The sequence below is a fragment of the Stegostoma tigrinum genome, chromosome 23 (assembly GCF_030684315.1).
Source record: "Stegostoma tigrinum isolate sSteTig4 chromosome 23, sSteTig4.hap1, whole genome shotgun sequence".
Classification (NCBI taxonomy): Eukaryota; Metazoa; Chordata; class Chondrichthyes; order Orectolobiformes; family Stegostomatidae; genus Stegostoma; species Stegostoma tigrinum.
Window position 1 is genome coordinate 357,691 of NC_081376.1, and position 576,716 is coordinate 934,406.

At 43.6% G+C, this 576,716-nt stretch overlaps 2 protein-coding genes across 8 annotated transcripts in view; both read right to left on the bottom strand.

The window, feature by feature from the left end:
* Positions 1 to 103,626: 103,626 nt before the first annotated feature.
* On the bottom strand, positions 103,627 to 336,800 carry LOC125462238 (protein tweety homolog 3-like). 4 transcript variants are annotated; one of them, XM_048552027.2, is made up of 15 exons: positions 336,388 to 336,800; positions 241,311 to 241,477; positions 225,684 to 225,795; positions 215,121 to 215,341; positions 193,149 to 193,244; positions 190,974 to 191,046; positions 177,017 to 177,092; positions 156,858 to 156,913; positions 140,406 to 140,498; positions 135,783 to 135,875; positions 132,930 to 133,069; positions 124,800 to 124,979; positions 123,573 to 123,648; positions 118,213 to 118,321; positions 103,627 to 107,963 (listed from the first exon to the last, which is right to left on the bottom strand). In XM_048552027.2, the coding sequence occupies exons 1-14, from the start codon at positions 336,508 to 336,510 to the stop codon at positions 118,235 to 118,237; spliced, it is 1,593 nt and encodes a 530-aa protein (XP_048407984.1). In that variant the 5' UTR covers positions 336,511 to 336,800; the 3' UTR covers positions 103,627 to 107,963; positions 118,213 to 118,234. The 4 variants fall into 4 exon arrangements, with proteins under 4 accessions (XP_048407984.1, XP_048407983.1, XP_048407986.1 ...); XM_048552026.2 differs by having other exon boundaries at positions 124,800 to 124,982; XM_048552029.2 differs by lacking the exon at positions 118,213 to 118,321 and adding an exon at positions 123,003 to 123,103 and having other exon boundaries at positions 124,800 to 124,982.
* A 27,336-nt stretch (positions 336,801 to 364,136) lies between these two features.
* The window catches only part of si:dkey-26i13.8 (kinesin-like protein KIF19), a 291,207-nt gene continuing 78,627 nt past the window's right edge, over positions 364,137 to 576,716 (bottom strand). For 2 of the 4 annotated variants that reach the window (XM_048552698.2, XM_048552700.2), the window contains exons 6-19: positions 575,783 to 575,908; positions 555,574 to 555,768; positions 553,690 to 553,842; positions 545,702 to 545,824; positions 540,439 to 540,595; positions 518,303 to 518,477; positions 481,156 to 481,357; positions 474,924 to 475,194; positions 437,736 to 437,857; positions 427,843 to 428,009; positions 422,079 to 422,184; positions 393,193 to 393,394; positions 391,783 to 391,890; positions 364,137 to 364,711 (exon numbers count right to left, since the gene is read on the bottom strand). In XM_048552698.2, the coding sequence (XP_048408655.1) occupies positions 364,572 to 364,711; positions 391,783 to 391,890; positions 393,193 to 393,394; positions 422,079 to 422,184; positions 427,843 to 428,009; positions 437,736 to 437,857; positions 474,924 to 475,194; positions 481,156 to 481,357; positions 518,303 to 518,477; positions 540,439 to 540,595; positions 545,702 to 545,824; positions 553,690 to 553,842; positions 555,574 to 555,768; positions 575,783 to 575,908 (2,247 nt within the window). In that variant the 3' untranslated portion in view covers positions 364,137 to 364,571. The remainder of the gene's footprint in view (positions 364,712 to 391,782; positions 391,891 to 393,192; positions 393,395 to 422,078; positions 422,185 to 427,842; positions 428,010 to 437,735; positions 437,858 to 474,923; positions 475,195 to 481,155; positions 481,358 to 518,302; positions 518,478 to 540,438; positions 540,596 to 545,701; positions 545,825 to 553,689; positions 553,843 to 555,573; positions 555,769 to 575,782; positions 575,909 to 576,716) is intronic. The other 2 variants (XM_048552699.2, XM_048552702.2) reach the window with 2 other exon arrangements.

The following is a 576,716-nucleotide window of genomic DNA, read 5'->3' on the forward strand; positions in this document are numbered from 1 at the left end:
CTTTAGCAGAATGTTGCTGGCCTACTTTACAAAGTACATTGTTGCATACAACATGGATACAAAGTTCCAAAGTTCTTGTCTTGACTAAATCAAGCTTTGTGCAGCTTCATTTACTGTTCAGGTTTCATACAAAGTTCCTCTAAATCCTTTCACCATGTATATTTCATAATCAAACAACAAACTAAAGGAATTTGTGATTAGTGGCAAATAATTAGTAGCGTGTTATGAAAGTAAAGAGTCAAAATTCATAGTCGCAATGTGCAAGAGTCCACAACACAAATAACCCACAATTCTACAACCTGTGAAATATCAATTGGAATACAAACTGATTAAAAAAGCTCAAAGGCAACAGAAATGAGAATTAATGCTATTGGTGAAACTCCAAAGGTTAACATATCACACTGCATGCATCTTTGTATACATGGGAAGGTAATAAATGAGATTTGATTTGACATATTACTGTCACATGTAGACAGACACAGTGAAAAGTATTGTTTTACATGCTAAACAGACTAGGTTGATACGGCATCAGGAAAGCCAGTGCCAGACATGAGACTGATGAGTGAGAGAGTTTATTTCAGGGGATAACGTTTGGTGTAGGAACCAGAGGAATGGACCTGCATGAGTAACGGACATGGTCAATGTGAGGTCAGGTCAAATGACATATAAAAATCAAGTAGATGCAACAGCCCTGAACGAGAATGTCACCAAGACCATACGAATGCTGCAAACTCGCAAACAGTGCAGGGGCACAACGTGCCCAGCTCCTCGACAGCCTTTCCAATAGTTCGAGAACATGTGTGTTCGACTTCTCCGTCAAGCATCGAAGATACCTCGGAATCTGAGATGGTCACTGCCTCGACGCTTTTTCCGCTTGCAGAATAAAACTGATTTCTTGCAAAATACTCTCGGCGCAAGAGGCAAGCTACTGCACATTACACTCTGCCCGTATCCGAGGCACGATTAGAGGAACCTGACCCAACGCTAGAACATCCAGAAACCACACAAGAAAAAGAACCAGCCTGTGTCCTTGAACTCAGAAGGGGAGGAATACATAGAATGTAACGAGGTCAGCCAGATGGACAGCACAGAGTGAGTTTCCTGAATGGGGCTTAATCTGGTCCAGTCAGGAAGCCCTGGCTGATTGATAAGAACTGGAGTGTCGGACATCCTGCTCACTCTGAAAGAGTCGGTTGAGTGTCAAGGACTCTCAGTTTGTAAATAAAAGGTGACTTGGTGACAGGATGCCAGCTCTGTGGAGTTATTTCAGGTCCCTCTTTAAAACAAATTTTTGATCCCTTCCACTGAGACAAATTAAAAATTCTGAGTGAAAACCCAAGAGGACTGCGGATGCTGTAAATCCGAAACAAAAGCAGAAGTTGCTGGAAAAGCTCAGCAGGCCTGGCAGCATCTGTGAAGAAAAATCAGAGTTACCATTTCAGTGACCTTTTCTCAGTTCTGAACAAGTACATTTATCATATGAATGCTGCAAACTCGCAAACAATGCGGAAGCATGACATGCCCAGCTCCTCGACAGACTTCCGATAATTTTGAGCATCTTGCTAAATATCCTCTACACCCTCTCTAAAGCTTCCACATCTCTCCTATAATGAGGCGACAAAAGCTAAACATAAAAATACAAGTGTGGAGTAACCAGAGTTTCAGAGAGCTGCAGCATAACCTAATGGCTCTTAAAATCAATTTTCCTGTCAATGAAAGCCAACACACCATATGCCTTCTTAAAAACCCTCTCAACTTGAGTAGCAACTTGGTGGGAGCTTTGGATATGGACCCCAAGATCCCTCTGTTCCTCCATACTTCCATTAACCCTGTAATCTACATTCAATTTGAACTTACAAAATAAATCACTTCACACTTTTCTGGTTTGAATTCCATCTGCCAGTTCTTTGCCCAGCTCTGCATCCTGTTGCAACCTACAACAGCCCTCCACACTATCCACAACTCCAACAACCTTTGTGTCATTGGCAAACTTACTAACCCACCCTCCCACTTCCTCTTCAAAATCATTTATAAAGATCACAATCAGCAGGCGTCCCAGAACAGATCCCTGCGGAACACCACGAGTCACCGAGCTCCAAGCTGAATACTTTCCATCTACTACCAACATGTCTTCTATCGGGCAGCCATCTATGCATCCAGACAGGCAAATTTCCCTGAATCTCATGCCTCCTTACTTTCTGAATGAGCCTACCATGTTGAAGCTTATCAAATGTCTTGCTAAAATCCATAGACAGCACATATGGATGTGCTACCTTCAAAGAATTCAATAAGGCTTGTGAGGTCTGACCTACCCCTCTGAAAGCCATGCTATTTCTAATCAAGCTGTGCTTTTCCAAATAGTCATAAATACTATACTAATCATATTGGGATATACCCACATCACATGGACTGCAGTGACTTACTCTCACCTTCTCAAAGGCAATTAGAATTGGACAATGGACACACTCCATGAATGATTTAAGGAAAAAAAAATTCCAACATGTCTGTCATTTTTGTTCCACTGACACAGTCATCCTCTTCTTTCCACCCTCTACCCAGTTAGAAATTTTAGGTTGAAGCTCCAAACCAGGACTTGAGCAGAAAATGATGGCAATGTTGAGGGAATGCTGCAATGCTGATGTACCTACTCTTGGCATTCTTTCCGAAGCCTGAATTCAATGGAAGTCTGCAATAAAAAATTTAGCCAGAACGTGTCCATTAAACCATTCTCAATTGCCATTTGGTTCACTAATGCCCGATACAGAAGGAAATCTGGGCTAGGATACATGTGATTCCAGTCTTCGCATTCATAAAATCACAGAATCATATGGTACAGAACAAACCCTTCAGTCTAGGCCATGCATCATAGTTTACGTGGAACTGCCTTCTAAGCAATTTGGCATGAGCAATAAACAGTCACCTAGCCAGCAACACAAGGCCCATTTGGAAAAAGTACTGATAATATTGGCTTCCAAGAGTTACTGACATCCACACCATCAAGAAGCTGAAATAACATAAATAGTGATGCAAAAATTGACTCAGCGGCACCTAACTAAGCTCCCAGATAATGAGCAGAGACTCAGAATCTCCAAGCTGGTAACCTCAATGTCATTACTAATCAAAACAAAGGATGCAGAGGTACATGCTGTTAATCTTAGTTGTGTGTCACTGGTCAAGTTCAAAAAGGGGGCCACAATGATGATTAAGAACGTCTAAGTTGGCGGTTGGTTGGCTGACTGTCGTAAGCCAAGCTCATTATGTGCTGAGGATACAGAATGACTTGTATGGAAATAAATTAATTTTAAAAATTATTTTTCCTCATTAGAAGTACAGGATAGTTTTAATAGCCCTGAAGGGAACATTATAAAGAGTCATTTTCGGCTTTATGTTTGTTTTGCTTCTGTCCTACAGGGGTTATGTGTGTAATTTTCATCAAAAATGATTAGCTGCTCTAGGCTGGCCCAGATTAAAATTCTAGCAGTTTGGTAGTGGCTTGACCACTCAACCATAAATATAGCATAAAGACCCATTCATTCCTTGGCAGTTTTATTAACTCCAATACCGTTTGTTATTAGAAAGGCTGTCAAAACTTATCAAAAAGAATCCTTCAAATGAATCAGCTGAGAATACAATACTGCAAAGATAATTTTCTCTTCAAGTTGTCAAATCATTTTATTTTTAAGGGTAACTGGTGGACAACTATCGTGGACAAACAAGAGACACAAAATTCTACAGGTGGGGGTGGAGTAGTGATATCATCGGACTATTAATCCAGACCCACAAGCTAATGTCCTTGGGACTTGGCTTCAAATCTCACTATGACAGACGATACAGCATATTTTCTCTCTCCTACTGTCCCCTTAACTCGTCAATACCTTGTACCTAAACATTGGAAATTAATTCCCTTTATACAATTACAGGAATAAAAATAATTTACATTATAGATAGTCAAATATCAAACTTCTAGTTAGATATATGTCACAAGCAACTCATACCTCACCTGACCAGAATGATAAAACTTTCAATGAATGTTTAAAACAAAACCAGTGTTATGACAGTGCATCAGAGCTTCAAAATACAAACAGGCCTCTTTTCACTTCGCATTTCAAAATTACTCAATTTTGAAAGAAAAACAGGACTGCGACAGAAAGTATAAACTGCAAATGTGAACTCACTGAAAAGATCCTACAAGAAGCCCATGTAATGCTGTACCTGTAAAGAATCAGGGAAATTTCAAACAGGGACAGACCTCCTAAAAAGACAGACCGAGGGGCTGACTGCACCTTTGTCAGCAAACAGCCGCCTCTTTCAGGCATATCTGTGTTAGCCTCCAGAAATGTATGAAAAAGAGGTTAAAAATTGAATGCAACAATAAGCCTGTCACTGTTACCAGAAAATGTCCTGGTAGATGGCCCAGAGTGCTGAGGGACACAGCTTTGAGAATAGCGATATTTAACAGCCCTATCCTACCAGAAAAAACATAGAATCACCCCTTCTTCCTCCACATGCTGTCAGAGAGTTCAAAAGTAATCACCACAAAGGAATTTTGATAACAAAATCAATATCAAAACTGTCAGCTCAACTATCAAGGTCAACGCTACTGGCCCCATCCAATCACAGCCGCGACATCTTTGCACTTGCTCCTCACAAATAATTCAGAGGCTCATCTGCATTTTGCTTTTACTGTTATCCAGTTGCACTCATCGCTTACTTTTATAAGGTTAGTAGTTTAATTATGTATTCTTTTATTTTGAAGAAACTGCAAATTGTTTGGGCAGAAACAAATGCTAGGAAAGTCGAGGAAAACTGTCTCAACTCCCCTAGTCAACTTTCATCATGGGATATCACATCCCTGGAATTATTGTAAATTACTTCTGCTCTGCATCCAACATATTCACAACGTTCCCATAGTATTGGAGGTTTTCATCTGCCATGGTGGCATAAACCTATTTAGAAGTAACCTTGCCAGAATCTTCCTGGAAAAGGTAAATCTGACGAGCAGAGATTGTAACATGTGAAGCTGTAAAGGCAACAATAAAGGAGGAGGATATACATTTTCAGCTCAGACAGCAGAAGGGAAGTTCTCCAGGGAAAGAGAGAAAAATAGCAAAGAAATAAACTGTAACAATGGCTGAGAGACAGTGGGCAAGTGGCAAATACAGTGAACTAAAAATCCAGAGACCCAGGCTGATGCTCTGGAGAATGTAGGTTCATGTTCAAACACTGTAGCTGGTCAAATTTACAATTCATTAAAAAAAACCCAGAACTAAAAGTTATTTCCAGTAACGCTATCATGAAACTATCAACAATTGTTGGTAAAAATCCATCTGATCCACTCATGTCTTTTCGGGGAGTATTTGATCATCCTTACGCCATCTGATCTACATGTGGCTGCAGAGCCACAGCAATGTAGGTAGCTCTGAACCACCCTCCCACCCATCCACTCAGTTCAACAGCAATTAGTGAAGGACAACAAATGATAACTTCACCGGTGATAGCCACATCCCTTGCAAGAATGGAACATGTTATAATGAAATGGAAGGACTTGATCAATGTAGTGTGAAATTATCGACAGATGAATGAATAGAACTGCATACAGAATGCAGGTCATCAATATGATGAGATGGTGCAAAACAGAGGATGTTGCCTTCAGGATTCCTGTCATTAAGGCAAACTCTAAGACTCAGCAAGCAGTTAGGGCACTCATAAATGTATGAGCAGAAACAAAATAGCCATGAAAACCAACATAAAAGTACAAACAGCAGGCTCTGAAAAATTTTTGGAGATGTGCAAGGCAATATTAAATTATGCCCTGAAGTGGTTAAGTTCAGTTAATCCTATTATAAATAGCACTGAACCTCACTGTTAATTACAGATTAGTCTGGTATTTTCAAGGCAATAGATAAAGTGAAGCAGAATACAAGTTTCCATAAGGAACAAACATAATTTAGAAGTTAAAGGGATGAAAGGAATTACTTTTCTGAACAACATTCTGAATAAATACAGACAGATGGTAGATTGAGAATATGAAACACTGAGGAGATGGTAAGTAAAGAAATAGGTTTGGAAGCAACAGTGGAGTAGAATTGTAGAAGTTCTCTGGCCTCACGCAACATCAGGAACCAATACATTTGACCTTTATAGAACAGAATGTCAGAGATGAAGGGGGGCTCGCTTCCAAAATGGTCAAGCTTACAAAATGTAGGAAAAAGGCTGCCTTCCTCTTGGTGCTTCTCACTGGATGAACACGCGAGGAAAGTTGTGCTCATTGGTTGCGGACCTACTGGTGGTTGGTTCATTCATATCAAGCAGATTCTCCCACAGCGGGTGAAGGTGTGGTCACAGTCTTCGCTCAGGGCAATGAATCTATTCCTCTTCTTTGTTCTTTCATGCAAGTTCTGTCCTGATTGCGGCTACAAACACATCTATCTGTCCCTCGATCTATCAGGTCTCCGATCACTCACGTCCTGTTTACCTTACCCTTTTCCACCATGTCCCAGAGCCATTTACACTTTACTTTAAACAAATTTTCAGTCCAAATCACAGTAAAAGGAAGCCATTTGGTCCATCATGTTTGAACTAGCTCTCCAAATACATATCACAAATTTGTGCCTTTTCCTTCCCCTGCACATTATTTTTCTTTCATTAATCAACTAATGCTCTCTTGCATCTTTTACTGAAACTGCCTCCTCCAGGTAATGCATTCTATAGACTGTGATAAAGCTATTTCTTACACTGCAGTTACTTCTTTTGTCAATCACTTCAAACCTCTGCATCTTATTCTCAATTCTGTCACAAGTAGGAAAGTCTTCCCGTCATCTGCTCTGACCAGACCTCAAATGATTTTGCAAGATTCAACACAATCTCTTCTAAGTCTTAGCATCTTTGAGGAAAACTGTCCCAATTCCTCTAATCAATTTTCATAATGAGATATCACATCACTGGAATCATTATTGTAATTTGGTCCTGCTCTGTCTTCAACATTTTCACAAAGTTCCCTCAGCATGTAAGGTTTCTGCACCCATTTAGAATGGTTCCTTCCATTTTATGTACTGTTTTTCCGACCAAACATAACCACTTCACAGTTTTCTGTATTACATTTAATCTACTACATCAACTGGTGCCTCTCCTCACCTTGACCTCTAACTTACAGCCTCTCTCCACTCCCAAACCTCTGGGTTGTGCCCTCTCCTGCTTTGCAATCTCGAAGTAACAGCCTGTTTTCCTTCCCTCCGTGACCTCAGGGTTGCAGTCTCTAACCCTCCTCACCTCCTGCTGCTATTCAACAATAAATAGAACACAGAACATAGAACGTTACAGCACAGGACAGGCCCTTCGGCACTCGATGTTGTATCGACCTGTCATACCGATCTCAAGCCCATCTAACCAACACTATTCCATGTACGTCCATATGCTTATCCAATGACGACTTAAATGTACCTAAAGTTGGCGAATCTACTACCGTTGCAGGCAAGGCGTTCCATTCCCTTACTACTCTCTGAGTCGAGAAACTACCTCTGACATCTGTCCTGTATCTTTCACCCCTCAATTTAAAACTCTGGCCCATCGTGCTCGCCATCACCATCCCAGGAAAAAGACTCTCCCGATCCACCCTATCTAACCCTCTGATTATTTTATATGCTTCAATTAAGTCACCTCTCAACCTTCTTCTCTCGAATGAAAACAGCCTCAAGTCCCTCAGCCTTTCCTTGTAAGACCTTCCCTCCATACCAGGCAACATCCTAGTAAATCTCCTCTGCACCCTTTCCAAAGCTTCCACATCCTTCTTATAATGCAGTGACCAGAACTGTACACAATACTCCAAGTGCGGCCGCACCAGAGCTTTTACAGCTTCAACATAACCTCTTGGTTCTGGAATTCGATCCCTCTATTAACAAAAGCTAAAACACTGTATGCCTTCTTAACAGCCCTGTCAACCTGGGTGGCAACTTTCAAGGATCTGTGTACATGGTACAATTTTATTTCATTTCATTTATCTAATATTTGATATTATAGCAGCACTAAGTAGAGCTGAAGACTAAAAATGGCAGGGGGTCCCAGACCCGTGTTATGATGCTCTTGCACAATGTGGGAGCTCAGGGACGTGGTTGATGTCCGTGACTCCTTCACGTGCAGGAAGTGTTTCCAGCTGCAGCTCTCGTTAGACCGCATGACGGCTCTGGAGCTGCGGATGGACTCACTTTGGAGCATCCGCGATAGCACATTCAGCAAATTGGTCACATCGCTAATTAGGATAGCTGAGTGATAAAGGGAATGGGTGACCTAAAGGCAGCAAAAAAAGCAGGAAGGCAGTGGTGTCCCCTGTGGTCATCTCCCTCCAAAACAGGAAGGGCAGGAAAAAGAGTGGAAGGGCTATAGCCACAGGGGATTCTATTGTAAGGGGAGGAGATAGGCGGTTCTATGGTCAAAAACATGGTATGTTGCCTCCCAGGTCCACCGGTCAGAGATGTGTCAGATCGACTGCAGGACATTCCGAAGGGGGAGGGTGAACAACCAGCTGTCATGGTGCATATAGGCATCAATGATATTGGTTAAAAAAAACACACAATGCGGTTTGACAAGCAGAATTTAGGGAGTTAGGAGACAAGTTAAAAGGTAGGACCTCAGGAGGTAGTAATCTCAGGATTGCTACCAGTGCCACATGCTAGTCAGAGTAGAAATGAAGAAATAGGCAGGATAAATGAGCGGCTTGAGAGATGGTGCAGGAGGGAGGGGTTCAGATTTTTGGGAAGTTGGGACCGGTTCTGGGGGAGGCGGGACTATTACAAATTGGACCGTCTACACCTGGAGCCAATGTCCTCGGGGCTGCTTTTGCTAACGCTGTTGGGGAGGGTTTAAACTAATGTGGCAGGGGGATGGGAGCCAAATGCAGAGGTTAGTGGGCAGTAACAAGATAATAACTACAGATTGTAAGGAACTAGATACTGAAGTCAGTGTGACTAAGAGGAAGAGTAGGCAGAGAGCAGATGATGAACGCAGACGGACAGGTGGTCTGAGGTGCATTTGTTTCAATGCAATAAGTGTGTAGTGAGCTATCAACGCAAGGTCGCTCAACTGTGGGGTCCTTACGAAAGTTCTCTCAAAACTGAACAAGTTGAACTGCTGGGACAGGACAGATTTAGCAAATATCACGTGTGGCACAGCAAAAGTTTTGACAAAACAAATCTGAATTCTCAGATAAAGATGCATGAAAACTGATGCTATCATAAATCATGAACTATATTCAGAATTTTCATAAAGCTAAATGATAAACTGTATTCATCAAGAACTACAGTAATATTTCTATTTTATTATCTACAATCTGATTTAAGTATTTCACAAACAATGAAAATGCATATTTTTTCACATTTTTCATTTCAGTGGTTCAGCCAATTATTTTCTAACCGCCACCTTTATCAGGCCAGAAAGCCATGACGAGTGGAGTGCCACAGCGATCAGTCCTAGGACTACCATTATTTACTATCTACATTCATAACTTAGAGGAGGGGACAAGGCATAAATCCATCCAAATTTGCTGATGCTGCAAAAATAGAGTGAGGGAATGATGTCATGAGGACATAAAGAATCTGCAAGGGGATAGACAGGTCGAGCAAGTTGGAAAAAAGTTGGCAGGCAGAGTTTTCTGTAGGAAAGTACACTTTGGTCGGAAGAATCAAAAGATAGACTCTTACTTAAATAGAGGGGGACTTGAAAAAAATGCAGGGTAGGGGACTTGGATGCTCTTGTCCATGAAACACATACCAGCATGCAGGTGACTGATTGCTTTATCGCTGTCACATGTACTGAGATACTGTGAAAAGTGTTGATTTGCATGCTGTATAGGCAAATCATACCGTACAAAGTGCAGAATACAGTGTTACAGCCACAGAGAAGATGCTGAGAGAGAGAGATCAGAATTAACATTTGAGAGGTCTGTTCAAAAGTCACAACAGGAAAGAGGCTGTTCTTTAATCTATTTGTACGCTTATTCAAACTGATATCCGCTGCCCGACAGAAGAGGACGGAAGAGAGTATAACCAGAGTGAGGGGGTATTTTGATTATGTTGGTTGCTTTCCCAAGGCAGTGGCAAGTGTAGATGGAGTCAATGGATGGAAGGCTAGTTTGTGTGATGCATTGGGCTGTGCTCATGATTCTCTTTAGCTTCTTGCAGTCTTGGGAACAGCAACTGCCATACCACACAGTGATGCATCCAGATAGGATGCATCTACAAAATTAGGTATGGTCGTCATGGACATGCTGAATTTCCTTAGCCTCCTTGACCATCATGTCGACATGGGTAGACCAGGACAGATTGTTGGTGAGAACATTCCCAGGAGCTTCACACTATCAACCATCTCCACCTCAGCACCATTGCTGCAGACAGAAGCTTCCGATAATCAATATCCAGCTCCTTCATTCTGCTTATGTTGATGGACAGATTGTTATCTTTCCATCATGCCAGCAAGCACTCAATTTCTTTTCCTGTAATCTGACTTATTGTTGTTTGAGGTCCGACCTACAATGGAAGCGTCATCAGCAAACTTGTAAATGGAGTTGGGGCCACACAGTCCTGATTCCACAAGGAGTATAGAGTAGGGGCAGCTCTGCTGGGCACCAGTGTTGAGGCTTACGGTGGAGGAAGTGTTGTCACCTATCCTTACTGATTGTGGTCTCTGGGTCAGGAAGTCGAGAATCCTGTTACAGAGAGGAATGCTGAGGCGTAGGTGTCAGAGTTTAGAGAGGAGTTTGTTTGGAATTACAGTGTGGAAGGTGGAGCTCTGATCAATAAGTAACAGCCTGACGTAGGTATCCTTGTTATCCAGACATTCCAGGGATGATTGTCAGGCCAGGGAGACAGTATCAGCTGGAGACCTGTTGCAGTGGTAGGTGAATTGCAAAGGATCAAAGCACTTTGGTAGGTTGGAGTTGATGTGAGCCATGACGATGGTGATGCAAGTAATTAAGAAGGCAAATGGAATTTTGGCCTTTATTGGAAGGAGGTTTTAGTTCAAAAATGGGGAAGTTTTTTTGCAACTGATCAGGCTATCGAGGAGGTCACACTTGGAGAAATACAAGAAAGGATACACAGCCATAGGAAGCAGTTCAAAAGAGATTCACTGGGCTGATTCATCGGATCATGATTTATCAAGAATGGTAACACAGAAGGTCTTTATTCATTCAAGTTTAGAAGAATGTGGGGTGATCTTACTGAAACACAAAATTTTGAGGGGGCTTGACAGGCTAGATGTGAAGACAATGTTTCCATGAGTCTGGAAATCTCAAACTCAGTGACATAGTTACAGAAGAAGGGAACATTTATTGAAACCTGAGATGCAAAGGAATTTCTTCTTTCAGCAGGTAGCGATTGTTCAGAATACAAGAGAATTTTGAAAGGTAGATCACTGAAAGTATTTAAAGAAGGTGGTCGATAAGATTTTTGAAATAGAGAAGTTGAGGGCTCTGAGAAGCTGGTATGGAAGAGGAGTTGAGTCCTGGGCAGGTCAGCCATGTTCTTAGAGGTAGGGTCGAGAGGGAGAACATCCAGATCCTGTTGCTATTTCTTATGTTTTTGTCTGCTTTCTAGAACTGATAAGGAGTTTTATTGTGCGACATGGCCAAGAGAGCTATTGACACAGAACAAGACTGAAATAATTTGCTCAATAAAACGTTTCATGAGGCTTCATGGGATAAAGAATATTTTCATCTGCTTTCCTGACATCAATCAAAATCTGCTCAATTGGAAGAAATACATGAAGTGCACACAATTTTATGTCATTCTTCCCTTCAATGCATCAAGTATATCTTTGTTGTAATTCATTAAACTTTGTCTTTCTCAGGCACTTAAAATATGAAACAATACATAATACTGAAGTGCACAGCAGTTAGCAGTTTGGTCCAATTCCAAATTCTTTGAGATGGATCAGGAAAAATATCTGCTACCTGCAGCTTCATCGTGAATATATTCAAAGTGTTCCAGTCCTGAACCATTTCAGACTGTAGTTCGGATGCTCACATTTCTCACTATTTGGATTTTGTTTTGCGATTACATTCTAACGCGCAGACGACAGACCAGAACATTGTATTTTTGAAAAAGAAATATTATAAAACTGAATAACTTCATGAACCATGATAATAAAATATTAATTGCTTGCTTGAATTGAAAGGGTTCTTTATCTTGTTCATATATTTGAAGCCAAATTATTTGTAAATGCTTTCTACAACAGATTGGCTCGTTTTGAAAATGTTTTCACTGTTACCTGTATAAATTTCAACCTCATATTTAGGCCATCAAGCTGGTGAGAAATCTTTGGAGAGAAAGAGACATCAAGTGGAGATAACTGACTGGCCAGATCATTTAATATTTTGACTTCTTGTTTCACTGGGGCAATTTCTTCTTCAAAAACCTAATGGATAGGAAGCAGATAAAATCTGAGAAATATCCTGAAATTAATGATTAAATGTTAAGAAGAAATTAAATTAAAACTAACATCCTAATATTAAATATAAAATACAAAAGCATCTGCTGGAAATGACATTCAAGTAATAAAGATCTTGAGTTAAAAGTAACAGTGATGATGAAACTATCATAAATTGTTGTAACAGAAAACTGAATTCACGAAACTATAGGCTTCCTCTACATTGGGGAAACCAAGCGGAGGCTTGGGGGTCGCTTTGCAGAACACCTCCGCTCGGTTCGCAACAAACTACTGCACCTCCCAGTCGCAAACCATTTCCATTCCCCCTCCCATTCTTTAGATGACATGTCCATCATGGGCCTCCTGCAGTGCCACAATGATGCCACCCGAAGGTTGCAGGAACAGCAACTCATATTCCGCTTGGGAACCCTGCAGCCCAATGGTATCAATGTGGACTTCACCAGCTTCAAAATCTCCCCTTCTCCCACCGCATCCCAAAACCAGCCCAGTTCGTCCCCTCCCCCCACTGCACCACACAGCCAGCCCAGCTCTTCCCTTCCACCCACTGCATCCCAAAACCAGTCCAACCTGTCTCTGCCTCCCTAACCGGTTCTTCCTCTCACCCATCCCTTCCTCCCACCCCAAGCCGCACCTCCATCTCCTACCTACTAACCTCATCCCACCTCCTTGACCTGTCTGTCTGCCCTGGACTGACCTATCCCCTCCCTACCTCCCCACCTGTACTCTCCTCTCCACCTATCTTCTTTTCTCTCCATCTTTGGTCCGCCTCCTCCTCTCTCCCTATTTATTCCAGAACCCTCAACCCATCCCCCTCTCTGATGAAGGCTCGAGGCCCGAAACGTCAGCTTTTGTGCTCCTGAGATGCTGCTGGGCCTGCTGTGTTCATCCAGCCTCACATTTTATTATCTTGGATTCTCCAGCATCTGCAGTTTCCATTATCACTAAACTATTCTTCAGGGAAGGGAATCTGCTTTCCTAAGCAATTCTGGTATATGAATTCAAATTCACTGGAATATGGCTCTCTCTCTACTGACTTCCAAAATGGCCCACCAAGACATTCCTGGATGGGAAACGAATGTTAGCCTTGCCAGCAGTGCCCTCATCCTGTGAAAGAATGCTTTAAAAAAAAAGTGGATTTAATAAATGTAGAAGTAAGTAACAAAACAGGACAAATCAACTCAACAAGGCTTTGAAGGATAATATTATTTAGTCCTGTTCTTCTTCCTTACGTTATGCTATCTGTATGCAGAACTGCATTTGAAATTACAATTTGACACCTGCCAGATGCACATCACACATAAAGACATCCTGAGGCATCCCAAAGCTCAATCTGTTAACGAGTTCCAATTCAAGCCATTCGGAAATCAACCTCTGGATGTCAGGTATGGGTTGCCTGAACAAGCATAAACGCGTCCCTTTTTATATATACCACCAAGCAAATAGCAGACAATTTGGGTTTAATGCGGAAACGGTTTTAGGTTTTGGTTGGGCAAATCAGGGCAGAACTTATACGCTGAATGGTGAGGTCCTCAGCTGTGTCGCCAAACAAACTTGGGGTGCAGGTTCAGAGTTCCTTGAAAGTGGAGTTGCAGGTAGTGAAGAAGGTGTTTAATATGCTTGCTTCTCTTGGTCACAGCACTAAATATAAAAGTTGAGAAGTCACGTTGCAGCTACAAAGGACATTGGTTCGGCCATTTTTGGAATACTGCATTCGATTCAGGTTTCCTTGCTATAGCAAAGTTGTCGTGAAATTTGACATGGTTCAGAAAAGATTTACAAGAACATTGCCAGGGTTGGAGGGTTTGACTGTAAGGAGAGGCTGCTTTCTCTGAAGTACCTGCTTCAAAATCTTCCCACCCCCAGTCTCATCTCATATCCAGCCCGACTGATCCAGACTGATCACAAGGTAACAATGTGACCACCTGTGAATGGCACTTCTCACAAGACATTCGAAAAAAGTCGCTCAGCCACATAATTTCTTTTTCTGGCAACAGAAGTTTTAAATGCAATAAATTACAAAGAATTAACGAAAAGAAAAGCATGCTGCCGTTCGACTCTTCAGAAATATGACAAATCCCAAACTTCCAGTTAAATCTTGGTAAAAATGGAGTGATGAAAATCATCTGCACACAACAGGGTGGCCTGCTCTTGAATCCGTAGTATTTATGTAGCTGATCTTGTTCAGTTTCTGGTTAATAGTAACACCTCTAATGTTGACAGTGGGGGATTCAGCGATGGTAACAGCAATAAATATCAAGAGATGATGGCTAAATTCGCCCTTGTTGGAGATGGCCATTGCTTGGCACTTGTGTAGTGCAAATATTACCAAGCACTTATCAGCCTAAGCCTGGATAATATACTGGTCTTGCTGCATTTAAACATGGACTGCTTTATTATCTAAGGAGTTGGAAATAGTACTGAACATTGTGGAGTCATCAGTGAACATCTCCACTTCTGACTTTATAGAGGGAAGGTGAAGCAGCACAGATGTTTGGGCCTTGGATGCTGCCCTGAGGAACACCGAAAGAGATGTCCTGGAGGTGAAATGACTATGTCTAACAATCACAAACGTTTTCCTTTGTGCTTGGTATGACTCCAATTAACAAAGACCTTTTCCCTGCCTTACAAGAATCTAAGTCCACCTTAAAATATTCAATGACCCCAACTCTGTAACTTTATGAGGCAGCTAGTTCCAATGTCATACAACTATCAGAGAAAAAATGCTCTGCTCATCTGTCCTGAAGTGGCAAGCCCAAATTTTACATAAGTGTCCCGAGTTCAGCGCTTGCCAAAGTACAGGAAAAATCTTTCTACATATTCCTCGTGAAGACCATTCAGAATCATATATACTTCAAGGAAATCACCTCCTTACTCTTCTCAACCTCAGCAAAAACAAGCCCAGTCCTTCTAAGACAACAAAGTGTGGAGCTGGATGAACACAGCAGGCCAAGCAGCATCTCTGGAGCACAAAAGCTGATGTTTCGGGCCAAGACCCTTCATCCTCTCTGATGAAGGGTCGAGGCCCGAAACGTCAGATTTTGTGCTCCTGAGATGCTGCCTGGCCTGCTGTGTTCATCCAGCTCCACCTACTGTTATCTTGCATTCTCCAGCATCTGCAGTTGCCATTATCTCTCCAAAATAAAGGCTGATGTCTTTCAAAACCCAATCTCAGATTTTGCAGATAGTCCTTACCCTGGAAAAATACCAAATATGGTTAAAGAAGAAAACTGGAGGTGAAACCATTCAAAAAATTTTCATTGGCACAACAAATGTTCAAACTGTAAAAGTAGGTTAAGCACCTGTATATGAGAAAACTGTACTCAAACTTTAAACAGACACTTACAGCTAACAAACGCGAGAAATAGCCATTTCTTTCTGGATTACCAATTTTGCTGTTGGGATAATAGGCCTAGACTTAGCAATGTAAATTCAAACAAGAGAGCACCCTCTCAGATCTCAACTCTCACAGTCGGAGAGTTCTGTTTTCACAGGTTGGAGTATAATAGCATCAAGCACAATACACCAAATCTTCTTTGGTACCTTTTCCTTCCATAAAACTGCTTTTAGTAGATGCGCACGGAATTCATTTTATACACATTTAAAAATTTCTAAGTTCAAGAGGCCAGTTCCAGCATTTGGACTTGCATCTTCTTCATCATCACAACAGAACAAAATAAAGACTCACTCTTTGTCAGTCACGTTTTCAATTTTTAGTGACAAGGTGAAGTGCGAGAACTGCTCACTTGACGTTAAAATCTCTTAAGTATGTACCGATATATTTCAATTCTGTGAAATATGTGGAATGAGTTCGAGAAAAGGATTAATTTTGTTGCTCTGGGAGAGAGCTGGTACAGATAAAATAGGTTGAATGGCCTCCTCCCATGCTAAAAATGTCCATAACTGTTCTTGGCCCTGCTAAATTAAAGTGGGCATCCTTTCATTATGACTGTGAGACGCAGCATGTTACGATAGATGGCATAATGGAGAAATCCTTTGTTATTAATGAATTTTTCAGCACTAGGCATCCTTCCGAAGTCAAATGTTCGACATATACCTGTTGCACTGACTTGGTTCCAAACACTTGTAATGTGGAGGTGCTGGTGTTGGACGAGGATAGACAAAGTCAGAAGCCACATGGCATCAGGTTATAATGACAGGTTTATTTGAAATCACACAAGCTTATGAAGTGCAGTCCCTCCATCACGTGCGGTCAGAGAGGAAGACACACAGACACCCAATTTATAAACAGACAGATCAAAAGATCATACAACTGGTGTGAGTGGAGTGTCAGATAATAAGTCTTCATCCAGGATGTTTGTTTATTTGCAGATATTTTGTTGAAGAAACACACAATTTGTAGTTACAGTCAGTGTGGTATCTTATAAATTCTTGCTTTTGAAATAAAGTTTAAAACTCTAAGACAGATTCTGAACACAAGCCTCTAAACTACAAGTCAGAGTCTGACCTGAGATGTCACCTTTTGTACATTCCTGTTGCGCTGCCTGATTATCATGACAACACAGCACTGACATTGACTTTATAAACACTTTACTTACCTCTAACACTCTTGGTCACCTGTATAGAGTTATTATCTGACACTCCACTCACACCAATTCTATGATCTTTTGATCTCTCTGCTAAGAAGCTGTGTGTCTGTGTGGCCACCTCACTAACTGCACCTGATGCAGGGGTTGCACTCCAAAAGCTTGTGTGAATTGAAATGAACCTGTTGGACCATAAGCTGGTGTCATGTGACTTCTGACTTCAAACAGTGGTAGCATATGTTTTCAATCCTACCATGACTTGACAATAAGCCAACTTCTTAAAATTTATAAAATGAGAAGTATGTCGAACCTTGAGCCTTTAAAAAAGGAAATATTACAACCATAGTCTAGTCAGACAGTAAAGACAGAAGGAATGATTTAATCGACTGTGTTTGACACCACACAATTAATCCCCCTGATGGAAGAAAGGTTGGCTGTGTTCTCTTTCTTCACGAACATCCATCTAATACCACCTTAATGCTGCTTGTTTTATTCATCTGGTGTTCCATCTGATTCCTTTCAGTCTTGGTCAAACCTTCATGTAATTTATTGAAATGTTCAATAAAATAAATTTAACTTTATATTCCACAATTTTAACATTTCCTTTTAAGGTTTGAAGGTTCACTTAGTACACTGCACAGGTTTTGGAAATAATTGGAGAACATGGTGGAAAAATCAAGATATATTGACAAGTAAACAAATGGCTAACTTCTGCTTTCTTGTCAGTAATGCCTTTTGAACAGAAGATAAAGTTGCGGAACTATGTAGAGACAAAAATTTAAAACTGGGAAGACCACTGTTTGTGGTCCCCACACCAATCTCTGTTCACTACCTACTGATTGCATTACTCCATCTTGGCAACAATGTAATGTTACGCTTGTCTCAGCACAACCTTGGCATCTTGTTTATCCCATGATGAACGTCCGAACACACATTCATGCAATGCCGAAAGCTGTCTCTTTACATCTTTTTAATCCTGCCTACCTGTCTCTTGTCTTGGCTCATTAGCAGTGAAACCTTCATCTGGAACTACTTCACTTCTGGACCTGACAATTCCAATGCATTCCCTGTTTGAGTCCCACATTTGCCCATTGAAAGCTTGAGGTCATCTAAAACTCCACTGCCTGAGTCTCATCTTGAACCAATTCCTGTTCCCTGTACTTTCTACCTGACTGATGCTATTAACATTAATTTTATTGAATTCTCATTTTTGTTTCCAAATCGTTCCTTGGCTATGCCAATCGCTATTTTCATAAACTCCACCAGTCCAACCATACTTCAGGATATCTGCACTCGTCTAATTATGTCCTCTTGCCCACTCTTGATTTCAAACGGCCCACTACTGGTTGCCAAACATTTAATTGTGTAGGCTTCAAACCCAAGAAGAGACTTCCTACACCTTCAGCGAGCAAACTCACATCCAGAACCTCAACCTGAGCAACAAATCTTCGCAAAACTCATTAACTTCCTACACCTCATAGCCTCTGTACATTTCCTCTTTTAAGGCACTTTTTAAAACAATCCTCTTTGATCAAGCTCTTGATCATCAGAACTAAGAACCTAATAAGGCTCAGTTGTGTTCTGGGATCGTTCATACTCCTTTCAGATGCCTTCAAAGTTTCTCTCCATTAAAGAGATTTTATAAGTGGTTGAAGTCATTGCCAAGCAGTGGGGGACGAATTGGGGAGTTATTTCAAAGAGCTATGATATGCCAGAAGACCTCCTTCCACACGCCAACTCTGATTCTACAAAAGCAAAAATGATTTTCAGACTTGGGAAGACCCTTCAAAATTGTCACAAGTCACCAGCTTTTGGGCAGAGTCGAGCTGCTGAGATGATAGACCAGGATTGAGAGGTACCAGTAGTGATAATATGCTGAACACAATCAAATTTTGAGGTTGTAGAATGATGTAGTCTTCGGCATTTTTGACACTTTGACCATTTTCCTTCCTTTCCACAGAACAAGTCAAATAGCGGCAGCACAATGTTGCATGGCCGCTCAAGCTTGCTCCACCGTCGATGATGGTTGTGGCTGGTCTTCCACATCAATTAAACTTTTGCTCATATCTCATCTGCTTTTCAAAACATCGATCTATTCACGTGTAGCATCCCTCTCGCTAACTTCATGAGAATTCATTCCAATCACTGAACTCCTAACGCTGACCCACTCCAGATCAAAAAATTCAGCTGAGATCTGGAACTGATCTAGCCTGTAGGGCTGAGCTGGCTTTTAAAAAGTTTGCCAGTGAGAGAGTCCCAGTGAGAAACATTCATTAAAAAAATAGAATTGCATGGATTGCTCTCCAATCCTATACTCTATTCAAATTCAGTTGGCTGAACGGTTGGTTTGTGATGCAGAGTGATGCCCTGCAAGAGAGGGCTCAATTACCATACCAGTGAGCTTAGCACAAAGGATCTTCACCTCAAACTCTCCACTTGCCTGAGGCATGGTGATCTTCAGGTTAAATCATAACTAGTTATCTCTCTCTAAGGAGTGGCCAAATGGCACGGTAAAGTCTTAGCGTGATAACATGGCAACAAGTAGATAACTCAGCTGATGTCACTGACTAATAGAATCCTCAACTATACTAATATTACCGATGTGATATCATCAGAAGGCATGCTCAGCTAAGTTTTAATTTGCAAATTAAGTTAACAACCATTCAATCAATATCACTGAAGTACTCATGTGACTGCTCGTCTCGATACAACAGTGTGGTTACATCTGTTCATAAGTGAAGTGTAATGTAATTGCACTTACTGTGGTTTCATCAATGTGATCCTGCAATGAGTCAATAAGCAGGTCACTCACAGGTTGCCAATCAGTGTGGACCCCCTCAGCTGTTATCACATGAGCCTTAAGATCATCCAGAACTTTCTGCAGTTCTTGAAGTTTCTCCAACGCCTTTTCCACCTGTTTCTGCCAGTTGCTCGCATGGGTTTTCAATTGTTCCCAAGTTTCCTTCACTTCTATTGACTGTTTGCGGACAGCTTTAGCAATTCTCTGGGGTCTCTCTTCCGGGGTAGGTTCTGGAAATATGAAGTGCAAATAATTTATCAACTATTCATGACTTTGATCTATAGAACTTAAGTTTTCTTTCTAAACCCCTTTCCTTTTAAAGGTCTCTCTGGACTTCCTCCTGAAATTGGGATATATAGTATAAGACTAAAGATTTTATGACAGGCACATCAATGACAAATTCTCTAATTAGCTAGCAGGTCGCGGAGCCATGAACGGGGAATCTCAGAGAGCCAATGCCAAGCCGAATAAAATTCTGCAGATATTTGAAATTTATGACTCCCAAGGAAACTTTTAAAAAGGAGAAGGATTAGAGTGACTAAATGGGTAAAATTCTCAACAAAAGATATGAACAATCCTTTCAGGATCTCTCTCATAGCTATGAAACAAACATCCAACATAAACCAACTTTCATCCTTCAGGAGTGGCAAGTTAGAATGATAAACCCTAAGTCTACCCTGCATAGTTCTCCCTAGAACTCACTTAATGAGGTTGTTAAGAGATGTAGAGATAACAAAGTGTGCAGTTGGATGAACACAGCAGGCCAAGCAGCATCTGAGGAGCACAAAAGCTTACATGTTGGACCGAGTCCTTTCATCAGAAAAGGGGGAGGGGAGAGGGTTCTGAAATAAATAGGGAGAGAGGGGGAGGCGGATCAAAGATGCATAGAGGAGAAGATAGGTGGAGAGGAGACAGACAAGTTAAAGAGGTGGAGATGGAGCCAGTAGAGGTGAGTGTAGGTGGGGATGTAGGGAGGGGATAGGCCAGTCCAGGGAGGACGAACAGGTCTCCGGGGCGAGAAGAGGTTAGGAGGTAGGAGATGAGGGTGGGGCTAGTGGTGGCAGGATGGGCGAGGTGGGCTGGTTTTGGGATGCAGGAGGCGGAGGGGAGATTTTGAAGCTTGTGAAGTCGACATTGATACCACGGAACTGCAGGGTTCCAAAGCGCAATACGAGGTGCTGCTCCTGCAACCTTCAGGTGGCATCGTTGTGGCACTGCAGGAGGCCCAGGATGGACATACTTTCTGAGGATTGGGAGAGAGAGTCGAAACAGTTCATGACAGGGAGGTGCAGTTCTTTAGTGCAAACTGAACATAGGTGATTTGCAAAGCAGTCCCCAAACCTCCGCTTTGTTTCCCCGATGTAGAGGGGGCCACAAAGGGAACAGCGGATACAGTATACCACATTAGCAGATGTGCAGGTAAACATCTGTTTGGTGTGGAAATTCTTCCTGGGGCTTGGGATGGGGGTGAGGGGGGAGGCATCGGGACAAGTGAATTTTAAACATTATGATGACAACATTTATGGATATGTAGGGAAAAGTGCTGGGTGTAGGGGGTGCTGGAGGGGAGTGTGGAGCGGATAAGGGAGTCACCTCAGGGTGGAGGGAAAAATGTCTTTGGTGTGGGGTCGGATCGCAGATGGCAGAAATGTCGGAGGATGATGCATTAAATCTGGAGGTTAGTGTGGTGGTACGTGAGGGCGAAGAGGACACTGTTTTGGTAGTTATTATGGGGAGCGGGTATGAGGGATGAGTTGTGGGAAATGCGGATGACACGGTTGAGGGCGTTTTTGACCATTGAGGAGGGGGAAGTCGTTGTCCTTGAACAACCCTCAACAGTTTCTCTTTCAATTCCTCCCACTTCCTACAGACAAAGTGGGTGGCCAGGGTAGCCACCTGGGCCCAAGCTATGCCTGCCTCTTTGTAGGTTACATGGAACGCTCCCTCTTTCGTACCTACACTGGCCCTAAACCCCGCCTCTTCCTCCGTTACATTGATGACTGTATCGGCACCACCTCGTGCTCCCACAAGGGGCTCTAACATCCACTTCAGCAACACCTTCCTCCCGAACTTTAAGTTCACCTGGACAATCTCTGATACCTCTCTCTCCTTCCTGGACCTCTCGATTTCCAACCACCGAGAAACAAATATCCATTTCAAGTCCACCAACTCCCACCATATTCCCGCAACAATTCATCCCCTATTCCCCATTCCTTTGACTCTGCATCTGCTCCCAGGATGAGGTATTCTACTCTCGTATATCTCAGATGTCCTCATTTTTCAAGGACCACAACTTCCCTCGCTCAGTGGTTGATAACACCCTCGACTGTGTCTCCAGCATTTCCTGCAACAAATCCGTCTCACCCCACCCCGCAACAACAACCAAAACAAACTCCCCTCGTCCTCACGTACCACCCCACCAACCTCCGGATACAACGCATCATCCTTCGAAACTTTCAGATTCTCTGGGAGGCTACGGAGGAGGTGGTGGAGCCTTTGGCCTTGATCTTTGAGTCCTCATTGTCTACAGGTTTAGTACCAGAAGGTTGGAGGGTTGCAAATGTTATGCCCTTGTTCAAGAAGGGCAGTAGAGATGACCCAGGTAATTATAAACCATTGAGCATTACATCTGTTGTCGGAAATGTTTTGGAAAGGGTGAAAAGAGATAGGTATTATAATCATCGAGCAAGCACCAATTTGATGGGAGATAGTCAACATGGATTTGTCAAGGGCAGGTCGTGTCTCACAAACCTCACTGAGTCATTTTAGAAGCCGACTAAGCATGTGGATGAGGGTCGGGCAGTTGACGTGGTGTACATGGACTTCAGTAAAGCCTTTGATAAAGTTCCACATGGTAGGCTATTGTCGAAAACATGGAGACATGGGATTGAGGGAGATTTAGCAGGTTGGATTAGAAACTGGCTTTCAGTAAGAAGGCAACCAGTGGTGGTTGATGGAAAATATTCAGCCTGGAGTCTGGTTACTAGTGGTGTGTCTCAAGGATCTGTTTTGGGACCACTGCTGTTTGTCATTTTCACAAATGACTTGGATGGAGGCATTGGTAGATGGGTTACTAAGTTTGCAGACGACACTAAAGTCGGTGGAGTGGTGGACAATGTGGAAGAATTTTGCATGTTGCACGGAAACTTGGATGAACTGCAGAATTGGGCTGTAAGGTGGCAAATGGAGTTCAATGTGGATAAATGTGAGGTGATTCACTTTGGGAGGAATAATAGGAAGGCAGAATATTGGGTCAATGGAAAGATTCTTGTTAGTGTTGCTGTGCAGAGGGATCTTGGTGTCCATGTACGTAGATTCCTGAAAATTGCCACCCAGGTTGATAGTGCTGTTAAGGCGGCTTACGGTGTATTAGGCTTTATTGGTAGAGGGATTGAGTTCCAGAGCCGTGATGTCATACTGCAACTGTCCAAAAAACTAGTGCGGTCTCACTTGGAATACTGTGTACAGTTCTGGTCACCCCATTCCAGGAAGGATGTGGAAACATTGGAAAAGGTGCAGAGGAGATTTACCAGGATGTTGCCTGGTCTGGAGTGAAGGACTTCTGAAGAAAGGCTGAGGGACTTGGGTTTGTTCTCGTTGGAGAGTAGATGGTTCAGAGGGATTTAATAGAGACATACAAGATGATCAGTGGGTGAGATAGGGTGGACAGTGAGGGTCTTTATCCGAGGATGACCATGTCAGCTTGTATGAGGGGGCACAGCTAAACATTGAGGGGTGATGGATTTGAGATAGATGTCAGAGGCAGGTTGTTTACTCAGAGAGTGGTAAGGACGTGGAACCCCCTGCCTGCCAATGTAGTTAGCTCAGCCACATTAGGGGCATTTAAACAGTCCTTGGATAAGCATATGGATGATAATGGGATCGTGTAGGGGGATGGGCTTAGATTAGTTCACTGGTCCGCCCAGATCGTTGCAATGGGCAAAAAAAGCACACCATTGTCTCCTCTTCCCAGGAGGCTAAGGTAATTCTGCGTGTCCACAAGGACAACTTTCACTGATGTACCACAGAAAGCATCCTATCTGGATGCATATCACAGCATGGTTCCTTCAGCTAAACAATCACAAATTATTATGGCTCCTGCCTTTCTTCTTCCACGCAGAATTGGTTCTGCTTTGTCATAACTATATTGGGAGAAAATCCATGCTCAGTGTAAGTTAATTCTTCCAACAATTGAGATACCATGGAATACTGAGCAATGAGTTGGTGTGAGAGAGAGAGAAAGAGACAAAGACAGAGAGGTTGGTCGGTGGGGAGGGAGACAGGGACAGAGAGAGAGAGAGAGAGAGAGAGAGAGAGAGAGAGAGAGAGATGGGCGATGAGGGAGAGAGACAGTCAGACAGACAGAAAGGGCGACAGAATGTGAGTGTGTGAGCACCTTGTTGCTGAGGTGGAGATAGTTGAGAGTGTCGATCACCAACGATCTCTCCTGGTCCACCCAGATCATTGCAACGAGTGAAAAAAGCACACCAATGTCTCTATTTCCCCAACAGCAGCTTCTTCACCGCTGCTATTGGACATCTGACAAAGGAAGTCAGGAAACATATCAAAGAAAAAGAGACAGCCTATAAAATGGCCAAGAGCACTGGGAAATCAGAAGATTGGGAAGGCCACAAAAACAGACAGAGGATAACAAAGAGAGCAATCAGGAAGCAGAAGATCATATATGAAGGAAGGCAAGCTAGTAATATTAGAAATGACAGTCAAAGCTTCTTTCAATACGTAAGAAGCAAACGAGAGGCAAAAGAAGATATTGGGCCGCTCCAGATTGATTCTGGAAGGCTATTGATGGGAGATAAGGAAATAGCTGAAGGACTTAATAAGTACTTTGCGTCAGTCTTCACAGTGGAAGACATGAGTAGTGTGCCAACAATTAGGGGGAGCCGGAGGCAGAGTTGAGTATAGTAGGCATTACAAAAGAGAAAGTGCTAGAAAAGCTCAAGGGTCTAAAAACTGATAAATCTCCTGGCCCCAATGGGCTACATCCTAGAGTTCTGTGGGAGGTGGCTGAGGAAATCGCAGAGGCTTTGGTCGTGATCTTTCAAAAGTCACTGGAGTCAGGGAAAGTCCCAGATGATTGGAAAATTGCTGTTGTAACTCCCTTGTTTAAGAAAGGATCAAGGCAAAAGATGGAAAATTACAGGCCGATTAGCCTAATCTCAGTTGCTGGTAAAATTCTAGAATCCATTGTCAAGGATGAGATTTCTAAATTCCTGGAAGTGCAGGATCAGATTAAAACAAGTCAGCATGGATTTAGTCAGGGGAGGTCATGCCTATTCAAATTCTTTGAAGAGGTAACTAGTATGTTAGACCAGGGAAACTCAGTAAATGTTGTCTATCTAGACTCCCAAAAGACCTTTGATACAGTGCCTCACGGGAGGCTGCTGAGCAAGGTGAGGGCCCATGGTGTTGGAGGTGAGATACTGGCTTGGATTGAGGATTGGCTGTCTGACAGAAGGCAGAGAGTTGGGATAAAAGGCTCTTTTTCGGAATGGCAACTGGTGACGAACAGTGTCCCGCAGGGTTCAGTGTTGGGGCCGCAGCTGTTCGCCGGATATGTTACTGATCTGGATGAAGGGACTGAGGGCATTCTGGCGAAGTTTGCCGATGATACGAAGATAGGTGGACAGGCAGGTCGTACTGAGGAGGTGGGGAAGCTGCAGAAAGATGTAGACCGTTTAGGAAAGTGGTCCACGAAATGGTTGATGAAATTAAATGTGAGTAAATGTGAGGTTTTGCACTTTGGAACAAAGAATACAGGCATGGACTATTTTCTAAATGGTGAGAAAATTCGCAAATCAGAAGTGCAAAGGGATCTGGGAGTGTTGGTCCAGGATTCTCTACCAGTTAACTTGAAAGTCGAGTCCGTAATTAAGAAAGCGAATGTAATGTTGCCGTTTATCTCAAGAGAGTTGGAATATAAAAGCAGCCATGTGCTTCTGAGGCTTTATAAGGCTCTAGTTAGGCCCTATTTAGAAAACTGTGTCCAATTTTGAGCCCAACACCTCAGGAAGGACATAGTAGCCCTGGAGCGTGTCCAGCAGAAGTTCACACGGATGATCCCTGGAATGCTAGGTTTAATGTATGATGAATGGCTAAGGATCCTGGGATTGTCCTTGTTAGAGTTTAGAAGGTTGAGGGGCGATCTAATAGAAACTTCCAAGATAACGTATGGTTTAGAAGGGGTGGACGCTCGGAAGTTGTTTCCGTTAGGCGGGGAGACGAGGACACATGGGCACAGCCTTAAAATTAGAGGGGGTAAATTTAAAGCTGAAATGAGATGAAATTTCTTCAGCCAGAGAGTGGTGGGCTTGTGGATTTCATTGCCGCAGAGTGCAGTGGAGGCTGGGACGTTAGATGCCTTCAAGGCAGAGATCGACAAATTCTTGATCTCAAAAGGAATCAAGGGCTATGGGGAGAGCACAGCGAAGTGGTGATGAAATGCCCATCAGCCATGATTTAAATGGTGAAGTGGACTTGATGGGCCGAATGGCCTGACTTCCACTCCTATGTCTCATGGTCTTATGGTCTAATCCTGGAGAGTTCTCTGATTCTATGATTCTGGAGCAGGGGACAGTGAGTGGACAGCACGGGACAGTTCACCTATCTTCTCCTTTATCCATCTTCTATCTGCCTCCCCACTTCTACCTATTTTTTTCAGAATCCCCTTCTCCTCCCCCATTTTTGAAGAAGGGTGTCGACCCGAAACGTCTGTTTTCTTGCTTCTCTGATGCTGCTCGGCCCGCTGTGTTCATCCAGTTCGACACCTTGTTCTCTCAGATTCTCCAGCATTGGCAAGTTCCTACTATCTCTTGAGGAAACTTACTTGTTTTTGCACCCAACCTGTGGTGAGAATGTGGAACGCACCGACTGTGTGGGTGGTAGAGGCAGAAGCCATGATAACATTTAACAAGTCTTTGATTGGGCATTTGCGATGCCAAGGCAGACAAGGCTCTGGGTCGAGTGCTGGGAAATGTGATGAGAATAGTTCGGGACTTGCATCTTGTGAGGGCACATACAAATTGCTGAAGGGTCTGTTCCATTGCCATAGCACTCTGTTATGCTGTCCCTCAATGACCCTGTGACAACTAAGTAAAGGTTTGCAGAAACAGGTACTTTTCAAGGGCAGTGCGAACAGGAAAAGTGATGCACAGTCAAAGCGCATGTAAGAATTTAACCAAGGATTAACACCATTGAAGAACTGGAATTTGTGCCAATGCACCAAACCTGCAGATGAAAATGCAGTGTCCAGTCTGATTGCAAACAGCATCAACCTCCAGTTAGTAACACGATCAATGGAAATATCTGAATGCCTGTTGTTGTGATCTCAAGCATTTTCCTGCGTCGAGTGAAATCCACCACCATAGTTCTGTTGCATCGTTAGCCGCCTCGCAATCGGTGTTGCATCGTCAATATCATTCCTTGACAAGGCTTGAAGCAAGGCATAAGCAGTGGTTTCCACAGTCATCGCAGAAGCCTGTGCTGCTTCAGCTGGATACGGCTTCTCGTCCTCCAACAATGGAGGCTTTCCAGTTACCAACATCAGAATCTGTCATTTGACAAAGGGATTAGCTGAGAATAAAGTTTACATCACATAGATTTTTGTTTGCATTTCACCAACACAACAATGGTTTTGCTGGTCAAGATCCAGCATTATCTCACCCCTCATGTCTCTAACATTCTCCATACTTCCCGCTCAGTGATGAGTCCTTTTGTTTGGGAAAAATAGGCACCTTCGAATGCAAATGAATCAGGATGAGCTTTAGTTTCTCATCAGGCTACATGGCAGTTATTACAAGATGTTACGAACAAAAGGTGAAGGAGCAGATGAAACCATTCATAGCATCAGTCTGGATGATCTTCTTGCCCTCATCCTGAGGAGGCATCACAGATCTTAACTTACACGCAATTCAAGTTATTTCACGCAATGACAAGACTGAACGTTCTGGATACTGCAAATGCCATGGCACCTGGCAGCATCCCACAAACTGTATTGGAACAATGTGCCCCAAGGTCACCACACCAACAGTAAATGTTTTCCAGTACATGTTTAAACACTTGCGACACTCACATTTCAGAGAAAGATGACCTATCACGCAATCAGCAGACAAATTGTCCTGACCAATTATGACGTCAATGTATTCTCAATCATCAGCAAAGTAATGCAACATCTGGATGACAGTGCTGTCAAACAGTTGCACACTAAGGCTCAGTTTACTTTTCGTCATGCCCACACTTCTCGTAACCTCATTCAGGATTTACCACAAATATGATCAGAGATCCTGAGCTTGAAAAGGAAGGAAAGTGCAATCTGTCATTTCCACCCTGGCAACTTCTGATTGAATGTGGTGTTAAGCAGAGGAATAGAAAATTGAGTCAGTGGCATTCACTGGATACCTGCACTGGTTGAAGTCATGTCTTCACTTGAACCAAAGTGGAGACATGAATGTTCATTGAACATTGTCCAGCTGTCCAGCAGAATTCATGACTTTTCCAACAGTGAAGTCAACGATGAGAAAATACAGTGAGACTTGGACAATGATCAGGCTTGGCCTGAGAAAGGATAAGTAACATTTGCACCATCCAAGTGCTCGGCAGCAATCAGCTCCAACCAGAGAGAATATGACCATATCACAAAATTCCATGTCCTTACCCTAACTGGGTCAGTTATATAATCAGCAGTAGCTAGGTCCGTGGTACAAACCGCCCTGCTGTGGGACAGGGTCAGGCAAATCCAAGTGAGTGATCGTGGTTGGAGACTCATTCGTTGGGGCCATAGTTTCTGTAGCCACATTTGAGACACCAGGGCTGCATGTTGCTTCCCTGGTGCCAAGGTCAAGGACATCTCTGAGTGGTTGCAAGAAATTCTTAAGGGGGAGGGTAAGCAGCCAGAGGCCATTGTGCGCATTGGTACCAATGATGTAGGTAGAAAGAGGGATGAGATCCTGTAGACTGTGTACAAGGAGTTAGCAAAGAGGCTGAAAGGCAGGACCTAGAGGGTAATAATTTATGGGTTGCCACGAGTGCCACATGTTAGTGAGTTAAGTCAAAGAAAGATAGGTGAGATGAATGCATGGTTAAGGAGCTGGTACTGGGGGCAGACTTTCAGGTTCATGGATAATTGCGACTGCTTCTTGGGCAAGCGGTGACCTGTGTAAGAGGGATGGGTTGCACCTAAACTGAATGGGAACAAACACCCTCACAGGAAGGTTTGCTGGTGCTACTTGGGAGGATTTAAAGACTGGCAGGCAGCTGGGAACCAGAGGAGCAGATCAGCAGGTCGATGAATTGATGGCAGGTACATGCTAGGACCAATAAATCAGAAAAGAGTGGCAGTCAGAGACAGGTGCATGAACATGATGGCACGAACAAGCTGAAATATGTTTCTTTCACTGCAAGGAGTATTATAGGTAAGGCAGATGAGCTTAGAGCCTGGATCAGTACATGGGACTCTGACGTTCAGGCTATTACAGGGGCTTGGTTGAGACAGAGACAGGACTGGCTGCTCAATGTTCCAGGGTTTCATTGCTTTAGACAAGATAGAGGGGAAGGTAAAAGGAGGAGGTGCACTCCTAACCTGTGGGAAATGTTACATCGGCTTGCCCACTGAGGCAATAGAGGGAGCGTTCAAAAGTAAGATAGACACAATCACTCTGATCAGATTAAACTAATAGCCTGCTCCCCTGTTGCCACTGACACACTGAGGAACAAATATGTAGGCAGCTTGTGAAACGATGCAATAACTCAGAGTTGTCACAGTCAGCGAATTTAACCTCCACGGTATTGACTGGGACTCCCTTACAACAAGAGTTTAAATGAGACTGAATTTGTTAAGTCTATCCAAGAGAGTTTCTTGACACAGTATATGGATGGAAGATGGGCCATACAGGACTTTGTCCTGGTCAGGTAACTGGTGAGAAGGGTGGGAAAGCATATTGCAAATAGTGATCGCGACTCCTTAAATTTTAAGATTGCTATGAAGAAGTATAAGTCAGGACCTTGGGGGAGAGTAAATTATATCAATTTTAGGTAGGAGCTGGGGAGTGTTAATTGGGAGGAGCTGTCACATTTGCCATATGAGAATTGTTTGAAGGCCTGCTTGTGAGTTTAGGATCAGGAAGGAGGAAGGACAAGGATGGCAAGGTAAAAGACCCTTGGATAATTGGGGAGGTTGTGAAGTTAGTCAAAAGGGAAAATCAAAAATATGTCATGTTTAGGAAGCTAAAATCGAACAGGGCCAACATAAAAAAAACAGAAAAAGAAAGGGTGATGAAATGACCTTGGCAAGGAGGGTTGAAGGAAATCCCAAGGCATTCTGTGCATACATCTAAAACAAGAGGACAAATAGGGAGAAGGTAGGACCATTCAGGATAAAGGAGGGAACTTGTGTTTGGAAGCAGCGGATATGGGCAAGATCCTAAATGAGTACCGTGCATCACTATTCACTCAGGCAAAGGGTGTGGAGGATAGTGGGATTTGTGTGGAGCATGCTCATATGATAACACCATTTGGAGATCAAGAAAGAGCATTAAGGTGGATAAGTCCTCAGGACCCAATGGTATCTACTCAAGGTTTTTGAGCGAGGTGAGAGAGGAGATTGTCAGGGCATTCAGCAATATCTTTGTATCCTTGGTAGCCACTGGAGGGGTACTGGAGGATTAGCAAGTTGCTAAATGTTCTTCTTCTGTTTAAGAAGGGAAATAGGGTCAATCCAGGAAACTATAGACTAGCCAGTTTCTCACCGTCCACTGGGGAGCTATTGGAGAGAATTCCGAGGGATTATATTTACCTGTATTTGCAACAGCATGGCCCAATTAGGGACAGTCAGCATGGCTTTGTGCAGGGCTGGTTATGTCTTATTAACTTGACTGAATTTTTTGAGGAGGTGACGAATGTGATCAATGAAGGTAGAGCAGTGGATATTGCTTCCATGGATTTTAGCAATACTTTCAACAAGGTGCATCATGGTGGGATCATCCAGAAAATGAAGATGCACCGAGTCCATGGTGGCTTGGATGCTTGGATTCACAACTGGCTTGCCCAGAGAAGACAGAGGCAAGTGGTGGAAAGGTGCTTTTCAGGCTGTAGATCCAGGACTATTGGTGTTCTGCAGGGATCTGTGCTGGGACCTCTGCTGTTTGTGGTCAATACAAAATGACTGAGGTGAAAACATAGATGGATGGGTCAGCAAGTTTGCAGACAATAGAATGATTGGTAGAATCGTGATGAGTGTAGAGGTCATAAAAGGATACAGATCAGTTGCAGAAACGGCAAGTGGATTTTAATCCATTGAATGTGAGATGCTCCACTTTGGGAAATCAAGTATGACGGAAAAATATACAGTTAATGGCACCCCTCAGTGCAGACCCCCTCAGTGCAAAAATTGTTAAGGTGGGGTTGCAGGTGCACTCAATCTGTTCATTGAGAACTGTCGACGTGATATCACCTCAATTTCGCTGTTCCCCGCACCATACCCAACCTACGTCCTGCCCAACTGACTGCCCTCCATGCACTCATATCTCACCCTGACTTTGTTATTAAGCCTGCCGATAAGGTGGTGCTGTTGTGGTCTGGTGAGCTGAAGTCTACCTTGCAGAGGCTGAGCGCCAGCTCTCAGATACCTCCTACGACTTCTCCTGGACCATGACCGCACCGGGCCATTGTATCTACTACAGTAACTGATCTTGTTCTATCCGGTGATCTTCCCCCTCTGCTTCCAAGCTGAAAGGCCACTGCTCCCCACAGGTTGCTCCTACGTCCCCCTAAAAATCCACAAATGAGACTGTCCTGGCAGACCCATTGTTTCCACCTGTTCCTGCCACACAGAACTCATCTCTTCCTACCTTGACTCAATCTTCTGTCCCCCGGTCCAAGCCCTGCCCACGTACATCCATAATTACTCTGACATCTTATGCAGGTTTAAAAACTTCAGTTTGCCGGTTCCAGCTGCGTCCTGTGTAATTCCTTTACACATCCATTCCCCACCGCGAGGTTCTTAGGGCTGTCCTCTTCTACCTGGAGCAAGGACCTGAACATTCCCTTCCCACCACCACCCTCCACCACTTGGTCGACCTCATCCTCACCCTCAATAATTTCATTTTTAACTCGCACGAATACCCATTACAAACTCTCTGACTCTCACAGCTTCCTGGTCTATATATCCTCACACCCACCTTTCTGTAAAGACTCCAACCTCTTCTCTCAGTTCCTCCATCTCCATCGAATATGTTCTCATGAGGCCAACATCAACAAGGGAGCCGCCAAAATGTCCACCTTCTTCCTCAACTGAGGATTCTCCGGCTCGGTGGTTGACAGGGCCCTCAACTGTGTCCAACCCAGCACCTTTTCCAACACTTTACCAACAACCAAGGTAAGGCTCACTGGCCGATAATTACCAGGGTTGTCTCTACTCCCCTTCTTGAACAGGAGAACCACAATTGCTATCCTCCAGTCATCTGGCACTATTCCTGCAGACAATGACGAGTTAAAGATCAATGCCAAAGGCTCGGCAATCTCCTCCCTGGATTCCCAGAGGATCCGAGGATAAATCCCATCTAGCCCCGGGAACATAGCTATCTTCACCATCTGTAGGATTTCAAATACCTCTTCCTTGTGAACCTCAATCCCACCTAGTCCAGTAGCCTGTATCTCTGTATTCTCTTCGACAACATTGTCATTTTCTAGAGTGAATACTGTTGAAAAATATTCATTTAGCGCTTCCCCTATCTCATCTGACTCCGCACACAACTTACCACTACTGTCCTTGATTGGGCCTAATCTTACTTTTGTCATCCTTTTATTCCTTAAATACCGATAGAAAGCCTGAGGGTTTACCCTGATCCTATCCGCCAACAACTTCTCATGTCTCCTCGTGGCTCTTCTGAGCTCTCTCTTTCGGTCTTTCCTGGCTACCTTGTAACCCTCAAGCACCCTAACTGAGCCTTCACATTTGAAAGTAACAGAAGCCTTCTTCTTCCTCTTGACCAGAGATTCCACTTCCTTCGTAAACCACGCCTCCCGCGCTCTACAGTTTCCACCCTGCCTGACAGGTACATACTTATCTAGGACACACAGGAGCTTTTCCTTGAATAAGCTCCACATTTCTATTGTGCCCATCCCCTCCAGTTTCGTTCCCCATCCTATGCACCCTAAATCCTGCCTAATCTCATCGTAATTGCCTTTCCCCCAGCGAGAACTCTTGCCCAATGGTGGACACCTATACCTTTCCATCACTAAAGTAAACATAACAGAATTGTGATCGCTATCAACAAGGTGATCACCTACTTCCAAATCTAACACCTGGCCAGGCTCATGACCCAGTGCCAAATCAGATGACGTCACTGCACCCCAATTCCATCAGTCACTGCATCACATTTCCCTCAGTCACTGCATCCCATTTCCATCAGTCACTGCATCCCATTTCACTCAGTCACTGCATCCCATTTCCGTCAGTCACTGCATCCCATTTCCCTCAGTCACTGCATCCAATTTCCCTCAGTCACAGCATCCAATTTCCATCTGTCACTGCATCGCATTTCCATCTGTCACTGCATTGCATTTCACTCAGTCACTGCATCCCATTTCGCTCAGTCACTGCATCCCATTTCCATCAGACACTGCATCTCATTTCCATAAGACACTGCATCCCATTTCACTCAGTCACTGCATCCCATTTCACTCAGTCACTGCATCACATTTCACTCAGTCACTGCATCACATTTCACTCAGTCACTGCATCACCGTCACCACAGTCACTGCATCCCATTTCCATCAGTCACTGTTTCCCGTGTCTCACAGACGCTGCATTCAATTTCCCACACTCACTGCATCCCATTTCCCATCGTCACAGCATCTCCTTTCCCTCAGACTCTGCATCGCATTTCACTCAGTGATTGCATCCTACATCCCACAAATACTGCATCCCATTTCCCTCAGTCACTGCATCTCATTTCACTCGGTCACTGCTTCCCATTTCCCTCAGTCACTGCATCCCATTTCATTCAGTCACTCCATCCCTTTTCCCTCAGTCACTGCATTCCATTTCCCTCAGTCACTGCATCCCATTTCCATCAGTCACTGTACCCCAAGCCCGCTCGGGCACTGCATCCCAATTAACTCAGTCACTCCTTCCCAGTACCTCAGTCACTGCATCCCATTTCCCTCAGTTACTGCATCACTTTTCCATCAGACACTGCATCTCATTTCAGTCAGTCACTGCAGCTCATGTCTCTCTGTCACTGCATCCAATTTCCATCAGTCACTGCATCTCATTTCACTCATGCACTGCATCCCATTTCACGTAGTCACTGCATCGCATTTCACTCAGTCACTGCATCGCATTGCACTCAGTCACTGCATCCCATTTCCATCAGTCACTATATCTCATTTCCATCAGTCACGACAAACCATTTCAGTCAGTCACTGCAACCCATTTCACTCAGTCACTCCATCCCTTTTCCCTCAGTCACGGCATCCTATTTCCATCTGTCACTGCATCCCATTTCACACAGTCACTGCATCGCGTTTGACTCAGTCACTGCATCCCATTTCACTCAGTCACTGCATCCCATTTCACTCAGTCACTGCATCCCATTTCACGCAGTCACTGCATCCCATTTCACTCAGTCACTGCATCTCCTTCACCACAGTCACTGTTTCCCGTATCTCACAGATGCTGCATTCAATTTTCCTCGCTCACTGCATCCCATTTCCAATAGTCACTGCATCGCCTTTCCTTCAGTCTCTGCATCTCATTTCACTCAGTGATTGCATCCTACTTCCTGCAAATACTGCATCCCATTTCCATCAGTCACTGCATCCCGTTTCACTCAGTCACTGCATCCCATTTCACTCAGTCACTGCATCCCATATCCCTCAGTCACTGCATCTGATATCCCTCATTCACTGCATCCCATGTTCCTCAGTCACTGCATCCCATGTCCCTCAGTCACTGCATCCCATGTCCCTCAGTCACTGCATCCCATTTCCCTCAGTTACTGCATCTCATTTCAGTCAGTCACTGCAGCTCATTTCAGTCAGTCACTGCATCCAACTTCCAGCAGTCACTGCATCGCATTTCACTCATTCGCTGCATCCCGTTTCACTCAGTCACTGCATCCCATTTCCCTCTGTCACTGCAACCCATTTCAATCGGTCACTGCATCCCATATCCCTCAGTCACTGCATCTGATATCCCTCATTCTCTGCATCCCATGTCCATCAGTCACTGCATCCCATGTCCCTCAGTCACTGCATCCTATGTCCCTCAGTTACTGCATCTCATTTCAGTCAGTCACTGCATCTCATTTCAGTCAGTCACTGCAGCTCATGTCTCTCTGTCACCGCATCCAACTTCCATCAGTCACTGCACCTCATTTCACTCATTCACTGCTCCCGTTTCACTCAGTCACTGCATCCCATTTCCCTCAGTCACTGCATCCCATTTCACTCAGTCACCGCATCCCCTTTCACTCAGACACCGCATTCCATTTCCCACAGTCAGTGCATCCCGTTTCACTCAGTCACTGCATCCCATTTCCCTCAGTCACTGCATCCCTGTTCACACAGCCACTGCATCCCAAATCCCTCAGTCACTGCATCTGATATCCCACATTCACTGCATCCCATGTCCCTCAGTCACTGCATCCCATGTCCCTCAGTCACTGCATCCCATGTCCCTCAGTCACTGCATCCCATTTCCCTCAGTTACTGCATCTCATTTCAGTCAGTCACTGCATCCCATTTCACACAGACACTGCATCCCATTTCCCTCAGTCACTGCATCTCATTTCACTCATTCACTGCATCCCATTTCCCTCAGTCATTGCATCCCATTTCACTCAGACACTGCATCCCATTTCCTCAGTCACTGCATCCCATTTCCCTCAGTCACTGCATTCCATTTCCCACAATCACTGAATCCCATATCCCTCAGTCACTGCATCTGATATCCCACATTCACTGCATCCCATGTCCCTCAGTCACTGCATCCCATGTCCCTCAGTCACTGCATCCCATGTCCCTCAGTCGCTGCATCCCATTTCCCTCAGTTACTGCATCTCATTTCAGTCAGTCACTGCATCCCATTTCACACAGACACTGCATCCCATTTCCCTCAGTCACTGCATCTCATTTCACTCAGTCACTGCATCCCATTTCCCTCAGTCATTGCATCCCATTTCACTCAGACACTGCATCCCATTTCCTCAGTCACTGCATCCCATTTCCCTCAGTCACTGCATTCCATTTCCCACAATCACTGCATCCCATTTCACTCAGTGACTGAATCCCATTTCACACAATCACTGCATCCCATTTCCCTCAGTCACTGCATCCCATTTCACACAGACACTGCATCCCGTTACACTCAGTCACTGCAACCCATTTCGCACAGTCAATGCATCTCCTTCCCCCAAGTCAGCGCATCTCATTGCACTCATTCACGGCATCCCATGTCCCTCAGTCACTGCATCCCATTTCCCTCAGTTACTGCATCACTTTTCCATCAGACACTGCATATCATTTCAGTCAGTCACTGCAGCTCATGTCTCTCTGTCACTGCATCCAATTTCCTTCAGTCACTGCATCTCATTTCACTCATGCACTGCATCCCATTTCATGTAGTCACTGCAGCGCATTTCACTCAGTCACTGCATCGCATTTCACTCAGTCACTGCATCCCATTTCCATCAGTCACTATATCCCATTTCCATCAGTCACGGCAAACCATTTCAGTCAGTCACTGCAACCCATTTCACTCAGTCACTCCATCCCTTTTCCCTCAGTCACGGCATCCTATTTCCATCTGTCACTGCATCCCATTTCACACAGTCACTGCATCGCGTTTGACTCAGTCACTGCATCCCATTTCACGCAGTCACTGCATCCCATTTCACTCAGTCACTGCATCCCATTTCACTCAGTCACTGCATCTCCTTCACCACAGTCACTGTTTCCCGTATCTCACAGATGCTGCATTCAATTTCCCACGCTCACTGCATCCCATTTCCCATAGTCACTGCATCTCCTTTCCTTCAGTCTATGCATCTCATTTCGCTCAGTGATTGCATCCTACTTCCTGCAAATACTGCATCCCATTTCCATCAGTCACTGCATCCCGTTTCACTCAGTCACTGCATCCCATTTCCCTCAGTCACTGCATCCCATTTCACTCGGTCACTGCATCCCATTTCCCTCAGTCACTGCATCCGATTTCCCTCATTCACTGCATCCCATGTCCCTCAGTCACTGCATCCCATTTCCCTCAGTTACTGCATCTCATTTCAGTCAGTCACTGAAGCTCATTTCAGTCAGTCACTGCATCCAACTTCCATCAGTCACTGCATCTCATTTCACTCATTCACTGCATCCCGTTTCACTCAGTCACTGCATCCCATTTCACTCAGTCACTGCATCCCATTTCACTCGGTCACTGCATCCCATATCCCTCAGTCACTGCATCTGATATCCCTCATTCACTGCATCCCATGTCCCTCAGTCAATGCATCCCATGTCCCTCAGTCACTGCATCCCATGTCCCTCAGTCACTGCATCCCATTTGCCTCAGTTGCTGCATCTCATTTCAGTCAGTCACTGCAGCTCATTTCAGTCAGTCACTGCAGCTCATTTCAGTCAGTCACTGCATCCAACTTCCATCAGTCACTGCATCTCATTTCACTCATTCACTGCATCCCGTTTCACTCAGACACCGCATTCCATTTCCCACAGTCACTGCATCCCATTTCACTCAGTGACTGAATCCCATTTCACACAATCACTGCATCCCGTTTCACTCAGTCACTGCATCCCATTTCCCTCAGTCACTGCATCCCATTTCACTCGGTCACTGCATCCCATATCCCTCAGTCACTGCATCTGATATCCCTCATTCACTGCATCCCATGTCCCTCAGTCACTGCATCCCATGTCCCTCAGTCACTGCATCCCATGTCCCTCAGTTACTGCATCTCATTTCAGTCAGTCACTGCATCCCATTTCACACAGACACTGCATCCCATTTCCCTCAGTCACTGCATCTCATTTCACTCAGTCACTGCATCCCATTTCCCTCAGTCATTGCATCCCATGTCCCTCAGTCACTGCATCCCATTTCCTCAGTCACTGCATCCCATTTCCCTCAGTCACTGCATCCCATTTCCCTCAGTCACTGCATCCCATTTCCCACAGTTACTGCATCCCATTTCACTCAGTGACTGAATCCCATTTCACACAATCACTGCATCCCATTTCCCTCAGTCACTGCATCCCATTTCACACAGACACTGCATCCCATTACACTCAGTCACTGCAACCCATTTCGCACAGTCAATGCATCTCCTTCCCCGAAGTCAGCGCATCTCATTGCACTCATTCACGGCATCCCATGTCCCTCAGTCACTGCATCCCATTTCCCTCAGTTACTGCATCACTTTTCCATCAGACACTGCATCTCATTTCAGTCAGTCACTGCAGCTCATGTCTCTCTGTCACTGCATCCAATTTCCATCAGTCACTGCATCTCATTTCACTCATGCACTGCATCCCATTTCACGTAGTCACTGCATCGCATTTCACTCAGTCACTGCATCGCATTGCACTCAGTCACTGCATCCCATTTCCATCAGTCACTATATCCCATTTCCATCAGTCACGACAAACCATTTCAGTCAGTCACTGCAACACATTTCACTCAGTCACTCCATCCCTTTTCCCTCAGTCACAGCATCCTATTTCCATCTGTCACTGCATCCCAATTCACACAGTCACTGCATCGCGTTTGACTCAGTCACTGCATCCCATTTCACGCAGTCACTGCATCCCATTTCACTCAGTCACTGCATCCCATTTCACTCAGTCACTGCATCTCCTTCACCACAGTCACTGTTTCCCGTATCTCACAGACGCTGCATTCAATTTCCCACGCGCACTGCATCCCATTTCCCATAGTCACTGCATCTCCTTTCCTTCAGTCTCTGCATCTCATTTCACTCAGTGATTGCATCCTACTTCCTGCAAATACTGCATTCCATTTCCATCAGTCACTGCATCCCGTTTCACTCAGTCACTGCATCCCATTTCCCTCAGTCACTGCATCCCATTTCACTCGGTCACTGCATCCCATATCCCTCAGTCAGTGCATCTGATATCCCTCATTCACTGCATCCCATGTTCCTCAGTCACTGCATCCCATGTCCCTCAGTCACTGCATCCAATGTCCCTCAGTCACTGCATCCCATTTCCCTCAGTTCCTGCAGCTCATTTCAGTCAGTCACTGCAGCTCATTTCAGTCAGTCACTGCATCCAACTTCCATCAGTCACTGCATCTCATTTCACTCATTCACTGCATCCCGTTTCACTCAGTCACTGCATCCCATATCCCTCAGTCACTGCATCTGATATCCCCCATTCACTGCATCCCATGTCCCTCAGTCACTGCATCCCATGTCCCTCAGTCACTGCATCCCATTTCCCTCAGTTACTGCATCTCATTTCAGTCAGTCACTGCATCCCATTTCACACAGACACTGCATCCCATTTCCCTCAGTCACTGCATCTCATTTCACTCAGTCACTGCATCCCATTTCCCTCAGTCATTGCATCCCATTTCACTCAGACACTGCATCCCATTTCCTCAGTCACTGCATCCCATTTCCCTCAGTGACTGAATCCCATTTCACACAATCACTGCATCCCATTTCCCTCAGTCACTGCATCCCATTTCACACAGACACTGCATCCCATTACACTCAGTCACTGCAACCCATTTCGCACAGTCAATGCATCTCCTTCCCCTAAGTCAGCGCATCTCATTGCACTCATTCACGGCATCCCATGTCCCTAAGTCACTGCATCCCATTTCCCTCAGTTACTGCATCACTTTTCCATCAGACACTGCATCTCATTTCAGTCAGTCACTGCAGCTCATGTCTCTCTGTCACTGCATCCAATTTCCATCAGTCACTGCATCTCATTTCACTCATGCACTGCATCCCATTTCACGTAGTCACTGCATCCCATTTCACTCAGTCACTGCATCCCATTTCCATCAGTCACTATATCCCATTTCCATCAATCACGGCAAACCATTTCAGTCAGTCACTGCAACCCATTTCACTCAGTCACCCCATCCCTTTTCCCTCAGTCACGGCATCCTATTTCCATCTGTCACTGCATCCCATTTCACACAGTCACTGCATCGCGTTTGACTCAGCCACTGCATCCCATTTCACTCAGTCACTGCATCCCATTTCACGCAGTCACTGCATCCCATTTCACGCAGTCACTGCATCACTGCATCCCATTTCACTCAGTCACTGCATCTCCTTCACCACAGTCACTGTTTCCCGTATCTCACAGATGCTGCATTCAATTTTCCACGCTCACTGCATCCCATTTCCCATAGTCACTGCATCGCCTTTCCTTCAGTCTCTGCATCTCATTTCACTCAGTGATTGCATCCTACTTCCTGCAAATACTGCATCCCATTTCCATCATCACTGCATCACGTTTCACTCAGTCACTGCATCCCATTTCCCTCAGTCACTGCATCCCATTTCACTCGGTCACTGCATCCCAAATCCCTCAGTCACTGCATCTGATATCCCTCATTCACTGCATCCCATGTCCCTCAGTCACTGCATCCCATGTCCCTCAGTCACTGCATCCCATTTCCCTCAGTTACTGCATCTCATTTCAGTCAGTCACTGCAGCTCATTTCAGTCAGTCACTGCATCCAACTTCCATCAGTCACTGCATCTCATTTCACTCATTCACTGCATCCCGTTTCACTCAGTCACTGCATCCCATTTCCCTCAGTCACTGCATCCCATTTCACTCGGTCACTGCATCCCATATCCCTCAGTCACTGCATCTGATATCCCTCATTCACTGCATCCCGTGTCCCTCAGTCACTGCATCCCATGTCCCTCAGTCACTGCATCCCATGTCCCTCAGTCACTGCATCCCATTTCCCTCAGTTACTGCATCTCATTTCAGTCAGTCACTGCAGCTCATTTCAGTCAGTCACTGCAGCTCATGTCTCTCTGTCACTGCATCCAACTTCCATCAGTCACTGCATCTCATTTCACTCATTCACTGCATCCCGTTTCACTCAGTCACTGCATCACATTTCCCTCAGTCACTGCATCCCATTTCACTCAGTCACTGCATCCCATTTCCCTCAGTCACCGCATCCCCTTTCACTCAGATACCGCATTCCATTTCCCACAGTCAGTGCATCCCATTTCACTCAGTGACTGAATCCCATTTCACACAATCACTGCATCCCGTTTTACTCAGTCACTGCATCCCATTTCCCTCAGTCACTGCATCCCATTTCACTCGGTCACTGCATCCCATATCCCTCAGTCACTGCATCTGATATCCCTCATTCACTGCATCCCATGTCCCTCAGTCACTGCATCCCATGTCCCTCAGTCACTGCATCCCATGTCCCTCAGTTACTGTATCTCATTTCAGTCAGTCACTGCATCCCATTTCACACAGACTCTGCATCCCATTTCCCTCAGTCACTGCATCTCATTTCACTCAGTCACTGCATCCCATTTCCCTCAGTCATTGCATCCCATTTCACTCAGACACTGCATCCCATTTCCTCAGTCACTGCATCTCATTTCCCTCAGTCACTGCATTCCATTTCGCACAGTCACTGCATCCCATTTCACTCAGTGACTGAATCCCATTTCACACAATCACTGCATCCCATTACACTCAGTCACTGCAACCCATTTCGCACAGTCAATACATCTCCTTACCCTAAGTCTGCGCATCTCATTTCACTCATTCACCGCATCACATTACACTCAGTCACTGCATCCCATTTCCCTCAGTCACTGCATCCCAGTTCACTCAGTCACTGCATCCCAGTTCACTCAGTCACTGCATACCAACACCCTCAGTCACTTCATCCCAACACCCTCAGTCGCTGCATTTCTGATCCCTCAGTCACTGCATCCCATTTCCCTCAGGCACTGCATCCCATTTCCCTCAGTCCCTGCATCCCATTTCACTGAGTCAGTGCAACACATTTCACCCAGTCACTGCATCCCATTTGACCCAGTCACGGCATCCTATTTCACCCAGTCACCGCACCCTATTCCCCACAGTCACCGCATAGCATTACACTCAGTCACTGCATCTCATTTCACTCAGTCACTGCATCAATTTCACTCAGTCACTGCATCAATTTCACTCAGTCACTGCATGCCATTTCCCACACTCACTGAATCCCATTGCCCTCAGTCACTGCTTCTCCTTTCCTTAGTTACTGCATTGCATGTCACCCAGTCACTGCATCATATTTTACTCAGTCACTATATCCCATTTCACACAGTCACTGCATTACATTTCACACAGTCACGGCATCTCACTTCACTCATTAACTGCCTCCCATTTCACTCAGTCACTGCATCCCTGTTCACACAGCCACTGCATCCCAGTTCACACAGCCACTGCATCTCATTTCACTCATTTAATACTTCACATTACACTAAGTCAGTGCGTCCCATTTCCCTCAGTCACTGAACCCCATTTCCCTCAGTCACTGCATCCCAGTTGACTCAGTCACTGCATCCCATTTCACACAGTCACGGCATCCCATTTCCCAGAGTCACTGCGTCGCCTTTCCCTCAGTCACTGAATCCCATCTCATTCAGTCAGTGCATCCCATTTCACTCAGTCACTGCATCCTATTTCACTCAGTCACTGCATCCCAGTTCACTCAGTCACTGCGTCTCAGTTCACTCAGTCACAGCATCCCATTCCAATCAGTGACAGCATCCCTTTTACCACAGTCAGTGCACCTCCCTTCCGTTAGTCCGGACATCTCATTTCACTCATTCACTGCATCCCATTACCCTGTCACTGCACCCCATTTCCCACAGTCGGTGCATCTCCTTTCCGTCAGTCACTGCATCGCATTTCACATGGTCACTGCATAGCATTTCACACAATCACTGCATCCCATTTCACACAGACACTGCATCCCATTTCCCTCAGTCACTGCATCTCATTTCACTCAGTCACTGCATCCCATTTCCCTCAGTCATTGCATCCCATTTCACTCAGACACTGCATCCCATTTCCTCAGTCACTGCATCCCATTTCCCTCAGTCACTGCATTCCATTTCCCACAATCACTGCATCCCATTTCACTCAGTGACTGAATCCCATTTCACACAATCACTGCATCCCATTTCCCTCAGTCACTGCATCCCATTTCACACAGACACTGCATCCCGTTACACTCAGTCACTGCAACCCATTTCGCACAGTCAATGCATCTCCTTCCCCCAAGTCAGCGCATCTCATTGCACTCATTCACGGCATCCCATGTCCCTCAGTCACTGCATCCCATTTCCCTCAGTTACTGCATCACTTTTCCATCAGACACTGCATATCATTTCAGTCAGTCACTGCAGCTCATGTCTCTCTGTCACTGCATCCAATTTCCTTCAGTCACTGCATCTCATTTCACTCATGCACTGCATCCCATTTCATGTAGTCACTGCAGCGCATTTCACTCAGTCACTGCATCGCATTTCACTCAGTCACTGCATCCCATTTCCATCAGTCACTATATCCCATTTCCATCAGTCACGGCAAACCATTTCAGTCAGTCACTGCAACCCATTTCACTCAGTCACTCCATCCCTTTTCCCTCAGTCACGGCATCCTATTTCCATCTGTCACTGCATCCCATTTCACACAGTCACTGCATCGCGTTTGACTCAGTCACTGCATCCCATTTCACGCAGTCACTGCATCCCATTTCACTCAGTCACTGCATCCCATTTCACTCAGTCACTGCATCTCCTTCACCACAGTCACTGTTTCCCGTATCTCACAGATGCTGCATTCAATTTCCCACGCTCACTGCATCCCATTTCCCATAGTCACTGCATCTCCTTTCCTTCAGTCTCTGCATCTCATTTCACTCAGTGATTGCATCCTACTTCCTGCAAATACTGCATCCCATTTCCATCAGTCACTGCATCCCGTTTCACTCAGTCACTGCATCCCATTTCCCTCAGTCACTGCATCCCATTTCACTCGGTCACTGCATCCCATTTCCCTCAGTCACTGCATCCGATTTCCCTCATTCACTGCATCCCATGTCCCTCAGTCACTGCATCCCATTTCCCTCAGTTACTGCATCTCATTTCAGTCAGTCACTGAAGCTCATTTCAGTCAGTCACTGCATCCAACTTCCATCAGTCACTGCATCTCATTTCACTCATTCACTGCATCCCGTTTCACTCAGTCACTGCATCCCATTTCACTCAGTCACTGCATCCCATTTCACTCGGTCACTGCATCCCATATCCCTCAGTCACTGCATCTGATATCCCTCATTCACTGCATCCCATGTCCCTCAGTCAATGCATCCCATGTCCCTCAGTCACTGCATCCCATGTCCCTCAGTCACTGCATCCCATTTGCCTCAGTTGCTGCATCTCATTTCAGTCAGTCACTGCAGCTCATTTCAGTCAGTCACTGCAGCTCATTTCAGTCAGTCACTGCATCCAACTTCCATCAGTCACTGCATCTCATTTCACTCATTCACTGCATCCCGTTTCACTCAGACACCGCATTCCATTTCCCACAGTCACTGCATCCCATTTCACTCAGTGACTGAATCCCATTTCACACAATCACTGCATCCCGTTTCACTCAGTCACTGCATCCCATTTCCCTCAGTCACTGCATCCCATTTCACTCGGTCACTGCATCCCATATCCCTCAGTCACTGCATCTGATATCCCTCATTCACTGCATCCCATGTCCCTCAGTCACTGCATCCCATGTCCCTCAGTCACTGCATCCCATGTCCCTCAGTTACTGCATCTCATTTCAGTCAGTCACTGCATCCCATTTCACACAGACACTGCATCCCATTTCCCTCAGTCACTGCATCTCATTTCACTCAGTCACTGCATCCCATTTCCCTCAGTCATTGCATCCCATGTCCCTCAGTCACTGCATCCCATTTCCTCAGTCACTGCATCCCATTTCCCTCAGTCACTGCATCCCATTTCCCTCAGTCACTGCATCCCATTTCCCACAGTTACTGCATCCCATTTCACTCAGTGACTGAATCCCATTTCACACAATCACTGCATCCCATTTCCCTCAGTCACTGCATCCCATTTCACACAGACACTGCATCCCATTACACTCAGTCACTGCAACCCATTTCGCACAGTCAATGCATCTCCTTCCCCGAAGTCAGCGCATCTCATTGCACTCATTCACGGCATCCCATGTCCCTCAGTCACTGCATCCCATTTCCCTCAGTTACTGCATCACTTTTCCATCAGACACTGCATCTCATTTCAGTCAGTCACTGCAGCTCATGTCTCTCTGTCACTGCATCCAATTTCCATCAGTCACTGCATCTCATTTCACTCATGCACTGCATCCCATTTCACGTAGTCACTGCATCGCATTTCACTCAGTCACTGCATCGCATTGCACTCAGTCACTGCATCCCATTTCCATCAGTCACTATATCCCATTTCCATCAGTCACGACAAACCATTTCAGTCAGTCACTGCAACACATTTCACTCAGTCACTCCATCCCTTTTCCCTCAGTCACAGCATCCTATTTCCATCTGTCACTGCATCCCAATTCACACAGTCACTGCATCGCGTTTGACTCAGTCACTGCATCCCATTTCACGCAGTCACTGCATCCCATTTCACTCAGTCACTGCATCCCATTTCACTCAGTCACTGCATCTCCTTCACCACAGTCACTGTTTCCCGTATCTCACAGACGCTGCATTCAATTTCCCACGCGCACTGCATCCCATTTCCCATAGTCACTGCATCTCCTTTCCTTCAGTCTCTGCATCTCATTTCACTCAGTGATTGCATCCTACTTCCTGCAAATACTGCATTCCATTTCCATCAGTCACTGCATCCCGTTTCACTCAGTCACTGCATCCCATTTCCCTCAGTCACTGCATCCCATTTCACTCGGTCACTGCATCCCATATCCCTCAGTCAGTGCATCTGATATCCCTCATTCACTGCATCCCATGTTCCTCAGTCACTGCATCCCATGTCCCTCAGTCACTGCATCCAATGTCCCTCAGTCACTGCATCCCATTTCCCTCAGTTCCTGCAGCTCATTTCAGTCAGTCACTGCAGCTCATTTCAGTCAGTCACTGCATCCAACTTCCATCAGTCACTGCATCTCATTTCACTCATTCACTGCATCCCGTTTCACTCAGTCACTGCATCCCATATCCCTCAGTCACTGCATCTGATATCCCCCATTCACTGCATCCCATGTCCCTCAGTCACTGCATCCCATGTCCCTCAGTCACTGCATCCCATTTCCCTCAGTTACTGCATCTCATTTCAGTCAGTCACTGCATCCCATTTCACACAGACACTGCATCCCATTTCCCTCAGTCACTGCATCTCATTTCACTCAGTCACTGCATCCCATTTCCCTCAGTCATTGCATCCCATTTCACTCAGACACTGCATCCCATTTCCTCAGTCACTGCATCCCATTTCCCTCAGTGACTGAATCCCATTTCACACAATCACTGCATCCCATTTCCCTCAGTCACTGCATCCCATTTCACACAGACACTGCATCCCATTACACTCAGTCACTGCAACCCATTTCGCACAGTCAATGCATCTCCTTCCCCTAAGTCAGCGCATCTCATTGCACTCATTCACGGCATCCCATGTCCCTAAGTCACTGCATCCCATTTCCCTCAGTTACTGCATCACTTTTCCATCAGACACTGCATCTCATTTCAGTCAGTCACTGCAGCTCATGTCTCTCTGTCACTGCATCCAATTTCCATCAGTCACTGCATCTCATTTCACTCATGCACTGCATCCCATTTCACGTAGTCACTGCATCCCATTTCACTCAGTCACTGCATCCCATTTCCATCAGTCACTATATCCCATTTCCATCAATCACGGCAAACCATTTCAGTCAGTCACTGCAACCCATTTCACTCAGTCACCCCATCCCTTTTCCCTCAGTCACGGCATCCTATTTCCATCTGTCACTGCATCCCATTTCACACAGTCACTGCATCGCGTTTGACTCAGCCACTGCATCCCATTTCACTCAGTCACTGCATCCCATTTCACGCAGTCACTGCATCCCATTTCACGCAGTCACTGCATCACTGCATCCCATTTCACTCAGTCACTGCATCTCCTTCACCACAGTCACTGTTTCCCGTATCTCACAGATGCTGCATTCAATTTTCCACGCTCACTGCATCCCATTTCCCATAGTCACTGCATCGCCTTTCCTTCAGTCTCTGCATCTCATTTCACTCAGTGATTGCATCCTACTTCCTGCAAATACTGCATCCCATTTCCATCATCACTGCATCACGTTTCACTCAGTCACTGCATCCCATTTCCCTCAGTCACTGCATCCCATTTCACTCGGTCACTGCATCCCAAATCCCTCAGTCACTGCATCTGATATCCCTCATTCACTGCATCCCATGTCCCTCAGTCACTGCATCCCATGTCCCTCAGTCACTGCATCCCATTTCCCTCAGTTACTGCATCTCATTTCAGTCAGTCACTGCAGCTCATTTCAGTCAGTCACTGCATCCAACTTCCATCAGTCACTGCATCTCATTTCACTCATTCACTGCATCCCGTTTCACTCAGTCACTGCATCCCATTTCCCTCAGTCACTGCATCCCATTTCACTCGGTCACTGCATCCCATATCCCTCAGTCACTGCATCTGATATCCCTCATTCACTGCATCCCGTGTCCCTCAGTCACTGCATCCCATGTCCCTCAGTCACTGCATCCCATGTCCCTCAGTCACTGCATCCCATTTCCCTCAGTTACTGCATCTCATTTCAGTCAGTCACTGCAGCTCATTTCAGTCAGTCACTGCAGCTCATGTCTCTCTGTCACTGCATCCAACTTCCATCAGTCACTGCATCTCATTTCACTCATTCACTGCATCCCGTTTCACTCAGTCACTGCATCACATTTCCCTCAGTCACTGCATCCCATTTCACTCAGTCACTGCATCCCATTTCCCTCAGTCACCGCATCCCCTTTCACTCAGATACCGCATTCCATTTCCCACAGTCAGTGCATCCCATTTCACTCAGTGACTGAATCCCATTTCACACAATCACTGCATCCCGTTTTACTCAGTCACTGCATCCCATTTCCCTCAGTCACTGCATCCCATTTCACTCGGTCACTGCATCCCATATCCCTCAGTCACTGCATCTGATATCCCTCATTCACTGCATCCCATGTCCCTCAGTCACTGCATCCCATGTCCCTCAGTCACTGCATCCCATGTCCCTCAGTTACTGTATCTCATTTCAGTCAGTCACTGCATCCCATTTCACACAGACTCTGCATCCCATTTCCCTCAGTCACTGCATCTCATTTCACTCAGTCACTGCATCCCATTTCCCTCAGTCATTGCATCCCATTTCACTCAGACACTGCATCCCATTTCCTCAGTCACTGCATCTCATTTCCCTCAGTCACTGCATTCCATTTCGCACAGTCACTGCATCCCATTTCACTCAGTGACTGAATCCCATTTCACACAATCACTGCATCCCATTACACTCAGTCACTGCAACCCATTTCGCACAGTCAATACATCTCCTTACCCTAAGTCTGCGCATCTCATTTCACTCATTCACCGCATCACATTACACTCAGTCACTGCATCCCATTTCCCTCAGTCACTGCATCCCAGTTCACTCAGTCACTGCATCCCAGTTCACTCAGTCACTGCATACCAACACCCTCAGTCACTTCATCCCAACACCCTCAGTCGCTGCATTTCTGATCCCTCAGTCACTGCATCCCATTTCCCTCAGGCACTGCATCCCATTTCCCTCAGTCCCTGCATCCCATTTCACTGAGTCAGTGCAACACATTTCACCCAGTCACTGCATCCCATTTGACCCAGTCACGGCATCCTATTTCACCCAGTCACCGCACCCTATTCCCCACAGTCACCGCATAGCATTACACTCAGTCACTGCATCTCATTTCACTCAGTCACTGCATCAATTTCACTCAGTCACTGCATCAATTTCACTCAGTCACTGCATGCCATTTCCCACACTCACTGAATCCCATTGCCCTCAGTCACTGCTTCTCCTTTCCTTAGTTACTGCATTGCATGTCACCCAGTCACTGCATCATATTTTACTCAGTCACTATATCCCATTTCACACAGTCACTGCATTACATTTCACACAGTCACGGCATCTCACTTCACTCATTAACTGCCTCCCATTTCACTCAGTCACTGCATCCCTGTTCACACAGCCACTGCATCCCAGTTCACACAGCCACTGCATCTCATTTCACTCATTTAATACTTCACATTACACTAAGTCAGTGCGTCCCATTTCCCTCAGTCACTGAACCCCATTTCCCTCAGTCACTGCATCCCAGTTGACTCAGTCACTGCATCCCATTTCACACAGTCACGGCATCCCATTTCCCAGAGTCACTGCGTCGCCTTTCCCTCAGTCACTGAATCCCATCTCATTCAGTCAGTGCATCCCATTTCACTCAGTCACTGCATCCTATTTCACTCAGTCACTGCATCCCAGTTCACTCAGTCACTGCGTCTCAGTTCACTCAGTCACAGCATCCCATTCCAATCAGTGACAGCATCCCTTTTACCACAGTCAGTGCACCTCCCTTCCGTTAGTCCGGACATCTCATTTCACTCATTCACTGCATCCCATTACCCTGTCACTGCACCCCATTTCCCACAGTCGGTGCATCTCCTTTCCGTCAGTCACTGCATCGCATTTCACATGGTCACTGCATAGCATTTCACACAATCACTGCATCCCATTTCACACAGTCAGTGCATCCCATTTCACACAGTCAGGGCATCCCATTTCACTCAGTCACTGCATCCCATTTCACTCAGCCACTGCATCCCATTTCACTCAGTCACTGCATCCCATTTCACTCAGTCACTGCTTCTCATTTCACTCAGTCACAGTCTGAGAGAGTGGTGGAGTGCACTGTCTGAGAGAACGGTGGAGTGCAGAGTCTGAGAGCGCGGTGGAATGCACTGTCTGAGAGAGCGGTGGAGTGGATTGTCTGAGAACGCGGTGTAGAGCACTGTCTGAGAGCGCAGTGGAGAGCACTGTCTGAGAGCGCAGCAGAGTGCGCTGTCTGAGTAGTGGAGTGCATTGTCTGAGAGAGCGGTGGAGTGCACTGTCTCAGAGAGCAGTGGAGAGCACTGTCTCAGTAAGCAGTGGAGCACAATGTCTGAGTGAGCGGTGGAGAGCACTGTTTTAGCAAGCGGTGGAGCGCACTGTTTGAGAGAGTCGAGGAGTCCACTGTCTGAGAGCGCAGTGGAGAGCACTGTCTGAGTAGTGGAGCGCACTGTCTGAGAGAGCGGTGGAGTGCACTGTCTGAGAGAGCAGTGGAGTGCACTGTCTGACAGCGCGGTGGAGTGCACTGGCTGAATAAGCAGTGCAGAGCACTGTCTGACATAGGGTGGAGAGCACTGTCTGAGATAGGGGTGGAGAGCACTGTCTGAGATAGGGGTGGAGAGCACCGTCTGAGAGAGCGATGGAGTGCACTGTCTGCCAGCGCGGTGGAGAGCACTGTCTGAATAAGCAGTGCAGAGCACTGTCTGAGAGAACGGTGGAGAGCACTGTCTGAGAGCGCGGCAGAGTGCGCTGTCTGAGTAGTGGAGTGCATTGTCTGAGAGAGCGGTGGAGTGCACTGTCTCAGAGAGCAGTGGAGAGCACTGTCTCAGTAAGCGGTGGAGCACAATGTCTGAGTGAGCGGTGGAGAGCACTGTTTTAGCAAGCGGTGGAGCGCACTGTCTGAGAGAGTCGAGGAGTCCACTGTCTGAGAGCGCAGTGGAGAGCACTGTCTGAGTAGTGGAGCGCACTGTCTGAGAGAGCGGTGGAGTGCACTGTCTGAGAGAGCAGTGGAGTGCACTGTCTGACAGCGCGGTGGAGTGCACTGGCTGAATAAGCAGTGCAGAGCCCTGTCTGACATAGGGTGGAGAGCACTGTCTGAGATAGGGGTGGAGAGCACTGTCTGAGATAGGGGTGGAGAGCACTGTCTGAGAGAGCGATGGAGTGCACTGTCTGCCAGCGCGGTGGAGAGCACTGTCTGAATAAGCAGTGCAGAGCACTGTCTGAGAGAACGGTGGAGTGCACTGTCTGAGAGAGCGATGGAGTGCACTGTCTGCCAGCGTGGTGGAGAGAACTGTCTGAGATTGTGGTGGCATACACTGTCTGAGAGGGCGGTGGAGTGCACTGTCTGAGAGGGCGGTGGAGTGCATTGTCTGAGAACGCAGCAGAGTGCACTGTCTGAGAGAGTGGTGGAGTGCGCTGTCTGAGAGAGCAGTGGAGAGCACTGTCTCAGTAAGCGGTGGAGCGCAATGTCTGAGTAAGCGGTGGAGCGCACTGTTTTAGTAAGCGGTGGAGAGCACTGTCTGAGAGTGTTGTGGAGTGCAATGTCTCAGAGAGTGGTAGAGTGCACTGTCTGAAAGTGCGGTGGAGAGCACTGTCCGAGAGCGCGGTGGAGAGCACTGTCCGAGAGCACGGTGGAGAGCACTGTCCAAGAGGGCGGTGGAGTGCACTGTCTGAGAGTGCGGTGGAGTGCAGTGTCTGAGTGAGTGGTGGAGTGCACTGTCTGAGAGAGTGGTGGAGTGCACTGTCTGAGAGTGTGGTGGAGTGCACTGTCTCAGAGGGTGAGGTGGAGGGCACTGTCTGAGAGAGCCATGGTGTGCACTGTCTGTATGAGTGGTGGAGAGGACTGTCTGAGAGAGCGGTGGAGTGCACTGTCTGAGAGCACGGTGGAGTGTACAGTCTGAGAGAGTGGTGGAGTGCACTTTCTGAGTGATCGGTGGAGTGCACTGTCTGTGTGATCGGTGGAGAGCACTGTCTGAGAGTACGGTGGAGTGTACTCTCTGAGTGAGCGGTGGAGTGCACTGTCTGAGTGAGTGGTGGAGTGCAATGTCTGAGAGACCGGTGGAGAGCACTGTTTGAGAGAGCAGTGGAGTGCAATGTCTGAGAGAGCGGTCGGGAGCACTGTCTGAGAGAGCGGTGGTGTGCACTGTCTGAGAGCGCGGTGCAGTCCACTGTATGTGTGAGTAGTGGAATGCACTGTCTGAGAGAGCGGTGCAGTGCACTGTCTGAGAACGCGGTGGGGAGCACTGTCTGAGTAAGCGGCGGAGCGCACTCTCTGAGAGATCGGTGGGGAGCACGGTCTGAGATCGTGGTGGAGAGCACTGTCTCAGAGAGCGTGGTGGAGTGCACTGTCTGAAAGTGCGGTGGAGTGCAGTGTCTGAGTGTGTGTTGGAGTGCACTGTTTGAGAGAGCGGTGGAGAGCACTGTCTGAGAGAGCGGTGGAGCACTGTCTGAGAGAGCGGTCGGGAGCACTGCCTCAGAGAGCGTGGTGGAGTGCACTGTCTGAAAGTGCGGTGGAGAGCACTGTCCGAGAATGCGGTGGAGTGCACTGTCTGGGAGTGCGGTGGAGTGCAGTGTCTGAGAGCACGGAGGAGAGCACTGACTGAGAGCGTGGTGGAGTGCACTGTCTCAGAGAGTGCGGTGGAGTGCACTGTCTGAGAGAGCCGTGGTGTGCACTGTCTGAGAGAGTGGTGGAGTGCACTGTCTGAGAGTGCGGTGGAGTGCACTGTCTGTATGAGTGGTGGAGTGCACTGTCAGAGTGAATGGTGGAGAGCACTGTCTGAGAACACGGTGGGGAGCACTATCTGAGTAAGCCGTGGGGACCACTGTCAGAGATTGCGGTGGTGAGCAGTTTCTGAGAGGGCGGTTGAGAGCACTGTCTGAGTGAGCGGTCGCGTTGTACTGTCTGAGTGAACGGTGGAGTGCACTGTCTGAATGAGCGGTGGAGTGAGTGTCTGAGAGCGCAGTGGAGCGCACTGTCTGAGAGCACGGTGGAGTGCACTGTCTGAGAGAGTGGTGGAGAGCACTGTCTGAGAGAGCGGTGGAGAGCATTGTCTGAGTAAGCGGTGGAGAGCACTGTCTGACCGCGCGGTGGAGAGCATTGTCTGATAAGCGGTGGAGAGCACTGTCTGTGTGAGTAGTAGAATGCACTGTCTGAGAGAGCGGTGGAGTGCACTGTCTGAGAACGCGGTGGAGCACGGTCTGAGAGTGTGGCTGAGTGTGGTGTGCACTGTCTGAAAGTGCGGTGGAGAGCACTGTCCGAGAGCGCGGTGGAGAGCACTGTCCGAGAGTGCGGAGGAGTGCACTGTCTGAGAGTGCGGTGGAGTGCAGTGTCTGAGTGAGCGGTGGAGCGCACTGTCTGAGAGAGCGGTGGAGAGCACTGTCTGAGAGAGCGGTGGAGTGCACCATCTGAGAGAGCGGTGGAGTGCACTGTCTCAGACAGCGTGGTGGAGAGCACTGTCTGAGAGAGCCGTGGTGTGCACTGTCTGAGAGCACGGTGGAGAGCACTGTCTGAGAGCATGGTGGAGAGCACTGACTGAGAGTGCGGTGGAGTGCACTGTCAGAATGAGTGGTGGAGTGCACTGACTGAGAGCGCAGTGGAGTGCACTGTCTGAGTGAGCGGTGGAGAGCCCTGTCTGAGTGAGTAGTGGACCACACTGATTGAGAGAGCGGTGGAGTTTACTGTCTCAGTGCGCGGTGGAGAGCACTGTCTGACAGTGCGGTGAAGTGCACAGTCTGAGAGAGCGGTGGAGTGAACTGTCTGAGAATGCGGTGGAGAGCACTGTCTGAGTGCGCGGTGGGGACCACAGTCTGAGTGAGCGGTGGAGTGCACTGTCTCAGAGAGTGGTGGAGTGCACTGTCTGAGTAAGCGTGGTGGAGTGCACTGTTTGAGAGAGTGGTGGGGACCACTGTCTGAGAGCGCGGTGGAGAGCACTGTCTCAGAGAGCAGTGGAGTGCACTGCCTGAGTGAGTAGTGGAGTGCACTGTCTGAAAGTGCGGTGGAGTGCACTGTCTGAGAGAGCAATGGAGTGCCCTGTCTGTGAGTGGGGTGTGGAGCCGTGTCTGAGAGAGCGGTGGAGTGCACTGTCTGAGAGCGCGGTGGAGAGCACTGTCTCAGAGAGCGGCGGAGTGCACTGTCTGAGTGAATAGTGGAGTGCATTGTCTGAGAGAGCGGTGGAGTGCACTGTCTGAGAGAGCCGTGGGGAGCACTGTCTGACAGCGTGGTGGGGACCACTGTCTGAGAGCGCGGTGGAGTGCACTGTCTGAGTGAGCGGTGGCGAGCTCTTTTTGAGTGAGCGGTGGAGGGCACTGTCTGAGAGAGCGGTGGAGAGTACTGTCAGCGAGCACGGTGTCGTGCACTGTCCGAGAAATCTGCGGCGAGCACTGCCAGAGTGAGCGGTGGAGTGCAGTGTCTGAGTGAGCGGTGGAGAGCACTGCCTGAGAACATGGTGGAGAGCACTGTCTGAGAGCGTGGTGGAGTGCACTGTCTGAGTGAGCGTGGTGGAGTGCACAGTCTGAGAGAGTGGTGGGGACCACTGTCTGAGAGTGCAGTGGAGTGCACTGTCTGAGAGCGCGGTGGGGAGCACATTGTGAAAGTGTGGTGGAGTGCACTGTCTGAGAGTGCGGTGGAGTGCAGTGTCTGAGAGTGCGGTGGAGTGCAGTGTCTGAGAGTGCGGTGGAGTGCAGTGTCTGAGAGAGCGGTGGAGTGCAGTGTCTGAGAGAGCGGTGGAGTGCACTGTCTGAGAGCGCGGTGGGGTGCACTCTCTGAGAGAGCAATGGAGTGCCCTGTCTGCGAGTGGGGTGTGGAGCAATGTCTGAGAGAGCGGTGGAGTGCACTGTCTGAGAGAGCGGTGGAGTGCACTGTCTCAGAGAGCCGTGGAGTGCACTGTCTGAGAGATCGGTGGCGAGCACTGTCTGAGAGAGCGGTGGAGTGCACTGCCTGAGAGAGCGGTGGAGTGCACTGTTTGTGAGTGCGGTGGAGAGCACTGTCTGAGAGAGCGGTGGTGTGCACTGTCTGAGTTTGTGGTGGAGTGCACTGTCTGAGAGAGCGCTGGAGTGTACTGTCTGAGAGCGCGGTGGAGTGCACTGTCTGAGAATGCGGTGGGGACCACTGTCTGAGTGCGCGCTGGTGAGCACTGTCTGACTGCGCTGTGGAGTGTACTGTCTGAGTGAGCGGTGGCGAGCTCTTTTTGAGTGAGCGGTGGAGAGCACTGTCTGAGAGAGCGGTGGAGAGTACTGTCTGAGTGAGCGGTGGCGAGCTCTTTTTGAGTGAGCGGTGGAGAGTACTGTCTGCGAGCACGGTGCAGTGCACTGTCCGAGAAATCTGTGGCAAGCACTGCCAGAGTGAGCGGTGGAGTGCAGTGTCTGAGTGAGCGGTGGAGAGCACTGTCTGAGAACACGGTGGAGGGCACTGTCTGAGAGCGTGGTGGAGTGCACTGTCTGAGTGAGCGTGGTGGAGTGCACAGTCTGAGAGAGTGGTGGCGACCACTTGCTGAGAGCGCAGTGGAGTGCACTGTCTGAGAGCGCGGTGGGGAGCACATTGTGAAAGTGTGGTGGAGTGCACTGTCTGAGAGTGCGGTGGAGTGCAGTGTCTGAGAGTGTGGTGTCTGAGAGTGCGGTGGAGTGCAGTGTCTGAGAGAGCGGTGGAGTGCACTGTCTGAGAGCGCGGTGGAGTGCAATGTCTGAGAGAGTAGTGGAGTGCACTGTCTGAGAGCGCGGTGGAGAGCACTGTCTGAGAGAGCAATGGAGTGCCCTGTCTGCGAGTGGGGTGTGGAGCAATGTCTGAGAGAGCGGTGGAGTGCACTGTCTGAGAGATCGGTGGCGAGCACTGTCTGAGAGAGCGGTGGAGTGCACTGCCTGAGAGAGCAGTGGAGTGCACTGCCTGAGAGTGCGGTGGAGAGCACTGTCTGAGAGAGCAGTGGTGTGCACTGTCTGAGAATGCGGTGGGGACCACTGTCTGAGGGCGCGCTGGTGAGCACTGTCTGACTGCGCTGTGGAGTGTACTGTCTGAGTGAGTGGTGGAGTCCACTGTCTGAGAGCGCGGTGGAGAGCACATTGTGAAAGTGTGGTGGAGTGCAGTGTCTGAGAGTGTGGTGGAGTGCAGTGTCTGAGAGTGCGGTGGAGTGCAGTGTCTGAGAGAGTGGTGGAGTGCACTGTCTGAGAGAGCGGTGGAGTGCACTGTCTGACAGCGCGTTGGGGAGCACATTGTGAAAGTGTGGTGGAGTGCACTGTCTGAGAGTGCGGTGGAGTGCAGTGTCTGAGAGAGCGGTGGAGTGCACTGTCTGAGAGAGCCGTGGAGTGCACTGTCTGAGAGAGCTATGGACTGCACTGTCTGAGAGGGCGGTGGAGTGCACTGCCTGAGAGAGCAGTGGAGTGCACTGTCGGTGAGTGCGGTGGAGAGCACTGTCTGAGAGAGCAGTGGTGTGCACTGTCTGAGTTTGTGGTGGTGTGCACTGTCTGAGAGAGCGCTGGAGTGTACTGTCTGAGAATGCGGTGGGGACCACATCTGAGTGCGCGGTGGGGACCACTGTCTGACTGCGCTGTGGAGTGTACTGTCTGAGTGAGTGGTGGAGTGCACTGTCTGAGAGCACGGTGGAGTGCACTGTCTGAGAGAGAGGTGGGGAGCACTGTCTGACAGCGCGGCGTGGACCACTGTCTGAGAGCGCGGTGGAGTGCACTGTCTGAGTGATCTGTGGCGAGCACTGTCTGAATGAGCGGAGGAGTGCAGTGTCTGAGAGAGCGGTGGAGTGCACTGTCTGAGAGCACAGTGGAGTGCACTGTCTGACAGCGCGGTGGAGTGCACTGTCTGAGTGAGCGGTGGAGAGCACTGTCTGAGAGAGCGTTGGAGTGTACAGTCTGAGAGCGCCGTGAAGTGCTCTGTCTGAGAACGCGGTGGGGAGCACTGTCTGAGAGCGTGGTGGAGTGCAATGTCTGAGAGTGCGGTGGAGTGCACTGTCTGAGAGAGCCGTGGACTGCAGTGTCTGAGAGAGCCGTGGACTGCACTGTCTGAGAGAGCGGTGAAGTGCACTGCCTGCGAGTGCGGTGGAGAGCACTGTCTGAGAGAGCGCTGGAGTGTACAGTCTGAGAGCGCGGTGAAGTGCTCTGTCTGAGAACGCGCTGGGGAGCACTGTCTGAGTGCGCGGTTGGGACCACTGTCTGATTGCGCTGTGGAGTGCACTGTCTGAGTGAGTGGTGGAGTGCACTGTCTGAGAGCGCGGAGGAGTGCACTGTCTGAGAGAGAGGTGGGGAGCACTGTCTGACAGCGCGGTGTGGACCACTGTCTGAGAGCGCGGTGGAGTGCACTGTCTGAGAGATCTGTGGCGAGCACTGTCTGAATGAGCGGTGGAGTGCAGTGTCTGAGAGAGCGGTGGAGTGCACTGTCTGAGAGCGCAGTGGAGTGCACTGTCTGAGAGCATGGTGGAGTGCAATGTCTGAGAGTGCGGTGGTGTGCACTGCCTGAGGGAGCTGTGGACTGCACTGTCTGAGCGAGCCGTGGACTGCACTGTCTGAGAGAGCGGTGAAGTGCACTGCCTGCGAGTGCGGTGGAGAGCACTGTCTGAGAGAGCGCTGGAGTGTACTGTCTGAGAGCGCGGTGGAGTGCTCTGTCTGAGAACGCGGTGGGGAGCACATTGTGAATTTGTGGTGGAGTGCACTGTCTGAGAGTGCGGTGGAGTGCAGTGTCTGAGAGTGCGGTGGAGTGCAGTGTCTGAGAGTGCGGTGGAGTGCAGTGTCTGAGAGAGCGGTGGAGTGCACTGTCTGAGAGCGCGGTGGAGTGCACTGTCTGAGTGAGCGGTGGAGTGCAGTGTCTGAGAGACCGGTGGAGTGCACTGTCTGAGAGCGCGGTGGAGTGCACTGTCTGAGTGAGCGGTGGAGTGCAGTGTCGGAGAGAACGGTGGAGTGCACTGTATGAGAACACGGTGGAGAGCCCTGTCTGAGAGCGTGGTGGAGTGCAATGTCTGAGAGTGCGGTGGAGTGCACTGTCTGAGAGAGCCGTGGAGTGCACTGTCTGAGAGAGCGGTGGGGAGAACTGTCTGAGTGCGCGCTGGGAAGCACTGTCTGAGTGCACGGTTGGGACCACTGTCTGACTGCGCTGTGGTGTGCATTGTCTGAGTGAGTGGTGGAGTGCACTGTCTGAGAGCGCGGTGGAGTGCACTGTCTGAGAGAGCGGTGGGGAGCACTGTCTGAGAGCGCGGTGTGGACCACTGTCTGAGAGAGCGGTGGAGTGCACTGTCTGAGTGATCTGTGGCGAGTACTGTCTGAATGAGCGGAGGAGTGCAGTGTCTGAGAGAGCGGTGGAGTGCACTGTCTGAGAGCGCAGTGGAGTGCACTGTCTGAGAGAGCGGTGGAGTGCACTGTCTGTGTGAGCGGTGGAGAGCACTGTCTGAGAGAGCTTTAGAGTGTACAGTCTGAGAGCGCGGTGAAGTGCTCTGTCTGAGAACGCGGTGGGGAGCACTGTCTGAGAGATCTGTGGCGAGCACTGTCTGAGTGAGCGGTGGAGTGCAGTGTCGGAGAGACCGGTGGAGTGCACTGTATGAGAACACGGTGGAGAGCCCTGTCTGAGAGCGTGGTGGAGTGCAATGTCTGAGAGTGCGGTGGAGTGCACTGTCTGAGAGCACGGAGGAGAGCACTGACTGAGAGCGTGGTGGAGTGCACTGTCTCAGAGAGTGCAGTGGAGGGCAGTGTCTGAGAGAGCGGTGGAGTGCACTGTCTGAGAGAGCGGTGGAGAGCACTGACTGAGAGCGTGGTGGAGTGCACTGTCTGAGAGAGTGGTGGAGTGCACTGTCTGAGAGTGTGGTGGAGTGCACTGTCTCAGAGAGTGAGGTGGAGGGCACTGTCTGCGAGAGCCATGGTGTGCACTGTCTATATGAGTGGTGGAGAGGACTGTCTGAGAGAGCGGTGGAGTGCACTGTCTGAGAGCACGGTGGAGTGCACTGTCTGTATGAGCGGTGGAGTGCACTGTCTGAGAGAGCGGTGGAGTGCACTGTCTGTATGAGCGGTGGAGTGCACTGTCTGAGAGAGCGGTGGAGTGCATTGTCTGAGAGCACGGTGGAGTGCACTGTCTGTATGAGCGGTGGAGTGCACTGTCTGAGAGAGCGGTGGAGTGCATTGTCTGAGAGCACGGTGGAGTGCACTGTCTGTATGAGTGGTGGAGTGCACTGTCTGAGAGAGCGGTGGAGTGCACTTTCTGAGTGATCGGTGGAGTGCACTGTCTGAGAGTACGGTGGAGTGTACTCTCTGAGTGAGCGGTGGAGTGCACTGTCTGAGTGAGTGGTGGAGTGCAATGTCTGAGAGACCGGTGGAGAGCACTGTTTGAGAGAGCAGTGGAGTGCAATGTCTGAGAGAGCGGTCGGGAGCACTGTCTGAGAGAGCGGTGGTGTGCACTGTCTGAGAGCGCGGTGCAGTCCACTGTATGTGTGAGTAGTGGAATGCACTGTCGGAGAGAGCGGTGCAGTGCACTGTCTGAGAACGCGGTGGGGAGCACTGTCTGAGTAAGCGGCGGAGCGCACTCTCTGAGAGATCGGTGGGGAGCACGGTCCGAGATCGTGGTGGAGAGCACTGTCTCAGAGAGCGTGGTGGAGTGCACTGTCTGAGAGAGCCGTGGAGTGCACTGTCTGAGAGAGCGGTGGGGAGAACTGTCTGAGTGCGCGCTGGGAAGCACTGTCTGAGTGCACGGTTGGGACCACTGTCTGACTGCGCTGTGGTGTGCATTGTCTGAGTGAGTGGTGGAGTGCACTGTCTGAGAGCGCGGTGGAGTGCACTGTCTGAGAGAGCGGTGGGGAGCACTGTCTGAGAGCGCGGTGTGGACCACTGTCTGAGAGAGCGGTGGAGTGCACTGTCTGAGTGATCTGTGGCGAGTACTGTCTGAATGAGCGGAGGAGTGCAGTGTCTGAGAGAGCGGTGGAGTGCACTGTCTGAGAGCGCAGTGGAGTGCACTGTCTGAGAGAGCGGTGGAGTGCACTGTCTGTGTGAGCGGTGGAGAGCACTGTCTGAGAGAGCTTTAGAGTGTACAGTCTGAGAGCGCGGTGAAGTGCTCTGTCTGAGAACGCGGTGGGGAGCACTGTCTGAGAGATCTGTGGCGAGCACTGTCTGAGTGAGCGGTGGAGTGCAGTGTCGGAGAGACCGGTGGAGTGCACTGTATGAGAACACGGTGGAGAGCCCTGTCTGAGAGCATGGTGGAGTGCACTGTCTGAATGAGCGGAGGAGTGCAGTGTCTGAGAGAGCGGTGGAGTGCACTGTCTGAGAGCGCAGTGGAGTGCACTGTCTGAGAGAGCGGTGGAGTGCACTGTCTGTGTGAGCGGTGGGGAGCACTGTCTGAGAGATCTGTGGCGAGCACTGTCTGAGTGAGCGGTGGAGTGCAGTGTCGGAGAGACCGGTGGAGTGCACTGTATGAGAACACGGTGGAGAGCCCTGTCTGAGAGCGTGGTGGAGTGCAATGTCTGAGAGTGCGGTGGAGTGCACTGTCTGAGAGCACGGAGGAGAGCACTGACTGAGAGCGTGGTGGAGTGCACTGTCTCAGAGAGTGCAGTGGAGGGCAGTGTCTGAGAGAGCGGTGGAGTGCACTGTCTGAGAGAGCGGTGGAGAGCACTGACTGAGAGCGTGGTGGAGTGCACTGTCTGAGAGAGTGGTGGAGTGCACTGTCTGAGAGTGTGGTGGAGTGCACTGTCTCAGAGAGTGAGGTGGAGGGCACTGTCTGAGAGAGCCATGGTGTGCACTGTCTATATGAGTGGTGGAGAGGACTGTCTGAGAGAGCGGTGGAGTGCACTGTCTGAGAGCACGGTGGAGTGCACTGTCTGTATGAGCGGTGGAGTGCACTGTCTGAGAGAGCGGTGGAGTGCATTGTCTGAGAGCACGGTGGAGTGCACTGTCTGTATGAGTGGTGGAGTGCACTGTCTGAGAGAGCGGTGGAGTGCACTGTCTGAGAGCACGGTGGAGTGCACTGTCTGTATGAGCGGTGGAGTGCACTGTCTGAGAGAGCGGTGGAGTGCATTGTCTGAGAGCACGGTGGAGTGCACTGTCTGTATGAGTGGTGGAGTGCACTGTCTGAGAGAGCGGTGGAGTGTACTGTCTGAGAGAGTGGTGGAGTGCACTTTCTGAGTGATCGGTGGAGTGCACTGTCTGTGTGATCGGTGGAGAGCACTGTCTGAGAGTACGGTGGAGTGTACTCTCTGAGTGAGCGGTGGAGTGCACTGTCTGAGTGAGTGGTGGAGTGCAATGTCTGAGAGACCGGTGGAGAGCACTGTTTGAGAGAGCAGTGGAGTGCAATGTCTGAGAGAGCGGTCGGGAGCACTGTCTGAGAGAGCGGTGGTGTGCACTGTCTGAGAGCGCGGTGCAGTCCACTGTATGTGTGAGTAGTGGAATGCACTGTCGGAGAGAGCGGTGCAGTGCACTGTCTGAGAACGCGGTGGGGAGCACTGTCTGAGTAAGCGGCGGAGCGCACTCTCTGAGAGATCGGTGGGGAGCACGGTCCGAGATCGTGGTGGAGAGCACTGTCTCAGAGAGCGTGGTGGAGTGCACTGTCTGAAAGTGCAGTGGAGTGCAGTGTCTGAGTGAGTGTTGGAGTGGTGGAGAGCACTGTCTGAGAGAGCTGTGGAGCACTGTCTGAGAGAGCGGTCGGGAGCACTGCCTCAGAGAGCGTGGTGCAGTGCACTGTCTGAAAGTGCGGTGGAGAGCACCGTCCGAGAATGCGGTGGAGAGCACTGTCCGAGAATGCGGTGGAGTGCACTGTCTGGGAGTGCGGTGGAGTGCAGTGTCTGATAGTGCAGTGGAGGGCAGTGTCTGAGAGAGCGGTGGAGTGCACTGTCTGAGAGCACGGAGGAGAGCACTGACTGAGAGCGTGGTGGAGTGCACTGTCTCAGAGAGTGCGGTGGAGTGCACTGTCTGAGAGAGCCGTGGTGTGCACTGTCTGAGAGAGTGGTGGAGTGCACTGTCTGAGAGTGCGGTGGAGTGCACTGTCTGTATGAGTGGTGGAGTGCACTGTCAGAGTGAGTGGTGGAGAGCACTGTCTGAGAACACGGTGGGGAGCACTATCTGAGTAAGCCGTGGGGACCACTGACAGAGATTGCGGTGGTGAGCAGTTTCTGAGAGGGCGGTTGAGAGCACTGTCTGAGTGAGCGGTGGAGTTGTACTGTCTGAGTGAACGGTGGAGTGCACTGTCTGAATGAGCGGTGGAGTGAGTGTCTGAGAGCGCAGTGGAGCGCACTGTCTGAGAGCACGGTGGAGTGCACTGTCTGAGAGAGTGGTGGAGAGCACTGTCTGAGAGAGCGGTGGAGTGCACTGTCTGACCGCACGGTGGAGAGCAATGTCTGATAAGCGGTGGAGAGCACTGTCTGTGTGAGTAGTAGAATGCACTGTCTGAGAGAGCGGTGGAGTGCACTGTCTGAGAACGCGGTGGGGAGCACGGTCTGAGAGTGTGGCTGAGTGCACTGTCTCAGAGAGCGGTGGAGTGCACTGTCTGACAGTGCGGTGAAGTGCACAGTCTGAGAGAGCGGTGGAGTGAACTGTCTGAGAATGCGGTGGAGAGCACTGTCTGAGTGCGCGGTGGGGACCACTGTCTGAGAGCGCGGTGGAGAGCACTGTCTCAGAGAGCAGTGGAGTGCACTGTCTGAAAGTGCGGTGGAGTGCACTGTCTGAGAGAGCAATGGAGTGCCCTGTCTGCGAGTGGGGTGTGGAGCCGTGTCTGAGAGAGCGGTGGAGTGCACTGTCTGAGAGCGCGGTGGAGAGCACTGTCTCAGAGAGCGGCGGAGTGCACTGTCTGAGTGAGTAGTGGAGTGCACTGTCTGAGAGAGCGGTGGAGTGCACTGTCTGAGAGAGCCGTGGGGAGCACTGTCTGACAGCGTGGTGGGGACCACTGTCTGACTGCGCGGTGGGGACCACTGTCTGACTGCGCTGTGGAGTGTACTGTCTGAGAGCGCGGTGGAGAGCACTGTCTGAGTGAGCGGTGGAGTGCAGTGTCGGAGAGTGCGGTGGAGTGCAGTGTCTGAGAGAGCGGTGGAGTGCAGTGTCTGAGTGAGCGGTGGAGTGCAGTGTCGGAGAGTGCGGTGGAGTACAGTGTCGGAGAGTGCGGTGGAGTGCAGCGTCTGAGTGAGTAGTGGAGTGCACTGTCTGAGAGCGCGGTGGAGTGCACTGTCTGAGTGAGTAGTGGAGTGCACTGTCTGAATGAGCGGTGGAGTGCAGTGTCTGAGAGAGCAGTGGAGTGCACTGTCTGAGAGCGCAGTGGAGTGCACTGTCTGAGAGCGTGGTGGAGTGCAATGTCTGAGAGTGCGGTGGTGTGCACTGCCTGAGAGAGCTGTGGTCTGCACTGTCTGAGCGAGCCGTGGACTGCACTGTCTGAGAGAGCGGTGAAGTGCACTGCCTGCGAGTGCGGTGGAGAGCACTGTCTGAGAGAGCGCTGGAGTGTACTGTCTGAGAGCACGGTGGAGTGCTCTGTCTGAGAACGCGGTGGGGAGCACATTGTGAAAGTGTGGTGGAGTGCACTGTCTGAGAGTGCGGTGGAGTGCAGTGTCTGAGAGTGCGGTGGAGTGCAGTGTCTGAGAGTGCGGTGGAGTGCAGTGTCTGAGAGAGCGGTGGAGTGCACTGTCTGAGAGCGCGGTGGAGTGCACTGTCTGAGTGAGCGGTGGAGTGCAGTGTCTGAGAGACCGGTGGAGTGCACTGTATGAGAACACGGTGGAGAGCCCTGTCTGAGAGCGTGGTGGAGTGCAATGTCTGAGAGTGCGGTGGAGTGCACTGTCTGAGAGAGCCGTGGAGTGCACTGTCTGAGAGAGCGGTGGAGAGCACTGTCTGAGAGAGCGCTGGAGTGTACAGTCTGAGAGCACGGTGGAGTGCTCTGTCTGAGAACGCGTGGGGAGCACTGTCTGAGTGCGCGCTGGGAAGCACTGTCTGAGTGCGCGGTTGGGACCACTGTCTGACTGCGCTGTGGAGTGCATTGTCTGAGTGAGTGGTGGAGTGCACTGTCTGAGAGCGCGGTGGAGTGCACTGTCTGAGAGAGCGGTGGGGAGCACTGTCTGAGAGCGCGGTGTGGACCACTGTCTGAGAGAGCGGTGGAGTGCACTGTCTGAGTGATCTGTGGCGAGTACTGTCTGAATGAGCGGAGGAGTGCAGTGTCTGAGAGAGCGGTGGAGTGCACTGTCTGAGAGTGCGGTGAAGTGCACTGCCTGCGGGTGCGGTGGAGAGCACTGTCTGAGAGAGCGCTGGAGTGTACAGTCTGAGAGCGCGGTGAAGTGCTCTGTCTGAGAACGCGCTGGGGAGCACTGTCTGAGTGCGCGGTTGGGACCACTGTCTGATTGCGCTGTGGAGTGCACTGTCTGAGTGAGTGGTGGAGTGTACAGTCTGAGAGCGCGGTGAAGTGCTCTGTCTGAGAACGCGCTGGGGAGCACTGTCTGAGTGCGCGGTTGGAACCACTGTCTGATTGCGCTGTGGAGTGCACTGTCTGAGTGAGTGGTGGAGTGCACTGTCTGAGAGCCCGGAGGAGTGCACTGTCTGAGAGAGCGGTGGGGAGCACTGTCTGACAGCGCGGTGTGGACCACTGTCTGAGAGCGCGGTGGAGTGCACTGTCTGAGACATCTGTGGCGAGCACTGTCTGAATGAGCGGTGGAGTGCAGTGTCTGAGAGAGCGGTGGAGTGCACTGTCTGAGAGCGCAGTGGAGTGCACTGTCTGAGAGCGCGGTGGAGTGCACTGTCTGAGTGAGCGGTGGAGTGCAGTGTCGGAGAGACCGGTGGAGTGCACTGTATGAGAACACGGTGGAGAGCCCTGTCTGAGAGTGTGGTGGAGTGCTCTGTCTCAGAGAGCCGTGGCGGGCACTGTCTAAGAGACCGGTGGAGTGCACTGCCTGAGAGAGCAGTGGAGTGCACTCTCTGTGAGTGCGGTGGGGAGCAGTGTCTGAGAGAGCGGTGGTGTGCACTGTCTGAGTTTGTGGTGGAGTGCACTGTCTGAGAGAGCGCTGGAGTGTACTGTCTGAGAGCGCGGTGGAGTGCAGTGTCTGAGAGAGCGGTGGAGTGCACTGTCTGAGAGAGCGGTGAAGTGCACTGCCTGCGAGTGCGGTGGAGAGCACTGTCTGAGAGAGCGCTGGAGTGTACTGTCTGAGAGCGCGGTGGAGTGCTCTGTCTGAGAACGCGGTGGGGAGCACATTGTGAAAGTGTGGTGGAGTGCACTGTCTGAGAGTGCGGTGGAGTGCAGTGTCTGAGAGTGCGGTGGAGTGCAGTGTCTGAGAGTGCGGTGGAGTGCAGTGTCTGAGAGAGCGGTGGAGTGCACTGTCTGAGAGCGCGGTGGAGTGCACTGTCTGAGAGTGCGGTGGAGTGCACTGTCTGAGAGTGCGGTGGAGTGCACTGTCTGAGAGAGCCGTGGCGGGCACTGTCTGAGAGAGCGGTGGAGTGCACTGCCTGAGAGAGCAGTGGAGTGCACTGTCTGTGAGTGCGGTGGAGAGCACTGTCTGAGAGAGCGGTGGATTGCACTGTCTGAGAGAGCGTTGGAGTGCACTGTCTCAGAGAGCGGTGGAGTGCACTGTCTCAGAGAGCCGTGGCGGGCACTGTCTGAGAGAGCGGTGGAGTGCACTCTCTGTGAGTGCGGTGGAGAGCACTGTCTCAGAGAGCGGTGGTGTGCACTGTCTGAGTTTGTGGTGGAGTGCACTGTCTGAGAGAGCGCTGGAGTGTACTGTCTGAGAGCGCGGTGGAGTGCACTGTCTGAGAATGTGGTGGGGACCACTGTCTGACTGCGCTGTGGAGTGTACTGTCTGAGTGAGTGGTGGAGTCCACTGTCTGAGAGCGTGGTGGAGAGCACATTGTGAAAGTGTGGTGGAGTGCAGTGTCTGAGAGTGCGGTGGAGTGCAGTGTCCGAGAGTGCGGTATAGTGTAGTGTCTGAGAGTGCGGTGGAGTGCAGTGTCTGAGAGAGCGGTGGAGTGCACTGTCTGAGAGATCTGTGGCGAGCACTGTCTGAATGAGCGGTGGAGTGCAGTGTCTGAGAGAGCGGTGGAGTGCACTGTCTGAGAGCGCAGTGGAGTGCACTGTCTGAGAGCGCGGTGGAGTGCACTGTCTGAGTGAGCGGTGGAGTGCAGTGTCGGAGAGACCGGTGGAGTGCACTGTATGAGAACACGGTGGAGAGCACTGTCTGAGTGCGCGCTGGGGAGCACTGTCTGAGTGCGCGGTTGGGACCACTGTCTGACTGCGCTGTGGAGTGCACTGTCTGAGTGAGTGGTGGAGTGCACTGTCTGAGAGCGCGGTGGAGTGCACTGTCTGAGTGAGCGGTGGAGTGCAGTGTCGGAGAGACCGGTGGAGTGCACTGTATGAGAACACGGTGGAGAGCCCTGTCTGAGAGCGTGGTGGAGTGCTCTGTCTCAGAGAGCGTGGTGGAGAGCACTGTCTGAGAACGCGGAAGGGAGCACTAGGAGTGCGGTAGAGCGCACTGTCTGAGAGAGCGGTGGAGTGCACTGTCTGAGAGAGCGGTGGAGTGCAGTGTCTGAGAGAGCGGTGGAGTGCACTGTCTGAGAGTGCGGTGGAGTGCACTGTCTGCGAGAGCGGTGGGGAGCACTGTCTGACAGCGCGGTGTGGACCACTGTCTGAGAGCGCGGTGGAGTGCACTGTCTGAGTGAGCGGTGGAGTGCAGTGGCGGAGAGACCGGTGGAGTGCACTGTATGAGAACACGGTGGAGAGCCCTGTCTGAGAGCGTGGTGGAGTGCAACGTCTGAGAGTGCGGTGGTGTGCAACGTCTGAGAGTGCGGTGGTGTGCACTGCCTGAGAGAGCTGTGGACTGCACTGTCTGAGAGAGCGGTGGAGTGCGCTGTCTGAGAGAGCCGTGGACTGCACTGTCTGAGCGAGCCGTGGACTGCACTGTCTGAGAGAGCGGTGAAGTGAACTGCCCGCGAGTGCGGTGGAGAGCACTGTTTGAGAGAGCGCTGGAGTGTACTGTCTGAGAGCGCGGTGGAGTGCTCTGTCTGAGAACGCGGTGGGGAACACATTGTGAAAGTGCGGTGGAGTGCACTGTCTGAGAGTGCGGTGGAGTGCAGTGTCTGAGAGTGCGGTGGACTGCAGTGTCTGAGAGTGCGGTGGAGTGCAGTGTCTGAGAGAGCGGTGGAGTGCACTGTCTGAGAGCGCGGTGGAGTGCAATGTCTGAGAGAGCCGTGGCGGGCACTGTCTGAGAGAGCGGTGGAGTGCACTGCCTGAGAGAGCAGTGGAGTGCACTGTCTGTGAGTGCGGTGGAGAGCACTGTCTGAGAGAGCGGTGGATTGCACTGTCTGAGAGAGCGGTGGAGTACACTGTCTCAGAGAGCGGTGGAGTGCACTGTTTCAGAGAGCCGTGGCGGGCACTGTCTGAGAGAGCGGTGGAGTGCACTGCCTGAGAGAGCAGTGGAGTGCACTCTCTGTGAGTGCGGTGGAGAGCACTGTCTGAGAGAGCGGTGGATTGCACTATCTGAGAGAGCGGTGGAGTGCACTGTCTCAGAGAGCGGTGGAGTGCACTGTCTGAGAGAGCCGTGGCGGGCACTGTCTGAGAGAGCGGTGGAGTGCACTGCCTGAGAGAGCAGTGGAGTGCACTCTCTGTGAGTGCGGTGGAGAGCACTGTCTGAGAGAGCGGTGGTGTGCACTGTCTGAGAATGCGGTGGGGACCACTGTCTGAGTGCGCGCTGGTGAGCACTGTCTGACTGCGCGGTGGGGACCACTGTCTGACTGCGCTGTGGAGTGTACTGTCTGAGTGAGTGGTGGAGTCCACCGTCTGAGAGCGCGGTGGAGAGCACATTGTGAAAGTGTGGTGGAGTGCAGTGTCTGAGAGTGCGGTGGAGTGCAGTGTCTGAGAGTGCGGTGTAGTGCAGTGTCTGAGAGTGCGGTGGAGTGCAATATCTGAGAGAGCGGTGGAGTGCACTGTCTGAGAACGCGGTGGAGCGCACTGTCTGAGAGAGCGGTGGGGAGCACTGTCTGACAGCGCGGTGTGGACCACTGTCTGAGAGCGCGGTGGAGTGCACTGTCTGAGAGATCTGTGGCGAGCACTGTCTGAATGAGCGGTGGAGTGCAGTGTCTGAGAGAGCGGTGGAGTGCACTGTCTGAGAGCGCAGTGGAGTGCACTGTCTGAGAGCATGGTGGAGCGCACTGAGAGTGCAGTGGAGTACACTGTCTGAGAGTGCGGTGGAGAGCACTGTCTCAGAGAGCGGTGGAGTGCACTGTCTGAGAGATCGGTGAAGAGCACTGTCTGAGTGTGTGGTGAAGTGCACTGTCTGAGTGAGCGGTGGAGTGCACTGTCTGAGAGTGCGGTGGAGAGCACTGTCTGAGAGATCGGTGAAGAGCACTGTCTGAGTGTGTGGTGAAGTGCACTGTCTGAGAGAGCGGTGGAGTGCACTGTCGGAGAGAGCAATGGAGTGCCCTGTCTGCGAGTGGGGTGTGGAGCACTGTCTGAGAGAGCGGTGGAGTGCACTGACTGAGAGAGCCGTGGAGTGCACTGTCTGTGAGATCGGTGGCGAGCACTGTCTGAGAGAGCGGTGGAGTGCACTGCCTGAGAGAGCAGTGGAGTACACTGTCTGTGAGTGTGGTGGAGAGCACTGTCTGAGAGAGCGGTGGCATGCACTGTCTGAGTGAGTGGTGGAGTCCACTGTCTGAGAGCGCGGTGGAGAGCACATTGTGAAAGTGTGGTGGAGTGCTCTGTCTCAGAGAGCGTGGTGGAGAGCACTGTCTGAGAACGCGGAAGGGAGCACTAGGAGTGCGGTAGAGTGCACTGTCTGAGAGAGCGGTGGAGTGCACTGTCTGAGAGAGCGGTGGTGTGCACTGTCTGTGTGAGTAGTGGAATGCACTGTCTGAGAGAGCGGTGGAGTGCACTGTCTGAGAACGCGGTGGGGAGTACTAGGAGCGCGGTGGAGTGCACTGTCTGAGAGATCGGTGGAGAGCACGGTCTGAGAGAACGGTGGAGTGCACTGTCTGAGAGTGCGGTGGAGAGCACAGTCTGACAGAGCGGTGGAGTGCACTGTCTGAGTGAGCGGTGGAGTGCAGTGTCGGAGAGACCGGTGGAGTGCACTGTATGAGAACACGGTGGAGAGCCCTGTCTGAGAGTGTGGTGGAGTGCTCTGTCTCAGAGAGCGTGGTGGAGAGCACTGTCTGAGAACGCGGAAGGGAGCACTAGGAGTGCGGTAGAGCGCACTGTCTGAGAGATCGGTGGAGAGCACTGTCTGAGAGAGCGGTGGAGTGCACTGTCTGAGAGTGCGGTGGAGAGCACGATCTGAGAGTGCGGTGGAGAGCCCAGTCTGACAGAGCGGTGGAGTGCACTGTCTGAGAGTGCGGTGGAGAGGACTGTCTGAGAGCGTGGTGGAGCGCACTGAGAGTGCAGTGGAGTACACTGTCTGAGAGTGCGGTGGAGAGCACTGTCTCAGAGAGCGGTGGAGTGCACTGTCTGAGAGGTCGGTGAAGAGCACTGTCTGAGTGTGTGGTGAAGTGCACTGTCTGAGTGAGCGGTGGAGTGCACTGTCTGAGAGTGCGGTGGAGAGCACTGTCTCAGAGAGCGGTGGAGTGCACTGTCTGAGAGATTGGTGAAGAGCACTGTCTGAGTGTGTGGTGAAGTGCACTGTCTGAGAGAGCGGTGGAGTGCACTGTCGGAGAGAGCAATGGAGTGCCCTGTCTGCGAGTGGGGTGTGGAGCACTGTCTGAGAGAGCGGTGGAGTGCACTGTCTGAGAGAGCGGTGGAGTGCACTGACTGAGAGAGCCGTGGAGTGCACTGTCTGAGAGATCGGTGGCGAGCACTGTCTGAGAGAGCGGTGGAGTGCACTGCCTGAGAGAGCGGTGGAGTACACTGTCTGTGAGTGTGGTGGAGAGCACTGTCTGAGAGAGCGGTGGCATGCACTGTCTGAGTGAGTGGTGGAGTCCACTGTCTGAGAGCGCGGTGGAGAGCACATTGTGAAAGTGTGGTGGAGTGCACTGTCTGAGAGTGCGGTGGAGCGCAGTGTCTGAGAGTGCGGTGGTGTGCACTGTCTGAGTGAGCGGTGGAGTGCAGTGTTGGAGAGACCGGTGGAGTGCACTGTATGAGAACACGGTGGAGAGCACTGTCTGAGTGTGCGCTGGGAAGCACTGTCTGAGTGCGTGGTTGGGACCACTGTCTGATTGCGCTGTGGAGTGCACTGTCTGAGTGAGTGGTGGAGTGCACTGTCTGAGAGCGCGGTGGAGTGCACTGTCTGAGAGAGCGGTGGGGAACACTGTCTTACAGCGCGGTGTGGACCACTGTCTGAGAGCGCGGTGGAGTGCACTGTCTGAGAGATCTGTGGCGAGCACTGTCTGAATGAGCGGTGGAGTGCAGTGTCTGAGAGAGCGGTGGAGTGCACTGTCTGAGAGCGCAGTGGAGTGCACTGTCTGAGAGCGCGGTGGAGTGCACTGTCTGAGTGAGCGGTGGAGTGCAGTGTCGGAGAGACCGGTGGAGTGCACTGTATGAGAACACGGAGGAGAGCCCTGTCTGAGAGTGTGGTGGAGTGCTCTGTCTCAGAGAGCGTGGTGGAGAGCACTGTCTGAGAACGCGGAAGGGAGCACTAGGAGTGCGGTAGAGCGCACTGTCTGAGAGATCGGTGGAGAGCACTGTCTGAGAGAGCGGTGGAGTGCACTGTCTGAGAGAGCGGTGGAGATCAGTGTCTGAGAGAGCGGTGGAGTGCACTGTCTGAGAGTGCGGTGGAGAGCACGATCTGAGAGTGCAGTGGAGAGCCCAGTCTGACAGAGCGGTGGAGTGCACTGTCTGAGAGTGCGGTGGAGAGGACTGTCTGAGAGCGTGGTGGAGCGCACTGAGAGTGCAGTGGAGTACACTGTCTGAGAGTGCGGTGGAGAGCACTGTCTCAGAGAGCGGTGGAGTGCACTGTCTGAGAGATCGGTGAAGAGCACTGTCTGAGTGTGTGGTGAAGTGCACTGTCTGAGTGAGCGGTGGAGTGCACTGTCTGAGAGAGCGGTGGGGAGCACTGTCTGAGAGCGCGGTGTGGACCACTGTCTGAGAGAGCGGTGGAGTGCACTGTCTGAGTGATCTGTGGCGAGTACTGTCTGAATGAGCGGAGGAGTGCAGTGTCTGAGAGAGCGGTGGAGTGCACTGTCTGAGAGTGCGGTGAAGTGCACTGCCTGCGGGTGCGGTGGAGAGCACTGTCTGAGAGAGCGCTGGAGTGTACAGTCTGAGAGCGCGGTGAAGTGCTCTGTCTGAGAACGCGCTGGGGAGCACTGTCTGAGTGCGCGGTTGGGACCACTGTCTGATTGCGCTGTGGAGTGCACTGTCTGAGTGAGTGGTGGAGTGTACAGTCTGAGAGCGCGGTGAAGTGCTCTGTCTGAGAACGCGCTGGGGAGCACTGTCTGAGTGCGCGGTTGGGACCACTGTCTGATTGCGCTGTGGAGTGCACTGTCTGAGTGAGTGGTGGAGTGCACTGTCTGAGAGCCCGGAGGAGTGCACTGTCTGAGAGAGCGGTGGGGAGCACTGTCTGACAGCGCGGTGTGGACCACTGTCTGAGAGCGCGGTGGAGTGCACTGTCTGAGACATCTGTGGCGAGCACTGTCTGAATGAGCGGTGGAGTGCAGTGTCTGAGAGAGCGGTGGAGTGCACTGTCTGAGAGCGCAGTGGAGTGCACTGTCTGAGAGCGCGGTGGAGTGCACTGTCTGAGTGAGCGGTGGAGTGCAGTGTCGGAGAGACCGGTGGAGTGCACTGTATGAGAACACGGTGGAGAGCCCTGTCTGAGAGTGTGGTGGAGTGCTCTGTCTCAGAGAGCCGTGGCGGGCACTGTCTAAGAGACCGGTGGAGTGCACTGCCTGAGAGAGCAGTGGAGTGCACTCTCTGTGAGTGCGGTGGGGAGCAGTGTCTGAGAGAGCGGTGGTGTGCACTGTCTGAGTTTGTGGTGGAGTGCACTGTCTGAGAGAGCGCTGGAGTGTACTGTCTGAGAGCGCGGTGGAGTGCACTGTCTGAGAGAGCGGTGAAGTGCACTGCCTGCGAGTGCGGTGGAGAGCACTGTCTGAGAGAGCGCTGGAGTGTACTGTCTGAGAGCGCGGTGGAGTGCTCTGTCTGAGAACGCGGTGGGGAGCACATTGTGAAAGTGTGGTGGAGTGCACTGTCTGAGAGTGTGGTGGAGTGCAGTGTCTGAGAGTGCGGTGGAGTGCAGTGTCTGAGAGTGCGGTGGAGTGCAGTGTCTGAGAGAGCGGTGGAGTGCACTGTCTGAGAGCGCGGTGGAGTGCAGTGTCGGAGAGACCGGTGGAGTGCACTGTATGAGAACACGGTGGAGAGCCCTGTCTGAGAGTGTGGTGGAGTGCTCTGTCTCAGAGAGCGTGGTGGAGAGCACTGTCTGAGAACGCGGAAGGGAGCACTAGGAGTGCGGTAGAGCGCACTGTCTGAGAGATCGGTGGAGAGCACTGTCTGAGAGAGCGGTGGAGTGCACTGTCTGAGAGTGCGGTGGAGAGCACGATCTGAGAGTGCGGTGGAGAGCCCAGTCTGACAGAGCGGTGGAGTGCACTGTCTGAGAGTGCGGTGGAGAGGACTGTCTGAGAGCGTGGTGGAGCGCACTGAGAGTGCAGTGGAGTACACTGTCTGAGAGTGCGGTGGAGAGCACTGTCTCAGAGAGCGGTGGAGTGCACTGTCTGAGAGGTCGGTGAAGAGCACTGTCTGAGTGTGTGGTGAAGTGCACTGTCTGAGTGAGCGGTGGAGTGCACTGTCTGAGAGTGCGGTGGAGAGCACTGTCTCAGAGAGCGGTGGAGTGCACTGTCTGAGAGATTGGTGAAGAGCACTGTCTGAGTGTGTGGTGAAGTGCACTGTCTGAGAGAGCGGTGGAGTGCACTGTCGGAGAGAGCAATGGAGTGCCCTGTCTGCGAGTGGGGTGTGGAGCACTGTCTGAGAGAGCGGTGGAGTGCACTGTCTGAGAGAGCGGTGGAGTGCACTGACTGAGAGAGCCGTGGAGTGCACTGTCTGAGAGATCGGTGGCGAGCACTGTCTGAGAGAGCGGTGGAGTGCACTGCCTGAGAGAGCGGTGGAGTACACTGTCTGTGAGTGTGGTGGAGAGCACTGTCTGAGAGAGCGGTGGCATGCACTGTCTGAGTGAGTGGTGGAGTCCACTGTCTGAGAGCGCGGTGGAGAGCACATTGTGAAAGTGTGGTGGAGTGCACTGTCTGAGAGTGCGGTGGAGCGCAGTGTCTGAGAGTGCGGTGGTGTGCACTGTCTGAGTGAGCGGTGGAGTGCAGTGTTGGAGAGACCGGTGGAGTGCACTGTATGAGAACACGGTGGAGAGCACTGTCTGAGTGTGCGCTGGGAAGCACTGTCTGAGTGCGTGGTTGGGACCACTGTCTGATTGCGCTGTGGAGTGCACTGTCTGAGTGAGTGGTGGAGTGCACTGTCTGAGAGCGCGGTGGAGTGCACTGTCTGAGAGAGCGGTGGGGAACACTGTCTTACAGCGCGGTGTGGACCACTGTCTGAGAGCGCGGTGGAGTGCACTGTCTGAGAGATCTGTGGCGAGCACTGTCTGAATGAGCGGTGGAGTGCAGTGTCTGAGAGAGCGGTGGAGTGCACTGTCTGAGAGCGCAGTGGAGTGCACTGTCTGAGAGCGCGGTGGAGTGCACTGTCTGAGTGAGCGGTGGAGTGCAGTGTCGGAGAGACCGGTGGAGTGCACTGTATGAGAACACGGAGGAGAGCCCTGTCTGAGAGTGTGGTGGAGTGCTCTGTCTCAGAGAGCGTGGTGGAGAGCACTGTCTGAGAACGCGGAAGGGAGCACTAGGAGTGCGGTAGAGCGCACTGTCTGAGAGATCGGTGGAGAGCACTGTCTGAGAGAGCGGTGGAGTGCACTGTCTGAGAGAGCGGTGGAGATCAGTGTCTGAGAGAGCGGTGGAGTGCACTGTCTGAGAGTGCGGTGGAGAGCACGATCTGAGAGTGCAGTGGAGAGCCCAGTCTGACAGAGCGGTGGAGTGCACTGTCTGAGAGTGCGGTGGAGAGGACTGTCTGAGAGCGTGGTGGAGCGCACTGAGAGTGCAGTGGAGTACACTGTCTGAGAGTGCGGTGGAGAGCACTGTCTCAGAGAGCGGTGGAGTGCACTGTCTGAGAGATCGGTGAAGAGCACTGTCTGAGTGTGTGGTGAAGTGCACTGTCTGAGTGAGCGGTGGAGTGCACTGTCTGAGAGTGCGGTGGAGAGCACTGTCTCAGAGAGCGGTGGAGTGCACTGTCTGAGAGATCGGTGAAGAGCACTGTCTGAGTGTGTGGTGAAGTGCACTGTCTGAGAGAGCGGTGGAGTGCACTGTCGGAGAGAGCAATGGAGTGCCCTGTCTGCGAGTGGGGTGTGGAGCACTGTCTGAGAGAGCGGTGGAGTGCACTGTCTGAGAGAGCCGTGGAGTGCACTGCCTGAGAGAGCGGTGGAGTACACTGTCTGTGAGCGTGGTGGAGAGCACTGTCTGAGAGAGCGGTGGAGTGCACTGCCTGAGAGAGCGGTGGAGTACACTGTCTGTGAGTGTGGTGGAGAGCACTGTCTGAGAGAGCGGTGGCATGCACTGTCTGAGTGAGTGGTGGAGTCCACTGTCTGAGAGCGCGGTGGAGAGCACATTGTGAAAGTGTGGTGGAGTGCACTGTCTGAGAGTGCGGTGGAGTGCAGTGTCTGAGAGTGCGGTGGTGTGCAGTGTCTGAGAGTGCGGTGGAATGCACTGTCTGAGTGAGCGGTGGGGAGCACTGTCTGACAGCGTGGTGGGGACCACTGTCTGAGAGCGCGGTGGAGTGCACTGTCTGAGTGAGCGTGGAGTGCACTGTCTGAGAGAGCCGTGGAGTGCACTGTCTGAGAGCACGGTGGAGTGCACTGTCTGAGAGAGCAATGGAGTGGCCTGTCTGCGAGTGGGGTGTGGAGCACTGTCTGAGAGAGTGGTGGAGTGCACTGTCTGAGTGAGCGGTGGAGTGCAGTGTCGGAGAGACCGGTGGAGTACACTGTATGAGAACACGGTGGAGAGCCCTGTCTGAGAGCGTGGTGGAGTGCAATGTCTGAGAGTGCGGTGGAGTGCACTGTCTGAGAGAGCTGTGGACTGCACTGACTGAGAGAGCGGTGGAGTGCACTGTCTGAGAGAGCCGTGGACTGCACTGTCTGAGAGAGCGGTGAAGTGCACTGCCTGCGAGTGCGGTGGAGAGCACTGTCTGAGAGAGCGCTGGAGTGTACAGTCTGAGAGCGCGGTGGAGTGCTCTGACTGAGAACGCGGTGGGGAGCACTGTCTGAGTGCGCGCTGGGGAGCACTGTCTGAGTGCGCAGTTGGGACCACTGACTGACTGCGCTGTGGAGTGCACTGTCTGAGTGAGTGGTGGAGTGCACTGTCTGAGAGCACGGTGGAGTGCACTGACTGAGGGCGCGGTGGAGTGCAGTGTCTGAATGAGCGGTGGAGTGCAGTGTCTGAGAGAGCGGTGGAGTGCACTGTCTGAGAGCCCAGTGGAGTGCACTGTCTGAGAGCCCAGTGGAGTGCACTGTCTGAGAGCGTGGTGGAGTGCACTGTCTGAGTGAGCGGTGGAGTGCAGTGTCGGAGAGACCGGTGGAGTGCACTGTATGAGAACACGGGGGAGAGCCCTGTCTGAGACCGTGGTGGAGTTCTCTGTCTCAGAGAGCATGGTGGAGTTCTCTGTCTCAGAGAGCGTGGTGGAGTGCACTGTCTCAGAGAGCGGTGGAGTGTACTGTCTGAGAGAGTGGTGGGGACGACTGTCTGAGAGAGTGGCGGAGTGCACTGTCTGAGTGAGCAGTGGAGTGCACTGTCTGAGAGAGCGGTGGAGTGCACTGTCTGAGAGAGCGGTGGTGTGCACTGTCTGTGTGAGTAGTGGAATGCACTGTCTGAGAGAGCGGTGGAGTGCACTGTCTGAGAACGCGGTGGGGAGTACTAGGAGCGCGGTGGAGTGCACTGTCTGAGAGATCGGTGGAGAGCACGGTCTGAGAGAACGGTGGAGTGCACTGTCTGAGAGTGCGGTGGAGAGCACAGTCTGACAGAGCGGTGGAGTGCACTGTCTGAGAATGCGGTGGAGAGCACTGTCTGAGTGTGCGGTGGGGACCACTGTCTGAGAGAGCGGTGGAGTGTACTGTCTGAGTGAGTGGTGGAGCGCACTGTCTGTGAGTGCGGTGGAGAGCACTGTCTGAGAGCATGGTGGAGCGCACTGAGAGTGCAGTGGAGTACACTGTCTGAGAGTGCGGTGGAGAGCACTGTCTCAGAGAGCGGTGGAGTGTACAGTCTGAGAGCGCGGTGGAGTGCTCTGTCTGAGAACGCGGTGGGGAGCACTGTCTGAGTGCGCGCTGGGGAGCACTGTCTGAGTGCGCAGTTGGGACCACTGACTGACTGCGCTGTGGAGTGCACTGTCTGAGTGAGTGGTGGAGTGCACTGTCTGAGAGCACGGTGGAGTGCACTGTCTGAGGGCGCGGTGGAGTGCAGTGTCGGAGAGACCGGTGGAGTGCACTGTATGAGAACACGGGGGAGAGCCCTGTCTGAGACCGTGGTGGAGTTCTCTGTCTCAGAGAGCATGGTGGAGTTCTCTGTCTCAGAGAGCGTGGTGGAGTGCACTGTCTGAGAGAGTGGTGGGGACGACTGTCTGAGAGAGTGGCGGAGTGCACTGTCTGAGTGAGCAGTGGAGTGCACTGTCTGAGAGAGCGGTGGAGTGCACTGTCTGAGAGAGCGGTGGTGTGCACTGTCTGTGTGAGTAGTGGAATGCACTGTCTGAGAGAGCGGTGGAGTGCACTGTCTGAGAACGCGGTGGGGAGTACTAGGAGCGCGGTGGAGTGCACTGTCTGAGAGATCGGTGGAGAGCACGGTCTGAGAGAACGGTGGAGTGCACTGTCTGAGAGTGCGGTGGAGAGCACAGTCTGACAGAGCGGTGGAGTGCACTGTCTGAGAATGCGGTGGAGAGCACTGTCTGAGTGTGCGGTGGGGACCACTGTCTGAGAGAGCGGTGGAGTGTACTGTCTGAGTGAGTGGTGGAGCGCACTGTCTGTGAGTGCGGTGGAGAGCACTGTCTGAGAGCATGGTGGAGCGCACTGAGAGTGCAGTGGAGTACACTGTCTGAGAGTGCGGTGGAGAGCACTGTCTCAGAGAGCGGTGGAGTGCACTGTCTGAGAGATCAGTGAAGAGCACTGTCTGAGTGTGTGGTGAAGTGCACTGTCTGAGAGAGCGGTGGAGTGCACTGTCGGAGAGAGCAATGGAGTGCCCTGTCTGCGAGTTGGGTGTGGACCACTGTTTGAGAGAGCGGTGGAGTGCACTGTTTGAGAGAGTGGTGGAGTGCACTGTCTGAGAGCGCAGTGGAGTGCACTGTCTGAGAGAGCCGTGGACTGCACTGTCTGAGAGAGCGGTGGAGTGCACTGTCTGAGAGTGCGGTGGAGGGCACTGTCTGAGAGAGCGGTGGAGGGCACTGTCTGAGAGAGCCGTGGAGTGCACTGTCTGAGAGAGCGGTGGAGTGCACTGTCTGAGAGTGTGGTGGAATGCACTGTCTGAGAGAGCCGTGGTGTGCACTGTCTGAGAGCGCAGTGGTGAGCACTGTCTGAGTGAGCGGTGGAGTGCACTGTCTGAGAGAGCGGTGAAGTGCACTGTCTGCGAGTGCGGTGGAGAGCACTGTCTGAGAGAGCGCTGGAGTGTACTGTCTGAGAGCGCGGTGGAGTGCTCTGTCTGAGAACGCGGTGGGGAGCACTGTCTGAGTGCGCGGTGGAGTGCACTGTCTGAGAGATCGGTGGAGTGCACTGTCTGAGAGTGCGGTGGAGTGCACGGTCTGAGAGAGCGCTGGTGAGCACTGTCTGAGAGAGCGCTGGAGTGTACTGTCTGAGAATGCGGTGGAGTGCTCTGTCTGAGAACGCGGTGGGGAGCACATTGTGAAAGTGTGGTGGCGTGCACTGTCTGAGAGTGCGGTGGAGTGCAGTGTCTGAGAGTGCGGTGGAGTGCAGTGTCTGAGAGTGCGGTGGAGCGCAGTGTCTGAGAGTGCGGTGGTGTGCACTGTCTGAGTGAGCGGTGGAGTGCAGTGTTGGAGAGACCGGTGGAGTGCACTGTATGAGAACACGGTGGAGAGCACTGTCTGAGTGTGCGCTGGGAAGCACTGTCTGAGTGCGTGGTTGGGACCACTGTCTGATCGCGCTGTGGAGTGCACTGTCTGAGTGAGTGGTGGAGTGCACTGTCTGAGAGCGCGGTGGAGTGCACTGTCTGAGAGAGCGGTGGGGAACACTGTCTTACAGCGCGGTGTGGACCACTGTCTGAGAGCGCGGTGGAGTGCACTGTCTGAGAGATCTGTGGCGAGCACTGTCTGAATGAGCGGTGGAGTGCAGTGTCTGAGAGAGCGGTGGAGTGCACTGTCTGAGAGCGCAGTGGAGTGCACTGTCTGAGAGCGCGGTGGAGTGCACTGTCTGAGTGAGCGGTGGAGTGCACTGTCTGAGTGAGCGGTGGAGTGCACTGTATGAGAACACGGTGGAGAGCCCTGTCTGAGAGTGTGGTGGAGTGCTCTGTCTCAGAGAGCGTGGTGGAGAGCACTGTCTGAGAACGCGGAAGGGAGCACTAGGAGTGCGGTAGAGCGCACTGTCTGAGAGATCGGTGGAGAGCACTGTCTGAGAGAGCGGTGGAGTGCACTGTCTGAGAGAGCGGTGGAGAGCACTGTCTGAGAGCGCGGTGGAGTGCACTGTCTGAGTGAGCAGTGGGGTGCACTGTCTGAGAGAGCGGTGGAGTGCACTGTCTGAGAGCGCGAGGGAGTGCACTGTCTGAGTGAGCGGTGGGGAGCACTGTCTGACAGCGTGGTGGGGACCACTGTCTGAGAGCGCGGTGGAGTGCACTGTCTGAGTGAGCGGTGGAGTGCACTGTCTGAGAGAGCGGTGGAATGCACTGTCTGAGTGAGCGGTGGAGTGTACTGTCTGAGTGAGCGGTGGGGAGCACTGTCTGACAGCGTGGTGGGGACCACTGTCGGAGAGAGTGGTGGGGAACACTGTCTGAGAGAGCGGTGGAGTGCACTGTCTGAGTGAGCGGTGGGGTGCTCTGTCTGAGAGAGCAGTGGAGTGCACTGTCTGAGAGAGCGGTGGGGAGCACTGTCTGAGAATGCGGTGGAGAGCACTGTCTGAGTGTGCGGTGGGGACCACTGTCTGAGAGAGCGGTGGAGTGTACTGTCTGAGTGAGTGGTGGAGCGCACTGTCTGTGAGTGCGGTGGAGAGCACTGTCTGAGAGCATGGTGGAGCGCACTGAGAGTGCAGTGGAGTACACTGTCTGAGAGTGCGGTGGAGAGCACTGTCTCAGAGAGCGGTGGAGTGCACTGTCTGAGAGATCAGTGAAGAGCACTGTCTGAGTGTGTGGTGAAGTGCACTGTCTGAGTGAGCGGTGGAGTGCACTGTCGGAGAGAGCAATGGAGTGCCCTGTCTGCGAGTTGGGTGTGGACCACTGTTTGAGAGAGCGGTGGAGTGCACTGTTTGAGAGAGCGGTGGAGTGCACTGTCTGAGAGCGCAGTGGAGTGCACTGTCTGAGAGAGCCGTGGACTGCACTGTCTGAGAGAGCGGTGGAGTGCACTGTCTGAGAGTGCGGTGGAGGGCACTGTCTGAGAGAGCGGTGGAGTGCACTGTCTGAGAGAGCCGTGGAGTGCACTGTCTGAGAGAGCGGTGGAGTGCACTGTCTGAGAGTGTGGTGGAATGCACTGTCTGAGAGAGCCGTGGTGTGCACTGTCTGAGAGCGCAGTGGTGAGCACTGTCTGAGTGAGCGGTGGAGTGCACTGTCTGAGAGAGCGGTGAAGTGCACTGTCTGCGAGTGCGGTGGAGAGCACTGTCTGAGAGAGCGCTGGAGTGTACTGTCTGAGAGCGCGGTGGAGTGCTCTGTCTGAGAACGCGGTGGGGAGCACTGTCTGAGTGCGCGGTGGAGTGCACTGTCTGAGAGATCGGTGGAGTGCACTGTCTGAGAGTGCGGTGGAGTGCACGGTCTGAGAGAGCGCTGGTGAGCACTGTCTGAGAGAGCGCTGGAGTGTACTGTCTGAGAATGCGGTGGAGTGCTCTGTCTGAGAACGCGGTGGGGAGCACATTGTGAAAGTGTGGTGGCGTGCACTGTCTGAGAGTGCGGTGGAGTGCAGTGTCTGAGAGTGCGGTGGAGTGCAGTGTCTGAGAGTGCGGTGGAGCGCAGTGTCTGAGAGTGCGGTGGAGCGCAGTGTCTGAGAGTGCGGTGGTGTGCACTGTCTGAGTGAGCGGTGGAGTGCAGTGTTGGAGAGACCGGTGGAGTGCACTGTATGAGAACACGGTGGAGAGCACTGTCTGAGTGTGCGCTGGGAAGCACTGTCTGAGTGCGTGGTTGGGACCACTGTCTGATCGCGCTGTGGAGTGCACTGTCTGAGTGAGTGGTGGAGTGCACTGTCTGAGAGCGCGGTGGAGTGCACTGTCTGAGAGAGCGGTGGGGAACACTGTCTTACAGCGCGGTGTGGACCACTGTCTGAGAGCGCGGTGGAGTGCACTGTCTGAGAGATCTGTGGCGAGCACTGTCTGAATGAGCGGTGGAGTGCAGTGTCTGAGAGAGCGGTGGAGTGCACTGTCTGAGAGCGCAGTGGAGTGCACTGTCTGAGAGCGCGGTGGAGTGCACTGTCTGAGTGAGCGGTGGAGTGCACTGTCTGAGTGAGCGGTGGAGTGCACTGTATGAGAACACGGTGGAGAGCCCTGTCTGAGAGTGTGGTGGAGTGCTCTGTCTCAGAGAGCGTGGTGGAGAGCACTGTCTGAGAACGCGGAAGGGAGCACTAGGAGTGCGGTAGAGCGCACTGTCTGAGAGATCGGTGGAGAGCACTGTCTGAGAGAGCGGTGGAGTGCACTGTCTGAGAGAGCGGTGGAGAGCACTGTCTGAGAGCGCGGTGGAGTGCACTGTCTGAGTGAGCAGTGGGGTGCACTGTCTGAGAGAGCGGTGGAGTGCACTGTCTGAGAGCGCGGGGGAGTGCACTGTCTGAGTGAGCGGTGGGGAGCACTGTCTGACAGCGTGGTGGGGACCACTGTCTGAGAGCGCGGTGGAGTGCACTGTCTGAGAGAGCGGTGGAATGCACTGTCTGAGTGAGCGGTGGAGTGTACTGTCTGAGTGAGCGGTGGGGAGCACTGTCTGAGAGAGTGGTGGGGAACACTGTCTGAGAGAGCGGTGGAGTGCACTGTCTGAGTGAGCGGTGGGGTTCTCTGTCTGAGAGAGCAGTGGAGTGCACTGTCTGAGAGAGCGGTGGGGAGCACTGTCTGGCAGCGCGGTGGGGACCACTGTCTGAGAGCGCGGTGGAGTACACTGTCTGAGAGTGCGGTGGAGAGCACTGTCTCAGAGAGCGGTGGAGTGCACTGTCTGAGAGATCAGTGAAGAGCACTGTCTGAGTGTGTGGTGAAGTGCACTGTCTGAGTGAGCGGTGGAGTGCACTGTCGGAGAGAGCAATGGAGTGCCCTGTCTGCGAGTTGGGTGTGGACCACTGTTTGAGAGAGCGGTGGAGTGCACTGTTTGAGAGAGCGGTGGAGTGCACTGTCTGAGAGCGCAGTGGAGTGCACTGTCTGAGAGAGCCGTGGACTGCACTGTCTGAGAGAGCGGTGGAGTGCACTGTCTGAGAGTGCGGTGGAGGGCACTGTCTGAGAGAGCGGTGGAGTGCACTGTCTGAGAGAGCCGTGGAGTGCACTGTCTGAGAGAGCGGTGGAGTGCACTGTCTGAGAGTGTGGTGGAATGCACTGTCTGAGAGAGCCGTGGTGTGCACTGTCTGAGAGCGCAGTGGTGAGCACTGTCTGAGTGAGCGGTGGAGTGCACTGTCTGAGAGAGCGGTGAAGTGCACTGTCTGCGAGTGCGGTGGAGAGCACTGTCTGAGAGAGCGCTGGAGTGTACTGTCTGAGAGCGCGGTGGAGTGCTCTGTCTGAGAACGCGGTGGGGAGCACTGTCTGAGTGCGTGGTTGGGACCACTGTCTGATCGCGCTGTGGAGTGCACTGTCTGAGTGAGTGGTGGAGTGCACTGTCTGAGAGCGCGGTGGAGTGCACTGTCTGAGAGAGCGGTGGGGAACACTGTCTTACAGCGCGGTGTGGACCACTGTCTGAGAGCGCGGTGGAGTGCACTGTCTGAGAGATCTGTGGCGAGCACTGTCTGAATGAGCGGTGGAGTGCAGTGTCTGAGAGAGCGGTGGAGTGCACTGTCTGAGAGCGCAGTGGAGTGCACTGTCTGAGAGCGCGGTGGAGTGCACTGTCTGAGTGAGCGGTGGAGTGCACTGTCTGAGTGAGCGGTGGAGTGCACTGTATGAGAACACGGTGGAGAGCCCTGTCTGAGAGTGTGGTGGAGTGCTCTGTCTCAGAGAGCGTGGTGGAGAGCACTGTCTGAGAACGCGGAAGGGAGCACTAGGAGTGCGGTAGAGCGCACTGTCTGAGAGATCGGTGGAGAGCACTGTCTGAGAGAGCGGTGGAGTGCACTGTCTGAGAGAGCGGTGGAGAGCACTGTCTGAGAGCGCGGTGGAGTGCACTGTCTGAGTGAGCAGTGGGGTGCACTGTCTGAGAGAGCGGTGGAGTGCACTGTCTGAGAGCGCGGGGGAGTGCACTGTCTGAGTGAGCGGTGGGGAGCACTGTCTGACAGCGTGGTGGGGACCACTGTCTGAGAGCGCGGTGGAGTGCACTGTCTGAGAGAGCGGTGGAATGCACTGTCTGAGTGAGCGGTGGAGTGTACTGTCTGAGTGAGCGGTGGGGAGCACTGTCTGAGAGAGTGGTGGGGAACACTGTCTGAGAGAGCGGTGGAGTGCACTGTCTGAGTGAGCGGTGGGGTTCTCTGTCTGAGAGAGCAGTGGAGTGCACTGTCTGAGAGAGCGGTGGGGAGCACTGTCTGGCAGCGCGGTGGGGACCACTGTCTGAGAGCGCGGTGGAGTACACTGTCTGAGAGTGCGGTGGAGAGCACTGTCTCAGAGAGCGGTGGAGTGCACTGTCTGAGAGATCAGTGAAGAGCACTGTCTGAGTGTGTGGTGAAGTGCACTGTCTGAGTGAGCGGTGGAGTGCACTGTCGGAGAGAGCAATGGAGTGCCCTGTCTGCGAGTTGGGTGTGGACCACTGTTTGAGAGAGCGGTGGAGTGCACTGTTTGAGAGAGCGGTGGAGTGCACTGTCTGAGAGCGCAGTGGAGTGCACTGTCTGAGAGAGCCGTGGACTGCACTGTCTGAGAGAGCGGTGGAGTGCACTGTCTGAGAGTGCGGTGGAGGGCACTGTCTGAGAGAGCGGTGGAGTGCACTGTCTGAGAGAGCCGTGGAGTGCACTGTCTGAGAGAGCGGTGGAGTGCACTGTCTGAGAGTGTGGTGGAATGCACTGTCTGAGAGAGCCGTGGTGTGCACTGTCTGAGAGCGCAGTGGTGAGCACTGTCTGAGTGAGCGGTGGAGTGCACTGTCTGAGAGAGCGGTGAAGTGCACTGTCTGCGAGTGCGGTGGAGAGCACTGTCTGAGAGAGCGCTGGAGTGTACTGTCTGAGAGCGCGGTGGAGTGCTCTGTCTGAGAACGCGGTGGGGAGCACTGTCTGAGTGCGCGGTGGAGTGCACTGTCTGAGAGATCGGTGGAGTGCACTGTCTGAGAGTGCGGTGGAGTGCACGGTCTGAGAGAGCGCTGGTGAGCACTGTCTGAGAGAGCGCTGGAGTGTACTGTCTGAGAATGCGGTGGAGTGCTCTGTCTGAGAACGCGGTGGGGAGCACATTGTGAAAGTGTGGTGGCGTGCACTGTCTGAGAGTGCGGTGGAGTGCAGTGTCTGAGAGTGCGGTGGAGTGCAGTGTCTGAGAGTGCGGTGGAGCGCAGTGTCTGAGAGTGCGGTGGAGCGCAGTGTCTGAGAGTGCGGTGGTGTGCACTGTCTGAGTGAGCGGTGGAGTGCAGTGTTGGAGAGACCGGTGGAGTGCACTGTATGAGAACACGGTGGAGAGCACTGTCTGAGTGTGCGCTGGGAAGCACTGTCTGAGTGCGTGGTTGGGACCACTGTCTGATCGCGCTGTGGAGTGCACTGTCTGAGTGAGTGGTGGAGTGCACTGTCTGAGAGCGCGGTGGAGTGCACTGTCTGAGAGAGCGGTGGGGAACACTGTCTTACAGCGCGGTGTGGACCACTGTCTGAGAGCGCGGTGGAGTGCACTGTCTGAGAGATCTGTGGCGAGCACTGTCTGAATGAGCGGTGGAGTGCAGTGTCTGAGAGAGCGGTGGAGTGCACTGTCTGAGAGCGCAGTGGAGTGCACTGTCTGAGAGCGCGGTGGAGTGCACTGTCTGAGTGAGCGGTGGAGTGCACTGTCTGAGTGAGCGGTGGAGTGCACTGTATGAGAACACGGTGGAGAGCCCTGTCTGAGAGTGTGGTGGAGTGCTCTGTCTCAGAGAGCGTGGTGGAGAGCACTGTCTGAGAACGCGGAAGGGAGCACTAGGAGTGCGGTAGAGCGCACTGTCTGAGAGATCGGTGGAGAGCACTGTCTGAGAGAGCGGTGGAGTGCACTGTCTGAGAGAGCGGTGGAGAGCACTGTCTGAGAGCGCGGTGGAGTGCACTGTCTGAGTGAGCAGTGGGGTGCACTGTCTGAGAGAGCGGGGGAGTGCACTGTCTGAGTGAGCGGTGGGGAGCACTGTCTGACAGCGTGGTGGGGACCACTGTCTGAGAGCGCGGTGGAGTGCACTGTCTGAGAGAGCGGTGGAATGCACTGTCTGAGTGAGCGGTGGAGTGTACTGTCTGAGTGAGCGGTGGGGAGCACTGTCTGAGAGAGTGGTGGGGAACACTGTCTGAGAGAGCGGTGGAGTGCACTGTCTGAGTGAGCGGTGGGGTTCTCTGTCTGAGAGAGCAGTGGAGTGCACTGTCTGAGAGAGCGGTGGGGAGCACTGTCTGGCAGCGCGGTGGGGACCACTGTCTGAGAGCGCGGTGGAGTGCACTGTCTGAGTGAGCGTTGCGGAGCACTGTCTAAGTGCGCAGTGGGGACCACTGTCTGAGAGAGCGGTGGAGTGCACTGTCTGAGAGCGCGTTGCGGAGCACTGTCTAAGTGCGCAGTGGGGACCACTGTCTGAGAGAGCGGTGGGGAGCACTGTCTGGCAGCGCGGTGGGGACCACTGTCTGAGAGCGCGGTGGAGTGCACTGTCTGAGTGAGCGTTGGAGTGCACTGTCTGAGAACGCGGTGGAGTGCACTGTCTGAGAGCGCGTTGCGGAGCACTGTCTAAGTGCGCAGTGGGGACCACTGTCTGAGAGAGCAGTGGAGTGCACTGAGAGCGCGATGGAGTGCACTGTCTGAGAGCGCGGTGGAGTGCACTGTCTGAGTGAGTAGGGGAATACACTGTCTGAGAGCGGTGGAGAGCACTGTCTGAGAGAGCAGTGGAGAGGACATTCAATTGAAGTATTCATGACAAAATTAGATAGTTGTCTGAAAATGAAGGCTTGAAGGGTTTCTGGCACTGAGTGAATTGATCACTTTGGGGAGCTGACACAGACACAATGGGCCAAATGGCCTCTTTCTGCATTTCAACAGTTTGGTGATTCTGTGAACATCTTGAAGTACAACTTCCTCCCTGGGCTTTTCCTTTACTGTCTTTAACCTCCTTCAGTACAATTCTCCACAACTCAATTCTGACTTTGTAGATCTCTGAATCCCTTTTGCTCACCACAGAGGGCACGTCTTCAGTTGCATGGGCTTCGGCTCTGAAATTCCTTCCCTATACCTCCCCAACCTTCACTCTGCCTTTAAGGTGTTCCATAAAACATGATTCTTTATCAAAAATATAAAGAAGTCGGCACTTTAGTAAAGGTGACCTGAGGCTTAGTTAAGGATTCTTTGTTTATGCTTCTGGGTACATTTTGTTTAGTTGTGGGAGCTATATAAATGCAGATTCAATGGGTAGGTAGCACATTGGAACGTCCTAAAATCAGTAAACATGCTTTACATAATTTCCAAGTTTAAGGTTTTGTTTAATTGGATTAATCTAAATTATTTCTACAGCTGTGTTTATTAACAGTTTGTGTTCAGTTCAATGTTGGGTTAATGGTCTACGATCCAGATCTGCCCCCCCGCCGGACAAACCTCAGAGATCTCTCTCCTACTGCAACTCTCTTGTAATCTCTTCAGCCTTGAAACTGCTCCTCTCCGCCTATCTTCTCTGTCCATCTTCGATCAGCCTTCCTCCCCTCCCTATTTATTTCAGAACCCTACTCCCTCCCCCATTTCTGATGGGGTGGCCCGGCCCAAAACGTCAGCTTTTGTGCTCCTGAGATGCTGCTTGGCCTGCTGTGTTCATCCAGCTCCACACCTTGTTATCTCGGATTCTCCAGCATCTGCGGTTCCCATTATCTCTCCAATCACTGGTCTGATCACTGGTTTTATTGTGTCTGCTGCCCCCTGCTGTCAATGTGGAGCAATGGCCTGAGATATCTATTCTTTCAAAGCTCTGAACCAGAATTCTGTGGAATGCTGATCAACAGAAGTAGATGTTAATCAGTTCTGATGTTTGACTTGAAATATTTGAACAAGCCTTTGGTCTTATGTTTTATTCAAAGTCAGACTGCAAAAGCATAGAATGAGAATGGTTCAAGGATTGCGTTTACCACAAAACCTTCATCTGGAATGTACATCATACCTTTCAGTTAATGATTACCACGCAGGTTGGGGTTTGTTTTTAGTGGGGAGAGAGGTAATGTGTTGGGTATCAAGCAGGAAATAGACATCTAGGATGTTGAGAGAAGGGACGGTCAGAAATGGTAACTTTGTATGAATGGTACACTTCAGTACCAATGACAGAGGTAGAAAAAGAACTGAGAATGTGAAAAACGAGTACAGGGAGTTAGGTTGGAAGCAGATGTCTGGGACAAACAGGATAGTTATTTCTGGATTACTACCAGTGCCACGTGATAATGAGGTAAGAAATAGGGAGAGACCGCAGCTAAACAAGTGGCTACAGGGCTGGTGTAGGAGAGAGGGCTTCCATTATGTGGATAATTGGAGCATATTCTGGGGAAGGTGGGACCTGTACAGTAAGAACGGGATGCATCTGAATGGGAAGGGCACAAATGTCCTGGGACGGAGGTTTGCTGGAGCTGTATGGGATGGTTTAAACTGGTTTGACAGGGGGTGAGGAACCGGATTTAATTCAGAGGATGAGGTACTCAGCCTTCCAAAAGACACAACAGGGAGTGAGGTGGTTTATAAAGAAATACGGTCGATGGAATGTAATTGTGGACACAGGGATGGTTTGAAGTGCGTATACTTCAATGCTAGAAATATCAGAAATATGGTGGATGAACTTGAAGCATGGGTCAGTACTTGGAACTATGATGTTGTGGCCATTACAGAAACTTGGGTAACTCAGGGACAGGAATGGTTGTTGGAAGTTCCGGGATTTAGATGCTTTAAAAGAAATATGTGTGGCATCCGTCAGTCTCGAGAGACCATGGATCTGCGCTTGAAGAGTTTTGATTCAGCTGCTAGTGATAACGCAGCGTCTGTTGTGGCTGTATAGGCCCACACGGGAGTGACAGCCTCGGCTGCAGCAACTACATTTGAAGACACTCTCCTCCAGTGTTGCTGTGTTGCTGTCTTTCCATTGAGCGCGCTTTTCCTCAGCAGCAAGCCTCAGTTTCTTTCCTCCTCGCTCCAGCCCTCTGCGTAGCTCCTGTCTCCAGCGTGAGCGATCGTTTGCGACGTTTTCCCATCTCTCGATGTCCAGGTCCATTGACTTCATGTTCCTTTTGCAGACATCCTTGAAACGAAGATGAGGTCGTCCTCGTGCTCTCTTGCCGATGGACAATTCCCCGTACAACCCATCTTTCGGGATCCTACCGTCCGGCATACAATGTACATGACCCAACCAGCGGAGGCGGCATTGTTGGAGTAGGGTGAAGAGGGTGGATACCTGGGCGCGGGTGAGGAATTCGGTGTTGGTGACTCGGTTGGTCACTTGATGTCCGAATGTGTCTCGGGCTGCGAAGGTGGAAAGCTTTGAGATGCCGCTCTTGTCTGGAGTAGAGGCTCCAGGTCTCACTGCCGTAAAGCAGTGTGCTGAGGATGCACGCCCTGTAGACTGCAATCTTGGTGTTCGTAGTCAGCTTTTTGTTCTCCCAGGCTCTCTCGGTCAGCCTGGCGAATGTGGAGGCTGCTCACCCGATCCGCCTGTTGATCTCCGAGTCCAGGGAGAGGCTGTCTGTGAAAGTGGGGCTGAGGTATGTGAATTTGTGGGCTACCTCCAGCTCGTAGTTGTTGATGATGATGACAGGGGGTGCTCAACGCCTTGGCCCAGCACTTTGGTCTTCTTCAGGCTAATGGTCAGGCTGAATTCCTGGCAGGCTTTAGAGAGGTTGTCCATGAGGCGTTGCAGTTGCTCTTCAGATTGTGCTGCCAGCGCTGCGTTGTCTGCAAACAACATGCTTCTAATGAGTACTTCACAAACCTTGGATTTGGCCCTCAGCCGGGACAGACTGAACAGCCTTCCGTCTGATCTGGTGTGGAGGTGGACACCATCAGTTGATGTTCCAAATGTGTGTTTCAGCCTGACTGCGAAGAAGATGCTGAACAGGGTGGGGGCTAGCACATGGTCCTGCTTCACACCACTGCGGATGTTGAAAGCCTCCGAAGAAGAGCCGTCAAATTGAACGATGCCTTTCATATCCGTGTGAAACGATTGGGCTATTCTGAGGAGTCTTGGAGGACAACCAATGCTGGCGAGGATTTTGAACGAGCCGTCTCTGCTGACAAGGTTGAATGCCTTCGTGAGGTCAATGAAAGCGACGCAGAGCGGTTGTCTTTGCTGTCAGCATTTCTCTTGTAGCTGTCGGAGGGAGAAGATCATGTCAATTGTGGAGCGTTCTGACCCGAAACCTCATTAAGATTTGGGGTATACCCTTTCGTCAATTTTCTGTAGTCTGTTCAGGACCACGCGGGCGAAGACCTTCCCAATGATGCTCAGCAGTGAGATCCCTCTGTAGTTGTTACAGTCGCTTCTGCCCCTTTTGTTCTTATAAAGGGTGACAATGTTGCAGTCTCTCATGCCTCGCGGCACCGTTCCCTCTTCCCAGCACTGGCACAGTAGTGCCAGCAGGTGGCTAAGCAGAACTCCCTTTGCACACTTGATGACCTCTGGTGGGATGCCATCCAACCCTTAGTGCCTTCCCAGTGGGTCAGCAGTTGGCAATGCGTCTGGCTCCTCCATGACCGGTAGGCATTCCATGGTGTCTAATATGTTGTCTGAGATGTCGTTTTCCCGGGAGTAGAGTTTGGAGTAATGCTCCACCCATCTCTCCATCTGCTGGCTTTTGTCTTTAATGATCTCGCCTGTCCTGGATTTTAGTGGAGCTGTCTTGCTCTGGGTTGGACCGATGGCTTTCTTGATCCCCTCATACATTCCACGTATGTTGCCTGTGTCAAATGATAACTGGATGCTTTCGCATAGTTGTAGCCAGTAGTCATTTGCCCAGCGTCTGGCTGTCTTCTGTGCGTTGTTTCTTGCTGTCCTCAGTGCTTGCAGTGTTACCTGGGTATGTTGGTGTTTGTATTTCAACAGTGCAGCACGCTTCGCCTCAACAGTCGCGTTGAACTCATTCGTGTTAGCTTCAAACCAGTCCTGTGTCTTGCTCCGCTTCTTCCTGAAGGTCTTCAATGCAGAGCTGTGGATAGTGTCCCTTAGAGTGTCCCATCTTTGCTGAGCAGCTCCTTCTGGTGGGTCTGCAAGGAGGGTGTCCTCCAGTGACTTGATGAATACTGCTGCTTTGTCTGAATGTTGGGACGTAGTAGCATTGATACGCTGCTTGCCTGCAGGCTTGGCATAGGGCATCTTCTTTGGTTGGAGTCTGAGTTTGCAGCAAACCAGAGGGTGATCCGTGTCACAGTCGGCACTCTGAAAGGACTGAGTCATGAGCACGTTTTTCAGGTGGCTGCATTGTGAGGATCAGGTCTAGCTGGTGCCAGTGTTTGGAGCGTGGATGTCGCCATGAGACTTTGTGCTGAGCTTTGGCCTGGAAGTAGGTGTTGGTGACACATAGTTCGTGGAGCATGCAAAGCTCGAGCAGTTGTTGTCCATTGTCATTCATGTTGCCGATCCCATACCATAATCCGGTACCCCCAATGAGAAGTTATCAGATTTTTTATTGTCACTAGAGGATTTGACTTTAGAATGAGCCATTCCAGTACATGACCCAGGCCAAAGTCAGAGCTGAGAATCAAGCCATCACCCCAGGAAACACCAAGACTTCAGCTGAATTGGACAGTAATTGGGGGTGGCATGTGGCTCAGTGGTTAGCACTGCTGCCTCACAGCGCTAGGGACCCAGGTTCAATTCCACCCTTGAGTGACTGTCTGTGTGGAGTTTGCACATTCTCCCTCTGTCTATGTGGGTTTGCTCTGCCCACAGTCCAAAAACGTACAGGGCTAGGTGGATTGGCAAAGCTAAGTTCCACCACAGTGTTCAGGGGGTGTGTAGCTTAGGTGGGTTATAGGAGGATGGGTGTGAGTGGGATGCCCCAAGGGTCGGTGTGGACTTGTTGGGCTGAAGGACCTGTTTCAGCAATGTAGGGATTCTATGAGCAAGGCCAGGCATGAAGTGGTGATATCATGCACCTCAATGTTTGTGAAAATGTTAAGGGAATAGCAAACAAATCTGAATGCCCACATTCTGGCACAACACATGATCACTGATGCCAAAAATGCCCAACAGGAAATAGATAGATGTTCCAGGAAGATTGAACTTTTCAAATACTCTGACTTTAGATTTGTTTGCTATTCCTTTAACATTTTCACAAACTCAGGTGTATGATATCACCATTTCATGCCTGACCTTACTGTCCTGTTCAGCCTCAGTCTTGGTGTTTCCTGGGGTGGTGGCCTGATTCTCCGCTCTGATCTTGGCCTGGTTCATGTACTGGAATGGCTCATTCTAAAGTCAAATCCTCTAGTGGCAATACAAAAATCTGATAACTTCTCTTTGTGGGTGCCTACAATGGCCGGGTTATAAAAGAGCTCATTGTTTGTTGCATATCGTCAGCAGAAAGGTAGTAACAACATCCCAGTGTGGAAAGAATTTCTGAGAAGTGAAAAAATTCTCAAAAAGCAAAACAAGAAATCGACAATGAAGAACAAAAATAAGGACAAGACTGGTCCTCGAGTGAAAAGTGCTAAGCTGGGGAAAGGCTAATTACAATAGCATTGGGCAGGAACAGGAGAGATTTGACTGGGGGGCAACTGTTTGAAGATAAATCCACATCTGACTTATGGGAGTCTTTTAAAGGCCCATTGCTCAGAGCTTAGGACTGGTATGTTTCTTTGCAGATGAAAGATAAGGATGTCAAGAGTTGAGAACCTTGGCGGAGAAGAGATATAGAAAGTTCAGCCAAAAAAAGTGAACTATTTTGTAGAGCATCTATAGTACATAGAACACAGAACATAGAACAATACAGCGCAGAATAGTCCCTTCAGCCCTTGATGTCGTACCGACCTGTGAGCTAATCTAAGCCCATCCCCCCACACTATGCCATCATTATCCATATGCTTATCCAAGGACTGTTTAAATGCCCCTAACGTGGCTGAGTTAACTGCATTGGCAGGCAGGGCATTCCACATCCTTACCACTCTCTGAGGAAAGAACCTGCCTCTGACATCTGTTTTAAACATATCACCCCTCAATTTGTAGCTATGCCCCCTTGTACAAGCTGAAGTCATCATCCTCGGAAAAAGACTGTCCATCCTACCCAATCCTCTGATCATCTTGTATGTTTCTATTAAATCCCCTCTTAGCCTTCTCTCCAATGAGAACAGACCCAAGCCCCTCAGCCTTTCTTCATAGGGCCTTCGCTCTAGACCAGGCAACATCCTGGTAAATCTCCTCTGCACCATTTCCAATGCTTCCACATCCTTCCTGTAATGGGGGTGCCCAGAACTGCACACAATATTCCAAGTGAGGCCACACTAGCTTGTTTGTGACAAGCAAACAAATAACAACACCCTCCAGTCACAAACCATTTTAACTCCCTGTCCCTCTCCCTGGATGATCTGTGCATCCTGGGCTTCCTCCAGTATCACAGTGACACCACCCGAAAGTTGGAGAAGCAACATCTCATACTTTGCCTCAGCAGTCTACAGCCCACTAGCCTGAACATCGAATTCACCAGTTTTAAAATCTCCCCACCCCCGGCCTCATCCCATGACCGACCCTCCCTCTCATCCCCGCCTCCTTGAGCTGACACAACCTGCCCATCTTCTCTCTCACCTATCCACTCCTCCCACCTCACTGGCCAATCCCCACCACTACCAACCTGCACTCACCTACCATCATCCCACCTACCTTCCCCAGCCACACCCCTCCTCTCTTTATTTCCCTATCCCTTCCCCCTCCCCATTTCTGAAAGGTCCCAACCCAAAATATCAACTTTCCTGTTCTCTGATGTTGGCTGGCCTGCTGTGCTCCTCCAGCTCCTCACTGTGCTACCTCTGACTCCAGCATCTGCAGTTCTTGTTATCTCAAGATGAAGCATAGGTAAGGTTTGGGAAGCTGAAATCAGGCCAGCCCTTGAGGAATATAAAAGAAGCAGTAAAGAACTTAAATGAGAAATTAGGAGAGCTGGAAGGGCCCATGAAATTTTCCTGCCAACTAGGTTTAAGGACAATACCAAGGGGGAGGTTCATGGGACCAGGAACTCCTCACCTACATCCTTGACACCATCCACTCCCTCCACCTCCTCCAAAACTTGCGATATCCTCATCCGCAACACATCATTTCACCATGGATGTCCAGTCCCTGTACACTTGCATTACCCAGGCAGATGGCCTCAAGGCCCTCCGCTTCTTCCTGTCCTGCAGGCCGGACGAGTCCTCGACTGGCACCCTCATCCGCAGAGCCAAACTCATCCTCACCCTCAACAACTTCTCTTTCGATTCCTCCCACTTCCTACAGACAAAGGGGGTGGGCCATGGGTACCCGCATGGGCCCAAGCTATGCCTGCCTCTATGTAGGTCACGTGGAACAATCCCTCTGCCAAAGCTACACTGGCCCTAAACCCCACCTCTTTCTCCATTACATTGATGACTGTTCCAGCGCTGCCACATGCTCCCACAAGGTGCTCAAACAGTTCATCCACTTCACTAACATCTTCCACTCCAACCTTAAGTTCACCTGGACCATCTCTGTTACCTCTCTCTCCTTCCTGGACCTCTCTGTATCCATCTCTGACATCCACCTAGAAACCAACATCCATTTCAAGTCTGCTGACTCCCACAGCTACCTACAATACACCACCTCTCACCCACCTTCCTGCAAAAATGTCATTCCCTATTCCCAATTCCTTTGCCTTTGCCACATCTGCTCCTGAGATGAAGCATTCCTCTCCTGGCCATCCCAGATGTCCTCGTTTTTCAAGGACCACAATTTCCCCTCCATAGTGGTCGAAAATGCCTTCGTCTGTGTCTCTCGTATTTTGCTGAAGCTCATCCCTCACACCCCCACCCGTAATAACCAAAACAGTACCCCCTCATCCTCACGTACCACCCCACCAACCTCCAGATCCAACGCATCATCCTCCGACATTTCCACCATTTGCAATCCAACCGCACCACCAAAGATATTTTTCCCACCCCACCCTGATCTGCTTTCCGGAGGGACCACTCTCTCCGGGACTCACTGCCCACTCCACACTCCCCTCCAACCCCACCACACCCAGCACTTTTCCCTGCAATCTCAGGAAGTGCTACACCTGCCCCTACACCTCCTCCCTCACCCCCATCCCAGGCCCCAAGAAGAATTTACACATCAAGCAGATGTTCACCTGGACATCTGTTAATGTGGTATATTGTATTCGCTGTTCCATATGTGGCCTACTCTATATCGGGGAAGCCAAGCGGAGGCTTGGGGACCACTTTGTAGAACACCTACACTCAGTTCGCAACAAACAACTGCACCTCCCAGTCGCAAACCATTTCAACTTCCCCTCCCACTCTTTGGACGACATGTCCGTCCTGGGCCTCCTGCAGTGCCACGACGATGCCACCGGAAAGCTGCAGGAACAACAACTCATATTCCGCTTGGGAACCCTGCAGCCCAATGGTATCAATGTGGACTTCACAAGCTTCAAAATCTCCCCTCCCCCGACTGCATCCCAAAAGCAGCTCAGTTTGTCCCTGCCTTCCTAACCATTGCTCCCACCTCAAGCCCCACCCCCACATCTTACCCACTAAACTCATCCCGCCTCCTTGACCTGTCCATCCTCCCTGGACTGACCCATCTCCTCCCTAACTCACCACCTACATTCACCTTTACTGGCTCCAAACCCTGCCTCTTTGACCCGTCTTGTCCTTTATCCATCGTCTATCCACCTCCCCCTTCCTCCCTAATTATTTCAGAACTCTCTTCCCCTCCCCCATTTCTGAAGAAGCGACTTGACCTAAAACGTTAGTTTTCCTGTTTCTCTGATGCTGCTTGGCCTGCTGTGTTCATCCAGCTCAACACCTTGTTAACTTATCCGGGGAAACCAGAGGACGTGGGTGAGGTCCTTAATGAGTACATTGCGTTAGGACATGGATGATGGTAAGAATAAAGAGGGGGATGTTGATATTCTACTGCATGTCAATATTGAGGAGGAGGGGGTGTTGGGTGTCTTGAAAATCATTAATATAGATGTATCCCCAGGGTCTGTTAGAATCTACCCCAGGATACTGAAGGAGGCAAGGGAAGAGAATGCTGGGGCCTTGATAGAAATCTTTGTATTATCATTAGCCACATGTGAGGTCCAGAAGACTGGAAAATAACCAATGCCATTTCTTTATTTAAGAAGGTCAGCAGGGATAACCCAGAAAATTATAGGCTGGCGAGACTTACATTAGTGGTAGGGAATTATTGGAGAACTCCCTTCGGGACATAGTTTACTTACATTTGGAGAAAAATTGACTTGTTAGGGATAATCAACATGGTTTTATATGGGGTGATCTCGTCTCAGGAATTGAGTTTTTTGAGAAAGTGACAAAGTTGATTAATGAGGCAAAACAGTGATTGTTGTCTATATAGAGACTCTTCTAAAGCATTTGACAAGGTCCCTTAGGGTAGGTTGGTCCAGAAAATAAAATTACATGGAGTCCATTTGAGTTGGTAAGTTGGATACAAAATTTTCTTGGTCATAGACAACAAAGGTTAGTTGAGGAGGGCTGTTTTTCTGACTGGAGGTCTGTGATAGTGGTGTTCTGCAAGGATCAGTGTTGGGACCTCTGTAATACATATAAATAATTTGGATGAAAATATTGATGGTCTGATTAGTAAGTTTATAGATGACATGAAAATTAGCAGAGTTGTGGATAATGAGGAAGGTTGTCAAAAGATACAATAGAATATAGGTCAGCTGGAAAATTGGTCAGAGAAATGGTAGATGGAGTTTAAACCAGGCAAGCAGCAGTTGCATTTTGGGAGGTCAAATGTAAGAGGAATGTATACAGTAAATGGCAAGACCCTAAGGAGAATTGATACACAGAGGGATCCTTGGGGTTGCCCGTCCATAGCTCCCTGAACTTGGCAACATTATTGGATAAGGTGGTAAAGAAGGCACACCGCATGCTTGCCTTCATCAGTCAGGGAATGGAGTATAAAGGTTGGCAAGCTGGATTGAGTTGTATATTGGAATATTGTGTGCAGTTCTGGTTGCCACACTTTAGGAAGGATGTGGAGGCTTTGGAGAGGGTACAGGTTTACCAGGATGTTGCTGACATTGGAGTGTATTAGCTATAAGGAGAGGTTAGACAAACTCAGATTGTTTTCATCAGAGTGTTGGAGGCTGAGGGAGTGACCCGACAGAAGTATGTAAAATTATGAGGCATGGATATGGTGGATAGTCAGACTCTTGTTCCCAGGGAGGAAATGTCAAATAATAGGGGCATAGGTTTAATGTGAGGGGGGGTGGGGTGGGAAGTTTAAAGGACATGTGTAAGGAAAGTTTGCTTTACAGAGCATGGTAGTTGCCTGGAATGTGCTGTCAGGGGAGGTGGTAGAAGCAGATATGACAGCAAAGGTTAACAGGCATTTAGACAGACATGTGAACAGGATGTGAAAGGAGCATTGAAGATCATGTCCAGGAAGACAGGATTATTTTTAGATTGGCATCATGGTTGTGACAGACAGGGTGAGCTAAAGATAACAAAGTGTGGAGTTAGACGAACACAGCAGGCCAAGCTTTTGTGCTGCTGAGACGCTGCTTGGCCTGCTGTGTTCATCCAGCTCCACACTTTGTTATCAGGGTGAGCTAAAGGGCATGTTTCTGTTCTGTATTCTAAGAAGAAATTACTGTCTTCTGTGAAGTTAAGGATGTAAACGGAGATTCTGAACAGGCACACTAGAAATAAAAGATTTCAAGTTCACACTAACAAGTTGCTATGCCTTTAAACAGTATTTGTCCATCTTGCAATCAAACTAGATGGTCCAGAGGCATGATTTTTAAGTACAAGTTCAGTTCACTGTCGTACTTAGTCACAGTGGTGAGATGTTAGCGAGGCTCTCCATGTCTTAGAGAGTTGTGGAACATCTTGTCATTAGGAATACATACAAACAATGAGGTCTTGTAGAAAGAGTGGATGCAGTATTACAGGAAGTAAATGGATGTAATTTTGTCCAGAATTCTCTCAACTTGTAAAGGTGTAGGAAGGCATAAGCAAGGCTAATACATCACATTTTTGAAGGATGCTAAGCTGATATTGTTTATAGACTCCCAGGAAGGATCACATTAATTGCGAGAAAAAGTGAAGGCACAGTTTGACAGAGCAAAAATATCACTGCCCCACAGCCAACAAGGTAGAGATCAAAGCTGGAGACAGGTCCCAAGGCCAGTGGGGAACTAACTCAGACTTTATGTCTACCTCACAGAACAGAACAAAGTGGGCTAAGAAAAACACCATCCAATATCATTGGTGGATGTTGGCTTGGCAAAATTAACCAATAACAGAATTTAGACCTAACTTGGACCTGATGAACAAAATTTATGAACCATCTTTGTTACCCCTTTCTAGGTGTTTTGCTTTAGATACCTGACCTTTGAATTATTTTTGGGCTGGTGAAATTACAAAGTGCTGTGCAGCAAATCTCAGAAGGGAAATAAAGAAATAATATGGATGATGTAATTGGACACAGCACCACAGAACAGAAGCATGTGGACAGAGCTCATGTTTTGACAGTATTGCAGAAGGCAGGCCTTACACTGAATGAGAAGTATAATTCACAAGTGAAAGAATGATATTCTTTGGTGATATTATCCAACAGTGAGGAATTTTGGTGGGTCTTAAAAATATATAGGCAAAAAGCAAAGTGTCAAAGCCAAGGAATGTCAATGATGTTCAGTGAATTCTAGGAATGGTTAGTAAGGTCAGGAAGTTGGGATACAATCACAACTTTTACTGATCTTTTGAGAAAAGGTCAAAAGTGTCTTTGGGATGCAGAGCAGACCACAGCATTTTGAAAATTAAACTGGAAATGACTTTCTTTGATTGTCCTAGTTCATTACAGCTCCAGATTCCCCACAATGGTAGCTGCAGATATATCTTCAATAGGTTTAGTTGTGGCATTCATCCAGGTTCAGGATGACAATGGAGGAAAACCCATCTACTTTAAAGCCAGGGTGATTATTGAAACACAATAATATTGTGGAACTGTGGAGAAAGAGACTTTAGGAGTAAAATGGGGATATGAATGTTTCTTGGGATTATGATGGAACTGAAGTTTCAACTCATTGTAAACCACAAACCACTGGATAATTAATTACATTCGGGGGAGATAGTTAAAATGTTATTAGATGTTCAGACTCCAGTCGAGGGGTTATAATTATACAATATCCCATTTACTAGGGCAGTGGTCAACACAATGGCTGAGAGGGTAAGTCTTATCTGTTGTGTTCTACCTGTGGCTCCCATCATTGTTTCAGTAAATGCTTAATGTGTGCAGGCTTTCCCGCTCCTTAGTAGAGATTTTATGTTGCCCTGGCAGTATCCCCTCCTTTGAACCAACAGATATGGGTCCACGTCCCACCTACTCCAGAACTGGGTAATAACATCTCTGAACAGGTTGATTCAAAGGTATCATTGCAACACAGCTTGGTGATCAAATAGCTATAATAAATTTGAGTCTGAAATTAGTTGCTGAGGTGATTCAGAAGAGGCAAATTCAAGAGGAGTACTTGTGCCAGGACAAAACACAGATTGTAGCTAACCTACTACCTTGAGCTATTGTGGATTGAGCTGAAAGAGTTTTAGTTCTTTGTGAAGAGGTGGAGAGATTTCTGTCAGTTATAACAAATCCTTTTCCATTATCTGAGTTGGGGTGTGGGGTGAGTTGGGGGAGGGGGTGTTGCTTACAGGAAATTCTAAAAGCGAAAGGTCAGCAATGCACCGAACAGAGGAGGCTCTTATGAGACTATGGATCAAATACTGTCCAACACACCAGCTCTTGTGCAAATATTATGAAGAAATAAAATACCTGAAAACAGTAGATGATTTTCTGGTTTAAGTGTTGATCAATGGTTGGAAGAGGCACTGAGGATCTGGTGGGAGATTTCAATGTCCACCACCAAGAATGGTTGAACAGTAGTACTACTGATTGAGCTGGTTGTGTCCTAAAAGACATAGCTGCTAGACTGGGTCTGCAGCAGGTGGTGAGGGAACCAAAAAGAGGTAAAACCACCCTTACCAATCCAACAGCTGCAGATGCATCTGTCTATGACAGTATTGGTCAGAGTGACCATCACACAGTCCTTGTGGAGACGAAATCCCACCCACACATTGAAATAATCTCCACTGTGTTATGTTGCACTGGTCATTGTGCGAAATGGGACAGACTTCGAACAGATCTAGCAACTCAAGACTGGGCAATGAGGCGCTGTGGGCCATCAACAGCAGCAGAATCATACTCCAGCACAGTTTGTAACCTCATGGCCCGACAAATCGCCCGTTCAACCATTACCATCAAGCCAAGTAATCAACCCTGGTTCAATAGAGAGTGTAGGAGGGTATGCCAGCAACAGTGCGAGGTACCTGAAGATGAGGTATCTACCTGGTGAAGCCAAACAGGATTACTTGTACACCAAACAGCATAAGCAGCAAGTGATAGACAGAGCTAAATGATACCACAACCAACAAATTAGATCTAATCTCTGCAGTCCTGCCACACCCAGCCATGAATGGTGATAGATGATTAAACAACTCACTGAAGGAGGAGGCTCCACAAATATCCCCATCCTCAATGATGAAAGAGCCCAGCACATCAGTGCAATAGATAAGGCTGAAGTATTTGCAGCAATCTTCAGCCAGACATGCTAAGTGGATGATCCATCATGGCCTCCTCCAGTGGTCCCCAGCATTACTGACACAGATTCAGCCTTCAATCAATTTGATTCACTCTATGTGATATCAAAAAATGGTTGGAGGCACTGGATACTGCAAAGGCTACAGACCCCAACATTCTAATGGTAGTGAAGGCTTGTGCTCCAGACCTTGCTACTCCCCTAGCCAAGCTGTTCCACTATAGTTACAACACTGGTATTTGCCTGACAATGTGGAAAATTGTCCAGGTACATCCTCCACATATAAAGCAGGACAAATCCAACTCAGCTAATTACCTGAAGGGCCCTGACCCAAAACATCAACTTTTCTGTCCCTCTGATATCGCCTGACTTTCTGTGTTCTTCCAGCTCCACACCCTAGAGACAATCACTGCCCCAGTCTACTCTTGATCATCAGTAAAGTGACGGAAGGTGTCAGAAACAGCGCTATCAACCAGCACCTGCTCAGTGACACCCAGTTTGGATTCTGCCAGGGCCACTCAGTTCCTGACCTCATTACAGCCTTGGTTCAAACATGGACAAGAGAGTGGCATTGCAGAGGTGAAGCGACAGTCCTTGACATCAAGGCTACATTCAAACAAGTGTGGCATCATGGTGACCTGATAAAACTAGAATCAATGGGTATCACGGGGCAAAATGTCCAGTGTCTCGAGTCACACCCAGCACATAGGAAGATGATTGTGGTTGTGGGAGGTCAACCATCTCAGCTCCAGGACATCTACCTATGCCTGCGTCGAAGTCATTTATAAAAAAAAGTCAAACAGCAGTGGTCCCAAAACAGATCCTTGAGGTGCTAGCGAGTTTTGAGAAGATTTGTAGCTCAGGTTGAGGTTCTGGATGTGAGTTTGCTCGCTGAGCTGGAAGGTTCATTTTCAGACGTTTCGTCACCATTCTAGGTAACATCATCAGTGAGCCTCCGACGAAGTGCTAGTGTTATGTCCCGCTTTCTATTTATCTGGTTAGGTTTCCTTGGGTTGGTGATGTCAATTCCTGTTCTTTTTCTCAGGGGATGGTAGATTGGCTCCAAATCAATGTGTTTGTTGATGGAGTTCCAGTTGGAATGCCATGCTTCTAGGAATTCTCGTGCGTGTCTCTGTTTGGCTTGTCCTAGGATGGATGTGTTGTCCCAATCAAAGTGGTGTCCTTCCACATCTGTATGTAAAGATCCGAGTGATAGTGGGTCATGTCGTTTTGTGGCTAGTTGATGTTCATGTATCCTGGTGGCTAGCTTTCTGCCTGTTTGTCCAAAGTAGTGTTTGTCACAGTTCTTGCAAGGTATTTTGGAGATGACGTTCGTTTTATTTGTTGTTTGTATAGGGTCTTTTAATTTCATCATAAATGAACTTAAAAGACCCTATACAGGCAACAAATAAAACGAACGTCATCTACAAAATACCTTGCAAGAAGTGTGACAAACACTACATTGAACAAACTGGCAGAAAACTAGCCACCAGGATACATGAACATCAACTAGCCACAAAACGACATGACCCACTATCACTCGGATCTTTACATACAGATGTGGAAGGACACCACTTTGATTGGGACAACACATCCATCCTAGGACAAGCCAAACAGAGACACGCACGAGAAATCCTAGAAGCATGGCATTCCAATCGGAACTCCATTAACAAACACATTGATTTGGAGCCATTCTACGATCCCCTGAGAAAAAGAACAGGAAATGACATCACCAACCCAAGGAAACCTAGCCAGATAAACAGAAAGCGGGACATAACACCAACGCTTCATCGGAGGCTCACTGATGATGTTACCTAGAATGGTGACGAAACGTATGAAAACTAACCTTCCAGCTCAGCGAGCAAACTCACATCCACAGATCCTTGAGCCACACCACTAGTAACTGGACTCCGGGCTGAATATTTTCCATCAAGCACCACTCATTGCCTTCTTACAGAAAGCCAGTTTCTAATCCAAACTGCTAAATCTCCCTCAATCCCATGCCTCCATATTTTCTCCAACTGCCTACCACACGGAACCTTATCAAAGGCTTTACTGAAGTCCATGTACACCACGTCAACTGCCCTACCTTCATCCAAATGCTTGGTCACCTTCTCAAAAAGCTCTATGAGGTTTGTGAGACACAACCTGCCCTTGACGAATCCATGCTGACTTATCTCCATCAAATTGTTACTTGCTTGATGATTATAAATCCTACCTCTTATAATCCTTTCCGAAGCTTTTCCTACAACAGACGCAAGGCTCACAGGTCTATAATTACCTGGGTCAGCTCTACTGCCCTTCTTGAACAAGGGCACAACATTTGCAATCCTCTAGTCCTAAACCTGTAGACAATGATGACTCAAACATCGAGGCCAAAGGCTCCACCACCAAGACCTGGAAAATATCCAGATTTGGGCTGAGAAGTGGCAAGTGACATCTGCGCCACACAAATGCCAACTATGACCATCACCAATCTAACCACCGCCCCTTGACATTTATTGGTGTTACCATCACAGAATCCCCACTATCAAGATCCTGGGAGTTACCATTGATCAGAAACTCGTGGACTCACTACATAAACTCAGCAGCTACAACAGCAAGTCACACGCTATGAATACTGCGGTGAGTAACTCATCTCCTGTATCCCCAAGCCTTCCCACCATCTTACAAGGCATAAGTCAGGAGAGTGGTAGAATACTCCACACTTGCCTGGATGAGTGTAGTCCCAACGACACTCAAGAAGCTAGGCACCATCCAGGACAAAGCAGCACAGATTAGCACTACATCCAAAAGCATCCACTCCCTCTAGCAGTGATGCTCAGGAGCAACAGTGTGAACTATCCACAAAATGCACTGCAGAAATTCACCAAAGGTCCTCAAACAGCACCTTCCAAACCCAAGACCACTTGCATCGAGAAGAACAAAGACATCAGAAAAATGGGAACAACACCACCTTAAGTTCCTCTCAAAGCCACTCAACATTCTGACTTGTAAATGTATCATCTTTCCTTCACTGTTGCTGAGTCAAAATCCTAGTATTCCCTCCTGACAGCATTATAGGTCAACCCATAGCAGGTGGACTGCAGCAGTTCACCTCCACCTTCTCAAAGGCAAGTACAGAAAACCAATTAATGCCGGCCAGCCAGCAATGCAAAAATCCTGCAGAAGACAATGGCAAATCTCTGTAGTGTTTTGTCTATAAGCATTGACCAACCAAATGAAACACATGGCCCAACCCTTGAAAGAACAGTTGAGAGGTAAGACAAGAGCACAAAAGAGCTGCAATGGTGATATAGTTGTGAGCATAGCTGCCTTCCAACAGCTGACTTGGGTTTGGCAAATTCCCCCAGGGATATTATAGGGCTAGTGATAGCCTAATGGCACTGTCAATTGTCAGGAAAAGCCTGTCTTTTTCACTGATGTATTTAGGGAAGGAAACTGCTGTCCTTACCTAGTCTGGCCTTCATGTGACTCGAGACCCACAGCAATGTCGCTGACTCTTAACTGCCTTCTGAGCAACATGCTTGCTTAACCAATAGCAGCCAAATCCCTTAAACATTTTTTTAAAAAATGCAACATTTAAAAAAATTCTTTTCAAAACAACTTTTTTTTGCCTATGAAACACAATGAAAAGGATGGTGAGACCAAATTCAATGACATTTTTAAAAAGAGGAACTGGATAAATATTTAAAAGTGAAAATATGAACACTTCCATCTAGAAGGACAAAGGCTGTAAATATATTGGGACACCACCTCTCCAAGTTCCCTTCCAGGCTACTCGCCATCCTGAATTGGAAATATATTGCCATTCTTTCATTGTCACTGGGTCCAAATCTTGGAATCTCCTCTCTACAACATCCTGGGATGATCTACAGCATGTGAACTGCAGTAGTTCAAGAAGGCAGATCACCACCACCTTCTTGGAGGGAGCTAGGGACAATAAATAAATGCTGGCCCAGCCAGCAACGTCTGCATTCCATGAGTGAATAAACAACAAAAAAGCCTGAAGAACAAGACATTAGGAAATCACTCATGGAATTCCTAAAACACAGGATAAGGCCATTCAGCCATCATGCCACTTCAGAATGAGTATCATTACCTGGTGCCCGTTTTCTTCATGTTACTCCCATACTCCTCACCATTTACAGCTTTGCATAGGCTGCTGCTTCTCGTATTAAATTCAGTGCTGAAGTTGAAACACAGGCAGATGTGATTTGTAACATACTCCTGCTTCTCATAGGTGAAGCCTAGTCAGTTTAACTCAAGTCATACCTGTGTAGAGATAAATGGGGTAAATTGGTGTCTGGACAAAATTTTCCTCCAATGGAGCAAATTGGAATGGCATGTACCCAGATATTTTTTTCAATCTGACAGCGCTGGAAGGGCACATGTTTGCTGCCCTTAGTTAGTTGAAGTGATGTGTTTAAACAACCAGCTTCAGTCCATGCAGTAAAGGAAGCCCACAGTATTTTTAACCATGGTAGTCCACAATTTAGACACCTGCCATTCTTCCACACTCAAAAGTGGAGTCAGAGAATGTTAGGGAATCTCGAAGCTGATGGTGTCCTATTACAGCTTGTCCTGATGAGTAATGAAGCTCTCAGGAAATGCTTTTGAAGGACAACTTAAGCCAGATCGCACCCAAGTCTGACTGAAAATATCAAAATACAAGTATTTCCAGAAAAAACAGTTTACCCAAGTATTATCATTTCAGTAATGTTGTTTCGTATTTGAACCAATATAAATGACCCAAGTAAAACTGGCAAGTCCAACAAACTTTATTAGTTTTAATTTTGAAAACATTGAGGTCAAGCTCATGAAAACCACAGGTTTGACATTTACAACATTTCACTCATTGGGGAAAAAAAATCATTTTTAAAATGTTATAAATCTATTAAGAGCTGGAGCAATTTTAGCAAAAATAATAAAAAGAGCAATAGTACACAGGATCATTCAATCATTTTTCTTAATCAAATGAAAATGCTGTTTTAAAAACAGGCTCCACAAAACTACACTAGGACTAAATACTACAATTACTGGTTTTAAGTCACGTATCAAGTAAAAATTGAAGCCGTATGTTACACAACAAATAGTTTGAAATGGTTAAAAAATTGCATTAAGAGGCAAATTACATTTCACCAATCAATGCCCATTGTTCGTGCAAGAGATATTCATTCATGGATATACCTTCCTACAAATGATAAAATTTCTATTAAAATGTTTAAGGATTGTCACACTAATACGACAGAGTAACTCTGATTCACAATGTAACTAAACAGATTATACAGGACTCAAATTGTTACGTTTCATCCACCAGCGTTTTGCAATCATTTCAGATGTAATTCACCAATATTTGAAAGCAAGTTCCAGATAATTTTTTGGAACAAAATTAATCTATATCTTGTTTTAAACAAAAAAACCTGTTTTTTTTAGAAAAGGAAGTTTAGTGTAAACATGATGATTATCGCTGGGTAGGGAAATTGGAACAAGGCTGAACTGTGGCTGCATCTGGGATAAAACTCATAGGATTAAACTTAAATATCAATACTCGATAAATCAGTTTTGTGCAATCATCACTTTGTACTAAATGCTTCAATTCCATCATTGCTGTAATGGCAGGTCTCACATTCAATGTAGCTAGTGAACAAAATACCACCCAATAAAAAGGCACATCATGTCACTCTGCAACCTCATAAAAACAAAGACTATATCAAATAGCCCAAGACATCTTTGGCTACACCAATTCCAATCTCCTGTCAGCAGTTAACCTTAAGGCCTTTTGAAAAGAGATCCTTTTATTGGCAAACCTATTATTTTACACTCACCTTTTGAACAGTTAGTTGGTGAGAAAATATATTTCAATGCAGGGCAACCAGCCACAAGTCTTATGAATTCTATTCAAAATTTCAATTAGCCCTGGTCACAAATTAACTTGTTCATTTGAAATTGAATTTGGCAAAATGAAATGCTGGTCAAAAATTCAAACATCGATTAGTACTCGAGTCCCCATGCTAGCAGGAATACACATTAAGTACTACATAAAGAGTATAGCACGACAAGTTTAAACCTGCAATGCTTAGGAAATTCACAGCAAATATCTTACAATCACCACAAGATCCAGGTTGATGGTCAATTTTTATACCCTAGTGACTCCAGCATTCACATTTTCAAGGTTGCATGGTTGGTATGTGCTTTCCAAGGTGTAAAAATATAAATTGTGGAAACCTGTGTGTCACGGAATTAAAGCGAGATTGTGCTTCTGAAAACGGACAAGAACAAGTGCATACTTGCAAGTGAATACATCAATCTTCTCTTGATTATCCTGCAGAGGACAAGGCAGGCTCAGCGACAGCCGAATGAAGTGGAGAACCCGTCCAGTTTGTCGCTCAATGGATAAAATTTCCAAAACAAAAAGATTACTTTATAAATCCCATCAGCAACACAGTAGTACACTGAATTCAAGCTTATTCTTCATACTTCCCTTCTCCGACTTGCAAGTAATATACACCTAGTATATTTCATGTGAGTTTTGTTGTTATGTGCAGCAAAATTTAGACATTGCTTTCGTAAGTGAAGAGCTATATCTTGCTGCTGCAGGATGTGGCTCAGTTTACTTTTTGAAGCACAATTTGAGAGTGTGCCACTCTAATTCAGGACAAGTATCAGTCTAATGGCAAATGTTTGTGCATAACTATTCAGTTTGCTGAATCAGACTACAAGGTAGAGACCTATTTAGAACTACAATGGTTGGTGATAGCTGGGCAAAACGATGCCTCATCATAGAACTGAAGGGAAAGCTGTGGAAACCAAAGCAGAAAAATATGTAAAACATGAGATTGTACAGCAGTGAAAACTGATATATGTACTTCAATAACTTGGACAATTTGTTTCATGAATTTCAATTCCAGATTTCACTTTTGTGGAGAACAAATCATTCAAAATGTCACATCTACAACAGAAATGCTTCTCTATGGTTAACATGATTGAGACTGCAAACAAAAAACACAAGTAACAGAACGGGGCACCAAATGGTTAAACATGGTTTACTTTTTACAAGTTATAGGAACAATTCTTTCCAAAAAATTTTAAAATATCAGCATTCATGTTATTCATTCCAGCCAACACAGCAAATATTCCTAATTTGTTATTTTTCCCTCAGAATTGAATTCACGAGATTCTGGAAAGCTAACAGTAGCTCTATAACCTCCAAGTATAGATTACTGTTTAGATTTAATATTGAGATGTTAGGAGAAAAGCCAAATGTTCTTGCTGCTGTAGGTAACATAACATTAATTCTCATTTTGAATACTTTGCACAATAACATATTAAACATGAACCTAATTGAGGGGTTAGATATTTGGAATGTTTCATTCAGATTTAAGTGGAATCTATGACATGTTATTGCTCAGCTGTCAAGAACATTGAAGTAGAAAGTGATTTATTTTTCTGAAAGAATCTTCCAGAAGTTGGAGTTCTTCGCTAAAATTTGAGCATTTAATTTCAAATATCCTATCGGCACTACATAAAATCATCTAAAGTCAAAATTGGAATGTTTCATTCTGAATATGAACGACAGAACTGTCACACTGTGTTCTCTAAGCAGCTGATTAGATTGTTAAACAGCACCATCGTTAAACATCAGCAGAATCACTGAACGGTGGATTGTCACGATTCAGGCTTGTGATTGCTCTTTTTCCCCAAGACTGCAATAACTAACAGGGAAGAAGTTTTAAATGTGATAATTTATCCAGTAAAAGTAAATAATTCCATTCTTGTTATCATACAGTACTACTGAAACTTTGTAATATTCCACACAACTGAGACGGATGAAAATACAGCAATTCTATAATCTGCAAGGGTGCTTCATCCTCATGTGATTAGATGCATTGATATTGTTTCCAGCAATGTACAACTCTGAGCCAATTAAAATCAGGTACACTGATATATAAAAATGCCTGTGCACACAAAAAGCACATGAAATTGCACCTTAAATACAACTATAACAAAATGGTAGCTAAACTACAGGTATTGTGTCTACTGCAATACAATAAAAAAAATCAAAATAGAAAAAAAAAGTACTGGAAGGATCTTATGTGCAACAGATTAAAATACTCATCAATACTGAAAACATGTACTCGCCAGGGCTGAAAATTTTCTGATGTGATTTTTTTTGCAAAGATTTAGAAGCAGTTTCTAATCCTGAAGACATGCATTTTCAATGATAACAAAAATTAGATTAACTATGTTGATTATTGATCATTGATCAGTGACCTACATTTGCTGGCTTTCAGAGGTGATTTAGTGCATTTTCCGAATATTTTACACAAATTTCTGTGGCAATATATACTCTCTTCACAGGTATCACCCCCTTTATATTCAATTAAAAGTGGTTAAAAGTAATGTTACAACCACATCAAACTTAAAAGACCACAGGCTTCACCATGAATTCTGTAATGTCTCTCCATATTTCTCTGTTTCTCAAAATCTTAGGAATGCCACAATACTTTGTGCTTTTGGCAAACATAAACAATTAGTATCATCACTGTCCTTGGATAATATGTTGGCATACCCTCTTGTGAACTCATCCAGATAAATACAAACATTGCCTTGTTCTGAATTATAGTTTATTGATCTACAGCGATTTGGTGCACTTTACAATTATTACAATGTGAAAACAACCTGACACATTTTATTGTGGTTTTGTTCATGGTGATAGACGGGTGCACCTACATATCCTGGCATCCCTGCTGCAATGTAGAAATGAGAACACTTAAAATTGAAGCAAACTGGAATGATGTAAAATGCGATATTGGGACTGATAAGGTTGTGCAGCATCTACAAATCTGATGGCACACATCTCCGATGCATTCTTACCAAAATTTAGTTTGGCAAAATTATTCATTCTTAGTAACCACTAATCTACTTTTGCTGTACAACTGATAGAATAGTGCTGTTCTCATTAAGTTAGTATAACTGTATTAGTGGCATTGGACATGCAGAAGTTCCAGTTTTTTCCTTTTCTCCTCAAGTCTTAGTGGATGCTGTTGGTTTCAGGCCTATTTGTGGCGAGGTATTTGGCTCTCATGCTGTTCGAGTACTAAGAGAAAATAGGAGAGTTCAAGTTAGCAGGATATTAAATACATTATATCATCTTTATAAAAATTCCCTCATTTCTCTACTTCATATTTGCAAATTAGCACAATTCAAAGAAATAAGGACCCAGCCTCTCTCAGGCATTATTCTGAACAATGCCTTGTCCCCCATGACAATATAACACCCATGTTCACCTCATTATATTTGCAGACAACAATATTCATAGGATGATTGAAGACAATGACAGATACAACCAGGAGACTGTCAGATAACCAGTTAAAAAGCTTTGTGAAGCAAAAACCTTCAGCCGCATGTTGTTGTGTACTTAGTGTCACCGTACTCATCACAATGGGTAGTGAAAGACAGTAATTGTACCAAGGGTATGGTAAAAGTCCGCTTTAGAAAGGAGTAGAATAAGTTGGTAATTAATTTTCTCATAAGCACAAAACAAGCAGAGACTACCTTGAGTTACAGACAAAATAAAAAGATTCAACATGTAGAGGATGTTGTTCCAAAACGTATCATTCCAAAAAAAAAGGATTACTCTCGTGATTCTCCACACTGAAAAACTGTAAACTGACATTTGCTATGGTAATTATAACTCAGTGAATGTAGTGCTTAAAAAATGATCAAAGAACTGTGGGAATAACAACTGGAAGTAAAGAACTTCACACAGAAACTGTGGTTAAGGCAAAGTGCTTCAAATTATTACAGTGCAGTCTACTCCTAATTATTCAATACAACAAACTAGGAATTAAATAATTATGATGATACAGAACTGGACGATTCTCCAGTGCCATTCAAGACCAAATAATTATACGTGGACGTTGTAAGTAGAACTTACCACTTATACCAATAAAACTAGAAATGACACTGACCATAAACTGGTGAAATCAGTGTGAAAGAACGAATAAAAATAGACAAATGAATTCTGACTTAGATCAATGATTCTACTAATGAGTATTGACTTGTGTGTAATGAATTCAATGTCTCGCAAAAGTTATCCGTTGTCACACCAGCATTACTAATTGTGTCACACTTGGAATCACAAGATCCACTTAGCAAATACTATACTCCCAACACGAATCACTTGCAATGCCAACATTCCGGTATTCAGCAGGGAAAGGACTCAACTTTGTACAAGCTCAAAACGTGGCAGCATGACATTGCAAGGGGAAAATGCTCACAGTTATAATTTTCTTTGGTCATGCTCAGCCTTTTACACAGGAACAACTTGAGTGACCTTTCTACAAAAGGCTTGATTTGGTGGACAAACCAGTCAGAGATACTAAATGAAGACTTTGGTTTGGTTTTCAGAAAAGGTAGGAAGAAGAGCACAGAATGCAGATAGGAAGATCAAATAAAATCAGCATCACAAAACAATTTCCTTAATCCAACAGTCAGAATTCAGACAAGGTTATTTGGGTTTACAAATTTAACAAATTCCATAAAACCAGGAGCCATTCACTATTATATTCTCACTGGGATTTTCAACTAGCTTTCTCCCTCAATAAAAAGCTTTCAAAGAGATTCATTTCAATGGAAACATATTTCAATAAGACAGATGTCACAATATACCTATATTTTGAAGATAAATTTCAACCTACTGGAACTGTTAGAAATTGAATTGAGACAAAGCAAAATGGCTGAAATTCTAAACATCCCAAATTGAAGGAGAGAATAAAAAATTATGCTGGCAAGTGGTGGGATGGAGTCAAGCCATCATAAATTATCATAATTGTAGGAAGACACTGACAAATTCAAAGTACCAGACATTTGAACATAGCTGTTATAGATCGATTAATATTGAAAATCAGTCTTGGAAATACATACTTGAATTAGTATTTCAAGAGTGGTTCCACGAGTATCTGGAAATTCGTAAATGTGAAGCTGCGATTTCTACTCCACCTTCTCTTTTGTGAAGATTCTGACTCAGTCCCCAAAGCAACAATCACAGACAGACAGCAACAGACAGCTGAAAACTATTAAATAATTACATGTGCTACTGTTGACTGCACTCAAGAACCAGTAAATCCAGCTTGACCTCCAGATTAAATCTTAAACTTAGAAAGGTACACAAAGACTCAAAATTCCACCTTTTTTTTATCTGTCCTTTATGCGAGATACTAATTCCTCTTAACTTTGCAGTACAACCACTCACTTGACATCACATTTTCATTGCTAGGTGAAGGAAGTGGGTAAAAAAAATTGGCAAATAGTGTATAATGTGGGAAGATGTTCAGTTTGGAAGGGAGAACAAAAGAACAGTATTATTCGAACACAGAGGAAAAAAATCAGCAGAAAGCTGCAACACAAAGGGACTTAAAGGCACCTGTGCACGAAACACAAAGCAAGCACAGGAGGTGCAACAGGGAATCTGGAAGGCTCGTGGAATGAGCCCTTACTTCAAGGTTGTTGGAGTAAAACATTAGGGAAGTCTTACTGCAGCTGAACAAGGTGCTGATGAGACCACATCTGCAATACTGTGAGCAGCTGTAATCCCCTTATTTAAGAACATATATTATTTCACTGGAAACAGCTCAGAGAAAGCTCACTAGGACAATCCTTGGTACAGACAGACTATCTTATAAACAAAGGCTAAACAGATTGGGACTCTACTCGTTGGAAAGTAGAAAAATGAGGGCTGATCTCATTGAAACACAGAAATCTTAACAATATGGTAAATGTTGAGTGTATGTTTCCTCTCATGGTGGAGTCTATGATCGGAATTAAGGGGTGTCAATTTAAGACGGAAATGAGGAGGAATGTTTTCTCTCAAAAGTTGTGAATCTTTGATATTCCTTGCCACAGAGACCAAAGGAAAGTTTCAATTCTATTTCCTATGTTCTTATCATTTTTCTCAGGAAGACCAGGTACGAAATTGCTTGGAGTCTGGGAGAATTTCCACAGATCAAGAATGGAATTGGAATGGGGAAAGTAAAGTGTTCCCTCAGTAGCTATTTGACAAATACAAAAGATTTTCTTGGATCTTTAGTACGAACATTTGACATCAATATTTTCATTGAACAGGTTGGGATAAGATCTGAGAAGTTAAGACTGCGTCCTTATAAGAATTAAAAGGTGTAGTTTGACACATTGAGGTGGAATTCTGCCCAATAACCAGGGAAACAGAAATAGACAAACATTATAACATCAGTGATTAGAACTGAAATTCCAATACACAGAAAGGAAAGAGGTGGCTAAGAATGTCGGAAAGAGTACAGATGTCTAGGAAAGCGCAAGTAAAATGGAGTCTAAATTGAAGCAGCTGAAGCAGAAGGGGAGAATCCCAATATGCCCACTGAAGGAGGCATTGTTGAGGGAACATCAGATTTAAGGGCCGAAGTATTGAAGTTCGCACATTTAATCCGCAAGTCTGAAGAGGAGATGCATGTCTTCTTTACCTCTTTCAAATAACAGCCAGCATAGTAGTTAAAGTAGCCAGTACAACAGAATAAGCTAAAAGGAAAAACTCTCAAAATTTACTTTTTCCCCTCCTGAGGCAACTTTAACCAGCCATGAAGCAACAAAAGGGTGTACCAGCCAGTTACAAAGCTGTACTGATAGGAAGTCCAGACATTCAGGAAACAGCCTGACTGACTATACCTTGAATTTGGATGCCATCAAGCTTATGGTCTACAAGGCAGCAGTGATACCTGTGCAAAGAAGGGACCTTGAATCACTTGAGAGTTATCAGCAACGATGCCTCTACAAAATACCGCAAATCCACTGGCAGAATACACACCCCAATATCAATGCCCTCTCTCAGGCCAACATTTACAGCATCAAGGCTCTGGTTATGGACAATCAGTTGCACACAGTCCACGTGCCTGACACAAGATTCCACAAGCTCTCTTCCTTCGTTAACACTTAATTAAAGCACGCATTTGACAGGAGGTCAGAGAAAACTCTTCAAGGACGTCTTCAAAGGCCTCCCTGAAAAGAAATATATCCCAACCAACTCATAGGAATCTATACCTCAAGATGAACAAACTGCGGAAGCAGCATTCACAATAAAATGACACACATTATAAGCATCTCTAAGACGTTCAAAGTGAAGGCTAAGTGCAGAGGGAGTATGTGAAAACCTGAGCATCCCATTAACTTGCTTTGGCAGCCACTACATGCCCCACACCTGTGGCAGGGTTTGCAGACCCAGCATCCAGACTGCTTAGTTACCTTGGGACCCACACTCCAGAGTGGAAGCCTTTGGCTCAAGAGGCTGCTTAAGATGGAAACAAGGAATCTGAATATCTTAAGCAGCTTATTTTTGAGCAGTGGGCATTCAATTTATGAAAATCTTAGACAGAATTCTTCTCATAGAATTCAAAGACTCCATACCATTACAAATCTCTATCAATATAGTAAAGAAACTAATGGGGCCAGACAGACAGCCATTCTGCATGCTGACTGAGTTAACGCAGATGCCTTTAAACCCCCTTTAAAATCCCCAAATAAGACAAACAATAGGCACAAATATGATGGGTGGAATAATACCGACATAAACTTTACAGATCAAAACCCAGACATGAGGATAAGTTGCTTCTCACAGCTCTTTGGAATTTTTTTTGATGGTGACATGATATTGTCTCTAGAGTGATGGTTAATCTTCAAGTAAATAGCTGATTGATGGACCTATGTCTTTTCTTGCACGCTAAGTTTCTTTTTAACTGTCTTCAAGCTTAGTATTTTTTTCGCAGAGAGAGAGATAGAGACAGAAATGGGAAGAGATATTGCTTGTTTGCAGGCTTCTGATGTCTCAGAGTGCACTGAACTCAGGTCCATAAAAAAACAACAATTGGACCAATTCAATAGCTGTCATTTAGCTGTTTGGGCCGGATTTTCTAATTTTGCACAGACTGACACTCTATTAAAGAGAGCTGTGCATTTCCAAGACAAGATTCTGCTCAGGTCTCCCTCAGACATCAGATAGGTAGGTGCCATACCTTCCTGACAGTTCTTTTGTCATATAAAACTGTTAAAAGAAGGCAAACCACATCTCTTTTTCATAGCAGTCAGCTGCTATACTTTGAAACATAAAGATCTTGACAGCCAATTTGACAGCTGCTGGAATGCAAGTGTGATGTTATGGTCCTGAGCGGGCGCAAGTCAGAGTAAGGAACCAGGAAGGCAGAGTGGGGAGTGAGAGATTGCATCATGACAGATCCGTGGAGGGGTGCAAGTCAGTTCCTGGGATCTCATATTGCTGGAGAGGCCTGGGTGGTACAAGGTATGGGGTGTTGAAAAGATTATGTATTTTGTACTTTTGACTGTTCCTCAGGAACTATCTGTTGATCAGAGTTTAGGACAAGTACAATTACAACATTTAAAAGACATCTGGATAAGTACATGAGTAGGAAAGATCTGGAAGGATACAGGCCAGGAGCAGGCAGGTGGGGCTAGTTTATTTTGGGATTATAGTTGGACCGAAGCGTCTGTTTCTGTGCTGTATGACTCTATCACCTGCATGCTCCTGTGAGAAGCTGATCAGAGCTCCAGATGAGTATGTTCCTGTGAGGATGAAAGGTAAAGATAGAAAGTTCCAGGAACACTGAATAACAAGAGATATTGAAAGTTAGTCAAAAAGGAGAAGGAAGTAAGGTTTAGAAAACTAAGATCAGAATTGTGCTTGACGAATATAAAGGAATCAGCAAAGAACTTCAACAAGGACCAGGAAGGCTAAAAGGGGCCACAAAACGTCTTGGGCAAGTAAGATTAAGAAGAATCCCAAGGCACTTTATATGTATATTAGGAGCAAGAGGATAGTGATGGAAAGGGTAAATCCACTCAAGAAAATAAAAGAGGGAATTTATGCATGATACTGTATGTAGTGGGTGAGATCCTTAACGAGTACTTTGCACTGGAATACACCAAGAAGGGCATGGATGATGGTAGGATCAGGGAGGAGTATGTTGATATTCTTGGGCATGTTGATACTAAGGAGAAGAGGGTGTTGGATGTCTTGAAAAACAGTAAGTTAATTAAGTCCTCAGGATCCGATGGGATCTCTTCCAGGATACTGAAGGAGGCAAGGGAGGAGATTGCTGGGGCCTTGACAGAGGTCTCAGGACCCCAAACATCCATAGATGAGGTCCCAGACAACCGGAGAATAGCCAATATTTTCCTCTCTTAAAGAAGGGCAGCAGGAATAATCTGGAAATTATAGGCCAGTGAGCCTTACATCGGTGATAGGAAAATTACTGGATAAGATTCTTAGGAATAGGATTTACTCACATTTACTCCTGGTCTTCCTGGAGGTGATTGGGAGAGCAACCAGGGAAACTGTTTAGTGATTCAATTGAAAGGCAATGTGAAAAAGTAGTAGTTCAGTTATTGTTTTGAAAGTAGTTGTGAGTCATAGGGGGATATAATATAGGAGTCCATTTGGCAGTGTTTGTGCTAGCCCTCGGAAAAAGTTATTCAACTAGACCCATTCTCCTGTCCATTCTCCATTATCCAGAAGTTCCCTTTTGTAAGTTACCACTGAATGAGTTTTCACCATTGTTTCAGGCACTGCATTCCAGATTATTCAAAACCTTAGTTTGAGTTGAGAAGAATGAGAGAATATCTAATTGAGATATACAATATACTGAAGGGAATTGACAAGATAAATATCAAGTGGATGCTCCATAAGGAGAGACAGTCTAGAATAAGAGGTCAAAGTTTTAGGCTAAAGCTCAGCAGACTTAAAACAGAGGGGAGGAGGAATTACATCTCTCAAAGGATTGTCAATCTGTAGAATCTACCACATCAGCGTGTAGTGGACACTTAGTACGCTAAATAAACTCAAGGTGATAGACATATTTTAAATTTGTATGGGTTAAAGGGCTAAGAGGAGCTCGAGAAAAAGAGCAGTTGAGACTGGAGGCAAATCAGTAATGACCTTGTTGATTAGCAAGCAGGCTTGGAAGGGCTGAACGGCTTAGTCCCGGTCAGATTTCTTTTATCATATTCCCCAGGGATCAGTATGAACACCCATGCTTCTCTGAACATACATTAATGATCTAGATCTTGTTGGGCAGGGGACAATTTCCAAGTTTGTAGATGATAATGAAATGGACAATGTAGAACTTCAAAAGATATTGGAGTTGGTGGATAGCTGGCAAATGTCAACTAATACAGACAAGTAACAGATGATGGCTTGCGTTTGGAAGAACATGGATAGGCAACATAGAATAATGGGCTCAATTCTGAAGGGGTGCACAGGCAGACTGACCTGGGTGTATATGTGCACAGATCACTGAAGATGGCAAGGACAGGTGAAGACAGCACTTAATAAAACATGCAGTATCCACAGCTTTATTAACAAGGGCACAGAGCACAAGAGGAAGGAGGTGATATTAAATTAACTTGATGGACCTCAACTGGAGCACTTTGCACACTTCATGGTGCCACACTATAGGAAGGCTGTGAATGATCAAGAGCACGCAGAACAGATTTACACAAATGGTTCCAAGGACAAGAATGTTCAGGAATGAACATAGATTGGAGAAGCTGTTCTCCTTAGAAAAAAAGTGGTTACGGGAGATCTGAAAGAGGTTTTCAAGAATGGATAGAGCAGATACAGTGAAATATTGGCATTTATAAAAGAACACGAGGGCACAGATTGGCAAAAGAAGTAAATGTCATGTGAGAAAAAACTTTTTCATACAAGTATCCTTCGCATCTGGAATGTACGGCCTAAATGTGTGGTGAAAGCAGGTTTCATTGAGGGATTCAGAAGGCAAGGAATGATTATTTAAGTAGAAACAATATGCAAGGGCATGTGGTAAAGGGAGGAGAATGGCAGGGAGTCATGATGCCTATTTGGAGAGCTGGTATAATGACAATAGATATCCTTCTGCGCCGTAACACTGGAGTTGAATGAGCTATTCAACAAATCTCAAGCAAGATTCCACTTCATATTTTTTTTCCTGCACTGCACTGTGGCTAATGCATCTTTACTTCATTCAGTAGTCAGTTGTGATAATTCCTGTTGCTATTTTCTGCAGCCTTGATCAAAGCATTTATCCTAATCCAAAACTTTCAAGTGGAGTCTGTCCATCATTCCAGCATAATCATCAAACTTGCACTCAATAAAATGGATATGGATCAGATTTTTATTTTAATGTATGTTCAAGTTGCTTCATTATTCAAAATAATTAATCTATTTTAAATCCTTTTCAAACTTCCCAATGTTAAAAGAAAAAAACAAAATCAGCAATAAAATCCTTCTCTTAATTATTTGGCTATGTACTCAAAAATGTTATATCTCAATGACTTTTTAGGCTGATTAAGCAAGTAAGTATTGTAAACTAAGTGTAACCCAAGTACTGTTATTTATTAATAGCTACATTTTGTACACATGTTTAGCAGAAGGCAACAGGAACATATTCCAGCGGGCACTATAACTTAGCTGATGTATAAGCCATACCCACATTTTGTTTAGCATAGAAGATTTTGCATCAATACAATTTATAAAAAGGCATGAATTTTAGTCTTGAAGATGACAAAGCAAGTTTCAATTTTCATTTGGAACACCATTCGGGGGGAAGACGAAGGATTAGTGGTATTATTACTGTTCTGTTAATCCAGGGACCCAGGTAATGTTCTGCGGACTGGATTCAAATCCTGCCATGTAGAAGTTGAATGCAACAAAAAAAAATCTGGAATTACGAGTCTAATAATGACCAGTCTATTGTTGATTGTCAGAAATACACATTACTAATGTTCTTTCAAAGAATGAAGCAGATTACAGTACAGAAACAGGCCCTTCGGCTCTCCAAGTCTGCAATGACATGTTGCCCGTCACAACTAAAACCCCCTACACTTCTGGGGGCTGTATCCCTCTATTCCTATCTCACTCATATATTGGTCAAGATGACCTTTAAAAGTCACTGTAGTATCTGCTTCCACTACCTGCCCTGACAGCGAGTTCCAGGCACCCACCACCCTCTGTGTATAAAAAAACTTGCCTTGTACATCACCTTTAAGCCTTGCTGCTCGCACCTTAAACCTGGATCATTCCGGACATGCCCCTCACGCCCTAGACCATTCCAAACTTTCAGCAAGGAAACTACCATCTTTACCTGGTCTGGCCTACGTGTGACTCCAGACCACAGCAATTTATCTCTTAATTGCCCTCTGGGTAATTAGCGACGGGCAATACATGCTGGCCTAGCCAGCAACACCCTCATCCTTTGAATGAATTAAAAACACGTGCAGTACAGGATTTATTCTGGGAAACCAGACCACTGTTAGTGAAGAAACAACACCTAACAATTTGAAGTTCCTTTGAAATAACAGCGATGCCATTATGTTTACACTGTCAAAATTTCACATTTTCACAAATCACAGTTAGAAAAACATGGGAACAAAACATTTTATAGCATTTTTTGAGCAAACTAAAAAAAATTATAAAATTAAAATAATTCTGGTGCAACAAAAGGTTATTACAGTGCTCAAGTGTTTAAGCTATGCTTCAGTGGCCACCTACATTCTCTGCATACAAGCATATAACAGGGATGTCACATAATTGGTATCATTAATTAATGATCTTTTAAAAATTTCTTTGAAATAAATAACGGCCTCATCATGTAATATTACCTTTACCGAAAGGAGGGGTTCTTTTCAAAAAAACCCAAAATATTACAAGACAGATGTTCTGAGGTTAAATAGATTTCTGATATTGATCCAACTGGTAAGTTAAAAACTTTGGTAAAGATTTTGAAATAATGTGCACAAGGATAGTACAAAGTCAACAGTACTTGCGCTAATCCATTTGATCTGATGAAAAAAAAAGCAAATTTTAACAGAATGTTATGGCCTTCCTGTGGATGATAACCATAAATTTTCAAAATGGCAAGGATATGTTTTCCATATCAATGCATCATATCAAAATCTCTACTGTGACATCCCTACTAATGAGTGGGATCTGGAGCCATGCTCCATTGCTTATCCATGCTATTCAGCAAGGTGTCATTTTGACAGCTAAAAGCAACAGTGACTTCAGATATAAAATGCATTGTTATGTTTATTCTTCTGCGCTATTTAGCGAAACATATATTTGAAAGAGAATCAGAAGCTATATGGAATGGAGCAACAAAGCAATGCTCCAGTGTCCACTTGAAATGGTGTGCTGGCTGAAAGGTGCTACTTTTGAGAATCAGAAGTGGGGGAAGAGTTGCTCATTCAAAATAATATTTAGCAAGGGTGAATACTTAAAAAAAAACTTAAAGCAATAGGGAATGGGATAAAAAGCCATATTTCAGTACCTGTTCTGGTTTGCTGCCTCCTTTACCAGTAAGAGTTCGTTCTCACATTGTTGCGGTTCTTTGGCTGCCAGCTCAGATGGCTACCATTGTCCAGAGCAGCCAAATACAGCTGTAGCATTGCAAGAGAGAGAAATACAGGGCAGCCTCAAAAAAGAAATCCAGTGCAAGCAAGTGTAAAGGGGAGAATAAATCCACAAAACACCCAGGAACATTCCCAGGAGAGGAGGGGAGAATTCAGGAACAACTGGGAGCACCACAACTTATGAAAACTTTTTCACGTTATGAATATCTCAATCAACATAACAGCATGAAAAACTCAGCAAACCAAGCCCACTCCTGTTTCTCTTAACTTAACGTAATACTCCACATTAATTCTGAAACAAGCAAACTTTAACCTTTGAGAACTGTAGAATTATGCACCACAGCCCTAAACAGATAACAGCCAGAATTTTTTTGATTTAGAGAAATTGTGATTAAGACTCTAAAATGTTTTGTTTTTCATGAATGTGATTTTTGAAAAATAGCACAAAATATGCTTTGTTTCTGAAAGTAGTTATTTAAACCACAAAAGATTGATATTCAAAAGAATCCTTAGTTTAAAAAAATCTCAGGCTTATCCTGCATTAGACCACCAATAAAGGCAATTGATATAACAATGAAAATACAATTTTTAAAAAGCAAAGAAGTGAAAAACTCAAACTGACACACGTTTACTGGAGACATACATAAGATTAGTTTACAAAACTAAACATCCGGCACATTCAGTGACTAAATTTATATTTCAATTGGGATCCAAGTGCATATGTAAAACTTTGTTTGGATTATGAGGCCACTTAACCCTCAATCTTGTTTTGCCAGTTAAGAATACTGCTGATCTCTACCTGAATTCCATTTATCTACCATATGACTTGAGACTCAAGAAATAACTATCAATCTAGATTTTAAAATTTCAATTTGTTCAGCATTTTCAGCCTCTTGGGGAGAGTATATCGTAGATTTAACCTATCCTGTCTGTGTTTCCCAATTTCATTCAAAAATGGCTCGACAGAAGGCACAGAGAGGGAATAAAGAGGACATTTTCAGGATTGCAGCCAGTGACTAGTGGAGGTATACAGGGGTCAGTGTTGGGACCACAATTATTCACATTATACATTAACGATCTGATGAAGGGACTGAGGACAATGTTGCTAAATTTGCAGATGACACAAACATAGGTGGAGGGCTGGGTGATGTTGTGGAAGCGAGAAGGCTGTAGAAGGACTTCGACAGGCTAGCAGAGTGGCAAAGAAGTGGCAGATTGAATTCAATGAGGAAGTGTGAGGTTATGCACTTTTGTGGGAAGAACAGGCGTAGACTATTTTCAAAACAGGGAAAGGCTTTGGAAATCTGAAGCATAAAGGGACTTGAGAATTCTAGCTCAGGATTCTCTTAAGGTTAACATGCAGGTTCAGTTGGCAGTTAGGAAGGCGAATACACTGTTAGTATTCATTTAAAGAGGAATAGACTAGAAAAACAGAAATGTACTACTGAGGTTGTGTAAGGCTTTGGTCATTTAGAATATTGCAAGCAATTGTGGGCTATATATCTAAGGATGGAAATGCTTACCTTGGTGCGGGTCCACAGGAATGATCCCAGGGATGAATGGCTTGTCATATGAGGAGGGGTTGAGGACTCGGTCTGTACTCAATGGAGTTTAGAAGGATGTGGGCGGCAGGCAGTGGTTGATGTCTCATTAGAGCTTACAGAACACAGAGGACTGGATAGAGTGGATGTGGAGAAGATGTTTCCACTAGTGGGAGAGACTAGGACCAAAAGAGACAACCTCAGAGTGAAGGAATAACCCTTCAAAACTGAGATGAGAAGGAATTTTTTCAACCAGAGGGTGATGAATCTGTGGGGGCCAAATCATTGAATGTATTTAAGACAGTGATAGGTAGGTTCTTGATTAGCAAAGGGATCAATGGTTCAGGGAAGAAGGCAGGAGAATGGAGCTGAGAAACAGATCAGCTGTGATCAAATGGTGAAGCTGACTCGATGATCCAAATGACCTAATTCTGCTCCTTTCTTCACAGGAGTTTAGAAGTATAAGGATCTCATATAAGCCTATAAAATTCTGACAGGTTTATGCAGGACATATGCAGGTAGGATCTTTGAGATGACTGGTGTCTCCAGACCAGGAGGCATAACATGAGGAGCATAAGGTAAGCCATTTAAGACGGAGACAAGGATAATTTTTTTTTCACTCAGAGTGGTGAGCTTGTGGAATCCTTTCTCACAGAAAGCAGTTGAGGCCAATATTTTGAAAAAGGAGTCAGATATTGTTCAATGGCTAAAGGAATCAAAGGACATGTGGAGAAAGCAGGAACAGGATACAGAGTTGGATAATCAGTCATGATCATACCGAAATGCGGTTAAAATTCAAAGGCCTGAATGGCCTATACCCGCGCCTACTCTTCAAAGTTTCTTTTTAGAAATCCACACAGTCTTGTCCCTAGCTAGTGTGCTGACGATTATCTTCACAAAAGAAATCAATTTAGTTAAGCAGACACCATCTGCCCTTCAGAAATACAGGCTGATACTCGGATTTATTTATTCATACCCATGCGCTCAATAACTCTCACGTTGGTAAGACTAATTCCATTAATGTTTCAACTACTGACATGCTTTCCATTTTAAATAACATGATGGTTACAATTTTCCAATCTAGTACTATTTACAAAACTGGAGATATCTTGATAATTGTAATAGAGCTGTAATTTCCTTATCTATAGTATCTTGGGGTGGATCCATCACAACCTGGCGAATTGTTTGCCTTCAGTCCTGATATTACACCATTTACATGTTAAAAGTTTATAATAAATTCACAAAATTCCTTCCTTTATTAGGCATTTTATTCCACTGGTAATTTGCTTTCCTCTTCCACTATAAAAGTAGAAACAAACTATTCATTTAACATGCCTGCCATTAATTATAATATCAATTATATTCTCCACTACCATACTCTCTCTGTGCTTTCAGTTTGATCAAAAAAAAAATCAGGTTAGCTTTGTTTTCTTTTCTAAGTTACTTTTAATGTTCATATTTTTACACCTCATGATATCGTGAGTGTCTCTTTGGTGTCCCTTTCCTAATTCATGAATTCCCTTGCATTTGTGTGAGATTTTCTCCTCGAGTGATACTATCTTTAATACTCATTTGTTGACCATTTTTTCAACAATGTTTCACAAGTCAACATGTTGCCTTTTAGGTATACCTAGTAACGTTTTATATGCATGCTTCCTAATATCTGAATTTAGGTTTACAAACTAACAGCTTAAGCCCAGGTAATGTCTCCTCCCTTCTGCCTCACTGAAATTTAAAATCCTGGTTTGTGACTTTCATTTCTTCTTAAGCCCAATGTCAAATTCAATCATATTATGAATATGATTTCCAAGATGCATCTTCACTGTCAGATTATTGCCTACTTCTGATTTACAATAGGACAACTTCACAGTGTGGAAAGCAAACTCCAGTTAATTGCTTAGATAAACTAAACTAAATAACAATTTGCAGTTTTAGCGAATGCCAGCAACTCACTCTAAAAATATATGTGACCCATGTTTTACAATAAAAAAAGTAGCTGAATCTGTTTGTTGGCTGTTTTAAGATCAACTCTAATTAACATAGGAAAGGTTCTAAAGCCATGTCAAGACATTTGGGTAGTCTTTATTTACCAGATATTCCCAAGAGTTGCAAGAGCTTATGCCTAACATAGGGCAGCACAGCGGCACAGAGGTTAGCACTGCTGCCTCACACCTGGGTTCGATTCTAGCTGTGAGTGGCTGTGTGGAGTTTGCACAATTCTGCATGGGATGGCTGCGGGTCCCCTGTGTTTTCCTTCCAACATCCAAAGGTTAGGTGGATGGGCCATGCTTAAAACAAAAATGCCCCATAGTGTCCAGGGACGTGCAGGTTAGGTGGATGAAGCCATGGTAAAAACACCACAAGGAGGTGGGATGCCCATTAGAATATTGGTGCAGACTTGATGGTTCTGCATAGAAAGATCGTGGAATCCCTCTTTCTAAGGATTCTACATAAAGACCACAAACCTTTGCAAAAACTGTACACAAACTGGAAGGGGAGTTATTAAAAACTCTTAGTCAAACAGAAAGAAATAAAATTTAAAAATAGAAAATAATGTCAAAATACATTCTAAATTAGGATACTCTAATACTTCATTCCAATCAGTGGTCCGATTGGTCAGCTCAAACGTCTGCTTCTTTTTTCACTCAAAAAGGTTGCATCATATCCTTTTGAATGCAAAAACTGAATTAGATAAATGTTGATCCCCACATTGTTAAATTTAACAACACGCTAACCTGATAATCTTCATACAGCAATTCATCAATATAGAAAATACTGTAAATAATACATACCATTACTTATTGTTTTATTTATAAATTATTAATAGAAATAAATTGAAAATAAATAGATTTTGAAAGCAAAGGGACAGTAACTTTTGGCTGCCATCATCTGTGCAATATTCCTCAGTCTTTCCTTTGACATTTCAATCCTTTAAGACCTTTATCTATTCTGCACCTTTAAAATATCCTGATCAATAATTAAAATCCTATCAAGCAATGCACATTGATTTAAATTTGGACATTTTGCTAGAATTTTAAGCACTTGAATGGTGCAAAATACTACCCTGTACTCAAAGGATTAAACTGAAGTAATATGCAAATCATCAATAGTCAAACTTAAAATAGAAAACTAATTAATTAAATTTGGTATGATAAAACACCACTTACCAGTACACACTAGACCCTCTCTATAAAGTTGTCTTTTGCAGTCACACAAAAAGCTCGCTATACTGACGAGTGTGTTGGAGATAGTCTTTTATATGGTTCCCCTATAGAGAGGGAGCCATAAGGAATATGTGTTATCGGACAGGTTGTGGCACACTAGACAATGTTATAGCAAGGGGCTAGTGTAGTCAGATTTTGTTTTATCCTACCATCTCTAATAACTATATAACAAATTTTTGACGAATGGTGCTTCATTTAGATGCTTGTTCTAATACAGGAAATTTGTGCAACATTGAAACCCTTTGTTAGAGAATACTGCAAGCTCTAATGCACCACACTCTTCAAAAATCTGCAGTGTACTTTTTCCAGCACCAGGATACTATGCAAATGCATAAAGTGATGGTATTAGTGTCATTTAAAAATTCTAGGTGAACAAGTATTCCTTTGTAAAAAAGATAGTTCATTGGTCAAGTCTACTGTACAGCAAATTATAGTTTTCCAATGCTTTGGACTAATTTAAAATCAAGCTTAAATCAACTTTCAGTGTGAAAATAAAGAGGTATATTAACTTACAGAGGGAGGAGGAGATTCTCTGCCAATCAGAGGTGTGTTCTCACAGCGGGGATTCTGGTAAGTTGTGTTCTGGCTCCTATTTAATTAGAGAAGAAAAACAGAACAGATACATTTGTTTCTTAATTAAACATGTACTGGATACAGTCTAAGTAAATTGATCTTAATGGAATTTAAGTCTCCTTACTTTATTTGAATATCCATATTATATATAAAGGCACAAGAGATTTAGGAAAACAATTCTGTACACAGCACTTCTTCATTTTATATGACAAAATAATAAACACTTCTAAAATTTACTTTCTTAAGAAAACACCTACGAATTTGCAGGTTTAGAAGGCCTTGGTTTAGTCTCTCTCTTTCCAAAGCTACTCTAATCACATTTGGTGGATTGGCTAAAATGCCCGTAGTATTCAGGGATGTGATGTACAGATGAAGTGGGTTAAAGGGGGTGGGTCTGGGTGGGATGCTGAGAGTTGGTTTAGGCTTGTTGGGCCAAAGGGCCTGTTTCCATACGGTAGGGATTCTATGATCTATGATTGAGAAAACAGCAGGGTGCAACATCAAACTATCTTGGAGACACACTGAATCTATATATGTTGACATCTTAACCTTTAAATTATTGCACCTGAGTTAAAACATTTACAATGAAGTTTGTATTTAAAGCTGTGATTTCCATGGACCAATTACTTTCTTGAAATAATTCACAATAAAAGAGGCACTGCTACTCAGAACGGAAATCATTATGGTTGATTGTTGAAAGGCAGCAAAAAAGCACATTTAACTTTAGGCTAGAATCCGGAAAAGTCATGGCTCCATGATAACTATAAGTTACACTTGAAGAGATATAGATTTTTCTGCTTTGGCACCTTAGTTTGCACCTCCTCAAAAATAGATATCATTGACGTTTCAAACTGGGGAAAAAAAATTCAGATGAAAACGCAAGGAATTTCAATCTACTTAAGCATCACCTGGTAAAGTTATCACTTCTTTTAATAAACTGTCAGATCAATGGCAGTAAATTAATAAAAACACTTAGATAGCGAATTTAGGTTTCCTCCTCTACATGGCTCTAAGGATTATAATTTAACATTCTTATAAACTGGTTCCAAAATAAATAGGAAACCAAATAAATAATTTAACATGTCTCACTTTGGTTTCAAAATGTCAGTTTAATTTTATGCAGAAGGAAGGGAAAGCAAAATAAAATACAGGAATTCTGTCACTTACATGTATTCTGTAACAGGAGCATTGCTGACTGTATGTGCTGCAGCAGGAATACTGGTCTCACTACCAAAGCTACTCCCACAGCTGTACAGGCTAGGCATGTGAACTCTGTACAGGTTGTCATGCTGTTGGCGGTTTCCTTGTGGGCTCACAATATCCTCATCTCCATCATCATCACCATGACTACTTTCAGAAAGGGAAATCCAAACAACATCAACAGCAGACATGGCACTTTTATTTAAATTAATGCATGATGCTTCCATACAAATTTCTTGGATTTAACATTTTCATTCTGACGTACATTTTGCACCATTTTGACAGGGAAAAGGAGCCTCAGCAAGGTGATGAAGAGTCTCTGCTCAGCAGGGCAGGCAGGAGTAACTCACATGGGGCTCCACTGGTTAGTGTGTGTCGGAACAGGAGGGATCCCTCCCCAATGCCATAAATGCCAATGGCAGCCTCACCAATTGGCATGGGAACCCTGCTGCTGGTAAAATACCAGCAATAACAGAGGAACCCATTACTTGCTCACTTTAAGGAACTCAACTGGTCCAACAGCAGGTTGACTGTGTGCTTTTAAACCCTGATTCTTGGCCTAAAGAACTGATCAAATAAATGTGACTTTTAAATGAGAACATATGGTATTTCATCCATGGCACAGTAAAGGGTATCAATTTAAAAGTGACACTGGAACTGAGTCCAGAAATGACCTGACAAGATTTTGAAAGATGACTAGGAAAGTTGAGAGGCTGACAAAAAAAAATGAGATCTTGAATGGATTGTGGAGAAGATTAAATAGAACTGTACAAAAAGATGACAGATTTCAGTTACATGGACAGACTACAGAGGTTGTTGGCATTCTCAGAGAAAAGTAGAGGAGAGATAGGTGATAGATATGTTCAAAATATTAAAGAGCTTTGATAAGGAGAAATAATTATCGGTTGCATAAGGATCAATAGCCAGAAGACACAGACAAAGACATGGGGCCAAAGAACCACAGGCGATGAGCCTTATTTTAAAATTTGTAAATCAGGATGATCTGGAAAATGCACTCTCTCAAAGGGTGGCGTAGGGGCAGATGAGTGAGAAGTCAATGGAAGGTGTAGAGAGAGCGAGACGTCGAGAGAGCGAGACGTCGAGAGAGCGAGACGTCGAGAGAGCGAGACGTCGAGAGAGCGAGACGTCGAGAGAGCGAGACGTCGAGAGAGCGAGACGTCGAGAGAGCGAGACGTCGAGAGAGCGAGACGTCGAGAGAGCGAGACGTCGAGAGAGCGAGACGTCGAGAGAGCGAGACGTCGAGAGAGCGAGACGTCGAGAGAGCGAGACGTCGAGAGAGCGAGACGTCGAGAGAGCGAGACGTCGAGAGAGCGAGACGTCGAGAGAGCGAGACGTCGAGAGAGCGAGACGTCGAGAGCGCGAGACGTCGAGAGAGCGAGACGTCGAGAGCGCGAGACGTCGAGAGCGCGAGACGTCGAGAGCGCGAGACGTCGAGAGCGCGAGACGTCGAGAGCGCGAGACGTCGAGAGCGCGAGACGTCGAGAGCGCGAGACGTCGAGAGCGCGAGACGTCGAGAGCGCGAGACGTCGAGAGCGCGAGACGTCGAGAGCGCGAGACGTCGAGAGCGCGAGACGTCGAGAGAGCGAGACGTCGAGAGAGCGAGACGTCGAGAGAGCGAGACGTCGAGAGAGCAAGATATAAATCTACATATATTACTTGATAAAGTTCCCCATGGTAGGCTCATTGAGAAGGTCAGGAGGAATGGGATACAGGGGAACTTAGCTGCTTGGATACAGAATTGGCTGGCCAACAAAAGACAGCGAGTGGTAGTAGAAGGAAAATATTCTGCCTGGAAGTCACTGGTGAGTGGGGTTCCACAGGGCTCTGTCCTTGGGCCTCTACTGTTTGTAATTTTTATTAATGACTTGGATGAGGGGATCGAAGGATGGGTCAGCAAGTTTGCAGACGACACAAAGGTTGGAGGTGTCATTGACAGTATAGAGGGCTGTTGTAGGCTGCAGCGGGACATTGACAGGATGCAGAGATGGGCTGAGAGATGGCAGTTGGAGTTCAACCTGGATAAATGCGAGGTGATGCATTTTGGAAGGTCGAATTTGAAAGCTGAGTACAGGATTAAGGATAGGATTCTTGGCAGCGTGGAGGAACAGAGGGATCTTGGTGTGCAGATACACAGATCCCTTAAAATGGCCACCCAAGTGGACAGGGTTTTTAAGAAAGCATATGGTGTTTTGGCTTTCATTAACAGGGGGATTGAGTTTACGAGTCGTGAGATCTTGTTGCAGCTCTATAAAACTTTGGTTAGACCGCACTTGGAATACTGCGTCCAGTTCTGGTCGCCCTATTATAGGAAAGATGTGGATGCTTTGGAGAGGGTTCAGAGGAGGTTTGCTGCCTGGACTGGAGGGCTTATCTTATGAAGAGAGGTTGACTGAGCTCGGTCTCTCTTCACTGGAGAAAAGGAGGAGGAGAGGGGACCTAATTGAGGTATACAAGATAATGAGAGGCATACATAGAGTTGATAGCCAGAGACTATTTCCCAGGGCAGAAATGGCTAGCACGAGGGGTCATAGTTTTAAGCTGGTTGGTGGAAAGTATAGAGGGGATGTCAGAGGCGGTTTCTTTACACAGAGAGTTGTGAGAGCATGGAATACATTGCCAGCAGCAGTTGTGGAAGCAAGGTCATTGGGGTCATTTAAGAGACTGCTGGACGTGCATATGGTCACAGAAATTTGAGGGTGCATACATGAGGATCAATGGTCGGCACAACATTGTGGGCTGAAGGGCCTGTTCTGTGCTGTACTGTTCTACGTTCTATATCTCTCTCTGTATCTCTCTCTCTATATAGAGACGGAGAGAGAGATATAGAGAGAGACAGACAGATAGAGAGAGAGAGATAGATAGAGAGAGATAGAGAGAGAGATAGAGAGAGATAGAGAGAGATAGAGAGAGATAGAGAGAGATAGAGAGAGATAGAGAGAGAGAGAGAGAGATAGAGAGAGAGAGAGAGAGATAGAGAGAGATAGAGAGAGAGAGAGAGAGAGAGAGAGAGAGAGAGAGAGAGAGAGAGAGAGATAGAGAGAGATAGAGAGAGAGATAGAGAGAGAGATAGAGAGAGAGATAGAGAGAGAGATAGAGAGAGAGATAGAGAGAGAGATAGAGAGAGAGATAGAGAGAGAGATATAGAGAGAGATATAGAGAGAGTGAGAGCGCGCGCGAGAGAGAGAGAGAGAGAGAGAGAGAGACAGACAGCCGGAGAGGGGCATGGGGAAAGGCTGCCCGGGAGAATGAATAGGTGCAAAATGGGGGCAATTAGTGGCTAACAAAGGGTCGGTTGAGGTAGCAGCGCACGTGATGATAAGGTCTGATGTGTGGAGTTTGGGGCTAGGACATGGAAGAAGATGCTCAAGACCTGAAATTGTTGAACGTGATATTGAGTCCAGAAGGCTGTAGGATCCTCAAGTGGAGAATGAGGTGCTCTTCTTCCAGCTTGCACCGAACTTCATTGGAATAAGCTTGAGACAGAGATGTTGGCCAGGGAACGAGGTGGGATGTTGAAGCTCAGGTTTTCTGCAAAACAGTCACCTCGTCTGTGTTCTGTCTCTCCAATGTAGAGGAGAACACATTGTGAGCAGCAAATGTAGTCGACTAGATTAAGTGGGAGGTGTGTCTGGGGCCTTGGATAGTGACGACAGAGGAAGTAAACAGGCAGGTTTTGCACTTTCTGCAATTTCATGGGAAGCTATTGGAAGGGTGTGGGGAGTCATTGGGAGTGGATCAGGAGTGGACTAGGCTGTCCAAAAGGGGAAGGTTGACAAGGAAGAGGAAACTTTTGTGCGTCTGGTGGTGGCATCCTGCTGGAGGTGGCAGAAATGGCAGCAAGTCAATTTTTTGGATGTGGATGCTGGAGAGAAGGTAGATGAGGACAAGGGGGACCACCCTGTTGTTTTTTTTAGGAAGGAAGGGGAAGGGGTAAGGGTTGAAGTGCAGGAGGCAGGTCAGACAGATTGAGGGCCCTGTTAACCATGGTGCTGGGCAATCCGCAGTTGAGGAAGAAGGCAGACATTTCCCTTTGTAGAAACTTGTATCATCAGAGCATATGGGACAGAGAAACTGGGTGAATCGAACAGAATCATTACAGGAAGCAGAGTGTGACGAAGTAAATTCAAGGTAACTGTGGGAGTTGGTGGGCTCATATTGGATACTGGTGGCCAACCTATCTCCAGAAATGGAGGAACACAAGGGAAGAGTAAGAGATAGGCCAGGTGAAGATGAGGGCAGGATGGAAACTGGAAGCTAAATTGAGAAATTTTTCCAGTTACGGACGAAAGGAGGAAGCAGCGCTGATGTCCTTCATGTAGCAAGGACAGGCATAACTGGGGCCCTTGTGGGTATCCATGGCCACATCCCTGACCTGAAGAAAGTAAGAGTTAAAGGAAAAGTTGTTCGGTGGACTGGCCATGCTAAATTGCCCATAGTGTCCAGGAATGTGTAGGTTAGGTGGATTGGCCATGGCAAATGCGGGTTACAGGAATAGAGTGGGGGGGGGGGGGGGGGGGCGGCAAGAGTCTGGGAGGGACACTCGTGGGTGTAGGACTTGTGGAATTGATTAGCCTGTTTCCACACTGGTGGGATTCTACATTGATATCCTTACAGATATTTTCAAATAATTATATTCAGAGATGTTATGACACCTCTGGAGCAGGTGGGACTTGAACCCAGGTCCCCTGATGCAGAGGTAGGGATATTACCATTGCACCATAAGAACCTGAATATTCTGCATAGGTTCCAAACATAAATACTGTGCAGTTTACCACTAGAGGGTGCAACAGCACTGCTGATGCTTCCCACACAACAGTCAATGTGTCACTGCAACAACATGAAAGCTTTGGGTCTTCGCAGGCTGAATGCCATGGAAACTTGCAGGACACGTTAAAAAAAACTGAATGTCCCCGTTAATTTGCTGACTTAGATTTACTGGCCAACTATACTGTGAAGGATCTTGTGTAAATCTCTACGTGTGCAAATTTTAAACAGAAAAGAAATAAGATAATAAATGTGAGATAATGGGAACTGCAGATGCTGGAGAATCCGAGATAACAAAGTGTGGAGCTGGATGAACACGGTAGGCCAAGCAGTATCTTAGGAGCACAAAAGCTGACGTTTCAGGCTTTTCTGATGAAGGGTCTAGGCCCAAAACGTCAGCTTTTGGGCTCCTAAGATGCTGCTTCATCTGCAGTTCTCATCCAGCTCCACACTTTGTTATCTCAGATAATAAATGTGAAATACATCAGAGCTGTCAGAGGTTAGGTTGGTATATGGCACACAATATTTAATCTGAACACTAGTACAATACAGCAGACTGCAGCCAAATAGGTTCTTACTTCCATGTTCATCATAACTGCTTCATGATTAGTTTCACATTTTAAAAAAAATTCTGTTCAGTTCAGTTGAGTGACATTATCTGTTGGTTCTCAAAAAGGTTATCTACATGGAGTTTGGGGCTGATAGGGTGAAACATTATAGAATAAAAATAAAGGGTAATGTCACCATAAACCTGTAGGTCTATAGGGCTGCCCTCTCATTTGAGGGACATGACTAGTGGTGAGTATAACCTGAGGGTTACGATGCCTCATGTGAGAGGAGAAGTTGAGGAGAGGGGTCCAGCATGGAAACCTCAGTGAGAACTGAACTTACACTGTTAGTGTTGCTCTGCATAACAAACCAGCTGTCCAGTCAACTGAACTAACCAACTAAGTATACAATAGCTTGCACAACAAGTACAATTCTACTTTCTTGCCCAAGCTGACATCAGATCATATAAATTTTGAAACATCCAATTAACATGAAGCAAAGTGGTAAGATCCAGTTTACTGGTGTGCAAAGTACAGTATTGAATAATGGACTCATCTAGATCAAAAGGGCAGGGTTGAATTGAGCACTAAATATTTCTAGATATTTTAGATAATTTGAGATATGATCATACATACATTTAAATCAGAATGAAATAAAACTATTCGGTAGTATGTTATTTGTAAATTGAACACTGTAAAGTAGATAACAGTCAGACAATTCACTAATCCTAATGAAACTGCTTTCCCACCTTTACTGCTCCTGTACCCCTGCTTTGCAGTCAATTTCACCATCCTGCCGACCTTTGCAGTTTCTCTCACTGTCCACAGAACCCGCATGCTTTGGTCTTGCCGGTCTCACACTCCGTTTACTCTCGCTGTCCTAGTCTCTGGTTTCAATACCTCTGGTTTCATCAGTCCTACTTCACCCAGCTGCTTCTAATGGCCCCACTTGCTCCAGCTTTCAGAGACTTAGTCACTGCCACGATTCACCTTTTTGCTGCTCCTCCAATCACATGCTGCTTCCTTCCCATCTTTGCTATCAAGGAGCTCATAGTGAACCTATCAGTATCAAACCTGACAGAGAACCAGACTGTGATTAGAGGAGCAGCTTCTCCAGATTCTGACTATTCAGCTACAAGAATGACTTTTCACTGAATGGTCACCGCCTTGATTGGACTTTACTGAGCAACTGGACATACCCAGAGTGAATTCACCCTCTAAACCCCGTGTATATTGAACTCTTCTACACAATTCTGAAAGGCTACCAATTACTGCAGATGATGAAACAAAAACCAAAAATTCCTGGAAAAACTCAGCAGGTTTGGCAGCATCTGTGGAGAGAAAGCAGAGTTAACGTTTCATGTAAGATAACCAAGTGTGGAGCTGGATGAACACAGCAGGCCAAACAGCATCTTAGGAGCACAAAAGCTGATGTTTCGGGCCTAGACCCTTTAGAACTGATAATATAAAAGGTGGTATTTCTGCTTAAGACAGGGATGGAGGGGCTGGTGATAGTGCAATTAGTGAATGCATAAGCTGGGATGGAACCTAGAGAAAGAAAGAGTAAGTGACTGAAAGGAGACAAAAAATGGATGATAATACACTAAGGAGAAAGCTGATAATAGGGACTAAAAGTAGGTGCAAGAGGATTGAACATGTTAAAAGCAGCTGTTGTCATTACAGGGCCTGAGCTGTGGGGTGGGTAAGGGACATGGCACAAGATGTTCAGTTCCTAAAATTATTGAACTCAATATTAAGTCCAGAAGGCTGCAGGATTCCCAAGGAAAATGAGGTACTGCTCTTACCGCTTTCGCTGAGCTTCACTGGAGCACTACAGCAAGCCAGAGACAGAGTTGTTGGTCAGGGAGCACAGAGGTGTATTGAAGTGGCAGGCATCCAGAGCTCAGGGTCATTTTGTGGACAGAGTATAGTTTTCTGTAAAGTGGTCTCCCAGTCTGCATTTCATCTCTCTGGTATAGAGGGGATTACTTTGTGAACAGTAACTACAGCAGACTAGATTGAGTGAAATGCCATCAAACACACATTGAGAGACGACAGAAGCACGTAGACCTCAAAAATGGTAAAGCTAACATCAAATTAGTGATACCCACTCTCTGATATTAAGCTCTGCCTGCTTTGCATGTGTCAACAGTCAGGTGTACATCCACAGACTCCTGTGCAAATATGGCATCTGGTGCTGTAACCATCTGAAGCACATGCATTGCATGGACATCATTTTCATTGCTCACGAGATGTCACTGTTTTCAAAGTGCTGACACATACATCCCAATTTCACCACACCCTTGCTAATATCAGTATTCTTTCAGATACAATTTCATCACTGAAGTTTAACTGAAGCTTAAAATATAGTGCGAAATGTGACTAGAGTTGACTATTTTCTTATGAAGGATTAAACAACTCAGTAAACACAATGAGTCAATTCTTTTCGAGTAATTCACTTTTCATTCCATCCCTGCCAAAGTTTGACTACAACAAAGGAATTACATTTAGTTATGTAATAATTATGGAAATTTGACATACACATTTATCTGCTCAAATAACAAGTAATTTTATTTCATTTGTCGACCTTCAACTGATTTCTGTTTAGATGCCATAAAACTTATGCTAAAGACAATTTTTATGTGCATTTGCCTTAAACCCTACAAAGTGTAAAGAAGATTGGAGTTAATTACCCAGTAACTATATCTCCACTTCAGCTTAAAAAAAATGTATTAAATACAAATACATAAAGCTATTACTGTACCTCTTGCTCTGCTTCCAGGTATGCGGAACACTGCAGACAATAGAACTCAGCATCAGTGCAGTTACAAAGGAGAATAAAACCAAATAAATTAGACCCTCCACACCATCATAGCATAGTCCTGTCAGAGCCTGCACATAATCCTGCCAAAAACAAGGGAGAAAAACAAGACATCAAAAACAGAAGGACAATCATAGGTCAGAACTCCCATGTTTGTGAGACCAGTGATAAAGGACACTACCGCAAGGTCAGTTATGGTCTTACAGACATTAAAGTGACTCACAAAGACTCTTGTATAAATTGTTACATGGATGAAACACTGAACTGTTAGATATTCAAACAGCATATTCAAGGAATGTATAATCAGGAGAAGCAGCAAGAAAACCAGAAGGAAAACACAAACAGCAAATTTCAAGAAATACAGCAAAAATTCTGTATGCTCTCATTAATTATTGCTGACTTGATTATCTGCAAAATATATTCGGCGTTCACAGTTGTAATAGATAGGATGGGGAAAAACAGCAGAGGCCATGTTCGACTTACTTCTGACTTTATTTATATAAGTCAGCAAGGCTTTCACATATTGGAGATAAAATTGGAAAACGTCACCAATGTTCACTGTTGAATAGACTAGCCCTGAAAAATAAACCATTCATTTCCTCTGCAATTGTAACATTCTCCATGGTCACAAAAATCTGAATTCACTTCAACTGAAGTCACTTATGCACTTCTGATTTTCACTCCACAGTTCGTGGCTGTACCTGTGGCTACACAGATCCCAAGCTCCAAACTTTTCACTTTAAGCTTCTCTTCTGTCAAGATACAAAAACCTCTTTGACCAAACTTTTGATCTATTTTTAATCTTTTTTATTCATTCACGGATGAGGGCATCATTGGCTAAGCAGCATATATGGTCCATCGGTAAATGTCCAGAGGGCAGTTGAGAGTTAACGATATTGCTGTGGGTCTGGAGTGACATGTAGGCCAGACCAGGTGAGGATGGCAGTTTCCTTCCCTGATGGACATTAGTGTTTTTCCAACAATTGACAATGGATTCACAGTCATCATTACACCCTCAATTCTAGATATTTTATAGAATTCAAATTCCACCATCTGCCATGGCAGGATTTGAACCTAGATCCCCAGAACATTACCAGAGTCTCTGGGTTAACTGTCCACTGATAATACTACTAGGCTATCACCGCCAATGTCATATTTCTGCCTGCACAAAAACTGTGCATTGTAATCAACTCCAATTTCAGAAAGCTTTCCATTTTATTTCAGATATACTACTTGCATTAAAATAAACTTTAATTATTCAAAATTGTAGAATCTAGGTGAGCAAAATTGTCAATTGTTGCATTTATATTTTATATAATTCTTCAGAGGCAGCGACAAATCACTTCAAAGATAGACCACTCTTCTTCCCAAATTGATTTCTTTTGGGTAAGAATGCTTAAGCAAATAGTGGGTGGTCTGTGACGATCATGCATACATGTTCTACTTTTTGTTTTGTGCTATGAGTTCAAAATGGTATACTTTTTAGGGTGGTAACGGTGCAGTGGTTGGAATACAGTCTGCAGTAGGTAACGGATGTATCAATTGCACACAGGCATGAACATATGAAAATGCTGGGCAAAAAAAAACCAAGCCATCCTAACAATCCTGAACCCAGTGATGATGGCTGGGAGATAACTCCTACCAGTTCACCTCACTATATGTAATTTCAAGGGGGAGCCAAAAAGAAAAAAATAAATCTGCTGTCAACAAGAAAAAAATCCATTCTAAACCCTGTCAAGTAGTCAAAACCTCTAAGAATCCATCTGAATGTGTGTTAATCGGAATCATTTGACATCATTAGTCTGAAATAGGTTACATTGGCTATGAATACTCCCGAATACACAATTAAATAAAAATCTTTACCACAGTTTATTCCCAACCATTAAAAAAGTTTCACATTGTATTTCAGTTTTTATTTTATTCCATTAAAATATAGCTATTTGGAGTTTAAGGTGTCACAAGAAAATCCAACAGCATTGTCATGCTGTCACAGCTTTATAAATACTGCACTGGAGCAATTTCATGCTTGCCAGAAGGTTCATTAAAGTTACGCTACTTCATGGCTATAATTAGATCAACTGGGCCTGGTGCCTTTCTTAAGGCCATCTTCAAATCTCAAAAATTGATAATGACATTACACTTGTGTGTGGAGTTTGCACATTCTCTTCGTATCTATGTGGATTTCCTCCGGGTGCTCCGGATTCCTCCCTCAGTCCAAAAACGAGCAGGTTAGTGAACTTGCCATGCTAAATTGCCACAACATGTCCATGGATGTGTAAGCTAGGTAGGTTAGCCACTGTAAAACAGAGGTTATGGAGAGACGGTGGGGGTTAGTATGGCTGGGATGCTCTTCAGAGTAACTAGCACAGACTCGATGGGCTGAATGACCTCTTTCTGCACTGCAGGGATTTTTTAAGGCTATGATTACATAAGGAGAGGAAAAGAACAATCGTGACGTACCATAGTAAAGCAAAGAATTGTTGATATTGGAAATGAGAAACAAGAACAAAATGCTGGAGAGACTCGGCAGGCCTGTCAGCATCTGTGAAGACAAAGCAGAGTTAACTTTGCAGAACCAGTGATGTTTCTACAGAAGAATTCTGAAGGGCTTTCACTGGACCCAAAAAGTTAACTGTGTTTCTCTCCACAGATGTTGACAGACCTGCTGAGTTTCTCCAGCAATTTCAGTTCTGAGTGACAAACTGTGACTTCAGAAGACATGAACAGCAATTATGTATTCTGGGAACACAATAACTGAGTTTCTCTTTGCAATTTCACACCACCTTGAACACTCACCATGTGAAGACTACGGCAATCGACCAAAGCTGTCAGCTGCTGCAGGGTGGTCTCTGTTGAATTCAACACTATTTGAGTCTGGTCCAGGTACTCCTGTTAGCAACATAAGTAAGCAGTCCTCATTTCATAAGACATGATCACAATTCACAGTACATTTACAACACTCATGAGCTTTGGTTTAAGAGTAGAGGGAGACTGTTAAATTTGACGAGAGGTCAATGTGAATACTGAGCAGGTACCTTAATGTTACTGGTACAGTATTAAAGCATTGATCACAACATAGTCACAGTTCCAGATTTTGTGGCACCCAATGCAATCCAAACTACAAAATCCACTTTCTGTCACTATTCTTTCTTGTTTCAATTGCTTAAATAAATGTACAAATAGATGCATTAAAATTACTAATAATGAACATAGCTAGTGAATTCTGTTTCACAGTGCTTGGTTAAATGCACATAATGGAATAAGAAGTCAAAAAAATTACATGGTGTGTGCCTTGCTAATTCCTTTTTAGTTTACTTATCAGTAGATACCATAATACGAGTCACAAAGAAAAATATCTGATTTGCACATTATTTAACTAGGGAAAAGGTATACCCTAGTCTAAAGTTTCTGTTCTAGAAAAGAAATATTACAAAAAAATTAAGAGAATGTAATTGCAGCCACGAGAGAGAAGTGGACATGTTGTGGTGTTTGGGATCAAGCTAATTATTAAAAATCATAAGTTTCTTATTTTATAATCACGCATTCATAGAACTGTGCAGCAAAGGAGAGCTGTGCCAACTGATGACAGGCCAATTCAATTTTTGAAATTTCTGAAATACAATGTGAATGGGTTCCATTCTTTTGCGATAGCCGGTAGGGTTAAATTCAAATCCCTTTTGAACATTATCAGTAAGTCTGTTTCACAAGCTTTTAGGACAGTATGTTCAAGATGCTAACAACTCACCAAGCAAAAATTAATATGTAGCTTTCTCTGGGACTAATACCAAAACAAATTGGTGCCCTTTAGTTACGAACACACCCTTCGGGGGCGGGGGGCGGGGGGGGGGAGGATCTTTCATTTTGTTGAAAAATTTCATGATTTTGAACATTGCTTTCGAATCTCACACTAATCTCTTCTTGCTTCAAAAGAAAAGGCCTGCTTTTCTGGCCATTGCACTTAGTTAAAGTCACACAAATACTAGGCAAATTAGATGGATTCCTTAAGCATGGAGACAGGCCCTTCGGCCCAAACGGGTCCATGCCGACTAAAATATCCAAATAAAATTCATGCCAACCCCATTTCCCTGCACTTGTGCCATATCCTTCCAAACCTCTTCTGTCCATGTATTCATCCAAATGCCTTTTAAATGTTGATTATGTACCTAACCACTTCCGCTGGCAGCTCATTCCATATGTGTACAACCAGCTGTGTAAAAAAAAAAGTTGCCCCTCAGGTTCCCCATGTATTCTTTCCCCTCTTACCTTAAACTGATGCCCTCTCGTCCTCGATTTCCCACTCTGGGAAAAACACTGAATGCATTCACCCATCCATGCCTTCTAGCATATTTCCTCTGAACTGTTGCAAAGGTCTTGATGCCCTTCCTAAACTGTTATGCCCAAACTTGAGCAACATTCTCTAGTTACCTTTCCATCAATAATTCATATATGTTTAAAATAACTTTGTTTCATTGCTTTGTCATTATTTAGAAAACTGGGGGTCCCATACATTTTGACAGATATATCAACTTCTTTTAACACCTTGAAGATCATACTTGCATTTGCTTTAAAACTGAATTATATAAATTGCTTCTCTACATTATTACTACCAAAATGGATTATTTCATCCTTAGCTGCATTAAACTTTACCAATCAAATATCTGCTCAAATCACCAGTCTATGCTGTTCTAAAAGGTAGTTACAATTATCTTCACTGTTTATTAGCGCTGTGTCATCTGCGTACTTCAAAAAATAAACTGCACCTCCTTTTCCCCACCCCAAGTCCGGGTCAAGATATAAATCAAAGAGCAGTGGTTCTAATGCCTCCCGTTCTGCCCACAACAACACCTCCCCATAATGTGAAACAACTATTTACTATTTTCTGCTCAATGTTTCTTAGCCAATTTCATCTTTGCTGCCATACCCTCTAATACATATGTTTTAATTTTGAAAACACATTTATGTTACAATGCATTACAAGCTTGGGATTGGGGAATGGAAACAGTGCAGAAATGCACAATAGCTACAAGGCAACAAAACAAAAAGATTTTTGTTGCAGAACAGTTAATTAACAACAGTTACCGTGAAGCAAGCCTTGGGGGTAGGCAAAGTAGGTAGAAGATTTCTCAACATAGGAGGAAGGTGTGTAAGGTCTTCTTCCTGAAGGCTAGCTGACAGAGTGTAGTAAAGAATAGCACTGGCTTAAAACACAACAGAAGTGGAATGTCGTGGCAATGATATTCAGTATTAAATGGACATTTGGCAACTCAGTCTAAGAAACAGATCTGGCAAGGCAAGGAGAGTCCGCACTTCTTTTAAAAATGTATGGAACTAAAGAGTTCTTGGAGAATATTGCGATATTAGACAGACAATCAATTTGCTGTACGATGAATGTGTCTTTTAGGGCCACAAACATCTTTATATACAGACAGGTATACGCTTACAAGGGTGGTTCCTGCAGAGGTTACATATCAAACTATTTCCCATACATGTCCAGGAAATAATTCAGGAAATTATCCAGGAAGTGGACTTGCCACATAAATACAGTGGCTAGGAATACTGCAGTTAAGTAACTCACCTTTTGAATCCCTAAAGCACGTCCACCATTTATCTAAAAGGCACAATCAGGAGTTTGACAAAATACTTCCCACTTGCCCGGAAGAGTGCACCTCCAACAATACTCAAGACGCTTGACACCATCCAAGATGGCCCAACCAAAGCAGCCCACTTGATTGACACCACACCCACAAACATCTGCTCCATCCACCACCAATGCTCAGTGGCAGCAGTGTGTACCGTACACAGGATGCACAGTAAAAATGCACTAAACATCTTTACACAGCACTGTCTAAAAATACCATCTAAAAAGACAACGACATCAGATACATGGGAACACTACCACCTGCAGACTCCCTTACAAACCACTTACCGTCCTGACTTGGAAATATATTGCCATTCTTTCACTGTACCTCGATCAGAATTCAGAAATTCTCTCCCAGAGGGAAATGTGGGTCTACCTACAGCACATGAACTGCAGTATTTCAACAAGGCAGTTCTCACCGGCAAGTAATGAAACACCAGCCAGCCAGTAAAGCCCATGTCCCAAGGAGATATTTTAAAAATTCTCTTTCACTCATAGCCTTACATATATTTAATCTAATAAAAACTCAACAAAGGTATGTAATTGCTTATGGCAGACACCATCACCACCAACATTATGATCTGAATTCTTACTAGTGTTTCCTGCATTTCAGAGAAACTGAAAGATATTTTCAGATTTTATATTCTTTAAAAATACAGCGCCAGGGAAATGCCAATGTTCACTCCCAATCCAGACCGTGAAGAAAACAGACAAACTCATTTCAGACAAGTTCTATCCTACTTTTGTTACATGTAGAGCATTGTCTGAATAAATATATGTACTTATAGAGTGGAAAAGGTTAATGGAAGATTTCTGAAAGGTGTTTAAAATCTTCAGAAATGTTTATGTGATAAATAGGGGAAGTTGTTTGCGGTGACAGAAGGTTCAGTGCTTCAGACAGATTAAGTAATTGGCAAAATGATCAGAAGCAACTTGCTTTGTGATTTATGATGATCTAGAATGCATTGCCGATAAAAGATAGTAGAGGGATATTCCACTCATGTTAAGCAAATTATATAACACTTCAAAGGAAAACTTTGCCAGGCTGTGGAGAAAAAGTGAAGAAATTACTATTTAGATAGCTCTTTCAAAGAGGTGGCACAAGTATGTTGGGTTGAATGGTCTCCTTCAATGCTATTTTGCTCTTTTCCTCCATGTTTCAATAAAAAGTATTTGCAAATCTTCTTTGATCTGTATATATCACAACAATTCAAATTTTCACAATGCCACATTCAATCTCTAATAAGGCAGATCTAACATTTTTGTCTCCAACAACAGAACAAAGTAAAACGCACAATTTTAAACAAGGGCAACATTATTCAAATAGATAACATAAACAAAAGTAATCATAACCATCACTCAATTCAATAAAGAGTTGATATTTCAAATGTAAACATTTCCCTCATCGCGACAGTTTTCACAGAGCATTACAATTGAAATTGTACGCTATTGATTCATTACTGCATGCATAATATTTCTTTGAAAACAGTATTTGGGAAGTTCAGCCACAGATGAAAGTGTTTCAGAGATTGTAGGAACTGCAGATGCTGGAGAATCTAAAATAACAAGGCGCAGAGCTGGATGAACACAGCCGGCCAAGCAGCACCAGAGGGGCGGGAAAGCTGACGTTTTGGGCCTTGGCCCTCCTTTTTCTGAAAAAGGGCCTTGGCCCAAAATGTCAGCTTTCCTGTTCCTCTGATACTGCTTGGCCTGCTGTGTGCATCCAGCACTGCACCTTGTTATCACAGATAAAAGTGTGCGTCTTTTACACTACTACTTACACGAGAGGATGGAAACTCGCGTACAGCTGATTTTAGAAGCTCCGATATGTGGTCCTGTATCTCCACTAGGGCTTTATGGCTGCTAGAGAGCTTCTGGAAGGTAAACAAAAACAAAATGCTAAAAGAATTAAGAAGTGCACCACTTATATACCCCCAACTCAGATGCAACCTACATATGTCATTTATCTCATTCATCAGCACATAGTCAATCTTCAAGGAAAAGTGCAAAATATTTCAGTCACTTTGGAAAGAAAACTCATGGGATTTCTTCTCCATTCCAAATCAAGCGACTAAACCTGTTAACTAATGTCACTAAACCCAAATAACCCAAAAATATTCTGAGTCTTTAGATATCTTTCTTTTTTGGCCAATTGCCTAGCAGGTTTTTGTGAATGCTTAAAACAAACCTCCAGTATTAGCAACCATTAGACAATATTCTGTACAAAATTACTTCTCAGTATCTAATCTAATGTGCTATTGAAGCTTGTAATGATGCTACTAGTCATCCCTTGATTCACTGAAATAACTCAGGTTTTGAGATCCTGTTTGGATCAGGCTGGCTAACGAAATAGCACGACCAATTGGAGACACTTAGCATCAACAGTTTTCATTTATTGTTGTTCAAAACTTCAAACAGAGGTAGTACAAGTGCCTATGGTGGTAAGAGAAGGACCTCATTTTTGCTGCAGCTATGTCTCTGCCATTGATTTGTCTGAATAGAAACCATCTTTTACACAAAATGTTGGTCTTAGGAGCCGTGTGACAAGCATTTTTTTCAATAAAATGCTGAATGGTGTTCAAGGATAACAAAGCATTTTGACTTTCATTCATTCATGGCTTTGCATACTCTAGAATTGACAAATCCAACAGACTCCTGATCAGCCTCCCACTTCTTCACCAAAACTCAACCTGAAGACATAGGCAGCTTAGTCCCATTCATCTCTGTGCTCAATTACATACATCCTGATCAAGCACATTTCGATATAAGATTTCACTTCTTCACCCCTCCCTCTTTGTGTAATCTCCAAGATATCTACATTTTATCTGTCAGAATTGCTACAGTGAAGGAAGAGGTCATTTGGTCCATCGCATTTGCTCTTCGACTGAGCATCATTACCTAAAGCCAACCTCCTGATTTTTCTCTCCCATCTCCTTGCACGTTATTTTATTTAAATGATCATCCAAAGCCCTCTTCATAGCCTCAATGGAAACAGCTTCCTACCACACTTCATTCGATACCTTGACTCATAGAAGATTGACGTTGTCTGGAAACCTTGTTTCAGAAAATGCAATTTTCAATAAATACAGCTAAAATTGTTAGTTATCCTGTTACTGGAACAACTTGCTGGCCTGGGAAGAACCTCATGTCTCGTTCTATTGTTGACTACTTACCTAGGACCTAATTCTAAAATGCCCTTCCATTACTCTAGACCATATATTGCCTACTAGAGACAAGGGGGCAAGTATTTAAGGTGAGAGGACAGAGATTTTAAAAAAAAGACGTGAGGGGCAACTTTTTTTTTTACACAGAGAGTGGCTCGTGTGTGGAAAGAACTTCCTGAGGAAATAGTGGATGTGGGCACAAATATGACATTTAAAAGATATTTGGATTTGTACATGAGTAAGAAAAGTTTGGAGGAATATGGGTCAGGAGTAGGCAGGTAGGACTAGTTCAGCTTGGGATTACGTATAGCATGGGCTGGTTGGCCCAAAGTGTTTGTTTCCATGCTGCATCACTGTAATGACTCTATGACTAGCAAGACCTCCAAAGCACTGGAGCGAAGGTCAAGATGAGAATGAATCTCATATGGAAACTCATGGATAGCACCAGGGGCAGTAGGGTCAATGCAAGTGGCACTTGTCATGGTCTACTCAACAGCAGAGTGCAGCTACTCCATCTGGGTCAGGGCTGACAATACAAACACAGCAGTTATCATTCCCGGAACTTCACCAAGATTCTTTCCAAAACATTCCAACCAAAACAGCTCAAGCGACTTCTTGTGCTGGAACACATTGAAGTTCCAGGAAATAATACTCCTCACAGAATCACTACTGACAGCTAATGAAGTACTCCATTGACACAGAACCTCAAAAACTAATACATGCTTCTGTGTGAAATCTCTAGTCGCCTTCATAACCTACAAACTGACAACAGCACCCCACTTCTTGATGATTCACCTCCCGCTTGACTACTCACTAAATGAAAAGCTTTTTCCCATATCATTCTTGCTCTTTTCTATATCACTTTAATTCTATGCGTTCTCATTCTTGTTCTGTTTATGAACAGGGACAACTTCTCCTTATCAACTCTTCCCAGCCCAATCACAATTTTGAAAATCTCTATCAGATCTCCTCTCAGCATTCTCCTCTTCCAGAATGCTACTTCTCCAATCTATCCTTGTAATTAAGGTTGTAAATTCGCAGATCCATTATTGTAAATCACTTCTACACTCTTCTCTGTACAGTCACATCTTTTCTATAATTTAGACCCACAACTGTACACAATAATCCAGCGAGATTTAACAAAAGTCTTACAGAAGCTAAACATCACTTCCATATGCATGTGTTGTACGATCCTATTAATAAAGCCCAGGACACTATTTGATCTATTTACTGCTCTCTGCAATTATCTTGTGATTTTCAATCATCTATCCAGATAAATACCCAGTTCCCACTGTTCCTGCACCACCTTTAGATCAACACTCCGCATTGTGTATTGTCCTTTAGTGTTCTTCCGTCCGTAGTGCATCACCTCATCACATTGTGCAACCTACCTGCCCACTCCGCCAATTTGTCAAAGTCGAGTTCCACACAACCCTGCTCACAATTTACAAGTTGTCCAAGTACAATCTTATCTGCAAACTTGGAAATTGTCCCCTGCATACCAAGATCCAAATTATTAAATTATGTATTAGGAAAATACATATCTGTGATTAGCACTGCTGCCTCACAGCACCAAGGGCCTAGATTCAATTCCATTTTTGGGCAACTGTGTGGAGTTTGCACATTCTCCCTGTGTCTGCATAGGATTCTTCTGGTAGCCCCGGTTTCCTCCCACAATCCAAATGTGCAGCTTAGGTGGATTAGCACAGTTATAGGGCTAGAATAGGGGGGTGAATCTGGGTGGGACACTCTTTGTAGGATTGGTGTGGAATCGAAAGGCCTGATTGCCCACTTCCCCACAGTAGGGTTCTACAGCAGTGTTTATGCTATGAAAATCAAGGGTTTGAATACTGACCCCTATAGACCTCTTGTTATGTACCAGATCAGACCCCCTCAAAAGATATTTTAAGAAGGCAGACTAGACCTGAACATTTTCTTATTTTAAAGGCAAATCAAAATGTCTTAGATGTGATATGACGGGTCAAACTACTCAACGTTAAGAAAACGCAAAATACAACCAAAGAAAGAGAAATTTAGAATAACTCAACAGTTGAGAAATTTAACCGGATAATAGACACAGTAACTATTACTAATTAATTATTCCAAGACCGTAACATCCCATAAACTGTCTCCTTTGGCAAAAAGGGAAATTCAGAGGCAGATTCTCACATGCAATCCTCCGTTTCTCTTCAAAAAAATAAACCAGGACAAAATAATCACAAAGTGATGGAATCATCACACCCCAACTATAAACTTTCCTCTAGTCTCAAGAAAATCCATTGACCACTACTGTTTGTTTTCTATTACTCAACCAATTTTATACCTATATTTCTACTGTCCCTTTAATCACGTTCTGTGGTGTGGCACTTGTAATCAACAGCGCTACCCTCATCAAACCTTTCTGTTACCTCTAAACTCTAGTAAGTTTGTTAATCTATTTCTCCTTTAGAAATCTCTTCAGAATGAAATCACCTTCTCCTATGCGACTGCTAATAACTATCTCTGGAAGTTTTCCTACCAATGTTAAATTGATTGGTTTATAAATGCTGCAATTATCCTTATGCTTCTTGAACAAAGCCATAATGTTTGCAATTCCCCAGTCTTCCACCGCAAACCCATTGTACAAGGAAGGTAGAATGATGATGGTCAGTGTATCTGCCATTTATACTCTCACTTTCTTTAAAATCCTTGGATGCATTGCACCCAGTGTCAGTGCTTTGTCAACTTTAAGTACCGACAGTCTGTCCAAAATCTCTTACTCATTAATTTTAAACCCTTCTGAGGAATGAAAGAAGAAACTCTATCACCATGAGCTAGACAGCGTCTTCCGCTTTTGTAAGGACAGAAGCAAAGTATTAATTAACACCATTGCCTGCCCTGCCTCCGTAAGTACAAAGAAGGAAGAAAATTTCAGCACAGGAACAGGCCCTTCGGCCCCCCCAAGACTACACTGATCCAGATCCTCCATCGAAACCTGTCATCCATTTTCCAATGATCTGTATCCCTTTGCTCCCTGCCCATGCATGTATCTGTCTAGATACAACTTAAGTGATACTATCGTGCCCGTCTCTACCACCCACGGTGGCAACGCATTCCAGGCACCCATCACCCTCTGTGTAAAGAGCTTTCCATGCATATCTCCCTTAAACATTTCCCCTCTCACCTTGAAAACGTGACCCCTAGTCATGTGGCGTCCAGAACTGTACACAGTACTCTAAATGTGGCCGAACCAAAGTCTTATACAACTACAACATGGCCTGCCAACTCTTGTACTCAATACCCCTCCCAATGAAGGAAAAGCAGGCTGAATGTCTTATTGATCACTCTATTGACCTGCGTTGCCACCTTCAGGGAACAATGGACCTGAACACCCAGAATGCTCTGTACATGAATTTTCCCCAGGACTTTTCCATTTAGTACAGTTCGCCCTTGAATTAGATCTTACAAAATGCATCACCTCGCATTTGCCTGGATTGAACTCCATCCGCCGTTTATCTGCCCAATTCTCCAATCTATCTACATTCTGCTGTAGTCTCTGACAGTCCCCTTCACTACCTACTCACCCAACAATTTTCGTGTCATCAGCAAACCTGCTAATCAGACCACCTATACCTTCCTCCACATCATTTATGTATATCACAAACAACGTGATCCCAGCTTGAAAAACCCCCTTCCACAACTACTCTCTGTCTCCTGTTGCCTAGCCAGTTTTTTTTCCATCTAGCTAGCACACCCTGGACACCATGCAACTTCACTTTCTCCACCAGCCTGCCATGGGGAACCTTATCAAACGCCCTACTGAAGCCCATGTATATGACATCTACAGCCTTTCACTCATCAATCAACTTTGTCACGTCCTCAAATAATTCTGTGAAGTTGGTATGACATGACCTTCCCTGCAGAAAACAATGTTGTCTGTTACTGTTAATCCCATTTTCTTCCAAATGGGAATAGATCCTATCCCTCAGTATCTTCTCCAGTAGCTTCCCAACCACTGACGTCAGGCTCATCAGTCGATAATTACCTGGATTATCCCTGCTACCCTTCTTAAACAAGGGGACAACATAGCAATTCTCTAGTCTCTGGGACCTCACTCGTGTTTAAGGATGCTGAAAAGATATCTGTCGAGGACCCCGCTATTTCCTCTCTCACTTCCCTCATTAATCTGGGATAGATCCCATCCAGACCTGGGGACGTGTCCATCTCAATGCCTTTTAGGATACCCAACACTTCCTGCCTCCTTAGGCCGACTTGACCTAGAGTAATCAAACATCTATCCCTAACCTCAACATCCGTCATGCCCCTCTCCTCGGTGAATACCGATGGAAAGTACGCGTTAAAATGTCACCCATTTTCTCTGACTTGACACATAACTTTCCTTCTTTGTCCTTAAGTGGGCCAATCCTTTCTCTAGTTACCCTCTTGCTCTTTATATATGAATAAAAGACCCTGGGATTTTCCTCAACCACGTTTGCTAAAGATATCTCATGTCCCCTTTTAGCCCTCTTAATTCCTCGTTTCAGATTCGCCCGACATTCCCGATATTCTTCCAAAGCTTGGTCTGTCTTCAGTCACCTAGACCTTATGTATGCTTCCTTTCTCCTCTTAACTAGTCTCACAATTTCACCTGTCATCCATGGTTCCCTAATCTATTTCTATCCCTCACTTTCACAGGAACATGTCTCTCCTGCACGCTAATCAACCTGTCTTTAAAAGCCTCCCACATATCAAATATGGATTTACCTTCAAACAGTTTCTCCCAATCTACATTCCCAAGATCCTGCCGAGTTTTGGTATAGTTGGCTTTGCCCCAGTTTAGAACTCTTCCTTTAGGACCACTCTCATCTTTGTCCATAAGTATTGTAAAACTTGCAGAATTGTGGTCGCTATTCCCAAAGTAGTCCTATGCTGTAATATCAACCACCTGGCCGGGCTCATTGCCTAACACTATGTCCAGTATGGCCCCTTCCCGAGTTGGACTACATACATACTGCTCTACAAAACCCTTTGAATGCCCCTGACGAATTCTGCTCCATCTTGACCCCCAACACTAAGTGAATCCCAGTCAATGTTGGGAAAATTAAAATCTCCCATCACCGCCACCCTGTTGCTCCTATACCTTTCCATAATCCGTTTACATAATTGTACCTCTGTCTCACTGTTGAGGAGGCCTGTAGCACAGCCCCAACATTGTTACTGCACCTTTCCTATTTCTGAGTTCTGCCCATATTGCCTCACTGTTCGAGTCCTCCATCGTGCCCTCCTTTCGTACAGCTGTGTTATCATCTTTGACCAGTAATGCAACTCCTCCACCTCTTTTACCTCCCTCTCTATCCCGCCTGAAGCATCGATATCCTGGGACATCTAGGTGCCAATCATGCCCTTTCCTCAACCAAGTCTCAGTAATAGCAATAACATCATACTCCCAGGTACCAATCCAAGCCTAAGCTCATCTGCCTTATGTACTACACTTCTTGCATTAAAACAAATGCACCTCAGACCACCTGTCCCTTTGTGTGCATCATCTGCTCCTTGCCTACTCTTCCTTTTAGTCACGCTGACTTCATTATCTCGGTCCATACAGGCTTTAGTTACTACCTCCTTTCTGTCCAATAACCTGTCCAATATTTGGTTCCCATCCTGCTGCCACATTAGTTTAAACCGTCCCCAACAGCATTAGCAAAAGCACCCCCAAGAACTTTGGTTCCAGTCCGGACCAGGTGTAGACCAGCCAATTTGTAATAGCCCCATCTTCCCCAGAACCGTTCCAATGTCCCAAAAATCTGACCCGCTCCCTCCTGCACCATCTCTCAAGCCACGCATTCATCCTGGCTATTCTTTCATTCCTGCTCTGACTAGCACGTGGCACTAGTAGCAATCCTGAGATTACTACCTTTGAGGTCCTACTTTTTAACTTGGCTCCTAACTCCCTAAATTCTGCTTGTAGGACCTCATCCCGATTTCTGCCTATATCATTGGTACCTGTATGCATCATGACAACTGGCTGTTCACCCTCCCCCTTCAGAATGTTCTGCGGCCGATCCGAAACATCCCTGACCCGTGCCTGGGAGGCAACATACAATTCGGGAGTCTCGTTTTCGACCACAGAACCACCTATCTACTCCCCTTATAATTGAATCCCCAATGACTATAGCCCTTCCACTCTTTTTCTTACCCTTCTGTATAGCAGAGCCAGCCACGGTGCCATGAACCTGGCTACTGCTGCCTTCCCCCTCTCCCCCAACAGTGTCCAAAACGGCATACAGTTCCCCACTCTGGGGAAAAAGCTTCTTGCTTCCACCTTGTCTATACCTCTCATGATTTTGTACACCTCAATCAGGTACCCCCCCCAACCTTCGTCTTTCTGATGTAAATAATCCTAATCTACTCAATCTCTTTTCATAGCTAGTGCCCCCCATACTTGGCAACATCCTGGTGAACCTCCTCTGCACCCTCAACAAAGCATCCACATCCTTTTGGTAATGTGGCGGCCAGAACTGTACGCAGTATTCCAAATGTGGTCAAACCAAAGTCCTATACCACTGTAAGATGACCTGTCAACTCTTGTACTCGATACCCCGTCCGATGAATGAAAGCATGCCATCTTCTTGACCACTCTATTGACCTGCATTCCCACCTTCAGGGTGCAATGGACCTGAACACCCAGAACTCTCTGTGCATCAATTTTCCCCAGGGCTTTTCCATTTACCATACAGTTCGCTTTTGATTTGGATCTTCCAAAATGCATCACCTCTCATTTGCCTGGATTGAACTCCATCTGCCACTTCTCCGCACGACTCTCCAATCTATCTATATTCTGCTGCATTCTCAGGTTGTCCCCTTCCCTACCTGCTATTCCACCAACCTTCGTGCCATCTGCAAACTTGCTCATCAGACCATCTATATCTTCCTCCAGATCATTTATGTGTAACACAAACAACTGTGGTCCCTGTGGAACACCACTGGTCACAGTTCTCCATTTTGAGAAACTTCCTTCCACTACAACTCCCTGTTTCCTGTTGCCGAGCCAGTTCTCTATCCATCTAGCTCGTACACCCTGGACCCCATGCGACTTCACTTTCTCCATCAGCCTACCATGGGGAACCTTATCAAATGCCTGACTCAAGTCCATGTATATGACATCCACAGCCCTTTCCTCATCTATCGACTTTGCCACTTCAAAGAATTCTATCAAGTTGGTAAGACATGACCTTGCCTGCACAAAACCATGCTGCCTATCACTCATGCTGGTAGTGTAACTAAAGTCCCCAGTTATAAATACCCTATAAGGTTGGCATTCCTCTGTGAGTTCACTGAGGATTTGCTCTTCTACATCCCATCCACTTGGCAGTCTACATACTACACCAAGCAATATACCAGTAGCCTTTTTATTCGTTAATTTTCACCAAAATGACTGTGTCCTTGAAACCTAAGAGTCCTCTTTCTCCAGCACTGCAACGTCCTCCTGAACCAATACTGTTACCCATCCTCATTTTCTTTCCGTTCTATCATTCCTAAATAACTCATATCCAGGAATATTTAATACCCAAACGTACGCTTCCTTGAGCCAGCTAATTCCATCTAATTCTAACTCCTTGAACATCTTAATTTTGTTAAACAGGATTCCTTTCCTAAAGCTCCCAGGCTCCCTCTCTCCATCGTAACTGAACACAATCATTAAAATTTTGATTGAGCCATAGGGCAAAAAGCCAAAAACTTAATATCAAATATCATTTTATAGCATTCCTTTGAAGAACCTTCAGATATTTTGTTACCTTAAAGACATGATGTCAATGCAAAGTTGTTAAAGTAATTACTGGAACTGCTACAGCCACTATAATTTCACAACATACAGCTCCTCTTTCAAGATTCGAAAATCAAGCCCACAAATACAAGCTAGCAAGAGATGCAAGATTTCTTAAGATGATAATTTTAGAAAAGTAAATCAAAATTGAGCAAACTGTTTTCAAGTCAAGCAATATTCAATGTCATCTTTCGTAAACATGTAACATTTTAATTTTAATTTCTAGAGGTCAAAGCAATCTGATGATTCTTAAAATAGAAGTGTAATTTATATCCCAAAAGTATAAAGGCCAAATTTCCTTTTTTTTTGTTCATGGAATGTGGGCATTTGCTACTCCAGAGTTTACTTGTGATAGGGTTATGATTAGTTTACTGGCCATCTGTACATGCCCTTGATAAAGCAGTGGGGAGCCATCTTACTGAAGTGGTGCTGACCTTTGGTTGTTAAGAATCATTTCTCTGTCAAAAACGAAACCACCATCTTCTGCACACTAAAAGTTAGATTAACAAAATGCTGAACCCCCGGAACTGCCTATTACAGGCAATCTGCGTTCACTTACTGCTAAGTAATCAGCCACATTTAACTCCTTCCCTTAAAAATTTTAGGCCTTTGTCCGAGAATCCCTACAAAATGGATGCAGGCCATTTGGCCTATCAAGTCCACGTCAACTCTCTAAAGAGCATCCCACTCAGACCCACCCCACTACCCCATCCCTGTAATCCTGCACTTCCTATGGCTAATCCACCCAGCACATTCATGGACACTATCCGCTATTTAGCATGGCCAATCCACCTAACCTGCACATCTTTGACCTGTGGGTGGAAACTGGAGCACCTGGAAGAAACTTGCACTGACACAGGGAGAATGTGCCAACTTCGTACAGATAGTCTCCCAAGGCTGGAATCAAAACTGGATCCCTGGCATTGTGAAGCAGCAGTGCTAACCACTGAGCCACTGTGCTGCACATATGCTGTCTTCTTGTTGATATAATCATTATAACTGCCATCAAAAGACCTATTTTTCAAGATTCTGAAAATTAGTCAAAACACTCTAAAAACAATGGTGTGGTGAACTGTATTTACCATCATTTCTGCACACATAGTTGAAAGTAAAAAACTACTAGCTATTGCCTGAGATGTTGCTCTCTTCAGGAGTCTGAATGAAAAGACCATCTCACTGTCTAGCTCTGCAATAAATGTAATGACATGACATTCTGGTACATATATTTATATAGACTTTGGGTAAGTATGCCACAGAAAATTAGGGCTTCTTGATTTTACAGTGAATATCTACTTTGATGGTATCATCAACTGGATTACTGCAAATTAACTTCTCTGGAATCGAAAATCAATATTTACCAGCCATCCCCTCAGCTTTGTATTCAGATTTAAAAGAGCGTTGCCTTTTCCTTCCCTCATTTCATTATCTTTCTTTATCTGTTATAAAATGGGCTTCATTATCAATTACACATTCTTGTTCAGACCTTGCACTGTTAATTAACCAGAGTGAAGAAATGTTAAAATGTCAGAGTTCTTGCTTTTTTCATACAAGTCCCAAATGCCTTGCAGAGGGGTAATGTATGCTGGCAGTCCCAGTGGTAACAGTTTTCAGAGCAGGCTAATAACAATAAACTTGTCCGTACCAATTTCAATGTACAGCAGATAGCACTTGTTCACCAACGCCAGTAGATTCTGGCCCAAGATGTTCCAGGTGTATTAAGCAATATTTTCTGTTCTCAAGTTTCCATCCTTCTAGCCTCAGGGTACCTTTCACTGTCAATGCTTTTCACTTACTACTACAGAGGCAACATAATAAGGCATGTTTAACTCACTGTTTTCTGAACAAAGAACAATACAGCCTAGGAATAAGTCCTTCGGCCCTGCAACAATATATCTTACCCTTTCATATTAAAACTACTTACAGGATCCGTATCCCTCTATTCTTTTCCTACTCATGTATTCGTCCAGGTGCTTCCTGAATGCTGCTATTGTGTCTGTTTCTACCACCTCTTTTGGCAGAGCATTTCAAGCACCTAGCACCCTTTGTGTAGAAAAACATGTTTCGCACATCTCTTTTAAGCGCCTTGAACCTGTGTCCCCTAGTAACCGATCCCTCCATCCTGGGAAAAAGCTTCAAACTTTCCAATCTATTCATGCCATTCATTAGCTTACTAACTTCTATCAGGTCGCCCCTCAACCTGCTGTGTTCCAGTGAAAACAAACCCAGTCTATCAACCTTTTTTGATAGCTAAAATTCCCCACACCAGACAATATCCTGGTAAACCTTTCCTGTATCCTCTCCATAGTGTCAGCATCCTTCTGCGAATGCGGTGGCCAAAACTGCACACAATAAGTCACAAGTGTGACCTAACTAAAGTTCTCATAAAGCTGTAGCATAACTTGTCCATACTTATATTCAAAGCCCCTTCTGATTAAGGGAAGCATGCCACAGATTAACTTTACTACCTTAGCTACCTGTGCTGCTACCTTCACTGATCTGTGGACCTGCACACCCAGACCCCTCTGCATACCAATACTCCTAAGGGTTCTACCATTCACTGTATAATTTCCAATGTACCTGACCTTCCAAAATGCATCATCTCACGTTTGTCCAGATTAAACTAAACCTGCCATTTTTCTGCCCATGCCTCCAACTGGCTGATATCCTGCTATATCCTCTGACAATCTTGCTCACTATCCACAACTCTACCAATCATTGTCTCATCTGAAAACTTACTAATTAAATCAACTATGTATTCCTACAAATAGTTTATGTAAATCATGAACAGTAGAGGTCCCAGCACTGATCCCTGTGGAACATCAATGGTCACAACTCCATTCCGAAAAGCATCATACCACTGCTACCCTCTGTCTCCTCTGGCTAAGCCAGTTCTGTATCCATCTTGCCAGCTCACGCCTGCTACCATGAGACTTCATCTTTTGTACCAGTCTGCCATGACAGACCTTGACAAAATCAACTGCTTTTCGCTCACCCATCATTTTCATCACATCCTCAAAAACCCGATCGTTAGTGAGCCACGTCCTCCCCTGCACAAAACCACGCTGTTTTTTGCTAATCAGTCCATTTGCTTCTGAATGTTTATAGATTTTGTCCCTGATAATCTTTTCCAATAATTTCTCTATCACCGACGTAAGGCTTACAACCCTGTAATTTCCTGGATTATCTCTATTACCCTTCCCAAACAATTGGAGAATATTCACTATTCTCCAGTTCTCTGGGGCATCACCTGTGGCCAAAGAGGATACAAAGATGTTTGTCAACGTTCCAGCAATTTGTTCTCTTGCCTCCCTCAATATTCTGGGATAGATCCCATCAGGACCCAGGAAATTATCTATCTTGATACTTTTTAAGATGCACAACACCTCTTCCTTTTTAACAGCAACGTGGCTTAGAAATTCTACAATCCCTTCCCAGAGATCAGTCTCTATGAATTCCTTCCCTTTGGTGAATACTGATACAAAGTATTTGTTTAATTCCTTCCTTTGTCCTTGAGTAGGTTAGCCCTTTCCTTGGCTACCCTGTTGTTTTTATATATTGAGTTTTGAGAAGATTTGTAGCTCAGGTTGAGGTTCTGGATGTGAGTTTGCTCACTGAGCTGGAAGGTTAGTTTTCAGACGTTTCGTCACCATTCTAGGTAACATCAGTGAGCCTCCGACGAAGCTTTTTATATATACATAAAAAGCCTTGTGATTCTCCTTAATCCTGTTTGCTAACAACTTTTCAAGACCAGTTTTAGCCCCTCTGATTCCTTGCCTAAGTTCCTTCCTACTTTCCCTATATACTTAAAAGACTTCTTAGACCTTATGTATGCGTCCTTTTACTTTTTGACAAGGTCATAGCATCCCTAATCACCCAAGCTTCATGAAGCTTGCCACACCTACCCTCATTCCCACAGAAAGATGATGTTCCTGAACATGAGGATAGCAAATGTGGTTCCCCTGTTCAGAGGACAGCAAATGTGGTTCCCCTGTTCAAGAAGGGGAGTAGGGACAACCTTGGTAATTATAGACCAGTGAGCCTTACCTCAGTTGTTGGTAAAGTGTTGGAAAAGGTTATAAGGGATAGGATTTATAATCATCTAGAAAAGAATAAATTGATTAGGGATAGTCAGCACGGTTTTGTGAAGGGAAGGTCGTGCCTCACAAACCTTATTGAGTTCTTTGAGAAGGTGACCAAACAGGTAGATGAGAGTAAACCGGTTGATGTGGTGTATATGGATTTCAGCAAGGCGTTCGATAAGGTTCCCCACAATAGGCTATTGTACAAAATGCGGAGGAATGGAATTGTGGGAGATATAGCAGTTTGGATCGGAAATTGGCTTGCTGAAAGAAGACAGAGGGTGGTAGTTGATGGGAAATGTTCACCCTGGAGACCAGTTACTCGTAGTGTACTGCAAGGATCGGTGTTGGGTCCACTGCTGTTTGTCATTTTTATAAATGACCTGGATGAGGGTGTAGAAGGATGGGTTAGTAAATTTGCAGACGACACTAAGGTCAGTGGAGCTGTGGATAGTGACGAAGGATGCTGTAGGTTGCAGAGAGACACAGATAAGCTGCAGAGCTAGGCTGAGAGGTGGCAAATGGAGTTTAATGCAGACAAGTAAGAGGTGATGCACTTTGGTAGGAGTAACTGGAAAGCAAAGTGCAGGGCTAATGGTAAGATTCGTAGCAGTGTAGATGAGCAGAGACATCTCGGTGTCCGTGTACACAGATCCTTGAAAGTTGCCACCCAGGTTGACAGGGCTGTTAAGAAGGCATACAGTGTTTTAGCTTTTATTAATAGAGGGATCGAGTTCCAGAACCAAGCGGTTATGCTAAAGCTGTACAAAACTCTGGTGCGGCCGCACTTGGAGTGTTGTGTACAGTTCTGGTCACCGCATTATAAGAAGGATGTGGAAGCTTTGGAAAGGGTGCAGAGGAGATTTACTAGGATGTTGCCATGTATGGAGGGAAGGTCTTACAAGGAAAGGCTGAGGGACTTGAGGCTGTTTTCATGAGAGAGAAGAAGGTTGAGAGGTGACTTAATTGAAACACATAAAATAATCAGAGGGTTAGATAGGGTGGATAGGGAGAGCCTTTTTCCTGGGATGGTGACAGCGAGCATGAGGGGGCATAGCTTTAAATTAAGGGGTGAAAGATATAGGACAGATGTCAGAGGTAGTTTCTTTACTCAGAGTGTAGTAAGGGAATGGAGTGCTTTGCCTGCAACAGTAGTAGATTCGCCAATTTTAGGTACATTTAAGTCGTCATTGGATAAGCATATGGACGTACATGGAATAGTGTAGGTTAGATGGGCTTGAGATTGTTATGACAGGTCGGCACAACATCGAGGGCCGAAGGGCCTGTTCTGTGCTGTAATGTTCTATGTTATGTGTTCTAACTCTTATTAACTGCTGTTTGAATTACTCTCACGTCTAATGCGGATTTACCCTCAAACAGCTGCCTCCAATCAACATTCTCCAGTTCCTGCCTAACATTGTCGTAGTTCACCTTCCCCCAGTTTAAAACCTTCACCTGAGAACTTTCCTTCTTTGTTGTTTATAACTGATACAATTTCTACAATGATTATTAAAAATGTTTTGCACACGATTCTGTGAATACTTTAGGAGTAGTTCTTAAAATAAATTTTCAGCTCGAACAAATCTACTCTGCAAAAGTAAATATCAAAGAGAGGCTCAACTAATCTTAAAAATACATTTCCATGCATTTTCCAGCAACGTAATGCTCCAGCAAATGTTCTGAGGTGCAGGCAGCTGTGTTTGGCAAACTAACATTGCTGTGCTTCATCATATCTAAAAGGTGAGCTGAAAGTGACTGGGGTCAACATCAAGCCAGCACTTCACTAAATGTGGCATCAGTGTCCTGGCAAAACTGGAATTAATGGGAATCAGAGATAAAACTCTACGTAGGTTGGAGTCATATCCGACTTAAAGGATGACGATTGGAGGGAAATCATCTTAGCTCCAGGACATTGTTACAGGTTGTGGTTGGATGGCCAGCAGTAGTAATGGCTGCCAGACTGATTAAGAGCTACAATCAAGCAGGCTGGGAATTTTGATCAAGCTAGCTTAAACTCTGACCTCAGTTAAACTGCAGCCAGTTTGTTGTTGTGATCTAGATTTTCACACGTTGACAAAATCAGACCGATGTTGTGCGACCAGCTAGACATACTGGCACCATATTACCTTTTCTGGAGCATGGAATGCAGCTGTTTAATGTCTAGAAGGTTGTTTTCAATCAGTAAAATTCCATTGGCTGGGATCAAACAATATGATCAGGCTCTGATCAAGTCATTATCTGAGTTTGACAGCTCTTTCTGGAAAGCCAGCACATTTTCAGATATGTTAACATGAGGAGGCAATTGCCTCGTGGCATTATCACTGGACTCTTATTCCAGAGATCCAGATAACTTGCTGGGGACCCTGGTTCAAGTCCCATTACAGCAGACAATGGAATTTGAATTCAATAAATATCTGAAATTAAGAATCTAATGATGACCATTAATCCATTGTCCAAAAAAACCCATCTGGTTCATTAATGCCCTTTAGAGAAGCAAACTGCCATCCTTTCCTGGTCTGGCCTACATGTGACTCCAGATCCACAACAATGTGGTTGACTCTCAACTGCCCTCTGGGCAATTAGGGACAGGCAATAAATGCTGCTTAGCCAGCGATGCGCTCATCCCACGAATGAATAAAGGATAACAAAAGAATTTTCTCAGGTGAAGCCTTCGAGATCACATATGAAAAGTATATGCCCTTATGTAATCTTCAGAGAAACAGAAAACTGAGGTGAGGCCTACATGGAGAAACAAAGTTGGCCCCTTCACTCAAACCATGGTAGTATTTGATTCAAACCAAACTTAGAGTTAAAGTCTCAGACTAAGGGGCAGAATATTTAGGACAAAGGAGAAACAACTTCTTCACTCAGAGCCAGACTATTCACAATCTGAGCAGACCTCATGGGCTGAATGGCCTAATCGTTCTCCTACTTCTTATATAATACTGCTTGTCTGCTTGCTGTAACTGTGAAAAATGCAACAGTTCAATCACATAATTATAATGGCAGCAATTTTGTATTTGAATGTAAATTTTTATCTTGTTATGCTTGTGGAATGACCACGTCAACCTTCACAAGGCAGGCATAGCTTCCTTTTAAAAGCTACACGCAACAGAAAAATATACATCCAATAGAGATGCAAGAAATCACAAAAATGGAGTGGATAGTATACAGACATTGACTTACCTGTTGAAAAGGGTTTGGGTATCCAATGTTGCATACCAGGTAGTAATTTAAGACTTCTGCAGAAAGAGAAGAAAGAAAACTGAAAATCTTCAAAACGTCAAATGAATATGAAGGGTTTTTGACGAGATATAGACAAGATTAAGATATAGCCAGATAATTTTAAAATACAAATTTATAAAGTATGGCCCTTCAAAGGAAATTGTAAGAGGAAAACAGCAAAATTCATCAAACATTTGAAATCATACACAGCCACAGTATTTGAGGATTTTTCAAGAATAATAAATGAGGGACTATCGCATTAAAAAAATGAGGATTATGAAACTACTACCGACAAGTTGGAGAAATTATTTGTTACAACTCTATTTCCTTTTCAACCATATGAAGCTGACAAGCAATATTATAGGCACACAGTGTTAAACTTCTCAAAGCAGACAAGCTGACATGGCAGCAAGCAGAGCTGAGCCATCAGTCTTCCAATCTGTCAAAGATCTCAATATCCCACTTAGCTTTCTAAATGCTTTCATCATGTCAGTTTGCTTACATAGTCATGTAAAATTGAGTCACGACACAAGCATCAATGACACACAAAACTGGGGCAGCATCTGTTGTATGCTTTTTTAAAACTTAACATTTTGTTTAAACATAAAATGTCCTGCTTCTCTTCTCTGATTCAAGGTGTTGTTTCTAAAATTGGCCATCACAGAGTCTAAGCTTTCGATATTACCAAAGCAAGAAATGAAACATTATCAATTGTCTATTGTTAGAAATTAATATATATTAATGAAATGTAACCTTGCAATGAAATCAGCAACTTCCATTCCAAGTACCTGGAATACACTGCAGACTTTTCACATGAGAAAGGCAAGTTGTTTTTGTTGTTCAATACAGTTCAGGATGCTGAATGCAGGGCAGACATTTGCATTCCTTTTCACTGAAGTATCAATATGCCTGCTCATGCATTTTTATCTCAGTTTTTTTAAACAAATATAGAATCATACTGTACAGAAGCGGCCCTTTGGCCTATCACATCTCTACAGCTAAAACAATGCTGAATTTATATCTACTTTCCAGCATTTGGCCTACAGCCTTGAGTGTTGTGACAATTCAAGTGCTCATCTCAAGTGTTTTCCAAAGGCTGTGACATTACCTGCCTCAACGATGCTCCTAGGTGATGCATTCCATTCAGACTCTCAACATCATTTGGATGAAGGTAAAATTTCCTCAAAATCCCTCCATACCTCCTGTGTTTCTCATTTAAATTACGTCCACTGGTTATTGACCTTTCAACTAAGGGGGAACCGCTGCTTTCTATTCATCCTGTTTGTGCCGTACAAAATCTCATCTATCTCTATCAGGTACCCCCTCAACTTACTCTGTTCCAAAGAAACAACCTGAGCTTATCAATCTCTTTTCATAGTTGACATACTCCATTCTAGGCAATACCCTGGTGAATCGCCTCTGTATTCCTTCCTGTGTAATCATATCCTTCCTATAGTGCGATGATTAAAATGGCACACAGCACTCCAGCCATTGCCTAATCAAAATTCTGCACAGCTCTAACACAACTTCACTGGCACTCTATGCCTCGACTGATAAAGGCAAGTGCTCCGTATGCCTGCTTAACCATCCTATTCACATATCTTGCCACCTTCAGTGATCTGTCGATAAGTATCCCAAAATCCATTTGTTCCTCAGAGTTTCCTCGTGATCTACCATTCATAATATCACTGTGTAGGATTCTCTTGAATGAATGAATAAATGACTTATTGTCACATATATCGAGGGAGATACAGTGAAAAGTGTTCCGTCACCACAATCCAGTGTCATTTTGAGGTACAAAAGAATAGAAAGAAAGAACTTAAATAGGGTGCATCATCATTGGCCGGGATTCCAAGCGTACCTCCATAACTTTTGTAATGGTCCCTGTTTTGGGTCTACAGCCCATTCCAGGCACCAACACCACCGTAGTCAACAACCCGCCGCTGCTGAAAGAGTCCACACTCCAGGCCTACCATAGCCAAGAGGCCCCACTCCGCTACTGCTGCAGCCCACCGCCATTACATGAGTCCACACATTGGGCCTATGAGCCAGGAATCACCACCAACAATGCTTCAACTAACTTGACTTTAGTCATACGTTACTCATCCTCTGAATATTCAGTGTTGAAGAGTTTCTCACATCAAGCAAGGAATACTAACACTTCCAGGACACTAGTCACAAAATAAACATATGTGTAGCATCCTGTTTACAAGGTATTTTGCAGTTTTTAAAAGCAACATCTTTTCATCCTGTAATGACTGAAAGGGTATTTCCTTTTGGTCCAAAGCTGATTTCAAAGCAATTTCTGCTAAATAACCTGGTTTCTAAATCTTCATTGATAAAGTTAACTAACTTCAAATATTTAAAGGGCTATTTTCAATGTAACCTGCCTGGGGTGTAAATGATAAAATCTAGAATGGTTACGACATATAAACATCCAATACTTAGCTTTTGGTAGTATAAACTCCATACTGTAGATTATACTGAACAATGCATATGAAACAAGTATATACAGGATACCAAAGCTGTCATTCAAAAATTGTCCTTGAGGGATCTTTACAATGTACTGCAATTCTCGGCAGTAGATTTAAATCACGCATTTTTTCTAGCAAGTCATAACTGCAGAACTTCAGGGTTAGGCACAAGATATAACACAAAATCTGATCTGTGTGTTTTTTTGTAGCCTAGCTCTGCAGGTCTATAACTAATATAATTTAAAAACTACAAAGAAAGGGCACAATTTTAGGAACTACAGTAAATATTCCAGTGACTAATCTGGGCTTGTATTAATCTATAATTAACAAAAATGAGAGTACGTGATTGTTACAGTAGGTCAGGTAGGTTTTAACAAATCATATTAAGTTAATAAATTTTAAAGTATTACCACCATTAAGTTTTTAAATTCTACACAAGTAGAATAGTTTATCATACCTTTAATTATGCAGCACAATGGTAACCACAGTTCAGACCAATTTGGAGGAGATTTGGGGGTGATTAAGGCCTTGAGGCAAAATCAATGGATAGTAATCCAAACTAACTAATGCTCTGGGGAAGTGAGTTCAAACTTACCTGACAGGGGAAACACCTTGATCCAGAGTCTGAGCTAAGAGCCTTTATCACTGGAAGATCAGGAGATTGTCACTGGATTGTGAGTAGAACCTTGAAGATCATCGGTTGAGCTGAATTTGGTGGATCTTTCTGCTGGCTTTGGTCGCACCTCAGGCCAGTGTGGCTGCCATACAATCAGGGTCATTCTAAAGAAGGTGGAGGAAGGATCGCTGGTTGACCAGACTTCCTTCGTGGAGACAGTCCTCCTGGACTGCGGCAGGTTCCAAGCAGCAGATATTTTCTGCCTGCAGGGTTTCTCCAGGAGGGTTTATTTCAATGTGCCCTTCTGGAATGTGAAGCAATGTGAGCCTCTACTGAAGGTATTCAAGGAGAAAGGAGGTGAGGCTCTCCTCCTCTCCATTCTGTCCGCAGCATCATTGTTCATTCTCAATGCATAGAGGAGCTAGGTTGAGACAATCCAATTGCTGAATCCTCACGTCCTGGCAGCAGAAAGCCTGACCTTCCTGGGAAGGTACATGCAGGTTGAAGGAGACAGCACCAATGCAGTGGGCCAATCTGGAATCTGGACCAGCAAGTGAAGGTTACGGCGGCACAGTGGCTCAGTGGTTAGCACTGCAGCCTTACAGAGCCAGGGACCTGGGTTCGATTCCAGCCACAGATAGCTGTCTGTGCGGAGTTTGCACATTCTCTCCATGTCTGCGGATACAGCATACCGCATTGGCAGATGTACAGGTGAACATCTGCTTGATGTGCAAAGTCTTCTTGGGGCCTGGGATTGGGATGAGGGGGGAGGTGCGGGGACAGGTGTAGCACTTCCTGCCATTGCAGGGAAAAGTGCTGGGTGTGGTGGGGCTGGAGGGGAGTGTGCAGTGGATAAGGGAGTCACGGAGAGAGTGGTCACTCCAGAAAGCAGAAAAGGGTGGGGAGGGAAAAATGGTCTTTGGTGGTGGGGTCGGCGGATTGCAGATGGCAGAAATGTCGGAGGATGATGCATTGGATCGGAGGTTGGTGGGGTGGTGGTGAGGACGAGGGGGATTCTCTTTTGGCGGTTATTGCGGGTCCGGGGTGTGAGTGGTGAGTTGCGGGAAATGCGGGAGGCACGGCTGAGGACGCTCTTGACCACTGCAGCAGGGAAGTTGCGGTCCACACTCCCCTCCAACCCTACCACACCCGGCATTTTTCCCTACCCGGAAGTGCTATAACAGTCCCCATTCCTCATCCCTCACCTCCATCCCAGGCCCCAAGAAGACTTTCCACATCAAGCAGATGTTCACCTGCACATCTGCCAATGTGGTATACTGCATCTGATGTACCCATTGTGGCCTCCTCTACACCAAGGAAACCAAGCGGAGTGTTGGGGACTGCTTTGCAGAATACCTATGCTTGATTCGCAGCAAACAACTACACCTCCCAGTCGCGAACCATTTCAACTTCCTCTCCCATTCCTTCGATGACATGTCCATCCTAGGCCTCCTGCATGCCACAACGAAGCCACCCGAAGGTTGCAGGAACAGTAACTCAGTCTGCGTGGGAACCCTGCAGCCCAATTGTATCATGGTGGATTTCACAAGTTTCAAAATGTCCGCTCCCCCACTGCATCCCAAAACCAGCCCAGCCCATCCCCGCCTCCCTAACCTGTTCTTCCTCTCACCTATCCCCTCCTCCCACCTCAAGCCGCACCCCCATTTCCTTCCTACTAACCTCATCCTGCCCCCTTGAACTGTCCCTCGTCCCTGGACTGACCTATCCCCTCCCCACTTACACTCACCTCTACTGGTTCCATCCCTGCCTCTTTCACTTTTCTGTTTCCTCTCCGCCTATCTTCTCCTCTATACATCTTCGATCTGCCTCCCCCTCTCTCCCTATTTATTTCATCACCCTCTCCACCACCCCCATTTCTGATGAAGGGTCGAGGCCCGAAACATCAGCTTTAGTGCTCCTAAGATGCTGCTTGGCCGGCTGTGTTCATCCAGCTCCACACTTTGTTATCTCGGATTCTCCAGCATCTGCAGTTCCTATTATCTCAGGTAGTGTCGTGTAGTTATTTGCATGACAGCGGTGTACAAGATCACAAAGTAACATCATCAACTAACCTTCTCCTACAGTAATGACAATCACCAATGAGTATGTATTCCCATGCCTGACCTATCAATACCACTGCACGATGAAGTCTTACTGCATTGATAAGAACTTTAATGGGCTCTTTCCAAAGATTGCACAACTGCACTTTCATGTCTGATGGGTCTATCATGCTAATGGGATAGAACATGCTTACAGATGCTGATAAAAAGTGTGTCAGAAGTCAGCTAAAAAGGTATATTTGAGAGGGTGACTGTCAGGCCATTTACTTGACTAACCTATAGGATATGTCTCAATGTTTTAGGACTATGACGTAAGCTTGTGATAATGTCACAGAGGTGCTCTTCACTTGGCACCAACACCAATATGGTGCAGTTAACGAAGACAGAGAGAAATATACTGAGAGCTAGGCAGAAACATGAAGATTTTCATTTCCAGACTATTTAGCTAACTGAATTTAAATTCTCCTCCCACCATGGTAGGATTTGAGCTAATGTCTTAAAATCATTGGTTCAAATTTTTGGATTACCACCAGCACCACCATGCTGAACTTTAGTTTTAATTAACTAATGAACAGGAAATTGAGAAGTGACCATGCTCAGCCATCCCAACACAAAAGGAGGAATTCCAAGTGAGCAAAATGTTTTCTTTTAGGAATAATCACGACACAATTATCCAGCTTATTCAAATCAAAATGGACGATATACATCAAAACATCAAATAAATTGAGCAGTCCTTCTTCAATCGCAGTAGGAGTTGCTCTTTCCGAGTTACTGCCTCATTACACATTTTGACTTAGTTACATCCGATGATGACAGCCAATTACCCGAAGGTCTTCCTTTCTGATGAATCATAAAGACTGACGAAGCCCTCTTAGAAACTGTGTGAGGCTCTAAGGTCATTAGACAATTTATAGAATAGCACAGCTTGAAATATCAATTCTAAAAAGTACAAATTACAAATCCATATTGCTAGATTCATATCAAAAGGCATCCCCATTGAAATTCCAGGTTATTCATTTACTTGGAACTGAAAATGCCATCATCTTACATTGTGTCGAATGTCTACCATATTCCTTTACCATTATGCTTACACTGCTGGAAGCGAATCCTGACAAGTCTATCTACCACATACTTCATTTGGATTATTTCCTCAAAGAAAAGTGAGTTGGGAGCTTTTAATTAGCCTCAGCACTCACATTCAGTTTAGGCTTTTTCATCATCTGCTATGGTCAACAAATAGATGTCAGAAAACCTCAAGTGTTTTGCTCTAAGTGTTTAATTTACTTTCACGTCTGTTACAGGAATACCCAACTTGCAGTTCTGCTCTTCTTGCAAATGGGAATTCCATTTGACTTGTGCATTTTGTTCACCTTCTGCTAGCTGTTTCCCAAATTGTGTTCAATGAGGCGCCTCCTCGAAGCTCACTTTGATTACCACATTGCCTTCTTTTGAACTTAACACTGACTCAATTGATATCATACAGATGCCAAATTAAATCGCAAGTATGATTCAGGTCCACCAATGACTCAACACAAAGTTCAACAAATCACAGTTATTATGATCTCAGCCGACGGTAATACTAGACAAGTTAGATCCCAGAAATAGGCTTGGCTTGATAACCACAAGTTTTTGTTTGCTTATCAGAGGTCATTCAAATCACATTCACACGAGGCTGTCACTGCACTTTCAACAAAAGAATATCAAGGTTTATCATAAAAATAGAGAAAAGAGTATGCTATGTTAGATTATCCAAAAACTATTCCAGGTACTCAAATCTTAATCTCTATCAAACCCTTGTCCTTCCCAAAACAAGCAACTAACACACCTCATTATTACTATTGAACACAGGTTCATCAAACTCATGACTTCAACAATCTTGTAGGATGCCTTTTTTTCTGACGCTACCACAACTTTCTATTTGTGAAGTGTTCTTCTAAGCATAGAGTCATAGAGTTGTACAGCATGGAAACAGACATTTGAGTCCAACTCGTTTATGCTGACCAGACATCCTAAGTTAATTTAGTCCCATTTGCCAGCATTTGGCCCGTATTTCTCTCAACCCTTCCTATTCATGTACTCATTCAGATACTTTTTAAATGTTAACTGTAACAGCCTTAATCACTTCCTCTGGCAGCTCATTCCATACATGCACTACATGAAATAGTCACCCCTTAGGACCGTTTTATATCTTTCCCCTCTCTGCTTAAACCTATACCCAATAGTTTTGGACTCCCCTACTTGGAGGAAAAGACCTTGGACATTCACTTGATCCATGTCCCTCATGACATTATAAACCTCAATAAGGTCACCTGTCAACCTCCAATATTCCAGGGAAAATAGTCCCAGCCTATTCAGCCTTTTCTTATAACTCAAACCCATCAGGCCTGGCAACAATATGGTCAAGCTTTTGTGCACCCTTTCAAGTTTAACAACATCTTTCCGAAAACAGGGATTCCAGAAATGAACACAGCATTCCAAAAGAGGCCTAACCAATGTTCTGTACAGCTGCAACATGACGTCCCAACTCCTTTACTCGATGCACTGACCAATTAAGGCTAAATGTCTTTTTCACTCCCCTGATTACCTGCAACTCCACCTTCAAGGAACTATTAACCAGCACTCTAAGATCTCTTTGTCTCTTCTACCCTGACTGTTAAGATACTGTTAAACTAACAAAAGCTCTGTTGTATCAGAGATAGTAGGAACTGCAGATGCTGGAGAATTTGAGATAAAAAGGTGTAGAGCTGGATGAACACAGCAGGCCAAGCAGCATCAGTGAATTTCTGAAGGGTACAGATCCGAAACATCACCTTTCCTGCTCCTCGCTGCTTGGCCTGCGGTGTTCATCCAGCTCTACACCTTTTTATCATGATTTCAGAAGCACTGAGTTTGTGCAAGTATTGATCAGCAATTGAACTGGATCACTGTGACTATAACAGCAAGTCAGAAACTGAGACTTCAGTGACAAGTAATTCGTTTCTTGACTCCCAATCTCTGCCTACCATCTGTCATGATGGTGTAAAATATGGGCTATTAACCTAATTTATAATCTTACCGATTAAATTTGCTTTGAGAGAAAGCAAATAAGAATGAACCAGGATATTTTAAAAAGGCCACTGAAGATGTCCCGCCTGAAAGTCGAATAGCTCAACAGAAATGTGTAAAGGAATGAAACATCTCTCTCTTTCTCCCTTTGAAAGTCATGTTCCTAATCTGTAAAAAGCATTCGTTCCTGAAAAAAAGATCAACTGCAAATTGAGATCTTTGAAAATGTGGAAATCAATTCTGTATAACCACATCTAGAAGAACCAATGAGCTAGCTCAGTGTGTCACCAGAGCCTGAAGGCCAACATTTCAAAGTAGAATTCCTTCATGTAAGGACTGTAACTTTTGCTTTAAATTACACCCTCTTCTCACCTGGTAATGGTTTGCCTGCATGTTAGTGGATATGTCTATATGTTATTGCAGAATATAACAATGGGTTTTTTCACCTTCTCAATAGGTCTTATACTTTGCTTAAGTAAGGCTTATAATAAATTAACCCCTTCATTTTGATTACCATGAGATCTGCCTGCCTTGTATCATGGTAGTTGTATAAATGGTCAAGAACTAGAACAGATACCTTTCTAAAAGTCCAAACTTTGTTATACCAAGCTCGAGAGCAGAAAGGAAGGAATTTATTTACTCCTCAGGGCCTGATTGTAACACTACAATGCATAAGTCATGTGTACAATTTACCCTCATTTGTCTGGATGAGTGCAAATGTAGCAAAATTTAAGAAGCACCACACCGTCAAGGACAGCACTGGCCGTTTGCTGGCAAGAAGCAGATGTGGGTCCAGGTGGGATGGTCGTTAGAGGGTTGATGCAGACTTGATGGGCCAAATGACCTGCTTCCACACTGTCGTGATTCTCAGTTAATGAGCAGTTGGATAGATGGGCAATATCTGCTGGCCCACCAGTGACACCCACATCCCTTGAATGAATAAAGAAAAAGATGAGTTCTCAACTATTGACCAGTACCAAACTGCCAGGTGTATGGGCCCATGGAATGGCACTTAACAAGGTGCAAAACTGTCTCTTGCTGTAAAGTCCAAAAATTGTTTGTGATAAAGGAGTTGATAAAGGAAGAGATTATATGGAGAAGACTAATAGAAAGTAAATCAAACAGATACTAGAAACTGCCGATGGTGGAGGGGAAGGGGGTTCTGAAATAAATAGGGAGAGGAGGGAGGCGGATAGAAGATGGATAGAGGAGAAGGTAGGTGGAGAGGACAGGTCAAAGAGGCAGGGATGGATCCAGTAAAGATGAGTGTGGGTGGGGAGGTAGGGATGAGATAGGTCAGTCCAGGGAGGACGGACAGATCAAGGGGGCAGGATGAGGTTCGTAGGTAGGAGATGGGGGTGGCACTTGAGGTGGGAGGAAGGGATAGGTAGGAGGAAGGACAGGTTAGGGAGGAGAGGACAAGCTGGGCTGGTGTTGGGATGCGGTGGGGGAGGAGAGATTTTGAAGCTGGTGAAATCCAAATCGATACCATTGAGCTGCTGGGTTCCCAAGAAGAATAGGAGTTGCTTTTCCTGCAACCTTCAGCTAGCATCACTGTGGCACTGCAGGGGCCCAGGATGGGCATGTTGTCTGAGGAATAGGAGGAGGAGCTGAAATGGTTCGTTCAGTGTGAACCGAGTGCAGGTGTTCTGCAAAGTGGTCCCCAAGCCTCCGCTTGGTTTCCCTGACGTAGAGGAGGCCACAACGGGTACAGTGGATGCAGTATACCACACTAGCAGATGTGCAGGTGAAAAACTGCTGGATGTGGAAAGTCATCTTGGGGCCTGGGAGGGGGGTGAGGGGCAGGTAGAGCACTTCCTTCGGTTGTAGGGAGACAATGCCAGGTGTGGTGGGGCTGGAGGGGAGTGTGGAGCACACGGAGTCATGAAGCGAGTGGTCCCTCCGGAAAGCAGATAAGAGTGGGGAAGGAAATATGTCTTTGGTGGTGGGGTCGGATTGCAGATGGCAGAAGTGTTGGAGGATGATGCATTGGATCTGGAGGTTGATGGGGTGGTACGTGAGGATGACGTGGATTCTGTTTTGGCTGTTATTGCAGGGAGGGGGTGTGAGGGATGAGTTGCGGGAAATGCGGGAGACGTCAAGGGCGTTGTCCACCACTGGGTGGGGAGGGGGCGGAAGGTGCGGTCCTTGAGAAATGAGGACATCTGAGATGTACGAGAGTGGAATGCCTCATCCTGGGAGCAGATGCAGTGGAGGCGAAGGAATTGGGAGTAGGGAAAGGCACTTTTGCCGGAAGGTGGGTGGGAGGAGGTGTATTCCAGGTAGCTGTGGGAGTCGGTGGGCTTGAAATGGATATCAGTTTCTAGGTGGTTGCCTGAGATGGAGACCGAGAGGTCCAGGAAGGAGAGAGAGGTATTAGAGATGGTCCCAGTGAACTTAAGGTTGGGGTAGAAGGTGTTAGTGAAGTGGATGAACTGTTCGAGCTCCTCTTGGGAGCAAGAGGCGGCGCCGATACAGTCATCAATGTAACGGAGGAAGAGGTGGGGTTTGGAGCCAGTGTAGGTACGCAAGAGGGATTGTTCCACATAACCTACAAAAAGAGGCAGACATAGCTTGGGCCCATGCGGCTACCCATGGCCACCCCCCTTGTCTGTAGGAAGTGGGTGGAATTGAAAGAGAAGTTGTGGAGGGTGAGGATAAGTTCAGTTAAGCGGATGAACTCCACTTCCTCCAGAACTTCCAATTCCCCGGTCCCCAACACCTCATCTTTACCATGGACATCCAGTCCCTATACACCAGCATTCCTTATACAGATGGCCTAAAGGCCCTCTGCTTCTTCCTCTCCCACAGGTCCAATCAGTCCCCCTCTACTGACACCCTCATCTGCATAGCCGAACTTGTCCTCACCCATCAACAACTTCTCTTTTAATTCCTCCCCATTCCTACAGACAAAGCGGGTGGCCATGGGGACCCAAATGGGCCCAAGCTATGCAAGATGACGTGTGAAAATTCAGGATATTTTGAAAAATTTAGATATGGACAATTAGCACTCCATTTCTAAGAAAAACAAATCTCTGAGAATATTTTTTATCAGTATTCACACAGGAAAAAGATAATGTTGTTGAGGAGAATACTGAGATACAGGCTATTAGACAAGACGGGATTGAGGTTCACAAGGAGGAGACGTTAGCAATTCTGGAAGGTGTGAAAATAGATAAGTCCCCTGGGCCGATGGGATTTATCCTAGGATTCTCTGGGAAGCTAGGGAGGAGATTGCAGAGCCTTTGGCTTTGATCTTTATGTCATCACTATCTTCAAGAATAGTGCCAGAAGACTGGAGGATCGCAAATGTTGACCCCTTGTTCAACAAGGGGAGGAAGGACAATCCTGGTAATTACAGGCCAGTGAGCCTTACTTCAGTTGTGAGTAAAGTGTTGGAAAGGATTAAGAGATAGGATTTATAATCATCTAGAAAGGTATAATTTGACTAGGGATAGTCAACAAGGTTTTGAGAAGGTTAGGTCATGCCTCACAAACCTTATTGAGTTCTTTGAGAAGATGACTAAACAGGTGGATGAGGGTAAAGCGGTTGATGTGGTGTATATGGATTTCAGTAAAGCGTTTGCTAAGGTTCCCCACGGTAGGCTGTTGCAGAAAATACGGAGTCATGGGACTGAGGGTGATTTAACGGTTTGGATCAAAAATTGGCTACTTGGAAGAAGACAGAGAGTGGTGGTTGATGGGAAATGTTCATCCTGGAGTTCAGTTACTAGTGGTATACCGCAAGGATCTGTTTTGGGGCCACTGCTGTTTGTCATTTTTATAAATGACCTGGATGAGGGCCTAGAAGGACAGGTTAGTAAATTTGTGGATGATACTAAAGTCGATGGAGTTGTGGGTAGTGCGGAAGGATGTTGCAGGTTATGGAGGGACATAGACAAGCTGCAGAGATGGGCTGAGAGGTGGCAAATGGAGTTTAATGTGGAAAAGTGTGAGGTAATTCACTTTGGAAGGAATAACAAGAAGAGTGTGTGCTGGGTTAATGGTAAGACTCTTGGTAGTGTGGATGAGCAGAGAGATCTCAGTGTCCATGTGCAAGGATCCCTGAAAGTTGCCACCCAGGTTGATAGGGTTGTTAAAACAATATACGGTGTGTTAGGTTTTCTTGGTAGAGGGATTGAGTTTCGGAGCCATGAGAGCATGTTGCAGCTGTACAAAGCTCTGGTGGGGCCACACTTGGGAGTATTGCGCACAGTTCTGGTCGCTGCTTTATCGGAAGGATGTGGAAGCATTGGAAAAGGTGCAGAGGAGATTTCCAGGATGTTGCCTGGTATGGACGGAAGGTCTTACGAGGAAAGGCTGAGGGACTTCAGGCTGCTTTCATTTGAGAGGTTAAGAGGTGACCTAATAGAGACATACAAGATGATCAGAGGATTAGATAGGGTGGACAGTAAGAGCCTTTTTCCTCAGATGGAGATGGCTAGATTTAAATTGAGGGATGATAATATAGGACAGATGTCAGAGGTAGATTCTTTACTCAGAGAGTAGTAAGGGTGTTGAATGCCCTGCCTGCAACAGTAGTAGGCTCGCCAGGTTTAAGGGCATTTAAATAGTCATTGGATAAACACATGGACAATAGTGGAATAGTGTAGGTTAGATGGGCTTCAGTTTGGCTTCACAGGTTGGCGCAACATCGAGGGCCAAAGGGCCTGTACTGCGCCGCAGTGTTCTATGTTCTAAGCTCTTGTCCACAAAAGTTGAACTATTCATATTTCAAAAATCAGACTGGCAATCTGATAAAAAAAGGCAACGAAAAGCAATTTACATAATAAGATTAATAATGAGCAATTAATGGTAAAAGCTTCCAACAAAGAATGCAAAGTCAACCTCAACTGCAGAATAGACTTAAATTGGTTCAAAAGAATGCACTTACAATTTGAAGACATTTATGCTCCAAGTAGAAGGATGGAAATAGTACTCATGAATTAATGGTTTTAAAATATTCAATAATAACATTTAGAATTAAACAAGGCCCCAGTTAACCACATTTTATCTTGTCATGCCTTTTTGAATTGGGTATTTGTAATAAGATCATGAATGTCGAAATATACTGATTTATATCTGCAAGATGTTTTGATTGAGCACTTCGGCAGTTCTCTTCCTGTCTGTGGAAAATGATAATGTTTCATTAAGGGCATATCAAATCAATTAAAGATATGATTTGATCATACATAATCACAGAGGAGGATCTATCACAGATCAGTAGGTAGAATATTTCATATTAGATTGCATTGATAACTACTTAATCTAAAACTACTACAATTTAGCAACAAACTTATCCACTTAAGCATTTAAGTCAGGGCTTCTCTGAATGCACACGCGCAAGCAAAAACGATGATTGAAAGCTAATATGTAGCTACTTAATTTTTGATTTCTCTAGATTTAACTTTTCACATGCTCTCCCAGCCAGTCTTCTACTTTCCAATTTTGAAAATCTTTAACTCCTGAAACCCTGCCATCCATATCCCACAAGCCCCACCCACACGTCACCCACGTACCACATTAGTTCCCAGATAGTGGTAGAATTCCAGAATATACTTCATGGGAAGGTCGAACAAAGGACAGTACAGCACACAAATAGGCCCTTCAGTGAGCCAAGACTTCACCAACACATTATGCCTTTATAAACTGAAAATGTTTTGCCTCCACATGGTCCGATCTCCCCATTCCTCGCAGGAAAACTCAACATTTAGAAGGTACTCAGATGAGCGCCTAAAGTGTAACAACATACAAGACCATGCGCCTAGTGCTGGAAAGTGGGACAAGTGTAGAGTTAGAGCATTTTTGGCAGTAGAGTCTCAATGTCTCAAAGGGCCTCTTCTGTACTGTCTGGCTCTGTGATCCTATGGCTGCCAATGCCTCAGTTTCAAAATGCTCATGGTAACCAAAATTCTCAATGGTCTCTACCTCTCTAAATCTGTAACCTCATTTAATTACTTTCCTAGGTCCGTGTTCCTCCAACTATGGCCTCCTGCATATTCTAGATTCCATCTAATCTACTACTGCCAGCCATGTCTTCAGCTGACCAGAGCTTGAAGTGGAGTTCATTACCCACTTCACCTCTTTGCCCTCCTTAAAGCTGATTTCTTGAATGTCCTATGTTTGCTTATGTGACATAGTATCACTTTTTGATTGGTAATATTCCTCAGCACCTTATTTAGTATATTAAAGGTGCTACCTAAATGTATACAGTTTTTGCTCGAAGCAGTCTTGAAAGTAATCAAAATTAACTTCAAGTAAACCTCTAGGCATATGAATTTGAAGAAAAGAGATTATGAAGATAGGAGGGTAAAGTTGGCTGTGTGAACTGGGAAAATACAATCTGTACTACAGTAAAAGATTTGATGGTAGACAGGCAACGGCTAGTAATTAAAAAAATAAGAAATTTACAGGAGATCATATTTCTCCAAGGCACAGTAAAATTTCTGTCTCTTTCTCACTGTCACACACACACACACACACACACACACACACACACACACACACACACACATTATAAGCAAATGTACTCCTTACTTTTGTACCATAGCGATAGTCAAAGAATCATAAGACATCCACAACAAAGGAAAAAAACCCTTCAGCCCATCGTGTCCACACCAGTCAGAAAGAACCACCTATTCTAATGCCACAGCTTTGTACGCCTTGGTATCACAAGTGCAAGCCTCTACCACCCTTACAGGCAGAGCTCCAGGTACTCGCCAGACTCTGGGTGAAAAAGATCTTCACCAGATCTCCTCTAAAGTTTATCCCATTTGCCTTAAATCTTTTCCCCTGGTCACTGCTCTCTCTAATAAGGGGAAAAGTTTCTTCCTGTCTACCATATCTAGACATTGCAATCACATACCCTCTTAACCTTCTCTGCTCAAAGGAAAGCAACACCACTCTGTCCATATTCTCTTCATAACAAACTTTCCAGCCCAGGCAACATCCTGGTAAATCTCCTCTGCAGTGCTATCACAGTCCTCCTATAATGTAGATTCCAGAACAGCACACAATACTCTAGCTGCAGCCTATCCATCTGTCCTGATACTTTAAAGGACTGGCGTACATGATCACCAAGGTTCCTCTGATCCCTGCTGTTTCCCAGGGTCCTACCATTCATTATGTATTCCCTTGCTTTGTTTATCCTGCCTAAGTGCATCACTTCACATTTACCTGGGTTGAATTCAATATGCCAGTGATCAGTCCATCTGACGAGCACATCGATATCTTCTTACAGTCTAAGGCTATTGTCCTCACTGATTTTCACGCCACCAATTTTTAGACTGTCTGTGAACTAACAGATACTTTCAAGGTTAAATCATTTACATAAGCCACAAAACAGCAGGGGCCCCAACAGTGACCCCTGTGGAACCACACTGGGCAGATGTCCAATCAGAAAACACCTCTCAACCAAATACCTCTGCTTCCTGCCACTCAGCCAAATTAGGATCCAATCTGCCAACTTTCCTTGGATTCTATGGGCTCTGAACTTTGCCAGACACCCACATGGGACCTAATCAAAAGTCTCGTCGAAGTCCAAGTCAATTATGTCAAAAGGCCTCATCTGCACACATGGTCATCTCTTAGAAAAACTCAATCCAGTTGGTCAGACATGGCCTCCCCGCAACAGAACTGACTGTTCCTGATTAATCCTTCACCTGTATAAAAGCCCCCTGCACATATGTACGGATAGACAAAGCTAAAAACTGTGTTACAGGCAGAGGAAAGGTTGTTTAATGGTCTCCATAATTCACTACTTCGCCTCACCAGGACACTCATCCTTGATCTTCCTTCTCCAGTTCTTCACTTGCTTGCATAGACATAGAAACATTTGATGATTTATTTATTTAGGTACTGTCACTTGCATTTTACAGTGAATAATATAGTAAAATACTCTTATAAAATCTCTGACTTGTTCATTAACAACCATAACTTGTCGTAACTAATGAGGGAAAAATAGATTTCAATAGGCTTGACTGCTTTTTACTGCAAAGAAAGGGACAGCTCCTTCCCTTCATCAGATATCTGATGCCTTCTCCCTCAAACGACAGACTCACGAGCAACTGAGCTACCCAGGAGCAATCACATTGTTATTGGCAGGCAGAAGCTCTGTCATCAATAACTGGTTGCAATATCACAAACCAATCAGCTGCTTGCTGTTGGCCAAAGCTCCATTCAAACTCAATCTTTGAATGTGGCTCATGTACTTCCTCAACTTCCTCATGGCTTCCTCCACCGCTTAAACAAACAGCTTTATTAACACACCTGACTCTTGCTTTTAAAAAACCGCAGCAATTGTTCAACAATCCCTCGCTGCTATATCAGTCCTTTTCCCATTTTTGACCACAATCAAAAAGATAAGAATAAAAAGATATGTTCACTAAGTAGGCAATTCAGAGGAGAAATTTCTTCACTCAGAGCGATAAATTCTTCAAATTCTAGTGCTATAGAAGCTCATTTAATATGTTAAAGACAAACACTGGAAGCTTCCTGAAAACTATTATCATAGGTATAATACACAAAGTTGCAGAGGTTGACGGTCATTCATGATTTCACTGAATGGTGCAACAAACTTGGCAGGCTGAATGGCCTACTCTTGTTACTATGTTCCTCCAAAGGCATTGCATGGTTAATTTGGAGACTAGACAAAAAAAGTTCAAAATGGAGTTCAACTGGCCATAATGAGCAGAATATTCAGAAACAAAAACAACAGGATGTTAGAAAATTGACAGTAGTTTTATTCACTGAAACAACATGTGAAATGAATACAATCCATCAGTCTAAGAGAAGAAGACTAAAGGGTGGGATATTATAACCATTAAGGAAAACAGCTAAGGGAAGGACAGGACTGGCAGCTTAATGTGTCATGGCACAGGTGCTTTAGGTCGGATTGAGGCAGGGGAAAGAGGGGAGGGAATTGCATTTTTGCTTAAGGCGAGTAACACAGCAGTAGTCAGAGATAAGTAACTGAGGGATCATCCAGAGACGCTTTGGGGATTGAGCTAAGAAATAAGAAGAGAATGGTGACGTTATTGGGCATCATATCAGAGGAACTGATATGTAGGGAGATTGCAGAGACTTGAAGGAGAAATAGGGTTGTCAGAGTGGGAGATTTCGATTTTCCTAACATAGACTGGGACTGCCAGAGTGTTAAAAGCTTAGATGGGATGGAATTTGTTAAATGTGTTCAGGAAAGTTTCCTCAAGTAGTATATAGAAGGTCCTATTTGGAAAGGAGCAAGACCCAAAGTGCTGGGAAACAGGACAGGACAGGTGACAAATGTGACAATTGGGGAGCACTTTGGGACAAGCGACCATAGCTCTATTAATTTTAAAACAGTTATGGAGAAGGACAAAACTAGTCCACAGGTTCAAGTTCTAAATTGAGGCAAGGTGAGTTTTGATGGAATTAAAGAAAAGCTTACAGGGGTTGATTGGAGTAGTTTGTTTGTAGGCAAAGGGACCTCTGGCAAGTGGGAGCCCCTTTAAAAGTGTGACAGCTAGAGTTCAAGGTCTATTTGTTCCTGTGAGGGTGAAGGGCAAGGTTGGCAGGAGTAGAGAACACTGGGTAACAAGAGATGTTGAGGATTTGACCCAGAAAAAAAGGAGGAAGCATGGCTGAGGAACAGGCTGTTGGGGTCAAGGGAATCCCTGGATGTATAAAGGGGATGCGAGAGTTTATTGCAAAAGGAAATCAAGAGGACGAAAAAAGAGTGTATGAGATCGCTTTGGCTGAGAAGATTGGGGTGACTCCAAAGATTCTTTAAGTATATTAAAGGAAAAAGAATAATGAGAGAGAGAACAGGACCTCTCAAAAACCAAAGACGACACGTATGAGTGGAAACGCAGGAGATGGTCGAGGTCATCAATGAATATTTCTTCTGTGTTTATTGTGGAGAAAGACATGACGACTTGGGAACGTTAATGGCGATATCGTGGAGACAGTCCATATCACAGTAAACGAGGCATTGGAAGTATTAGAATATATGAAGGTGGAAAAATTTCTTGGTCCTGATCAGATGTATCCAAAAACCCTGCAAGAGGCTAGGGAAAAAATTGCTGGGGCCCTAGCTGTTATATTTGCATCATTAGCCACAGGTGAGGTCCTGGGAGACTGGGGAATAATGAATGTTGAGCCCTTATTCAAGAAGAGCTGCGAAGAAAAACCTGGGAATTACAGACCAGTAAACTAAACATCTGTAGGGGGTAAGTTATTTGAGACGATTCTGAGGGATAAGATATACATGCATTTAGAAAGACAGGGTTTGATTCGGAGTAGTCAGGTGGCTTCGTGTGTGGGAGATCATGCCTCACAAATTTATAAGAGTTCTTCGATGAAATGACCAGGAGGATTGATGAGGGCAGGGTGGTAGACGTGGTCTATATCTATTTCAGTAAGGCCTTTGATGGCATTCCACATGGTAAGCTGCTCTGGAAGGTTAGATCGCATGGAATCCAGGGAGAGTTGGCAAACTGAATACACAACTGGCTTGATGGTAGGAAGCAGAGGGTAATAGTGGACAGATGCCTGTCGGACTGGAGACCTGTGACTAGTGGTATGTCTCAGGGGTTGGTGCTGGGCCCATTGCTGTTTGTTGTCTATATCAATGATTTGAACGAGAATGTACGAGGCATGATTTGTAATTTTGCGGATGATGCTAAAATAGGCCATATTGTGGGCAGTGAGAAAGATTATCAGAAATTGCAGCAGGATCTTGATCAGCTGGGAAGTGAGCTGAGAAATGGCAACTGCCGTTTAATATAGGCAAGTGTGTGGTTTTGCATTTTGGAAAATCAAATCAAGGTAGGACTTACGTGGTGAATGGTAAGGTCTTAAGGAGAGCAGTGGAACAGAGGGACTTTGAAGTTCAGGTGCATGGTTCTCTGCAAGTCGAGTAGACAAGACAGTAAAGAAGGCTTTTGGCATGCTGGCCTTCATTAGTCAGGGCACTGGGTGTAGAAGTTGGGAAGTCATGTTACAGTTGTACAGGACATTGGTAAGGCCGCACTTGGAATTATTGTGTTCAATTTTGGTCACCTTGAGAGAGAAAGGATGTTATTAAACTGGAAAGAGTGCAGAAAAAATTTACAAGGATGCTGCCAGGACTCAAGGGACTGAGTTATAGGGAGACGTTGAATAAGCAATTACTTTTATCTTTACAGCATAAGAGACTTTAGGGGGGTTCTTAAAAAAGTGTGTAAGATCATGAGAGTGGATAGGATGAATGCACTGTCTTTTTCTCAGGAGTTGTGGAATCAAGGACTAGAGGGCATCTGTTTAAGCTGAGAGGGGAAAGAATACATGGGAACCTGAGGAGCAACTTTTCTTTTTAAACACAGAGGATGGTACACACAAAGAACGAGCAGAAGTGGTTGAAGCGGGTACATTAACAACATTTAAAAGCCATGTGGATGATTACATGGATACGAAAGGTTGAGAAGAATATGGGCCAAATGCAGGGAAACAGGACCAGCATGATTGGACATGTTAGTCGGCATGGACCCATTGGCCAAAGGGCCTGTCTCCATGCTGTAGGACTCAATAGCTCTGTGACTCTATAAATCTGAAGCAGTAGCAACCCATTTAAAAACAATTTAAAAATTGCAAGCCTGAAGAATACTTTTACTCTTGCTGTGTTGTAAGAAATGCACGAGAGTTGAGATGCTTAAATTTCATTAATTAAGATATTTCTCACTAATGAGCTCCTGGACTATGGTACATCGAGCTATTTCCGAATCACCTTGGTTATAAATAATCTTCAAATTATATGCCATGATCCACGCTCTTTGTTCCAAGCCTATTATTACTACATGATTTATTTTGCTAGTGGTGCAGCAAGTCATCACCAAAGCCTCCATATTTTACAGTTTAATTCAAAGTGATGTATTTCTTATTTGTGAGTACAGTTTAAAGACAACATACCTTTAGCAATAAGACCATGTTTATCTGCCATTTTGGAGATATATGCTTCAGGAGACACACAGAAGTCACTAGAACCCTAGCCGAGAGATGAAAGCATAAGGTTAATAACATGGAACTACAGAATAATCAATAAAAACAGTGCAAAATTAGTCAGGTTTGGGCCAAGGGCATGACTGTATTTATTGCCAACATAGTCAGGTACTGAAACCACAGTCCAGAAGTCTACAGCAACGTAGGAATGTAAAAATATAATGACCTGGCCACAAAATCAGCAGAAATTAACCATAAGATCAAAAAACTTAGGAGTATGCCATTTGACCCTGAAAGCCTGCCTCAGCATTCAATACAATCAAGACTGATCTGACTGCCCACTTTCCTGCTTGCTTCACATAATTCTCAGCTCTCTTGCTGATCAAAAGTCTGTCTAACTTTGGCGAATGTATATTTAATAACCAAACCTTTGCTGCTTGCTATAGAAGTAAATTCCGAAGGCTAAAGACCCTGAGAAAAAAAAACTTTTTATTACTGCCTTGCATTGGCAACTCCTTATTTTTAAACTGTACTTCTACTTCTAGATTCCCCTAAGAGAGGAATATCCTTTCAGTATCCACTCTGTCAAGGTTACGGAGAATCTTACATTGCCAAAAAAGGTTACCTACTACATTCCAAGGAATCTAGGACCAGTCTTTCCTCATAAGACAATCCTTTCAACCCAGGAAGCAATCCAGTGAATCATTTCTCAACTGTTTGCAATGCAAGTATACCTATCTGTAAGTGAGGATCTGGCCAAAACTAAATAGTACTTAGATACACTCTCAACTGAATTTTGGAATTCAGCTGAAGCAAGACTTCCATACTTTTCTCGATCACTCTCCATCTATTATAGGCCAACATTCCATTTGCCTTGATTATTCCTTGTTGTGCCTTCACAACTTTGTCATTCATGTACCCAGGTGAACCTTAAGTGGTGCTGCCAAAATACCATGAACACATCTCCTGCCTCATGAGAGAACTGAACATCCTGGACCAGTGCTATACAATAAAAGATGTCTACTACTCCATCCCCCATTCAGACTTCTAAAAAACAGATCACAATGTTGTGTTCATCCTCCTTGCTTACAAGCAGAAGCTGAAATGGGAGAATTCTTCATAGAAAGTAGTACAATCCTTCTCTCCGACTGCCTGGAATTGATGGACTGGACAGTATTCAAGAAATCAGTGGAAAGGCTAAATGTGCACTCCACCACCATCATGGACTATTTTAGCAAGTGCATGGAGGACTGCGTGTCAAAGAAGTTAATCTGGATGTTCCCCAACTGTAAATCTTAGATGAACCAGGAAATCCACCTCCTACTGAAGACTAGACGTGCAGCATTCAAGTCAGATAACCCCAGACCTACACAGGAAATCCAGATACGACCTCCGCAAAGCCATCAGAGATGCCAAGAGGCAGTACTGGACCAAGTTAGAGGTCCAAACCAACCATACAGACTCTTGTGGCAAGGCCTACACAACATAAGTGGATACAAAATGAATTAGAGCAAGTTAGTGGACAAAAACCCAACTGTGTTAAACCCCTCTTGGCCCTGATGCCCTCAATGCCTTCCATGTTTGGTTTAAGCAGAATGCCAGTGGCAGCCCTGGACACACCTGTTCCCTCTGTCACTGCTGCAGATGTCAGTTCAGTCTTCTTGAGGAAAGTGACAGGCTCTGACAGAGTACCCAGCCATGCACTTAGATCCTGTATGGACCTGCTGGAGGAGGTATTCATTGACATCTTCAGCCTCTCCCTCCTACAAGCCAAAGTCCCCACCTGCTTCAAAAAGACCACCATCATCTCGGTACCAAAGATAGCACATGAAAACATGCCTTAATGACTATAGCCCAGTGGCTCTGACCTCCATTATCATCAAGTGCTTTGAGAGGCTGGTCATGGCCCTCATGAACTTTAGCATCCTAGCCAACCTGGACCACTTCCAATTTGCCTACTGATTTAATAGGTCCACAGTGGAAGCCACTGCCCTATCCGTACATTCATCCCTGGAACATCTGGACAATGCGGAAATATACGTCAGACTCCTACTCATTGACTACTACTCCACCCTCCAGACTAATCTCAAAACTCTGAGACCTAGGTCTCAGCTCGGCTTGGCAAATGGATCCTCAGCTTCCTGACCCACAGACTGCAATCAGTGAAGATAGACAACAGTACCTCCTCCACGTTTGACCTCAGTACTGGAGCTCCCCAGGGATGCGTGCTCAGCCCCTTACCTGCACTCCCTATACCTCAACTGCATAGCCAAATTCTGAACAAATGCCAAGTACAAATTTGCTGATGACACCGCCGTGGTAGGATAGATATCAAACAACAGTGGGTCAGAATACAGGAAGGAGAGAGGGCATTTGGTGTAATGATGCAATGATAACAACCTCTCTCTCATTGTCAGGAAAATGACAGGACTGATCGTTGATTTCAGGAAGTAAGGAGGAGGAAAAGGCCCCATCTACATCAACAAAGTGGAGGTTGAGAGGGTTGAGAGAGATGTTTCAAGGGATTTGGTGAGGCTAAGTAAGTGAGGACTGGCATGAGAGATGAAACAAAATACTACAGAATGTGAACTTTGGTAGAACAAACAGAAATATAGGATACGTCAATGGCAAGAGACTGGGAAATGGTCATATACAAAGGGTTCAGATTCCTCTAAATCGCTAAACATTAAGATACAGGTTCAGCACATAATAAGGAAGGCAAATGGCATTTGGTGTTTATTAAAACAAGATTTGAGGGTAGTAGTAAAGCACTGAAAACAAAAAATGCTGGCGACCACAGCAAGTGAAAGCAAGGTAACCTTTCAAGTCTGGATGACTCTTCATCAGAGCTGGTAACATGTAAAGTGTAGAGGGAGTAGCATTTACGTGATAGGTTGGGAGGGAAAGAGGGGTCGAGAGTTCAGAAATAGGGGACATTTTAAAATTAGGTGCCGTCCTTTTAGGGCAGACTTGAGGGGTATTCTTTCTGTCTGTGCTGTACAACTTTGGAACTCTCTGTTTTAGAAGGTGTTGAAGACAAGTGTTTGAATTGTTCGAAGGTAGAGGCAACTGGGTTCTCCAAACAAGAATCTAAGGTTATTGCGGATAGTTGGGAATGAGATTTGGAACAGAAGCTGTTCAGCCATGATCTTATTAAATGTTGGAGCAGGTATATCTTCATTTGTTTATAAGAAAATACATAATTTCCGCATATATCCTGTCAAGACTCCACAGGCACATACACACTTCAATCAAGCCACGTCTCACTTTTCTTAATTCTGGCAGATACAAGCCTAGCTAATCCAAACTTCCTATTAAGGCAACTCACCCATTCCAGGTAGAAGTCGAGTGTACCTTCTCTAAACTACATCCAATACATTTACATCCATCCTTAAACAAAGTGACTAATATTGCATTCATTACTCCACAGCAAATGCCCTGTATAACTGAAACATGGCCTCCCTAACCTATGTATCCAATTTCGCTCACAATGAGCAATAACATTTCATTTGCTTTCCTAATTACTTGCTGTACCAGCATTCCAACCATATGTGATTCATGCACAATTTTTTATTCACGGAGAGAATGAGGGTGTCACTGGCTAGCATTTATTGTCCATCTCTAATTTTCCAGAGGGCAGCTAAGAGTCAACCACATTGCTGTGGGTCTGGAGTCACATGAGGGCCAGACCAGGTAAGGAATTTTCCTGCAGAAGGCTCCAGACCTGAAACGTTAGCTTTCCTGCTCATCTGATGCTGCCTAACCTGCTGTGTCAATCCAGCTCTACACATTCTTATCCCAGGTAAGGATGGCAGTTTTCTTCCCTAAAAGACATTAGTGAACCAGATGGGCTTTTACGACAATCAACAATGGATTCACGGTGATCATTAGATTCTTAATCTCAGATATTTATTGAATTCAAATTCTGCTATCTGCCACAACAGGATTCGAACCCGGGTCCCCAGAACATTATCTAAGTCTCTGGATTAATAGTCCAGCAATAATACCACTAGGCCATCACCTCCCGACATAAGCATACCAAGATTTCTCTACATCTCAGGTCTGCAATTTCTTACTGCCTAAATGAACATATTCACATCTTCTTACATTACACATCATTTGTCACTTCTGTGCCCACTCATTCAAACTATCTAATGTCCCAGTATAGTATCCTTATGTACTCTTCACGAACTACTAACTCACCTATCTTTGTGTCATCAAATGTCGTAAATGGATCTTTGATTCCTTCGCCAAATCATTTAAACTGTAAAAGATTGAGGTTCCAACACTGATCTCTGCTGCACACAGACATAAAAGCTCGCCAATCTGAAAAATGACCCATCCATGCTGTGACAATGCTGAACCTTTAAAAAGGTTATTTCGTCCTCGTTTTTTTCTGAAGACAGGTTGTAAAGGAGGTGGTTCTGAACAGTCTAGAGTGTAACAGTTTAACAATGGGAGTGGTGAGTTCTCCCAGTTCAGGTTTTTCTTCCTCAGTTTTTTCAGCTACAGTAGTCACAAGATGCTTTGACCAGCAGAAGTGTTGCAAGCTTCAGTAAAGGATTCTTTTGACTTTCTCTGAAATCTAATTCTGGATGTTGATCCTCCTGCTTGTGAATCTGCGCTTGAATTTACCTTTTCACCGAGGGGTGTGTTTATGGGATATCACTATTTGGAACAATTAATTAGTTAAGTTGCTGTATCAGGTCGATTAGGCTTTCCAATAGTTAAGTTACTCCAAATTCCGCTTTCTTTGGTTCATATTACAACTATAGTTTTTAAATAAATTTTGTTTTGCTTAACGTGAGTAGTTTTATCAGTTGCAATGCCCACTACATTTCCTGTTATGGGGTCACAGAGCCATTGAGCTACACAGCACGCAAACAGGCTTTTCGGTCCAACCAGTCCACACTGACCATAACCCCAAACTAAACTAGGCCCAATTGCCTGCATTTCACGCATGTTCCTCCAAACATTTCTTATTCGTGAACTTATCCAAATGTTTTTTAAACACTGTAGCTGTACCTGTGTCCATCCCTTCCTCTGGATGTTTATTCCCCACTCAAACCACTCTCCATACAAAAATGTTGCTCATGTCTTTTTTAAAATCGTTCTCCTCTCACTTTAAAAATATGCTTGCAAGTCTTGAGATGCCCACTTTAGGGAAAAGACATAGAAACATAGAAAGTCGGGGCAGGAGGCAGCCATTTGGCCCTTCATCACCATCATGGATTGGTACAACTCAAATCGCCCAATCCTGTTTTCTCCCCATAACCTTTGATCCCATTCGCCCTAAGTGCTATATGCAGCTACCTCTGGAATACATTCAATGTTTTGGCATCAATTACTTCCTGTGGTAAGGATTTCCACAGGCTCACCACTCTTTGGGTGAAGAAATGTTTCCTCATCTCCGTCTTGAATGGTATACCCTGAATTGTCAGACTATGACCCCTGGTTCTGGACATACCCACCATCAGGACCATCCTCTCTACATCTATCCTGTCCAGTCCTGTTAGAATTTCATAAGTCTCTATGAGATTCCCCCTCATTCATCTGAGCTCCAGCAAAAGTCAATGTCTCCTCATGTGTCAGTCCTGCCATCCCCAGAATCAGTCTGATCCACAGCACTCCCTCAAGAGCAAGAGCATCCTTCTTCAGAAAGAGACCAAAACTGCACACAACATTCCAGGTGTGGTCTCACCAAGACCCTGTATAACTGCAACAACACCTCCCTGCACCTGTATGCGAAACCTCTCACAATAAAGGCCAGCATACCATTTGCTTTCTTTAACACCTGCATACTTAGCTTCAGCAACTGTACCCCTCATGATTTTATAAACCTCTACAAAGTCACCTCTCAACCTCTTAACCTGTGTAAAAATCAAGCCTCTCCTTATTATTCAAACCCTCCATTCCCGGCAATATCATGGTAAATCTCTTCTGAACCCTCTCCAGCTTTATATTATCCTTCCCACAACAGAGTGACCAGAACAAGACACAACATTTCAGAAAGAATCTCACCAACTTCCTGTACAACCTTATAATAATGTCCTAACTCTCATACTCAAAGGTCTAAGCAATGAAGGCAAGCGTGCTAAACACCCTCTTAATCACTCCATCTACATGTGCTGCAAATTTCAAAGAATTATGTACCTGAACGCCAATCTTCCGTCCATGCCAATATTTTACTTTCTACATCCTAAAAATCTTAATTTTCCACAACAACCTTTCTGAAAATCTAGCTACAGTACATCCAGTGGTTCCCTATATCCACAGCAGATATTACTTCTTCAAAGAACTCCAATAGATGGTTAATCATGAATTCCTCATTACAAAACCATATTGACTCAGCCTGATTACCTTGAATTTTTCTAAGTGGCCTGTTATAACTTTTCTAAAATTAACTTCTAACATTTTCCATCTGGCAGATGTTAAACTAACCAGCCTGCAGTCTCTTGCTTTCTGTCTCCTGGTTTGAATAAACGAGTTACATATGCTATGCTCCAATTTAACGGAAACATCCATGATTCTTGCAATGCTGGGAAAGTACAAGAATGCATCAGCTATTTAACCAACCCTTTCTTTTAAAAAAAAGGCCCTCAGACAAGGCCCATCAGGACTCAGGGATAAACCATAAAACTACAAGCAGTCAGTTTACCCTGAGTGGTAGAGATGTTACTGGAAGAAATTGGAGAGACAGCAATTAATCAAGAACAATCAGCACGGTTATATCAAGGGAAGGTCATGCCTGACCAAGCTGATCGAATTCTCTGGAAACATAACCAGGTGTGTCAGTGAGGGCAGTGTTTTTAAATGTAGCCTACGTGGACTGTTGCAAGACTTTTGACAAGGTCCCACAAGAACTGACGGCAAAGTTCAGAGCCCGTGGGATTCAAGGGAATACGGCTAATTAGATCCAGAATGGGCACAGTGGCAGGAAGCAGGTGGTGATCATGGAATGGTATTTCTGTGATTGGAAGCCTGTGTCTAGTATGGTTCTACAAGGATCAGTGTTGAGCCCCTACTGCTTGTGATATACATAAATGACTTAGACTTGAATGTAGGAAGGTTGAACAGCAAGTTCACAGATGATATGAGAATTGATGGGTGATAAATAGTGAGGAGGTTAGGCTAAGTTTACAAGGGGATACAGGGGGCTGGTCAGATAGGCTGATCAATGGCAAACAGAATTCAATGTGTCTCAATTGCTAAACTTGGGCAGAACAAACAAGGAAACGGAATGCATGACGAATGGTAGTGTAAAAGTCCACTAGTCCTTTAAGGGAGAGGGGCAAGTAGATAAGGGAGTCAAGGCAGCATATGAAATACTTGCCAGTATTAAGGCAGCAAAGTTACGCTGGTATTAAATGTTCGTTAGGTAACAGTTAAGAATACTGTGTGCATTTTTAGAATTCACATATAGGAGGGATGTGACAGCACTGCACAGAGTGTTGAAGAGATTTACCCAGATGTTGCCTGGGCTGCACATTTGCAGTTGCAGTTATGAAGAGAGATTGGGACAGAGAAAAATGAGACGCCACTTGATTGAGATGTATAAAATTAAAAAGAGCATAGATAGGTTGGCAGAAAGGCACTTTTCTCCTTGGTAGAGGGATCAATGGCTGGGGTACATATTTAGGGTAAAGGTCAGGAAGTTTAAAGTGGACTTGAAGACTTTTATTTTTGGTGGTGGGAATCTGGAACTTCCTGTCTGTAAGGGCAGTAGTGGCAGAAAAACTCATAACATTTAAGAAGTATTTAGATGCGCACTTGCTATGACTAGCTATACCAGACTATGGATCAAGTGCAGGGAAATGGAATTAGAACAAGTCGGTGCTTGTTATTGACTGACACATATTCAGTGGGCTAAAATGCCTTTCCTCTTTTCCACAGAACTCCATGACTCAAAGACGTGTCAGCTTCCAGCTCAGTAAGACTTCCCTGGTTATTACAATTTGTAATCTGAAGTAACCTTTTATGCTCTACCTTATCAATGCCTTTTGGGAATGCAAATACATCACATCTACCAATTCCCTCTTACCTGGAGGATCCGTTACATATGTTTAATTAATAATTTCAATCTCACTAAACATCCAGGGTAGCAACATGAGGGGTTCTTGTAGCACAGTAGCACAATTTCACCTTCTCCAGCGGAGTCTAATAACATCTCTGACTAGGTTGAATCAATGGTGGAAAACTGAAACAAACACAGAAACCGCTGGAGAAACTCAACAGGTCTGGCAGCATTTGAGAAGACAGAAACAGAGTTAATATTGAGAGTCTACTCCGGCAGTCTCTGTGCTTGTTTGTGACGGGTGATATATATTGACAGGATTAACCAACTTGGCAAGGGCAGTAGCCTCGAGGGAAGGCTCACTGAGTATATGAGGGATTGCTTATTAAAGCAACATGTCATTGAGTCAACTGGAGAACTGGCTATTTTAGATTTGGTGTTATGTAACAAGGAAAGATTGATCAGGGTTTGCTAGGGATAGCTCGAGTTTCAAATTCAGGTTGAAAGAGTGAAGACAGGGTCATACTGTAGAATCTTAGTGTTGGGCCAAGTTAATTATCCAAGCTGAGGACTGAGTTGGCCCTAGTGGACTGGGCTAAAATATTAAACAGCAGGACAGTTGAAGAACAGTGGCAAATACTCAGGGAGATACTAAATACCTCTTAATTAAAGTATATTCCTGAGGAGAAGAAGAAGAAGAATTGAAAAAAGGAGGAAAATAATCCATTGTTTAATAAAGAAGTCGAGGATAACAAATGAAAAAAAACCAGGGCATTTCATACTGCAAAAGTTAGTGGCATTCTGGAGGACTGAGAGAATTTTAAACATCACTAGGAATTACTAAAAACAATATTAAAAGAGCTAAGATAAGCTACAAAAAGAAACTAGGAAAAACGACAAGCACTGTTACCAAACCTGGTTTTTAAGTATATATATGGAATGGAATAGTGGAAGTAAAAACTGGCTCTTTAGAGAATGAAAACAGCAAGGTAATAATAGGGAAGTCAGAAATGGCAGGGGCACTGAACGAATATCTTGTCTCTGTTCTCACTTGGTAGAAGACAATAATTTCTTTCCAAAGGCTGCAATTACTACAGAGGAACTTGATGAAAATAATATAACTAGGGTGAAGGTATTAACTAAACTGATGGGATTAAAAGCAAATAAGTCTCCGAGGCCTGACGGTGTGCACAACACCCTAAGGTATTAAAGGAGGTGGCAGCAAAGAAAGCGGAAGCATTAGTTATGACATTTCAAATTTCCCTGGACTCTGGAAATGTACCAGTGGTTTGGAAATACACTAATGTGACACCCTTATTCAAAAAAGGAACTGGCAATAAATGGGAAACTACAGACCAGTTAGTTTGACCTCTGTAGTGGGGATGTTGCTGGAGTCCAAAATAAAGAAGAAGATTACTGAATCCTTGGGAAAACAAAGCTCAATTCACTAGTGTCAGCACGATTTCACAAAGGGCAAGTTGTGCTTAACAAACTTGCTGGAGTTCTTAGAGGATGTAACCAGTAAGGTGAAAACTGGGATCTGGTGGATGTGGTATATCTAGACTTCCACAAGGCATGTGACAAGTTGCCACGTAGAAGACTGATTCAGAAGGATAAGTCACAAGGGGTTGAGATAGAGAAATGACTTGAACAGAGGACTAGCTGACTGACAGGAAGCAGGTGGTTGGGATAAATGGGTCCTTTTCTAGGTTGTGAACTGCAACTAGTGAGGTTCCACAAAGTTCTTGGATGCCAACTATTTACAATCTATAAAAGTGATCTGCAAGCAGAGACAGAGTGTAACATAGCAAAATTTGTAGATGATGCTAAAATAGGTGGGAAAGCAGGCTATGATGAGGAGATAGAGAATTTACAGATAAATATTGATAGGCTAAGAACATGGGCCAGAATCTGGCAGATGGAGTTTAATGTGGATAAGTGAAAGGTTCTTCATTATCAACAGAAAAATAAAAAGGTAAAATTATTAATTAAATGGTAGCAGATTCAAAGTGCATCAGTGCAGAGGGATCTGGGTATCCTTGTCAATGAATTGTAGAAAGTGGGTATGCAAGCGTAGCATACAATAAGGAAGGCAAATAGTATCTGGGCATTTACTGCAAAAGAGATCATAAGAACTGTCGATGCTAGAGTCAGACATAAGACAATGTGGAGCTGGAGGAACACAGCAGGCCAGGCAGCATCAGAGGAGCAGGAAAGTTGACATTTCGAATCGGGATCCTTATTCATAAATGTGTTTGAGGAGCCGCAGAGAAAAATGTTTTTGGAGGATGTGAATGTTCTGTATGTAGCAGTTGTCGCAATCAGGGCCAAATTGAGATGGTCCAAATGTAGACTGCAGTTCATTTGGAAAGGTCTAGTTCTGTAGCCAATTACTGAGAAAGGAAATGTGCCTGTAGTGGCTGGTTTGCTTCAGTATGTGGTTGAGCAGTTTCAGGGCCCAAGAGATGACCAGAGGGTTGCAGTAAGGGAGACATCCACTGAGGTCTTCCCAGAGGGAGCAGGATAACTTCTTCAAGGTAGGCATCTCTAGAAGAGGCTTCACAGTGGGTTTAAACTCACTCAGACATAGTAAGACCTGCCAGTGCTGGAGTCAGAGACAACACAGTGGGGAGCTGGAGGAACACAGCAGACCAGACAGCATCAGAGGAGCAGGAAAGCTGCATTTCAGGTCAGGATCCTTCTTCCTTCAAGAAGAGTGTAGGCTGTCTTTAACTAAGACTATTTCAAGTTAGAAACAGCAGTCAGTGCTAGAATTCAGAATACCCACATACGACAAAATTAAGGTAGGTTTCCCTTTACAAGAGGCAAGAATAAGAACTCAAATTTGAAACGAAATTTGGAAAAGGGATCAAATGCTACATTTAGTCAGTTGCCACGTATTTGTGCCGCTAGAGAACATGCTGCAAAAACATCAGAAGGTAACCTGCATCAAGTTTTGGCCATCTTCAAGTACTGCTAGATTTAAATGGAACCTTTCGTGAATTTCCCAATGAGAAGTTGGGCAGCATGGCGGCTCAGTGGTTAGCACTGCTGCCTCACAGCACCAGGGCTCCGGGTTCGAGCCTATCCGCGGGCAACTGGCTGTGTGTGAACTTGGCACATTCTCCGCCAGGTGCTCCTGTTTCCTTCCAAAGTCCAAAGACGTGCAGGCTAGGTGAATTGGTCATGCTAAATTGCCTGTAGTGATGAGGGATGTGTAAGTTAGGTGGATTAGACATGAGAAAAGCAGAGTTACAGAGGTAGGAGATTGGGTCTGGGTGGGATGTGCTTCAGAGGGGCACTGCAGACTTGTCGGGCTGATTGGCCCGTATCCACATTGTAGTGTTTCAATGTCCTATATATGTTTAATTCAAAGAATACAGAGGGAAAAGGAGGAGAGATTGTTGGGGCTTACAGAATAAAAGAATGTGGGATATGGAAGGATATTCCTTAAATATCAAGAGACACTGGGAGAGAAAATTTCTGAGTCTGGAAGAAATGCTTTTTAAATGGCAGAGTGGAGGGACGGTGTGGAATCTTGTTGTTGGATGGCATGAACTCTGAAATAAAGTAACATGGGAAATCAAGGGTTGGAGAATGTAACTTTTCGGAATTGCATGTCAGGACAAAAGGAAAATGGGCAATGGGGGTTGATACTGAAAGGATGCAAGCAAAGTGATGGAAATTTCTTTGCAATAGTGAGGAGTTATTAAAAAAAAGTCTTGGCTTGTGCCACCATTAGACAAGGGGAGGTTCAGATTTGCAGAATAAAAAACAGAAGGAGAGAGGATTTTGCAGTCAGGAATTAGTAGGGCCCACTGTAATAACTAGATTCTGTTGATTCAGATATCAAAATTAATCAGTTATAGTTTGAACATTCATTTTCCTAGACAGAGATTTTTAAATCACCTCTCATAAGCATTGGAAAAAGCGTGTATTACCATGTGCATAATCACAATATCTACTACATGCTGAACATATACATGCATGCTCATCAGATCACATTACTGTTTAACTAAATATTGGGTAGTAAGGTAAATACCATGAAGTTTTAAAGAACAAAAATACTATTTAGTTCCTTGAATCTATGCCACAATCCAAGTGAATTTCACTGCCTTACTTTCAACTCATAATCCTCTGCCTTCCACCACTAAAACATTTTAATTTGACCTCAACTCGTACAATAATTTCTGCCTCAACTAGCTCTCGTAACAAGACTGTACCTAACCTCAGTGACAATCTCTGATTAGCAATTCTCCACTCAAAACTAACTTCAGAAAAATTCTTCACACAAGTGTTTATCAAGTTTCTTCATAGTACAATGCAACATGTATAACAAGATTAAGCAAACCAGTATCATTTTGAAATGCACATTGTAAACGAGATTTTCAGAAGTAAATTTTAAACACACATTGACTTGTATCATAAATGAAAGTAGTGGGATAAAGTTATGTCTTAAAAACAAGGGCAAAATAATTTAACAAGTGCAAATTCACGAAAATGTACATTTAGTTTGTTCACTGATTGCACCAAATGCTAAAGTTTATTCCAATATTGGAACATAGGAGGAATATTTCTAATCTGGAAATTGTTTCCACAAAATGTTAATGAATAAAAATGACGAGTGTCTCACCACTAGTAAATTTAAACAAACTAAATTACTAAACTTAAATTCAAATAGAAACTTCAAAACTCAACATTCAAGGTACTAAGACAGGTGTGGCAGGTGGGGCTTGAACCAGGACCTACTGGTCCAGAAGCAGGAACATGACCATTGCACCACAAACCCCCTTTATGACACTGGACTGAACTAATAATTGCCAAGATTTAGACAATTGCTGACTGAAAGAAAATTGAATTAATATCAGCGCACAAATGAAAAAACTGTTCCAATATCACATATGTTTATTTAGTGCGTTCTCAGTCAAAGACAGACAAACAAAGGAAAGAGGTCAAGTATCTTAAGTTATGTGCACTATTATTCCATCGGGATTTACTGGTATCATTTTGATCGCTGTGAAAACTTTGTACATGTGCCTTACACATTAATAACTGCAATAAAACATCCCAAGATGCTTCACAAGAACATCTGGGTGGAATCTGCACATTCTCCCCATGTCCGCATGGGTTTCCACCAGGTGTTACGGTTTCCTCTCACAGTCTAAAGATGTGCAGGCGAGGTGGATTGGCCATGCTAAATTGCCCATGGAGTTCAGGGATGTGTAGATTAGGGGTTGGGACAGGGTAGGATGTTCTGAGAGTCGGTGTGGACTTGTTGGGCCAAAGGGCCTATTTCCACACTGGGATTCTATGATTCTATGGATTCTATGAAGAATATTAAAACAAAGCATCACACAATGCCACAACAGGAGCATAAGGTCAGATGACCAGAAGTTTGGTCAAAGAGGTACATTTTAAAGCATGTCTTAAAGGTAGAGAAGCTGAGTGGGGTGGAGAGGGTAGTAGAGATCAGGGACATGGCAGATATGGTTATCAATGGTGCAGTAATTAAGCTCAGGATACATTAGTCCAGATCAAGGAGAGAGCAGATGACTTGAAGGTGGGGGGGAATGGAGGAGATTACAAAGACGGGCAGGCCATGGAAGTTTTGAAAGCAAGGATCAGAATTTAGAGTGAAGATATTGCTTCAGTGGGAGACAATATCAGTCAGCAAACACAGAAGTAATAGAAAAACAAGACCTGCTTCAAGTCAAGATATGGGCAATACTAGCTCAACATGAAGTTCAACAGAGTGCTTTTGGGAAGACCATTCAGTTAGCAAAATAATCATTACTAGAACCATAGTACAATCTTTGTAAAAGTCTGTCTGGTCTGCAGGAGGAATTCTATAATCAGCATCATGTTTGCTAGTTATCCATACCATCAGTAATCACAAGTAAATGAAAAACTCACCACTGACACTGCCAGTTCCAGACCAAGTGAACTCCAGCTGATAATCAAAGTCAGCACTCCCAGCAGAGCCGCACTATTTTTACAGAAAAGACAGAGCGAAACAGACAATCATGGTTAAAGAAAACTATACTAATTATTGCACAGTAACATCTTACAAATATGAGTGGTCATACTTTACATTAATCCTCCTTCAGTCTGGTAGGAAAAATTAAGCTCTGTTTAAATGGATTCAATATCATCAACCCAAATAAAATTACTGTTTCATTTAATATTCCAGATTCTTCTCTTTAACCAAAGTATAATGTATGATTTTTTTCAATTTCAAACATGATCAAAAATGATAACTATTTAATGGCATTGAAAATTTTGATAGGTTATATATAAATGGATTGATTGATTACTTAAAAAAAAAATCAAAAATTCGAATCATCTCGATTTCTGAACTGGCAGGCAGGCAATTTGACATAATCCAACAGTGTTGTCTATTAACCTCTTAAAACTCTATTCAAAATGCCAAAGTAAGACAATAATACTCTAACAAATTGCTAATATTTCCTTCAGACTGACAGCTTGAAGTGAAATAATTGATTGTAATAAGGAAGTGCATCATCAAAAATAATCCAGTGTACTGCAACAGCTTAAATGGCTGTCGCTTTGTATACAGACGTGGAAATTGTTGTCGGCAATCTGCACAATGAAGCAATAGGACACTTGAGAATCCAGATGTCAGCTATTTTTCCTAGTTCATTAAGATCTTTATTAAAAAGCAGGAAGCAGTTACAACTATTTGAAATTATTTCTGATATGAATAACTGATTGTCATGGTATTGGCTGCACTTTGGCAATGCATTCATGAGTGTCAAACAGCCTCCACTTTAAAGTCAATTTTCAGTTTCTTCAGTCCAGTTCTTATAAATCTTGTTCAAATCTAAACCCCATTTCTGACATATTCAATTTCAGCTTTTTAATGGAGCTCTTGATCAACTTCTGTTAAATGCATTAATTGTAATTATGAATGCTCAGTTGTGCTACAAAGGCAATTACGTCAGGAGAAGATTCCGAGTTCCAGTTTGATTGACAGTTGAAAAACAATTCCTGGTCTTTTACGTAGTTTATAATAGATTAGCTACCTGTGATTTACAAGCTTTAAAAATATTTCATGAATGTAAGATTTTTCACCAAATATGAACGAGGAAGCTGTATTTGACAGTTAGAAGATCAGCCAGAATTCCAAAGAACCAAGGAGTGCCTTTGAGTCATCCCAACTTGGAACTGTCCAACCAAGATTTGCTTCAGGAGTCAGTCAGCCACACTCTTTCCAACCCTACCTCTCTGGAGTAAAAGCTAGATGGACTGGGGCCATTTAAACCAAAATAGGTTTGTTAAGTTGGGAAATTTTCTGAGTCAGGTTTTTCGACCTGGCAGTAAAAATCTGATCCAATAAGTTATTATCCTGTGAACAAAGATGGGGGTAGGAGTGAAAATTATCTTGCAGAAAGAAAAATGGAAAGCAAAATTCTCCATAATGAGTGATTTTGGGATATGTTTTTAATCCCTGGTTGTGCATGGAAATAATTGGCTCACAGAAGACTACAGAGATACGCTAACTGTCACTAACTGTTACTAACAGTTACACAAAGATGACTGCTTGGACAATTTGCACAATTTTTGATTAATCTACCAGGAAACTACCCTGGTTATATTAGTCACTTTCTTCTAATTATTTCCAAATGTGATCCAGATTAGGTTAGAAAGAGCAGCTGCAACTGATGTGCAAAAGCTAGATTATTAAAATGGAAACAATCTGGCTGTCAATAAAAAAACATACTGAATATACTCAGCATCCCTCAAGTCACCTTCCAAATCAATAAACCTCTCCCATCTAGAAGGGCAATGGCAGCAGACATATGGGAAAACCAACACCTGCAAGTTTCCCCCTTTTCCACGAAGTCACACTCCATCCAGACATGAAAGTTCACCATTTCTTCATCAGTGTTTCATAATCCTGGAGCTCCCTCACCAAAAGCACTGTGGATGACCGTACACCATACATGGACAGCAGAGAATCAAGATGGCATCTCAAAATCTATTCGAAGGCAATAATAGATGGGCAATAAATGTTGGCCTGGTCAGCAATAGCTACACCCTAGAAATGAAGTTTAGGAAAGCACTTACCAAATGAGGATTCCCTTTGAGTTTCGGATTAGGCCAAACAGCACCAGCAGACAGATAAGAACGTCAAAAAGTAGCAGGCCAAGATACCCCAACCACCTTGAAAGAAAAAGCACCATTAACAACACAAAACAAAATGCAGAACAATTTTATTCACATTAGACAGGTTATCTATTACTCTCATAATGCAAACAAATAGCAATGTTACACTAAAACACTTCTGCTTGGCTATAAATGTGCTCTCTTTCTGGAATCTTCTCCAGATGGCATAGTGGAGATCATCAAGCTTATGAGGCATATAATCTCTCAATACAAAACCAAAAAAACTGTGGATGCTGGAAATCACACATAAAAATAAAAACAAAAACATAAATTGCTTGAAAAGATCAGCAAGTCTGGCAGCATCTGTGGAGGGAAATCAAAGTAGTTATATAACAGCGCAGAGAATTATTCAGCAGATATTGACAGCATGTAAAAATGTATTACATTAATCATGGCTGACATCAATCTTCATGTAGATTGGCAAGACGAAACTGAGAGAAGTAACCACAAGGAAGAACTGAGTTTCCTATAACAATATGTTGTGGATCCAACCACAGATCAGGCTATTTCAATGTGGTAATGTGTAATGTGGCAGGTTTAATAAATCACTACAGAGAAAACGATTCCCTAGGAAACATAACATGGCATAATTTTAGCAGTCAGTTTAAGAGTGGGAAACATTGATGCAAGATATCTGTGCCAAAGTGCAATTACGACGTAATGAGGGCAGAACTAGTTGGAGTGGACTGGGAAATGGCTTTAGTAGCAAAGACAGTTGAGGAACGTGGCAGGCATTTCAGAACATTGTTCAATATTCATAACGAAGATATATCTCAGTTAAGAAGAAGGATTCTAGGAGGAGGTTAACCCAGTCGTGGTTAACCAAGGAACTCAAGAACAGTATCAATATGAGACCAATTAAACTTTCACGTTCAATGTTCAATCTTTCAATCCTGAAATCCATTACATAAGGAACCCCCAGCTTGTCAAGACACTACACATTTCTTACAGAAACTCAGCACCCACAAACCATTTGAACCAGGAATGTTCCTCGTAACATTGGACATTTCGGCACTCTACACCAGCAAACCCAATGATGGCGGCACTGCTGCAATAGCCCGAGTCCTCAATACTACCAACTGCCAATTTCCATACGCCATCCTACAACCCATCTGCTTCATCCTCGACCACAATGTCTTAACCTTCGACAGCCAGTTCTTCATCCAGGCACACGGCACAGCCAAGTGAACCGAATTTGCACTCCAATATGCTAACACTTTCATGCACAAGTTTGACCAAGATTTTTTTTGCCACACAGGACCTCCAACCAATGCTATACACCAGGTAAATTGACAGCATTTTCTTCCTTCGGATTCATGATGAGGAATCACTGGAACAACTAGATAGTGATGTCAACAAGTTTCACCCTAATCTTCAGATTCAGTCTCATTCTTGGACACATGCATCTCCAACAAGGACAGAGACCTCAGTAACTCACACTAATGCAAGTTCACGGAAGCTGCCCTTCTCTAGCTTCCACCCTAAACATATTAAAGAGGCCATTCCCTACAAACGAGCCTTATTCAATGAGGAAGAACATGACAGACATCTAGAGGTTTTGAAGGACACCCAGAACTTCTGCAAGACATGTCAGATCATTGACATGGATACTACTATCACACGTACATGGAACATCACCCACCACGTGCATGGCAGATGCTCATGTGACTCAGCCAACGTTGTCTATCTCATATGCTGCAGGCAAGGATGCCACGAGGCATGGTACATTCTCAAAACCATGCAGACGTCACGACAACGAATGAACAACTGACAAACAATGGCCAAACAGGAATGTTCTCTCCCAATCAAGGAACACTTCAGCAGTCAAGGGCATTTGAGATGTTAATGGCTTAACATCCCATGAATTTTTATGCTCCTCATACAGGAGTACGTGAACACTGTCTCAGGATTGGGTGTGAAACATCTATAAGGGTGTGAAACATATGTAAAAACAAATGGTATTAAGCTCTGCAATCTTTATGGATTTACCCACACAGCTGCTTCCCCTGTTTTTGCTGAAATGGCCATGCCAGTGACCTTTGATCAAGTCAGGCAGTTGTCACCACTTGAAATTGTACCCTGTCATTATCATACAATTTTGATTGTCACCAAGTGTATCCTGTTCTCAAATGTTGTAATTGTTTTCTGTATCTGCCAATCCCAAGGGTACAAAAGCAGGGACTGTCCCCTATGTGGGGAGAATCTCTCATGATGCTCTGCACTCTGTGCCGGGTTGCGTACAATGATCCTCCGCAGCTTGTACTTGCTTAATAATAAAAGATTGTGTTTTTGTAACCAAGTCAGTTTCTTGCTCTTGCATCAAGACGGTGAGGGTCTCTGAAAAACGAACCTAACACATTCAGGCTTGGATCTTCAGGTAAGTGTCCTCCAAGGTGGACTTCGAGATATGCAACAACTCAGGATCGCTGAGCAGTGACTGTTGGCCAAGTTCTGTACCCATGAAGACAGCCTCAACTGTGATCTTGGGTTTATGTCGCACTACATGTGACCCAACTGCACAGTTCTGTATCAGTAAAATCTTCCTTACTGTCCTGTTTTGACATCATCATCTTGATAAATTATTATGATCTGTCAACTTTAATTAGTTTGTACAGCTCTGGATTACTTAATACTTTGGTTAGACCCTCAGCATGCAACTCTTATACCTCTTATATTTTTCCAGTCACTTAGGTTTGTCTCCAGCACCACCTTATTTTTATTTCTTTGTAATTATCTCTCTGCCTCATTTAATCCGATTGTATGTCATTCCTTCGCTAGTTATTCAGCTATTGACACTTTACTCACTGTCTAACACTCTGGGGTCACCTGCAGAGATTTATTATCTGACACTCCACTTACACCAGTTGTACGATCTTTTGATCTTTCAGCCCTTGATGTCTCTGCCTATAAACTGTGTTTGTGTGCTCTTCTCTCTCACTGCACCTGAGGAAGGGGTTGCACTCCAAAAGCTTATGAGTTCAAAAAATCTGTTGGACTATAACCTAATGTTGTGTGACTTCTGACTCTGCCCACTGCAGACCAACACCAGCACCTCCACATCCCTTTCAAAGTCAAAAGATTAGTAGTAAGTAAGAGGATTGAGAAAGTTTTAAAAACAAAAGATGGCCAAAAAAATATAAACATGGAGAGTAAAATAGCAAGCAATAGAAGAGCAAGCTTAACTAAATAAAGGATAGTAAATAAGGCTGTATAGATTGGAGAGTTAGATAGAGAAATGGCAAATGCAAGGTGATGCATTTTAGAAGATCCAATTCAATAGCGAGCTATACAAGAAATGGAAAAGTCTTGGAGAAAATTGATGCACAGAGAAATCTGCATGTTCAGGTCCATTGTACCCTGAAGGTGGCAACGCAGGTCGATAGAGTGGTCAAGGCGGCATACGACATGCTTTCATTCATTGGGCGGGGCACTGAGTACAAGAGTTGGAAGGTCATGTTACAGTGGTATAGGACTTTGGTTCGACCACATTTGGAGTACTGTGTACAGTTCTGGTTGCCACATTACCAAAAGGATGTGGATGCTTTGGAGAGGATGCAGAGGAGGTTCACCAGGTATGGAGGACGCTAGCTATGAAAAGAGGTTACATAGATTAGGATTATTTACATCAGAAAGATTGAGAGGGTTCCTAATTGAGGTCTACAAAATCATGAAAGGTATTGACAGGGCAGATAGCAAGAAGCTTTATCCCTCCCCAGAGTCGGGGACTCAATTACTAAGGGGCGCGATTTCAAGATGAGAGGGGAAAAACTTAACGGAGATACGCATGGAAAGTTCTTTACGAAGAGGGTTGTAGGTGCCTGGAACGTGTTGCCAACGGATGTGGTAGAGGCAGGCACGACAGTATCATTTAAGATGTGTCTAGACAGATACATGAATGGGCAGGGAGCAGAGGGCTACAGATCCTTGAAAAATAGGCGACAGATTTAGATAGGGGATTTGGATTGGCGCAGGCTTGGAGGGCTGAAGGGCCTGTTTCTGTGCTGTAATTTTCTTTTTTCTTTGAAAAGAAAGAGAGGAGCCAAAATGAACATAGACTCCTTAGTGAATAAAAGAGTGGTGAGGTCATAATGGAGAACCAGAAAATGGCAAAGGTGGTGAATCAATATTTAGCATTTTTCATAGAAGAAATAAACTGCATTCCAAAAGCACGAAATAATCGTGGGACAAAAGTGGAGATGAAACAATAATTATTATGAGCACAAATAAAACTATGGAAATTGAAGCCCAATTATTCCCTAGACCTGATAGGTTTAAAGCAAAAATTCATTCATTCATGCGATGTGAGCATCGCTGAGTGGGCATGCATTTATTGCCCAGCCTTTGTTGCCATTGAGAAGTCTCCAAGCATATTAAAGGAAGTAGCTACACAGAAACAGCAGATGCACTGATAGTAATCTTCAAAGAATCCTTAGATTCTGGAAATGTCCCACAGAAAATTGCCAATATACACCATTATACAACAAGGGAGAAATAGAAAACATAAGTACAGGCCAGTTATGTTAATATATTTCATTGGGAATGGATGTTGGGTGGCACGGAGACGCAGTGGTTAGCACTGCTGCCTCACAGCATCAGGGACATAGGGTCAATTCCAACCTCTGTGAAAACTCCACACAGTCAGTTGCCCTTCTCTTCATGTTTGCGTGGGTTTCCTCTGGGTGCTCCAGTTTCCTCCCACAGTCCAAAGATGTGCAGATTAAGTGCATTGGCCATAGTGTCTAGGGTGAGAAATACAGGGATAGACTAAGGGGTGGGTCTAGGTGGGCTGCTCTTCGGACGAGTGGTGTGGATTCAATGGGCCGACTGGCTAACTTCCACACTGTAGGGATCCTAGGATTCTACAATAAAAGAGCATTTAGAAATATATAACATAATTAAGCAGAGTCAGTATGACTGCACAAATGAAAAATCATGCCTGGCAATTTTTTTTTAGGATTGCTTGAGGAGGTAACAAACAAGACAAAGGAAAAGCAGAAGATCTCGAATTTCGAATACATTCAATAAGGTACGTACAGAGAAGAATAAGAGCTCATGGCGTTGGGGTGGTCATGTATGATTGATTAACTGGTAAACAGAAAACAGAGTTGGGATAATGGGGAGAGCATTTTCAGGGTGGCAACTTGTAACTAGTAGAGTTCCACAGCTATCAGTGCTGGGGCCACTATTAGTGACGACACAAAAATATGTGGGAAGGCAAGTACTGAGGATAACTCCAAGTCTATAAAGGGAGACAAGTAAACGGTTTGGGCAAAAACTTGGTAGATGGAATGCAATGTCGAAAAATGACGTTATTCTTCTTGTCAAAGGGATAGAGGAGCTGAATATTATTTAAATGGAGAAAAACTGCAGAAAACTGCAACATAAAGAGATGACAGTACTAGTGATGAAACATAGAAAGCTGGCACACACATTGAGCAGGCAGTCAGAAAGGCTAATAGAATAATAGCGTTTAGTTCGAGGGAGTTGGAGCATGAGAGTGGAGAATTCTTACAAGGTGGTCATGAGAGCACATCCAGAGTACTGTGAGCAGTTTTGATCCCCTTACTGAAGAAAAAGTTGGAGCTCGGCTGAAGCAGCGGCGGCAGCACAAGAACAGCAGAGGAGTCAACCTGGGGGGAGCGGCAGCAGCACCAGGGGAGGAAAGGAGTAAACCTTGGTGGGAGGGTAGCAGTGGCAACATAAGAGGAGTGAACCTGGAGAGAATGGCAGTAGCACAAGAGGAGCAAACGTGGGGGAAGTGGCGGCAGTGCAAGAAGAGGACAAGAGTGAATCTGGGTGGAGTAGCAGCAGCACAAGAGGAAGAGAGGAACAAACCCGGGGAAGCAGGGCAGGAGCTAACGGGGGGGGGGGGGGGGGGGGGGGGGGGGGGGGGGGCAGTGGTGATAGCGGGAGAGGATAGAACCTGGGGGCAGCAAGACAGGAGTGAATCTGTGGGCTGTGGTAGCAGTGGGAGAGGAGGAGGGGAATAAACCTGAGGGGAGAAGTGGCAGTGCAAGAGGAGGAGCGGAGCTAACTTGGGGGGAGCGGTGGCAGCATGGCAGAAGGAAAGGAACAAACCTGTGGGAAGCAGCAGCACCAAAAGAGGAGGAGAGGTGTAAACCTGTTGGGGGTGGTGGCAGAAGGAGAGCAGCATCTGTCCCCTTGGGGAGCAGCAGCAAGAGCTGAATCCTGAGGTGGAGCTCCTGTGATGATGTCCCAATCGATAAAGGAACGTTGGGCAAGTGGATGGCTGCTTAGGAACCAACTTCAGAGACTGAATGAGTAGTAGCAGAGGGGAGGGGGAGTGTAAAATCCTTATTTTGTGGTTTGTGGTGTCTGTGTATCAGGAGGGTAACTAGGGAAAGGCTCGGTCCACTCAAGGGCAAAGAAGGGAACGTACGTGTGCAGCCCTAGGAAGTGGGTGAACCTGGAATTGAACTCGGGTCCCTGGTGCTGATAAGGTAACAATGCCAACTGCTGTGCCACTCATGCCACTGCCGCACCCACCCCACCCCCCACCCACACACACACACACACACTTACATGTATATTGAGTACGTGTAAATATTGATATATAAATAATATATAATAATATATAGATAGAAAATAATTTTAATCAAGTTACAAACGATTTGGAGGAGAATGTAGGTAGCCTGATTAGTAAGTCTGTCAACAACACAAACATTGGTTGCGCATAGAGAGGATTGCCAGAGGATACAGCAGGAATAGATAGACTGGAGACATGCCAGATGGAGTTTAATCTGGACAAATGCAATGTGATCCACTTTCAGAGATCTTGCACTACTACAAGTTCGGCCATTTACTGTATCAACATACTCAGCGGTTTAGGTACAGAAGTCCTGAAAGTGGCAACACTACTGGATAAGGGAGTCAAGAGGGCATATGGCATGCTTGCCTTCATTAGTCGGGGCACAGAATATAAAAACTGGCAAGTCATGTTGCAGCTTTATAGAACTTTTGTTAAGCCACATTTGGAACATTGTGAACAGTTCTGATCACTGCACTGCTAGAAAGATCTGGAGGCTTCGGAGAGGGAACAGAAACAGTTTACAAGGATATTTGCCTAGTTTGGAAGGTATTAGCTAAAAGGAAAGATTGGACAAACTTGGTTTGTTCTCACTCGGACCTTGAAGGATGAGGGGCAACCTGACAGAAGTCTACAAAATTATGAGAAGCTTGGATAAAATGGATAGCCGGAGTGTTTTTCCCCAAGGGTAGAAATGTCAATTACTCAGGGACATTGGTTCAAGGAAAAAGGGAATAAGTTTAAAACAGATGTGAGAATCTCCACACAAGTCGTTCTGGTCGTGTGAGAGGCAAATTTATTTTACATAGGGAGTAGCAAGTGCCTGGAATTCACCGCCAGGGGAGGTGGCAGGCACAGATACAATCGCAATATTTTAGAAGCATCTGACAGATAAATGAATGGGCAGGGGATAGAGGGGACACAGACTGCATAGAGGCAAAAGGTTTTTAGGTTAGAAAGGTATCATGTGTTGTAGCAGACTTAGCAGGCAAAAGGACCTGTTTCCGTGCTATGCTGTCTTACATTTTATTCTTTGCTTTTCCAGAGTGTGTGAACAGAGCAGCATGTTTAAAGCAATGAGGCAGCAGGGTAGGAAAGATCCATTTGAAATGTGAAAGAAATGAAAAACAATCAATAACGCTGTTGGAACAGCTGACAATTCAACTGAAATGGACAAACACAATCAAAGTGAACAAAATATGGTACTTTAGAACAGTCACAAATATTAATAAAAATTTCAAAACCTGGAAACAGAATTAAGATCAGTGATAGTAATAAATCTGGCATCAGGACTGAGTGGTAGATGTTCAAATAACATTGAAATTAAGCATTCACGATAGTCAGGGAGACATGGCTTCAATTTGTGCAAGGCTAAAAAGCTTTGTATTCCTGGTTGTTAGATTCTAACATGAGACGCTGGGGTGGGGGAAGAGATTTATATGTTTGTTTAGAGAAATGGGGGTCTGGAATGCACAGCCTCGGTGGGTTGTTGAAGTGGATAACCTCAGAACATTTATAAAGCACTTAGTTGAACACAATGTTTCACCACATCCAACGTTATGGGCCTAATGTGGAAAGTGGGACTCGTGGCAGCAGATTTTGGCAGTACAGACTTGTGGGCTTCTGTACAGTATGACACTGTGATTCTATTCTGAGAAAGGGGTGGGTAGCAGCCTTAGCAAAGGTTTCTATCGGAGCATGTAAATGTGTGTACTAATGGGACGCCTTGAGAGAGAATCCAAACAAATAGGATAGATAGGAAGGACAAAGGAAATTGCACTAATTTTCAGAGTGCATTTCATGTCTTCAAATAGGAGAGGAGATAAAGGTAGAGAATGACAGTGACTTCAAGGAGGTATTCGTTAATATTTGGAGAGAAAAAATTGTAGATTCGGGTTCTTTTACAAGGAGTGTATTTCAGTATTGTAAATGTTGGATGTATTATAACACCCAATCTATCGAAAGATAGTTGAAATTACTTAATAGTATTGGTGGGTTGGTTTTGCTTACAGCCTGTAGCTTCTCTCACACATTTAGTGGCCTGTGATGCAAATCAATTTGCATCTGTACTTCCTCTCTATCCATATGCATTATATCTCAATAAATAGAACTGTAGTTTATTCCAAATCATTTAACTTTCCTGTGTTTATATTAGGCAGTTACTGCTAACTGATTTCCCATAATAATGCAAATTACACTTATCAAAAAAAATTTCCAGTTTAACTGTAGAGATTTCAATAATTTTGTATATTTCTTGATTGTTCATGAAGCTCCTGGCAAATTAATTCTTCCTACTTCCACACTTTTATTTGAACTTAATTTCAGTTAACCATACCCCATAAAATATTCTCCCAACTGATTACTATCTCCTCATATTTATACAATCCATTCAAATCCAATTAACTCTTCAACAATATGTCTACACACTGGCCCTCATGTGGCCTGGTGGTTGTGCCTGTACCCCGGACCAAGAGCCACGTGTTCAAGTCCAACTTGCTCAGAGATGTATAATAACATCTCTGAACAGGCTGATTAGAAAAATATTGTATATCTATCACCTGTTCCGTCATTCCACTCGGTCTCAGGCATTCCTTCAACGAGATTAGATGATAGCTTTCGGGATGCAGTCACGGAGGGAATCCAAGGCATGCGTGCTAAATCATTATGCTTCTGATTTTCTCAACAGCATCAACACAATGTTACCTTCAAGACAAGAAGTCCCATTCTACCTGTCAGCAGGGGATTGAGGTATTGTTTTACTTACTCTGTACCTTGGAATAGCAAGACTGTTCCTCCTCACTCCCCCAAAATCCAACATACACATAAATGCTAACTCCCAAATCCAAGTCCCTCCATAGCCAGCTATGATTTTAAAGTAACATCCCATCACTTTTAACATCCTACAAGAAATAATTGTCCCCTGTATCCGCCAGATCAAAATCTTAAAATATCTTACAGCGGTGTTTTAGGTCAATGCCATTGCTACATTGAGCACTATACATGAACACACAAACTTGGATCAAAAAAAATCTCAGGGTTCACATGACTATCAATCACTGACCATCACTAAATTTAAACTAATTCAGCAGGGGGATGGGAAGCAAAATTGTAGTTCGAATATAGGAAAAGTTGAGAGTAGGGAGGTCCGAAATAAAGTTTCAGGGACGCAAGATGGCACCGGCAAGCAAGAGGTTGGTTTGAAGTGTGTTGACTTCAATGCCAGGCGTGTCTGGAATAAGGTGGGCGAACTTGCAGCATGGGTTGATACCTGGGACTTCGATGCTGTGGCCATTTCAGAGAAATGGATAGAGCAGGGACAGGAATGCTTGTTGCAGGTTCCGGGATTTAGATGTTTCAGTATGAACAAAGAAGATGGTAAAAGCGGGGGCGGGGCGGGGGGGGGGGGGGAAAGGTGTGGCATTGTTGGTCAAGGACAGTATTACAGTTGCAAAAAGGATGTTTGGGGACTCGTCAACTGAGGTAGTATGGGCTGAGGTTAGAAACAGGAAAGGAGAGGTCACCCTGTTGGGAGTTTTCTATAGGGCTCCGATTAGTTCCAGAGATGTAGAGGAAAGGATAGCAAAGATGATTCTCGATAGGAGTGAGAGAGACAGGGTAGTTGTCATGGGGAACTTCAACTTTCCAAATATTGACTGGGAACACTGTAGTTCGAGTACTATAGATGGGTCAGTTTTTGTCCAGTGTGTGCAGGAGGGGTTCCTGACACAGTATGGAGATAGGCCAACAAGGGGCGAAGCCACATTAGATTTGGTACTGGGTAATGAGCCTAGACAGGTGTTAGATTTGGAAGTAGGTGAGCACTTTGGTGATAGCGATCACAATTCTGTTATGTTTACTTTAGTGATGGAAAAGGATAGGTGTATACCACTGGGCAAGAGTTATAGCTGGGGGAAAGGCAATTACGATGAGATTAGGCAAGATTTAGGGAGCATAGGATGGGGAAGGAAACTGCAGGGGATGGGCACATTAGAAATGTGGAGCCTATTCAAGGAAAAGCTCCTGTGTGTCCCGATAAGTATGTATCTGTCAGGCAGGGTGGAAGCTGTAGAGCGTGGGAGCTGTGGTTTACGAAGGAAGTGGAATCTCTGGTCAAGAGGAAGAAGGCGGCTTATGCTAGGATGAAATGTGAAGGCTCAATTAGGGCACTTGAGGGCTACAAGGTAGCCAGGAAAGACCTAAAGAGAGAGCTCAGAAGAACCAGGAGGAGACATGAGAAGTTGTTGGCACGGATAGGATCAGGGTAAACCCTAAGGCTTTCTATAGGTATTTAAGGAATAAAAGAATGACAAAAGTAAGATTAGGGCCAATCAAGGACAGTAGTGGGAAGTTGTGTGTGGAGTCAGAGGAAATAGGGGAAGCACTAAATGAATATTTTTCAATAGTATTCACTCTAGAAAACGACAATGTTGTCGAGGAAAATACTGAGATACAGGCTACTAGGCTAGGTGGGATTGAGGTTCACAAGGAAGAGGTATTTGAAATCCTACAGGGTCTGAAGATAGATAAGTCCCCTGGGCCGGATGGGATTTATCCTAGGATCCTCTGGAAAGCCAGAGAAGAGATTGCCGAGCCTTTGGCATTGATCTTCAACTCGTCATTGTCTACAGGAATAGTGCCAGACAACTGGAGGATAGCAAATGTGGTTCCCCTGTTCAAGAAGGGGAGTAGGGACAACCTTGGTAATTATAGGCCAGTGAGCCTTACCTCAGTTGTTGGTGAAGTGTTGGTAAAGTGTTGGAAAAGGTTATAAGGGATAGGATTTATAATCATCTAGAAAATAATAAATTGATTAGAGATAGTCAGCACGGTTTTGTGAAGGGTAGGTCATGCCTCACAAACCTTATTGAGTTCTTTGAGAAGGTGACCAAACAGGTACATGAGAGTAAACCGGTTGATGAGGTGTATATTGATTTCAGCAAGGCGTTCGATAAGGTTCCCCACAGTAGGCTACTGTACAAAATGCAGAGGAATGGGATTGTGGGAGATATAGCAGTTTGGATCAGAAATTAGCTTGATGAAAGAAGACAGAGGATGGTAGTTGATGGGAAATGTTCATCCTGGAGACCAGTTACTAGTGGTGCACTGCAAGGGTCATTGTTGGGTCCACTGCTGTTTGTCATTTTTATAAATGACCTGGATGAGGGTGTAGAAGGATGGGTTAGTAAATTTGCAGACGACATTAAGGTTGGTGGAGTTGTGGATAGTGACGAAGCGTGCTGTAGGTTCCAGAGAGACACAGATAAGCTGCAGAGCTGGGCTGAGAGGTGGCAAATGGAGTTTAATGCAGACAAGTGTGAGGTGATGCACTTTGGTAGGAGTAACTGGAAAGCAAAGTGCAGGGCTAATGGTAAGATTCGTAGCAGTGTAGATGAGCAGAGACATCTCGGTGTCCGTGTACAAAGATCCTTGAAAGTTGCCACCCAGGTTGACAGGGCTGTTAAGAAGGCATACACTGTTTTAGCTTTTATTAATAGAGGGATCAAGTTCCAGAACCAAGAGGTTATGCTGAAGCTGTACAAAACTCTGGTGCGGCCGCACTAGGAGTATTGTGTACAGTTCTGGTCACCGCATTATAGGAAGGATGTGGAAGCTTTGGAAAGGGTGCAGAGGAGATTTACTAGGATGTTGCCTGGTATGGAGGGAAGGTCTTACGAGGAAAGGCTGTGGGACTTGAGGCTGTTTTTGTTAGAGAGAAGAAGGTTGAGAGGTGACTTAATTGAGACATATAAAATAGGGTTAGATAGGGTGGATAGGGAGAGCCTTTTTCCTAGGATGGTGACAGCGAGCACGAGGGGGTATAGCTTTAAATTGAGGGGTGAAAGATATAGGACAGATGGCAGAGGTAGTTTCTTTACTCAGAGAGTGGTAAGGGAATGGAACGCTTTGCCTGCAACGGTAGTAGATTTGCCAACTTCAAGTACATAAGTCATCATTGAACAAGCATATGGACATACATGGAATAGTGAAGGTTAGATGGGCTTCAGATTGTTGTGCCGACCTGCCATACCATCGAGGGCCGAAGGGCCTCTACTGTGCTGTCATGTTTTATGTTCTATCACCCTGGCAAACACTATTTCACTTTATTTTTTAACATTACGACCAAAATGAGGTTGTGCCTTCAGTAACTTCTCTTCTGCAAGGTAGCATCAAAACCAGTGAAATATGTACACAAATCATTGGCTTATTCATTAATATACTATGTCAACAAATTTGCTAATTTAAGTAGGAAGTGTGCAAAATTAAATGAAATGCACTTTTTGTTCCCCAAAACGCCAGTGTTAAACATATCAGACATGATCAAACAGTGGAACAGACATCATGAGCCAACTGGCCTAATTATACTCCTATATCTAATGGACTTTAGTTGGCTGCATATTAAATTTAATCAACAGGTTCCCTAACCCCAAATACATTCACTTGTTTTACATGTACTTTTTAAACAGCTTGCAGTAAGCAAGTATTAAATAGGTTGCTGCCTTGTATTAAACTGCAACTTGTACCCTGTGTTTCAAATTTAATTACAGAATAACACGTTTTTCTTAAAAACATGTAGAGAGGATCATTACTTCAAAAACTCTCTTCCTGTTCTTTCTTGCAACTGCATTGCGGTACATCGGCACAGGTGGATGATGGTGGCCATTTCAAGGGCAGTATCCATCTTCTGCAATGGAACACCAATCTGAATTTAAACATCATACTCATCCCTCCCTCTTTTGTGAATAGAGGACAGAGTGTGGGCTCTGTCTATATTTATGACTTCAATCTCTCAAATTCCATCATAATTTTGGTAATTCTGTACTGTACCAGAAGTTGAATGCATCTCTTTAACTTATCTTTATTAACTGTTCTATGTTTTTCTTTGTGTCTGTTGAAGCCGAGAAAATTCACACTACATTTTTTTGCTGTTGAGTTCAGGGAACAGCGTTTAACTTTTTTGGTTGGCTTTCTTGTTGATTAAATTTAATATGCAGCCAACCAAAGTGAACTTCCAGGTAGAAACATATATGCTTGGCAATGATGGGAGGCAGTCAAATTTATGAATAATTCCAAAAAGGAACAGTTTCCAATCAGAATAATAGTTAACAGTATTGGCTTAGCTGAGCTAAGTGACAATTCACCACAACATTTTCACTTCCACTGTAAATTCACACATGCTTACAATGGTGAACACCAAAACCAACAAGATAGCCAGCCAAAAAAGGTAAACGCTGTTCCCTGAACTCAACAGCTAAAAAATGTAATGCGTGAATTTCATCAGCTTCAACAGACAAAGAAAAACATAGAACAATTGATTTCAAAAGCACTAATCAGGATTGCTACTAAGTGTCACTTTGCATGGTATTTTTGTTGCTGAACAAGTGTGCAAGTTGCTGAACTGATGTTTATTCTACCAAAAAAATTCCTGGAGCTGTTCATTTCATGAGACAGAGATATCCTGGTAAATTATTTGCATACTGTGCTGGCACTGCTTAGAGGTGAATGGCTGGATGCACTACCAATTCACCACTGGCCCATTTCTGAGCATATGCAAATATTGAAAATCACTAGCAGTGTTGACAAAGTCAGCATCTTAACATAGTGGAAATCGTACAGAACCTGCAGTTCTTTAAGTAACATCAGCATTTGCAGAACAGGTAGGTCCTTTACAGTATTCTATTTAAAAACTGATGTTCTTATTTTCGCATGGAGTGGAACAAGGTTACAGACAGAAGCCAATAATAGGATAGTAGCCAAAATAAGCATTCCTACGCTTGCGGAATATATACACAGGCTGTCTTTGCTGCAAGAAACAAACCTCCTATCAAATGAAACAAATTATAATGAAGACAAAAGATGTGGCAGCAGGATTTGCTGACCAGTTTGATACAAAGCTGTACCAATGAACAGCATAGCCACACTGACAGTTGTTAAGGAGAAAACCATTTCTGAATGCCTTGTTCTCAGCTGGGCAAGGATCCATGAGAATAATGGTAGAATTTAAAAAGAAAATATTGGAAGCAGAGTAGAGAGAAAGAATATGTCTAAAGGAAAACAAAAGTGAACTGAAAAAAAAATTGAAATGCAAGTGCTTCATTTTTAGACTCCTATCTAAAATTGTCAGGAATAATAATGCTGAAACTTTCCAAAAGAAATACAAGCTCAGCAGTGTTCCAATAGCAAAACACTGCTGCAAAATAATCCAATTCAGTTTTTATTTGTCCTTTACCTCTGTCACCGACAAAGTTCTCTCTTGCTCTTCAGAGGACATTAATTCTTACTAAGTGCAGCTCCACCAATAGCAGAAACCTGTTCCAATCTTGAACAAAAACAATTAAACATATGCTCACACCGGCCTCACTCTCTCCATATTCCTCTCTTCCTCCCAGCCCATGTCCCACCCAACCTTCCTATCCCTATGGTCTCTTATTCCACTCTACTCCGCCCTCTGGTCACACTCCAGTGGCAGCAAGAGCTGTCGATGCTTGAGTCTGAGATAACAGTGCGGAGCTGGAGGAACACAGCAGGCCAGGCAGCAGAGGAGCAGGAAAACTGACGTTTCAGGTCGGGACCCTTCTTCAGAAATGATCTCAATGGTTCAAACACTAACAAAAGAGTTGAATTCTAGAGGTGAGGTGAGGTGAGAGTGATAGCCCTTGACATCAAGGCTGCACTCGACCAAGTGTGGCAAAGAGCCCTAGCAAAACTGGAATCAGTGGGTATCAGGGGACAAAATTTCCAGTGATTGGAGGCATAGCTGACACATGTGAAGAGGGCTATGGTTGCTGGAGGTCAGTCATTTCAGCTCTAAGACCTCTCTGCAGGTGATCCTCAGGGTAATGTACTAGGCCCAACCATCCTCAGCTGCTTTGTCATTGACATCCCGCCCATCATTAGGTCAGAAGTGGGGATGTTCACCAATAATTGCACAATGCTCAGTACCATTCATGACTCCTCAGATACTGAAATAGGCCATGTTCAAATGCAACAAGTTCTGGACAATATCCAGGCTTGGGCTAACGAGTGCCAAGCAACATTCACGCCACACAAATACCAGGCTATGATAATCAACAATATGAAACAACTGCCCCTGGACATTAAATGATGTTACCATCGTTGAAAACCACACACCCCCCCCCCCCCTCCCCACCACCCCACTATCAACATTCTGGTGGGGTTATCAATGAACAGAAACTCAACTAGTCTCACCCCATAAACACTGTGGCTACAACAGCAGGTCAAAGGTTAGGAATACTGCAGCCAGTAATTCACTTCCTGACTCCCCACAGCCTGTCCACCATCGACAAAGCACAAGTCAGGAATGTAACGAAATACTCCCCATTTGCCCGTATGAGTACAGCTCCTACAACACTCAAGAAACTTGACACCATCCAGGACAAAGCAGTCTGCCTGACTGTGCAATATTCACTCCCTTCATCACCAACCCTTAGCAGCGGTAGTATATACCATCCACAAGATGCACTGCAGAAATTCACCAAAGATTCAGGGTGGCACGGTGGCTCAGTGGTTAGCACTGCTGCCTCACAGTGCCAGGAACCTGAGTTCGATCCACCCTTGGGTGACTGTGTGTGGCGTTTGCTCACACTCCCCCTGTCTGTGTGGGTGTCATCTGGGTGCTCCAGTTTCCTCACATGGTCCAAAGATGTGCAGGTTCAATGGGTTAGCCATGGGAAATGCAGAGTTTCTGGGACAGGGTAGGGAGTGCGTGGATCTGGGTGGAAAGCTCTTTGGACAGTTGGTGTGGATTTGATGGGTCAAATGGCCTGCTTCACACTGAATGGATAATTGTATGATTTTAACTTACCTACTACTGACATCAAGATCACAGGTTATAGTTCCCTATATTTACCTTATCACAATTCCTAAATAATTGCACCACATTAGCCAACCTCCAGTGTTCTGGCACATCACCCATGGCTATCGGGGATATAAATATCTCAGCAACGGGCCTTGTGATCACTTCCCCAGCTTCCCACAGACATCAGGGTTACACCTGATCAGGTCCCGGGAATTCATCCATGTGTTAAGACATCCAGCAGCTTCTGTAATATGGAAACTTTTAAGGGTCAATAACAAGGGGACACACTCCAAAGGTAAAAGGCAGGAGGTTTAGATGGGGGTTCAGGAAAATGTTTTTCACCTCGAGGGTGACGGAAATCTGAAGTGCACTGTCTGGGAGGGTGGTTGAGGTGCGTAACCTCACAACCTTTAAGAAATACTTGGATGAACATCTGAAATGTCATCACACACAACGCTTTGGGTCAATGTTGGAATGTGAGACTCATGTCAACAGTAGTGTACATTTTGGTAGTATAGATATGATTGGGTAAAGACTCAAACAAGGTAAAGAAATATACCATTACTGAGGGGATACGGAGGACTTTAGAGAGAGAAACTTCGGGGTGAATGTCCACAGATCTCCGTAGGTAGGAAGATAGGTTGATAACAAAGATAAATGGAATGCTTCTCTTTACTAACCAAGTTATAGAACATAAGAGTTTCAAGTTGTATTGGATTTTTACAAACAATCATTAATGCCACAACTTGAGTACTTGGTACAATTTTGGTCATCTCATCATAGAAAGGATGCAGTTATACTTAAGAGGGTATAGAGGAGATTTATGCAGATGTTGACGGGACTGGTAAAATGCAGTAATAAGGAAAGATTGGGTAGGCTGGAAGTGTCCTCCTTGAAACAGGAGATGAGAGGTGCTTAACTGAAGTGCACAAGTTGTCTGGAACTCTGTGCCCAGAAGGGCAGTACAGACAGCTGCCTTCAACTAATTTGGACTGTCTGGTTAACTTGCTGACCAAATGCTGCAAAGTTGATTAGACTGGGAAACTACTTTTTTGGCCAGCTCAAACACAATGAACCAGGTGTCCTCTTTCTGTGCTATAAATGTCATCTTATTACATATCCACAGTGCACCATCATCTGCCTGGTCACCATCTATTTAAACCAATACTGATAGCAGTAATTACACTTCATCACGAAATCTGTATCAAAGTGCCCAGTCAGCTGAATCTATCACACATCGAGCTTCTACACAGGTGTGAGGGTTTGTTGGTTCCTTCAGTTGGCAAGTTCAGGTGACCAGATCAGTTACAAAAGAATCTCATTGTCTCTTGGCCATTTGTCCATTGATGTTCGTCAGTGAACAATAATCTACCTGCACCAGGTTATGATATCCAACCTGACCATCAACTATTTTATGATCTCAGATGCAAATACAAAATTGTTATGATCTGGTTAAGGACCAGTAAGCTTTTATTTTTCAAGATTATTTCCATAGTACTTGCTAAGATAATAAAGTCACAAGATGATGCACTTTAACAATCAAATTAGAATAGTAACACAGCCTACAACATATGTACATCTTATTTCTACCAACCAAAAATGACGTGGGCGAATCCTGGGTTACTGTGATCAAATACACATCAAATGCTAGTGTGATCAAGATAGTTTGATAGATTTCTCGGTTATTGCCCCAGACATTAATTGATGATACTGTGCATCATTAAATCTCATTAAACTCAACGGATTGCAATTTTTCACATTTGCTAAACTAGCCTTGACAGCCCCAATCCATCATGGAGTCCTTCAACTACCGCCTGTATTGTAGTTAATCGCCTTCCTTTTCTGGGTCTGGACAACTTCGGACTCCAGTACTTCATTCGAGCATTGATGAGCGGTTAGAATTCCAGCTCTTGACTGAGGGCAAGCTTCACCGAGTCAGCTTGCCCCTGGATTTTTACCCGAGAACAACGACATCAAGCAAATGCTTCTGAGTTTTTTCAACCCCCCATTCTCAGTTGCACTGAAGTATTACTACTCAAAAGTTCTTTTGAACCTTTCATGGCTTTTTTTTAAACTTAGAACTCGCTCTTTGCTCCCCTGAGTTAGTTTGAATCCTGACTGCACAGAGCCTATCAACTGCTCTTGATATCTTCCCTTCAAGGCTCCTAAAAATCAGTATTCCAAGCATGGAGCATGCCCTGTTTTGTGCTACTGAACTGTGTCACTGGAACTGCTTTTCAGTAATCCCTGAGCTGGTCTGACTTATCAAAAAAAACACTCTGAATAACTCCATCCCTGATTGCAGGGTTGAACTCAATGTTGAACCTAATATGTTTAGAATGATTTGTTCTCATTGTTATTATATTTGCACAGAATACTAGAAACGGATTTCAATAGAACCGACAAATCTTTCAATGAAATACCTTCAATATTTAATTGTATTGTTGTTTACACTAATTCATTTCACAATTGAAAAGTGCAAACTTCAGATCACTCTGGGATGGAGCGTAAATAAACAAATAATTGAATGCAGAGTTTTAAAATTTATTAATGGGATATGGACGTCGTTGGCTGGCCAGCAATTATTGTCCATCCCTGGATGCGCTTGAGAAGGTGGTGATGAGCTGTCTTCAACTGATGCAATCCACCTGTTGTGGATTGACCCACAATGCCCTTCGGGAAGGAATTCCAGGATTTTGACTCAGTGATTGAGAAGGAACAGGGATATATTTCCAAGACAGAATGGTAAATAGCTTGGAGGGTAACTGGAAGGTCACCACACAAAGTGTTCCTTTGTTTCTGCTGCCCCTGTCCTTCTAGATGGAAGTGGTCTGGATTTAGAATGTGCTGTTTGAGGATCATAGAACGGTAGAATCCCTACAGTGTGGAAACAGGCCCTTCGGCCCAACAAGTCCACACCGACCCTCAGAGAATCCCAACCAGACCCAACCCCCTACAACCCACTTAATCTACATATCCCTGAACACTATGGGCAATTTAGCATGGCCAATCCACCTTGCGTGCACATGTTAGGACTGTGGGAAAACATCGGAAGAAACCCTCGCAGATACAGGGAGAATGTGCAAACTCCAGTCCCGGCAGTGTGAGGCAACACTGCTGACCACTGAGCCACCAAGTTGTTTGAAGAGTTTCAGAGGGACAGGATCTACACGCATTTGGAAAGGCAAGGACTGATTAGGGATAGTCAACATGGCTTTGTACATGGGAAATCACGTCTCACTAGTTTAACTGAGTTTTTTTTAAAAGAAGTGACAAAAAAAAATTGAAGAAGGCAGAGTGGTGGACACTATCTATTTGAACTTCAGCAAGATTCTGCATGGTAGAATGGTTAGCAAGGTTACATCTCACAGAATCCAGGGGAGCTAGCCAACTGGAAACTAAATTGGCTTGAAGATAGGAGACAGAGGGTGATGATGAAGGGTCATTTTTCAGACTAGAGGCCTGTGGCTGCAAGGATCAGTGCTAGGCCAACTGCTTTTCATCATTTGTATAAGTGATGTGGATGTGAATATAGGAAGAATCCTTAGTAAATCTGCAGATGACACCAAATCTGTGGTGCAGTGGACAGTGAAGGAGATTATCTCAAAGTATAATGGAAACTTGATTAGATGGGCCAATGGGCTCAGAGCAGCAGATGGGGTTTAATTGAGATAAATGATTGGTGCTGCATATTGCTAAGGCAAACTAGGGCAGGACTTATACAGTAAGTGATAGGGTCCTGGGTAGTGTTGCCAAACAAAGAGACCTAGGGGTGCAGGTGCATAGCTCCTTGAAGGTGGAGTCGCAGGTAAACAGGGTGGTGAAAGCAGCATTTAGTATACTTGTTAATAAAATGTGAGGCTGGATGAACACAGCAGGCCAAGCAGCATCTCAGGAGCACCTGTGCTCCTGAGATGCTGCTTGGCCTGCTGTGTTCATCCAGCCTCACATTTTATTATCTTGGAATCTCCAGCATCTGCAGTTCCCATTATCTCTGATACCCCTTTAGTATACTTGTCTTCACTGGTGAGTGCATTGAGCGCAGCAGTAGGCATATCATGTTGTGGCTATACAGAAAATTGCTCAGAGCACTTTTGGAATATTGCATTCAATACTGCATGGATAGGGTGAATAGCCAAGGTCTTTTTCCCAGCATAAGGGATCCCAAAACTAAACGGCACAGGCTTAACGTGAGAGGGGAAAGATTTAAAAGACAGCTAATGGGAAACTTCTTCCATGCAAGGGTGGTGCATGTATGGAATGAGCTGCCACAGGAGGTATTGGAGGAGGGTACAATTACAACATTTAAAAGGCACCTGGATGGGTAAATGAATAGGAAGGGTTAAGAGGGATGTGGGCAAATGCTGGCAAACAGGATCAGATTAGGTTAGGATACCTGTTTGGCGTGGATGCATTGGATTGAAAGATCTGTTTTTGTACTGTATAGCTCTGTGCACCCTGTCCATCTTATGCACCTCAATCCAGTCTCCCTCAACCTTCTCTGCTCTAAATAAAAGCTTATCCAACCTCAATTCATAGCAAAAGCAGTCCAACAACATCCTGGAGAATCTCCTCTGAACCTCTTCCAGCGCAACACATCCATCCTGCAGTGAGGTGACCAGAACTACACATACTATTTCAGCTGTGGCTGAACCGATGTTCAGCACAGCTCCAACTGGCTAAATTCCTAAGCCACTTTGCTGCCAACGTGACTGGTACAAGAGCAAGGGGAAGGAATTGTTTACACTCAGTAGCAAAATTTAGCAGAGAAAACTTCATGCCCTTTCACTCAGTGTCACATTCAACTGAAACAATGCAACTCAAGACAAGGAGACCAATCTGACTAAAACATTCAAAACAGCAGAGCCCTGTATGCACGCTATATATTATTTCACTATTTCAGATGCATTACATTAAGCTATATAAAATATACAGTAAAGAAAGAGGTCACTTAACTCAATTAGTTAAGTACCTCTACCTTATCTAACCTCAAAAATTCAATATATTTTTAAATTCCTTTTTCTCTAGGCTACCAACTTGCACAACTGCGCCACTTTCTATGATGTCACAGTTGCTGATGTCTCCTAGAATATGTCCAGCCAGAGTGAGCAACACAGTTCTCAGATTTTTGTATGTGGGTGACCTTTTTTAAGAAGGCTCTAGTTCCAAAAGCTGACCTCCAATATTGATCACATTGGCCATATTGAAAGAAATTGCTCTGTCCAGTTAGACTATTGACAAGAACATGCCAAAAACATCGAAAGCACACGATAGACACGCCAATTCTACAATAAAAATAAAATCAAGTTTGTTGGTTGTTGTAAGAAATGGAAAAATAATGCCACATAACAGTGCAGATAGAAATACTCAAGTTCAAAATTTCACTCTGTACTTATTCATCCTGACTTACTAATGCCAGTTGTTAAATTAAGTTGAATGTATTTCAATTTCCCAGGGACAACTCTGAGTACAAAGAACGATGGGGAAATCATGTCCAACAGCTACATACCTGTAATAGTCGTACAACTCAACAAAGATGGCTAGGTCTTCCAGAGAAATGGCATTCTTCTCCCAAAATGGAATTCCAGTTAGCTGTCTAACAAGGTCTCCAAGCAGACTTTTCGACTTCTGCACTCTCTCTAGGTACCGTGGTTCCTTTGTAAACAAATCCTCCAAGGTGCGAAGGCTTCCATCTATGGTCCGATTCAGATCTTGAGTACTCTCAGAAACCTGCGTATAAACAAAACACGAGATCAAAAAAAAGGAAAATATTTCAAAGCTGGTAGGCTATTCTTTGAGTTTCTTTCTATCACATCTATACAACAGTAAAGGCTGCAGTTTCCCTTTATGAAAAAGAGTAGCAGGATTTGCAATATGGACGTAAACTTATGTGTTTTTCTTTAATTAGGGCTCATACTGACCGTGCATTAAATGATTCAGTATGGTCTGGTCTGGTCTGCTGGTACTTGGTTGTATTTTGACTTCTCATGGTCAGCATTTGTCTCAAAAGGCACTTCACAAAACCTATCAATGTGACAATGTTAATGAAATATCAGTACATACATATTTCTGAACAATTTAGTAGAAGCCTTTTGTAAGAGCTTTGTGAAATCACGTGAGGAACTGAGGCAACTACAAAAGCATTTCAGATATTGGTGCTTCGAACACTGGATCCAATTTGACTAGATTCACTGTCAGTTCCAATTTTCTGGGAGTCTGAAATGTCAACAGCCCAAAAGTAAAAACCAAATTCTTTTAACGACATACTGAAGCATGAGACCCTGCCACATGTTGGCATTCAGAATTTGCCCAAAGAGGCCCTTGCATAATGCGAAAGAAAATCACTACTGCATCAAATCCAACTCTCAAGAGGTTAGGAAGCATACGAACTGTCCATTCAGCCCCTTGAGAATATACCAACATTCAAAGAGATCATTGCAGAACTGCAAAATGACTTCATTTCTCTTTTCTGAAATGTTTAACTGACCTCAACAACATTTTGGGGAGTGTGTCCTAGATTTCCATTGTCTATTGGACAACATTCCATTAACCTCTTTAATTACGAATGCAGTAGATGCAAATTAAACTTTTGCAAAAGGTGCCTGCACACAAGTTGGGACAATTAAAAGTAGTCTGGCATTTCTAAGATTCACACTCATTGCATGTCTATCTACTTTACTGTATAGAGCCACTGCTAAGCTAAGCTACTGAATTCCATTTTTAAGAGGCTCATTAGTTTAGATATAAAATCACGGAATCCTATACACAGTACAGAAGAAGCCAGTCAGTCCTTCGAGTGTGCACTGTCAAAAATACTCCAACCTAGCTTCCCATTCTAGGCCTATAACTTTCAACAGTATGACACTTCAAGTGTTCATCCAAGTATTTTGAAAGGTTGTGAGATTACATACCTCAACTACTTGTTCAGGCAGTGCATTTCAGAACCCACCACACTGATGAAAAAAAAAGGTGTCTTAAATCCATTCTAAACCTCATGCTTTCACTTGAAAATTATGACCCCTTGCTATTAATCCTTCAACTAAGGGAACAACTGTTTTCTATTCATTCTATCCATGCCCTTCATAATCTCAATCTTCTCTGATCCCGACAAAATAATACAAACTTATTGTAGCTTGTGTTTAGTTTATTTTATATTTTGGTAGCTTATTATATGCTCCACCCCAGGCAATATCCTGATGAATCTCCTCTGTAAGCAAGGCAAGGGAATACATGATGAACTGTAGGGCACTGGGAAGCACTAAGGATCAGAGGGATCTTGGTGTGCATGTTCACCAGTTCCTTCAGGTATTAGGACAGATGTATCAAGTGGTTAAAAAGCCATATGGTGTACATGCCTTTATTAGCCAAGGGATAGAATTTAAGAGCAGGGAGGTTATGCTGGAACTGTATAAAATGCTGACTAGGCCAGAGCTAGAATCTTGTGTACAGTTCTGGAATCTACATTATAGGAAAGATTCCAATTTGTGGAAACATTCCAATGTGCTCAAGAGGGTACAGAGGAGATTTACCAGGATAGGTGAGCAGGAGGCTGCAAGAACACAGCAAGCCAGCCTACATCTGGAGGAAAGGAAAAGTCAACGTTCGGTTATTACCCTTGTTCAGGACTCATCAGGACGCTGCCTGGGCTAAAAGGTTTCAGTCATTAAGAGAGATTAGACAGGTTTATTTCTTTAGACCAGAGGAGATTGACAGGGGATATGGTTGAGATGTATAAAATTACGAAGGACGTAGACAGAGTAGACTGGCCTTTCCCATTAATGAAGAGATCAATGTTCAAGGACATAGACTTAAGGCAAAGAGAGTTTAGAGGAGATCTACAAAAAATTCTTTTTCACTCAGAGGCTGGTGGGAATCTGGAACACAGCACCTGTAAGGGTGGTAGATGCAGAAACCCTCATAACATTTAAGCAGTATTTAGATGTGCACTTGCAATGTTAAGGTTTACAAGGCTATGGACTAAATGCTGGAGAATGGAATTACCAGAGTTAGATGGTTGTTTTTGACTGGCCAGGATGTGATGGGCAGAATGACCTCTTTCTGGGCTATGGATCTACTTTACTGTATGGCATCCCTCCAGTGCAATCACATCTGTCCTATAGTGTGGTGGAAACTGCATATAGTGCTCCAGCTGGGGCCTAAGTCAAGATCTGTAGAGCTCTGGCAAAACCTTCCTGCTGTTATAATCTGTGCCACGATTAATAAAGGCTAGCATCCCATATGCCTGCTTAACTACCATATTACTCTGTTCAGCCACCTTCAGGGTTCTGTGGACAAGTAACCCAAGATCCCCCTGTTCCTCTGAACTTCCTCATTTCATGCCATTCACTGGGTACTCCCTTCCATTCTTCCTGCTTCAAAAGTGCATCAGCTCGCAGTTATCAGAATTAAATTCCGTCTGCCACTGATCAGCCCAGATGACCAATTCGATTCTATTCTCATCTAACTTAAAACCTTCGTCACTGACAACCACCCGGCCAAACATCATGTCAGCTACACATGTACTTATCACTATGACACCTCCCCAGTCCATATTCTCATCTAGGTCATTTATGAACATAAAAACAATAAGGGACCCAGCACTGATCCCTTCAGGAAGTCACTGGACACTGGCCTCCTGTCACACAAACAGCCTTCTGTCACCAACATCTGTCTCCTACAACTGAGCTAATTTTGGATCCAACTTGCCAAGTTACACTGGTCCCATGAGCTTTTATCTTCATTAACAAGATCCCACATGGGAAATTGATAAAGGCCTTCCTGAAATCCATATAAACTACAACAACTACATAACTCTCATCGAGGTACTTGGTCACCTTCTCAAAAAATTCATTAGGCATGACCTCAGTCTGACAAGACATACCGACTAACCCTGGTCAAACTTTGCCTCTCTAAATAGAGAGAGATTTTCTCCTTCATTATTTTCTCCAATAGTTTCCTTACCATTGATGAGAGATTCAGTGATCTATAGTTTCTTTGTCTATCTCTACTACCCTTATAACGTGGAATCACATTAGCTCTCCTCCAATCCTCTGGACCTCCGCTGAAGCAAGAGATGATTTTTAAAAATTGAGTCTGGACCCCTGTTATTTCCTCCCTCGTCTCCCACAGCAGCCTGTGATACCAGTCTTTGGGATCAAGAAATATGTCTGCATTTAAACTCATCAAAATTTTCAATACCTCTTTGTTTCTTGTATCAGTGAGCTCAAGAACTTCAGAGACCATCCTCTCAAATTTCGTACTTTCATTCTCCTTCTCACAAATAAAATGACGTACTCTTAACACTCTAACAGTATCTTCCAGCCGCGAGTAGATTTCCCCCTTCGTCCCAAGTGGGCCCTACTTTTTCCTGAGTTATTCCCTTCCTCCTGATATACTTGCACCGTATCTTGAGATTCTCTCTAATCTTGCCCACCAGTGCTTTTTCATGCCCACTGTTGGTTCTCCTAATTGCTTTGAGTTCCCTCCTGCACTTTCTAAAATATTCTACAGCCTCCATGGTTTTGCATTTCACATGTTTTTTTTTCTTTTTTACCTAGTCCTATTGTCACTAGATATCCATGGCTGCCTGAGATTGTTGCCCCCACATTTCACCCTAAAGGGAACATGTTAGGTCTATATTCTCGAGAAACTTTTGGAATGCTTCCTACTGTTCTGCTGTTCATTTACCCTCAAAATTACCCCATTTGAATTCATATTTTGCAGATCATCTTTTACCTTTTCCATAACAACGTATCATTAAAATGCTCCCACACTGTCATCTAGACCAGCTGTGCAGTTTGCTTCCAAGAATTAGACTCGACTCTGCTCCATCCCTTGTAATACTACCTAAACACTGACAAGAAGCAGCTTAACAGAATAGAAGAGAACAGAATATTCCTTTATTGTCTCATATACTCAATGAATATAGTGCGAAGTCTCTACAACGCCGGTCATAATGCTAACCTAGACATAAAAGAACATAGGCACAGCTACTTTAGTTACAAGATTTTGTAGACAATACAGAAATAAGATGGCAGCATTACACAAAAGAGTTCAGTACAGTGACCATGCTGGCACTTAGAAACAAAGAAACAAAGAAACCTACAGCACAGGAACAGGCCCTTCGGCCCTCCAAGATCCTCTGTCTAACCTGTCATCTATTTTCTAACGGTCTGTGTCCATTTGCTTCCTGCCCATCAAGATCAAGATCCTCTGTCTAACCTGTCATCTATTTTCTAACGGTCTGTGTCCATTTGCTTCCTGCCCATCCATGTACCTGTCCAGATATATCTTAAAAGACGCTAACCTGTCTGCGTCTACCACCTCCGCTGGCAACGCATTCCAGGCACCCACCACCCTCTGTGTAAAGAATTTTCCACGCATATCTCCCTTAAACTTTCCTCCTCACTTTGAACTCATGACCCCCAGCAATTGAGTCCCCCACTCTGGGGAAAAAGTTTTTTGCTATCCACCCTGTCTACACCCCTCATAGTTTTGTAGACCTCAATCAGGTCCCCCCTCAATCTCCGTCTTTCTAGCGAAAATAATCCTAATCTATTCAACCTCTCTTCATAGCTAGCACCCTCCATATCAGGCAACATCCTGGTGAACCTCCTCTGCACCCTCTCCAAAGCATCCACATCCTTTTGGTAATGTGGTGACCAGAACTGTACACAGTGCTCCAAATGTGGCCGAACCAAAGTCCTATACAACTGCAACATGACCTGCCAACTCTTGTACTCAATACCCCGCCCAATGAAGGAAAGCATGCTGCATGCCTTCTTGACCACCCTATTGACCTGCGTTGTCGCCTTCAGGGAACAATGGACCTGAACACCCAGATCTCTCTGTTCATCAATTTTCCCTAGGACTTTTCCATTTACTGTATAGTTTGCCCTTGAATTTGATCTTCCAAAATGCATCACCTCACATTTGCCCGTATTGAACTCCATCTGTCATTTATCTTCCCAACTCTCCAAACTATCTATATTCTGCTGTAATCTCTGACAGTCCCTTTCACTATCAGCTACTCCACCAATCTTAGTGTCATCAGCAAACTTGCTGATCAGACCACCTACACCCTCCTCCAGATCATTTACGTATATCACAAACAACAGTGGTCCCAGCACAGATCCCTGTGGAACACCACTGGTTACAGGTCTCCAATTTGAGAAACTCCCTTCTACTACTACCCTCTGTCTCCTGTTGCCCAGCCAGTTTTTTTACCCATCTAGCTAGCACACCCTGGACCCCATGTGACTTCACTTTCTCCATCAGCCTGCCATGGGGAACCTTATCAAACACCTTACTGAAGTCCATGTATATGACATCTACAGCCTTTCCCTCATCAATCAACTTTGTCACGTCCTCAAAGAATTCTATTAAGTTGTTAAGACATGACCTTCCCTGTACAAAACCATGTTGTCTATCACTGATAAGGCCATTTTCTTCCAAATGGGAATAGATCCTATCCCTCAGTATATTCTCCAGTAGCTTCCCTACCACTGACGTCAGGCTCACCGGTCGATAATTACCTGGATTATCCTTGCTGCCCTTTTTAAACAAGGGGACAATATTAGCAAGTCTCCAGTCCTCTGGGACCCCACCCATGTCTAAGGATACTGCAAAGATATCGGTTAGGGCCCCGGCTATTTGCTCTCTTGCTTCCCTCAGAAACCTGGGATAGTTCCCATCCAGACCTGGGGACTTGTCCACCTTAGTGTCTTAGCTTCCAGTTCACACTGGGTCCCGGCTCCACACAGCACCGGTGATGCAACATGCCACGCCAGGAGGCAGCTGTGACAGACCAGGAGGTCACCACACCATGCCGGGATACTCCTGCGGGAGAGGCCACTGCAGGAGGCCAGAAGGTCATCACGCTCCTCCAGGAAGTCCCTACAAGTTGTGGCCACTGCGTCAAGCCGGAAGGCATATATTTCTGGTATATATTTCAAGGAATCTAACCCCTCTAAATTCTGAGCATTTTGGTTCTCCAAGTTACTATTTAGTGTAGTTCAAATTTCTTGATATTATTACCCTATTATTATTTTGACATATTTTAGAGCTATGGCTAAGATTTATAAATTAAAATCACTTAGCCTTTTAAATAGCTGCCCAAATAACATGTAATCAGACAGGAAAGGGGAGTTAAGGTTGGAACACAGGCAAAAGAACATAAAGCTATTTTGGTTAGGAAGGTGACTCATTAGAACAGGATAATAGAACTCGTATCAGAGATAATAGGAACTGTAGATGCTGGAGAATCTGAGATAACAAGGTGTGCAGCTGGATGAACACAGCAGGCCAAGCAGCATCTTAGGAGCAAGAAAGCTTACATTTTGGGCCTAGACCCTTCATCAGAATCACATTTCTGATGAAGGGTCTAGGCCTGAAACATCAGCTTTCCAGCTCCAAACATGCTGCTTGGCTTGCTGTGTTCATCCAGCTCCACACCTTGTTATCTAGGATACCAGAATTTGATCATTTTTATATTAAGTTATACTGATGCAAATATGCGAAATCCTACAATATGTTGATTTTAATATGAAATAAAGCAACTTAACGATTTGTGCCAATCTTCATTTCTCCTTGTATATTTCCTCAGGCTTTCTGAATTACTACATATATAAATGGTTTTGTTTCATCCCCAGGTTATGCTATTGTTCAAGTAATGTACTGACTAGATAAAATCAAGTGAAAGAAGTATAGGTTACTTAAGGAAATAACTGCAGCAGGGAAGTTATCTGTGGCAGATCCAAATCATAGAATCACTGAATCATAGAATCCCTATAGCATGGAAGCAGTCCAAGTAACTTGTAACAGTATAGAGTCATTTATGGCTACAATGTTGAAAGCAAACTGCAGTCACATGCCAATTCTGAAAAAAGACACCACTAGTCTCTCAGTCACCATTCAATAGGATTGCAAAGAGAATCATATTCCTTTGTTAATTTTCTTGCCTGCTATTCACTCAAACCAAGCCTCAAGAATACTTATTTGAACAGTACTCTTGATCCAAATGTTTATTACCTACTGGAAAACAATTTTCACTCCAATTTGAAACTTTTGCAGGATTCTATACTGAAAATAAAGCAGAAAAATTCATTTTGGAACCTTTTCATCGTAATATCTCAAGAAAATAAATGGAGTTTAAAAGGTAAATGTTTCTGCTACAGCCAAATTTTGCCTATTTCAGTACCTGCTAGGTTTATGTAACTTTAAATTTGATTATACTTAGACAATGACAAATTTAAAATACTGAATTTGGCTCTAATATTATTAAATGACTTTTCCACAATTTAATGTTACATTAATCCTCACTTTAATGTCGATCATAAAACATTCCTTAATACAGAGAAACTGCAGTTAATTATTTTTGGCAGGAAATCTCCCATGTTACTGAAGTTCAAAAATACAACTAACAGAAGCTTTGAAACATCATTTAAAATTGGTGCTATTGCACCAAAATATGTAGCAGCACAATCAGAGAAACGTTTAACCAATACCAAATAAGAAACAACATATCTCACAAATAAACTCCTTAAATAAACTCTCAGTATAATGTTCAACACTCTCTGTGGCAGACAATAACAAACCAGATGGCTAGTGCAAATTCTCTCCATTTTATGACCTTAGATAACAAAATATCAGAATTTCTCAATTTTACCAGATGCCGTTTCAATCTTGCCATTCTGACTTCCAATAAAGTAACGAGGTTATTGAACTATGGTATTGTTCCATAATTCAACATTGCTATACCTGAAATTGAGCACCTCATTCAGAATTTTCATGCTGTATACCCTCAATAGTTTTTATGAAAAGCATTTATTTCAACAACAAATCACCAATATGCACAGACGCAGAAATGAAAAAGCACAGAATGAATAAATGACGATTGGTCTATCAGTATATGACGTACATTACTGATTGTCACCAAGATCTGCACAAATATTCTGAATTACAAAAGTGATGAAGCAAACCACCACAATTCAGTTCAACTACTACCCATAATGTTACCTGTGCTTCATAGGCAAACCTCAACCACACAGGAACCCACTTCAATTAAGTGCATTGAACTTTAAATTCCGATCTAATCAGACACTTACATCAGTGTAAAAACTTTTACAATTATTTTACCAATTCTTTCAAAACAATTATGAACAAGCAATCAAATTATGAAGATTAAACGGCAAGCTTCAAACCTAAGTCTCTTTCTTGAGAATTATACAACACAGAAACAAGCCTTTTGGTCCACCGTGTCTCTACTAACACAGACTGACTCCACGTCCTCCTTCAAGGATCTCCCTAAAATGCAATATTGAAGCCAGAGATAATGGGAGGGTCTAGGCCTAAAATGTCAGCTTTTGTGCTCCTGAGATGCTGCTTGGCCTGCTGTGTTCATCCAGCTTCACACTTTGTTATATTGAAACCAATATTTTGTTCACTGCTCTGAATAAATTTTTCAGGACACAATATTAGAGAGTATGTTATGTTAAATGAAGGAGCTGGGTCACTTCAATTCTTCAGATTATTCTGGGACACAGGGTAGTTTGATCTTAGTAGGAAAACAGGTCAGCACAACATTGTGGGCTGAAGGGCCTGAACTGTGCTGTGCTGTTCGAGATTGGCAGCTTGCAGGTACACCATTCAAAACTCATCCACGACAACAGAAGCAGAAATAATATGGGAGTCTCTTACAAAATACTTGAACCCATAGCATTGTGATAATGCTGCAATCAGCAAAGGTAATGTGAAGACTTGCTCCCCCTGTTGATGATTTTTTTTTAACATGGTGCCTCCACGCAAGCTTTTGAAGATGAATACAAGTTATAAACTATGCATTTATTATTTTTCTTCTTTGCTTCTTGTTGCCACCACCTGCTCCAAACTAGTTAAATCCAGCAGATTGACTACTTTGAAAATAAATTACTATGTTCTCAGACAGTGGGTTGGAAATGGAATTCTAAAAAACGAATGTTTTCCTAGAATTGTTCCTGGAATTACCAGCTTTCCCCACTACTGCAGTCTGGTTAAAAATCTAGAGGGGGTGAGTTCTTAAGCAGGAGGAGGAGTTACAGAGCCAGACAGTTGTAGAAAGGAAGTATTACTTAGAGCAGGATGGCATTTCAATATAACATGTTTATGAAGGTGGGAGACCAATTACAACACCAGTACTACCAACATGGTGATGGAAAATGTTGTCTATGATTTTGGTGAGGGAGTTTTTTTTTGAGGGGGGAAGAATCCAAATGGGATTCCAAAGGGGTCCTCTGATCTGGGTCAGGGCTGACTTTGCAAAGTAAAAGGAGATGGAGAAATAGTTTGCTCTTCACAAAGAGAAAAGACATTCTTACATCTATCCCATAGAAATATTTGCATGTATACGGGTAAAGCTAAAGTTGACAAAAACATACTAAGGCTAATTCAGCACAGAGAAATTAAGTGACCTTTAATAAATATCGGATGGTATGGTTAATCTAAGCTAAACTGAATACCAACTAGAATTTGTCCAAAAGTTGGATAGCAAACAGCACCTTTTTTTAAACATCGGTTACATTACAATTTTCTCTTTCAGTGTGACTGCAGAATAAATTTAAACATATTGTTCACATGCTGTACTGCTATATTATGAATGGATGAAACATTGTTGTGCAGGTTTTCTTTATAAAACATCTTCCTCCTACAACATTTCCATAACCAGGAACGGAAGTCAGCCAATTTGGACATGCTTCCATTGAGCTGGTGATCCAATCAACTAGAAAATGAGATTGATTCCAAGAATTCCACACTGTAGGGATTTCATAAAAAAAATCTCCTACTGAGCTATTATTAAGCAGATGAAGTCAAATACAACATACACTCACCCGACAATTTTAATATTTTCAGTAGCTTTCATTAGAGAACAGGTAAATTCAAGCCTTTCAACTGTTTGGTTATGGAGGATTGTAGCCCACAACTACAAATGAACATACTATGAAGTGTCAGCATAGATAGAAATGGTGGTTTTTGAGACGTCCTCCCCACAACTGTTTTAGAAAAAAAGATATGAAACTCTCTGGAAATTGGTACTTACTAGGTAATCAATTCCTGTAATAGTGCGGTTTGCATGTCTCATTGAGTAGGCAAGTCTGAAAATTCCATCACTGGTTTCACCATTACCATAGAAGCCAACAGCTATTCCCGCACTGAAAAGACAAGAAATTCCATTACAATCAAATCTGTTAAGTTCATCAATATCTCAAGGCAAGATTTCAGGAATTGATTTTTTTTCTTAATTAGCATATAGATAATCTGACAAAAGTATTATTTCTAAAGAGAACAAAGCTACTTCTTACATAAAGCCTGTCAAATTAAAAAAAAAGTTCTACCAATTTTTTTTTAATCTGCATGCTGATGAATGTGCATTATTTGGATTATAAATACCATTATAGTTAATTGTGTACATGTGCTCAAATTCCAACCAAATTATCCAAAATCAAAACTATACACACCTCATAACAGGTTTAGTAAAGTTAAAGACGCAAGCATTTCAATCATAGAACAATACAGCCCCTGATATCCACTGCTTCCAGTTTTGCTAGGGCTCCTTAATGCTACATTCAGTTGAATGCAGCCTCGATGTCAAGGGCTGTCACTCTCACTTCACCTCTGGTATTCGGCTCTTTTGTCATAGTTTCAACCAGGGCTGTCATGAGATCTGGGGCTGAGTGGCACTCGTGGAACCCAAACTGGGCGTCACTGAGCAGTTGCTGTTTAATAGCACTGTTGATGACACCTTCCATCATTTAACTGATGATTGAGAGTAGACTGATGGGTTGGTAACTGGCCAGGTTGGATTTGTCCTGCTTTGTGTGTGCAGGACATACTTGGGCAATTTTCCACATTGCTGGATAGATACCAGTGTTGTAACTGTAGTGTGACAACTTGGCTAGGGAGTGGCAAGTACCTACTGATTCTACAGATTCCCTACAGTGTGGAAACAGGCGCTTCAGCCCAACAAGTCCACATCGCCCCTTGAAGCATCCCACCCAGACCACCCCCCTATAACCCACACACCCCTGAGCACGAGGAGCAATTTAGCATGGCCAATCCACCTAGCCTGCACATCTTTGGACTGTGGGAGGAAACTGGAGCAGCCAGAGGAAAGCCACGCAGACACGAGGAGAATGTGCAAACTCCACACAGACAGTTGCCCAAGGCTGGAATCAAATCCGGGTCCCTGGTGCTGTGAGGTTGCAGTGCTAACCAGTGAGCCACCGTGCCGCCCTTGAGCACAAGTCTTCAGTCCTATTGCCAGAATGTCGTCAGGTCCAGTTGCCTTTGTAGTATCCAGTGTATTTCTTGATATCATGTGGAGCGACTCAAATTGGCTAAAGATTGGTTCTGTAATGCTGGGGACCACTGGAGGAGGCCGAGATGGATCATCGGCACTTCTTGCTGAAGACTGCGACAAAAGCTTCAGCCTTATTTTTTGGACTGATGTGCAGCTCTCTACCATTGTTGAGGATGGGGATATTTGTGGAGCCTCCTCCTCCAGTGAGCTGTTTAATTGTCTATCACCATTCACGACTGTGGCAGGACTGCAGAGCTTAGATCTATCCATTGGTTGCGGTGTTGCTTCGCTCTATCACTTGCTGCTTTTGCTGTTTGGTGGTTTAACCAGGTTGATACCTCATCTTCAGGTATGCTCCTGGCATGCCCTTTCGCAGTCTCCATTGAACCAGCTTTGATCCCCTGGCTTGATGGTAATAGTTGAGTGAGTGATATGTCAGGCCATGAGTTTACAGATTGTGTTGGAGTACAATTCTGCTGCTGTTGATGGCCCACAGAGCCTCATGGAGTCTTGAGCTGCTTCATCTGAGAAAAAGCTGTCCCAGTGATAGTGCCACTGAACATAATGGAAGTTACTCTCAATTTGAAGGTGGGACTTCATCTCCACAAGGACTGTGCAGTGATCACTCTTACCGATATTGTCATGGACAGATGCAAATGCAGCTGGCCAATTGGTAAGGATGAGGCCAAGTATGATTTTCCCTCTTATTGGTTCCCTCATCACCTACGGCAGACCCAGTCTAGCAGTTATACCCGAGGAGTAGACCAGTTCGATCTGCAGCACCCAGATTACATTTTGTGCCCTTTTCATCCTCAGTGCTTCCTCCAAGTATTGTTCAACATGGAGGAGTACCGATTCATCAGCTGAGGGAGGACAATATCCCGTCCCCTCCCCCCACTGCACCACACAACAAGCCCAGCTCTTCCCCCCCACCCACCCACTGCATCCCAATACCAGTCCAACCTGTCTCTGCCTCCCTAACCGGTTCTTCCTCTCACCCATCCCTTCCTCCCACCCCAAGCCGCACCCCCATCTACCTACTAACCTCATCCCACCTCCTTCACCTGTCCGTCTTCCCTGGACTGACCTATCCCCTCCCTACCTCCCCACCTATCTTCTTTACTCTCCATCTTCGGTCCGCCTCCCCCTCTCTCCCTATTTATTCCAGTTCCCTCTCCCCATCCCCCTCTCTGATGAAGGGTCCAGGCCCGAAATGTCAGCTTTTGTGCTCCTGAGATGCTGCTTGGCCTGCTGTGTTCATCCAGCCTCACATTTTATTATTATGTGGTAATGAGTAGGAGGTTTCTTTGCCCAAGTTAAACCTGAAGTCATGAGACATCATTGGGTCCAGGGTTAATGTTGAGGACTTCTAGAGCAACACCCTCCTGACTGTATACCACTGTGCCGCCACCTCTGCTGCATCTGTCCTGCTGGTGGGACAGGACGTATCCAGGGATGGTGATGGTGATGTCTGGGACACTGTCTGTAAGACATAATTCTGTGAGTACGGCTACATCAGGCTGTTGCTTAACCAGTCTGTGAGACAGCTCTCCCAATTTTGGTACTAACCCCCAGATGTTAGCAAGGAAGGCTTTGCAGGGTCGACAAAGCTGTTTCTGCCATTGCCTTTTCTAGTGCCTAGCTCGATGCCAGCTGATCCATCCAGTTTAATTTCTTTGAGACTTTGGAGTGACTTGTAAAACTGAACAGCTTGCTAGGCCATTTCAGAGGGCAATTGAGAGTAAACCACATGCTGTGTGCCTGGAGTCACATGTAGATCAGACCAGGTGAAGGTGTCAGATTTCCAACCTGGGGCACATTAGTGAACCAAATAGTGGCAATCATTTCATGGTGATCAGTAGATTATTAATTCCAGACATTTTTTTAAATTACTGAAATCAAATTCCACCATTTGCCATGGTGGGATTCAAACCCGGGTTCCCAGAACATTAGCTGGGTTTCTGGATTCATAGTCTGGTGATAATACCACTAGGCCACCACCTATTGATCAAGAAACTATAATCAGTCTTAAGGACTGTGCAAGGACTTTGCTCCCACTGATTTCTGTGGCAAGGGCTTCCAAAGACTCAACTCAGCAAGGAAATTCTTCCTCAACTCAGTCTTAAATTAGCACCCCTTTATTATGAGATCATACCCTCTGCTCCTAGACTCTCCCAGGTGGGGAAACATCCTCTGAGCATTTGCCCTGTGAAGCCCCTAAAGAATCCTATGTGTCTTATGGATCTAAACTTAATGAGCAGAGACCCAACCTGTTTAGCCTTTGCTGATAAGACAATCCCTCCATACAAGAGATCATCCTATGACACTTCTCTGAACTGGCTCCAGTGAAACAATATCTTGCCTAAATAAGGAGACCAAAATTGCTCAGTATTTTTCTCAACAGTATCATGTACATTTAAATAAGAATTCCCTATTTTTATTCTCCTTTCCCCTTGAAATAAAGGCCAACATTCCATTAGCATTCCTGATTCCCTGCTGCACCTGTGTACAGAACATCAGTCATCACAGAATCTCCACAGCATAGAAACAAGCCACTCGGCCCAACAAGTCCACACTAACTCTCCTAAAAGCATCTCACCCAGACCTACCACCAGTACCATCCCTGTAACCCTGCGTTCTCATGGCTAATCCACCTAATTTGCACACCACTGGACACTGGGAAATTTAGCACGGTCAATCCATCTAACCAGCATTTTTGGTCTGTGGCAGAAACCCACAGGGAGAATGTATAAATTCCACACACACGTAGTCACCCAAGGTGGGAAGTGAACACAGGTCCCTGGTGTTGTGAGGCAGCAGGGTTAACTGTTGAGCCATTGTGCCTCCCTCAAAGCTAGCACAAATATCGCCAAGCCCCTTTATATTGCAGCTTTCTACAGTTTTTCTCCATTTAAATAATGCTGTTCTTTTGTTCTCCCTTCCCAAGTGAACAACTTCAGATTTTCCTACAACACATGCCATTTGCCAACTTTTTGTCCACTTATGCAACCTATCAACATCTCTCTGTCAACTTGTTTGTATCCCTTTCACAAACTGCCTTTCCACCTATTTTTGTATCGTTTGCAATTTGGCCATAGCACATTCGCTTCCTTCCTCCCCAGTCAATAAGATATATCGTAAACAGCTGCAGACACAGCACTGATCCTTATGAAACCCCACAAGTTACGCATTGTCAAACTGAAAAAGAACCCCTTATCCCCACTTACTGTTTCCTGTTCATTAGGCAATTCTCTAACCACACCAGTATACTATCTGCAACACCATGGGCTCTTGTCTTATGACTTAAACTTTTGTGAGATGCCTTATCAAATGCCTTCTGGGACTGCAAAAATAACACGGATATACTGATAAATACTGACTCCCCCTTTCCACTCCAGTTGAAACTTGCTCAAAAAGTTCTACTAAATTAGTCATACACAATTTCAATTTCACAAAACTATGTTGACTCTGCTTGATTAGATTATGATTTTCCAAATGTGCTGCTATTACTTCTTTAATAAATTCTTCCAATATTTTTCCAACAATAAATGTTAGGCTGGTCAGTCTACAGTGAGTACTTTTTGTCTCCCTCCTTTTGAAAAGAGGTGTCACAGTGGCAGTTTTCCAATCCTCTGGTACTTCTCCAGAAATCAAGGATTTTTGGAAATTACAACCAATGCATCCACTATCTCTGTAGCTACCTCTTTTAAGATCCCAGGAGACATCCCAATGGGGCCGGGGACCGACCTGCCTTTAGCCCCTTTACTTTGTCTAATAAAACTTCTCGAGTAATGGAGATGGTACTTAATGCCACCCCCATATTCTTTAGTAGAAATCAGATATTTGAAGTATCTTCCACAATAAAGTTGATGCAAAATATCTGTAACTCTTCTAACATTTCCTTGTCCTCATAATCGTCTCCCGAGATTCATTTTCTACAGAGCCTACATTCACTTGGACCTCTCTTTTCCTTTTTGTATGTTTAAAGAAGCTCATTATCAGTTTCTATATCGCTTACTAATTTGTCCTTGTAGGTTGTTTTCTCTGTTATCTTTAACTGCTCGTCTTAGCCCAACTGCTGGATTCAGAATCTATCAGTCTTCTGGACTATCACTAACTTTTGTCACCTTATGTGCTTTTTACTTCAACTTTATACCCTTCACAACTTTCTTGGTTAGCTATGGTTGCTTTATTCCTCTCTTACAATCTTTCCTCCTTACTGGGATATATTTTGCTGAGAATCATGAATTACCTCTATAAATATCGGCCACTGCTTGCATACTGTCGTTCCTACGCATCTATGTGCCCAGTCCACTTTAGCCAACTCTATCCTCATTTAATTGTAATTCCCTTTAAGTTAAAACAGTTGTTGTTTCTGGCCCAAATCTTTCACTTTCAAACTGAGTATTAAATTCTGTCATGTTACGATCAATCATGTTGTGATCACTGCTTCCTCAAGGATCTTCTACTCAGTGGTCATTTATTAAACATGTCTCATAAACCATCACTAGATCTAGGATAACCCGTTCCTTGGCTGGCCCCATAACTTACTGATTTTCAAAACTATTACTAATTCACTCTATGAATTAGCTGCTGTAGCACCCTTTCCAATTTGATGCTGACTGATTGGTAAGGAGGAGGTCAAGTATAATATACCAACGAGAGAAAAACAATGTTCTGTTCTTTTCGCATTCTATTATTTGTTGATTTAAACCCTTTCCTACAGTGTGGCTGCTGTTTGTGGGTCTATACACTACTCCTTTCCCATGTCTTCTTTCCTTTGTTGTTGTTTACCTCTGCCAAAATGGTCTCTACATCATCTAAGCCTCGATCGTCTCCTACAACTGTCCTGATTTCATCTCTCATTAACAGAGCAACCCACCACCTTTTCCTTCTGTCCTGTCTTACTGAAAGGTCAAATATCCCTGAATGTTAAGTCCCCAGTTTTGATCTTCTTGTAACCATGTTTCTGTAATGGCTACAAGATCATGTTCAATTACCTCAATTTGTATCATCAGTTCATTTCCTTTATTCCAAATGCTTCATGCATTGAGATACAAAGCCTTATGTTTGTTTTAACATCAAATTCCCCTACACTGTTGTGTTCCTTGGTGGAGACTGACATTTATACATTCTGTCCTTTCGTTTTGTTCAGTGGTAACAATCACTCCTATCACTAATCTGTGACAATACCTTCTTATTCACCTGTGATTTTTTTAATTTTTCATGTAACGGAACACAACTTCTCCACTCTTTAGTTTAAAGCCGTATTCACATCCCCAGTTATGCTACTCACCAAAACTCTGGTCCCTCTATGATTCAGTTGGAACCCATCCAATCCATAGTCTATTCCTCTATTCCACCTTTGTACTGGCTTTTGGCAGTTTAAAAAGAGGAACACGCAGTATACATTTTGTCTCCCCAGTGGATAGAAAACCACATTGTGAGCAGTGAATAAAGTAGTCTAGATTGACTGAAGTGCAGGTAAATCACTGCTTCAGCCAGAAGTTGTGTCTGCAGCCTTTTCTTTCACCAACTGTCATTTTCACTCTCTTTCTGGCCTGCCCTCCACCTATCCGTCATTCCTTTTCACCTCCATCCCCTGTTCTCAGGATATATAACACCTTCCCCTCACCACTATTAGTTCTGAAAGGTCACTGAATACAAAACATTAACTCGGCTTTCTCTCCATATATGTTGCCAAACCTGCTGAACTTCTCCGGTAATGTCAGTTTTTTTGTTCTCAAGTTCATCATCTCTAGAACCATTCTTGTAAACCAGTTTTTCACTCTCTTCAAGGCACTTACATCCTTGTGGCACTCACACTTTACACAATACACTAGCTGAGGTCAAATAAGTGTCTTGCACAAGTTCAATATCACTTCCTTGATTTTGCACTCTATAGCCCTATTAATAAAACCAAGGAAGCACGAATGAGGGTATAAAAATTAGATCAGCTGAGACAGGATGATACCAGGTAATGCTGAAGTCAAAATACATGATTTTAGTATCAGCATGAGAGGTCACTAGCTCAACTCAGAATCAAATATGAACAATCAAATAAAATGTTGGAGCTCTGAATATAAAACTGGAAAGTTCTTGGAAAAACTGAGCAGGTCTATCAGTTTCTGTAAGGACAAAGGAGAGTTAAGTTTCAAATCCAAGATGTTTCTTCTTCAGGCAGTTTCAAAGAAGAGTTATATCAGACTTGAAACGGCTCTCTCCACAGATGCTGCTGGAGCAACTCAGTTTCTCCAGCACTTTCTGTTTTTACTGAAGGTTGTGAACAGACTGGTTTAAAGTCAGGATAATAAAATGTGAGGCTGGATGAACACAGCAGGCCCAGCAGCGTCTCAGGAGCACAAAAGCTGACGTTTCGAGCCTAGACCCTTCATCAGAGAGGGTCTAGGCCCGAAACGTCAGCTTTTGTGCTCCTGAGATGCTGCTGGGCCTGCTGTGTTCATCCAGCTTCACATTTTATTATCTTGGATTCTCCAGCATCTGCAGTTCCCAATATCACTGGTTTAAAGTCAGGCCTGTTGCAGGGGATGATGATGGAATTGATAGCTTGAAAACTGCTCTGAGCAGGTGCTGAAAACAATGGTTTCATTATGCATACTAATCATGCTGCTTGCATAACTATACAAATTATTCTCGTTAATCTTCAAGATTCTAGAACATTAACCTTACAAATTAAGTGAGTTTGTGTTCCTCACACATGCACACACACAGACCCACCGACGCAGACAATCTATTGCATATCAAACATGAAGCTGTGAAAAGTCGCCAGCCACTGATGAAAACTGGTCTTTTAAGCAGTAGGGTAGATAGTTTTACACTAAAATAAAACAATCCATAAAACAAAAAAAACTGTGAACTAAAACGGAATTTGCTTTTGGAACTCAGCTGATCTGGCAGCATCCGTGGAGTAAAAGCAGAGTTAACATCAAGTCCAGTGGCCCTTCTTCAGCCAACAATGTGAATCACACTTGAAAACACCACTAAAAAAGGATGGGTTGTGTGTAGTTCAGGAGACTTTTCTTTCAATTCAGTCAGGCTGCCGAAAAGGTTAAAGATAATACAATGATGTTGGTCAAATAACTTTGACGATCTAGACAGAGGCAGCCAGTGGTTTCTCTGTTCTTCCCTCTGAATAAAATCCAGAAGTCCCACATTTAATGATTGCAAAAATTTTGCCTTCACTAATCAAGTTAGAATTTTACACTTAAACATTTTTAACAATTATCAGGCATCCATTAAAAAATTCATCAGTTTGAATGGGTGATTCAACTCTCTGGACCTACTGCCATTGATTAATACCAGAAATTAGAACAAGTGACAGGCATTTGACCCATTTGTTTAATGTCAAGTTTGATTACTTTTCTTTCCTTTGACCACTAAACACAACTCTGTGAATTCACTCTCAACTACCTAGTACAAAAATTCTCATGTTGGTCAGTTGTTCCAGGTAGAAATATGTATCATGGCTTTCTCTCCTGCCTTTAAGCCTTGTGGTTCTTTGCAACATCATCTCCAGAAATCAGATGCATTTCTTGAATCACAATAATTATTTCTAATAGCTCCCAAATGCTGCACATGCTGCTAAATTGAGACTGTGGAGCTTAGATCAGTTTAGATGCTTGGCACAGCTGTCTGTGGATAAATACACATATGGCCATGAGGTCAAGAGAAAGCATTTATAGATTTACATGACAGCTGGACATTAGATGAAGATGTCTTGAATGGTTAAACTGGTTACTCTTTAAACCACAAGCGGCTGTTTCTATTTAACTCGTTGCATACCATGACTGGTGTGCATGATGTGACCATAACAGTCACACTGCAATTATAGTCACCAGAGCAGACTAACTGTGGAATATCCATGTGCTTTTTCTTCTACGTACAGCAATTCAAACATTTGTGAATGTTAGAATATTTAAACAGTAGAACATGCTCCCTTTCTTAAATCACAGCACTGGCATTATATGGTGTAGTACTTCAACATTCAAGCAATAAGGAAAATAAACCTAGCATAAGGGAAGGCAAAGCTAGATCGACAACATAATGTTTATAATATCAGTGCCCATTCATAAAAACAAGAGCCAAAATATCTGGAATGCTGCAAGCCAAACAAATTTTACTCCACAACATAAAGATTCCCATCCAAGCCAGAAATCATAGAACAATTACGGTGGAGACCATTCAGCCTGATTATCTCTTTTCAAAGGAATCTTCGCCACTTAGTCATAAGTATCACAGGCAAAATATTTAATAAAACAAATAACAGTCATAAAGGAAGACTGTTCTTGTAAAAATTATTTGAAGGAAATTTATACACAGTTACATGCATTAAGTCTATATTTAATTGTGAACTAGAATTAATTGCGTTTTCAAAGGCTTTTTGAGTTTCCTAATCAATTAAATAATGGAAATTGACGTCATCCCTCTGCAACTGTAAACACAAATCAACAATTAGCAGAAAACATAGCCTGTTCTTTGTGCTGAGGTATCAAATGTCTCAATGCATTTCAAATTACCACCAGCTGTTTTAGTAACCGAAGTGAAGTCATTGATAGTGAAAATACATGGCTGATGGCAGACTTTATGCAGCTCACTCCTCCCCATACTGACTATCCAGCTATATCACACATGAGAATTAGGATTCAAAAGCATTGTGCACACAATCTGCGGCCACAAGCCACTTTCAAAGATCTGAAAAGGTGCGATGGTCTCACCATTGATGTTGCACCCAAGACAGTGCATCCACTATTTCTGCCTCCTGTTGACTATAATCACAAATTGATTTTTGGGCTACTGGCACGAAAGTGGATTGTCTAACATAGAACATAGACCATAGAACATAGAACAGTACAGCACAGAACAGGCCCTTCAGCCCACAATGTTGTGCCGACCATTGATCCTCATGTATGCACCCTCAAATTTCTGTGACCATATACATGTCCAGCAGTCTCTTAAATGACCCCAATGACCTTGCTTCCACAACTGCTGCTGGCAACGCATTCCATGCTCTCACAACTCTCTGCGTAAAGAACCTGCCTCTGACATCCCCTCTATACTTTCCACCAACCAGCTTAAAACTATGACCCCTCGTGCTAGCCATTTCTGCCCTGGGAAATAGTCTCTGGCTATCAACTCTATCTATGCCTCTCATTATCTTGTATACCTCAATTAGGTCCCCTCTCCTCCTCCTTTTCTCCAATGAAAAGAGACCGAGCTCAGTCAACCTCTCTTCATAGGATAAGCCCTCCAGTCAAGGCAGCATCCTGGTAAACCTCCTCTGAACCCTCTCCAAAGCATCCACATCTTTCCTATAATAGGGCGCCCAGAACTGGGCGCAGTATTCCAAGTCTAGTCGTGTATAATTCAAATAATTCAACTAAAAAATGAGTTATCAAAATGAAATATGTGAAACAATTACATTGTGGGCTGAAGGGCCCATTCCTGTGCTGTACAGGTCTGTGTTCTAACTGTTAGTACACAATGAAATCTTAACAGGGATTTATCAACCATATTTTTGGTTCTTTCAATAGCTGTATACAGCATCATATAAAGTGAAGAAGAAAGAAAGAGAAAAAGCAAAAACGTCATGAAATTCAAGCTTTTCTCCTCTTCAACCACAAATCATACATTGATCACCACAGTTGGTAGATTGAGCAAGTTTCAAGGAACCAGATTTTAAAAGCTGCCAAATAGCACTAGGTGGTGAATCTTCCTGATTATGCTTGTTATCCCATTCCTCACAAGAAAAGCAGGGTGAGGTGACGAAAGAGGGGCCTGGGTGCAAAATACATAACTGCCAAGTATCCTGTTTGCAAATTCAAGTCCAAGCATTCCAAAGTACTGTCTATCCAGCTGCATTGCACCAAACACACAAGATTTTATTTCACTGACAGCAAATGCAGGCAAAGTATAAGCAACATCAATGACCCTAAATTTCCCAAACAGTGTTATCTTAACACAGGCTTCAAACCATTTATTTTAAATCAGGTAAGCAGTGATATCAATGTATCAATCAGAAATCCTGCATTTACTATTGCAATAACTGAACGCTCAATCGTAGTTGCAGATCTGGAAAAGCAGGAAATGAAATGGGCTGTGGCATTCACAAGGTTGACAAAGGGCAGCAAATCAGGAGGGCAAGGAAAAAATATACATTCAAAGGGCATTAAGCTGCACGCCAACTGTTTGCACCCTTTCATCCTCACACTTTCAAAAAAAATACTAAAACATATTCTAGAAAAATTAAGCATGCAACAGCTTGCAATTACATTGGAATCTTTTCTATACTAAGCTTCTCAATGTGCTTTACAGAAGGATAACTGAGCTAAATCCAAAACCAATTGGAAGAAAATATAATAGAGTCAATTTAAAAGACAAGTTTCAAGGAGCATCTTTGAAGTGGAAGAAATATAGAAAACAGCAGGATACAGGGCTAGACGGCAGAAGGCATTGCAGCTAATATTGGAGAAAAAAGGGTTTTGGGATTGATTAAAATAAAAACATGAATCAGATGAATACACCATGTTAAGGCATTCCATTTAAGTGGCATGGTTGCCTGCTCCTGCAGAATTTTTCTGTACAACCAAAGTAAGTACAATAACAGACATATTCCATAACAATTCCATGAAGTAAAAGACTTATATCATTAATCCAAGTGCATTACGCACTGCAGTAATTTAAAAAAGATGCCTCCAGGAACTCTTTTCACCTCTTAGAAACTGGGTTTCGAATTTTAAATGTACTTTTAAAATGATATATTCAAGTTGGGAGTTTCATATTCATTAAAAGGTCACCAAATTGGTTAAAGAGATGAAATGTTCACAGTAAACCAGAGAAAACACAAAGCATCTTTAAATTTTTTACCAGGGTAGACTGCAGGTTATTTCAAAGAAGAATTATGTATTAAAATCTATGTTTCATCATTACTTATCTCAATTTGGCCTGGTCACGAAATGTGATGACAGGATAATTCTGCAAAAAGCCTTGTGAATTCTGTTAAAAGGTCAGGTCACTGCCTCTGTGATCAATGTTCATTTTATTCCAAGGAAGTCACCAAAAACAAAAAAAAATCTAACCTGTGTATTTTTAAACCTTCATGAACTGGCTCCTGACTGCTCATCTTATCCATCTCACTTATGTTAATACAACAGCAAAGAACTACAGGTAGCAGCCAAGGAAGCATCTGTGGAGATAGAAATACACTACTGTTACAGGATGATGATCTGACAGATCTGATCTAAGGCCATCAACTAGAAACTTCAACTTGGTTCCTCTCAAAGATCATGCCTAACCTGTTGAGTATTTTCAGCTTCTGCCTTGCATTAACCACTTCTGTCACTAATTAGATAAATCTGCTTAACGATTTACGTGCCTGGTGTTACTGTCATCATCAGGGTCATGAAATGATTAATTGATTGTCACATGTACTGAAATACAACAAAAAGCGACGTGTATGAGCAGTACAGGCAGATCATAGTAAGGATGGATGTACAGGTCAAAAAGATTAGGCTTACAGGTTACTTTGCACAGGGTGCGTGCTAGCCAAGTTCAACGTTGGCAAGATCAGCATTATTTGACGGTACAGAGTCCATTCATCAGTCTGATAAAGCCGGGAAGCAGCTGTTCTTGAATCTGACTGTGCACATATTCAGGCTTCTGTAACTTCTGTCTGACAGAAGAGGCTGCAGGAGATCATTGCCGGGGTGCAATAGGTCTTTGATGATGTTGGCTTCCGTGATGATCTGGGCTGTGCATACCACCTTCTGTAGTTTCTTACAGTCCTGAGCAGAGCAGCTGCCATATCATGATTTATGCACTTTGACAGTATGCTTTCAATGGTGGGTCTGTAGAAGACAGTGAAGACCTTTATGGAGGAAGAAGAGACATTGTTGTGCCTCCTTGACTGTTGCATCTATGTACGAAGTCCCAGGACAGGTTGTCGGTTATTGTAACTTGGAGCAATTTGACACTCTCCACCCTCTCAACCTCAGTTCCATGGATGGTTTGTCCTCCTTTCTTTCTGAAGTCAATGATCAGTTCTTTAGTTTTGTTGGCATTGAAAGAAAGGTTGTTTTTATTGCACCACGTTACGAAGTCCTCTATCTCCCTTTTGTATTTTGACTCAGCATCGTTAGATATCTGTCCCACTGTGGTGGTGTTATCAGAGAATTTGTAGATGGTGTTTGTTCAGAATTTGGCTAAAGAGTCATAGGTGTACAGGGAGTACAGTAGGGGACTGAGGATGCGTCCTTGGGGGGACTCCTGTGTTGACTGCTATTATAGAGAAGGTGAAGTCACCTGTCCTCACTGATTCGGGAAGCTGAGGATCCAGTTGCTGAGGACAGAGCCAAGACCAAGGTCACGGAGTTTTGAGATCAGTCCAGAGGGGATAATGGTCCTGGAGGCGGAGGTGTAGTCATTGAGCAGGAGTCTGCCATAGGTGTCTTTGTTGTCCGGATGATCCACGAACGAATGCAGGGCTATGGCATCTGCTGTGGATCTGTTACGTTGGTCAGCAAATTATAGGGGATCGAGGCAGTTTGGGAGACTGGAGTTGATGTGATCCATGACCAACCTTTTGAACCACTTCATGATTGAGGTCAGAGCCACTGGGCAGTAGTCATTAAGGCACATTGCAAGTGCTTTCTTAGGTACAGGGATGACGGTGGCCTTCTGAAGCAGGTCAGGTCTTCGGCTCGTAGGAGGGAGAGGTTTACGACGTCAATGAATACCTGCACCAGTTGGTCTGCATAGAATCTGACGGCTCGGCAGGGACACTGTCCAGGCCCTTCACTCTCCTTGGGTTGACTCCAAGGAAGGCCGATCTGATGTCTGCAGTAGTGACTGAGGTAACAGGTGTGAGTGCGCTGTCAAGGGTGCCACTAGTATTCTGTTTAACCAAGCATAGAAAAAGTATTCAGCACGTCAGGGAGGGATATGTCTTTGTTCGCTAACTTGCTCTGCTTCATCTTGTATTCCGTAATGTTGTTCAGGCCTTGCCAAAGGCAGTAGGTGTCTGTTTAGTAGGCTTGGGCCTAAGTCTTGGTCCAGTACCGCCTCTTGGCATCCCTGATGACTCTGCAGAGGTCGCATACAGATTTCATGTACTGGTCTGGGTCTGTAGAGACATTGTGGAATTCCTTTGCATTGCACCATTCAGCTGAACGCATCTGGATTTCACACTTCGCATGAAAACTAAGACTACTTTACACTGTCAATGTTTGATTCATGGGGAATGAGGAGTTAGCTTTGAAAATAAGCTTCTGCATGCACCCGAGATATGGTATCGGGAAATAATTTGAACTGCAGTTCAGTAACAGAGCAAGCATCTAGGTGTTTGTGAAAGAAAATCTGATGTTTGAACCAGTTTACTTTTCAAAGATCAATTTCTCAATGTTAAAGTTACGGTACCATTCAAGCTCCACTGTTCCTGATATTTGAGTCTCAAGACACTTGAAGTCCTTCTTCAAAAGCATCACACGGCTCTTCACGAGGGCCGTTACAATCCTGCTTGTCATCTGAATGAGCAGATATTTGTTTATAAATACTGAGTGTCTGTGTTATAATATGCCTAATGATGCCATAAAGTTCAAACAAAACTGAACTTCTTTCAAAAGGGGAGAGGTGGCTTTTTAATTGCAGTAACATATTTTATTGCCCATTTTCATTTGGAGGACAAGCCTTTTTAAAACAAAATATGGAATTGTTAATGAAGTCTAAAAGTCAATGTATGGCAGGAAATATTTAGTGTTTGGATACCATAGTATTTGACAAGCATCATAGTTAATATCTCTTGTGACACATTTTAATTAGTCCAAAATCCGACATTCAATGAAGAGACAGGGACATGGTCTGTTCATAGAATTTGCAAAATTTTAGCAGTTAACTGTATATGAGGAGATCACAATAATGGTGCAGACTTACTTCAGCTCATAGTAGCAGAAGCACAAAGGTTTATTTGGTGTTTCCAATAGTGTTTCTGCAATTCAAAATTTCTGTGCTGAAAGATACATACAAATTGGAGTTGTGAAGGTAAAGTTGCCGCAGTTCTATTGGACCACTAGGCGGTTCTCTCATTAGAAACACAGCTGCTGGAGACTTTAACCTGAGGAACAAGGTTGAGAAGATGGGACCAACATGGTCACTCCAGCAGATGCATAAACTAAACCTGAGCTGTTGGTATCACTCTACATCACAAGCCAGCCAACTGAATTATATCAGAATATATCAGAACAGAATGTCGCCAAGACAGATGAATTTCATCATAGTTTTAAAAACTAATACTTCAAAACTCTGAAAAAGGTCTGCAAGCAAGGTACTAATTTCACATTGCAAGAGCTTTCTTACCTGCATACAAGTGTTGCAATGATGACGCACCATGCTGTACAGCAGCAGTCTGCGTTTGGCTGATCTTCACTCTTCCTTCGACAACACAGCCAAAAGGAATAGAACAGAAGAAAGAGGAGGTTGAGGGAAAGGCAGACAAGGGCAACTCCACCCAACAGCAACAGTGACTGCAGGAAAAAGAGAGGGGAGACAAAGTTAATATTGGATTAAATGCATCAACTGGAACTGTCTCTTGTCGCCCTCACATTTCAAAATACTTGCTGTAAATACAAGAAAGAAGCTAATGGCTTAACAGAGGGAGGGCCGAAGAATTTTCTTATTTATCTGCATGTTAGTGAGCACATGCAGTTTTGGTGAATATACTATTCAGCAGTAGTTCAGTACATCACTGCTAAGTTTTGGGGAAGCAATAATGGAAAACCGGAGTACAGAAAGATCCAGCTTTAAAGCATTTGCAAAACCACACTCGACCACACAGCATGGGTGGAAACTATAACAGCAGGAATAGAGTTGTTTACAATTTTACTGAGGATGAACCCAAGCTGGGCAGAATCAAATTTGAATTCACAATGATAAGTTACCTGTGCTTTTAGAAATGTGCTGGAAACAGGTAAACAAGACCAAGAGAAACAAAATCTCCAAATTGCTGGCATGTAAACAAATTTGAATTTTAACTATTACTGTAGGCCAAAGTCATTCAGTAATTCCACATTTCATATGTAGAGGGAGAAAACTAGCTAAACTACGGCAGTTAATCTTCAAACAAAACGCAACATTTGTGCTTATTGCTCCTGGAAAGAGAAGTACTTAAATGCTGGCTTTTTAATAAAGCATACTTAACATTTTCAACAATGTGGCGAATATATACACTTAGCTGTGAGCAATTTCATACTGTTAGACTGTAAGACCCAAACTGTACAACAGGGAGGAACATGCAGCAATTCAGCATCACTGTGAAGCAGACTGGGAGAGGATACCTGTGTAAGAAGGGCAGTGGTCGTGGGGGATTAAAAGCTGACAGTGGACAACTCTTCCTTCTGCTTTTAATTGCAGAGCTAAAGTATGATGTTCCAAGAAACAGGTAAACTGATGCATAAATTTTCTGCGTCTTTTGATTGACCATGTGGCTTAAATCAGGGGGGTTTAATGCAGTCAAGTACAGTTAACAAATTCACTTTTAAAGTACTTAGCATCTAAACTAGCAACCCCAGCCATTAAGACCAAATTTGTTCCACAGTCAGAGACAGCAAGGTGTGAGTGATAGTGAGATAACGAAGCGTGTAGCTGGATGAACACAGCAGGCCAAGCAGCATCTCAGGAGCACAAAAGCTGACGTTTCGGGCCTAGACCCTTCGTGAGTGATAGTGAGGCAGGTACTAGAATCAAATAAGATATCTTGGGAATTCCAAATCAACTCGCACATGGTGGAATTTCAAAGTCAGTCTGAGGGACAGCAGTGTGAGTCTCAAACCACTGTCATCAATTTAAATAATTGTACACAGAACATAGAACAGTACAGCACAGAACAGGCCCTTCAGCCCACGATGTTGTGCCGACCATTGATCCTCATGTATGCACCCTCAAATTTCTGTGACCATATGCATGTCCAGCAGTCTCTTAAATGACCCCAATGACCTTGCTTCCACAACTGCTGCTGGCAACGCATTCCATGCTCTCACAACTCTCTGCGAAAAGAACCTGCCTCTGACATCCCCTCTATACTTTCCTCCAACCAGCTTAAAACTATGACCCCTCGTGTTAGCCATTTCTGCCCTGGGAAATAGTCTCTGACTATCAACTCTATCTATGCCTCTCATGATCTTGTATACTTCAATTAGGTCCCCCCTCCTCCTCCTTTTCTCCAATGAAAAAAGTCCGAGCTCAGTCAACCTCTCTTCATAAGATAAGCCCTCCAGTCCAGGCAGCATCCTAGTAAACCTCCTCTGAACCCTCTCCAAAGCATCCACATCTTTCCTATAATAGGACGACCAGAACTGGACGCAATATTCCAAGTGCGGTCTAACCAAAGTTTTATAGAGCTGCAACAAGATCTCACGACTCTTAAACTCAATCCCCCTGTTAATGAAAGCCAAAACACCATATGCTTTCTTAACAACCCTGTCCACTTGGGTGGCCATTTTAAGGGATTTATGTATCTGCACACCAAGATCCCTCTGTTCCTCCACGCTGCCAAGAATCCTATCCTTAATCCTGTACTCAGCTTTCAAATTCGACCTTCCAAAATGCATCACCTCGCATTTATCCAGGTTGAACTCCAACTGCCACCTCTCAGCCCATCTCTGCATCCTGTCAATGTCCCGCTGCAGCCTACAACAGCCCTCTATACTGTCAACGACACCTCCAACCTCTGTGTCGTCTGCAAACTTGCTGACCCATCCTTCAATCCCCTCATCCAAGTCATTAATAAAAATTACAAACAGTAGAGGCCCAAGGACAGAGCCCTGTGGAACACCACTCACCACTGACTTCCAGGCAGAATATTTTCCTTCTACTACCACTCGCTGCCTTCTGTTGGCCAGCCAATTCTGTATCCAGACAGCTAAGTTCCCCTGTATCCCATTCCTCCTGACCTTTTGAACAAGCCTACCATGAGGAACCTTATCAAATGCTTTACTCAAGTCCATATACACCACATCCACAGCTCGACCCTCAGCAACTTTTCTAGTCACATCCTCAAAGAACTCGATAAGGTTTGTGAGGCATGGCCTGCCCCTCACAAAGCCGTGTTGACTGCATTTGATCAAGCCATGCTCTTCCAGATGGTCAGAAATCCTATCCCTCATAATCCTTTCTAACACCTTGCAGACGACAGACGTGAGACTTACTGGTCTGTAATTGCCAGGGATTTCCCTATTTCCTTTCTTGAAGAGAGGAATTACATTTGCCTCTCTCCAGTCCTCAGGTACGACTCCAGTGGAGAGCGAGGATGCAAAGATCCTCGCAAGTGGCGAAGCAATTGCATTTCTCGCTTCCCAAAGCAGCCGAGGACAAATCTGGTCCGGGCCTGGCTACTTGTCAATCTTGATGTTTGACAAAATTTTCAGCACATCAGCTTCCTCTATCTCTATCCATTCCAGCATGCACACCTGCTCTTCAAAGGTTTCATTCACTACAAAGTTCATTTCTTTCGTAAAGACAGAAGCAAAAAACACATTTAGGGCTTCCCCTACCTCCTCAGACTCCACAAACAAGTTCCCTCTGCTATCCCTGATCGGCCCTACTCTTTCTTTGACCATTCTCTTATTCCTCACATAAGTGTAAAATGCCTTTGTGTTTTCCCTAATTCGTTCTGCCAAGCCTTTCTCGTGCCCCCTCCTGGCTCTCCTCAGACCATTTTTGAGCTCCTTCCTTGCCTGCGTGTCATCCTCTCTAGCTGAACTTGACCCTAGCTTCCTCCACCTTATGTAAGCTACCTTCTTCCTTTTCACAAGAAGCTCCACCGCTCTCATCATCCAAGGTTCCTTTATCTTACCCCTTCTTGCCTGTCTCAGAGAGACATATTTACTCATCACTCGCAACAACTGTTCCTTAAACGGTCTCCACATGTCTATAGTGCCCTTACCATGGAACAATTGTTCCCAGTCCATGCTTCCTAACTCATGTCTAATCGCGTCATAGTTTCCTCTTCCACAATTAAATATCCTCCCATTTTGCCTAATCCTCTCCTTCTCCATAGCTATGTAGAATGTGAGGCAGTTATGGTCACTATCACCAAAATGCTCTCCCACCATAAGATCTGATACCTGCCCCGGCTCGTTTCCGAGCACCAAGTCTAGAATGGCCTCTCCCCTCGTCGGCCTGTCAACGTACTGAGTTAGGGAACCCTCCTGAACACACCTTACAAAAACAGCTCCATTCAAATCTTCTGCTCGAAGGAGGTTCCAATCAATATTAGGAAAGTTAAAGTCACCCATTACAACAACCCTACTACGTCCACACTTTTCCAAAATCTGTCGACCTATGCTTTCTTCAATCTCCCTGCTGCTATTAGGGGGCCTGTAGTAAACCCCTAACGAGGTGACTACTCCCAATTTCCACCCATACTGGCTCAGTAGACAGATCGTCCTCGACAATGGAAGCTTCTGTAGCTGTGATACCCTCTCTGATTAGTAGTGTTACACCGCCTCCTCTTTTTCCCCCCCTCCCTATTCTTTTTAAATGTTCTAAACCCTGGAACATCCAGCAACCATTCCTGCCCTTGAGAAACCCATGTCTCTGTTATGGCCACAACATCATAGCACCAGGTACTGATCCATGCTCTAAGTTCATCACTTTTATTCCTGATACTCCTTGCGTTAAAGCAAACACACTTTAACTGATCCCTTGGTTCCTTCCCAGGAAAATCCTTCCCACTAGCTGGTCTACCTCTTGCTACTGCCTCACCTGCATCAACTCTCACCTCCGGCATACAGCTCAGGTTCCCACACACCTGCCATACTAGTTTAAACCCTCTCAAACTACTCGAGCAAACCTGCCACCCAGGACATTGGTCCCCTTCCAGTTCAGATGCAACCCGTCCTTCTTGTACAGGTCCCACCTTCCCCAGAAGGCATCCCAATTATCTACATATCTGAAGCCCTCCCTCCTACACCAGCTGCGTAGCCACGTGTTAAACTGCGCCTGCTCCCTGTTCCTCGCCTCGCTATCTCGTGGCACCGGTAGTAAACCAGAGAACACTACTCTGTTCGTCCTGCTTTGCAGCTTCCATCCTAATCCTCCCTGAAATCACTTTTCATATCCTCAATCCTATTTCTAGCTATATCATTAGTGCCAATATGTAAGACGATTTCTGGCTGTTCGCCCTCCCCTTTTAGAACCTTATACACCCGATCGGAGACGTCCTGGACCCTAGCACCAGGGAGGCAACATACCTTCCGGGAATCCCGATCCTGACCACAAAATCTCCTGTCGATTCCCCTAACTATCGAGTCCCCTACCACGAGTACTTGTCTATTCTGCCCCCTTCCCTTCTTTGCCACAGTGTCAGGCTCAGTGCCAGAGAACTGACTACTATGGCTTTCCTCTGGTAGGTCATCCCCCCCAGCAGTATCCAAAACGGTATACTTATTGCTGAGGGGAATGCCCACAGGGGATCTCTGCACTGTCTGTCTGTCCCCTTCCCTCCCCCTAACTGTAACCCATCTATCCTTGTCTTGAGCCTTAGGAGTGACGAACTCCCGCTAACTCCTCTCCATTACCCCCTCTGCCTCCCGAATGATCCGTAGTTCATCCAGCTCCAGCTCCATTTCCCTAACACGGTTTTCAAGGAGCTGTAGTTGGGTGCACATCCCACAGATGTAGCCAGCGGAAACGTGTGCCACGTCTCCCAACTGCCACATTTTGCAGGAGGAGCAAGCAACTGCCCTAGCATCCATACCCCACTTATCTGAACACCCACTCAGTACTAAAGTAGAAAGCTTACTTCAAGTAATAATAACAAATTGTAGTTACAAAGATGCGAAGAAAGCATCATACAAAGCAGGCTGGAAAACTAGGCTAAGGGGAAAGTCATTAGACAGGCAGCGGCAGACATTTAAGTAGATATTTCATAATGCTAAGCCAAGTTTATTCCAGTCAAGAAGCAGGATTCAATGAGAAAGATGAACCTTCTGTAGTTCACACAGGCAGTCAACAAAAGTAACCAAACATTGAGGCATACAAATCAACAAAAATTAGTGGCAAGCCAGAGAATGGGAATTTTGTTTTAGGATCCTAATGCCCCTAATGTGGCTGAGTTAACTACCATTGGCAGGCAGGGTGTTCCATGCCCTTACCACTCTCTGATGCAGGTTCTTTACTCAGAGTGGTAAAGGTGTGGAACACCCTGCCTGCCAATGTAGTTAACTCAGCCACATTAGGGGCATTTAAACAGTCCTTGGATAAGCATATGGATGATGATGGGCTAGAATAGGGGGATGGGCTTAGATTAGTTCACAGGTCGGCGCAACATCAAGGGCTGAAGGGCCTGTTCTGCGCTGTATTGTTCTATGTTCTGTGATCCAACAGCAGACGACTTAAAGTTAATAAAGAGGGAGAAATCAATGAGGTGAGTGCAGGTGGGAACTGATGACGAGAACAAGGAAACAGTAGATAATTAAAACCAATGCTTTGCAATAGTCTTCACAGTGGAGGACATAATATATATGCTAATGATATCAGATAAGCAAGGAGTGGAAAGTGTCTTGAAACAGTCTCTATGGGGAACAAACTACTGGTACTGAAGGCAGACAAGTCGGCAGGGCCTAATGGCATGCGTCCAAGAGTTCTAACACAAGTGGCTGTAGAGTTAATGGAGGAGTTTGTCAAAATATTCCAGGGGAGAGAATGGAAAACTGCCAACGTGACACCCTTTTCAAGAAATGAGGGAGATAGAAAGCAGGAAACTATCAGTTAGTCAGGCAAAAAAATCTATCTTGAGAAAATACTAGATTTCATTTTTGAGCAAGAATGTGCAGGACATTTAGAAAAGTTAACACAAACAAAGAGTCAACATGGTTTTGTGAAAGGAAAATCATGTGGATAAACTTGCTAGAGTTCTTTGAAAATATAACAAGCAGAGTTGACAAAGCAAAACAGGCAGTCCCTGGATTGCGAATATGCTCAGTTCTTCAGTACATCAGCAAGTTGATTTGTACTCCAGTCTGAATACAACGCAGCCTTTCATATGAACAGGAAATATTCATGTTGGATCTTTAAAATTACACTCCAAGGTCGGGTTTATAAGTACGATCATTTGTAAGTCGGATCTGCTGGAATTTGGATTTTCAGAAGACTTTCAATAAGGTACCACATAAAAGTTTCTTGCGCAGGAGAGGAGCTCACAGTATTGGAAATAATTTATTTGCACGGATTGAGGATTGGTTAACATCCACGAGACAAGAGTTGGAATTAATGGGTCTTTTTCAGGTTGGAAAGATGTAATAAGTTGAGTGCCACAAGGATGAGTCCTCGCACGTTAGTTATTTACTATTTATGTTAATAAACTGGAGAATGAAGCAGCGTGTATTGCAAATTTGTTGACAATACAGAAAAAAACAGAAGTGAAGGCATGTTGTCAAGAGGACATAAGAGTTGAACCCGTGGGCAAAAACTTGGCAGGTTGAGTTTATTGTAGGAAAAACGTGAGGTCATGCATTTTGATAAGAAGAGTCAAAAGACAGACTATTACTTAAATTGTGACAAACTTTAATAAAAAGTGCAGCACAGTAGGACAGTGGGTAGTAGGGTAATGTTCTTTAGTGTGTAAAAAGATGTTAATGTGTAGGTGCAACATATAACTAAGACAGCCACTGGAATTTGGGCCTTTTTTGCTGACGGTTTGGAATTTAAAAACATTGAAGTTATGTTACAAAAATATAGGATATTGATGAGGCCACACCTCGAATACAATGTACAGATTTGGTCCCTGTATTTAAAAAAGGATATGCTGGCATTGGGCACAGTTCAAAAGAGATTTACTCAGCTGAATTCTGGGATGAAGGTGTAGATTTATCAAGAGCAGCTGAACAAGTACTAGAAGAATGAGCGATGACTTTATTGAAACATACAAGATTCTGAAGGAGTTTCACAAAGCAGATGCTGAAAAGACATTGAGAAATCTCAACCTAGGAGACGGTTAAAGAAAACAGAATGTGTATTTAAAAATGAGGTGCAAAGGGAGTTCTTCTCAAAAGGTAACAAATGTCTGGAATTCTCTACCTCAGAGAGCTGTGGAGTCTAGATCACAAAGTATTTAAAGAGGAGGGAGACAGATTTTTGAAATAGAGGAGTTGAAGCTGAGGAGGAACTGTTTTGCCAGAGGAGTTACATAGAACATAGAACATTACAGCACAGTACAGGCCCTTCGGCCCTATCATCCAGGATCTTACAGAATGACAGGGCTGGCTTAGGGCCTGAATGTCCTACATTTTAAAATTTATTCACACGATGAGGGCATCGCTGGCTAGGTAGCATTTATTGCCCATAGGGCAGTTAAGAGTCAACCACATTGCTGTGGGTCTGGAGTCATATGGAGGCCAGGCCAGGTAAGCCTGGCAGCTTCTTTCCAAATAAGGTTTTCCAACAATCGATAATGGATTCACAGTCATCATTAGCCTCTTAATTCCAGATATTCATTGAATTCAAATTCCACCATCTGCTGTGCTGAAATTCGAATCCAGATCCCAGGACGTCATCTGGGTCTCTGGATTAACAGTACGGCAACAATGCCACTAGGCCATCACCTCCCCTATTTGTCTGTTCTTAGGTAAATGCGCATGAGGAAACTTCGAATATGCAGATATTCTTAATATATGCAGATAAGTCGCACCCTCATTTTCAAGTAAAGAATCACACAAGTGAAATAAATTACACTGTTACTTGTAAAGGCAATTGTTGGAGTTCTTATGGCGCAGTAGTGGGGAAGGCTGGTAAGAGTGGGGAACAAAAGTGAATTTAGATATTGAGGCTCTAGCCAAACCAAAGGGAAGCTTAAGAATAGACAACAGGGATCAAGTGAATCTTTTGAAGAATATAAGGGACGTAGGGGCATTCTTAAGAGGGAAATCAGGAGGGCTAAAAGGGAATATAAGATAGCCTTGGCTATCCTTAAGGATAATCAAACAATCCGGTCAGATTCTAAGTTCATTAAGAGCAAAACAGCATCTAGGGAAAGAATAGGGCCCCTTAAAGATCAATATGATGATCTATGTGCAGAACTACAGGAAATGACAGAAATGCTAAATGAACATTCTACATCAGTTTTTACTGTGGGGTAAGGCATGAAGCCTAGGAGAACTCGGTAAAGAAAATACTGATGTCTTGAAAACAGTCCACATTACGTAAGAGGTGATGCTGGAGGTATTTAAAAAAAATATGACGGATAAATCTCCCAGACCTGATTAAGTACATACCAGGATGTTGTGGGAAGTTAGGGAAAAATTGCAGGGCTCTTAGCGGAGATACTTGATTTATTTACAGCCATGGGTGAGGTGCCAGAGGATTGGAGGGACTCCTGTCGTGCTGTAAGGAAAAGCCTGGGAACTACAGACCACGGGATCTTACATCAGTAGTTGTTAAGCTGTTCGAAGGAATTCTCAGAGATAAAATTTGCATGTATTTGAAGAGGCAAGGACTGATTAGGAATACTCAGCATGGTTTTGAGCACGGAAAATCATGTCTCACAAACCTGACTAAGTTTTTGGACGATTTGTTTGATGAGGGCAGACCTGATAGACATTGTCTACAAGGACTTTAGTGAAGTCCTTGACAAGGTTCCACTTGGCAGACTGATAAGTAAGGTTAGATCACATGGAATTCAGGGACAGTTTGTCAACTGGATACAAAATTGGTTTGACAGAAGGTGATGGAGGTTGATGGTGTAGGGCTGTTTTTCAGACTAGAGGCTTGTGATCATTTGTGTTCCACAGGGATTGATGCTGGGACCACTGCTGTTTATCATTGAAATAGGATTAGTAATTTTGAAGATGACACCAAAATTGGTGGTATAGTCAAAAGTGAAGAAGGTTATCTTAGAATACAAAGGGATCTTGATCGATTGGCCAATGGTTTGAGAACAGGCACATGGAGTTTACTTTGGCTAAACATGAAGTATTACATTTTGGCAAAGTGAACAAATGGTAGGGTCCTACATAGTGGTTCTAACAGAGAAACCTAGGGGTTCAGGTACATAGCTCTTTGAAAGGTGCATCACAGGTAGACAAGGTGGTTAAGATGGCACTTAGCATGCTTGCCTTTATCGCTCAGAACATTGAGTATAGGAGTTGAAAAATCATGTTGTGGTTGTACAGGATGTGGTGAGGCTGCTTTTGGAGTACTGTGTACAGTTCCAGTCACCAGGCTATAGGAAGGATATTATTCACTTGGACAGGGTTTGGAAAAGCTTTGCAAGGATGTTGCTGGGGCTGGATGGTTTGAGTAATCGGGAGAGGCTGGATGGGCTGGGGCATTTTTCAATTGAGTGTACAAGGTTGAGGGGTGACCTTAGAGAGATTTATAACATCATGAAGGTCATAGATGAGGCGAATAGCAAAGATCTTTTCCGTTGGATAAGGAGTTCAAAACTAAGGGGCATATTCTACGGTGAGAGGAGAAAGATTTAAAAAGGGACATGAGGAGCAACTTTTTCAAACAGAGGGTGATTCATATGTAGAATAAACTGCCAGAGGAAATGGCAGATGCAGGTACAGTTAAAACATTTTAAGAAGACATTTGGACAGGCACGTGAATGAGAAAGGTTTAGGGGTACATGGGTTAAATTCAGGCAAGTCAGTCTAGTTTAGTTTGGGAAACTTAGCACAGACAAGGGTCTGTTTCCATGCTGTTTGACTCTATGACTCTCTAAAAATAGGTTAAATAACAAAACACAAGACTGTTAGCATTATTGTGATGCAGTGGTAGTGTCTCTATCTCTAAGACAGGAGGCCCAGTTTCAAATCACACTTGCTCCAGATGTATATAATTACATCCCTGAACAAGGTGATTTGAAAACACTTAAAGGCCCTCTTGTGGCACAGTCGTAGCCCCTGGACTGGGTGGCCTGGGTTCAAGTCCCACCTGTTCCAAGATGTATAATAACATCTCTGAACAAGTTGATTAGAAAATAGGTGACATAATAAGAAATAAAAATAATAAATAAGACTTTGTGCAAGTAAAAATGACCCAAGAGTACGTACTTTGCAAACAAAGAGAAGTGCTGGAATACAACTTCATTGAAAATAATGCACTTATTCATTTGGTAGAACTAGTTTCTTCCTGTCACAGGATAAGTTGCTTCATAATGAACCAATTTCAGGAAATGAAAGTACAAGACTCAACATATCAAGAAAACAAGAAAAGTGCGTAAGACAGAACCACATAGAGATGTAAGCTGCAAACTTATCAAATAGGTAATTGTTGCAAAATGTATAACTTTTGCAGGGTTGTATTCTCGGGATTAATCCCCGTGCCACGGAGGCAAGGAATACTACACAGTCACAGAGATATACAGCAAGGAAACAGACGCTTCGGCCCAACTTGTTCATGCCGACCAGATATCCTAAATAAATGTAGTCCCACTTGCCAGCATTTGGCCCATACCCTCTAAACCCTTCCTATTCCTATACCCATCCAGATTCCTTTTAAATGTTGTAATTGTACCAGTTCCTCTGCCACTTCCACTGGCAGCTCAGTCCATACACGTATCACCCTCTGCGTGAAAAAAATTGCCCCTCCAGTCCCTTTTACATCTTTCCGCTCTCCCCTCAAACTTATGCCCTCTAGCTTAGTTAATTATGTGACTAAAGAGCTGGTGTAGGAGGGAGGGCTTCATGTATGTGGGTCATTGGGATGTCACCCGGGACAAGTGGGACCTGTACAAGAAGGACAGATTGCAGCTAAACTGGCCGGTCACCAATATCCTGGCAGCGAGATTTTGCTAGAGCCACTCACAAGGGTTTAAACTAGTGTGACAGGTGAGCAGGAAGCACAGCAGTAAGTCAGCACATAAAATGACTGAAGTGGAATTACTAAGTCTAAAACGAGGAACGGATAGCAAATGGTTTCTCAAACATGGTAGGACTAGCGAGTTTTGAGAAGATTGATAGTCTGAAGTGTTTTCCTTTTATGACAGGTGGGACAGATGGATTTAGAGCTTGGATTATATAACTACAGAGCTGCAGCTATTACAGAGACTTGATTGATAAAGGGACAAGACTGGCAGCTTAATGTTCCAGGATTTAGATGCTTTAGGTGTGATAGAATGGGATGTAAGAGAAGGTGGGGGAGTTGAGTGACAAGTTTGGGAGAACATCACAGCCGTACTGAGGGAGCGCACCTTGAAAGGTTAATCCACAAGGCCATATGGGTAGAGCTCAGGAATAGGAATGGTACAATCATTATGATGGGATTGTCCTACAAGTCTCCCAACAGCCAGATATGTGGACAGATTACAGATAAATTTAAAAACAACAGAGTTGCTGTGGTTGGTGATTTTAATTTCCCCTATATTGACTGGGGTTCCCTTAATGCTAGGGGCTTGCATGGGAATGAAATTTTTTGTGTGTGTCCAGGACAGTTTTTTGAAACAATATCTAAATAGTTCAACTACTGAAGAGGCCATACTAGAACTGGTATTGGGAAATGAGCCCAGCCAAGTGATCGAAGTCTCAGTGAGAAGGGATATCAGGAACAGTGACCATAATTCTGTAAGTTTTAAGTTACTAATGGATATTGTTAAGGGTAGTCCTTGGTTGGAAGTACTAAACAGAGGGAAGGCTAACTACTACAATATTAAGCAGGAAGTGAGGAATAGAGATTTGGTGCGACTGCTCGAGGGTAAATCCACATCTAGAACGTGGGACTGTTGATTAGAGTTCATGACCAGCATGTTCCTGTGAAAATGAAGAATAATAATGGCAAGATTCAGGAACCTTGGATGGCAAGAGAACTTGACAGCTTAGTCAAAAGAAGGAAGGAGGCATACACAATGTTTAGGAATCGGAAGATTGACAGAATGCTCAAAGAATGCAAAGAGAGCAGGAAAGAGCTCAAAGATGGAATCTGGAGAGCTGAAAGGGCCCATGAAATGTATTTGACAAACAAGATCAAAGAAAATCCCAATGTGTTTTATACGTATGTAAGGAACAAAAGTATAGCTAAGGAAAGCGGAGATCCACTCAAGACCATGGAGGAATTCATGAAAGCAGCAGGAGGAATAATGGGCGAGGTCCTGAACAACTTTGTACTGGTATTCAAATGGTGGCTGTTGAGTCTCAGGAGGGAAATGTTGATATTCCACAACATGCCACTATAAAAAAAATGGTGAAGTGTTGGGTGTTTTAAAAAGCATTCATGTAGACAAGTCTCTGGGAGCCAACAACATTCTTTTGCTTAAGGACAACAGGGATAATCTGGAAAATTTACAGGCTGGTGAGAATTACTGGAAAAGATCCTTCGGGATAGGACTTAATCACTTTTGGAAAAAATGGACTTAATAGTGATAGTCAGCAGGTCTTTGTATGGGAAAGGTTGTGTCTTACACACTTGGTTGAGGTTTTTGAGCAAGTGACAAAGATAATTGATATAATAGGGCAGCAGATGTTGTCTACACTGACTTCAGCAAGGCCTTTGACAAGGTCCCTCATGGCAGGCTAATGCAAAAGGTGAAGTGACATGGAATCTACAATGAGCTGGTGAAACAGACACAGAACTGGCTTAGTCAAAGGTGACACATTGTAGCAGTGGAAGAGTGTTTTCCTGACTGAAGACCTGTGACCAGTGGTTTGTAATAGATATTATTTAAAGAGGAATGTAAGTGGTCTGATTGTTAGGTTTACGGATGACACAAAGTTTGGGGGAGCTGCAGATAGTGAAGAGGATTGCCAGAAGATACTGCAGGCTTTTGATAGGCTGGAGATTTGGGTGGAGAAAGCCCTAAATAAATTTAATCCAGAAAAATGTGTGGTGATACATTTTGGAAGCTCTAATGCAGGAGAGACTATATAGTTAATGGCAGAGCCCTCAGTAGCATCAACATATAGGGGAATCTAAGAGTCCGTAGTTCCCTGAAAGTGGCATACCATTAAAGTGGTCAAGAAGGCATATGGCATGCTTGCCTTCACTGGTCAGGGCATACAGTATAAAAACTGACAAATCATGTTGCAGTTGTACAGAACTTGAATAAGCCACATTTGGAATTTTGTGTACAATTCTGGTTGCCACACTATCAGAAGGATGTGGAGGCTTCGGAGAGTGGAGAGAATTGGTTTACCAAAAGTTGCTTGGTTTGGAGGTATTAGCTGTAAGTAGAGATTGGACAAATTTGGTTTGTTTCCACTTGAACATCGAGGTAGGAAGGGCAACCTGATAGAAGTTCACAAAATTATGAAAAGTATGGATAGAACTGATACTTTGAATCAGTTTCCCAAGGTAGATAGGTCAATTACTGGGGATCATAGGCTTATGTTAGAAGGGAGTAAGTTTAAAGGAGATGGGAGAGGCAGGTTCTTTGTTTAAAAACAGCATGGTAAGTGCCTGGAATGCAGAGGTGGTGGTGGGGCAGATACAATGGCAACATTTAACAGGCATCTTGACATATATGAATAGGCAGGCATCAGAGAAAAATGGACTGTTAAGGAGGCAAAAGATTTTTGTGTTGACACAGACTTGGTCAGCTGGAGGGTCTGCTCCTGTGCTGTACGGTTACTTCTAAACAGTCTTTTGTTTAAATGGAGCTGTTATACAACCAGAAGCTAGGTATAATAATCGAAAAAAATCACCCACAGACAGCAATGTTCTAACTGTGGGCAGGAAACTAACCTGTCAATAATGTTGGAATCAGAGAAGTTAGCATCCAAAAAGCAATAATTAAATGTTGACTCATTTTCACCGCTTTTATCAGAGTACAAAGAAACTAAAAAACAGCTGGTGCATACTGAGTTCTATGTAAATCCTGGCAGAGATATTAATGAATCAATTAAGACATCAAGCATGTACATTTGCATTTGGATTCATAAATTGCTTATAACATTCTACAAACAATGAAGTATATTTCAAGTCCACCAACTGCTGTTTTGAAAGCAAGCAGTCTATATACAGCAGAAGTCTCACAGGCATCTGGTTATTGGCCAAATAATCTGTTTTGAGGGATGCTATTAATTAGAACACAGGGAAAGCTGTCATGCTCTTGTCCACACTGAGCTATAGAGTCATTACTCTACACAAGACCTGTAATCAAAGTTTTATCCATCAGAGGTGCAAGCTCCAACAATGCAGTATAAACAAACAGTCACTTGAACATGGAGACGAAACCGATGATTTTCAAACTTGGATGGTAGAATGCCACCATTCAGTCAAGGCTGAAACAAAAGGTAGGTGTTATATCGGAGGCCAGTTAGTACAAATTAAACGAAAATAGAGCAACATCGTTGGAAAGTTGATCTGGCTTTTTCTTACTAGCACTCCCTATAGGTTTTACTATCTAAAAGCTTAACATCTTTGGCCGACTGATAAGATCTTCTTCCTGCCTCTCTATGAAAAATAAAGTCATTCAATTCATGGACAATTTTTCTTGATTGCAATAGCTGCTGTTTCTTTGTCCATTATTTTCCAATACGAACTTTCACTGTATTGTTTTCATTTCAGATAAAGGGTTAAAACACGAACAGTGGCCTATTTTTGCTCCTGGCAAATATGAAACCTCCTGTATTTTCTGTTTTTGTTTCAGAGCTTCCTTTCCCTTCGTAATTAACAAGTGTTGACACCTGTAAATCCTTTGAAATTGGAAGGTTGGCATGTCCCTCAAGTCTGATTTCTTCAGTTAGAAACCTTCTTCCACAACGAACAGCTTCTTTGCATTTATTCTATCAAACTTACAAGATTCAAAACTATCAAATCATTATCAATCTGATGAAGGGTCTAGGCCCGAAACGTCAGCTTTTGTGCTCCTGAGATGCTGCTGGGCCTGCTGTGTTCATCCAGCCTCACATTTTATTATCTTGGATTCTCCAGCATCTGCAGTTCCCATTATCACAAATCATTACCTTTACTCTTCTTGGCTACAAGGCAAATGAGCCCAGTTACTCCAGTTCTTTTCGTTCCTGATGCTATTCAACTAAATTCTTCGGCATCCTTCCTGAAGTACAGAGCCTAGACTTGGTCACATCAGTATTCTATGAAGGTTTAGTACAGCATTCATACTTCTATACTCCATGTCAATGTATGTAAAACTAGGGATCTGTATGTCATTGAAACATTATTCTCAATTCCCTTCCATTATATTGCTGTGACTGTAGTTGAAGTTAATACTGGAAAAGTAAAATTCTAGTGTAAAAGCTGTTTTGACAAAGCATAAAAGTTTTATTTGGTAATTTTTTAATCATGGTTGGTGTACATATTCTCAAGAAGCTGCCAATGTTCTTTTAACAATAGCACAATTTTTTTTTCTTTTTCTGTGTAATAAATGATTTTACAGTATATAAGGAGTTTAAAATAAATAAAGTTTTAACCTCTTTATCATGCTGGGCAGCACGGTGGCTCAGTGGTTAGCCCACAGCGCCAGGGACCCGGGTACAATTCCAGCCTTGGGCAACTCTGTGCGGAGTTTGCACATTCTCCCCATGTCTGTGTGGGTTTCCTCCAGGTGCTCCAGTTTCCTCCCACAGTCCAAAGATGTGCGAGCTAGGTGGATTGGCCATGCTAAATTGCCTGTAGTGTTCAGGGGATGGATCTGGGTGGGATGCTCCAAAGGACGGTGTGGACCTGTTGGGCCAAAGGGTCTGTTTCCACACTGTAGGGAATCTAACCTAATCATCAACAACAATTTTACAAACCTCAGTGAAGGGTCATCCTGTTTTCACTTTGATGTTTCTGGTTCAGTGACATGTCTATGCTCGCTTTCCAAAAATCTTGCCCGTACAATTGGCGTTATTTCTTTCATCAATATCTCCTTCTGAGACCATTAAACAAGTTGCTCAACAGCTACTTATTTCTTGACTTGGGTTCCTTAAACACTTTTTCCACAGCTTTCTGGTTATGAAGCTCTCTCAGAGTCAGAGTCATAAAGCACAGATCAACTCATCCACGCCAACCAGTCATCTCAATCTGACCTGGTACCATTTGCCAGCATTTGGCCCATATCCCTCCAAACCCTTCCTATTCATATAGCCACAAAGATGCTTTTCAAGTGCTGTAATTGTATCTGTTTCCACTTCCTCTAGCAGATCATTCCAAACGCTCACCACCCTTTGCATGAAAAAGTTACCCTTCGGGTCTTTTTAAATCTTTTTCTTGAAACTTTTAATGTGTAGAAATATATCCATCTCAGTCATAAACATACTCAATGGCTGAGCTTCCACAAGCACTCTTGCAGAAAATTCCAAAGATTTACCATCAACTGAGTGAAGATATTCCTCCTCACTTCTGTCCATAAGGGCTAATGATTATTCTTGGACTATTTCCTCTGACTCTGTGTCCTAGCCAGGGGAAATGTCTTCCTGTATCTACCCCATTCAGCTCTGTAAGAATTTTGTATGGTTGAATGAGATCACACTCTCATTTTTCTCAATTTGCACGATCTTTCTGCCACTGCAAACAATTTCTTCTCATTTACACTATCAAAGCCCTTCATGATTTTAATTCCTGTAACAAATCTTCCCAGCATTAAATTCAGTCTACCTGTGTCTTCCCATTTTGCACATAAATGTATTCCTCAAACTTGTTGCTATCTTCCTCACTGTTTAAATTTCTGAGATTTGTATCATGTGCTAGCTTTGAAATAACGCCCAATTTATCCATGTTCAGACATAGACCATATCATCATAAACAGAGTGCAGGTAATCCAATAACTGTCATCAGACACTGATTAGGAGCTAAAACTAAGGACATCCACCATTGAGTGTGGAAGGGATGTAATTGGATAACACTTTCAAACAAGCAGCCGAGGCCTGAAGGACGAAAAAGCCTATGTCCATGCTGGATGACATTGAAAAACATATTTTCCAAAATATAACTTGTATTATAAATTTATAATTATAAAGATATTTTTTGAAAGATTCCAGAACTTGGATTTATGTTGCTACATGGCATAGCAGAGTGACTCCATCAATAACAGTACTGAATATTCACTAAGTCTTGAGCCTGTTTAGCCTATACAAAAAGACGACTGACTCAACCAACCAAAAGTCAAATTGATAATGAGAATTCTAATAGGTCCAGCAATCTTTCAGGTATTTGCAACAGAAAAAGAGGGAAACTCTCTGATTTTCTTTGCTACAACAAGATCTTTTCAACAAGTTACTATCTCCAGCTATTTATTTGGTCTTCACAAAAGACCAACGTCCAAACACAAAAGTTAAAATTTCAAGCAAAAATAATGGGAATAGCAATAGCCAATCCTGAGCAGTGTCATATAGTTTGGGCCAGAAGTACCAACTACTGGCAAATTAGGGTAATTTACTGCCATCAATCCTCCTTTTGAAAAGAAAATCAATCAGCCTGTTCATAATGCTATGTCATAACTCCAACACAGGTCAAATTGGCCATCTGGCGTACAGGCAGAGACATGATGAGTGCATCACAGTAGCCCCTACTTTCTGAAACATTTTTGAAGCAAACTGTTCATTCATATATTGCCCCTCTACAGCAGGTGGGACTTGAGCCTGGGCCAGAGCACAGAAGTAGGTACACCTCCACTGCAAATCAAGAACTACCCCCAGCAAATCACTCTTTCTAGATATTTTCTAATCAACCATCAGAGATTGTATGACACACCTCACAAGGAGGATAGGTATTTTGAATTAACCTATTCAGACTTATTACGACACACTACTGGAGCAGGCGGGACTTGAACCCAGACCTTCAGGACCAGAGGCAATATACTATCAATGTGCCACAAGACCCTCTGAAGTAAACTGCTGTATGTCAAATTTAGGTTTTGGTTTTAGATACTTTTTAAATCAACCTTTTCCACAAAGTTATAACACACCTCTGCAGCAGGTTGAATGTGAACCCTCACCTCCTAGCGCAAAGGTAAGGAGAATACCAACAGGCCACAAGCACCCAAATCCTCCTTTTCTCGTTATTTTTAAATCAACCTATTCAAACACATTTTGAAACACACATCCAGAGCAAGTTGGACTTGAACAAGAGCCTTCTGGCCCAGAGGCACGGTCACTGTCACCACACCGTAGCAGCCTAAAATCTCCTGGAGGCAAGGATTTTGGACATTTTCTAATCAACCTCTTCAGATATGTAATGATGCAGTTCTTGAGCAGGTGGGACTTGAACCCAGGACTCTCAGGTCAGGGCTGGGTCTCTACTAATGTTTCACAAAACAACTTTCTCTGGATTAATGATGCACCCCAGCCCCTATGATGCACACTGGTCTCTAAAGGGCTCTGTTCTCGCAGTGTGCACAACTTGTTTCCGGTCACTGTGCACTCAAGTACGTATGCAATCATTGCACCAGAGGTTCAGGAACACATTAGGTCATCAGCATGTCAAGTTTACTCCACCATTCAATCATGGCTGACATGTTTTTCAAGCCCATTCTCCTGCCTTCTTCCCAGAACCCTTGATCCCCTTACAAATCAAGAACCTATTCATCTCTGTCTTAAATGCACTAAATGGCTTAGTTTCCACAGCCCTCTGTGGCAATGAGCTCCCCAGGTGCACCACCATCTGGTTGAAGAAATTGCAGAAATCTCAGTCTTAAAGGCTCGTAACTTTCACTCTGAGGCTGTGTCCTCGGGTCCTAGTCTTGGCAAATGGTGGAAACATCTTCTCCACGTCCACTCTATCTGGGCCTCTCAATATTCTGTACATTTCATAGAAATTTCCTCTTCATCCTTTGAAACTCTGTTGAATACACACCTAGAGTCCTCAACGACTCCTCATAATAACAAGCCCTACATCCCACCCTTATCATCCCATTTAAACTACATTAAACTGTTAATTTAAAAATAAAATACGGACAAGGTTCAGTGAAAAAGTTCAGTTTCCACTGTACACCAACCAGAATCCTCAGCTGCTCCACATGACAAGCCATCATCCCTGGGATCATTCTTCTCAACCTCATCTGGAACACCTCTAATCCCAGCCCATCCTTCCTTAGAATTGGGGCACAGAACAGCTCACATATTCCAAATGTGGTCTGACGACAGCCTTATACAGCCTCATCAGTACATTGAGCCCTTTTGAAATGACTGCTAGCATTTTATTCGCCTTTCTAACTGCCAATTGAACCTGCATGTTAACCTATTGAGAATCTTCTACTAGGACTCCTGGGTCCCATTGTGTTTCAGATTTCTAATGCCTTTCCTCATTTTTATTTTTTTTCTTTATTCATTCATGGATTTCAGTGAATTTCCCACTTTAAAAAGCTTACCTCAAGTGGGAGCGGTCTTCATTTATTTGGGCAGCGGCTGAACCCAAGACACTACACGTGTAGTGTCTCCCACCTGCCCTCCTCCTCTAACCAAAACAAAAAGGACTCAGTGATGTGTAGATAAGGTAAGGCCTTTTCTACTTCATTCTTCTTTATATCATGATTGGTAAAAACTTTTTTCGTTCTTTATTCATTTATCTAAATTAAGTTTAAGATTAAAAATGACAGGAGATTTCCGGCCATGTTATGCTGCTCTTGCTCAATGTGGGAGCTCAGGGATATAGCTGATGTCCCTGACTCCTTCACACGCAGGATGTGTCCAGCCAGCGGCAGCTCTTGTTAGACCGCATGATGGCTCTAAAGCCGCGGATGGACTCACTTTGGAGCATACGTGATGCTGAGGGGGTCATGGATAACATGTTTAGCGGTTGGCCACATCGCAGATTAGGACTGCTGAAGGAGAAAGGGAATAGGTGACCAAAAGGCAGACAAAGAGCAGGAAGGCAGTGCAGGTGTCCTGTGCGTTCATCTCCCTCCAAAACAGGTATACCTGTTGGGGAAAATGGCTCACAAGGGGAAGTAGCAGAAGCCAGGTTCATGGCACCATGGCTGGCTCTGCTATACAGAATGGCGGAAAGAAGAGTGGAAGGGCTATAGTCATTGGGGATTCAATTGTAAGGGGAGTAGACAGACGATTCTGTGGTCAACAACAAAACTCTCAAATGGTTTGTTGCCTCCCAGGTGCACGGGTCAGGGATGTCTCAGATCAGCTGCAGAACATTCTGAAGGGGGAGTGCGAACAGCCAGTGGTCGTGGTGCATATAGGCACCAATGATATAGGCAGAAAACGGGAATGAGGTCCTACAAGCAGAATTTAGGGAGTTGGGAGCCATGTTAAAAAGTACGACCTCAAAGATAGTAGTCTCATGATTGCCACTGGTCCCACGTGCTAGTCAGAGCAGAAATGGAAGAATTAGCCAGGATGACTGCGTGGCTTGAGAGATGATGCAGGATGGAGCGGTTCAGATTTTTGGGATTTTGGGACCGGTTCTGGGGAAGGTATAACTATTACAAATTGGTCGGTCGACACCTGGGCCAGACTGGAACCAATGTCCTTGGGGGTGCTTTTGCGAACGCTGTTGGGGAGGGTTTAAACTAATGTGGCAGCAGGATGGGAACCAAATATTGGACAGAAAGGAGGTAGTAACTAAAGCCTGTACGGAATGAGATAATGAAGTCAGTGTAACTAAAGGGAAGAGTAGTCAGGGAGCAGATGATGAACACAAAGGGACAGGTGGTCTGAGGGGCATTTGTTTTATGCAAGAAGTGTAGTACATAAGGCAGAAGAGCTTAGGGCTTGGATCGGTACCTGGGAGTATGATGTTATTGTTATTACTGAGATTTGGTTGTGGGAAGGGCATGATTGGCCACTAGATGTCCCAGGATATCGATGCTTCAGGCAGAGAGGGAGGTATAAGGGGTGGAGGAGTTGCATTACTAGTCAAAGACAATATCACAGCTGTACTGAAGGAGGGCACTATGGAGGACTCGAGCAGTGAGGCAATATGGACAGAACTCAGAAATAGGAAGGATGCAGTAACAATGTTCGGGCTGTACTACAGTCCTCCCAATAGCGAGCGTGAGATAGAGGTACAAATATGTAAACAGATTATGGAAAGGTGTAGGAGCAACAGGGTGGTGGTGATGGGAGATTTTACTTTTCCCAACACTGCCTGGGATTCACTTAGTGTTAGGGGTCAAGATAGAGCAGAATCCGTCAGGAGCATCCAGGAGGGTTTTGTAGAGCAGTATGTATGTAGTCCAACTTGGAAAAGGGTCTACTGGACCTGGTATTGGGGAATGAGCCCGGCCAGGTGGTTGAAATTACAGTAGCGGACGACTTTAGAAATAGTGACCACAAATCTGTAAGTTTTACAATACTCATAGACAAAGAAGAGAGCGGTCCTAAACGAAGAGTTCTAAACTGGGGGATGGCCAACTATGCCAAAATTCAGCAGGATCTGGGGAATATAGATTGGGAGAAACTGTTTGAAGGTAAATTCACATTTCACATATGGGAGGCTTTTAAAGAGAGGTCGATTAGTGTGTAGGAGAGACATGTTTCTCTGAAAAAGAGGGATAGAAATGGCAAGATTAGGGAACCATGGATGACAAGAGAAATTGTGAGACTCATGAAGTGGAAAAAGGAAGGATACGTAAGGTCTAGGCAACTGAAGACAGATGAAGCTTTAGAAGAATATAGGGAATGTAGGGCGAATCTGAAACAAGGAATTAAGAGGGCTAAAAGGGGACATGAGATATCTTTAGCAAACATGGTTGAGGAAAATCCCAAAGCCTTTTATTCATACATAAAGAGCAAGAGAGTAACTAGAGAACGGATTGGCCCACTTAAGGACAAAGATGGAAAGTTATGTGTCGAGTCAGAGAAAATGGGTGACATTCTTAACGTGTACTTTGCATCGGTATTCACCAAGGAGAGGGACACGACAGATGTTGAGGTTAGGGATAGATGTTTGGTTACTCTAGGTCAAGTTGGCATGAGGGAGGAAGTGTTGGGTATCCTAAAAGGCATTAAGGTGAACAAGTCCCCAGGTCTGGATGGGATCTATTCCAGGTTAATGAGGGAAGCAAGAGAGGAAATAGCCGGGGCCTTAACAGATATCTTTGCACCTCCTCAAACACAGGGGAGGTCCCGGAGGACTGAAGAATTGCTAATCTTGTCCCCTTGTTTAAGAAGGGTTGCAGGGATAATCCAGGTAATTATCAACTGGTGATTCTGACGTCAGTAGTCGGGAAGCTGCTGGAGAAGATACTGAGGAATAGGATCTCTTCTCATTTGGAAGAAAATTGGCTTATCAGTGATAGACAACATGGTTTGTGCAGGGAAGGTCATGTCTTACCAACTTCACAGAATTATTTGAGGACGTGACAAAGTTGATTGCTGAGGGAAAGGCTGTAAATGTCATACACATGGGCTTCAGTAAGGCATTTTGATAAGGTTCCCCCTGGCAGGCTGATGAAGAAAGTGAAGTTGCATGGGGTCCAGGGTGTGCTAGCTAGATGGATAAAAGAACTGGCTAGGCAACAGGGGACAGGGTAGTAGTGGAAGGGGGTTTCTCAAATCGGAGACCCATGACCAGTGGTGTTCCACAGGAACCTGTGCTGGGACCACTGTTGTTTGGTGATATATGTGAATGATTTGGAGGAAGGTATAGGTGGTCTGTTTAGCAACTTTGCAGATGACATGAAAATTGGTGGAGTAGCAGATAGTGAAATAGTCTGACAGAGATTACAGCAGCATATAGATATATTGGGCAGATAAATGGCAGATGGAGTTCAATCCGGGCAAATGCAAGGTGATGCATTTTAGAAGATCTAATTCAAGAGTAAACTGTACAATAAATGGAAAAGTTCTGGGAAAAATTGATGTACAGAGAAATCTGGGTGTCCAGGTCCATTGTTCCCTGAAGGTGCCAACGCGGGTCAATAGAGTGGTTAAGGCGGCATATGGCATGCTTTCCTTTGTCACATGATGTATTGCGTACAAGAGTTGGCAGGTCATGTTGCAGTTGTACAAGACTTTGGTTCGCCCACGTTTAGAGCACTGCGTACAGTTCTGGTCACCACATTACCAAAAGGATGTGGATGCTTTGGAGAGGGTGCACAGGAGGTTCACCAGGATGTTGCCTGGTATGGCAGGTGCTAGCTATGAAGAGAGGTTGAGTAGATTAGGATTATTTTCATTAGAAAGATGGAGATTGAGGGGGGACCTGATTGAGGTCTACAAAATCATGACGGGTACAGACAAGGTGGATAGCAAAAAATTTTTTCCCCCCAGAGTGGGGGACTCAATTGCTGGGGGTCATGAGTTAAAAGTGAGAGGAGGAAAGTTTATGGGAGATATGTGTGGAAAGTTCTTCACGCAGAGGGTGGTGCGTACCTAGAACAAGTTCCCAGCGGAGGTGGTCAAGGGATACAGACCCTTAGAAAATAGATGACAGGTTTAGACACAGGATCTCGATCGGCACAGGCTTGGAGGGCCTAAGTGCCTGTTCCTATGCTGTAATTTTCTTTGTTCTTTCAGTGTGTCACTGGCTGGGCAACATTTGGAAATCATTTGGAAATGATTCTACTCCTCAACTCTTCCTACCAAAGTGCATGACCTCTTCACACTTTCCGACATTGCATTCCATCTGTCACCATGAACCTGTCTAAGTCCTTCTGCAGCCTCCCCACTCCCTCAACGCTATCGGCCTCTCCAACTAGCTTTGTGTCCTGTGCGAACAGAAACATCCCCAGTTCCATAATCCTGATCATTAATGTATAACATGAATTGTTATGGTCCCAACAGTGACCTCTACAGAACACTACTCGTCACTGGATATTATCCTGAAAAAGACCCTTTTATCCCCATCTCTGCCTTCTACTCGTCAGCCAACTCTCTATCCATGGCAGTACCATGTCCCTAAAACCATAGCCTCTTATCGTGTTCAGCAGCCTCTTGTGTGGCAACTTGTCAAGGGCCTTCTGCAAATCCAAACAGATCACCTCCAGTGTGTCCTGTTCTGAGCAAGTGTTACTAGTCACGAAACGTTAACTCTGATTTTTTTTCTTCACAGATGCTGCCAGGCCTGCTGAGTTTTTCCAGCAACTTCTGTTTTTACACCTCCAGTGGTTCTCCTTTGTCTAGCTTGCTCATTACTTTCTCAACGAATTCCAACAGATTTGTCAGGCATGACTTTCCCTTGACAAAGTAGTGTTGAATAAGCCTTATTTTACCATGCCCTTCTAAGTACTCCACAATCTCATCCTTAATCATGCAAGATGATACGAACTGGTGATAAGGTACTATGAGCCCCTCTACTGTCCACTGCCTGGACCCGTTAATACCCACTTTGGTCAAACCCAGGAGCAGGCCTTCCAGCTTGCCCACTCCTTCCTACAGAGTGCCCACAGATTATGAGCATGAGGATGAAATGCAACCAAAAATTTAAGCACAGCCCTTGCACAGAAACTGAAGGGAAGCAGTGAACAAAAACATTCCAAGCCTTAGGAACTACCCATGGCCTGGGACCAAGTGAATGAACTTAACTTACAACTGCATGAGACTATCATGTCCAGTGTACTCCAACCCAAATCCCTGTGGGAAAGAGAAAAACTTCTTTCTAGAGAGCTCTCCTCTGGCGACCTCTTCTGCTGCAGGACATGTCTGAGTGATGAACAAAAGTGAGAAAGTGGAGTGCGTGCAGCAGCAGTCCATATAGGAAATGCCTAAGCGCATTTTTGAAGGCATGGGGTAACATCGCCAGAGTTGGTTCAGATAATGGGGTGCCACATCCCAAGGAAGGGTTCAGTGCAGTGAGTCAGAGTCAATCTCAAGTTCTGAAAGGAGAAGGGTCAATACAACTGGAAGCTCACCACATGCCTGAGCCACCTCAATTTTCAATGTAGTCTCGGACTGAGTGCCTCATCCATGAGGTGTTGGACAGCCCCGGCCAACTGAGCCAATGTTATCCAGCCCAAATACTTTATCAACCAGTTCAGAGATATCACACACCTCTAGAGCAGGTGAAACTCGAACCCGGGTCTCCTGGTCTGTCTAATTATTATCCAAAGGCTGTGCTACATTATCAGTTTGCCTGAAGTTAATCAACCTCAATGTTAACCCCGAGAACCTTTACCTTTCACAGCTTCTCTGCAAGCATTTTACTCCCAAAGTTGGCATTTATATATTCAAGCTCATAACTACTATTTTCCCAAAATCCTCCCCTGTCATCGAAGTGTCTGGCTTTACAAATTTAGGCTCTCTGAAGGTTTCACTGTTCTTTGTGAACGCATTCTTTTCAGACATGATAGACTGGTAGACTTTGACTTGAGGACTGTTGACTTTGATTCTGATCTTGAATGTGCTTGGTCTGTCAACCATTATCAGAGTATCAACCATTATCAGAGTATCATTCCACACTAGATTTATCTCAATCAAGTATTACTGGATGATTATTCTGCAATGAGACATGATTCATAGAATCAGAGAGTCATACAGCATGGAATCAGACCTTTCAGTCCAACCAGTCGATGCTAATCATGTTCTCAAACTAAACCAGTCACATTTGCATGCACTTGGCCCATATCCCTCCAAACTCTCTCTATTCATGAACTTATCCAAAAACCTTTTAAATGGTGTAAAAATTGCACCTGCATCCATCATTTTCTATGGCAGTTCATTCCACACTTGAGCCACCACATAGAAAAGTTGCCCTCATACCCTCAGTAAATCTTTCTCCTCTCATCTTAAAAATATGCTCTATTGTGAACTTCCCCACCCTAAGGAAAAGACCTGTCATTCACCTTACCTATCCTCCTCATGATTTGAGGAACGTCAATAAGATCACCCCGCAACCTTTTACACTCCAGCGAAAGAAGTTCTAAGTATTCCAATCATTTTTCACAACTCAGACCCTCAATTTCTCTATACAACTCCTGCAGCAGTATGAACAGTGTATAATTGTTACAGGTCCACTGATATGTGGACAACCATACCTCTCCTATTCAGTTCCCTTGATTATACTCGATACCTGAGCCCAACTAGCTGGTAAGCAACAAATAGAGCCGGCAAATAGCAAACAGCTTACAGTAGATAAGCCATTGCCAGAAAACAGTACTCCCCAGGCTCACCATTAATAAAATTTGTTTATCATTTATCAGATCACAGCTAAAGGTGGACACTGATGGAAAATTGTTGACCTAAGTTTTCTCATTACTCACAACTGTGATCTTATTCTTCTGTACAAATCCAAAGGGAATAAAATAATCAGAGGAAATATCATCACTCCAAGCCATCATAATGACTAATGCCAGCTGGGGAAATGAAATAAACTACTGAGCAACAGGGAGTTCTGAAGGCTATATAGGGGAGAGGGGGAGGCAGTCAGGGAAGAGTGAGAGATAAGTGTGCTGAGGCAAGCAAGGATTTACAAGGAAAAGGCATAAGCCACAACAAAGAAAAGAAAGACAGCCAGTCAAAGAAAACCAGAGAAGTAAAAGAGAATGAGAAATAAAATGAAAACCCAAGTACTCTCAAACCAGAGTAATTAGAAATAGTCTTTTTCACATGCTGCCCAGAAATTGTGGCTTCTTCAGGCATGCGCACACTTCTTACAAACCAAAACGCGACCTTATGCACTCAACATCTGGCACACAGATTGCACACAGTAAACAACAAACCTTTCGACCACTTGGGCATGCTCCAGGAATAACAGTCTATACAACAGACCAAATAATTCAAAACTTACAGAAAGCACCAATTTGACAGACTGCCTTAGGATAAAAGTTATTATTTATACTGAACTTAAAAAAAATGATTTGGTAGGCTAAAAAAAGTCTAAATTTTAACACGTTTAACTACAAATCTGAGTTGAAAATGTTTGCATGAAAAACCTGTCACAGACTGCATCATGGGCCATCTGCGAAAGGACAGAGAAATAGGAAAATCAAGAATGTGCAACTAGCTGACCATCCCTGATGTGCAAACTGATATTACTAACGGACACAGAACAAACTTCCACCAGAGCAGTGCAACTCACTGCAACGTATAATTCAGCTCAAATACTTTTTGCACCACATCTTTGCTAGGATTGAGTGGGGATAACAATTCGGCAAAAGCAAGTTGGAATTTGGGACCCGATTAAACCAAGAACCAAAAGTGTATTAGCTAAACTTGTGGCATTGAAGGATCAGGAACAAATTAAACTACTGAGAGGAATGGCGAATTAGAATTGAATCAAATACAGAAAGAGAAATAAGATGCTGTCTTTTCCAATGATTGCAATCACACACAGATTGCCACTCCACTCCTTTTTTAACAAAGTGAAAGATTGCCATCTTCCTGCCAGGGGATACTGACTACGGCTCCTTCAGAAACGTGAAACCATACCTACATTCTAATAAATCCCTTTTGGCATGGATCAGTCAGGAGAAACCAAATTAGGCCCCCTTTTCCACACCAGTCCATTGCCACATTTTGTATCCAGCATCACAAACAGCCACTTTGCCTGGTCGGGTGAAACACCAAATACACAAGGCCAATCCGAAGTTGGGGTGCCAGACGGCTAAGAGGGGTAGGTAAGTAGAGTGTCAGGCAGGATAAAGTGCCAGATGGGTTCGGATAGGTGACCAGGCTGTGGAAGATAAAATTGTTCGGCCACAAGGTGGCATGATGACCAGGTAACTGATGCAATGTGTACGGCAGATCAGCAAGGCCTATAGATGGAAATAATGGGAACTGCAGATGGTGGAGAATCCAAGATAATAAAATGTGAGGCTGGATGAACACAGCAGACCAAGCAGCATCTCAGGAGCACAAAAGCTGACGTTTCGGGCCTAGACCCTTCATCAGAGAGGGGGATGGGGTAAGGGTTCTGGAATAAATAGGGAGAGAGGGGGAGGTGGACCGAAGATGGAGAGAAAAAAAGATAGGTGGAGAGAGTATAGGTGGGGAGGTAGGGAGGGGATAGGTCAGTCCAGGGAAGACGGACAGGTCAAGGAGGTGGGATGAGGTTAGTAGGTAGATGGGGGTGCGGCTTGGGGTGGGAGGAAGGGATGGGCGAGAGGAAGAACAGGTTAGGGAGGCAGAGACAGGTTGGACTGGTTTTGGGATGCAGTGGGTGGAGGGGAAGAGCTGGGCTGGTTGTGTGGTGCAGTGGGGGGAGGGGACGAACTGGGCTGGTTTAGGGATGCGGTGGGGGAAGGGGGGGGGGATTTTGAAACTGGTGAAGTCCACATTGATACCATTAGACTGCAGGGTTCCCAGGCAGAATATGAGTTGCTGTTCCTGCAACCTTCGGGTGGCATCATTGTGGCACTGCAGGAGGCCCATAATGGACATGTCATCTAAAGAATGGGAGGGGGAGTGGAAATGGTTTGTGACTGGGAGGTGCAGTTGTTTGTTGCGAACTGAGCGGAGGTGTTCTGCAAAGCGGTCTCCAAGCCTCCGCTTGGTTTCCCCAATGTAGAGGTAGCCACACCGGGTACAGTGGATGCAGTATACCACATTGGCAGATGTGCAGGTGAACCTCTGCTTAATGTGGAAAGTCATCTTGGGGCCTGGGATAGGGGTGAGGGAGGAGGTGTGGGGGCAAGTGTAGCATTTCCTGCGGTTGCAGGGGAAGGTGCTGGGTGTGGTGGGGTTGGAGGGCAGTGTGGAGTGAACAAGAGAGTCACGGAGAGAGTGGTCTCTCTGGAAAGCATATGCTGCTTGGCCTGCTGTGTTCATCCATCCTCACATTTTATTATCTTGGCCTGTAGATGGTCTGGTAGCAGAGGAAGGGCAAATGAATTGGATCTGGCAGCAGATTAGGTCTATGGTAGGAAATGAAGGAATAGGAATAGGAAGCAGTTCCTAGGGAGTGTGGACTCAGGGTTTGGGGTGCGAGAGGGGTCAGTTGAATAGTTGTTCAGGAGTTAGATTAGGTCCTTAAATTGTCTAATCTTTCCTAAGTAATGATGTACATGCATACCTCTTTGAATTTTCAAATTTAAATGGATACTTTCAGAAGGTACAGGAGAACTGGATTCTTCAAGTTCCCAGGCAAAGCTTTAATGTCTATTGGGCAAAACCTGTAATGATGGGATTCCATAGGGTCGCCATATGCAAATCCCTTCCACGTTTCAGAAAATGATTATCTGGCCATTGGAAAATCAGGGCCAAAGAGAGGTTAAAAAATATGGATCAAGAAAATCACGAGTAGGAATAAGAGATAGCAAGGGAAGGAGAAGAGAGAAGAGTCAAAGAAAAACTCATTTAAAATCTCACAATTGGCAATTGCAGGAACAAAATTGAATGATTAAAATAGCTGCCTTTCTGGACTACTGGGGCTGGCTCAAATTGATCGGCAATTATTATTTGTGAGGGCATCTGCAATATGAATTAACGCAGTTTGATTAATGTTCAAATCTATCAATGAAATCATAATATCAATTACTCATAACAACCTCAAAAGGTCAAGATGGTGAACCAAGGTCAACATGAATCGAAACCCTTCCACACGAACTGAACTAAGTAACAAATCTGATGATGGGGAGCTCACACCTGAGCTATTCAGCACTGTCTTTTTTTGATAATATCTGAAACAAATGGTGGCCCCATTTAACTACTGGCACAGATATTGTTGGAAAAATTATGTTGAGTGCATGGTATTCTCCATTGTTCCCAAACAAAAGAAAGACAGTACTTTATGGTGAGCAGGAAATATATCATGCACTCTGGTTTCCACAAATTGCTTGATCATTTCCATTGTTTTACCGAAACTAAAGAAAATAATGATCTCAATGCAGAACTCCCCATCGGGCACCAAAATATTGCTGGATTTGTAACAATAATACAAATTCATTTCACTGCAACCATTTAAGACAGGAAATTCATGTGAAAATGCTCGGTTAATTGTGTGAAAAATGGTTCTGAAATCCCAACGTTGGAAGCTCAGAAATGAAACTGTGGAAGCAAATTATTATTCCTGCAAGACTTTTAAAAATTTATATTTTTTACTTTTACTTTCTACAATTTTACTCACTTTGTCTGTATTTAATTTGAATCCTATTCACACTTGTTCCTTGACTGTCACTGACTTTGTTTCATTCCCTGGCCTTAATTCTGGTGGTTAAAGAGAAAGACCAAACAATCACATGGTCTCAGATATCCAAGTATCAATTCACCTTCCCAGCAACTTTTGGCAAATAAAACAAATCTAAAAGGAGAGATTAAAAAAACAATTCACTTTGCAGCACCATGACATGTACCATCACAATAAATTCTGGGCCACTGAATTCTAGCTCCTGCACTCATTTACAAACTTCGTGAAAAATGGTCATATCAGATCTGCAGATGCTGTCAACAGGCATTTTTTTTTGCTTTAAACAAAACGTAATGTTAACAATTCACAGGAGAGTGCATGATCTCGTTCCTACATATCAATGCTGTAGTCTATTCTGTCCAGACTTGCAAAGCCCCGAAAAACCAGCCAAAATAAAGTATATTATATATATATATATATTCATAGGAGTTCCTGCCAACGTAGATGCAATATTATATAAATGCAATTTATGCCTCAAGGAAATAAAGACAAAAGCAGATCTTATCTGTAAATGCAAATGGAATACAGTTAATCAATTAGCATACAAATCAACTCAACAGGAATTCATATTTGTCATAAATAAAATTCAACATGAATGCCTACTGAACCTTTATACATGGCAAAATGAACAATAGGTTTATGGAAAATTAAACACTGAAAGAGCTGGAAATTTAGGAACTGTGTAGTTCAGAGTCTGGTTCATTTCTCCAGCCAAAAGATGGTGTGTACTTTAATAGCACTTGGCTTGGTTTCTCAGGATCAAGAACAAATGCCTAATTATCCCACACACTACAGTGTAGTTTAGAGAGGAAATCCTGGCCATTTGAGGTTATTCCATTGCATGCAAACTTCAAATTCCAGGAACAGATGTCATGTCTGCCCAATTCAACATGCAGTGTTCGAACCAAAATGATATATCTCAATAGTATCCATCAAGCTATTTAATAGGTCAGAAATGTAAGCAAATGATTGTATGTGAACATATGTTATATGTTTGAGGTCACCCAAACTTATAACATATGTACACATACAGTCATTAGCTTACACAATTTATGACCGGAAACACAGACTGATCTGTGTCATATTTAAACTTTAAAAAAACTTACTAGCAGTCTACTAATAGGGAGATTGAGTTCAAGAGCCATGAAACCATTACCATCAAACCAGGGGATCAAGCCTGGTTCTATTCAGAGTGCAGGAAGGCATGCCAGGAGCAGCAGCAAGCAGATCTGAAACTGAAGTCTCAACTGGTGAAGCTACCAAACAGGACTACCTGTATGATGAACAGCATATGCAGTAAGTGATCAATGGAACTAAGTGATCCACAACCAACAGATCAGATCTAAGCTTTGCAATCCTGCCACATCCAGTCGTGAAATGGTGCTGGACGATTAAACACCACACTGCAGGAGAAAGTACAACTATCCCCATCCTCAATGATGGAAGTGCTCAACACAAGTGCAAGAGATATCTGCAGCAATCTTCAGACATAAGTGCCAAGTGGGTAATCCATCATGGCCTCCTCTAGTGCTCCCCAGCAACACAGATGCTAATTTGCAGCCAATTTGATTCACTTCATGTGATATCAAGAAATGGTTGAAGGCACTGGATATTGCAAAGACTGAAGACTGAATACTAATACTGAAGACTTATGCAAAACGTGCTCCTTCCCTAGCCAAGCTCTTCCAGTACAGTTACTACACTTGCATCTACCCAATGTGGAAAATTACCCAGGTATGTCCCATACCCAAGAAACAGGATAAATCCAACCCAGCCAATTACTGCTCCATCAGTCTACTCCCAATAATCAAAGTTATAGGAAGAATTTACAGCAGTGCTTTCAAACCTGCTCGGTGATGTCCGGTTTGGGTTCTGCCAGGGCCATTCTACCCTGGCCTCAGTACAGCCTCTATTCAGACATGGACAAAAGAGCTGAATTCCAGAGTTGAGGTGAGAGTGATGGCCGATGGCATCATGGCTACATTTGAATGAGTGTGGCATCAAACAGCCCAAGCAAAACTGGAATCAAAGGCAATCAGGGGGCAAATTGACTCATTGGAATCATACTTGGCACATAGGAAGATGCTATGTTGTGGCTGTTGGGGGTCAGTCATTCAGCTCTAGGACATCTCTACAGGAGTCCCTCATGGTAATATCCTAGGTCCAATCATTTTCAATTGCTTCATTAATGACATTCCCTGCATCACGAGCAGGAAGTGAGGATGTTTGCCAATGATTGCACATTGTTCAGCACCATTCATAACTCCTCAGGTGCTGAAGCAGTCGACGCTCAAGTGAAACAAGATCTGGACAATATCTAGGCTCAGGTTGAAAAGTGGCAAGTAACATTTGTCCCACTTGCAAATCTAACCAGCGCTCCTTGACATTCAATGGTGTTACGATCACTGATTCACTATCAACATCCTGAGGCTACCATTAACCAGAAACTCAACTGAACTCATCACATAAACATAGTAGGTACAAGAGCAAGTCAGACACTAGGAATACTGCAACAAGTAACTCACCTCCTGACTCCCCAAAGTCTGTCCATCATCTACAAGGTGCACGTCAGGGTTATGATGGAATACTCTCCACTTGCCTGGATGAATGCAGCTGTCAAGAAGTTTGATATTATTTAAGTCAAAGAAGTTCACTTGATTGGTGTGATATCCAGAAGCATCCACTCCCTCCATCACCAGCGCTCAGTAGCAACAGGGTGTGCAATTTACAAGATGCACTACAGAAATTAACCAAAGATCCATGGAAGAGCACCTTCCAAACCTACGACCACTTCCGTCTAGAAGAATAAGGGCAGTAGATAGATGGGAATACCACCACCTACATGTTTCCCTCCAAACTGCTCAATGTTCTGACTTGGAAATATATCACTGATCCTTCAATGTTAGTGGGTCAAAATCCTGAAATTCTCTCCTTTAAGGCATCGTGGGTCAACCTACAGTATGTGAACTTCAGCGGTTCAAGAAGGCAACTCACCACCACCTTTTCAAGGACAGCTAGCGACAGCCAACAGACATAGCTGACTGGTCAGCATTTTATGTCCCACAAGTCCCACAAAATATTCTGCCTGGAAGTCAGTGGTGAGTGGGGTTCCACAGGGCTCTGTCCTTGGGCCTCTACTGTTTGTAATTTTTATTAATGACTTGGACGAGGGAATTGAAGGATGGGTCAGCAAGTTTGCAGACGACACAAAGGTCGGAGGTGTCGTTGACAGTGTAGAGGGCTGTTGTAGGCTGCAGCGGGACATTGACAGGATGCAGAGATGGGCTGAGAGGTGGCAGATGGAGTTCAACCTGGATAAATGCGAGGTGATGCATTTTGGAAGGTCGAATTTGAAAGCTGAGTACAGGATTAAGGATAGGATTCTTGGCAGCGTGGAGGAACAGAGGGATCTTGGTGTGCAGATACATAGATCCCTTAAAATGGCCACCCAAGTGGACAGGGTTGTTAAGAAAGCATATGGTGTTTTGGCTTTCATTAACAGGGGGATTGAGTTTAAGAGTCGTGAGATCTTGTTGCAGCTCTATAAAACTTTGGTTAGACCGCACTTGGAATACTGCGTCCAGTTCTGGGCGCCCTATTATAGGAAAGATGTGGATGCTTTGGAGAGGGTTCAGAGGAGGTTTACCAGGATGCTGCCTGGACTGGAGGGCTTATCTTATGAAGAGAGGTTGACTGAGCTCGGTCTCTTTTCATTGGAGAAAAGGAGGAGGAGAGGGGACCTAATTGAGGTATACAAGATAATGAGAGGCATAGATAGAGTCGATAGCCAGAGACTATTTCCCAGGGCAGAAATGGCTAGCACGAGGGGTCATAGTTTTAAGCTGGTTGGTGGAAAGTATAGAGGGGATGTCAGAGGCAGGTTCTTTACGCAGAGAGTTGTGAGAGCATGGAATGCGTTGCCAGCAGCAGTTGTGGAAGCAAGGTCATTGGGGTCATTTAAGAGACTGCTGGACATGCATATGGTCACAGAAATTTGAGGGTGCATCCATGAGGATCAATGGTCGGCACAACATTGTGGGCTGAAGGGCCTGTTCTGTGCTGTACTGTTCTATGTTCTATGTTCTATGTTCTAAGTGAATTTTAAAGAAAAATACATGTGCCCATCTAAAAGGGAGCACTGCATGTGCATGTTTGTTTGTTCCCTTCACAGTTTACTCGCAATAACTCGATGGTCATGTATCTATGAACCTTACAAATGCAAGCAATTGTAAATTATTATACAACTGTTACTTTAACTCTTTTTTTTCCAATCAACCTGTTCAGAGATGTTATTACACATCTCTGGAGCAATTGAGACTTGAGCCAGGCCTCTTGGTCCACGGGCAGTGACACTTCCACTGCATCACAGGAGGGCCTATTTCAGTCCGTGTAATTGTTTCTTTAAGAAGAAGGATGTCTACACTATTTCCATATCTGTTTGTTCAGTCCATCTCCAGCTCTTTTGTTTATTTCAGAATTCTTGATACAATTAACTGTGGGATACAGAATGTCACTGTTTCAGCTGCTGGGCAATGAATAACTTGTACAGCCTTTTTTTTAAACCATTCTCCCAATGATTTAATTCCCTGTTCCGAAATGGTTCGAATCCTTCAGGATCTTTTCATTGCTCGTGTATAAAGTTCAAACTAAATATCAACAGGTTACACACAGAGACTCTGCTGGTGAAATCTCCATACATCAAGAGTTCTGACTGCAGGATCACAAAACAAACCGAGAAAAATTAACTAGGCACAAAGTAGACTTTAGGCCTTACTGCTCTGTATGCTTCTAGTATTCACTCAATACATTTGATTTTTTAAAAATGCAATTTCACTGTTGGTGTCTATCAGATTCTTTTTTATAAAATAAAATGAGCAGAATAATCAATTAAAATACCTTGTTTGGATGCAGTTTTTTTGTCATTCTTGATTCCATGGCTAAATAATTTCTGCAGGTTTCTGAGCTGAAAAATTTATCTTGAGCTGAAAAATCTGAAACTCTTGTTGATTCAACTCTTTGTTAAAAAGATGGTGGAAGCAGAATAGTTCAACATTTTTAACGCAGATGTAGACAGATTCCAGGTAATCAAGAGGATGAACGGTTATTAGTAGTGGACAGGAATGTCCAATAATCAGAATGGCCTTCAGCTTATTGAATTATGGAGCAAATTTGAGAGGTCAGCTCATGCTCCACATGTCTGACCCATGGAAAACCCAGCATCCAGTGTATTACCTAGCTTGAAAGTGTGTAGACAACATAACAGTACCACACAAAAACAGACCCTTCAGCCCATGATGTTGTGCTGAAAGACACCAAATTAAACTAAACCCTTCTACCAGCCCTTGGTCCATGTCTTTCTAACACTTGCATATTCATGTGCATGTCTAAAAGTCGCTTCAATGCTCTTATTATACCTGCCTCCACCACCGCTCCTGGCAGTGCGTTCCAGACTCCACTCGTTGTGGAAAAAAATTTGCCCCCCATGTCTCCTTTGAATTTTCCCGCTCTCACCTTAAATGCATACCCACTAGTTTTAGGCATTTTAACTCTGCAAAAAAGATTCTGACCATCAACCCTATCTATGCATCTTATAATTCTATAAACTTCTACCAAGTCTTCCCTCAGCATCCACCAGATGAGGTTGAATAGAAACAATAAATGAATGTACAGTTTATGACAATGTTTTAAATTGATATTTTAAAAAGCTGATCGCCAGTAGAATATAGTGGATGTTGAAAGCAGGAAATAACAACAGAAACAGTGAAGAAATCCCCAACAGATCAAGCAAATAACGTGGAGAGAGATATCAGTTAACATTTCAGGTCTACAATTTTTCAGCAACTGAGTCAAATTAGAAAGATGGAATAGGCTTTCAGCCATTGCATGTGATGTAAAGATTGTATTTTATTTTCTGTATTTTCAATTGTGAATTAAAAAGGACAATTTTACAACCAAGGATTGTGGAAGGAATTAATGCACTTTTTAAGGCTACAGAGTCATACTGTGATGGTCACCCTGCTGCTTTATTCATACAATATGGGGGTGGAGGGGTGGGGAAGAGAATATTTACAGATGGCCCAGCACCAGGGTGGGGTTTGGCCAGCAACAAGTAGCAGATTGGTTTGTGCGATTCTAACCATTCATGGATGCGAAGGGTCATTGGATTTGCAACACCTCTGATTGATCACTGGGAAGCTGAACAACTTCAGAGTGTAAATAATAGTGAGAAGCCTTTGGGCATCTGGAAGGGTGAGTTGCTTGTCTCCATCCTTGTAGTGAAATGCCTGAAACAAGTCAGCATTTTTTCTCACACCAGTGGTTGTACCAGTGCCCTGTGCCTCCTGAGAAGTAAAGGAAACCTGGAGAAGAGAGACTGAAGAACAGAAAGCTTGGCAATCCAAGAAGGAACATCATGGCGAAGCCTACAGACTGTTGCTATTGAACTGTGGTTCCAGCTCATCCCCTTCACCTAGAAAACCATTTTTTTTTAATTTGTTGAGCCACATATTGATAGCGCATAGCTGTTTATCATGATAAGAATTTAAGTTATTTGCAATAAATAGTAGTTCTAGTGAAGTACTGGAACTTGGTGTTCTCTGTTAACTTGATTCTAACAGACCAGTAAATCAGCGACACTGCATGCTTTGATAAAATCATTAACTTCTGTAGCAACCTTGTCGGTGGTGGGGCTTCAGAATCTGTGCACTTTCTCAAGTGGATCACAATACTGGGACATGAGCAAAAGGAAGGTCTGTGACAGAATGGAGGGCAGGAGAAAGTGAACCAAGAATTAGTCCATCAGCACTAAAACAAATGGAGATAGGGACAAGGAAACAAAACACAAAAGATGCTCTGCAAGAGGTATGTTGCTGACTGAAAACAAGATGATCTGAAGAGTTTTAAAAACTGAAAAGGAATGGAAACAAAATATGGAGGACTGAGTTTACTGTCTGAAATTGTTGAACTCCAGAAGGCTGTAAAATGCCTAATTGTAAGAGGTTCTGTTGTTCATTAAGCTTGTGGTGATCCACACTGGAACAGTGTAACAGGCAGAGGGCCGAGAAGTTAGTGTGAGACCAAGGTGGAGAATTAAAATGGAATTTTAGCATAGCCTGAGCCAAGATGTACCGGAAAGAGGTCATCAAATCTGAATCCAACAAAATCTGCACTTTTCAATCAATAGCTTCTCACCCCTTCCCATTAACTGAACCTTCAACCATTTCCCACACTTTCACCACTTCCACTACCTTTTAAGTGACAGCTATCGTTTTCCTTATCTTCACCTTCCAACCAAACACATCCTTTCTCCCTCCTTTCAGCAAAGCTAAAAGGGGCATTTCCTCCTCAACAACCATTCTTCATCAGCCTAACATTCCCTCCCCTGCCCAAGGTACCCATGCAGATATAGGAGATGGAATAATTGCCTTTTTGCTTCCTCTCTTTCCATTATCCAAGGTTTAAAAAATTTCCTCCTGGGTAAAACAGCAATTTCAGCGCAGCTCTTTCAAATCACCATACAGCATTCACTGTTATCAAGGAAGGCTCCCCTATACTGAGAAGGCCAAAAGTAGATGTGGTGACCATTTCAAGGAACACCACAATTTAGTTGCATTATGATTCCAAGCTTCCAGTGGTCTGTTATTTTAATTCTCCAACTTGTTCCCATCCTCATCTGCATCCTTGACCTGCTGCACTAATTCAGTTAAGTTTAACATTAACTTAAGGAACTGCATTTTACTTCTCCACTAACACTTCAGGGCTTTCCGAACTCCAACACTGAGTACGACAATTTCTGGCTCTTAAACTTTGTCCCTCTGTGTGGTTTCCTTTGCTTTGCATGCTTCAATTTCTCCTCTATTTTTATTGGCAGCAGCACAGTTTGAGTTCCACCAGCTCTAACAACAGAAAACCTATCTATTGCCCCTTGACATTCAAAGCCATTAATTTTACTGAATCCCCACTAATCAACATCCTGGAGGTTATATTTAGCCAAAAACTGAACTGGACTAGCCACATAAATACAGTAGCTACAAGAGCAGGTCAGAGACTAAGAATACTACAGTGAATAACTTAGATCTTGACTCCCCAGAACCTCAACTGTTGACAAGGCACAAAACAGGAGTTGATGGAATACTTGGCATTGGCCTGGAGGAGTGCAGATCCAACAACATAGATGCTTGACATTATCTCAAACAAAGCAGCCCTTTGACTGGTACCACATCTACAAGCATTAAGACACTCCAAACCGATACATGTACACCAAGGTCCTTTGATCCCTAGGTCCTACCTTTAATCACATATTTTCTTGCCTTGTTTTGTTGCCCATCTGCATCACCTCACGCTGACTGCAGAGGTTCAAGAAAGCCTTTCATCACTACCTTCTCAAAAACATCTAAGGATGGGCAATAAATGCTGGCTCAGCCAGCATCATTCACATTCCACAAGTGAATAAAAGAACAAACTTGCTCTGAGCGCATTTTTTTGTTTGTTTCTTTTCGTTTCCTTTCACCATTGCTCTTGCTGCAACTTTTCTGTCATCCAACCTCTCCTGTCTTCCATTTGGTATTATCCCACATATCCTTTCTTGAGACCTATTTCATTTCTGACTTTTCTCAATTCTGATGAAAGGTCACGGCTCGAAAAGAAAACAGTTTCTTCCTTTACAAATGCCACTTGACCTGGGTATTTCAAAATTTATCAATTTTTGTTTTAAAAAGGTGTATGGGTCGAAGTGATGATAATAAGTTGTAATTAATATAATCAATGAAACTGCAATACACATTACATCATAAATGTAGACATCTCTGAAGCTTATTCTAATATTAAAAGTAGTCATGAATAATGTTGTCTTTAATTTCTGGCTGCTGTGCACAGTCTGCTAATTGAACTGTGTGATCCCTTCAAGACTGCAGTTCAGTCACAACTCCTCACACCTTAGTGGAAAAATATTTTAAACATTTATGCATATAAACATTCATACGTATACAGAGAAAAAATATGCATACACTTCTAATTCCAAACATTTCTAGGTGGGCTTAAATAAATATTCTGTCACCACTCCAGGCTCTTCAGACTGAGTTACTCAAGTGATATATAGGTAATATGACTTCCTCAAACAGAATTCTGTCCACTGTCCAGATCAATCAGTTTAATCATTATTTGGTGACAAACATGACACTGTTTGCGAGAACCCAGCATTTACCTGAACTGCATTACAACAGTGACTACTGAAAATAAATTTATTGATCATGTTTGTGAAACGCATTTTGAAATACAAGTCTTTTTCACCAGGACTGTCACAACATGATGCTGGAATCAAGAGTAATTGAAGTGCGACTAGATCTATGACGGTGCTCGGGAACAAGTATAAATACACTTTAATAATGATGCCAGCAAAGCAGGACTGTGATTACAGATAATGATAAGGTTTTTTAAAAAAACGACTTTTATAGCATGCTGCCAGATAGATAAAAGGTAGTTGATGAGTGAACTTAATGTAAGCTACTGAGATAAATATAGCTGAATCCCAGGCACTTGCAGATCTACTCAACAGAATCTAAATGTGTTTCTCTTTTGTAAAATTCATCAATAATCCCCTGTGGAATCCAATGCCAAAACTGTCTTGTTTATGATTCTAAATCATCTTTATAGTCAGTCATTCCAAAATATTGTGAAGCTATCATGATGCTGCTCAAACAAGTGAAGAATTTGACATCTGTTGCTATGTCAAAGTCTTATTGTGCACTTGTAGGAAGATTCCTGATTCCTGCCACAATTATTGTTGTCAGACTGATGACATTCCATGACATTTTTTCATTCATTCATCGGATGTGGGTGTTGGTGGCTAGCTCAGCATTTACATAAGAACCAGGAGCAAGAATAGGCAATTCATCCTCTCAAGTCTGTTCTGCCTTTCACTTAAGACTATGGCTAACCTGATTAGAACCTCAAATCCACATTCCTGCCCACTCTCAAAAAATAATCAACTCTTTAAGGAGAATCTATCAACCAGTGCCTCAAATATATTTAAAGACGTTGCTTCCATCATCTTTCCAAAGTACTCAACCCTCTGTGAGAAAAAAAAATTGCCAAATCTCGACTCCAAAATGGACAACCACTAATTTTTGACTAATGATCCCTAGTTCTAGATTCTCCCAGATGAGGAAGCAGCCTCCCCACATTTACTCTGTCAAGCACCCTCAGAATTTTATATTTCCATCATATCAACATTTATTATTCTAAATACCAGTTGATAACAAGTCTAGCCTGTCCAACTTTCCTCACAGGATAACCTAACCATTGCAGGCATTAGTCAAGTGAACTTTCTCTGAACCGCTTCCAAAGCATTACAATCTTCCTGAAATATGGTGATCAATACTGTGAACAGCACTCAGGTATGGCCTCACCGTGCCCTGAAGCACAAGCTCCCTACTTTTGTATTCAATTCCTTTCACGATGAAGGATAACATTCTATGAGTTTTCCTAATTGCATGTTGAACCTGTGTACTAATCTTTTGCGACTCATGCACTGGAATATCCAGATTCCTCTGCATCTCAGAGCTCTACGTCTCAACATTTAGATAAGATGCTTTTTTATTCTTCGTTACTAAAATGGACAATTTTGCATTTTCCCACATCGTAGTCAGCTTTTCACTTTTCACTTCAGCTAATCAATGCCTTTTTGTAATCACCGTGTTCTCTTCACAACTTATTTTTCTACCTAATTTTGTGTCATCAGCAAATTTAGTAACCATACCTTTCAACTATTCATTTAATCCACTCATTACATCATAAACATGAGGATCCCGCACCGATCTCCCAAGCACAACATTTGTCCCATCATGCTGACCTGAAAAAGACCTAATTGCACCTATTCTCTGCTTTCTGTTCGGCAGAATCTTCTATTCTATCCGATTCTATTTTCCGCAATAACTTTTGACGTGGCTTCATATCGATGTCTCCTGAAAATCTAAATACAGCACATCCACAGCACAAGTTAACGCCCCAAAGATCTCCAACAGTCTGGTCAAACAATTTCTCTTTCACATAATCACGTTGAATAGGTCTGATCAGCTTTAACTTGTATGAGCACCATGCTAGAACTCTGTCAATAATCATTGCCGTTTCGCTCTGACAGAAGTTAAGCTAACTGCACTCTAGTTTCCTACTTTCCTATATCTCTTTCTTCAGGATATACTGGCTTGAAAATCTAACAACTTCCTCAGTACGGTTGTTGGCAATCACTCACAAGCAATTATGATTGTCCACCCAGGGAATTCTGCGTCACTGGTCATGGCTTCTGTGGGTCCTTGTTTGGCTGATGAGCCCAATCCTCAAGCTGCATTTCCGAACACACACTTAAGTGGGGGCAATGGTCTAGTGGTATTAATCACTGGACTGTTAATCCAGAGACCTAGATAATGTTCTGGGGACCAGGGTTCAAATACCTCCATGGCAGATGGTGGAATTTGAATTCAATAAATATGTGGAATTAAGAGTCTAATGATGTCCATGAATCCATTATCGATTGTTGGGAAAAACCCATCTGGTTCACTAATGTCGTTTGGGGAAGAAAACTGTCATTCTTACCTGGTCTGGCCTACATGTGACTCCAGAGCCACAACAATGAAGGTGACACTTAACTACCCTCTGGGCAATTAGTGATGGGCAATAAATGCTGCCTGGTCAGCAACGCTCTCATCCCATGAATGAAGCAAGTGCTTCTGGGAGGTTGAATCAGCCTTTAATCTAAGATCACTGGCATTCCTTTTTCTGGTTCCTTCTCTGTACTTCCTCTGGCTGATGAGTGCCGTCAAAGAATTTGTATCCCTTCACGTGAGAGGTTCTCCAAATCGGTTTCTTCTGAAGGAGGGACTCCCACACATTAACATCTATGTTACATTTCTTGAGAAGGCCTTCAGAAAGTCTTCAAAATGCTTCTTTGCCCTCCTCGAATTAGGTAAAGATAAAGATAATATGCTTTGGGAACTCAGGCATCATAAGCACATGGCCAGCGAGGGGTTTCAGATGACCATGGCCTCAACACTGAAGCCACTGGTTTCTTCAAGGATGCTGATAAGCTGACACCTACCCTCCCAGCTGATGAACAGAATCCATCTCAAAACAACAAAGCTGGTTATTTCGCAAGGGCCTTGAGGAGGCATATGGATGTAGTCCAACATACAGAGCCACATAAGATTTAGAACAAAGACTGTCTTTTGCACAAGAATCTTCGTATCAGTATGGATATCACAGAAATTCTCATCCTTCGATTCAGTAATTCATGCAATTCTTCTGAGTTCCTCCTCGTCTCCTCCATTTCCTCACTTATTGCTGCTGCTGGGCTGTTAACCGTATCCTCTGCAGGGAACACTGATGCAAAACATCTGTTCAATTCAGCTGACATTTCCTTATTTTCCATTAATAATTTTCCAGTCTCACTTTCTACAGAACCATACTTTGTTAACCCTTTGCAACCCTTTGGACAGCACAGTGACTCAGTGATTAGCTACATTATAGCACCTGGAGGCGGGTTCAATTCCAGTCTCGGGTAACTGTCTTACTTGTCTCTATTAAATCCCCTCTTAGCCTTCTTCTCTCCAATGAGAACACACCCCAGTCCCTCAGCCTTTCCTCATAAGGCCTTCACTCCAGACCAGGCAACATCCTGGTAAATCTCCTCTGCACCTTTTCCAATGCTTCCACATCCTTCCTGGAACGGGGTGACAAGAACTGCACGCAATATTCCAAATGAGGCCGCACTAGCGTTTTGTACAGTTGCAGCATGACATCACGGCTCCGGAACTCAATCCCTCTACCAATAAAACCTAACACACAGCGCTGTTAAGAAGGCATACGATCAACATGGATGGCAACTTTCAGGGATCTATGTACTTGGACACCAAGATACCTCTGCAGATCCACACTACCGAGAATCTTTCCATTTACACAGTATTCTGCCTTCCTATTATTCTTCCCAAAGTGAATCGCCTCACATGTAGCTGCATTGAACTCCATTTGCCACCTTTCAGCCCAATTCTGCACTTTATCCAAGTCTCCCTGCAACCTGCAACATTCTTCCACACTGTACACTACTCCACCGACTTTAGTGTCATCTGCAAACTTACTCACCCATCCACCTATGCCTGCGTCCAAGTCATTAATAAAAATGACAAACAGTAGTGGTTCCAAAACAGATCCTTGAGGCACACCACTAGTAACTGGACTCCAGGCTGAATATTTTCCATCAACTACCACTCGTTGCCTTCTTACAGAAAGCCAGTTTCTAATCCAAACTGCTAAATCTCCCTCAAACCCTTGCCTCCGCATTTTCTCCAATAGCCTACCATGTGGAACCTTATCAAAGGCTTTACGCCATGTCAACTGCCCTATCCTCATCCACATGCTTGGTCACCTTCTCAAAAAGCTCAATGAGGTTTGTGAGGCACGACCTGTCCTTGACGAATCCATGTTGACTATCTCCAATCAAATTGTTGCTTGCTGGATGATTATAAATCCTATCTATTATAATCCTTTCCAAAACTTTTCCTACAACAGACGTAAGGCTCACTGGTCACTGGCAAGAGGTGGCTCAAGGCACTTTGAGTACCATAGGAATGAAAGGAGTTTCAGTGAAGCATGAAACCATATGGTTCAAAACAAGCTTTAACTTCAAATATTATTTCTCTTGTTGAATTTAGATCTAGCTTCATTCTTAGGAATTTGGAAGCCTACAAGATAACAGCGATCAGTATTTCTTTTGGGGCCAGTCAAAACCCCTTCTATTTATAAGATTATCACCTTGCTCTCAGATACAAAATTCTCTATATCTGTTAGCAATGTGATTGACGATGGAGCTTAGTGCAGTTAAGCATTAGTTGAAGCTTGAGTCTGCACAAGATTCTCCAGAAATAATAGCACTTTTTATGATAGGAATAACTTCTGAAAGGCCATATTAACTTCAAAAAAAAAAAGGGCACCAATTCATGATCCTAAATAAATTTACCCAATAAAGGAAAAGTTAAAACCCCTCCAGACTTCACTTTGCTTCCCTGAGATCTAATGGTCCTATACAACAGCTTACTTGACTTCATAGACATGCAGAATTAGACTTTCCATATTTTTTATTGACTTAAAATGCAATTAATGAAAGAGATGCCCTAATGGATTTGAACTCGACACACCTGATGAATTTTTATAATATGGCAACTAAATCCTGGCCACACTGTCAGTTTTGATTACTAAAACAAAAAAAGTGAAGAATATTTCAAAGAGAATGCACAAAGCAACTTCACTGAAGCATTTACAATTTCTTTCACTTTTAGATGAGTACTAATTGTTGGCCATTCCGAACACCTTTCGTTGCAATTTCCAGCAGCTGTAGGGTTTTTTTTCCCCAAATAATTAATTCAACATAATGCAGGGTACAATCAATTCTTTATTCAAAGTCAGTCTAAATTATAGGAAAATGCAATGCTTAATGCATTACACATTTTGCAGTGATAATTTTGCCTCATTTTCTCCAGTGAAAGTAATAATTCATTTTACTTTAATGTAAATTTTGAATAGAATTTATAATTATCTGAAGTCCACAACACCCCCAGTGATAGTCTGTTTCCTGCACGTTTTCCCATTCCTGAGATGAAGTAGCTCCATCGAGCACATCCTACTAGATTTATCACCCCCAGTAAATAGTTAACCATGTATTACAGATTTTAGAGTTGTTGCATACAATGTCCTACGAAAAAGTTGTAAATATTGAACAGGATTGATGTCATGGTGCAGTTAGATGAATGTAAACTTCTCATTCCCCCTTATCCTATAACGTACTATGTGATGTTAAGGATAAGTATGGGATAATTTATCCACAATCAATAAAATAATGGATCTGAGCACTTTAAAGTGACGCAAAGTTAGCAAAATTGGAGTTCAAAAGGGATTTGGGGGTAATTCACATTTGATCAATAGAATGTATTGGTGATAATGCAACTTACATACTTAATGGTAAAGCCCAACTGGCGCCGAACAAAGGGACCTCGGAGTGCAGGTTCATAGTTCTTTGAAAGTGGTGTGGCTGGCAGGCAGACAGGGTAGTGAAGGATGAGTTTGGTATGCTTGCCTTTATTGGTCACTACATTGAGTATAGGAGTTGGGATGTTATGTTGTGACTGTACAGCACTTTGGTAAGGCCACTTTTGGAATACTGTGCTCAATTCTGGTCTCACTGCTTTAGAAAAGATGCTTAGAAAAGATGCTGTTAAACATGAAAGGGCTCAAAAAAGATTTACTAGGATGTTGCCATGTCAGAGGATTTGAGCTATAGGAAGACTTAATAGGCTGAAGCTATTTCCCTGGAGCGTCTGAGGCTGAGGGGTGACCTTATAGAAGTTTATAAAATCATGAGGGGCATGGATAGGGTGAATAGCCATGGTCTTTTTCCCAAGGCAGGGGAGTCCAAAACTGGAGGGCATAGTTTATGGTGACAGGGGTAAGACTGAAAAAGATTCTAATGAGCTATTTTTTCAGGCAGAGTATGGTGCATGTACTGAATGAGCTGCCAGATGAGGTTGTGGAGGCTGGCACAATTACAACATTTAAGAGGCTTAATGAATAGGATGGTAATATGAATAGGGATATGGGCCACGATTAATTAGGATACCTGGTTGGCACTGATGAGTTGGACTGAATGGTCTGTTTCTATGCTTTACATCTCAATGGCTCTATAACTCAACTGACTGTCAATACTCATGCAAAATATAAAAGAATATTTCAAAGCACACAAAATGCACACAAGTCGTGCGTAGTGTACAAAACATGTAAACAATTGGACAGCTGAGGCAGACATTTCTTCCTTTCTGCATTTAAAAATTGCCTTCCAGCATGTCAAGCTGGTCAGAGATCCAACAAAAATTGCCGCTTTAGGACCTGCCTGTCTCCTGCCCCAAAGAATGGAATGCATTATCAGATTGTAAATGCCAACATTCTTACAAGTGGATTTGTTTTTAGACGAAGTTATTCAAACCATTTTCACTGAAATATTCTGAAATAATTAGCCTCAAAGTGTAAAATCACTGTGAAAGAAGAAATTATAAAAGGGGAGCAACATTTTTCTGGAAAGCAAAATGTTTACTTTTTAGTTCAAAATCATAATAATATCTTAAACTGATAGAATGCAATTTAGAGTTAACCACATCCACCTTCAAAATCATCAAGAGAAGGGCAATCAAGGCAGGAAATAGAAGTTGGCGATTCAGTGCCTTGAACATGCTCTAACTCAGTTCACATTTCTCTGGATACTTTTAATATCTCGAAATCCATTAATGCTGGATGTTCAATGTCTGATCTTCCACAGCCTGCTTGGGCAGAGAATTCCAGAGATTTGACACCCGTTAAGCAACGAAATTCCTCATCTCATTCCTTAATGGTTTACCTCAAAGTCAAGACCAAGCACTTTTAGTCGCATAATCATTTCATCCAAAACCAGTATAACTACAATCCTTACAAGCAAATGTTATTAGTACGGGTTGTGGATTATTTCATGATTAAAATCAATAATTTTCCTAAGTTTTATGGAAAACAAACATTACTAGAACTGGTGACATCAACAACTTAATTCAATTATAACTGTTCTCCGTTGTGCTCTTAAAACCAGTTTCAATCAGCGATAGCCTTGTCCTAAGTATTAAAACCTCTCTGTGTCTTTTACACCTGTCTATTTGGCTTTGGAAGGCTTTGCAAAGATTGTTTATGGAACGATTGGTAAACCCTCACTGCTCCTTTCCATTTCCAGCCACCTAAATAAAGATAGGGAATGCTCCGACTTTTAGGAATCCAAATCACATTTTCTGCTCAATATCATTCCACGTACAACAGCAATGAAAAACCGGGTTTTGCTTTTGTTAGTAATTTGTTAGACACTCCCTTTAATAGATAACTTCATGTGTAATATTGTACGTAGATTTCATCATCTAAACAATTAAGAATAAAGCATACTGTCAAGATTATTCATGTGCCAGAAACCTTGCAATATTCACATGGGAAAGAACAGGGGAAAAGTATTGAAGGAGATATAAAAGGATGAAGTCAAGAGCCAGGTTCAGAAAATTTTCAGAAAAATAGCTGCAAATTAAACTGAAATCCGAAATATCTAACCTTAAACCATTTAGTTTATTGTGTCCAGTAAGAATAGAAACATTAACTGACTCTGGTAATTTTTCCAGAAATCAAATATTCATTCATTTTGGCAGAAGTCCAAAATATTGGTATCCTTTCAAAATATACCCATAAAATGCCAAATGTATGTTTCAGCTTATCCAGTTAAATTGAAAAAGAGTGTATGTATATCATTTTGTGAGATTGAAGAGGAGATATTATAAATTGATCTTTTGCAGTTGAGTCTCGAAGTAATTGCCTAACTTGTTTGCTAGACAATCGCAAATGAATAAAACAAGTGCTTCATTACTGTCTACTGACACAACTAAAGCTGTGGTTTGATAAAGCATCACTGAATAGACCTTACACTACTTTAGTTAGCTTCTTTCAAAGAAGATTCAACAATATGTGTGTGGGTAGATGAGTTCACATAAATACAAGGATGTTAACATTGACTAAAACAACCCAAAAAGAACATACATGACCTAAAGTAAGTAGATACAACTGAAGTCTGAATAGGTTTTCCTCTGCATTTTGTTGATTTGTAAATAAACTGGGAGGCACGCTGGCTCAGTGATTAGCACTGATGCCTTACAGCACCAGTGACCTGGGTTTGATTCCAGCGTCAGGCAACTGTTTATGTGGAGTTTACACATTTTCCCATGTTTGTATGGGTTTCCTCCCAGAGTTCAAATATGTGCAGGTTAGGAGGAATGGCCATGCTAAATTGTCCACTGTGTCCAGGGATGTGTAGGTTATATGGACTAGCTACGGGAAATGCAGAATTAAGGGTGTGGGATAGGGGAGAGAGTCTGGGTGGGATGCGCTTTGGATAATCGACGTGGGCTCAATGGATTGAATGGCCTGCTTCCACACGGTAGATATTCTCACAAAGAATGAAAGAGAAATACTGAACAGGAGAACATGTATTTGATTTGATTTATTATTATCACATGAACCTCGGTACAGTGAACAGTTGTGTTTTGTGTGCACAGATCAGACCATATGAAGTGCATTAGGGTAATAGAACAGAGTGAAGAATTTGATTTGATTTGATTTATTGTCACATGTACCTAAGTACAGTGAAAAGCTTTGTTTGTGAACGGTACAAGCAAATCATAATAAGCAATGACATAGATCAAAGGGTGCTTGGCCAGAGTGAAGCATACAGGTTATACTGCACAGGAGATGCACAAAGCAAAATCAACACTGGAAAAAAAAAATCAACATTATTTGAGATTAGAGAGTCCATTTATCAGTCTAAGAAGGGCAGGGAAGAAGCTGTTCTTGAACCTGTTGGTACATGTTTTCAAGTTTCGATATCTTCTGCCCGAAAGAAGAGGTTGTCGGAGAGCATTATTGTGAAGAGATAAGTCTTTGATGATGTTGGCAGCCTCTCCCCTCCAATGAAAGGTGTAAATGGAGTTCATGGATAGAAGGATGGCTTCCATGATGGTCGGGACTGTGATCAGCATCTTCTGTACTTTCTTACGGTCCTAGACAGAGCAGTTTCCATACCAGATGGGCATGTACCCAGACAGTATGCTTTCTGTGGTGCATCTATAAAAGTTGGTAAGGGTCTTTATGGACATGGCAAATTTCCTAAGCCACCTGAGGAAGAACAGGCATTGTTGTGCCTTTTTGAGCGTCACATCTAACATGAGAGGTCTAGGCCAGATTGCTAGTTATCGTCACTCCGTTAATGGGATCGTGTTCTCCTCCTTTCTTTCTGAAGTTGATGAGCAGTTCTTTTGTTTTGCCTATGTTGAGAGAGAAATTGTTATCAGTGCACCACAACACCAAGTCCTCTAACTCCTTTCTGTATTTTGACCCATCATTATTTGATATCCATCCTACCATGGTGGTGTTGTCAGCAAACTCTTGGTATTCATTCGGAATTTGATTAAACAGTCATGGGTGGATAGGGTGTACATTAGAAGGCTAAGAACACATCCTTGGGGGACTGCAGTGTTGAGGGTTATTGTCGAGGAGGTGCATTTGTCTATCTTCACTGATTATAGCCTATGGGTCAGGAAACTGTGGTTGGTTCACTCGCCAAATTTACTCAAGAACCTTATGGGTCAGGAAGCTGGGGACCCAGTTGCAGAGGGCAGAGCCCAGACTTGGACCTGAGGTTTGAGATCAGTCTGGAGGGTATAATGGTGTTGAAGGCAGAGCTGCAGTGAACAAGGAAGAGTCTGACATAGGTGTGCTTGTTGTCCAGATGTTCCAGTGCAGCGTTAGGGAAATGGCATTCACTACGGATCTGTTCCATTGGTAGACAAATTGCAGGGGATTCAGGCAGGCTGGGAAGCTAGGGTTTATGTAGGCCATGACCAGTGTGCCAAAGTACTTGATGCTTTATGGTGGTTAGAGCCACTAGGTGGTAGTCATTAAAGTACATTGCATGTGCTTTCTGGAATGATGTGTTCTTCTTGGAGCACGTGGGGACTTTGGCTTGTAGGAGGGAGGAAGAAAACAATGTTACAGCTGCAGAAAGTGCCCAAAGAGCAAGGTCAACATTAAATTTAAAATTTGAGAGGCCAATTCAGAAGACTAATAACAGCAGGGAAGAAGTTGTTCTTGAATCTGTTGGCACATATGTTTAAGCTTTTGTATCATGTGCCCAACGTAAGAGATTGCAAGAGATTATAACCAGAGGGGAAGGGGTCTTTGATTATGTTGGCTGCCCTCCCGAGGCAGCGAGAGTATCGATGAAGTCAACAGCTGGAAGGTTGGCTTGCATGATGGACTGAGCTGTGTTCACAGCTGTCCGTCATTTCTTACAGTCCTAGGAAGAGCAGTTGCCATACCAAGATGTGATGCATCCGGACAGAATGTGTTCTACAGTGCATCTACAAAAATTGGTAAGAGTCTTTATGGACATGCTGAATTTCCTTAGCTCCCTAGGAAATACAGCATTGTTGTGTTATCTTAACATGAGTGGGCCAGGACAGATTATTGGTAATCATCACTCAGAGGAATTTGGTGCTCTCGACCATCTCCAACTCAGCACCATTGACACGGGGGCGTGTCCTCCACCTTGCTTCCTGAAGTCAATGGCCAGCTTTTTCATCTTGCTGACATTGAGGGAGAGACTGTTATCTTAATACATGCCACCAAGGATTCTATCATTTTCTTGTGTTCTGTCTTGTCATTGTTTAAGATCTAGCTTACAAACAGCTGTGTTGTCAGCAATCTTGCAGTGCAGAAGTTCTTAGGGAGTACAGTAAGAGGACAACTATGAATCCTTGTGGGGGTTTGATGTTGAGGATTGTCAGGGTGGTGGTGTTGCTACCTATGCTCACTGATTGCACTCGGTGGGTCAGGAAGTTGAGAATCTGGTTGCAGGCAGCTGTGCAGAGATCTAGGTCTTGGAATTTGGAGATTCACAGAATTATAAAATCTCTACAGTGTGGAAGTAAGACACATAAGTCCAGGTTGACCGCCTGACGATCATGCAATCCAGACCAACCAACCCCCATCCAATCCCTGTAACCCTGCATTTGTCATGGCCAAACTCCACCTAACATGCACATCTTTGGACTGTGGGAAGAAACCCATGCAGACATGGGAAGAATGTATGGAGTCTGCACAGTCGCCCAAGGCTGACATCCGGTCCACGTCCCTGGCACTGTGAGGCAGCAATGCTAACCACTGGGCTATGCCACCCTAGAGAGTAGTTTGGTTGGCATTATGGTGTTGAAGGCATATGTCAAAATACCGATCACTAATGGGCTACTAGGTTCTTTTCACATTGATGAGTCACATTGCATCCATTAAAGATTAGATACAAATATCCATTTTTAAACAAATATCCAAATATACTGCCTAATTCCCACCATTGCACTGTGTTGCTAAGCTAAATACTATTTCTGCAGAATCCCGGCTACTGGAACACATGAGGCTGTTTAGTCCTTTGTGGCTATAGTCATTTGGCATTCTTCCCTTTTTAATTCAATTTTACAAATATTTTATAATTATACAATTGGCCTTCCGAATTAGAAGCAAAGAAAATCCAGGCAGTCCCCACATTATGAAAGGGTACAATTCTTGAGTAAGTCAATTTGTCCACAAGTTGAAACACAATACAGTACCATATAGAATTCTGTTCGTAAGTACGAGTGAACACTTGCATGTCAGATCCTTAAATTTAATTGCACTAAGGAATCTTGTTCATAAGTATGAACATTTATAAGTTGAAGTCCCCCCCGCCACTGTATACTACAGACCTCGGACAAAAATTCTTCCAATTATCCCTGCCATGAAAATCTTCTGCTTATGCCCTTTCTCATTGATTCAAATGCACAAAATAAAATTTCAATGCTGACCTTCAGAATACTTGACGTGAATTTGTTTTTTTTTAAAAAAACCTCTCCCTGTAACATTCTTTGTTCTCATTAATCAGGAAAATGCACATTTGGGACAGTCTTCGTAACACATTCCTGCGTCAAGATTTTCATTTCACATGGTGCAATGTATCATGTACCATGATCCTGTGGTACATAGATTAGATTCCCTACAGTGTGGAAACAGGCCCTTTGGCCCAATAAGTCTACACCGCCCTTACAGGATCCCACCCAGACCCATCCCCCTATAACCCACACACCCCTGAACTCTATGGACAATACAGCATGGGCAATCCACCTAACCTGCACATCTTTGGACTGTGGGAGGAAACCGGAGCACCCGGAGGAAACCCACGTAGACACAGGGAGAATGTGCAAACTCCACACACAGTCGCCAGAGGCAGGAATCGAACCCAGGTCCCTGGCGCTGAGAGACTGCAGTGCTAACCACTGAGCCACCATGCCGCCCTAAAAGTAGTGAAACTTAGGAGTGTGCAAACTGTTCTTATGCCTCTCATTCAGACACTAGTAAGCACCTGAAAAATGGTGCCTCGTCATGTGTTAGACTTGAGGAAGCAGGGTAAAAGATATGACAGGATTACATCTACACACTAACTTTCACATCCTCATGATGGTCCAAAATGCAACTGAAATGGGTGGCAGCTGACGTGCAGTTTTGTCTTATGTAGATCATTTTCACACTTTGAGATCTGGTACATGCCAATTGTTTATAGTTGTATAATGTGCATTTAACTAGGTTAGTTGAGGGAGGAAAGCTGTCCAGGAGCATCAGATCTTTTACTCTAAACATAGGTGTAATCTTCTATGTCCACCTGAGCATGATGATAAGCCTGCACAGTTCATCTGAACCACCTGACAATGCAGTACTCATATGTCAACCTACATGTGCTGAAATCCAGGAGTAGGACTTAAATACATACCTTCAGGACTGGCAGCTGAAAACTTTTAAATAAATGTAGAATGGCTTATAGCAGCACATTTATTGCTAAAGACAAGTTGCTACTTGGCTTCAAATGATGTCTAGCCAATTTATTTAGGTGCAGAATTTATTTTTCTTTCTGCCAACCAGAAAAGATTTCAGAGCATGGGGTTACAAAATCCTTAATAATTACACTATTGGAAAACAAAAGTGAGATTTAACCTAGCATGGAAACTACAGCCTTTAACGGAGAATCAGGCAACAAAAACACTGGTGTTAACAATCTGAAACATTAAAAAAACATTCAAAATATTCAACATAGTCAGAAAGAACAAAAAAAGCAAAGAATTCAGGTCGAGGACCTTTCTTCAGAAACGACAGGTAGTAGAAGCTTAGCATATTTTAAGCAAGTTGCAGCACTTTTTGAGGCTGGAATGAGGATGGGGTGAGGATGGGGAGCAGAAGAACCAAAGGGAAGGGCTGCAACAAGGCAGAAGGCTGAGGGTAACTGTCCTAGAATTTCAAGGTACAAAAAAACGGTAATATAAAGAAACAGAAAACTGAAGCAATAGTGGACCCTTCTAACCCTCTGAGTCTGCTCTGCATTCATTACAATCATGGCAGATCAGCCAACTCAACAGTCTGGTCCAGATTCTCCCCAGATCCTTTGATCTCTTTAGCTTCAAAGGCTATATCCAATTCCTTCTTTAAACCATGTAATGTGTTGACCTTGATTGGCTTCTGTGGTAGTGAACTCAATAGACTCATCATTCTGGACAAATAAATATCTTCTCTTTTCCCCAATCCTTAGACTAGTTCATGCCTGTAGTCTGCATGAAGAAGTTCAACAAAGTGGTTTTCCAAGCAGGGTTTGGTCTGTCCAGTCTTTAGCAGATGCCACTGTGAGCAGCAAAGACAGTCCATTAAATTAAAAGTAGGACACAAAATAGACTGAATGTTTGGGACCTTGGGCAGTGATGAGGAAGGAGATAAAAAGGTAGCTGTTACAACATCTCCTGCATCTGCATGAAAAGGCCTAAAGAGGAAATGTGATGGGTATGATTTAGGAGTCTAATTTCCACAGAATGAAAACTGAGGTCAAGTCAAAGAAATACCAAATAAAATGTCTGCAACCCAAACAAACTACAGCTTCAAATTTCTCAAAAAAGAGCAAGACTGTGTTTAATGAGTTTAGAACAATTTATATTTTCGATATATGTTGGTCATTCTTTTAGATGGGAAAGGAAACTAACGCTTTGACTGAACTGTAATCTTAGCAGCCATCACAAGATTAATAGTGACGCACTAACTAAAGAAAAACTATCCCAGCACATTGGGAAGCAAGAGAGTTCTCAGCTTTGAATTGTAGTTGAAATTTCAATTTTGAACTGGCATTTTCAGAGGGCATATTTGCTTGGTATAACCAAGTTGCCTGGGAGAATGAGGGGGAGATCAACAGCAGGATTCCTTTCTGTACTCTCAAATCAGTTCCTGCAGCACTGATGGCAGCAATACTGTTTGACAACCAGATCAAAACATTGCAGGGGAGAAAAAAAAAAGGCGATTGAAAAAAACACAGCACAATGTAAAAGAATTGCAGCTTTTGCTTCAACCTGTAATTAGTGGCTAATGTTAATGTTGAAATGTTGTACATAGTGACTCATTAATAAATCATTGTGATCATCAAAATGAGGATGGTACCAAAAGCGTTTTCTCAAGTTCACTAATGCACCCAAAAAAAGGTCTTCAGCTTTATAAAATCATTAGATGAAAGTTTTCAAATTCCCAATGAGAACTGGCAATTTAAAGTGATTAATAACAATTTCAAATCAATTCTCACTGTCTGACGCTAAACAGAGGAAGAGCAAGAAAAAAAACAGCAATTGGGAAAATAATACAGCAAGAGAGGGCAAGAGAGAAAAAGGGGAGCAAGTACAGACAAACACAATTCTTCAAACACTGATTATCAAACTTTTACATTTTCACAATGTAATTTCTCATGATCACCTACTTCTAAATCAATTTTAGGAGATACTCAAATGTATACTGAGACATGAAAAATGGCTTATGTCATAAAACAAAGCAGCCATGAAATTTTCCCACCAATTTTACAATGACTGCAAAGTGCAACAGAGTTTGGTAATTACATTGCCTTTTTCAAAAATATTAGAAGAAAAATTGACAGGAAAGACTGTAAATGTTCGCAAAAATCAAAATGTATTTTGTTGTAGAGCCAGGATGGCTTCAACTGAAGATTAGCATCAAATTTTTTCCTTCATATCTCAAGTATAACCAACAGATGGAGAGCAATTACTATAATTGTGTAATTATTAACCACTGCTGTTCACAGTGGAGTTGTTTGCACTCGGTTTAATACTAATGGTCAAATACAAAAGCTGCTTTATACGCAACTCAGTTTAAAGGAATAAATGGAGGGTTTTTAAAATGTGCTCTCATTGAATAAATAAATTGGATTTCAATCTATATCGTCTCATGTCACGACAAAAATCTAAGCATCTTCAGAACACATTTCTGCCTTGTAAGCTTCTTGTATTGTTGAATGCTCACACAATCCCAAGGTTCACAGTGAACAAATCCTCAATACCCTTTGTCTTCTGTCCAATCAAGGGGCAAACTGGCATCATTGGGATCACTGCCTCAGCAAATGGCTCATGTTTACTGCCAATAATCCAGACACAAACCTGGCTAGCCAATATATATGGGCTAAATAATCCAGCATATTTACAGACTCTCTTTAGAAAAGGCCGCTGGTTATTGGGAGACACAGAGTGGTCCAGGAAGGAGAGGGAGGTCTCAGAGATGGTCCAGGTGAAATTGAGGTTGGGGTGAAAGATGTTAGCAAAGTTGAGGAACAATTCCTCTGCCTCCAGTTCCACACCATATTAACACAGTGGTTATTGCTACCGTGCAGACTGTAACCCCAAAATTTCAGCTCGCAATTCCAACTTGGGGAAACCATATTGTGGACCCCAGATTTCTGAAGAAGGGTCCTGACCTGAAACATCAGCTTTTCTGCTCCTCTGACGTTGCCTGGCCTGCTGTGTTCCTCCAGCTCCACGTTGCATTGTCACTGACTCCAGCATCAGCAGTTCTTGATATCTCTGAAAAGCACCAAGTAGCTCCTGCTGATAGGCATCAACAAGGAGTAAGGTAATGAAAGTAGCTAAAAAGGAGTGAAGTCACGGCAGAGCCATATTAGCCAAGTAATTTCTGTACAGCCAGACTGTTTAAAATAACAATGTTAGATAACTGCAACAGTAGTTCCTTAATCCATTATGTGATCTATTTTCAAAACTATTTTTATTTGGTAGTTCAACAGCACCGCTTAATCAATTAAATCTTCAGGAAATGAAATAGCAACATGTTACTGTCATCATTTAGTACACTGACGTTGGTTCAAATATTGAGGTAGGGAATACAGCGGGTTACAATGCCCCTGGCTAACATCACGTGATTATGGCCAGTTAATGTCAACAACAACATTGATATAATCTTCAAACATCAATTCTCCACATGGCAAAGGTTACTTGGTATTGTAAAGAACTAAACACTAATGTTGTGAAATATTCAGGTTAAATGCATTTCATTGAATTACTTCTCCAAGTAGTTGAATCATAGGATCCCTACAGTGTGGAAACAATCCTTTCAGCCCAACAAGTCCACACCAACTCTCCAAGCATCCCACCCAGACCCATCCCCCTTTTAACCCACCTAATCTACACATTCCTGAACACTATGGGCAATTTAGCATGGCCAATCCACCTAGCCTGCACATCTTTGGACTGTGGGAGGAAACCGGAGCACCTGGAGGAAACCCACTCAGACACAGGGAGAATGTGCAAACTCCACACAGACAGTCACCCAAGGATGGAATCAAACCCGGGTCCCTGGCACTGTGAGGCAGCAATGCTAACCACTGAACCACAATGCCATCTCAAACCAAGCTTCTGTACAGAGTAAGTTCCCATTAATTTACCAAAACAAACAGCATTGTTATCAATTTTAGAAGTAACTTAGGCTTGGTTAAGAATTATCAAATTCCAAAACTGTGCAAAACAAGCAAAACAAAAATCATTAAAACAAAATGCACAAAGCCTGGAGACCAGAAGAGACCACTGCCACATTCAACCAAAGTTCACTTTGTACTACAAAACTATGCAACAATGCAAATACTTATCTCCCCAACTTAACAGTTTTATGAGGCAAAACACTTTCTTTCCTCCTCACAAAAATTTCAGTTTTTCTTATGTAGGCAAATACACACTCCTTAGTTTCATATACAGCAGAATTCTGATTAGTTAATTTCATTTACAGTAAACATTAACATGGCCCTTATTTGCTTTCCAAAAAAGACTAAACAGAATATGCCTTGCATAACTGAACTAACAGAGATTTTATGCACAAAAATGCTCCACTGCAACTAACTTAACATGAAAAATGCTGTATGTAGGTTAATTGAGGTCTGCAATTGGTGATGAGCCAATAGCATTTATATTGTGGGCAGGCTTCACCAATATGAGCGAAGAGCTTCACACTTGGACTACAGCCAATTTTAGATACGGCTGCAATAAACCACAATGTTTTCATGCAAAGCACCAACAGGTCATAAATCAAAGGCATTCTAAATCCATAAATAACTCCAAAATGCATTTTAACGCTTTTATAGGTCAACTAATTGGAATGAACATTACAGACTTCAGTTTTTGGTCACCAGCTTAATTAAAAAGAAAGCCAATTTTCTGCCTCTCTAACTATAGAACAGAACCCTTACAGTGTGGAAGCAGACCATTCAGCCCATCGGCCATCAAATCCACACCGACCATCTGAACAGCATCCCACCCAGACCAATTCTATCCCTGTAACCCTGCATTCCCCGTGGCTATGCCACCTAGTCTGCATATCGCTTGAACTATGGGCAATTTAGTATGGCCAATCGACCCAAGCTGCACATCTTTGGGCTGTTGAGGAAACCGGAGCACCCGGAAGAAGCCCACGCATCCACACATACGTTCAATTCTGGTCTCGGACAACTGTAAGAAAAACTGAAGTTTTTGTGAGCAGGAAAGAAAGTGTTTTGCCTCATAAAACTGTTAAGCTGGGGAGATAAGTATTTGCATTGTTGCATAGTTTTGTCGTACAAAGTGAACTTCAGTTGAATGTGGCAGTGGTCTCTTCTGGTCTCCAGGCTTTCTGCATTTTGTTTTAGTGATTTTTGTTTTGCTTGTTTTGCACAGTTTTGGAATTTGATAATTCTTAACCAAGTCTAAGTTACTGGTGATGTGAGGCAGCAGTGTTACCCACTGTGCCACTCTACAATTAGAAGCCTTTGAATGGTAAGCTGCGAATATAATTACATCCGTGGCAGCAGTAGGCTACAAACCCACACCTCCACACAGACTGGAGCTTGAGTTCAGGGTCTTAGACCACTTGGCCATGCTACCATGACTCTGCTGATGAGCTCAGTGGACACAGACAAAGTGATGCCACTTATGTATTTTTCTCTTTTATGTAGTTGAGCACTTTAAACCACCATTATCAGGAATATCCCAAATTTAGTCCGGCCTGTCCCAGACAGTTGGGATGGCAGTAAGGCAGAACAACATTTTCAGTACTGCTGTATTATAGACAGAAGTCGAGGAGTAGAATTCCTGAATGCAAGAAAGGAAAGAGTTTTAACATTTTACTCAAGTATGGTAAGTCAGAATCCTGACTTTCCATAAAACAACATGCACCTGAAACTTTCTCCAATATTAGTCGGTAATGGTTAATTCAGCCAATGTCAAACAACGTAATCAAAAAGCAGAATACAGTGAATGCTTAATTTCAAATAGATGTGTTCAGCCAAACCAACATAATTACAATCATTCCACTGAGAACAGCTCTAGCTATCCGAGGCACCTCGGATATTCAGGAATTGTGAGCTGAAGACGAGCTTTGCACTTTGGGAAACAGCTTGTGGTAAAAGAAAATAGAACAGTACAGCACAGGTACAGGCTCTTAAGCCCATTATGTCTGTGCCAAACATGACAGCATTCTGAACTAATCACATCTGCCTGTACAGGGTCCATATCCCTCTATTCCCTGCTTGTTTATGTGTCTGTTTAAATGCCTCTTAAACATTGCTGTTATCTACATTTCCGGTAAGATGGTGGCGGAGAAGTTCTGAAATGTAATCTCTGTCATTTCCGTCACAGATGCAGCCTGACCTGAACTTTCCCAGCAACTTTGTTTTTGTTCATGGCTCTGTAAGTGGCAAATTGTAAACTTTTCCCCGTACTCATTTGTGTACATGTAACAATAAAACTCATTCATGCATTCATCTCTGCTTCTACCACCTCCCATGGCAGTGTATTCCAGGCAGCTATCACTTCTGAGTAAACAATTTGCTTTATACATATTGTTTAAACTTTACCCCTCTCACCTATAACCTTTGCCCCCTAAGATTTGAAATTTCTCGCCCAAGAAAAAGACCATGCACACTAATCCAAGTTTGTCTAACTTCTTCTTATTGTCAATAGGCTATTCCAGACAACATCCCGGTAAAAAAAAAGTTGCTGGAAAAGCACAGCAGGTCTGGCAGTGTCTGCGAAGGAGAAAACAGAGTTAACGTTTCAGGTCTGGTGACTATTCCTCAGAACAAACCTCTTTTGCACCCTGTCTGAAGTCTCTACATCATTCCTATGCTCTGATGAGAAGAACTGCACACAATATTCCAATGTAACCTAACTAAAGTTGGTTATTAATGAGATCAGTACCTGGGAATTACAAGTCTGGGACAGACCCTACATTCAAGCAGACGGCAACTGTTCAATAGTAATTGAAACATCAGAAAAACATAGTCGACCTGCCTGGGGAGGGATCAGAGTAAGAATTGTGTTTTGAATGGTTTTCTCTGGAAGAGGAGTTTTGGCTGACGACACAGCATGGGGATTTTGAAAGTTTTCTGCCTTAGCTCCCTTACCAGCTTTTGGAAGGCCAGAGTGTAGAAAGCTGAGTTAGAAGTACAAGTGAACTGAAAAGGTGAACCTGACCAACATCTCCAGGAAAGCAAGAAGGGAGTCCACATCTCCACCTGTGAAACAATGCATCATGAAAACTATTTAAAATAATCTAACCAGTCTTTGTTTTAAATTTATCCCTTAACTGTGTTTATTTGTTTATCTCATCTTTTGTGTGAAGTGGGGTTGAAAACAAACATTTCAGGTTTAAAGCATAGGCATTAATTAATTCTTTTTCTCTGCTAACGCTCATGTATATTTAATAAATTAAGTATTTTGTTTCAGATACAAAGCCAATGTTTGGCATTAATTATTTTGAGATTAGTGATATAAGTCGATTTCGTTCAGCTGAATGTCTATGCATCATAACAGTGGTCATTAAGGGAAAAAGGATGACTAAGGAAAAGGCTAGGCCTATCAGAGACGTACATGGTAACTTCTGTGTGGATGCAAAAGGGATGGGCAATGTTCCAAGTGTGGGCTTTGTCTGATTTAAAAGGAAATAGCTGATACAGACACACATTCTAGTTACAGAAAAATGTAAAATAAAAGAAACACCATGAGATGAGAAGTATTGAAAGTACTCACCTCCTTGAAGGTAGATAAATCACAAGGACTAGATTGAGTGTATCCACCCAAGGCTGATAAAGAAAGCCAGTTCGGAAATAGATGCTCTGAGGTTTATTTCCAATCCTCACCAAACACTGGCACAGTACCAGGCAATTGGAAATTTGCAAACATTGTACCATTATTCAAAAAGAAAGGGAATGGGGAATAAGCCAAACATTTGTAGGCTGGTTGGTCTGGCCACAGTAGTGGGCAAACTACTGAAATTGATAATGAGAGATACAATTAACTTTGGATTAATCAGGGATAATCAGCATGATTTTTTTAAGGAAAGGTCGTGTCTTAGTAATGTGATTGAATTTTGAGGACGCAACAAGGAAGGTTGATTGGCAATGCTATTGGTGCTGTTACATGGATTTCATTAAGGCCCGTTGTGGCAAACTGGTCAAGAAAATTAAACATCTATGAGGTACAGGGGAATGTGAGGAGCTGGATCCAAAACCAGCTCAGTGATAGGGAACAAAGGGTAGATGGATGTTTTCACGAATAGAATGAAGTTGCCAGTGGTGTTCTATAAGGCTCATTGATGGACACCTTGCAGTTTGTTGTCTGTGTTACTGACTTAAACTTAAATGTGACAGGCACAATTGGAAATTTTGCAGACAACACAAATTGACCGGGTGATTGATAGTGAAGAAGATGACTGTCAACTGTGGGAAGACATTAATGATTTGATTAATAGGGTGTAAAACCAGCAATTTGAGTCAATTTGGAGAAATAAGAAGTTATGCATTTGGGAAGAATAAAACAAAGCAAACGCAATAAATGGGAGGATCTTGACGGGCTAGAGAAGGTAAGAGATCTTGGACTGTATGTCCACAGATTCTTGAAGGTTGCAAGACAGGTAGTTAAGAAAGCAAAGAACGCATACGGGATGCTTTCTTTCATTGGCAACGTATTGAACACAAAAACAGATATATAATGCTGGAACGATATAAAATACTGTTAGGCTGCAGTTTGAGTTCTGTGGAAGTTCTAGTCACGACATTGCAAGAAGGACATTAATGCTCTAGAAAAAGATGCGACGAGATTTACAAGAATGTTGCCAGGGCACAAACATTGCAGGAACAAGAAAAGATTGGCGGGTTCAAGATTGTTTTCCTTAAATCATAGAAGACTGAAGGGGTGACTTAATTGAGGAGTATGAAATAATGAGGGGTATGAATACAATAAACAGGGAAGAACTGTTTGCCTTGGAGGAGAGATCAATTGCTTTGATTCAACGTCACTGGTAGAAGGTTTCAAAAGTGACATCAGGAAAAACCTTTTTAACCTAGAGGATGGTGGGTGGCTGGAATTTGCTACCAAGTTTGGTGGAAACCCTCTATTCATTTAAAAGGAATCTGGCTCTGCAATTGAAGCACTAAAGCCTGCAAGGCTCTGAATCAGGTGCTGCAAGATGGGATTAGAATGAATGGCTAGTTTATTCAGCTGGCACGGACAAAATAAGCTGAATGGCCTCATCCACGTTGTAACTTTTCTGTGCTTCTATTTCAGTACAGTATTGATAGTCAGAGATTTTCAGACAATGTTTTAAAACAAGAGATGCCCCCAGTGCATTCAAATTGCCCAGATTCTCCCATCATGACAACAGCCATTCATCAAATCAAATCAAAATACCCCATCATTAATCACAATTTTGTTGGCTAGACCTTGTTCTGTCCAGAGCTACCTCCGAACACTTCCTGTAAAATAGCACCAACTGGACTAATGAGCTTTTAGGAGCATTCAGATGTAAAAGATGTGTTGGTTCAAGTTATTTCTTCCTTGAACAGTTACTCGATTTTCCTCCTCATTGGTCTTAAATCTTCACTTATAATGATGTCAGCACATATTGTCATCAAGACAAAGCTGAAAGCAGGTTCAGGCCTCTGCATGTGGAGATAAGGCTAAAATCTGCACTCAGTTTGAAATTGTCAACATTTAATAGTGATTCCACAAATGTGTTTGTATGTCCTATAAAAATAAAAGTGACTTGAATTCTGCATTAACAATAGCACCCAACCTTGTACACAATGGCAACAGCTGATAGAAACTGCAAGAGATTCAGACGTTGCATAAAAGTTGGTTTTACATCTGGCAGGTCACTTAACACGGGCTGACCTGCAAAAATTTGGGATTGTGCTCAAGATCACATCTGTAAGGGGTCAATGCAATCACCTTGGTACCAACTGCACCAAGTCTGCACTGATTCAGAGATCAGAGAGCTCGCTGTAACAGCTGCGAAAAAGGAAAGAAGTGGGAAAGTATTGATCCATGCACCCATCACAGTAGGTAGTAGTTGTGGTAAAGGCTTTTCATTGCAAAAAAAAATGAGGCTTAGAATCACATATGAAAATGCCACGGAGGTCAGGTTTTCTTTGAGATAGTAGGAACTGCCGACGCTGGAGAATCTGAGATAACACCTGGATGAACACAGCTGGCCAAGCAGCATCAGAGGAGCAGGAAAGCTTGACGCTTCGGGTCGGGGCCCTTCTTTTTCTTTGTCAGGTTTTCTCTGTCAGATTGAACGGATGCAAAGGGAGTGTTGCTCAAGTCTCACTCCAGGAACGTCAGCATGAGTGCTAATGGGCTGGTGCACTGCCAGAGGTGTTATCCTTCAGGAGATATTAAAGTAAGGTCTCATCTTACCACATGGGCATGTGTAAAAGATCCCATGACACTACTTTAAAGAGCAGGGAAGTTTTCCAAGTATTCTGGCTAACATTTATCCCAAACCAACATCTCTAAATATAAAATGATCTGGTCAACTGCACAATTCTGTGTGAGGCTCTGCTGTGTGCAAACTGGCTATGTTTACCAGATCATAACAATATTTACTTTTTACTGGATTTCTTGGCTTTCGAGCACCCAGAAGACATCAAAGGTACGATATAAATGCAAATCACCTTTGTTTTGCATGCACAGCAATGGAATGGCTTTGGTAAAGGGGAAAGGAAGGCGGGGGGTAAGAGGATGAAGAAATGCTAGGAGAAAAGATCCAATTTAAACAGGAAAGGAAATTAAAAACAGGCTAAAAAAAAAGTTTCTGATTTTAAGTCTTGAAACAATAAATGATTAATACCTTATCAGTGGAAATTAAGATTAGCAAAAAGTGCTGACCTTGCCAGTCATTCTCACATCTCATGAAAGAACAAAATGATCTTTCAGCCCTAAACATTCATGAGCTCATTTCTAAACTGTGCACATTAGTGGTTAATACTATATTAGTAAGAGATAAAATTGATTTACTCTTAAACTTTGCAATTGTAATCAAACGTCAAAGCACTGTCAACATTTAAATTCGGAAAGCCAATCTGTTTTCTTACATTATGATATACTCTGACATCTGCTAAAGCTATGATGTTCCATTTTTTACAGGTGATTAGTAAAAAATCTTAACATGCACAAAAAGTTTTAAAACTTGAAGGCATAAAAATGTTTTAGAGATTCAAAGCGTCATGGGCATCAGTAAGATTTTAACTGGCAAGGTTTTTACACAAAGCCACAATGCCAATTTCTGCAACCACAACCATGGTTTTCTGTCAACGTTTTAAGAATATTTGAGTTATTTCCCTTTAGAAAATCAAATTGAGACAAGCCTCCTTTCTTCATTTGATTTACTGTCAACTTATTTCAATGTTACCATTTTGTCACATTTGGTTTTAAATTTAATCTGTCTATTGGAAAATACCAAAGACATTCATATCAATATTCTTTTCCTCAGAGCTTAAGCTAACTCTCTCAAGAACAAGTTTGCAGCTCATTGAACCAATGGAAGAAAGGAAACAATTACTGTGCTCACATTTTATCCAAACAAATTAGTATAGTTCATTTACTTTGAAGCATAACATTTAAATAATTTATTTGGATGGAATGAGAGATCTAATACTTTTAAAAGCCAGTCACTGTTTATTCTGATTATATAATAAACAGTACTCTAAAAGCACCTTTTTTAAATATAAAAGACAGGAGTGGCACAAAATGTACTTGGGAGGAACAAAGAAGACCCTCCACTGAATAAAAATGGAGCAGGCATTGTGTCTTCATATTTATATATCCTATGCAAAAACATGCTAAGATGATTATCACTCCAAAACAGCCATTATAGATCATTACCAAAACATACTGACCTACAATTATAAAATTACATAACTTGAGAATGCTGCAGCCTATGCAAAAGTGAGGAATACAGAATACAACCAAAAGATTTGAGAGTAGGTTTGTAGCTTGGGTTGTGGATGTTGTGGTTGGTCGGCTCATCGAACTTGGTTCATTGGTCCGCAGATTGTACGGTTTGACTTTCTTTTTCCCTGTCTGTCTTCTTTTCAATAAACTTTTGTTTTATTGTTACAACAAAATTTGCAGTAATATGCGCTTGTCGTTCAATGAATGACCCAAAAGATTATCATCAAGCCACATTGTAGTCTGGGATCTGATTTACCCAATAATAACAACATCAGCTAGGGTCACAATACATCTTGCAATGCAAATCTGGATTTTTAAAAACAAACTTAATCAATCATCTTGTCACTTCAGATTCACATATTAAACATATATCTAGTACAGAAGATACTGCCCAAAGCCAAATGCAGATAGCAACAACGATGTTTAGAAGAGCAACTGGTATTTTATAAATATTACAAAGAACTGCGTACGCTGGAGGCCTAAAACAAAAACAGAAACATATGGTGAAACTCAGCAGGTACAGCAGCATCGAAGAGAAGAAAGCAGAGTCAACATTGAGTCCAGTGATTCTTGATCAGATCTGAATTAGTGTTTTATGAATGTGGTCATCAGCAAATTTTGCTATTTAGACCACAGCAAACACAAAAAGTGTTTAACTGTTTTGTGACTTAAATAGATCCCAAGTTATAACTTACAAGACGTAGCTGTCAGCATCAACTGGTGAAGTTTCTATGAAGAAACATCAGTGGGGCACCGAGTTGCATAGTTGTGGCCGAAGACTAATTTACGACCTATAATCCACTGAAAGATATTAACTGAAGGTGCAGCAAGCGTCACAAGGATAACTGAAGAGGTTTAGGACTTGACTGAACAGAGGAGTTATGGATCAACTTTGGTGTTTCAATGTATCTATCCACAATCAGATTTACCAATGGAGAATGAAGCAAATAAAAATCAAACTCGGGAAACAATAGAGCACAATTAAAAGTGAACAAAAAATGGAAAAAACAGAAAAAAGTGAGAAAAAACAATTCAGACCTAATCTAAAACGTCAAGATCTCCAGTCACTGCAGGAGTGTAATTCATATCCCTTTGTGACAATACTATGCCTTTAAGATGTATATTTTGTACTGTATTTTTCATGAAGGAAGTTTGAGAGAGAGATGGCGAGCAGTTTGCTCGAAAGCCAATAGAGTAAACAGCCAGTGAGGTTTTTTTTTTAAAAAGTTGGAACAATAGAAGCAGTCTGAAAGGGGTGAAGCTCCCAGAGAACCAGGATTTTGTTTTTAGTTTAGCTTTCAGGAGCAGTTGCTCGGGTCTTGAGGCTAATGTGGAAGCTCGTATTCCTCTCCTATTACAGCTAAAAGCTGGATTTCTCTTCCTGCTGTTAGAATTGCAAGTGAAACAATCTGTTTTAAAGAATTCGCCTTTGCTAACGGTATGTTTATTCGAATAGTTAACTAGTAATAGTTTAGATAATTTTGTTAAGCACTTTGATCGGGTTAGTTAAGCCAATTTTCTTTTATTTTTATTTTGCTTGTATTTTTGTATTTTAACTTTAGTGTATAAATAAAGTTCGCTTTGTTTCAAGCCTGGTAGTTTAATCAATCAAATTATATCCAGAACACAATGCCTTTAAACACACTTACCTTTAAAATAAGGAAATGCTAGGGTCTTAATTTATTTTGAGGGGGTTTAGGTGGGTCCGTAAGACCTTTTGTGGAAAACCAATATTTGCTTACCAAAGAGAGTCTTCAATGAGACATTTGAGTTCAGGATGCACTCTCACGGCAGTTTAAGGAGATGACGGAAGGAGATCAGAGGCAGAGTAAATCCTGAATGAGTTACTCATCCAAAATTCAATTGTTTGTGCTGTGTTCATCCAGCTCTGCACTTTGTTATCTCTTTCCTCAAAGCCAATTTGTCTTCATCCCAATTCTCACTTAAAATGTGATTATCGAATCTGTTTCTAACATCTTTCAGGGAATACATTCCAGGTCATAATGTCCAAGTCAACACAAGAATGGACATGTTCCAGTACTGGAAGGAAACAAAAACTGTGAAACCAAATATATGTCATTTGTGCGAATTGGTGCTTCAAGCAATTTAATTGATTTGTTCGTTGTGGACAATCGTTCCAATATTTTTGCTTGTTCATTGTCTTTGAAGAAACCATTAAATCACTATTTTAAGAAAACAATCAGTTCCTTCATGGCCACTGTTTTCAGCCGAGCACAGACAAGAAACAAAACACATTGCTCCACAAAACCAGCTAGTCAGTTCCATACCCAACTAGCACCAGAACTCATCGGAAATAAAAACAAAAAAAAAGGTGTTGGAGAAACTGGCAGCCTCTATGGACATAGCAACAGAGTTAATATTTTGAGTCCAAAGACAGTTCTGAACAACAGTTCACTAATGTCCTTCAGGGGAGGAAATCTGCCACCCTCACCTGGTCTGGTCTACAAGTGATTCCAGACACACAGCAATCTGGTTGAGTCTCAACGGCTCTCTGAAATGGCCTAGCAAGCTACTCAGATGTACCAATCGCTACAGAGACTCAAAAGAAATGAAACTGGACAGATCACCTGGCATCGACCTAGACACCGGAAAAGGCAACGGCAGAAACAGCCCTGTCGATTGTGCAAAACCCCCAAATGTGAGTGAGGAGGGCAAGTACCAATATTGGGACAGCTGTCTCACAGACTAGTCAAGCAACAGCCTGACCTAGTCATACTCTCAGAATCATACCTTGCAAACAATGCCCCAGACACCACCATCACCATTCCTGGATATGTCCTGTCTCACCAGCAAGACAGACCCAGGAGAGGGGGTGGCGGCACAGTGGTATACAGTCGGGAGAATGTTACTCTCAGACTCCTCAACATTAACTTGAAGCCATCAAGGGGTCCGGAGTCAACTTGGGCAAGGAAACCTCCCTCTGATTACCACATACGATCCTCCCTCAACTGATGAATCGGTACTCTTCAATGCAGAGCAACACTTAGAGGAAGCACTGAGGATGACAAGAGCAGAAAATGTGTTCTAGGTGGGGCATTTCAATAACCACCACTAACAGTGGCCCGACAGCAGTACTACTCATCAAGCTGGTGGGGTCCTGAAGGACATAGCTGCTAGCCTGGATCTGCGGCAGGTGGAAGGGAACCAACAAGAAGGAAAAACATACTTGACCTCATCCTTACTAATCTGCTAGCTGCAGTTACATCTGTCCATGACAGTACTGGTAAGAGTGATCATTGCACAGTCCTTGTGGAGATGAAGTCCTGCCTTCACATTGAGAACAACCTCCATCGTGTTGTGTAACACTATCACTGTGCTACATGGAACAAACTTCACACGGATCTATCAACTCAAGCCCGGGCATCCATGAGGTGCTGTGGGCCATCAACAGCAGCAGAATTGTACTCCAGCACAATCTGTAGCCTCACGGCCTGGCGTTTCCACCACTCAAACACTACCATCAAGCCAGGGGATCAACTCTGGCTCAATGAAGAGTGCAAGGGGGCATGCCAAGAGCAGACCAGGCATTCCTGAAGTTGAGCCATCAACCTGGTGAAGCCACCAAACAGGACTACTTGCATGCCAAACAGAACAAGCAGCAAGTGATAGACAGAGCTAAGCGATCCCACAACCAACGGATCAGATCTAAGCTTTGCAGTCCTGCTACATCCAGTCGTGAATGGTGATGGACAATTAAACAGCTCACTGGAGGAGGAGATTCCTCAAATGTCCCCATCTTCAGTGATGAAAGAGCCCAGCACATCAGTGCAAAAGATAAGGCTGAAGCATTTGCAGCAATCTTCAGCCAGAAGTGCCAAGTGGATGATCCATCTCGGCTCCTCCAGTGGTCCTCAGCATTACAGAGACCTGTCTTCAGCCAATTTGATTCACTCCACTTGATATCAAGAAACAGTTGGAGACATTGGATACTGCAGAGGCTACCGGCTCTGACAGCATTCCAGCAATAGGACTGAAGACTTACCAGAACTTGCCACTCCCCTAGGTAACCTCTTCCAGTACAGTTACAACACTGGTATTTACCCTACAATGTGGAAAATTGCCCAAGTATGTCTTGTACACAAAAGGCAGGACAAATCCAACCTGGTCAATTACCACCCCAGTCTACTCTCAATCGTCAGTAAAGTGATGGAAGGCGTCATCAGCAGTGCTATCAAACAGCACCCGCTCAGCAATGCCTAGTTTGGGTTCTGCTAGGGCCACTCAGCTCCTGCTCTCGTAACAGCCTTGGTTCAAACAATGACAAAAGAGTCGAATTACAGAGGTGAGGTGAGAGGTGACAGCCATTGACATCAAGGCTGCATTTGACCTCGTGCAGCATATAAGGAGCCTAAGCAAAACTGGAATCAATGGGTATCAGGGGGACAAACTCTCCGGTGGTTCAAGTCATACCCTACACGTAAGAAGATGGCCGTGGTTGTGGGAAGTCAATCAACCCAGCTCCAGGACCAGGACATCTCTGCTCAAGTTCCTCAGGGTAGTGTCCTAGGCCCAACCACCTTCAACCAATTCATCATAGACCTTCTCTCCATCGTAAGGTCAGAAGTGGGGATATTCATGAATGATTGCACAATGTTCAGCACCATTCGTGACTCCTCAGATACTGAGGCAGTTCAAGCTCACATGCAACAAGGCCTGGGCAACATCCAGGCTTGGGCTGACAAGTGACAAATCACATTTGCGCCACACAAATGCTAAAGAACATAGAACATTACAGCACAGTACAGGCCCTTCGGCCCTCGATGTTGTGCCGACCTGTCATAACAATCTCAAGCCCATCTAACCTACACTATTCCATGTACGTCCATATGCTTATCCAATGACGACTTAGATGTACCCAAAGTTGGCGAATCTACTACCGTTGCAGGCAAAGCGTTCGATTCCCTTACTACTCTCTGAGTAAAGAAACTATGCTATGACCATCACGAATAAAACAATCTAACCACGCCCCTTGACATTCAATGGTGTTATCATCACTGAAACCCCCACTATTAACATCCTGGCGGTTACCACTGATCAGAAACTCAACTGGAGTCACCACATTAACACAGTGGCTACAATGGCAGGCCAGCAGTTAGGAATATTGCAGCGAGTTACTCACCTCCTGACTCCTCAAAGCCTGCCCACCACGTGCAAGGCACAAGTCAGACGTGTGACAGAATACTCCCCACTTGTCTGCAGCCCCAACAACACTTAAGAAGCTTGACACCATCCAAGAAAAAGCAACCTGCTTGAATGGCACTACATCCTCAAGCATCCACTCCCTCTACCACTGACGCTCAGTAGCAGCAGTGTGTACTATCTACAAGATGCACTGCAGAAATTCACCAAAGATCTGAAAACAGCACCTTCCAAATCTATGAACACTTCCATCGAGAAGGACAAGGGCAGCAGGCACATCGGAACACCACCACCTCCAAGTTCCCCTCCAAGTCACTCACCATCCTCACTTGGAAATACCAGTCCTTCACTGTCGCTGGGTCAAAATCCTAGCATTCCCTCCCTAATAGCATTGTGGGTCAAGCCACAGCAGGAGGACTGCAGCAGTTCAAGAAGGCATCTTACCACCACCTTCTCAAAAGCAACTAGGGATAGGCAAGAAATGCTGGCCAGCCAGCAACAACCACATCCCACAAATGAATTTTAAAAAAAGTCACTGAATATGAAATGTTAAATCTACTTTGTTATCCACAGATAATGCCAGACCTGCTGAGTTTCTTCAACATTTTCTGTTTTAATTCCATTTCAGAACTAAGATCTACTCCAATCACCACTCCAAGGTCTTACTGATCTGTGAGACTTCAGCCTGATGCTATCACTTGCTACCTACTATCGGCCCTCTGGGCTTTCATTCAAACGGCTGTGATCTTATTCTCCCATCCAGCATGTGTTGTGCCTTGGACTTTCCTGTTGACAAAACAATTTGAACACCACTCTCCCCAATCTGTTATTGTTTCTGCTTGCTACCAGGTTTCCATCCTCAGCCTAAAAAGAATGTAATAAATGATGGATCAGATAGACCTGTTTACCAGCTTATCAAAATCAAAAAAAATTAAATTGTATCACCTAAACTGATAATTAATCATTGGTAAGAGTTTATTTAATTGTACACCTTAGGTGTTAAAAGTTGCTTGTTGGTTAAAAGAAAATAGCCACTCAGAAACAGCTTCAAAGACAAAATTACCAATATTCACAATGAAGTGAAATATTAGCTAACCCTTGCTTTACACTGTGCCACAGAAAGTCTTTAGTTCATCACGTGATTTTATTTTTAATAATGCATCATGCATATTATTATGGAACCCCCTTAAAAAAGTGTGTGCTGCTGTAAAAAAAGTCAAAAGCATCATCTCCCACGATTGCACCTAACCTTCCCTCTATTCCAGCTTCCTAGAAATTTGATATGAAGATGATAGTAACGTCTGATTGTACACTAACTAATGTAACTAGAAATTATGCTGAAAATTAAATAAGACATGCCTTCTAGAGCAACATGGTACCTCAGATTTAAGTCCAGAATAGGGCAAGGAAAATAAACACAACCACAGTCAATTCCAATAGTTTTGTTACAAATAATTTATATTTTAGCATCTAAACAGACTTACTGCAGTTGCTCAAAATCAGAAACGTGAAATTTGAAATGCTGAAAATACTCAACAGATCAGGCAGCATCTGTCAAAAGGGGAACAGTTAATGTTTCACATTGATGACCTTTCATCAGAGATAAAATGTCAGTGAAACATTAACTCCGAATCAGTTTTAATTTAATAAAGTGTTATTCCCATGGTGTAACAAAGCTTCATCATCTTGTACATTACCACCATCTCGTGCATCATTGAAGACATAAATTTAAATACTAACAACACTTTCCAGCACAACATTTGACTTGTTCATTCTTGTGTAAACGATTACCGTGCTCTTTATGCTCATTCCTTAGCCAAATACACTCGAACAGAGTCTTGGGAAAGCCAAAGGATGAGGGAATTTATAAAATGCGGCACAGTTTAAACTTTAATAAAGGGCACATAGCTATTTTCAGATGCACTGCAGCTTGACAGCCTGACACAGTGGTGCTCTTTTGTCCCCATTCCTAGCACTGCCAAACATTTGCAGCCATTTTCTTGAATAACATCAAGGATGGCTCTGATCTCAGCTGAATTGCTGGAAGTAATCAGTGCTCATCAAGCTCCAGAAGACAAGCTGCCAAAACAGATATTTATTTTAATATTTCAAAGTCGTGGTACTAGCAGTTGGGGGGGCACAGGGCACAGAGATGATGTGGAAGAGAAATGGAGGCGAGCCCTGCACTGATCATCAAAATCCACAGCAGTCTAGCCAGCATGCTTTTTATTTTCTTCAATATAAACAGCAAACTAAAAGTACATTCACTGTCCACCTGTGCCTTTTTTATCCTTACCCCTCTAAATGTCCATGCTCTTTTGAATTGAACAAGTAAGCACACTCCTGTCTGTACCTTTTCAAATTGAGATTTTGGCATGAAATCTCACACGATTTTTGGTTCCCTCAGCATCGTTTCATTGCCAGTTTTTACTGACTAATTCTAAACCTAAAACAAAGTTTATATTAGATATGCAACATTAAAAAGTTCTTTTGAGCATAAAATGAGAGAAATTGAGCAAATTAATGATTTAAATGAGGAAACTACATGTAATATTTCCAAGTCTGCAGACTACACAAGCTGGGAAGGTCTTACGACAAGGATGCAGAGATGCTGCAGTGTAATTTAAACAGGTTGAATATGTGAGCAAATGCATAGCAAATAAAAAAGTAGATAAATAAATGTGAGGTTATCCACACAAAAACAGGAAGGCGAGATTATCTAAATGGTGTTGGATTGGGAAAGGGGTGGGCTCAACAAGACTTGGCCGTCCTTGTACGCCAGTTGTTGAAAATAAGCACACATGTGCAGAAGGTGGTGAAGGAGGCAAATGTTATGTTGACCTCCATAGCAAGACAATTTGAGCGCAGCAATAGGGATAATGTCTTGCTTCAATTGTACAGGGCTGTGGAGTGACTATACCTGGAGCTTTTCTATGCAAAACTGCACACAAGAATGGATATTCTGGAGAAAGTAAAATGCGGGTTTACCAGACTGATTCTTGGGATGGCAGGACTGATGTATGAAAAGAAACTGGATTGCTTAAGACTATATAAAAAAGATTGATAGTTAGCCCTTCACCAATTTCTGCACAATGTTGAGGTCTAAATTATCTGTCCATCAGACAAACTGATACTTTCTTGGAGCAAGTTCATATGATGTGGTGACAGTGTCCTCATCAGTGGACCACAAAATCTAGGTTTAAGTCCCACCTGTGTCATAACATGTCCAAACAGCTTGATTTAAAGAGACAAAAATCACTTCTTTAGATCTGTTATCTCCGATGCTACAGGCTGGCATTTCTTGCCCAATTGCATCAATTCAATAAAGGTAACTTTAAGCGAGCTCAGAGGCTCATTTTTTAAAAAATTCAAACTTAAATCTTATTATTTACAGGAACAAGAAAGGCCATATTGGAAACAGATTCCAGATTCCAGTCTGAAAAGCCACATGGAACAACTGAGTCAGCTTTGTCTTTCTCTAATCTCATTCCAGTTCCAGTGAAGTCAATTCACCACGTGCCCTCTGGAAATAAAGGTTAAGTTACAAATAAAGTAGAAAACACAAATATCACATTAGCCCCAGCATTAAGACACTAGTAAAGTCATCCAGTGTGTGAGAATGGAATTTGTATCATCACTATGTTGTGTAACTAATGCTCTTCTACTATGAAAAGAAGTACAATTTTAAGCATATCAGTTTGTAAATCTGGCGTTGCTCATAGAACTCATACCTGATAGTACAAATAAATTAGCCATGCAGCTTGGAAGCTGGCAAACATAACAGAACGTTCTACTTTATCCAAGGATCTCTCTGTACATTATTACAGCCTCAGACGAAAAACCACATGTTTTGCACCTATACACAAAGAAATAAATCACCGAGCACAACAGCTGTCACTACGTAGGGGTCCTCTATGAAGCACATAAAAGCAAAAGGCTTGAAAAAAAATTCACAAACAGCCCACAAGTGTATGACCATTGCCTTAAAGTCACAACAGGCCAACCATCATAAGAATAAAACTACCGTAAATGGGGTTTATGACTCGTCCAGCAAGATCGTGATGAATCAAAATCAAACAGCCTGATGTGGCGAAGAAGTTGTCAGCCATTCCAATAGACTGATGCCCATGAAAGGCCAACATTCCAGAGTGGAGACTCTAAATTAGCCAACTGATCTGAATTGGTCATATGACCACACCAATCAACTGAAGTGAGGTTCGGCCATGTTGAGGAGCAAAATCAAGACATTCTGGGTAAAGATCTCCCGGTGAAAGCAAGTTCAAACCCTGCAGATATGGCTAAACTTAAATCTATAAGAAAATTAAAAATGCCATTGATTGGATAGACTGAAATTGATACAGGAGTGGAAATCCATGATGCATAAAGAAAAGCAAACATCGTTAAGGAACAGGAAATTCGACCATCCAGATGGTCAACTGCTCTGAAGCACAAGACAAACCTTTTGAAATAATTTAACAAGTTGGCATTCTCTCCAACAAGGAAGAGTTACCTATTACAACACTGAAGAATATAGCTCATGGCAGCTCAAGCAGAGAATATTCCCATCTCTGGTCCAATTCTGCAGGAAAAGGGAGTAGCTGGGCAAAAAGGCTGGGCCACAAGAAGTTCACCTGCAACGGGAGGTGTTTGGACTGATTCAAGATAGAACACAGCCGTATTTTCTGCATGGCAAGTGTGGGAGTTACAGCAACAAAGACAGATAATTGGCTGCGTAATAGCCTCACCGAAGTCCTGAATGCATGCGCCAGAAACCATTTATAACACAGATGAAATTTAATGTTTTAACAAAGGTCTGTAGCTCGAGTTGTGGTCAGAGTTGTTGGTTGGTTCACTGAGCTAACTGGTTTTCCTGCAAACGTTTCATCTCCCTTCTAGGTGAAGTGCTGTTGTTCTGTCCCGCTCTGACTTTATACGGTTTGGTTTGTCACAGTGGCCTGTCTTGTTTCTGATTTGGTACTGTAGTGGTATGTTGCGTAGGGTCTATTTCAACATGCTTGTTAATTGCACCAGTGGTTGAAAATCAGGCCTCCAGGAATTCTCGTGCTTGTCTTTGTCCTGCTTGCCCAAATACTGTCACTTTGTCCCAGTCAAATTGGTGTCCTTCTATGTTGGAGTGTATTGAAATGAGGGATAGTTGGTCGTGCTGATTTGCTGCAAGCTGGTGTTTATGGATCCTGGTGGCAGGTTTCCTGACTGCCCGTCTGTCTTATGCAGTGTTTCTTGCAGTTGTTGCATGATATTTTATGTATCACACCTGTCCTGCTCATGGTGGGTTTGGATCTTTAATCTTTGAGAATAACTGGTGAAGTGTGGCTGTTGGCTTGTGTGCTATCCTTATTCCACGAGGTTGATGCTTGGCAAACAAACAACATCAAGAAAACACTGTACGCCCCAATACATGACCACCATACCCTATGTTAGAAACATATCGGAACTGATGACAAGACTCCTACGACCTCTTGGAATAAACGCTACATAGGACAGATGGGCAGGAAACTTGCCACCAGGATACACAACACCACCTTGCAGCAAAACAGCAAGACCAACTCTCCTTCGTTTCAATTCAGTCCAACATAGAAGAACATCAGTTTGACTGAGACAAAGACAAGCACAAGAATTCCTGGAGGCCTGATTTTCAACCATTGATGCAATTAACAAACATGTTGAAAGAGACCCTATCTACATACCACTATGGTACAAAACCAGAAACAAGGCTGCCCACCATGACAGACCAGACCATACAAATACAAAGCAGGACAGAAGAGTGCTTCAATGGAGGCTACACAGCACTGACAATGTCTCCCTTCTAGATGATGAAACATTTGCATCAAAACCAGTCAGCTCAGCAAACCATCCAACAACTCCATAGATGAAATTGGACTGTTTTATTGCCTCTTGCAAAATCACTGTTTAATATTTAAAGGAAGGAAAGGGTCACTGCTATGGTCTCCAAAAATATGGGCAGCTCCAAAAAGCTGTGCTGTTTCTGATAGGAAAATAGAAGAACCCAATGCTTTGCGAATATCAAGTCACTACCAATACAGCAGGGCAAAAACAAAACACCTAAATTACTTCCAGCATTTTTGAGACGTGGATTAGGAAAGTGAACAGAATACATAAATGTAAAAAAAAATCAGTGAACAACTGTCCTGTGCACACTGACATCACTAGCCTTAATAGCATCAAACCACAAAGGCCACCAAGATGTTCCAGGACTTTACACTACAGCAAAATATTACATTCTTTCAAAGCTTTCAACCTGATAAATTGTAATTAAAAACCTCCTAACTCCAAGCAAATATGTACTCTTGAAAACTAACACAGGTAATGTTCCCATGCAGAATGCTTTCACAAGTCAAAACAAGTTTTGTATATATCAACTCAGCATAAAGACACAGAATGAAGCACTCAAATTCCATTGGTTAAAAAATATGAACAAGATTTAGGATATTTAAAACAAAAAAAAAATTTATTAGCCAAAAGTTGCTACCAAAATAATGTTGCAGCTAATGGCCTGTATCATCATGTGCAGCTACAAAAAAACAACACCCAGAAGCTGCTGTCCATGAAGTAATGGTCCTTCACTAACTTCTTGAAAATATCTGCTTCACCACTGAAACATACTGAATGTCACAGCGTTGCTATTTTTGAAAATGAGCTATCAACTAAAGACATATATTTTAAGATCCCAAATTAGCAGGACAACTATCCTTCTGAATGACATGATAACTGTTAATAACTGCCAAATTAATTACAAGAGCTGAGTCTCAGTTTTGAATGTGTCAGAGAAGCTTTAAAAAGGTTGAAATATGAAATCTAAAAACAAAATTTTTCTTCATCATTTCTCTCTCCTAATCCAATAATTCCTTTTCTTCACTAGCTTTTCGGCATTTGATTTCACCTTTCATCTCAGTCCAGCAGTATTTTTTTAAATTCTAAAAAGTTAAGAAAATAAAGCATTGGGCATCTTGTTCACTCAAGTCCCAGATGCCCATTTCCTTGGCCACATTATTAGTTGCTCATGATTTCAGCAGTTTTATGTCAAAACTATTTTGAGATGCAAACGGCAGAGGACATTCATAGCAGATAACATCAGGTCCCTACTACAGCCAAGTCTTGCTCCATATATCAGATATGCTGTTTGTAGCAGAGCATTACATTTAAAAAAGAACTATATCATTCCTATTGGATTGTTATAAGTCTATTTAATGTTAAGGATGTTGCACTGAAAAATATGTAATTCGTATTCTTTAGATTAGTGAACATTATTCCACGATTTGGCAATATAATCAGCACTCCCAAAAGTTACTAAAAAAACACTTTTGCAATTGCTTCCTTCCACTATTTCTCTTCTCAGTGGCAGGAATTTCTAACATCCAAAATAAAAGCTTCAACAAAGTTAAAACATTATGTATTTTACAATAATGTGATTATACTTATCAATTAGTGAGTGTTTGCATATGTTCATAACTTTATTAAATCAGTCTTTCACTGAAGCATGGAATTGGTCTTGATATTTTCAGTATAACACTGATGTCAACTGAATTGAATTCTTCAGCTTAAGCATGTGTGGTCTACTTAATTTCTAACAGTGCAGCCATGCTATCAGTCCACATGCTGGCAAGTGTTGTTCCTTTTAGAACTTTTACTCACCAGCTTTTCTTCAATTAATTTTGGGCAAACAAGTACAAACATTTCACAAGCTTTCAGGGAGGCTTCAAAACAAGGACTGCTTTAGAATAAAAGAGAATAATTTCTAAATATCAAAAGGGTGATGGGATGAGGGGATAACAGCGAAAACACACGATTAGGATTGGGAGCCACAAAATAAGAATTTCCTAAAAATATCAACCTCCAAAAGAAAAGCAGCAGTTCATGATGCACTTTCCCAACAAGCTATACATTCAGTACATCAAAACAAAATGAAAGAGAAACAAAAAGAGTTAAGGTACAGAAAAAAAAGGAGATAGAACTAGCAATACAGGATGCAGAGACAGGTAGGAACATGAGCGGGAGTTGGCTATTCAGCCCCATGCCTGCTCTGCTATGCTAGATCATAGCTGATCACCACCACAGTCTTGCACTATTCTCCAAATTCCCTTATGTCATTAGTAATTTGAAATCCATTAATCTCTGTCTTGAACTTAGTTAATAACTGTAAGGTTTTGTAGCAGATTTGTAGCTCGGGTTGTGGGTGTTGAAGTTGTTGAGGTCGGTTGGCTCGCCAAGCTGGTTTCTTGTTTTGCAGACGTTTCGTTACCATGCTTGGTAACATCCTCAGTGCAGCCTCCAATGAAGCATCGGTGTGTTTTCCTGCCTGTTTTAAACTCTGGGTCCATTGAGATCGATTGCCTCACTTCCGGTTTTCCTCCATAGTGGAACGTACATGGGGTGGAATTCAATGTGTTTATTAATAGCATGCTTCATGGAGCACTGTTCTTGTGCCTGTCTCTGCTTAGCCTGTCCCAGTTGAAGTGGTGGCTCACCTTGTCCATGTGGATTGAGATGAGTGAGTACACAACCAATACTCATTCATCTCAAACCACATGAACAAGTTGAACCACCATTTCAAGTGGGACAACACCAAGATCCTGGGACAGGCTAGGCAGAGACAGGCATGAAAATTCCGAGAAACACAGTGCTCCATGAACAATGCTATTAATAAATTACTATGCATTTTTACAATGGAGATTATTGACAATGTAGTAACTCCATTCAGCTGTACACTTTATTGGAACTGGTACAGAAAATAGAACTTTCAATACCTGCACTTTACAATGAAAAGGAGAAAGATTCCGCTTGGTATGTTTTTGACATGAAAACAGCAATACTGAATCCCAAATGAAAATTCAATAAGCTATTAGCAAAGCTGCAAAGATCAGATATCTGAAAGTCAACATTGTGAAAACCACCTTCTAAGTCTGAATTCTCTTCAAACCTAACAATAGACAATAATAGACAAAAGACATTATGGGTGCTGGAGTAGGCCATTCGGCACTTCGAGCCAGCACCATATTCATTATGATCATGGCCTGATCTTTGCAGCTTTGCCAACTGCTTATTGAATTTTCATTTGGGATTCAGTAACCTACAAACCTCTTATCAACAGAGTTCCTCTGTACAACACCTGAAAAATTGCTCTGCAACTTTGTATTCTAATCTCAAAATCCTAAAGTGTGCAGGTTGGTTTTTTCGACCAGTTAACTAAATATGCAAAATCTTTCCCTCCATCATTTTACACCTGCACAATGAATGCACAGCACAGTCTCAGTTCCTTATTAAATGTCAAGTGATCCACACAATATTCAGGAAAATAGTTTCCACCTCCTCTTAAGATTTTGTGCAGTCCTGACAGAAAGGAGGCTCACACTGAAAATATACACTAACTCTTGGGGCATATTTTAGCAGGAAGCAAATCGAAACAAGTAATGTAATTACTCCAGTAGTAATTTGTGCAAGGGACCAGAGGACATTGGCAGGGTTAAGTGAATACTTTGTATCAGTGCTCACGAGTAAGAGGGACGACATGGGTACAGAAATCAGAGAGACGGGCTATGATATACTTGAAGTTAACACAGACAGATTGGAGGTCCTCAGGTGTCCGACAGGTTTAAAAGTAGATGTCCAGGGCCAGGTGAATACATCCCAGGCTGTTGAGTGGGCAAGGGAGGAAACAGCATGGTCACTTGCGATAACTTCCAATTTTCTCCCTGGCCACAGGAGAAGTGTCAGAGAACTGTTCAAGAAGGAAGCAACAGTTTTTTCAAGCTATAAACACTTATTACATTAAATCTTAAAACCCGTTACAAGATCCAGAACACAGCAATTATATAATTAATCTATAAACTGATTCGTAAAATCCGCATTTCTGCTGGCTTCAATTAGCAAGTAAACTTTAGAAAAAAAACTGACTTTAGAACTGTTATATTTTTATTGGTGCATATTATCAGTTACTAATTATAACAACTAATAACATTATACAAAGCTAACTCGGAGCACAGTGGTAAATATATCACAGTGGTGTTCAAGAAGACGAAGTCGCAAGGGACTTGTGGTGCCATGGTACAGTCCCTGCCTCTCAGCCTCTGGGTTCAAATCTTACATGCGTCAGAGATATCATAGAACATAGAGCAATACAGTGCAGAACAGGCCCTTCAGCCCTTGATGTTGCGCCAACCTTGAACTAATCTAAGCCCCTCCCCCTACGCTATCCCATCATCATCCATATGCTTAACCAAGGACTGTTTAAATGCCCCTAATGTGGCTGAGTTAACTACATTGATGGGCAGGGCATTCCACGTCCTTACCACTCTCTGAGTAAAGAACCTGCCTCTGACATCTGTCTTAAATCTATCACCCCTCAATTTCCAGCAATGCCCCCTCGTACAAGGCAACGTTATCACCCGAGGAAAAAAACTCTCACTGCCCACCCTATCTAATCCTCTGATCATCTTATTTGTCTCTATTAAATCCTCTCTTAGCCTTCTTCTCTCCAATGAGAACACACCCCAGTCCCTCAGCCTTTCCTCATAAGACCTTCGCTCCAGACCAGGCAACATCCTGGTAAATCTCCTCTGCACCTTTTCCAATGCTTCCACATTCTTCCTGGAATGGGGTGACAAGAACTGCACGCAATATTCCAAATGAGGCCCCACTAGCATTTTGTACAGTTGCAGCATGACATCACGGCTCCGGAACTCAATCCCTCTACCAATAAAACCTAACACACCGTAAGCCTTTTTAACGGCACTATCAACCTGGGTGGCAACTTTCAGGGGTCTATGTACATGGACACCAAGATCCCTCTGCGCATCCACACTACCAAGAATCTTTCTATTGACCCAATATTCTGCCTTCCTATTATTCTTCCCAAAGTGAATCACCTCACAGTTATCTGCACTGAACTCCATTTGCCACCTTTCAGCCCAATTCTACAGTTTATCCAAGTCTCCCTGCAACCTGCAACATTCTTCCACACAGTCCACCACTCCACCGACTTTAGTGTCATCTGCAAACTTACTAACCCATCCACCTACGCCTGCATCCATGTCATTTATAAAAATGACAAACAGCAGTGGTCCCAAAACAGATCCTTGAGGCACACTGCTAGTAACCGGACTCCAAGCTGAATATTTTCCATCAACCACCACTCATTGCCTTCTTACAGAAAGCCAGTTTCTAATCCATACTGCTAAATCTCCCTCAAACCCACGCCTCCGCATTTTCTCCAACAGCCTACCAATGGAACCTTATCAAAGGATTTACTGAAGTCCATGTGAACTACGGCAACTGCCCTACCCTCATCCACATGCTTGGTCACCTTCTCAAAAAATTCAATGAGGATTGTGAGATATGACCTGCCCTTGACGAATCCATGTTGACTATCTCCATTCAAATTGTTGCTTGCTAGATGATTATAAATCCTCTCTCTTATAATCCTTTCCAAAACCTTTCCTACAACAGACGTTACGCTCACTGGTCTATAATTATCTCGGTCATCTCTAGTGCCCTTCTTGAACAAGGGCACAACATTTGCAATCCTCCAGTCCTCTGGTACTAAACCTGTAGACAATGAGGACTCAAAGATCAAGGCCAAAGGCTCCGCCACTGCCTCCCTAGCTTCCCATATAATCCTCAGAAAAATCCCATCTAGCCCAGGGGATTTAACTAACTTCACACCTCCTAGAATTGATAACACCTCTTCCTTACTAACCTTAATTCTTTCAAGTCTCATAGCCAATATCTCAGTCTTCCCTACAATATTCTCCTTTTCCTGAGTGAAAACACATGAGAAATATTCGTTCAGCACCTCTCCGATCTCCACCAGGTCCACACGCAACTTCCCACTTCTATCTTTGACTGGACCTATTCCGACCCTAGTGAACCTTTTATTCCTCACATAACTATAGAAAGCTTTAGGGTTCTCCTTTACTCTACCTGCTAATGACTGCTCATGTCCCCTCCTTGCTCTTCGTAACTATCTCTTTAAATCCTTCCTTGCTAATCTGTAACTCTCCATCGCCTCATCTGAACCATCTCGTCTCAAAGTCACATAAGCCTCCCTCTTCCGCTTAACAAGAGATACAATTTCTTTAGCAAACCAAGGTTCCCTTCCCTTATCACTTCCTCTCTGCCTGACAGGGACATACCTATTGAGGACACGCAATATCTGTTCCTTAAACCAGCTCCACATTTCAATTGTCCCCATCCCCTGAATTTTGCTAACCCATTCTATGCCTCCTAAGTATTGCCTAATCGCATTATAATTGCCCTTCCCCCATCTATAACTCATGCCCTGTGGCATGTTCCTATCCCTTTCTATCGCTAATCTAAACGTAACCAAATTATGGTCACTCTCTCCAAAGTGCTCACCTACCACAAAATCAAACACCTGGCCCGGTTCATTACGAAGTACCAGACCCAATGTGGCCTCCCCTCTCGTCGACTCTTCAACATACTGTGTCAGGAAACTCTCCTGCACACATTGGACAAAAACTGAACCATCGGACGTACTAGAGTTGTAGCATTTCCAGTCAATGTTGGGGAAGTTAAAGTCTCCCAGAATGATCACCCTGTTCCTTTCACTCCTGCCCAGAATCATTTTGCCAATCCTCGCCTCCACATCCCTGGAACTTTGAGGAGACAAACATAATCTGTTTGAATTAGTAAATTAAAAATATGCACATAGTCTCAAACCTTGCATTACGGCTCATCAAACAGCATTCATTTCCCCCACCAGGACCTGCACCCCCAACCTCATACAAGTAAATTATTTTGGTATGAGAAATTAAACATTAGTTGCATTCTACCTCTCACAAAAATATGACTTCTGTAGCTTTTTTCTTACAATGACCATGAACCCCAGCTATTGCAATGACATATACCGGATGCTGTCACATCTCTGCACACATCCTTAACGTCCCTCCAGGTGTGTTATTTAAGCACTTCTTTCATGGTTCAGCTAAGATGCGAGTGGTTCTCTCTCCCAACCTTATCTGATGGCAATTCTTTCAAGTGCATATTTCTTATTCCCAATGTCATTTACCGTTTGGTTTTCCACTTCCCTGAATATCACTCAGTCCCATGTTGACCATTTCAGCTCCTGCTGATCTGCTCCCAAATGTCATTTCTCGGATTCCTCTAATCTCCGATAAACAATCTGCACAAGCAAAGCAAGAGATAAACCAAGAAACTACAGGCCAGTAAGATCAGTAGTAGGCAGACTATTCAAAGAAATTCTGAAGAGCAGAATGAATCTGCACTTGGAGAGGCAAGGATTAAATCAAGAATAGTCAGTGTGGTTTTGCTGAGACAGAACATATCTGAGCAACCTGGTTGAATTTTTCAGAGAGGTAGCCAGGTGCATAGATGACAGTAACACATCAGTCAACATGAAGTTCAGCAACACTTTAAATGATGTTCTGCAAGACAGACTAATAGCAAAAGTAAAAATCCATGGGATCCAACAAAATTTGGCAATTTGGATCCAGAATTGGCTGAGTGGCAGCAGGCAGAGAGTGATGGTTGAAATGTATCTTTGTGACTAGAAGCCTGTGTTCAGTGGGGTTCCACAACGATTACTGTCAGGCCGTTATGGCTTGTGGTACATGTAAATAATATAGGCTTGAACGTAGGAGGGTCAGTCAGTTAGTTCACGAAAACTGATAAGGTGGTAAACGGTATGAAGAATAGACTTAGATTATAAGGGAGTACAAATAAGCTGGTCAGATGACCTGATCAGGAGCAAACAAAATTCAGTCCAGATAAATGTGAAGTGATACACACGAATAGTAGAACCCTGGGAAGGGTTCAGAGGATCAGAGGGACTTCAGTGTGCATGTCTACTGACCTTAAGGACAGGTAAATAAAGTAGTTAGGTAAGCATATGGTACACTTGCTTTTATTAGTCAAGGCACATGAGTTTAACAGCAGGGACATGATGCTGGAACTGTATAAAATATTGGACTGGCCACAGCGACAGTAGTGTGCGCAGTTCTGGAAATCACCTTGCAGGAAGCACACAACGCACTGGAGAGGGCGCAGAGGGGATTTGCCGGTTGTTGTCTGGCTAGAGAGTTTTAGTTTTGAAGAGAAACTGGATAGGCTGGGGTATTTTCTTTGCAGCAGAGGAGACTTAGTGGGGATCTGATTGACATCTATAAAACTGAGGAACATTGACAATGTAGACAGGAAGAAACTTTTCCCCTTGGTGGGAGGGCTCAATGACCAAGAGGCACAGATTCAAGTTAAAGGACAGAACGTTTAGAGGTGATATGGGGAAAGGCTTTTCACACAGACGCTGGTGGGGATCTGGAATTCTCTGCCTCTAAGTGAGGTTGAAAAACGCAAAAAAAACTTAAGAAGTACTCGTGATGCCAAGGCATACAAGGATATGGGCCAAGTGCTGGAGAATGGATTAGAATTGTTAGGCAGCTGTTTTTGACTGGCGTAGATTCAATGATCCAAAGGTCCTATTTTTATATTTATAGATCTCTTTGACTTTATGAAGTTCCAGTACAAAAAAAACGGAAAAGACAATCATTAAGACCACGCAGAGTAGAGTGTGAACCTTGCCCCCACACTGAGCAGGAATACAGAAACAGAGATGGGTCACTGGATGCGAGTTTGCTCGCTGAGCTAGAAGGTTAGTTTTCAGATGTTTCGTCACCATTCTTGGTAACATCATAAGTGAGCCTCCGATGAAGCGCTGGTGTTATGTCCCGCTTTATATTTATCTGTTTAGGTTTTCTTGGGTTTGGTGATGTCATTTCCTGCATTGGGGATGTGATCTCCTGTTCTTTTTCTCAGAGGATTGTGGACTGGATCCAAATCAATGTATTTGTTGATGGAGTTCTGGTTGGAATGGCATGCTTCTAGGAATTCTCATGCGTGTCTCTGTTTGGCTTGTCCTAGGATGGATGTGTTGTCCCAATCAAAGTGGTGTCCTTCCTCATGTGTATATTAGGATACTAGTGATAGTGGGTCAAAACTCGCTAGACGTGGATCATTTCGTCCAACTCCAAATCACTGATATTTATAACGAACAGCTGGAACACAAGCACTGATCCTTGTAGTACCAAATAGTCACAGCCTGTCAGCACAAGAATGACCATTTATTCCTACTCTCTATTTTCTGTCTGTTAGCCACATCATGTCAAACTAACATCTTTTCCTATCTAATCAGTCTCCTGAAAATCTAAGCATACAATGTCCATCTGATGGGGCTCTTGTAGCAATCATGGTATCCCTACCTCTGAACGAGGCTCAAAATGCACCCGGTCCTATGGTGTATCACAAAATCTCTGAACAATATCTACAACCTCAATCTGACTGATCTCAGGGCATAAAGAAAGATGTATTTTGAAGCTCTTATGCTATATTGGTAGCACAACTACCTCTGAGCCAGAAGACCCTGGTTCAGTCCCACTTGGTTCAGCGGTGTCATAGCATGCCTGAACAGGAAGTCCCAGGATATTGATGCTTCAGGCAGGATAGAGAGAGAGGTAAAAAGGGGTAGAGGAGTTGCATTACTGGTCAAAGACGATATCACAGCTATGCTGAAGGAGGGCACTATGGAGGACTCGAGCAGTGAGGCAATATGGGCAGAACTCATAAATAGGAAGGGTGTAGCAACAATGTTGGGGCTGTACTACAGGCATCCCAACAGCGAGCCTGAAAATAAGGGGATCTGGTGGTGCAGCGGCAGTGTCCCCTCCCTGCTATAGTAAAGCATAATAAAAACTCTAAACAAGGTTTTTGGAAAATCTCTACAATGTCCATCGACTTTTCCTTAGCAATTTTGTTAGGAACCTGTTCAAAAAACTCCAATAAGTCCATCAAGTATGATTTCCCATTTACAAATTATGCCGTTAGTGTCCAGTCAGATCATTATCATCCAATCCTTTTCAATAGATTCTAGCATTTTCTCTAACACTGGTATAAGGGTCTGTAATTCTTTCTTTCTCCCTCACTTCCTTCATAAATAGCGGGGTGATACTTGTTACCTTCCAATCTGCAAGAATCACTGCAGGCTCTATTGAATTTACAGAATCACCAACGCATTAACTATCCCTATAACCACCGCCATCAGTACCCTGACATGAAGAATATCAGATCCTGGAAATATATCAACTTTCAGCACATTGATTTTACTCCAGTACAATTTTCTCATTAACTGCCTTCAACTCCTCATTTGCCCTATCAGCTTGGAATTTCAATTCCGGAAGATTCCTCGCATCTTCACCAGCAAAAACAGACATAAAGTAATCATTTAGCTCTCTGCCATTTCTTTAATACCATTATATGTTTTTGAGACTATGCCTTGTTCAATCCAACAAACTTTTTCTTACGTACCTATAGAAACTTTTACAATCTATTTTTACATTTTTTTGCAGATTGCATTCATAACCAACCCTCGCTTTCCTTATGTATTTTTTGGTTCTCCCTTGTTGTATTCTGAAAACGCTCCCAACCCCCAGATTTACTACCATTTCTGGCAACATTATGAACGCTTATTTTAAATTTATTGGGCCTTCCTTTATATGGGTAGCCTTCATTTATTTGGGCAGCAGCTGAACACGAGACACTACACGTGTAGTGTGTCCCACCCGCCCTCCTCCTCTAAACAAGAAAGGAGGACTTGGTGGTATGTAGTTAAGATAAGGCTTTTTCTATTTTTTTATATCGTGTGATTGGTAAAAACTTTTTCGTTCCTTTTTCATTTATCGAAGTTAAGTTTGAGATTAAAAAAGGCAGGAGATCTCAGACCCGAGTTATGTTCCTTTTGCTCAATGTGGGAACTCAGGGACACGGCTGATGTCCCTGACTCCTTCATGTGCAAGATGTGTGTCCAGCTGCAGCTCTTGTTAGACCGCATGGCGGCTCTGAAGCTGCAGATGGACTCACTTTGGAGCATACGCGATGATGAGGGGTTCCCTCAGCAACGTCCTAGAATATTGATGCTTTAGGCGGGATAGAGAGGGAGGTAAAAGGGGTGGAGGAGTTGCATTACTGGTCAAAGATGATATCACAGCTGTACTGAAGGAGGGCACTGCGGAGGACTCGAGCAGTGAGGCAATATGGGCAGAACTCAGAAATAGGAAGGGTGTAGTAACCATGTTGGGGCTGTACTACAGGCCTCCCAACAGCCAGCGTGAGACAGAGGTACAAATATGTAAACAGATGAGGAAAAGGCGTAGATTTATCCCAGGTTATCGAGGGAACCGAGAGAGGAAATAGCGGGGGCCTTAATAATATCTTTGCAGCATCCTTCAACACGGGTGAGGTCCTGGAGGACTTGAGAATTGCTAATATTGTCCCCTTGTTTAAGAAGGGTAGCAAGGATCATCCAGGGAATTATCGACTGGTGAGCCTGACGTCAGCGGTAGGGAAGCTGCTGGAAAAGACACTGAGGGATAGGATCTATTCCCATTCGGAAGAAAATGGGCTTATCAGTGATAGACAACATAGTTTTGTGCGGGGAAAGTCATGTCTTACCAACTTAATAGAATTATTTGAGGATGTGACAAAGTTGATTGATGAGGGAAAGGCTGTAAATGTCATATACATGGGTTTCAGTAAGGCCTTTGATAAGGTTCCCCATGGTAGGCTGATGGAGAAAGTGAAGTCGCATGGGGTCCAGGGTGTGCTAGTTAGATGGATAAAAAAAAAACCGGCTAGGCAACAGGAGACAGAGAGTAGTAGTGGAAGGGGGTTTCTCAAATTGGAGACCTGTGACCAGCGGTGTTCCACAGGGAACTGTGCTGGGACCACTGTTGTTTGTGATATACGTAAATGATTTGGAGGAAGGTGTAGGTGGCCTGGTTAGCAAGTTTGCTGATGACACGAAGACTGTTGGTTGAGCAGATAGTGAAGGGGACTGTCAGAGATTACAGCAGAATATAGATAGATTGGACAGTTGGGCAGTTGCAAGGTGATGCATTTTGGAAGATCTAATTCAAAAGCAAACTATACCGTAAATGGAAAAGTCCTGGGGAAAATTGATGTACAGAGCGATCTGGGTGTTCAGGTCCATTGTTCCCTGAAGGTGCCAACGCAGGTCAACAGAGTGGTCAAGGAGACATACGACATGTTGTCCTTCATCGGATGGGGTATTGAGTACAAGACTTGTCAGGTCATGTTGCAGTTGTGTAAGACTTTGGTTCGGCCACATTTAGAGTACTGCATACAGTTCTGGTCACCACATTACCAGAAGGATGTGGATGCTTTGGAGAGGGCGCAGAGGAGGTTCACCAGGAAGTTGCCTGGTATGGGGGGTGCTAGCTATGAAGAAAGGTTGAGTAAATTAGGATTATTTTCATTAGAAAGATGGAGATCGAGGGGAGGCATGATTGAGGTCTACAAAATCATGAGGGGTATAAACAAGGTGGATAGCAAGAATCTTTTTCCCAGAGTGGGAAGTCAATTACTAACGGTCTTGGGTTCAAAGTGAGAGGAGGAAAGTTTAGGGGAGATATGTGTGGAAAGTTCTTTTCACAGAGGGTGGTGGGTACCTGGAACGTATTGTCAGCGGAGGTGGTAGATGCAGACATGATAGTGTCTTTTAAGGCATATCTGACAGGTACATGGATGGGCAGGGAGCAAAGGGATACAGACCCTTAGAAAATGGATGACAGGTTTAGACACAGGTTCTCGATCAGCGCAGGCTTGGAGGGCTGAAGGGCATGTTCCTGTGCTGCAATTTTCTTTGTTCTTATACAATCTTGAACATTTCTCACCACAGTTCACTGACAATTTTTAAGTTTTTGCACGTTGAAAGCATGTAAATTTGCTGTAAGTAATGCAATAGCTCTTTAAAGACCAGCCAATAGCTCCGTACAGTCATGCATTTTAGTTATTTCCCAACCCACCTCACCTAATCTGCATCTCATAATTTCCCTTATTCAAATTTAACACCCATACTTCAGAATGAACCACTACACTTTGAAACATAATGTAAGTTTTGTCATGTTGTGGTCAATCATCCCTCAAGGATTTTTCACAAGATTGTTAATTAGCCCTTTCTCAATACATAATGCTAAATCTAAAGCAGCCTGCCCTCTGGTTGGCTCCTCAACATACTGCTCAAGAAAACCATCCCGAACGTACACCAGAAACTCCAGCTCTCAACTGGTTACCCAATCTGAATGCAGATTAAAGTCACCTATGATAACTGTGTTGGTCATGTCACATACTTCTCTCATCTTCTGATTAACACCAGACCTATCACTACTATTTAGTGGCCTCTAAAGAACTCCATTCAACGTCTGTTGCCACTTGCTGTTTCTTTGCTCCTCCTAAACAGATTCCACACATTGTTCTTCGGACTCACAATCTTTCCTTTATAACATACTGATCTCATCCCTCATCAGTACAAGTTCAGTCCTTTTCCTATTGTCAAATATCCTTGAATTCGCCTTCTCATCCCTGGCTACCATGCAGAAATGATTCTGCATTGGCAATCAGATCATACCCATACATCTCTATTACTGCCTTTAGATCATCTACACCAAATTCTTGTTATCCAAAGGAGGCAGGGGCTTTGGCCACCCATGGATGACAGAAGAACAGATAAACATTTATTGCTATAATGGAAATCCTCTATCTACTGTGAAGGACTTGGTGATCCATCAGGGCCATCAACAGAAAGAAAATTGGGCCCTGGGCCAACGTCATAAGTATGAGTGTTATGAATGCTGTATTCATTCAAGTAGAGTCCCCTTAACTGTGTCTTTTTGACAACATTCAATTTTTGAAGCACACTTGGTTCTGTGGCTCTTGACTTCTTGTGACCACAGCACTTTTCAATTTCCTGTACCAACTTTACTTCCTTCAAAATTGGGTCACTCCTCAAGTATCCATCCCGAGTTTAAACCTGTCCCGACAGTACCGGCAAATCTCACTTGGATATCAATGCCAGTCCGATTAAAATGTAATCTGTTCAGCTGGCACACGCAAGTATGATCAAAATTTTCTTCACATCAGGAATACACCAGCACCCCTTAATTTTCAGCCTAAGAAATACAATAAGCCTCACAGAAATAGCCAATTGATTTGAAAAGAAACATTCCGCAAGATGGAGTACAAAATTAGGGAACCATCGGCAGATTATTATTCTATTCATTACTCAAAAACGTGAATTTGCTGACTATTTCACTGCAGTTATACTCACTAAACATTTAAGAATTCCTCCAATTTTGATATTCAGATGTTAATAATACACTGAAATAAATCTTCTTAGAGACGTTTTGTTCAACTCTTTTAACTGTTATTACTATGCACCATTCAAGTAGAATAAGCAGACTGAAGCAATACACCACAGTGAAGCATTGCAGAGAACATGCTCAAGTGTGGAACTTCTCTGAATTCAGACATTCAATAAACATTACATTGATACCGTTTGTTGATAAGATATCCAGGTCTTTCCAGAAAATAAAAGGGCATCCAATCCCAATGCATGGCTTAGGAAGGCAACATCTTCTTTCACTCTCAATTTGCTCGACATTGCTTTTGTAACTCACACCATATGCAATCCAGTATGTGAAATATCTTTGATAATGGGAACTGCAGATGCTGGAGAATTCCAAGATAATAAAATGTGAAGCTGGATGAACACAGCAGGCCAAGCAGCATCTCAGGAGCACAAAAGCTGACATTTCGGGCCTAGACCCTTCAGAGAGGGGGATGTGGAGAGGGAACTGGAATAAATAGGGAGAGAGGGGGAGGCGGACCGAAGATGGAGAGTAAAGAAGATAGGTGGAGAGAGGATAGGTCAGACCAGGGAAGACGGACAGGTCAAGGAGGTGGGATGAGGTTAGTAGGTAGATGGGGGTGCGGCTTGGGGTGGGAGGAAGGGATGGGTGAGAGGAAGAACCGGTTAGGGAGGCAGAGACAGGTTGGACTGGTTTTGGGATGCAGTGGGTGGGGGGGGGGGGGGGGGGGGGGGGGGGGGTTGACCAGGGCAGGCAGGTTTGTGGATTTTGGGAAGGAGATAGAAATGGGCCGTGCGGGGTTGGGGAACAATGAGGTTGGAGGCTGTGGGTGGGAGGTCCCCTGAGGTGATGAAGTCATGAATGGTGTTGGAGATGATGGTTTGGTGCTTGAATGTGGGGTCATGATCGACGGGGCGGTAGGAGGTGGTGTCGGAGAGTTGGCGTCTGGCCTCGGCGATGTAGAGGTCAGTGCGCCATACGATGGTCGACCCATCGTCTCAGCCTGCTCCTGCCCCACCGAACTCATCTCCACCTATCTGGACTCCATTTTCTCCCCTTTGGTCCAGGAACTCCCCACCTACGTCCGTGACACCACCCACGCCCTCCACCTCCTCCAGGACTTCGAATTCCCTGGCCCCCAACACCTCATCTTCACCATGGACGTCCAGTCCCTATACACCTGCATTCCGCATGCAGATGGCCTCAAGGCCCTCCACTTCTTCCTGTCCTGCAGGCCCGACCAGTCCCCCTGCACCGACACCCTCATCCGCCTAGCTGAACTCGTCCTCACCCTCAACAACTTCTCTTTTGACTCCTCCCACTTCCTACAGACTAAGGGGGTGGCCATGGGCACCCGCATGGGCCCCAGCTATGCTTGCCTCTTTGTAGGTTACGTGGAACAGTCCCTCTTCCGCACCTACACAGGCCCCAAACCCCACCTCTTCCTCCGGTACATTGATGACTGTATCGGCGCCGCCTCTTGCTCCCCAGAGGAGCTCGAACAGTTCATCCACTTCACCAACACCTTCCACCCCAACCTTCAGTTCACCTGGGCCATCTCCAGCACTTCCCTCACCTTCCTGGACCTCTCAGTCTCCATCTCAGGCAACCAGCTTGTAACTGATGTCCATTTCAAGCCCACCGACTCCCACAGCTCCCTAGAATACACCTCCTCCCACCCACCCTCCTGCAAAAATTCCATCCCCTATTCCCAATTCCTCCGCCTCCGCCGCATCTGCTCCCACGATAAGACATTCCACTCCCACACATCCCAGACGTCCAAGTTCTTCAAGGACCGCAACTTTTCCCCCCCACAGTGATCGCGAACGCCCTTGACCGCATCTCCTGTATTTCCCGCAACACATCCCTCACACTCCGCCCGCACCACAACCGCCCAAAGAGGATCCCCCTCGTTCTCACACACCACCCTAACAACCTCCGGATACAACACATCATCCTCCGACACTTCCGCCATTTACAATCCGACCCCACCACCCAAGACATTTTTCCATCCCCACCCCTGTCTGCTTTCCGGAGAGACCACTCTCTCTGTGACTCCCTTGTTCGCTCCACACTGCCCTCCAACCCCACCACACCCGGCACCTTCCCCTGCAACCGCAGGAAATGCTACACTTGCCCCCACACCTCCTCCCTCACCCCTATCCCAGGCCCCAAGATGACATTCCACATTAAGCAGAGGTTCACCTGCACATCTGCCAATGTGGTATACTGCATCCACTGTACCCGGTGTGGCTTCCTCTACATTGGGGAAACCAAGCGGAGGCTTGGAGACTGCTTTGCAGAACACCTCCGCTCAGTTCGCAACAAACAACTGCACCTCCCAGTCGCAAACCATTTCCACTCCCCCTCCCATTCTCTAGATGACATGTCCATCATGGGCCTCCTGCACTGCCACAATGATGCCACCCGAAGGTTGCAGGAACAGCAACTCATATTCCGCCTGGGAACCCTGCAGCCTAATGGTATCAATGTGGACTTCACCAGTTTCAAAATCTCCCCTTCCCCTACTGAATCCCTAAACCAGCCCAGTTTGTCCCCTCCCCACACTGCACCACACAACCAGCCCAGCTCTTCCCCCCCACCCACTGCATCCCAATACCAGTCCAACCTGTCTCTGCCTCCCTAACCGGTTCTTCCTCTCACCCATCCCTTCCTCCCACCCCAAGCCGCACCCCCATCTACCTACTAACCTCATCCCACCTCCTTCACCTGTCCGTCTTCCTTGGACTGACCTATCCCCTCCCTACCTATCTTCTTTACTCTCCATCTTCGGTCTGCCTCCCCCTCTCTCCCTATTTATTCGAGTTCCCTCTCCCCATCCCCCTCTCTGATGAAGGGTCTAGGCCCGAAACATCAGCTTTTGTGCTGCTGAGATGCTGCTTGGCCTGCTGTGTTCATCCAGCCTCACATTTTATTATCTGTGAAATATCTTTGCCTACATATCTGGTTTAATATCTACTATATTGTGACAATGAACTACTGGCTCAAATATTGTTCTACTGATCAAGGATATTCAGTTAACCTTTCCAACCCATAATTCAGGAAGATGATAGTGGGAATTTACTATAAAAACACAACCTGAAGCAAAGCTAACTTTCTAAATTTGCTTCAACATACTAGCTGAAGCTGAAGTATTTTAAGTAAGATCCCCAAGATCAAGCACCCTTGTCGGATTGTTCATCCTTGCTTCCCCTCCCAAACAACGTAGTACAGAGAAATTCTATCATAACATTGTTTTGAAGAAATATTTCCATCCTGATCATGTCCACCCTATTCAAATGATATGGTCCTGTCAGGATACAAACTGACTTAACTGTAGGAATTCTTACAATTAAGTGGATACGTTTTGTAAACTAAATCAACGCAAAGTAGGTCTGAGTAGTACATGATAAGCAATGCTGCCAAATGATGCTTTGGAGCACTGTAAAAACAGTCAGTAAAGATTTCACACGTCCACCATTTCAGTCAGAGGTGGGTTTCACTTAAGTATAATTGTGAAGAATAATAAAAGTATGGAAATCTTTTACAGTGTCCAGCTGAATTGTGAATAACATCCAACAAGACTACCACAGGCTTTGACAGCTCACCCCCTGGGTTGTGTGTGGAGAAAGCATTTTGAGCCACATATTACAGGGATGAGATATTAGCAGCTGGAACAATCAAAAAGCCAAATAATCAAAAGACAAGTACTAGAGAGATACATTTGATATATGGAACTATGGTTTCTGTTATATGTTTTATTAACATAATTAAAATGGCTTCATTTACTTTTCCTTATACCATGCTGACATTAATATAAGTATTGTGATTATTTTCCCACACTTTTCTTTCTGAAAGCTAAATATTCTATGAAAGTTAATTCAACAATAGAGAAAATGTTCCATGTTTTTGTTCACAAAAATTAGCTCTAATTTTTAAAAAACAGAGCACTAGCTTCAGTTCTGAAGAAGGGTCCCAACCCAAAACACTGACTTTCCTACTCCTCTGATGCTGCCTGACTTATTTATGTTCCTCCAGCTCCACACTGTATTGACTCTGAACCCAGCATCTGCAGTTCTTAGTATCTACCGGTGACAGGGAATCCACTTTGGCACCTCTCCTCTTAACACCACTTGGCACCTTCAAAGCAAGGGTATAAAGCAAACCACACACGCATTTTGACCATTAATGACAATTTCCTCCCTCTTTGCCCTCACAATCTACCAGGAGAACTGACAGACAGTGCAGGTTGTCATCACCTTCCACAAAACAATTTGCTCCTGCCTTTAAGAGCACACAGAAATGGTGCAGAAAAGCAAAGCAACATTTTCAAAAAAAAAGTTGCAGACATAATCTTTAAACAGCTGCATTGAACTCAACATCTTGACTGCACTGAGCCACAGCACAGTTTGCATGATCGTTCACAGTGATTTTCAGCATGAGGGGCTGGGCAACGCAAAAACCCCAATAATAATTGAGGGCAACAATTTATGATGGCAAGACGACAAACTGGAGAAGACTGTGAAAGGGGGGGATGACGGGTACGAAATCACAGTAAGGGTACGTGTGTGTGTGTGTGTGTGTGTGTGGTGAAGGGGAAGGGGATGTGTGGTGAGTACGGGGTGTGAAGTGGAGAAGCGGTGAGAGGCCAGTTGAGCTGGTTGGCAGTAACGGCGAAGAGGGTCAGGGACGGGGCGAGGGCAGGGGTTGGTTGGGGAGGGGATCGGGGGTGAGTGAGTCCACGGGTTGTGGGGATGGGGGGGGGGGGGTGATCAGAGGTTTGGGGGGAAATCAGGGTTCAGTGGGTGGTGGGGGAGGGGTCGAGGGGGTTTACAGGCGGGTTACGGGTATTACAGCGGATGTGAGAGCCCAGAAAGACAACGGTTCAAGGGGGTCTCTTACCTCCTGATACTGACTGTCTTCGGGCTGGAACTCGCTACTGACCGTCTCCAGTTGGATGCTGATGTGGGGGAGACGGTGCAGGAGGGTTACCCACCAGGGAGGAGAATAATTCACCGCAGCCATCGGGCCAAAGCCGAGTGTCGGGGGTTGGGGGGCCCAGCCCGACCCTCACCTCATCCCTGGCTTCACCCGAAATCTTCCCCGCGGTGTCGAGCTAGTTCGCTTCGGTCCCTTGTGGGGAGGGGAGGTCTGTGTGCCCGCACTGACCGCTCCCAGCCCACCCCAAGCACAAGCCCAGAGCGAATCCCAGGGCTCCGCGAGCCGCTTCTACCGACAACAGAAAACAATAAAATCCAGCGATCAGCCGCCTGACGCCACTTTCGGCTCATAGATCCCAGGCTTCAGTCCTGCCCCTGCTGTCAATCAGGATTTAGACCCGCCCCGCTCCTGTCAATCAGGAATAACGCCGCCCCACCTGCCAATCACGGATAGCCCTGCCCCACTCCTGCCAATCAGGGAGAACCATGGCCCACTCTCGCCAATCAGGTATAGCCTCGCCCCACACGTTGCCGTCAGGCGTGGCACTCGGCATCCTGTCAGAGAGCGTGCCCCGCTCTTTTCTGGACAAAGGGTAGTGCCCCACCCGCCGCCTGTCAATCAGAGACAACGGGCCCCACCCTCTGTCGATAACGGAAATCCCTTCTTGGCCCACTCTTACTGTTCTGTGAATCAGACGGCTCGGGCCGCGCGGTCAGGTACAGTTACGTACTGATGTATAGCTTGGAGACAGACCTGTTGGCCTTACTCATTCACACCGACTATGTTCCCAGGCCAAAGCAGTTCCAACTGCCTGCGCTTGGCTCATATCCTTCCAAACCTTTCCTATTCATGCACTTTTGCAAATGTCTTTTAAATGATGTAACCGTACCTGCATCCACCACATCTTCTGGTGGTTCGTTTCACGCCCTACCCTAACCACTCTGTGTGAAAAGGTTGCCCCTGATGTCGTTTATAAATCTTTCTCCTGTCTCTTAAAAGTAACACTTCACCGGATGAAGGAGCAGTACTCTGCTTGTGCTTTCAAATCAACCTGTTGGACAAAAGCCTGGATAACGAAGTGTGAAGCTGGATGAACACAGCAGGCCAAGCAGCATCTCAGGAGCACAGAAGCTGACGTTTCGGGCCTAGACCCTTCATCAGAGAGGGAAACCTGGTATCATTTGATTTCTGAGGTGGATAATAAGCTGCCGAGTTTTAAACTTCTCCACCCCAGGGAAAAGACCCTTGAGATTGTAGACTTGCTCAACAAGCTGGTGTGTTTGGTTGCAGGTGTTTCATCACCCTGCTTGGTAACATGGCCAGTTCATCTCCGGTGAAGCATCGGTGTTCTGTCTCACTTGTTATTTATATGCCTCTGTTCGCTGGGGTGGTTAGTCTTACTTCCGCTTCTGTTTTTCAATTCTTTGTATATTGGCTGCAGTTCAATGTTTTTATGGATGGAGTTCCAGTTGGAGTGCCAGGCCTCCAGGAATTCCCTGGCCTGTCTGTTCCAGGAGGAACAGGGATCATTCAGAGAGAGCCACATCCAATCTGTCAATCAGAAAGAGCCCAATCCTGTCTATCACTCAGGGGATCCCACCCCTCCCCTGCAATTAGTGAGCCCAGTTTCTCTGTCAGAGACTAAACAGAAATTGCTGAAAAAGCTCAGTAGGTTTAGCAGCATCTGTGGAGAGGACTCAGAGTTAATGTTGAGTCCAGTGACTCTTCCTGATGGTAGCTAGAAAAATGTTAGTTTGTATGTAGAAGGTAAAGTGAGGGAGGTGGTAAGATGTAAACAATAGGTTGGGATAGAGCCCAAAGAGAGAGAAGAACAGTTGGACAGACAAAGGAGTGAATAACAATCTGGCTAGTAGAAGGGTGAATGGCTGTTAATGGGGACTGTTAGTGGCTAAAAATGGGTTGTGTATAATAACAGACTATGTGATGACAAGGTCTGGTGTGTGGGGGTTAGGGTAAGTACGTGGGTGAGCTCAAGCCTTAAAGTTGTTGAACTCGGTATTGATTCCAGAAAACTGTAGAGTTCCCAAGCCGAAGATGTTCTTCCAGCTTGCACTAAGCTTCGCTGGAGTACAGTAGCAAGCCTGAGAAGACATGTTAGCCAGAGAACCGGGTAGCATGTCGAAGTGGCAGGGAATTGGAAGCCCAGTCTTTTTGGTGGACAGAACATAGGTGTTTTGCGAACTGGTCACCATGTCTATGCTTCATTTCTCTAATGTAGAGGAGACCACATTGTGAGCAGCGAATGCAGTAGTCTAGATTCTAGGAAGTGCAGGTGAAGTATTGCTTCACCTGAATGGTATATTTTGGCCCTTGGACACTGGGGAGAAGAGGAAGAAAACAGACAGGCGTTTTCCCTTCTGTGGTTGCAGGGGAAGGTGCCTTGGGGCTGTGGGGGTGTGTTGGGATTGAAGGAAGAGTGTACCAGGTTGCTGACAAGGGGTGGGAGGGACTGGAATTGTGTCAGGTGGTGGCATCTCGCTGGAGGTGGAGGAAATGGTGGCTAATGTTCCACTGGATGTGGACGCCGGTGGGCAGGTGGGTAAATACAAGGGGAACCCTATTGCTGTTGCGGAATGAAAGTGAGGACCGAAGTGTGGAGCTGGGCCAAACATTGCTGAGGGCCCTCTCAACAATATTACTGGGGAATCCTCGGTTGAGGATGAAGGTGGACACATTGGAGGATCCCTTGTCGAAGTTGGCATCATTGGAACAGATGCAACAGAGATGGTGAACGTGGGCGATGGAGTAGAGTCTTTACAGGAAGCAGGATGTGAGCATATATAGTCAATATAATTGTGGGAGTCAGTGGGTTTATCGTGAATATTGCTGGCCAATCTATCCTCAGAAATTGAAACAAGGATATTGAGGAAGGAAAGGGAGGAATCAGAGGTGGACTAGATGAAGGTGAGTACAGGTTGGAAATTGAAAGCGAAATCAATAAACATTTCCAATTCCAGACCAGAGAGGGATGCAGCACTGGTAATACCATCAGTATACCAGAGAAAGGCTTTGGGCATGGGGGGGACGGAATAGGATTGGAACAAGGAATGTTCCACATAGGCCATAAATGGACATACGTAACTGTATGAATTTAGTTTGTCAGACATACATATGAATACCCATGGCCACTCCTTTGACCCGAAGAAAATAAGAGGAATTAAAGGAGAAGTTTGTTCAGGAGGAGGACAAGCTCAGCCAGGTAGGAATGGTGGTGGTAGATGAGGACGGTTCAGGCCTTTGCTTCAGAAAGAAGTGGAGAGCCCTGAGACCATCTGGGTGGGGAATGGACGTGTAAAGGGATTGCACATCTGTGGTAAAGAGGAGGCAGCTGGAGCCTGCAAACTGGAAATTCCAAAACTGGCGTAAAACATCAGACGAATCACGCATGTAAGTGGGCAGGGACTGGACCAGGGAGAAAAGACCAAGTCAAGGTAGGAAAAGATGAGTTCTGTGGGGCAGGAATAGGCAGAAACAATGGAGCTGCCCGGACAGTCCTGTTTGTGGATTTTGGGAAGGAGGTAGAAACAAGCTGGGTGGGGTTAGGAGACTGTCAGCTTGGAGGCAGTAGAGAGTGAGATCACCGGATGAAATGAATTTGACAACTGTAGTTGACAATGGTCTGATGTTCCATAGTGAGGTCATGGCCCAGACAGAGACAGGAGGAGGTATTTGACAGCTAGCACACAGCCTCTTCAATGTAGAGGTCAGTCTGCCAGACAACAACAGCACCACCCTTATCGGCAGGCTTAATAACAAAGTTAGGGTTGGGTCTGAGAGCACGGAGTGCAGTCAGCTCCTGGGAGGATAGGTTGGGATGTGTCGGGGGCAAAGAAATTGAGGAAACTGTTGTCATGTCAACAGTTCTCAATGAACAGCTCAAATGCAGGTAAAAGGACAGAGGGAGGGGTCTAGTTGGAGGAAAAGTATTGCAGCTGGTTGAAGGGGTCTGTGGAATGAGGAGAGGACTCTTCTCCAAAGAATTAAGCACAGAGGCGAAAGTGATAGAAGGAGGTGGGGACACAGGGATAAAACTGAAACCTTTGCTGAATACAGAATGTTGAGCATTGGAGAACAGAAGATCAGGAGTAATAATGAATTCTTAACAGGAGGTAGTGTTGGGGGAGGTGATGGAGTCAGAGGGAAGAGGAGGGGACAAAGGTTCAGAAGGGCTATGGGTATTTCTAAGTTGTTGCCCCTTGTGCACCCTGATGTCTGAAAGGAAAAGAAAAAGTTTCTTGTTAGCATATCAAATGAGCCGGAAGATGAAGTGTAACTGGGGAGTGGTGCTGCCACAAACTACCATGGTGCGATTTTGTTGGAGAGAGAAGTCCAGAGTATGCATATGACACTGTATAGAATGGGGTGTGGATCTCATGATGCAGCGAGAGCATCTGCCTGTGGAATGTTGAACATCACGGAGATGCCTGTGAACTTAGATGAATTCAAAGCACAAAGGGTGAGTCTCTGTCAGAGAACCCTGCCCTGTCTGTCAATCAGAGAACCCTGACCCCCTCATCTGCTGTAAGTCTGAGAGCACTGCCCCTCTCCTGCAAATCAGAGAGCACTGCCCTCACCTATGTAAACCAGAGAGACCCACCCCTGCATTTCTGTCAATCAGAGAGCCCCATCCCCCTGTCAGTCGTAGACAGCCCTTCAACTCTGTCAATCAGAGAGACCCCTTTGCCCTTTGCCTGTCCTGCGGCTGCACTGAATCTTACTGTTGGAAGGAGCTGTTATCAGGCAAGTCCACATTTGATATGTGGGAATTGTTTAAAGACCTGCCAATGAGAGTTTGAGATTGGCATGTTCCAGTAGGCAGGAAGGACAAAGATGGCAAGGTAAAATTGGACTGGGCCCATGGAGAATGTAAGGAAAGCCGAAAAGTACTTAAGCAGAGAATTAGGAGAACAAGAAGGGACCATGACATGACCTTGGCAAGTATGGCTAAAGGGAATCCCAAGGCATTCTAAGATATACATTAAAAACAAGAGGATATCTAGGGAGCAGGTAGGACCACTCAAGGATAAGGGAGGGAATGTGTGCTTAGAGGCAGAGGATGCAGGTGAGATCCTAAATGACCATTGCATTGGTATTTTCCCAGGATATTGGAGGATAATGACATTGGTGTGGAGCATGCTGATATGCTAGGGCATTTTGAGACTAAGAAAGAAGTGATATTGGATGTCTCAAAGAACATTAAAATGGATAGGTCCCTAGGGACTGATGATAGCTACCTCAGTTTAGAGAGAGGCAAGAGTGGGGATTACTGAGCTTTGACTAAGATCTTTATATCCTCGCTAGCCACTCAAGAGGTCCCAGAGGAGTGACGAGTAGCTAATCAAGTTCAAAAAGGGAAATGGGAATAATCCAGGAAACTATAGACTGGTGAGTCTCACTTTGGTGGTTGGGATACTATTTGAGAGAATTCTTAGGACTAGGTTGTATGCACATTTGGAAAAGCATGGCCTAATTAGTGACAATCAAAATGGCTTTGTGCAGGGCAGTTCATGTCTTATTAACTTATTTAAATTTTTTGAGAAGATGACGAAGGTGATCGATGAGGGTATAGCAGTGGATATTGTTTACATGGATTTTAATAAGGCTTTTAACAAAGTCCCTCATGGTGGGCTCATCCAGATGATTAAGATACATGGGATACATGATGACTTGGCCGCCTTAATTCAGGATTGGCTTGCCCATAGAAGACAGAGGGTAGTTGTGGAAGGGTGTTTTTCAGGCTGGAGGCTTGTGACTAGTGGTGTTCCACAGGGTTCAGTACTAGGACAGCTGTTTGTGATATGTATAAATGACTTGAATGAAAATGTACATAGGTGATTTTGTAAGTTTGCAGGCAATACAAAGACCAGTGGAGTTGTGTAAAGTGTACAGGGTTGTCAAAGGACAGAGTGTAATATAGATGAGTTGCAGATATAGGCGGAGTTTAATCCAGGTAAGTGTTGCTGCTGCACTTTGCAAAAGTCAAATGGTAAGGAAAATTATGTAGTTATTGGCAGGACCCTGAACAACATTGAAGTGCAGTGGAATCTTGGGTTTCAAGTCCATAGCTCCCTGAAAGTGGCCACACAAGTAGATAGGGTTGAGTGCAAGATGTCATGTTGTAGCTTTATAAGACTTTGGTTAAGCCAAATTTCAATTCTGGTCTCCACCTTACAGGAAGCACATAGAGGCTTTGAGACGGTGCAGGAAAGCTTTATCAGGATGCTGCCTGGACTAGTTGCTATCAGCTACAAGGAGAAGCTTGAAAAACTCAGATTTCTCTTGAGCGGCGGAGGCTGAGAGGAGCCTTGATAAAAGCCTATAAAATTATGAGATACATAGATAGGGTTGATGGTCAGACTCTTTTTCCGAGAGTTGTAATGCCTAATACTGGTAGGCATGCATTTAAGGTGAGGGGGAGGGGAAGTTCAAAGGAGACATGAGGGGTAAGTTTTTTTACACAGAGTGGTAGGAGCCTGGAATTCACTGCCAGTGTGGTGGTGGAGGCAGATACAATAATGACATTTAAGGGGCTTGTAGATAAGCACATGAATATGCAAGGAATGGAAGGATATGGACCAAGGGCAGGCAGAAGGGATTAGTTTAATTTGTGTCAAATATGGCACAACATCATGGGCCGAAAGGCCTGTTCTTGTGCTGTACTGTTTTATGTTCTATGTTCTACGTTCTAAGTGGAGGAAATGATTGGTGTTGATTGAGGATTTGACCATGCTATCGGTGAGGAAACCAACACTGCAGCGTTCTGAAAGGGAAAGGGGTGATACCATCTGGCTGGACATTGTGGAAATGATCCACTGAATCAGGAGAGTGATGATGTGGATGATGAATACAATGGGAGCAACACTGTTGTTCTAGGAGGGAAAGAGTGAGATCACAAGTGGAAGATGCAACAGGCACAATCATAGAATCATACAGAACAGAAGAGGCCCTTTGGTCTAGCAAGTCTGTACTGCAAAAAGCACTATGTGCATTAATCCCCATTTCCTGCATTAGGTTAATAGCCTTGAATGTTATGTTATGACATGTCAAGTGTTCATCCAAGTACTTTGTAAATATGTGAGGTTTCCAATCTCAAAGACCCTTCCAGGCAATGCATTCCAGACTCCCACCACCCTTTAGGGGAGAACGTTTTTCCTCAGATCCTCTCTGAACCTGCTGCTTTTCCCTTTCAAATTTCGCCCCCTTGTTATTGGTCCTTTGACTAAGAGGAACAGCTGCTTTCTATTCACCCTGTCCATGCCCCAGATAATCTTATACGCCTCTATCATGTCCCTGTGCTTCAAGGAAAACTACCTGCAATTATCGAGCTTCTCTCCATCACTAAAATGCTCCATCCCAAGAAATATCCTAGTGAATCTGCTTTGCACCCCTCCAGTGTAATCTCATCCTTCCTATAGTGTGGTAAACAATATCCCAGCTATGACCTAGTCAAAGTTCTGTACAGCTTTAACATGAGCACCCTGTTCTAATAATCTATGTCTGTACACCTTGCAGGCAGTGATGTTCGCATGTAGTTGCTGCTCTCAAGGGCTCTCTTCTTTTCAGTCACAGGATGAGGGCATTACTAGTTAGACCTGTATTTATTGCCTGTTTCTAACTGCCCAGACGGCAGTTGAAAGTCATTCACATTTCTTTGGCTTTGGAGCCACTTGTAGGCCAGACCAGGTAAGAATGACAGATTTCCTTGCCTAAAGGATATTAGTGAACCAGATAGGTTTTCCCTAACAACTAGGATTGGTCTGTGGTCATCATTAGACTCCTAATACCATATTTTGTTAACTCAAACTCCACCATCTGCTGTGGTGGGAATCAAACCCAGTCTCCAGAACATTTTCTGGGTCTCTAGATTAATAGTCCAGCAATAACACCACTTGGCCATTGCCTTCCCTTTGTACCCCTTTGGGTACTGAGAGCAGGTAGTGTCTGTTGGGACTGGTTGCACCTCTGCTGATGATGGAAGCACTCAGAATGTCCAGGTGCAAGATTGAGGTGTAAAGGATTGAATGTCCATAGCAGGCTTGAAAACTGGAATCAGGCAGTCTCTGAAGGTGGGAAGGTTCTACACATGAGGTTAACAGCATAGCATCAATGTAGGAAAAAAATTTCCATGAGCATAAACAGGCTGAAAGAACAAGTCTGCCAAGGCAGTCTTGTTAGTAGATCTTGGGAAGAAGATAGAAGGAAAGGTAGAGGGGAATCCTCCATTAAGTGAAATGAAAGATATATCGGAAGCACTGGTGTGGATGCTGCAATATCTGAGCAGATGCAATGGAGTCACAGACCCAGTCTTTACAGGAAGCAGATATAGTCATGGGGAGAGACAGTTGGCTGAGAGGGAGATTGGCTGATTGCCGGAAACTGAACCAGTCAAGTCAATGAATGAAAACGGAGTCAGAGATTTGGACAATATTGGATTTTTTTGTGTGGGTTAGAAGTTTGAAACCAAGTTGATGGAACTAGATCATTTTGGGCAGGAGCAGGAGATGATACAGATAGTCATCAAAGGGACAGACAAGGGTGGGCCCCAAGTTGGCTTGGAAAATAGCATATTCCACTAATCCCACAAATCTAGGCTTAGTGAAAATCCTCAAACACCCAAACACCTTGTTTTGAAGGACATGAGTACATTTGAACAAGAGGTTGTCCAGAGTGAGATGTTCCCCTAGTTGGGGAGGATGATTGTCATGGTTCTGAAAGAGTTAATGATGGATGCTACATTAACTGCACCCAATCTGATGACATCATCTAGTCTTGATAGAGAACCAAGGGGGTTAGCTCAAAGTCCGATGACTCACTGACCAATGTCACTTAGTCATACAGCACAGAAACAGATCCTTTGGCCCACTCATTCATGCCAATCTGGATTCCTAAACGGAACTAGTCTTTTTTGTTTGCATTTGGCCAATATCCTTCTAAACGTTTTCTATTCATGTAACTATCCAAATGTCTTTTAAATGTTGCTTCTACCACTTCATCTGGCATCTTATTCCATATGTGCACCACCTTCTGTGTGCAAAAGTTGCCCCTCAGGTCCTTTTTAAATCTTTGCCCTCTCACCTTAAACCTATCCCATTTGGTTTTCGACTGCCGTACCCTGGGAAAAGGACTTTGACTACTCACCTCATTTATGTACTTGTACGTATTGCTATCATGAAGGAAACTCAATTATGCTGTTAAGATGAGTGCCTCTTCTCATTAAGACTTATCAGTAGTCCCCCCCTCTACAAATAATAACCACCTAATAACTCCTTGACACAAGTATAGGAAAGAAGATTGATGACAGCTTTCTATCCCAATCATTGACTGATAATGGTTCAATCTGTAACACTTACCACAGGTAGTTCTGAAGGGTACGAGTTGAGCTTTTGTTGATGCTGGGAGCACTCAGTGTGCCCTAGAGCAGGATGGAGGTGTAGATGATTAGATCTCCACAGTCAGCCCTGAACATTGAATCAAGCGGGGAATGAAGTTGAGAAGGTGCTAAACGTGGGCTTAGAGACATCAAAGGCGTCAATGTAGGAAATCATTTCCATGGGCTATGAACAGGTTGAAAGAATAGGTCGGCTAGGATAGGCTTTTACCCTTGGTGGGAAAGAGTTAAAAGAGGACAAAATAGGATAGTGAGACATGTGATTGGAGGCTGTGAAAGGAACATTCTTAGAGCAGATGAGATCAGTGATAGCCTTTGAAAGGATTCCTTGACCTGTGTGGTTTGGAATTGTACTTAGGGAAGTGAGAAGGAAGTGTCAGAGAGCTCAGCATCTGTTGTGTGGAGGTAGCTTCACTAAACAACAACAGCAGATGAGATCACTGAGTGCTGTATGTTCTGAGAGATAGTGAGTGCTTACGAAACCGACATGGTGGATGTCTGGTGGTGATTCTCAAACAGCAGATTGTGAGAGGGGAAGGGGCCTGAGCGAAGGGTTCTGGTGTCAGGGGAAAGGCAGGAGAAAGGGTAAAAGCCTTTGCAACGAAGTAAACTAGCAGTGCAGGCATAAACAAGATGAATGAGAACCCATCAGGAACATACTGACGGTTCCTCAGAAATATTGATGACAATAATTACAATAGAGTGTAGGTAATAAATAAGAAATAAACTGCACCCAAAAGAGCATAAAATTACAAGAAGAAGTAAAGTAAAAGTTATTATTAAAACAGCATCAATTATTATAAACAGAGATTCATTGTATAACTTTAAACACAGAAACAATGTGCTGGCAGCTGTATCTATGTTTGGTGATTGCTTTATAACTGGATTATCAGTAAATGTCCAGCTAGTACAGTGCTGTGGGCATTCTTACAGATGCATCTCATGTAAAGCCAACAGACTGCTAATGCCTTCCCAGGGAAAGAACAGACAACAGCTGCTATTCACACTTATCACACGTCTTGATTTTGGACTATTCCGGCTTTATTTGAAAAGATGTGAACGTAGGTTAAAATCCAACATTAGTTGAAAACAATACAATTACAGTGATCTCCAAGGTCCTTATAAGGAAAGCAAAGCAGTGTTTCATTTCTATGGGATGTAGCTTAATCATAGCAGAGCAATACATTCCTTTTGATTCAGATTCACCTGCAAAGCAAGCACTGAAAGTTGCCTTTTATTCATTCAAACCATTTGCATTAATTTGCCAAAGCCTGTTTCATATTGAATTTAAATGTATTGCTGCAATGTCCTTAGGTCTAATCCATTGGTTGTGGGATCACTTAGCTCTGCCTATCACTTGCTGCTTATGCGATTTGGCATGCAAGTAGTCCTGTGTGGTAGATTCACCAGGTTGACACATCTGACCCTACAACGAAAGAACCACCTACAATCTGACCCCACAACCAAAGATATACTTCCCTCCCTACCCCTATCTGACTTTCATAGGGACTGCTCATTCTGCGACTCTGTCATCCGCTCCAAAGTGTCCACTAACCCCACCACACCTGGCACCTTTCCCTGCAACCACAGGAAGTGCTGCACCAGCCCCTAAACCTTCCCCCTCACCTCCATTCAAGGCCCAAAGCAAGCTTTCTATATCTGATAGGGGTTCACCAGTACATCCTCCAACCTGGTCTACTGTGTCCACTGCTCCCAATGTGGCCTCCTCTACATCAGTGAGACCAAGCACAGATTCGGGGATTGTTTTTTTGGAGTGTCTGCGCTCTGTACCTGATAATTGACAACATTTTCAGGTCGCTAACCATTTTAACTTGCCCTCCCACTCCCTTGATGATATGTCCATCCTGGGCCTCCTCCAGTGCTACAGTGATTCCAGATGCAAACTGGAGGAGCAAAACCTGATATTCTGTCTTGGGAGTTTATAGTCCAATGGTCTGAACATAAGAATTCACCAGTTTTAAAATTTCTCCATCCCCGGCCTCATCCCACATCCAAACCTCCCTCTCATCCCTGCCTCCTTGACCTAACATGATCTGTCCATCTTCTTGCCCACCTATCTGCCCCACCCTTCCCACTGACCAATCCCCACCACACATTACCTGCATCGACCTATCACCACCCCATCTACCTTTCCCCAGTCCCACCCATCCTCCTATTTATTTCCTAGCTGCCTTCTCCCTCCCAGTTCTGAAGAAGGGTCCCGATCTGAAGCATCGACTTTCCTGCTCCTCTGATGATGCACAACCAGCTGTGTTCCTTCAGCTCCACGTTGTGTTGTCTCTGACTCCAGTATTTTCAATTCTTGTTATCTCGTTTTTGGATATGCCTGGTGCTGCTTCTGGTGTACGTGTCCTGCACTCTCCATTGAGCCAAGGTTAATCCCTTGGCTTGAAAGTAATGGTACAGTGGGGGATATACTGGGCCATGAGATTACAGGTTGTGCTAGAGTACACAGCACCTCACAGATGCCCAGTCTTCATTTGCTAGATTTGTTTGAATTCTTTCCCATTTATCATGAGGATAGTGGCACACAACATGATGGACAGTATTCTCAATGTGAAGGCAGGACTTCATCTCCACAAGAACTGTGTGGTGGCCATTCCCAGCAATCTGAACAAGTCCACCTGTGCAGCTGAGTTGGGGAATGGTGCAGAGTGGGAATATAAAAAAGTGGGAAACAGTGGTAACATGGACTAGGCTTTAAGAAGAATGGGAATTCAAGTGGAGTAGACAAACCATGGTGAAAGACTGATAGAGGTGAAGAATAGGATTCCTTGAAATTTCTGAGAAAGGAGCAGGGTGTCATGAGGGAAGAATGTGCTCCAAGGATTAAGAGGATACTGAGGGACAATATCTGGAGAGGAGAGATAAGATGCTTAGTGCAGGCAAAGCATTTATTTTTAAAGCTGTGATGTGTGATGGATAATAGTCTTGTGAAAGAACTGTTGTAGCCAAGAGCCTAATGCATGATCATGAGACAGTGCTTTCAAAAAGATGTGGCAATTGGAGGCATTCAAGGATTGTGCACCTTAGAGCTGGTTTGACCACCATTATAAAACAGGCTGTCATGGTAACCAAGACAAAATGCAGCCCTGGTGGTGAAATCAACAACTGCCCACGCGGATAATGCCTGAAGACAGTGTAACTGAGGGCAGGGAATGACAGTGTTAGTAATGAAAGACTCTGTGCCAGCACAAGGCAAATCTGATCTTAGTGAACAGCTGACTGGGAGGACGGTGAATGTGTAAAGGAAAGAAAACTGGACTTGAGATGCCTGAATGAGACGGAGGTCTTATGTAAGTAGTAGAGAGGCAAAGATTTGATGGCTCTTAAGTGGAAGATAAATTTAAGAAGTTGGTGTAGTAATTGTATAGACAGTATAGTTATTATGCAGACAGTATAGTAATTGTAAAGTAATAAAACTGTGAGATTTTATTAACGAAACTGTAAAACAAATTCAGTTGCAATTAATAAACATGTGATCCATTGAAGAAGAAATTTGAATTTAAGCAAATCACTTTGAATTGAAAAAAAGAGACAATTAAAGGAATGAAATTTGCAAGCCACTTAAACAGACAGGATGTGTTGACGAGTAAAACACCAAAAGTATGACAGGCAAGCAAAATGAAAAATCTAGGAGTCTACTTTTATGTCATACTGTATCAGATTGGAAGATCTCAAAACCGTTCACAAAACAAATCTCTTTAAATTATAATGACTTCTGTCATTTTATAACATAGGGTGACTGTGATGTGAAACTTCTGTATTTGAATCCATTTTATTAATAAGTGGAAATCATTTTGACATTATCCCAATGCATATGGAAGATTTTAAAAAAATGGACAAAGAGCATTAAGTTAAAAGTGTATCATGAATGAAGCATCTTTGAAAAGCTGGCTTTTCCATGGTATGAAAAGGGAATGTATCTGACAAAATGTCAATTTAAAAGTGAATCACATGTATGCTATCCACCAGAATGTAAAGAGAGACAAAATACCAATGTGTCTATAAATGTGCTTGTGGTACACATGAAGTAAGTAACATGCAGCAGAAAGATATATTCAACAGTAACTTATACAGATCCTTACCAAATGTTCATAAGGATTTACGTTCAAGCAAATTTTTTGTTGAATCATTGCCACTGTGCCTTGGGTCAATTTCAGAGGAAGTTTTGGGTTTCAGTCAATGCATGATGCCTTCTTTGGCCCCTCAGTAGCTCTTCGTGAAGAACTTTATCCATTAATTAAACTAAAATTATTTCATCTCTGAAACGTTTAACAGGTACAGATGTCTCAAAGGTAACAGGTACAGTTTTAATTATATCAAGAACCAAAACCTAAGAGTAAATATTGTATTGCACAGCAGTAATCCCAAGGCCACCAAACTATAATTTAAAGGGATTTTCATTCTTAAAAGTTTCTTTTCCCTAATTAAGTGACCTGCACTCAGAAGCTGACAATCATTTTTTTTTTCTGGAATCAGACCATTATCCCTCTAATCCCCTGCCAATAATGTTTTTCCCTGACTGCCACTGGTTCATTTTCTTACTTGCATTCATTACAAGCTTGAGTGATTTTATATTACAGCACTGAAAACGTTTGCTCACATCCTCCTCCCGGGCAATCCAGCAGTGAGCTCACCTTTACAACTTCAAGAATGAACAGCAATGCAGTGGTCAAAGGCCGCTACTTGTTGAAAAGCATGTTTTGATCAGAAATCCCACATCAGTATGGCTGGATCAGCACCACACCATGTCACTGTGTTATCTGAACTCAGATGGAAGAGTGATTGAGTGCTGGCAATTGCGTGGTTAGGCTCAGGGACTTTGTGCTTAGGTTGAGATTCCCACTTCAGCTGAGAACAATTCTCCCGCTTTGACTTCATGCAGGACTCTGAACTAGGGCTATGCATTTAAGGTGTGAGAGAGAGAGAGAGCAAGTTCAAAGGAGATGTGAAGGGCAAGATTTTTTTTAATACAGAGGATGGTAGGAATCTGAAATGTGCTGCCAGGGATGGTGATGGAGGCAGACACGATAAGGGTTTTAAGGAACTTTTACATAAGCACATGCATATACAAGGCATGGAGGGATATGGACCAAGGCCAGACAGAAGGGATTAGTTTAATTTAGCGTCATGTTCAGCACAACACCATAGCCCACAGGGTCCATTCCTGTCTGTGTTGTTCTATGTTCTATGAATTCAAAGTGAACCTGAAATTGCATCGTTTAGCTGAAGGTAATATTAATGTGCATAATTTCAAAGGTAATCTCTTCCTGATGTCACCACAGGCAGCAGTCAGTCCAATTGAAGGCATTTTGTCCCAATCTTTTGTCTAGGTTCAGCTTTTATCTCCAAGATTGCACTAATAGTCCTGGCATAAAATCCATGCCCATTGGACTGGCTCCTTCCCTGGAATGTCAATCCTATCACAGAGGTGAATACTGAAAAATAATTGGACATGGATAACTCTTATGTCAATGGTCTATCATTCAACTTTGGCATGTTTGTCTCAACAAACCGTTCAAGGATCGTATTTGCATTAGTGGAGTTGGATGGTTGTCTGTAAAAAATACCTTCAGAAACAGTAGAAACATGAGAAGAAGAACATTCTTCCTTCCAATGATTGACAGGCTTTGGAATTCTTGACTCCAGAGGGTTGTGCTTGTTCAGTCATTGAGTGTATTCAGATCAGTGATTGATATAGTTTTGGGTGTAGACCTTCGCTGGGAGATCGTAGAGGCCTGCACTGGGAAAGTGTGGAGACCTGGACTTGGGAGAACATGTAGTCCTGGGCTGGGAGAGTGTAGAGGCCTGTGCTTGAAGAGTATAGAGGCCTGCACTGGGAGAACACAGGAAGTAGGACAGTCAGTTCCAGACTGTGCTTTGTTCGGTAGTGTTGAGGTGAGGAGGATGACATGGAACAAGATGCATTATATTTTACAAAAAGAATATTTTTAAACATGAAGAAAATTTGTAAACACTCATTTCCTCCAGTGCTGTCTTTGAACCTGCCTGCCCCTCCTGTCTCATACCAATAATGTCAATTTTCTCTTTGTGCAGAATCAAAGCGAACTGCTTAAAACCAATAGCTCACTTCACTAAATCACATCGCTGATCTCATCTTTTTAAAGTGCGGGTTCACTACAATTCTGCTTATTTGTTTATTTCCAATAACAAATTTGTTTTTTAGCCAGGGCTAACCCGTTCTTCCTTTTTTTCCAAATTTTTCTGGCAGCTTCTCTGGAGAGAAATGTTTCAAGTCCTGTGAGTTTTCTTCACAACTGAACTGGTCACTGGACTTCTGTTTTCCCTCCACAGACACTGCCAGGCTTGCCGAGTTTCTTCAGTGTTTTCTGTTTTTGTTTATTTCAGATCTCCAGCATCTCCACAGTTCCTTGTTTTATTGTAAACTTCTCTGATGCCTGAACTGGTTTCAGTAATAAACCCCAATTTGTGAATCAGAGGCAGATCATTCAAGTTCTGCCTTTATAAATTCCTGCTTTCATTGTAAAACAAAGAAGAAACAAAGAAACCTACAGCACAGGAACAGGCCCTTCGGCCCTCCAAGCCTGCGCTGATCAAGATTCTCTGTCATCTATTTTCCAACGGTCTGTGTCCATTTGCTCCCTGCCCATCCATGTACCTGTCCAAATATATCTTAAAAGACGCTAACCTGTCTGCGTCTACCACCTCCACTGGCAACGCGTTCCAGGCGCCCACCACCCTCTGTGTAAAGAATTTTCCACGCATATCTCCCTTAAACTTTCCTCCTCTCACTTTGAACTCATGACCCCTAGTAATTGAGTCCCCCACTCTGGGAAAAAGCTTTTTGCTATCCACCCTGTCTATACCCCTCATGATTTTGTAGACCTCAATCAGGTCCTCCCTCAATCTCAGTCTTTCTAATGAAAATAATTCTAATCTATTCAACCTCTCTTCATAGCTAGCACCCTCCATACCAGGCAACATCCTGGTGAACCTCTTCTGCACCCTCTCCAAAGCATCCACATCCTTTTGGTAATGTGGCGACCAGAACTGTACACAGTACTCCAAATGTGGCTGAACCAAAGTCCTATACAACTGCAACATGACCTGCCAACTCTTGTACTCAATACCCCGCCCAATGAAGGAAAGCATGCCATATGCCTTTTTGACCACCCTACTGACCTGCGCTGTCACCTTCAGGGAACAATGGACCTGAACACCCAGATCTCTCTGTTCATCAATTTTCCCTTGAACTTTTCCATTTATTGTAATAGTGTATAATTTTCTTAGCAACTGGTAATTGCCTGAAAGAAATCAATTGTTTCATCCCTGGAGATAAAAGATAAACTGTGTAGAGTCCAGCAAGACAATACCACTTATGGTACTAAAAATTTTGTGGTAGTGAATAACACATTTGAATATGCACAGTAACTGCCGTCTGTCCATTTGATTCTCATCAGAAATAAAGAAAGACATGCATTTACAGTATATCATACCTTTCATGATTATATATCGGAAATGCGGCACGGTGGCTCAGTGGTTGGCACTGCAGCCTCACAGCACCAACGACCTGGGTTCGATTTCACCCTCGGGTGACTGTGTGGAGTTTGCACATTCTGCCCGTGTCTGCATGGGTTTCCTCTGGGTGCTCTGGTTCCCTCCCACAGTCCAAAGATGTGCAGTTTAGGTAAATTGTCTGTGCTAAATTGCCCATAGTGTTCATAGATGTATAGATTAGGTCGTTCACAAAGGACTGCATCAAGTTGGGATGGTCTGAGGTTTGGTGTGGACTTGTTGGGCCGAAGGGCCTGTTTCCACACTGCAGGGATTTTAATCAAAAATGCTTTACAACTATAAGTAATGATGTTTGGTCAAATAAAAGGTAGGAAAAGTGACAGTCAGTTGGTAGACAGCAAACTCCCACAAATGAAAACATGATAATAATCTGTTTTTATGATGTTTGATTGCTGGCCAGCGCATCAGGAAAAACTCCTCTGCTCTTTTTCAAATCACAACATCCTGAGCTTTTTAATGTTTACCTGGCAAGATGGCAAAGAGGACCTTGGTTTAAGATGTCACCTAAGGAGAGCATCTCCAACAATGTAGTACTCTCTTAGCACCGGAACTGTGTTGGACAATCAATCTCAATCTCTGTCCAGGGTTGGGAGCTGAAACACTCAGATGACAGCGATCTTAACTGAGCTACAACTCCGATAAAGCTGGCACAAAATTCTCCAGAAGTGGAGTTTTCTCCTATTGTTCCAACTTTCCCATTGTCCTGCCCTATGTTGCTTGCCACCCCTAGCATGTGGTCACTTGAGTACGACACCAGCCATGGTTAGCAGTAAAGAGCCCAGACGCTGATGTGCTGTTTTAGGTGATAGAATTGCATTTTCACTGCTGAGTTTCTTTAGCTTCAGTTGAACAGAAGTTAATATAGCCTGGCTAACATTACGTTTATTGAAACCAAGCTTGCAGTTCATTTTGCCCTCACCTTTTCTCAGTACACAAATCTCTTCCCTGATCAATTCTAATCAACGTTAACCAGTAACCTCATGTCATTGCACAGCTTTTCATCATCCTGCTCCCATCATTCAACAGCCCTGCTGTTTAATATCATTCCCATTCACTTTAATGTTAAATGAATCATTGATTTCTGTTTCTCTAATAGAGTTGTGGACAGAAAATTGAAATATACATGCAACGCCAATGAGAACTTGCAAAGCACAAATACACATTCATTTTCAGAGCCTTTCAGTGCCGGTTGTAAGGGAAAGCAAATACTGAATGAAATCGACTGCATAAATAATATCCTTTTAATCTTCCAGCATAATTGGTAGGGTGCCATGTCAGTGGATTTAATTTACTGCAGTAATCTCATTTGAAGCTGGAAAGGGAGATAGCTCTCCAGCGATGAATGGTTTGCTCTGCATCTTAGCAATTCTTCGTGTAAATACAATACTTTCCCTTTAGTAAAGTAATCAAGGCCCTTTTTTGTCAAAATATTTTCCTCGGCAGACAGAAATGAAGTTACAGTTATATAGATGTTGAACCTGGACGTTTTTAGTGCAGCTCAGTTTTAACCTTCAGTCCTGCACCTTCGACCATTGCTAACGGTAGGGTCATTTGCTCAGCTTAATTTGAACTAGTAGAAACCAGGGGAGACAGAACTGGGAGACACTTGAACCTGCACAAATTGTGTTCCGCCTTACTAGCAAGTGATTCCTGCTGGGATAGAGCAGAGGTCAGAAATTAAAATATTATCCAGATGGTAAAATCTCCTGTTTGGCCTGATTCCACTAAAACTATTGACTCTTGCCCTGACTTCAGCTTTAACTATTGGTCATGGTGAAGAGGAAGAGTTGTCACAGGGGAAAATGTCATCCTCACACCCTGATAGCCTGAAGAGCAGAGAAAGAGGGACCCTTAGCCCTGGCAGAGAACTGGGAAACACTGGCAGAGGACACCAGCAGAAAAGCTGAGTGGTTAAGATCAGACAGTGTACTGAATGACTGCATGGTGAAGGCAGGTTCAATGGTTTTCAAAAGAGAGGTGAACAATTACTATAAGACAGAAAATTTGCAGGGCTGTGGGGAAAACGTGAGGCATTGGCACCTCGGAATTCTTGCCATGAGCCAGTACAGTCACAACAGGCTCAATGATCTCTTCCTCATTTGTTTACTTGTATGAATTATGACTAATGAGATCAAGTGTGATTCCAATGTTTTGCACTGCACTACACTGCACCTGAATCATAAACTCAGAAAAAAATAGTATTCCTTGTTGCAGCATGATATTTTCATGATTCATATTCAGTTTCAATTAATATCGAACTGTCTGCCCCAGGAGCTGCTCTTAATGTGACCCTAGATCCTGATCCTGCAACGGAATCAACTCTGGTTCATGATGAGGGCAATGTGCAGAAGACCATTTCCTCTGGAAAGTGGTGCTGTGATTGATGCTGTGTATGAGCTGGGGCAGCAACTGTTTTCACTGATTGCCAGACTGCAGCAAGACACATTCAGATCTGTGGTTTTGTTTCTGTCTGCACCACTGCATATATTATACGTGTACTTGTTGGGCCCTGCAGGCAATGATAATTTAATTAAAAATCAGTCTGACCAAGATGATGCTGAAAGACAGGTGGTTTGGGCAGCTTCACCTTCAGATTAGAAGACACACAAATAAAATCCACCCCGAGTTTACGCTGTCACCCATCTGGCAGAGAACTAAAAATACTTGACATCCAGTGTCTTCTTCAGAGTGTTTCATAACACATGTTATAATGGGGGAGGTGCTAAAGTGTTAGAACAAGCCAAAGCCTGTTACAATATTCCGCAAGTCAAACAATAAAATTGAGAAACTAACTGGCAAAGCACTTACTCCAACACAAATAACACCCACCATTGTACGAGATGCAGCAATTCCAAAAGGAGCTATTCACACCAAGAACATCAGCTCTGTTGAGCGTTGTGTGGTCAGGTATCTTTCAGCACACTGAATAAAATCTTTGAAAAACAGTGTGTTTTTCAGTGTAGATGCGATGAACTATAAGGAGGTTTCCAGGTTTGGAGGGCTTGAGCCATAGGGGGAGGCTGAATATTTTCCCTGGAGTATCGGAGGCTGAGGGGTTTATAAAATCTTAAGTGGCATGGATAGGGTGAACAGCCAAGGTCTTTTACGCAGGAAAAATGGGGAGTCTAAAACTAGAGGGCATAGATTTAAGGTGAGAGGGGTAAGATTTAAGAAGGATCTATGGGGCATATTTTTCATGCAGAGGGTCGTGCGTATTTGGAATGAGCTGCCAGAGGAGATGGTGGAGGCTGGTACAATTGCAGCATTTAAAAGGCATCTGGATTGGTACATGCATAGGAAGGCTTTTGAGGAATATGAGCCAAATGCTGGTAAATGGGACTAGATTAATTTTGGATATTGGGTCAGCATGGATGATTTGGACTGAAGGGTCTGTTTCTCTGGTGTATGACTCTATGACTCCATGTGTTATTTATTACAAAATAATATTGCAGAATATGATGGTTCACCTCAGAGCTGATCAAACAGTGCTGGAGCTACACGCTTGGACAAAAGACGGTAGGTCAGCTGAGATAATCCTGTTTCTGCTTGTTATCCACTGCTGAATCAGTCAAAACATGGACATCAGCGATGATGTAATGAATCAACACCTTCTTGGGGGCAAAGGTATAAAAACACCAGTCAACCAAGTGAACATTCAGGAAAGGAAATAAATCCAGATGCTGAGAATTAGGACCCAAATTAAACCGTAGTTTAGCAGATCATCCATGATCTCATTGAATGGTACAGCAGACTTTATGGGCTGAATGGCCTACTTCCACTCCCATGTCTTATGGTCTTGTAAACAAGAAGTGGTAGGAACTTTCTGGTCAGGCAGTATCTCCACAGAAAGACTACAAAAGGTCAGGTTCATGACTCCTTAGTGCACTGAAATCAGTTACAGAAGAGCAACCCAAAAGGGGTTGTGATATGAGCCAGAAGGTAGCATTGAGTTGTAAGGAACAGAATTGGAGGTGAATGAAATGGAGATTATCTTGGATGGGATTGTTGGCAGATGAGTCAGAATCTGCATTAAGCTGAACCATCTGTAGATAGAGGATAGCCGATGGGGTTAGTCTGGGCTTGTTGGGGAAAATTAGGGAAAGCAAGAAAGCAGGAAATGTAACTGCCTTGATAATCTTGTTTATGGTGTTAAATAATTTTGTGGATCCCTCTCATTTATGTTTTAGGATTGGAAAGAAAGAGCCTGAAGTGTTTTAATAATAATGTAGGATCCTTGGTATCTACGGGTTTTGGTTCAGAACAGTGAAAAACATGATCAGACCAAATCCAGTGACTGATGGCCTTTGCTGTGCACCATATACAATTGGACTTACACTGACAGAGTGAAGTGGCAAAGTGATAGACAGTAATCATCTCAAAACAAAAGTGAGGATGCAGTTAAGGATGTCACCAAGACTCACTGTGAATGAGCTGGTGAGGGGGAATTTGAGAGAGCTTTCCTGTGGGTATACAGTGAGAACAATTGGCTTGAAGGAGAGTGTGGGTGTGTCGTGAAAGAGACAAGAAAGTGGTAAGAGATTGTTTTGTCTGTTATTGAGGACTTCAAGGCAATGAGGCAATAAAAGATGGTGAAATTAAAAGGATGGTTGTGAAAATGCATAAGTTTATATGTAGGATGATGGTAATGAGGACAACAAGGGGGAAACCAGGGCAAAAATAAATAACAGAAATTGCTGGAGAAACTCAGCAGGTCTGCAGAAAGGTCACTGGATCTAAAATGTTGACTCTGTTTCTCTCTGCTACCAAACTCATTGAGTTTCTCCAGCAGTTTCTCCAGCAGTTTCAGATTTCCAGTATCCTGGGTTTTCTTCTTTTATTTTATGCAAAAGTAATTAAATTGGGAGTGCCAGTTTCAGAGGGATGAGAATTAATCTGACCCAGGTAGCAAGAAAATATCAAAACAACATATGTTGCCTTTACATGACTTACATCTTTAAGAAATTTATGTTCTGATTTCCATTGGGTCTCTTATTTAAAATTCTCATGATTAAATACTCAGTCCCAAATTCTGCTACAAAGGTGTCCTCCCCTTTCGCTTTAGACTCAGTGAGCAGCAGCTCCTTTTCTGGTATTTACAGAGGAGGTGGTGAAGGTGTAATTGAGGTTCATTCTCACAAGGGACAAAGTATGAAAAGCAAAACCAAGCTCCCTGCATGAAGAAGGAAATAGAAAGTAAGGTGAAGCAGTAAAAGACCCTGTATGATGGATGTCTGGTTCATAATAAGTGAGAACCAGAAAAAAAAGGAAGGCTAACAAGAGAAGCAAGGAGACAGTATGAGAAGAGACTGGCAGTTAACATAAAAGGGAATCAAAGTCTTCCATATAGATGCAAAACTATTAATAGATTGGTGAAAGGAGAAATAGGGCTGATTAGAGACTAAAAAGAGGATGTACAAATGGAAGCAAAAGGGCATGACTGAGGTACTAAGTAAATATTTTGCATCTTAATCAAAGTCATTATAAAAGATGAAGCAGTTGAAAGGTTGGCTGGGCTAGACATTGAATACAAAGAGGTGTTGGAAAGCCAACTGTTCTTAAAGTTGATAAGTAACCAGGACTGAATGGGATGCATCTGATGATATTGAGGGAAATAAAGATAGAAGTTGCAGAGGCACTGGCCATAATCTTCCAAATCTCCTTACATACATTTTGGCAAGGAGGTTTACTAGTGCCATTTAAGAGGCTTGAAATAAGTGTGGCAGAGGGGTGAGAACCAGACCAGCAGTTCAACAAGTGAACTGAACAGAAGGAGTCAGAAACTAAGGCCAGTAGGACTAATAGGAAGAACAGACAGGGAGAGGTTACTGAACACAGTGGGACAGGCAGCCTGAAGTGTATTTGTTTTAGTGCGGAGGTGTATTAAAGGTAAGGATTAGTATAAATAGCTAAGATGTTGTAGCTATCACAGAGGCTTGATTAAGAGAGGGGCAAAATAAAGCTTAGCATTCTTGGAATTAGATTCAGGCATGATGCAGAGGGATATAAAACAAGCAGGGGAATTGTGTTGCTGATTAGGGAGAGTATCACTTACTGCCAAGGGCTTGGATTGAGGGAACGGTTTGTTGGGGTGGGGCATGTAATTTGTTTGGTGTGTCCAGGATAGTTTTTTGAAACCTTATGTAAATAGCCGTACTATGGAAGAGGCCATACGAGATCTGGTACTGCAGAATGAGTCTGGCTAAGTGATTGAAGTTTCAGTGGGCGTGTATTTCAGCAACAGTCACCTTAATTCTGTAAGTTCTACATTACTTATGGATAAAGGTAATAATCGTTCTTAGGCAATAGTACAAAATTGGAGGAAGGCTAACAATCACTGGGGAGGCAATGCCAAGTGGTATTATCACTGAACTGTTAATCCAGAGACCCAGATAATGTTCTGGAGACCCAGGTTCAAACCCTGCTAAGGCAGCTGGTGGAATTTGAATTCAATAAATATCTGTAGCTAAGAGTCTAATGATGACTGTGAATCCATTGTCGATTGTTGGAAAAACCCATTTGGTTCACTGGAGAAGGAAACTGCCATCCTTACCTGGTCTGGCCTACATGTGACTCTGGACCCACAGCAATGTGGTTGACTCTTAACTGCCCTCTGAGCAATTAGGGATGGGCAATAACTGCTACCTAGCCAGTGACACCCTCATCTTGTTAATGAATTTTTAAAAAAAATCACAATATTTGGCTGGAATTAGCAAATGTAGTTTGGAGGTGGCTATTTGAAGGTAAATCCACATATGGCACATGGGAATCTTTAAAGCCAGTTGAACAGAGTTCAGGACCAGTATATTTCTGTAAGAACGAAGGATTAGGATGACAAGATTCGGGAACCTTGGTTGAAGAAAAATAGTTAGCTCAGTCCAAAAGGAAAAGGAGGCACAGGTAAGGTTTTGGAAATTGAAGACAGGCACAGCCCTCTAAGAATGTAAAGAAAGCAGGAAAGAACGCAAGAGATAACAAAGTGTAGAGCTGGATGAACACAGCAGGCCAAGCAGCGTCTTAGGAGCACAAAAACTGATGTTTTGGGCCTAAGCATTATACATATTTAAGGATCAAGGTAGCTGGGAAAGGACAAAGGAGGGAATTTATGCATGGCGCCAACGGATGTGGGTGACGTGCTTAGTTTTGCATCAGTATTTGTAAAGGAGAAGGATGTGACTGATTGTGAGTCCTGGGCGTGTGGGGAGCTGTGTGCTGATATTCTCAGGTGTGTAGATATTAAAAAAGGAGGTTGGGTATTTTGAAAAACATTAAGGTAGAGAAGTTTCCTGAACCTGATAGGATCTATTGCAGAATGCTGAAGATGAGGAAATTGCTGAGGCCTCATATGAAATCTTTGTATCTCTTTAGTCACAGGAGAGGTCTCAGAGAACTGGGAGAATAGCCAATGTTGTTCTTTTGTTTAAGATCGGTAACAGGGAAAATCTGGGAAATTACAGGCCAGTGAAAATATGTCAATGGTAAGGAAACTATTAGCAAATATTCTTAAGAATAGGATTTACACACATTTGGAACGATATGGACTTATTAGCAATAGGCAGCATGGCTTTTGCGATAGAGGTCGTGTCTCAAGAACTTGACTCAGTGCTTTGAGGAATCAACAAAGATGATTGAGAAGGGCAGGGTGGTAAGTATTGTCTGAATAGACTTTGGCAAAGCCTTTGATCAGGTCCCTCATGGCAGGCTGATACAGAAGATGAGGTCACATGGAATCTGCGATGAACTGATAAGATGTATACAAAACTGAATTGGTCATAGATGACCATAGAGAGTCTATGATCATAGATAGTAGTGGTGGAAGGGTGCTTATGTATCTGAAAATCTGTGACCAATGGTGTTCTGCAGGGATCAGCCCTGGGACCCCTATTGTTTGTAATATATGTGCAATTTGGAGGAGAATGTAGATGGCCTAATTAGTAAGTTTATGGATGACGCAAAGATTGGGGGAGCTACGGAGAGTGAGGAGGATTGCCAAAGGATTCAGCAGGATATAAACAGGCTGGAGTGTATTTGACATTTCCACTCTGGGAAAGAGACTCCGACTACTCACCCTATCCATGCCTCCCTTAATTTTACATACTTCTATCAGGTCACCCCTCAGCCTCTTACGTTCTAGTGAAAACAATCCAAATTTATTCACTAATACATTTCAATCCGGGCAACCCTGGGAAACCTCTTGATTCAGTGACAGTAGGAACTGCCGATGCTGGAGAATCTGAGATAACAAGGTGTCGAGCTGGATGAACACAGCAGGCCAAGCAGAATCGGAGGAGCAGGAAAGATGACGTTTTGGGTCTGGACCCTTCATCAGGAAAAAAAAAGCAATAATTTTTTTTTCTGAACAAGGATCCAGATCCGAAACGTCAGCTTTCCTGCTCCTCTGATGCTTGGCCTGCTGTGTTCATCCAGCTCTACACCTTGCTATCTGTGGTAAGCCTCTTCTGTGCTCTCTCCACAACTTCTAAATCCTTCCTATGATTAGAACAGTACACAAAATTCCAAATGTGACCTTTCTGAGGAGTGACAGATGGAGTTTAATTTAGGTACATGCAACGTGTTGCATTTTGGTAAGACAAATGAAGGCAGGACTTACACAGTTAATGGGAAGGAACTGGGAAGTGTTGAGGCACATAGTTCCTTGAAAATTGCAGCACAGATAGATAGTGAAAAGGAAGGCATTTAGCACCCTTGCCTTCATTGCTCAGATCAATGAGTATAGGATTGAGATGTCATGTTGTGATTGTACAGGATGTCGTTGAGGCCACTTTTGGGGCACTGTGTACTGTTCAGGTTACCCTGCTATTGGAAGGTTATTTTTAAATTGGAAAGAGTTCAGAAAAGATTTACTAGGATATTACCAGGACTGGAGAGTTTGAGTTATAAGGAGACGCTCGAATATTTTTCACTAGAGCATTAGGAGTTGATGGGTGACCTTAGAGATGTTTACAAAATCATAAGGGACACAAATAGGGTGAATAGTAAGTACAAACAAACTGTTGGAAAAGCTCAGGAGGTCTGGCAGTATCTGGGGAGAGAAATCAGAGTTAATATTTTGGGTCCAGTGACCATTCTAGAGAAATGATGGTAACTGGGAAAATGTTGTTTTTATATGGAAGATAGGGTTGGGGAAGGAATAAGGAGTAAACAATAGGTGTAGATAAACCCAAAACAGACTGAAAAGAACAGTTGGACAGAGAAAGGGATGGTCAGTGGTCAGCCTGGGAGAATGTGATAACAAGGTGTAGAGCTGGATGAACACAGCAGGCCAAGCAGCATCAGAGGAGCAGGAAAATGGACGTTTCGGGCCTAGACCCTTCTTCAGAAAATGGGAGAATGAATGGCTGCTAATAGGGACTATTAGTGGCTAACAATGGATAATGTGTAACAGAAGACCATATGATAACAAGGCCTAGTGTGGGAAGGTTGGGGTAAGGACATGGGAGAAGGCCCCTTAAACCCTAAAATTGGTGAAGTCATATTGAGTCCGGAAGGCTGTAGAATTCCCAAGTGAAATATGAGGTGCTGTTCTTCCAGCTTACACTAAGTTTCACTAAAGCACTGCAACAAGCCTCAGACAGGGATATTGGCAAAGGAACAAGGTGTGTTGAAGTGGCAGGCAACTAGTTCAGGGTCCTTTTTGCAGATAGAACATAGGTGTTCTGTGAAGCAATCACCCAGTCTACACTTCCATTTCCCCAATATAAAGGAGACCACATTGTGAGCAGCAGTCTAGACTGAGTAAAGTACAGGTAAAACATTGCTTCACCTAAAAGGTGTGCTTGGGCCCTTGGATACTAAGGAGGGAAGAAGTAAACAGCAGGTGTTACACCTTCTGCAGGTGCAGGGGAGGTGTTGTGGGGTTGTTTGGGGGGTGAGTCGTGTGTTGAGAGTGAATGACGAATGGACCCAGGGTGAGCCTGAGGGAATGGTCCATGTCGAAGGCTGCCAAGGGACGGAAGGGGAGTATGTGTCTGGTGGTGGCATCCTGCTGGAGGTAGCAGAAATGGCAACTAATGATCATCTGGATGTGGATCCTGGTGGGATGGTAGCTGAAGACAAGGGGGATCCTATTGTGGATGTGGGAGGGAAGACAGGAGTCGAGGGTTAAAGTGAACGAGATATGTTGGATCTGGCTGAATGCCCTGTTAACTACAGTGCAGTTCAGGAAGAAAGTGGGCATTTCAGGGGCCACCCCTTGTCAAAGTTGTCAGAATGGATGAGGTGAGAGGGAGGAACTGGCAGAATGGGATAGAGTCTTAACAGGAAATGGAGTGTAAGGACATAGAGTCAAGATAACTGTGGGAATTAGTGGCTTTGTAGTGGATATTGGTGGCCAGCCTATTCCCAGATAAGCCCTTGACAGCTGCATAAGCCTCCCTTTTTCTCTTAATCCAATGCTGTATATCCCTTAATAACTAGGGTTCACGGGATCTGATAGTCCCACAGTTTTTCTTTATTGGTACATATTGGCTTTGTACTCTTCATATTTCTTTCTTGAATACATCCATTGTCCTGAGATAGATTTACCTGTTTTTTAGAATAAATTTTGAAATTTAGACTAAATCTTATCATATTCATCATGGTGCCGGGAATAGTGAGGCTTGATTTCCGATGTACTACCCCAGTAAGATGAGACAATAAAAATGCCGTTGACATTTTTTAAAACAGATTTTTAATGATGCAATTATACATTTGTGAGAAAGAAATTTACAAAATATTTTGTTGGTAGTCATATGATACAATAATGCAGATTGTGAAAGCTGCCAATGGCGTTCCTTACTTAATGAGCTGGCTATCAACCCTCTGCAGTACTTTAAATATTTGCACTTTTACTGCTTTAGAGATCACACACCTTGTACAATCCTCACTTACCGTCTCTAGACAAGCACAAAACGATGCAAGATTTTCACTTGACTAGGTGCCTGGGAGCAGTATTATTGTCTAAAATAACCAATCACTTTAGTTTCTGCTGGTTAGTTCTTAAGAAAGAAAAAATGTATAAAATTCTTATTCTCTTACAGGTCAGTAATTCGGTTGGGGAAGGTTGTTATCTTGAATGATGTTCTTTACAGGTTATTCTCAATTCTGTCGTACTTCACAAATCCACCATTCATATCATCCAAATGATTTTTACATGCGGTCATTTCCTGTATTTACCATCTGGTCTGATGTGTGGGTTAGTGCCAGTCACTCTCTGGGTCCTTACAGGCAAATTATTTGCCTTTTTGAAGTTTCCAAGATGTGCTCGGAGCTGCTGTGTGTTGGCACCATCACCTGGTCCTGCGTCAATGATAAGGAAAGAAAGAACTTACTCATTTTGATTAAGATCTACACAAATACTTGAAGAAATATGGCAGAGATAGGTGTTTATTTCTGGGTGAGGTAAAAATAGTATTATAGAGTCATAGAGTTGTACAATATGGAAACAGACCTTCAGTCCAACTCTTCCATGTCTACCAGATAACCTAAATTAATCAATCCCATTTGCCGGCATTTTGCCCATATCAATATAAATCCTTTCTATTCACGTACCCATCCTTTTACCATCCTCGACCACTTTCAAACATACATAGAAGCTAGTTTAAAAATAAAGTACCACTCATTATTTTATAAACTGGCCTTTGATAGCCTACTAGTCAGGTCGTCTTCATGGAGGATTTCTGATCAGACGCTTGTAATTCTTTATTGCTAAAGCCTTAACATCACCACTGACTCCAACTATACTTCATGCTGCCTTGGGAAAGCCATCAACATAATCAAAAATTCCTCCCAGCCGAGCTATACTCTCTTCCACCCTCTTTGGTTAGGCAGAAGATATAAAATTTTGAATATGTATACAAACCGATTCAAGAGCAGCTTCTTCCCAGCTGTTATGAGAATTTTGAATGGACCTCTCAAATGTTAATTTTAATCCCTCCCTCTCTGCACCTTCTCTACGGCTGTAGCACTGTATTTTGCATTCTGTTCTGCTACCTTATTGCGCTTTGTAATAGGGTAGAACAACACTATCTCTGTACATGTAACGACAATAAATCAATCAATTAATCAATCTATCAATCATCCACACCATACAACACTGAAACCAATGGGATAGTTATTCCAAACTGAGATAAAGCACAAAAGCAGGTGGTTAAAGTACAACTGAGGAAGAGAACAATCGCTTTGCTTTGAGCTTTGATGTGATATGGAATGTCTCTCTTGGTGTCATCACAGAACAGGCTATATTACACTGAGTACCTTTTATAAATGTCAATGAAACTGAATATGCTGCTACATTGCCTGTTTTATGTTACAGCTCAAAAATAAATTCCAACCTTAAATACGTTAAAATCTGCAACAATGAACGCTTGATAGACTGTGGAAGGTTGAGAATTGCTCTGCTGTTTAATGCTTTTTGCCATCTTCAACAGCACATTGTTCAAAAAGTGGCATGCTAAGCCTCAAGAAAGAAAGATGGATACCTTTGTCAATGGTATTACATCATTGGGTGTTTGTATAGTCACACCAGTATTGTTTTTTTCCCAGGAACGTTGACTTAATCCCACCTCAGAGCAACTGCTACAGGACTCATTCTCAGAATAGCACCTTGAGTCCCAGTTCAGTGCAGCAGACATGGCACTACCTGATCAGTTCCTCTTTGAGCTGTATGCTGAACATGAGACTTGAGAACATATTGCCTGAAATGTGTCTCAACTATGTTGTTCATGCAACACTACTTAGAAGTACTGGCGCCCTAATCCTATCGGAGTCAAGTTCACCAGAAGTAGGAGCTGCCTGCCTGGCCCTACTGGCAAAAGCAAGCTGCTGCCATATTGGAGCCTGCCAATACCTTGCTGAAGGGAGCAGAGACTGCCTCAGAGGTTCAGCAGTAGAAAGGGGGATGTGGAGGGTGTCTGGCCCTAAACACGGGTGCTGCACAATCTGGCCCAGGACATACGAGATCCTGATTACACTGACTGTTAAAGAATAATTGCTTCCTTCAGCCTAAAGTTAACCACTCAGCTGTGCATTTGTGTGCAGCAGACTGTTTGGGTTTGTCAAATCCTCTTTAAAAAATGTCTCTCCAGGCCCGCTTTGCCCTTTAGCAAGCACCTAATGGTGTCCCTTTAAAGACTGTTCTGGATGCTGTGGGATGTAGTGACAATGATTTTGAAATCACGCCCGCACCTAGTCGCAACCTGGTAGCAATCAAAAATCACATTTTCACAGATTCAAATTGTCTATTCCTCACATGATTAAAGAATTCTGCAATGTTGTTTGAAAAGCACCTTTGGTAGACTACAAGGTTTGTCATTTATATCAAAGAAGCAACTTTTAATAAACGTATGAACGTTGTTACATTAGCAGTTTATCTGAACTTAGTATCAAAGGTATAATGCAACTATTACATAAATACTTTTATGAACAGAATTTTAATAAAAATAAATGGCAAAATAATATTGTAAGGCAATTTCAATAGACAGTACATATACAAATGAAGTCAGCTGTGGAAGAGTGAAATGGAATTTTGTTCCGTCATCTTGCCCAGATCCCACCCACATAGGCTCAGGTGGCTGAGCCTTGCACATTCTCACTCTGAAGCTGGTACTACGAATCTATAGTATGAAGTATAGCTGTAGAATTGCGACTGATATTTTTGATCAACTACACAGAAAACCCTTTGCTGTTACGAATAGCCATACTCGCAGTCCTGTGAGGAACACATTCACACATAACAGATCTTGTGCATGGCCTGGAATTCCAGTGTTAAGTCACAGCTGCTGTAGTCACCCAGGCTAAGCCGTCACACAATAAAATTGTTTGAGCTTTCATGTGACAACTACACAGGGCAGGTGAGCCATCATCAAAGGAAACAAATCAAGCCTGAACTTGTACAGCTACAGTATTCAAGTCATGAATTTTGTTTTTATATTTCAGAAGTTACAATGACCAAACCTGAATAACTTATTTCCATTTAACCTCCAGTTACTGTCTGCCACATTGATCCAAAGTGTGCTCATAAAACAAGGAGTACAGTCACCTAGGTTCATCAATAACACTCCAGACAGTTGAGGTCTTTCATTTTCTGCATCAGTTCCTTTGCCTCATATTTAATATGATCAATATTTCAGCTTTAAATCTGTTCTGGCCTAAACATTAATCTAACTTTTGGGAGTCATAAAAGATTCATGCACTGTCAGTTGCTATTTAGCTGCTATGTAGGCCAATCTGTGTCTGTATCCCATGAAAATCTCATTAACTGTTAGAAGCAAATTGTCATGCTCTACTGTAAGAAGTAGCTTGGATACATATGGCCAGTAGAATACGTCTGAGCAAATCCTGATAAACTCCTTTAGACACAGCATAAAAAAAGAACTAAGAAGTGGGACTTCCTACAGACTAAGGGGGTGGCCATGGGCACTCGCATGGGCCCCAGCTATGCCTGCCTCTTTGTAGGTTACGTGGAACAGTCCCTCTTCCTCACCTACACAGGCCCCAAACCCCACCTCTTCCTCCGATACATTGATGACTGTATTGGTGCCGCCTCTTGCTCCCCAGAGGAGCTCGAACAGTTCATCCACTTCACCAACACCTTCCACCCCAACCTTCACTTCACCTGGGCCATCTCCAGCACATCCCTCACCTTCCTGGACCTCTCAGTCTCCATCTCAGGCAACCAGCTTGTAACTGATGTCCATTTCAAGCCCACCGACTCCCACAGCTACCTAGAATACACCTCCTCCTGCAAAAATTCCATCCCCTATTCCCAATTCCTCCAACTCCGCCGCATCTGCTCCCACGACAAGACATTCCACTCCCGCACATCCCAGTTGTCCAAATTCTTCAAGGACCGCAACGTTCCCCCCACAGTGATCGAGAACACCCTCGACTGCGTCTCCCGTATTTCCCGCAACACGTCTCTCACACCCCACCCCCTCCACAACCGCCCAAAGAGGATCCCCCTCGTTCTCACACACCACCCCACCAACCTCTGGATACAACGCATCATCCTCTGACACTTCCGCCATCTACAATCCGACCCCACCACCCAAGACATTTTTCCATCCCCACCCCTGTCTGCTTTCCGGAGAGACCACTCTCTCCGTGACTCCCTTGTTCGCTCCACACTGCCCTCCAACCCCACCACACCCGGCACCTTCCTCTGCAACCGCAGGAAATGCTACACTTGCCCCCACACCTCCCCCCTCACCCCTATCCCAGGCCCCAAGATGACATTCCACATTAAGCAGAGGTTCACCTGCACATCTGCCAATATGGTATACTGCATCCACTGTACCCGGTGTGGCTTCCTCTACATTGGGGAAACCAAGCGGAGGCTTGGAGACCGCTTTGCAGAACACCTCCGCTCAGTTCGCAACAAACTACTGCACCTCCCAGTCGCAAACCATTTCCACTCCCCCTCCCATTCTTCAGATGACATGTCCATCATGGGCCTCCTGCAGTGCCACAATGATGCCACCCGAAGGTTGCAGGAACAGCAACTCATATTCCGCCTGGGAACCCTGCAGCCTAATGGTATCAATGTGGACTTCACCAGTTTCAAAATCTCCCCTTCCCCAACTGCATCCCTAAACCAGCCCAGTTCGTCCCCTCCCCCCACTGCACCACACAACCAGCCCAACTCCTCCACTCCACCCACTGCATCCCAAAACCAGTCCAACCTGTCTCCGCCTCCCTAACCTGTTCTTCCTCTCACCCATCCCTTCCTCCCACCCCAAGCCGCACCCCCAGCTACCTACTAACCTCATCCCACCTCCTTCACCTGTCCGTCTTCCCTGGACTGACCTATCCCCTCCCTACCTCCCCACCTATACTCTCTCCACCTATCTTCTTTTCTCTCCATCTTCGGTCCGCCTCCCCCTCTCTCCCTATTTATTCCAGAACCCTCACCCCATCCCCCTCTCTGATGAAGGGACTAGGCCCGAAACGTCAGCTTTTGTTCTCCTGAGATGCTGCTTGGCCTGCTGTGTTCATCCAGCCTCACATTTTGTTGTCTTGGATTCTCCAGCATCTGCAGTTCCCATTATCTCTAATTGTAGGATACATATGTTTGCCTTTCCAGACAGTTGGGATAATACAATAATGCCAAATCATAAACCTGATGTCAATTCACTGGCTTCCCATAACACCATAGCAGGTCGGTGTTAAAATTGGATACCCATATGTCATTTTAAAAAAAGATCCATTAAAGGTTAATTGAGCTGTTAATGAGTAATTTAACCCAAATATTATGCTTCGCAAGCCTTATGTTGTTGGTGCGAGCAGTTGAGCTGTTGGGTGAGAGTGTGGAGTCTATTCTATCAGCATTTGAGGTGAAAAAGCAGGAATGAAGAGATAGGTTTATCATTTTCAGGTACCCTTTGCATATCCTCCCAAAATTATTCCCGTCAAATGGAATTGAAATTAATCAAGTGAGATAGAAAACAGATACCTTTCCTTGTAGGTTGCACAGTGCCTCAAAATGCCAGCCACCCGACTTCAATTCCAGCCTCGGGCAGTTGTCTGTGTGGAGTTTGCGTATTCTCCCTGTGTCTGTGTGGGTTCCCTCTGCATGCTCTGGTTTCCTCCCACTGTCCAAATATGCACAGGTTAGGTGGATTGGCCATGATAAATTGTCCCATAATGTCCAAGGATATGTAGATTAGCCCTGGGAACAGCAGGGATAGGGTAGCGGGGTGAGTCTGGGTGGGTGCTGGTCAGAGAATCAGTGTGGACTTGTTGGGTTGGATGACCTGTTTCCACACTGTAGAGATTCTGTACACGAGAAGAGTGTATTTTCAATGCAGTCTTGGAGGGCCTCAGCCCAGGTTACAGGTGCTCGCTGTCTGTCTGTACATATTTAAGTGTACTCAGATAATTAACAGCCATATCTTAATTTTAAATAAAGACATTAACAAACTCAACAATATAACCAACCAGACATTAACACACTCCCTCGTTGTGCCTCCCTACCTGGCCCACAAAACCGCCACTACTAAAGAGTGACCAGGAGACCAGAGCCAAGCAATTTGTATCCCAGAGCCATAAAGCAAGCAGGTGGTAGGAAGCAGAGGGTGATGGTTGAACATTGTTTCTTGGACTGAAGGCCTGTGGCTCGTGGTGTAGTACAGGTGTTGGTGCTGGGACCTTTGTTATTTGTTAATTAAATAAATGATCTGCATGTGAATGTACAAGTCATGATTTAGTAAGTTTGTGGATTATACAAAGTTAGGAGATGTAATTGACAACGAAGATTATCAAAAATTACAGAAGGATCTTGATCAGATGGAGACATGGGCTGAGGATTGGCAAATGCAATTCAATACAGGTAAGTGTAAGGAGTTGCACTTTTGAAAGTCAAACTAAGGTAAATGGTTAGTGGTAAGATCCTGAGGAGTGTTGTGGAACAGAGGGACCTAGGAGTACAAGTACATAGTTTGTTGAAAGTGATGTCATAGGTAGACAAGGGTGGTGAAGAAGAAATTTAGCATGCTGGCCTTCATCAGTCGAGGCATTGAGTATAGCCGTTGGGACTTAATGTTACAGTTGTATAAATTATTAGTGAGGCTTCACCTGGAGTGCTGTGTACAGTTTTGGTCACCCTGTTATAGGAAAGACAAAGTTAAACTGGAAAATGTGCAAAGAAGACTTATGAGGATGTTGGCAGGACTTATAGGCCTGGGTTATTAGGAGGGTTAGCCAGAATAGGACTTTATTCCTTGGAAAGTGGGAGATTGGGGGATGATGTTATTGAGGTGTATGAAATTTTTGGGGAATAGCTGGAATGAATGCATATAATCTTTTTCCCAGGGATGGGGAATTGAAAACTAGAGGGCACAGGTTTAAGGTAAGAGGAGATACATTTAAGAAGGATCTGACAGGCAACTTCTTCACGCAGAGATTGGCGTGTACATGGAATAGGCTACCAGAGAAAGTGGTTGAGGCAGGTACAATAGCAACATTTAAAAAAACATTTGGATAGGTACATGGATGGGAAAGGTTTAGCAGGATATGGACCAAATGTGGGCAATTGGAACTAGCTGAGAGGGCACCATAGTCAGCATGGATCAGTTTGGGCTGAAGGGCCTTTTTCAATGCTGTATTACTCCATGACTCTATGATTCTAAGGGGAACCAGTTAGCTGAGCATGTGTTATTGGAAAATTACTGGAGTGCCTAATTAAGAATAAGGTTACTAAACACTTCTAAAGTCTTCAGTGATCAGTAATCATAGCATCATTGAATCTCTACAGTGTGGAAGCCAGCCATTTTGCCCATCGAGTCCACATCCTGGTGGGAAAAGCATCCCAACCAGACTCACTTTACATACCCTGTTGTGTAACCGTGCTCTTCCCATGACTTATCCATGTAGCCTGCACATCCCTAAACACGTTGGAGCACTTTAGCATGGCCAATCCACCTAACCTGCACATCTTTGGACTGTGAGACGAAACCAGATCACCTAGAGGAAACAAAAGCAGACACTAGGAGAATGTGCAAATTTTAAACAGGCAGTCACCTCAGGGTGGAATTGGATCTGGGTCCCTGGTGCTCTGAGGCTAAAGTGCTAACCATTCAGCCTCCATGCCGCCCAGTTGATGAGGGTCAGCATGGAATTATAAAGGTGGTTGGTGAAGCTGAATGAATTTGTGAAGAGTTGATTACATGGTTTTAGAGGAGAACTTCTTTGTGTATTCATTGAAGGATGTGGAACAGCATTTATTGCTTATGCTTAGTAGCCCTTCAGAAGCTGGTGGTGCGCTGCCTTCTTGAGCTCTTCAGTCCATATGCTTTAGGTCGACCCACAATGCCGTTACAGAGTGAATACCAGGGTTTTGACACAGTGACACTAAAGAAACAGTGATATATTTCCAAGCCAGGATGGTGAGTGGTTTCAAGGGGAACTTGCTGATTTTGGTGTTCTCGTGTATTTATTCTCTATTGTCCTTCTACATGGTAGTGGCTATGAGTTTTGAAAGTGCTGTCTAAACAGTCTTGGTAAATTTCTGCTGTACATCTTGTAGAGGGTACACACTACTATTACTGAGTGTCCTGGATGATGTCAAGCCTCTTGAGCTTGCAGATTTTGGAGTTGCATTCATCCAAGCAAGTGGAGAGTATTCCATCACACTCCTGACTTATGACTGTTGATCTGAACAGGCTTTGGGGAGTCACATTATTTGCTGCAGTATTCCTAGCTTCTTGTATCTATTGTAATTATATAGCTGGTTAGTTCAGTTGCTGGTCAATGGTAACCCTACAGTAAGTTGATAGTAAGATATTTAGTAATTCACACCATTGAATGTAAAGGGGTGATGGTTAGATTATCACTTGCTGGAGACAGTCATTGGCTGGCAATTGAGTGCTACATTTTAAAAAAGTTAATTCAGTAATTTGGGCATCGCTGGCTGGGCTAGCATTTATTGTACATTCCTGGTTGCTCTGCAAAAAGTGGTGGCATGCTACCTTCCTGATGTCCTTGTGATGTTCTTTTTCTTTCCAGTGTGGTGAAGTGGCTACCATCAATGTGTTGTCACTACATGGCAATTAAAATTGGTTAATTGAGGGACTCTACATGGAGTTGGTATCACTTATATGTTGGCACTCAGGCCAGACTTTTGCAGATTTTAATGAATATTCATTCAAACCTCCTCTTGTCAAGTTGTGCCAGAGTGAATGTACAGCAAAATTGGACACAATAGTGCAGACCTGAGGGGTTGTGTTAATGTCTGGTTAATTACTCACAGTCCACTTTTCCATCAATCTTTTAGTCACTTTGCCAAACTGTTTAATGACTGCTGTATGGCATAGGCTCCCCTCACTACACTTGGCTCAGGACGAATATATCCTCTTGTATGATGTATCCTCCCCATAGCTCATCATGCTGAGATTCATCTGGGAAATGTTCCACTACTGTCCTCTTTTCAGGTGTTACCTATAGGACCTACTTGTTCCAATTTGGGAGAAGAAAGCCACTTGGATGTCTGAAGAGAAGAGGCTATGAGGAAGATCTTGATGTAAGGTCTTAGTCTTTTGACTAAGCATTAATCCTTTCAAACAGTTCTTCCCCTATTTTCACATTCTACTTTTGTGTATATATAGAGCAATACTGCGCAGAACAGGCCCTTCGGCCCTCGATGTTGCGCCAACCTGTGAACTAATCTAAGCCCCTCCCCCTACACTGTCCCACATCCCTACAGGTTTTCTGACTTCACAAATTTAGGTAGCATGATCAATTCATTACTCTCCCTTAATGCATTTTCTTCAGAATTGAAGGCTGGTAGACCTGAAGACTGTTGACTGATTTTGTACCCAACATTCCATGATCTGTGAATCCCTTTAAACTGGTGGAATATTTTATCTCTTGGATTTCCTTCCCTGAAGACATCTTTCATGCTGACTCAGGCAATTGTTTCGATGTGATACCTGCAGGACCTTTAATGTCACAAAATTCTTTTGCAAAGTTGTGTGGCTGTGCTAAAACAATATTTCCTGGTTTTCAGTATCCTGGATCTCTCCACTAGGCAGTTTCTTTTTAACCATTGTTTGGATCTGTGGACATTTGTCGTCCCATTTCACTGGTAACTTCCACAATCATATTCACCATGTCTTCATAATGTGCCTACAGGTTTACATTTTCAATCTTCCATTGGTGTTGAAGGCATAGACTGTTCTGTCTCAACTTGTTCATTAAGTTGAATGCTTTCATTCGTCCTCAGTGATCACAAATCCAGGTAAAACCAAAATATTTGCTTCCTCAAATGTACTATTTGAGAATTGCTTCTTGCTTGGTATGATCTCTGTTTCTGGGACCACTGATTCTTCCTGGTAAGATGAAGAAAAGAAGAAATGTTCTGTTTGAACTCTGACTTCTTAGGATTGACATCATGCTCAGGCTTTTCACAATTTATTCACCAAGGTGGTATACACTGCACCTGTTTTCAATTAAAGATTCATTATTGAGCTCAAGTGGAGTGTACTACTGGTTAGCTCTCTCACTATTAGCATTTCCTTGCAAACTTTGCTTATTTCTGCAGTCTGAACTAGTGTCATTATGAACGGAAAACATTTCTACGATAGCATGGTTGAGTTTGAGGTAAAGCTATTTATTTGATATTTAGTTAATTTAGTGCTTTTTCGAAAGCGGTGGGAGGCAGGTCACAAATGCAGCAGTATTTTGGGTTCATCATTTAGTTGTATGCAATTGAAGATGCATTCACTGACCTTGATGATTCTTGCAAGATCACTGAATGCTTCGCAGTATTGCATTCTGGTCTTTGGAACTATTCTCCTGCCATTGAATGCAATGGTATCTGGTTCCAGTGCCTGTACCTGTCTGCAGGGCTTCCCAGATCCATAATGATTACCTTCTTGCTGCACTAAAGCACCCTGTGCCTCACTGGAGGACAACATAGCATGCCTCCTGAACTGCTCTGCCATTTCCACTCCTCTTTTTGCTTATGAATACAAGGTCTTTTTTGAGATGTTGATGGTATCTGGATTTTGGGTAACTTGATGCGTTTATATTTTCTGAATGGGGTTGCACCTGGGGATAAAAGGAGAGATTTTCCAGGTGATGTCTTAATTTTCCAGCAGGTTCGTTGTCAGATTAATAGGCTTAGACTTCTGTGGGGCACAGAATTCTCTTCCAGAGGCTATAGTCCTGCAGGTTGACCATCTACTTGACAGTAATCAGGTGGTTGGGGGAAAATGTCAGAGTTCAATTTTTGAGGGAATGGGAAAAGGCTGATCAATTCAAAATGGAATGTAGGAGTTTTTCAGCAATCAGGGTGGGCGGGGGAAAGTAGGGAAACATGACAGAGTCCTGGGTAAGAGCCACTGCTGATCTGAAAGTTATTCTGTACCACAGAAACTGTTTTCACTGGGATGTCTAAGTCTGCGTTCCATTTGACTCATCACTGAAATTAGATCTCCTGGCAATGTTACCTCTGAACACAAAACATAGAAAAGTGCCACATAGGAACAGGCCTTGGGCCAATGTTTCTGTGCCCACCATGATGCCATTTTAAACTAATCCCATTTGCCTGCACATGGTCTGTATCCCTCTATTCCCTGTCTGTTCATATGTCTGTCTAACTACCTGATAAATGTTGCTATCATATTTGCTTCTACCACCTACCCGGCAGCGTGAACCAAGAACAATCACCCTGTATTTAAGAAAAAATTGGTTCACACATCTTTAAATTCTACCCACCGCACCCTCTCCAACCAAACGATGCCCCCTACTTTATGACAATTAGACTTGGGAAAAAGTCTCCAACTTATTTATCCATGCCTCTCATAATTTTATATACAGGCCCTTCTAGCAGGTTGCCCTGAAGTTATTTATTCCTATTGCTTGCGTGCAAGATTTGTTTTCACAGTAACAGCAGGCTTGCTCTTTGCTGCTGTACAGGAAGTTTCTAATGTTTTACAGCTTAAATGGAAAATTCCCACCATTCACAGGTAAACAGGAAAGTTCCTGTGTTTTCTGAGGCTTATTGTATGAATCCTCTTGTTTACAACTTTAATAAATGATTCCCACTTTAATCCCTATTTTACTGAATGATTCTTGCTCCTCATGGTCAAAGTAAATGATTCCTGCTCTTATTGCTGCTCTTTTGAAGGATTTTCTGATATTCCTGTGTCCAGAATTAACTGTCCTCAACTCTCTACCTCCACTAAACCAGGTTTGCTTAGATTTTTAATCGCCTAATATTATCAATTATTATTGCCTTGGTGATGCCTCAATCCCAGATGAATATTCTTTTCATGGTGGTTTTCTTTTTTTTGTCAGTAGCAACACCTCCTGATGTTTGGTTGATATGGCACTGACGTTCCGCCGGGGCTGTAGGTTATTTTTTAACTTCTCATTTTACTAGCCCAGAGTGTTGCACCATTTTAAAATTTCCGTGGTCCACCAGGGATTTTAAGCCATACCCACAGACTCCAATGTCAGTACATTCACTGATGAACCACAACTTGGAACCTCTCCCACAGACCACTGCTTCACAAAGCAGTCAGTATCTGCTTTGCTGTTAATAATATTCCTTATCCAGGGAATTGCTAACTCTCCTGTTGCAGTGTGTTTGATACTAGGTTTGAGCATGTGAAGTATTCCTCCTTAAGTGTAAGAAACTACAAGGCCTATTTATCTAATATGGTTGAGGAAAACCACTGCCTGGTGTAACTAGAATAGTTTCTTGTAGTTAACAAGGTCTAGTTTATTCCATGTTGACAACTAGTTGCAGATAACAGTCTGCTAGGTAATGTTACAGACTTAGAGGTGGATCAGATATCAGGTCTCACTCCTTCAGGATCGTAATTTGCACTGCCCGCAAGTCTATATGATATCGTCGTGATGGGTGCTTCTTTAGGCGTTCCCCAGTATTAAGTCTTTCAGGTGTTTTCAGACCGAGATACAATAGATTACAGCACAGTATAATAAGGATGCAAGTCTCTTGGTTGTTTTCAAACCAGTGGGTGAGTCCCCTTCACAACATTAAATTCTGCCTGCCAGATCAGATTCTAAAGAATGTTTTTGATAAAGCTGTTGTAAATTGCTGGAGAACTTATATCCATGTATGCTATAATAATGGCAACAAAAATAGACTATCAATCTTCAACTTTCATCATTTGACTTTAATACGTGAGACTTTCTTGGATTAAAAATGCTTTAAAAAGGACACAATTAACTCTAAAGGATGCTAATGGCTGCTACGATCAACTGACAAGCTGAAGCAACCCAAACGAAATAAACAAAGCCGGCTGCTTTGGGACTTATAATTTTAAACCAAAGGCATTGCAAATCAGTGAAGTATCAAGAAATCTGTATATCTTGTTTTACTCACCCTTGTATAATAAATTCACATGTTGGAGGTGAAAGGTCATTTGGGGAATGTTCAGTTAAAGATGGCAATGGAGCTAGACTTGGAATATTTCAATTAACTATATTATAGTAGTTTGTTTTGAACAGCAGAGAGAGAAAGAAAGTAAAATGCACTGGTAACAGCAAGGATACTGTTCTCTTTCTCTTGAACACAAACTTTAAAAAAGTACCCGATTAAAAAATAACATTTCTTCAGAACCAAATTTCACCACTGTTAAAGAAACAAAATAGCTAAACAGGCTTTGCATGTTATCTACATACACTTTTACTAAAGCATTTGAAAATGAAAAATTTGAAAATAAAAAACAAAACAAATCAGTCATTCTCACAACACAAGGATTCTCAGAGTTCTAAACTGTAATTCCCTTGCCTTTATCTTCTTGTATGGACAAGATACCATTACCCTCTCCATTCTTTGCAAGTTTATTATCTGTGCAATTTTTATGTTGCATTTTTATTATTTTCTTTCAGGGAAGCAAAGGGAAGGTTATAAAATCCTTCTTTCTTTCCCTCAAGAAAACTGTGTAATTGTCTCAGATAACAAAGCGTGGACCTGGATGAACACAGCAGGCCAAGCAGCATCTCAGGAGCACAAAAGCTGACGTTTCGGGCCTAGACCCTTCATCAGAGAGGGTGGTCCTGAGATACTGCTTGGCCTGCTGTGTTCATCCAGCTCCACACTTTGTTATCTTGGATTCTCCAGCATCTGCAGTTCCCATTATCACTGTGTAATTGTCTCCTTCGTTTTGATTTGGCTAACAAAATTTCAATTGAAGTGTGAAAACTGTATATTCAAAAATAAATTAAAAATACAACTTCTGCTGACCGAATGGGGATTTAAAAGGTGCAGAGCAGATTACCCCTCCTTCACCTCCTCGTAACTTATTATCCATTAACTTTCACACCTTTCTCTCCCTCGGGTTTCTTGCATTATTCTGTTCATTGTCCATCATGAATTCATAAGTTGGGTTAAAAATAATCAAATCGGTGAGACTGGGTATGGATGGGTTTGGAAACTGCCTTTTCACTTTAAAACCATAGTTAGAATTCAATGTGTACCCTATAGGAAAAGAGTCAATCTGGGGAAAATCCTGGTCTCAAACAATTTGCAGTAACATAAGCTTCAGTCACTTCAATTTACATGGCACTAAATTGGAAGTTTGAATAAGGTAATGAGGATGATATTGGAGTACGAAAAAACCAGTATCACAGTGTACAGCAGTAGATGTTCCTCAGAAGTTGCCACTGAAGTACTATGTTATGAATGATAATGAACAGCTTTGCTCTGCAGCTGGATGTGACACATCTAACTTGGGACTGCTGACCTGAATTAGGGAAAGTATACCATTTCCACCAGAATCCTCCTTGATCAGCAGAAACATTCACCAGCTATTAATTGACAGTACAGTGTGTGACAGTGACTATTGTACTGGAATTATATGAAAAGTCTGAAAGAAAGGTTGCACAGGATAGGCCTATACCCATTGGATTTTAGAGTTTTGGTATATTTAAGATTGTGACAGGACTTGATGGAGTTGATAACATGAGGATGTTTCCCCTTGCGGGAGAAACTAAAACTAAGGGACCCACATAGAACATAGAACAGTCAAGGGCCAAGGGGGAGGGACATGTAAATAGAGCTGAGACAATGAACAAATCAATCATGATCTCACTGAATCACCAAATGGCCTACTTCTGCTCCTAAGTTCTATATCCCTATTGTTTTATTATGGTATAGACTCCAGACCAAACAGGACTGTACCTTTAATACATTTACATGACATCAGAACATGGTATTTGCCTTGCCTTCAGTCGAATGGGCTCAGTGCTCAACAGTCAGTTATGTGCTTGTATAGTGTAGCAACACCAGTAAGCATTGAACCCAGACTTATGCATGTTGGGCTGTGGTATTATAACCATGTAAACATATTGTTGATAAACTTCAAGACATCTGAATCAACAAGAACCAACTTTTGGTTTATATATACCTAGGCTAGAATGTAGAAAACCACAAAATGTATCGCCTTCTTATGAGATGAGAGATAATGGGAACTGCAGATGCTGGAGATTCCAAGATAATAAAATGTGAGGCTGGATGAACACAGCAGGCCAAGCAGCATCTCAGGAGCACAAAAGCTGACGTTTCGGGCCTAGACCCTTCATCAGAGAGCTCTGATGAAGGGTCTAGGCCCGAAACGTCAGCTTTTGTGCTCCTGAGATGCTGCTTGGCCTGCTGTGTTCATCCAGCCTCACATTTTATTATCTCGCCTTCTTATGTCTGTGTTTGTTTGGTGTGTCCAAACATAACAAACATTAGGACATTACAAATCACAGTCAGAACCAAACTGATTAAGTAATTGTTCCAATAATTACAATTTGAGACAGAACTGTTATAAACAACTAGGATTAATTTATGTGTGTCATTTATATTATGAAATTATCCTGCATTTAGCATATTTAACAGGAAAACTAGTTATGTTTTCATCAAGGTTTAGTTGCAGCATGAAGAGTGATCAAAAATAGTGATCCAGCCCAATTCTCCCCATATTTGTGCAGGATTCCTCCAGGTGCTCCAGTTTTCTCCCACAGTCCAAAGATATGCAGGTTGGGTGGATTGGCCATGCTAAATTACTCATTTTGGCCCAGGGATTTGCATATTAGGTGGATTAGTCAAGAGAAATGCAGGGTTATGGGGACAGGGTGGGAGGAGTGAATCTGGTTGGAATGCTCTTCAGAGAATCAGTGTCTTATTGGGCTGAATGGCCTGTTTCCATACAGTAGGGATCTGATCTCTCCCCATTCTCCATTCCTGGCAACATCCTGTAACATCCTTGTAAATGAAAACTTAAAACATACTCTAAAAATTACAGCCATGATACATCTTTCAGATTTTTCTGTGCCTTATCCCATGTCCTTCAGTCTGGATTGCCTTTCTCTGTTGAATTCTTGTGTCAGGTACACTTCTTTCCATTGAATTCTTGTGTCAAGAATATTAGCCAGAAATGCTGCTTAGTTAGATAATACTTACTCTGAGACCTCAGAGAATTCTGTGAGAGCCAGTGATTTTCTCTTTTGAGCCGATGAGTTGTTGAGTCTATTAGATGGCAGTTGCTCTCACGCCAATTTTCAAACAGAGTCTTCTTTTATACCTTTGGTGACCGATCAATTTTTTATAATAGGATTGGTCCTAGGTTGTCAGAATCATCAGATTTAAATTTAATTGGTTTTTAGTCTTGAAGTGCCTAGTTTAATGTAATTGGCTAATTTTCAAACTGGTTGTCCAACTAACAAAATACACTACTGCCTAGATTGCTAACCACACAGCCTTTTGATACAATGTTTCAATATCAAGAACTCTCTGTGCACCTGCACATCTTTAAAAAAATCTCCCAGCCGAGAAAAAATATATAACCTTTCAAAACGACTACACACTCTTCCCTACTGTCATTTTACAAATGTCAAACTCTAACATTCTGCCTTTATAATTCAGCAAGATAGTGGTAGGGTAAGTTGCTTCATTTGGACCTCCACTCAGCTCGCCAGAACTCTTTCTCTTTCTGTCTTTGTACTTCCATTTTTTCTTCCTTCTCTCTCCTTCTGTAGAAATTCTCTCCACTCCCCCTCCAACCCACCTCTTTTAACTACCTACCTAAGAAGTTTGAAAGGAGCTGGGTCGCAATCGGGAAACACGTAGCAGCAGCTGAATGCGCGTATGGTTTCCTGCAGTCATGACAGATTGAGTGTGGGCTGGAGCGACGGCAGAGGATCAAGAGTTGGCCAGCGAGGTTGGGCCAGTGAGGCAGCGGCAGCGAGTACAATCTGGTGAGGCAGCTGAGAGCAGGCTTGTCAGGCAGTGCAGCGGCGAGATCAGGCCAGTGAGGCACCCCAGAGTGGGACACTAGCAGTGGCATGGCGTGGGGTGGAAAGCCTGGAGTGGGACTCTGGTGGAGGCATGGTGAGGGCTGAAATGCCCTGAGTGGGACTGCAGCAGTGGTAGGGAAAGTTGGACTCCCTTAAGTTTTTTTTTCTTATCTTATTCTAAGTTAATGTGAATGGCACCAAATATGTATGGCAAACATATACACTTTTCACCGTATTTTTATACTGAATAGCCGTGACAGTAAATGATTCAATTCAAAATGAAATTCAGACCCACAAGTACTCTACCCAACTTCGCAACACCTCCCCACTTAAGAAAAAAATGAACCATCATGATGAAAAGTTGGCTTCCTTTTTTTCTTTTCTAAACCTTAACACCATTATTACTAGATCCATATCTCACTAACCTAGAGTTACACATCTTATACTAATTGTACATAAATACAACACTGAACACGATCGTTTCTATCTTAGATACACATTTTCCTTTTAAACTGCAATAACGTAACATTTTCACGACCTGTAACATGTACAGTCTGTAAATTAAACACTTGTAACATAAGACTCCAAAGAAATAGTCTGGTATTTTTGTCTTTAAATCTTTGCAAAGGGTTGCAATCAGTGTACACAACCATCTCTGATACATTGTTTGCAACATAAACTTTAAAATATTGTAAAGGGCAATACCAAACTCATTAACTCTTTTTCAGTGTTCATATATTTTCTCTGGTGGATATTGGGTTTCTTTGAAACATAACTGATTGGCCTTTCAATTCCACAATCATCCTCCTGTAACATCACATCTCTAAAACCTACATTGCTTGTGTCGATGGCCTCTTTAAAGGGTTTCAAGAAATTTGGTGTGGCTAAAACTGGTGCAGTGGTTAACACTGCTTTTAAATTCTTAAATGCCCCCGGCATTGGTTTGTCCACTGAAATTCTGTGTTCTTCTTTAATAAATTCATCAGTGGCGCCACTATGCTACTAAAGTTTGGTACAAACTTCCTGTAGAATCTGTTCAGTCCCAAAAATCATAGCACCTCTTTCTTCGAGGATGGTCTTTAAATTCCTTGATGGCCTTTGTCTTCGCGTTCCTTGGTGCATTCCATCTGTTTCAGATGTTGTGCCCTAAGAATATCACTTCCGCCTTCGCAAATTCTGTTTTTGCCAAGTTTATGATCAACTCTGCCTTCCATAGGCTCTCAAAGAGCGCTGCCAAAATTCACCATGTGATTTGTCCACAAGTGGCTAAAGATTATGAAGTCATCTATAAAGATGGCACAATTAGTCAATCCTGCCACAACTCTGTTCGTAAGTCTTTACAAAGTGGCTGGCGCTTTCTTCAGTCAAAAGGACATTACTTTAAATTGATACAGCCCATCTGGGTTTACAAAAGCAAAAACTTCTTGTGCTCTCTCCAACAAAAGTAATTGCCGGTAACCACGAAGTAAGTACAACTTTGTGATCCAAGTGACTTGTCCAACTTTTTCCATACAGTCCTCCAGCCTTAGAATCGGGTATCAGTCTGATTTAGTCACGGCGTTGACCTTACAATAATCTATGCAGAATTGTTGAGTGCCATCAGATTTGGGAACCAACAGAGCTGGTGAACTCCACTCGCTTTGACGTAGCTCGATTATGACTTCTTGGAGCATCACTTCTACTTCCTTCTGTACCTGTGCTGCTTTCAGAGTATTAAGCCTGTTGGGGTGTTGTTTTATCAGAACAGCATTCCCTATGTCAGTCTCCCCATTCTATTGCTACATATAGCTAGCACGAGGGGTCATAGTTTTAAGCTGGTTGGTGGAAAGTATAGAGGGGATGTCAGAGGCAGGTTCTTTACGCAGAGAGTTGTGAGAGCATGGAATGCGTTGCCGGCAGCAGTTGTGGAAGCAAGGTCATTGGGGTCATTTAAGAGACTGCTGGACATGCATATGGTCACAGAAATTTGAGGGTGCATCCATGAGGATCAATGGTCGGCACAACATTGTGGGCTGAAGGGCCTGTTCTGTGCTGTACTGTTCTATGTTCTATGTTCTATGTTCTATATATCCTCATAGTGCTGCAACAAGTCTTTCAATTCAGTTCCCTATCCTGTTCTTTAAGGGCATCCTCATTATTCAATTTATTCTGAGGTAAATCAAAATCTGAATCATCTGGATTTGATTCAAATGTGGTCTAGCTAATTCGTGTGATAATGGGAACTGCAGATGCTGGAGAATCCAAGATAATAAAGTGTGAAGCTGGATGAACACAGCAGGCCAAGCAGCATCTCAGGAGCACAAAAGGCCTGCTGTGTTCATCCAGCTTCAGACTCAGCTAATTCGTGTACTCTATTTAATCTTTCTTTCACCTCAGATATCCAACTGTGAGATCTCTGACTTTGGACCTATCAACTTTTCCTTATTTGATGTTTAGAATAGATTAGATTCCCTACAGTGTGGAAACAGGCCCTTCGGCCCAACAAGTCCACACCGCCCCTTGAAGCATCTCGTCCAGACCCATTCCCCTATAACCCACACACCCCTGAACACTATGGGCAATTTAGTATGGCCTGCACATCTTTGGACTGTGGGAGGAAAGCGGAGCACCCGGAGGAAACCCACGTAGACACGGGGAGAATGTGCACACTCCACGCAGACAGTCGCCCAAGGATGGAATCAAACTCGGGTCCCTGGAGCTGTGAGGTTGCAGTGCTAATCACTAAGCCAACCTGCCACCCATGTTAAAGGCTCTCTTACTTTGTGTCCAAATATAAATTCAAATGGAGTAAACTGAGTTGATTGATTTGAAGCATTTCTAAAAGCAAATAATGTAAATTGGATACCTTTATCCAAATCATTTGGGTAATCCTACCAATAAGCCCTCAGCATGGCTTTTAGGGTTTGATGCCACCTTTCCAATGTTCTCTGGGATTCTTGACAGTGTACACTTGATTCAAAGTGTTGGACACCTTAACTAATATGACCTCCTTAAATAATTTGCCAGTAAAATTGGGCCATTGGGCTGACTGAATCTCCTTGGGTAGTCCAAAACAGGTAAAGAAACTCCTTCAGGCAAACAACTCCTCTACAACCTTTTTTACCTTGACACTCCATAATAGAATTGTCTCCAGAAATCCAGTAGACGTATCCATTATGGTTAGCAAATACTGGTTCCCACGTTTGGCTTTACGGAAGGGGTTTACACAATCAATCAGAACCCATGTGAAACATTCTTCAAATGCAGGAATTGGCATCATTACTTTTGAAATTGCTGTCAGAAGCTAGATTTCAAGTCATGGACTAATGTGTATTCATCCTTTATCTCTGCAGTTCTTCTCACTGTTTTAACTTTCTGTTCCTCAACATCTATTACTGTCTGTGGCTTTCCTACCATCTGACATGTATGACAAAGTCAACCATATTTTTATGCAACCCAGGCCAATAGAAATGCTTCTGTGTCTTAGCCTGAATCTTCCTCACTCCTAGATGACCTCCTACAGGTAATTCATGTGCTACACGGCAACACATTCTGGTGAACTTCCACCCATTTCTCATCTGCACTAACCTGCCAAGCTCTTCATTTCCATTTTAAGATTTTATCCTTCTGGTAATAATATTCTGGAATACATTCTGATTCCTTTTCTGAGTAAGCTTTATGATATAAATCTTTTTATTGTCTTACTTTTTTGATGCCTGATCCTCTACCTGCTCAGGTTTTTCCTTTACCATTTCATCAAACTGGGTGTCAGCTGACTGATCCTCAACTCCTTTGTCTTTCTAGATAACAAAGTGTGGAGCTGGATGAACACAGCAGGCCAAGCAGCATCTTAGGAGCACAAAAGCTGAGGTTTTGGGCCTAGACCCTTCATCAGAAAAGGGGGAGGGAGAGAGGGTTCTGAAATAAATAGGGAAAGAGGGGGAGGCGGATTTACAAGACAGTTGTAGTGGGACAGAGATCCCCTGAAGTTTGTCCAGAGGAAGGAGGGTACCTTCTTCAGGTTAGGCATCCCTGGAAGAGGCTTCGCAGTGAGGTTAAAATTGTATCAGAGATAATGGGATCTGTAGTTGCTGGGGAATCTGAGATAACAAAGTGCGGAGCTGGATGAACACTTTTGTCTTTCTCTTTGTTTTTTTCCCATTGTTGCTTTAATTTTTGGCGGTGGGATCTTGTCACCTTACAGTCTGGAAAAATTCCAGGGTATTTTTCTTTTAACTCTTCAGTTCCCTGGGTTTCTTTGACTTCTCCACTACAATGTGAATCACTCTCACCTTTGATCTGGCTAGATCATTTCCAAGAACAATCTGTATTCCTGGAAAAGACACTCTTTCAATCACTTCCACGATGACTTCCCCGTCTTGATTGGACTTTATAGCCTAATCTCTCTCCACGTTATCACTGTCTTGGGTAACATTTCAGAAGAAGTGCAAATATTTTCATCTCTTATGATTAGAGACTAACTTACAGAGAGATCTGGGTGTTCAGGTCCATTGTTCCCTGAAGGTGGCATGCAGGTCAAGCGTGGTCAAGAAGGCATACGGCATGCTTTCCTTCGTCGGACGGGGTATTGAGTACAAGAGTTGGCAGGTCATGTTACCGTTGTATAAGACTTTGGTTCGGCCACATTTAGAGTACTGCGTACAGTTCTGGTTGCCACATTACCAAAACGATGTGGATGCTTTGGAGAGGGTGCAGAGGAGGTTCACCGGGAGGTTGCCTGGTATGGAGGGCGCTAGCTATGAAGAAAGGTTGAGTAGATGAGGATTATTTTCATTAGAAAGACGGCAATTGAGTGGGGGGAGGCCTGATTGAGGTCTACAAAATCATGAGGGGTATAGACAAGGTGGATAGTAAGAAGCTTTTCCCCAGAGTGGGGGACTCAATTACTGGGGGGTCATGAGTTCAAAGTGAGAGGACGAAAGTTTTTGCGAGATATGTGTGGAAAATTCTTTACGCAGAGAGTGGTGTGTACCTGGAACGTGTTGCCAGCGGAGGTGGTAGATGCAGACACGTTAGTGTCTTTTAAGATGTATCTGGACAGGTACATGGATGGGCAGGAAGCAAAGGGATACAGACCCTTAGAAATAGATGATAGGTTTACACAGAGGATCTCAATTGGCGCAGGCTTGGACGGCTGTTCCCGTGCTGTAATTTTCTTTCTTTGTTAACCAGCTCCTGTAGCTCCAAACAGCTACATGTTAACTTCTTTTCCTACTCCCCCGGCTCTACCTTAGTAAACCTTATCCACAGAGGTGAAGTCTTTGAAAAGATCAGGTACTATCTACTTTCTAGCTGTCAGTAGACTGTACACTCTGCTGCTTGACATCTCTTGGGATTTCCTTCACTACCTCAATTAATCCCACTGGTTGAGCCTCTTTTACTGTATTCTTTTTCCTAGTGCCTTTCTTCATCCACCAGCACTGTAACTTTGTGGGTCCCATCTTATTGAGGCGAAAACTTCTGAAGTCGTTGTCCTCTTTTCCACCCTTTTGGGTTTCATTTTTCACATGTGGTAAACTGTTCCAAGGGTGATTTACATTTTGTTTCTCATTGAAGGATCTCCATTTGTCCTAATTTCTATCCTTCATGGATTGAAATTGCTGTCAGGAGCTAGATTTTGATTTATGCACTAATGTGTATTCATCTGTCATCTCTGCAGCTCTTCTCACTGTTTTAACTTCCTGTTCTTCAACATGAGTTCTTATCATTTCTGGAAGTGAGTTTTTAAAGTCCTTCACCAGAATGATCTCTAAGATCCTTATATGTCTTTTCTATGTTTAATGCTCTCACCCACATATTGAAGTTGCTCTGTTTAGTTCTTTCAAACTTGATACAAATCTGACCTGGTTGCTTTCTTGCATTTCTGTACCGTTGTCTCTATGCTTCTTGTACCCATCGGTGGGGCACTCAAAATAGCCTGTTTTACTTCATCATATTCCCTTGGCACCTCCTCTGACAGCGCTGTAAACACCTCACTAGGCCTGCCTGCCAACTTGGTCTGAATTAACATTACCCATACTCACACATCTGTTTAGGCAATTTCTTAGGAAGTGAGAAAGGCTTCTACATCTTTTTCATTGAACTTCGGTAATGTTTTGACATATTTGTATATATCCCTATAAGTTGTTGGCTACGATGGGTTTGCTTATCAACACTCTCCTCCTCACTAGGCATATCTTCTACCTGCATCTCCATCCTTTTAGGTTGACTTTGCTGCCCAATTTGCAACTTTCGAAGTTGAAACTCTCTCTCTTTCTCCCTTTCTTCTCTTTTTATTTTTGTCTTTCCTCTGCTTCAACTCCCTTTCTTCCTCTTCTGTCCTGGCTCTTCCTTTTTCTTTGTCTTCCACCTCCATTTGTCTAATTTTCAATTTATTTTTTTCCAACTCCATTGCACTTTCCTGTTTCCCTGATATACCTGAAAGGTTGACCAACTCCGTTACAATTTCAGCTTTTCTCTTATCCCGAGTTAAACCCAATTATAGCCTGTCTGCTAATTCTAAAACTTTCTCCTTTTTCTGTCTTTCTTTGAACCCCAGAAACTCTTTGGCAATGTTAACAGCCATTTCCCCCACTTTTGATTTAACTATCCACAAGTAGCCAAAATTAAACAGATTTTCCACTTCACAACTCAGTTTTATTTAAAGATCTAGGACACTAATCCCCAGGTGTGCTTAAATCTACTGAGACCTTTCATACCCTGAATCTGTTCAAATCTGTTCAGATCCCATACACGAACTGGCCAGATACTGGACTCAAGCCTCCAATCTGTTATAAAGCAGATAACTAAAACCAAAACATCCAGACAGGCTTGTCCTGCCCTATAATCCATCAAAAGAAGTGGTATAACCTGCCTCTCACTCTCAAGCTGTTATGAAGGAGAAGTTAAATGACATCAACTTTTGACAGTCACTCTGTAATCAACAAGTAACAATTTATTTATCCGACTCCATCAGTGAACAAATTAATAGAACTACTAACAAATCAAAGAATTCCCCCTCAACTACTAACTATTCCCAAATAAAGAATAATTGTAATGGTACGCTGTTCCAACAAATACAAGTCCCACTTTTATAAACCAAAATAAAAAAACTCTTCAAACCTAGTACCTCGAAATTATAACCAGGATGCATCTTCCGGATTGCTCTGTACCTTCTCTATTGTTCTTCACTCTGGAACACCTTTCTCTGTTAAATTTTTGTGTCAGGAATGTTAGCTAAGAGTGCTGCTATACCTTCAGTTAGATGCTGGTTACTCAGTGAGTTTAGAGAATTCTGTACCAGTCAGTGATTTTCTCTTTAGAGCTGGTGGGTTGTTAACTCGGTGTCCATGTACACAGATCCTTGAAAGTTGCCACCCAGGTTGACAGGGCTGTTAAGAAGGCATACAGTGTTTTAGCTTTTATTAATAGAGGGATCGAGTTCCGGAACCAAGAGGTTATGCTGAAGCTGTACAAAACGCTGGTGCGGCCGCACTTGGAGTATCGTGTACAGTTCTGGTCACTGCATTATAAGAAGGATGTGGAAGCTTTGGAAAGGGTGCAGAGGAGATTTACTAGGATGTTGCCTGGTATGGAGGGAAGGTCTTACGAGGAAAGCCTGAGGGACTTGAGGCTGTTTTCATTAGAGAGAAGAAGGTTGAGAGGTGACTTAATTGAGACATATAAAATAATCAGAGGGTTAGATAGGGTGGATTGGGAGAGCCTTTTTCCTGGGATGGTGATAGCGAGCACGAGGGGGCATAGCTTTGAATTGAGGGGTGAAAGACATAGGACAGATGTCAGAGGTAGTTTCTTTACTCTGTAGTAAGGGAATGGAACACTTTGCCTGGAACGGTAGTAGATTCGCCAACTTTAGGTACATTTAAGTCGTCATTGGACAAGCATATGGACGTACATGGAATAGTGTGGGTTAGATGGGCTTCAGATCCGTATGACAGGTCGGCACAACATCGAGGGCCAAAGGGCCTGTACTGTGCTGTAATATTCTATGTTCTAGATGGCAGTTGCTTTCACACCAATTTTCAAATATCCTCTTCTTTTTATCCTTGATGGCCTATTAATTTCTTACAATAGGATTGGCCCTAGGTTGTCAAAACAATCAGATTTAAATTTAATTGGTTTTTAGGCTCAAAGTGCCTGATTTAAATTAATTGGCTGATTTTCAAACTGGTTGTCTTAATAACAAAACAAACTACTACCTAGGTTGCTAACCACACACCCTTTCGACATAGTATATATAATATAATAATATGATATAATATAATAATATATTATCATATTTTAATTTCAGGAACTCTCTGTACACCTGCACTTTTTAAAAATCTCCCAGCCTAGAAAAATCACATCATCTTTTAAAGGGATACATTAAAAGTATCTTCTTCCCTATCATTTTACAAACATCAAATTCTAACATCCTGCCTTCCAATCCACAAGCAATCTACCCAATTTTGTAACAGTTACACCTTGCTTTTCAACTTCCTACCGAACTCCCTAGATCCCCTTTACAGGTATGCATCTCTCTTTCTGCTAATGTTATTTGTACAATTGTGGACCTTGACCTCTGGATGGTCACCCTCCCCTTTCAGAATATCCTGTGCATGCTCAAAGACATCCATGACCCTGGCACCTGGGAAGAAACAGACCATCCTGGAATCTTGCTCATGGCCACAGAAATAACTATCTGTGCCACTAAATGTAAAATTCCCTCTGACTGCTGCTAGTTAAACAACTACCAGCCATTTATCTTGAATTAGACAGTAGCCTAATGGCTCATGAGGAATCTGGTAACTTTATCTTTAGAAATCTGAGAATGTGTATCCCAAAGTCCATCCATTTATCTATTGTATTTATTTATTGAATATTGTTTTCTGTTGTTTGACTTTTTAAAGTATTTTAGCTCACACTTCCCACATTGAACACTGCCAGTCCAATGAGATTTTCATGAGAACTACAGAATCCTTCTTCATTATGGAAACAACCAATTTTTGTAACATCAGAGGTCTTCTCAATCACCATGTTATATTTAAGTTAAACTATTGATATATAACATGATAGAAGAACAAGAGACCCGGTGGAAATGGTCCTCCAGTCACAAAAACATCCTTTGACCTTTCTGCCTGTCACTGTGCCACTTTTGGACCCAACTGGCCACCTTGTTCATATTTACCATGGAATCTTATTTTTCTGGCCAGTCTAATATATCGCTCTTTATCAAAAGCACATGGACTGCAAAGAAATCTACCTTCATCAACCTTCCTTGTTACCTTCTCTGAAAATTCAATCAAATTAGTCAGATATCACCTGCACTTAACAAATCTGTGTTATCACTGAATCATTGTATCCTTTCTAAGTGATGGTTTGTAATGTTTCTCAAATGTTTATCCAATAATTTTTCCTTCATTGAGCAAAGGTTGACCTGGCTGTACCTACACAGTTTATCTTTCCTTTTGAAAACAATGGGGCATCCTTAGCAATCTTAAAGAACTCCATAACCATACCCATAACATACAGGATTAAGATTTGATGGTCAAGGTTCTCCTCTACTTCTTTTAGGTGAGTGCAGTATACTTCATGCATGCTTGATGATTTATCCACTTTCAAGGATGCTGAACACCTAATCTTTCTTCCCTCTCATAAATATTTACACACTTCATTTTAATTACAATGCCTGCATTACCTCTTCCTTTGTAAAGACTGGATGAAGTATTAATTCATCACCAAGCATGTCTTCCATCCTCACACATAAATTATTTTTCTGATCATTGATAGGTCCTTATCTTCTTGCTGTTTATATGTGGTACTTATGACAGATTTTTGGGTTCTCCTCAACTTTACTTGATAGTGTTTATTCATCTACTCCCCTGTTTTTCTTAGTTTCTTTCTGAATTTCACACCCATGCAGTTTATATGTTCCTCTAGGGTATCTGCAGTTCTATACCCAACATCAACTTTCATCACCTTATCTTACATTAGGTTCTTGAACATCCAAAGGGATCTGTAATTCCCTTCCCTTCCCCACTGCGCATTTCCCAACACCACATGGATTGCATTGGTTCAAAGTGGTGGTTCACCACCATCTTGTCCAGGCATTTAAGAAATGGGCAATTAATGCTAGTCCAATGCTGGATGCCCATGTCCTATGAATGATTTTTTTAAGACATCTCTCCATCTCTAATGCATTGTTCTTTTCAATAACTATTCTAAAATCTAGCTGAAATATGATTGGTAACAAACAACACATTCTCCTACTGATAACTAATATCCTTTAGGGAGGAAACTGCCATCCTTATCTAGTCTGACCTACATTTGACTCCATAACTACAGAAATGTGGTTGACTCTTAAACTCCCCTCTGAGCAATTAGGGATGGGCCAATAAATGCTGGCAATAGTGACGCCCTCTTCCCATGAATGAATAAAAAGCAGTTTTAACTGTCCAGCTTCATTTCCAAAGATGATGTGCAAAGCTACAATCTAATCTCATATAATATTTGTTATGTAATGAGATATAATTGGTAGTAGGCACTTAAAATCAGGTCAGTAAATCACAGGTCATTGAAAAAAAACTCATTCTGTGCTTTGGATATTCTACACCTGCTATTCTGTAGAAACATGAATTTCTGACCTCTAACTCGCTTGTGCAAGATCAGCCCCTTGCTCCCCTCTGCGTTTTTCTGGTGAATGGTACTTGGGGTGGTGTTACCGACTTCTATCTTTTGTAACTGGCTTTCATCTGCAAAGCAGTAAAAATAATTGGTAGATTGACTGTGACTTTATACATTTGAAATATATTAAAGTCTGTATTATTTTTATTTAACTGACTGTGTAGATAGTGTGTTGGCAGTCCCCGTGCTTACGAACCCTTTGGGCTTCCTATAGGGTCCATGTTTAATCCTCAGATAGGAGGATGGCAAATTCTGGATGTTACTTCCATAAACCATAAGTTAGTCAGACAATCCTTTCCTAAGTTGGGTTCCTTTCTGAAGATGAAATAATGTGCTACCATATGGAAGAATGAGGAAATGAAGCAGTTGAAAGAAAAAGCAATGTCCATCAGAGTTAGGCTTGCAACTGCATGTTTAATTCAGACCCCTTCACAAGACAAGCTCTATGGACAGAGACTGGAAAACTAGAAATAAAGGAGCTCAGGGGACAAAAACATTCAATAATTGTTAATAATTCTCTCCTGAAGTATTGACTCACTAACAGACTGTCCCACAGTCTGGCACTTTATTTTTGGTTTACATTTTTAAAGATTATTTTGTGGGATGTGGACGTTATTAAGAAGGCCAGGATTTGTTGCCTGACCCTAACTGTCCTTGAACTGAGCAACTTGCTAGGCCATTTCATACTGGATTTAGGAAGACAGATTATTTTCCCCAAAGGACATTAGTGAACTTGATTTTTATGACGATTAATGATGGCGTAGTCACCAACACTTATACACGCTTATTAAACTCTAGCAACTGTTGTGGGCGGATTTGAATCCACACTCCCCAGACATTAGTGAGGTCACTGGATTAGAGTACAGTGATATTATCACTATGTCACCATTTTACCCCTTTATCCCAGTTTAAACAATGAGTGTGAACCTGTGGGTCACATGTTAAGAACATGTCAACTGAGCTAATATTTGTCTTGAGTCAATATGAACATATTTCTTTAGCTCCTGATAGGCAACAGGAGCAGCAACACCATCCATTTCATCCCCATGAGGCTAAAGTTTACAAATGTTAATTTAGCACATATTCAGGGACTGGATTACCAACTCACTGGCTTATCTGTCCAAACACCCAAGTTTTGTTTGAAATTTGATCCACATTTTTATCAAAGCATTTTTTGAAAAAAGTATCTCGAAGAAACATCACAAATTATTTAAAGAGTAAACTAGTACAGATTTTTATAAGAGACCTTGGCTTGGGTCCTTTGGCTTCATGACCTGTTAAATTGTGTGAAATTTTAACAAGCAGTGGAGAGCTGCATTATCAACTGAGGTAGGGGAATGAGGGATGCCGTGAGTCAGATTGATGATCACCTGAATGATAGTTGAGCGGGAATTTGATCTTTGTTGCAGGAGGCACATTGACATTTGGAAGATTGGCAATTGTCGCAGGTATAACCTTTGGCTGCAGATTGAGGTTGGAATTCTGGAAAAGGCGCGGAGCAACAGAAAACCTGTGGTCAGAAATGCTTTTGAGATTGTGAGGCCGTGAGAAGTTTGGTCTGAGCTTGGGAAGCTGCAAAAGAAAAGAAAGTTTGTTAGAAGCGAATGACATACTGACCGTAATGACATGAATTGGAGGAAAACACTGGCACTCTGAGTGTGAGGGGTGAAATTGGGCATGAGAGAAATGTAATACAAGTAGTATTACTTTGAACTGACGCAGTAATGTTACATAACTTTCACCATGTATTCAGCTCCACCTACCTGAATAGAACTAAATGCCAAGCGTATAAGACAAGGTGCAGCAAATTATATATTTACTTCCAATATGATCAGGATCCGCTGGAAAACTATAGGTAAAGATACAGATTTTGATCCATTGAGTTTGGACACAGAGATCTCCTAAGATACAATTAACTTGTTTCTATGCAGTAGATTAAATAACAGGCAATGACCATCTCCAATTGGAGAGAATCTAACCATCACACGTTGACATTGGTATTACGGTTGCTGAAACTCCACTATCAACAGAACTGGACTAAACGTATAAATACAGAGGCTACAACAGTGAGTAACCAACCTTCTGACTCCCAAGGTCTGTCCACTGTTCATAAGACCATTTACCTGAATGGGTGCAGCTCCAACATCACTCAAGAAACTCAACACCATCCAGGAAAAAAGTAGTCCAATTGACTGGCACCCTATCCTTCATCTTCAACGCTTAACCTCTACACCATCAATGCTCAGTAGCAGTAGGTGTGTACCATCTACAAGGCGCACTGCAGAAATTCACCAAGCTTCCTCGTATTACACCTTCCAAACCAATGACAATCAACACCTTGAAGGACAAGGGCTGCAGGTACAAACAGAACAGTACAGCATAGGAACAGGTTGTTCAGCCCAACGAGGCTGCACCAACACATGATGCCTTTCTAAACAAAAAACCTATTGCCTCTACATGGTCCATATCCCTCTATTCCTTGCTTATTCATGCATCTGTCATGATGCCTCTTAAACATAGCTATTTTACCAGCCTCCACCACCACCACTGGCAGAGCATTTCAAGGACTTACCAACCTCTGTGTTAAAAACTGCATCTCAAATCTCCTTTAATCTTCCCCCCTTTTACGTTAAGTCTACGTCCCTGAGTCATTGGCATTTTCACACTGGGGAAAAGAGACTGACTGTCCATTTTATAATTCTGTAAATTCCTACCAGTTTGACTCTCATCCTGCAACATTCAAGTGAAAACAAATTTGTCCAATCCCACCATATAGCTAATATCCCCCAAACCTGGCGACATCCTGGTAAACCACTTCTGTGCCCTCTCCAAAGCCTCCACATCCTTCCGGTAGTGTGGTGACCAGACTGTAGGCAATATTCCAAATGTGGCTTAACTATAGTTCTATATAGCTGACCAGCATCACTTGCCAATTTTTATGCTCTATGCCCTGACTGATGAAGGCAGGCGTGCCATATGCCTACTTGGCCATCTTATTCTCCTGTGTTGCCCCTTTCAGAGAACTGTGGACCTCTACTCCTTGTTCTCAGTTTGTTAATGTTTCTAAGGATTCTGCCATTTACTTATACTTCCTTCCTCTATCCAAAACACACCACCTCACATTTGACCAGAATAAACTCCATCTGCCATTTCTCCACCCAAGTCTCCGGCCCCCCATTTATATCCTGCTGTATCCTCTGGCAATCCTCCTCACTAACTGCGGCTCCCCCAATATTTGTGTCAGCTGCAAATTTACTAATCAGGCCATCTCGGGGTCCCAGCACCGATCTCTGTGGAAAATCACTAGTCACAAATCTCTAGTCAGAAACAGACCCTTCCACTGCAACTCTCTGTCTTCTATGACTAAGCTAGTTCTGTACCCATCTTACCAGCTCACCACATATTCCATGTGACTTCACCCTCTGTATCAGCTTGCCGTGGGGGATTTTTTCAAAGGCCTTGCTAAAGTTCATGTAGACAACACTTATCACCCTGCCCTCATCAATTGGTTTTGTCGCTTCCTCAAAAAACGCAAACAAATTTGTGAGACACAACTTTCTCTGCACAAAGTTGTGATGCCACTAATAAGTGATGTGAATAAATCCTGTTTCTAAGAATCTTCTCCAATAACACATCCCTCTCAAGACTCACCATCCATCAGGGTGGCATGGTGGCTCAGTGCTTAGCATTGCTGTCTCACAGCGCCAGGGATCCAGATTTGAGTCCGCCCTTGGGTGACTCTACTGTGTGGAGTTTGCACATTCTTATACCTGCGTGGATTTTCTCCGGGTGCTCCAATTTCCTCCCGCAGTCCAAAGATGTGCAGGTTAGGTGGATCAGCTATGTGAAATGGTCCCATAGACTCTTGGGATGTGTAGGCTAAATGGATTAGCCTTGGAATATGCAGGGACAGGATGCTGTGTTGAGGGTCAGTGTAGACTTGATGCGCTGAATGGCCTGCTTCCACACTGTAGGGATTCTATTCTATTCTATTCTATTCCATTCTATTCTATTCTACGCTATTCTATTCTCTGTCTTCTCCTTTGTGAATACCAATGCAAAATTAAGGACCTCACCCACTTCCTCCACCTCCTGGCATAAATTCTCTCCTTTGTCCTTCAGTGGACTCACCTTTTCCCTAGCTACCCTTTTTCTCTTTATATATGTATAAAACACCTTGCGATTTTCCTTAATCTTGTTTGCTGAAGACATTTCAGGGCCCTTTTCAGCCCTCCTAATTCCTTTAAGTTCTTTCCTGCTATCTTTGTATTCTTTATGGGCTCTCTCTTTGACTTCAGATTCCTAAACCTTATGTATGCCTCCTTTTACTTTTTGACTAAGATCTCAATTTCTCTTATCATCCTAATTTCCCAAGTCTTGTCATCCTTATCCTCCATTTTCACAGGAACATACTGGTCCTGATCTCTAATCAAGTGACCTTTAATTCATTCCCAAATGCCAGATGTGGATTTACCCTCAAACAGCTGCCCCAATCTACATTCCCCAGTTCCTGCCTAATGCTGTGGTAATTAGACTTCTCCCAAATTAATACTTTTGCCCAAAGACCACTTCTGTCCTTATCCATAAGTAACTTAAACCTTATGGAATTGTGGTGACTGTTGTCAAAATGCTAGCCAAGTGAAATTTCAATCACCTGACCGAGGTCATTATCCAGTATCAGGTCTAATATATTTGTTCCTCTATCTCCAGTTGGCTAATGGGAGGCTTGTAGTACGATCCCATCAAAGTGATTTCACCTTTCCCATTCCTATTCTTGACCTCTACCCATATGGCCTTACTGGATTAATTTTTCAAGGTGTCCTCCCTCAGCAGCTGTGAAATTCCCCTGAATCAGTCACACAGCACTCTCACCTCCTTTACATGCCTCCCTATCTCATCTGAAATCTTAAATCCCACAACATCAAGCAGCCAGTCTTGTCCATCTCTTTACCAAGTCTCTGTAATTGTCACACCATCAGTTACATGTACTAATCCAAGTTCATTTGCCTCATCTGTCATACTCCTCACATTAAAACAAATATATTTCAATCCACCAGTCCCACTCAGTTCAGAAACCTCCCCCTATCTGTTCTTTCTCTTAGTCATACTGGCCTTAATCTGCGAATCCTCCTCGGTCATTTTACCTACTGACCTACTGCTCTGGTTCCCACACCACTGCCACACTAGTTTAAACCCTCCTGAGTGGCACTATCAAAACTTGCTGCCAGGATATAGGGGATAACAAAGTGTGGAGCTGGATAAACACAGCAGGCCAAGCAGCATCTTAGGAGCACAAAAGCTAGAACCTTTTAGGCCGGAAACATCAGCTTTTGTGCACCTACGATGCTGCTTGGGCTGCTGTGTTCATCCAGCTCCACACTTTGTTATCTCGGATTCTCCAGCATCTGCAGTTGCCACTATCTCTGCCAGGATATAGGTCCCACTACAGTTTAAGTGCAACCTGTCCTTCTTGTACAGGTGCCACCTGTCCCTGATGATATCCCAACAATCCACATACCTAACGCCCTCCCTCCTACAGAAGCTCTTTAGCCAGGTATTTAACTGTATTATTGTCCTTATCTTAGCTTTACTGGCATGTGGCACTGGAAGTAATCTTGATACTACAACCCTAGAGGTCCTGCTTTTCAACTTCCTACCTAAGTCCCTGAACCACTAAGTCCCTCTTTCTTTCTGCCTATGTTATTGGTACCAATATGGGCTATTATATCTGACTGTTCACCCTCCCCTTTCAGAGTACCCTGTGCCTACACAGAAACATCCTTGACATTGGCATCAGGAAGGACACACACCATCCTGGAGTTTTGCTCACGGCCACAGAAACACATATCTGTGCCTATAACTGTACAGTACTTTATCATTACTGCTTGCCTATACTTTGACCCTCCCTGCTGTACAACGGTGCCAGTCATAGTGCCACTGACCCGGTTGCTTGTGCTTCCTCCTCCCTAGGAGCTACTCCCTCAACACTGTTCAAAATGGTATATTTATTTGAGGGGAATGGCCACAGGGGACTGCAGCACTGCCTGCCCATGTTTACTTATCTTCCAGGTAGTTAACCAACTCTAAGATAATAAAATGTGAGGCTGGATGAACACAGCAGGCCAAGCAGCATCTCAGGAGCACAAAAGCTGACGTTTCGGGGTCTAGGCCCGAAACATCAGCTTTTGTGCTCCTGAGATGCTGCTTGGCCTGCTGTGTTCATCCAGCCTCACATTTTATTATCTTGGAATTCTCCAGCATCTGCAGTTCCCATTATCTCAGTTAAACAACTCTTCTCAGTCTGTGTAGCCCTTACCAGTCTTGAGACCAGCTTGCTAAACATGCTATCTACAACATTCACCGTCTCGTGGATGCTTCATAGTGAATCCACCTGTAGTTTCAGGTGCTTCATGTGGTAGATCAGGAGCTGCAGCTGAACACTTTTGCTGTGTACGTAGTCACATGCAGACTGGATGACACATGGGAACACCACAACCTTCAAACTACCCTATCACTCACCATATTAACCTGGAAATAGCTCACCATTTCTTTCGCATTGCTGGGCCAAAATCCTGAAAATTAATCCCTATGACACTGAGGGTCTATCTGCAGCAAATGGACTGCTGTTGTTCAAGAAGGCAGCTCAGCACCACCTTCTGAAGTGTAACTAGGGATGGGCAATAAATTCTGGCTCAGTCAGTAATGCCCACATTCCCAAGAATGAATAAAATAAAAGTTTATGACGTGCAAACTTCAGATAGTCAAAATGCCCAAGTTCAAAGGAATTCACGAGAAAAGGGTTTCGTAAATCAGCTCTGGTTATAATTCAAGCTGGATTTCTTCAGATTGGGTTATGCTCTCACCTCACAATGAAAAGGTTATGAGTTTCAAGCCTTACACAGATACAGTCCTAAATTAATGGTTGTAAGTGAACTTAATTGACTGGATGTTAAATATCACACGATAGTGTTTGAAAAATACTAGAAAGTTACAACCTCAGTACAGAAATTGTCCTTGTACAAGATTAAAGCTGGGAAAATATTATGCAGCTTGACATGGAGGCAGACAGATAAACTAACTCAGCCTTTCTACCTCTGTATTTTCAACAAATTAATATTAAAACCTACAAAGATCTCAAAATTGGCCTTATTGACTCCTAAACACTTTTTATTTGAATAACCAATCCCATACATTGTGTATAATTAATTTCAGACTCTGGTTTGAAAAAACTTAGGAATTAATTAGCAACACAGTAATCATAGTAAAGAAAAATTAAACAACAAAACAGTTCAATTGGTTTAAACACACAAAACTTGGTTTTCAGCCCCATTCACACAAAAGACAGAGAGACAAACGAACATGGTTAAGGGATAAAACAAAATAACAAAACTGGCCAGATTACTTCAGTGGTTTTCACAATGCGTTATTTACAGATAGTTTCTTGTTGATTTTCAGAAGATGTTGATCAGAATCACCTATTCAGTTCATTCAGATAAAACAAGTAGTATTTATAATTTAGTTTTCTATTCTCTGAACTTACAAAAGCTGCTAATGGGCATGTTGCCCAGGGACCTTTCAAATCTTCATGCTGTTGAATCAATAGCCAGGTTCGTTTTCACAGAAAATACAGTCCAAACCCCAATTCAAACTCTGACCACTCCCTAAAGACCGACCTTCTTCTCTACCATTCACCATCTATCATCTGCTTGAATATAAGGTCCTCCCCTTTGTGGAACCAATTGCCAGCTACTCCCTCATTAATAATGAAATTCTACTTTCTGCTTAAACATAATTCTCTTCCCCAGTAATGAAACATCTGCAGAACATTTTGATCAGGAACTAACCTGCAATCGGGGGAGTGGCATTGCTAGTCAGGGCTAGTATAGCAGCTACTGAGAATGACATGTCTACAGAGTCAGTTTGGGTTAAGGTCCAGAATAAGAAAGGAGCAGTCACTTTGTTGGTTTTTTTTTTACAGACTCCTAATAGTGGCAGAGAAGTAGAGGAGTGGATTGGGAAGCAGATACTGGAAAGGTGCAGAAGTCACAGGGTTGTAGTCATGGGTAACTTCACCTTTCCAAATATTGATTGGAAACATTTTATTTGTAATTGTTTAGATGGAACGGATTTTGTCCAGTGCATTCAGGAAGGATTCCTGACACAGTATGTAGATAGATCAACACGAGGAGAGGACACTTTGGATTTGGTGCCTGGCAATTAACCGGGCCAAGTGTTAGACCTCTTGGTAGGAGAGCAATTTGGCGGTAGCAATCATAACTCTGTTACTTTTACAATAGTCATGGAAAAGAACAGATACATACAGCAGGGTAAGGTTTATAACTGGGGGAAGGGTAATGCTATTCTGTTAGGCAAGAACTGGGTAACATAAATTGGGAACAGATGCTGTCAGGGTAGAGCGCTATTGAAATGTGGAGATTGTTTAAGGAATGAATACTGCGTGTGTATTAGAATTAGAATCCCGACAGTGTGGAAACAGGCCCTTCAACCCAACAAGTCCACACTGAACCTCAGAGCATCCCGTCCAGACCCATCACCCTATAACCCACCTAATCTACACCTCCCTGAACACTACAGGCAATTTAGCATGGCCAATCCATCTAACCTGCACATCTTTGGACTGTGGGAGGAAACTGGAGCACCCAGAGGAAGCCCACACAGACATGGGGAGAATGTGCAAATTCCTCACAGACAGTCGCCTGAGGCTGGAAATGAACCCAGGTCCCTGGTGCTATGAGGCAGCAGTGCTAATCACTGTGCCACCGTGCCAGCCTGTGTGCTTGATATGTTTGTCCCTAACAGGCAGGAAAGATGCGGTTGAATGAGGAAGACTTGGTTCTCAAGACAAGTCGAACAATTGGTTAAGAGGAAGAAGGACGCTTATGTAAGGTTTGGGAAATGAGGAATGGAAAAGGCTCTTGAGGGATACAAGTTGTTCAGGAAGGAGTTGAAGAAAGAGCTTAGAAAAGCTATAAGTGGGCATGAGAAAACCTTAGCAGATAGGTTCAAGGAAAACTCCCAGCCTTTTTACATATACATGAGGAATAAGAGAATGACCAGAGAAAGGGTAGGGCCAATTAAGGATTGTCAACAAAATTTGTGCACAGAGCCTAAAGACATAGGAGAGGTCCCTAATGAATACTTTTTGTCGGTATTCATAACTGAGAGGGACCTGGTTGTAGAGAAGGACAGTGTGAGGAGGTGAATGTTATTAAGGAAGATGTGCCAGGAATTTTAAGGAAGTTGAAGATAGATAAGTCCCCCAGGCCTGATGGGATTTATCCAAGGATTCAATGGGAAGTTAGCGAAGAGATCGCAGGGGCTTTGGCGATTATCTTTTTGTCTTCACTGTCCACGGGTATAATGCCGGAAGATTGGAGACAGGCAAACGTCATTTCCTTGTTCAAAAAAGGGAATAGAGATAACTCCAGAAATTACAGGCCAGTTTGTCTTACATCAGTGGAAGGCAAATTATTGGAAAGGGCTCTAAGAGATAGGATTTATGAAGAAAGACACAGTTGATTCGTGATTGTCAGCATGGATTTGTGAGGTGTAGATCATGCCTCACAAACCTTATTGAATTCTTTGAAGAGGCGACCAAACATGTGGATGTAGGTGGAGCAGTGGATGTGGTGTACATGGATTTAAGTAAGGCGTTTGATAAGGTTCCCCATGGTAGGGTCATGCAGAAGGTAAGGAGGCATGGGATAGGGGAAAATGTGGCAGACAGGATTCAGAATCAGCTGACCCCTAGAAGACAAAGGATGGTAGTGGATGGAAAATATTCAATCCTCCGTGCTGTCCATCTGCAAACTTACTGGTAGTGGATGGAAAATATTCAACATGGTGCTCAGTTACGAGTGGTGTACCACAAGGATCTGTTCTGGGTCCTCTTCTATTTGTGATTTTTGTAAATGGTTTGGATGAAGGAATGGAAGTGTGGATCAGTAAGTTTGCAGATGGACAGCACGGAGGATTGTTCTAGGTTACAAAGAGACATTGACAAGATGCAGAGCTGGGCTGAGAAGTGGCAGATGGAGTTTAACCCTGAAAAGTGTGAGGTGATTCATTTTGGAAGGACAAACTTGAAAGCAAAATACAGGGTTAACGGAAAGATTCTTGGCAGTTTGGAGGAGCAGAGGGACCTTGGGGTTCACGTTCACAGTTCCCTGAAAGCTGCCACCCAGGTGGATAGAGTTGTTAAGAAGGCGTATGGTGTGTTGGCTTTCATTAATAGAGGGACTGAGTTCAAGAGCCGTGATGTTATGCTCCAGCTATACAAAAGCCTGGTTTGGCTACATCTGGAGTATTGTGTTCAGTTCTGGTCGCCTCATTACAGGAAAGATGTGGAGGGGTTGGAAAAGGTGCAGAGAAAATTTACCAGGATGTTGCCTGAAATGGTGGGGAAAGTCTTACGAGGGAAGTTTGAGGGAGCTAGGGTTTTTCTCTTTAGAACAACAACAGGTGACTTGATAGAGGTGTACAAAATGATCAGAGATATAGATAGAGCGGACAGCCAGAGACTTTTTCCTGGGGTGGGAGTAGCTATTACGAGGGGCATAGCTTTAAAGTGAGTGGAGGTAGATACAGGGGAGATGTCAGAGGTAGGTTCTTTACTCAGAGAGTGGTAGGGGCATGGAATGCATTGCGGGAGAGGGTAGTGGAGTCAGCCTCATTAGGGACATCTAAGCAGCTATTAGTAAGGCATATGGATGATAATATCAGGTAGAGGTCGAGGTTAGATAGACCTTAGGATCAGGGTAAAAGTTCGGCACAACATCATGGGCCGAAGGGCCTGTACTGTGCTGTATTGTTCTATGTTTTATGTTCTAATTAACCTCCAGGCCTGGCTTCATGAATAAACAAACATTTGCTTGGTCTGTTTCCACTTTAACACAAGCTGTTACACTCTGTCCAAAAGTCACGCTTAATGCACACAGTTATCAAGTAACAGCCCCAAACGAAAATTGATAAAAGAATAAAATAAAAATAATGGAAAAATCATCAAGGGCTCTAACAAGCCAACCTAAATTGACCCCATGTCCTGACATAGCACAGTAATATAAACCATCAATTTAAGTTGCAATCACCTACAGGACAGACAAGAAATCACAAAAGTAATCTGTAGCTGGATGGAAAGTTTATTTTGTCTGCTATAAGATGAATTATCCAGCTTCTGAAAAGATGCAGGTGAGCCTCATCACTTCAGTAATGAGAGGGAACAATGATTTTCTGTAAAAAAAAATGCTTCCCAACATCTAACAAGTGCTATGTTCTTTATTTGTCTGTTCCCATACATCCCCATCCCATCCTAACTGGTTTCTCCAAATGAATAGAATGGGCAAAGCAAGTTAACTGTATTATTACCATTCTCGGTTCATCTTTTACTGTCCCAGAATTAGCAGACTTCTGTTTGAACAGAATTTAATCCCTTCCTCATTTTGATGAACTCAATGGTATTTCCCTCAAGCCTTCACTTCACTAATGAAAGTATCTCCAATATAGTTTGACTGTCTTGAAAATTAAAATTTGAAAGACTGGGCATCATTTTAACCATGATTAAAAGCTGTGCTGGAGAAATTCAGCAAGTCTGGCAGCATTTGTAGAAACAGAAACACCGGGGTAATGTTTTGAGTTCAATCTGACGCTTCCCAGAACATATTTTAATTATCCTCCTCTGAACTTTCTCCAGAAACTAACTATCTATCCCTTGTCATGCAGGGCATCATACTCCCCAGGAAAGATACCAAAGCCAAACAGAGACTAAGTATAACATTTGTAACTTTATATCCAATCTTGTAACATTATCTGAAACTGTTTACTTTCTCAATAGCCTCATGATACCATATGAATGATTTATGGCCTTGATTCCTATTGTAACTTTAGCGCATTGCATACACAGGTCTGCAGTTTCCTCAACACTAATGTCTAATGTAACATTTGAATGATTAAAACTTAATTCTTCAAGAATATCTATATCTGTCTATTTCATCATTCCAAATTCCAAACTTGCATGCATATTTCTGTACGCCTCACTAAATTTGTGAATGGTTCAGTCAATGCTTCATCCAGATTACATCACCCAACACTATATTATAGTCCAACAGGTTTATTTGAAATCACAAGCTTTTGGACTGTAGCCCCATTGTCAGGTTGAAGCCTAACATCTACTCCATTGCCCTCATCCACAATTCGCGGTTAATTCCTCGATGAAATCAAATGAGTTCACTAAGAGTCTGAAGCCATCCTGGGATTTTCAAAGAAATGCCAATTTGTCCAAATGATCATATATGTCATTCTTTCCAGCAGTTGTTCTACCCTATCTCCACTTACAGATCTTGATGCCTGAAAGTTGGCTATCATCGCTTATGCCATTGTATCACTAAGAAGTGAGGCAAGACAGGGATGTAGGCCCCAGGAGCTACCTCAGCCAGTACAGTTCAGTTCTGTAACTGGTATTCTGCATTACACCCATGCCAAATGAACCAACAAACCCCTCTCTATGTGCCCTTCAACAAATCCGTCAGACTTTTAATTGTCAGCATCCAAATTATTGTCTTTAATTATTGGGACCAAGAGTCTTCCCTCAAGTCAATTAAATATATAAGACAATGATATTTATTTTCTTAAGTGCTCTCAGTTCTCCTGGCAAACATTCCACCTGCACCAGTACCACCCAAAATCATTTTCTGAAGAAGGGTCCTGACCTGAAACGTCAAGTGTCCTGTTCCTGTAATGCTGCCTGGCCTGCTATGTTCCTCAAGCTCCACACTGTGTTATTCCTCTCCAAGGGTACCACCTGAAAACATTCTATCTCCACCGTTATCTCTTGAAAACATTCTCTCTTCACCATTACCTTCCGAAAGCAGTCCTCCTCCACTAGTACCACACCAAAACATTCCCCTTCTACTGATAATAGCTGAAAACATTCCCTCTTCCACCAGTACTATCTGTAAACAGATGGGTTGGTCACTCATCTCATTTTTGCTTAAAGCACATTAGTTTCTGCGCTTCACTTTTTTAAGATGATTAGCTGGCTAAAAATGTGGCTTATTACATAAAATTCTTCAATGTTCTTTGATAAAATGCTGGATAAAAATTAATTATGGCCCATCTGCATTTCTTTGAGGAATTTAGATTCATAAATTTCTGTTTAAGTTTAATTTACTGTATGATAGACAGTAAGTTCCTGAAAAATGATGACAAAGTTTTATACAAATATTTCTGTCTTACCCCCTGGGAATTCACTTCAAATGATCGGGATTGCTTCTTCCTTGCATTTCTGTTGGTAGAATCTTCCCTTTGTTCGGTCTTTCTCAGTCCTTTTATATTAGTACAAGACTCAGGTGGGGATGGGGGATGGGGACTGCTGAACTCTTGTTTTTTCCTGAAGGTGTTCACTCCCATCTCGGCCATGAGATGATCAGAATTGACAACTGATCTCATCTTAGTGTTTAGTATGTTTGTCTTTGCATCTACTGGAACTGGGTTCTCCTTGGTCTCCTCCAGTGAGTGAGTGTACAGAATGTTCCTTTCCTTTTCTCTTGTGGGTACCAGCACCGAGTCAGCCACATTTGTTTGTGATTGCCGCTTAGCTGCTATGACAGAGATGCTTTTTGTCCCTGTGACAACCTCTTGGAGCTTCCCTGGGCTTTGCTGCCTGTCTACAATATGGAATTCTGATTTACTGCTACCTGCTTCAGATGGTGTGTTGGACTGCCAACTGCGGCTCCGTTCTTTCAAGCTGATCAGACTCTGTTTCTGTCAAGGACAAATAGACAGAAACACTGAAGACAATATTCACTTAGTAGTGACATTTTTATTGACTCCATTGGTTAGGCCACTTTTGGAATCCTATGATCAGTTCTGGTCTACTTGTGATAGGAAGCACTTCGTTAAACTTGAAAGGGTGCAGAAAAGATTTACAAAAATATTGCCAGGGTTGGATGTTTTGGGCTATAGGGAGAAATTGAATAGGCTGGAACTATTTTCCCTGGAGTGCAGGAGGCTGAGGTGGTGACCTAATTTAGGTTTATAAAAAAATGAGGGGAATAGATAGGCTGAATGGTCAAGGTCTTTACTCCAGCGTAGGGGAGTCCAAAACTAGATGGCACAGATTTCAGATGAGACGGAAAGGATTTTAAAGGGACCTAAGGGGCCACATTTTCATGCAGAGGGTGGTGCATATATGGAATGAGTTGCTGGAGGAAGTGGTGGAGATGGGAACAATTACAACATTTAAAAGCATCTGGATGGGTACATGAATAGAAAGAGTTAAGAGGGATATGGGATAAATGCTGGAAAAGAGGACTAGATTAATTCAGGATATTCGTTTGGCATGGGCGAGTTGGACTGAAGGGTGTGTTTCCATGCTGTACAGCTCTATGATTCTATTAGACTCAAAGAAATATTGCTCAATAAGCTGTGGAAGAAGCTTTTTAACTCCAGGCACACTCTGCTGTTTAGATGCAAGAGGAACCTGATTTATAGTAATACCTAAAGACTCGCTGCCATCAATTTCCTGACCATCTTGTGTTTGTGAAAGCTCCAGTTTAAAAATGGCACTGTTGACTGCAAACAAAACCATAATTTATTGAACTAGATTGAGTGGAAGATTTACCTAAAGCTCATACAACAGAACCTGAAGAGTAGGGTCTGGACAGAAAGATTTATTTGCCAGACAAAGTATGCAGTCTAACTGATAAAATAAGAATGTTCTGGGAAACCACACAGAATAAATGTATAAATTATCACGAGATTAATATTTGAGTAAATGGATAAGTCAGCAATGAAATTACAAGTTCGATTTTGCTGGTAAAGCTGGAGGCAGGTTCTATCAGAGATAATAGGAGCTGCAGATGCTGGAGAATCCGAGATAACATGGTGTAGAGCTGGATGAACACAGCAGGCCAAGCAGCATTTTAGAAGCAAGAAAGGTGATGTTTCTGGCCTAGACCCTTCATCAGCGGTCTAGGCCCGAAACATCAGCTTTCCTACTCCCAAGATGCTGTTTGGCCTGCTGTGTTCATCCAGCTCTACACATTATGGCAGGTTTCTATTGTCTGTTGCTACCTTATGACTCACAGGGAAAGAATGATCATGTTCTTACAACAGTTGACTACTGCAATGCAGGCAACAGTTGGGTGAAAATTAAACAGTCCCAAGGCTGATTCACAGGGTTTCTTGGAATCCGGATCAGAAGCAATAATGATCGGAAAACTTGGTTACGATACAGAAGAATATTCTAGATTTTTTCTTTATGCAGTATGGAGACCAATCTTAAGGTGGAATGGGGTGTCTAGTTGCTCCTAAGTTGTCTAGGTGGGGGCAGCACGGTGGCTCAGTGGTTAGCACTGTAGCCTCACAGCGCCAGGGACCGGAGTTCGATTTCAGCCTCAGGTAACTTCTGTGTGGAGTTTGCACATTCTCCCCGTGTCTGCGTGGGTTTCCTCCGGGTGCTCCGGTTTCCTCCCACAGTCCAAAGATGTGCAGGCTAGGTGGATCGGCCGTGCTAAATTGCCCATAGTGTTCAGGGGCAAGTGAGTTATAGGGGATGGGTCTACGTCTGGGTGGGATGCTGGAAGGGGCGGTGTGGACTTGTTGGGCTGAAGGGCCTGTTTCCACACTGTAGGGAATCTAATTTAATCTAATCTAATCTAACCCTGGTCAATTTTTCTGACCTTAAGGTTACTTACATATGGTTGATGTGCTCTCTGGCTGCAGTGAAATCAATTTAGAGTTGCAGCAGAGATTACAGAGACCTCTCTCTCTGAGGTATTGAGTGTACTTCTGACCTACTGGGGATTTAAAAAAAATGTAATCAAATTTAAAGTTGAAGAGTATAATTGTGCAAAGACAGGTGTCAGGTCAGAAACTTGGAATGAACAGAAAAATATGATTAGAAGATTAATAAAGACAAAAAAATTAGAGTCAGAGAGAAAACAAGCAGAAATATAAAAACAGGTAGTAATAGTTTCAATAACTATTATAAAAAAAAGTGTAAACAGTGCATGATCCTGTAGAAACTGCAGAGATTATCACTTTTTTCTTATTTCTACAATTTTTTTTGTTTGGAACTGAGTTGAAGTTAGGACATAGAACAGTACAGCATCCGAATGGGCCCTTCAGCCCATAATGTTCTGCTGAACATGATGCCAAATTAAACTAAATCCTTCTGGTTGCCCTTGGTTCATATCCCTCCATTCCTTGCATATTCATGTTAAGAACTGAATTTTGAACATCAGCTTGTTTTAAAAAGAAGAGAACAAAGACAGATGACTTCTGTTGAGAACCAGCCTGAAGAACTTAGTTACTGATCTTAATTACTCATCTAAGGACACTGTAGATGAACTGGCACTGAGCTGTTGCTATGCTCAGGGCTGCAGCTGTTTTGGATGTTGAATTGGTGGATCAAGGGAGGACCGGTGCTAACCAGCAAACCACAAAGAATGCTGATTAAAAAGAGGTAAAAGAGTTCAAATTGGGTTTTGACAAGAGGCACTGTGATTTATGGAAACTTAGCAAGGCTGTGCTGTTTTGTTTTCCAATCTGTCTTCATTGAATTGTTGAAAAAAAAATCCAGTCTGTAAGAACTAAATACATTTCTCTACATAGTTGCTGAAACACTTTGTGTTAAACAGGAACTTGAGAACAAAAGCTAGATACATAGTTCTTTATACCTGTGAATAACTCATTGTCCAAGGATTTCATGAAGGCTTGGTATCCATCATTTCAAACTGTTTATTGAACTGGCAAATTAAAATCCTTTTATTTTCTTTTAATTTATCCTTTAACTGTGTCCGTCTGTCTGTGTAAGTGAGGATAATAATCAAATAAGATTGGGCTTTAGATTTTAGCTATTAATTAGGTTACCTTGCTGTTAATCTACACTTTGCTGAAGTTACATTATTAAAAATAAATCAGTAATTCCTGTTTAAGTTATAAACATTGCCTAAGATCTGTCATTTGTAAAGTCCAGCTAAGGATAATTGAACAATTTTTGTTGCCATTGAAGTTTAATTTCACTGTGTTACAAATCGAGTGATAGTGAGATTTTCTTGCTATCCCTGTGCCATAACAAAAGTGACACTGGAGTATTAATGAGGGGAATAGGGAAATGACAACTAATTCAAATAAGTATTTTGCATCAGCCTTTGCTATTGAGAATTATGGGTAATATCCCAGAAGCAGCAACATATCAGGAAGTGGAAAGGAAGGAGGAACTCAGGAAAATCACAATCACCAGAGAAGTGGCACTGAGTAAATTGTTGGAACTGTGGGTTACTAAGTGCCTTCATCCTATGGTCTTAAAGTAATTGGCTAATGCAACAGTTGATGTGTTGGTTTTAATATTCCAAAATTCTATTGATTTAGGGACAGTCTTATTAGATTGGATGGTTAAAAAAAAGTAACTCCATTATTCAGAGAGTAAGATTGAAAGCAGAAAACTTATAGTCAAGCTTAATGTTTGTCAAAGGGAAAATGTCAAAAGCTATTACTGAATATATTATAGCAGGGCACTTGGATAGGTTCAAGGTAATGTGGTAGACTCAACATGGTAAAAACAGAAATTTGCCAGAGAAACTTGGTAGGTTTGACAGCATCTGTGGAGAGACAAACAGAGTTAATGCTTTGAGTCCAGTGATGTCCTTCAGAGTAGGAATCAACATGGTTTTGTAAAAGGAAAATCATGTTTAACCAATCTACTGAAGTTCTTTGTTGATGTAACAAGTGCTTGCACAACGGGGAATCAGTGGACATATTTTACTTAGATTTCCAGAAAGCATTTCATAAAATGCCACAGCACAGGTTATTGCTGAAAATAGAAAATCATGATGTCAGGATAGCATGTTGGAATTGATAGAAGATTGACTCACTAACAGGAAGCAAAGAGTGCAGGCCTGCAATGTCTTCTTCAGGTTGGCAGGGTGTCATTGGATAGTGTGCTCAGGGCTCAGGGCTGGTGACTCAATTCTTCACAATTTCTATAAATGATTTCGATGAAGGATTCGAAGGTATGGTTGTCAAATTTACTGACGATACAAAGAAAGGTAGGAAAGTAAGTTGTGAAGAGAACATTATGATGATGCACAGGGATATAGACAGGTTAAGTGAGTGGACAATGACTTGGCAAATGGAGTAATATGGGAAATTTTGGAATTGCCCCTTTTGGCAAGAAGAATAATAAAAAAGCATATTGTCTAAATGATGAGTTCTTTCAGAACTCTGAGATTCAGGGAGACCAGGGTGTATCTATTATGAATCTCAAATGTTTAGTTAGCAGGTACAACAAATAATCAGGAAAGCTATAGAATGTTATCATCAATTGTGAGGGGAATTGACTACAACAGCAGGCAGGTTCAGTTATATACGGCACTGGTGAGATCACATCAGGAGTAATGTGTACAGTATTGGTCTCCTTATATAAGGGGGCATGTAAATGCATAGAAGAATAGAATCCCTACTGTGTGGAAGCAAGCCATTTCGTCCATTGAGTTCACCCCAACCCCCTGAAGAGCTTCCCATCCAAACCCACCGCTCTACCCTACATTTCCCATGTCTAATCCACTTAATCTGCATATCCCTGGACACTACATCAATCCACCTACCTGTAAATCTTCAGTTTGTGGAAAGAAACCAGAGCACCCAGAGGAAAACCATGCAGACATGGGGAGAATGTGCAAACTCCACATGCACTGTTGCCTGAGGATGGAATCAAACGCAGGTCCCTGGGGCTGTATGGCAACAGTACTAACCTCTATTGGTAACTATTCAATGTTTACTGGGTTAATACCTAGAATGAGTGTGTTGATTTATGAGGAAAGATAGCACGGGGAAGGGCCTGTATCCACGGAAATTACAAGTGTAAGATTTACTTGATTGAAACATATACAACCCTGAGGTGCCTAGGCAGAGTAGATGTGGAGTCCTCTAACGGGAGAATCTGGAGCTAAGGGTCAGTTTAAAAATCAGAGCTGCCCTTTCAGATGAGGTAAATGTTTTTTCTCACAGAGGATTATATGTCTTGGAAACTTCCTGGCAAGGTGGCGGAAACAGAGTCCTTGCATATTTTTAGAGTGTGATACATAGATTCTTCTTAATCAAAGGGGATGAGGGGTTGTCAGGGCTAGGTGAGAATATGGATTTGAAGTTGCAATCAGATTGGCCATTGGATGGTAGAGCAGATTTGAGGGGCTGAATGGCCTACTCATGCTCCTTGTTTGTATGCTTGTAAAAAGTTTCATACTTCTTACCTAGGCCAAAGAAATTAAGTAAGTTGTGATAGATTGCATCAGTTATGTTCCCTTTAAACTTTATTCTTCCCATTACCCTTACACTGTCCTTTCATCTGCCCAGGTCAGGTCAGTTCTCCACTCAGTCCCTGATGCATTATTCTTTCTCCAGCTTGCCCATGCCTATCCACTTCAACTTTTCCCAGCTCCTTCATTTCCTGCCTTCATATATCTAATATCCACTGTCCCTGATTCCTGTCACTCCCTGCACAACCTCCACACCTTCAAGGCTCAATGTTGCATCTCTCTGCTATCGCCACTCATCTCTTTTATTTTATGCGAATGAAACGTGAGGAAAGACAGGAATAAGTAATCAGCAGTTCCTACTATCTCTAAGAATTTTGCAAATGCTTTTAGTTTACACCAAGAAGATTTCCCAGCACAAAAAACTGTTCTGAAGAAAGCCCTTGAGTGGTAGTAAAACATCGTGCGATGTTTTCTGGTCTGCAAATGTCCTCACTGAAAATCAGATTTGTACTGTAGAATGAGTATAGTGATGTGAAATTAGCAATGAGAGTGTGCAATGATGTGAAGAGAGCAAGGAGACAGTGCATTGACTTGAGAAGGGCAAGGAGAGAGTGTAATAATGTGAGAGGGGCAAAGAAAAAGTGTAATAATGTAAGAAGAGCAAGGAGAGAGTGTAATGATGTGAGGTCAAGTGGAGAGCACATGGGTGTAAGGAGAGCAGAGAGAGAGTTCAATGGTGTGAGGAGAACACGGAGAAAGCTTAATGGTGTGAAGAGAGCTCAATAGTGTGAGGAGAAGTCAATGGTGTAAGGAGGGCGCAGAGAGAGCTCAATGATGTGAGAAGCACAAAGAGAGAGCACAATGAGATGAGAAGAGTATGGAGAGAAAATAATGATGTGAAAAGAGCAAGGAGAGAGTGCCATGATGTGAGAAATACATGGAGAGTATAATCCCATCAAAGTGATTGCTTCTTTTTTATTTTATAGCTCAAAAACTCCATCCCAGGCAACATCCTAGTGAATCTCCTCTGCACTTCCTCACATGCAATCACAACCTTCCCATAGTATGGTAACCAGAATGGCTGCAGCAGGACCAACTTCTGTACAGCATGACCTCCCTACTCTCATGATCTATGCCATGACTAAGAAAGGCAAGTGTCCCATATGTTTTCATAATTACCCTATTAACCTATCCAGCCACCATCAGCGATCTATGGACAAGCAGCCCAAGATCCTTCTGTTCCTCTAAGCTTCCTAGTGTCCTGCCATTCATTGAGTACTCCCTTGTCTTGTTACTTCTTCCAAAGTACATCACTTCATATTAATCAAGGTTAAATTCCATCTGCCACTGATCTGTCCCTCTGATCAATCCATTTTATCCCTCCTCCTCACTGTTAACCATCCGGTCAATCTTTGTGTCATTCACATATTTACTTATAATCCCCCTATCTTCTCAGATGCATCATTTATGAATATCAGAGGCAATAAGGGACCCAGCATTGAACCCTGTAGCACAACACCATACATCGGGCTGCAGTTATGCCAACATCCTTCCACCACCACCCTCTGTCTCCAAACACTTGATCAACTCCTCAAAAAATTCCATGAGATTTGTTAGCCATGACTTCCCTCTGACAAAGTCATGCTGACTATCCCTGATCAAACCTTGCCTTTTGAAGTGGAGATCAATTTTCTCCTTTACTATTTTCTCCAATAGTTTCTTTACCATTGATGTTAGACTGACTGGTCTATAGTTCCCTGGCCTATCTCTACCACCCTTCTTGTAAAGTGGAGCCACATGAGTTGTCCTCCAGTCCTCTGGTACCTCCCTAATGGCCAGAGACAACTTGAATATTCGGTTACAGCCCCTGTAATTTCCTCCCTTATCTACAACAATAGCCTGGGATACAGACTTGGAATATGGGTCCACTTTTAAACCTACCATATCCTCAATATTTTCTCACATCTTCGATTAGTCTGCTCAAGAACCTCAGAGTTCATCTTCTCAAATTCCATTCTTAGAGTCTCCTTCTCTTGAGTAAAGACAGAGTGATACACTCATTTAACACTCTACCATTGTCCTTTGGCTTGACACACTGATTTCTCCCTTTGTCCTTAATGGGCCCTACTCTTTCCCTGGTTATTCCCTTCTTCTTGATATACTTGCAGAATATCTTGGGATTCTACCAAATCTTGCCCACCAGCATTTTCCCTTATCCCCTCTTTGCTCTTCTAAATTATTTTGAGATAACCCCCCTTCACTTTCCATAATCCTCAGTGGCCTCTGTTGTTTTGTTGCCTTTGTGCCTGTGTTACATCTTCCTTTTCCGTTTTATCCAGTCCTGAATATTCCGAGATGTCCATGGCTCTCTGGGTTTGTTGCTTCTACATTTCACCTAAAGGCATATTTTAGGCCTGTACTCTCCCCTCTCCATTTTGAACACCTCCCACTGTTCTGCAGTAGATTTTCCCTAAAGTAGCTGTTCCAGTCTACTTTGGCCAGATCTAGCTTTGTTTTTGTTAAGTCTGCTCTATCCCAATCCAAAACACTTTCTAGGAAACCATTTTTCTCCATTTTCCAAAACAAACTTAAAACTTACAGATTTGTTGCTATCACTAAAATGTACACCCCACCCCCGCACCACACTGTCAGCTTGAATGCCTGTCCAGGTTAATTCCCCAAAATTAGGTCTAATACTGCACCATTCCTTGTCAGACCATCTACATGTTGACATAAAAAGTACTCCTGTTTATATTTCAAGAAATCTACCCTCTCTAAACCCATTATACTATTGAATCCATACAATGTGGAAACAGGTCATTTGGCCCAATAAGTCCACACTGACACTCCAAAGAGCATCCCACCCAGACCCATCCTTGTTACTCTACATTTTCCATGGCTAATGCACCTAACCTACACATTCCTGAACACTATGGATAATTTAGCATGGCCAATCCACCTACCTTGCACAACTTTGGACTGTGGGAGGAAACCACAGCACCCAGTGGAAACCCACACAGACATGGGGAGAACAAGCAAGCTCCACACAGACAGTTGCCCAAGGGTAGCATTGAACCTGGGTCCCTGGTGCTGTGAAGCAGCAGTGCTAACCACTGAGCCACTGTGCCACTATTCCAATTAATATTAGGGTAGTTGAAATCCTCTAATGTAATAACCCTGTATTATTTCTACATGTCTTAGTGAATTGTCTACATATCTGCTCTTCAATTGCCCCATTTTTATTTCTAAGTTCTACCCACAAAATGTGATTACCCCTTTTTATTTCCAAGTTCTACCACAAAATCTCATTTGACAATCCTTCCGAGATATCATTCCTCCTTACTGCAGAAATTGACTCACTAACTAATAATGTGACACCACCTCCACTTTTATACCCTTCTCTGAACTGCCTGAAGATCCTAGACCCTGGAATATTGGGTTGTCAGTCTTGTCCCTCCGTCAACCATGTCTCTGTGATGTCAACAACATTACAGTTCTATGTGTCAATCTGCACTGTAACTCATCTGTCTTACCTCGAATACCTTGGCATTAGAGGCCATCCAGCCTTGCCCTACTCCCGAGAGATACCACACGGCTGAATCCACTCTGCCTTGGTACTTTTCTAAATTATGCTGTGTCATTATTGATCTAACTCACTGTGTCCTATGCCCCTGCTGAATGAGTTTAAACTCCACCCATGGCAACAGCAAACCATCCTGCAAAGATATTAGTCCCATTCCAGTTCAGGTACAGACTGTCCCACTGACAGAGGTCACACTTTCTCCAGTAATGCTCCCAGTGATCCAGGAATCCAAAACCCTCCCTCCTGGACAACATATTTCTGCCACTCATTCATCTGCTCTATTTTCCCATTTTTGTACATGCTAACACTTAGCAACAGAAGTAATCCTGAGATTACTACTTTCAAGGTCCTGTTTCTTATCCTGCTGCCTCGTTCCCTGAACTCTTGATGCAAGACTTCATTCCTCGTTCTGCCTAGATAATTGGTACCAATGTATGCCAGAACTTCTGTCTTAACACTTTCTCTTCAGGATGCCCTGTAACTGCTAAATGACGTCCCTGACCCTGGCAACACACTATCCTGGAGTCACATCAGCTGCTAAAATGTCTGTCTGTCCCCCTAGCTAATTAATCCTCATCGCTACCACTCTTGCCTTCTTCTTCCTTCCCTCCTGTGCAGTCAGGCCCTTGTGGTGCTAGCTGCCTGGCTCTGACTGCACTCCCCGTGGTATCAGCACTCTCCTCAGCTTCCGGAACAGAAAATCTTTTTGTGAGTAGGACCCCATGGGACTCCTTCACTACCGGCGTGTTTCTGTTGTTGTTGGACACATGCACCCAACTCTGATCACTGACGTCCTACATGTGCCAGCCTCTAAGAACCCTCATGGCCATCTATGATCCACTTACAAGATGTTTCTGCCCTTCAGCACCGCACCTTGCGCTGCCCCAGTAAATCTCATTGTAACACTGCAGCTAGGACATTGTATGCTCAGGGACATTCACCCAGCTCGTGGACTGGATCAGGCTGCATTTCCAGGATCTTCATTCACTGTCACAGCAATCGCTCACTCTGAGCCTACTCTGATGTTCCCAGCATCCCTGCTTTGTCAAGCTTTTTCGTCCTATGCCCTCCCAGCCAGAGATACCAGGTTCAAATTACTAGATAATAAAATGTGAGGCTGGATGAACACAGCAGGCCAAGCAGCATCTCAGGAGCACAAAAGCTGACGTTTCGGGTCTAGACCCTTCATCAGAGATGCCTCTCTGATGAAGGGTCTAGGCCCGAAACGTCAGCTTTTGTGGCTCTCTGATGAAGGGTCTAGGCCCGAAACGTCAGCTTTTGTGCTCCTGAGATGCTGCTTGGCCTGCTGTGTTCATCCAGCCTCACATTTTATTATCTTGGAATCTCCAGCATCTGCAGTTCCCATTACCTCAGGTTCAAATTACTGCTGTTTTCCCTTGCAATTTAGTGCACGCACAAAGGCAGGATGCTTGCCACAGTCAGGATCCAGCTTGGTAGGTCACGGGCAGCCTGTGATACCAGTCCAAGAATTTGGACATGCTCAGTCAGCAACATGGGGCAGTCAGTCAGGATCCCCTCCACATAAGAGGTGAGGAGCCAAATGTTGGGCAGCCACCACGCACATTTTCAGTCTTTCTACTCTTTTGGGGACTTCTTCCCTCCTGAATAAGAGAGAGGTAGGTATTAGGGGGATGAAAGTGAGTGGTACAGCTGTTGCTGCAGGTGGGGAGGTACCTGAGTGACTGAATAGGCAGCACAGAGGGCATGCAGGGTTAGTGGTGTTGAAGGTCAGGATGGGTGTTGGTGAGTGAGGGATAATGTTGTAGGCAATAGTGAGAGTGGCAGAGCATGGGCCTTGCTGGGAGGTGGGTGCAGTAGTAGAGAGACAGTGAGTGTGAGGTAGCAAAGAGAAGATGGTGGTACTTATGCTGACAGAGTTGAAAGGCTTAATGACCTTCTTCCTACAGTGCTGTGAATTCCTCCAGACAGCTCAGACTGCTCTAACTGGTGGAAATCTCAGACCAGGCTGGCATGTTATGGTGTTGCAGCCTCCACTGCTGGTCCCAGGGGAAAAGGACTTCCACGACTGTGTCCAGCAGGACCTCCAGGTCCCAGTCCACACAGCAGGGCACCAATTTCCTCTCGTCTGCCAGGTATCGGGTAAATGTCAGCAGCCATGCAGGGCAGCAATGGGCTGACAGTATTTCTCTGGTTGCAAGATGGGATTTTAAACAAGGTGACAACACAAGGGATGCTGGTGGATAGCAGGAGTCCTTCCAGAGAACAGGGTGCAACTCAGGCTGAGCCAAAAAAATTCACTGCTCAGTCTGCCTTAAACACATTTAATGTTATTTGTGAAAAACTGTGCTGAGAGAACTGATGAGTGAGTTAAGCATTTGCAATAGCACAAATAGGAAATACAGCCCTTGATAAAGTTTGCAGTTCCTGTGTCTGACACATATCAGATGCTCTGGCTGCAGTGAATAAAACCAGTATGCCCACAAAGGTGCCCATCCTTATTTTCCATATATACATTCAAATGAATGGGTATTTGAAAGGAAAAGCCCTGTTCCAGACATGAGATAATTGACAGCTGGTTTTCATCCATTCACTTTTCCCAGGAGATCCAGTTGGTCAGAAACTGGAAAATCCATTACCTTGTCTCATAAAACAGAAGCAACAATACTACAATCCAAAGCTCCTTGGGAACGCAGCTGGGAATGAGCTCTCCTACTTTTCTGTTATTTCTGTACTATCCAAGATCTTGAAAGGAAGGAGGCTGTACCTAGTTACCTTTGTACCTAACTTGGTGCTGTAAGTGGCCACATACAAACTTTTCACTATAATCATTGAGTATATGTGACAATAAAGGTTAATTCTAACAGGAATTCTAATTCCTGCTGAGAGTGCAGAATGGTCCGAATAAGGCATGTCAGAATATTTTTCAGGCTTTTGCTTAATCCTTGTGGATCCTTGTAATGACTGGCAGACTTTTAAGTATTCAAAAGTGACTTAAAAATCAGGAAATGTGAACAGAAGTGTTTTTACAAACTGAACAAATGATCCAGCTGCCTAGGTCACAAGCCAGGCACCTGTTTGTTGGTGCTGTGTTGGCTGTTATCTGCAAGGGAATTGCAGAGCGATATTATTGACTTTTGAGTCATTAGACAAGGGAGGGGAGAAACAGATCTGATCCAGAACACAATCCAGGCATTTCCGTTCATGAGACAATGTAGGAAAGAATCAAGTCTGACTCTGAAATAGTTTCAGGAAGAAAATTGGAAAGCTCCAGACAATGCTGGTGTCAGAGAAATAGCAGCGCAAGCAGTTTTTACTTAACACAAATGTGTTGAGACGCCTTGATGTCCTCCTCAAGCGCTGCGAAGATGCAGCCAATCAGCAATCTGAAACATAAAACGTTTGGCACCAACAGGCTGACAGCAATCAACAGTCACTTTAGATTCACAACTGCAAAACAATCTTAAAAGGGCCACACAGTGCAACAAGCAGTACGTACACAATAATGAAAATTAATTCAGAAGGAATGTTGCTGCAAGGTGGCCAAGCTAGGGTCCTAATTTGAAACATGGTTTAGTGCACTGGGAATAAAGTGTGAGGCTGGATGAACACAGCAGGCCAAGCAGCATCTCAGGAGCACAAAAGCTGACATTTCGGGCCTAGACCCTTCATCAGAGAGGGGGATGGGGAGAGGGTTCTGCAATAAATAGGGAGAGAGGGGGAGGCGGACTGGAGATGGAGAGAAAAGAAGATAGGTGGAGAGGAGAGTATTAGGTGGGGAGGGGATAGGTCAGTCCAGGGAAGACGGACAGGTCAAGGAGGCGGGATGAGATAGTAGGTAGGAAATGGAGGTGTGGCTTGAGGTGGGAGGAAGGGATGGGTAAGAGGTAGAACAGGTTAGGGAGGCGGAGACAGGCTGGGCTGGTTTGGGGATGCAGTGACGGGAAGGGAGATTTTGAAGCTTGTGAAGTCCACATTGATACCATTGGGCTGCAGGGTTCCCAAGCGGAATATGAGTTGCTGTTCCTGCAACCTTCGGGTGGCATCATTGTGGCACCGCAGGAGGCTCATGGTGGACATGTCGTCTGAGGAATGGGAGGGGGAGATAAAATGGTTCGCGACTGGGAGGTGAATTGTTTATTGCGAACCGAGCGGAGACCGCGTCTCCCGCATTTCCCGCAACACATCCCTCACACCCCACCCCCACCACAACCGCCCCAAGAGGATCACCCTTGTTCTCACATACCACCCCACCAACCTGCGGATACAACGCATCATCCTCCAACACTTCCGCCATCTACAATCTGACTCCACCACCCAAGCCATTTTTCCATCACCACCATTCTCTGTCTTCTGGAGAGACCACTCTCTCCGTGAATCCCTTGTCCACTCCACACTCCCCTCCAACCCACCACACCCGGCACCTTCCCCTGCAACCACAGGAAGTACTACACTTGACCCCACACCTCCTCCCTCACCCCCATCCCAGGCCCCAAGATGACTTTCCATATTAAGCAGATGTTCACCTGCACATTTGCCAATGTGGTATACTGTATCCATTGTACCCATTGTGGCTTCCTCTACATTGGGGAAACCAAGCAGAGGCTTGGGGACCGCTTTGCAGAATACCTCCGCTTGGTTCGCAACAAACAGCTGCACCTCCCAGTCGCGAACCATTTCAACTTCCCCTCCCATTCCTCAGGCGACATGTCCATCATGGGCCTCCTGCAGTGCCACAATGATGCCACCCGAAGGTTGCAGGAACAGCAACTCATATTCTGCTTGGGAACCCTGCAGACCAATGGTATCAATATGGACTTCACAAGATTCAAAATCTCCCCTTCCCCCACTGCATCCCAAAATAGCCCAGCTCGTCCCCTCCCCCCACTGCATTCCAAAACCAGCCTAGCCTGTCTCCGCCTCCCTAACCTGTTCTTCCTCTCACCCATCCCTACCTCCCACCTCAAGCCGCACCTCCATTTCCTACCTACTACCTCATCCCGCCTCCTTGACCTGTCCATCTTCCCTGGACTGACTATCCCCTCCCTACCTCCCCACCTATACTCTCCTCTCCATCTATCTTCTTTTCTCTCCATCTTCGGTCCGCTTCCCCCTCTCTCCCTATTTATTCCAGAACCTTCTCCCCATCCCCCTCTCTGATGAAGGGTCTAGGCCCGAAACGTCAGCTTTTGTACTCCTGAGATGCTGCTTGGCCTGCTGTGTTCATCCAGCTTCACACTTTGTTATCTTGGATTCTCCAGCAGCTGCAGTTCCCATTATCATTAGTTCAATGGGAATAATTGTTTTGGGATTGATTTTGGTGAGTAGATTTTGAACTCAGCGGGTCAGGCAGCATCTGTAGTTAAATAAGGGATAAGACTTGGGTGATCACTCATCAGATTTGAAACATTGTGTGTAGTACGACCCAACCACAGTGAGAATGTCACAAGGACATGGTCAGAACAAGAAGGGAGCTTGTCGGAGTCCGGCCTGAGGTTAAAGTGCACTGAACACTCTGTAGTAAAATAGTTCATTTCTGTAGACTGTATAAATAGTCATAGCAAAGGCAATAAATTTCCAATTGCTTACGCACAAGACACTGCAACTTAGGCCGAAAACATGGGCATTTTAATCCACATTAGACCATCTGGGGCTTCAAGGAACCTACATATGCCAAAAGTGACCTCACCAACATCTTGTACAGCTACAACAAGATGACCCAACTTCTGTACTCAACGCTGTGATTGATGAAAGCAAGCATGCCAAAAGCTTTCTTCACCACCCTGCCTACCTGTGAATACTGTGAACCTGTACCTACAGATCTCTTTAGAGTAATCAATGAAGGAGTGCTGCACTGTCAGATCAGACTTTAAACTCAGCCCCCATTTGTGTAAATGATCCCACAGTGGGAGATGGTAGTGTTATATTGTAGTCCACAGCACAGGCTAGTATTCTGGGATATGAGTTCGCATCTCCATGATAGATAATAAAATATGAATTCCATTAATAAAGCTGGAATATAAATTTAGTCTCATTAATGGTGACCATGAAGATAGCCCTTAAAAATACTTCATTGATTGTAAAGCATTTTGAGTGTCCTGGCATCGTAAAATATTCTGTATGGAAACAGACCCTTCATTCCAACTCGTCCAGCTTGACCAGATGTCCTAAATTAATCTAGTCCTATTTGTCAGAATTTGGCACATATCCCTCTAAACCCATCCTTTTAATCTACCCATCCAGATGTCTTTTAAATGTTGTAGTTGTACCAGCCTCCACTACCTCCTCTGGCAGCTCATTCTATACATGCACCACCCTCTGTGTGAAACAGTTTGCCCTTAGGTCCCTGTTAAATCTTTGCCCTCTTACCTTAAACCGATACCCTCACGTTTTGGACCTTGCTACCCTGGGAAAAACACCTTGGCTATTCACTCTATCTATGCCCAACATGATTTTATAAGCCTCTATAAGATCACCCCTCAGCCTCTAATGCTCCAGGCCATTCAGCCCCTCCCTACAGCTCAAACCCTCCAACCCTGGCAACATTCTAATAAATTTGCTCTGATCCCTTTCAACTTTCACAACATCCTTCCTATTGCAGGGAGACCAGAATTGAATACAATCTTTCAAAAATGGCCTAATCAATCTCCTGTACAGCCGCAACATGACCTCCCAACTGCTATACTCAGTGCACTGATCAATAATGGCAAGCATATGAAATGCTTTATTCACTATCCTGTCTACCTGTGACTCTACTTTTAAGGGACTATGAACTTGCACTGCAAGGGCTCTGTTCAACAACACAACCCAGGACCTTACCATTAAGTGTATAAGTCCTGCCCTGATGTGCCTTTCCATAATGCAAATTTATGCAAAATGCAAACATCTCAAATTTATCAAAATTAAACTTCATCTGCCACTCCTCAGCTGAATGGCCCATCTAATTAAGGTTCCATTGTACATTGAGATAACCTCCTTTGCTCTCCGCTATACCACCAATTTTGGTATCATCTGCAAACTTACTAACTATGCCTCCTCTATTCACATTCAAATAATTTAAGTAAATGACAAAATGTAGTGGACCCAGCACCGATCCTTGTGGCACAATCTGCAAAGCAATCCTCCACCACCCTCTGTCTCCTACCTTCGAGCCAGTTCTGTATCCAAATGGATGTTTATCCCTGTATTCCACATGATCTAACCTTGCTAACCAGACTACCATGCAGAACCTTGTCAAACACCTTCTTTGTTCCTTTAATCTTGTCCAGCATGTTGATTGAGATTGCCCCAGTTAACACCGTGTCTCTCCCTACAAACACTGCTCATTTTTTCCTGGCAGTGACTGTCTTTACTTGAGGCTTCTAATATTGGCAATATTTATCTTTCTGATAGAAGGTGATGATGGTGTTCCACTAACCTGCAACAACAGAGGTCCAGCTAGACGGATGGGAGGTGGGGTTAGAGTTGACAACGGTTTCATGTACCTTGACTGAGCAGTGGCTTTAAATACCTTACTGGTATCACTGTGAATAAACATAGGTTTAAAATTTTAGTTTTTATCATCAAACCTTCATTGCACAAAGTTACATTCAATTTTGCTTTTCTCATGCAGCTGCTTCCCTTCAGCCCAAATTCACTCATATTCTATTACACAGAAGAATTGGAATGAATGAGGGGAAAGAAACCAACCACACAGCACAAACTATCCTCCTTGTACTGCAATGAGGCAAGAATTTTGTTTGTAAACAACACTTGACACTTCAATCTTGAAGCAGACTTTGACAATGAAATGGAACATTCCAAGAAGTCTAGGCCCACAAATATGAAAACTGCATTACTGGCCTATACGGAAGGTTGACATTCTTTAAAATTCACACAACGCTTATCACACAGCTGGGTACACATGACAGTAATAAATCAGATCAAATCAAATCAGATTAATGTGGTGAATTAGACCCTACTGTGCTTTTTTGCCACATTTATTCTTTATTTGTAAAATGTATAAAAGTACATCGCATGACGGTTCAAAGTTGACATTAAGTAAGGTACAAAACCAGATCAGTTTCTTCCAATTCTGTGTGCTACTAACCATATTTACAAATACAGTTTGAGGGAGATTGTGCTGCTATAATTTAGAGAACCAGGCTAAAAATCTGGGTAGATTCTGGAATGGCAAGCTACTATCAGCGATGGTGACCATGAAACTGTAATCAGTTATCATAAAAAGACTCATCTGATTGACTAATACCCTAAACAGTATGGAAACTTCTGTCCCTACACTGTCTGGCCTAAGTGTGACTCCAAACCCATACTTTGGACTGCTATCTGAGCTGGTCTAACAAGCCACTTAATGTAAGAGCAATTAGGGATAGGCAACAAATGATGGTTCTTACTAGCAAAACCAACTTCCCATGAAAGAATAAAGAAAAATTATTACACAGTTTGGGGGACTTTTCACAACTTCCAGTGTCCAGTTGCTTTATGACTTTTGTTCACTGTCTGTTTGAGGGAACTAACTCAAGCTTTGGTGTTCTGTCAGCAATGCTCAGCAGTCAGATACCACAAGCACGTCCCACCAAGATACTGACCATCATTAACGAAGAAAGTTAAGGATAATATCAAATTTAAAGAGAAAACAGTCAAAAATTAGTGGCAAAGATTAATGGTAAATTGGACAAGGATTAACAAGGAAAAAAGTAAACTATGAAGGCAAAATAGCAAATAATATAAAATGGATAAGATCTTTACTAAATGTTTAAATAGGAACCTCAGGGAAGGGGGTGGAGAAATAGAAATGGCAACCAGGAAATGGCAGAGGAGTCATAGAGTCATACAAACGGAAACAGTCCCTTTGTTCCAATCCATCCATGTCGACCAGGTTTCCCAAGCTAAACTAATCCTATTTGCCTGAACTTGGTCCATATCCCTCTAAACCTATCTTATTCATGTACCTGACCAAATTTTTAAAAAATGTTATAACTGTAACTGCATCTATCATTTCCTCTGGCAGCTCATTCCATACACAAACCACCCTCTGTGTCAAATGTTGACCCTCAGGCCCCTTTTAAAACTTTCGCCTATCACCTTAAACCTATGAGTTTTGAAATCCACAACCCTAGGGAAAACTTCATAGAATCATAGAATTCCGTCAGCGTAGTAACAAAGTATTTGGCTCAACAAGTCCACACCAACTCTCCAAAAAGCACGTCACCCAAGCTCACCGTCCCCCCCCTACCCTATCCCTGTCATCCTGGATTTCCCATGGCTAATTCGCCTAATTTATGCATCCCTGGACACTATAGGCCTTGGATCTTCACCTCATGATTTTATAAACCTCTATAAGTTCAACCTCCCCCCCCCCCCCCCCCCCCAACCTCCTACACCCAGGGAAAAAAAGTCCCAGCCTTTTAAGCCTATCATAAAATCCCTACAGTGTGGAAGCAGGCCATCTGGCCTACCAGGCCCACACCAACCTCCTAACAGCACCCCCACCCAGACCCACCCCCTACCCTATAACCCTGCATTCTCCATGATTAATCCACCTAACCTACACATTCCTGCACACTATGGGCAATTTCGCATAGCCAATCCACGTAACCTGCATATCTTTGAACTGTGTGAGGAAACCTAGGTAGATACAAGGAGAATGTGCAAACTTCACACAGATAGTTGCCTGGGGGTGGAACTGAATCCAGGCCTCTGCCATTGCAAGCCAGCAATGCTAACCACTGAACCACCAGGCTGCTCTCCTTATAACTCAAATGCTTCGGTCCTGGTAATGTCCTTGTAAAACTTTTCCTGCACCCTTTCTAATTTAATAATATCATTCCTATAGCAGGGCAACCAGAACTGAACACAGTACTCCAAAAGTGACCTCCCCAATGTTCTCAGGAACCTTGGATAACGAGAGAAATTGTGGGCTTAGCCAAAAAGAGAAAGGAGGCTAGGGTTAAGAAAGTGAAGACGGACAGGGCCCTCGAGAAATACAAAGAATTCAGGAAGAACTCAAACAAGGAATCTGCAGAGTTAAAAGGGGCCAAGAAATGTCCTTGGGAATCAGGATTAAGGAAATTCAAGATAACATGGTGTACAGCTGGATGAACACAGCAGGCCAAGCAGCATCAGAGGAGTAGGAAAACTGACGTTTTGGGTCAAGACCCTTCTTCAGAAATGGGGGAGGGGAAGGGGTTTCTGAAATAAATAGGGAGAGGGGGGAGGCAGAAAGAAGATGGATAAAGGAGAAGATAGCTGGAAGGAGACAAACAGGTCAAAGAGGTGGAGTTGGAGCCAGTAAAGGTGAGTGTAGATGGGGAGTTAGGGAGGGGATAGTCGGTCCAGGGAGGACAGACAGGTCAAGCAGGCAGGATGCAGCTAGTACGTAGGAGATGGGGGTGGGGCTTGAGCTGGGAGGAGTGGATAGATGGGAGGAAGGACATGTTAGGGAGACGGAGACGAGCTGGGCTGGTTTAGGTATAAAGTTGGGGGCGGAGAGATTTTGAAACTTATGAAGTCCGCTTTGATATCATTGGGCTGCAGGGTTCCCAAGCTCAATATGAGATGCTGTTCCTGCAACCTTTGGGTGGCATCCTTATGGCACTGCAGGATGCCCAGGATGCACATATCGTCCAAGCAGTGGGAGGGGGAGTTAAATTGGTTCACGACTGGGAGGTGCAGTCATTTGTAGTGAACCAAGCGTAGGTGTTCCGCATACATATCTAAGGAGCAAGAGGGTAGCTAGGGGGAGTGTAGGTCCACTCAAGGACAAAGAAAAAAAAATTAGGCATGGAGACAGAGCATGTAGGTGACGTCCTCAAAGCATACTTTACATTGATATTCACAAAAATGAAGGACATGGTGTATGGTGAGTGTAGGGGAGTTATGTTGATATTGTAGTGCATAGCAATATAAAAAAGATGGTGGGTGTTTTGAAAAGCATAAAGGCAGAAAAGTCCCAAAGATCTGATGAGATCTATCCCGGAATATTGAGGGAGGTGAGGGAGGAAATTGTTGAGGCCTTGAATGAAATTTTTGTATCCATTTTAGTCACAGGATGGGTCCCCAAGGACTGGACAATAGCTAATGTTGTTCCTGTGTTTAAGAAGGGCAACAGGGATGATCCAGGAAGTTACAGGCTGGTGAGCTTTACATCAGTGGTAGGGAAATTATTGAAGAAGATTCTTAGGGATACAATTTGTTAACATTTGGACAAATTTGGACTTATTAGCAATTGTCAGCATAGCTTTGTGCTGGGAAGGTCATGTCTCTCAAACTTGGTGCAGTCTTTTGAGGAAGTGACAGAAATGATTGATGAGGGCAGCACACTTGATGTAATTTAAATGGACTTTAGCAAGGCCTTTGAGAAGGTCCCTCATGGCAGGCTGACACAGAAGGTCACACAAGATCTATGGTGAGCTGGTAAGACAGATACAGAACCAGCTTGGTCATAGAAGACAGAAAGTAGCAGTGGAAGGGTGTTTTTCTGGCTGGAGATCTGTAAATCTGTATTCCACAGGGTTCAGTGCTGGGACCCTTACATCTATATATATATGTATACAAACAGTTGGGAGGAGAATCTAGGTGGCTTGATTAATGAGTTTGCAGATGGCACAAGGATTGGAGTGCAGGTAGTGACGAGGATTGGCAGAAGATACAGTAGGATATAGATAGGCTAGAGACTTGGGCAGAGAGGTGGCAGATGGGATTTAAGCTGGAAAAATGTGAGGTGATAAATTTTGGCAGATCTAATGCTGGAGGAAATATACAGTAAATGGCGGAACCCTTGGAGGCATTATCATGCTTCTAAGAGGGATCCATGAGTACAGGTCGTGGAGGTTTTGGGGAGGGTAGAGAAACAGTTTACCAGGATGTTGCCTGGTTTGGAGTATATCAGCTGGGAGGAGAGACTGGACAAACTTGGTTCATGTTCACTTGAATGTCAGAGGCTGAGGGGCAAACCTGAAAGAAGTTCACAAAATTACGATGCATGGTTTGAGTCTTTCCCAGAGTAGAAATGTCAATTACCAAAAGACACAGGCATAAGCTAAAAGGGAGTAAGTTTAAAGGAGATGTGAGATGGAAGTATTTTACATAGAGGGTAGTATGTGCCTGGAATGTGCTGCCAGAGGATGTGGTGGAGGCAGATACAATCGCAACATTTAAGATACATGAATAGGCAGACAACAGAGTGATACGAGGTATGGAGAGGTAAGGGGTTTTTAGTTTAGAAGGGTGTATATGTCAGCATAGGCTTTTTGAGCCTGTACTGTTCTTTGCTCTATGTTCTCTGCTCCTATGGTATTCGAGATATGGTGCTTCTGCCACATAGTAACATTGCAATTGTTAACTTCATAGAATGCCTGTCAGGGAAAACCTACAAAATAATTCGGGGCGGCACGGTGGCTCAGTGGTTAGCACTGCAGCCTCACAGCCCCAGGGACCCGGGTTCGATTCCAGCCTCGGGTGACTGTATGGAGTTTGCACATTCTCCCCATGTCTGCATGGGTTTCCTCCGGGTGCTCCAGTTTCCTCCCACAGTCCACAGATGTGCACGTTAGGTGGATTGGCCGTGCTAAATTGCCCGTAGTGTTCAGGGGTGTGTGGGTTCCAGGGGGATGGGTCTGGGTAGGATGCCCCAAGGGGCGGTGTGGACTTGTTGGGCCGAAGAGTCTGTTTCCACACTGTAGGGAATCTAATCTAATTACTCCTGAAGTTTGAGCAGGGTTCTTTATCCTGAGAGAACTGCAGCAATTGCTTCTGCGTAAGATCTTTGCTCAGTCACTAGGAATGCAGATAAATTATGCAGAAGTGACTGCATGTGATTTGGATTGCACCACCTGCAATTCGGAGGAAAAAAGTACTCATTGAAAATAATAAGTTAAATTATTCAGTAAGAAATGTGAATCAAGTTAAATAATTAGAATATGGCTTGTCATTTTTAAAACTTGGCAATCTTCAGTGGAGTTGACAAGAGAAAAGTGCAAAATAAATTCACAAAGTATTCAACAACAGTCTAGATACACCAAAGGACCTCTTGCATGGGTCTTTTAAAACATTGCAATTAAATTTCTATTCAAATGTTTTCTGCTTCCACATTGCTATACTGTTTCTCAGTCTGCATTATGCTCATGTTGGTTTGAATTGGGAATAGACTGATCATAATTGAAGAAGTGCTGTAATATTACCTGTCATGATCAGGGAGTATTGGAGGCAGAGAGTCTTTGACGCGAGCATGAAGCAGTTTCCTGTTCTCATGAACTGTCCTTGGTCTTATATCCTCTTTACTTCCTTCCAGCGCCAACACATAATCTTCTAGGTTCAGCTGTCGGGCAACATTCAGAAGAGTACAGTCCTATAGGGCACACAATGTGCAAGCTTACAATATTACTGGGAAGTGCGTCTGTGATTTTGTTAAGCTTATTGTCATATAATGCAGACAGAATACCAGGAGCACAGCCAAGAAACAGTCTCAGCAACTCTCTGTGCTGATGAGTGGAAATAGTTTCAGGTCTATCCTAGGTTCAGTGTGATCAGCTGTCTGTCAATGGTACATTTTGTGTTGATTGCCACTATCCACATTTACTTTATGAATGTTGGTGAGGGACGACATAGAGACCCTAACTGTGCAACTGTTTTGGAGATGCAGTCTCTGTTGCAGTGACTTCCACATGTGTGCATCTCCAATTGGTTCAAAGATGGTATAACATAAAAAAGAGACCAAGCTTGGATTTCTGTGCAGAATTGTGATCCACAGTTAGATGAAAATAAACAGATTGAACCAGAATTCCTCAGCTCAATTGGTACAGCTACCACAACAATGTACGGCATCGGTGCACCCTGAATGCAGAAAAATATTCTTTAGGAGGTTCAGTTGTGCAATCTGACAAGAAGCTGCACCAATGAAAGAGTTGTTAGAATGGAACGGACAGACCTGGTCAAACAGATATAACACAGTGTGGAGCTGGAGGAGCACAGCAGGCCAGGCAGCATCAGAGGAGCAGGAAAGTTGACATTCAGGTCAGGATCCTTCTTCAGAAATGGGGGAGGGGGAAAGGAGCTCCAAAATAAATAGAGGAGGGGTGGGGCTGGGGAAGGTAGGTGGAATGGTGAGAGGTGAGTGCAGGTAGGGAGTGTTGGGGATTGGTCAGTGAGGTGGGAGGAACGGATAGGTGGAAGAGAAGATGGACAAGTTGTGTCAGGGCAAGGAGGTGGGGATGATGGGGAGGGTTAGTCATGGGATGAGGTTGGGGTTGGGGAGATTTTGAAACTGGTAAAGTCCATATTGAGACCATTGGGCTTTAGGGTCCCGAGGTGGAATATGAGCTGTTCCTCCAGTTTCCAGGTGGTGTAATTGTGACACTGAATGAGACCCAGGTTGGACATGTCACCCAGGGAGTGGGAGCGGGAATTGAAATGATTTGTTACTGGAAGGTGTTGTTATTTGTCGTGAGCAGAGCGCAGGTGCTCTACAAAGCAGTCTCCGAGCCTCTGTTTAGTCTCACCAAAGTAGAGGAGCCACATCGGGAGCAGCGGTTGCAATAGACCGCATTGATGGAAGTGCAGCTGAACCTCTGTCTGATGTGAAAGGTTTGTTTGGTGCCTTGGTTGGAGGCAAGGGGGGAGGTATAGGTCTGGCCTGCAGTGCTCCTCCAGCTCCACAGTGTTATCTCTGACTCCAGCATCGGCAGTTCTTACTACCTCTGGTCAAACAGATAGTTTCTCAGGAGCTGGAGAGGTGTAAGAAGGCACATATAGAGGCTGAAGACACAAAGAGGAAACAAAGGACTTTGGAATGCACGAGGTTGGAAAAATGCAGTGATCTTGTTTTGTAGTAGTTCTGGGGAAGGTTCCAGAGTTAAGGTTAGGTATGATAGGTTTTGAACACTGGGGGACTGAGTGAGTGTAGGTCACGGTTAATAGGTAGTTGAAACTCGGTGCTGAATCAGATACAGGCAGCAGCGCTTTGGCTGAGCTGAAGATGATTCAGGGTAGATGACAACAGACTGATGAGAAATGGAATAATCTGAAGATTGGGAGAGGCATGGGCAAGAGGTTTAGATAATAGGCTAGAAGTCAGGAAACATTAGCAAGATGGAAGTTGTTGGTTTTGCAATGGAGAAGATTAAAAACTTATACTTAAGTTTTTCATTTGAATGTGGGTTGTGGGCATCACTGGTTAGACCAGAAGCTCTTGTCAATTCTTAAATGCCAGTTGAGGGGTGGTGACATGGTATCTTTTTAAATTGCTGCAGTCCATGTAGAAAATGTAATTCTTAATCAACATCTTTGTATCAGCCTGATGTAACTGAGCAACGTGCTCAGCCATTTCAGAGGGCCATTAAGAGTCAATTATATTGCTGAGGGCCTGGAGTCACATGTAGCTCCAATCAGGTAGGAATGAATCAGTGATTCAAATTTCACAACCCGATTGCTTTCTAGTCATCACTACAAATCTAAGGTTCTTTCAAGATTGTTAATGGAATTGAAATTTCCCTAGCTGTCAGGTTAAGATTTGAACTCCTGGTGGCACCGTATTATTCAAGCCACAAAATTATTGGTCATCATCATTGTGGTATCCCTCCTACATGATGGATCAGAGAAGTTGGGACTGTTTCCCATTGAGAAAAGATGAAGAAGATAATTGTTTGAAGTATGCAAATCTCACAGGTGTATAGAGTAAATTTAAAGAAACTGCTCCCATTGTCGAAAGGTTAGAGAACCAAAGGAATGTAATTTCTGAGATTATGGAGAAAGCAGATTGAATTGTGAATTTCAAAAGACATTCAGATAATTATCTGAAGAGAAAAAAAATTGCAAGTGTTTGAGGAAGAGGAAAGGGAGTATGAACAGTTGAGTTGTGATGTAATTGTGGGATTTGTACATTTACACACATTTTAATATCATTTATTTTAGAGTTTGGATTTTGAAGAAATGGCATGTGGACTTTGGTCTGTTTTTCTATGAAGGAGTTTAACAATTAACTTGTAAGATTTCCATCGCCAAGATCATTTATTTTATAACACAATATAAATGACAGATTTCCTGGAATACAATGGGGTTTTATTTCAATTGAGTGAATTTTATCAACAAACAAAGTAAACAGATATGCATTAGGTTTAAGTTCAAAGGATCTAATTTTTTTATGACTTAGAATAAAACACCCATAACTTGAAAAAACCTTTTGGTTTTTCAGTTTATGGAAGACCTGGGTGATACTGGATGCATTATAGAATTTCTCCCAAAAAAGGAGATAGTTTAAAACTGTTATTAAATATGTTAGCTCAGTGTAAAGAGCTTATTTTGAAAGTTCCAGGCCAGAAGTGCTTGGTTAAAATCTGGAAGCAGTAATTTGAAATTCAAATGTTTTAGCTCGGCTATGTGAAGACTCTAGGTAAATCCTATCAGACTCTAAAGAATGGGGAATGAAGCCACAATTAAGCTCTATGGTTACAGTAGAGCAGGGAATTCTCTCTGGAAAGAGCACCTTAAAGGCGTACTGATAGGATCTTTGGGATTGTATTTTATCATATGTTTTGAAATTTTTAAATTTGTGTCTATGGATATGGTTTGGTATATTCTGTTTTTTCTTCATTTCTTCGATGTAATAAACATAGTTTTATTGTTACAATTGAATTTTCAGCATTGTGTGTTTGTGTTTAAGTGAGAGACAATCTTATTAAAACTAAAAAACACTAAAATATGATATTTCAAGCCAGATTTCAGACTGGGATCTGGCTTGTCCAAAAATAACCAACTGAATTCGGAACATGATGTTGATCTCAATCTGCAATTTTTCTATTAAACCAATGGATATGGGCATTACTGGTTCAGCTAGCATTTACTGCCTACCCCAAATTGCCCTCAAGAAGATAGTAGTGAACTACGACCTAACTGCTACAGTCCACATGCTGTAGGTTGACCTGCAATGCTGTTACAGAGGGATTTTCTGGATTTTGACCCAGTCACACTGAAGGAAAAGTGATTCGTTTCCAAGTCAAGATAGTAAGTAGCTTGGAGGGGAACTTGCAAGTGGCAGTATTCCCATGTAGCTGGTGCCTTTGTTCATTTGGAATACTGTCCAAATGGCAGTATTCAGTTGGAAGGTGCTGTCTAAGGATCTTTGATGAATTCCTGCTTAGCTTCAATTGTTAAACAGAATTTCTCCTTGGAATCTTGCCCTATCACTCAGGATTGAGTGCCAGCTCTCTGCAATCTACCTCATCTTAACCATCAAGCAGCACATTGGTGCTTGAATTCTCTTTTAATGGCTAGATCTTGCTCGGTGGATTTTCACTCTGAGTGCTGGGTTGGAAGCCATGTCAAATGGGGATGCTACACCTCGGTCAAGATTGGTGTTGGCAAGTGGGCAAATGAGCAGCTTTTAAATATTTTTAAAAGCTCAGCAAGGAATAAGGCTACTTCTTTGGAGGGTGTCATTTTGACCATTGGGTGACCACTATCACCAACACCACCCCAAAAAAATGAAACACTCGACTCCTACCTCCTGACTTGCACTTTACAACCAGTTCTACAACCACCCTGTTCCCCTTCTTAAGCTTGAACCCTCCCTGCCCATTGTCTACCACCAGCCCCAGATACCTGGGTCAGGAATCCACTGGGTCCTTTACTGGTGATCTGCCTCCAATCCTCACACTGCCCACCCCACAGATCTTGAAGTTAGAACTGCAATAATTTAGCCGCGTGCAGTGTGTTACAGCTGTGTAAAGTGTTCATCAGTCTGTTAGCTGGCCCAATGGTGTTTCATCTTTGGGGAGGAGTAAACAGCCTACCCTTCTGCCCATAACACCCTGGCCTTGATGTCCATGCTGTCTTCTAACAGTCTCACACTCCGTGTGAAAATGCAGGTCTGTCTTCTCCTTGGTTGATTGATTGCCAGAGACCAGGACTTTCCAAAACAATGGTTTCTTTCCGAATATTCAGACAAGCCAATAAACTGCTTATTGTTTAAACTTTGGGAAAAACAACTTTCACTTAGCATATTAATGACCATTCATCCTGGCAAGCTTTTTAAACCACTATGTATTGTCCTTTTAAAGCCAGCAATGACAGAAATTCCTTCTAAATCCTGTCTGGAAATAAATGGTCAAGATAAAACCCAAGATTCCATTTCCACTTCTGTCTTGGGTCACTGTTTCTGTTTTTTGTAGTGACTGTAATTATTGGAACCTCACAAGTTGGCTAAACAGAACTTCCTTTGCTTTCTTATCATGTAAACATATGACAGAAATAATATGTATTTTTAATATGCATAAGCCAGTAAATCAGCTACTGAAATAAATCTTAATAAAAGACTGGGGTGGGTGAATGTCAAGGGAGGAGAAATTAGTTATTTCACGACAGCCTGCAACACTCTTCCTCCGTCATAAACTGCTGTTGAAACTGTCACAGAATTGTACAGCTCAGAAGGCCAGTCAACCCATTGTGCCTGCTCCACAAAACATAGAACAGTACAGTACAGTACGGGCCCTTCGACCCATGATGTTGTGCCAACCTATTATCTGACTCTTAAGTTGAAACTACCCTACTTCTTACTTTGAATAATCTGTACTTTCCTCATTGATTTGCAGACTTCTCAATTTCAGATATATATTCAAATTCCCTTTTGGAAGTTACTGCTCACGGTGCTTCCACCTTCAGTTGTAAACAGGAATTAATTTGATTTCCTCTGTTCATTAATACCAGATAAACGTTATCTAGAAGGATTGAAAGGAAATCATTTCAAACCTTGATAACAAAGTGTGGAGCTGGATGAACACAGCAGGTCAAGCAGCATCTCAGGAGCACAAAAGCTGACATTTCGGGACTAGACCCTTCATCAGAGAGGAGGATGGGGAGAAGGTTCTGAAATAAATAGGGAGAGAGGGGGAGGCGGACCAAAGGTGGATAGAGGAGAAGATAGGTGGAGAGGAGAGTATAGGTGGAGAGGTAGGGAGGGGATAGGTCAGTCCGGGGAGGATGGACAGATCAAGGGGGTGGGATGAGGTTGGTAGGTAGGAAATGGAGATGCGGCTTGACGTGGGAGGAGAGGATAGGTGGGAGAAAGAACAGGTTAGGGAGGCAGGGTCGAGCTGGGGTTGTTTTGGGATGCAGTTGGGGGAGGGGAGATTTTGAAGCTAGTGAAATCCACCATTGGGCTACAGGGTACCCAAGCAGAATATGAGTTGCTGTTCCTGCAACCTACATCATTATGGCATCATTATGGCACTGCAGGAGGCCCAGGATGGACATGTCGTCTAAGGAAGGGGAGGGGGAGTTAAAATGGTTTGCGACTGGGAGGTGCAGTTGTTTATTGCGAACTGACCGTAGGTGTTCTGCAAAGCGGTCCCCAAGCCTCCGCTTGGTCTCCCCAATGTAGAGGTAGCCACAACAGGTACAGCAGTTCGCAACTCATCCCTCACACCCCTCCCCCACAATAACCACCAAAAGAGAATCCCCCTAGTCCTCACATACCACCCCATCAACCTCTGGATACAATGCATCATCCTCCGACACTTCTGCCATATACAATCTGACCCCACCACTAAAGACATTTTTCCATCTCCACCCTTGTCTGCCTTCCGGAGAGACCACTGTCTCTGCGACTACCTTGTCCCCTCCACACTCCCCTCCAACTCACCACACACGGCACATTCCCCTGCAAACGCAGGAAATGCTACACTTGTCCCCACACCTCCTCCCGCATCCCCATTCCAGGCCCCAAGATGACTTTCCACATCAAGCAGAGGTTCACCTGCACATCCGCCAATGTGGTATACTGCATCCGCTGTACACGGTGTGGCTTCCTCTACATTGGGGAAACCAAGCGGAGGCTTGGGGACCGCTTTGCAGAACACCTACGCTCAGTTCGCAATAAACAACTGCACCTCCCAGCCGCGAACCATTTTAACTCCCCCTCCCATTCCTTAGACGACATGTCCATCCTGGACCTCCTGCAGTGCCATAATGATGCCACCCGTAGGTTGCAGGAACAGCAACTCATATTCCAGTTGGGAACCCTGCAGTGCAATGGTATCAACATGGATTTCACCAGCTTCAAAATCTCCCCTCCCCCTCACTGGATCCCAAAACGAACCCAGCTCGTCCCCGCCTCCCTAACCTGTTCTTTCTCTCACCTATCCCCTCCTCCCACCTCAAGCCACACCTCCATTTCCTACCTATCTAACCTCATCCCGTCCCCTTGACCTGTCCGTCGTCCCCGGATTGATCTATCCCTTCCCCACCTCCCCACCTATCTTCTCCTCTATCCATCTTCAGTCCGCCTCCCCCTCTGTCCCTATTTATTTCAGAACCCACTCCCCATCCCCCTCTCTGATGAAGGGTCTAGGCCCGAAACATCAGCTTTAGTGCTCCTGAGATGCTGCTTGGCCGGCTGTGTTCATCCAGCTCCACATTTTGTTATCTCGGATTCTCCAGCATCTGCAGTTCCCATTATCTCATTTCAAACCTTGTCGCTCTAAGCATGAGATGACAGCCTTCTTTATTTTCAAATCACTAGTGGTGATAATTATATAGAATTCAATAGACCCTCCAGCACTGAAACCACTCAGAGACTACATCATAGCAGGTCCTGCTCATCTTTAGTCTTCCAAACTTTCTCAGGACGCTGCATCTATTCTGGTGCAAAGAGTGCATATGTGAAAAGAGGTACTGCCGTCATTCAGAAGTGAAGGAAAGTAGCAGCCAGCCTCAAAAGATCTCACTGTCTGAAGTTCTGATGAAATAGTTTGTCAGAGGTTTCATGTGATGCCAGACTCGGGAAGATGGAAGTGGAGGCTCGGGCTGATAAAGTGGAGCCTCCCTCCCTGATGGTGCCTGCAGAGTAGGTCTCCTCAACTGCTGCTCCTTCATTATGGCCCAGCCCTGTTCAGTCCCCAACCTGTCATTGTTATCTAACAATGGTCTGAAGGAATGCCTTACACCTAATGGAATGAGGAACCAGGTGCTGGATATATTAATGAAATAAACTGGGCCTGAAACATTAGCAGTGCATTCTCTCCACAGACACTGCCAGAGTTTTCCTAGCAGTTTCTGTTTTTGTTTCTGATGCCCAGTGTCTGCAGCTCTTTGGTTTGTTTTCTTCTGTTTAAATACAGTTGTCTTCGAGAACATAACATTGGTGGCAGAGGCTGGTTGAAATGTAGAGTTTCGATGTATGATTATCTGTCCCTGTTTTCTGAAAACAAGTTTCATGAGCTGTGGAAGAATGAAGTTATCACATGGGCCTGGGTTACTTCTTTACCAAAAAGGAAGCAAGCTGTGGCCTTCAGCAATTTTATTACGATACAGAAGCCAGGCAGAATCTTTTTTTGGAAATGGAGCCTGATTATTTGAACGTGGATGAAGGTTTGGACAGACTGTTAACCTTCATGGATAAAACTTATCAAAAAGATGATTTATCGACTGATTATTATGCATGGTCAGATTTGACAAATGTATAAAAACTGAGGAAGAGAACGCAATGGAATTTAATAGGTTGAGTCTTACAGCACAAAACACTTAAGTCAGTCTAACATTGGGGTGGGAAATCAAAGAGATGACCAGGTGCATATATGAGGTTTGATGTGGTCTACTTGGACTTCAGCAAAGGTTTTGATAAGATCACACACTGATAGCAGAGGTAAAAACCCATGGCTCAGGATAGGTAGATAAACCGAATAAGAAGACATATGGGATACTTGTCTTTATTAGCCGTGGACCGAGAGCTTGAGGTTATACTGGAACTTTATAAAACATTGGTTAGGCCACAGCTAAAGTATTGTGTGCAGTCTGAAAACTACATTATAGTTGAAGTGTGATAATATTGTGTTAGAGGATGTTGCCTGGACTGGACAGTTTCAGTTACAAAGAGAGATTAGACAGACTGGAGTCATTTTCTTTAATGCAGAAGACATGCAGAGGGGACATTATGAGGGGCATAGATAGGGTAGACAGGATCTTCCCTTGATGAAGAGATAAATGACATTGGGTCATAGATTTAAGCTAAGGGGCAGAAAGTTTAGAAGAAATGGGAGAAAGAAATTTTTTTTAAACCAAGAATGAGGTAGGAATCTGGAGCTGACTGTTTTTAAGGGAGTTAGAGGCAGAAACCCTCATAACTGTAAAAAAAATTTTGATGTACACTGGCAATGCAAGGTGTAGAAACAATGGACCAAATGCTGGAAAGTGGGATTGCAATAGCTAGGTAGTTGAAACTTGATGGCCAAAGGGCCTTTTCCTGATTTCCTGTGATAATGCTTTATGATCTCCTGACTCTCCAGATCCTATCCATCATCTATAAGGCATGAGTGAGGGATGTGATGGGATATTCCACAACTGCCCAGATGAGTACAGTCCTAACAGCACCCAAGAAGCTTGGCACCCAGCCACCATTATCTACATTCAGTCTCACCACAATCAACTCACAGCAGCAGTAATATATTCCATTAAAAAGCACGGCAATAACTCAAGAAGACTTCTCTTACATCATCTTCCAACCCTGCAACCTCTACCACTGAGAGGGACAGAGGCATGGGAAAACCACATCTTGCAAGTTCCCCTCCAAGCCTCTCACCATCCTCACTTGGAAATATCATCGTAATCATCATAGAATCCCTATAGGGTAGAAACAAGCTCTTCGGCCCAACAAGGCCACACCGATATGCTGTTGTTCTTTCAATATCACTGGATCAATATCCTATTCCCTAATGGCATTGTGGGTCTACTTAGACCAAGGACTGCAGTGGTTCAAGAAATCAACTCTCTGCCACCATCTCCAGAGCAATTAAGACAATAAATGTTGGCCGAGACAGCAATGATAAGGTCCCACGACCGAATAACAATATAAACGCTAATTGGCGTTGTTTAAAATCTATTGATATATGTTGTTGATATACTTTTGGTTATTAACCCAGTGCATAGTCATAAACAAGGCATTATCTTGAAAAATTAGCATTTCTCCTAACAACTCAGAAATTATGGTGAATGCTAAAGATCTAGTAGCTACTTTATTTATTCTTTGACGCTAAAATAGTCATGTAAAAATCAGCTGTTGATGTGAACAATACAGCAGTTAAATTACCCTCAATGTGTTGGAGGTGATTTTGTGGAGGCTGATCAGGCTGTCTAGTGTGCCCTCCTCCATCTCTTGCCAATACATGGTGTAGAGGTTGTGCAGTTGTTGTGGAATTTGGATGTTGTGATCTAGAGGAAAACAGAAGCAGTGTCATTAGCTGTGCACATGTGCAAATATTATCCCCAAATCAGGGCAAACACTTATTTTGATTAATGTTGCTGAAATTAGCCGACGGCTTTTGAAGGATGGTCACAACATTATGAACGAGTAGGAATTCTGCCAATATTCAAAAGAGAATTAAGAACTTAAATTGAGTCTATACATGAATGTTACACCTTCAGTACAAAAAAAGCAAAACCTCCTGGAACCACAAATCATTAAACAAGCTTCCTAATATAGCCAGTGTAATTCAAATGCTTTCTCCATGTTTATATTCCATCAGTGGCTGTTTCTATTTTACGGTGAGCAGTCTATCCACTTCAGTTGATGTAAATCACTCTGGCTATAAGTATCTAATTCTATGCACAACTGTGCTCCTTGCATGTTGAAGAGATCTAACAAGATGTAATTATTGGGGTACCACAGGGTTCTTTGGGCCCCAGCTATTTACAATCTGTATTAATGACTTGCATGTAGGGATAGAGGGTACTAAAGCCAAATTTGCAGATGACAATAAAATAGGTTGGAAAGTAAGTTGCAATGAAGAAATAAGAAATTTAGAAATTAGAAATGGGTAGGTTAGGTGACTGGGCCAAAATTTGGCATGAGCAGTTTATAGAATCATAGAATCCCTACAGTGTGGAAGCAGGCCATTTGGCCCATCAAATCCACACTGGCTCTCTGAAGAGTGGCCCGCCTAGATCCACTCTCCTATTCTACCCTACACTTCCCATGGTTTATCCACCTAGCCTGTGCATCCCTGGACAGTATGTGCAATTTAGCATGGCCTACTTAACCTGCACACCTTTGGATTGTGGATGTGTGAGGTTACCCACTTTGGATGGAAGAATAAAAAAGCAACTTGTTATTTAGATGGAGAGAAACTTCAAAATGCCTTAGTTTAGAAGGATCTGGGTGCCCTCATGCATGAGTCACAGTAAACGAGTACGCAGGGGCAGCAAGTAATAAGGAAGGCAAATGGAATTTTGGCATTTATTGCAAAAGGAATGGAGGATAAAAGCAAGCAAGTGGTGTAATTGTACAAGGCATAGTGATACCACATCTGGAGCATTTCCTACACAGTTTTGATCCACGTTGTCCTCATTTTTCAAGGACTGCAACTTCCCCCCACAGTGGTCGAAAATGCCCTTGACCGTGTCTCTTGCATTTTCCGCAACTCATCCCTCTGACCTCCTACCCGCAATAACAACCCAAACAGAATCCCCCTCATCCTCATGTACCACCCCACCAACCTCTGAATCTAACGAATCATCCTCCGACATTTCCGCCATCTGCAATCTGACGCCACTACAAAAGATAATTTTCCCTCCCCACCCTTATCTGCTTACTTGAGGGATCACTCTTTCCATGCTTATGTGGTATACTGTATCCCGTTGTGGCCTCCTCCACATCGGGGAAACCAAGCGGAGGCTTAGGGACCGCTTTGCAGAACATCCACATTCGATTCACAACAAACAACTACACCTCCCAGTCGTGAACCATTTCAGCTCCCCCACCCACTCCTTGGACGACATGTCCATCCTGGGCCGCCTGCATTGCCACAATGAAGCCACCCGAAAGCTGCAGGAACAGCATCTCATATTTCACAGGGAAGTGTGCAACCCAAGGGTATCAATTTCAAAATCTCCCCTCCCCCAACCGCATCCCAAAACCAGCCCAGCTCGTCCCTGCCTCCTTAACCATTACTGCCACCTCAAGCCGCACCCCATCTCCTACCACTAACCTCATCCCGCCCCATTGACCTGTCCATCCTCCCTGGGCCGACCTATTCCCTCCCTAACTCCCCACCTACATTCATCTTTACTGGTTCCAGCCCCGCCTCTTTGACCTGTCTATCTCCTCTCCACTTATCTTCTCCTTTATCCACCTTCTATCTGCCTCCCCCACTCTCTGTATTTATTTCAGAATCCCCTTCCTCTCCCCCATTTCTGAGAAGGGTCTCGGCCCGAAACGTCAGCTTTTTTGCTCCTCTGATGCTGCTTGGCCTGCTGTGTTCATCCAGCTCTACACCTTGTATTCTCAGATTCTCCAGCATCGGCAGTTCCTCCTATCTCTTTAATTTTCAAGTGAAGTTATAATAGTGAGATTCTGTGCTTTAAAAGTCTCTGTGAGCTTTGTACAAAGCCTTTGCCTTTGGGGGCACATCTGCAGATTAATGTGTCTTGCCAATGCTGTCTTAATCACACAGCCAGAAAAATAGCCCAGATGGGGCGGAATTTGTCAAAGGTGTCCAAGAAGGTTTTCTAAATCGATGCGTAGAGGGCCCTGCTCAGGAGAGTGCAACACTGGACCTCCTCTTAGGAAACAAGGTCACGCAAGTGACTGAAGTGTCAGTTGGAGAACATTTTGGGTCTAGAGACCATAACTCTCTTAGTTTTAACATCTTTATGGAAAAGGATCAGACAGGTCCACAGGTGCTAAAATTGGAGCAGGGCCAGTTTTGGAGCCATTAGGCAGGATCCAGCTGAGGTCAATTGGGTGAATCTGTTTGAAGGAAAAGTAACAACTAGCAAATGGGAGGCTTTAAAAGTGTGATAACAAGAGTCCAGGGACAATGTGTCCCTGTTAGGGTGAAGGCAAAAGCTGGCAGATTTAGGGATCCCTGGCTGAGGGATATTGAGGAAAAAGAAGGCGGCATATATCAGTTTTGAGCTATTGGGCTCAAGTGAATCCCTGGATGACTACAAAAAGTGTAGGAGCACTCTCAGAAGGGAAATCAGAAGTACAAAAAGAGAGTATGAGATAGATCTGGCAGATAAGGTTAAAGATAATCCCAAGAGGTTTCATAGCTAAATTAAGAGTAAAAGGGTGGCTGGGGAGAGAAAAGTTCCCATTAAAGATCAGCAAGGCCATCTATATGTGGAGCGACAGGAGATGGGGGAGGTTTTTAATGAATATTTCTCCTCAGTGTTTACTGAAGAAAGTATCATGGGTGTTAAGGAAATAAGAGAAACAAGTGGGGATGTTTTGGACCATATCCACATTACCAGAGGAATTGTCTGCAGCCTTAAAGTGCATTAAGGTGGATAAATCCCCTGGGCCTGATCAAGTCCACCCTCCGACATTGCAGGGGTCTACGGAAGAAGCTGCAGAGGCCCTTGCAGAGATTTTTGCTTCATCTTTAGCCACAAGTAAAGTTCCAGAAGACTGGAAGGTGCCTAATGTTGTTCCCTTGTTTAAGAAGGGTAGCAAAGACAAGCCAGGGATCTACATGGCAGTGAGCCTGACATCAGTGGTAGGCAAGTTATTGGACAGAATACTGAAGGACAGGGTCAACTAACCTGCAGATACTCAAGGTCTGAGTAGGGATAGTCAGCATGGATTTGTGCATGGGAAGTCATGTTTGTCAAATTTTTTTAAGTTATTTTAAAATTTTTTTTAAAGTTTTTTTTCGAAGTGATAAACAAGAGGTTGTATGGGTGCATGGCAATGGATATTGTCTGTATGGACCTATTTGACAAGGTCCTGCACAGCAGGCTAGTCATGAAAGTTAGGTCACATAGAATCCAGGGAAAGCTGGCTAACTGGATTCAAACTTGGCTCAATGGTAGGAAGCAGAGGGTGATAGTTGAAGGTTGTTTTCTCGGGCTGGAGGCCTGTGACTAGTGGTGTACTGCAAGGGTTGATGCTGGGACCTTTGTTATTTGTTATTTACATAAATAATCTGGATGTGAATGTAAACAGCATGATTAGTATGTTTGTGGATGATACAAAATTAGGATATTTCATTGATAGTGAAGAAGGTTATCAAAAATTACAGAGGGATCTTGATCTGATGGGGAAGTAGGCTGAGGATTGGCAAATATAATTCAATATAGTTCGGCACAAGATGCTGCATTTTGGAAAGTCAAACCAAGGTAGGACTTATACAATGAATGATAAGGTCCTGGAGAGTGTTGTGGAACAGAGCAACCTAGAAGTATAAATACATAGTTCATTGAAAGTGGCCTCACAGGCGGACAGGGTGGTGAAGAAGGTATTTAGCATGCTGACCTTCACTGGTCAAGGCATTAAGTGTAGGAGTTTGGGATTGTTATGTTACAGTTCTTTAAGTCGTTGGTGAGGCCGCAGTTGGAGCATTGTGTACAGTTTTGGTCACCGTATTATTGGAAAGACATAGTTAAACTGGAAAGTGTGCAAAGAGGATTTATGAGGATGTTGCCAGGACTACTAGTCCTGAGTTACAGGGAGAAGTTGGCCAGGGTAGGACTTTATTCCTTGGAATGCAGGAGAATAAAGGGTGACCTTACTGAGGTGTATAAAATCATGAGGAGCATAGATAGGATGAATGTATGTAGTCTTTTCTTGGCCAGGGATAGGGAATTGAAAACTAGAGGGCATAGGTTTAAGGTGAAGGGGAAAATTTTAAGAAGGACCTGACAGACAACATCTACATGTAGAGATTGGCATGTATTTGGAGTAGGCTGCTGGTGAAAGTGGTTGAGCAGGTACAACAGCAACATTTTAAAAACATTTGGATAGGTACATGAATGAGAAGGGTTTAGAGAAATATGGATCAAATGCAGTAATTAGAAGTAGTTGAGTGGGCACCATGGTCAGCATGGAACAGTTTGGGCCAAAGGGCCTGTCTCCATACCGTATTACTATATGATTCTATTTGGCAGCAGTAATACCATTTTTACATTCCTCTTTCCCACTCTAGCCCAGTTAATGCACTTATCCTATACACACTCACTACATTGCACTTCTTACATCCACTTCTTCAACCGCTAACACCAGTGACCTCTGCAGGTCAACAGTGAGTTGTTTGTTCATGTCCTCACTGCTGGGCGACAGAGGCCTAAGGTTCAAGTCCTGCAATGGGAGTGCTGCCATGTTAGAGGGTCAGTACTGCAGGAGTGCTGAACTGTCAGAGGGTCAGTACTTGAGGCAGCACTGCATTGTTGGAGAGTGAGTACTGAGGGAGTGATGCATATTTGGAGAGTTAGTATAGAGAGGGTGCTGCACATTCTGAAGGTCAGTACTGAGGGAATGCAGCACTGTCAGACAGCCAGCACAGAAAAGCTTTAGTCCTTCAGATAGATGCCAGTCAAAAACAAGCAGCTAACTATTCTAATTCTATTTTTCTGTACTCAGCTCAAACCTCTGGTGAAGGGTCTAGGCCCGAAACGTCAGCTTTTGTGCTCCAGAGATGCTGCTTTGCCTGCTGTGTTCATTCAGCTTCACACTTTGTTATCTCAAATCCTTGTATGCCTTGGCAAAGCAAATGCACATCTAAATACTTTTGAAACATTATGAAGGTTTCTGCCTTTATCACCCTTACAGGCAGTGAGTTCCAGATTCCCATCACCCCAAAGAATGAAACTGTTTTTCCTCACGTTTCCTCAAATCCTTATGCCTCTCACCTTAAATCTACGGTCATTGATCTCTCCATCAATGAGGAAAAGTTTCTTCCCACATACCCAATCTATGTCCTCATCACTCAATCATGTCCTCTCTCAATCTCCCCTCTTCTGAGGAAAACAATCCCAGTCTTTGCAATCTCTCTTGATAACTGAAACTCTCCAGCCCAGGCAACATTCCGGTAAATCTCCTCTGCATCCTCTCCAGTGCTAGCACATCCATCCAATAACTGCACTCAGTATTGTAGGTGTGGTCTAACCAGCAGTTTACACAGTTCCAGCGTAACATCCCTGCTGTTAAACTATGCCTCGCAACAATATCATATATCTTGTTAACCATTTTACCCACCTATCCTGATACCTTAAGGGATTGGTAGACATGCACACCAAGGTGCACCTGATCCTTGGTGGTTCCCAGAGTCCTACGCGATCAGCACTGTCACAGAATCAGCCCTCAGGGATCACTGCACTGTCGGAGAGTCAGTACTGTAGATATACTGCACTATTATTGGATCAGTACTGAGAATACGCTGTGCTGTCAGAGGTTCAGTACTGGGGACTGCTGGATTGTCGGAGGGTCAATACTAAGGGCATCCTGCAATGCTGGAGGGTCAGTGCAGGGGGAGTATCACACTACTGGAGAGTCAGTTCTGACGGAATGCAGAACTGTAGGAGGGTCAACACTGAGGGAGAACTCCACTATCGGAGGGTCAGTATTGCGCTATTAGAGGTACAGTACTAAAGGAGCACTGCACTATCAGAAGGTTAGAACATTGAGAGTGTGTGACACTGTCACAGAGTCAACACAGGAGTTGAGGGGAATGGCCTTTTTGGAGAAAACAGCAACAATCAAATTTCTGGCACCAGGGTTGGCTCTGCTGCACGGGGAGGCAAAAAGTGTGAAAATGCAATCATAATAGGGAATTCAACTGTAAGAGCATAGATAGGCATTTCTGTGGCTACAAATGAAACTCCAGGAAGGTACGTTACCACTGTGCTGCCAGGGTCAAGAATGTCTCAAAATGGCTATAAGACATCCTGGGGGCAGAGGGAGGTCAGCCAGTGATCTTGAATTACATAGATTAAAAAAAAGGTCCTCAATGCAGAAGATATGTAGTTAGGAAGCAAGCAGAAAAGTACGACCTCAAAGGTAATGATCTCAGGATTCTGGATGTAAGTTTGTTCGCTGAGCTGGAAGGTTTGTTTTCAGACGTTTCGTCACCATTCTAGGTAACATCATCAGCCTCCCTTCACCGGAGGCTCACTGATGATGTTACCTAGAATGGTGACGAAACGTCTGAAAACGAACCTTCCAGCTCAGCGAGCAAACTTACATCCAGAACCTCAACCTGAGCTATAAATCTTCTCAAATCTCAGGATTATTACCAGTGCCATAAGCCAGTCAGAGTAGAAATAGAAGGATATATTGGATGTACACATGGCTAAAAAGATCATGTGAGGTAGAAGGTTTCAGATTCCTAGAGCACTGGGGTTAGTTCTGAGGGAGCTGGGACCAATAAAAACTGTTTACAACTAGGTAGCAGTGAAATTGACGCCCGAGGGGAAGTATTTGCTCAAGTAGTTGGGAACATTTAAAATAAATTGGCAAAAGAATGTGAACTTTTGCAAGGACTCATGAAAAGGGAAATCAAGGTTAAAAAAAATGACAGAAAGGGAATAACAGAAGTGATAGAGGAATCAAAACCCAGAATCAAACAAGGCCACGGTAAAAAAAATGGTAATGGAACAAGGAACATTAAAAAACCTTAATGCTTTATGCTTGAGTACATGGAGTATTTGAAATAAAGTGGATGAATTAATCAGGCAGATAGATGCAAACAGTTATGATATAGTTGGGATAACTGAGTAATGGCTGCAGGGTAACCAGGGATGTGAACATCCAGAAAATTCAGTGTTTAGGAAGGACAGCAAAAATGAAAAGGTAGTGGAGTTGCATTTCGGGTTGAAATGATTATAAACACAATATTAATTATTGAGAAATACCAAGGGGCAAAAAAACATTAGTGGGATTGGTACATAGACCACCAAAGTGTAGTGGTGATTTGGGAATGGCATTAAACAGGACATCAGAGATGCATGTTCTAAAGGAACATTTGTAATTATGGACAGCTTTAACCTGCAAATAGATAGTATGTATCAAATTGTCACAATTTCTTAGAGGAAGAATTCCTAGAGAGTATATGGGATGGTTTTCTGGAGCAATATGTTGAGGAACCAACTTAGACCTTGTAATATGCAATAAAAGAAGGCAATGTAGTTGTGAGACACACCGTGGGGATGAGCGACCATAATGTGACAGAACTCCCCATCAAGATGGAAAGTGAGGCAGTTGCTTCTGAGACTAGAATCCTGAACCTTATTAAGGGAAATTATGATGGTATGAGGTATGAGTTAGGCTTGAACAGCTGGGAAATATTACTCAAAGGAATAACTGCAGATAGGCAATGGCAAATACTCAAAGAGTGAATGGGAGAAATACAAAAATTGTTTTATTTCTGTCTGGTGCAAGAGTGCAAAGAGAATTCTGGCCAAACCATGGCTTATGGAGATAATGTTAGATGCAAAAAAGAGGTACACAAATTGGCAAGGCAAAACAGTAGAACTGAGGATTGGGAACAGTTTAGAAGTCAGCAAAGGGAACCGAGGGATTAATTAAGATGGGAAATAGAGTATGAGAATAAGTTTGTGGGGAACTTACAGTCAGAACTGGGAGAATTTATAATTGGGAACAAAATAACGGATTATTAACTAAATCCATACCTCGCTTCTGTCTTTACAAAGGAGGACACGAAAAATGTAACAAATAAGGGAGATAGGGTTTAATGAGTGGGAAAAACTGAAGCAAATCTGTATTATCAGAGAAATAGTGTTGGAAAAATTAATGGGATTGAATGCTGAAAAATCCCCAGGGCCTTACATCCCAGTGTGCTTAAAGAGGTCGCCTTAGAAACAATGGATGCATTGGTGGTCATCGTAAAACATTCTTCAGACTCTTGAACAGTTATACCATCATACAGTCACAGAATCATACAGAACTGAAACAGATCCTTCAGTCCAATTCATCCATGCCAACGAGCTTTCCCAACCTAAACTAGTCCCATTTGCCTGTGTTTGGCCCATATCCCTCCAAACCTTTCCCATTAATGGCCTTCATCAATTCAGGTATTGACTGTGGGAGCTAGGACATTATGTTACAGTTCTGTAAGTCATTGGTGAGGCTGCACTTGGAGTTTTGTGCACAGTTTTGGTCACCATGTTATAGGAAAGACACAGTTAAACTGGAAAATGTGCAAAGAAGATTTACGAGGATATTACCAGGACTAGTAGGCCTGAATTATAAACAGAGATAGGCCAGGATATGACTTTATTCCTTGGAATGTAGGAGAATGAGGGGTAAGCTTATTGAGGTGTATAAAATCATGAACGGCATAGATAGGATAAATGCATATAGTCTTTTTCCCGGGAATGGGGAATTGAAAACTAGAGGGCGTGGGTTTAAGGTGGGAGGGGAAAGATTTAAGAAAGACCTGAGGGACAACCTCTTGATGCAGCGAGTAGTGCAAATATGAAAAGGGCTGCCAGAGAAAGTGGTTGAGGCGTACAATAGCAACATACAAAAAACATTTGGATAGGTACATGGATGGGAAGGGTTTAGAGGGATATGGACAAAATGCAGGCAGTTGGAATGAGCTGAATGGGCACCATGGTCAGCATGGACCAGTTTGGGCTGAAGGCCCTGCTTCCATGCTGGATTACTTAATAACTTGACCTGTCGATAGTTCATTCTTCATACAGACTGGCCTCAGTGTGAAAACATTGTCCCTCAGGTCTCTTTTAAATCTTTCTCCTCTCACCTTAAAATTATGCCTTCTAGTTTTGAACTCCCATATCCTAGGGAAAAGACCTTTGGTATTCATCTTATCTATGTCCCTCATGATTTTATAAACCTCTATAAAGTCAATGCTCATACCCTGCACTCCAGGGGGAGAAAAGTTTCAGTACAGCTGTACTGAAGGAGGACACTATGGAGGACTCGAGCAGTGAGGCAATATGGGCAGAACTCAGAAATAGGAAGGGTGCAGTAACCATGTTCGGGCTGTACTACAGGCCTCCCAACAGTGAGCGTGAGATAGAGGTACAAATATGTAAACAGATTATGGAAAGGTGTAGGAGCAACAGGGTGGTAGTGATGGGAGACTTTAATTTTCTCAATATTGACTGGGATTTGCTTCGTGTTAGCGGTCAAGATGGAGCAGAATTCGTAAGGAGCATCCAGGAGGGTTTTCTACAGCAGTATGTATGTAGTCCAACTTGGGAAGGGGCCTACTGGACCTGGTGTTGGGGAATGAGCCCGGCCAGGAGGATAAGGAGGATGTGGGGATGTTGTAGTGTGATTGGAACAGTCGAGTGAGTGGGCAAATGCATGGAAAACACAGCATAATGAGGATAAATGCAAGGTCAATCACTTTGGTAGCAAAAATAGGAAGGCAGATATTATCGAAATGACTATAAATTGAGAGGGGAGGGCAGATTGCACCAGATTTGAGTGCAGGAACAAGGATGCCTTGCTGCAATTATATAGGGCTATGATGAGGACATACCTGGAATATTTTTGTGCTCAGTTTTGATCTCCTTATCTGAGAAAGGGTGTTCTTGTTGTAGGGGGAGTGCAGTGAAGGTTTCCCAAATTGATTCCTAGGAAGACAGGACTGATGTATGAGGGGAGATTCGGTAAGTTAAGAATATATTCAGTAGAGTTTAGAAGAATGGGGAGATCTTATAGAAAGTGTGTAAAATTCTAACAGGACTGGACAGGTTAGATGTAGGAAGGATATTCCCAGTGCTGGGGGAGTCCAGAACCAGCAGTCATGGTTTAAAAAAAGGGCTGAGATGAGGAGAAAATTATTCACCTGGACAGAGGTGAGCCTGGGGAATTCCTTACCTCAGAAAGAGGTTGAGGACAAAAACATTGTGTGTTTTCAAGAAGGAGGTAGATGTAACTCTTGTGGCTCAAGGGATCAAGGGAAATGAAAGTAGTGTGGCATGGTGGATCAGTTGTTAGCACTGCTGCTTCACAGGACCAGGGATCTAGGTTCGATTCAAGCCTTAAGTGACTGTCTATGTGGAGTCTGCATATTCTCCCCACGTCCTCCGGATGCTTCATTTTCCTCCCACAGTCCAAAGACGTGCAGTTTAAGTGGATTGGCCATGTTAAATTGCCCGTAGTGTCTAGGATTATGCAGGCTAGGTGGATTAGCCAAAGTAAATGCGGGGTTACAGATATATGGTGTGGAGCTGGGTCTGTGTGGGTTGGTCTTGGAGGTTCATTGCAGACTCAATGGGCTAAATGGCCTCCTTAAGCACAGTTTTATGATTTCTATTACTTGATGTTCAGCCACGATCATATTGAATGGCAGATCAGGTTTGAGGGGTCATATGGCCTACTCCTGCTCCTTTCTTCCATGTTTAATAATGAGAGTGTGCCACAATGTCGCAGGGTCAATACTGAGGGAGTGCTGCACTGTCAGAGGGTCAGTACTGAGGGAGTGCCACACTGTCAGAAGGTCATACTTAGGGAATACCACACTGACCGAGGCTCAATACTGAAGGAGTGCCACATTGGTCGAAGATCAGTACTGGAAGAGTGTTGCACTATTGGACAGTGAATAGTAAAGTAGTACTTAAGTAGCAGAGGGTCAGTTCTCAGGGAATACTGAACGGTTGGAGAGTCAGTATTGAGGGTATGCTGTACTAGTGAAGGGTCATTACTGAGGGAGCACTGCACTGTCAGAGAGTCAGTACTCAGGGAATTGTGCACTGTCAGAGGTTCAATACAGAAGGAGTGCTGAACTAGTGGAGGGTTTGTACTGACGGAGTGCTGTATTGTCAAGAGGTCAGTACTGATGAAGTGCTGCTTGAGGATCAGTGCTGAGGGTGTGCTGCACTGTTGGAGGGCCAATACCAAGAGACCGCTACACTGTCAACGGGTCATTAATGAGAGAGCGCTACACTATCACAGGGTCAGTACTGACGGAGGACTGCACTGTCAGAGGGTCAGTGCTGAGGGAGTCCTGCATTATCAGATGGCTGTCTGTCGGACGGGACATTGAATCCTATCTATATTTGATTAATATAAGGTCCAATGGCACTATTTTGTAGTTTCCAGGGAAGTCAACTCTCTTGTCCTGGGCAATATTTATCACCCAATCCAAATCACAAAAACACATTACCTGAACACACTCACATTGCCAACTGTGGGTGTTTGCTGTGAATGATTGTCTTTTTTTTCTGACATCACAACAGTAATTGTACTTCATTGTCTGGAAGGCATTTTGGCACATTCAATAGTTATGAAAAACGCTTCAAAAATGCAAGAATTTTCTTTTGTCACTTCGTTGAAAATGAGAGTTAAGCAATGATTGATGCATGCAGATTACACGGACCAATGTGTATATACTAATATATACAGTTACAACTTCACTGTAAAGCAGCAGTGTGTCAGGATAAAAATGGTGTATTTTCAGGAGGCAATGAATAAACCTGGATAATCTAGAACATTTCCAGATAAACCTAACAGCGTACTCTATTCCCAACTGCTTATGCTGTTTGCTTGTATATTCTGACAGCATTTATCAGGGCAAGGACAGCAGCTAAATCAATTCAGTTCTTATTACCATTGATCTGGCTTCCAAATCAAGACAACCCTGCAAGTCATGTATGTAAATGCTGTAGAAATGCAATAAACACTGATGATCCTTGTCTCTGAATAGGATGCAATTTGATAGCATCCAGAATGCTTGTATGAACAAGTTCTAACCGTCCAATGCTTGTCACTTGCCTGATCTTCATGGGTTCTGACAACATGTCATGTTTAGCTCCGAAAAGTATTTTTATTAACATTCTGCTTACAATTCCCAATTATATCAAACTTGATCTCAACAAGAGTCATATCAGACTCAAAACATTAATTCCTTTCCCCTCCACAGCTGCTGCCAGACCTGAGTCTTTCCAGCACTTTCTATTTGTATTGCAATAATTTTGAATTATTTAAATTGCAAAACACTCAGAAAGAAGTGTTGTTATCTATCTGTTCTACATATGATGGCTAGGTTTTTGTGAGATGTGCAAAGTTTTTTTAGGATGTAGGAGCAAAATTAGGTGATTGGGCCCATCAAGTCCGCTACACCATTCAATGAGATCATGGCTGATCTGATAATCCTCAATTCCACTTTCCTGCTTTTCCTCCATAATGCTGATTCCTTCACTGATTAAAAATCTTTCTATCCCAGCCTTGAATATTCTTGATGACAATCTGTAAGTTGAATTTGTAGTTCGGCAGTGGGGCTATATTCAAAATGAACACTAATTTATTTCAGCATATTTCAATGTAACTACAGTTTCTGCCAATTAGAATTACTGGATTCAATTTTAACTTTGGCAAAATGTTATGGACAACATGTTTTGGCTTCAGAATATTGTTTGTAAATTACTACCCATTCACTCTGGGCTGAGTGTTGGTTTTTTTGGAAAAGTCTAAGTTGCGTTAAGTTTTCTGGGCAGTTTTTCACTGTGAGGCATAGCAAACGGTACTGTCAGAAGGCACAATAACTGGTATTTTGCAGTTTCCTGATGTTACTAATCAAGAGGAACAGCTCAACTCCTCAGAAAAATGATCCAGGCTACTTCCACACCAGAATATCCCCTTGATTCAAAATCATTGACCCCACTACCAGGAGTGACATTGTCATTGACACAGTGACCTCTCAGTATGAGCTGAATCTGGGTTTGGGGAAGACAACTCATGTGTATTACTGAAATCAATGAAAACAAGACTTGGAAATGGCCTTTATTCCCACACAGTCATTTGGTGGGAGGAACTGTTGTTGCCAACTGTGATTAAACATGTTCCTGGAGGTTTCCTCACATGGTTTACTCCACTGGTCAGGCAATATATCCATTCTTGTGCTGCACTGCCTTTCTGCACCAATTGGAAAAGAAAGCAACTCATTACCCAACTGGATGACGCTTGACCACCAAACAGCCCTTTTCAATATTTTGCAACAGAGAAATATTCAAAGAAAATGACAAAGAACATGTTTTTGATGTGTCAACAAGTTTTCTCAAGGAACTCACACTGTAATCTCTGAAGATTGATATTTAGATTCTAGAGACTCTACTTCAATACAGTGTTCTGTCTCCCAGTACTACCTTGACTGTGACAGGAGAGGGCATGTTGTCCTGCAACCCGAATTTAAGACGCTGAGAAGAAAATCAGTAACCAGGTCCTCAAATGTAATCATCTCCAGATTACGTTTAGTGCTATGTGAAAGTGAATACGGAAATAGGGTAGATGAATGCATGGATAGACAGAGGTATTGAGACTGGCTCTTGAGAAAATGACACCTGTATAAGCTGGATGAGTTGCTTCTGAACAGAGTAGGACTGAGTTCTTTATGGGGTGTTTTGCTGGTGTTGTTGGAGGGCTTCAAAGTAAACTGGCAGGGGTGTGGGAACCAAGAGAAGACCAGGGTTCACAAAATACTTGGCGAAGAGATAGTACCAGCACAGAGAACAGAAAGTCAACAGATGAAGTCAGAATAAGGAAGAAAGTAATGAAGTCTAAATCAGGGTAACTGTGTATGTATGCAAATGTAGTTAGTGTAGTAAATTAGATTGGGGAGTTATAGGCACAAGCTGCCATATGGAAATATGATGTTGAGGTGATAACAGAGTCCTTCAAGGAAGGGCAAGATTGGATAAAAATTGTTCTTGGGTACAAGATGTTCAGAAAAGAAAGGAAAGGTAATAATGTTGGGGAAGATGTAGTGCTATGCTGGAAAAAGAGAATGGCTCAAGGGCATAATCAATTTGGCTACAGCTAACAAACAAAATGTGTGCAAATACACTATTCAGTGTAGTCTACAGACCACCAACTAGTGGAAACAAATCTGCTACGAAATTACAGAGAAATACTGACATTATAGAGTGGTTACAATTGGCGACTTTAGCTACCCCAATGTAGACTGGGATTGTGGTAATGTTGACAGTGGACAGGAGGAAACATTTCTAGATTATGTTCAGGAATATTTCCTAGACCAGTATGTATCTATTCCGACAAGAAAGGATACATAAATTTCAGGATGATAATAGAAAAGGAAATCCAAAGTAAGAACAATTAACTGCAGAAAAACCAACTTCAATGGAGCTGGACCAGATAGACTGGAACAAAAGGTTAATGGAAAAACTGTAGCTAAACGATGGCTATGTTCAAAGACATAATTGTACAGGTACAATCAAGGTACATTTCCTCAAATGGGAAAGGGACGGCAAACAAACCCAAAGCATCCTGAATGAAAAAGGAGTTAGAAATTAAGATATAAGAAGTATGTTTATGACAAATGTTAGACAGACAATACAATTGACAGCCAAGACAATACTGAAGGTTTAGAGGGGAGATGAAAAGCAAGTAAGGGAAACAAACAGGAATTATGAGAAAAGACTGGTAGCCAACAAAGAAGAGTGCTAAATTCTTCTACAAACACATCAATAGTAGAAGGGTAGTAAAAGGAGGGAGAGGGCTCATTGGGGAACAAAATAGGATTTTACACTTCAAGGCAAGAGGCATGGCTGAGATGTTTAATACTTTGCATCTATATTTTCCAATTTCATTACCACAGAAGAGGAGGCTCAGTCCCTTGAAAGGTTCAAAATTTACAAAGGAGAAGTTTTGGATAGCCTATCAATGGTTAAAATGTGTCAAGGCACTGGGACCACACGAGAAACCATTGGGCAATCACCAGAATCTCTCAGTCTTCTCTAGAGTCAGGGAGGATACTAAGGACTGGAGAATTTCAGGTCTATCAGTTTCACTTCAATGTTGGGGGAAACTTCTAGAAACAATTATTCAGGACTGAATTAGCAGTCTCATGTAAAACAGTGAGTTGATTAGGAAGAATAAGTGTAGATTTCTAAAGGGTAAATCATGTTCAATTAACTAGTTGGAATTTTTTGAAGCAGTAACAGAAAAGGTTAATGAGTGCAATGCTGTTGGTTTCGTATAAATGAACTTCCACAAGACATTCAAAACAGTGCCACATAAAGTTTTGGGCAAAGTTATAGAGCATGAAATAAAACGTACAGCAGCAATACTGATACAAAATTAACTGAATGATTGGAAACAGTGAGAAATGGTCAATGGATATTTACCAGGCTGTTTACAGTGGAGCTCCCCAAGAGTCAGTACTGGACCCTTGCTTTGCCAATTGGCCTCAGCTGGAATACTATGTACAGTTCTGGATGCTACATTATAGGAAGGATGTGAATGCATTGGAGAGTGGATAGAAGAAATTTATGATAATGACACCAGGGATGAGAAACTTCAGTTATGAGGTTAGATTGAAAAAGCTGGGACTGTTCTCTTTAGGGCAGAAACAGGAGATCTGATAAAAGTCTACAAAAATCGTGAGAGATCTGGAACAAGTGGATATGGAGGAACTATTCCCACTCATAAAAGGATTGAGAATGAGAGGCACATATTTAAGCTGTTCTGCAAAAGAAGCAAATGCGCAGTGAGTTTACTCTAGAGTTTAGGTCTGGAATGCACAGTTTCCAAGTGTGATAGAGGCAGAGTCAAGTGCAGCATTCAAGGGTGCATTAGATTGTATCTATTTAAGTAACAATGTGGAAGGGTTTGGGGAAAAGGCAGCAGAATGACATTAAGCCATAATGCTCATTGACAGCTGGCGCAGGCATGATAACTGAAAGTCATCATACTGCATTTAAACAATTCTGAGAATCTGTGCTTCATTTGGACAGATGCCTGCTAAGAGCCAGCTTGGTTGAACAATAGTTAAGTATGAACAGGCTACCCAGCTAAACCCTCCTGTTTCTGAAAAGAAAAATCAGTTCAGGGCAAAAACCATTTGTTCTTTTGAATATGATTGAAAGAACACTTAAAGACTGTTATGGTTGTATCTTAAGTCTTGCAGTCACAAACTGTGTTTGCAAGACTTCAGATACAATCATAATAGGAACTGCCAATGCTGGAGAATCTGAGCTAACAAGGTGTAGAGCTGGACGAACACAGCAGGCCAAGCAGCATCAGAGGAGCAGGAAAGCTGACGTTTCGGGTTGAGACCCTTCTGCAGAAATTTCTGAAGAAGGGTCTCGACCCAAAACGTCAGCTTTCCTGCTCCTCTGATGCTGCTTGCCATCAGAGACAATCATGTCTGATTACTGACTGGACCCTATCAAGTGACGCAACAGAGCAACTAATGCTGAAATATTCTATGCCTGAATCTTTTTGGCCTTCAAGAATATCATTGGAAAAAGTATTTTATTTTTTTCAGAACGCCAACCTCTGCAGAGAAATTTGTTTACTCCGTCTCTTTTCCAATGAGATATTACTCCACCTTACTGAATAAGAGGTAGCGGGAACTGCTAACGCTAGAGCATCTGAGATGTTGAATAAGTTTTGTTTTGATAATTAATCCATGACTGTGTTTATAAAGAAACTCAATTGATAGAACTTGTTGTTTAAAACCTGAGCTAGCTACGATATTTTATTGGTCATCTTGGTAAATGGGAAAATGATCTTTATGTGATGTTGTGTTCCCAGAGCAGTAGGGCTACAGTGACCGTGCAATTCTCCAGGCTCAGTTGTAACACTGTGTACAGTGGACAGTGAAATTAACTGGATGCTACACTCTAACAAAAGATGAGCAACTGTATTGAGAATTTTAAGGACAAAAGTGATTTAGTGTGATTATAAACATTAAGGCTTTCAAGCGACAGTTATACAAAAAAAAATGCATTTAAAGTCATATGGTCATAGTTTTTTTTACAGTACGAAAACAACTTCCAGCACAAACTGCCCATGCCACTCAATTTTTACAATTTAAATTGGTCTCATTTGCCCACATTTATCCTAACCCTCCATACCTATCCCATCCATGTACCTGTCTAAATGCTTCTTAAATGACAAAATTGTACTTGTTTCCACACTACCTCTGGCAGTCCGTTCCAGACACAGTGTGTGAGAAAAAGTTTCCCCTCTGGGCCCTTTTTTATCTCTCCCCCACACCTTACACCTGTGCCCTCTAGTTTTATACTCCCCTACCATGGGGTAAAGCTGTCTGCTATTTACCTTATCTATGACTCTTGTGATTTTACATACCATTTTGAGACTACGCTTCAGGGAAACAAAGTTCCAGCCTATCCAACCTCTCCATATAACACAAACTTTACAGTCCAGGTAGTATCCTCGTAAATCTTTCCTGCACTCTTTCTAGTTTAATACTATCCTTTCTATAGTTGGGTGACCAGAACTGCATGCAGTGTTCCAAATATGATCTCACCAACGTCTTGTACAGCTGCAACAAGGCATCCCACCGATTATACTCAATGCTCTGACCAATGAAAGCTAACATGGTGAAAACTTTCTTCACAGCCCTGTCTGCCTGTGACTCCATTTTCAAGGACCTATGAACTTGCACCCCTAGATGCCTTTGTTCTCTTACACTCCTCAGGCCCTACCCATTGACTATATAATTTCTACCTTGGTTTGCCAAAATGCAGCACCTTGCATTTATCTAAATTAAACTCCATCTGCCAGTCCTTAGCCCACTGGCGCAGTTGATCAAGACCTCACAGCATTCCCAGATAACCTTCTTCCCGGTCCACTATACCACCAACCTTGGTGTCATCCACAAATATACTAAACATACCTCTTAAATTCTCATCCAAATCATTTATATAAATGATCCCTGTGGCACACTGCTGGTCACAGCCTCCAGTCTGAAAAACAACCATCTACCACCACCCTCTGTCTTCTAACATCAAGCCAATTTTATATCCAAAAGGCCAGCTCTCCCTGGATCCTGTGAAATTTAATTTTATTCAACAACCTACCATGTAGCATTAGTGTTTTGTTTTACATTTCCTAAAAGCTTAATTCTTAGATACAAAAGCCAGCTAACATCAAGCACATTTTTTTGCTGATATTCTCACATACTTGCTCCTGGGTAATGTTTAATTGCTGAGTAGCTTGGACCATCATGGTAAAATATTAATGAATGTCTGCTTTAATTCCTGAAGTTGTCTGATGAATTTCAAACATGGAAGGTTTAAACATTATCACAAATCACATCAAGAGTTTAACAATTGCAACTGTGGGTCACAGTTTTACAAATAAGGACCTCAAAAACACATACAATTATAGCCAATCAGGATCTATCAAATCTGTACATTCAGAACGCCAAAGAGGAAGGCTGTCAAGACCATGCTAACCTACAATATAGTGCTTTTCTAAAGCTTGGGGCAGCTAAACTTTTTGCAGTCAATTTTACTCATACAGGGTAATCACTTTCATTATGTAAGTAACATAGCAGCCAATTTCAGTATACCAAGATCCAACAAACAGAACTGCCACCGGATCATCTGTACCAGGTACATTCTGTGGTGATGAATAAATATTAGCCAGGGTTCCAGACCAAACTCCTCTGTTCACCTTTGAAATAATGCTATGGGATCATTTACATTCAATCAGGAGGGCAGGCAAGGCCTTGGTTTGAAAGGCAACATGGGTGGGTTTCATTCAGCAGGGGGATGGGAACCAAAATTGTAGTTCGATTATAGAAAAGGTTGAGAGTAGGGTGGTCCGAAATAAAGCTTCAGGGACGCAAGATGGCACCGGCAAGCAAGAAGTTGGTTTGAAGTGTGTCTACTTCAATGCCAGGAGCGTCCGGAATAAGGTGGGTGATCTTGCAGCGTGGGTTAGTACCTGGGACTTTGAAGTTGTGGCCATTTCAGAGAAATGGATAGAGCAGGGACAGGAATGCTTGTTGCAGGTTCCGGGATTTAGATGTTTCAGTAAGAACAGAGAAGATGGTAAAAGTGGGGGGCGGGGGGGTGTGGCATTGTTGGTCAAGGACAGCATTACAGTTGGAGAAAGGATGTTTGGGGACTCGTCAACTGAGGTAGTATGGGCTGAGGTTAGAAACAGGAAAGGAGAGGTCACCCTGTTGGGAGTTTTCTATAGGCCTCCGAATAGTTCCAGAGATGTAGAGGAAAGGATAGCAAAGATGATTCTCGATAAGAGTGAGAGAGACAGGGTAGTTGTTATAGGGGACTTCAACTTTCCAAATATTGACTGGGAACACTGTAGTTCGAGTACTATAGATGGGTCAGTTTTTGTCCAGTGTGCGCAGGAGGGCTTCCTGACACAGTATGTAGACAGGCCAACAAGGGGCGAAGCCACATTAGATTTGGTACTGGGTAATGAGCTTGGCCAGGTGTTAGATTTGGAAGTAGGTGAGCACTTTAGTGATAGCGATCACAATTCTGTTATGTTTACTTTAGTGATGGAAAGGGATGGGTGTATACCACTGGGCAAGAGTTATAGCTGGGCGAAAGGCAATTATGATGAGATGAGGCAAGATTTAGGGAGCATAGGATAGGGAAGGAAACTGCAGGGGATGGGCACATTAGAAATGTAGAGCTTATTCAAGGAAAAGCTCCTGTGTGTCCTAGATAAGTATGTACCTGTCAGGCAGGGAGGAAGTTGTAGAGCGCGGGAGCTGTGGTTTACGAAGGAGGTGGAATCTCTGGTCAAGAGGAAGAAGATGGTTTATGTTAGGATGAGATGTGAAGGCTCAGTTAGGGTGCTTGAGGGCTACGAGGTAGCCAGGAAAGACCTAAAGAGAGAGCTCAGAAGAGCCAGGAAGAGACATGAGAAGTTGTTGGTGGATAGGATCAGGGTAAACCCTAAGGCTTTCTATAGGTATTTAAGGAATAAAAGAATGACGAAAGTAAGATTAGGGCCAATCAAGGATAGTAGTGGTAAGTTGTGTGTGGAGTTAGATGAGATAGGGGAAGCACAAAATGAATATTTTTCAACAGTATTCACTCTAGAAAATGACAATGTTGTTGAAGAGAATACTGAGATACAGGCTACTAGACGAGGTGGGGTTGAGGTTCACAAGGAAGAGGTATTAGAAATCCTACAGAGGGTGAAGATAGATAAATCCCCTGGGCTGGATGGGATTTATCCTAGGATCCTCTGGGAAGCCAAGGAGGAGATTGCCGAGCCTATGCAATTGATCTTTAACTCGTCATTGTCTACAGGAATAGTGCCAGACGACTGGAGGATAGCAAGTGTGGTTCCCCTGTTCAAGAAGGGGAGTAGAGACAACCCTGGTAATTATAGACCAGTGAGCCTTACCTCAGTTGTTGGTAAAGTGTTGGAAAAGGTTATAAGGGATAGGATTTATAATCATCTAGAATTAGGGATAGTCAGCGCGGTTTTGTGAAGGGAAGGTCGTGCCTCACAAACCTTATTGAGTTCTTTGAGAAGGTGACCAAACAGGTAGATGAGAGTAAACCGGTTGATGTGGTGTATATGGATTTCAGCAAGGCGTTCGATAAGGTTCCCCACAACAGGCTATTGTACAAAATGCGGAGGAATGGAATTGTGGGAGATTTTCCTCGGATGGTGACGGCGAGCATGAGGGGGCATAGCTTTAAATTGAGGGGTGAAAGATATAGGACAGATGTCAGAGGTGGTTTCTTTACTCAGAGAGTAGTAAGAGAATGGAATGCTTTGCCTGTAATGGTAGTAGATTCGCCAACTTTAAGTACATTTAAGTCGTCATTGGACAAGCATATGGACGTACATGGAATAGTGTAGGTTAGATGGCTTCAGATTGGTATGACAGGTCGGCACAACATCGAGGGCCGAAGGGCCTGTACTGTGCTGTAATGTTCTATGTTCTATATAGCAATTTGGATCGGAAATTGGCTTGCTGAAAGAAGACAGAGGGTGGTAGTTGATGGGAAATGTTCATCCTGGAGACCAGTTACTAGTGGTGTACCGCAAGGGTCGGTGTTGGGTCCACTGCTGTTTGTCATTTTTATAAATGACCTGGATGAGGGCATAGAAGGATGGGTTAGTAAATTTGCAGACGACACTAAGGTTGGTGGAGTTGTGGATAGTGATGAAGGATGCTGCAGGTTGCAGAGAGACACAGATAAGCTGCAAAGCTGAGCTGAGAGGTGGCAAATGGAGTTTAATGCAGACAAGTGTGAGGTGATGCACTTTGGTAGGAGTAACCGGAAGATAAAGTACAGGGTTAATGGTAAGATTCTTAGTAGTGTAGATGAGCAGACAGATCTCGGTGTCCATGTACACAGATCCTTGAAAGTTGCCACCCAGGTTGACAGGGCTGTTAAGAAGGCATACAGTGTTTTAGCTTTTATTAATAGAGGGATCAAGTTTCGGAACCAAGAGGTTATGGTGAAGCTGTACAAAAATCTGGTGCAGCCGCACTTGGAGTATTGCGTACAGTTCTGGTCACCGCATTATAAGAAGGATGTGGAAGCTTTGGAAAGGGTGCAGAGGAGATTTACTGGGATGTTGCCTGGTATGGAGGGAAGGTCTTACAAGGAAAGCCTGAGGGACTTGAGGCTGTTTTCATGAGAGAGAAGAAGGTTGAGAGGTGACTTCATTGAAACATATAAAATAATCAGAGGGTTAGATAGGGTGGATAGAGAGAGCCTTTTTCCTAGGATGGTGACAGTGAGCACAGCTTTAAATTGAGGGGTGAAAGATATAGGATAGATGTCAGAGGTAGTTTGTTTACTCAGAGAGTAGTAAGGGAATGGAACGCTTTGCCTGCAACGGTAGTAGATTCACCAACTTTAGGTACATTTAAGTCGTCATTGGGTAAGCATATGGACGTACATGGAATAGTGTAGGTTAGATGGGCTTCAGATCAGTATGACAGATCGGCACAACATCGAGGGCTGAAGGGCCTGTACTGTGCTGTAATGTTCTATGTTCTAACACTATCTGCAAATTTTGGTTTCCTTCAGTAATGCTGCCTAAGTTATATTTCAGTCTCTGCAGTGGGATCTGACTTTGGGGAACAGCTATAGCTGGCACCTTGCAATCGGACAGATTGAAGGCCGAATGAAAAAGGTTTGAAGTCTGCTTTGGAAACAGCAACTAAATGGGATAATTATTACTTACTGCCACATTTCAGTGAAAATGTAAATACTAGTTTTTACTTTTTATAATGCAGATATAAAATGATACACTATAACTTGTCCGGGTCAGAAATCGATTGTTTGGAAAACCAGGTGTGCACTTTAATGTCCTGTGCCATGCTGAGTTTGATGGCTGGGAACATTTAACTGTCTGGAGGAAGTCCATGGCAGTGAGGTCCTTTATGGGCATACGAACATATGAACATGTAAAATAGGACAGGCCATGTAGCTGCTCAAGGCCACTCCAACATTCGATAGGGTCATGGCTGATCTGCTTATGGTTCAAATTCCACATTCCCATTTGGCCCCAGTAGCCCTTGATTCCCCTGCCTGGCGAGAATTTAGCCATTTCTGTCTAAAAATACTCAATGACCCCCAGCTTCTCAGGCAGAGTTCTAAAGTTGCACAGTTCTGAGAGAAAAAAATTCTCCACATCTCTTTCCTAACAGCTAATCCTCAATTTTAAAAATATCCCTATTTCTAGACTGACCTACGACATGTAACATCCTTTCCACACTCAATTGGTTAAGACCACCCAGGGTCTTTCATCAAGTCACTCCTCACTCTTCTAAATGCCAATGGAAACAAGTCAACCTATCTAAACTTTCCTCAAAACAACCTACTTGTTTCAGGTTAAACCTCCTCTGAACTGTCTCCAGTGCATTATTTCCTCCCTTTAATAAGGAGACCAAAACTGTACAGTATTCAAGATGTGGTCTCACCAGTGCATAATTAAAAACAGAGATAATGGGAACTGCAGATGCTGGAGAATTCCAAGATAATAAAATGTGAGGCTGGATGAACACAGCAGGCCAAGCAGCATCTCAGGAGCACAAAAGCTGACGTTTCGGGCCTGGACCCTTCATCAGAGAGGAATTAAAATATTTAATTAAAAACATCCTTCTTTTACATTCAATTGCTGTTGTGAAAAAGGCTAGTGTCCAGTTAGTTTTCTTGATTACATGCTACCTGCATTCTAACTTATTATGACTCACATACCAGAACACCTAGATCCCTCAGCACTTCAGAATTCTGCAAATATTTTGTTTCTCATTCTTCCTGGTATAGTGAACCATCTCATATTTTCCGATATTACACTCCATCTCCAGAGTTTTGCTCACTCAGTTAACCTACTGATGTCCTCTGAAAACAGCCAACCACGTACGATTTCAAACACTGCAAGCCAGGAGCATTCCAAGTTTGTTACTCAACTACTATTCAATAGGAGTTTGTGATTTCAGGATAGGCACCTGGAGGTCCTGGCAGATAGGAGGGTTGGCTTCCTTCCTCAGTCCATCAATGGTGACCACAGTACTAAACATTGTCGACCTGGTTGCGGGAAGGCCTCTCCTGCGACAGTGAGCTGTCTGTAGTCCAGAGATGCGCAGCAATGCCATTAAAAATTGCATTCCTCAACGGTGAGTGTGTTCTCACAAGTAAGCATCTCCTTTCTGCTATCTCATACTCTCTGTCATTACATCCATCTCTCATGAAGATTTGTGATCTATCACTTTCACATGCAGCATCTTCCTTCAACAGCTCTCACTCACATCACCCTTCCAAATTACTCAGCCTTCCTATCCTCTCCCCATCCTACTCACTCACTAATGATACTTCACCACCTATCCTGCTCCTACACTGCTGCTATGTGCTTTTCTGTCCACTTCCAATCATAGTCAGTCTCTCTCTTTGACCAACTATAGGAAGAACTAGCTCATTCCTGAACTTCTCCACAACACCCCAACAGACCCAACTGAGCAGATGACTTGGATGAAAATGTAAATGTCAATGAGTGGGTTAGTAAGTTTGTAGACAATACAAAGATTGGTGGAGTTGTGGATAGTGTAGAAGGTTATCAAAGGATACAGAGGAATATAGATCAGTTGCAGACATGGGTGGAGAAATGGCAGATGGCATTTAATCTGTGTAAGTGTGATATGCCACATTTTGGGAGATCAAGTGTTAAGGAAAAGTATAGTGTTAATGGCAGAACCCCAAAAAGCATTGATGTGCAGTGATCCTACGTAGACACAACAGTCAAGAAGTCACAACAATGCCTCTTCTTCCTCAGGCGGCTCTGAAAATTTTACATATCTATAAGTACCGTCACCAAATTCTACACATGCATCATTGAAAGCATACTGTCTGGATGCTTAATGGCCTGGTAAGGCAACTGCTCTGCCTAGGACCGTAAGAAACTACAGAAGCTGGTGTGCACAGCCCAGACCATCATAGAAGCCAACCTTCCATCCACAGACTCCATTTACATGGTTTGTTGTTGTGAAAAGGCTCCCAACATCATGAAAGACCTATCGCACCCCAGTAATGATCTCTTACAACCTCTTTCCATCAGGCAGAAGAAATAAAAGATATAGAAACCAGAACACACTGCATAAGCAGGTTCAGGAACAGCTTCTTCCAGCTGTCATTAGACTGATGAATGGACTCTCTAGCCTCAAATGATGCTGATCTTCCTGACATTGATTTCGCCTAGTGCACTGTGCAAAGTAACCTATATGCCTCTAAGTCTTTTTGATCTGTACATCCTTGCTTATTATGATCTGCCTGTATTGCTTGTAAACAAAGCTCTTCATTGTACTTTGGTACATATGACAATAAATCAGTCAGTCAGTCTTGGGTTTCAAATTCATAGCTCCCTGAAAGTGACCATGCAAGTAGATAGGGTGGTAAAGAAGGTGTATGGCATGCTTGCCTTCACTTGTCAGGGTATTGAATACAAGAGTTAGGATGTCATTTTGCAGCTTTGTAAGACTTTGGTTAGTCCACATTCAGAGTATTGTGTTCAATTCTGGTCACCACAGGACATGAAGGATGTGGAAGCTTTTGAGAGGGTGCAGCAGAGGTTTACTAAGATGCTGCCTGCACTAGAAGATATCAGCTATAAGGAGGCTAGAAAATCTTGGATTGTTTTCTCTGGAGCAGCAGAGGCCAAGGAGAAACCCTGTAGAAGTCTATAAACTTATGAGATGCATAGATCGGGTTGACGGTCAGAATCTTTTTCTCAGAATTGAAATATCTAAAACAAGGAGGCATGCATTTAAGGTGAGAATGGGAAAGTTCAAAGGAGATGTGAGGGGCATATTTTTTTTTACACAGAGTGCTAAGAGTCTGGAACACACAGTCAAGAGTGGTGGTGGAGGCAGATCGATAGTTTACGAGGCTCTTAAATAAGCACATGATTGGAAAAGGAATGGAGGAATATGGACCAAAGGCAGGCAAAATGGATGTTTATTTTGGTATCATGCTCGGCACAATGTTGTGGGCTGAAGGGCCTGTTCCTGTGCTGTACTGTTTTATGTTATATGACACATCTGACATCCCAGACTGAGACTGGACAAGGCCCTCAACTGACTGTGGTAGCACCCCATAATCAACTATAGGACTGAGGAACCCTCCATTACGATTTCAGACATGGCCATTTGATTGAAGTGTGTAGTGTGTTTGTGGTTCAAGCCACTGGCATATGCTGCAGGTGTCACACTGATGTACCACAGTACCATAAAGTGACATGCTTACCCCTTGACTGATCATTGCTGGCAGCCATGACAAACTGACTGGTTTTCTACCTGTGTTAAAAGGCAAGGCAATTCAGAGACTCTGTGAGCATCCACGTGAGCACAAAGTGAGTGCTATGAACGCAAGTAGATCCCTGAGGGGAAGGATTCCATTGAGATCCCTTGGCTTTATTGCCAACCCCTCCCAATGTCCCCTGCCACCACTGCACACCTGTGCCTGTGTCCCAGGGAAATTTAGTAAGATTGTACCAACAGCTGCCACAGAGGTGCTGCTGAGAAACAGATGGGATTCAGCTGCTGGGGTTCCAGATCCAGGAAGGGCGTCACATTTTTTCTTAATTTGGTAACATACCTGAGAGGCATGGTGCATCTCCCACCAGCTCTCTAAGAAGCAGTAGTCTTTGTCACCTCTTAAATACTTTCCAGTATTTTGGACAAGTTGTCTGGACAGAGCACATCCAAGAAACTCTCAGCCTCTCTCAACTGATTGGAATGGATTGTACTTAAACAGTGGGAACATAAAAGATAAAATATTTGGATATGTAATAACATTTCTATTTCTGTCTTTCAATGTTTAATCCTGTTTTCTGTTTCAGGTAAATATTTATAGCTACGGTGTTTGGGTTCAGGCCCTTGTGGTGAAATAGTCCAACATCATTCCACAATCCAGAAAATTCTGAAGTCCAAATCTGATTTAGTTCCAGGAACTCTACCCTAAAGAGATTAGTGTATCAAAAACTGCAAGCCTCACCACACGCTCTTGCGTGAAATGTTTATCTGATTATTTGGGCGCTTGGATTTTGAAGTAGAGGTTTGGTTTTAGTTCTGTGAAGAGGATTCAATTTGTGTTTTTGTGTTAAATTGTGTTGAACAGTGAGCTCAAAAACTAATTTCCAAAACATCATGTCACTTCAGCTGAAGCAAGGGGAGGGGGCTAAATGTTGAAGTATTTACACTGTTGAACTTTCACAACCTACAGAAAGATAGACTAAGGCCACAGGCAGGTTCAGTTCAGAAAAAAGATTCCAACCAGTAGAACTTTAGCTTTGTCAGTCTCTAAGCCATCACAACTGGACATGAGTCTTAAGCTATGCTCAACTTTAAGACGGCAGGCTGGAAAAGTCTAGGGCTTTTTTGAAGTTTGGTAAACTAAGCTAGTCAGTTAGTGTTTGGGTGGGTCTGGGAGAGAGGAAATCATATTTGGTAAATGTGCAAGAAGATGTTGAAAAAGAAAATTGCAACCTCATCAATTGGTTAAAAAATGTAAAAGTGAACATATGAGCAACACTTCACTAGAATTGAGTGTCTGGAAAGGATATTACTAAGAATATGGATTGAAACTTTCTTTGTGCTGATTAAGATAAATGTTTCCAAAATTTTCATCTCTACAGCTTTTTTTTCCTTTGAGTAACAACTTTGTGTTCTTTTGTAAAAATACACTGACAGCCTCATGTGAATACATTCAGTGACTGTGGACAAACTTCCAAAATAAAACTTAGTCTCTCAAACCACCTTTCACTCTGAGGTTTGACTTGTTCAGTGTTATCATCAGCTTGGTTTATAGCACCATTCATATGTATTTATAACAACAAGTTTAACCAAAAATGTCAGGAGAGGCACAGACTCGATTAGACCCTCGTAAATTCTGCGTTTGTTGATCTCAACAGGATTGTGGCTAACACCCTAAACTGGCCTCAGTATCCCTGGAGAAGGGAGTGGAAAAAATTGGCCTTGCTTTTTGGCATGATATATCATGTTGTATCACATCCAAATAGGATGCGAACTTAACACAGAACGAAGCAACTGTGCTTGTGAACCAACTTTTAAATTATTGAGACTTGAGACATGCTAACTTTTATTTGTCCTCTTTGCCTGTGTTTTATTGTTGCCAATAAAATTAACAGCAAACAGTATAAATATTTTTTCAAGCTTTGCTGCGTAGGTTGATAAATTGCTAGATTTATTACATAACTCAAATTCTGAATGGATAATTAGTATTTATAAGTGTCATATTTTTGTCAAACAGTATACAGTAATTTATAAGCTTTAAGTGGCATGAACCAAGCTATTTTCAGCATATATTAAAAGACCACTTCGCAGAAGACAAAACAATGTTGTATGGGATAGAACATTCCACTTATTGTGTATAGACTAAAGGGATCTGAACTGAAAAGTTTCTTCCTCCTACACAAAACATACATACAAAGGGAATATGGACACGAGATTAAACGTGAACATTTGGTCAAATGGCTGTATAAAATTTAGCTTTTCTATTTATTTGAATTACTTGCCTGACAGCCCAAACAGCTTTTTCTCGTGTGACTTGCTACTGGATCATGAAAGAATGCCTCACTCACATCTAATTTCACACAGGTACAGTTCCAAAAATGTGTCCTGCTGGTTGTCAACTCCAGACAGACATAGTACTGGAGGGTTTTTCACACACCTCCTTGCCGCCTAAATTCCCACCCAATCAGCCTCTCTTCCTTTTATCTAATATTTTCACAACTAATGAATGAGTTGAAAATGAAAATATAGATACAGATAATTGTAGCCAGCTGTACAGAAGGGTTGACTATGACTGTAGGTATCAAACAGCCAAAAAAAAACTTAAAACCAAGAACTGCTTAAAATCACAAAATCACATGGTGTATGCTGAGCTAAAATCACATCGAACTTTGCAATAAAATAATTGCTGGAAGCAGAGAGTTGAAACCTGTTTTAAATTACCAAGAGACATGATGACTTCTTTTGGGGATGATATCCAACAGCTTCCTTCCTCACCCAGGTTCAATCAGCTATGGGTGACATCCTAGTGCTGCTCAGCTAACTGTGAACAGGCTGGTGTTAAAATGGAGCATACTCACTATCTTTCAGGTAAATACACTAAACTCTCTAACCCACTGGGGACCCAGCACTGGCTAAGGCTTGTTCTTCAAAATAGGCTAACAGCAGTCAGGAAATTAAACCAAAATTCATAAATTAGAAACCAACGTTTGCTCACTGCCAAAATTGCTGAGTCACCGAGCAGTTTGGTGGGGGTTTGTGTCTGGAAATTCAAGCCTCCCAACCTTCCAGATTTTAATGGAAGCTTACTGCAATGAAGAATGTGTCTCCAAAGTACTAGTAAAGTTTGCACCAATGCAGTGCCGAGCATGCCATGCCTGCCGACTAAATTATGTCTGCTGGTCCTCCTACCAGTTACAGACACACAGCATCATTACTTTTTGTCAGGAGTTGCTTCAGCAATAATGACAATCATTTGAAAAGTTCAACAACCACAGACAATGTCACTGCATGAGGGAGGGAGCAACACAAATTAGTGAGGGGGGGAAAACAGAAACCAGACGAAGACAGAAACGCAAAAGGGGTGGAGTGGGCAGGAATAAAAATTTTGGATGGAGCGAGGTAACACTAACAGGAGAAAAGCACACACTAGGGAGGGAGAGAGAAAGAAAGAAACACAAAGGCATAAATTTTGGATAAATGGAGAAAGGCTGGAAAGTGTAGAACTTCAAAGGGTGTCCCCTATCATAGGTCACTGAAACTTGACATGCACATTCGGCAAATGATTTGTTTACCCGTGCTTCAATAGGATTTGAGAACAGAAAACTTTCGGCAATTATATACAGCCTTCATGAGACCACACCTGAAGTATTCTGAGACTGTAGGAACTGCAGATGCTGGAGTCAGAGATAACACAGTATGGGATAACAAAGTGTGGAGCTGGATGAACAGAGCATGCCAAGCAACATCCTCGGAGCACAAAAGCTGACGTTTTGGGACTAGACCGGCCTTATTATCTCGGATTCTCCAGCATCTGCAGTTCCCACTATCTCTATAACACAGTATGGAGCTGGAGGAACACAGCAGGCCAAGCAGAATCAGAGGAGCAGGAAAGTTGACATTTTGGGTCAGGGCCCTTCTTCAGAAATGGAGAGGGGGAAGGGAGCTGGGAATTAAATCGAGGAGGGGTGGGCATGGGAAGGTAGGTGGGATGGTGAGTGCAGGTAGGGAGTAGTGGGGATTGGTGAGTGAGGTGGGAGGAGCAGACAGGTCATAGTGGCAGGGATGGACATGGGATGAGGCCAGAGGTGGGAGATTTTAAAGCTGGTGAATTCCACATTTAGGCCATCAAACTGTAGGCTCCCAAGGCATTCACCAGTTTTAAAATCTTGTCATCCCTGGCCTCATCCCATGACTAAGCCTCCCTCTCATCCTTGCCTCCATGACTGGAGACGACCTGACCATCTTCTCACCCACCTATAAGCCCCTTCCATCCCACTGACCAAATCACACTACTCCCTACCCACATCCACCAATCATCTACCTTCACCAGCCCCACCCCTCCTATATTTTATTTACCACCTCCCTTACCCCTCCCCATTCCTGAAGGGTCCTGAGCAGAAGAATTACGTGCAGCTTTGTTCACCTTATGTACAGAATGCCTTGAAGAATTAATTGCCATAGGAGGACCCTTTCATTGCAGCAGTTGTAGTTCAAGTTCTACCTCCCCCAGAGGTATATCATAACATCGCTGAACAAGTTAATTGGAATTTCTTTTTAAGACAGAGTCCAACAAGGGATTCATCAAACAAATCCCTTGCACAGATGGATTGGCCTGTTGCGTTCATCCAGTTCTGCACCTTGCTGTTTCAGATTCTCCAGCATCTCTGAAACAATTTTAATCCAACTGCAAAGCCTCATCTAAGGATGCCTCCACTGAAGAGGTTAACCTCCTCCCCTCCAGAAAAACCCCAGTGGATCCATCTTCTACCTCCCCCTCTCTCCCTATTTATTTCAGAACCCCCTCACCCTCCCCCATTTCTGAAGGAGGGTCTGGGCCCAAAACGTCAGCTCTCCTGCTCTTATGATGCTATTTGGCCTGCTGTGTTCATCCAGCTCTGCACCTTGTCTCAAAAGATAAATTAGATTGGGCCTATATGCTCTGGCATACAGAATATATGGTGTATCGAAGAATGAGAGGTGAGTGAATTTAAACATTAAATATTTTTACAGGAATTGCACAGGTTGGTGCAGGAAAGAGGTTTTCCTTAGCTGGGGTGGGTTGGTCAAGAACCAATCTCAGAATAACGGGTAGGTCAATTGGGAGCAAGATGAGGAGAAATTTCTTCACACAGAGCGAGATGTACATTTGGAATTCTCTGCCCGTCAGGCTGTGAAGAGTTAATTAATGAGCATGTTCAAGACACAGATCCATAGGTTTCTACATATTAAAAACATCGAGATATGGGGATAGTGTAGGAAAATAGCGTTGAAGGAGTTCAGCCATGAAACTATTGAATGGCAGAGCAGGTTGGAAGATTTGAATGGCCTTACTCCTACGAGGCTGCCTTTTGCTGAGACTAAAAGCCTGTGCAGCATGCCCTACGAGGAGAGTTCCAGATGCACTAAATGAATGAGATTGTTGAAAAGCGTACACAGATGCATCTTTATCACTGGGCTGGGTGTCATTATTAAGATTAAAAAATGGCGTTCTTGTCAGCATCTGATATTTAGGAGTAAAGCAACAGGTCTAGCATGCGATGAGTGGCAATCATCGATTCATTATTCACAAAGACCCACAGACATTATCTAACAAGAGATTTTAAAGAAATGTTCACTTTAAAATATGCACAAAGCCAGGTCTAGGCAGGTCCAGCACCGTTCAATTACGAACAAAAACAAAGTTGCTGAAAAAGCTCTGCACATCTGTGAAAAAAATAATCACAGTTAACGTTTTGGGTCCGGTGACCTTTCCTCGACTCAGTCTGAAAGCTGTGCAAATGCAAATTATTACGTAAGAAGGTACGAAGTGAAAAATTTCATTAGATATTCACGGTCAAATCGATGAAGACCGTGTCAAGGCAGATCCAGCAACGTCCGACCGCCAACCTCACTGTCCTCGTCCGCGCGGTTTTCAACGGTAAAACCACACGATCATTGCATAACGCACGCGCCCCCACACCTCCAGCTTCTGCGCATACGCACTGGCCTTTCTCTGTTCGATATCAACAAACAGTGCAGCTCTTAAAACGGTATCAGAGATAATGGGAACTGCAGATGCTGGAGAATCCAAGATAATAAAATGTGATGCTGGATGAACACAGCAGGCCCAGCAGCATCTCAGGAGCTCAAAAGCTGACGTTTCGGGCCTAGACCCTTCATCAGAGAGGGGGATGGGGGGAGGGAACTGGAATAAATAGGGAGGGAGGGGGAGGCGGACGAAGATGGAGAGAAAATGATAGGTGGAGAGGAGAGCATAGGTGGGGAGGTAGGGAGGGGATAGGTCAGTCCAGGGAAGACGGACAGGTCAAGGAGGTGGGATAAGGTCAGTGCAGGTGAACCTCTGCTTAACATGGAAAGTAATCTTGGGCCCTGGGATAGGGGTGAGGGAGGAGGTGTGGGGGCAAGTGTAGCATTTCCTGCGGTTGCAGGGGAAGGTGTCCATCATGGGGCTCCTGCAGTGTCACAATGATGCCACCCGAAGGTTGCAGGAACAGCAACGCACATTCCGCTTGGGAACCCTGCATCCCAATGGTATCAATGTGGACTTCACCAGCTTCAAAATCTTCCCTTCCCCCACCGCATCCCAAAACCAGCCCAGTTCGTCCCCTCCCGCCACTGCACCACACAACCAGCCCAGCTCTTCCCCTCCACCCACTGCATCCCAAAACCAGCCAAGCCTGTCTCTGCCTCCCTAACCTGTTCTTCCTCTCACCCATCCCTTCCTCCCACCCCAAGCTGCACCTCCATCTCCTACCTACTAACCTTATCCCACCTCCTTGACCTGTCCGTCTTCCCTGGACTGACCTATCCCCTCCCTACCTCCCCACCTATACTCTCCTCTCCACCTATCATTTTCTCTCCATCTTTGGTCCGCCTCCCCCTCTCTTCCTATTTATTCCAGAACCCTCACCCCATCTCCCTCTCTGATGAAGGGTCTAGGCCCGAAACGTCAGCTTTAGTGCTCCTGAGATGCTGCTGGGCCTGCTGTGTTCATCCAGCCTCACATTTTATTACCCAGCTCTTAAAATGTGCTGGTTCCAGTTCCCGTTTCTGACATATTCCACTTTTGAGGAGGCTGTGACTAACACGTGGGAGTCGCGGGGTTACTGGAGTTCCCCGAGTTCCAATAGAGTCGTTATTTCCACGGCGCAGGACTCCTAAATGTCGAAGTGAACATACATGCTCACGAAGAGCAAGTAAACTGCCAACATGTGAGGTTATTAAAATCCCCACCCTTTTAAAAAATGAAAACAACAGGCTACAAAACTCCTATTCGAGCAGTTGGAATAGATAGCTGCTTGTTGACATCTTTCCAAGGATCATCATTATGAATACTTGGTTATTCTTCACAAGCGACTATTATTTCAGCATCATTTTGGCATGACTGCTGATTGTCTGCACGGACTGGATTCTGGCTGAGTTGGCAGAGGGTAAAAAGGTCAAGGATGTGAATGGGCAGAATTAAACAGCCATCAGGTGGGTATGGGGCATGGATTGGCTTTGAGGATATGAGTCACCATTTGGGGGATGATGCAACCGGACAGGGAAGTAAGATTGGCTTTGAATGTATGAGGGCTAGAGGGACTAACATTCAATGGTAAAACCAGAATGAAGTGGTCACTTGTGGGGCTTTTGGAGATGAGGGTTGAGGATTAACTGTCCTTGCCTTAATACCTCCCTGCTCTCCCAGACTGAGAATTGGTCGTGCTGGGGCACTTTCTACTGAGACCAGATGGACATTTCCTGACTCGGGGAATAGAAGTTTTTTAGTACTCATTCATGGGTGTTACTGACTAGGCCAACGTTTTTTTGCCCAGAGGACATTAGTGATCTAGATTGTTTTTCGAACAGTCAATTCATGGTCATCAGTAGACATTAAAATTCCATATTTGTTATGGAATTCGAATGCCATTATCTACCATGGCAGAATTTGAACCCAGGATAATGAAGTGTGAAGCTGGATGAGCACAGCAGTCCAAGCAGCATCTCAGGAACACAAAAGCTGACGTTTCGGGCCTAGACCCTTAATCAGAGACCCCTAATCAGGCCTGAAACGTCAGCTTTTGTGCTCCTGAGATGCTGCTTGGCCTGCTGCGTTCATCCAGCTTCACACTTTATTATCTTGGATTCTCCAGCATATGCAGTTCCCATTATCTCAGAATTTGAACCCATGTCCCCAGGATAGTACCTAGATCTCTGGGTTAACAGGCTAGTGAAAATACTAATAGGCCAGTACCTCCCTGACAAGCTGACCCAATTAGTTTGAGGGAGGGAGTGACGTACAAACTGAGGAAGGGAAAGAGGGGAAGCAAGGCAGACTGGAGATGTAGAGTACTGATGATGTGCACTATACTGTAGAATGGGTCATATTAGACAGTGAGGCATTTTCAACAGTGCTCTGAATTGCCTGAGACTCACGTCCGTGACTCCAAGTTTCAACGCTAAATGAATGGGAGTCAATTAATTGAATTAAGTTTCGTTTTGTCACAGAATAATTTTTATTTGAACATTTCTAATCCTTACATACTTCTGTCATTTTGTGGCTTTATAAATTCTGCTATTCATCTCATAATGACATAAGTTGTTACGTATTTCATTCAGATTTGGTGATATTGAGATACTCCACTCAATTTCAGCCTCCATGCAAGGGCTCAGGAGACTGAAATTTAACAAAACAACTGGGAGCTAGTCCCTGAGAACTGAGGAAGGCCTTTTTAGCCAGGCCACCTCAGCAGTCGGCTCTCCCAGTTGGTGGTCACTGACTGACTTGTTTCTGGGGTGGAACATTTGACTTTCTGTCCCAGAGCGAAAGCTGGATATGATGGAAAACATTCTGCCACGGCAGACCAGCCAATTCAGGAAATTTCCCTACCTGAACTACTCGCCTTGGTAGCAAAAATACAGCTTGTTGTTTTTAGTAGGAATTGAAAAGTTCACAGTTTGATGAATCAAGGAGGTTATGAAAGGATCAGTTGTTTTTGATGTGGAATTATGTGGTTTGATTGTTTTTAATAAAGTGACATGCCAATATCAGTATTATAATACAGAAATTTTAAAAGAACTAAAATTTTAACAATGTCACTGTTAGTCAAAATGGCTTCCAAGGATTATCAAACTTTTCGTCTTATCTCTTTTAGGGATAAGTATAGCTTGGACAGTAACTGGATTAGAAGGGGTGGGGACAGGTGTCGATGAGGCCCCTTGACACCTTTGATGTACAGATGTGCCTTTACAGACAGAAAAGGTTTGGTTGAATAAAACGGTAGTGCAAAAAAAAATTCAAGATAACAAAGTGTGAAGCTGGATGAACACAGCAGGTCAAGGAGCATCTGAGGACCACAAAAGCTGATGTTTCAGGCCTAGACCCTTCATCAGAAAGACCCTTTTCTGGTGAAGGGTCTAGGCCCAAAACGTCAGCTTTTGTGCTCCTAAGATGCTGCTTGGCCTGCTGTGTTCACCCAGCTCCACACTTTGTTATCTTGGATTCTCCAGCATCTGCAGTTCCCATTATTTCTGATCGCAAAAAAAAATTCAGACTGCTTTGTATTTCATGACAGGTCACTCAATCGGGCAGCTACTTTCCCTCCCCATTAACAGATTTTCCGCAGAAATTCAAACAGATTTCTAGCCAGAATTCTACCAGAGAGAAAGTCTGGAGGAAAAAAAAAGCATCAGAATGCTGCAGTTAGCAAAGCAGCCAAAAAACAATCTGCAATGTCTTGAAACAGAATTCTCCTTTAACCTGTGTCATCTTCCAGTTCACCTGAGAAATCCACCTCCAGGTAAATTTTCTGCAAGAACTTTAGCAACTATTGAGAAACTTCTGACTTCACTACCACTGCACCACAAAAGTCCCATTTATTAGGCATACAATCCTGTGTGGACAGAAGATTAAGAGATGATCGAATTGAGGTTTCTAAGATGAATAAAGCAGTTGGTGCAGGGGGAAACAGAGAAATGATTGATTATGCTGTGAGATGTTGTGAAGCTGTTCTTCATACAAAACAAATTGGAAATCTGGAACCAACAGTGGAAGGCTATTGAGGCTGTGGGCATGGAAATAGGGACCAGTTTAAAAAATCTGATATTGAGATCGATGGATTGATTTCATTAGGGGTTGTTAAAGAAAATGGAATGCAGGCAAGTTGATAGAGTTGGGATGAGGATTAGCCATGATCTAATTAAGCATCAGCAGAATAAGTTTGAAGGGCTGAACGGTATACTCCTACTCCTAGAGATTGTGGTTGAGTGATTGCTGGGCAAGACACCAGGGCCACTCCACTTACCTTCTTGTGGGCAACACAGGCTCACCTAAGAATAAATCCATTGAACAATGGCTCAGCATTTATGACAGTGAAATGGGAGTGTTACTAAATGAAACATTGTTCCTCTTTTGGTATTGCTTTCTCAGTTGTCAATGTCATTCTCAACCCCTGTGATAAGCTACGGCGCAGGAATGTATTTTACAATGTGTTAGTCTTTGTATTGTGTCAGAATAAGGATGCTACATGATTTTCTGCTTACCCTTTCAGATTGTAATGCTGATGACAAAGGTTTTCCAATTCCTCATTCTCACGGAAAAGAATGACCCTAGAATTGATCAAACTGGATGATAAGGGGAATATCAGAATTGTATTACCATCTTATACTAGCTAGGTATTTAGTAATATTTCATTTGATTTCTTTACCACAGTAATTTGACTTTGTCCTTTTGTTCAACTTGATATCTCTTGATATCCTATGGGTGTAAAGGTAGAAACCGTTGTTTACACTAATGTTGATATAGACAATAGGGACAACAATAGATGTTCACCTTTCTGCCACTGGGCGCAACATCTCTAGCAGGTGAGGGTGATGAGGCATGGTCCTGGCATCAAGTTACACCCTATTAGGATAGCCCATTGATGTTTATCGAACTGGAGACCTCAGGGTACTGTGGCACAGTTTGGAAAAATTAATGCAGTCAGGACTTGATCCTGGTACTATTGAGCTCGATATAAGAATTGATATGCACAATAACATTCTAGCTGTGGTTACTGTACCCTCTATCAGTTGTCGTTGCTGGTGTATGATCTCATCGCAGAGGGCTCGATGTTGCTCATAATGCTCGATGACAAAGTCTTTTTGTTGCATGATGTTCTCTTTCCGCAGCGTAACAGATCGGATTTCTGTGTTCTCCACCTCCAGCTCATGAACTCTACAGAGCAAACTCATTATCTCTTTTTGATCCTTGTTATTAATCCACTTTGGCAGCAAGTCCTCCAACTTTGAGACTTTGGCTTTTGTGTCGACCAACTTCTGTTCCAACTCACACTAGAAACAAGACAGGAAAAAAAATCTTTATTGACTTGGCTCTGAAATGTTTTATATTTCCTAAAATAATGAAAAGGTGTATAGTATAACCTCCAATGAATTAAAAGCACAAGTTCTTCCTGAATGCACCACCACTGTACTATAGTATGTTTAGCTGAGCAGAGCACTATATCATTCCTATTATCTTTTCCTTTTACCACCTAGCCGGTTACCTGCCAAAGTCTCCTCTGGCCAATCAGTTAGAACCAAAATATCCCATTCCAGTTTCAAAGGTAAGTAGGGTTTTTCTGTTACTCTGTCAAAAGTTAACCCTTGACAACACCTAAAACCAATTTCAAAACAGAAACAATGAGAGGATCAGGTATCATCTGTGCAGAAGATGCTACCAACAGAAGCTACAGTTACAAACTGTTTGCTATATCAGGAGGATGCACTGAACAGACATTTTTGAGGGAAAAAGGGTTCATTTTAGAAAGAGTAGACTTTTTTAATATTCGTTCATGGGGTGTGGGTGTCACTGACTAGAATCAGAATCCCTACAGTCTGGAAACCGGCCATTCGGAAGTCTGCACCAACTCTCTGAAGAGCATCCCACCTAGACTCTCCTCCCCCTACCCTATCCCTGCTACCCTGCATTTCTCATGGCTAATCTGCCTAACCTGCACATCCTTGGACTGTGGGAGAAAACTACAGCACCGGAGGAAACCCATGGAAAAACGTGGAGAATGTGCAAGCTCCACACACAGTCCCTGAGGCTGGAACTAAACCTGGGTCCCTGGTGCTGTGAGGCAGCAATGCTAATCACTGAGCCACCATACAGTCCACTGAGTGGGCCAGCATTTATTGCCCATCCCTAATTGCATAGAGGACTGTTATTAGTCAGCTACATTGCTGAGAATCTGGATTCAACTGCAGGCCAGACCAGGTAAAGATTGTAGATTTTCCTTTCCTAAAAGAGACAAGTCTACTTGATGGGTTTTTAACCTAATTGTGGCCATGTAACAATTATCATGACTTCTATTTCAGACTTTTATTAAATTCAAATTTTAAACATCTACTATGATGAGATCTGAGCCCATTGCTCCAAAACATTATCATAGGCTTCTGGATTATGAGCCCACTGACACCACCATTTCCTCAATGATGATAATACTGTTGTCTTTTATACTCAGGTCTGAATTTTCACTATAGCTAAAGGAAGAAAAGGGTATTGTCCTTAACCAAGACTCTTAATAAAGTTCAATCTTCTTATGCTGCTGTAATCTGTAGTGGTATCTGCACAACTATCTGCTGCTTTCTTCATTTACATTGTCAGCATTTCTGTGTCTATTTCAGGACTCAGCCAACACCTTAATGTAAACATGCATGCATTTTATCCTCCATTGGAAGTTCCTGAGTAACTGAATTGCTGTCTCCTCCTGCTGTATTCTTTAAGACCTGTCACACTACAAATTCCACACACAAGGTATACCTCATGCAGCTGTTTCAGCCCAGGAGAAAATATTGCTTTGTAGAATTGGTCATCCAATCTCAGGCAGCATGAGCTGCGACCAGTCTGAAAGAGCAAACTTCCAAATTGGAGAAAGCAACCTTTTTGCAAAACGAATGTGGCTACCCTTTTCCACAAACTAGAAATAGGTCTGAGGACTGAGTATTGGTGCCACATTCCCCAGACAGTAATGAGCTCTTCAACCATTGCTGTGCTCTAACCTTGGTATCATTGGAAGTTTCAGAAAGCCTGTAAAACCTAACAGGATGAACTGAAAAAAATTGACCTTGGTATTGCACTCTGCAAGGACATATATTTACTGCCAGTTCCATTTCCTGACGGGGTGAAACCTAAAGGTTTGTGGATGAGAGGAGAGTTCACTTGCTTCATCAGCCCCTTTCTCAACTTGTTCACGAGTCTCTGCTCTCCCTCATGAAGATTGTCTTCATAACATCTAATAGCACAGAACAGGCCATGCAGTCTGTCTTGCATGAGTTGACTCCTTGAAACTGCAAGCCTGTGAGTTATGACATGATGGTGGTGTAGTAGAAACAGCGCTAGATTAGTAAACCTGAATGATGCTCTGGGGACACAGTTTCATTGTTCACCATGGTGGCTTGTGTAATTTAAATTCAATTAATAAAGCCTGTAATTGAAGTTAGCTTCGGTGATGGTCACCATGAAACTGCCATCAATTGGTGGAAAAACCATTCACTAATGTCTTTTTAGGGAAGGAAATCTGCACTCTTTAACTGGTCTGACCTATGTGTGACTCCAAACCCACAACAATGTGGTTGAATTTCAACTTGCCCCCTTGAGATGGGCGAAGCGAGGCAGTTAGGGATGGGCACATATCCAATGAAAGAGGGTTCTTGTGGTGCAGTGATATCCCTAGCTCTGGTCCTGAAGGTCTGGGTTCAAGTCCTACCTGCTCCAGAGGTATGTCTGAACAAGTCTGTACAGGTTATTTAAAAATGGAAATAAAAGACTGGTTCAATTATCAACTTCATGTCTATGATCCTGTTGAACGCTCTCAGAAAATTTGCTTCGACCATTTTGTTAGGCTGTACAGTTCAAGTCTTAACAGCCTGCTATGTGAAAATATTTCTCTTTACATTGCATCATTTTACCAATTAATTTAAATATATGCTGTGTAGACTAGTTTGCTGGTGGAAACAATCTCGCTCCACTTGCTGTCTCAAAACTCCTGACAATTTATTGAATACTTTCTGATCTTCCTTTAACTTTGTCTTGCTCTAAGAAAAACAGTCCCACCTCCTCTGATCTCTGTGCATAACTGAAGTGCTTCAATGATGACATTCTGGTAAGCCCCTTGAAGACCTTCACAATGTTTCTCTTACGTGGTGCCCAGAATTGGAAACACTGCTCCAACCGGGTCCCAACTAATGATTTGGAAGGTTTGATGTGACTGCCTTGTTTTGTCTTCATTGCTCCTTGTTGACAAAGCCAAGTATCTTAGACTACCTGAAAAGCACGTAAGCGCACTGTCAAATATTTAGAGATGGGCAATAAATGCTAGCCTCGCAAGGAACACCTACATTCTATGAATGAATGAATAAATAACTAATCATGACTACTCACCCTAGATTATTTTGCTCTTGCACCTCCTCAACATAGTATCATTTTATCTTTTGCGTTCATTAAGGGGATGTGGGCATTATTGGCTAGGCCAGAATTTATTGCCTATTCCCAACCACCCTTGAGAAGGTGGTGTAGAGCTGCCTTCCCGAAGGGTTGTAGTCCTCTGGATGTAGGACTACAGCACTGTCAGGGAAGAAGTTCCAAAATTTTGACCAAGATTTTTGATTGAATGCTCTGATTTTATTTGTACTGTTATTCTATATCAAGTCACAAGTATCTGCACTAAACTCTGTCTGCCTCTTTCACCAATCTATGTATGTTTTCCTGGAGTATACTGTATCATTCACTTTTTATTATGCTACCAACCATAATTTGCAAACTTCAGAATTGTCCTCCCTTTAATATTATATGCTCTGACTTTCTGTAAGAGTCTGTTACATCGTACTTTTGTACGTACATTTGTAAGTGCATAGCTTTGGCTTTTAAATGAATTTTAAAAAGTTCGACATGTTAGTTTGAAGATTATATCTGATTAACGCTTAGGAATGGGTCAGAAATTGGGGTTGGGGTCAGAAACAATAGAACTTGTTACAGTAGTCAGTTTATGTTATGGGGAGAGCTGATGAATGTGCCCTCACAGTGGTCAGTGTAGGTGGGAAACTATACTGCCTTTAAGTGGATGAGCGCTTGAAAAGGTCTCAACATTCAAGATTATGGTCCAAATGCTGGAAACGGATTAGTGTAGATAAATCAACACAGATTCAATGGGCCAAATGGGCTCTTCTGCGCTCTGACTGCTACAGTATTTAGGGCTAAAGGGATCAAAGGCCATAGGCATAAATCAGGGCACGGAGTTGGGTGATCACCCATGATCTTATTGAGTGGTGAAGCAGGCTCAGAGGGTTGGTCGCCTAGTCCTATTTCCTGTAATTCTTAGTTTCTAACAGTGGTTGCAGTTTGAGTGCACTTTATTGGCTGTTAAAAAAAAAACCTGAGATTTCTTGATGTCATAAAAGGTGCTATGTAAATACAGATCATTCCTATTGCTTCTCAATGCAAATTGGTCAACTTTTCAAATGATTCCAGTGCAATCGGGACAGAGGCATCGAAGGAAATGGCTGAGCAGTAGAAGAATCAACAAAACAAAATATGTGTATCTGCAGGTAAATGACAGGCAAATTTAATGAAGTCAAACATGAAATGTTAAGCAGAGGAAAGAGAAATGTGAGTGAGTAATTGTTCTTTGCTTAATGCTTTCCACAGTCGCATGGTTAGTGTCAGGAATAGAATAGTGTCCTTTCTTTTTGCAATAGCAGCATCCATTCAAGACAACAAAGTGTGGAGCTGGATGAACACAGCAGGCCAAGCAGCATCTCAGGAGCACAAAAGCTGATGTTTTGGGCCTAGACCCTTCATCAGAGAGGGGGATGGGGAGAGGGAACTGGAATAAATAGGGAGAGAGGGGGAGGCGGACTGAAGATGGAGAGAAAAGAAGATAGGTGGAGAGAGCAGAGTATAGGTGAGGAGGTAGGGAGGGGATAGGTCAGTTCAGGGAAGACGGACAGGTCAAGGAGGCGGGATGAGGTGGTAGGTAGGAAATGGAGGTGTGGCTTGAGGTGGGAGGAAGGGATGGGTGACAGGAAGAACAGGTTAGGGAAGCAGAGATAGGCTGTGCTGGTTTTGGGATGCAGTGGGGGGAGGACACAAGCTGGGCTGGTTTTGTGATGCAATGGGGGAAGGGGAGATTTTGAAGCTTGTGAAGGCCACATTGATACCACTGGGCTGCAGGGTTCCCAAGCGGAATATGAGTTGCTGTTCTTGCAAACTTCGGGTGGCATCATTGTGGCACTGCAGGAGGCCCATGATGGGCATGTCGTCTGAGGAATGGGAGGGGGAGTTAAAATGGTTCGCGACTGGGAGGTGCAGTTGTTTGTTGCGAACCGTGCGGAGGTGTTCCACAAAGCGGTCCCCAAGCCTCCGCTTGGTTTCCCCAATGTAGAGTTAGCAAAACGTGCTTCCTCTACATTGGGGAAACCAAGCGGAGGCTTGGGGACCACTTTGCAGAACACTTCCGCTCGGTTCGCAACAAACAATTGCAGCTCCCAGTCGCGAACCATTTTAACTCCCCCTCCCATTCCTCAGACGACATGCCCATCATGGGCCTCCTGCAGTGACACAATGATGCCACCCGAAGTTTGCAAGAACAGCAACTCATATTTCGCTTGGGAACCCTGCAGCCCAATGGTATCAATGTGGACTTCACAAGCTTCAAAATCTCCCCTTTCCCCACTGCATCCCTAAACCAGCCCAGCTTGTGTCCTCCCCCCACTGCATCCCAAAACCAGCCCAGCCTGTCTCTGCTTCCCTAACCTGTTCTTCCCCTCACCCATCCCTTCCTCCCACCTCAAGATGCACCTCCATTTCCCACCTCATCCCGCCTCCTTGACCTGTCCGACTTCCCTGAATTGACCTATCCGCTCCCTACCTCCTCACCTATACTCTCCTCTCTACCTATCTTCTTTTCTCTCCATCTTCGGTCCGCCTCCCCCTCTCTCCCTATTTATTCCAGTTCCCTCTCCCCATCCCCCTCTCTGATGAAGGGTCGAGGCCCGAAACATCAGCTTTTGTGCTCCTGAGATGCTGCTTGGCCTGCTGTGTTCATCCAGCTCCACACTTCGTTATCTTGGATTCTCCAGCATCTGCAGTTCCCATTATCACTAATCCATTCAAGACATTCCATTTAAGTGTTTTACCATAACAATGATTTTCAAGGTAATCAAAGTTTAAAACTATAGACTTAAAACTATAACTCTCTATTTTCCCAGTTTAGCCTCCTTTCTGAAAAGATCCTCCATACATTCCTCTCTTACCTTGAGTGCTGCTGTTTTTCTTTGCTCAGTTTGGAGCATGCCAATTTCCTCTCGTGCCACAGCAACCTCCAGTGGTTCAGTCATATCCAGCTCATCTGCTGCTGCAACTTCCCTCTCATCATCATCTTGCTCTTTATTGTCTTTCTCACTCCATTTTTCTTCCCACCACTTCCTAGCAAGTTTTGCTTTTTCCCTTTCCCAACTGGAAATAAAACACAAACACACAAAAAAGATTGATCAGCATCTGGCAACAACTTTGCCCCTTTAATGTGACCAGTTTCTCAAGTAGCTCATTTCTACTGCAATGTGCCATTCACTAATTAATGCATTCTGGACAAGTAAATGAAACTACCTAAACACATTTTAAAATAAATTTCAATCTCTTCTCTATTCACTACTCTCTGATTGATAATACAACAAAATTCAGCTGCCATCATTTTAAAATAAGGGTATTATCCTGAAAGAGTAATGATTAGTGTTTAAAATTATATTCACCCAATGGCTGTTGGCAATCCAAACATTTTTCATATGGTATTCTCTGCCACAGAAGGTGTTTAAGGCCAAAATATTGAATATCTTCAAGGATAGGTTAAATTAGTTCTTTGGGTTGAAAGGATCAAAGGGAACGGTGCATATGTGGAAATGGGGGACTAAGCCATGATCACAGTGAATGGCAGAGCAAGATCAAAGAGACTCGAAGACCTTATTCTCAGATTTTCTATGTTTCTATGGGCCCTGTGCCTACACACATTGTGGAGTAAATCTTGTGGAGTCTATAGCCATTGTTTTATTATTGCTGTCTTTACTTCTATTACATGTAAAACTGTATTACTATAGATCAGTTGCCAATATGGGTGGAAAAATGGCAGATGGAGTTTAATCTGGGTAAACTGCACTTTGGGAGATCAAATGTTAAGGAAATGTTAATGGTAGGACTCTTAACAGCATTGATGTACAGTGGGATCTTGGGGTTCAAGTCCATAGCTCCCTGAAAGTGACCACGCAAGTGGATAGGGTGGTAAAGAAGATGTGTGGCATGCTTGCCTTTATTGGTCAGGGAATTGAGTAAATGAGTCAGGATGCTATGTTGCAGCTTTATAAGACTTTGGTCGGGTCACACTTAAAGTATCACGTTCACTTCTGGTTGCCCCATTACATGAAGAATGTAGAGGCTTTGGAGAGGGTGCAGAAGAGGTTTACCAGGATGCTGCCTGGATTAGAAGGTATGAGCTATAAAGAGAGATTAGAAAAATGTTGGTTATTTACTCTTGAGTAGCAGAGGTTGAGGGAAGACTTGATATAAAGGTTGTAAAATTATGAGATGCATAAAATAGGGTTGATGGTCAGAATCTTTTTTCCAAAGTTGAAATATCTAATACTAGGGGACATGCATTTAAGGTTAGAGGGGAGAAATTCAAAGGAGACGTGAGGGGCAAGTATTTTACACAGAGTAGTAGGTGTCTGGAATCCATTGACAGGAGTAGTGCTGGAGGCAGATATAGTAAGGGCATTTAACGGACTTTTAGATAAGTACATGAAAATGTAAGGAATGGTGGGATATGTACCAAGGGCAGGCAGAAGGGATTAGTTTCATTTGGCGTCACTTTTGGCACAATATCGTGGGCCGAAGGGCTCCTTCCTGTGCTATATTCTATATTTTACACAATGGAGTTAGCAATCAAATAGACAAACGACTCTGAATTCGCAAAAACACCAATGAAAAAGACCATGTTCACAATTGATATTTATAATAATTCTAAAATCAATGAAAGGTAGAAGAATTCACCAAGAAATATGATTTTGTCAATGCTGTAAAAAGTAGATAATGTATATGTCCTCTTCCACAATTATCTGGTATGTACTAATTTCATATTTTGGAGGACCCAGAAGATTGCAGATAGGAATATAATACATTAATACAAACGTATTAACAGTGTAGTAGTCAGTAAAGCTGTAGTAGCCCTTCGGGTCAGATTCTTTCTGTTCTAGGTAAGATTTGAGTGACTTGTCAGCCTGTGGCAATACTTCAAATATCCATCATCTGATGTTTATACATTAATTATGAAGCAATTCCACAATCTGCTAAGACAGCTGCTGGTACACTGCATTCCCTGACATATTGCAGTTCAGATGTTGAGCAGAAATAACTGAATAAATTATAAGATAACACGGTGCTGGATGAACACAGCGGGCCAAGCAGCATCAGAGGAGCAATCCCTAAAGGACATTAGTGAACCAGGTGGATTTTTAAGGACAATAAACAGTGTTTACGTGATAGCCAAACAGCTTTTAATGCTAGATTTTATTGAATTCAAATGTCACCATCTGCTGTGTTGGGATTTGCACTAATGCTCCTGGAGAATAAGCCTGGGGCTCTGGATATCCTAACTGTAATCTCATATCTGCATCATTTAAAAGTCCCAACTATATTTTTGAAGCATAAGCTCAAAAGAAGAAGCTCTGCCTTCTATCAACCATGTAGGAACAGGTTACTGGCTTATCTGTATAGTGGCAAATTGTCTTCAAAATCCCCTTGAAACCCTATCTATTGAGATTCATGCACACATCACCCTTTTTGACGCTATAGTGACAACATTAACGATGTCAAAAGGTTGATAACTCTTTCCACTAAATCACTCTGCTAGAAGCACCACGGTGTTCATTCAGACTGTCTCAGCTATTTAAGAATATTGCCAGAATGACAAAGTGCTATGTACGTTCTTGCATCATTTGCAGGAAGATCCTTTAACATCATGTTGAAGACTTCAGAAAAATGAGATACATAAATCATGTGGGTATGCAGCTGACTTTGTACGCTGTGACATTAACCAACAAGGTTTGGCCAAAAGAAATTGGTTATGTTATGCTAAATTCTATGGCCATTTAACCTCACAAAATGAGTAGCTTCCATTTTTGGGGATTTGAATAGGCGAAAGTTTCAATCTGGATACCAGTCGTGATTGTTTAATATCAGAGGTGGGAAAACTTCTAGGAACAATAATTCAGGACAGAATTAATAGTCATTTGGGCAAATGCAAGTTAATTAAGGAAAGCCAGCATTGAATTTCATTTAAATAACTTATTGAAGACTTCTGATGAGTAGCAGAGGTCTGAGTGAGGGTTACACTGTTGATGCTGTGTACGTGGACTTCCAGAAAACATTTGATACAGTGCCACGGAACAGATATGTGAGCAAAGTTATAGGATCCCTACAGTGTGGAAACAGTCACTCCAGCCCAACAAGCCCACATCAACTCTGAAGGCAATTCCACCCAAACTCAGCCCCCTACCGTTTTTCTGAATTTCCCATAACTAATCCACCTAATTACACATCTTTGGACTGTGAGAGGAAACTGAACACCTCAAGAAATCCACACAGACACAAGGAGAACGTGCAAACTCCACACAGACAGTCGCATGAGGCTGGAATTGTACCTAGGACCTTGGCACTGTGAGGTAGCAGTACTAACTGCTGAGATACTGTGTTGCAGCAAAGCTCATTCCATGAAAGTGAATGTATACATCCAGTTAGTTGAGTAACAGGAAACGGTAGTGGTTAATGATGTTTCTTGGTCCGGAGCATGTTTATAGTAGAGTTCCTTGGGGTTCGTTGTTGGGACCTTTGCTCTTCCTGATATATAGGAATAGGCCACACAAGTAGGTAGGGTCGTGAAGAAGGTATGTGGTATGCTTGCCTTTATTGGTCAGGGAATTGAGTACATGTAATGTTGAGGCTGTAATGTTTAGCTTTATAAGACTTTAGTTAGGCCACACTTAAGAATATTGTGTTCATTTCTGGTTGCCCCATTACGTGGAGGATGTAGAGGATTTGGAGAGGGTGCAGAAGAGGTTTACCTGGATGCTGTGTGGACTAGATGGTGTGAGCTACAAGGAAAGGCTAGAAAAACCTGGGGTGTTTTCTCTGGAGTGGCGGAGACTGAGGGGAGACTTGATAGAAATCTGTAAAATTGAGATGCATGGATAGGGTTGACAGTCAGAATCTTTTTCGCCCCACAGTAGAAATGTCTAATATTAGGGGGCATACATTTAAAGTTAGAAAGGGAAAGTTCAAAGGAGACATAAGGAGCAAGTTTTTTTTTAAATGTGGAAAGTAATCCTGCTTTTTATTTGTGACATAATTTGTGCAGTTGTTGGTGTGGGTGGACAAGTGACAGATGAAGTTCAGTACACAGAATTGGGTGAAGTGATTCATTTTTGAGGGAAGAACATGGGAGAGACATTATAAAAATAAAGGAATAACTCTCTAAAGGGACACAAGGGCAAAAGACATGGGTGTTTATGTGCACAAATCATTGAAAGGGTAAGGAGATTTGAGAAAGTGGCTAATAAAGCAGACTTCATCTGACCCTTCTAAATCTATTCTGTTTATCAAGATTGAGCCTCTCTTTGGCTAAAGATTGTGTAGATATCTAGGAGCACTGAGAACAAAAGTAAGGAAGTTGTACTGATTCTAAGACTCCAGATTAGCCCTGGTGCAGTATTGTGCCAGTTCTGGGCTCTACAGTTTGGAAAGCTGTTAGACTAAGATCAGCAGATTCAGGAGCTTGGTACCCAGAATGTAGAACTTCATTTATAGAGTTAGGATTGTTTCCTTGAAGAGAAGGTTGACAGGAGATTTGATACCTGCATTTAAAATCAATTAAGAAGACGTCTGATAAAAATAGGTAGTGACCAACCTTTAACAATGGCAGAGAGATGGAGAACAAGAGGCTGCCGATTTCAGGTAAATGGCAACCGAGGTAACAAAGACCTAAGGAGAACCTTTCTCACACATTAAGTGGTTAGGTTCTGGAGTACTCTGTCTGAAAGTGTGTTGAAGGCAGGTTCTATCAAGCTGTTAAGAGGAAGTGAATTGTTTAAAAGGAAGCATGTGCACAGTTCTGGAGAGAAGGCAGCGAGTAGGACAATCGCTCATTCAGGTAGCTCATTCTGTGCTTTAACAATTTTGTGACTCTGTCCCTTTTATCCCATGAACTTCAAGTTCACAAAACAAAATATCTAGCATTTTATTAATCACATTTTGAAATTACTTATGCACAACATCAGTTGGATTGCCCTCATCTGCCATCTTTGCTACTGTTGTTTACAGCAATTAGTACCTTCAAGGATTAACTAACGTCCCAATATAAGCTCTGCCCATAAGATTGAAGGTTCTGCTGGAAAGAGCTAACCAGTGTTTCAGATTTTGTTGTAGTGCTTAAGTTACTTGTAGGCAACAGTAATGTATACTTTCAGGTATAACCTGATGTTTCACAAGCAATTCTGTAATGTAAACCGAAGCAACTGCAGATGCTGTAAAATCAGGAATGAAACCAAAGTTGCTGGAAACGTTCAGCAGATCTGGCAGCATCTGTGAAGGAGAAAACTGTTCAGGCAGAATTTAGGGAGTTAGGAGTCACGTTAAAAAGTAGGACCTCAAAAGGTAGTAGTCTCAGGATTGCTATCAGTGCCACATGCTAGTCAGAGTAGAAATGAAGAAATAGGCAGGACAAATGTGTGGCTTGAGAGCTGGTGCAGGAGGGAGGGGTTCTGATTTTTGGGACATTGGGACCGGTTCTGGGGAAGGTGGGTTTATTAAAAATTGGATGGTCTACACCTGGGCCAGACTGGAACCAATGTCCTTGGGAGTACTTTTGCTAGCACTGTTGGGGAGGGTTTAAACTAATGTGGCAGCAGGATGGGAACCAAATATTGGACAGAAAGGAGGTAGTAACTAAAGCCTGTACGGACCGAGATAATGAAGTCAGCGTGACTAAAGGGAAGAGAAGGCAGGGAGCAGATGATGAACACAAAGGGACAGGTGGTCTGAGGTGCATTTGTCTTAATGCAAGAAGCGTAGTAAATAAGGCGGATGAACTGAGGGCTTGGATCGGTATCTGGGAGTATGATGTTATTGCTATTACTGAGACTTGACTGAAGGAAAGGCATGATTGGCAACTAGATGTCCCAGGATATCGATGCTTCAGGCGGGATAGAGAGGGAGGTAAAAAGGGTGGAGGAGTTGCATTCCTGGTCAAAGACAATATCACAGCTGTACTGAAGGAGGGCACTATGGAGGACTCAAGCAGTGAGGCAATATGGGCAGAACTCAGAAATAGGAAGGATGCAGTAACAATGTTCGGGCTGTACTACAGGCCTCCCAACAGCAAGCATGAGATAGAGGTACAAATATGTAAACAGATAATGGAAAGGTATAGGAGCAACAGGTAGTGATGGGAGACTTTAATTTTCCCAATATTGACTGGGATTCACGTAGTGTTAGGGGTCAAGATGGAGCAGAATTCGTAAGGAGCATCCAGGATGGTTTTCTAGAGCAGTATGTATGTAGTCCAATTCGGGAAGGGGCCTACCGGACCTGGTGTTGGGGAGTGAGCCCGGCCAGGTGGTTGAAATTACAGTAGGGGTCTACTTTGGAAATAGCGACCACAATTCCGTAAGTTTTACAATACTCATGGACAAAGATGAGAGTGGTTCTAACGGAAGAGTTCTAAACTGGGGGAAGGCCAATTATACCAAAATTCGGCAGGATCTGGGGAATGTAGATTGGGAGGAACTGTTTGAAGGTAAATCCACATTTGATTTGTGGGAGGCTTTTAAAGACAGGTTGATTAGCGTGCAGGAGAGACATGTTCCTGTGAAAATGAGGGATAGAAATGGCAAGATTAGGGAACCATGGATGATGGGTGAAATTGTGAGACTAGCTAAGAGGAAAAAGGAAGATCTAGGTGACTGAAGACAGACAAAGTTTTGGAAGAATATCGGGAATGTTGGGCGAATCTGAAATGAGGAATTAAGAGGGTTAAAACGGGACATGAGATATCTTTAGATAATATGGTTAAGGAAAATCCCAAAGCCTTTTATTCATATAAAGAGCAAGAGAGTAATTAGAGAAAGGATTGGCCCACTTAAGGACAAAGAAGGAAAATTATGCGTTGAGTCAGAGAAAATGGGTGACATTCTTAATGAGTACTTTGCATTGGTATTCACCAAGGAGAGGGACATGATGGATGTTGAGGTGAGGGATAGATGTTTGATTACTCTAGGTCGAGCAGGCATAAGGAGGGAGGAAGTGTTGGGTATCCTAAAAGGCATTAAGGTGAACAAGGCCCCAGGTCTGGATGGGATCCATCCCAGGTTTTGAGGGAAGCGAGAGAGGCATTAGCTGGGGCCTTGACAGATATCTTTTGCAGCATCCTTAAACACGGGTGAGGTTCCGGAGGACTGGAGAATTGCTGATTTTGTCCCCTTGTTTAAGAAGGGAAGCAGGGATAATCCAGGTAATTATCAACCAGTGAGCCTGACATCAGTGGTAGGGAAGCTGCTAGAAAAGATACTGAGGGATAGGATCTATTCCCATTTGGAAGAAAATGGACTTATCAGTGATGGACAACATGGTTTTGTGCAGGGAAGGTCATGTCTTACCAACTTAATAGAATTCCTTGAGGATGTGACAAAGTTGATTGCTGAGGGAAAGGCTGTACATGTAATATACGTAGACTTCAGTAAGGCATTTGATAAGGTTCCTCATGGCAGGCTGATGGAGAAAGTGAAGTCGCATGGGATCCAGCATGCGCTGGATAGATGGATAAAAAACTGGCTCGAGTAATCGTGGAAAGGGGTTTCTCAAATTGGAGACCTGTGACCACTGGTGTTCCATAGGGATCTGTGCTGGGACCACTGTTGTTTGTGATATACATAAGTGATTTGGAGAAAGGCACAGGTGGTCTGATTAGCAAGTTTGCTGATGACACGAAGATGGGGGAGTAGCAGATAGTGAAGGGGACTGTCAGAGATTGCAGCAGAATATAGATAGATTGGAGAGTTGGGGAGATAAATAGCAGATGGAGTTCAATCCGGGCAAATGTGAGTTGATGCATTTTGGAAGATCTAATTCAAGAGCGAACTGTACAGTAAATGGAAAAGTCCTGGGGAAAATTGATGTACAGAGAGATCTGGGTGTTAAGGGCCATTGTTCCCTGAAGGTGCCAATGGAGGTCAAAAGAGTGGTCAAGAAGGCATATGGCATGCTTTTCTTCAATGGACCAGATATTGAGTACAACAGTTGGCAGGTCATGTTACAGTTGCATAAGACTTTGGTTCGGCCACATTTAGAGTACTGTGTACAGTTCTGGTCGCCACATTACCAAAAGGATGTGGATGCTTTGGAGGGGGAGCAGAGGAGGTTCACCAGGATGTTGCCTGGTATGGAGAGCGCTATGAGGAAAGGTTGAGTAGATTAGGATTATTTTCATTAGAAAGACGGAGATTGAGGGGGGACCTGATTGAGGTCTACAAAATCATGCAGGATATAGACATGGTGGATAGCAAGAAGCTTTTTCCCAGAGTGGGGGACTCAATTACTGGCGGTCATGAGTTCAAAGTGAGAGGAGAAAGTTCTTCACGCAGAGGGTGGTAGGTGCCTGGAACGCTTTGCCAGCAGAGGTGGTAGACGCGGATACGATAGTGTCTTTTAAGATGTATCTGGACAGATGCATGGATGGGCAGGGAGCAAAGGGATACAGACCCTTAGAAAATAGATGACAGGTTTACACAGAGGATCTCGATCGGCACAGGCTTGGAGGGCCAAAGGGCCTGTACTTGTGCTGTAATTTTCTTTGTTCTTTGTAAATGTTACGGGTCCGGTGACCTTCTTCAGAATGGATGGTGGCTGGGAAAACATCAGTTTCTATTCAAAGAAAAGGGGAGGGGGCTGGGGTAGGGAGTAAACGATAGGATAGAGCCTAAAGAGAGAGAAGAGCAGATGGGCAGGCAATGAGTTGATAATGATGGCTGGGAGGGTGAATAGTTGTTAATGGCGAGTATTAGTGACTGATAACAGGTAGTGTGTAATGGCAGGCTATGTGGTAACCAGGCCCGGTGTGTGGGGTAGGGTGCTGGGACATGGGAGAGTTTAGGCCCTAAAATTATTGAACTCGATATAAAGTCTGGAGGGCTGCAGGGTCCCCAAGTGGAAAATGAGGTGTTGTTCTTCTAGCTTGCATTGAGCTTCGCTAGAACACCGCATCAAGCCAGAGACAGAGATAGCGAGTTTTGAGAAGATTTGTAGCTCAGGTTGAGGTTCTGGATGTGAGTTTGCTCGCCGAGCTGGAAGGTTAGTTTTCAGACATTTCATCACCATTCTAGGTAACATCATCAGTGAGCCTCCGACGAAGCGCTGGTGTTATGTCCCGCTTTCTATTTATCTGGTTAGGTTTCCTTGGGTTGGTGATGTCATTTCCTGTTCTTTTTCTCAGGGAATGGTAGATTGGCTCCAAATCAATGTGTTTGTTGATGGAATTCTGGCTGGAATGCCATGCTTCTAGGAATTCACGTGCGTGTCTCTGTTTGGCTTGTCCTAGGATGGATGTGTTGTCCCAATCAAAGTGGTGTCCTTCCTCATCTGCGTGTAAGGATACGAGTGATAGTGGGTCATGTCATTTTGTGGCTAGTTGATGTTCATGTATCTTGGTGGCTAGCTTTCTGCCTGTTTGTCCAATGTAGTGTTTGTCACAGTTCTTGCAAGGTATTTTGTAGATGACGTTTGTTTTGTTTGTTGTCTGTATAGGGTCTTTAAGTTCATCTGTTTTAGTGTGTTGGTGGGTTTGTGGGCTACCCTGATGCCAAGAGGTCTGAGTAGTCTGGCAGTCATTTCGGAAATGTCTTTGATGTAGGGGAGAGTGGTTATGGTTTCTGAGTCCGTTTTGTCTGTTATTTGGGTTTATTGCTGAGGAATCGGCGGACTGTGTTCATAGGGTACCCATTCTTTTTGAATACGCTGTATTGGTGATTATAGGAGTATAGGAGAAAAAGAACAGAAAATGACATCACCAACACAGGAAATGACATCACCAACCCAAGGAAACCTAACCAGATAAATAGAAAGCAGGACATAACACCAGCGGTTTGTCGGAGGTTCACTGATGATGTTACCTAGAATGGTGACGAAACGTCTGAAAACTAACCTTCCAGCTCAGCGAGCAAACTCACATCCAGAGAGACAGAGATGTTGGCCAGGGAACAGGGTGGAGCGTTGAAGTGGCAGGCAACAGGTAGTTCAGGGTCTTTTTTGCGAAGCAGTCACCTACTGCATATTTTGTTTCCCCAGTGTAGAGGAGACCACATTGTGAGCAGCCAGTGCAGTAGTCTAGATTCTTGTAGACTAGATTCAAGTGTTGCTTCACTCGAAAGGTATGTTTAGATAATGAGAATGGAGGAGGTAAATGGACAGGTGTTGCATCTTTGCCGGTTACAGGGGAAATGTCGTAGGGCTGTGAGGCTGAGGGAGGGGTGTTGTTGGAGATGAAGGAAGTGTGGACCTCATTGTTTCCTATTATTTTGATAATTTCTTCTTTTAGTGCCTCAGGACTAGCTTCCTTCTCCACCATTCAATCTCCATCTTTATCCATAAAGAACAATGCTTCTTTGACCACTGTTTTGCTGGAAAAATGCTTAAGAATGACATCTGTGTTCACGATTGATCCATCCTTTTACTATTTCTCTGCCCTTACTCTTTCCTTTACCACTTGTTCTTTGTCATATTCACGCAGAATTATCATCGATCATTCACCTTCTTTATTCTGCTTCATCCTGCCAATTTTAGCTGCGGTTCCCTTCCTTTCCCATCTTTTGGAATGTATTAAGATTGTATCCAAACCATCCCCTCTGTAAAGGCCACCACTGCTCTAATCCCGTTAGGTTTCTTGCCTTTCAAACCCCACACAACATAACACAAACCAGCCTCCCCTGCTCCTCTGACATATCAGGGCTATCAACTTGGGTTTCACTCCCCATGGATGTTGCCCAATCTTGATTGTTTCTACTGTTCCCTGTTTTTATTGCAGACGTCTGGCATTCAAAATATTATGCGTGTGGTTTGTTATTATTAACAAACTATTTCCAATTCATATGTTTTGAATAGTACTATGAGTTCAATCAGAAAGGAGGTAATAGAACCTCTAACTATACATTTTTTATTCCTCATTAGACTTGCACATCATGGTAAGGCACTTAACAGAAGTCAATGTAACGATCCTGATCCTGAAGATTAAATTGAATGATTGTAAATTTGAGTCTGCTATCAATTATGGACAAATCCTTCATGTTAGTGAGAGGTTAGATTTGCATACACTGAAGATTAGCTAGCTAAGTACACAGATTAGTTAAGAAGTTGGTATTGACAAATGTAATTAATAGGAAAGGTTGGCTGGCATTCACAGTATTATGCTTGAGGTTTATGTTGTATTAAGGAACTGTTTCAAATTTACATGCTTTGAATAATATCATGAGTTAAATCAGAAAGAAGCTGGCAGGAGTTCTGACTATACATTTTTTTAGGTTCCTCATTAGACTATCACATTGTGGCGAGTAAGGGGAAAAAAGGAACTGCAGATGCTGGAGAATCCAAGATAACAAGGTGTAGAGCTGGATGAACACAGCAGGCCAAGCAGCATCTTAGGAGCAGGAAAGCTGCTTGGCCCACATTATGGCAAGTATTGGGAATACTTACTTATTTATACTGAAGGATTATGTAGGGAAAATCTGGAATATTCTGGACTACTTGGACAATCTCTAGATTGATAAACATCTTATCATATTTTCTTAGAAACTGAAGTCAACAGTTTCATGTGCGTGTAAACTGCCATTTTAAAAACTGGAAATATAGTGACTTTCGAGAATTGACCAAACAAAGCTTTGAAGGAGATAAGAGGTAGGGTTTAATCACCTTAATTACTGGGAAAAACTAACTTTGAGATGGCTGGAGGTTGAGGCTTGTCTCTTTGCTAGTGGCTGTCTTGCAAACCTGTTTGGAATGGAAATTCGACTCTACAGAAATGATTTAGAGAGAAGACGACATTTGAGAAATTGTGGTCTGTTTCTCCTGAAGTCCTGTTCCCAGAAGTGGTTTTCATATTATATATTTTATATTAATATTTCAGTGTCAGTATTTCTGTCTGCCTGGTAACATCTGGAGGAAGTGGACTATGAGCAATTATCAAACACTCAAATCCAAGTTGGCTGGGATCAGAGCTGGAAGTTTAGCATCAATCTCTAGCTGTCAGCAAATCAGCTTCATCTTCAGGAAATCCAGTGAACATGAAGTTGTCATATTATGGTTCAGGGAACTGTTTTTGCTTCTTTTGTCTTTTTTTTAAAAAGAAAAGGCCTGCTGTGTTCATCCAGCCTCACATTTTATTATCTATGGAGACTTCCTTTTGTGTTTTGTGAGGGATTAAGGGGATCCAGTTTAATTCAAAATCATTGAATCCCTACAGTGTGGAAATAGGCTCTTCGGCCCAACAAGTCCACACCGACCCTCAGAGCATCCCATCCAGACTCATCCTTCTACAACCCACCTAATTTACACATTCCTGAACAGTACAGGCCATTTAACATGGCCCATCCACCTGTGGGAGGAAACCAGAGGTCCCGGAGGAAACCCCGCTCACACTTCATACAGGCAGTTGCCTGAGGGCAGAATCGAATTCTGATCTCTAGCACTGTGAGACATCAGTGCTAGCCACCATGTCACCCTGAAACATAGTTGGCAGGATTTGAACCTCTGTTGGGGAACCCCAATGGCTTTCGAATCCATGACTACAGGTCCTTAGCTTCAAGGTTGTTTGTCACTTGCTTTGAGAATAAGTTTTGTGTATAATAAACAATTACTTTTAATTTATTGAATAAGCCTGGTGGACATTGTTTTCATTTTGGATAGCTGAACAAAAGAAAGGCAATTAGCTGTTTTGGTAATTTAATCAACTCATTTTTATGAGTAGGTAATTGGTGGAGAGGTGACTATAAGTGCTCCTCTCATCACAACAGTAGCATTGATCATCATAAAAGGACATGACATTTCATGGATGCAGATTGTCAAAAGATGTGCAGTAAGAAACACATCAAAAGTGAACAGAAGCACCATGGGGTTCAAACAGAAAATGCTTGAAATGGTTTCATGAAGAATTTTCTTTACATGGGGCATGAGAGGCATAGTTCATCATCTGGGCAGGTTCCAAAGGCCTTCAGATACTGAGCCTGAAACATTGTCAGGCAAGTGTAAAGAAGTGGGACCACTGTAAATGGCGTAGAAGCTCAGGTTATTGTTACTAGAGGTCACTATGAAGAGGTATGAGGATCAGTATAAAGAGTAGGGCCTGGGTTGGGTGTTAAGATGGGCGATGGATGACAGATAAGGTTCAGTGCAGGAAATCAGTGGGAGCCAGTACCATGGATTGACAAAGGCAAAATATAAAAGCCAGATGGAGGGGTGAATAAAAGACTTGTCCATATCCATTATGGTGCCTGGTAGTCTGAGAGAGGTCTTGAGACATTTTTAATGGAAAACTGATGAAGCATTCAAAGAAGACAAAGGGATGGGAGCATAATGAGAACAAAGTTAGTGAGGAGTCTGCACATCTATTTTCAAATTCTAAGCTTATTAAACTGTAAGCCAATTATTCTTAGTAAGGGGTTGTTCATTCTATCTATCATAAGCTAAACTAAATTCTGTTAACATTCCCAGTCATCTACGTTTTCAACTCATTCTCACGGATACTTTTTGTAACAATTGGAACATTTCTAATCCAAGGTCCTACAGATTGTTCCAATGTAAGTTTCTTTTTCCAAGGTTAGTTACAAAGAGTGTTAGGTACTTTACACATATTTATCAGCTCAGGTCAACTATTCAAACACTCAAATCTGCTTTGATTGGAATTAGAAGTATTGTGTTTCAGTGACTGCTGATTTGGAGCTTGGTGTCAATTATGCAATTCACTGTATTTCATGTTTCTTTTGGGGGAAAAAAATAGATCCCTTCATGGACTTCAATTATTCAATAACAACTTATATTTAAATAGTGCCTTAAACAAAATGGATGAACGATTTCCACCATGAGTGTTGTGCCTGAGTAGGTTTTAGGGCATGGGATGGTTTTATGAAGGTGACAGGGGTCTTGCCTGATGGCTTGGAGACCCAGTGTTGGGACCTTCATAGCCTATTTCAGGAAGGCTCACCAGCTCTACATCACACTCAAGCAGGTTGAGAGGTCTCTTGTGTACATTCCCAGCACGAGGATTGCAGACTGGAAAAATCCACCTGCCCAGATTGGTGGCCAGAGCCCTGAAACGACCTGACTACAGGTACATAATGGAAGGGGTGACAACATGGCCTCGTGGATGAGAAGGGGTGGGGGAAGGAGAAGAAAGTTCAGAACCAGGAGGAGGGTGTGAATCCCAGCAGGCTGCACCACCCCCGACACAAACACACACACACACACACTTACACACACACACTTTTCAATGCAGGATCTCTCAATCAGGCACTGTATCATGTACCTTTGAATTAGGGACCCTCACAGCCTGCCAAGAGACCGTGCATTGCCTACTCAAACGTACCTGTTGTACTCCTTGTGTGGTGACTGGCCTGCCCCCTGCTGTTCAAGCAGGAGTGGCACCGGCATGATGTTCTGAAGTGATCATTAAAGACACACTCAACAGCCTCCTTTAGTGAGGAGACAGGAAGTCCAACCATGGGCCTTCCTACACTGGACTTCTTTTTGAAAAAGGGTGTTCATATACTATACTCCTGTGTGATTAAATGCCCTCCCTGCCTCAAAACACATCACAAGTGAGCGCACGTTTAATACCTCCTCAAAGGTTTGAGGGATACGGGATAAGGATTGAGGTTAGAACAAGAGGAACAGATTTTTTTTTGGTAACTTTTAAGACTGGCAGATATTAAGTCAAATGTTCAGTGGTGTGAATGCAGAGAGGATGTGGCAAACCTGATATCAAAAACAACAGAAACACTGCACCCTCCATTTCCACAGACCTGACAATAATCCAGTAATAATACTAAAGACATGTGCTGTAGAATCAGGCACAGCCCTAACCAAGCTGTTCCAGTACTCCTATAACACTGGTATCTACCTGATAATGTGGAAAATTGGCAAGGTATGTCCTGTTCACAAAAAAGCAGAATAAGTACAACCTGGCCAATTGCTGTCCCATCAGTCTGTCGGTGATCATCAGCAAAGTGATAGAAAGGGTATCAAACAATGTTGTCAAGTGGCATTTGAATGGGAATAATTGATGTTCAATTTGGGTTCTGGCAGGATACTTAGCTCCTGTCCTCAGTAAAGTTTTGGTCCAAATATGGACAAGAGGTTAACTCCAGATGTGTGGTGAGAATGACTGCTCTTGATATCAAGGCTACATTTGAGTGAGTGTGACATCAAGGAGCTCGAGCAAAACTGGAGTTAACATGAATCAAATGGAAAATTCTTCACTGGACGGATGCACAAAAGAAGACAGTTATAGAGATCTACAGCGCAGATAAAAGCCATTTGACCTACACCATCCTTTCAAAGAGCATCCCACCATCTTATCCCTGTAACCCTACATTTTCCACAGCTAATTCACATCCCTGACACTACGGGACAATTTAGCATGGTTCACCCACCTAACTTACACAACTCTGGACTGTGGGAGGGAACCTGAACACCGAGCAGAAACCCAACAGAAATGTGCAAACTCCACACAGTCACCCAAAAGTGGAATTGCACCCAGGTCCCTGGCTGCTGTGAGGCAGCAGTGTGAACCACTCTGCCACCATGCCATCCTAAAAGTTTATCATTGTTGGAGGCCAGTCATCCAAGCTCCAGGATATCTCTGCAGGAGTTCCTCAAGTTAGTGTCCTAGGTCCAAACATCTTCAGCTGTTTCATCAATGACCCCGTCATCAAAAAAGTCAGAAGCAGGGATGTTCACTGATGATTGCACAATGTACAGCACCATTAGCAATTCCTCAGGTACTGAAACGCAGCAGGACCTGCAAAATATCCAGTTTGGACTGACAAGTAACATTCACGTCACACAAATGCTAAGCAATGACCATCTCAAACAAAAGAGAATCTAAGCATTGCCTCTTGATGTTCAAGTATCATCATCGCATTTTCATCACTGAAACTCCTCTCCATCCCACCCTTACCATTAACATTCCAAGGTTTAATCCATGTCCAGAAAATCAGCTGGACTTACCACATAAACACTGACTACAAGAGCAGGTCAGAGCCTAGGAATTTTGCAACAATAACTCACCTCCTGACTCCCCAAAACCTGTCTGCCATCAACCAAACATAAGTCAGGAGTGTGATGGAATAATTTCTATAAACTTTAAAACACTAGAAGCTTGACACCATCCAAGAAAAAGCAGCTCAATTGACTGGCGCCACTTTTCCCACCTTCCAAATCATATCACCTCATATTTATTAGGGTTAAATTCCATCAGTCATGGATCTGGCCAATCTATTTGTATCCTTCTGTAAACTAGACCTTCTTCCTCACTGTCAACCACCAGTGATCCATGAAATTGCTCATCATCCCCTCCACATTCTCATCAATTTCATTTATGAATACCGGGCCCAGCACTGACCCATGTGTATGTCACTACGTACCAGGCTTCACTCACACCAACGAACAGTCTTCTACCACCACCCTCTGTCTCCTGTCACTAAGTCAACTTTGGTTCCAACTTGTCAAGTTACGATTCTATAAGCTTTTATCTTCCTTTATCAGTTTCCCATTTGGGATCTTGTCAAAGGCCTTCCTGAAATCCAAATAAAGCACATCAGCTGCCCCAACCTCATCCAAGCAATTCGTTGTCATCTCAGAAAATCCACCAGGTTTGTTAGGCATGGCCTGCCTCTGCCAAATCCATACCTACTATCCATGATTAAACCTTCCTTCTCTAAATGGAGATTAACTTTCTCCTTCACTATTGTCTCCAATCATTTCCCTACCACCCATGTGAGATTCACTGGTCTATCTCAACCACCTCTTATGAAGTGGAACCTCAGTAGCTCCCCCTAGATATCTGGCACCTCCCCTGTGGCCAGAAAATTTGAAAATTTGGTAATTACCCCTCTCATCTCACACATATAATTGGACCTAGAGATTTGTCCATTTATAAATTCACCAGAATCTCTAATACCTCATCATTTCTTAGATCGGTCTACTCTAGAACTTCACAGACCATCTTCCTGAACTCAGGAAGGGTCTGAGGAAGGGTCACCAGACCCGAAATGTTAACTCTGTTTTTCTCCTCCACAGATGCTGCCAGACCTACTCAACTTTTCCAGCAACTTTGTTTTTGTTCTTGAACTCAGTATTGGCATGCTCCTTCTCCCAAGTAAACACATATCTGAAGTAAAATAATGAAATGTGAGGCTGGATGAACACAGCAGGCCAAGCAGCATCTCAGGAGCACAAAAGCTGATGTTTCGGGCCTAGACCCTTCATCAGAGAGGCTGAGATGCTGCTTGGCCTGCTGTGTTCATCCAGCCTCACATTTCATTATTTTACTTCAGATATGTGTTTACTTGGGAGAAGGAGCATGCCAATACTGAGTTCAAGAACAAAAACAAAGTTGCTGGAAAAGTTGAGTAGGTCTGGCAGCATCTGTGGAGGAGAAAAACAGAGTTAACATTTCGGGTCTGGTGACCCTTCCTCAGACCCTTCCTGAGTTCAGGAAGATGGTCTGTGAAGTTCACACCAACGAACAGTCTTCTACCACCACCCTCTGTCTCCTGTCACTAAGCCTCACATCCAGCCTCACATTTTATTATCTTGGATTCATCCAGCCTCACATTTTATTATCTTGGATTCTCCAGCATCTGCAGTTCCCATTATCTCTGATACATATCTGAAGTACTCATTTAACATTCTACCAATGTCCTCCAGCTTCATGCACAGGTCTCCCCTTTACTCTGTTAATAGGCCTATTCTTTCCCTGGTTATTCTTTTCCCCTGTAAACACTTATAGAATATCCTCTCCCTAATCTTGCCTGCCAGTGGTTTCTCATACACTCTCGTTGCTATCCTAATTGCTTTCTTGAGCTTCCCCCCACCTCCCCACCAACCACTGTATTTTTGTACTTCACTAGGGCCTCCATTGTTTGGCTCCCTTTGCATCAGTTACAGAAACATTGGTGATAGGAACAGGAATGGGCTATTCAATCCCTGAAGCTTGCTCCACCATTCAATATGATCATGGCTTATCATTAAGCTGATACTCTAGTCTTGCCCTTCCCCTATATCCCTTGATCCCTTTGGCCACATGAGTTATCGCCACCTCCTTCTTAAAAACATATACTGTTTTGTCCTTAACCAGTTTCTGTACTGAATTCCACAGACTCACCACATAAGTGAAGAAATTTTTCCTCATGTCAGTCCTAAAAACTTCCCCTTATTTTTAAACTGTGAGTTCTGGTTCTGGACTCTCCAACTTCAGAAACATGCTTTCTGCATCTAACCTGCCGAATCCTGTTAGAATTTTACAGGTTTCCTTGAGATCCCCTCTTATTCTTCCAAGTTAAAAAGTGAATAAAATTCCAAACTCATTAATCCCAGTTTATATGCCAGTGCTCCCATCCCAGGAATCAATTTGGTAAACATTTGTTGCACTCCCCCTAGTGGAAAACCATCCTTCCTCAGATAAGGAGACCAAAACAGCACACAATATTCCAGGACTGTCCTCACCAATGCCCTGTGTAATTGCAGCAAGACTTCCTTGTTACTGCACTTGAATCCTGTCATGACAAAGCCAACACAGAGTTTGCATTCTACAAAAAACCAAAGAACTACAGATGCTGGAAATCTGAAACAAAACCAGAAATTGCTGGAAAAACTCAGCAGATCTGGCAGCAACTATGGAGAAAAAGCAAAGTTAATGTTTCGGGTCCAGTGACCCTTCAGTTCAGTTTGTATTCTTTACTGTTTGTTGCACCTCATACTTCCATGACTGGTTCACGAGGATCCCCAGATCTCATTGATCATTCCCCCCTTTCAATTCATAGACATTCAAATAATAATGTCTTCATATTTCTGCAGCCAAAGTGGATAAATTCATATTCATCCACATCATACCACATTGACCATGCATTTGTATACCCATTCAACTTGTCTAAATCACGCTGCAAGACCTCTGCATCCTCCTCGCAATTTAATCCTGCACTCAACTTTTGAGTCATCTGCAGGTTTTGGGACCTTACATTTAGTTTCCACATCTAAATCATTAACATATTTTATCAATGGCTGGGGTCCGAGACACAATTCTTGCAGAATCCCCGCTCTGGTATAAAATCTTTGATAATAGATTCTAGCATCTTCCTCACGAACAGTGTCAGACTCTTGATTTATAATTTGCTGTTTCTCCCGATAGGACTGGTAAATCTTCCCATAAGGATGTTAGTCCCATTCTAGTTCAGGTGCAGACTATCTGGTTTGTCGAGATCCCATTTCTCCAGAAATAGTTACAGCAATCCTTGTAGTATCCCACTTGTCACTATCTGTCATTCAGAAAAAGACCCTTTTACTCCTATTCTTTGTTTCCTATCTGCTAACCAATTTTCTGTTCATCTCATTACACCATCCCCAATCCCATGCACTTTAATTTTCCAAATTAATCTCTTATGTGGGACTTTTTCCAAAAAGAATTTTCTGTATGTCCAAATAAACAACAGCCACTAGCTCTCCCTGATCATCTCTACCAGTTACATCCTTAAAGAATTTCAGTAGATTTGTTAAGCATGATTTTTCTTTTGTTAATCTATGCTGTATATGTGTGAGTCTACCAATCATGTTTGTATGCTCTGCTATAAAATCTTTGATAATAGATTCTAGCATCTTCCTCACGAACAGTGTCAGACTCCCGATTTATAATTTGCTGTTCCTCCCAATAGGACTGGTAAACCTTCCCATAAGGATGTTAGTCCCATTCTAGTTCAGGTGCAGACTATCTGGTTTGTAGAGATCCCATTTCTCCAGAAATAGTTACAGCAATCCAGGAATCTAAAACACTCCTTCCCAACTCAAGCCACACATTCATTTGCTCTATCCTCCTATTTCTGTACTCACTAGTACATGGCACCAGAATTATGCTTAAGATTAAAATCTTTGAAGTCCTGCTTTTTAGTATTGCCTAGTTACCTGAACTCTTGATGCAAGACCTTGTCATTTGTTCTACCTTTATTATTGGTACCAATGTTTATCAGAGGGTCTGACTTGTCAGCATTCCACTTCAGGATGCCTTGCAGTCACTCAGTGACACAGAATCCCCACAAGATGGAAACAGGCCATTCGGCCCAACAAGTCCATTCTGACTCTCGAAACAGCATCCCACCCAGACTGACCCCCTATACTTTCCCTGCAACCCTGTATTTCCCACAGCTCATTCACCTAATTTACACATCCCTGAACATTATAGGCAGTTTAGCATGGCTAAGCCATCTAACTGTCAGAGGAAACAACTGCAGAGGAAACGCATATAGACAGGGGGGGAATGTGCAAAGTGTACACAGACAGTTACCTGAGGGTGGAATCAAACCTGGGTCCCTAAAGCCGTGAAATTGTAGTGCTAACCACTGGGCTGCCCTGAGCCTGGCACCAAGGAAGCAACATACTATCTTGGAGTCATGTCTGCAGCTGTAGAAATGCATGTCTCTTCCCCTAAAAAATGAGTCCTCATCACTATCGCTCCTGCTCTCTTCTTCCTCCCTTCCCTTGGAATCAGGTCACTTATGGTGCCGATGGTTCTGACTGCATTTCTTGAGGCATCAGTGCCACCCTCAGCTTCCAAAACAGACAACCGATTAATGAGCAGAATCAAATGCTATTTTCCTGTTCTCCTTCACTGCACGGTGATCAGCTATTCTCTTCGTTCCTCCAGTTCCTTAAAAAAGTGTGGTGTGAACAGCTCTTTCACCATGCTATCCTTTCAGCCTCATGGATATGCCAGTGTCTCCAGCCACTGCTTAATCTCTGAAATCTGGAACTCAAGTTTGTGCATGATGGGCGCCCTTCCTGCACGTGGTCACCGTGGATTCCGGTAGGATCTGTAACACCCCATATGTGAGAAGACACACATTTCACTCAGCTGATCTCACCAGCCATGATTTAAACATTCTTAATCTTCTTTAAACTTGCTTTGTCTTGCTAGCTAACTTTAACTTTATCCCTAAATAATTTTTATCCCTAAATAACCTTTTAAAAAAACTGTGATTTAAGTAGTATCAGTGATAATGGGAACTGCAGATGCTGGAGAATCCAAGATAATAAAATGTGAGGCTGGATGAACACAACAGGCCCAGCAGCATCTCAGGAGCACAAAAGCTGACGTTTCGGGCCTAGATCCTTCATCAGAGAGGGGGATGGGGTGAGGGTTCTGGAATAAATAGGGAGAGAGGGGGAGGCAGACTGAAGATGGAGAGAAAAGAAGATAGGTGGAGAGGAGAGTATAGGTGGGGAGGTAGGGAGGGGATAGGTCAGTCCAGGGAAGACGGACAGGTCAAGGAGGTGGGATGAGTTTGGTAGGTAGGAGATGGAGGTGCGGCTTGGGGTGGGAGGAAGGGATGGGTGAGAGGAAGAACAGGTTAGGGAGGCAGAGACAGGTTGGACTGGTTTTAGGATGCAGTGGGTGGAGGGGAAGAGCTGGGCTAGTTGTGTGGTGCAGTGGGGGGAGGGGACGAACTGGGCTGGTTTTGGGATGCGGTGGGGGAAGGGGAGATTCGCAATAAACAACTGCACCTCCCAGTCGCAAACCATTTCCACTCCCCCCCCCATTCTTTAGATGACATGTCCATCATGGGCCTCTGCAGTGCCACAATGATGCCATCTGAAGGTTGCAGGAACAGCAACTCATATTCCACTTGGGAACCCTGCATCCCACTGGTATCAATGTGGACTTCACCAGCTTCAAATTCTCCCCTTCCCCCACCGCATCCCAAAACCAGCCCAGTTCGTCCCCTCCCGCCACTGCACCACACAACCAGCCCAGCTCTTCCCCTCCACCCACTGTATCCCAAAACCAGTCCAACCTGTCTCTGCCTCCCTAACCTGTTCTTCTTCTCACCCATTCCTTCCTCCCACCCCAAGCCGCACCTCCATCTCCTACCTACCAACCTCATCCCACCTCCTTGACCTGTCCGTCTTCCCTGGACTGAACTATCCCTTCCGTACCTCCCCACCTATACTCTTCTCTCCACCTATCTTCTTTTCTCTCCATCTTCAGTCCGCCTCCCCCTCTCTCCCTATTTATTCCAGAACCCTCACCCCATCCCCCTCTCTGATGAAGGGTCTAGGCCCGAAACGTCAGCTTTTGTGCTCCTGAGATGCTGCTGGGCCTGCTGTGTTCATCCAGCCTCACATTTTATTATCTGTGATTTAAGTAGAGTTATTTATCCACTGCCTTCCCATGATGTCACTCCGGTTTTCTTTCCTTATTTTGGAATGAGTGTACTTATCTTCAGCTGTAAAGATTTTAAACTCATCTTTCGGGGCATTTCCCCCAGCAGACTCTGATTTCCAGGTTAAGTGGGCTCGAATCTTCAGCTGCAAAGTTTTTATGTTCATCATTCCATGCATTCCCCCACAGACTCCAACTCCAAGATACATGTTACCTCCAAAGAATTCTATTAAGTTTGTCAGGTATGATTTCCGCTTTTTATGAAGCTTGCTGACTTTGCTTAATTATGTTATGTATTTCAAATTGTGCCCCATTACATCCTTCATTTTGCCAATGACAGATGTTAAACTAACTCGCCTACAATTCCCTCCTTTTGTTTCCTTTTGCCCTTGAATAATTGTGTCACGTTAGAAATTTCCAATCCTCTAGGGCTTTTTCTAAATTTAAAGGTTCGAGGAAGATTACTATCAGCACATCCATAATAGCATCGTGGATGCCCTCATCCCCGAAAAACTGCAGTGATTCAAGAAGACAGCCGTTCACAACTTTCTCGAAACCTAAATAGGTTGGGGAATTAATATAAGCACAGCCTGCGACATCCACATCCCATGAACAAAAAACAAACATGCTGACGGCTGTGCTATGGATGGGAATTGAGGAGCAGACCCTGTAGTATATTGGTCAAGTTGAAAATAAGAACACCATCAAATGTCTCATTAATAAGTTCATTCCCAATAACTGCACATGGAAATGTTTGTCATCCGAGATTTGTAAGGAATGATTGGTTCCTAATGGGATAAAAATTCATTTTGGGTGGTGAAGTTTGATTGTTTTAGCTATCAGTTTTGCAATTCCATCACATATTCAACTGTATCAAAATCACTGTCTAACAATCAAATTGATACTGCCCATCTTGTACTAGCACACAAGAGTTTTAAGTCCAGTAAGTTTAAAGATGTTGTATTGGAATTAATAAATGTGTTTGATCTGAATGCTGCTAGTGTTGTTTTGAAAGTAAAACCCAAGGGAATAATATTTCCCAGTGGGGAAAAATACTGATTAGAACTGATGTAATCTGCATAGCGATCACTAGAATAGCTTGTCAGATAGTAGCAAAGTGCTTGAAAAGGACTGTGCGTCATCAGTACCATCAGCATAATCTGCAACACACAAAGAATGTGTTGCAGTGAGTTTAACTGTCTTCCTGCCAAACAGCCCTCCCACACAGGTCAAACACGCCCTGGCTACAATGGGAATAATATATCTTTAATCCAACTTCACCAGTGACAGCATGATTATCCTAAATGGTTTTCCATGGGTTCAAAACACAGTCAGGCTTTCAAAGGGCATTTAGTCAAAGTCACAAATTGTTTACACAGCACTAATGTCACTCCATTACAAATGTCACTCCAAAAATACAAAATAAACCAAAATAAAGGCATAATTGTATATCGAGTGTGAAATTCAGTGGCACAGATGGAATATTAAAGGCACTTAGATGGGAGGTGATGGCCTAGTGCTATTATCGCTAAAATTAGAATAAGGCTGTTGTCACATGTATTCAAGTACTTGGATAAATGAAAAGTCCACAAAGCTGCCATCTTAAGTACAAAGATAACTAGGTACAAAATCTTAGGTATAAAATAGAAAAATGAAGAAAAAAAGGTTTTAAAAAATCAGCATTGTAGTCCTTATAAAGCTAGGTACAAACTGTGAGGAATAAATTAGAAAAATAAAGAAATAAGAGTAAAAGTTGATCATTACAGTCTTTCCAAAACAGGGAGTCCAGGTTTAACTTCACCTTCAGGCCAGGTGTAAAGGCTGGGCTTCAATGATGCCACAAGCCTGCCCTGCACTTCATCAAGATTGAGAATCTGCATGGGGCTTCCTTGGTGTTGGGAGTCCATGCTGTGCTTCCTTGAGGAGGCCACATGTCTGCCCTAGGCTTTCATGAGGCTGGGAGTTGTGCTGGGCCTCCTTGAGGCTGCGTGCATGTGCTGGACTTTCTGGAGGCCAATCATCCATTTAATCTGCATTGGACTACCTGGATGCCAACCTTGAATCCACTCTGGCTCAACTTCACCACTGATGATCAAAATAGGATCCCTGTCTCTAGATCCAATAGATTCCCCACTGATCAGCAAATCCTTGTGCTTTCTGCTCCTGATACACAAGTATATCCAATATTGAGAGTGACAGCTAAAAAGGACATGATAGTCGGGTGAAATTTAGCTTCTCCCAACTCCAAAAGTTGAATAAGAGAGACGGTTCTAGTTTTCTGGTGGCTAGGATGTACACAGATGTACACAGAGCTAGAATATTAATTTGGAGACTTAGGTAATGTTCTGGGGACCTGAGTTTGAATCACTCCATGGCAGATAGTGAAAGATGAGTTCCATAACAATATGGAACTAAAAGTTTAATGATGACCAGGAAACCAATATTGATTATCAGGAAAAACCCAACTGGTTCACAAATGTCGTTGAGGGAAGGAAATTCCAGTCCTTAACTGGTCTGGTCTACCTGTGTCTTGAGACCCATAACATGTGGTTGACTTAACTGTCCTCTGAGCAGTTAGGGATGAGCAATGAATGCCGGTCTCGCTTATGACACCCACACCTTTTGAATGGGTAAAAAGAAATTGAAAAGTACATTACTGCAAGGAGCAGCAATTGACAATTCAGGAGGTTGCAAACTCCATGCAAGGAATTATATCTAGCACTTTTGATTTTGATTATTTGTGATTTTGTTTTCATTTTAAGGTGAGGAGTGTGCATTGCTCCGGCCTCAGGAGAAAGTGCTCACAAACATGGTGATCCACTTTGCTGTGGTGGTCTGGTATGGGCTACAGTCAAGCCAGCTGACCTGGAAGTAAGCTAGGGGCAGTCACGCAGGTTGTCAGGCCCTAAGGTGGGCTGTTTAAAAGGCTCACCTCAGTGCTGGCACTTTATCCCAGCTATAGTGAAAAATTAAGGGCCTCTAACCTCAGCCGTCACACTGCCTCACTACCGGACAAACCAATTTCTGGCCCTCAATTGAGAATGCATTTGTCTCTTGGAACAGCTGAGCCATAATTGCTGAAAGCTATGGCTCTCTGATTCTTTCTGTCAATCACTGAGCATTTATTTAGACCAGATTGAGGTTTCAAGTGTTTGCAGTTTCTGCTTTTGATGTTTCATTATTGATACTATTCCTTTCTATGGATTGTCACTTTGCTATGCCGGAGAGGCTTAAGCATTTTATCAATCCCGAGAGCAATGCTGTCAGGAGTTCTCAACTCCTGGTAGGATTATCCATGACATTAAGGTTGGAAGGGAGGAACGAGACAAAAGCACAATCCACAAGAAGTCCTCAGTGGCAAACAAGGTGGAATATACCCATATTATATCAATGGCTGCAGCAGCAGATGCAGGCTGCTGCCGTGGGGCGTGGGTCATTGAGGTTCCCTTGCCAGAGGAACTGGATCTACCTTCTGTCATTGACTAAGTGTCTGCTGGTGTGCAATAGCATTCCCACATCGAAAGATGTGCCACACAGGGCACCTATTTGGAGGAATTCCACACATTCCAAATGCGGCAAAGGTCTTGACGTGATCAGTGAGAGGTTGCGGGGACAGGATTGTGTGATCTGCAAGTCCCTAGCTTTGGACTGGCATGAAGGTGATGGTGTTTCACTCAATCTTTTTGCTCTTGGAATAGGAATCAGCCACACAAAGACTCACAGAACCCATAACCAGTGACATGGAAGTTCCTAGGTGGACAATCATACTCATTAGCAAGTGATCACTGATGACAGATAAGTAATAGATCAAAACGTCACACCACTGGTGATGATATATTAAACAAACATAAGATGCTGTTAAATCTTTAAGCAGTTAGAAGGTTTTAATTGATTAATATGTACATGTAAATCCTCAAATTCTATTCAAGTCACCGCCCTGAGAGAACTAAATATTTTATCAGTATAAAGAAGATGTGACATTTTAGGTCAGACAATGCATGCTAGGTGTGAGGCCTTGTTTAGAATCTGTTTTTGTTTTGGTTTGGAGTCAAACTGGTTTTATTTCTAGAACATAGAACAGTACAGCACAGAACAGGCCCTTCAGCCCACAATGTTGTGCCGACCATTGATCCCCATGTATGCACCTTCAAATTTCTGTGACCATATGCATGTCCAGCAGTTTCTTAAATGACCCCAATGACCTTGCTTCCACAACTGCTGCTGGCAACGCATTCCATGCTCTCACAACTCTATTTCTGAAGTAGGAATTTATAAAACACCACCTTAACTGTCTATTTCTGTTCAAAATCCACAAAATTTATAATGTATCTGCAAATATAAATTCACCCCACAGATTTACATGAGTCGTGTGTGTGTGTGTGTGTGTGTGTGTGTGTGTGAGAGAGAGAGTTATTGTGCGCATATGTGTGTGTGTACACATGTGCGTGTGCGAGTGTGTGAGAGAGAGAGAGAGTGTCTGTGTGTGTGTGTCTAGTGTGGTGGGTGATACGGAGTACAACGTAAACCCAAGATCCCAATTGAGGCCGTCCTGATAAGTACAAAACTTGGCTTTCAGCCTGTGCTAGGTGACTCTGCATTGTTGTGTATCCCAAAATCTGCCTTGGAGGACATTTACCCAAAGATCCGAGACCAAATGTCCTTGACCATTGAAGTGTTCCCTCTCTGGGAGGGAACATTCCTGTTTGGCGATTGTTGTGTGGTGTCCATTCATTCATTGTCGTAGCGTCTGCATGATTTCGCTATTACATCCTTGCCTGCAATGTATGAGATAGACAATGTTGGCCAAGACGCGAGTATCTGCCATGCACGTCGTGGGTGGTGTTCCTACACGTGACGGTGGTGTCCATGTCGAAGATCTGACAATGTCTTGCAGAGGTTGCCAATGACAGGATTGTATAGTGTTGCAGCCAATGTTGTCCTGAAGGCTGGCTAGTTTGCTGCAAACAATGGTCTGTTGAAGGTTTGGCAGTTGTTTGATGGTGAGAAGTGCAGTGTATGAGGAGGATCTTGGTGAGGTGCTTATTGTCATTGTTAATGTGTTGAAGGCTGCGAAGAACATGGTGTAGTTTCTCTGCTCCTGGGAAGTAGTGAACGATGAAGGGTACCCTATCGGACGTACCCCGTGTCTGTCTTCTGAGGAGGTAATCACGGTTTTTCGCTGTGGCACATCAGAACTGGTGATTGATGAGTTGAATATCGTATCCTGTTCCTATGTGGGCATCTTTTCAACACCTTCAGATGTCCTCTGTGTTTCTCCTCATCCAAACAGCCTATTGACCCATTTGATCAAGATCCCTTTATAATCTTAGAAAACGTTCTTCACAGTCTACTATGCCACCAATTTTGGTGTCATCCTCAAACTTACTAACCATGCCTTGTATATTCTCATCCAAATCATTTATATAAATGACAAACAAAAAGGGGATCCAGAACCGATCCCTGTGGAACACCACTGGTAACAGGCCTCCAGTCCAAAAAGCAACCCTTTACCATTACTCAGGGATAGTAAGAATTGCAGATGCTGGAGCCAGAGATAACACAGTGTGGACCTGGAGGAGCATAGCAGGCCAGGCAGTGTCAGAGGAACAGGAATGTTGATATTTTGGTTTTGGACCCTTTCTGTCTCTGTCTTCTGCCATTAAGCCAATTATGTATCCAATTGGCAAGCTCACCTCGAATCCCATGTAACCTAACTGTACTAATTAGTCTACCAAGCAGAACCTTGTCAAAGGCTTTACTAAAATCCAAATAAACAGCCTCCCGCATTGCCACAGTGACGCCATCCAAAAGATGCAGGAACAGCATCTCATATTTCGCTTGGGAAACCTGCAGCCCAAGGATATCAATGTGGATTTCACAAGCTTCAAAATCTCCCCTCCACTGACCACATGCCAAAACCAGCCCAGCTAGTCCCCGCCTCCCTAACTATTCCTCCCACCTCAAGCCCCACCCCCATCTCCTACCCACTAACCTCATCCCAATCCCCCAACCTGTCTGTCCTCCCTGGACTGACCTATACCCTCCCTAACTCCCCACCTACATTCACCTTCACTGGCTCTAACCCCACCTCTTTGACCTGTCTGTCTCCTCTTACCCTATCTTCTTTATCCATCTTCTATCTGCCTCCCCCTGTCTCCCTATTTATTTCAGAATCCCCTTCCCCTCTCCCATTTCTGAATAAGGGTCCCGACCCGAAACATCAAGCTTTCCTGCTCCTCTGATGCTGCTTGGCCTGCTGTGTTCATCCGGCTTCACACCGTGTTATCTCAAACAATGTCTACTGCTCAGCTATCAATCATTTTTTGGTAATTTCCTCAAAAAATTCAATCAAGTTTGTGATTCACAATTTTCCTCGCACAAAACCATGCTGACTATCCCTAATCATTGTTTGCGTCTCTAAATGTCCAGAAATCCTATCTTTTATAATCACATCCAACAACTTACCCACAACCAAAGTCATATGCACAGGTCTATAGTTCCCCAGTTTCTCCTTACAACCTTTATCAAACAACAGTACAACACTAGCCATCCTCCAGTCATTAGGCACCTCACCCATAGTTATAGATGATGCAATTACTTCTGCAAGGGGTCTCGTAATTTCCTTCCCTACTTTCCATAATATTCTGGGACACATTCGATCAGGCCCCGGAAATTTATCCACCTTTACATTCTGTAAGGCCTCCCAAACTTCATCCTCAGTAATATGAACTGTTTTCAAAACATCAAAGTTTATTTTGAGAGAGAATAGCAACTGCAGATGCTGGAGAATCTGAGATAACAAAATGTAGAGCTGGATGAACACAGCAGGCCAAGCAGCATTATAGGAGCAGGAAGGCTGACATTTCAGGCCTAGATCCTTCATCAGAAAGGGTTCGAAACGTCAGCTTTCCTGCTCCTATGATGCTGCTTGGCCTGCTGTGTTCATTCATCTTTACACCTTGTTATCTTAAAGTTTATTTTGACTCCATTTCTTTCTCCGCAGTAAAAATGGATACAAAATATTCATTTAGTACCTCTGTCAATTCCTGGGGTTCAACACAAAGATGACCTCCTTGATCTCTAAGAGGTCCTGCCTTCTCCCTCGTTACCCTCTTGCTCTTAATGTATATGTAGAATGACCTTAAGACCATAAGACATAAGAATGTTTTTGGATTCTCCTTTACCTCATCTGCCAATGCAAACTCATATCCCCTCTATGCCTTCCTGATTTCTCTCTTAACAATGCCCCTTCACTCTTCATATTGATTAAGAGATCCAATTGAAGCAAGTTGGCTGTATCTAAAATAAAATTCTCTTCTATTCTTGACTAGAACCTCCATATCTTTATTCGTTCATTGTTTCAGTCTTCAAGGGAAAAAAATTACAGCATTCAGACACTACAGAATTTAAAACCTCTAATATATGAAGCATAAATAATTACATTAGGAAGATATGACTTGAAAAAATACTGTCTAGAAGTGTTAATATCAGAGATGGGCCAAAAAGAAGAAATAATTGGACATCTTGGGGCTAGTAGTTCTTAAGATGCAGCATTACTTAAACTTAAGACCAAATATGAAATCCTAAGCTAAATGAGTAAACAAATTGTATTCAATTGGACTTACCGTTGATGACGTAAATTGTCAAAACGTAAAAGCTACAGATATTTTGAAGCAGCAGTACCAACTTTAGACAATTACTTTAATTTGAGAAGAAATAATTTTCTTGAAAGAACACGATTTAACAAAACACTTCAGTATTCAGGGGAACCAATGGATAACTTAGTTAACTTTCTATACAGATTAGTTGAAAAAATGGGAGGATGAAGCTTTAAAGTCAAAATTCATAATGAGATAGAATTGTTGTCAGAATTGTAGAAGATTCTTTGTCAGATTTATTATAGGCAAAAGAAGATTTGACATTGGAGAATACTATTCAAATTGTGCTGGAAACAGAAACCAAGTAAAATAATGGAGAAATCATGAGAAAAGAAGGAAACTGTATCATGGGATAGCAAGAGAATCTATTCACTGTATAAGCTACAAACATTCTTAAGACACATGACAAACCAACACAAAGAGTAGACCAAAGAGCAGAAACTAACACTGTGTGAATGTTCCAGAACAAATACAAAAGCAGCAAATGCACAACCAATACCCAGCTGTGACAAATGAATAAATCCGATAAACTACAAGTCTTGTCCAGAAGATGCGCAGAAGTAAGACATAGTTGTAGGGTCTCAAAAAGTCAATTGCCTACTCACACAAAGATATTAATTCAGGAGATCCAACATGTTTAGAAAATATACTCAATGCACTAGTAGGGGATATTGGGTGATCCATCTAATGTGAGTTTGACAAAACTTGTTTATGCCCATGGACATCTTATTTATTTGAAGTAATTTATATAAATTATAATTAGCAGAAATTATATTCCATGGAAACTAAACTATTTGGTCCATACAGTGTAATTTGTACGAGTAAATGTATGCTATATCACAAAGAAGTTAAGAGGGTTGAAAATGTATAGGAGATTTACAATCAACACTTCTTACTTTTGAACCTGTGCATATTATTTGATCTCAACCAAGATAGCATACAGGTCAAGAGAAACTAAGTTTTCTCGACTCTATCCAAAGAGAGACTTGTCTGAGAACAATAGTAAAATATTTAATTAGGCTTCCTAGACTCATGGAGAAACTCAAAAAGAAGAAAACAATCGATTACTTGTGTTGAGAATTGTTTTGTAGTGTAAAAAGGAAATTTGTGACCAAAGAGTAGAAATGTTTTCCATTCTTACCAGCACTGGAAAATCTACAGATGAGGAGAGTGATTAAGGGGAAGGTACATGTTAGGACCAGTAAATCATAAAGAAAGGACAAGCAGAGACAGTTAAATGAACACTACGGTACTAATAGACTCAAGTGTCTTTATTTCAATGCAAGAAGTAAGTGTTATAGGTAAAGCAGATGAGCTTGTAACCTAGATCATTACATTACGATGTTGTGGCCATTACAGAGACTTGGTTGAGAGAGGGACAGGACTGGCTGCTCAACATTCCAGGATTTTGTTGCTTTAGATGATATACAGAGGAAGCTAAAAGAGTTTAAAGAGTTGCATTACTAATAAGGGGAAATGTTACATCAACACTCAAAGAGGACATTTTGGTGGGCTGATCTACTGAGCACGGTGGCTCAGTGGTTAGCACTGCAGCCTCACAGCGCCAGGGACCCGGGTTCGATTCCAGACTCGGGCGACTGTCAGTGCGGAGTTTGCACATTCTCCCCGTCTGCGTGGGTTTCCTCCGGGTGCTCCGGTTTCCTCCCACAGTCCAAAGATGTGCAGGTTCGGTGGATTGGCCATGCTAAATTGCCCGTAGTGTTCAGGGGTGTGTGGGTTATAGGAGGATGCGTCTGGGTGGGATTCTTCAAGGGGCGGTGTGGACTTGTTGGGCCAAACGGCCTGTTTCCACACTGTAGGGAATCTAATCTAATCTAATATGGAGAGAGCTCAAAAATAAGTTGGGCATAATTACTATGATTGGATTACATTATAGGCCCCTGCAACAGCCACCGAAACATTGAGGAACAAATATGTAGGAAGATTATGGAAAGGTGGAATAAGAACAGAATTATTGTAGTGGTGACTTTAACTTCCCCAACATTGATTGGGACTCCCTCACAGCAAGAGGCTTAGACAGGGCAAAAATTGTTAACTGCATCCAAGAGGGTTTCTTGAAACAGTATGTGGATAGTTCAATGAGAGGAGGGGCCATACTGGACCCTGTACTGGCTAATGAGCCTGGCCAGATGGCTGACCTTTCAGTAGGACAGCATTTTGGAAACAGTGATCACAACTGCTTAAATTTTAAGATAGCTATGAATAAGGATAAGTCAGTACCTTGTGACAGGTACTAAATTGGGGAGGACAAATTATAAAAATATTAGGCAGGAGCTAGAGAGTGTTAATTGGGAGGAGCTGTGATCAGGCAAGTCCACATTTGAAAAGTGGGAATTGTTTAAAGACCTGCCTATGAGCATTCAGGACCAGCAAATTCCAGTAAGGAGGAAGGACAAGATCGGCAAGGTAAGGGATCCTTTGACAATGAGTGAGGTTATGAATTTAGTCAAAAGGAAAAAGAGGCATATGTGTGGTTTAGGAAGCTAATATCAGACAGGTCCATGAGGAATATAAAGGAAGCAGGAAAGAACTCAAACAGGGAAGCAGGAGAGCAAGAAAGGGCTATAGAATGACCTTGGCAAGAAGGGTTAAAGAGAATCCTAAGGCATTGTATACATACATTAAAAACAAGACAATAATTAGGAAGAGGGTAGGACTACTCAAGGATAAAGGAGGGAACTTGTGCTTGGAGACAGAGGATATGGGTGAAATTCTAAATGAGTACTTTGTGTCGGTATTCACCCAGGAGAACAAAGAGCAATACAGCACAAGAACAGGTGCTTTGACACTCTAAGCTCATGCCAACACATTTTTCCCTTTGATATTAAAACTGCCTTCACACAGGATCCGTATCCCTCTGTTCCCTTCCTATTCGTGTGTTCGTACAGGTGCTTCTTGAACGCTGCTCTTGTGTCTGCTTCTAGCACTTCCTCTAGCAACGCATTCCGGGCACTTGTCATCCTTTGTATGAAAAATTTGCCTCGCACATTTCTTTTAAACTTTCCCCTCACACCTTGAACCTGTGTCCCCTAGGTTGATATGGAGAGTAGTGAGATTTGTGTGGAGTATGTTAACATGCTCGGGCATTTTGAGAAAGAAGTGGTGTTGGGACTCTTGAAGAGCATTAAGGTGAATAAAACCCCAGGTTATTGAGAGGGGCAAGAGAGGAGATTTCTGGGGCCTTGACCAAGATCTTTGTATCTTCACTAGCCACTTGAGAGGTCCTGGAGGATGAGTCAGTAGCTAATGTTGTTCCTCTGTGCAAAACAGGAAATAGGGACAATCCAGGAAACCACAGACCGGTGAGTCTCATACCAATGGTTGAGAATCTATTAGAGGGAATTCTTAGGGGTAGGATTTATGAGTGATTGGAAAAGCATGGCCTAATTAGGGACAATCAGCTTGGCTTTGTGTAGCGCAGGTCATGTCTTACTAACTTGACTGAATTTTTCAAGGAGGTGGTGAAGGTGATTGATGAGCAGACAGCAGTGGGTGTTGTTTACATGGATTGTAGTAAGGGTTGTGGAAAGATTCCTCATGGGAGGCTCATCCAGTCGATTAAGATGAAGGGAATCTACTGTGACTTGGCCACGTGGATTCATGATTGGCTTGCCCTTAGAAGACAGAGGGTAGTGGTGGAAAGGTATTTCTCAGGCTGGAGGTTTGTGACTAGTGGTGTTCTGCAGGGATCCATCCTGGGACCTCTGCTGTTTGTGATATATGTACAAATGGCTTGAATGAAAATGTAGATGGAGGGGTTAGTACATTTGCAAATGATACAAAGATTGTTGGAGTTGTGGATGGTGGTAAAAGGTTGTCAAAGGATACAGCGAGATGTAGACCAATTGCTGATATGGGCGGAGAAATGGCAGATGAAGTTTAGTCCATGCAAGTGTGAGGTATTGTACTTTGGGAGATCAAAAGTTGAGGAAAAGTATAGAGTTGATGGCAGGATTCTGAAAAGCATTGGTGTACAGAGGGATCTTAGGGTTCGAGTCCATACCCCCCTGAAAGCAGCCACACAAGTAGATAGAATGGTGAAGAAGGCATACGGCATGCTTGTCTTTATTGGTTGGGGGAATTGAGTACAAAGAGTCTGGATGTCATGTTATGGGTGGGGCGGGGCTGGTCAGTGGGATTGATATAGGTGAGTACAGGTCGGCAGTGGTGGGGAATGGTCAGTGAGGTGGGACAGAAGACAGACAGGTTGTGTCAGGTCAAGGAGGCAGTGACGAGAGGGAGGGTTGGTCACAGGATGAGACCAGGGGTGGGGAGATTTTGAAGCTAGTGGAGTCCACATTGAGGCTGTCGGCTCCTAAGGCCAAAGATGAGGTTTTGCTCCTCCAGTTTCCTTCACTGTCCCACCTACCTTCCCCAGCACCACCCCTCCTCTCTCTATTTATTTCAGAGCTCCCTTCCCCCTCACCCATTTCTGAGAAGGCTCCCCATCCAAAACGCCAGCTTTCCTGCTCCTCTGATGCTGCCTGCCTGCTGTGTTCCTCCAGCTCCGCACTGTTATCTCTGTCTCCAGCATTGGCAGTTCTTATTGTTACTGGTGTCATGCCGTAGGTTGAAAAGATTTTAGTTCGGCCAAATCCAGAGTACCGTGTTCAGGTCTGGTCGCCACACTACAGAACTAATGTGGAGGCTTTGGACAGGATGCAGAAGAGGTTTACCAGGATGCTGTCGGGATTAGAGGTTATGAACTATAAGGAAAGGCTAGAAAAACTGACGTTGTTTTCTGTGGAGCAGCGGAGGCTGAGGGGAGACTTATTAGAAGTCTATAAAATTATGAGATGCATAGATAGAGTTGACAACCAGAATTGTTTTCCCAGAGTTGAAATGTCGAAAGCCAGGTGCGTGCATTTAAGGTGAGATGAAGAAAGTTCAAGGAAGATGTGAGAGGCAAGTTATTTACACAGAGAGTGGTCAGAGTGTGGAACCCTCTGCCAGGAGTAGTGGTGGGGGCAGATACAACAGACACGTTCAAGAGACTTTTAGACAAGCACAAGAATATGCAAGGAATGGAGGGATATGGACTAAGGGCAGGTAGAAGGTATTTGTTTAATTTGACATCGTGTTCAGCACAACATCGTGGGTTAAAGGGCCCATTCCTGTGCTGTTCAATCCTATGCTCTATATTCTATGATGTAATTTAGCAAAGATTGCGAGTAGAAGCAAATACGGATGAGAGTGACTGGCTGAAGCCACTGAAACACATTGAGCAATAATTAACTGAAGTTGTTGACAATGATACTACCTGTAGAAAAATTGTTAATACAGATCTAATTTGCATGTTGGGTGAAGTGACAACCTAAATTCATAAGGAACATTCTTTCACATAAATTCTTTGGCTTGCAAAGCAGAATTATCAGTACTAATGACAGAGATAATGCTCAGGAATTAGCAATCATGATTGAGGATGAGGTAAATCTCTGAAGCACCACTGCAACAACTATGGAGGGTGAATGAAAACATCAAACCTAATCCACATGTTGAAGTACAGATGTATCAGAGATTGAGAATAAACATTCGCTTGAATAAAATGGGGATAAACTGCATATAACTCCATGAAAGACAGAACAGGTGGGTTATAGGGGGACAGGTCTGAGTGGGATTCTCTGAGGTTTGGTGTGGATTTGTTGGGCCGGAGGGCCTGGTTCCACACTGTAGAGATTCTGATTCTATGAACAATATCCACAGATTCACAACACAATCAAAAAGAAGAAAATCAGCAATCCAGAATAATGCGAAGAAGAAATGGCTTATTCCCTAAGCAGCTGTCTTCCGTGATGGAAGTTCATGAGATAAAGCAGTCTTCAGATGATCTTATGGGCGGCTATCTAATTCAGCAGGGAAATGTTCTGCTGTCAAAGATACTCAGGAATTTAAGAGACCTTCAGGCAAGGAGCACCTGTATCCACAGAGTCCTCACAGTTTAATAATAATACATAGCTTATTATTGCTGGATGTGCCTGGTTGCTATCATGCAATAAACTAAAAGGTAAGAGGTTCTCCTTGTGAATGTTTGTTACTAATTGGTCTTCTACCACTGGAAGGTAAAGTGGTCCATGAGTACTTGGACCCAGTCAAAGAAAAAAGATCGGTGGCAGACATCTTCCACCCACTAATACCACTGCATGAATTGCAACCCTTTAAAAACTTGCCAGAATTGCATTCAAATTGTGGTGGGGTGAGCCATGCCATCTCCGAACTGTCCATGTTGACATTGCAGGGTGTGACCCAAAACCCAAACCAGCCTGCATCCTTTCAAAGACCTGGTAAAAGTCTGGAAATGGATCTGGGAAATGTCCTGTAATCATAGCCCTGCTTCCTTTATCTTTTAAAAGGACTCCCAAGTCAACCCAACTCAGTGAAAATCCAGTACTTGGAATCCAAAGTCCTTCTCCTGCTTCACATCACTTTGTGGTAAAATGTTACAAAAGGAAGTGTGGAATTAAATCTCTCAGCTAGCATATGGCATATCTTTAAGAGACATGCTCATGACCTTATAGTGTAAAGGTGTCAGACTTCATCTTAATTGCAGCCATTTAAAACATGGTATGCTGCCCTTTGTAACTGAATAGTTTAATAGTAGCCCAGATAATGATGTGCCTGTGCAATATATACAGCTATTAGGAGCTGCAATAGACATCTGTTAATGTTTCAGGATTATGTTATCCATATATCATTCTAATTTTACAGGTGCTAACATAACTATTGCCTCATCAAATACAAGTACCCTGCTGGAGGCAGGTCAAAGGGAGAAGTGGTTCTTACAGGTTGTGGGAAAACCAGCATGACAAAAACTGAGATAATGGGAACTGCAGATGCTGAAGAATCCAAGATAACAAAGTGTGGAGCTGGATGAACACAGCAGGCCAAGCAGCATCTCAGGAGCACAAAAGCTGACGTTTCGGGCCTAGACCTTTCATCAGAGACCTCTGATAAGGGTCTAGGCCCGAAACGTCAGCTTTTGTGCTCCTGAGATGCTGCTTGGCCTGCTGTGTTCATCCAGCTCCACACTTTATTATCCATGACAAAAACTGATTTTTTTTTTCTGATGCCAAAAACATACATAAAATCATTGAATCATACATTCAAGTATATTAGTAATTATTATGCTGCATTGTTCAGTGCATTTGCATTTGTATTCCATCAGCCAGTGCAGTTCAAGTCCTCGTGGTATTATCAAGATACTATGGGACTCACTCAGCTATGGTTAGTAAATGTCTGGAAGTATCAATGTGAAGTTCCATGTTGGTGTTTTCAAGCTCCACGAGGCTGCGACGGATCTCCATCTGTTGCCGAAATGCAATCATTAATTGGTCCCTCAGTCGGTCCAGCTCCCCTCGATTGTATTGCACTGAATGTTGTTGTACCTCAGCTGGAATTACATAACAAAATTACACATGAATGATAATACAGAGACTACTGTTCCCTTTGGAGCTTTTCTCAAATCATATTTGAGGACTTAGGCTCACTGGTTATTTATTACCCAGTTTATTCCTTCATCAGCCAAGCAGGCTGGCGGTTGTGGAAGTGGGCTCCTTATACCTATTGCAGCAATGTCCCGTCTATTCTCTGCCAATAAATAATAGGGTTTAGATTAGATTACCTATAGTGTGGAAACAGGCCCTTCAGCCCAACAAGTCCACACCACCCCTTGAAGCATCCCACCCAGACCCATCCTCCTATAACCCACATACCCCTGAACACTACGGGCAATTTAGCATTGCCAATCCACCTAACCTGCACATCTTTGGACTGTGGGAGGAAACCGGAGTACCCGGAGGAAACCCACGCAGACACGGGGAGAATATGCAAACTCCACACAGACAGTCGCCCGAGGCTGGAATCAAACCCGGGTCCCTGGTGCTGTGAGGCTGCAGTGCTAACCACTGAGCCACCGTGCCGCCCTGACGATGAAAGTCAGTCTCACTCAGGTGAACCCCTCACCTTCAATGAATTGTCAGGTCAGTCACCTAGAACCTAGCATCACACTTGGCAGAACACACTGTTACCCATGGAAATTTTTAAATCACTTGTAATTTTGCTTGTAGTTTGTACATTTTTCTATGCTGAGGAGACAAAAATTAGGGAAAATATCTCTGACAGTTTTCTACATTTTGTTTTCTTTCATGGAAAAGAGACATCAGTGTCAAGCCCACCCCCTGTTGCCCATCCCTAATGACGATTGAACTGAGTTGCTTGTTCGGTCATTGCAGGGGGCAGTACAGTGTCAGAAACGCTGCCACGGATCTGGAGTTACATGTAGTCCAGATGAAATAAGGATGGCAGATTTCCTTCCCTGAAGGATATTAGTGAATTAGATGGGATTTTACAATAATCAATTGTGGGTTCATAGTCTCCACTACTGAGATGAGCTTTTAATTCCTGAACACAAATTCCACCAACTGCAGTGATAGAAATTGAACTTATATTCACAGAACATTTGCTTTGACTTCTGGATTGGCTGGGTGTGATATCAAGAGCATTTATATATCAAAGTTGGTAGATTGCTTTTCCTAAAGGAGATGAGTGAATTACATGGGTTTATTTGGTCACCATTACTGAGAGAGCCTTCAATTTCAGATTTTATTGATTGAATTTAAATTCACTCAGCTGTTGTGGTAGTTTATTTGCATTAGCCTCAATATGTACGAAATGAGTCTAGTGCCATCATCACCAAACCATTGTCTTCCATTAATTCTTCCCCTAATTTTAAGATCTTGGCTCCTTTTCAATGGAAGATCTTCATTGAAAACAGCAAAGTAACAGGTGTGCCACGCAAATGCCATGCAATAATCATTTTCAATAAGGGACAATCTAACCACCACCCTGTTACATCCAATGAATGGCTCCAAATCAATGTGTTTGTTGATGGAGTTCCGGTTGGAATGCCATGCTTCTCAGAATTCTCGTGCGTGTCTCTGTTTGGCTTGTCCTAGGATGGATGTGTTGTCCCAATCAAAGTGGTGTCCTTCCTCATCTGTATGTAAGGATACTAGTGATAGCGGGTCATGAACATCAACTAGCCACAAGAATACATGACCACTATCACTAGTATCCTTACATACAGATGAGGAAGGACACCACTTTGATTGGGACAACACATCCATCCGAGGACAAGCCAAACAGAGACACGCATGAGAATTCCTAGAAGCATGGCATTCCAACCGGGACTCCAACAACAAACACATTGATTTGGAGCCAATCTACCATTCTCTGAGAAAAGGAACAGGAAATGACATCACCAGCGTGGGAAATGACATCACCAACCCAAGGAAACCTAAACAGATAAATAGAAAGCGGGACATAACACCAGCGCTTCATCAGAGGCTCACTGATGATGTTACCTAGAATGGTGACGAAACGTCTGAAAATGAACCTTCCAGCTCAGCGAGCAAACTCACATCCAGAAACTCAACCTGAGCTACAAATCTTCTCAAAATTCAATGAATCCCCCACTATCACACCAGATCTTCATTATAAAGTGTAAAAGATGATTCAGAACAGTATGTCTTATTTACCACATTTACAGGCTTTTCAGTTGTCGGAGGGCTTTGATACCTACCAGGTGGGTGGACCCTCAGGCCTGCCAAGGACTTAAACAAACCCCCAAATGTTTAAGGTACACCATGGATCCTCACTGGAAGGTCTGAGAAACAGCAACTAATCAGAGAAAATTCACCCCTCCCTACAGGTAGAATGGAGGGAAAGGGATCAGGAACTGCTCAAACATATTCTATAATCAAAAAAAAAATGGAGAATGCTGAAAATGGATTGCAAGATTCTGGATGTGAGTTTGCTCACTGAGCTGGAAGGTTCGTTTTCAGACGTTACGTCACCATTCTAGGTAACATCATCAGTGAGCCTCCGACGAAGCGCTGGTGTTATTTCCCGCTTTCTATTTATCTGGTTAGGTTTCCTTGGGTTAGGAATTAGGAGGAGAAGATCCAGAGGGATTTCAAGTTGAGGATATCAGGAGGATGTTTCCCTTTGACTAGTGGTCTAGGGACAGAGTTAAACTAAGAGCTTTCCCTTTAAGATAGGAGAGAAATATTTCTTGCAGAGGTTTGTTACTTTGTAGAATTCTCTTCCCCATAAAGCAGGGGAGTCTGGATCATCGAATTTGATGGAGTTACATTTTTGAAAGACAAGGGAGTCAGGTGTTTTAGGGGACAATATTGGTATAAGAATTAAGTAATATGCAGATGAACCAGTGAGGTAGGCTACAATATATTGTTATAATAGAGGTGTATCTATTTATATCAAATGTAGAAAAATATCACACAGTCATCTCTGCTGAAAGGTCGGATCTAGAGTAACTAAGGACAGTGACATTTAGTACAAGCTCACTAGATTATACAGTGCAAAGTACAGTTTGAAGAAATATGTTGAGGTCTGCTCTGCATTGGCGAACACACAAAACCATGCCAACATAAATAGGAAGGGAATTCAGATCACAACCAGGACAACTACAATCTTATTGCTTGACAAAACTGGCCCAAGGAATCAATGGCCCATTCCAGACTATGTGTCCTGTGTTCCTTTTTTTTTAAACATAATGTTTGTAATTTTTATTAATGACTTGGATGAGGGGATTGAAGGATGGGTCAGCAAGTTTGCAGACGACACAAAGGTTGGAGGTGTTGTTGACAGTATAGAGGGCTGTTGTAGGCTGCAGCGGGACATTGACAAGATGCAGAGATGGGCTGAGAGGTGGCAGATGGAGTTCAACCTGGATAAATGCGAGGTGATGCATTTTGGAAGGTCGAATTTGAAAGCTGAGTACAGGATTAAGGATAGGATTCTTGACAGTGTGGAGGAACAGAGGGATCTTGGTGTGCAGATACATAGATCCCTTAAAATGGCCACCCAAGTGGACAGGGTTGTTAAGAAAGCATATGGTGTTTTGGCTTTCATTAACAGGGGGATTGAGTTTAAGAGTCGTGAGATCTTGTTGCAGCTCTATAAAACTTTGGTTAGACCGCACTTGGAATACTGCGTCCAGTTCTGGGCGCCCTATTATAGGAAAGATGTGGATACTTTGGAGAGGGTTCAGAGGAGGTTTACCAGGATGCTGCCTGGACTGGAGGGCTTATCTTATGAAGAGAGGTTGACTGAGCTCGGACTTTTTTCATTGGAGAAAAGGAGGAGGAGAGGGGACCTAATTGAGGTATACAAGATAATGAGAGGCATAGATAGAGTTGATAGCCAGAAACTATTTCCCAGGGCAGAAATGGCTAACACGAGGGGTCATAGTTTTAAGCTGGTTGGTGGAAAGTATAGAGGGGATGTCAGAGGCGGGTTCTTTACACAGAGAGTTGTGAGAGCATGGAATGCGTTGCCAGCAGCAGTTGTGGAAGCAAGGTCATTGGGGTCATTTAAGAGACTGCTGGACATGCATGTGGTCACAGAAATTTGAGGGTGCATATATGAGGATCAATGGTTGGCACAACATCGTGGGCTGAAGGGCCTGTTCTGTGCTGTACTGTTCTATGTTCTATGTTCTATGTTCTATCAACATCCAAGAGGTTAGCGTTCACCAAAAGCTGAACAGGAGTAAACGTATAAATACAGTGGTTACAGAAGCAGATCAGAGGCTAGAAATACTGCAACAAATAACTCACCTCCTGACTCTTCAAACCTTGTCTACCATTCACAAGGCACAAGTCAGGAGTGCGATGGAATACGAAACAAAACATGAAATCAAGCTTGACATCATTCAGCGCAAAGCACACTATTTGATTGGCACCACATATACCATCACCCCATCCAGCACACCCTTCGCCATCGACGCTCAGTATCAGCACTGTGTACTATCCACAAGATGACAATGGCTCGTTGATCTTGGTGTGTGATTCTCACTTTAGGGATTGTACAGGGTAGATAGGTGAGAGGTCCCGCATTCAAATCCCAGATTAGCCCAAATTGCTTGTTGGGGCAGCATGGTGGCTCAGTGGTTAGCACAGCTGCCTTACAACACCAGGTCAAATACACCCTGAAGTGAATGTCCGTGTGGAGTTTACACATTCTCCCAGTGTCTACATGGGCTTGCTCCGGTTTCCTCCCACAGTCCAAAAATGTGCAGGCTAGGTGAATTGGCCATTCTAAATTCCACTGTAGTGTTCAGAGATGTGTAAATTAGGTGGGTTATAGTGGGGTGGGTTTGGGAGGAATGCTCCGAGGGTGAGTGTGGACGTGTTGGGCTGAAGGGGCTGTTTCTACACTGTAGGGATTCTATGAAAAAAAAATGAAAATGCACTGCAGAAATTCACCAAAAATCCCTAGCACATTCCAAACCCATGGACAGTTCCATCAAGAGAGACAAAACAGCAGATACGTCAGAACACCATCACTTGGAAGTTCCCCTCCACGCCACTCACCATCTTGATCTGCCAATATATTGCTATTCCTTCACTATCGCTGGGTCAAAATCTGGAATTCCCTCCCCAGGGCATTGTGGGTCAACTAACAGCAAATTAACTACAACAGTTCAAGAAGGGAGCTCACCGCCACCTTCATAAGGGCAATTAGGGATGGTTGATAAATGTTGGCCTAGCCAGTGATGCCCACATCCCATGTTTGAAAAAAAGGCAAAAAACAACTATGTAATTGTTTTAGTCTATTCATATCTTGGCTACAGGTATTAAAATTACTCAGGTGTCCTTTATAAAAATTTAAATCTTTTCTGTGGGGGAAATCTAAACATTTAATCAAAAGTACTTACATTTATCACAAGCATGTTTCATTATCTATGCTGATATGAATCACACTGCATGAACAGCTACAATGCAGCATATAGCATCAAGTACCATAAGTATAAGCAATTTTCTTTAGTTTCTAACTTCATACTGTCTCCTGATTATAGATGTAGTTTTAATTTGGGCTGTGATTCCAGATCAGGCAAATATCAAATTTAAAAATGATAGCTAGGGTTGAGGTGACAAGATCAGAGAAGTATCAGGCGGTATTCTGTTTTCTGATTGACGAGAGAGAGATTTTCTCATTGCAGCAAGTTGCTATCATCTGTGCAGTTAGAGTCATAGCGATACACAGCATGGAAATAGACCCTTCAGTCCCACTTGTCCATGCCAATCATATATCCTAAATAAATCTAGTGCAATTTTCCAGCATTTGGCCCTCGTCCCTCTAAACCCTTACTGTTCATATACCCATCCAGATGCCTTTTAACTTGTAATTCCACCAGCTTTCACCACTTCCTCTGGCAGCTCATTCTATACGCACACCACCCTCAGCATGAAAAGATGTCGTTTAGGTCCCTTTTGAATCTTTCCCCTCTCACCTTAAACCAATGCCCTCTAGTTTTAGACTCCCCCGCCACCGGGAAAATGCCTTGTCTACTTACCCTCTCCATGCCCCTCATGATTTTATAAAATTCTAGAAGTTCACCCCAACCAGCCTCCGACTCTCCAGAGAAAACAGTCTATTCAGCCTCACCCTATAAGATCCTTCTAAATCTTTTTTGAATCCTTTCAAGTTCAATAATATCCTTCCTATTGCAGGGAGAACAAAATTGAACCATTATTCCAACAGTGGCCTAACCAATGTCCTATACAGTCGCAACATGACTTCCCAACTTCTATACTCATTGCAGTGACCAATAAAGGTAAGCATACTGAATGCCTTCTTTACCATCCTATCTACCTGGAACTCCACTTTCAAGGAACTGTGAACCTGCATTCCAAGGTCTCTTTGTTCAGCAGCACTCCCCAGGACCTTCCCATTAAGTAAGAACCAAAAGAACTGCGGATGCTGTAAATCAGGAACAGTTCTGAGTTCTCAGTTCCTCCGTTCTGAAGAAAGGTCACCGGACCCGAAACATTAACTCTTTTTTCTCCTCCACAGATGCTGCCAGGCCTGCTGAGCTTTTCCAGCAACTTTGTTTTTGTTCCTTACCATTAAGTGTATAATTCCTGCATTGATATGCCTTTCCAAAATGCAGCACCTCACATTCGTCTAAGTTCAGGGGTGGCACGGTGGCTCAGTGGTTAGCACTGCTGCCTCACAGTGCCAGGGACCCAGGTTTGATTCCACCCTTGGGACACTGTCTGTGTGAAGTTTGCACATTCTCTCTGTATCCATGTGGGTTTCCTCTAGGTGTTCTGCTATCCTCCAACAGTCCAAAGATGTGCAGACTAGGTGCAACCATGCTAAATTGCCCATAAGTGTTCACTGATGTGTGGATTAGTTGGATTATAGGGGGATGGGTCTGGGTGGGATGCTCTGAGGGTTGGTATAGACTTGTAAGGCTGAAGGGCCTGTTTCCACAATGTAAGGATTCTATGATGTTAAACTCCATCTGCCACCCTTCAGCTCAGTGGCCCATCTGATCAAGATCCCTTTGTACACTGAGTTATGCTTCTTCACTGTACACTACACCTCCAATTTTGGTGTCATCTGCAAACTTACTAACCATACTTCTAATGTTCACATCCAAATCATTGATATAAATGATAAAAAGCAGTGTACCCAGAACTGATTCTTGTGACACACTGCTGCTCATGATTCTGCAATGCCAACAGCAACCGTCCACCGCCACCCTCTGTTCCATAAACCCAGCCCATCAATACAAATATGAAACAATTTATAATTTTTTAAAATAAGTAACAAAATATCCACGTACATTTTAAAAAGAAACAGCCACTGAACAGGTTTTTCCTTTTCAGTGTAGGTGCTCAGCAAGAGAGATGGAAACAGAGCACGTGGAATCCAGTCTCTGTTCACTGAACCACCTTTGGATTTCCAGTCATATTTTAATATGCAGCAGCTTAAGATAACTGTTAACTGTTAACAAGTCAATGAAGTCTGCCCAATCTTCCTTCTCACTCTCTTCTAGGCATGGCTGGCTATGACAATGGTGGGAAAGTACACGACATTTAAAAAATATGTAGACGAGGACTTGAAATGTCACAACATTCAAGGCTACGGACCCAGTGCTGGTAAGTGGGATTATTGTAGATAGGTGAGTGCAGATTGGATGGGCCAAAGGGCTTCTTTTGTACTGTAGGGCGCTATGGCAATATGACTCTAAGAAAGAACTGATAATATCAGAAATTAATTAATCTGCCAGTGGTTCCTCACGCCTGTAACTGATCTCCGGCTCTTGCACCATTGTAAATTTACCCAAACTCAGACAGGTGGGCACTGGGCTCAAGAGAATGATCTGGTGGCCAGGCAACATCTGAAACACTGTGATCAGTTTTAGCCCTTTATTCAAGGAAATATTTCTTTGGAGAGAGTTCACAAGGATGAGGGTGGTCGTTGATGGGAAATGTTCATCCTGGAGACCAGTTACCAGTGGTGTACCGCAAGGGTCGGTGTTGGGTTCACTGCTGTTTGTCATTTTTATAAATGACCTGGATGAGGGCGTAGAAGGATGGGTTAGTAAATTTGCAGACAACACTAAGGTCGGTGGAGTTGTGGATAGTGACAAAGGATGCTGTAGGTTGCAGAGAGACATAGATAAGCTGCAAAGCTGGGCTGAGAGGTGGCAAATGGAGTTTAATGCGGACAAGTGTGAGGTGATGCACTTTGATAGGAGTAACCAGAAGGCAAAGTACAGGGCTAATGGTAAGATTCTTAGTAGTGTAGATGAGCAGAGAAATCTCAGTGTCCACGTACACAGATCCTTGAAAGTTGCTACCCAGGTTGACAGGGCTGTTAAGAAGGCATACAGTGTTTTAGCTTTTATTAATAGAGGGATCGAGTTCCGGAACCAAGAGGTTATGCTGAAGCTGTACAAAACTCTGGTGCGGCCGCACTTAGAGTATTGTGTACAGTTCTGGTCACCGCATTATAAGAAGGATGTGGAAGCTTTGGAAAGGGTGCAGAGGAGATTTACTAGGATGTTGCCTGGTATGGAGGGAAGGTCTTACGAGGAAAGGGTGAGGGACTTGAGGCTGTTTTCATTAGAGAGAAGAAGGTTGAGAGGTGACTTAATTGAAACATATAAAATAATCAGAGGGTTAGATAGGGTGGATAGGGAGAGCCTTTTTCCTAGGATGGTGACGGCGAGCACGAGGGGGCATAGCTTTAAATTGAGGGGTGAAAGATATAGGACAGATGTCAGAGGTAGTTTCTTTACTCAGAGAATAGTAAGGGAATGGAATGCTTTGCCTGCAATGGTAGTAGATTCGCCAACTTTAGGTACGTTTAAGTCGTCATTGGACAAGCATATGGACGTACGTGGAATAGTGTAGGTTAGATGGGCTTGAGATCAGTATGACAGGTCGGCACAACATCGAGGGCCGAAGGGCCTGTGCTGTGCTGTAATGTTCTATGTTCTATGATCCCCTGTATGGAGGGATTATCTTATGAGCAAATGTTAAACAAGTTGGGACTCTATTTATTGGAACTTAGAAGAATGAGAGGTAATCTCATTGAAGCATGTAGGGTTCTTAAGAGTTGACAGGTAAATGCTGAGGGGATGTTTCCCCTCAAGGGAATGTCTAGCAGCAGAGGGCAGAGTTTCAGAACTATGGGGTGCTAATTTAAGAATGAGATAAGGAGGAATTCTTTCTCTCAAAGGGTTGAGTGTCTTTGGAACTCTTTTCCATGGAAAGTTATGCAGGTAGAGTCCTTGTGTATGTTTAAGGCTGAGATAGTTTCTTGATCAGCAGCAAATCAAGTGTTATAGGGAAAGGACAGGAATATGGACATGAAAAATGCCAAATCAACCACGGTCTGATTGAATGGCAGAGCAGTCTCAAGGATGTGAACGGCCTACTCCTGTTTCTATTTCTTAGTCTTATGGTGAAATGAAAACTCTTCAAACTCTTCTACTGTGCCTGTTGACTTCAGGCAGAGCCTGAAGAGAATCCACCCACAACATTGTCAATATCCTGAAAATTACTAGACCAAGCCATGAAAACAGTGTGGATCAACTATATAAATAATGCAGACCAGCCATATAACCATACAAAAATAGTGGACCAACTATATAAATACTGTGGACTAGCCATAAAAATACCATGGACCAACAGTACAAATACTTTAGTAGATTGCTCCCTCTAATCATACAAATAGTGTGACAGCCATTTAAGCACAGCGGGACAGCCTTGGTAATACTGTAGACTGGCCATTTACATACTCTTGGCCAGGCATATAAATACAGCAGTCCAAGCATATAACTGTTATGGGCCAATCATATAAACTCAGTGGACCATCATATTCGTACAGTGGAACAATCATATAAAAGGGGAGGCAATGGCCTAGTGGTATTATTGCCAGGCTGTTAATCCAGAGATCCAGATAATGTTCTGGAGACCCAGGTTCAAATCCCACCATGGCAGATGGTGGAATTCAATAAATATCTGGAATTAACAGTCTAATGATTACCATGAATCCATTGCCAATTGTCAAGAAAAACCCCTGTGGTTCACTAATGACCTTTAGGGAAGGCCATCTTTATCTAGTCTGGCCTACATGTGACTCCAGACCCACAGCAATGTGGTTGGCCCAGAGGGCAATTAAGGGTGGGCAATAAATGCTGCCTAGCCAGCAACACCCTCATCCCGTGAATGAATAAAGGAATAAAAAATACTATGGATTGGCCATATAAATATAGCTGGCTAAATATATAATTCATTGGCCTAAACATATAAGTGCTGTGGACAAGCCATTTATAAATACAATGAAACAACATATAAATACTGAGGACAAACTGTATAAATACACTGGACTAGACATTTAAATATTGTGGACCAACCACTTAATCACAGAATTGAAGTACAAACGATACCCTTCAGCCCATCGGCTCTGCACCGACAAATGCTGCTCTAAATCTACACTGGTGTAACTTTTCAGTACTTGACCCATAGCCTTGTGTAACGTACCAAAAGCTCATCCACGAACTTTCAAAAGATTGTGAAATTTCCTGTCTCAACTACATTCCCGGGTAGTGCATTCCAGATTCACACTACCCCGAGTTAAAAAAAACACTTTTCCTCAAGTCCCCTCTGACCTTCTTGCCTTTCACCTCAAAATCATGTCCCTTCTTATTGACCCTTCAACGAAAGGGAACAACTGATTTCTATCCACCCTGTCCAAGTACTTCAAAATCTTACACAAGTCACCTCTCAGCCTTTCTTATTCTAAATAGAACAGCTCAAGCTTATTCAACCTCTTTTCACAGCTAAAGTGCCTCTTCCCAGTTATCGTCCTGGTGAATTTCATTTTCACTCATTCCAGTGCAATCACAGTCTTCCTATATTCCATTTAGCGGACTGTACATAGTACTGCAGCTGAGGCCCAACCAAAGTTCTGTACAGCTCTAATATAACCGCCACGATTGTTTCTCTTCTCTAAAAAAATTCAAATCAGAAAATCAACAAGAATCAACTCAATGGAATTTGTGGAGAAAGATGACTGAACGGTCTTTCCAATTTTATCCCTTCTGTCCATGTGTATTCTCTTTGTTATGGACCAGACCAAACCAGTTTCAGATATATCAAGGAGACAGCCTAGACCTTATCGTTTATCTTATTTAAGGGCAAGTGTATGGGGCCATGTTCCAGACATAATTCAATTCATCTTTAAGCAAAACACACTTTATTCTTACATCCAGTAAAAAGATAAACAAGAGAAAGAATAATGTGTATAATTTTAACGCCATTAAATAACAGATCAAAGAACAAAGAAAATTACAGCACAAGAACAGGCCCTTCGGCCCTCCAAGCCTGCACCGATCGACATCCTCTGTCTAAATCTGTCGCCTATTTTCTAAGGCTCTGTATCCCTTTGTTTCCTGTCCATCCATGTACCTGTCCAGATCTATCTTAAAAGACACTATCGCGTCGGCGTCTATCACCTCCGCTGGCAACGCATTCCAGGCACCCACCACCCTCTGCGTAAAGAACTTTCCACGCATATCTCCCATAAACTTTCCTCCTCTCACTTTGAACTCATGACCCCCAGTAATTGAGTCCCCCTCTCTGTGAAAAAGCTTCTTGCTATCCACCCTGTCTATACCCCTCATGATTTTGTGGACCTCAATCAGGTCCCCCCTCAATCTCCGTCTTTCTAATGAAAATAATCCTAATCTACTCAACCTTGCTTCATAGCTAGCACCCTCCATACCAGGCAACATCTTGGTGAACCTCCTCTGCATCCTCTCCAGAGCATCCACATCCTTTTGTTAATATGGCGACCAGAACTGTACACAGTACTCTAAATGTGGCCGAACCAAAGTCTTATACAACTGCAACATGACCTGCCAACTCTGGTACTCAACACCCGGTCCAATGAAGGAAAGCATTCCGTATGCCTTCTTGACCACTCTATTGACTTGCGTTGGCACCTTCAGGGAACAACGGACCTGAACACCCAGATATCTCTGTACATCAATTTTCCCCAGGACTTTTCCATTTACTGTATAGTTCGCCCTTGAATTAGATCTTCCAAAATGTATCACCTCGTATTTGCCCCGATTGAACTCCATCTGCCATTTATCTACCCAACTGTCCAATCTATCTATATTCTGCTGTGATCTCGGACAGTCCCCTTCACTATCTGCTACTCCACCAATCTTTATGTCATCTGCAAACTTGCTAATCAGACTTATATCTTCCTCCAAATCATTTATGTATATCACAAACAAACAATCTATTACTCTGTTAGGTTCTCTAACTACTAAACAGCAACTGATCGATGTTTCAGTAGGACAGCATTTTGGACTTAATAACCGTAACTCCATAAGATTTTGAATACTCACGGACAAGGACAAGAGTAGCCCTTGGGTGAGGGTGCTTAATTGGGCAAGGGCCAGTTACATCCAAATTAGACAGGAACTGGGGAATGTGGATTGGGAACAGTTATTTAAGGCAAACCTACATGCATGTCCTGCAAAACTGAAACTATAGGAACAGCAGGATTCTGGAACCATGGATGACAAGGCAAATTGTAAGCTTAGTCAAAAGGAAAAAGAATACATAAGACAGGTCTAGGCAGCTACAAACCGACGAAGCCATTGAAGAGTACAGTGAAAGAAGGAAGGAACTTAAATGCGGAATTAGGAAGCTGAAATGGGACCATGAAATGTCATTAGCAAACAGGGTCAATGAAAATTCCAAGGCTTTTATGCATAAATCAGAAGGAAGAGGGTAGCAAGGAGGGAAATTATGCATGGAACCACAGGAAGTGGGAGAGATCCTTAATAAGTACTTTGTATCGGTGATGACCAAGGAGAAGGACATGACTGATGTTGAGGCCAGGGATGAATGTGTGAATACTCTAGAGAATGCCAATATATTGACAGAGGAAGTTTTAGCAATCCTAAATTGCATTAAGGTAAACAAGTCCCTGGGACCAAACAGGATCTATCCCAAGTTACTGCAAGAAGCAAGCAAAGAAATAGCGAAGGTATTAGCAGATATCTTCACAGTCTCTTTGACCATAGGCAAAGTTCCAGAGAACTGGAGATTAGCCAATGTTGTTCCCTTGTTTAAGAAAGGGAGCAGAAATAATCCAGGAAATTGTAGGCCAGTGAGCCTGATGTCTGTGGTGGGGAAGCTCTTAGAGAAGAAACTGAGGGGCAACATATATGCACATTTGGAAGAAAATGGACTAGTTAGTGGCAGGCAGCATGGTGTCATACAGGAAAGGTCATGTCTCACCAACCAGACTGAATTTTTGAAGAGGTGACAAAGATAATTGATGAAGGAATCACTGTGGATGTAGTTCATATGGATTTTAGTAAGGCATTTGATGAAGTCCCACGTGACAGATTGGTGCAAAAACTAAAATCATGCGGGATTCGGGACGTGCTGGCTAGATGGATACAAAACTGGCTTGATTATAGAAGACAGAGTGGAAGGGTGTTTTTCGGAATGGAGACCGGTAACTAGTACTGTTCCACAGAGATCAGTCTTAGGTCCTTTGTTGTTTGTAGTGTATATAAATGATTGGGAGAAAAATGTGGGTGTTGGATTAGCAAGTTGGCTGATGACATGAAGATTGGCAGAGTTGCTGATAGTGCGAATGACTGTGAAAGGTTACAACAGGATACAGAAAGATTAGCAACTTGGACACAGAAATGGCAGATGGAGTTTAATCCAGACAAATATGAGGTGACTTTGGAGGATCAAATTTAGGCGTAAATTATATTGTAAATGGCAGAACCCTTAGGAACATTAACTTTCAAATGGATCCGGATGTGCAGGTCCACAGTTCCCTAAAAGTGGCAGAGGTGGCCAAGGTGATTAAGAAAGCATATGGCATGCTTGCTTTCATTGGCCAGGACATGGAGTGCAAGAGTTCGCAAACCATGTTGCAGCAATTTAAAACCCTTGTAATTGTTATATATAAAACCCTTGGTGTATTGTATACAGTTTTGATCAAACCACTACCAGAAGAATGTGGAAGCTTTGGAGAGAGTACAGAGAAGGTTCACCAAGATGTTGCCTGGTCTTGAGGACATTGGCTACGAGAAAAGGCTAAAAAGACTACAGTTGTTTCACTGGAATTACAGTGGCTGAGAACAGACTGCAAAATTATGAGATTCATAGTTAAGGTGGATAGTCAGAGGCATTTTCCCAGAGTTGAAGTTTCAATTATAAGGAGGCACAGGTTCAAGGTGAGATCCACAAAATTATGAGAGGCATAAATAAGGTGGCCAGTCAGAGACTTTTTCCCAGAGTTGAAGTATCAATTACAAAGAGGCACAGGTTCAAGGCGAGAGGGGGAAATTTGAAGGTAGATGTGCGAAGGACATTTCTTCCGTGCAGAGAGTGGTAGCAGCCACGATTGCACTGCCCGAAGAGGTGGTGGATTTAGGCATGTTGGTGTTACTTAAGAGGGACCTGGATAGTTGTATGAATAGGGAGAGAATAGAGGGATACAGACCAAATAAGGGCAGAAGGTTTATTTTATTAGATTAGTTAGGGTGTGATGATCGGCACAGGCTTGGAGAGCCGAAGGGCCTATTTCTATGCTATACTTCTCTTTTGTTGTTTGTTCTTTTATTCTATATAGTTGTGTGGTCACTTTCAGGGAGCTATGGACTCGAACCCCAAGATCCATTAGTACATCAACGCTGTTCAGAGTCCTGCCATTAACTCTACACTTTGTCTTAAAATTTGATCTCCCAAAGCACAGCACCTCACACTTACCCGAATTAACCTCGGTCTGCCTTTTCTCTGCCCATATCTGCAACTGACCTATATCCTGCTACATCCTTTGACAACCTTCTGCACTATTCACAACTCTGCCAGTCTTTGTCTCGTTTGCAAGTCTGCTAAACCAGCCGTCTACATCTTCATTCAAATCAAGGGTCCCAGTAGGGCTCCTTGTGGAACACCACTAGTCATGAACCTCCAGCCTGAAAAACACCCTTCCACTACACTCTGCATTCTTTGGGCAAGCCAATTCTCAATCTAGGTAGCCAAGTCACTGTGGATACCATGCATCTTAATTTTCTGGATGAATCTACCTTATCAAATGCCTTATCAAATGCCTGGCCAAAATTCATGAGGACAACATCCACTGTTCTACCCTCATCAATCACCTTCGGCCGCTCCACAAAAAATTCAGTCAAGTTAGTAAGACATGACCTGCCCTGCACAAAGCCATGCTAACTGTCCTTAATTATGCCACATTTTTCTAAATGTGCGGTCTCCATTCTGAAAAACACCCTTCCACTCTGTCTTCTATCATCAAGCCAGTTTTGTATCCATCTAGCCAGCACATCCTGAATCCTGAATGTTTTTAGTTTTTGCACCAATCTGTCACGTGGGACTTCATCAAATGCCTTACTATGCATAAGTATCCTCTCCAATAGCTTCCTAATCATTGATGTGAGACTCACCAGTCTATAGTTACCTGGATTATCCTGACTTACTTTTTTGAACAGAGGAACAACATTAGCTACTTGCCAGTCCTCCACTACCTCTCCAGTGGCTAATGAGGATACAAAGATCTTGATCAAGGCCTCAGCAATCTCTTCTCTTACCTATCTCAACAATTTGAGGTAGATACCATCAGGGCCTGATGACTTATCCACCTTAATGCTCTTCATGAAACCTAATGCCACTTCTTTCTTGATCTCAAAATGCTCTAGCAAATTAATATGTTCCTAATCTCCACACTAGTCACTGGGTCAAGATTCTGGAACAGCTTCCTGTCAACACTATGGGAGCAGTTACACTCTGCAGTCTGCAGTCGTTCAAGGTGGCAGCTTACCACTGCTTTCTCCAGGTAATTAGGGACAAGTACAAATACAGACACAGCCAATGATACATGCAACCCATGTGAGCGAAAAATAAAATCAGCCCTAAAGTTTTCCAATTAACTTCTTTAGTCATTGAGATTGGGGTGTTCATTACTTGCCAATGAACTATGTTCTACATTGCTTGTTGGACACTAGTCACACATTCTCAAGCCAGGTATTGTTGGAGTCAGATGTAATCAATCACTTCATTGGTTCTAATGTACCTCAGTCTGTTGCTCCAAATGCACATGATTATTATGTGCACACAGCAACTTTGTATGAGGTTAGCAATTTAATGTTAACTTGTGTCCAACTGATGAGCTGGCTTATGTTCAAGCATGTGCTCACTTTAGGAATTGAACTTGGAATGCTTGATTCAGATCATGCCACACCATCAGGAATTTCCCGATCCCATTCCATTTAAATCCAACATAAAGGCATATACATTGCAAAGTATAGGAAAGGAAATGGAATAAAAAGTTGTTTGTAAAATTTTTATTCCCTTTATTTGGCCCAGGTATATTCTCCCGTAATTTAAAAATAAAAACCCTCAGCTTCGTTATGAACTATTTATATAAATATTTTATTAAAAAAAATTACTGCTGAACCATGCCAAATAATTTAGGTTGGAAAATTATTGTAGTCTTAATCTACCAGAACTAAAATTAATTTTAGTCCAATATTTCTCAGAGCAGCTAACGACTTTAATATTCAAGTGTGAAATTTCAGGAGGTTGAGTGAAATACTCTGATTCAATCAGTTATAATAGTAAAAGGCCACAGATCCTGGAGGTGGGAAATCAAAACAGAAAGTCCTTGGTAAACTCAGCAGGTCTGGCAACAATCCGTGGAGGGAGAAACAGAATTAACAAGTTTTCAGGTCCATCACTAGTTCTATTCAACCCGTTTCGTGGAAGGGTCACCAGACCTGAAACGTTTACTCTGTTTCTTCCCTTGCAGATGCTGCCAGACTTGCTGAGCTTTTCCAGCAACTTTGTTTTTGCTCCTGATTTACAGTATCTGCAGTTCTTTCAGTTTTTACTCTATCTCTCAACAGGTACCGCACAATCTCTGTATTCACAAGAACTATATTAACTGAATTGCAGTCTCAATGCAACAATTAGTCATCTCTGACAACGTGGTTGAGATAGAGCTGACGTTGTGTTCTGATCCAATAGTCTGACTGCTGAGCAAAGCCCAATAGCTATCTATAACTCTGGCTGTCACTGATAACTGATAAATCAGTCTAACTGACTGATCTGTAAAAAATACCTATATAATATCCTGAAAAATCTCAATTTATTGAACATTATAGAAATACTTGGTAGAATACTCTGAGAGTTGCATGTTGGCTTAGAAAAGAAGGACCAGTCTCATCCCTGCCAAAGACACAGTTTCAGCATGGACATTCTTGGCACAGTTCGATTTTATGTCTCGTATGTAAACTAGCCATCTCAGTACAGGTTAAAACAGGTTCCTGAGAAGTATAGTGCCGCATGGGAAAGTTTTAATCCCTGCTGATGTCAGAGGGAGGAAGGCCAGTGGAACAGCTTCATGCCACTGCAGCTGAAGGACTAAAATTTCCACCACCAGCCACACTGTGCAACGCTCGCTCTGTCGCATTCATTCATTTCTCCTCTGGATCAGTAACATAGAAACGTAGAAACAGAAAACAGGAACAGGAGGAGGCCATTTGACACTTCAAGGCTGCTCCACCATTCTTCATGACCATGGCTGATCATCCAACTCAATAGCCTAATCCTGCTTTCTCCCCATAACCCCGTAAAAAATATCCACTTGTTATAGGTCAAATGTTTTTCCTGCCTGTTTAGCACATGTGTCATTTTTAATCGGGGGAAATCTCTCCACTGGTTGGAGTTATACCTGGGACATAGGAAGATGGTTGTAGTTGTTGGAGGTTTCTCAGCTCCATGACACCTTTGCAGGAGTTCCTCAGGGTTGACGTTGTACTTATCCAGGCCAGTCAGGGAACATTCCATTATACAGAAATTGTTGGAACAGTTCTGAGGAAGGGTCACTTGACCCAAAACGTTAACTCTGATTTCTCTCCACAGATGCAGCCAGACCTGCTGAACTTTTCTAGCAATTTCTGTTTTTGTTTCAGGTTTACAGCATCCACAGCTTTTTATATCCCATTACACCCCTGACTTGTGCCTTGTAGATGGAGGACGGACTTTGGGTTATGAGGAGGACCAACTATCTTCAGCTGCTTCATCAATGACATTCCCTCCATCGCAAGGTCAAAAGTCAAGATGTTCAGTAATGATTGCACAATGTTCAGCACAATTCCTGAAATTCTGAAACAGTCCATGCCCCAAAGCAGCAAGACCAGGGCAAAACCAAAAGCTTGCTGAAAAGTGGCAAGTAACACTTGCGCCACACAATTGTCAAGCAATGACTTTCTCCAATTAGATTAGCTCTCACCATGGCCTGCTAAACACGCAATACTGTAACCATCATTGTATCCACCATTTATTAACATCCTGCAAGTCTTGACTGACCAGAAACTGAAATAGAATTTCTACATAAACACTGGCTAGAAGAGAAGGTCAGAGGCTAGGAATCTTGCAGCAAGTATCTAACCTCCACACACCATAAAGTCTGGCCACCATCTACAAGGTACAAGACTAGGGTGTAGCGGAATATTCCCCACTTGCCTGGATGAGTGCAGCTTCTATAACACTCAAGAAACTTGACACCGTCCAGGCAAAACAGCCAACTTAATTGGCACCACATCCACAAACATCCACTCCCTTCATCACCGATGCTGAATAGCAGCAGAACGTACCCTCTATAGATGCACTGCAGAAATTCACTAAACAGCCTTAGACAGAACACTCCAAATCCATGACTGCCTCCATCTAAAAATACAAAGGCAGCAGATATATGGGAACACCATCACCTATAAGTTCCAACCAAGCCACTCACCATCCTGACTTGGAAATATATCACAATTCCTTCAGTGTTACTGGGTCAGAATCCTGGACGTCCCTCCCTGACGGCACTGTGGATTTACCAATATTAAATGGGCTGCAGTGGTTCATGAAGACAGCTCACCACCACCTTCTCAAGGGCAACAAAGGATGGATAGGTAATAAATGCTGATGCAGCCCAGTGATGCCTACATCTCATGAGTAAATTTAAAAAAAACTTACAATAACTTATTCCAAAATCACTCCTCAGTTTGACCGTTATTTTGGATAGCCATGATATGGAGATAATGATGTTGGACAGGGGTGGACAAAGTCAGAAGTCACATGACACCAGGTTATAGTCAGGTTGTTATTTGAAATCTCAAGCTTTCACAGTGGTCTGCTTCATTAATAAATCTGGAGTTTATTAATAAAATAAATTAATAAATCTGGAATTGAAGCAATGGTGCCATGGAACTATCAAAAAAGACCCACCGACTTTTAATATCTTTTAGGGGAGGAAATCTTCCATCCTTACCAGGTCCGGCCTACATGTAACTCCAGACCTCTAGCAGTGTGCTTGTAATTGTACCCTGAAACTTTGGAACAAGTCACTGAATTGTGAGCGAGTTTTGAGAAGATTTGTAGCTCAGATTGAGTTTCTGGATGTGAGTTTGCTCACTGAGCTGGAAGGTTAGTTTTCAGACGTTTCGTCACCATTCTAGGCAACATCATCAATGGGCCTCCGATGAAGCGCTGGTGAAAGCGGGATATAACACCAGCGCTTCATCGGAGGCTCACTGATGATGTTACCTAGAATGGTGACGAAACGTCTGAAAACTAACCTTCCAGCTCAGCGAGCAAACTCACATCACTGAATTTTGCTGAATTGCTACGTATATCTGCTCCACATGGTCTACAGTGGTTCACCACCACCTTCTAAAGACCAACCAGTGAGAAGGCTTGATAGCAATGCCCACATCCCATGAAAGAACTACTGGGGGAAAAAAAGTAACTTTTGTTTCACTACGTAGTGGAAAGTGGTGATGAAGATGTGACCACCACCCCCCCACCTTCATGTTACAAAATATTTCACAAAGTGGCTGGCTTAATTATTGCACTTATACTTACAAACAATTTTCTAACTGTATTCAATTACTATATCTAAATGGAAATAATTTTGATATGTATTGATATGCAATTAAGTTGCTTTGTATTTCCAGGCATTGGCAAGGCCACTTTGGGAATTCTACAGACCGCCATTCTTGTCATCTGAAAACCCTTTGATAAGGGTCTACAAACATATGCCCATATGTATTGCATAGCCAAACCTTGCTTCTCACACACAGGTGCCCAGCCCAGTATTTTTCATGGGTCTGTAGTTCCACAGAGCTCAATAGGTTCAATATAATAGGAGCAAGAAAGCCAATGTTTCGGGCAGTTCATCGCCGCCTCATGCTCCCAAGAGGAGCTCGAACAGTTCATCCACTTCACCAACACCTTCCACCCCAACCTTAAGTTCACCTGGGCTATCTCTAACACCTCTCTCACCTTTCTGGACCTCTCTGTCTCCATCTCGGGCAACTACCTAGAAACCGATATCCATTTCAAGCCCACCAACTCCCACAGCTACCTAGAATACACCTCCTCCCACCCACCTTCCTGCAAAAATGCCATCCCCGATTCCCAATTCCTTCGCCTCTGCTGCATCTGCTCCCAGGATGATGCATTCCACTCCCGTACATCACAGCTGTCCTCGTTTTTCAAGGACCTCAACTAGTGTCCCGCAGTGGTAGAGGACGCCCTTGACTGTGTCTCTTGCATTTCCCACAACTCATCCCTCACACCCGGTCCCCGCAATAACAACCAAAAGAGAATCCCCCTCGTCCTCACATAGCACCCCCTCAACCTCCGGATCCAACGCATCATCCTCCGACACTTCTGCCATCTGCAATCCAACCCCACCACCAAAGACCTTTTTTCCCACCCCACCTTTGACTGCCTTGCGGAGGAACCACTTTCTCCATGGCTCCCTTATCAGCTCCACACTCCCCTCCAGCCCCACCACACCCAGCACTTTTCCCTGCAACTGCAGGAAGTGTAATACCTGCCCCCACACCTCCTCCCTCACCCCCATCCCAGGCCCCAAGAAGATTTTCCACAGCAAGCACAGGGTCACCTGCACATCCGCCAATGTGATATACCATATCTGCTGTACTCGTTGTGGTCTCCTCTACATCAGGGAAACCAAACGGAGGCTTGGGGACCGCTTTGCAGAACATCTCCGCTCAGTTTGCAATAAACAACTGTGCCTCCCAGTCGCGAACCATTTCAACTCTCCCTCCCATTCCTCAGACGACATGCCGATCCTGAGCCTCCTGCAGTGCCACAACAATGCCACCCGAAGGTTGCAGGAACAGCAGCTCATATTCTGCCTGGGAACCCTGCAGCCCAATGGCATCAATGTGGATTTCACAAGCTTCAAAATCTCCCCTCCCCCTACTGCATCCAAAAACCAGCCCAGCTCATCCCTGCCTCCCTAACCTGTTCTTCCTCTCACCTATCCCCTCCTCCCACCTCAAGCCCCACCCCCATTTCCTACGTACAACCTCATCCCACCCCCGTGACCTGTCCATCCTCTCTGAACTTACCTATCTCCTCCTTACCTCCCCACATACACTCACCTTTACTGGCTCCAGCCCTGCCTCTTTTACTTGTATGTCTCCTCTCCACCTATCTTCTCCTCCATCCATCTTCGATCCACCTCCCCCTCTCTCCCTATTTATTTCAGAACCCTCTTCCCCTCCCCTATTTCTGTATGAAGGGTCTAGACCCAAAACATCAGCTTTCCAGCTCCTAAGATGCTGCTTGGCCTGCTGTGTTCGTCCAGCTCCACACCTTGCTATCTCGGATTCTCCAGCATTTGCAGTTCCTATTGTCCCAGGTTCGATATAATGTTCAGTTACAGATTCCCATAACATCAGCAATATCAGACTGTGTGAGTTTAACAATGTTTTCACCCACATGAGTAACCCATTCTGAATCTCCAGTCCAGCTCCACCAATTTGCAATATTAGCATTAATATTCATGTGCTTATCTACCATATTTTTGGGGCACAGATGGTGAAAAGGCTGGACACTCCTCAAACAATATCTCCTCATTTCTAACACTCCTCAACCTACCTTGGATGTCTCTTATATTCGCTTTCTCAGGTTTTTTTCGTTCTGGACCCTGTTCACCAATCTTCAACTTCAGCTGCTCAATCTCCTTCCTCAGATCAGCTATGATGTTGGTGTACTGCGTAATGTGGTACGTGATGTTGAGCAGGTTTCGTTTCACCTTAAAAGTGTAACAAATCTCCAATCAGAAGCTGTGAAATGCGGTCCAGAGGAAATACAACAGGGAAAAGATACAACAGTTCAGTCAAAGTCACATTAAATGGAACAGATTATCCAGGGCCATCATCGTCACTGGGCAGAATAATGGGAGCCATCCAGGAGGTGCATATCACTGTAATTTGTTGAGTTATTCTACCTGCAATTATTGTACAACTATCATGTCGCTTCAACAATCCCTGATCTTTTCTCTTAAAATCTTTTAGCATAGCTGTGAATGTCCAACAACTTCATTTTCTACTTTAACGCCAGATTTTTTTTTACATGTCATGTAAATTTTTACAGTCTCACACTGCCTACACTCAAGTCTCATTCAAGAAACGTGAACATTGGATCTGAATCTTCTGAGCAGCTGTGTATGAAGATTGACCTGATCCAACGCTGCTGAGCAATTCTTCTGGAACCTTCTGGCTGTCACAGACAGATGTGAAGCCCCTATTTAGAATCACAGAGTCCACACAGTGTGGTAGCAGGCCATTTGGTCCAAAGAATCCACAACAACGTTCCAGAGACCATCCCACCCAGACCCAATCCTTACCTATCCCTGACACCTATTTCCCATGGCTAATCCACCTGGCCTGCAAATCCCTGGATACTACAGGCAATTTAGCATGGCCAACCCACCTAACCTGCACATCCTTAAACTATGGGAGGAAACTGGACCACTCAGAGATGACCCATGTAAACATGGGGAGAATGCGCAAACTCCACACAGACAGTCACCCAAGGGTGGAATCAACCCTGGGTCCCTGGTCCCCATGAGGCAGCAGTCCCACTGAGCCACCATGCTACCCATAAGAGGTTTTAATAGGGGAGGGAGACAGAAGATGAGAAACTATAGCCAGTTAGCCTGACCTTGTTATTGATAACATTTTAGGATGAGATTGCAGAGTACTTGGGAGTACGTGGTAAAAAGGTGCTGAGTCAGCATGGCTTCATCAAAGAGAGATTATGCTTGACAAATCTATTAGAATTCTTTGAAGAAGTCACGGTGGCGCAGTGGTTAGCACCGCAGCCTCACAGCACCAAGGACCCGGGTTCGATTCCCGCCTCAGGCGACTGTCTGTGTGGAGTTTGCACATTCTCCTCGTGTCTGCATGGGTTTCCTCCGGGTGCTCCGGTTTCCTCCCACAATCCAAAGATGTGCAGGTTAGGTAGATTGGACATGCTAAATTACCCGTAGTGTTCAGGGTTATGGGGGGATGGGCCTGGATGGGATGCTTCCAGGGCCGGTGTGGACTTGTTGGGCCGAAGGGTCTGTTTCCACACTGTAGATAATCTAATCTAATCTAATAAGCAAATTTCGTCTACCCATATGACCGATTTGGTCCGCATATTAGGATTTTCACAGAGTCCTGAAACGTAGCTTCAATCCAAATTCCAACGATTCAGAGATAGTGAGATTTGGCTGTATGTAGACGAAAGGCTCTATCTGCCCAGCAATGTAACTGCTAAAATTCCCATGACACTGTTGAACACATTTCCCTGCCTCCATACAAGATTAGCAAACATCAGTGATCTCATCATTATTGCACAGTTGTTTGTGGGAAGTGCAAGTGGCTGATGTGCTTTCTATATTCCAGCAGTAATTATATTTCATAAATCATCCTTCAGACATTGAGATTATGGAAGGACCTATTTAAACGCAAGTCCATTGTAATATAAAGAATATAATATAAATAATAAAAGTCTCTGCTTTCCCTATCTTATTGATTAGAATTGTCTTGTTTCATTTGGAAGATTTTATGACTCTTTTTGCAGAATGGTAATCATAACGTAATGACAGCAAAAGCAATCGGCCCAGACAACACTCCAGCAACAATATTGAAGAAGTGTGCGCCAGAACAAGCTGCGCCCCTAGCCAAGCTTTTTAAAAAAACTGGCATCTACCAAAAAATATTGCCTAGTAGACCTAAACAAAAATTGCAAGAGAGATCCAATCTAGCCAATTACCACTTCATTGGTAAACCATCAGTGTCATTGGCATTGCTACCAAGCAGTACTTGCCTAGCAATAACCTGCACGCTGGCATTCAATTTGGGTTCCAACAAGACGAATCAGTTCCCAACCTCATTACTGCCTTGGTTCAAACATGGGCAAGAGAGCTGAATTCCAAATATAAGGAGAGAGTAGCTGCCTTTACCACTTTTGACTGAGGGCAGCATCGGGAAGTACGAGCAAAACTGGAATCAATGGGAACTCTCCACTTATTGGAGTCATACCCGGCACATAAGAAGATGGTTGCGGATTATGCAGTCATTGAGTACAAAAACAGAAAAAAGTCTTTCAGCCCATTGAGTCTGCTTTGGTCAAAACAACCACTTAACCATTCTAATCCTATCTTCCGGAACTTAGCCCATCGCATGGTATACCTTGGCATCACACATATACATCGAAATGCTTCTTAAATGTTTTAAGGGTTTTTGCCTCTACACTCTCAAAGGCAGTGAGTTCCAGAATCCCACCAGCCTCTGAGTAAATAGTTTTTCCACACCTCTCCTCAAAACTTCACACCAAGGTCCCTCTGATCCTCAGTGATTCTTAGGTTCCTATCATTCATCATGTATTCCTTTGCCTTGTTTGTTCTGGCCAAGTGCATCACCTTACATTTACCCGGACTGAATTCCACTTGCCACTGATTAGCCCATCTGAACAGTCCATTAGATGCATTGGCCATACTAAAGTGCCCACAGTTTTCAGGGACGTGCAGGTTAGGTGGATTAGTCATGGTAAATGCAGGACTACAGGGATAAGGTGGGGGTGGGTCTAGGTGGGATGCTCTTTGGAGGGTCAATGTGGACTCAATGGACCAAATGATTTCTTCCACGATGTAGGGATTCTATGATTCTATCTGTATCCTCCTGTAGTCTAAGACTATTGTCCTCATGATTTACTACACCATCAAATTGCATAACATGTGTGAACTTATTGATCAACCCTCCCCATTCAAATCTAAATAGTTTACATATATCATAAACAGCAAGGGCCCTGACACTACTCCCTGTGGAACCCCACTGACCCAGCCTTCTAGTCACAAAAACCACCCCTCAACAATTGCCCTCTGAGGCCTGTCACTTGAGCAAATCTGTATCGAATTTACCAAATTTCTTTGAATACCTTGGACTCTTACCTTTGTTATCAGTCTCCCATGTGGGACTTTATCAAAAGTCTTGCGAAAGTCCAACTAGACAATGTCAATACACTGCCCTCATTCTTTCACCTGGTTACCTCTTCAAATAATTCAACCAACTTGTCAGATATGATCTCCCTATGCTGACTATTCTTGATGAATCCTTGCCTGTTCAAGTTTCCCCATTACTGAGGTTAGACCGACTGGACTCTGGTTTCCTGGTTTATCTTCCTTCTAGAATAATTGACTGTCCTCCAATCATCTGGTACCTCTCCTACTGCCGGGGGGAATTGAAAAATTTAATGCGTGTTTAGAGTTCACTTGTGTCAGCTGTGGGACTTCTCTGCAGGAATTCCTCAAAATAGTGTCCCTGAGGGTTCAAACATCTTCAGCTGCTTCATCGATGACCTTACCTCCATCATAGGGTTAAAAAGTGAGGATGCTCTTAACACCATTTGCATTCTAAACGCAGCAGGACCTGGATAATATCCAAGCTTGGGTTCGTAGGTGAGGAGTATCATTTGTGCCATGCAATGCCAGGTAATTACTACCTCTAATAAGACAGAATCCCCCATTAACGGTCAATGACATTGCCATCGATGAATACCCTATTATCAATATCCTGATGCTTACCATTCACCAAAAATAGAACTGGATTTGCCACTTAATTACTGTGGCTGAAAGAGTAAGTCAGAGGCTAAAAATCTTGCAGTGAGTAACTCACTTCCTGATTCCCCAAAGACTGACCACCATCAAAAAGACACAAGTCCATTGTGTGATAGAATTCTTGTCTGGATGATTACAGCTCTAACAATGCTCGAGAAGCTTGATACCGTTCAAGACAAAGCAGCTTGGCTGATTAGCATCACATTGTCAACCTTCAACATTCACTCTTCCCATCACAGATGCACAGTGATAGCTGTGTGTACCATCTACAAGATACACAGCAGAAACTCACCAAGATTCCCTTGACATTACATTTCAAACCTGCAACCTTTACTATCTAGAAGGTAACAGATACAAGGAACACCATAATCTGCTAGTTCCCCTCCAAACAGTTCACCATTTTGACTTGGAAATATATCACTGTTCCTTCACTGTCTCTGGGTCAAATTCCTGGAATTCCTTTCCGAATAACATTGTGGGTATATACTAAATGAACAGCAGTAGTTTAAGGAAACAGCTCACCAACATCTTTTTCAAGGACAATGGGGGATTGGCATTAAAAGTTTCCCAGCTCACATGCTATTGTCAAATACAAAAATTGTACAAGTGAATTTACAGTCTCAAAAACTTGAGATTGTTTCGCTCATAATAATCTCAGAGTTGAAGAATACCTTGGAGGGTCCCAGACACAAGATAATTGCCCACTGGAAGTCCCAACTTCCACAGCAATTCCCAGTGAGTTCAGTTGCATTGAGATGTCTGCATAGTCCGGCATGGAGTTCCTGACTGCACTGTTGCAGCATTCTTCCTATCATAAGTTCTAGACCATTTTATACTAGGATTTGGACCAGCGGCTGTATGTTTGGTCACCTCTGTTCAAAGTGTCTGTGTAGACAAAGGATGTGTTTTGCAGTCAAGTGCTGTGGAATTAAGCAGGATTCACCACTCACTTCAACATTCACCAGTGGCAAGGCTGGGAATGGAAAGTGGCAAATCTACTCAGTACAAACCTAGTACATTTTTACCATCAAGATCCAATGTTGCTTGTACTCTGACAGCAAAACTGAGAAATATAAGCAAATGCACAAACATTTGAGAGTTTTCAATTCTCTTTCAATTTGGACTCCCATTTAGGCATCTTCTGCTTCCTGCTCTATCATCTCTCTTCACATAATTGAAGGAAAAGGAATGATGTAATAGAATTTAAATCCCATTCAAATCAAAATGTCAGCAGCAATAAGATATCATCCATACCCTTGTTTTAATGTTCTTTGCACGGTCGGCATACATCAGGGTATTCCTGGACTCCTCAAACGAAGCACTGGCAGGACTGATGTGAGCAATCATGACTGTTCTGCTGTTTCCACCCAGAGAGTCCTGTAACAATTGAACAAAACTTAATGTTCACTAAGAAATGCAGACTTTAGACATAAGCCTTGCTAAATTTTGGGCAATAAGATCCTATGACTCAGATTCACTGCTCAATGATTACCAGCAGAGCAGATAAGACCAATACAAATAGGAACAGGAACGGGCTGTTTGACCCCCTAGAGCCTGCTCCGCTACTCAACAGGATCACATCTGATGTTACATTCCTCAAGTCCACTTTCCTGTCCTTTCCCAGTAGCCGTTGATTCTCCTACTGATCAAGACCTCATCTGTCTCAGCCTTAAAGATACACATGGACTCCGCCCCACAGCTCTCTATGTCAAAGTGTTTCAAAGACACACAATCCTCAGACTGAAGAAGTTCCTTCTTGTCTCACTCTTAAATTGTTGTCTACTTATTCTGAGATTAAGTCCTAAATCCAAGACTATCTAATGCGGGAAACATCTTCTCAACATTTACTCGATCAAGCCTACATATTTCAATGAGAGCTCCTCTCATTCCTCCAAACTCCAGTGGGCAGAATTCCAACCTGTTGAGCTGGTTTGTTGTTCCGCCGTCATTACATTGCCATGCTTGGTAACATCCTCAGTGCAGCCTCCAATGAAGTGTCGGTTTGTTTTCCCACTTGGTTTTTAAACTCTGGGGTCTGTTGAGCTGCATTGCCTCACTTTCGGTTTTCCTTCATAGTGGAATGTATATGGGGTCGAGTTCTATGTGTTTATTAATGGCTTTCTTTGCAGAGTGCCAGGCTTCTAGGAATTCCCGTGCCTGTCTCTAAAAACCAAGCGGGAAAACACACCAATGCTTCATTGGAGACTGCACTGAGGATGTTACCAAGCACAATAATGAAACGTCTGCGGAGCAACAAACCAGCTCGGCGAGCCAACCACAACACCCACAACCCAAGCTACAGATCTACTCCAAAAACCTTAGAGAATACAAACCTGTTTTATCTTTGCTTGCCAGACAATCCGTCCATTCCAGAGACATCCTAGTTAACCTTCTCTGAGCTGCCTCCAATGAAATAATATTTTTCCTTAAATAAGGCAACAAAACTACTCACAGTACTCCAGATATAGTCTCACCAGCACCTTGTACAGTTGCATTAAGACTTATCTACTCTTATACTCATACTCTCTTGAAATGAGGGTCAACATTCCGTGAGCCTTCCTGATTACCTGCTGTGTTTTGTGCACATGCCTCCAAGTCTCTCTACGTTGCAATTTTCAGTAGTTTTTCTTCATTTAAACAATACTCTATTCTTTTGTTCCCTCTCCCAAAAATATCCACTTCACATTTTCCCAAATTTGCCAACTTTTTACCAACTTATTTAACCTATCAATATCTCTCCATAAACTGTTTGCATCCTTCCTGCAATCTGCCTTTCCACCTTTTATGTCACCTGCAAATTTGGCTACTGTACATTCACTTCCTTCCTCCAAGTCATTCATATAACTTGTGCTACTTCTTTGGGGATCTTTAACTTTGAGGTCATTTATTAAACCTGCTTCATTACCCATTACCAGATCCAAATTAGCCTGCTCCCCCTGGCTAGCTCCAAGACATATTACTCTAGGAAACTATCCAATGGATGAGACACAAGAGGCTTAAAGCCTAGTCCACACTCCTCTGATTTTCTTATCAAATGAACAAAACAAACATAGTTTGTATGGTTATGCATATTCTAATAACTAACTCGATTTCCTAGCCAGTGGATGCACTTTACTCAGATGGCTATGAATGACAGAACGATTCGCCTGTCACCAGATGATTATTAGCACCATAATACTGACTCTAAAAATGATGCAGTATGCTTTCTCTAAATGAATTGTCATAGAAACTTCTGGATCAAATTAAGAGGGCACAAGCAGCCAGTCAGAAGTGACTTCCAAATAATATAGGACTACCAGAAATAGGAGCAGCATTAGGTCACTCAGCCCAGTGAGTCTGCTCTGCCATTCAATCATGGCTGATCTGTTTTTCAACTCAGTTCTCCTGATGTCTCCCCATAATCCTCAATTCTGTTACCAGTCAAGAATGCAATTATCTCTGCATTAAATACATTCAATTACTTGACCTCCACAGCCCTCTGTGGTAATGAGTTCCACAGACTCATCAGCCTTGGCTGAAAAAAATCCTCCTCATCTCAGTTCTAAAGGATCGTCTCTTCACTCTGAGGCTGGGTCCCAGTCTCTCCTACTTGTAGAAATATCTCTTCCCTGTAAGTTCTATCCAGGTCTCTGATATTATGTAAGATTCAATCTGATCCCCCGTCATCATTCTAAACTCCACCTAGACTCCTCATATTGTCAGCCCTTCATTCTTGGACACCTCCTCTAGACCTCTTCCATCGCCAGCACATCCTTCCTTAGATACAGGGCCCAAAACTGCTCACAATATTCCAGATGTGGTCTGATCACAGCCTTTACAGCCTCAGCAGTACATGTGCACTGTTATATTCCAGCACTCTTGAAATGAATGCTAGTTTTGTGGCTGCCTTCCTAAATGCCAACTGAACCTGCACGTTAACGTTAAAAAAATCCTGAAGAATTTCACTAGCTGGTGGTCTAAAGATTGCACCTAGCATCCTTTTTATTCCTAGGCTCAAGCCAAATTGATTGTTTCTTTGAACTTTCTGAGGCAGTCTCTTTCAGCAACATCCTCCAGGAGGATATTAAATAAATATTTTGTACGTCTTTTCCAAGGAGGTATACACTATCCAAACCATGGTGACAGAGAGGAAGAGACTCTGTCATTAAAATTAATGAAGACAAAGTGTTGGATAGACTGTTGGTACTTCAAGTTGACAAGGCCCCAGGAAGGCAGGAGATGCATCCAATGAAATAGAATAAAAGGAGTGCAAAACTTGCAGGGACATTGCCTATAACATTATAGTCTTCCCTGGACTACTGGAAAATTGTAAACATAATGGTGTTATTCAAGAAACACTGTAAGGGTTACTAGCTCACATGGGAAACGGTGACTTGATTAGGAAGAGCCAGCACAGATTTCTAAAGTCCAATCATATTTAACTAACTTGTTGGAGTTTTTGGAGGGTGGAATACAATGGGTTGATGAGGGTAACGTGTTGATGTGGTCTACATGGGCTTCCAAAAGGCTTTTGATACAGTACCACACGAGTTTTGTCAGCAAAGTTATAGATCATGGAATAAAATGGACAGTGGCAATGTGGATATAAAATTGGTTTGAATGATAAGAAACAGAGAGTAATGGTCAATTAATATTTTTCAGGTTGGAAGATGGTTTGTATGAAATAAGGGGTACAATTCTACATGGGTACAGAAACAGAGGATCCTGGGAGTATATTTGTACAGACCATTAAAGGTGGCAGAACAGGTTGATTAGGAAACAGGCCCTTTCGGCCCAACAAGACCACATTGCCCCTTGGAGCATCCCACCCAGACCCATTCCCCCGATAACCCACACACCCCTGAACACTATGGACAATTTAGCATGGCCAATCCACCAAGCCTGCACATCCTTGGACTGTGGGAGGAAACTGGAGCACCCGGAGGAAACCCATGCAGACACGGGGAGAATGTGCAAACTCCACACAGACAGTTGCCCGAGGCTGGAATCAAATCCAGGTCCCTGGTGCTGTGAGGAGGCAGTGCTAATCACTGAGCCACCGTGCCACCCCAAAAGAGAGCAATTAATAAAGCATTCAGTGTTCTCGGCTTTATTAATAGGGCCATACAGTATAAGAGCAAGGAGGTGACCTGAACTTGTACAATACACTTGCTAGGTCTTAGCTGGAATACTGTGGGCAGTTCTGGGCTTCACGTTATAGGAAAGAGGTGGACACACTGGAGACTGCAGAAATGATTTACAAGAATGATTCTGGGAATGAACCTTAGAATAATGAGAGGTGATTGAAATATGAAGGTTTCTTAAGTGGAATTCATAGGGTAAGTGCTGACAGGATGTTTCCATTCATGGGAAAACCTATGACTAAGAGCATAAGCTCAGAATAAAGGAGTACCAATCTAAAACTGAGATGAGGAGGCCTTTTTTACTTTTAGAGGGTTGAGAGTCTCTGGAATTCCTTGCCACAGAGAGCTTCAGGGGCAGAGTCATTGCGTATATTTATGGCGGAGACAGATAAATTCTTGGTCAGTAGGGGTATCAACGGTTAGGGAAAATACACAGGAAAGTGGACATGAAGAACGTTGGATCAGCCATGATCCTATCGAATGATGGACTAGGCTCGAATGGCTAAACAGCCTATTCCTGTTTCTATTTCGTGTGGTCTTAATGAGAAATTTCAGTTATGAGAACAGATTAAAGAAGTTGGAACTGTTCTTTTTTGAAAAGCACAGGTTAAGAGGAAACTTGATAGAGGTTTTAAAAATTATGAGCAGGCTGGATAGAGTAGATGTGGAGAAACTGTTCTCACTTGTAAAATGAACAAGAACCTGAAGGTACAGATTTAAAGTGTTTTGCAAAAGAAACAAGTGCAAGGTGAGCAAAATCTTTATTATTCAGTGAGTAGTTAGGGTATGGAATGTGCTGCCTGGAAATGTGAGAGAGACAGGTTCATCTGAGGCATTCAGAATGGAATAATTTGCATCAAAACAACATGCAGGGTTATGGAGAAAACACAGGCAATGACACTCATTTGAAGGGCCAGGGCAGACTCGTTTGGCCAAATGACAACGTTTTGCAGAATAGCACTTCTGTGACTCTGAAAAGCTTTGAGTTCAAGTCCCACACTATAACTTGGTGGCTAGGGAAAGTGGTCCATAATGATCGTGGAATAGAATCCCTACAGTGTGGAATCAGGCCATTCAGCCCATTGAATCTACACCAACCCTCCAGAGAACATCCCACCTAGATCCACCCCATCTCTATAACCCTGCACTTCACATGGCTACTCCACCTAGCCTGCACATTATCGGCAATTTAGCATGGCCAACGCACCTAACCTGCATATCTTTAGACTCTGGGACAAAACCCATGCAGACACAGGCAGAATATGCAAACTCCACCCAAGGGTGGAATTGAAACCCAGTCCCTGGTGCTGTGAGGCAGCAGTGCTAACCAATCAGCCGCCATGATGCTAAACAGGTCGAATGTTAACTTGTAAATTCTTCCAATGTTCAACAGGTGGTAACAGCAAAAGAGATTCCTGGTCAGTTGTGTGGCGGGAGAAGAATTGGATATTGGACATTATATGTGATAAATGGAGATTGAGAGAAAAGTGCCAGAATTGAGCAGTCATCATGGATCTATGGAAAAGAAATTTCATGTTTGACAAGCTTGTTAGATTTTTTTTGAGGTTGTGACTTGCAGCATCCCTTTTTCAACCAAAATTGGAAAGAATTATGAATTTTGCTTCCAATTCTCACCCTGATCTCATCTTCACCTGGTCAATCTCTGACTCATTCCTTTCCTTCCTTGACATCTCTATTTCCATTTCTGGAATAGGCTGACCACAAATATCCACTACAAACCCACAGACTCCTACAGTTACCTAACTAAACATCCCTCACATCTTGCTGCCTGTAAGATCTTCATCCCATTCTCTCAGTTTCTCTATTTCCATCACATCTGTTCTGAATGTAATACTTTCGGCAGTAAAATCTGTCTATCTTCTTCCTCAACTAAGGATTCTTACCAGCTTGGTTGATAGGATCCTCAGCTGTGTCTGACACATCTTCTGCACTCTGTTCTTACCACTTTTCTTACCTCCCACAACAGCGATTGGGTTCCCTGGTCTTCACTTACCACTGCACCAGATGCACTTCCAAAGGATCATAAGCCACCATTTGCACCACCTCCAATGAGATGCCATCACTAGACACATACTCCCCTCCCCTCCTTTACTAGCCCCAAATACACTTTCAGGTAAAGCAGCACTTTACTGGCACTTCAGTCAATCTCGTTGACTGCTCAAAATGCTGTCTCTACACAAGACACAAAATCCAGACTGGATGATTGCTTTGTGGAACAATTAAGTTCTCTCTGCAAAAGTGATCCTGAATTTCCAGTTGCTTGCCACTTCAACACACGAAACTGTTCCCTGCCAATATTTTTGTCTCAGGTTTGCTGCAGTGCTCCAGCGAGTTACGATGCAAGGTGGAAGAACAGTATTTCATTTTCTGCATGGGAATTCTGCAGCCTTCAGGACTCAATATCAAGTTCAATAATTTTAGGGCCTGAACACCTTCTTCTATCTCCATTCACCAACCCCACACCTCGAGTCCTGTCATCAATGGACTTCTTTCAGGCTTAGCCAAACCATTTTCACGGACAAAATGAGTCCCATTAGCAGTTTTTCTTTCTCCCTGGCTTATCAAATCCATTCTTTTTTCTGCCTATCTTTGTCTTTCTGTCTCTGGGTTCCATCTCCACCTATCTCCTTTCCCCACCCTTGTGTTCAGCATAAATACTACCTTTTCCTCACTACCATCAGTTCTGTAGAAAAGTTACTGGATCCAAAATGTTAACTCTGTTTTCTCTCCTCAGATCCTGCCAACGTGCTGAATTTCTCCAGCAGTCTGTTTTTATTTCAGATTTCCAGCATGTGCATGTTTTAACTGAGATCAGTTTGGTGTGATCGCACCTGGAGTATTATGTAGACTTGCATCTCCTTATTTCATTAAGAATAAAGAAGTAGTGCAGCGGAAGTTCACGAGGAATCCCTGGGACAGATGAATTGTTTTGTGATGAGTGACTGAGGAAACTGGGCTTGTATTCTCCCTGAGTTTCAAACAGTGAGAAGTGATCTGACTGAAACATAGAAAATTCTTACAGGGCATGACGGTATATGTGGAAAGGATGTTTCCACAGAATGGTGAATCTGGAACCATGGAACATGATCTCAAAATAAAACATAGGAATTTAGGGCTGAGATGAGAAAAAATTTCTTCATTCAGAGTCGTGAGTCTTTGGAATTCTCTACTCCAGTGGACTGTAGAAGCACGTTCATTGAGCACGTTCAAGACAGAAATCAATATGTCTGATGGCACAAGAAGGTATGGAGACAGTGCGGGAAAACAGCATTGAGAAGATGATTGACCATGATCTAATTATGCTCAGTGGGCTGAATGGCATACTCCTGTTCCTGCATTCTACCATCATTAGCCATAATTCCATACTGCAGCATGCATACACAAGTGTTTGTTGTCACAACCACTCAACTCCTTGGGAGTGGAGTTGGGGAGCTAGTTAGTTGGCTGGATAGTTTTCAAGGATCAGATTGGAAAGGGTGTAGAGGAGATTTACCAGGATATTGCCTGGTATGGAGGGAAGGTCTTATGAGGAATGGCTGAGGGACATGAGGCTGTTTTTGTTAGCGAGAAGAGGTTAAGAGGTGACTTAATAGAGACATACAAGATGATCAGAGGATTAGATAGGGTGGACAGTGACGGCCTTTTACCTTGGATGGTGATGGCTAGCACGAGGGGACATAACTTTAAATTGAGGGGTGATACATATAGGACAGATGTCAGAGGTAGGTTCTTTACTCAGAGATTAGTAAGGACGTGGAATGCCCTGCCTGCAACAGTAGTAGACTCGCCAACTTTAAGGGCATTTAAATAGTCATTGGATAAACATATGGATGATAATGGAATAGTGTAGGTTAGATGGGTTTCAGATTGGTTTCACACGCGCAACATCGAGCACCGAAGGGCCTGTACTGCGCTGTAGTGTTCTATGTTCTATGATGTCAACAGCATGGAGTTTGACCACATTCCAACTGGGCTGGATTCATAGCCTACCTCATTGTCCTACACCTCACTGTCCTACTCACTGTGGAGCTTGTGGCACGATAGGTTTCTCCTGCGTTCATGCAGACAAATCTGCAATAAAACAGAAGCATAGGATACCTTCAGAAGCCGGGTCAGTTTGCTGTCTCTGTAGTTGACATATTGGGATCGATTTGCTCCTTTTTCACTCAGTGCATTGATACAATTGCCCAGAGCCAGCAAGGACCGATTAATATGGGCTCCTTCCTTCATTCTCTTGCCTGTGTTCTGAGTCTGTTAACAGAGAAAGGAAAAACTGAGCTACCTCTGTGTTTTCCCTTACCATCTTATTGTTTATCCCACACTGCTCCTTGGCTGTCTCTGTCTTTTCTCTATCAAAATCATCAGATGAATTGAAGACACCATCATCCATTTCTGTTGGAATTGTGTCCTCCTCTCACCTGTTCCTGTTTTGTATCATAGCATTAATTCTTGTGATGGCTTTGCCCATCCTCTACCAGTGTTGCCAGCATTGACTCTAATTCCATCCCTTCTGGTTCTTTCCAGCGTTGCCACCAATGGACTCACTAACACTCACATGATAATTTTTTTGAAAACCCACCATCAAATCATCCAATTAAACTACTGAACTGTTAACAATTGACAAGCACTGTCTACCAGGGGAAGTGCAACATCAACAAAAATGGAGGATAGAAAGACAGAAAGGAGAAAATTAGAAATGGAGCTGGAACTGGAGTGGGAAAGAATGTACTCCAGCCCCTGCAATCACTGCGCACCTCTCTTAAACACCATATCTTCCTTCTCCAAAGTGACCAGGTACAAACATAGCCACAGAAGAGGCAGGCAGTCAGGGATTACAACCTTTAGATGTTATTATTAGTTGCTTCATGTTTCTCAAAAGCCTTATCTGCTACAAAGTTCTCCTTAAGGCAACTTATTCTATTTGTTTTCCATGCTCCAGTTTCCCATGCAGTGCAATATTTGTTATTATTTACTTTCCAAGTGGAGTAGAACAACATCGCTTCATTGGAGGCCTCACTGATGATGTCACCTAGCACAGTGACAATACGTCTGAACAAAAACATACCAACTCGGCGAGCAACAGCAACCTCACTGACAACCCAAGCTACAAATCTTTGCTAAAAACTTACTTTCTTTCTCTTTGTTTCTGTTAGTTTTAACTTCTCTCTCCTCAGAAATTATTTTTATGGAGAATTCCAAAGTATCATTGAATCATAGAATCCCCACCCTATTCCTGTAACCCTGCATTTCCCATGGCTAATCCATCTAGCCCGCACATCCCTAGACACTATGGGACAGTTTAACATGGCCAATGCACCTAACATTTTGGGACCATGGCAGGAAACCAGAGCACCTGGAGGAAAGCCACACAGACACAGGGAGAATGTGCAAACTCCACACAGACAATTGCCCGAGGCTGGAATTGAACCTGAGTTCCTGACATTGTGCAGCAGCAATGCTAACCACTGGACCACCATGCCATTCCATAATAGGGAAAAAACTGTGTCTGTCAGGATTCTTCATGAAGTGCAATAAGCGGGGCATTACCTGATCACCGTTTTTGTACATTTCTGGACCCTCTCTACATCCTTTTTTGCCCATGGCCACTGATATTCTGAGGCTAAAACTGTTGGTGGCTTTCCTGTATCTTAACCTTCACCATTAACAATACTAGCTGGGCATGAAAACCGCAAACCAGAAGTTCAGATGATGTAATCCCATTCTTCAAGTTGAGTACAGCAGATATTGGTGACAGGGTCTAGAAGATCAAACCTCTTCCGCCCTTTGTCACCCACTCTCTTCCCCCCCATTATCATCTACCAACACATCTTTTATTATTAGATTAGAGGATACAGGAACACAACTAAATAAACAGATGCTGTGCACCTGGAATTAAACATTTTTTCCAATTACAACATAAATTGTGATTACAATATCAAGGTAGCTCAGGAATATGTCAGCATGGGTATGATTCCTGATTACCTGAGATGCTCTCTCAGAACCAGCAAGGTCAATCATAAAGAGACGGCCAACTCGGATCTCTTCTGTAATGTTTTTTAGCCGACTCTTTTGTTTAACAATAACCTGCAGCACTGCGTGGGAGCGGGATGAGGTTTTATTGGCAGCTGTCGGTTCTTGCGTTCGTTGTCTGTTGCCTTTTGTAAGCAACTGCATGATCTGAGGATTACAGAAATAAGCAGTTAATTGTAATCAGGCCTAAGCACACCACATTTACCTTAAGGGAAATTTCTGCCATCACCTCATCATGATCTCACACTGACTGATTTTAGTAAGCTGAAAACTAAAGGATTTTACCACAAATGAGCAACACATTTTGCCAGCTTACTACCCAGGCTGTAAAGGTGGATGGCACTCCATTGTTGTTTGAGGGAAAAACAATTGACATGCCAAGGTTCATGGCCTAGCATCTGGCTGGGTCATGGCCAGCATAAAACTGGGCCTTTGACATTAATCAACTCGGAACTATCCACAGTAAGATTTGGACTTAGAGAATTAGCAAAACATATAGGAAAAGTTTGCAAAAACAAGCCAATTGGTTCAATCACAACATCAGTCGATGCAACTAGTCTGGGGATCATAAATAGGTCAATCAGAGAGCTTTGTAAACATCAATCCAGGCAAGAGAATGTAGAAATGCTACACACTGGAGTAGACATGCATGGAGTCTGGCACAAATCTCAAACCATCCTAAAGTGCCTTACAGCTAATAAAACATTTTTCTCCAGTGTGGTCTCTTTCACAATATAGGAATATGCAGATTCAAATCTGCACATAGCTTAAGTCTGGGTGAAAACTTTTCCCCACACTTCTCCCATAAACTTTCCCCTCGTATCTTAAACATTTACCTTCTTGGGGCTGACCTTTCCACCCTGGGAAACAAAGTCTCTGACTATCCACCCTATCTATGCTTGTCAAAATGTTGTAGACCTCTATGAGTGTAGGATTGAGTAAGAATGCCCATCATCTAAACTATTGGACAAGGCCCTGGACTTTTCCAATATGTAAAATACTGGGCAATATCCTGGACTGATGAAGCTGTAGTAAATACCCAAAACAGCCAGCAGAATGGAGATTTCTGTCTGGGACTATTACAGCCATAGAGTCATACAGCATGGAAACAGGCTCTTTGCCCAAACTGGTCCATGCTGACCATGATGCCCACTCACCTACATCCAATGGGCCGCATTGGGTCCATATCCCTCTAGATCCTTCCCATCCATGTACCTATCCAAATGTTTTTTTTAAATGTTGCTATTGTATCTGCTTCAACCACTTTCTCTGGCAGCCAATTCCATATATGCACCACTCTCTGTACGAAGAAGTTGCTTCTAAGGTCTTAATTCTTTCCCCGCTCACCTTAAACCTATACCCTCTAGTTTTCAATTCCCCATTACTAGGAAAAAGACTACATGCATTCATCCAATCTATGCCTCTCATGATCTTATACACCTCAATAAAGGTCACCCCTCATCTCTCCTACATCCCAAGGAATAAAGTCCTATCCTGGCCAACCTCTCCTTATAACTCAGGCCTACCCATCCTGGCAACATCCTCATAAAATTGCTTTACACACTTTCCAGTTTAACTATGACTTTCCTATAACAGGCTGAACAAAACTGTACACAATACACTAAGTGCAGCCTCACCAATGACTTTTGTTCAGCCTGGAATTCTAATTTACACCTCCATTCTAAAAGAACCATCAACCGAGACTGCCAAGGCTGTAGCCCAAGACAGCTTTTACACCTTGGGCAACATGGCAGAGACAGTTTTGGGCCTTCAGAGATATTGGATATTCAACTTCAATTGAAATCCATTCACAGATACATTTAACAATCCACAACCCAATTGACTTCAGAAGAAACACCAGAAACACAATGGATCACATGGATTTGGCACAAAGACAAGGGGGCCCACGATCAGTATAATTGCAGACCCTGATCTCACCTCAAAGAGCAATTTTCCAGCAGCTATTTCCAAGAGTGATTACAGGGAAATTCTAGCAGCTAATTCCAGCAGCTATTTTCCAAGAACATTCCAAACAGCTATTTCCAAGAGCAATTTCAAGAATAATCCGAGACCATCCAAGAATGTTCCAAGAGTTTATAGAGTCAGAGTCAGAGATTTCTGAACAAGAGATACCAGGTACAGGCCTGTTCTGAACCAGGTGAACCAATGGCAACTGACCAAGGCCAGTAGATCCAAGAACTTAGAAACTGCAAAAACCAACTAACCTGATCGACACCACAAGGGCTCAGCTAACATCCTGAGCTGAAAACCAGCAGAAAATAAAAGTAAACAAGTACATACCCTATAGATCTACTATGCATCTCACTGCATAAGTGGACCCAACCCAAACTGAAAAGCCTATGCAGTCTGAAGTCTTCATCTAGCCGCCAGGTACGGCAAGTGGAAACAGCCAGGTGTATTTTAGAGAGAACAAGGTTTAGAGCTTGATGAACTCAGCAGGCCAAGCAGCATCACAGTAGCAGAAAATCTGATGTTTCAGGCCTAGACCCTTCTTCAGAAATGGTGTATTTAAGAACCGTGTTTTCCTCCGCAATGAGGTTAAACTCCCAAGACCCCAAAGTTCCAACCTCCGAACAGGGAGGGAGGGGCGTTTGGTGACAGTGCATTGGAACGCCAAGGGTAAGAAGCCTGATTAAAGTTTCTGTAATTAAAACTGATTTTTTTAGGTCCTAATCATGTTTAATCCAGCTATTAGTGTATTTAATAGTATTACTGCTCTCTGTATAATTGATTGTGTCAATTTCCCTGCTTTATTGCAATTACCCATATTTCTTATATTTTACTTACTTTTTGTATTGTAAATAAACTCAGAGATTCTTTTACCCTGAAACATATGCCTAGTCCCTTCTTCATTTCACATTCCCTAAATAAGTCTCAGAGATAGTAGGAACTGCAGATGCTGGAGAATAAGATAACAAGGTGTCGTGCTGGATGAACGCAGCAGGCCAAGCAGCACCAGAGGAGCAGGAAGGCTGACATTTCTACAGTGTCTACTTGTCTACTTCCTTCTCCATATCGCATTCCCTACTAAAATCCAGTATCGAGAACCAGGGATCTGGGGGTGATTCAAGCCACTTAAAAATCAGAAGATAACTGATTGCAAACCAGAACCCTACAGGGGTTACTCCTCGCCTCCACCTTTCCAGCAAAAACAATCTGACTTTATCCAAACTCTCCTTGTAACTAATAGCCTTCAGACCAGGCAACATCCTGGTAAACCTTCTCTGCACCTCTCTAAAGCATCCACGTCATTCTGGTAATGTAGTGACCAGAACTGCATGCAATATTGCAAATGTTTCCATATTCCAGGTGTTCCTAAGTGCCCCTACCTCTCAGCATGTTAAATACAAACAGTTATAAGCTTCAATACACTCGGTCAGCGATGGAAAAGGTTCACTATACACAACATCCATGCACCAGACATTCCCAAACAATTATAGATGAACTGATGCTCAGGCGTGCCTGTCTGTCCCCTCTCCCATAACCAAGCCCCTTCCCCAGGTTAAATCCTCAGGGTTTAGCCAACTTTTACAAACTAACTTCGCTGCAATTCTACTGCCTGGTAGCCACGGTAACAACTAGGTCAATTCTACCAATCCAATTCTGGCCTCCATTCTCCTGCTCTTGGCTGCTCCACCAATCCATTTCCACTCCCCCTCCCATTCTCTTGATGACATGTCCATCATGGGCCTCCTACACTGCCACAATGATGCCACCCGAAGGTTGCAGGAACAGCAACTCATATTCCGCCTGGGAACCCTGCAGCCATATGGTATCAATGTGGACTTCACCAGTTTCAAAATCTCCCCTTCCCCCACTGCATCCCTAAACCAGCCCAGTTCATCCCCTCCCCCCACTGCACCACACAACCAGCCCAGCTCTTCCCCCCCACCCACTGCATCCCAAAACCAGTCCAACCTGTCTCTGCCTCCCTAACCGGTTCTTCCCCTCACCCATCCCTTCCTCCCACCCCCAGCCGCACCCCCAGCTACCTACTAACCTCATCCCACCTCCTTGACCTGTCCGTCTTCCCTGGACTGACCTATCCCCTCCCTACCTCCCCACCTACACCCTCTCCACCTATCTTCTTTGCTCTCCATCTTCGGTCCGCCTCCCCCTCTCTCCCTATTTATTCCAGTTCCCTCCCCCCATCCCCCTCTCTGATGAAGGGTCTAGGCCCGAAACGTCAGCTTTTGTGCTCCTGAGATGCTGCTTGGCCTGCTGTGTTCATCCAGCCTCACATTTTATTATCTTGGAATCTCCAGCATCTGCAGTTCCCATTATCTCTGATACTATTTTAACCACCAATCACACATCCTGTTTCTGGAGGAGCAGTTAGTGTGGGAGAGAGGCAGGCTGTGATTGGCTGAGCTGGAGGAACCTTGTGTAAGTCAGTGTCTCGAATTGACCTGATACAGAGCGAGAGAAAAGAGACAAGGGGTGAAAGACAACATTTCAAACAGGAAAAGAGAGGCAGGCGAAAGTGAGAAAGGCAGTGCTAGATTTAGTCAGATATAGATAAGGGCCTCCTATGAGACCTCTAAATGTGAAATAAAAAGCTACATTTCAAATTTTGCATTATTGGGTTGAAAAATAAAGGAGACACAGAAAAAAAACTCTTCCAAAAATGAACGTTTCCATTCTGATGTGACAAAATCATACTTACATTACTACAGAATTATTATATATTTCGAACATAGAATCCCTATAGTGTGGAAGCAGGCCATCAGCCCATCGAGTCCACACTCTCTAAACAGCATCCCACTCAGACCCACATCCCCACCCTGTCCTGTGACCCTGCATTTCCCATGGTGAGCTTGCACATTCCGGGATACTGTGGGCAATGTAGCATAGCTAACCCACCCTAACCCACACATCCACGGGCACTGTGGGCAATTTAGCTATTCCAATCTACCTAGCCTGCATATCTTTCGACTGTGGCAAGAAATCAGAGCACCCGGAGGAAACCCACACAGACACAGGGACAATGTGCAAACTACACACAGACAGTCACCTGAGGGTGGAATCCCCAGGTCCTTGGTGCTGTGGGGAAGCACTGCTAACCACTGAGCCATCATGCAGCCTTATTATGTTATTACTATATACAAAACTTTATATTGTCTTTATTATGCTTATTGTACAGAACAGTCCCTCTTGGATATTAAGCATCTCTCGAAGACGAAAGTTTTGATTTATTCTCAGCCCCTATTCCAGCAGTGCAGAGTAGTACACTACTCAGATAAGGTCAAAGCTCATGTGTGTCTCACTGATGGGCTGCAGCACTAGACAGATCAAAAACACTTCCCTCAAACTCTGACAGTCACATAATCCATTTAGCCATTTCAGTGACTAAATAAAAGCCCCTTATAAGACCATTTCTAGCCAATAATAAATATAAACTTTTTAAATTTTAAACTGTCTTCGTTCTGAAAATTAAATTTACTTTCTAAAATCTAATAAAGCATGAAAAACACTTTCTTCTCCTTGAAATAGGGAAAATATAGAATATATTGTTGAAATGTATGTATTTACATGTATTTTACCTATATGTATAAAGGATTAAGTTCAGAGAATTTGTCTGAAGCTTATTTCTCTCATTATTAACAGAGATGGCTGCTAAAAATGAAGGGAACTTTTGAAAGTGATGTCAGGAGAGATAACAGAAGGGGTAGCTTGACAAATGTTAAGAACAGTGTCCAAGCATTGATAAAAAAGTGCAGAGCTGGATGAACACAGCAGGCCAAGGAACATCATAGAAGCAGGAAAGCTGACGTTTTGGGCCTAGACCCTTCTTCAGAAAGGGGGAGGGGAAGGGGATTCTGAAATAATTTGAGAGACGGGGGAGGTGGATAGAAGATGGATAAAGGAGAAGACAGGGTGAGAGGAGACAGACAGGTCAAAGAGGTGGGGTTAGAGAAGAGGTTGCGCAGTGGGGTTAAAATTGTTACAGAGATAGTAGGAACTGTCAATGCAGGAGAATCTGAGATAATATGGTGTGAAGCTGGATGAACACACAGGTCAAGGAGCATCATAGGAGCAGGAAAGCTGATGTTTTGGGCCTAGACCCTTCTTCAGAAATTCCTACTCCTCTTGGCCTGTTGTGTTCCAGCTCTACACTTTGTTATCTCAGATTCTCCAGCATCGGCAGTTCCTACTATCTCCAAGCATTGATAGCAATTTAATTGTCACAATCATCAAGAGAGTCAGCCAGGCCTAACACATCCACAAACTTCAACCTCTTCCATGAGCATCAATGGTTGTACAAATGTGACTGTCGCATCTGGAAATATCCCTGAGCCTGAAAACCCAGCCGAAGAAAGGAGACACACAATGTCTCTTGACGAAAGATAACATCTTATTCACGATACAGTGGGGATCCTCAGGGCATTAACACTGGAGCCAGAGGGATCCAGCACACCTAAGTAAGAACCAAAAGAACTGCAGATGCTGTAAATCGGGAACAAAAACAAATTTACTGGAAAAGCTCAGCAGGTCTGTGGAGAGAAAAAAGAGTTAACGTTTTGGGTCCGGTGACCCTTCCTTAGAACTCAGTTAACTCTTTTTCTCCTCCACAGATGCTGCCAGGCCTGCTGAGCTTTTCCAGTAACTTTGTTTTTGATTCAGCGCACCTACATTATGGACTCCCTAAGGTAATCAAGTCAGGGATTCCCCCTCAGACCCATTGACTCACTACCTGGCACACCAACATATAGACTGGCCAAAGAACTACTATAGAAACTGAAATACTCAGTTGACAGCACTACCCACTCCATCCACTCCTCCCAAGAATTCCTCAACTTCATCAAGGACATCAGAATAAGCGAGAACGAGATAATGATATCCTTCAACGTAACAGTACTATTCACATCCATAAACGTTGACCTAGCCAAAGAGACAATTGCCACATTGCTGGACAAATCAGGAAACCAGGCACCCCAAACACCAACAGCATCAACAAGGACAGCACCTGAAACTGCTGGATCTGTACCTCACAACCCACTTCCCCTTCAACAACCGTATATTTAAACAAATCAGTGGAACACCAATGAGATCCCCATTATAAGGACTGATTGTAGAAGCAGTAATGCAAAGGTTAGAACATTCAGCACTCCCCACTATTCAACCCAAACTCTGGGTGCACCATGTAGATGATACCTTCATGATTATCAAAAGCACAAGACCAGAAGAAACCCATTGACACATGAACAACATCCTTATCAGAATTAAATTCACAAAAGAAGAGAACAATAACTGATTACCCCTCCTAGACTTAATAGTACAACGTAAGAAGAATGGGGAACTCCAGACAAGCGTATACAGAAAGATCACATATACAGATCAAATACTTAACTACACCAAAAACCACTCCAACACCCATAGCTGCATTAGGACATTATTCAAACGAGCCACAACACATTGCAGCAATCCTGAAGTGTGCAAAGCAGAACAGGAGTACTCATATGGAGTTTTTAAAAGAAATGGATACCAAAAAAGCAAAATCCACCATTACCTCTGTGACAGACAAAAATATACAACACAGCCCGGCACACTAGTCACCCTGATAATAAAATGTGAGGCTGGATGAACACAGCAGGCCAAGCAGCATCTCAGGAGCACAAAAGCTGACGTTTCGGGCCTAGACCCTTCATCAGAGAGGGGGATGGGGGGAGGGAACTGGAATAAATAGGGAGAGAGGGGGAGGCGGACCGAAGATGGAGAGTAAAGAAGATAGGTGGAGAGGGTGTAGGTGGGGAGGTAGGGAGGGGATAGGTCAGTCCAGGGAAGACGGACAGGTCAAGGAGGTGGGATGAGGTTAGTAGGTAGCTGGGGGTGCGGCTTGGGGTGGGAGGAAGGGATGGGTGAGAGGAAGAACCGGTTAGGGAGGCAGAGACAGGTTGGACTGGTTTTGGGATGCAGTGGGTGGGGGGGAAGAGCTGGGCTGGTTGTGTGGTGCAGTGGGGGGAGGGGATGAACTGGGCTGGTTGAGGGATGCAGTGGGGGAAGGGGAGATTTTGAAACTGGTGAAGTCCACATTGATACCATATGGCTGCAGGGTTCCCAGGCGGAATATGAGTTGCTGTTCCTGCAACCTTCGGGTGGCATCATGGTGGCAGTGCAGGAGGCCCATGATGGACATGTCATCAAGAGAATGGGAGGGGGAGTGGAAATGGTTTGCGACTGGGAGGTGCAGTTGTTTGTTGCGAACTGAGCGGAGGTGTTCTGCAAAGCGGTCCCCAAGCCTCCGCTTGGTTTCCCCAATGTAGAGAAAGCCGCACCGGGTACAGTGGATGCAGTATACCACATTGGCAGATGTGCAGGTGAACCTCTGCTTAATGTGGAATGTCATCTTGGGGCCTGGGATGGGGGTGAGGGAGGAGGTGTGGGGACAAGTGTAGCATTTCCTGCGGTTGCAGGGGAAGGTGCCGGGTGTGGTGGGGTTGGAGGGCAGTGTGGAGCGAACAAGGGAGTCACGGAGAGAGTGGTCTCTCCGGAAAGCAGACAGGGGTGGGGATGGAAAAATGTCTTGGGTGGTGGGGTCGGATTGTAAATGGCGGAAGTGTCGGAGGATAATGCGTTGTATCCGGAGGTTGGTAGGGTGGTGTGTGAGAACGAGGGGGATCCTCTTGGGGCGGTTGTGGCGGGGGCGGGGTGTGAGGGATGTGTCGCGGGAAATGCGGGAGACGCGGTCAAGGGCGTTCTCAATCACCGTGGGGGGGAAGTTGCGGTCCTTAAAGAACTTGGACATCTGGGATGTGCGGGAGTGGAATGTCTTATCGTGGGAGCAGATGCGGCGGAGGCGGAGGAATTGGGAATAGGGGATGGAATTTTTGCAGGAGGGTGGGTGGGAGGAGGTGTATTCTAGGTAGCTGTGGGAGTCGGTGGGCTTGTAATGGACATCAGTTACAAGCTGGTTGCCTGAGATGGAGACTGAGAGGTCCAGGAAGGTGAGGGATGTGCTGGAGATGGCCCAGGTGAACTGAAGGTTGGGGTGGAAGGTGTTGGTGAAGTGGATGAACTGTTCGAGCTCCTCTGGGGAGCAAGAGGCGGCGCCGATACAGTCATCAATGTACCGGAGGAAGAGGTGGGGTTTGGGGCCTGTGTAGGTGCGGAAGATGGACTGTTCCACGTAACCTACAAAGAGGCAGGCATAGCTGGGGCCCATGCGGGTGCCCATGGCCACCCCCTTAGTCTGTAGGAAGTGGGAGGAGTCAAAAGAGAAGTTGTTGAGTGTGAGGACGAGTTCCGCTAGGCGGATGAGAGTGTCGGTGGAGGGGGCCTGGTCGGGCCTGCGGGACAGGAAGAAGCGGAGGGCCTTGAGGCCATCTCCATGCGGAATGCAGGTGTACAGGGACTGGACGTCCATGGTGAATATGAGGTGTTGGGGGCCAGGGAATTGGAAGTCCTGGAGGAGGTGGAGGGCGTGGGTGGTGTCACGGACATAGGTGGGGAGTTCCTGGACCAAAGGGGAGAAAATGGAGTCCAGATAGGTGGAGATGAGTTCGGTGGGGCAGGAGCAGGCTGAGACGATGGGTCGACCAGGGCAGGCAGGTTTGTGGATTTTGGGAAGGAGATAGAAACGGGCCGTGCGGGGTTGGGGAACAATGAGGTTGGAGGCTGTGGGTGGGAGGTCCCCTGAGGTGATGAGGTCATGAATGGTGTTGGAGATGATGGTTTGGTGCTCGGGTGTGGGGTCATGATCGAGGAGGCGGTAGGAGGTGGTGTCGGAGAGTTGGCGTCTGGCCTCGGCGATGTAGAGGTCAGTACGCCATACTACCACTGCGCCACCCTTGTCTGCGGGTTTGATGGTGAGGTTGGGGTTGGAGCGGAGGGAGCGGAGGGCTGCCCGTTCTGCGGGGGAGAGGTTGGAGTGGGTGAGAGGGGTGGAGAGGTTGAGGCGGTTGATGTCTCGACGGCAGTTGGAGATGAAGAGGTCGAGGGAGGGTAGGAGGCCTGGGGGTGGTGTCCAGGAGGAGGACTTGTGTTGGAAGCGGGTGAAGGGGTCAGTGGAAGGAGGGTTGGGTTCCCGGTTGAAGAAGTAGGCATGCAGGCGAAGACGGCGGAAAAACTGCTCTATGTCCGACCGTGACTGGTATTCGTTGATGTGTGGTTGTAGGGGGACAAAGGTGAGCCCCTTGCTCAGGACTGACCGTTCGTCCTCAGTCAGTGGGAGGTCTGGGGGGATGGTGAAGATTCGGCAGGGCTCAGGGTGGCTGTCTCCTCTGGGGTTACAGGCTGTGGAGGTTGTGGGCGGAGCGATGATGTCGTCGGCCGTGGGCGGGGTTCCGTCGGCCGTGGGCGGGGTTCTGTCGGCGTCGACCGTGGGCGGGGTTCCGTCGGCGTCGACCGTGGGCGGGGTTCCGTCGGCGGTGGGAGGATCGGGGTGGGCGGCAGCAGCTGAGGTGAGGGTGGTGTGTGGGCTGTAGTACCTGGACGTGGAGGTGGTGACTGCAGCAGCGGTTCCGGAAGTTCTGTGGCCGGCGGAGGCCGATGTGACGTCATCGGTGGGGTCTCCGGCCGTGTCCTCATGGTCAATGGCGGCGGGTGCATGGTGGGGGAGGGGCAGGGACAGAGTCGGGATTTGGGAGGCGCAGGAATCCTCTTGTGGGTGGCAGGGGCCAGTGAGTTGGTTGTACTTACGATTTTTGGTGTCCAGTAAAGCTGAGTGGAACTGGGTGTTCAGTCTGTGGATCCTGCGGAGGATAAAAAACAGCAGGGGTCCTTTGCAGGTCTGGGAGAGGGAGGCTCTGAGCTGGGGCAGGCTGGATTGCAGTGCCTGGAGGTGCCGGCGCATGGCTGCGAGTGTCTGTCTCAGGACTCGCAGGGAGAACCGCTTCTGAAGGGTCTGAATATTCTGGGTGTAGAGGTGGTCACGGTTGGGGCCAAATTGGGAAGGCTGAAATGTGGACTGTAGTCCCTTGGGGATGATCTGGTTCCGTAGGCAGGTGCTGAGAAAGGTGATGTGGCTGTGGTACCTGGTTTGCTTCAGGACATGGTCGAGCAGTTTCAAGGCCGAAGAGATTACAAGAGAGTTGCAATGGGAGAGAGATTCCCTGAGGTTGGTCCGGAGGGAGGAGGGTAACTTCTTCAGGTTAGGCATCCCTGGAAGAGGCTTCGCAGTGAGGTTAAAATAGTATCAGAGATAATGGGAACTGCAGATGCTGGAGATTCCAAGATAATAAAATGTGAGGCTGGATGAACACAGCAGGCCAAGCAGCATCTCAGGAGCACAAAAGCTGACGTTTCGGGCCTAGACCCTTCATCAGAGAGGGGGATGGGGGGAGGGAACTGGAATAAATAGGGAGAGAGGGGGAGGCGGACCGAAGATGGAGAGTAAAGAAGATAGGTGGAGAGGGTGTAGGTGGGGAGGTAGGGAGGGGATAGGTCAGTCCAGGGAAGACGGACAGGTCAAGGAGGTGGGATGAGGTTAGTAGGTAGCTGGGGGTGCGGCTTGGGGTGGGAGGAAGGGATGGGTGAGAGGAAGAACCGGTTAGGGAGGCAGAGACAGGTTGGACTGGTTGCCCACGGCCGACGACATCATCGCTCCGCCCACAACCTCCACAGCCTGTAACCCCAGAGGAGACAGCCACCCTGAGCCCTGCCGAATCTTCACCATCCCCCCAGACCTCCCACTGACTGAGGACGAACGGTCAGTCCTGAGCAAGGGGCTCACCTTTGTCCCCCTACAACCACACATCAACGAATACCAGTCACGGTCGGACATAGAGCAGTTTTTCCGCCGTCTTCACCTGCATGCCTACTTCTTCAACCGGGAACCCAACCCTCCTTCCACTGACCCCTTCACCCGCTTCCAACACAAGTCCTCCTCCTGGACACCACCCCCAGGCCTCCTACCCTCCCTCGACCTCTTCATCTCCAACTGCCGTCGAGACATCAACCGCCTCAACCTCTCCACCCCTCTCACCCACTCCAACCTCTCCCCCGCAGAACGGGCAGCCCTCCGCTCCCTCCGCTCCAACCCCAACCTCACCATCAAACCCGCAGACAAGGGTGGCGCAGTGGTAGTATGGCGTACTGACCTCTACATCGCCGAGGCCAGACGCCAACTCTCCGACACCACCTCCTACCGCCTCCTCGATCATGACCCCACACCCGAGCACCAAACCATCATCTCCAACACCATTCATGACCTCATCACCTCAGGGGACCTCCCACCCACAGCCTCCAACCTCATTGTTCCCCAACCCCGCACGGCCCGTTTCTATCTCCTTCCCAAAATCCACAAACCTGCCTGCCCTGGTCGACCCATCGTCTCAGCCTGCTCCTGCCCCACCGAACTCATCTCCACCTATCTGGACTCCATTTTCTCCCCTTTGGTCCAGGAACTCCCCACCTATGTCCGTGACACCACCCACGCCCTCCACCTCCTCCAGGACTTCCAATTCCCTGGCCCCCAACACCTCATATTCACCATGGACGTCCAGTCCCTGTACACCTGCATTCCGCATGGAGATGGCCTCAAGGCCCTCCGCTTCTTCCTGTCCCGCAGGCCCGACCAGGCCCCCTCCACCGACACTCTCATCCGCCTAGCGGAACTCGTCCTCACACTCAACAACTTCTCTTTTGACTCCTCCCACTTCCTACAGACTAAGGGGGTGGCCATGGGCACCCGCATGGGCCCCAGCTATGCCTGCCTCTTTGTAGGTTACGTGGAACAGTCCATCTTCCGCACCTACACAGGCCCCAAACCCCACCTCTTCCTCCGGTACATTGATGACTGTATCGGCGCCGCCTCTTGCTCCCCAGAGGAGCTCGAACAGTTCATCCACTTCACCAACACCTTCCACCCCAACCTTCAGTTCACCTGGGCCATCTCCAGCACATCCCTCACCTTCCTGGACCTCTCAGTCTCCATCTCAGGCAACCAGCTTGTAACTGATGTCCATTACAAGCCCACCGACTCCCACAGCTACCTAGAATACACCTCCTCCCACCCACCCTCCTGCAAAAATTCCATCCCCTATTCCCAATTCCTCCGCCTCCGCCGCATCTGCTCCCACGATAAGACATTCCACTCCCGCACATCCCAGATGTCCAAGTTCTTTAAGGACCGCAACTTCCCCCCCACGGTGATTGAGAACGCCCTTGACCGCGTCTCCCGCATTTCCCGCGACACATCCCTCACACCCCGCCCCCGCCACAACCGCCCCAAGAGGATCCCCCTCGTTCTCACACACCACCCTACCAACCTCCGGATACAACGCATTATCCTCCGACACTTCCGCCATTTACAATCCGACCCCACCACCCAAGACATTTTTCCATCCCCACCCCTGTCTGCTTTCCGGAGAGACCACTCTCTCCGTGACTCCCTTGTTCGCTCCACACTGCCCTCCAACCCCACCACACCCGGCACCTTCCCCTGCAACCGCAGGAAATGCTACACTTGTCCCCACACCTCCTCCCTCACCCCCATCCCAGGCCCCAAGATGACATTCCACATTAAGCAGAGGTTCACCTGCACATCTGCCAATGTGGTATACTGCATCCACTGTACCCGGTGCGGCTTTCTCTACATTGGGGAAACCAAGCGGAGGCTTGGGGACCGCTTTGCAGAACACCTCCGCTCAGTTCGCAACAAACAACTGCACCTCCCAGTCGCAAACCATTTCCACTCCCCCTCCCATTCTCTTGATGACATGTCCATCATGGGCCTCCTGCACTGCCACCATGATGCCACCCGAAGGTTGCAGGAACAGCAACTCATATTCCGCCTGGGAACCCTGCAGCCATATGGTATCAATGTGGACTTCACCAGTTTCAAAATCTCCCCTTCCCCCACTGCATCCCTCAACCAGCCCAGCTCTTCCCCCCCACCCACTGCATCCCAAAACCAGTCCAACCTGTCTCTGCCTCCCTAACCGGTTCTTCCTCTCACCCATCCCTTCCTCCCACCCCAAGCCGCACCCCCAGCTACCTACTAACCTCATCCCACCTCCTTGACCTGTCCGTCTTCCCTGGACTGACCTATCCCCTCCCTACCTCCCCACCTACACCCTCTCCACCTATCTTCTTTACTCTCCATCTTCGGTCCGCCTCCCCCTCTCTCCCTATTTATTCCAGTTCCCTCCCCCCATCCCCCTCTCTGATGAAGGGTCTAGGCCCGAAACGTCAGCTTTTGTGCTCCTGAGATGCTGCTTGGCCTGCTGTGTTCATCCAGCCTCACATTTTATTATCTTGGAATCTCCAGCATCTGCAGTTCCCATTATCTCTGACACTAGTCACCCTACTGTCCATTGAGTGTAAGAGTAGCCCACAAACTAACAACCACTCTGCAACACCTACTGACAAACATAAAGGATCCTATATCCACAGCTAATAAAACTAATGTGATATACAAAAGACCATGTAAGGGCTGTGAGAAATATTACATAGGCCAAACTGGAAGAAAACTGACAATAAGGATACAAAAACTCCAACTAGCCACCAAGAGACATGACCAATTCTCACTGATCTGAATACACATGGACAAAAGGAGGGCACAATGTCAACTGGGACAACACATCTATCATTGTACGAGTCAAACAGAGACATGCCAGGGAATTCCTGGAGATTTGTCATTTCAACCAGAACTCCATCAACAAACACATTGAACTGGGCCCAATACACAAACCACTGGAAAACAGAACTGGAAGTAATGCCAACCACCCCAGCATAAATAACAAGTGGGACAGAACACCAATACTTCACCGGAGGCACACTGGCGATGTTACTGAGCAGGTAATGCCACCAATCAAACACACTGGCTCAGCCAGCAAGTCTACAACTCCCTCCATCTAACAAATCAAAGCAATCTTTCAAAAGCCACATTAGATATTTTTCAAAGTGTCCATGTCGGTTAGTGAACATTAATGGTGCAAATACAAATCAGGACTGGTCAGCATATCCTCCAATATCTGGTTGTGCTTACTGTTTGTCTGCAAACTCGTCTTTACATTAAGGGCAGCAGTAGCTAGTGCTGGTGTTAATGCCTGGGGAAATCCCGTTGGAATTGTGAAAACTCCTGATTTGATGAGAAGATGTGGGTTAACCACGGATTCACAGCTAGAGAACAGAAGAAAAAGGATCAAGGGTACTGGAGTCTCGTGCATGATCGCATTACTCACATCCGAGTACACATGAGCAGATAGTGAACTAAAATTTAGGAGAAACAATGAAGAATTTGACAGGAACATTCTTGGCTTGGCAGAAGTCATTGTTAGTTTTTACCCATTTCTTGGCAACCATATAAAACATTTGGAAGCAACTGATCAGGGAAGCCTTCAAGTTGTCTTTGGAATTTAGAAAAATGAGAGGGGATTGATTGAAATGTATAAAATTTTTACAGGACTGGGCAGTGTGGATGCAGGGATAATATTTCCCCTACCAAGGGCCACACAGCAAGTGGTCTTTGTCTCAGGATACATAGTCACCAGTTTCAGACTAGGATAAGGAGAGATATCTTCACTCGCAGGGTGCTCTTATGTGCAGGACATTTGCTGAATTTGCTGGCAGAGCTGCAGTTAATTGCTATTGAACATGCAATAAATATTCACATTCTTCTCTGCCTCTACAAAATGCTGGAAAGTTTTCAAATTATTTTTTAGCCCTGTATTTCACCACACCAAAACATGATCTCTCTGACACTAGCTGGAAAGCACATGCAAAGTTGGCTGTAGTTATAACAAATATTTCTTGATGCTCTTACTCATCTTCATACTGATGACAATGAAAAAGGTGATATGGGAAGTTGGTATTTCTCAGGAGACTTTTAAGACTTTTGGAATAATTTATTAATTCAGTTCCACAAAGCCAGCGAGACCCTAGGGGAGGTACATATAGTGCTTAGTACATGTAGAGCACTACATGTTCATTGCTAACTTCTTGAACAAGACCCTAGAAAATTTTGATGAAATTGAACTCAAAACTAGAGAAAAGCCTATCTGATATAGCATGTGTGTGAATAAAGGGGCAGATTGAGAAAGATGGAAGGTAGTGACGGTGATGCACATAATCCTGGTGAAACACTAACCCCAAGAGGCATGTTTTGAATGAAATCCTTTATTCTTATGACAGTTACACGTAAAATGAACTTGAAAATCATAATCAAAAATGGTGCGAGCAATTTTACATTCTTGATTGATTTAGGTGGTTCAGATAAACAACTGTGAGAGGTGGGAAGCTCCTTTTGTAAATTTACCCTGCTGATGTTGATGTTTGACTTTGTTGAACAAACAAAACATTTCCAAACTTACAATTAGGAGTTATTCAGATAAAGAGCATTTATGTCATCCTGACCAGTATTGAGCCATCTTCCGACATGAGGTTCAATCAGCTTTTTCTAATGTTGAAGAACAATTGCAGCTGTTTTTGAGGCGAACAGTTATAGATCTCCTTGTCCTCTGCAGTAAAAGCCGGTTTAAGCCTGAAGAAAATGAGTTTATCCTTTCTTCAGCAGTTACTATAAGCAGTAACTTTTAATTGATAAGTCAGAGACCTTTTGTAGATGAACTAGCCACCCTGTTTCTCTCACAAGCCACTCAAAGCTTTTGGAGAATAATGACCAAAAAGCGACGTTCTAATCAGTACAAGAATCATAACAATCACCTCAGCAGCCCTGTGTACAGGAGCCATTGAACTTCTTTTTTTTATTCATTACACCCATTTTTATCCTGTCTCAATGTGTATGAACTTGATATTGAGTCCTGAAGGCCGCAATGTTCCCAAGTGGAAAATGAGATGCTGTTCCTGTAACTTGTACTGAGTCTCACTGGAGCACAGCAGCAGGCCTGTGACGGAAATGTTGACATGGTATTGCTGGAGAGCTGTTGCATGTTTTGAAACAAAGCGACCTGGCACTCATGGCAAGCACATTTATACACCCAAATTTTATTCTATTGTAGGAAGTGGGTGTCGCTGGCTGGCCAGCATTTATCGCTCATCCCTAATTCTTGAAAAAGTGGTGGTGAGCTGCCTTCTTGAACTGTTAAAGTTCATGCTCAATGCCCTCAGGGAAGGAGTTCCAGAATTTTAACCCAGCAACAATGAAGGAATTATGATACATTTCCAAGTCAGGATGGTGAGTGACTTAGAGGGGAACTTGTAAGTGGTGGTGCTCCGATGTATCTGCTTCCCTTGTCTTTCTAGACAGAAGCACTTGTGGGATTAGAGGCTGCTGTCTAAGTATCTGTTGAATTTCTGCAGTGGCATCTTGCAGATAGTACAGACTGCTGCTACTGAGCATCGACAGTAGAGGAAGTGGATGTTTGTGGATGTGACGCAAATCAAGTAGATTGCTTTGTTCTGGATGGTTGTCAAGCTTCTTGAGTGTTGTTGGAGCTGCATTCATTCAGGCAAATGTGGACTATTCCATCACACTTTGACTTGTACCTTGCAGATGGAGGAAAGGCTTTGAGGAGGTGAGTTACTTGTCGCAGTATTCCTAGCTTCTAACCTGCTTTTGTAGCCATTATGTGGTGAGTCCAGTTGAGTTTTTGGTCAATAGTAACTCTCCATGATGTTTATAGTGGGAGATTCAGTGATGGTAATACTATCAAAGGTCAATGAGCCGTGGTTAGGTTGTCTCTTATTGATGACAATCTGGCATTTGAATGTTACTTGCCAGATGTCAGCCCAAGCAGCAGGTGGCTCAGTGGTTAGCACTGCAGCCTCACAGCGCCAGGGACCCGGGTTCGATTCCCGCCTTGGGCGACTGTTTGTGTGGAGTTTGCACATTCTCCCTGTGTCTGTGTTGGTTTCTTCCAGGTGCTCCGGTTTCCTCCCACAGTCCAAAGATGTGCAAAGATGTGGATCGGCCACGCTAAATTGCCCACAGTATTCAGGAATGTGTTTGGGTTATAGGGGGATGGTTCTGGGTGGGATGCTGCAAGAGGCGGTGTGGACTTGTTGGGCCGAAGGGCCTGTTTCCACACTGTAGGGAATCTAATCTAATCTAATCTAAACATATATAGAAAGAGCACACGTACAAACCAGATAATCAATTAGACTAGCAACCACCCCAACATGTACAAATGGAGCTGCATCAAGACACTATTCAAAGGAGCCACAACACTTTGCAGCAATCCAGAACTACACAAAGCAGAATCGGAACACTTATATAAAGTCTTGAAAAGCAATGGATATCCAAAAAGCACAATCTACCATTGCCTCCGAGATAGACAAACAACAGGAAGACACAACATGACTAGAGTCACTAATCGCCCTACCGCGCATCAAGGAAATTTCAGAGATAACCACAAGACTACACAGACCCCAAAGTATCAGGGTAGCCCACAAACCGACAACCACCCTATGTCAGCTACTGACAACGCAAAGGATCCCATACACAAAACCAGCAAAACTGGGGCCAGATACAAAATACCATGCAAGGACTGTGAGAAACACAACATGGGCCAAACCAGAAGTAAACTGAACATATGGATATATAAACACCAACAAGCCATCAAGAGATGCAACCAATTCTCACTTGTCTCACACACACAGACAACAAGGGACACGCATTTGACTGGGACAACACATCCATAATCACTCAAGCCAAACAGAGGCACACCAGGGAATTCCTGGAGGTCTGGTATTCCAATGGGAACTCCGTCAACAAGCACATTGATTTAGACCCTGTGTACAAACCACTGAGAAATAAAACTGGAAGTGATACCAACCACACCAGCAAACCAGGGCAAATAAATAACAAATGGGACAGAACACCAAAGCTTCATGGGAGGTGCACTGATAATGTTACTTAGCATGGCAGCGAAACGTTTGCAACTAAACCCACCGGCTCAGCTAGCATGTCTGCAACCTCACCTAGATATAGTCCAACACGTTCATTTGAAAACACAAGCTTCTTGAAATAAACCTGTTGGACTATAATCTGGTGTCGTGTGATTTTTGACCCTGTCCAACCCAGTCCAACACTGGCACCTCCACATTAAAGCTGAACTGACTATTCACAATTCTGAGTTGCATCTGCCATCAAAATTAGCTTCCATCTCTAACATTGTTTGATTGTGCCACCTATGACTGTACTGCTTCTGACTGCATCACATCTGATATCGCTGTCTTTGACTGTACAGCCTCTGACTGTCCTGTTTCTGAGTGTACTCTCTCTAGCTGTTCAGCCTCTGATTATGCCGCCTCTGACTATACTGCCTCTAATTGTGTCATCTCTGTCAGTACGGTTTCTTACCGTACTGTCTCTGACTGTTCCAACTCTGACTGTGCCGCCTTTGATTATCCCATTTCAGCACTTCCACTGCTAGGCCCCTATCCATGTATTTATTACCTCTAGACTTGAGTCAGCACACTGCTGATCAGACATGTTTTTTTTAAGCACGGAAAATGCCCATCAGCCCATTGAGTCTGCACTGGTCAAAAACCACTTAATTATTTTCATCCTGTTTTCCAGTACTCGGTCTACAGCTTTGTATTACCTTGACTTCCAAAGACGATGGTCAAGTCAGTGAATGAATAGCTGAACATCACAAGGCATTCCAGATGGCATCCAAGAGACTGAGAGAGAATCGCTGAGAAGAAAAACATTGACCAATGCAAGGCAGGCAGGATTGAACGTCCTGTCCGTGCAAGGATATCAGTGGAGACTAAGATAAGGGACTCTGAATCTCACAGAATCATCAAGTGGCTGGATACACTGATCTGTCTTCTACATCCTTCTCCCACTTCAACTAAGCTCAGCAGAAATTCATACCACATCTATTGTCTGCTCACTGAATTGCACTGGCTGTCAATCTAGCTTCACCTCATTTTAAAATTCTCATCCTTTGTTTTGAACCCTCTCTGTGACCTCATTCTTTCCTGTCTCCATAGCCTTCTATTACCCCATGATACTTTGTCATACCTCCACTCCTATAACTCTAGCCTTGTAGTTATGTTGATTAAAATTGCTGCTACCTAAACGTCTCCAGTTATCTAACTCTATTTCTTTCTTTAGCACCTTCCTTCAGAGGCTAACTCTTTGGAAAAGCCTTTAGCTCATCTGCCTCAATATCATCTCGCATGACTCAATGTCATCTTATAATTGTTAATGCTGTTGTGGAAGCACCTTGTGAGATCCTTAGCTACATTAAATCCCTATTAATGTAGTAATATTAATTTTGGTCAGTACCTCCATAGCATTACTGGTTGAGAATTCTGTGATTCCAGCAATCTGGATCCCCCCTTTGGAATCTTCTCGCAAATCCAGAAATCCTGAGGAAGGGTTCAAGAGATCACGGATCATCTCATTGTATATCTGAAATGAAAATTAAATGAGGGAAATGTATTTTCATTTACAATGAAACTGCACATTCATTGCCAATTGCCCTTCACTCTTAGTAACCACTTTAACATCACAGCATTGTTCTCCATTCTTCTACAACAAGCAGTATTTTGAGAAAGGAAGATGGATTAGGTTTGAATCTTCATCCTGGAGCTCCACAGTTGCCTCAAAATGGAGACATCAAAAAGCCAGAGATTTTCAGGCTTGACAGCCAGAATTGGCTGAGTCAGGTGAGCGCTGAAGATCTTCAGTTGGCCTCAGTATCAAGTCGAGCAAAAGAGAAATCAGCCTGGTTTGAAACTATGTGCTTACAGATACTGGGTAGGGAATAGACCTTTCTCTCCTAACACACACACTGTAATGTTCCTGCACACACCACTAGTTAAAACATAGAAACAGAAATAACCTATTTAAAATTACAGATTTTGAAACTACTTATTCCTTTGTCTGATTACTGCACTCAGCTAGCTGTGAATAATATACTGAATTGAAAAGAGTGAACCAAATGTTCCACACCCATAAGATCCACAAAAGCTCATTTTGCTAGTTTTTGTGTCCCGATCATATATGATTTTTGCTGACAATATTAATGACATTCTTGTTAGGCAAAAGACACAGATGAAGAGTTTGCTAAATGTGATTGGGGCACAATTAGTGTTCAAAATTACAGTACTTTTAGGAAGTGTTTCTTTTTGTCTCTATTTTCATTCAAACTCATTTGTACATTGACAAACATACCCCGCGACACCAAGCAGCATGTTTTGAATATGATGAATGCTGA

Excerpts from the sequence above, each read along its gene's own strand:
- LOC125462238 (XM_048552026.2), bottom strand. The coding sequence starts at position 336,510 with ATGGCTGCGGTGAATTATTCTCCTCCCTGGTGGGTAACCCTCCTGCAC. Across the intron at positions 193,245-215,120 it reads GAGTTGTACGACTATTACAG|GTGGTTGGGGTATCTTGGCC; the intron begins GTATGTAGCTGT and ends TTTTCTTTCAAG. Across the intron at positions 123,649-124,799 it reads GCTCCTGTTACAGAATACAT|GAGCCAGAACACAACTTACC; the intron begins GTAAGTGACAGA and ends CTAATTAAATAG.